At 44.9% G+C, this 478,270-nt stretch overlaps 2 protein-coding genes and 1 long non-coding RNA gene across 6 annotated transcripts; 1 reads left to right on the forward strand and 2 right to left on the reverse strand.

The window, feature by feature from the left end:
* Window positions 1–34,125: 34,125 nt before the first annotated feature.
* Window positions 34,126–47,210, reverse strand: PRSS55 (serine protease 55). The gene is given in 5 exon segments (XM_028521965.2): window positions 34,126–34,588; window positions 42,944–43,086; window positions 44,458–44,708; window positions 45,787–45,979; window positions 47,156–47,210. Coding segments are annotated over 5 exon segments (960 nt in total). The 3' UTR covers window positions 34,126–34,270.
* Window positions 47,211–87,169: 39,959 nt separating this feature from the next.
* On the reverse strand, window positions 87,170–424,886 carry MSRA (methionine sulfoxide reductase A). 4 transcript variants are annotated; one of them, XM_028520342.2, is made up of 6 exons: window positions 424,482–424,886; window positions 291,992–292,060; window positions 261,116–261,235; window positions 201,115–201,219; window positions 175,351–175,457; window positions 87,170–87,962 (listed from the first exon to the last, which is right to left on the reverse strand). In XM_028520342.2, the coding sequence occupies exons 1-6, from the start codon at window positions 424,615–424,617 to the stop codon at window positions 87,798–87,800; spliced, it is 702 nt and encodes a 233-aa protein (XP_028376143.1). In that variant the 5' UTR covers window positions 424,618–424,886; the 3' UTR covers window positions 87,170–87,797. The 4 variants fall into 4 exon arrangements, with proteins under 4 accessions (XP_028376143.1, XP_035887916.1, XP_035887917.1 ...); XM_036032023.1 differs by lacking the exon at window positions 424,482–424,886 and adding an exon at window positions 396,316–396,715; XM_036032024.1 differs by lacking the exon at window positions 424,482–424,886 and adding an exon at window positions 303,830–303,834.
* On the forward strand, window positions 249,696–272,101 carry LOC118501970. The gene is made up of 4 exons (XR_004904632.1): window positions 249,696–249,708; window positions 250,474–250,475; window positions 254,675–254,683; window positions 271,772–272,101. It is a non-coding gene; the product is annotated as an uncharacterized LOC118501970 (long non-coding RNA).
* Window positions 424,887–478,270: the final 53,384 nt, after the last annotated feature.

Consider the following 478,270-nt stretch of genomic DNA (forward strand, 5'->3'; position numbering starts at 1 on the left):
CTGTCCTGCCTGAGTTCTCCTGGGGAGTCATACTGGGGGTTGGAGTCCAGCGCCTCTGATGGCAGGCAAGTCGGTGTGCTTATGTGCACCGAGGGGATGATAGCGTTATTACACAGAGCAGCGGGCTAAACCTCACAAAGCCTTCCTTTTCTGTTTCACACCCTGATTCCACAGCTCATCAGTGGCTGGAAAAGAAGTTGAGCTGAGATGGCTGGATTCCAGGCCTGGTGATCTTTCTTGCACACTGTGTGGCCCATCCTGGTCTTGACCCAAGGACACTCCCAGCCCTCAGGCTCAGCCTGACCTCCGGCCTGGGCTTCTCCTGCCCTGCTGGCCTTTGGTGTCCTGCTCTCAGAATGACCAGATTTTACCTTGTACATTTTCGCTCTGGCTAAGACTCCACTTGCTCACTCCTCATAACCATTCCCTGCACACTCTCAGAGCCACAATTTGTAGGGACTCCTCCCACCTCCCTCTGCTTTCCTCGGCATGGACAATATGAGAGAGTCATGAGAAGAAGGCCCCAGTCAGCCAAGTTCATGTCCAAGCTACAAATGCTTGTAGAGAAGTGTGAGCAAACATGAGACAACAGGCTCCTGACTCACTCTGTGAAGAATGGAGCCCCCTTGCAGGTGCTGCAGGCGGGACCCTTCCTCCCAGAACCCACAGTGTGACCTGCAGTGTCACGACGACGCTCCCAACACAAGCTGGGAGGCGCAGCGCAGGTGGCCTCCCTGCCCCTCAAACCTTCTGTGATTCTTTCTTGCCTATAGAGAAGTCCTGCCTGCCTGGCGGTCAAGGCTTCCATGGCGTGGCTCCTTCAGGCCTCTGACCGGCCAGGCTGCTGTGCCTCCCTCCTCTGCCCCGTCTGCCTGCAGTCACTGCCGTTTATCGAGCCCCAACTAAGTACGGAGAACTCTTCTCCCTTTAAATGCATCACCCCATTTCACTCTTGTCCTCATGTCACATGTTAGGTATTATTTCCATTTTCAGAGGAAGGCTCTGTGCTTAGGAAGACTCGAGCTAGTCGTTTTCCCACGAGGTCTCCCAACAGCCGTGGGGAATGTGGATGGTTATTTCTACGTTAGAGTTGGCAAAACCGGGGCTCAAAGGATTGCAGCTATTGGCCACTGCACGCAGTGGAGCTGGTGAGAGCCCGGGGCTGGTCATTGTTCCCACGCGGCCACTGCGCCTTGGGTGGTGGGGGACGAGCTGGACACCCTCCAGACGGGAGCGCTGCCCCGGTAACTGCGGCCTTGGTAGGATCTGAGCGGGCTTCTACTGTGTAACCGACAGAGGACAAGCGGAAGGGGCAGAGGAGGGCACGGTGCCCACTCCCAAGGGGACAGAGAATACTAAGGAAGGCCCCACACAGACAAGTGGGCACAGCAGTGTCCACGTAGGACCAGGGACCCGGCCTCTGGTGCTCAGACCATGAAGTGGTCAGGAGGGAGGGAGACTGGAGGAGAAGGGGGGGGGACTTTCACCACCCTCTCTGCCCAGGCTTGGCATGTAAAAGTCAGGGGCCCTGACTAGACCCCGGCAACCAATCTGCAGCCTCTGCTCCCTGGAAAGAGAGACGGCCTGGAGGAAGGGAGTCTCCTCTCTGCACTTCCTTTAAAGCAGCCATGAGCTCTGCCTTGGGCCGGCAGAAAAGTGGGAACGTTGTTGTCATGGGAAATAGGCCCAGGATGGGACCAGCCGAGGACTCCCTGCAGAGGGAAATGACTAGGCAGGTGAGGCACCCAGAAAGGGAGCAGAAGATCAAGTTCAATTCCACACAGGTACTGAACTGGGGTGAGAGGGACACAGACCCTGCCCCAAAGGTCTGACTCTCAGGGAGGGCCAGGGAGCCGACCACAGCTGGGCCCAGTTACATAAAAAGTTCTGTCCAGTATCCCATATATGTGTGTCAATCTCAACAAGTACTTACTGAACCGGACTCAAAATAGGAGGAAAACAAGATGGCAAGCCCGTCTGAGCACAGGGCATCGGGGGTAGACACTAAGCCAAGGGGTAGCAAGGCCCCTTTGACTTTTGGGGGCTCAGGAGAGCTAAGCAAGCTTCCCAGAGGAGAAGGCATCTGACCTGGGCCTGTCACTGCTTTTGGGGACAGTGAAGCAAGTCCCATGATGCATGGGACATGATGCATGAGACTAGAGTTCCCAAGACCTGGGGTGGGGTCTTGCCTCTGTTATTAGCTGTGTGTCATGGGCAAGTGACTCGACCCCTCTGAGCCTCCATTTCCTTTACTTGGGGATAATGATAACAAGGGTTTATTTCTTCATTCACCAAATCATCTACTGAGTGCCTACTGGTGCCCTTCTAGGTCCAGAAACACAGTGGCCAACGTGACAAGCAAGGGCCTGCTCCTATGGCCTGTTCTCTTTGGTGGGAAGAAGCAGGAAGTGAAACAGTGAAGGAGTGAGAAGCAAGATCCTTTCAGGTGGTGACAACTTGATCACTGTCCCGAAGACCATGAACAAAGGAGAGGCAGAGAGAGAAGGGGGGAGAGGGAGAACGTGGTGTGGGTCTATCTCTGGCAGGAGCCAGGCCGGAACCTTCTCAACTGTACTGCTCACTGTAATGAGTTCTTGGCCTCTTTGGGTCCCCCACAGATTCACTGGTTGAGATCCTACACCCCAGGAGATGGTATCAGGGTGGGGCCTTTGGGAGGTGACCAGGTCCCGAGGGGGGAGCTGCTGTGCTGGGATTAGAGCCCTGCAGAAGAGCAGAAAGCAGAGACTCGAGGGAGCTCGAGCTCTCTCTCTGGGTCCCCACCGCGCGAGGACGCTGCGGGAAGGCCTCTGTCTGCGAACCAGGAAGCGGATTCTCTACAGACGTGAGATCTGTCGAGCATTCCCATGCTGGGCTTCCTGGGCTCCACAACTAAGGGAACTTTGTTTAAGCCACCAGGTCCACGGTGACATGTGAGAGCCACAGAATGGGCTAAGACACTGGTTCTTCTGTCTGTCTACTCCTTCCCCCTGCCCTGAAGGCATGAAAGCAGCGGTCTGATTGGTGGCCATACCTTTGTCCTCCTTCCAAGGGGATTCCATGACTGAATTCCCAGCCTTGGGGTGGCTGGTTTGTTGCTGGTTCAGCCACCTCGCAGCCCTGGCAGCGACCACAGGCCAAGTCAGAAACCCAGGTGCAAAATTACATCTGCATGAACCGATGGTGACTGCAGCTCACCTGTCCTCCCCGCCTCCCATCCTCCCCTTCCAAAAGCAAGCAGATCAGAAGGAAATCCACAGCGAATACCGTCGTACCTATGGTGAGTTCTAGCTGGGCCAAGGGGAGCCTGGGAGGGTGGGAGTGATGGAGGGCAGGGCTTTTCTGGTTTGTGCCTGTGAGCTTTCTAGGAAGCGAGAGTCTGAGTTCAGTGTGGAAACTGTAGTACTACAGGTGATGTGGTTTGGCAACAGAAAGGGTGGGGGAGACGGTGCTCTGGGGAAGGGGAGAGCTGGAGCCAGCAGGGACTCGCGGGTGGTGCAGGCTGGCCGAGGAGGCTGCACGTGCTGCTCCAACCCTGAGTCCTGACTTGCAGTGGGATGTGGTCGACTAAGCGCCGATGGGAAAGACCTTCTCCACACAGAGCAGCACCTGCTTTCTGCTCTTCATTTTTTCTTCTTCCAGGTGAGGGGATGGCTTCTTAGCAGCCTCCACTGGGCTTATGGAAAGTATAAGTGGGCCCCCAAGGGCACTTGAGCTATTGCAGAATCATCCAATAAAAAAAACTGAAAGAAATACAGTAAGTATTCAACTTAATTGCCTCATTTTACAGATGAGAAAACTGAGGGTTGGGGGGAAGACGTTCACCTAGAAACACACAGCTAGTGAGTGGCTGCCTTGTAATATGACACTGATTTTTGGCTTCTGGCTTGGCACTCTTCTTCCTACCATGCTCCTCATCTGCTCTGTGCCTGGTGGTTCTGGGCCTGGCTTGTGCATACAGACCGAAGGGTGGAGAGGGGAGGGCGTTATCACAAAGCTTCAGGTCCAGCTCAGCTTCTCAGAGAGCTGGAGGAAGACCAGCGTTCCCATGTTTGTTGTAAGAAGCACTGAAGTCATCCAACCCTGGAGGGGAAGGGGGTGGTGTTTAGAGCCCAGCAGATTCCCTCAGTGTGGACAGCAGCATTCAGTCCAAATAGCATCTTCTGGGTGATGCCCCTGTGGTGTACAGTCCTTTGCGGACCTTTCTTGGTGAATGAAAAAAAAAAGGATCATCTCTGACACTTACTGGTGATGAGACCTCTGACAGACATACTGTCCACTTGCTCCTGCCTGCACTGCGATATACACTCTTCTTGCATCAGGCAGTTGTTAGACCAAAAATAGAGTATCTGATACCAAAAAACATTCACTCTGAAGCTGTTTATCTTTGCATCATCGTGTTGCCTGGAGGAAGTAGAGTTGTGCATTATCTTGGGTGTCGTGATGCATAACTCTGCTTGCTGATCATCAGAGGCCTTCGGTGACGAGTGAAGATAGCAGTCAGACACCTGGACCTGCCTTAGTCAGGACGTGCTCTCCAAACGATGGCAGCCAGCGGGCTGTTCTCCTCCCTGTCGGTTCTTAGCACGTGTTTATTGCCTGCCCTGCAGATGGAACTGAGAGAGGCTAGAAGGGGCAGGAGTTAGGGTTTCCAGTTGGAGGTTCTTCTGCCTGCCATAGTGACACTGCCAGAATGGAGAGATCCCGACTAATATGTTCTGGTGACTATGGGGTCAGCTATCCATGGATTCCAGGTAGTGAGCCCCTGTGCTGGGCAGGCATGATAGGCTTCCTGGAGGAGGTGGGCCTTCCTACTTGTGATGGGGGAGGAGCGACTGATTCCTTGTGCAGAGGTCCAAGACTTCTCGTTCATCCAGTTAGTGTGTATTGTAAAACCATTCTACTATGTAGATAGCCAACTTATTTATTTATTTATTTACTTACTTACTTTTAGAGAGAGGGAAAGGGAGGGAGAAAGAGAGGGAGAGAAACGTTGATGTGAGACAGAAACACCAATCGGTTGCTTCTTGTACACGCCCCGACCGGGGATGGAACCCACAACCCAGGCATGTGCCCTAACTGGAAATTGAACCAGTGACCATTCACTTGGCAGGACAATGGCCAACCAACTGGGCCAACCAACTGAACCACACACCGATCGGGACCAACCAAGACATTTAGGATACATTTCCTACCCCAAGAAAATGAGTCCCCTGAACTCCTCCCCTTCCATTTCAGAACTGAAATGGTTAAAACATGCAGCCTTGCCATTCCAGGGGCTTCCTCAGCAGCTGGTGACAGGGAGGCGGCCTGGGTGGGCTCCCCACCTGGCAGCAGGCAGGTGTGTGCTCTGTGGCCTCTGTCGGGTCAGAACACACAGGCCCTCTTCTTTCACCTGGCCAGCCTCATCTATCTGTGCTCCTGCCTGGTTTCTGTGGGCTTGTGAGACCAGAGCCTCCTTTTCTCTTTCAGTCAGAAGCATTCCTGCCTCACAATCTGACTTCATACCACAGAAGATAGCCCTGGATGGGCAGTGTGTTCGGACCTTACCTTTGGGGGGTTAAAGGGCAGGCTTGGTGAGGAAGCGACACGTTCAGGGTCACAGAGCACGTTAGTATCAGACGCAGGGGAGGCCTCCGGGAGCCTGCCTCCGGCTATCTCCATGCGCACCAGTGTCGCCATGTCTCAGCTCTCCCTCACAGATGGTACCCTTCTCAGCTTCTAACCCAACCCTCCCTGTTGCTGGAGCTGCCTGACTCCTGGCCCAAGTCCCACCAGTGCCTCTGTCACCCATAGCTCATGACCACCTGTCTCCGCAGGCAGCTGGGTCTTCCCCCATGAGCCTCTCTTACCAAACTGGGTGGGGCCTGTAATCTGGTGGCCCCTCTCCTGTCCCCTTGCCCTCTCCTTCACTCTAGAGCAAATCCCACGGGAGTGGGGGGGAGGTCCCAGGGGTGCAAGTGTGCCCATCACTGAGATCCAGGAGTCTAGGCCCAAGTGGCCTGTCGTGGAGACGGTGAGGTCAGGGGATGGAGCAAGGGGCTGGGGCCGGGGGCCGGTTTGGCTGCCATGGTCATCCCCGAGCCTGAATGAATAGAAGTCCCGGCGGAAACACCTGGTGGTAACGGAAATCCAGGACAACTTTTATTATCCCTGTTCACAGGTCCATTCAGACTCCATTGGGGGCTTCCTATTTCCTCTGCTGGCACTTCACACTCATTCATAACAAGAAGAGCCATTGTGCTCCCGAGTTATGGGCCGAGGATCCCCACGGGGCCAGCATTAAACACACTGGCCCAGAGGCCTATTTTTAAAATCGTATTCCCTGCTGAGTTGCAGGTTCTTATTTTTTCCTCCTCCCACAAAGAAGAGTTTAGTAAAGGGTAGTGTTCTTCCAAGTGCAAAGGTGAAAAATGACTGTGAAATCCATTTCTGAGTCCCCTTGGCCACAGCGATGGGGGATCCCGCTACCTGGAGCCGGTTCCGGGTTCCGGTCCTGACTCTGCTCACACCTTGGCTGGCTGGTGCCGGGCGAGGGGTTCCACCTGATGCTTCTGTTCCCGACACTGAAATGAGGGAGTGGGCTAGAGAGCTGGGGGTTCTTTTAGTCCCCAAGTGTCGTGAACACAAATGGCAGGCACTGCCGAGTCAAACCCTCCTCTTGGAGGTGGCCCGTGGAGAGGAACTCTTGTCTAGAGAAGGCAATACCAATCTACCCACGCGGTTGCTCATCCCCAGGCAGGAGCCAACCAGAGCTCCCGATATCAAAGGTTCCATAACGGCCCTTGGCCGCCGCCCCCCAGTGACAGGAGAGGGTCGGTGGGGGTGGGACGGGGCGGGTGGCCGTGGGCTCAGACTCCGTTGTTAAGTCAAGTCCTCAGTGAACAGGTATCTGGCTTCAGGAGCCACTGACAGACTGGTGGTCCACCTCTGTCTGCCACGGGATCAGCAGCGAGGCTGGGACCTGGAGCTGCTGAGACTTCTGCCCATGACCCGAGATTCTTCTCCCTGAAAGACAAGTCTAGCAGCCTGGCATCCTCCACCTGGTCATGACCCCATGTGTTGGTAACAATCCTCATGATGGTTCTCCAAAAACTGGCCAGCTAGATGCCTCATAAAACCCATCTGCAAACACCTACACCCAACAGAGCCCCTTACAGAGCAGATGTCTGTTTGCCTGCTTCTAATGCTCCCTGGTAAAGGGAAAACGGTCCTGACACTTGTCCAAACAGTAAGGAAGACTTCAGGATGATCACGATCGGTATCAGGACGACTGAGATCAGGGAGAAAGATGGGGCTCAACTCCGAACATGACAAGGACAGGCAGGGTCAGTGGATGGGAATTACCAAGAGCAGGCTTCGAGGGTAGGGGATGCTGGCTTAGACAAACTAGGAGGATACTGGCGGAAGGCAGGCCAGGCTGATCAGGCACCCCCTGGAGGACAGGGGCATGGGGAACTGGGCCAGAGCCGGAGGCTGATCAGACACCGAGGGAGGGGGGCTCTCTCCAAACTGACGCAGTGGGACTAAAACTTGCTAAAGCCGCACTCCAGAAGGGTGGACAGAGAAGCCCAAGGAGGAGGCCCAGCTGAAAAGAGGGCTCAGAGGAGCTTGTGCAAAGTTTGGTCAGAGAGACAGCCTGTGTCATGGCTGGAAAATGGAGTCGCTATGGGAAAAACGATTACCTTCTCTTCTGGGTCTCAATGACTTGCCTCCTGGGACATGCCACTGATGAGTTCTACCTCCCTACCTTGTCCTGGTGGGAGGGGGTGCTGCCTCGGTGGCAGCTGGGTCTGGTTACCTTCCGATCCCGAGTCCAGGATCAAAGATGTGCTTTGGAAACAACACAGAGGGCTGCTGGGTTCTATCCAGAGCAGGTTGCAGGGACTTGGTCTTTCTTGCTTTGTCTCTTTCCCCTGGCTTCCTCAGTTGCTTGTAGCTGGGGTGGGGGAGTGGATAGTGGGGGGACATGGACAGTCTACTCTGGGAGGAGCGGGAAGGTGTGGGGCTATTCACCGTGTGCCAGGCCCTGCCACCCATCCGCACAGGGACTCGGTGAGTGCGAATGAATGCCTGGATGACATGCGGGAAGAGAGGGAGGGGAGGAGCAGGGCAGCGGGCCATTCGCAGGCTCTGCGCCACTGTTTGGCAGACCCCTGGAGACATGAAGCTCTGTGAGGTTGGGAGACCACCGGCCCACCGTGGGTTCTGAGAAGGGTCCACATTACCCTGCATTTGCCTTCTTAGTTCTGACCTGGGATTTTGCAAGTTTGGGACCACTGGAAGTGGAAAGCGAGAAAGAAAATACGCCGATTCCCCCAACTTCATCTTAGTCCAACACTTCAGAGTGTTGTTAAGCAACAGACTTGAGGAAAAAACAGCTAAGTGGAGATTTCTAGAGACGGGCAGAGGGTGGGTGGAGAAAAGGTGCCCCTGAGTGTGCCCGGCTCTGTGCTCCGCGACCCTGAGCCAGGCACGAGCCATCTTTGAAAGGGCAGGAGAGGAGGGGCTGCCCCACTGCAGGGAACTCTGCTTCACATTTTATATTCCTCATCTCCTCAGCCACCACAGAACTTCTCTGGCACATATTAAGACCCCCATTTTACATCTCAGGGAATGGGGTTCAGACAGGTCAGCTGGGCCCTAAGCCACACACTGCTAAGTGGCTGAGCCAGGGCCCCAGCCCTGGCCCCTCCAGCCCCCAAGCCTGAAGGGCAGCGATCCCAGCCCAGCTGCAACAGGATGATTCCCCCCACCCCCCATTTTCAGTGCCACTGTGAGACTCACACCAAGGAACTCACGGGAGTGTGTCTTCGAGCCCCGGAGCAGTATGCCACGTGCAAAGGCTTCTCTGGATTCCTCATGATGATCCCGGGCAAAAGGACACCCCTTGCCTCATACCCTGATGGTCTCCATCACTCTGAAATAAGAGCTTCCTGGAGAAAAGCAATCAGACCAACAATGAGCCAGAAGGAAGGTTTTGAAGAAGAGTGCCGTTGTGAAGAGGAGTGGGTGCCCCCACCTGCTCCTGGGGAAGACTGGGGGCTCTGTGCTGTGGCCACTCACTGGCAAGAACACTGTGGCCTGAATGGCAGCCTCCCCTCTCTGGCTGAGCACAAGTTTTTGCCTCACCTTCGCCACTTGCAGTGCATGAGGGCACACACACACACACACACACACTCATGCACGCACACACAAACATGCATGCACAGTACAAGCACACATGCAAGCACACATGCATATACATGCACACTGGTATGAACATGCATGTGTGTGCGCCTCCCCACACACACACACACACACTTGGCAAGGGAGTCTGGGGGTGGGTGCTGGCTTGCCTGCAGGAGTCCTGGCATGCCTGGGAAGGCTTTTGCTCACCCTCCTCCTCGTGTGGCCTCTGGGGGTCCGGATTGGCAGCCTTTCTGGGCATCAACAGTCCCTAAGTGTCCCAAAGCCATGCATTGCCTTCTACTCTCAGTTAGGACATTCTGTCCATGTGCTGTCCACCTCCCACAAACGGACATTCAGCCCATTTCTGTCACTGTCACAGATATCATTATCCTTGTGCCCAGGCCTGACCTTAATCAAAAGTCTGTAGATGACCATGCAGTGGCTTTAGGTCACCCAGAATGCACATGGGCTTTACTCTGAGGATGGCGGAGGTGGAGGGACATGCTTCTCCAGGGAAGGTTCCAGAGCTTTCCAGATGTTGGCCTTCACGCTGTCTTTAAGTTCGGATCCCTCTGTTCTCTCTTTCTATGTCTTGCTGGAGCCCTAGACCCCCATAATATTTGGAGATAAGGCCTTTCAAAAGGTAATCAGGGTAAAATGCGGCCATGCAGGTGGGCCCTCATCCAATCTGACTTGTGTCTATATAAGAAGGGAGATCAGGACACAGATGCACACAGAGGGAAGGTCACGGGACAGCAAAGAGCGGTCTCCAGGCCAAGGAAGGAGGCATCATAAACAACCAACTCTGCTGACACCTTGGTCTGGGACTTCTGGCTCCCAGAGCTGTGAGAAATGAATATCAGTTGTTTAAGCCCCCAGTTGGTGGTACTTTGTATGACAGATACACCCAAGCTGACTCGTACACCCCCAATGCACAGACAACTCAGGCCTCTCAGACCACCGGGAGCACGCTCTGTGCGGCACTGGCTGCTGCCGGAGCACAGAGGATGCTGCTGACCTGCTGACCTGTGGATGCAGTGAGGGCGGGGCCTCCATCTTCCCTGTTACCTGTCTGAGCACAAGTGAGGCTCTGTCTTTGGAAAACTTGCCACAGTAGCTATGGAGCAGAGGCCTAAATGTCAGAAACTGCTGGGAAAATGCCTGGGCCACAGGGCATCCCTCTGTGGGGACGACGGTGCATTTCAAAGGGAGGCGTGATTGCTGCAGGCCAGGACCCCTTGGAGCCTTTAAGACCCACCAGGGAAGATTCCTTGTAGGCTGTGACAAAGTTAGCAGGGGGCCTCAGGGAGCCATGGGGTCTGGGGGTATGGGGGGAGGTGGGCGTGGCAGACTAGGAGAGGAAGGTGGTTCCAGAGAGGGGAACAAGCTGGCTGGGAGCCCCAAGCAGCCCTCGGACTCCCGAGCTGGAGCCAGGGGTGCAAGCAGAGAAGGTGTGAGGTCTGAGGGAGCAGGTCAGGAAGAAACGGACCTAAAGGTATAGGGTGTCAAGAAGGAAGAGCAGGCAGAGGAGCAGACAGAAGTCAAAGAGTTCTCAGAGCTTTAGATCTCAGAGTGGGAGGAGCCTCAAGCACCCTCAGGACTGCCTTTTGTCTGCAGGCATGCACCCTGGGTGGGGGCGGGGTGCTGGAGTTGGGCATCCCTCCTCAGTCGGAACACACAAGTAGGAGAGCGCTTTCTGGGAGCCTGGGTTCTGGTCCTGGCCTGCCCTGGCCTCCCCAGGTGGCCCTGAGCTGGTCATAAGCTAAGTCATGGCTCCCCAGCCTTGTGACACCTGGTCTCAGTGGTACCTGGGCAACCTCTGGCTCAACCACGCCAGGTTCCACTCCCAGGGCTGGGATCACTGTTTCCAGGGGCAGCACGTCCCACCTCCAACATGGGAAGCATCCCATATGGATTTGAACTAGGCCGGCACTGCCTTCCACCCTGACCCCAGTTCTGCCCTTTAAGTGACTCAGAGTAAAAACCTCTGCTCCGTAACAGCCCCGGATAGACCGGGGAGTTCCCATCGTGGCCCCCTGGTCTTCTGCAGAGGGGACCACACAAATGCACTTACTGGCCCTGCCTTTGACACCACGTCCAGGTCTCCATCAGCTTGCAGTCCCTCCCACACTCCCCCTGGTTGGTCGGTGTTCCTTTGAAACTGTGTTTGCTCCGGGGGCAGGGGTGTCCTGTGGCTGGTGGGGAGACCAGCCTCCTTCAGGACAGCCCCAGTCCCTGTCATTCCATCCTCTTGGCCTGCAACCTGTCCCCACACCCTAGTACTCGGGCATTTCAGTGTCTACACCTCTGATTCCAAACTGCTTCTCACCCAAGCCCTTCCCAGGTCCTGTTTCCATCCCCAGCAAAGGCTGGGGCAGTGGAGCTGGGCCTGGGCCTGCGCTGGCGGCCTGCTGTTAGACCACGGCCCTGAGCCCTCTCCTCCAAGGGTTAACGGCGTCGGGAGCCAACATGGCCAGGATAGGAAGCTGGCTCCAGGAAAGGGGAAGGATATCTTGCTTTTCTCCGGGTGACAATGCTGAAAGTGAGCCAGTGGGAGGAGGGGCTGGAGGCCGACAAACAACCGCCCCCAAACAAAATTATGAATGGGCCGACTCCACAACAATACGGGCAGGTTGTGGGCAGAGCAGGGAGCCCGGGCCTGTTGACAAGCAGCAAGGTCACGGCCCCACCAGAGCTGTAAACAAGGGCTCACAATGCCCTCCTTTCCTCCAAAAGAGTCGGCTCCTCTCCTGGCCTGGTCCCATGGGTCCCAGCCTGCCCTGTCCCTCATCCTTGCCGGAGTCTGTCACTGAGGAGCCCCTGCTGCTTCCTCAGGGAAAACCCGGCCTTTTGTGCGCTCTTACTTCCTCCTCCTGTGGGAACCACACCGGGCCCATGACATCTGCTTCAAGGCGCCTTTCTCAGGGGGCCCGAGGTGGGAAAAGAGGAGGGGTGCTGGCTGCAGGGCAGGGGGGCTGCAGCCTGTCCCGGGCTGGGATTGTCATCACGGGCCCAGGGAGGGAGAACAATGAGGGGACCCCCAGCCCCCCCTCGGGGTCGCTGCTAGTGGGAGCTTCCTCTTCCCACAAGACTGCTCTTTGTGTGTGTGTTTATTGGGGGGTCAGGGGAATTCTTTTGTTTGCTTTTGTTTCCCTTTTTTTTTTGTTTGGCCTTTGGCTAGCCCCAGGCTTGGGAGTACGGAGGGGTGGTGATGCCAGCAGGGAGGGAATGGAGGAGCCGAGAGGGAACAGGGAACAGCGGCTGTGGGGGGTTCGTGGGGGAGCATGTGAGGGGACGCCTGGGGCTTTGCGAAGTGAAGGGAGTGGGATGCTGGGCCGTGATCCTCAGATGCACCTCTGCCACGTGGCTGCAGCGGCCACAGGCATGACAGGTGCCTCAGCCGCAGGGCGGGGTGAGGGGTGCAGGGTCTCGAGCTCTGTCTAGAGTGGAATCTTGAAGCACCTCGGAGACTGTGTCTCAGTCACACCCGCGTCCACACTGGCCTTCCAGGCAGCGACTCCCAGGCAGCCCTGCCGGTTAATTCTAACACAAACGCTGCCCTGCACAGGCACAGTAGGTTCATCCCCGAACACCCAAGGGGCCCAGAAGGGTCACCCTCTTGGGAGAGAAACCGCCTTGACTTCGGTTCTCTCGAGAGGTCCAGGGTGAGGCTCAGGGCGCTGGAGGCCCAGCAGCGCCAGGAGCGTCTGACTGTAGAAGAACTCCTAGTCCCCAGGAAGGGCGGCAGGGGTCAGAGGGGCACTGCCCCGCGGCCCGGCTGAGCCCCCAGCGAGCTGCACGTTGGCTAGTTCTCTTGAGCCCACGGAGCCTGTGGAGGTGTCAGGCGGACACACAGGTATCTGAGAGGACCATAGGGCAGGTGGGGAAACAGGCCACTCAGGGCAGGACTCAGAAAGTGTCCCCAGGAGTTATTCTTGAAGAAACTGGAAAGGAAGACCTGGACTCTGTCAGCTAAAGCTGCTGTGGCTTCTGGGAGCAGCTCAGCTGGGCTTCCAGAGCAGCAGATCTGAGCCCTGTGCTCAGCAGCTCAGACGAGAGTGAAACCCGACATCAGGCAGCCGCTCTGGAAAAGGGTTTTACGGTAGTTTCTCATAAGACTGAGCGTGCAACTCCCGTACTGCCCAGCAACAGCCCGCTGGGCATTTATCCCAGGGAATATCACACAGAAAGCTGTCCTGAATATTCCTAGCAGCTCTGTTCTCGATAGCCGTAAACCGGAAACAACTCAGACACCCTCCAGTGGGTGAGTGATGAACACACTGCAGTCCGTCCACACCGTGGGTGACCCCTGACCGACAAAAGCAAGGGACTTACACACGCCACAGCTGGCAGGGGTCTCAAGGGAAAGGTGCCCAGTAAAGGAAGCCAGTCTCAAAAGGTTCCAGACTGCCTGATTTTGTTTCTATCCCGTTCTTGAAGTATTTGGATTATAGTGGTGGAGAACAGATCAGTGGGTGTCACAGGCAGCAGTGGGGTGGTGGGCGGTGCAGCTGACCAGGGTGGCACCAAGCAGGCTCATGGGGAAGGGACAGTTCTACATCTTGGTCACAGCGGGGGGCCACACCAATCTGCAGGTGGGATAGAACAGCACAGAACCACATGCGTGCACACACCAGTCTATGCAACACCGGTGACATCTGAGGTTTGGTGAGCCGCACCAGTGTCAGCGCTGTGGTGTGGGAGTTGTCCTACAGTCACACGTGATAGTGTCATCAGGGGCAGCCGGACAAAGGACCCACAGGACCTCCTCTGCATTACTGCGCAGCTTCCTGTCATTTTATAATGGTTTCGAAATAAAAAGTAAAATCCACAATCAAAAATGGAACATTCTGGGCTTTATATCCACCATCCAATCAGATTTTTGTCTAGCTCACACACAAGACAAGCTCAAGACCTACTGGGATGAGCCACTGTTAGTTTATTTCACACAGTGACAGTACAGAAAAGACCAAGCCTTGGTGCCATCTCCCTGTGAGCTTCATTCCACACACCAGAAAGGACGACACAGAGACAATGGGGCCGGATGACCACACAGAGATGTGACAAGACCTCATGGCTACTCCCCTCAGGCTCCTGCCCCCGCCCCACCCCCCTGGGTGCTGGGCCGTCAATCATAAGCTGCTCTGCCAAAACCCAGACAAACTGTGCCTCACACCTTTGCCTACGTGGCCTGCGTGGATCTGTCTGTGTAGCTGCCAGGGCACCATGGCAGACTCCTTTCCCTACTACTCTCTCAGAGTGGGCTTGGGCATCAGGCATTGGAAAAGCCTCCCTATAATTCCTGCCAGGAAGCTGGGGTTGGAAGCCCAGTCGAGTTCTGACAGTGAGGCTTGCCTCCGAGTCTCCAGCGGCTCACGCGCAGGCACTCCAGCAGCTCTGGTGGGGCCTCAGCTTCGTCACCTGTGGAAGTGGGGACAGACGCCTTCCAAGGGAAGCTGCCGGTGGTAGCATTTCAGACCTGTGCCCCCGCTGTTATGAGAACAGTCTCCCCATCACTGGAGAAGCACTTAGGGTACGCAAAGGCACATTCTGCAGCCACGGGCCCCGGTGAGGCTTTCTCCCAGAAGTGAGCAGGAAAGTGGAAAAGCACAAAGGGAGGGATTGCTTTGGCGAGAACAGGACACCTGCTGAGATACGACGCAGCTGCACATCCACACACAGAGGTTTCCGGAGCGGCGCTGCCCTTGGACCGCAGTCTCTGCACACACAGCCGCATGAAAGGGAGAACAGCACGGTCTCCACTCGCACATGGAAGTCTCTCAGCACGATGCCCCGGCTCTTCGCTCAGTGGCTTCTCCTTCCTTCGTTCAGCCAATTCATGTGTTCATTTAATCATTTACTCATTCATTCGTTTGTTCACCCTCACCCAACCCACACATTTTAAATAAGTCTCATGATTCATTAGTACCGCGTCTGATTTGGAACTGCATGCTTGGGCTTGAACTCTGGGCCTTCTAGAAAGCCCTAGACACTTATTTCACATTAGTTACCAGGACAAAGATAAGACTGGGGTCTCAATGCAGGAGCGTGGGGAGTTGGGCCTGAGGTGCCTAAAAAGAAAGGCCCAGTGTGTGTGCCTGTAGCCAGCATCTCTTTGTTTGGTGGGGGCAGCACCTATTTTTGTTTAAATCCTCACCTGAGAGTATGCTTATTGATTTTAGAGAGAGAAACATCTAAGTGAAAGGGAATCATCAATCAATTTCCACCCACGTGTGCCCCGACCAGGGATCGAACCCACAACCTAGGTGTGTGCCTTGACTGGGGATTGAACCTGCAATGTTTTGGTGCATGGAATGGTGCTCCAACCAACTGAGCCGCCCAACCAGGGCCCGGATGGCACCTCCTGCCTGTCTATGTCAGAGGGCCGCATCCGCCTGTGCTGTAGGTGGGATGTTCACAGGCGTTACAACCAGAAAGGCCCTCCAGCGTCACAGAAGTTGGTGGAAGGTTGGGTCTCCCAAGCTGAACAGTAGCCTTTTCCACAGGACCCTCCAGAAGCTTTACTGTGCTGGCATCATTGAGCATCGCCATGATGGAGATGCAGCCGGGTGGAGGGGTCCCAAACACAGAGATGCTCAGGAGCCCTGGGGAAGACTCTTCAGGAAATGCTGCCTGGTGTTAATGACAGCCCGTCAGAAAGGGGAGGGCTGACTCTGGGCCCCGGGAGGGGCCAGGTTCCTGTCAGGAGCAGACAGGGCCAGGCAGCTAGGTGAGGGAAGGGACAGGTCAAGGGGGAAAGAGGGTCAGTTGGCAGATCTTTGTAGGATTTGGGACAAGTGACCTCAAAAACCAAGGGACATTCTGTCTACTTTAGTGGAAGAAGTTGCCCCTCCTCCTAGGCCCAGGGCTTGGGGGACTTGGGGACAAGTGTGAGACAGCCTAAAAGCCTGGCTTAGAGGGAAGGTCGAGTCAGCAGAACCAGAGTGTGAATGCGGCGACTGTCGGGGACAAGAATCCTGGTGGGAGAAGGGGCAGCTGCGGGAGCTGCGGGACTCACAGCCCAGACCGCAGGGGGCCTAACTCGCCAGCCTGAACCCCAGTGACGGCAGTCCCCTGGGCAGTCGTCGTCGTCAGCCATGTACAGCTGCCACCTAGTGGCAGAGGAAAATGCTGCTTGACAAAGGATCAGCGCACCGCGGATGAACATTTGCGCAGATTCCGTGCGGTTTAATGGAATCTCACTTGACGCAAGGCATCTGGTGCACAGTCATGAGTTGCTGATTGGTTCCAGCAGATAGCATCAGCAGGTCGGGAAAGAGGGACGCTTGCTCCAGAGCGGCACGGCCGGGTCCAGGACTGGACCTCTCACTCGCTCTGCGGTCTACGCAAGGAGCACCTCATGTCCTCGTCCTTCGAAGCCCTCCCAGGGGATGACGCTGTGCTCCTGACACAGCTGTCTGAGTGTGGAGAAGCCCCTCTCGGGTCTGGGCTTTCTTTGCTCCTTGAAAATTGCCCAGCTGTAGTGGAATTATGAAACTATATTTCCACTGTGGGATGGTAGGAGACTTGAAGATATTTGAAGTTTTTAATTTTCTTTTTATCCTCACTTGAGGACATACTTTCATTGCTTCTCGAGAGAAAGGCAGGGAGAGAAACAGCAATTGGTTACTTCCTGTATGCACAGAGACCGAGGATCATATACGCTTGACAGGGGATTGAACCCACAACCCAGTTGTGTGCCCTGACCAGAAGTTGAACTCGTAACCCTTCAGCTGCAGGACCATGTTCCAGCCAACTGAGTCCCACCGGCCAGGGCGGGACTTTCAGGTTTTAGTTCTCCAGGTTTGGTTTCAGTTCTGGGCCAGCGCCAATTGAAGCCGTTGTCTGTGGTTCACCATTAGGGGAGGTGGCTCTTCTCCCTGGTGTTGTCACTAGTGCCATGCCACAGAGTGAAGTTCTAGCCAGTGAGGGGGACTTGCCTCTTCACCTGTTTAGCTGGACCTCAGAACAACACCTGCTCCTCCAAGTCCTGTCACTGTGCCTCAACCTACAGTATTTCATTCATTTACTCTTACATGCAATAGTTCCTGGGAAATTCCAGTATCTGCCTCCTCCTGGAGGTGGGGTGGGTGGAAACCATGTGCTCTTGGGGACCCCTTCTCAAGTTTCTCTTGTTCCAGTCGCCTGTGGGGGTCTACTGTGCCGGGTTGCAGGTGTGTGGCCCATCCACAGCTGGGGTGGAAGTCCCCAGGCTGAAGGAGGCAGAGGTAGCCCGTTGGGTCCCCAGTACCTGGCAGAGGTGGACCCTCAGTCTGTGGGAACTTTGTCCTTGTTCTCAGAAGCTCCAGTGGGTAAGTGGGGTACCCAGGGTAGGGGATGTGCAGAAGTTGTCCTGGCTTAGATCCTTGCTGACACTCCTCTGAGTCACCTTCTGGCCTTCTGTTAGGCAACGGACATGAGTCCCTGTAGCCTGGAGGCAAAAGCTCTTGGAAATGGGCGGGAGGGGTGCACCCAGTGAGATTTATCTTTAGTGAGTCAGGGAAGCAGACTGGGCCTCCATGGGACAGAAGGAGGTTCTAGAACTCCAGGCTAGCTTGGATCTAACTGGTGAATCCTGGTGGGCACCCTGGAATCTGTCTTGTGGCTCTGGAGGTCTTGCTTGGGAAACACTATGGCCCCTGCATGCAAGTGAGCCCAGGTGTGGGGTTGCTAGGACGGATGACCTTAGTTCTGACAAATCCAACCTCAGCCAGGAACTCCCACAGCAATCCTCTGGGGTTGCCCGGTCCCCAGCTCAGGTTCTGCATATTCCTGGTCTTTCCTTTCAGTGTGGAGAGAACCTAGCGTGATGAGATTTTAGATAGATTTCAATAAACTTAATAAAAGTCCAGAAACTTTCCAAAAATAAAAACTTTTCTGCTTGTAATGTCTGCCTTTATTTTGAATATGTTGTTTTATTTTCTGTGCATGGTTGTGGCACAGGGTGGGTTGGCTGGGAGCAAGGAGAAGACTTTAAAGGTCACAGAAGTAGACTGAGCAGCCATGGGTGGAATCGGGTCAGCAAAGACCTCAGCAGTGGCCAGGTGAACTTGCACTTGCTTCGGCACGCAGGCCGTCTGCTTCCAGCCTAGCCGACTCCTTCATCTGTCTCAAGGAACTTCGGTCTCCTCCATCCAGTAATCTAGATTGCTTCCTTGCCCCACCAACCCTTGTCCAGTCCACCAAGTCCCATCAATTTGGCCTCTGAGCTAAATCCTGAGCCTATCAACTTCTCTGCACCCCCAGGATGTTCTCCTCCCACCCACCCACGCCATTGACCTCTCCCCTGGACCGTGTCACAGTGCCGGACTGGTCCACAGGCATCCTCTCTACTCCTGAATCTCCTGGTATAGCTACAGGGGACCCCTCCCAAAATGCAAATGTGATCACATCACCCTTTGCCTGAGCCCCATCCGTGGCTCACCTGGCTTTTAAGAGGAGGGTGAAGCTCTCTGAGCCACGGCCTCCTGGGTCCAGTCTGCTCTGCCGCTGCCCAGCTCTCCAGCCCTGTCTGCACCAGGCATGCCCCTGAATTCTCTCTCCACGGCCACGTGACCCTCTTTCAACCTCTTGGATTCACCCCATGTCCTCTTGCTGAGGCCTTTGCACATACTGCTCCCTTTGCCTGGAATGTCCTATCCTTCACCGTTCCCACTGTCTCAGTTCCTATGTCACTTGCACGGGGAGCCCTGCAGGACATTCCACACAGGCCAGACCCTCATCTCACTTCCATTTTGTCACTGTTTTGTCTCCCGAACCACTTTCGTTGCAGCTGCGGCTTCCTCTCAGACGCCTGTCTCCTGCACAGTCTGTACAACGCTCCCCCAAGCATTGCCTGCTTCTTCTTGCTCACTGCCCGATGCCCCAGAGCCTGGCCCTGGGGGAGCTCTCTCAGCAGACAGCTGTTAAATGGACGAAAGATGAAACAGAGCCCTCAAGGACACAGAAAATGGGGGGTGTAGGCAACGGTGGCCATTTAGAGTGAACGGATTATCATTAGAACTTAGAGCCTTCTTTTAAGATAACTGTTGACTTTTTCCCTCAGACAGTGCAGTGATACACACTAATTTTTTAAAAAATGTGTGCATCTCACTTGGAAGGTCTGATAGCCTGGAGGGTGGCCACGGGGCAGAGGCCATGAGCGAGGGCAAAAGAGGCCTCAGTCCCTAGGGAGGAGAGCCCACGGAACCCAGATCCAGAGCCAGGCTGGCTCCGCAGGGCACACACTTTCCTGGGGAGTTCTCAGCAGCCTCGTGGGGGCGGCCCAGGAGCGGGACGTCCGCCACTTGCTCCTGTGTGCCCTCGGACAAGCTACTCAACCCCCAAGGGCCTGGTTTGTTTGTTTTTTTCATCTGTCAAATGAAGACAAAGAGCAGGGCCTGCTTCCTTGGGTTGTGTGGACTGGGGCTGAGATTTCACAGCACACGCTGGGTTTGACATCACACATAAGTGTGTTCAGTAAATACCAGGATTATATCCATCCTTACCCAAGGGTTCATCGAGACGTGGAATAAAGCCAATAGAGTGGCTAGAGGCCTGATTCTCCTTATCAGTGTAACTTGTTCCTTTCCCTAGCAGTTGCCTGAATTTTCATGATTAGGCGGGAAAAACGGCCCTTTAACAGCACTTTGAGGCTACTCCTACCACGAAGCAAGAAGATGATCAAAACAGAGAGGCTTATCTTGATTTTTCCATTCATTTGGGCAGAATAAGTCCTTGAAGATTTTCAACTTGAGACCATGCCCAAGAAATGTGTTTTCTGCCTGAAAAAAAAAGGGGGGCTCATGTGGAAGAAAAAGAAAAGCACAGATGAAAAGCACAGATTTTGCCGATGAAAGCGTGAGATCCACGTGGCCCTTGTGCACTGGCTTCCTGGGCTCAGTCCTTGTCAAGTGGGAAAGCAGCTTTGCTCAGCTTTTCTCAACCCAGTGCTCAGGAGAGTAGGGCAGGAGGAGGATCCGTGGAGCAATGCCCCCCCACCCCGGCCCCCTCCCCACACTGCAGCTTTGCCATTATTAACAATCCTGTGACCTCACTCTCTCAAAGAAGGGGATTTCTCAAAAGTTCTGACTTCAGGGTATCAGTGAGTTAGAAGTGGGGTCGCCGGCTTCAATCAAACGTTCCCTAACCTTTAAACTAGGAGGAAGGTGAGAGGCTTCTTCGTAATCAGCAGCTCCCACCACGTGACATGCTCCCTTTTGGCACTCACAGGGAGGCTGACTGAGGCAGGCAGGAGAACAAGCCCCTTCTCCCCCAGTAATCTCGGATCGAGTCCTGCAGTGCTTTTCCCCACGTGGTCGCTCCCCACTGCCCTCATCCAAACGTGCAACGGTCCTGTTGTTTGGGCAGGGGCATGGAGAGGCAGAGATTTTGCACAGGTCCTGCTTTTGGAAGTGCCTTGTTGGCTCCCACCAAACAGATCCATGGAAAGAAAAGGGAATCGGGAAGGCCTTATAAGAGGGTAGTTTGAGGCTTGCCCCAGCACAAAGCAGTATGTGATGTTTGTTTGTTTCTTAAAAGGATGGGTGGGGCCTTCACTCTGGTCACCGAGAGCCTCTGGGGCAGTGCAGGATGAGGAGCCGCTGCTCCGTCCTTCTCGGCTGTCCTCTTCTCTCCCTCCCATGATCCACTGCTCAGCGTTGCCAGGGTTAGGAAGTGAAGCCCCTCTGTAGTCCCCGAGTTTTGAACAAGGTTTTCTACACAAAATAAGTCACAGGAAAGCTTGTCCTCAGTCCTCGGAGACACTTGGCCTTCAGTTCATCCCTCCAATGGGGCATTTTTATTGCTGCGTCCATCGACCACTGACACTGTTGGGGGCTTGGCCCTCCAACAGACACCGAACTCCCCCAAGAGAGCAGCCACACACTGACTGTCCTTGGGTTTCCTGGCACAGAGAAAGGCCCTTAACACTTACTGGAATCAATACCAAAATGAAGGGATGAATATGTGAATGAATGAGTGAATGACTGCATCTTAAAGCCAAGGGCGTTTCTGCCTCACAAGGTCATTGTCTTGTGAGAAAAGAAGGCAACTGGGAAGGAGATCAGTGAGAAGTCCGGCGCGCAGGATTGCTTCCTGTGCCTTTTGACCTTCAGCTATGAAGCATGACCTTTACTGCTTGTTGAGCACAGACAGCTTTTAAAGGATATCCTTCCACTGTCCTCCCAGAAGGAAGGGGAGATTGGGTGGGGCTCAGAGCCCACTACTTTTAGGCTCTTCTGAGCATGCTCGGAAATAAGAAGACAATAAGGGAAGGTAGCACCGGCAAGGAATTTCAAAGCATCCTGGAGGGAGGCTGGGTCCATTTTGGCTGATGGAAAAAGTCTTAGTGGAACTAGTTGATTTATCGAGAGTCATCTGAATGTGAAAAAGACAAGATCACTGAGCAAACACCCTTCCCTCAATCCTTCCCTCGACCCTATACAAATGTGAGTGCGTACACACGTGCACGCACACACATTCACATGCACACACTCGCACATGCATACACACATACACACCACACACGCATGCTCACCTGCACACACATGCACGGACACACCACGTGAACACATATATGCTCACATGCACACACATGCGTGCATATCCAGTCCTTTGGGAAGTAGATCATGTGGTAGACAGAGGTATATATGTATTCTTTTTTTTTTTTTAAGATTTTTATTTATTTATTTTTAGAGAGGGAAGGGAGGGAGATAGAGAGAGAGAGAGAGAGAAACATCAATGTGCGGTTGCTGGGGCTTATGGCCTGCAACCCAGGAATGTACCCTGGCTGGGAATCGAACCTGGGACACTTTGGTTCCCAGCCCGCGCTCAATCCACTGAGCTACGCCAGCCAGGGGGAAAGCTGCTTCTTTAGAAGAGGTCATCTCAATACAGTAAAACCCCAAGATAACATTCCTGGCTGGTGTGGCTCAGTGGATTGAGTGCCAACCTGCAAACCAAAAGGTTGTCAGTTCGATTCCCAGCCAGGGCACATGCCTGGGTTGTGGGCCAGGTCCCCAGTTGGAGGTGCACGAGAGGCAGCCAGTCGATGCATCTCTTGCACATTGATGTTTCCCTTTCTCCCTCCCCTCCCCTCTCTCTAAAAATAAAATCTCAAAAATAAAACAAGATAACATAGCACAGGATAGCAGGAATTTTGATATAACAGAGTTGGCTTCAAATATTCTCATGGTGTGGGGCAGGCTGGGAGGAGAGGGCAAAGTTGGGTGAAGAAACTGCAGGCAATCTTAATTCAAGAAGTGGGGGTGCAGAGGATGGGTCCCCATGCCCCAACTTTCTCCAAAAAGGCCAACAAAATGGCACCAATTAGGGGAGTCTTGGAATCTGCCTTTTTGTGGGGGGAAGTTCCAACAGAAGTCCTAGGACCCAGAATCACCTTTGACATTGAAGCTGGAGCAGACAGCTGCCACCAGATGGCGCCAAGCAAGAACCTGGGCTGGGACGGACCATTCATTCACGGACTTGTAAACACGCAAACCTTGCATTTTAGAAGCTTGGATTTCTTGACCCTCCTTTTGGCGCCACGGCAGGGTTTTTCACAGTGATTCTCTGTGGAATAATGATGATCCTTTGGGTATTTAAAATGGCCTGTAGTTTACCAAGTGCTTGCCGTATTGTTGATCTGGGGACGGCAGCCATTGGGAGGATGGGGAAACACAGTGACTCTCAGAAAGCTCCAACCAGTTTTCAGGCAAGGGATTTCTTCTACCTTCTCACCCTTCGGGGATACATCTGGGGTTTCCCTAGCCTTTCGGGTATCTTGGGGGTCCTTATTTGGAAGACAAAAGGACTTTCTTCCCAGACACCTGATAGACCTTTTGCTTGAAGTCACTCTGCCACCTGGTGGTGACATCTGAGAATTGCAGAACCATCCTGGCCTATCCCACATCCGGCTTTTTGGCTGGCTTCTCTCAGCTCCAAACCACTCCCCAGCAACCTAAACAAGTGGTATTCATTGTGCAAAGCTCTGCCCAGCTCCATTTGGTAAAAGCACCGATACCATCTAGGATGTTCTTTCCCCTTGTAGTGACGCGATTCTGTCCCTCACTTCCTTCCCTTCTTTCCTTTCCTTCTCTGTGCTCTCTGCACCTGCCATGACCAGAAACCTGTTTGCTTACTGCTAGAAGGCAGGCTTTCTGAGGGCGTGCTATCTTGCTCATGGCTCTATCTCTGTTCCTAGAACAGTGTGGGCACACAAAAACTCCTGGTAAATGTCTGATGCATGGATGAACTGCGCCAAAGGCACGCCAGGCCGTGATGGCTTTGCTTTGTCTAAACACTTTCTGTTTCATGACCTGTATTCCATTGTGTGCCACCTTGTACATCGCTTTCCTGGTGCAACTCCATTATTCCCTCCTGGATGCAAACAGATCACGTCTGCATTTTCTAACTGCACCGCAAGCTCAATCAATAGTTTTATTATGAATACTATAATATTACTAGCATTAATAGTAACCCCTCACACTGATGTTTGATAGTTCCTATCACTTTCTATACTTGATCTTCTCAACTATTTTATGAAATATTAAAGCAGGAATTAGGAATCCCATTTCATATACGTAAATTATATGTATAAATTGTAGTACATAAATGACTTGCCCAAGATCGCACAGCTCCTGAGTGGACATGCTGAAGCTTCTCGCTCCAGACTGGGCACCATGTCCCTGTCTTCCTTGGTTGGTGTCCGAGTGGGGAGACTGTTACTCGGATGAGATTGTGGGGGGAAGTGACACTGCAGTGTGGGCGGAGGCAAAGGGCCTGTGGTCGGCAGAAAAGATGACTCTCCAGCACTCCTTGCCCCTGCTGTATAATCTTCTCATCTGCCGTACTAAAGTACCAAATTGGGGGCTTAAAAACAACAGAAATGTATTTTCTTGCCAATCTCTAGGTTGTAAGTCTGGGATTAAGGTATCAGCAGGGCTGGTCTCTTCTGAGGCCTCTCCCTTCAGCTTGTTGGTGGCCGCCTTCTCGCTGTGTCCTCTCCTGGGCTTCCTTCTGTATGTGTCTGTGTCCTGATTTCCTTGCGTTATAAGAACACCAGTCACATTGGAGGGGGGCCCACCCTAATGACCTTGTTCTGCCTTCACTGTCCCTTTAACGACCCCATCTCTAAACGAAGTCACATTCTGAGGTGCTGGGGGTTAGAACGTAAGCATATGAATTTTGGGGGACACAATTCAGCTGTAACACTCTGCCCTGTCCTTGCCCCCTTCTAGACAGATGTCACCTTCTTTCCCCATAAGCCTGTGCCCTCCTTGGAGAGCCTCCGGATGCCTTTCTGCCTGTTCAGAACTGCCAGTAGGTGGGTTGATGGCTGGTACATGGAAAGGCAAGATGCCAGGCCAGCAGTGACTGAGAAGGTAGAAAATTCCAGAAGCCACAGAGATGCTTGCAGGCAAAGCAGCTCATGTATACAGCTCACGGGTGACCCCTGTGCCTGGCAACAAATTAAAATCCTGAGAAAATGGCAGGGGACTTCCCTTCAGGGGGAAAGCTGGCTTTAGTGCCAACATTGAGGGGAACTTTCTGTTCACAAGTCTCTCGTCTGCATTCAAACGATGACTCCTGAGCCACAGTGATGTCTTCATTTCGTTCCAATCCGTGCTCCTAATGTGACCCCCCCTACACTCGGCAGAGCCCAGGCTTGGCACCGGGCCTGCTATTTCTCGGCCATCAAAATTTGAATCTTTGAGGGAAATACTTTTCAAAGTGTGAAACAATGACCACACCGGTCTGCCAGCTGTTTGTTCCCGGTCCACGGAGAGATAAGTGCAGAAATGGAGAGTTGGTGCTTAGAAGCCTTTATTGCAATTTAACAGTGTTTTTATGTGGGTTGAGTCTAATTATGAAAGTTTGCGCTCACATATTCTATGATCATTTTTCTAGTAATTCAACTTTCCATTTATGAAAATATTGGTTTGCAATAAATTAGAAATTTAAAGCAGCAAATGAAAGGCCATGGTCTAAGAGGCACAGTCCCGGCCACGGTCCTGCTTCTAATGGTGGCGTCCGCAGGGCGCGCAGTCAGCTTCCTGACACCCAGTCCCAAGTACAGCAGAGCCGCAGCAGTAGCCGGTAAAGGGCTCTTAAACTTCTCTAGAGATTCCTCTTACCACAGAGGATACAAAGTTTGACCATGTTTGACCGAATCACTCAGAGAGGCCCTAAACAGAGGCCCTAAACCCAGGTAGACCCAGGGCCGGTGTCCTGGCCTTAGAGACTGTCCGGAGGCAGTGTGTCCAGTGGTTAGACCCACTGCCTCTCGCTCCAGATGCTCTGGGTGTGACTTCCAGCCCTACCACTTTGTAGCTGGGTGGTTCCCTCAATCTGTAAATGAGACACAGTAATAACACTTTATAGGGTTCTTCTGTGGATCAGTGCGGATCTTAATTCATATTATTTAGAAGAGTGTTTGGCACATAGGAAGCATGGCGCAAATGTTAGCCATTGTTAACAAAGGTGGTTGCACGGTGTTTCCTTTGTCTGCTCAAAGCCGCTCAGTCGTGTGATTGGAGGGCACCGAATCTGGGACATTTCTGATGTTCGCAAGTGAGGGGTTGAGTCAGAACTCAGGCCACTGGGGCCGCGGGGGAGTTCCAGGGGCTTCGTCGCATTTGCCTCCCTCTGACCCTGGTTCTCAGCACTGTCCTCTTTGAGTGAATGCGTTCCACTCTCTGAGCCTCACTTTCCTCATCTGAACAAAGGGAGTGGCCATCTCTGTTCTGCTGTTGCTAGAGGCAACAGGGATGAGTGACAGGGTGCTTTTAAACAGGAAGAAGAAACGTTTTCACAATTAGTTTTCAAGCAAGTGAGTTGTCAGGGGTCATGCCAGCACAGTCTTGTGCTGGGAATGGTCCTCCTGCAAGAAATGGCCTGGAATCATCTTCTTGGGAACGCAGGTGACCTCCGGTGGCGAGCCAGCAGTTCATTTCAGTGGCTCCATCTGCGCTAGCGGCAGGCACCGCCAGCGGTGGTGGCAGGCAGCCCAGGCCTGCCGCCCGGAAGAAGCAGCAGCATCTGCATGGGGGTGGGAGCGGATGCAGCATTTAGAGTTGGAAAACAATATGCATTTGTCAGGGTTTTGCTCTTTCTTTTCTAAATTCAGAACATTTGGGCAGAGAACAAAGAGGGAGGAATACTGATTTCCCCTCCAGGAAAGGATGATGGATGGCGGGAGCTGGCAGGAAACACGGACACCTCCTCCCCCACCCGCCCCACCCACCCCATCACGTCTCTTCCCTGGCTCCTGCCTGCTCTCTCTCCCTCACCCCTCCCGGCCTCCCCCTGCTCCTGTCTCTCACTCTCTCCCTTTCCTCCTCCCCAACCAAAACGAAGATGCTGCCTGCATATGAGATTCCACCACACATCCCAGAAGGAGTTAGTCCCCCTCCCCCACCCACCCCTACTGTGCGTAATGGAATCTCTGTGATGAGAGACCTGCAGACCCCAGCGCGGGTCGTTTGTGAGGCCGGGGCGGGGCGGGGAGGGTGTTCCTAGGTGGGTATGAGGGCCACATCTGTGCTGTGAGCAGCAGCAGAAGCTGGACAAGCGCCAGTACCAAGCTCTCCCTGCCTGCTCACAGCCAGTGTGTGACTGAGGGGAAGGAAATGTGAGGGCTGGAGTCTGGGGGTGGGATAATCCAATGCCAGGAGGCAGTGAACAGCGAGAAGGCAGAGAAGGGGAATGGGAAGAGAAGGGGAGGTGGGAGGGGATTTCAACCCCTAGGTTGTCAGGAGCTCTGGAGCAAAGCCTGGTCTGAAATCCAGCTCCAACATCACCTACCTGAACTTGAAGGGCAGCTCCACCAATCTAGTGCTCAGGTAAGTACCCAGAGTGTCTCAACCTCAGCATTGCTCATGTCGGGGGTTGGAGGAGTCTTTGTTGTGGGGGAAGAGGTTTGTCCGGTGCATCGAGGCATTTTTAACAGCACCCCTGGCCCTAGATTCCCCAGATGAGTGCCACTCAGTACCCCAGCCCTCACTCCCAGTGGCGACAGCTACAGAGGGCTCCAGGCACTGCCAAGTGGCTCCTGGGGGGAGGGGAGGGGCCAAACCCCCAATGGCTTGAGAATCACAGAAAACAATTTCCCCTTGGAATTTACCCCCAGCGAGACAGTGCGCCTTTAATATTTTATCTATAAGCATTCAAATCCTGATTTTAGGAAGAATAATTCTGAGATTTCTGTTGTCCTTAATTCTGCACCTAAGAGCAGATGAGAGGCCTGGCTCCCCGTGGGTGCCCACTGGGCACCGTGATATACGGTTAGACCCACCCATTCGTGGGCAGGGCTGCTCAAGTTGTGCAGTTTTATTTTGTTGTTTTCTTTATACTGACTAATGTTTTAGAACTAATTCAGAAAATCCACCATAAAGCTCATGAAGATTGACTGTCATTCAGGTAAACTAAGGCACAAAAGAGGAAAGAAAAGCTTTCAGTAGTCCTCGTCGGAACTAGCCCCGGGTTTCTGCCACAGACCTCAGCCCTATGCCAAGGGAGGGACAGGAGAAGGGGTTCTTCCCCCAGGCCTGTGTCACGTGAGCCAGACATACTCAGACACCTGGTCCCTGAGAGTCAAGACAGTGGAGCAGGAAGACAAAATGAATCTGGGTGTCTGCGAGCCACGCTGCCAGGAGCTGCCTACCCCCAGACATCTTTTACATCCAAGAATCAGCCCTTGTGTGTTCGCCTGCTGCTTGTCCGCCTCTGCGCGTCTGGGACAATTCTGTTCACCGATCCAGTCACAGAAGCTCAGCTCGGCCCTTCATGATAGTCCTCAAGATCTTGTTCGAATGTTGCCTCCTCAGCTCAGAGCTCCCCTCGCTCCTTGCCACCCAGGACAGGCTCCCCATCCTCTTACCTCTCAAGGCCTTTGGCTGGGTCCTCTCTTGCGGCTCCTCTCCCCAGCTGCACTGTCATCTGCACCCACAGTTTAATTGTCCATCTGTCCTTCTACCCTACCTGCCACCAAAATCCCAACTCTGGACCAGTGCAGCTATGTCCTCCCTGCCTCCCTCCTTCCCTCCTTCCCTTCCTTCCTTTCTCCTTCTCCCCCCTTCTCTCTTCTCCTTTATAGTTTATTTAGTCATTTATTCAACAAATATTTAGCAAGTGCCTGTTCTATTAGGTGCTAGGATGGGCTTCTTTGTAGCATCTTGCAGTGCCAGGAAGTAAGGAAGTGTTTAAAACACATGTACTCACACACACACACACACACACTGACGGGGTGTGTCAAAGGGGCACAGGAGACAACAGAGAGCCCCCAGTGACTAAAACTGGCAAAGTTGAGCCATACAATTAAAAGATAATTTTGGATTATAACCCAAAGTGAACATAAAATATCCATGAGTCCATACTGATATAGGTGATTCAATAAAGCAATGTGAGAAAGAAGAGACAAATATTTCGTGAGGAAGCATTCCAAATAAATATACTCTACCCTAAGGGAGGTGGAGCATAACTCATCACCCCTCGAGAGGGGGCTGGACACAGTGACGTCCTCCCAAAGAGGACAGCACAGAAAGGGGGTGAAAAGGCAACTACATCGTGGAGAAACCCAACGAACACTGCCTCGGCCAGGCATTCAAAGCCCGAGTCGGCAGTCGCAAATCCCGTGGACGTTGTGTACTTGATGTAATATGATCAAAATGGGGCTCAACCTCTGTGGTCTTTCTCCCCTAACCCACAACTCCAGCCTGGCCATGAGAAAAATATCTACCTCCAGTAGAGCGGCATTCAACAGTGGACTTGACCCTAGTGCACTGTTGATGGGACTGCAGACTGGTACAACCTCTATGGAAAACAGAATGGAGTTTCCTCAGAAAACTAAAAATAGATCTGCCTTTTGACCCAGCAATTCCACTGCTGGGACTATATCCTAAGAACCCTGAAACACCAATCCAAAAGAACCCATGCACCCCAATGTTCACAGCAGCACAATTTACAATAGCCAAGTGCTGGAAGCAACCTAGGTGCCCATCAATAAATGAATGGATTAAAAAACTATGGTACATTTATACAATGGAATTCTATGCAGCAGAAAGAAAGAAGGAGCTCCTACCCTTTGTGACAGCATGGATGGAGCTGGAAAGCATTGTGCTAAGTGAAATAAGCCAGGCAGTGAAAGACAAATACCATATGATCTCACCTTTAACAGGAACCTAAACAACAAAACAAAGAAACAAGCAAAATATAACCAAAGACACTGAAATAGAGGACAGGCTGACAGTGACCAGAGAGGAGAGGGGAGGGAATTTCAGGGGACAAGGGGAAGGGTTTGTAGGAATAAGTATAAAGGACACATGGACAAAAACAAGGGGGGTAGAAACAGGAGGGAGGTGGGGAGGACTGGTGGGGTGAGCTGGGATGGGAGTAAAAGGCAGAAAACTGTACTTGAATAACAATTAAAATAAAAGTAATAATAATAAAAAATAATAGACTTGACTAGCACTTCTACAAATGATCCAGTTCATGAAAGCTCTCGTCACAACCAAGGTGCACAAAGTCACTATTAGAGCCCACGCTTTATCTTAAATACAAAGTATTAACATCAGCAGTTATCCACTAAGTCAAAGGCTCCCAGAATTTCTCAGTTCATGGGCCCTTAGTGTCCTAGGAATTTTCTTCACTGCACTCTTAGTCCAAAAGAAATACTTAAAGACTGCATCTATTAAGTAATTAAGTCCAAATAACTTAGTAGTTGTCCACTCAATGTCGCACAGATGCTGCTGCTTCCCTCTCTGTCCAACAGATGTCTCTGTGTCTCCATCGTGTCCCCTGAATTTGCTCTGTCTCCTGAGGCACCTCAGCACTCAGTCGAGGAACTGCAGCTCCAGGTATGAAAACTCTGATGGGATGCACCTGACAGTCCTCTGGCACGACCCAGTCATGAGTGAACTGACTGGGTAACTCTTCAACTCAGTTTCCATAGGCAACACTGCCTCCAGCCCATCATCGCCGCAGCCCCTTTGCTGTGCTGAAGATATTCCTCACTGCATTCATCAGGGCTTCCGGAGAAGCAGAACCGACCGAAAGCTTGTATATATACATAAAGAGAGTCATCGTGAGGAATTGGCTCGTGTGGTTATGGAGACTGACGAGTCTGCAGGGTGGGGCTGGCAGCCTCGAGCCCCGGGGGGCCAATGGTGCAGATGGAGTTCAGAGGCGGCCTGCCAGAGAATTTCTTCTTCTTGCTCAGGAGGGCCGGTCCTTTTGTTCTATTCAGGGCTTCAGCTGATTGGATGAGGCCCACCCACAGTGTGGACAGAAATCTGCTTACTCAAAGTTTAACAATGTAAATTTTACCTAAAAATACCCTCCACATCGAAACACGAAATGAATCATTGCAAGTGCACCCCTTGCCACCCACATACATCTCCTTAAACCAACTTGACCTCCAGATAAAGGTGATAACAAGGTCATACTTCTACATAATGTGACACAATGATCCTGTATACAATTGAAAATGCACTAACCCTTTCTCCAGAAGAGGATGCAATGTCCTTGGCTGATGTTTAGCCTTCTCGGTGTCCTGTAACTTAAGTACTATTCCACATAAAGTCCCTTACAAAGTTAACAATACTTACTTACATCACATGTTAAGAAGAAAAGAAAGCCAAGATGTTTAATATATACATACACAACATTCAGAACAAAATAAGGAAGAAATATAACAATCACAGTCCCTGTTTCTGCAACTGGTCACATGGTCACAGCTGGTACTATAATGACCTCCTTCTAGTCCCTGTTCTGTACTTCCTTTGCCCTCAGCAAGCACCTCAGCCTGTCACGGTCTTTACCTGGGGGCGGGGGGGGGGGGGGGGGGGCGGGGCTAGAAACTTCACCTGTGGGGGAAGGGCCCTGAAACTTGTCAGAGTGGTTTCCCAGCCCCTGGCATGCACAGGCATGACCCACAAGTCTAGAGTAGTTGCTGCTTCTTGCTGCCTTGCTCATGCCCACACCAGCGCAATGGACCAGCACGGTTTCCTGCAGAAGGGAAGGGGATCTTGTGACTAAGGTCCCTGAAAAACTGAACTCTGACCTAGGCCTGAGAGCTGATAGACCCCTGAGGTCGAGCACTGAAGCTGTTGTTGCCGGCCCTGTCAACTGAAAAGTAACTGCTTCCAGGGGACCTTAGGGACAGGGACAGAGAATACGGCAATTTCTAGATCAATAGCTACATAGCCAGTCCTAGGAGGCGTGGTCATTTGCTCAAGCCGTGAAGCCGCCCCTGGCACGGCAGCTGCAGCAGGGCTCACCACCTGGTGAGCTCCAGAAACCCTCTGTGGTCCTTAAAGCCCCGTCACTCTCCTGCCCAGGCCAGAGAGGAGAGGTGGGTGGGTCACTGCACCTGTGTCGTCAGGTCCCGATGGTGGCACTGAGCTCTGCGGCCCTGCCAGGAAGGTGCTGTCACTTTCGTTCACGGGTCTCCTGGGTGGGGGCGGTTCTGCCTCCCACATGGCCTTTCCCACATAACGTCCCTCCTGCCGCCAGCCAGGGGACCAGTGTGGGGATTCTGCCGGCTGCTCGGCATGTCTGTCCCAGTTACACAAGGTGCAGAACGGGGGGAGTCACCCAGGGTGATGGTGGGGACTCACGGGCCATCGTGAGATGGACTTGAGGCCACACTCCACAGTTGCCTGATCTCCGTGACACCTGCCCTGCCTGGGGGCACAGTTACGGAGGGTGTCCCGGGGTCAGCGTCAGCTCAGGGCCAGGGTCCAGCAGCCCCCCAAGGCCTGATTATTTCCTTTTCCCCAACATGGTGACCCCGGGGACTGGCCGGAGGCCCCTTCGAGGAAGGCTAGAGGAAGAGTCACCGTATGAATATTTGGTGGTGCCCTGGCTCCTCCCTCAGGGACCCACTTCCCTTTCTCTCAAGGCCGCTCGGTCTGCAAACTGGCTCAGGTCTGAGAATGGCCTGAGGGCCACAACTCTCTGTGTTTATGGTTCAGACTGGACTTCATTCCCGTGACCTGGAGCCCTTCTGCTCACACAGAGCAAGTGGGACTGCAGTTGGGTTCCTTTCCCTTTCAGCCCCGGGACCCCCCGACCAGCAGGCTGACCTGCAGTTCTGCACACGTCACACTGCTCTGCGCGCTGCTCTGACTCTGTCCCTTCAGTGACCAAGCCACCTTGCCTCTGGTGGCTGAGTGCCGTCACCTGTTCCCACCCCCAGGGATCCACTCACCCCACTGAACTCAGTTTCCTAATTCAGTGCCTGCCGCTCCCACTGCGAGGTCTGGCCCGCAGAGAAGGGCGATCCCGGCTCCCCCAGGACGCCGGGTCCCCCCCTCGCAAATTCATGCCCTCACAGCCGTGTCTTCCCAGGGTGGGTGACTCGGTCTCGAACGACAAACCCACTCTGACATTCCAATCCCCCCGAGTGTTTGAATCCCTTCCTCTCCCTACACCAACCCCACGAGGCACAGATTTCTCACTCACTCTCCATGGGTCTCCTGTAGGCCCCTGTGTCAGCCCACTGACCACCAAACTGTCAGAGCCCTTCCCGGCTGTAGGGACAGCAACGCAGAGGCAACATTATGTGTGACATTAGATACGGAGCCCCTCTCAGTACATTCGCCTGAACCAAATTCAAGTTCCTGCCACCGTTGTCCCGCCTTTAATATCCATTCCCACGCGCTGCCCAGATTTCTTTCTGCATGAGCTAGAAAGCTCAAGTAGTTCTTGGGAGTGCAGCGCTCTCCTCATTGGCCACCCTTTGTGCTTCGCCTTTAGGGGTCTGCTGGGGCTGGGGTCCAGTTACAGAAGCAGAGAGGGCAGCGGGCTGGTCCGGAGGAGAATCAGCTTTGCCTTGTTTGGCAGCTGCCTGAGGAAAGGCCACTAACCTTTCCTCAGGCAATGCAGGGTGAGTACCCTGGGTTGGGTAAAGAGGTCACTTTTCCTGAGGGTGGAGAGACTGTCGCCCCTGGCAAAGACGACTCATTGGAATTTAGGGGCCCCCTGTCCCCAGCCCCACCAGGGTCTTTTCACACATCCCCATTCCAGTTGTCAGGACCTCGTTTCTTCTCAACCTTTGACAGTAGACTCCCCACGAGGCTGGGGGTGCACCTCGCACACTGATTCAGCCAGTCACCAGTTGGAGAGTGTGACTTTTTGCCGTTGCAGCCCTGGGGCTACAGGAGATAAGGGTCTCTTGCTAAGCAGACGTGCAAGTTTTCGGGTCGCTTACAAAGCTGATGAGTCACAAGAGTCAGACCAGAGACTTGTGCTGGAATTATCAGGAGCAAGGCTGTGTTTCCATGGAGCCTGCTTGGCTGGTGGGACGCAAATGGGATGTACCGGTGGTCACGAAGGCCACTGCAGGGAAGCCCTGTTTGAGAAACGGTCCCTCTCAGCGTGTGCTGAGCTCCTAGATTCAGACATGACTGAAGCCAGCACACCACTCCTGCCTTTTCCGTTCTGTACCTCTGCAAACAGCCCTTCTGGGTTTGGTGGTGTGAGTGCGACGGCTCACCTGCAGCGGAGAGGGTCCTGACTCACGCAGGGCCCAGAGCCCCGTCCCTGAGCCCCCGGGCTCCAGGCTGCCTGAGTTTCTGGTCCTGCTTTCTTTTTATTTTTGAAATTTTATTTATTTTTATTGTTGGCACCATTATCGAGGTCTCCATTCTCCCCCCTCTGCCCACCTCCGTGCAGCCCACACACGCCCCCTTCCCTCCGCCATCGCCCACTGTTGTCTGTGTCCATGGGTTACTCATGTATGTTCTCGGACCCCTTTACCTTCTTTCATTCAGTCTCTCCCTTCCCCTGCCCTCTGACAGCTGTCAATCTGTTCCATGTGTCCATGCCTCTTTTTTCTCTTTCATTTGTCAGTTTATTTTGTTTATTAGATTCCACGTGTAAGTGGAATTATATGGTATTTGTCTTTCTCTGACTGGCTTATTTCACTTAACATAATAATCTCCAGGTCCATCCATGCTGTCACAAAGGGTAAGATTTTCTTCATTTTTTTATGGCCGTGTAGTATTCCACTGTGTTAACCACCTTTGTTTCTGGCCCTCAGCTCTGAACTGCAGGCAGTCCCTCTGCTGGTGGCACACTCTCGCACACCCCCGTTGGTGAAGGAATAGCCCCTCTTTTATTATCAGTAGAAAATGGCCTAGAACAGCATGTAGGACAGAAGGCAGAGCAGGAGCCGGAGTCTGGGGCTGCCTGGCTCTAGGGACCCTGGGGCCCTGGACCCCACCGGTTTCCGTAGGGAAGGAACTCTCATCATCTGAGCTTTGTAGGGCCTTCCCTCCAACTCCGTCACCTTCTTGATCCAGGGGCTGTAGTTTTCTAACAAGGTGTAGACTCCTGGGGTGTCCTTCTGTCCACAGCTCTTTCCCCAGCTGACGATGCCCACCTGGTACCACTTCTTGTCGGATCCCGTGGTACAGACGAGAGGCCCCCCACTGTCACCCTGTGGGCAGAGAACACAGTTCAGAGGCAAGTCCCATTCTAAAGTGTCCGTTTGTCTGTGAACTGTCACTGATGCAGGAGGACCCGCTGGCCTCCCCTCCTCCTGTCACCCGCCCCCTCCTAGGCCCGAGGGAGAGGGGCGCTGCTGCAGGCTGGATCCAGGAAGTGCGGGCTGCCGGCTGCCTGCAGGGGCTGCCTGCTGGGGCCTGGGCGGTGGATGGGACTGGGCTGAAGAGGGAGGAGGAGGGGGCGGGGGGAGGAGGAGGAAGGGCCTGGTGAAAATAACTCCATCTGCAGAGGGAGCTAGGAGATGAGTGAATACGCAGAGGCTGAGAGAAGAGGGGGGACTTGTTCTGTGGGTCCTAGCAAGACAGAAGCTCTGAAATCTAAAACAAAACAAACAAAACAAGACAAAAGCAGACTCAGAAACAGAGACAGCAGGGTTGGTTATGAGAAGAGCGGGTGGGGCGTGGGTGAAGAGGAGACGGGGATGTCTCGCTGTGCTACATTTACACAGTGATGGATGAGTGCTGGAAGCACTGGGGTGATCACACTGTAAGGTGTAAACATGTGGAATTACTGTACTGTACACCTGAAACCAACATATCTAATACAAGACTGTATACCAACTATACTTAAATAATGAACTTGAAAAAATTATAAAGTGTTATGTAAAATCAATACCTCAATTGGTAAATTGAGGTAAATATATTGATTTACCTCAATATATTTATAGCTAAAAGTATAGTAGCTGTTTATTAAACATTAGGCATGGTTTGGCAAAGAAAAAAAGAAAGGGCCAGAGAGAGGAGGAAAGAAAAACAGATAGGAGTGTTGTTAGGGTTGTGGATATGAATGTGATGGGGTTCCCGAGACCTGAGGGGGATGGTTGCATTCTCTGGTGGGGGTCTGTAGAGGGGAGGGGTCAGCGAGGTAAGATTTCTGTATGTGTGCCCCTCCAGGGTAGAATCATGTGGGCCTGGCTCACATGATTTATATAGAAAATATGGACCAGGTCCCTACAGTGTGGCACACACACGTATGGCTTCCTTCCGTCCTTGGGTTTGATGCAGGGAACATGACGTTTTGGGGCATCCAGGACTTGCTCGGGGTTCCACAGTAGCGCAGCCGGAGTTGGAACCAGGGCCTCCTGACACCAAAGCACGTGTTCTCTCCACCTGGCCACTCCCTTCTCAGTGTGGTCATGGCCTGGCTGCAGTCACTCAGGCTGTCTGCCGTCAGTGGGGAGATGGCCCTGGCCCTGGCCACACACAGGTGACTCGGATGATTGGAACATTGTAACAACTCTGATCGGGGAGGAGGAGGGGGGAGGGGGAGGTGAGGAGGAAGGATAACATTTCCTGGACATTCCCAAAACATGTGTTAGCCCCTTAATTTTTCCCCCTCATCAACCCCATCACCTTATATTTCTGTGAGGTAGGTATTTTGATTCTCATTTTATAATCACAAAAGGGAAGGTCCAAAAAGGTTGACCACTCCGATTTCACCAATTTTCATTGAGGAAAAACTAATTGTGAGGCAATTGGGACCCAAGGCCTTATGGTCTAGTTTGGGGGGGGCGGGTAAAAACGTAAACAGATAGGATCCACTGTGTTTGACGAGGCTGGAGAAGTATGAGCAAAGACAGAAACGGAGCAGAGAGGGGGAGGAACTGACTCTGTTGGGGAAAACTCGTCGGAGCAGGCTCCAAGGCGTTTCCTCTGAAGGATGAACAAGAATTTGACAGCGTCTGCAGAACCATTTAGAGAGGAGTTCGACAGGAGGTAGAGACGCTGCTTAAGACAAGGCGAAATGATGAGGGTCTGAAGGTCAGGGTGGGGAGGGGTGGGGTGAAACCCACACAATCTGATGACTGGTGACATGGGACATGGATGGTGGTCACTCGTTCTGAGGTCACGGAGTATGGTTAAGAGAGATCAAAGTGCAGGAGAAGATAAAGAAATTGTATTTAAGCAGAGTTTGGGTTGACTGTGGAACAAATGCACCCCCAAATAGAGGGTTAAACAGAGCAGAATTTACAGAGAGGTCAGAGCTCAAGGATACCAGGTCAGTGGGGGCCAAAACCAAAATGACCTTTTCCAGTACAAAGTGCTGCCTCTCCCCCTTGTCTATTTTTCGTAGGTGGGTGTTTTTCTTAGTCATAGGGCAAGAACCAAATCAACAGTTCTACTCACATAGCTCCTTCCACAAATGAGGTTTTTATCATTTCCTTCTATTTTGCAAAGGCATGAATGTTATACAACTTGTATTAATATGTTACATTGACTATTTGTGTCCTTACTTAACAAGGAGAGGCTGTCCTTGGGCAAACAATCTTTTATAAACTTCAATTTCCATGTCATTAAAATAGAGATAATACCAACTACTTCCCAAGATTGTCGGCAGGTGAAATTTTAAAAATCTATAAATCACTCAGCACGGAGTAACTGCTACATAGTCAGTGCGCCAGAAGTGCATTAGTATTGTCACTTTACCCTTACACATGACAAACATCACTTGTGCACTCAGGGAACAGAGGTTCCCTCCATGGACCGCCGAGGCCCATGAGGAGCATCAGTAAATACACGTCTCTTTATGCACAAAACCTTTACATTTTTTCTCTTCCTCTTAAAGAAGGCAAGGATTGCCCCAAAGGAGGAACTGGTCCCAGCCGGTAAGGACCCAATACTGATGGCGGCCCATCCTAATAAACACTGTCCTCCAAGGACTAAGGCTGGTAGCCAAGGACCCGTCTGGTTAGAAACACGCTGACCACAAGAGCCTCCCAAGTTCACTGCTGTGAGCTAATCACACCATGTGGTCACTCCTGTGTTTTGAGGGGGTGGGGGCTTGGATAGAAGCTTCCAGCCTGAGCCTGCCCTTCCCTAGACTAAGGGGCAATCACTTAAATCCTAAGTCCCTGTTTTCTCATCTGTTTAAACAGGGAGAGTGAGACCTGCCCACCCGGCCAATCTTGCAGGACGGTGGAGAAAATGAAATCACTGAATACGGTGAAAGAGCTCTGAAGTTATCACACTGCTTCAGGTCCATTCACAGTGGAGGAAATGATTGTTGATTAAAATAGCCATGTTTTCTCATCTGTGAAACAGAGTTTTGATTACATACTTTTCTACATCCCTTTCCAGCTCTGAACGTCTGTGATTCTAAAAGTCTAAGACTCTGTGGGCTGAGGTAAGACCCTCACACAAGTGTGGTGAGGGATGCACAGGAGACAACACTGTGGCAGGTAGCCCGGGACAGTGAAGCTACTCTCCATGGCGCTGTGATTAACGATGGATACCTGCCGTTACACATTCGTCCAAACTCACAGAACGACCAGAGCGCCCCTAGTGTAAACTGTGGACTCTGGGCGATACTGATGTGTCAGTGCAGGTTCACCAACTGCAATGCAGGCAGCCTCGCTGGTGGCGACGTTGATCGTGGGGATGCGGTGCCTGTGTGGGGGCAGGAGGCCCCTGGGAAGTCTCTGTCTCTTCCTCTCACTTTTGCAGTGAACCTAAAAGTACCCTTTAAAAAAGTCTAAAAAAAGTAGTTCAGGTCTAAATCCAACTCCGCTTGACAGCCCCATCACCAAACTGCCCAACAGCCTGGTTGGCGGCCGGCTCGTGTCCCTGCTGTCCCTGCGGGTCTCCGCCTCCTGCAGACTTCTCTCGGGTGTCCCTCCGCCGGGGCTGGCTTGCTGACAGGCAGCTGCTGGCTTCCTTGGTAAGTTCGTGTTCTCGACAAACATTTCTTGAGCATTTTTATGTGCGAGCGCTGCACTAGGCCTTGGGAATTCACACGTAGATAAGTAGATAAGGCAACATTTCTGCGAGGGCTGAGGAGACAGGGCACAGACAGAGCTGTCCCTCATCCCTGTGCCTGTCCCTCGTCGCACCTGCTGTCCCAGAGGCTGCTGGTCCTTCACCCAAGCATCGTGTTCCTCGCCGGGGGGGGGGGGGGGGGGGGGGGTGGAGTATGGCTGATCTTATGTTTTGCTTGACGATGCCACTTAAAATGGATTATTTTTAAAATGGAAAGTTTCTTCTCATAGTATAACCTTAGGGGATTACAAAGAAGAAAAAGCTCTGGGAAAAGTAAACAAAAAAAATCCAATTGTTTTTCATTTCTGCATTTACTTTTAATTTGTATTTTAAGCATAGCATAATCTTCCTGCCATTATTTTGAACATAGTTAAATGTCATCATTATAAAATGATCATTTCCCTTAATTATGTGATTCGTGCTTTTTAAAAGTTTGCTAAATTTAAAAGTGTGATTTTACTTTTAAGGGCAATTACTTTTAAACCCTGGGAGACTTTCTGCTTGGTTCCTTTGTTTCGCAGTGATGATAATACTGAATAACTTCAGAAAAATTCCCTTGATGGGATCGCTGTCAGCTTATTGTTGACACTAGGAAGCTTTCTAAACAAAGAGCAAAGCTTTTCATTTCACAACTTAAAAAAAAAAAGGCTTAAGCCTATAATAGCACCTTTATTTACAGCACTCTCAGTAATAGAGAATTAATTTTAGAAGCTTGCAGTGAAGTGCAGGGGAGAGGCTGAGACAAAAATCCGAGACTCCAGCGGGTAGCCCCAGCCATCAAAGCAGAGGGTGCAGAAAATGTCACCAAACATGGCGCTCGATTATTTTAAAGTCTGCCGCAGTTGGTTTGGCCATCTGAATGCGGATGGCGCAGACTCACAGAGATTGAAAGGAGAGGTGGGCGTGTGGGTGGGGCCTGATCCTGTACTCGTGGGTGAGCAGCAGGAGAGACCTGGGACAGCCTCGCTGACCACCCTGTTCACCTCTCCACACCCATCTTGTCGCCTCTGGGTTCTGAAGTATTGGAATTTCCCTGAACATATGCTGCCGCTCCAAGCCCCTGCGATTTCCCCCACACTCTGCCTGGAATTCTCTCTTTTAACTGCACCGTCCCTTCAGCGCCCTGCCCCCTTTCCTGCTGCTCTGGGAGCCTCGGTCTCCTGCTCCAGGACAGGCCGGCTGCTCCCAGGGTCTATGGCATGGCGACGATCCGAGGTCTTCCCTGAACGGCTGTGTTTGGGAGGCTTTGTCTTCTCTGGTTTTTATTTCGGATGTAATCGTAGCTTCATATGCACGTGTAGGAAATGATAGAGATTCCATGTACCCTTTTCATGTTTCCCCCAGGGACAATATCTTGCGAAACTACAGTACAAACAGCACCACCAGCACAGAGGCATTGGTACAGTCCAACAGGAGAGCACGTGCATCACGGTAGGGATCCCTCCGCTGCCCTTCCTGCGCCAAACCCACGCCCCGCCCAGCCCCAGCCCTTCCTTAGACCCCTGCGGCAACCGCTGATCTGTTCTCTGTTTCCGTAATTCTGTCATTTCAAGAACTTTACGTAAAGAGAATCATACACAATGGAAGGTCATGTAAAGGCGTGGGAACTTTGGGGCTTGGTTTAGCTCACACAGCACGAGTCTCTGGAGACCCATCCACGCCGTTGCGACAATAGTTGTTTCTTATCTTAGCTGAGTGGTATCGTGTGCTGTGGGTGTCCCGTGGCTCAACCATCCACGTCTCGAAAACCGTGTTTCCAATTTGGGGGTATTATGAGTAAGTTGCTGTGAACACCCCTGTACAGGTTTTGGTGTGAACACACGCCTTCATTTCCCGAAAATAAATGCCTAAGAGCAGCATTTGGTTACTATGCGGTTACTATGCAGTTACTAGACGATTATTATACGGCCAGAGCACGTTCAGTTTGTTCAGAAACTGGTGAACTGTTTTCCAGAGTGGTTGGGCTATTTCAAAGTCCCACCAGGCCGGGTATCCAGTTTCTCAGCATTCTTGTCAGCATTTGATGGTGGTGGTATTATTTCTACTATAACTATTATTAGTATCGTTATTATTTCATTTCAGCCATTCTGAGAGGCGTGTAGTGATGTCTCATTGTGGCTTTAATTTGCATTTGCTTAACGGCCACTGACATTGAAGATCTTTTCATGTTCTCATTTGCTGTCAGTATATCCTCTTTCGTGCATTGTCTGCCCATGTCTTTGGCCCGTTTGGTAACTGCCCGGTGTGCTTTTCTGCTGTTGAGTTTGCAGTTCACTGTATATCGTGTCATATATTGTATATCTTTCTCTGTGGATATTCCCTCATGATCTGCAGCTTATCCTTCCATCCTCCCAATAGGGTCTTTCACAGAGAGAAATTTTTATTTTGATGAGGTCCAGTTTGTCAATTTTTCCCTTTCCGAGTTGCATTTTTGGTGTCACTCTATGTCCAAAAGATTTTCCGGGTTCTTTTTTCCTAAGAGTTCTTACAGTTTTGCATTTAAGTGCATGATCCACTTTGAGTTAAGTTTTAATTGAACTTATTCTAGGAATTATGGTTCTCAATTTTTTTCTTAAAAAAAGGATTCAGTAAAAAAATTTTACTCAAATTTTCAGCTTTATTTTTCCTTATTTTGTGCTTCAATAAATTGAATCCATGTATGTTAGTGCAACTCTCTGTTCCGGTTAAGACAGACCCTATCTGGAGTATTGCCTTGAGTATTGGGTTACGAGCCTCTGGTTCTCTTTTAAACCTTGTTTTAACAGGACTGTTATGATGCTGGAGTGGGGGCAGGGGGCACCAACTCTGCACTGTCGGGTTGGGGTGGAAGTCCAGGCTGCCCACTCAGGCCAGTGGTGACGCCAAGGGGAGGGGCAGGAGGGCCCAGTGACACCTGAGTATGGTGGAAGCCCAAGGCGCTCAGGGACACCAAGCGGGGCAGAGGGTGGCTCGTCACTCCGAGAGGGCGGTCAAAGTCCCGCTCTCCACTCAGCCTGCCCGGACAGCAGCGTGGCAGGCAGCGAAAGGGGCAAGTCAAGGCTGCCCACTTGGCCTTGGTGGATGGGGTGGAGGGCTGCGGGATTTTACTGGTATTTTGCTGGAACAGAAGGTTTATGGTCAGAAAGTTCCACCTTGCTAGGTTGCCCCTCTCCTGGTCCAGAGAGCGATGTTCCTGTTTTCATTTTGTTCGGGTTATATTTTGCCTGTGCCCATGGGCATTTCTGGGTTTTGGGTTTCTCTAGCATCCAGTCTGATACATATAAAAGGCAAAAAGAAAACCCAGGGAACTCCCCGCTCCATCATTCTTTATATATTAGGTGTCCAGTCAGTCCATCTTCTCTCCACCTTCTAGGGCCTTTGTTTTTGTTTTACAATGTAAGGTCCAGTGCTTTAGCTGTTCTTCATGGGAGAGACTGTCAGAAATGTGTTTAACCCATCTTGTCCAGAACCAGAAGTCCCCACTCTCCTTTCTGCTTTACAATGTTTAAATTGTCCAGAATGTGAGAAAAACAAAAGGTTGCTGAGATGTCGATTCTATCTCTCTGTTTGGTCCTCACAGCATCCACCACGTGGGGACCCCTTCTGAACCCGGTGCCTTTGCTGCAGAAACCCACTCCCTGGTCTCAGAGCCTCTTCCTCCTTCTCCTCTCCCTCCTGGCCCCAGCCCCACCCCACAGTTCCCACCAAGGCCCCACCTCACGGGCTGCTGGGGGACATGGCAATCTGCTGACATCCAATGAGGGTGGATACTCTCCCTCCCATGACACGGCCTCTCCATCACCCCACAGGACAGTGAACAGCTGCATCTGTGGGTTTACACCAACCGCCAGCTCCACTGTCCAGCCGGTGAGCGGGACTGAGTGGGCTCGTCAGGGTGATCCCTCCCAGGTGAAGAAGGACCTTTGAACTTTAAAGATAACCCCTATCAATCATCCTTAGGGCCAGAAAGAGCTAATTGCTGAAGTTTTTTTTTTTTCTGTAGCATCAACCAAAAAATGGTCTTCTTTTTCGATGTTTGTGTTCATTTTAGTAAAGAGATGCTAAACTATCAGACTGTGGTTCAATGAAACCCACGTGCATTGTCCAAGACATCACAGCTGGTTACCCCCCTGCATACCCAGGAGAGTGTGGGCTCCCTGAGGTGAGAAACCCCGTCCCATTCGTGGCTGAATCCCCTGGGCTTACTACGCCCGACGAAGATCGCTAAAAGCCAGTGGTTCTTTGGCTTTTTGTTTAAAAAGTCCCTGCGATGGGAAAAGCCTTGGAGCTCTACTTATCTGTGTACCTGGAGAAGACCCAAGCTCGGATGCAGGGTCGCTGCTTCCCGACTCCCAGCATGCACTGATGTCCTAAGGACCAGACGAGGAGCACCGCCCACTCCGCGTCCTCGTCCCCATAGCCACGCCCTGTCTCCGGTACATTTCCCAGACTCCTCATTTATTCCTAGTGGCGAGAGGCTACCCTTGCACTGGCAGCCCAGGGCCAGGGTGGGTGGGGGCTGTAGAGGGAGGGAGGAGAAATCCTCTGGTTACCTGGCAAGAATCATAGCTCGAATTCTCATATCCAGCACACAGCATGTTTTTGGTGAGTTTTGGAAACACCTTTGAACATTTCTCCCAATCCATGATGATCATTGGCACCTTCATCAGGTCGGCTCCCATGGAGTTTTTGTCGCCTGGCCCGCGGAGAAAGCACATTGGAAGAGTCACTGGACAGCATTCTCCCCGCTTCCCCCCCGTCAATTATGCAATGACTGTACCCTCGACCACCCTGGACTCCCTTGGGCCCCACCGGCCCCTCACTCTCCTTCATCCCGGTCATCCTACGCAGCATACTCGGTCCATACCCTGGGCTTTTCCGGAATGATTCTGCACCTAGTTGAATTAGTCCTCTCATTCTAAATGTTCTCCCTGCTTCTAAGAAGACATCCTGCTTGACTCCAACCAGCCCTACAGATTGACCCCTTGGAACTGGCTGTGGGTCCTTCCTCAGCATCATCCTGCCTGGTCATCCTACCTGCCTATCTCCACTCTTAAGGGGGAGTGTGGCCCTTCCCTCACACACTTGCAGGGAGGATTCACATCCTCCAAGAGAGGGGAGGTTGGTTGCGAGTCTTTCCAGGGAATTTCCCAAGGCCCTTTTCCAGCCAGCTTCCAGGATTTCTCTCCCTCTCATTAACTGCGACCACACAGACACTTCAAAATTCTCCTCTTTGTTGAGTATTTTTTATTCGGGAGGCCTCCTCTTCCACCTCCCGCTTTTGAGTGGTACCCAGAGCCCCAACCAGTCAGACGCCAGTTGCTCTCTAGCTACTGAACTCCTGAAATACCGGGCACTCTGCAGACCCCAGCTCGCTGCCAAGCACCCCTGTGGACCTCGGTCTCTCCCAGGTCTGAGAGAGTGCGGGGCCGTTTCCACCCCCTTCCTGTTTGCTCTCGGTTTTGTTGTGTTTTCTTAGGGACAGTCCAGGAAAGCTTCCATAATCCCTTTCTGCCCTGGTCCTGTTCCTCCTATTTGGCTAAGTAACAATGAAACAACAGGTAACAAGTAACAACAGATTCATTTCTGAGAGCCGCTGGGCAGCACTCCAGGGCCACCCATCTAGGCCGGGGCAGGCGTCTTGAATGCCTGTAGAAACCAGGCGGGAAACATCAATGTGTGAATCAAGGGAGACGTGAAAGAATCCAGAGCAGAGGGGCTCCTGGCAAACTGGAGGGTTTAAATTCAATGAAACAGACAGACAAGGCTGCTCTGTGCTGGCTGAGTACGACCACGCTCAGGGGCTGACCGCTCTCGGGGGCTGTCTGAGACCTGGCCTCACAGCTTGGGGCTCCGGGGAGATGCTTCCTTGGCCCTCAGGCGAGTCTGAGACTGGGGCTCTGGGGCCCCTCGGGGTTTGCTCCAATGCAAGTCTTTTTCTTGCCGTGCTCCCCAGCCCCCTGTCCCTTTCGCCCTCCCGTCTCCTTTAGATGGAATGGCTCCTCCTTAGAGCCTGTGGTGCGGCTGCTCCTCAGCAGCTCTCGGGAGATGCTGTGCCGTCACGTACCCGCTTTGGTCTGTCCCCATCCTGCCACCCAACACTGGCTCCACGTGGAGGGGCTGGGCTGCCTGGGCACGCAGATGGGTTCCTTCAGGCCGCCAAACGTGATGTACGAGCTCAACAGCAGCAGGGCAATATCATTGTTCACGCTCGTTCTCTCGAAGTCCTTGTGAACGATGATGCTGGTGACCCCCTTTACTTCCAGGGTTGGACTCTGTAAGTCGTTGGTTCCCAGCACAACGTTCAGGTCGCTTGGTCTGGCAGCAGAGAACCAGAGAGGGGAAGGTGGGAGGGGAAGGAAAGCCACAAAGCACCCAGGAGTCACTGTGCCCCCAAAACCTCCATCCCACAGGGTCCCAGGGGCTTGTGTGACGTGTTCTGTGGGGCCGTTGCGAGGAAGATGGGAGGAGCTGAAGAAGGTAGAAGAGGAGGACGACGCTGCTGCCCAGCCCTGTCTCCGAGTTGTGAAGGGGGCACCTCTGTCTGCTGGTACAAGGGCGGGACTCAGCTTTGGGCGCTCTGAGGAGCCCACAGAAAACCACTTGGCACAAATCAAACTAGCCCTCAGATAGGTCAGGTGTTATCACATCGATTTGCCTACCAGCACCTTAGAGACCCCAGCACAAAATTTAATCTGGACATGTCCCTGATCAAACAGGAAGAATCGTCAGTATTAATTCCGGAATTCCCTCCAAGCAGAACGGCCAGGGACTGCCCAATGGCCCTGGGGGGCAGGTGCACCAAGCTTCCCTGGTTACACCAGGGCGAAACTGTCCCCAGGTATTTGATTGACTCCGTAACGCCAGCCTTGCTGTGTACTTTAAACTCTCTTGAGGTGGTGTAGTAGGTGTAGCAGAAGGCACCAGGGCTGGGCTCAGGATTTAAATCCTGCTTCTGCCTCTTGGGTGTGCACTTTGGGTGAGTCACCCAACCCTGTTGGACCTCAGCTTCCTTCTCTGTAAAGTGTGGTTGTTCATCCTCCCTGCTTCAGGGTGTCAGGCTTTCAGGATTAGGAGAAATTTCCTCTTAGAAGGACGTGCCTGTCCTGGGAGAGGCAAACGGACCAAGTCCTTTAGCTCCACAGGCCACTGCTGTTCCTGGAGAGGGCAGAGGGTGATCCCGGGGAAGCCGTAGTTATCTGCCCCGGGTGACCACGAGCAGGGCACGGCAGAGTGCCAGCCTCAGGCTCACTGCCTGCTCATCCCCAGGGCCACCATGTCCGACTGAGGACTGCCCAGCCCGAGGGTTCCCCTTAGCGGTCAGGTGTGGCTGAGTGTGGGGTGCTCCCGGGGCAGACAGTGCCAGAAGGAGCAGAGATGGGCTCTCGATACTTACTGCAGTTCCCCACTATGTACGCAGTGAGCAGCAGTGACAATCCACCACTCGTCGATGATGGTGCCTCCACAAAAATGTTCATTTCCTGCCTGAATACTCACCAGCCACGGGAACTCACCCACCTTAGCCTCCTTCCCCTCTATGATTCTGGAGTACTGAGGTCCTGCCTCAAAAACGGGCCTTTTACCGCACTCTGGAGGAACAGAAGCAGAAGGGAGGGAAAACACTTATCAGGAGGCTTCCAAGTATCCATCATTATGCCCATCCTAGACATAAAGAAGCGAAGGCTGGCCCTGGGCAGTGCCCCAGGTACGCGACTAAGCCAGCCGATACTGTATTTTGCTGCACAGAGCCTGGGGCGTGGGTCAGCGGTGTTGGCTCTGTGCCCCTCCAGCACCGTGGTTTCAGGCAGGCCGCTTCACCGAGCTTCTGCCTGTGGTCATCCGAGAGAAATCAAAGCACAGTATTTGTCCAGCATCAACTATGGAGTGGTAGGCGGAGTGACACTCCCCAAAAGATATCCATTTCCCATTGGACCATGTCTTAATGGATATCGCCTTATACGGAACAGAGATTTTGGAGATGGAATTAAAGTTGCTAATGCGCTGACTTTAAAATGCGCAGATTGCCCTGAACAATCTGAGTGGGCTGCAGGTAATCCTGAGGGTCCCGAACAGCAGTAGGGGGAGAAGAAGAGAGATGTGACTATGGGGAAAAAGCACAGAGAGGTGCAATGTCACTGGCTTTGTAGGTGGAAGAAGGAACCACAGCTGAGGAATATGCATGACCCCCTAGAAGCTAGAAGCTGCAAGGCAAAGACTCTCCCCAGAGCCCTGGACAGGGATGTGGTCCTGCTGACACCTTAGTCCCTGCCCCGTGAGACCCAGGTTGGATTTGTAGCCAGCAGAACTGATGGTGAGGTAAGACATTTGTGTTGATTAAGCTACCACATTTGTGGTAGTTGGTTACAGCAGCCATAGGAATCTAGAACGTGAGGGAAGCCACAGTGGTCCCCAGCAAGGGCCTGAACCTTCCGGAAGCCCTGAACTGTTCTGGAACATTCTTTTCCAGGCAGAGCAGCTCCATTTCCTAGGAGGCTAAGAGCGAAGGCTGTGGCCACCTGTGCAAAGAGAAACCTACCCTCTGGACAGAGTCCCGGCCCAGCTCCCGGGGAGGAGACACTCCCTTAATATGCTTTGAGCCAGCCTCCTAGTGGCCAACTAATTAATTAATGAGCTCACTAGTCAAATCACTCCTTTGATCCCTAATTCCCACCACTGACTGGGCGAAGGGGACATGGGCAGGGCCACTTCGAGCCTGGCCCCGCCTGGGAGAGCCGCTCTGGCCACCACGGGAAGGGACGACATACCGGGATATGCACCCTGGGCTCGGGACATGAGCAGCAAAACTGACAACAGGAGCATGGCCTCGGCTTGGCTGTGGGCCTAGGAGGTGACAGAGGCCAGGGCTGAGGGGAGAGGCACTGCGGAGGCCTCTCTTCTTATAGCCGCCCCGCCAGCGATGTCACAATGGACTGTGTGTGCCTGAGAACTCAGCTTGGGCAGGCTCCTCTCCTTCCATTCATTTCTAACAGTTGCACAGAGGGACCTCGTCCTTGAAGCCATTTGGTCCACGATTCCCTTCCCGCTGACCTGGGCGCAGCCTGCCCTTCACCGGGTCCCTGGTGGGCACCTTGCTTTTGGTCCCTGTCATAAACAGCCTATTGTAAGGCTGCATCCAATGCCGCCTCTTTCACAGAGCCTGTCCTGTCAGCGGTCCTCTGGGGACGTGTGCCTGGGGCCGAGCGAGGGGTGGCCAGGCTGGCCACTGGGGCTAGCAAGCCGCTCCGGAGGCCTGGAGGCCTGGAGGCCTGTCCCAGCACTGCTGCCCGCAGTGGTGCGGCTGCCTTAGGCCTGGGGCTGCCGCTGCCATGGACCTCACGGGCTGGGTTACGAGGCTCCCACTTCCTTCATGCTCAGCCCAGTAGGCAACAATCCCTGCTCCCACCGCTCTCTGGGGTTATTCCACAGGACCCCCACATCTCCAGAGAAGCCTTTGACCATTTCTAAAGATGCAAAGGTCAGACTCACAGATGTAAGTGCCTGGCCCGCGGCTTCCCCTTGCATCAGTGGGTTTGGTCAGCAGTCCCGGGTTTGGACCTTCCAGCGTACCTCGCATGTCCAGCACCCTGGCTCAGGCAGACCTCAGGATGTCCGCAGGAAGGCCCTCCCAGCCACCGGGCAGGCCCCGTGGTGGGAAGTGAGTCACGTGCTCCTTCCAGTTCCCAAAGGGCCGCAGTCATGTCCAGACTGCTGTGTCTACCCTCGCCAGCCTGCTCTCTGGGGTTCGTCACTGGCAGAAAAGTATAACAATCTCACGAGTAAAGTCAGAAAGCTCAAAACGGGATCACATGACCCAGGTGTGGCTACGCTGAGGGTGTGGCCCCAGCCACTTTCTCCTCACCACTTCCCTTCTCCCGCAGCCGCCACTCAGCACCCTGGTGTCCACTAAAAGGGGTGGGGCACCTGTTGAGTGGCCATGGACAGTGCCATCCTCACCTGTTCTGAGTAATGTCCCATGTGCCTTCTCAGACAGAATATCCTGTCCCTGACAAAGGCCAAGCCTCTCTCTAGCAGCATGGGGGTACAGGTCCCAAAGCACGACAGGTCACCTGGCCTAGTCCTATGACCAGGAAGCTCAGGGCTTTCCCTCTGCGCTTTCTTAGGACTCAGTTCTCTCCCTCCCCTGGCCCTGCTACCCACCTCACCCCCAGCCAAACGCCTGCAGCTTCTCCTTTACTCATGTTCTGTTGGTTCTGGGGGTGTGTGGAGGGGAGGAGAACCTGGGCCCGGGTATGGTTGGGGGGGGTGGAGGATGACAGCTCATCTCACCCGTCAGGAGGTAGGGACAGGCACAGCCACTTTAAATCGCTGCTTGTATTCTGGAAAAGCATCTGGACAAAATCACAGCCCACCTCTAGGAAGATCCATTTCCTGCTGGGTCTGTATCTCTCCTATTAACATGACCTGAGCCCTATTGCTTGTGAAATATTCATTTACAGCCCAGCATTTCTTTGTCAAGGTTCTCCACAATAACAGTGGACTACACCATGCCTGAACCCATGTGGAAGGGGTGGATGGGTGGGGACGAAGCCACCATGCCCAGCCACAACTCCAGAGGGCGCCATTACAGATTACAATGGGGATGGCTTCCCCTGGAATTGGGAAGACATGGGGGCCTGGGTGTGGAGAGAAGCTCTATAAGGAATCTGTAGAAGTGCAAAAGGAAAAGGAGGCACTCAATAACATGGGTGGCCCAGGACTGCTGCCTGGCTGATGGTCCAGAGGCCCCCATGGTGGCATTAGTGTGGTGACTTTAGTTACCACCATCCAGCCAAGAGTTCTGTAACTTTGGTGTCAGACTAGGATGCTCACTAGTGCAGATGAAGATTGCCAGATGTAGCAAATAAATATACAGGATGTCCAGTTGCATGTGAATTTCAGATCAAGAACACATTTTTAGTATATGTATGCCCCATGTAATATTTGGGATACGCAGTAGATCTGCCTACTCATCCTGTATAGTTGGTCACAGTATTTCTATATTCACCCTCTTTGTTATCTCTTACCTACATCTGTTTCTCTGCAACTTCAATGTTATAGGCTGATCGGAGTTTCCCTTAAAATTCACCAGTTGAAGCCCCAGCCCCTAGTACCTCCGAATGTGACCATATTGGAGATAGGTCTTTAAAGAGGTGATCTAGCTAACAAGAGACCCTCAGGGCAGGGCCCTGATTCGATAGGACTTGTGCCCGTATGGGAAGAGGCAGACGCCAGGCGTGTGCACGCACAGAGGACCAAGTGCAGTGGCAGCAGGAGGCGTCCGTCTGCCTGCCACAGGGAGAAGCCTGGAACCCATCCCTCCATCCTGGCTCTCAGAAGGAACCCAGCCCTGTCAGCACCTTGATCTTGGACTTGCCAGCCTCCAGAACTAGGAAACGTCTGTTGTTTGAGCCACCCCGTGTGTGGTGTTTTGTTATGGCAGCCTTGGAAAATGAAGACGCCCACCCTGTCTCCCACTCTAGGCCACCATCACTGTGTGATGTTTCATCTGTGTTAGTGGAGCCACTTCCACTATGCAATATTCTGTTTTCTCGCTTCATCCTGAAATAATCTCCATGCTACCCCCCAGAATAACCTGTTAATGCACATGTGGCTGTATGACCTGCTTTCATTGCACCGTCTCCCTGTTCACCTCACAATGAAATCCAAGTCTTTTAACAAGTCATTGCAGGCTGTGAGACCTGGTTCCAGAGCCTGGAAACTTGCCCAAAGACCCAAAGCTCTTTAATGCCGAAGCAGATGACAGAATGCATGACCTCTCAGGAGGCTCAGTCTCGGGGAAAGGGGAGCGTACGGACAGAAGTTTGCCAGCAATATGTGCGTTCAGTGCCCCCGCAGACTCGGCTCAGCCAGGCTACCTTGCGCCCCCTGCTTCCTCTGTAACCCTGAGCTCACTATGATGTCATGCAGGGACAGCTCTGCCGTGTGTTTGTGACAGCCCCAGCAGAAGCAGCTGCGGCTGGCATTTTATCCGCTTCGGTTGGAAGCACAGGTGGGGCAATTCCGGACTGGAATGAAAAGAAGATGCTCCAGCTCTTATTTCCACTTGCTCATGGCGCTCAAGGACCCGCCCAGGAACAGCCAGGCTGCTGGGCCAGGCACTCACAGAGCAGCGATGGGGAAGGGCTGTGGCCTCTCCCCTGGCTCCTGCAGAGCTAACTTAGAGGCCCGAAGGGGTGCTGAGTTAGAGCAGATGACTCTGGAAATGAGGACCTTACGATCAATTTATCAAAGTAAATGTATTAGGCCAGTGAAAATGTCATTTAAAAAGATAATTACCATATTATTTCACTCATGTGGAATCTAATGAACAAACTGAATAAGCAAAATAGAGACAGACTCAGAGAGAGTAGGCTGACAGCTCTTGGGGGGGGGTGGGGGTTGGGAGAGACTGAGCAAAAGAGGAATAAAAGGGAAAGAACTCATGGACTCGGACAACAGTGTGGTGATTGTGGAGGGTGGGGAGGTGGGTGGAGGTGGAAGAGGGTATGGGGGATATATGGTGCTGGGAAAAATTTAAAAAACAAATCCATAAATAAATAAAACATAATAAAGGTAAGAAATAAAATATACATTTAAAACGGAATGAAACACAGTCAAGGTAAAAAATAAAATGATCCCCCAGGGCCTGGATCCGTAGTTCTGGAAGTACAGGGGACGTGGCATGATCATTTAGCAGCTGCCTTTGCTCCTCCAGTCTCCACTTCCCTCTTTGTCGAGGTGTTACAAATCCAGCCATGGACCCAGCACGTGGGGAGAAGCAGTGGCACTGTGGTGGCATAAGGAACTTATTTAATTTAGGTCATCTGTAGCAGATTATGCAACTTCATTCAGTGGGAAAAGTGGGAGGGCTGTGGTAGGAGCAAACGAGTTAAGGCAGCATTTTGCCGTGTGCGCTCTGCAGCCTCTGTCCTGTTGGCAGCTGCACAGAGAACAGCTCTGTGGTTAGACAAGCGCTGGAGAGGCCCCGTTCGTAAAGTCACGGTGGATATCCCCCTATCAACAGTTCCGAGAAATCTCACTGCAAAGGCAGTAAGGAAAGTGGCTTAATTGTATTTAATCCACTATTTCTGAAATGTATCTGGGCACAAGACAACCCTTTACCCCCGCCCCTAGCCTTATTTGTAACATTTTCTATGTACTCTTTTGAAAATTACCTGTTCCTATAGTTTTCCCATATTTTTCCTGAGTGGGTGTCGTAAATTGATTTGTAGAATCTTTGAAAAAAATTTAATGACATCAGCCCTCTCTCTCTAACGTGTGCTGCAAAATCTTTTCTCCTAATGTTTAATGCTCTTCCTACTGTATTTTGGACATATAGAAATTTAAATTTGATATATTAGAAGGGCCTTTTCATCCCACGATTACAAACACAATCAGACCTGCAGCACAGTGAGGACTCTAAGACCAGGAACAGGACATGCTGCCCACACACCCACTCAGTACAGTGTGGCAGTCCAGGCTGGAGCAATTAGATAAGACAAAGAAATAAAGCACATCCCCATCAGGAGGGAAGAGGTTAAACTGTTGCTATTTGCAGATAAAATGATTCTATATATAGACACATCCCAAAGGTTCAACCCCAAAATTGCTTGAATTAATGATTTCAGTCAAGTTTGTAGGATATCAAATCAACATACAGAAATCAGTTCCGTTTCTATAAATTAAGGATAAAACTTCTGAAAAAGAAATAAAGAAAACAATCCCAGTCACAATAGCATCAAAAGCAATAAGACACTCGGGAATAAGACTGACCAGAGAAGCAGAAGTTTTGTACAATGAAAACTACAAGACGTTGCTGAAGGAGATTCAAAACACAGACCAGTGGAAAGAAAGACATCCCTTGTTGGATTTCAAACGCCCCTACAAAGCTTCAGTAACAAAAACACTATGGCACTACCACAAACAGAGACATGGAGAACAATGGAACAGAATGCAGATACTAGAATTAAACCCCTGCGTGTTTGGCCAACTGATACAGGACAAGGGATCCAAGCACGCAGTGGGGAGAGGATGGTGCCTTCAACATACTGTGTTGGGAGAGCTGGATAAACACAGAAGAGCAAGTGAAACTGGACCCCTGTCTCACACCACCTACAAAATTAACTCAAAATGGATCAAAGACTTCAACATAAGCCTCGATACTAGAAAATAGAATATAGGGAAGAAGCTCTTTGACATTGGTCATGGTAGTGATTTTTTTTTGTTTGATACAGCAACAAAAGAAAAAAATAAAAGCAAAAACCAACAAATGAGACTACATCAAACTTACAAGCTTTTTCACAGGGAAAGAAACATTTAACAAAATTAAAAGGCAACCTACACAATGGGAAACATTTTTTTAAAAATGGGCAGAATAACTAAGACATTTTTCCAAAGAAGACATACAAATGGCCAACAGGCACACGATAAGGTGCCTAACTATCAAGGAAATCAAAGTCACCACGAGGCGTCACCTCACACCTGCTGGAATGGCCGTCATCGAGACAAGAGATGACAAGTGCTGGCGAGGACGTGGAGAGAAGGGGTCTCTTTGCGCACTGTTGGTGGGAATGCAAATTGGTGAAAAATCCTATGGAGGTCCTTTAAAAAATTAAAAACTAGGACTACCATATGACCCAATAATCCTACTTCTGGGTGGATAAGTTTACAAAAGAAGTGAAAACAGGATCTTAGAGAGGGAGAGAAAGAAACATCAACATGTGAAAGATACATCTGTTGCTTGTCTCTCACACACCCCCAACTGGGACCTGGCCCGCATCCTAGGCCTGTGATCTGACCAGGAACTGAACTAGTGACCTTTTGGTTGGCAGGCCAGTGCTCAGTCCACTGGGCCACACCAACCAGGGCTGAAAATAGGATCTTGAAGAGATATCTGTATTTCCACATTCATTGCAATATTATTCACAATAGCCAAATATGGAAATAACCTAAGCGTCCACCTGGACAGTGAATAAGGAAGGTGAGTCCCTTTAGGAAGCACACAACTTCTAGTCCTTTCATGAAAGTGACCCCATTTAAGCTTTCTCAGTGGAATTCTATTTCCTTCCAGGACCTTTCATCATTGATATGCTCAGAGTCATCTTCCTAAACACCCAGGGCCGTGGCCCCAGAGTCATCGGTCTCCTTGATTCGGCCCCAGGGAGCCGGGCGGAAGTTCAGAAAGTCATGACAGGGCTCAGCAGAAGGCCAGGCAGTGGGATAATGCTGCTCAGGAAGACAAGGCCCACCCTTCTCTGGGATGTGGCCCGACGGGCAGTCAGAGATGGGTCAGGTCCCCGTGGAAACACAAGTCCCCGGCCCCACCTTGCACCCCTGTCCAGAGGGCAGCCAGTGAAACCGGGGCCGAGTCTCTGTAGCCTTGTGCTCAAACGCCGCCAGCAGCCTGGAACAGGGAAGAATTAGGGCACAGCTGAGAGCCAAAAGGGAAAGGAAACGCACTGAGATCCATGGGGAACAGTGTCTGTTTCTTAATCCGTCTCCTGCCCCAAATAGCTCGGCTCTCCTCCCCCAACCTGTGTTTACGTGTCTGTTTCTCTCCCTGGCAGCAGGTGCCACCAGGCCTTCAAGTAGGTCACGGAGGGCGGTGATGAGCTCACACGCGCCCTCAGGCCCGTCCTCTACTCACCTCACCCCTCAGGAGCCCGGGCCTGGAGTCACAAAGCCCAGACCCCAGATGACCTTTTGCTCCTCAGGGCGTCCTGGCAGGGTCCCTGGATGCTGGAACCCCAGGGAGCGTGTAGGGGACCCTCTGCACTGCCTGTGAGTGGGCAGGGGGCCACCCCTGAGCTGGAGGCAGAGGGGGCAGCCCTGGATGGTGCTGCAGCCTCCCTGCCCTGTCCTGTGGTGCCCCTGCACCCCCTCCCACCGCAGCCCTGCTGAGTGCACCCATTCTTCCCCGGGCGGCCAAGAGCCATGCGTCCCTGCTGTTTCCAAGTGCACATAGTGCAAAGACATTTTTAGAAGTTCAGGTTTGAGATATGATGTGCATTTATTAAGTCACCTTTCTGAGGTGTACAGTTTTGTGAAATCTGACGTATACAAATGGCTGTGTGTCCACCGGCACAGTCCAGACATGGAGCCTTTCTACCCCCCAGAAAGTTGTCCTGTGCTCCTTGAAGCCCCTTCCCCTCCCCAAACCCCAGCCTCGGGTAATGAGCCACGTGTTCTCTGTGCCTGTCATTTGTCTTTTCCAGAATGTCGTCTAAACGGCATCATACAGACTGCAGTTGTGTCCAGCTTCTTCGACTCGGCCTGATGCATTTGACACTCACACTGCTGAGAGTATCTACAATTTTCTTTTCTTTTGCTGAACACTATTGCTGTTGTCTGATGTGCCACTGTTTATCCATGCACTTGATGTTGGACATGTAGGTTGTCACCAATTTTTAGCATTTAGGATTAAAGTCACTACAAGCATGCGTACTGGTTTTGGTGTCTTCATGCAATGGTGTTTTGATAAAATGTGAATTCATCTACTGATATTCTGGGACATTTGGGGATTCTTGGGGGTCCGAATAAAGATATGGGTATGTTGCAGCCCCCATTCTGGACTTTGGGGTGGTCCTGGAAGCCATGAGGATAAGCAGGGCAGGGCTGTGGGTGATGTGGGAATGCTGTATCTACACCTCATCCCACCACATATGAACACACGCCCTCCAGTGCCCCGAGTCTGCAAACACTTATAGCTGCAAGGAAACGTTTTGCTCCACTGAGCTCAGATTCGTGCTGTTTTCCAAAGAATGGAGGTAAAAAGGCTTTCTCTCTCATTTCAGGCCCCTCCTGACAGAGAAAAGGTACGAGTTAGGTTGATGAACTCTACTGCTTTGCTTACAGGTCTGAGAAGTATAGTAAATGTTTCATTACAACTCTATATCTAGTTACACAAACTAACTTCCTAGTATTTCATCTGCCTTTCACTTATCTGATGGGATACTTCCAAGAGTTTCTAAGATAAATTTTAAAGCTTCAAAATAGCTAGAGAAAGAAATATTTCCGTAGTCATTTCCCCTAAAATGTAAACCCATTATGTATGGAATTAAAACAACAACTTCACCTATAGCTCCTTGCCAGTCTTTAGTAATCATACCTGTTCTCTGCACATCTGCCACATCCATGGTGATTCCATGTGAGGATTGCTCAGTGGCTGCATAGGAGGGAGGACTATTTAGACGCAGGCTTTATTCCATAACCCGGCGGCCATCCAACCTCATACAATATTCCAACTCAATATTTTAGTTTGCACTATTTGTATTTTCCAATATTAGACTAAAACAGCAGTCCTACATGATTTAACTTAAATGTTAAGTTACACCTCACCACCTTGGCACATGCTACCTGTGCATCTAGAATGCCGTGCTGGTTGCCTGGGTCTGTCATAACAAAGTAGCAGGAACTGGGTGGCTTAGAACAACAGAAGTTTATTGTCTGTAGTTTTTGATGCTGTAAGTCCAAAGCCAAGGTGTTGGCAGGGTCATGCTGCCCCCTCCTGAAGGTGTGGGGTGCGGGAGAGCTGTCCCCAGGACTCTCCCCCAGCTTCTGGAAGTTGCTTGGCTTGTGGCAGCGTAACGCCAATCGTCACATGGCATTTGACCTGCACAGATGTGGGTGTGTATCCCCGGGCAGCCAGGAGCCAAGATGTCAGCCATATGGGATTAGGTGCCAACCTTGTTCCAACACGACCTCATCTTAACTAATTATATCTGTTACCACCTTATTCCCAAACAAGTTACATTCTGAGGTACTAGGAATTATGACTTCAACAGATGAGTTTTGGGAGGGCACCACTCAACTCGCAGCAGATTCTGTCCTGCTTACCCAGTGCCACTTCTCTGTGGATTGACTCAGCCCAGACAACTTATTTCCTCTACAGAATCCTCCCTAATGGCCTCTCCCGCCCTCCCCCGAGTAACCATACACCTGCGCCCTTCCCAGCTGGTCCTGGACGTCCCTCCACAACTCCCAGTGGTACTAATACTCTTATCCCACTGTATTAAAGTGGTGTCTTTGCTCACAGGTCTCTCCCAGATGGATGAGAGTTTCCAGGAGACAGAGAACAAATACCGTTCATCTCTGCACCATCCTCCAAGCTTGGCGTACAGAAAGGGCTCCATTAAAGTGCTAATTAACCTGGCGGACAAACAAATGAATGAACTGCACCAACAGAAACCACCCTGCAGCTGGTCTCTGAGTGGATCTGCACTTCATGCATGTCTTATTCACAGGAACTGCTGGTCAACGCACCTTCCTTTGCTGGAAGAAGATATTGGCAGAGACACGATTAGTACAGAGACATTGAGATGAAATTAGTAGAGAATTAAAGTCATGGGCTTGGCGTTTGCCAGGCCGTGTGCTAGGATACGTGAATTACTTTATCCACCCCCCAACAATGTAATGGAGCATTATCACTGTCCCCATCTCACAGATGAGTAATCCAAGGCTTGCAATGAAGTAGCTCCCCTAAGGTACCCACTGGTGATGTGAGCTCTCTTCTTTGGGGGTCTGAGTCTGTGCTCACGCTACTGTATCTAACCAGACCTTTTTGGACCATTGGCCTCTGACCCTCTCCCCTGGGGGGTGCCTTCACCTCTTTTGTCCTGGGGCACTGTGTCCCAACTCACAAGAGCCCACCTGCTGTTGCATACTCCCACTCTGCTCCCTCTGGCCCCCCAGTTCCATACCAACCTCTAAATCTTAGAGGACTGGGATGGAAACCATCAAGCTCTGGGTCCAGGACACCATCTGGCTGCTTTGTCTAGACTGTGCCAGCTCTCCCCATTGCCCTATTGTGACCTCAGCGGCCAGGCTGGGCTGTGAGATGACAAGCATAGACAGCTAAGCCATGGCTCAGTCACCTGAATTAACCGTGCGTGGTCTCAGTGGCAAATGTGGCCAACAACAGGATGGACAGCAGAAGAGCAGTGTTTCTGCTGCCAGCCACCCTGCTGCTGTCCTGGGCACACGGCTCCCTGGCATGTAGGTGTCTCATGGTGTCCCTGTGTCTGGGCCTCACAGTGCAGAAGAACCACCTGGGAGCTTTGCTCACAAGGTCAAGTCCTAGGATTCTGATTCAGTAGCTCTGGGAGGGATCTGAGGAACTGCCCTTTTAATAAGCCCCTCAGGTGAATGTGATGTTGGGGGAGGGTACTGGGCCAGACTTTTATATCATCGCTCCCACAACACCCCCAACTTCAAAGCTATCTATATGTGGTGGAGCCTGGTGCGTGAGTGTGAGGGTCAAGTACCAGGATGAATGGGATGAATGGCCAACGTAAGTGGACACTTTGAGAGGGGTAGCCGGAGGTCAGGCTGGAGATGCTCCCTACCCTGTCTTGTAGCCCTAAGGCTGTGAATAATCCTAAAAAAGGTATTTCCCTGCTGCTTTCTCTTTGGATACATTCTGAAGGATCCATTCATATCTACTATGGCTCCACCTCCCTGGGTCCTGAGAATTTATGGAGCCTTACGTTACATTCAATTTGTAACACAAATTGATTCAAATATCAAATTTCTACCACATGCCAGAGGCTGGTTTGGGAGGTGGGCTTATAACAGACAACCACATATTCATTTCCTACCCCGAAGCAGTTTTATTATCTAGTAAGAGGAAGGAAGTATTAAACATATGAATGAGTCAATAAATAAGGTAATTTCAGCTCCTGTTAAATAGTGTGAAGCAGACAAAATAGGCTAATGTGAAGGAAGGTCTGCAGGGGGTTGTCGGGGCTGTTCCAGTAGCAGGTCACAGAAAGCCTTCCTAAGACGACGAGGCCCGTCTGATGAGGAGCCATATTTCCAAGCAGAAGTGACAGCACGTGCAAAGTCCCTGAGTGATGAATGAGTTCAGCAGGTTTTGGAGGCAGGCCCAGGCGGCACACTTTTGTCTGATGGATCTCCCCACCTGGCGCTCCCCTGGCTAAGCCACTGCTCTCTGTGTGCCCAGGCCAGCAGCGGGTAGGAGAAGGGGCCTCTCTCCTCAAGTTACTTCCAAGCCAATCAACCTTGGCTGTTGGGCCCTGGCCCTTTCTACCCTCCTCCTTCTTTCTGCTTTTAGTGACATGTGGTCAGAGATTAAGTTCCAAATCTGGGAAATCATACAGTCTGAAAATCACGGGTGGGGAACCCGCACAGATTATGGAGTTCCCGTGGATGGTGGCCATTTTTAACAAAGGGACCCATCTCTGTGGAGGATCGATTCTCGATGAGTGGTGGGTTCTAACTGCGTCCCATTGCTTTATGAACAAAAATAAGTAAGTACTGCAAACAAATTTTTTTAACCCAGTGTGGTAGAGTATTTGCCCCTGTACACTTACTATTCTCCCAGAACCTCCACCCAGCCTTTCGGCCTTAGAGCAGAGTACCAGGGGGCTAAATATGTGCCTACATGGCTGCATAGCACCCCCTGCAGGTGGGAAGGTGCTGGTCTCCTTCTAGGACCTTTTCCATTGTGTTGTGTAGGACCCAAATGGGAGCACAGATGTTCCCTGGACTTCTCAGCATCCTGCCAAGTGCATGGAATCCTGGTCCAAACCTCCGCAAAGTACTTTCCTAAGCATTTGCTCACACTGGGGGAGAGAACAGGTTGACGGTGGCCACAGAGGGGGAGAGTCCTATGAGGGATCAGAACCCTGGGGAAGGGTGCTAGGCCTGGTTGATGACAGAAGCTCCTGAGGTGCTACCTTAGCCCAAGTCTTCTAATCAGTACTTTTGAAACACTTCCCAGGTGTTGGTTACATAGCTAGTCCAATGTTTCTTACAAATCAAGAGTCGATTCCCTCAGCTACATACGCATGGCATGGCTTCCCAGACATTTGTTGAAGGAATTTACAAGTAAATTTACCCAAGAGGCCATCAAGGCAAGAGCTGTTGCCAACAGGGCAGAGTTGGAACGCACGTCTGCCTCCTCGTGCTCAGGCCAGGCTCTTTGCCCGGCTCTATGCCAGGTGCAGGGTCCCAGGTGCATCCATCTCCCCAGCTCTCAGGATCACAGCCTCGGGCTGTTGGAATTATTTTCTCATACAGCTCACCTTTTGCTTTTCCACCACTTACCTTTTTTCTCCTTTTGTTTTGAAATAAGATCTGACTTGGAGATCATATATGATGATGGAACCTTTGGCACCGAGAACTTGACCAAGTTGAAAGTGGACAAGCTAATTATGCACCCCTTTTTTGACAGCTGGATCTTGGATAATGACATTGCTTTGGTGTTGCTCAAATCCCCATTTAACTTGAGTGTCACAAAAGTCCCCATCTGCCTTTCAGCGGTCGCTGACCTATGGAGATGGAAAAACTGCTGGGTGTCTGGATGGGGCGTTACCAGTGAGTTACTATAGTCCAACCCAGTGAGGGGTGGCACCCTGGTTGATGTTTGCAATGGGAAGAAGAGGCTAGAAGGAAGAAAAAGCTAGAGGTACTGCTGGCCTCAGGAAGTCTGCCTGGTGGATTTGGGGACTTTAAGTTATTTAAGGTCCCGTGATGAACCATCTCCTCAGTTTACAAGAGAGCTGTATTTCCTGGGCCTTTCTGAGTTCCTGTAGCAAGTTTTATGTCCATGTTGTAGAACATGAACCCTAAACAGGGCCTCAGGAATGACCCCAGCAGAAGTTTTCAGAGTCTGGGGCAAAGGAGTTACTTAGAAAAACTTTGAGGGACATATGGATGGGAAAAGGAGTGGCAAAATAGACAGGGCTCCAGGAAATCCATACCAGTGTCATCCAGAGCAGTTCTGCTCCAGGTGCTGGTGGCAGTTCTGCTCCCCTGGGATAAGGACTCTGTGGCTAAATTATCTGAAAACCATAGGCCAAGAAGAAAGGGATACACTGAAAATAAACTTGACCTCATAGAGTCAACCTGCAAACTATTCCCACCACTGTTCCCAGCCAACACACGAGATGGTGACCTTTTGTCTTTCATCTTGGTACATGTATCTTGCCTTATAATCAACAGAGCAGAAAAAGACATATTCTGGTTAGTACTACTCTTCCCAGTAGGCACACCAATAGTTGTACATGGGTTCCCACACGGGCCCAAAGCTCAGCACTGTTTTAGAATTCTTCACTGGGAATTGCCCTTAGATGTTTGTCATGAGCTTCATGAGTTTGTCATGAGTTAAAAAGGGCCACCTTCTTAACTTAGAATTTCTCATGCTTCTATTCAGCACATATTCACTGAACCTCTTCAATGATCTAGGCAGTGTTCTAGGCTCTAGAGAGTCAGCAATACTGTCCAAGGAGAACACTATCCTCATCTTTGGGGAATGAGCATCCTAGGGGGAGGGCTTACCTGCTGCACTGGCAGTGAACTCCTCAAGGGCCCGGACATAATTCAAGCCCATCCATATGTGTTGTGGGCCCCAGGGCAGAACGTGTCATCATGGGCACTCTGGCTGAAATCCAGTAGTGGTCCAGTTCTGGGGACCTCTGGATTCAGAGAGAGTGGGCTTGAAAGTCTCCTGACAGTCCCATCCGCCCCTCCTCACTCAGTCCAAATTTGGGTTGTTCTCTGGACCATAAGGAAGTTCCGTTGCCATTAAGGTGAAAAGACTTATGTGGATGGGTGTTTGACCTCCACAAAGGGACCACTTTGAACTCAGAGTCCTCTCCCCATCTGCTTCTTCTTTGGGTCAGTTCCTATGCAAAGTACGAGTCAAGTGCTGCGGAAAGTCAACCTGAAGCTGGTCAAGTGGAGAACATGCTCCAATATTTTGCCTCTGATCACCCAGAACATGATGTGTGCTGGTAGCTTTCGAGAAGGGAGAAGTGCCTGCCAGGTAATGGGACTTGTCTTTTGCTGGGAGAAGGGCCACCACAGGGGGTTGGCAAACATTCCCAGGAGAGTAGGCTGCCCTCTTCCTCCTCCGGAGAAGTTTCCTAAGGCTGCTGTGAGAAGTTACCACAAACAGGGTGGACTAAAACAACAGAAATGGATTCTCTCACAGTTCGTGAGGCCAGAAGTTCAAAATCAAAGTATCAGCAGGGCCACACTCCCTTTGGAGGCTCTAAGGGGAGGATCCTTCCTTGACTTTTCTGGCTTCTGGTGGCTGATGTCAATACTTGGTGTCCCTATGCTTACAGGTGCATCACTCTAATCTCTGCTTCCATTTTCACATGGCCTGTGTGTATGTGTCTCTTCTGTTTTCTCTTCTTAAAAGGATATTTTTGGGTTAGGGCCCACCCTAATCCAGTAGGCCTTCTTCTTTTTAAAAAATTATATTTTATTGATTGTGCTATTATAGTTGTCTCAATTTCCCCCCTTTACTTCCCTCCACCCAGGACCCCCACTCCCTCAGGCAATCCTTACATCATGGGTCATGCATATAAGTTCTTAGGCTATTCCATTTCCTATGCCATACTTTACATCCCCTTGGCTGTTCTGTAACTACCTATTTGTACTTCTTAATCCATTCACCTCTTCACCCATTCCCCCACAACCCCCTCCCATCTGGCAACCATCAAAATGCTCTTCATATCCATGATTCTATCTCTGTTCTTTTTGTTTGCTTAATTTGTTTTTATATTAAATTGATAGATATGTACTTATTGTCATTTTATTGTTCGTATTTATGGTCTTTTTTTCCTTAAGTAAGTCCTTTTAACATTTCATATAATAACAGTTTGGTGATGATGAACTCTCTTAGATTTTTCTTGTCTGGGAAGCTCTTTATTTGCCCTTCAATTCTAAATGATATCTTTGCTAGGTAGAGTAGTCTTGACTGTAGGTCCCTGCTTTTCATGACTTTGAGTTTTTCTCACCAGTATCTTTGAGCTTACAAAGTTTCTTTTGGGAAATCAGCTGACAGTCTTATTGGAACTCCCCTGAATTTCTTTTCTCTTCCTACTTTTAAGATTCTCTCTTTATCTTTAACATTTGGCATTTTAATTATGATGTGTCTTGGAATGGCTTTGCATCTACCTTGTTTGGGATTCTCCGTGCTTCCTGGACTTGCATGCCTAATTCCTTGACCAAATTAGGGAAGTTTTCTTTCATTATTTTTTCAAATAGATTTCCAGTTTCTTACTCCTTCTCTTCTCTTTCTGGCATCTCTATGATGCAAATGTTGGAATGCTTGAAGTTGTCTCACAGGCCACTTTAGGCTATCCTCACTTTTTTCATTCTTTTTTCTTATTGTCCTGATTATTGTTTGTTGTTTCCTTATGTTCCAAATCATTGATTTGATCCTCGGCTTCTTTCGCTCTACTGTTGTTTCCCTATAAATTCTTCTTTATTTCAGTTAGTGTACCCTTTGTTTCTGACTGGATCTCTTTTATGCTGTTGAGCTCCTCACTAAGTTCCTTGAGCATCCTTATTACCAGTGTTTTGAACTCTTCATCTGATAGATTGCTTATCTCCATTTTATTTAGTTCTTTTTCTAGAGTTTTTATCTTTTCATTTATTTATGCCATGTTCCTTTGTATCCTCATTTTGGCAGCCTCTCTGTGTTTGTTTCTATGTATCAGGTAGAGCTGCTATGACTCCCTGTCTTGGTAGTATGGCCTAATGTAGTAGGTGTCCTGTAGGGTCCAGTGGCACAGCCTCTCTTACCACCCAAGCTGGACCTCCTCTTGTAGTTGAGACTTGGTGGCTGTTGGCAGGTCAATAGGATGGATTTACCCAGGCCAGTCAGCTGCAAGGATTGACTGTGACCACTGACCACCAGCCTCCACCATCTGTGGAGGATCAGTTGTAAAGGGGTAGGGTAGTGGTGCTCTGTTGTGGTCTGTATCCACTGGGTGTGCAGGTACTGGGGTTTCCTGGATGGTGCAGGCCAAGGTCAGTCCCTACCTGTGTTTTGCCCAGGGCCACCCTTGCCTGAGCCATAAAGCTATTTGAGATGGCTGCTACTTATGCTGGGCTTGGAGATTCCCGGGTAAAGCCAAGCTGTGAATCTAGACTGGCTGCTGCTAGTGCTGGGCCTGGGGCCACTTAGTAAGAGGTATGGGGGCTGGGGCCTCACTGAGGCCAGCTGTTGCTTGTTTGAGAGGATTGAGGGAGTTGTGAAACTTGAGCCAAGATCAGCCATTCATATGGAAAAGTCACTGTTAACAGCTGTAAATTGTATGAGATGGAGCCTTGGGATCTTCAGGGCAGAGCAAACAGTGTTAGCTGGGTTGATGGAGTCTCAGATAAGGTACCTGTCTGCTGGCTCTGTGGCTCTGTGGCTCTGCTTGCCTTTCTGTCTGGAGAAAGCTCTCCCAGCTCTGCCTTGATGCCAGATACTTCAGTTCCTCCCTGTATGCCACTGGTGCCTTTCAAGCTGCTACCCTGGTGCTTGAGCTTAGAGGGAATGAGTTTGAGAAAGTCCACGTTTGGGTTCTTTAAGGGGAACTGCTTGGGACTCCAGAATTTTCTTCCACCAACTCAATCCCCACTGGTTTTTGCAGCCAAAAGTTGTTTGGACTTATCTTCCTGGAACTGGAATCCTGGGCTGGGGTCCTGGTGTGGGGCTGGGACTCCTCGCTCCTGAGATATCCCTCCCGAATTTTTATCCACCACATGTGGATGTAGGACCAGCCCATTTCACATCTCTGTGCCTCCTACCCATCTGGGTGGATATAGTTTCCCTAATTCTATAGTTGTCAGATTTCCATTCAACTTGATTTCTGATGGTTCTGAGTGATGGTTGTTCTATAATTTAGTTGTAATTTTGATGTGGTTGTGTGAGGAGGCACACATGTTTACCTATGTCACCATCTTGACTAGATGTTGGACTTCCTCTTAATTAAGCTAACTATATCTGCAAAGACCCTATTTCCAAATAAGGTCACAGCCTGAGGTTCCAGGGAGCATGAATTTGGGAGCGATGTTTGTTCAACTCAGGACAGATGATGCTCTGTAACCAAAGAGAGGCTTCTCTCTCTGAAGCTGTGACCAGCTTCTCTCCTCACTGCTCGTGACTTCACTCTGTGCCTGTGCCTTTTCCAATTTCATCATCTGTAAAATGGGAATACTAAGAATTCCTACCTTTTATAACTGTTGTGAAAATTAAGTCATCACACTTAGAACAGCACACAGTGGACAAGGGTCACAGTAAACGCCATGAATATCATTCTCTCTACCACCAGTTCATATACCTGTTCATTGCTCAGTAGCATACAGACCGCTTCCACAAATACATGAAAGGGTGATGAACGAGCCCTACCTATTCCAGATGGGCAAACTCAGGATCAGGGAAGCTGTGGAGGGCACACCAATGGGGTAAATCGCAGGCCCAGAATCCTAATGAAGGCATGCTGACTGCTGGGGTGAGAGCCACATTCAGGGTGGCAGCAGAAATGGGGCTCCAACTCCAGCTTGTACTGTTCACTCACCATTGCTGCGGTGTTCCTGCATCCTACCTGAAACATTCTTCTTAGACACAGTTGTGCGTATTTATGTGTAAATCTAGTTATTTACACAATTACAGGTATTTTCCAGACTTTTTTGGATTGAATACACATTATTCTTTAATAGAATTTAAAAAGTGATCCAAAAGGGTCAGGGGGGTGCATGTAAAGGTGGGGTAGGCCTCAATTTTCAGTCAGCGGTGTCTGTTTCTTTTATCTGTGCTTGATTTGCCAATCTTTTTCACGATATTTCAAGATGTGTAAGTTGTTTAAAATTTCATGTTTTAAACTACAATGTAACGTTTTGACACAATTGGTGTACTTTTTGCATTTTATATGTACATCACTTTGTATGCCTGCTATATTTAAACCAATGACCTATTATGAGGCATAATGGTTTTTTTGTGTCTGGTTTTTTTACTCTTTGCTATGAGGAACAATACAGAAAGGGCAAAATGGGCTGGTTGAAAAGGGATTTGAAGTAAAGAGGTCGGGGGAAGAATTCTGAAAAAAGTACACAGAGGCAAAATGGATCACAAAATCACATCTGCGTACATCCACATGCCTGCATACACCTGGATGACGATGGATATTCCTTTTCTGATCACATTGTCATTCATCATCATTGCTTTTGACCAAATTGCTTTCTGTCTTTCTGACAGTCACAGATGTGGGGGCAGAGTCATGTAGTTGGAGGGACTAATTAAAATTTAAAATGTCTACCCATCAAAAGATATCAGAAGTGCTTTTTGCATTTTACCAAGTGCCTACACCTCAACAGGCTATAGGAGTAGCTTGTCACTGTCCCTTCCATTCCCAAACAACTTTTCTTTCCTAGGGTGACAGTGGAGGGCCTCTGGTTTGCCAGAAAAGAAGCAGAAACATATGGTATCAGCTGGGAATTGTCAGCTGGGGAGTGGGCTGTGGCCGGAAGAACATGCCTGGAGTGTACACAAAGGTGTCTAATTATCTGTCGTGGATTACCAGGGAGACCACGCTGTTAGGAAAGCCCTACGTGAGTGAGCCAGACTCTGGGTATAGTTTGCTTCTATCTCCATGGACCATCTTGTTACTCTCTTTTGCGATGCTTCTATTAACCCTGTGACTAAACACTGATGGCCTCAAAATCAAGTGTCCTTCTCAGTTTGTGGAGTACAGTCAAGGGCAGGCTGAAGGGTGTGAGTGGGGATTCTCATATGATTAGTTGTGCCTGAAGTAATCACATACCTAAAAGGGTGCTTAAAAACCCTGGGAAACACAACAACTATGGCCCCCTGGAACCTGGAGGTAAGTTATCAATTTCAGCTTGAGTCTTCTCCAAAGGTTTGGATGAGACATTCTTTCAAGGCGAAGGCCATGCCAGGGATCTCTGAAACAGAAAACCTGTTCTTTCCTTATACAAACAGATATCCTTCCACAGCTTATTTCATCTTCCAAAGGGGTGAACACTCTCAATTTTCTTTTGCTACTGAAATAAAAAAGCATTCCAACTCCTCTCTGTTCATCTGTAGCTCATTCCTGAGGCCTCCAGATTTAGTTTCCAGAATGATCCTCGTTCTTCACCCACCTTTGCTTCCATATCTACCACCTTGTCCAGAGCCCCCATAAATGCTGCTTTTGGCTCCCAGAAATCATGCACAATGATGCTAAAATTCAGGATCAGGAAATCATTGAAGTAGAAATGTCCTAGAAATGAGGCAGGGAAAAATGCCCTGTGAATGGGTTGCAGTGACCAAGGCACCTATGTTTGCAAGCATCAGAAACTCAATCTGAAGCAAAAAAGGAAATGAGGAATGTACTGGGCAGTACAGACTCAAAGGAAGAGCAGCACAGACTCAGGAGGCTCTTCTAGCCAACAGCTCTCAGTTTGATTTAACCTGGGGTGCATTTTGGGCCACCTGGAAGAATTGGTGGACTCTCCATCCTTCATACAATCACCCATGAGCATAATTCTCCCAACCAGGCAAGACATTATCAATGGTATTCTTTTCTGAGGCAATGCAGCACATTTTTGAAGAGAGATGGAAAAGTTGTAGCGTATTTAAGATGTGCTTGTCTATGAGTTTGACTTTAGCGGAATTCCTTGAGCTATGAATGGCATAAAAGAAAAAGGAGAAATCAACTTTTGTGCATATGCATTCTGAGAGGGAAGAAAAGAGAGAATGATATTTGTCTTTCTCTGTCTGACTTATTTCACTCAGCATAATACTCCCTAGGTCCCCCCATGCTGTTGCAGATGGCAAGATTTCATTCTTTTTTAGGGCTGAGTAACATTCCATTGTATAAATACACCACATCTTATTTATCTACTTGTCTATTGATGGGTACTTGGGTTGCTTCCATATCTTGGCTATTGTAAATAATGCTGCAATAAACATAGGGGTACATACATATTTTTGAATTAGTGTTTTGGATTTTGGATACATACCCAGAAGTAGAATTGCTGGGTCACATGGTAGTTCTACTTTTAATTTTTTAAGGAACTTCCATACTGTTTATCATGGGGGTTGTACCAATTTGTAATCCCACTACTGGGTGGGTACTAGAATTATCACTTCATAAATTATATAAATGTCTAACAAATGCTATATACCTGAACCTAACATAAAATAATATTAAATGTCAACTGTAACTGAAAAACTATAAAAAGAGAGGATGAAAAGACAATTTCTCTATATTGGTCTTCATCAGCTGCATCAGAACAGGACAGCTTGGCTGCCATTTGAGTCTAGAGAGAGGGCAGGCACAGAAGGTGGGTGAGAGCAGGAAGAATCAGTCTACAGTTGAGTTCTGCCAAACCTGTAGCTACCACAGGGATTTCAGCTATTGGTAAGCAGAGAACTGTGTCTCCAAGCAGATGGGTTAGGGTCCCAGAGAAAGGTTTAGAAAGAAGAGGCAGCAGAGGCAGCCTGGCCTTCCAGTTAAGAAGGCAGAGGCTGCAGCAGACTGAGGCCACTGCCCTTGACCTTGCCTCAGGACCGAGGGTGGTAGAGAAACTGAATAGCCCAGCCACTTGGCCCAGCTCCTCAGAGTGGGAGTCTGTGCAAGAAGGGGGCTGTTTGTCTCCATCACAAAGCCTGTCATCAAACTTTGCTTTTGCCAGTCCTGTAAGGGAGAAATGCGAGGCCAGAGTGGGGTTCTTTTTTTCTCTTCAAATTGAATATAATTTAAATAGAAATGTCCTGATCTTAAGTATATTGTTTGATGAGTTCTTTAAAATGCTTATAGCTGTGTAAACCCACTCTCCAATCAAGATACAGAACATTTCCATCACCATAGAAAGGCCCCTCAAGTCCTTCCCCCACCAACCCCAACTTGCTCCCATGGTCCATCCATCCTGCCAGGGACCACACTATCCTTGCTTTTTCACTGTATATTAGTTTTGCCTGTTGCAGAATTTGCTATTAGTGGAATAACATAGTGTGTACTTCTTCATGTCTGTTTTCCTAAGTTTAACAATATTTTTGAGGTTCATCTGTGTTGTTGCCTGTGTCAGTAGCCCTCTCTTTGTTATGCAGAGTGGTATTCCACACCCATCTTGATGAACCTGAACTGTTTCCAGTTTGGGGTTATTTTTTAAATATTTTATTGATTATGCTATTACAACTGTCCCATTACCTCCCTCCATCCCCCTCCACCCTGCACACCCTCCCCCATCCACATTCCCCCCTCTAGTTCATGTCCATGTGTCATAAATTCTTTAGCTTCTACATTTCCCATACCATTCTTGCCCTCCCCCTGTCTATTTTCTACCTACCATCTATGCTACTTACTCCCCGTATCTTTTACCCCTCTCTCCTTCTCCCACTGGGGCTATTTTTTTTAAAAGAAAACTACTATGAAATTTCTTGTTACAAGTCTTTTTGTGTATATATTTTCATTTGTTTTGGGTAAATACCTAGAAGTGAGATTTGAAGGTCATATGGAAGAAACGAACCATTACATAGGGATGTCCATATTGGAATGCTATTTGAACCACAAAAAATTTTATTGAATTAAGCTATTAAACTCTGAAGTTTGTGTTAGAGCAGTCAGTGTTGTCATATTTACCAAACCCAGCATACCCGACACCCTATCTAGTAACTGTCCTCTGAAAACAGGGGAGGATGATGTTAGATGCTTGGGTTGAAATGGTATTTGTTGACTAATACACAGGCAATCCTAAAAAATCAAAATCATCCTGGACACTCAAAGGTCACCTTCTGGCCTTTGACTGTTAGAAATAGGATGAACATGGCCGCTAGGGTAAGCGACAGGACCAGCAAAATCACTGTGATGGTTTGAACAGCAGGGATCTTTGGCCGTGGTGGCTCATAATGGGGTCCCTGAGACTGAACTAAAGCCTGCTAAGTCTTAATTGATCTGTTTAACAAAGAAACAAAGACTACATGTGAGTAGAGGCCTCCTTCAGCACAAGTCTTGAACAAACACTTCAAAAAAGTATCTTCAAATAGTCAATAAACACATATAAAGTGTTTTATATCTATTATTTAGGAAATAGAAACTAAAACCACAATGAACTAACTAACTACAACTTTCCAGAAGGACTAACATTAAAAACATTGGTAACACGAGTGTTGGCGGAAAGTAAAGACACAGAACTCTCATTCTCTGCTGCTGAGAGGACGAACCAGTACAGCCCCTTTGGCAACAGCTCTGGCTGTATCTACAAATAAAGATGGCAGGAAGCAAATGCTGCTTCTTCTGCCACAGAAAAGAAGGCCTCTTCCACCTGTGCCTTTCCAGAAGAGGCTTGTACATCTGCCTCTAACCAAGTTCAAAACACAGAATGTTCTTCTAAAAGGGTCCTCTTGACCACCTCAAAGTTAAATTAGAAAACATGGCACATTTGGGCTGCCGAACCTTTTCCACCTGCATGCTGGCCTTGACTCCCGTCTTTTCCAGTGGGACCCAAACCATCTGCTGAGGGGGATTCCAATATGGAGGCTTAGATCCCCTTGACCCATATTTCAACAACCTCAATTGCTATGTTTGAATGACCACAAAGATAATTTAAAGATAGGCCTTCCTGTACAGTTTCAAGGCTATGATCCTGATTAATGACAGAGATGGAAGGAGGCAAAACCCTGTCCTCTACAATTGCTGTCTGGGCCCGGGGTGCTTCAGCAGGCTGTGCACACAGCTGAAGCCAAGGCCAGGGCCAGTGCAGGGACTACTGACCTTGTGGGAGTCACCAACCTTATCCGCCTCCAACACACAGGTAGTGAAGGACAACAGGTCTTGAGACAAAGGACAATTTAACCACTGCTGTATGCAAATACCAGAGTGACAGATGCAAATGCTGCTGGTGCATGATGGCAACCACAGAGCATTGTGGAAGGAGATTAAAGAAGACCTAAATGCAGGAAGAGATATTTCATAGGCTGGAAGATCAAAATTATCAAGATAGCAATTGTCCCTAAATTGATCTATAACTCCAGTGTAATCCCTATCAACATCCCAGTGGGTTATTTTGATAGAAATTAGTAAGATGATCCTAAAATATATATAAAAATGCAAAGGACCTAGAGTAACAAAAACAATTTTGAAATTGGAGAACGAAGTTGGGGGCCTTATAGTACCCAATGTCAAAACTTACTATAAAATGACAGTAATCACACAGTGTAGTGTTGACACAAAGATAGAGGTACGGATCAACAGAACAGGATTGAGAGTCCTCAAGTGTATGGTTACGTTTTTTACAAGGGTGCTAAGATCATTCAATAAGGCAAAAGATGGGATTTTCAACAGATGGTCCTGGGACAACTGAATAGCCTTAAGTAAAAAATAAAACAAAACAAAGCAAAAATATTAACATAGGTCCTTAACTCACACCATGTAAAAATTAACTCAAAATGACCAAAAGGCCTAAATGTTAAAGTTAAACCTACAAAACTTCTAAAAGAAACATACAAAAAAATTTTCATGACCTGGTTAGGCTAAAGTTTTTAGGTGTAATACCAAAAGTATAATCCATTAAAGATTGATAAACTGAATTTCATCAAAATTTCAAACTATGTTGCTTCAAAAGTCACCATAAAGGAAATAAAAAGTCAAGCCATAGACTGATAACTTTTGTAAATCATATATCTGATAAAGGAGTTGTATTGAGAACATATAGAGACTCTCCAACTTAATAATAAGGCAAACAATCCAACTTCAAAATAAAAGTTGACAAATTATTTAAATAGACATTTCACTAGAGAAGACAAATGAATGGTCTATAAGCATATGAAAATATACTCAACATCATTAGTGATTAGGGAAATGCAAATTAAATCCATGATAAGATACCACTATACACCCATCTGAAGAACTATAATTAAAAAGACAAATATTGGCAAGATGTATAGATACTAGAATGCTCCTACCCTGCTGGTGCTAATATAATAGTTTGGTGTTTCTTAAAATAGTAAAAACTTATCATGCAACACAGCAGTTCTACTCCTCAGAATCTACCCAACATAAATGTGAATCTGTGTTCATACAAAGACATGCACCTGAATGTTCTTAGCACCATTATTCATTATAGCCCCAGTCTGGAAATGACCCAGGTTTTCATCAACTGGTGGCAAATGGAAAAACAAAATGTGGTATGGCCACACAATGGAATACTATACAGCAACATAATGGAATGAACCTCTGACACATTGCATACCATAGATGAATGTCAAAACCATGATGCCAAGTGGAAGAAGCCAGACACACAACACTGCCTGCTGCATAAGTCAGTTTACATGAACTATTCAGAAAAGGCACATTAATAGACAGAAATCAGATCAGAAGCTGAGGTGGGAGCAGTGACTAGCTAACTGCCAAGGAGCATAAAGAAACTTTTTGGATGACAGAAACATTCCTGAGCTGGATTGTGGTGATGGCTGCACCACTATAAACTTAATAAAATTAAAAACAACAAAAAAAAATCATGCACTTACAAAGAGTAGATATTATGGTATGTAAGTCATACCTTAACAAAGTTGTTAAAAATGTAAAAGCTAAAATTCTTATGAAGAGATAAACAATTCAGACACTGCTATACACATTTAATGATTCACTTTCATAGGAAATTACATTAAATTTGTGCTGTCCTCCAGAATTTGAGAGCTGCGATTGTTGTCATCCTTAGGGACTTCCCAGGGAGCCCAAATATGAGTAGTTTCTAAGCAGCAAGTGAGACCATGGATCCACCCATATCATGGGACACAGAGGAGTCACAGACCCTCCTAATGCCCTGCCACGGGAGATATAAAATGCTTCTTCCGGGTGGAATCCAAGTGCCGCTAGAATCAGACAATTTCAGAGCACAGACTTTTCCCAAATGGCCATCCAGCCAGAACGAGGGAAGGATCAGAGCAGATGGTTGGAGCCTGGGAGGTCTCACATCAGCTTTTGAATCCAGTTGGCTTCCTCCATCAGTGCTGTCTCGGAAACTTTTATTCCCCGAAGGTGGCTGCCGACTGCTAGTTGAAGAAATACTTGCAAAAATCAGAATGAGAGAAGCAGAACTGAAGTCTGCAGCAGCCAGTGTGATTTGAGCCTGGAAATGACCTGTACTGGCTTTGCTCTCAGGAACTTGGTGTAACTCAGTCAGAAGTCCCGGATTCGTGTTCTGGTTCTGGCGTGTCATTTGCAAGCTGTATGATGTCGGGCCAATTAATTTCTCTAAGTCTCAGCTTTCTGACTTTCAATATGAAGATAGGTAATAATGAGGCCTTCCTCCTATTTATCCCCAACAAATTCATTCAGAGGGTTCACATGTCAGTTCTGCTTTGGCAAAGGAGAGTGAAGTTAGTCAGTCCGAGTTTTGCCCCAAATCATGGCACAACCTAGGGTATATCTTTGCTTTGTTTACACTGGGACAGCACACTTCCCTGATGCTGGTAGAAGCTTAGAATCTTTAAATTTTATTAACCAAACCCCACCTTTCATGTCACTGTTGTTAGGCACTTTAGTACTCTCTATATTTTAAATTCCAAAAGACACTATAGTTGTTGCTTTATAACACTACATATTCATTTATATTTGCCCACACATTTACTCTTTCTGTCTTGTATTCTGCATTTGCATCCAGGATCATTTTCCTGCTGCTGGAAGTACTCCCTCTCACTATTCTTTGTGTGAAGGCCTATCGGCCACAAACTCCCTCAGTTCATTTGCTTCAAAGCATTTTTATTTTACCATCACTTTTGAAGGATATTTTATTGGTTAGGGTTCTAGGTTGTCTCTTATTTTTCCTTTGTCACTTGAGAGATGCCATCATGTCTGGCTTCCATTGTTTCCATTGAGAAGTCCTCTGCCATTTTTATTGTTGCTCTCCTGAAGGTAATGTGTCTTTTTTCCCTCTGGCGACTTTGAAGATTTTCTGTCTTTGGTTTTCACTAGTTTCACTGTGAAATGCCGAGTTGTGGTACTTTTGCATTTCTTTTGCTTGAGGTTCTCTGAGCTTCCTTCCTGAAGATGGGGACTGATGTTCATAAGTTTTGAAAGATTCCCATTCAGTGCTTCTCAAATACTAATTTTGTCTCATCCTTTACTTTCCCTCCCCTTCTGAAACTGCGCTTGTACACGCGATAGACACTGTGAAGGTGTCCCGTGTGACTCTGATGTTCTGCAGGTCTCCTTCCTCTTGTCTCGTGATTGTCTTCCAGTTCACTAACTCTGTGTCCTGCTGTGCCTAATATGCTGTGGAAACTACCCATTTCATTATTAATTTGAGATATTGTATTTTATGAGTTCTCTAAGACCCAGTGATTCTTTATAAATTACAATTCTTTAAAAATTTTTCAATTGAATTTATTGGGGTGACATTAGTCAATAAATTATACAGGTTTCAAGTGTACTATTCTATAATATGTCATCTGTATATTGTATTGTGTGTTTACCATCTCAGGTCAAGTCACCTTGTGTCTATGAGTTTTTTAGGGTTGTTTGTTTGTTTAATCCCTTCACCAAGTTTTGAATCTTTTCATTCATTCTGTTTATCTTACCTCCACTTTACTTAACATATTAATGATTATTCATCTAAAGCTGTATATCTAGTACCTCCACTGTCTGAATCCTGTGTGACTCTGTCCCTATTCATACCTTAAAGTCTACTCTGATATAAGTATAGCCTGACCGGCCATCTTTTGGTTAGTGGTTACATAATTTCTTTACTATTATTTTACTTTCAAACTTTCTGTATTCTTATATTTAACCCATGTGAGAAGCCTATAGTTGGCTTGCTTTTAAATCTATATTGGCAATGTTAATGTCTACATTGAGGAGTTATATTTTCTTGCTTCTTTGCATGGTTAGTAGGTCTACCTTTTAAATTTTAATTAAATGTAATTAATTCAAACTCTCAAACTTACGTATTTAGAAAAAGAAAAGGGAAAGAGGTTCCACATGAGAAGGGCCCATCCTCTCTTGGGTGATAGACTAAAGGGCTGATCGCATTGATCCAGTCAGGGCTTGAACTGGGTTGTGGCTGCATCTGCAGTCAAACCTCAGACAGACACAGTCTTTCTCTCCCTTATTTTCTGGGTGTGGCTTTTAAAGGGTCCTGATTTAAGAGCCTGTCAGGTCTCAAACGTCTCAGCCTTGAGAGTCTGCAGGAGATTGAGGCTCCCAATCTCCACCTCCAGCTTCTCAGCTCAGGCAGCTTTAACCTGGTACCTGCTTGGAGGACATGAGTGGTGATCTGTAGACAGACTCCTTCCTGTGGCGGATCTTTGTTCCCTAAGCCTTGGAGACTGCAAGACAATTCCCTCTGACCTCTAAGAAGATGGTAGTCTAGCTTGTCAGTCACTCATTCCCCTCGACATTGTGCACTTGGGCCTTTTCAGTCCCCTGTTTCTCCTCTAGGCCCACAACCACTGAAAGCTTCGCTGGCTTCTCTCTGTCCCTGCAGATGATCTTTTTCTGAACCAAGTCTGATCCTCAGCCCGTTCCCATCATCAGCAAATGCCCCCAGGGAAGAGGAGGGGGGGGGAACCTGCTGGCAATTTCAGCTCACTTCATAACAGTGTTGTTGATTCTCTGAGACTTTTAGTTCATTTTGTCCTCACTGCTCTCATAGCTTTCTTATGCTGTGATTTTAAAAAATTATCAAGTTTTTCTGTTGATATAGTGGGAACACCAGTTTACCACAACTTACAGCACACTATCCAGAAGTGAAAATGGAAAGACTATCTTCTCAATACATTGGAAAGGAAAATTCCCTGCTCCCCACCCCAGTCCACAGTATCCATCATGCTTTTTGCTGCAACACTGCTGGTGATCATCATCAGCATAATATAATGTTTTTCCTCTCAAATATTGGTCACAGCATGTCATTGCTTTCTCTTAAAGAACATCTTGAGGAAAATAAAAAATATTAGACCTAGAGTCTTAATAGAGGTTAGCAAAGAAGGAGAGAGGTACTCATGGGTAATGCATGTTTTAAATGAAGCAGCAGAAAGTGGGTTAGAGTAGGAATTGTTAGGTGGTAGTTTGACCTTGGATTCCACCTCCACTGAGTTAGACTGGGAAAGCCATGTATTTCCTCAGTCTTCATCTCCTGGCATTTGACACAGGGTTTGCCTGGCCCTACAACCTACTCCTTGTTCACTCACCAAGGCTGTCACAATGGCACACAGTGGAACCCTCACTTAGATCTTCCTTATCTGTTCGAAACAGCCCCCAATGTGGTGGAAGTACTAGAAGGGAAGTGGTTTTCTGGCTGCTGTGAAAAACACATAACTGTCCTCTAATATCATTTGATCAGGATTCGGGAGAGGCAGAAAGTGCTGAGGAGAGAAAAGAACTCTCTCCTTCCAGCTTAAGGTGGCTGAAAGCCAGCAAGTAAACACTCCTGGAGCTGGACCAAGGAGTCCCCAAGGCCCGGGGTCCTGGGGCACAGAGACCACCCTGAGAGGCCAGGGAAGGCAGGCCTGGGAGATGAAGGGATGTGAAGAGAAGGCACGACATAGCCCAGGGGCCTGGGTCAATTCATCACCACTCTCCTGACCTACTTCAGAGACTGTCAGTCTGGTGGCATCTACTGCAAGAAAAAGAAACCTAACACATAAACACAAATTGGGCGAGGAGAGCAGAGCTATTTGGGGCAGGAGACATTAAGAAATAGAAAGTTCTCCCTATGGATTTTATCCTGTTTCTTTTTCTACTTTTGTATTTGAGCTATGTCCTGATTCTTTCTGCTACCAGCCAACAAGGGTATCTGAGCACAAGATGACAGAGACTCGACTCCCATTTCATTAATTCCAGCGGGGACAGAGTAGCTAAGGCGGGCCCAGAGCTTGTGCCTTCACACAGGAATTAATTAGACTGTGACTGATTCAGTTTAGAGTGAAGACCCAAAGTCTTCTAAGAAGGTTAGATCTAGTCTCGATATTGATCTTGTTATTAATTCATTCTTTTTTCCCTGAGCACTCACATGGAATTCTAAATCTCCATTTGCCCTCTGAGCTTGACTAAAGGACACTGACGGTCCTGAAACCAGGCAGGCCTAGGGTGATGGAATCTGATCAAGGCTGAAATGGGTTGAACCAAATCAGCTGGTTCCCCGACAGGGGTTAACAATGAGTTTGAGGAGTCAGTCATTCTAAGTGTGCCTTGACAAAAGTGTCGTTGCAAGTTGGCAAATTCTGAGGACTAAGGACTTCCCAAGGGTTCTATCATTTTACCCTCTGAATGGCCAAACAGGGGAGATACTAAATGTTCAGCCATGTTTCACTCTGTGTTCCAGGTACAGATTTTGGTATTCAGCACCATGCTGGCCCCCTTAACCTCTCCTAGGATTTAGTGACCGACAGCTTGGAAACCTCATTTCCCAGACTCTTTCTGTAGCAGTTTCATATCAACGTCCCTGATGTCTCAGACACCTTGGTTTCTTCCTGTGTGGAGGTCAGATTAAGTGACCCCAAAGGCCTCTCCCACTTGTGGCATTCAGTGGCTCTAATACCATCACCTCTCTGTAACCTTGGTTTCCATTACTCAGAACTTCCTAGTTTCTTTGATAACAAATACTTGCAGGAAAGTGTTGTCCTTTCCACAAAACTTTCACACAGATCTCCTTGAATTCTCACAGGCCCCTGCAAAACTGCAGCACTAGCTCCTTTTTAGAAACAAGTAAGCACAGGTTGAGAACTTGCCCTGGGCGTGCTTACCTTAAAGGCCTGCTGTCCACACCACAGCCTCTCTCACTGCCTTTCTTCCTCAACCACTCCACCTCCGACCAAACCCAGGGCTCAAGCTTTGCTCTGCTTGTTTCCTAGGAAACCAGCTCCATCAGGGTGCTCGCTAAATTACATGGTTTCAATTATTACCTGTTGAGAGAGATAATCTCCACTGCCAGCTCTTACCTACGTGCGAGGCCACTGATGGTTTTTGTGGGCCCTCGTTACTTTCACCTCCCTGGGACCATGCCAATCCAGTACAACTTCATCTTAACTCAGGTCATCTGCAAAGACTCTATTTCCACATAAGGTCACATTGACAGATCTCAGGGGTTAGGACTTAAACATTTATTTTGGGGGAACACAATTTTACAGACAATAATAATCAAGTTACTTAAAACTAGTAAGTACAAGAAAATCTTAAAAGCAGCCAAATGGGTGAAAGAAATATATACAAGAAGGTGATAGATTTTTCATTGGAAACAACACAAACCAAAAAAGGACAGGGAAGCAACATCTTTATACATTCCTGGAGAACAAGATGTCAGTCCAGCATTTTACACACCGCAAACATATGTTCCATGAACGAAGGTGGAATAAAGACTTTCTCAGGCATACAAGAGCTGAAAGAACCCATCATTTGTAGACACACACCACGAGAAATGTCAAGGGGAGTCCTTCAAGCAGGAGGACTATAATGCCAGATGGAAACATGAATCAGCCAAAGGGGGGAGGAGGACTAGTGATGGTGACTATGTGGGGAAATGGAAAGTTTTTCCTATTATTTAAGTAAACATATTTGACTGTTTAAAATTAAAAATAATAACAATGTATTGTGGAGCTTACAACATGCATAGAATAAAATGTATGATAATAGCATAATGACCAGAAGTGGAGACATGGAAGTATATCATGTGAAGGTACTTATAGTACACATTTCAGTGAGGTAACAGCAATGAAGTAGCTGGCGGCAGATTAAAGACATATATTATAGACCTTAAAGTGACACTGAGGTAATATAACAAAGAGATGGGGCTAATGAGCCAAAAAAGAAGAGGAAATGAAAGAGAAAAATACCAGAAAGAAGTGAGAAAAAATAAAAAGAGAAACAAAGAACAGGTAGGACAAGTCAAAAACAAATGAAAATATAGAAGATTTAAACCTAACCATATAAATCACCACATGAAATTTAATGGTCTAAACACCCTAATTAAAGTCAGATATAGATTAACTTAAAAAGCACAACTCAAAGATATGCTGCATACAAATTCACTTTAAGTATAAATGTATAAATTGATTGAAAGCAAAATAATATCAAATTACCGGTATCTATACTGTGAACAGTAATCTGAAGAAAGCTGGAGTGAGTACATTAACATAAGACAGTGGATTTCATAATGGAGATTACTAGGAATAAAAAGTTATTTTTAACAAAAGGCTCAGCTCATCAAGAGAATATAAAAATCTTACATGTTTATGTACTTAGCACAGAATTCTCAAATGCATGAAGCAAAACTGCAAGGAGAAATACACAAGTCCACAATTATAGTTGACCATTTCAACACTGCTCTTTCAATATTGATGGAAAAAATAGAATATCAGTACAGATACAGAAAACTTAAACAACATGATCAACCAACTTGAATGATTGTCAATTATAAAACATTCCATCCAACAACAGCAAGGCATATATTCTTCTCAGGTGCACTCAAAACACTTACAATGGACCATATCCTGAGTATAAAATAAGTCTTGGACCTCCAGCCAAGATGGAGGCGTAGGTAGATACACTGTGCCTCCTTGCACAACTAAAAGGAGGACAACAACAAACTTAAAAACAAAAACCAGCCAGAACTGACAGAAAATTGAACTGTATGGAAGTCCAACAACCAAGGAGTTAAAGAAGACACATTCATTCAGACCGGTGGGAGGGGCAGAGACATGCAGCAGGGTGGAAAGGACTCAAGGCCAGGCAGCTGCTGGAAGACCCGGACAGGCAAGGTGGTGGCTGACAGAGTGGGCGGTCCCACATTCACATGCAAATAAACCAGGAAGAACAACTAGGGAGCTAGACACAGTGCACAACCCAGGGTCTCAATGTGGGGAAATAAAGCCTCAAAGCCTCTGACTGAAAACACCTGTGGGGGTTGAGGCGGCAGGAGAAACTCCCAGCCCCACAGGAGAGTTCGTTGGAGGGACCCACAGGGTCCTAGAATGTACACAAGCCAGCCCACCCACCCAGGAATCAACACCAGATGGGCCCAATTTGCTTGTGGGTAGCCAGGGAAGTAACTGAAAACCGGCAGAGAGTGGAGCAAGTGGCACTGTTCCCTCTTGGACCCCTCCCCCACATACAGCATCACAACACAGTGACGTGGGTTGCCCTGCCCTGGTGAATACCTAAGGCTCTGTCCCTTACTACATAACAGGTATGCTAAGATAAAAAAAATGGCCCAAATGAAAGAATAGATCAAAGCTCCATAAAAAATACAACTAAGCGAACCTATCAGATGCACGGTTCAAAACACTGGCCATCAGGATGCTCACAGAACTGATTGAGCTTGGTCAAAAAATGAAGAAACAAATGAGGGCTACCAAAAGTGAAATAAAGCAAAATATACAGGGAACCAACAGCAACAGGAAGAAAAGCAGGACTCAAATCAACAGTGTGGACCATAAGGAAAAAAGAAACATTCAACCAGAACAGAATGAAGAAACAAGAATTCAAAAAAAACAAGGAGAGGCTTAGGAACCTCCAGAACATCTTTAAATGTTCCAACAGCCAAATCATAGGGGTGCCAGAAGGAGAAGAACAACAGCAAGAAATTGAAAACTTATTTGAAAACATAATGAAAGAGAACTTCCCCAATCTGGCAAAAAAATTGACTTTCAGGAAGTCCAGGAAGCTCAGAAAATCCCAAAGGAGTTGGACCCAAGGAAGAACACACCAAGGTACATCATAATTACATTACCCAAGATTAAAGATAAAGAGAGAATCTTAAAAGCAGCAAGAGAAAAGGAGACAGTTACTTACAAAGGAATGCCCATAAGACTATCAGCAGATTTCCTCAAAAGAAACCTTGTAGACAATAAGGGGCTGGAAAGAAGTATTCCAAGTCATGGAAGGCAAGGACCTGCATGCAAGATTACTCTATCCAGTAAAGCTATCATTTAGAATGGAAGGGCAAATAAGTGCTTTCCAGATAAGGTCAAGTTGAAGGAGTTCATCATCACTCATCTCTTATATGAAATGTTAAAGGGGCTTATCTAAGAAAAAGAAGATCAAAACTATGAACATTAAAATGACAACAAACTCACATTTATTAACAACTAAACCTAAAACAAAAACAAACTAAGCAAACAACTAGAACAGGAAGAGAATCACAGAAATAGAGATCACATGGAGGGTTATCAGTGGGGGAGTGGGAGAGGGAGAGAGGGGGAATAATACAGAGAATAAGTAGCATAAATGGTAGGTACAAAACAGACCAGGGCATTTGAGAATAGTATAGGAAATGTAGAAGCCAAAGAACTTATATGTATGACCCATGGACATGAACTAAAGGTGGGAATGTGGATGGGAAAAGGTGTGCATGGTGGAGGGGAATAAAAGGGGAAATGGGATAACTTTAATAGTATAATAAAAAATATACTAAAAAATAAAAATAATGAAATAAGTCTCAATAATTTCCAAAACACTTGCAATATGTAAAGTATGATCTTAGACAACAATGGAATTAAATTAGAAATTGATAACAGATCTCTGGAAAAATCTCCATATAGTTCAAAACTAACACACTGGTAAATGATCCATAAGTCAAAGAAAAAATAAAAAAGAAAATTTATAAGAATTTTGGGCTAAGTGAAAATGAAAACACAGTATATCAAAACTCGTGAGGCTGACAAAGGTGGCAGGATACTTATAGCACTAAATACTTATATAAGAAAAGAAAAATGGTCTCAAACCAATGATCTTAGCTTCCAACTAGAGACCACTACAATGAAGAGAAATGGTAAGAAGATCAATAAAGTTGATAAACTAGTAGAAGGACTGAATAGGAAAAAGGAGACAAGAAACAGCACTAGAGAGTCTATGTTTATTAAGAAGAAAAGGGACTATTAAGTCAATAACGTTGATGACTTTGATGAAATAAACTATGTTGTCGTGTAAAACAAAAGCTATCAAATCTCATTCAGGAAGAGATAGATCATCTTAATAGTTCTATATCTATTAAACAAATTGAGTTTGCTATTAAAAACCCTCTCACAAAGAAAACTAAAAATGTAGTGGTTTCACTGGCAAATTCTAGGAAACACTTAAAGAAAAACTCATTCCAATTCTAACAAACTTTTCTAGAAAACTGAAGAGGGAATGCCTTCCAAATGACTCCATGAGGCCAGCATTACCTTGGTACCAAAAATCAGACAAAGACATTACAAGAAAACTCAGGCCAAAATCCCTCATAAACATAGACGCAAAAATTCTTAAGGAAACTTTAGCAGCTCAAACCCAACATTATATAAAAGGGATACTGTGTCATGACCAAACAGATCTATGCCAGGAAGACGAGGTCGATTTAACAAGTCAAAAATCAATGTAATTCGCCATAGTCACAGGCTAAGGAAGAATATCCATATGGTCATCTCCTTGTTTCAGATAATCATTGGCAAAAATCCAACATCCATTCCTGATTTTAAAAAAAAACTTTCCACAAACTAGGAATAGAGGAGACCCGGCAAAGAGTTTGTATGAAATATCTTACATCATACTAAACGCTTCCCGAAGTCGGGAATGTCTGCTCTCACCGCTTCTTTTCGACATCGTACTGGAGATCCAGGTCTCGACAAGGAATGGCAGGAGGGAAGGCACGCAGATTGGACATGAAGTGTAATTGTCCCTATTTGCAGATACATGATCGTTCTCTGTAGGAAATCCCACAGGAACTACTCACAAGGACCTAGAGTTAATGTTTTCCAACGTGCAGCACACAGAACCAATGTGTAAAAACCAAGTGTGTTGTATGAACCAGCAGTGAACAATGGGAAAGTAAAACTTCAAAGAACAATACTACAACAGCTCCACAACAATATAAAGTACATAGGGAAAAGCTTAAAAAATATATGAGCAAGACCTATACACTGAAAACTACCAAACACTATTAAGAGACATTAAATAATACATAAATTAACTAACCTATATTGTGTTCATAGATTGCAAGACACAATATTTTTAAACTATAAATTCTCCCCAAATTGATTTTCTGAGTAAATGTAATCTCAGTTGAAATCCCAGGAGGATTCTTTTATATGGAAATTGACAGGCTGATTCTAAAATTCAAGAGCAACATTAAAAGAGAACAAAGTTGGAGAACTTACACTATCTGATTTTGCTTAAGAGTATATACTGATTTAATGCACTTGAAAGTGAAGATATAAACTATTAAAAATTTTTAAAAATTTACTCTTTATTGTATTTTTCCCCATTAACTTTTAGTCCCCTGATACCCCTATTAAAGCTTACATTTCTTGTGACCTCGCTGGCATAGCTCAGTGGATTGAGCGCGGGCTGAGAGTATCGAGGTTTGATTCCCAGTCAGGGCACATGCCAGGACACGGCCCTCAGCAACTGCACATTGATGTTTCTCTCTCTCTCTCTCTCTCTACCCCCTCCCTCCCTTCCCTCTCTAAAAATAAATAAATAAAAAGCTTTTTTAAAAAAGCTTACATTTACAAAGAGAGATTTAAAAACAACTGTGTTGACACCCGAGTTTTTATGGAGAGCAGATCCTCCCTGTGTCCCTTCCCGAAGCCCAAGGTGGTCCTGTTCCCAGGGCTGTGGGCCGCTCCCGGTGACGGTCACGGGCCACATGGCCCTGTGAAGGCTGCTTGGAACATGCAGTCTCTGTGTGATGGTTTTGCGTGAACTTGTCAGGGCCAGAAAAAAATGGGTTTTGACTGTTTGTAGCACTTTTTTTTTCTTAAAATAAAGAACAAAATCAACCTTGAGAGAATATTCATGCTGAATGATAGACAGGAGCATTTAAGTACCTTATTTGAAACCAGAGAGGGGCTTGAATTTCAGAACTTCCCCTGATTCTCACCGGTCACACTCCCTGGTTCTAAGATGGTCCTAGCAGTGAGCGTGATTGGGCCGTGAATTTGAACCACATCATCCCACACCAAGAGCATGCATAACTTTTTAAAAGTCTAATTTGTTCATCACTTTATTTAAAAATCAATGCATTTCTTGAGTACAAATTTTGAAATAGGTTTACTGTTATGATTAATTTGCTAAACAGAGTAAAATGTATATTATATAAGATATTAATTGTGTATTAAACTAATCCAGTGACTGATCATAGCAGGCCAACAATTAATGTCTGACCAATGAGTGAAAAAATAACCTTACCTAGTAATCTATACTAATCAAGAGAGTGTAGTACTGACATAAAGACAGACACATAGATTCATAAAACAGAATAGTCAGCCCACTTGTAATATTATATTATATAATTTGTTATTTGATTATTTGATCAGTATCAAATGATCCCACTCCATATCCTCCCCGCAACTCATTCCTGAGGCAATCTGCTTTCTGTCTGTACAGATGAGTTTGCGTCTTTAGAATTGCACGTGACTGGACCCACACAGCACTCACTCTCTCTGTCTTTCCCTTTCTTCTTACACTCAGCATAAGCATATTGAGATGCACCATGTTGTTGCACGTCTCAGCAATCCATTCCTGTTTATCGCTAAGTAGTACTTCACTGTGAGAATGTCCGACAACATGTTTATTTTCCACCACCCGTTGATGGGCACTTGGGTTGTTTTCAGTCGGTGACCACAGCACACAAAGCTCCCTTGGAATTCATGTACAAGTCTTCCCGTGGACACATGTCTTCATTTTTCTTGCATAAATATCTAGGCATAAAATGGCTAGGTCATACGGAAGGTACACGTTTAACTTTTTAAGCAGCTGACAGAAGACTCTTTGCCCGAGTGGTTGTAACATTTTACATTACCATCAGCAGCACATGAAATTCCCAGTTCCTCCACATCCTTACCAATACTTGGCACGCCAGTCTTTTTGACTTTACACATTGCAATCGGTGTAGCATGGTATCTCACTGGGATCTTACGCTCCGAGAAACTGAGTCTCAGAGACATCACATGACCTTTTTGATGTCATTCAACCTATAGGGGCAGATCTAGCATTTTCAGGCAGGTCTGCCTTCCTCTAGTTGACCTCTCCATTGGCTTCTGTGGTGTTTCTAGATGCCAACAAAGCATCTGCCCCATTCTCTGATTACTCCGCTGTGGCTAAAATAATATCTGTTTATAGAATTGCTCTTTTAGGTGAATTTACAATTGGTTGAGACATTATAGACCAAGCATTAGTCAAAGACTTGGTGTCTGCCCGGAAGAAAAGGGGTTTCACCTGGAACAGCATGTCTGGTTGGTCAGCAGTGGCTGCCCAAAGCCCTTTATGGAGAAGAATTCCGAAGGCACATCTGGGCTCAGCAGGGACAGGCATGAAATCTAGCAGCAATTTCTCGTTGAGATTGAGGGAGGAGGGGTCAGGAGTGGCAGCGGAGTGACAAGGAGTGCCAAGTGTAATAGATGCTCTAAGACCTTGAACAAGTGACACGTCTTTCTGAGTGAACTGCCCAGTTCGATATTTTGCATAATGACTTTCAAGAAGATATTGAGGAGATGCTAATGAAGCCCATGCATGACACAGAACTAGGAGAGGGAAGCAATTATTTCAGATGTCAGACTCTAAATTAAATTATTTTAACAAACTGAAATGCAAGGCCTAAGTAAACAAAACAAAGAGTGAATGTACGTTCCTATAACACAGGTTAAAATGATGATAGATCAAGGGTATAAGGATGGGATTGAAGAGCTCTGTCTTAGTCCATATGAAAAATACTTAGATTTTTAGTTGTCCTATGGGCCAGTGAGATGACTGCATTAGTTAGTAACAGGAAATCATAAAATCAAAGGACATACAAGCCCCATCAAGCTCCCTTTTGCTCTAGTGCCGTCCAACAGACCTTTCTGTGATAACGGAAATGTTCCACACCTGCAGACCCAACATGGCAGCTCCTGGCCACTTGTGACTATCTACTGAGTACTTGAAATTAGATGGGGCAACTGAGGACTTGGATTTTTAATTATATTTAATTGTAATTAATTTAAATCTAAAGTAACCATTCGTGGCTAGTGGCTCCCATGTTGGACAACACAACCTTAGACAAGTGACCCTCATTCTGGGCCCAGAGCATGTAGCCCTGCCGGCCAGCAGGTGTGAATTAGGATTTTAGCAGGAAACTAGAAAGCTGTTTAGCCTAGAAAAGATTATGTGGGGAGAGTAAGTTCTGTCTTCAAATATTCTCTAGTCTCTGTCTCCTAAAGAAGAGGGTCAGGCTTCCCTGGGGGCCCGTGGCTGGGCAACCACAGGAGTGGGTCTCCCTCTGACACGTGCATGGGCTGGTGGCACCTGGGTCCTCAACTCCCTCACCTACAGAGTGAGGGCAGTCACCTGAATTATCGGTAAAAGTTCTTCCAGGTCTAAAACCTGCATTTTTACACACTAAAATACAGTATTTGAAAAGTATTCTTACTTAATTGACATGAACTTAGAACAAGAGCATCTTCTTATAATAATTTTTGGAATTAATTACGGAAGAACGTTTACCTTCCCCACGGGTGTCTGTGAGGTCTCGCCAGGAAACCGATGGCACACTCAAAGTGGATCATCAAGGAGAGGCTCATTCATACAGCGAGTGAGTACAAAGTGAACACAGCCCAGGTAAACCTCAGAAAGATGGCATTGTAGGTTACAACGAGCTCCAGTATGGAGCTTCTACCCCCATACACCGCCAGCCCATGCGGATCTGCAGGGACAGCATATGCCCTGACCTCACTCATCTCCCACCCTCAGTCTCCTGCCAGAGCGTCCTGCTGGCCAGATCCAAGTTAAAGCGAGAGCACAAGAACAAGATGAAGAAGAGCTGAGTCTGAATCTGGAGGCACAAAGAGATATCGGCACGGGGTACCTGTCTTTGTCAGCTTGAGCTGCTATAACAAAAATACCATCAACTAGGTGACTTAAACAGCATACATTTGTTTCTCACCGTGCTGGAGGCTGAGAAGTCCAAGATCAAGGTGCCAACACACGTGGTGTGTGGTGAGAGTCAGCTTCCTGGGTTGTGGACAGCCACCTTCTTGCCATGTCCCCCTATGACCAACAGAGGGAGCTCCTGTCTCTTTCTGTGAGGGTTCCCAACCTCCCACTGCAGACCAGTACTACACCAGCGGCCTGTTAGGAACCGGCCGCACAGCAGGAGGTGAGCTTGCATGTAATGTGCTTGAGTCATTCCCACACCATCCCCTCCTCCAGTCTGTGGAAGAACTGTCTTCCACAAAACCAGTCCCTGGTGCCAAAAATGTCAGGGACCGCTCATACAAGGCACTAATATTGTTATGGGGGCTTCACCCTGTTGACGTCACACTATTCCACGCACTTTCTGTCTCTCCATCAGCACACACTCCTTGCTGTCTTCGGCCGTTTTTATGTCCTGGTCCTTCTACCCGGAAAGCAGTTCCTCCCAGCAACCCAGGTGGGGGTGCGGACAGTGATTAGGCCCACCTGTGCGTAGGGTGCAGCAGAACTCCAAGAGGGAAACGAGAGAAACAGGCCATCTACGTGGGGAACTGTGTCTATTCCTCGCTTGTCTCCTGCCCCAAACAGCTCTGTGCTCTCCCCCGAACCTGTGTTCACGTGTTTCCTTTGCCACATTAGGATCATTCAATTCTCCACTTAAGTGTCACCGCCTCCCCGAGGCCTCCCCGGACTCCTGAAGCTGAACCAGCCCTCAGGGCGGTTCTACACACGGGCCCAGACACAACTAACTACCTACCGCGTCCAGCTGGTCCCCTCCTCATCATCTCTCAGGGCCTGCAGTTATTTACTCGTGTGTTTACATGTTTGTGGCTTCTGCCCCCCACCCTTGTCTTGACTATAAAGACTCTCAAGGGCAGGGGCTGCACATGCCTGTCCTGTCTGACTGGAAGAGCCCCTGGTGTGCCGGCTGGAACACGTGTGTAGGAAAGTTATTAGTACTACAGTTGCAAGGAGCCGGAGGTGCGCATGTTTTCCAAAGATTTCAATCTTATTTCCCATTTGGGGGAGAACGACTCTGAGGATTTTATCTTACAATACTTAGACATATCCTACCTAAACAAGTAAAAGACAGATGAGACATCACACAGTTTGTATTATTAGACTGTAGACTTTTATTAGAACAAGAACTTCTCATAGCTGTAAGCAACGCACTAGAATTGATTAAGCTGACTCCCATTTTCTCCGCCACAGGAGGGCCGCGCAGAGACAGAGAGAGCCCCTTGCCCATGGACAGGGTTAAAGAACAAAGCATTTTAGTGAATGATTCACTGAGGCTATAAATGTTTGCAAATTTTAAGGCACTGGTGGGTGCAGGGCATGTGAAGGGGACAGGGCTCGGGTGAAGGGTTTCCAGCACGCTCCGGCCAGCCGACAGCTGCCCCCTTCCTTCCCCAGCTGCCCCCTTCCTTCCCCAGCTGCCAGGGCGGGCTCCCAGACCAGAGAAAAGCCAGCAGAGCATATTTATTATCCTCATTCAGACCCCAAATGATCCAAAAAAATCTCACGGCTCCCCTCCCCCCACAACTAATTAGAAGATCAAGTCCATGTTATCAACCTGCCAGGGCATTCCGAGTGAATCACACCTCCGCACACGAGATTCTACGGAGGCCTTTGTACTGTGTGCGCTTCCAAAAGCCACTGGCGTGAGCTGCGAAAGAACTGCCCAGTGCATTCAAACTGTTTTTGCTGTGACTTCAAGGGCCAGGCACGTGGGGAGAAATTACTTTCTAATGCCCAGTGGACAGGACACTCCGGTGCCCCCGAGGCCGCAGTAGCCGTGGGGGTTCTTGCTCAGGTACTGCTGGTGGTAATCCTCCGCATAGTAGAACGTCTGTTCCCCCCGGATGTCGGTCGTGATCTGGCCGTAGCCATGCTTTGACAGAACCTGTGGAGAGAAAGGCACTGTCAGGACCCAATTCTGGGCAGAGGTGGTTCCCAGAAGGAGGCAACGGGGATGGGGGGCTAGGGGGAGGCCCACACAGGTGGCTGGGGATGTGCAGTGGGTCCTCGTTGGCTGGGTTTTGCCGCTTTCCAGCTGGGTTGTTCTGGGAAAGCTGTAATGCCCTTGATTTCCCAGGGGAAACAGCAGGGACACTTGGCTCCCGGCTGCCCGGGGAAGAATGGGTGCACTCAGCAGGGCTGCAGTGGGAGGGGGTGCAGGGGCACCACAGGACAGGGCAGGGAGGCTGCAGCACCATCCAGGGCTGCCCCCTCTGCCTCCAGCTCAGGGGTGGCCCCCTACCCACTCACAGGCAGTGCAGAGGGTCCCCTACACGCTCCCTGGGGTTCCAGCATCCAGGGACCCTGCCAGGACGCCCTGAGGAGCAAAAGGTCATCTGGGGTCTGGGCTTTGTGATTCCAGGCCCGGGCTCCTGAGGGGTGAGGTGAGTAGAGGACGGGCCTGAGGGCGCGTGTGGGCTCATCACCGCCCTCCGTGACCTACTTGAAGGCCTGGTGGCACCTGCTGCCAGGGAGAGAAACAGACACGTAAACACAGGTTGGGGGAGGAGAGCCGAGCTATTTGGGGCAGGAGACGGATTAAGAAACAGACACTGTTCCCCATGGATCTCAGTGCGTTTCCTTTCCCTTTTGGCTCTCAGCTGTGCCCTAATTCTTCCCTGTTCCAGGCTGCTGGCGGCGTTTGAGCACAAGGCTACAGAGACTCGGCCCCGGTTTCACTGGCTGCCCTCTGGACAGGGGTGCAAGGTGGGGCCGGGGACTTGTGTTTCCACGGGGACCTGACCCATCTCTGACTGCCCGTCGGTCCACGTGAGAGGACGTCCTCACTCACGCCTGCAGAGCATCAGGACCCCAGTCCTAATAGTCAGCATGAGTCACTGCCAAGGCTTTTCCCCCCGAGAACTTTCACCTTGTCCCCGAATCTGCACCCGGCCTCGGAGCCCGAACCAGAGGAACGGTGGATCTGGCCAGCAGGCTGGGATCTGTTGGGGGACGGGACCCTCGCCACGGCGGGTGGCTCAGACCCGGCGCTCAGAAGCAGCCAGTTCCCTCACGGGGGTTAGAAATAACAACGAGGCACCACTCTGATTTGAGTTTTGACACTTTCTGGTAAACCAGCAATTATGGAGGGCTCACCATATGCTGCACTCTGCACAAAGACTTCGCGGTGTTAATTTTAGCCCCACGACAGCCACCCAAAGGAAGCACTATTATTATCGTCTGTCTTTACCAGTGTGTGTCAGCGCGCGTGTCTCGTCCCGGCGTTCTCAGTGCGCCCGGGACGGCACAGGCTGGAAGCGAGCTGCCTGCCAGCAGCACTCGGGTGAGATGCCACCCGCAGGAGAGGCGCACGCAGCGGAACCTGGGGGCTGGGTCAGAGGAGAGGCCGCTGTTCTCCAGGTGCGGCTGTGAGGGTGCGCACCGGCGGGCTCAGGGAGCGGACCTGAGAGGGCCAGCTGCTCCCGAGGCCTGTCCACTCCCACGCTGTGGGCCATGAGAGCCAGCGGCAGTGATTTCTAGCAATTTCTGTAACTTCTTGACACCCTGACGTCCAGGGGTGCTCTCCCCTGACCTTCCCTCCAACAGCCTCTCTAACGATTCTGCAAGCACCACATTCCCTTTGTCAGGGCCTCCCGGCTTGGAGCGGCTCACTCGCTTTCCGTGTCCGTGACCAAACGCCGGCTGACACGGTGTTTGGTGCCAGCGTTGTCCTGAGGACAGAGGACCCCAGTGAGAGCGAGGGCCCGGGACAGGTCACTGCCCTGGTCACAGTCACAGTCAGGGGTGACCTCACTGGGAAGGAAGACGGAGGGCAGCACGCCCACTGGTCACCAGTATTTGCTGGGAAGAAACGCCGCCGCAGGGGGCGTGGGGACGCCAGGGGGCGTGGCAGTGCGGCACTCCAGCAAAGAGGGTAAGCGAGAGAGGTCTGGGGGTGTCCCCGCCGAGAGCGTGCGGACAGAAAACGAGGCCAGGCGGGGACTTAGAGCGCCTGGCCCCAGTTCAGAGAGCCAGGGAATGTTTCGGGCTGATTTAAGATCGTCTCTTACTTCTGTAGCTGTGTCCAGGTGCCAAATAGAAGGCTGGCCCCCGGGGGCTGTGGCTTACAAGTGGAGTCCACGCCCTCATTGGGTCTGAAGCCCAGCGACACCCTCCGCGGCGCGTCCACCCACACCAATGCAGGTGCGCCCACGGGCCGGGTGCCCTCCGAGGTGCTCTGCGGATGGTGACCAGAGTCTTCCGCACTCTGACGTGACAAGGGATGCTGACCTGGGAAGCCTCCCGGCTAGGCCACACTGCATGGGGGCTGCCTGCTGTTGAGGTCCTCCCCCTCCCCTGTCTCCGTCACCCTCCTGGCCAGGGCGGGCTCCCAGGTGCGCCCACCTCGTGCTCACGAGCCTCCTGCGGGCTCTGGCCCCTCTGAGGGCGACCTCCTCACACTGCCCGCGGGACTCCGCTTTCTCAGACGGCCGTCCTCCGTGCTCGAAGTAGGATGGCCTCCCAGAAACGCGTCTCCCCGAGGCAGGGAGGCCAGTGCCTGCGACACTGCTGCCCAGGCCCCCTCATGCCACCCCCCACCTCCTCCTCCAGTCCGGCTCTCCCTGGCCCCGTGCACCCAGCGGCCCAGAGGGGCAGCATTGCCCTGGGGAGCAGTGGTCAGGGAGGCGTGCGGTGGCGCCGGGGCAGTACCAGGCCTCTGCCACAAGATGGCACACAGTTCCCTTTTATTTGAGAGGAAAACACTAAACAACAGTGATAAAACCCCACGGAAACAGAGCGACGCGGCCCTCCTCCACCTCCCCGCGGCCTGGGACCTCCTGCACCGGTCTTGTCCAGGGGCAGGCTCGGGCTGGAGCCACCGGGCCTGCGGTCAGCATCGGCCCCTCCCTACCGGCCGGCCGGCCTCCAGGCTGAGGCCGCAGTTCAGCATGGCGTTGGTGGCTCTAAAACCGAGGGACGGAACAAAAATGCACAGAAGAAACTGGAGAGGAGAGAGGAGGGAGGAGGAAAATGAAAAATCCCATCTGGCCTCTATTTTCCCTTCTTCCCCACAGCCCGGCCCCCTGCGCTCTCGCTTGACAAGAGCCAGTCAGTCCCCTCCGCTGCCTCCCGGGGCCTGGGGTTCAGGCGCCACAGCGGCTGAGGCTGTGGGGGGCGGGGGTTGGGGCACCCCCGCCCTTTCCGTGGCGGTCAGTGCTGCAGTCGTCCTCCCTTCCCCTGCGTGCACCCTCCTCGCTGGTCAACCCCGAGGCCCAGCTCTGCCCAGCCCGTCTTTCACCTCCCCAGGCGCCAGGGCTGCCCCCGACCCCGCCGGCCCTCCCAGGCCCTCCCTCTGCTGGGCTCCTCAGGCCCAGGGCCCAAGACGGGCTCCCCAGGCCAAGCCCTCAGGGGCCTCGCTACCCCTCACTCTTCTCCCATTCCTACTGACTCCGAAACAACGAAAGCTTCTGGTTTGGGGCATGTTTTTTTCTAGCTGATTTTTAAAAATCCTCCGCTGAGGACATGTTTTCTTCATTTTAGAGAGAGACGGAGGAAGGGAGAGACAGAGACAGAGACATTGACACGAGGGAGAAATATCAACCAGTCACCTCCCGAATACACCCTGACCAGGACTTGAACCTGCATCCTTTTGGTGCATGCGATGACGCTCCAACCAACCCAGCCATCTGGCCAGGGCTCTTGCTGGTTTTTTAGAGGGTGTGCCACCTGGTTCAAGAAATTTCTGGAAGGTCACCTCACGGAATTGATGATGCTTTTCTCACAGACCCGTTCCTCACCCTTCTCTTAGATGGCCCCAGCAAGCCTCCTATGCCTTTATTCTCTGATCACTTTCTTTCCGGAAGCAGATTGTCTATCTGTACAATGGGCACAACACCTCACTCATTGTGCTCTTGTGAGAACCCAAGATACAGCATAAAAAGTGCACAGCATCCTGGCATATTGTAACCACACAGTAGCACTGCCTCCCTTCCCCACCAACGCCCGGGTGGAGGAGAGCCAGCCCACCCACCTGCCCTCCTCACACAGGCCTCCATCCACACCCCCACGCTCTCCCTGCTTCTGCAGCGTCAAAGCCGGTCTCTGTGGGGCAGGAAAAAGAGGTGAGGAGGTGGTCGCCAATAAGCTGGGGCAGAGCTCCCAGCCCCCCAGTGGGCACCTGCAGCCCCAGCCACTCCACCTGCCAAAGGGCCCAGGCCCCAGCCAGCCTTTCAGGTCTGCTGGCAAGAAACCTTTCTTTTAATAAAATTAATGACCGCGTGGCCGTTCTGCTTACTGCGACCTGCTAATAAGCTTATTATTAGCTGTGCTGAGCTTCCCAAGCGCCCACGTGTACTCAGCCTCCTGCATGTCAGTGATACCCTCTGTGTCACCCTGAGAAGGCACGGCGTGCGGTCCCAGCAGAGCAGGTGATGGTGGAGCGTCAGCAGGTAACATCAGGCATGTGTGAAGGCCGGGAGGCCAGCTCTCATGTTCGTCCCAAACTGCAGTGTCCCCAGAGAGTTTCCCAAAGTGTGTGACTCCCGTCCATGGGAGGCTTTGACTGACTGCAGAGTGGGAATCAGTATTCTTACTTCTCAGTGGAGGGCAGGGAAGCCCAGGGAGAGAGGAGGCTGCAGAGCCAGGACCAGAGGCCCCACCCCAGCTACTTCCATTGGTACTGTGAGACCCCTGTCCAGGGGGCCAGTTAAAGATGCTGCCTTTCCCTTAGAGGGGGAGGGCTTATTATGTCCAAACACCCCAGAGTTCTAGACATGGGTCACCCTAAATTTCTATCACACCTGTCCCCACCCCTGCTCACGTCCCTGGAATGCAAAATGTGTAACGTCTATTTCTCAGGTCATCTCATTGACTTTTTTTTATTGTGGTTGAATACACATAACTCTAAATTTTTCATCTTAACCATTTTCAGGGGTACAGTTCAGTAGTGTTAAGTACCTTCACATTGCTGTGCAACCACTCTCCAGAACTTCCAGCTTGCAAAACCAGAACTCTGTACCCATTAAGTAACAACTCTCCACTCCTCCGTCCCCGCAGCCCCTGGCAGCCCCCAGTCTATTTTCTGTGTCTACGAATCCGACCACTCTGGCTAGGTCATGTAAGTGGAACCACACAGTATTATTTTTCTGTGTCTGGCTCCTTTCAATGAGCATAATGTTCTCAAGGTTCATCTACATTGTGGCATATGCCAGAATGCCTATATGAACACCACATTTTACTCAGCCATTCATCCATCAGTGGACACTTGGGTTGAATCTCATTCCCTTTTTAGCTGTCAGATACATCTTGCCACATGACAAGCACACATCACAACAGTTACTTAGATAGGTACTTCATGTCGGTAGCTTCCTATTAGGATGCTAAGCTCCCCAAAGAAATGCAGAGTTCAACGCTGAAAAGACTTGCTCCAGAACCTGTGGTTCGGTTATTCTTTCTCCTGTCTCACCCGAACTGATCCCACGCACCAATGACTGCGTTACAATGGGGGGAAACAAACACTAAGGCCCACCTGAGGTCACCTGATAGGGCTGGGACGGACTGCTTCCTATCTATTCAGAGGAACAAATGCCCTCCAAACACCACATTCTGTGTGGATTTCCCAAGGACCACTGATGCCAACAGATGACAGAAGACCCACTCAAAGTGTCATAATGCACAGTCTGATTTTCAGTGCCAGGGTCCGTATCAAACTTGGAACGGATGTCAGGGGAGGAGTTGGCAGAGCCCCTCCGACAGGGAAGACGTGAGCCACAGGGTGCTTTTCCCTTTGTTATCTTCTCATTTCATCATGCCAGCAATCCGACAGGGGTGGGGTGTCATTATTCTGACTTTACCCAAAAGGAAAGTCAAAGAGGTTAAGAATTATGCTCAAATTCATGTGCCTGGAGCGTTCATGGTGGGTTTGGGGCAGGAATCCAGGTCTGTGGGGTTTGGATTTCATGCTCCTCCCCACACGCATGCTGTCCCTGGAACGTGGGAATGCAGGGTGGGTGAGACCCACGATGCCGACCCTCCTGCACTAACAGCGTGTCCAGTGCATGAAGGTTTATAGGAGCCCACCAAGCACCTCGTATTGGAATTCTGCAGAGCAGGGCAGGGAGGGAGAGAGAGGGTTGATTCTGGAGACACTGACACGTGTGCACATGTGTGTGGGAGAGGCGTGAGTGTGCACACTTGCAATGTATGTGTGCACAACTGCACTTGAGGCTGCTGTGTGTTAACTGTTGAACTCTCGCTGTGGATGGATTGACCTACAGACACTTTCCACTTTTTAGAAAATGTATCAGCAAAAGAAACTTGAATTTCTAACAGTGGTTCTTAACCTCTTGGTGGGGATCATAGAGTCCCTTGAGAATCCAGTAAACACTATGAACACTTCCCACATCAAGTCACAATGAAATACTTGCTTACGAGATTTTATGACCCTGCAAAGTCTATCCATGGGCTTTGGGACAGGAAGGGCCACCAAGCCCGAAGTTACCATGACAACTGCCCATTCCCCATTCATAGGGTTCTGGTACATAGGGCCTATCTCATGGGCAATGAACATTTTCAAGACGGATGACCTTAGTTCAACCACAGATCGAAGGCCCAATGAGAAATGGCTGTGTCGCCAGTGGGAGCGTCAGCAGGAAGGGAAAAGGTATCTTGTGTGCCAACCTCATCAGATTCTTACTTTTTAACGCCTCATCCTGTCCAGTCCAGGCTAACTCCGTCCCCTCCAGCCAGGGAAGGAATTTTTAGCCTTACCTTGGGTGTTGGGTTTTTAGATAGTTATTTTTCAAGTGTAAATATGTGTTTTCACTTTACTTTAGGATCACTTTTAACCAATATTTTAATGGTAAGACATTTGTTTCCTAGAACTGAAATCCAACTTCTGATGCTGAGCTCACATAAAACTGGGGTTTCACTTGTAAGAACTCAACAGGAAACTGCTGCCCAGGGGCCAGCCAGTCCTGCCTGAGAGAAAAAGGCTTGGGGCAGGGCCTCGGAGACAAGGAGGCTGTTGCTCACTACGCCCTCTGGTGGCAGCAGGGGCATGTACCAGGCATAGTCCACTCCTTGCTTGGTTCCTACTTTCCTGGGGTGAGCTGAGAGACCACTTCATTTCCTTCCAGACCTAATTGCATGGAATCCCATGCTACGTCTCTATCCTGAACGTGCACACACACCCCATTCAAGCTTAATAAGTTTAGCCAATGCCAGTGCCCAAGTCAGCAATTTCATTCCACTGGCAGCTTCTGGCTGACCAGATTGCCATCAATCAAAACTTCTGGGAAAGAAAGGACATAAGATGGCTGGCGTGGCTTTTAAAGAAAACCACTAGAAAGAAAAACAGCATCTATTCTGAGTTGAGCTGAGGCTCATGTGTATAGAGTTCAGGGTGGCACGAAACCACAAGTGCTCAGGGACCTCCAGGCTCTGGAACCACAGAATTTCCTTGTGAGTCAATCAGTGACTCGGCACAGCCATGGGCACAAATCAGGTGAGTGAAAGACCCTGGGACAACTCAGCAACACTGATAGGAATAGTGCTCAAAGGGGCCGAGGCCTTTACGAGGCCCAGTCAGAGCTGTGCTGACCCTTCACAGCTTTGTGGAACAGAGGGGGACAAAGCAGGAACAGAGGTGACACAATTAGATGTAATTTGGTCCATTTACAAAACCTGCTTATGCCCATGGTGTACTCTAGATGGAATGGCTTTGGCCTCTACTTATATGCTGTCCTTCCCCAGAGCAGTTCAATGCTTCCGTTACTTATTCTTTGGTGTCCCCCTCACCCTCCAGGTAAGTCACAAGTGTCTTCTGACCAGCAAGGATATTCTTCTTGATTTGCAACACAAAATGGTAGCTGCAAGCTGAGCTGTGTCTCTGCAGAGAAGGGGGAAGAGTTCAGTTTGTCCAAGAAGGATGCAAAGCTTTCCCCTTGTTCTTCAGAGTGTGGACAATGGGCCATCAGCTTGTTAGAAATGCAAGATCCGGTCCTTCCTCAGAGCTACTGAATCAGAATCTTTGTTTTAGAATCATTTCCAGGCAATCCGTGTACATGTTAGAATGTGGGAAACTCTGCTTGCAGACCAGCATGGCAGACTGTGTTAGTGGTCACCTACATCCCCTGCTGTCCCTGTAGAAGTCAGGTGGCCATGTGACTTGGTCTGGTCCACAGGCTGCGAGTGGAAGGGGCTGTATTTTTTCTGGGCGGGAGCTGTCCAGCACCAGTATGGGTTTCATACTTTCCTCCCGGCCACAGTGGCCAGCGCTGCTCTAGCTACCTCGGGCTCCATCGCCTTGGTCCTGGAGTGAAGGCAGTGACAATCCGCAGCAGTATCCTCACACAGAGTGGTCTCATTTCCTCTCCTGTAGTTCCCCGGTTTTCCCTGGTTTGGGTGTGATGCTGAAAGATCATGGGAGACGGGCACAGCTCAGTGTACTCTGGTCATGAGACTTCTATGCAGTAACTTTAACTCTCCACCACCACACTCAATCCACTAATTTCAGTCATCGTTGTGGGGCACAGGCCAAGCACCATGAACAGGGCTAGGAGGGCAGGGTGCTGGGTGCTGGAGAAAAACTTCCCTGAGTTAAAGGAATTGATGGTTTAAAGGGGGAGGCAGTATGATCAGGACGTGATGGCCTGAGGGTGCAGAGTGATAGTTAAAATGTGACAAAAATGGGAGCCACACCCACACATGGGGAGTGAAGACCACTGTCCGTTCATCCGGAGGTCAGAATTCAGCTAGAGGAGACAGGACAGACATGCACGTGCAAGACCAGAGTATTGGAGGTGCAAACAGAGTCCCCTGAGGCCACGGAGGAGGGAAAGACTAATCCAACTGGGAAGATGGGTCCCAAAGAAGGTGGATGTTGAACTGGGAATGTTATAAGTGGTGGTTGTGAGGACAGTGAGGGGCCTGTTCCAAGCACGTGCAGGGAGTAAGGGAGAAGAAGGAGAAAGGTAAGGAGGCACGTTTGAGGAGTGCTCAAGGTCCTGGAGAGGAAGGGTGGGGAAAGATGACAGGGCTCAGGCAGACAGTGGGAGAGGCCTTAGAAAGCATCAGGTTTCTGGTCTTGTCGTTTGCTCCCATGCAAGGTAACCCAGTTACACCCTTTCTGTTCACTCTCTGCCCTGTCACAGTGACATGCAAGAGTCCTTTGCAAGATTAAAGGAACCACTTGAGCCCAGGGACAGGGAACCACTTGAGCCCAGGGAAAGACACCTCTCGCCTGCGGTGGTGCCTTTCAGACCAGCTGAGCCAGGTGGAGAGGCTTAGTTATCATGCTTTACTTCCCCGTACTTTACAAATTCCAACATCATTTTGTGGGTGCAAGAAGAACAGGGCCCTTCCTTCTGCTCTGTTTCATGCCCTGAAAGGCAGAGCCCACCCAGACTGGGACGGAGACCCTATGTTGGAGCAGGAAAGGCCGCTCAGGGTTGTGCAGCTGGAAGGCTCCACCGCCCATCGGCTCTGGCTTCAGGGTGCTTCCTGCACCCACGAGGAGGGTCAGGTCCATCACACTTTCGGGGGCTGCTGGTTTCCCCGGATTTGATCTTTCCTTTGAGGACTGTAGTTTTGAAAAAGAATTCAAATGACTTTTCCTGTATACGAGCTTTCCTTCCATGGCTTTCAGTTTTACAGGAAATGGGTCTCTCTCCCCTACCCCTTTGTGTATCTCTGGGGGTCATAATCGGCTTTTTCATATCTGAAGTCAATTAACTTATTTCTCATATCTGAAATCAAAAAACATTAACTGTTTTTGTTATATCCTTTGCATTTCGTGTACAAAAGAACCCACTTGTCACTTTTCAGAGGAAGCCAAGGACACCGGCTCTCACCTTGGGGATGAAACGCAGGTTTCAACGAAAGGAACGCTCCTTCAATCCGAAAGGTTGAATAGAAAAGGGCTTAAAGCAAACGCCTGCGGCTTCGGGTCGGTGCCCTGACTTTGGCAAGCTAAAGGAACTCTTCTAACTTCCACTGTTTCTCCTTTACGCATGCGTTTCGGGGAGAGCTGCAGGGAAGAGGATTCACCCCGACTTGAACTGCAGGCCAAGTGGGCGACCGCCCTGACTGGCCCAGGACTAGGGCGCGCTCAGGGCGCGGCCCTGTCGGCGGTGCTCAAACGAGGGCCGTGGGGTCCTGGGCACCGTCCTCACCGTCTGTCCCTGGGCGGCCCCTGGGCCTCGCCTTCCTCCACTGTGAAAGGGGGAGGCGAGGCCGCCCTGCTGAACAGGTCCTCTTTGAGGCTTGTATTCCAGGGCCTTTTTCAACTGTGCTGCTTTTTTTCCTTTCAGATAACTTTTACTGAGTATTTCTCACACCATAAAATGACAAGCTTACAGGGCGGTGGCTTTGAGCACAGTCTCAGAGTTGGGCGAACTTCACCACGTCTTCTCGTTTCTGCTCCTCAGACTGAACGACCTCAAACAACTTCCCTTCCCTCGCTCATTCCTCCTTCTGCCAACACGGCCCCTGCGCTGAGGGTTCCCTACGTGACTGTGCCTTCGGATTTCTAATATTCAGTTCTGCTTAGTCCAGAATTTCTATTTCATTCTTCTTAAAAAATAATTTCTATCTCCTTGTTGATGATTTTCATTTGGCGAGACACTGTTCTCACTTTTTCTTTAATTTTTTAGACATGGTTTCCTTTAGTTCTTTCAGCATACTTACAATAGCTGAAAGTCTTTGTCTAGTAAGTTTTACTTTCATGTTTCTTTGTCTCGTGACTTTTTTCTTGAAAACTAGGCATTTTAAATAGTATCGAGTAAATCTGAAAATCGGTCTGTTACTGTTGTGGCCGCTGCCCATTACTTAGTGGCGTTCTCGGACGAACTCTGCGGGGCTCCTTCTCCCCTGCACGCGTGGGCACTGGAGGCTCTGCCCGGCCAGCACACAGCCAGCCACTGGCTGGGCGAGGGTCCCGTCAGTGCCGTGAGGCAACGCCTTCCGCCCTGTGGCCCCGGGCGTGTGTTGGAGCAAACGCAGCTTTATCGCTGGAGCAGCTTTGAGCTCTGCCTCATCCTTCTCTCCTTGCTCGCACAGGGCCTCCAGGCCTGCCGGAGGTGAGAGATTAGGGCCTGCCCAGGTGCATACATCCCTAGCTTGGACAGCCATTCGCCAGCTGAAGGACATTTGGGTTGCTCCCAGTTTGCAGCTATCATGAATAAAGCTGTTTAGAAAGACTCGGGTAGAGCTTTCTGTGTGAACATAAGCCTTAGTTCTCTTAGGTAAAAACTAGGAGTGGGGTGGCTGGGTCACATGGCAAATGCAAAGTAAGAGATTAAACTTGACAAGACATTTCCAAAGGGTTTCCCAAACTGTGCGCCGTGCCGCACTCCCCCACGCGTCGGGGCGCCCCCGCTGCTCCGCACACCGGTCACGATCTCTGACTCAGCCATTCCCACTCGCGAGAGGCAGGCAGTCCTTCAGTGGGGCGGTAATACACACTTTCCTGGTGACTAATACTGTGGAGCATCTTTCCATGCTCTTGTTTGACTTCTAGATACCTTCTTTGGTGGAGTGTTTGTTCAAATCTTTTCCCTATTTCTAAATTAGTTTGTTTGTTGTTATTGTTGAGTTTTGACAATTCTTTATAGACTCCACAGCTGTATTTTGATTTCAAATGCTAAACCTCTGCCCAGAGACACTGGTGTTGAGCATCTTGGCTCTATACCTGTAACGTAACGTTTTGTATTTTACACTGCATATAATATCTTTATATGTCCACACATACAGCTCCGTAAGCAATTGTCTTTTACAGTTCCAGACAGGAAGCACTTAATGTGCCCCCACTGCAGCGTGGCAGAAGGTACCAGGGAACCAGAACCGAAGAGCCCGTGGGTCCTGCAGCTGAGGAACTTTCAATTGTGAGAAATGTGGCTTTAACTCGGATTAAATTAAGAGATATGTAAGAACGACTGCATGTAACACACCAGCTTTTTGTGCACAGGATTATTTGCTCAAACACATGGTTGAAACGTGCTCATGATGACTGTATAAAGGCCATTCATTATCATTAGTAAATCACTTCTTTACTCATAAAAACATCCCTCGATACAACTAAAGGTGCACATACTCTGAAAGAGGGCAGCTCGCCCAAAGACTCCTGCTACAGTGTTAAATGGGTGCTCCTGTACTCTGAGCTCACGCAACGCGATGAAAGACAATCACATTCTCTTCAAATGCGGAGTACCACGGCTCTGTACACATCCCGGCACACACCTCCGGCCCGCCCAGCACCGGGGTCTGCGGACAGCTCCGCGGAGGTGCGCTTCACCGCCGCGTGACCTGCAGCACGGCGGGGAGAACCTTCCGGAACACAGCGAGGATCAACTGCCGGCCACGACTTAAAAGGCAGTTTCAGTTTCTTCAAATTCTCTTACACTGAGTTTAAAAAATGAGATTTAGCATCGTTACAGTTTTTTTATTCGCCCATTAAGACAAGAGAAGTTGTGCTTATTCCAACGTTAAGAAATGCAGGCCTTCCTCATGGCTCCCTGCACTGGAGTCTGCCCGTCTGCCCGCCGCCCACAGCTGCCCCGCAGCCGGCCTTCGCGCAGAGCTTCTCCCCGGGCGGGGATGGGTGTAGCCTCACGTAGCCTTGTCTAGGGCTGAGAGTTAAATGACTGGAAATTTTTATATTATTATTATTATCGAAGGAAACAAAAAATGGGACTACAAAATAAAATGTAAGCTCTATGAGAACATTCATTTAAGATATATTTTGCCATACAGCTTTAGCTTCCAGCCTCCCACAGTAACGAATGTATAATGATGTGAAATAACGAAAGAAAAGCAGCTTCTGTTCCTTTGCTCCGAAGCTTTAAGCCGGCACCGTGTGAGCAAACGGAGCGCGGCCACCGAGGCCTGCTCCCGGCAACCCTGCCAGTGCGCCCGCTCTGCCGCGGGTGGCCGGCGGGCACTGCCTGCCGGGTCCGGGGTCCTGGCGGCGCCACCTCCCCTCCTCAGCGACATCCCTGGGGGACTCGCCTCCGTGGCTGTTCTAACTAACTGCTGGTGGAACAACAGAGGGAACAGTAAAACCCGCGTGGAGACAGGATGCTGGGGGGCCTGGATTAGTGAACACTCCATCGGGGCCGGCCAAGCTTCTGAGCAATGAAGTACACTCGGGATTTTTCTGGGGAAGAAAGGAAGGCAGGGAAGGAGGGAGGGAGGGGGAAATGGGGAAATAAAAAAAGAAAGAATCCAAAACTGGCTATCGGTGCTCTTTGCCAAGGCATAATTTCAAGTTTCCTTCAAGGCTCGGAACCCTTGGAAGAACTGGAACTCTCTCAAGAGATGGCGGGAACAAGAGCTAATTTCACAGCTTCGATCTGAGAACACAATACAACTGGCATGGTGACCAGTTAAGGCAGTCTAAGTCCATGTTAACTGGAGCTAAGGCGGTGGCACTATATATTTAAAGCAGCACTTCGTGGCTCTGAGGAGCAAACGTTCCTCACGCTATCCCCAGGGGTTCTCAAGTCCGTCACGCTGGTACAGATGGAGGCGGCGGGAGGGGTCCGAGTTCTGCCCCTGGTTCCGCCAGACCGCACGGCCTCGGGGCGTGGGCTTCTCCTCCGTGAAATGGGGATGAGAGACCTCCCTCTCAGCACTGTTCCAAGGGAGAGGGGAGAGCACCCACGCAGAGCAGTGCATTCCGTTTCAGAAGCACTGCTCGTCCGGTGTTCGTTATTTTTGAAGATGTCAGGGTCTTCCTGCGCCCTCAGAATGTCACACTGGGGGACTTGAGGTGGCAGGGGTTACTCCCAGAGAAGGCGGGGAGACTGAGGCTCACCAGCTGGACCCTCATATCACCCTTCCTTGGTTTCCCCAGCACGCCCAGTTGTTCACATCACACAGGGCTTCGGTGCTTTGAAGACACAGGCTGTGGACCGGACCTCCCTCACCAGAGTGCAGGTGGCCCGTGGCCCAGCTCTCGGCCCCCACACACAAGTCCCGAGTGTCACAGGCTGCACAGCATGGAGGGGACTGGCAGTGCCATCGAGGAGAACCAAGATACAGGTCTCAGAGGATAACTTTTTTCCCTTTGATTTTCTTCATGAAGAAATACCTTGATCATTGTCTATTAAGACCTCAGTAAAAATCTGTGTCCCTGGAAGACCAGGAGGGGTGGGGATGGAGAGGAGCGGAGAGCTGGCCTTTCCTGAGTGCTTGCTTACTCTGTGCCGGGCACCGTCCCGAATGCATTAACCTACGTGAAGCTCCTGACAGACCCCCTGATGAAAGATTCATGGCTATTTCCATTTCTGTAACAAGGACACTCAGCACAGAGAAGAGGGGTGCCAGGGTTTGAACCCAGGCAGTTCAAAGCTGCCTTTTTAACCTGAAAGTATTTTATGTCCTCTGTGTGACAATATACCTGGCCCATGGCAGGTAATTCACTCACATTATCCATTTTCAATATGATAAAAGAGATTAACTTCATCTAAACACTTGGATGTTTCAATTACATATTCCCCTTTGAATATCACTATAAAGAAGTAAAATAAGACTGGTCCAAGTTAATGATGCTGACAGCCTTGGTTTTTATACTTCCCCCACCTCCCCTAAAGAGGTATGGTCGTTTGTCTCTGGCTTTGGTTCCTGTCAGTACCCTGGTTCCCTGTTTGGGACGACACAGGCTTCCTGCCTGTGCTCCTGACCTCATGGTTACTCTTGAAACACAATCAGAACTTGGAGTAGAAACTGTCGGCCTATCCACTGCTTTTTATTGAAAGTCTAAGAAGTTCAATATCCATTGGTTCTCTTTGCGTTCTAACAATCCACCCAGAGAATCTTTGCATTGCCAGAGTAGCTCCAAGACTGAAGTGATCCTGGACAAAATTCTCAGAGCTGCCAGCTGATCAGGATTCAGACTGCAGTCACTCTAGGATGCAGAATGGGCATTCAAATACACACATACAGAGCAAATAAGAAACGTAATAACAACGCAAACTATATTCCGGGTGCTGCGCTGTTCAGCCCAATGCTGACTCGGACTCCAGATTTTGTGGGTCCAAACCCCTTCCCTCTACCTGCTCACCGAAACCTGCTGCTTACCCTCCCCCCTCTCAGCCCCCTGCCCCGCCCCCAAGCTGCAGGCTTGGCACATCCAACATTGGAGCCATTCATCTTCTTCCTCTACTCCTGCCCCTTCTTGGTACACAGCATCATCAGCCATGTATCCCCCAAACTATACACCTCATTGCTATTGTCAACCCTCTCCTGTCTCAGGGCTCATAACAAATCACATTTGTCAAGTAAATCATGACACTGCATCCTGAATAGTACACGAACCAGGCCCACCCTTGCTCATGCTTCCCAGACTCAGCCATCACCAGCCTTTGCCTTGGCCGTTGCCACAACCCTCCATCTGGTCTTGCTGACTCGTTTATTTCATGGCCCTAAAATCTATCCCTGACCCTGACCATGGACCAAGGGAGGGCTGATGAAAGGCTGCCTGTGAGAGTGTGGGGGTGTTCCATCACCTTTACATGGTGAAATATATGTCTTGTTTATCACATTCACAAATGACACAAAGAAAATGTCACATCTGACAAGGCGAGACCCAAGGCCATCCTCAGCAAGCATCTCACCTTGGCTCCCTGAACTGGATATATTTCAAGGAATTCTCAGCTGGCCATGAAAGTGGATCCAAACAAGATGTTGCAAAGAGATAAAGAAACCCCAGCGCGCTTCAAAGACATCAAAGGAACGAGCACAGAGCATGGGAGACAGAGGTCACCTGTGAAAAAAAATAACAATTTTTGTGTTTGGAAGTAGGCTGTCAGCTTCATTTCCGCCAAGAAGGCAAAGTGGATGTCTTGAAGGTGAGTAGGCAGTGTATGGTGGCTGACATGGTGGAGAGAACGCCAACACGCCCTGGGCCTTGCTGCCCATAGCTGCTGACTGATGTTCCGAAGCAAGTTCTAGACTGCCTGCTCCCGGGCATCCACTGTGCTGTGTCTCCCCTGGCAGGACACCCCACTGACATGCATGACCTTGGCCAAGTCAGCTAACCTCCCTGGACTTCAACTTCCTCCTCTCTAAAATTAAAATGACAAATTACCTCGGAGCAGTGTTTGTTGAAAGCTCACAAAACACTCTTTAAAAGGCCATCATTCTCATTTTCCAGATGACCAACACAGGCTCAGAGAGGCTAAGTAACTTTCCCGAGGTCACAGAGCTGCCAAGTTGCCCTGGCATACTTGGCCTGCCTGTCGCACATTCTCTCAGCCTCTCTGGCTGAGCACAAACACCCCCAGTCCTTCCTGGCCAACTCAAGCGGATGTGTCTGGATTCTAGTTCTGTCCTGGCCCACAGGCGCCAGGCTGTGCCTGTCACTACGAGAAATCAGATACAAGGACAGCCATCACCACTTCTCCTCCACACTGGGAAAGAGCAGAAAACATGGCACTTGGTTCCTGTGGTCATGTTCTGGTCCTATTTAGCTCACTAGACACGCACCCACTGCAGAGGGTCTTACCCACAGCCCCCTGCCCCTCTCAACCCATCGTCATGTGTGCATGTGTGAGTGTGCATGTGTGCCTGTGTGTATGCCTGTGTTCACCTGTGTGCATCTTCCCTCAGAGTTCGCCCTGCCACTCCACCCCCTGCGCACGTTTACTCCAATGCTCTGATCACCACTGGGTGGTGGAGCCCGCTCCCAGGCACTTATGGATGTTGGGCCCTAATGGTGTCCAAGTTCCAGGGAAAGAACAGTGACAGCTGAGGAGTCAGAGTAAAAAGAAGAAAAAAACGTGGGGCGTGGAACACACATTTTTATTCCCTCTCCCTCTTTGAGAATCTGGCACGAAGAGCTCACCTCCTTCCTGCCAGGGATCGAACAGGAGCGACTTGGCAACAGTCTCAAGCCAGATGTCACCCTCATCTGGTTGCCTTGGCTGCTGAGTTGTGCAGCGTGAGCAGCCCAAACACGGCTCGGGTGGGGCTCCTGTGTGGCTGCGAGTGCCAAGCTGGCGACAGTCCCCTCAACACCCGATCTTCTGGGGGTGGGAGGATGGGCCAGGTCAGGAGCAGGGTCAGCGGGGGCAAAGGGGCTTCCTGGAAGGGCCTGCCTGCTTGGTCCATCCTCTCTCCCAGGGGTGAGCCGGAGACCCCAGTTCCCCTGGCACGGGGGGCACAGCCACATCTGAGTATTTTACGAAGACAAGGCTCCCAGTGCATTTGGGATCCAGTCCACAGCGAAGCAGCCCCTGCTCCCCAGGGTCTCTGCATCCAGTGTGTGCCAGGCCGCGCTCAGGGAAGCAGATGGTGGGAGCAGAGCGAGGTGCCGCCTCTGCATCTGGAGCCCTGTGACCTTGGCCCACCGCAGCGGGGCCTTCACGGCCTTCAACCAGGCCACCCCACAGCTGTCGTGATGCACTCGGGGGACAGCCACGCTCCTGGGCAGACACCACCGAGGAGATACACAGTCTCAGGGCAGAGGACGCAGAGAGCTGTGCCTGGGAGCAGGAACGCACCCCATTCACAGTCTGGTGGCCACATACTGAAGGGTCTCAGACCACGGGGAATGGCCCGGGGGACCAAGCATGTCCGCTGGAACGAACCCCCGGCATCACCTGAAACCCAAGGCAGGCGCCTGCACCCCGAAGCCGAGTGTCCCGATGTGCGTTTGCAGGCACATTGGTGTGTGTGATGGGAGGGCAGTGTGTGGCACAACCTGCCAACAAGCCCATTTCGGTCACCATCTGCCGTGGAGAGCCCGAGCACCTGTCGCAAACAGCTGCTGATGGCAGAGCATAGGTGAGGGAGGGGGAGGCAGCCCCACCCTGGGGCTGGCCTATTGCAGGGAGCGTGGGGCCTGTCCCCACAGGAATGCCAACTGTTCACTCTGAAGCCCGTCCCACTAAGGAGGGACGTGATGAAGTCCTGGCTGCTCGGGCCCTTCCTCGATGGAAGAGCGGGAAGAACCGCACTGTCCTCGCCTCCCGGTACCAGGCACGAGAGTTGCTCGTCACAGGAGCTGAGGAGGAACACACTCGGGATTCCCAGCCAAGAAGAGAAGAATTCCAGGGCACCTCCTCTCTGGAGGGGGAGCCCAGACACTCCCCAGGTGAGCCCCCCGCCTCGCCATCTGTGCAGGAAGAACCGGAAGACCCCATTTTCTTGGCCTTGCTAGGAACGAGACACCCCATCTGTGTCAGTGCATGAGGTGGGGGGTTGACACGAACACCAGAGGGTGACACGCCTCAGGGCTGGGCCCTCCGAAGCACTTCCTTTTAGGTAAACGAGTTTACTTCACTACGACACAATAACAACCTTGAATAGTGCAATAACTTTTAATGAAAAAACTTCCTCGAGTGAGGTATGTACTTCCTTGCCCAGCGTGTTTTCAAGTAACTGTCACGTATTCGATTCTCATTAGCTGTACTTTATTTTACTACCTTATGTTTTTAATCCTGACAGGAATCCCAGGTGAGAGCTTCAGCTTTCATCCCCACGCACCGCATTGGAGGATGAAGGCTCACGGAGGTAATTGGACTTTCCAGGCACACCCGGCTGGTAAGGCAAAGCTGGGGCTCCCACCCAGCCTGCCTGCCTCCAGCCCCTGAACTTGGGACCGGTCGGCCGTGCTCCTGCTGCCTCCCAACTGCATCCCCCAAGCCATTTCAACTGCGTGAGGACTTTATGGACACCCACGATTGTGCAAAGCACACACACACTGGGCCTCAGTGGGCCACACGAGGCACACGCTGTGGGCTCTTTTGGAAAGCTTTTCTGCAGAGAGCCGCCTGACAGCCTTTCTTGTGAGTGTCAAAGCCAACCCAAAGGTCCCCTTCCCCAGAGAGCACTTCGGGAGCCGCACCCGAAGTCCTCATCGCCAGGCTCACTAAGCCCCCACCGGGCTCCCATGTCCCAGCGCTGTCCAGTCGACCTTGGGGCTGAGCCAGCCCCGTACCCACGGAGCCCTTCCCCTGGCTGCAGGCCCTGGGCAGGCAGGGGCCACCATCCCCACTTCCAGCAGGTGCACCCCAAATCTGCTGGATCACGTGAGATATCACGCCTACCCTCTTGCACAGCGCTAGGGGACTTGTGTGTGTGTGCTGGCTGGGTGGCTGTCATCCTGGGATGTCCCTCAGGGAGGCACCTTGGTTCTGGAATCTCCCTATCTGCTTTTCCCTCTCAGCTGGTGTTTCTTTCCCCTCCGTTGGCCAAACATCCAGAAGCTTCACTGGTGCCTTGAGAAGGCCTCCTGAAACCAGTCCGGAGACATTTTAGTCTGTGGCTTCTACTTGCGGAGGTTGGTGAACAAGAAGCTCGAGCCTCATATGTGCGTGTGTGTGACTGATGCGAGCACCACGCAGGGTGGAGTGACCTGACTTCAGTGCAGGCACTTGGTGACGTAACTTTCAGTTGCTCAGAAGCTCTCTTCTGGTTTTCAGGCAGTTGAAACCACTCTGTTACTTGGGACAGACGTGCTCTGGCCATGGGTTCAGTGGCCAAGGATGTGGTGGGCACGGCGCCCACTCTTTGCTTCTCAGAGATAAACTCCTCCGAATAGGTCCCCCAGGCTCCTTCCCAAGTTTCGGTTCTTGGGGACATGTCTCTAGAGTAGGAGTCACTGGAGCATGCGGTGATTCCACCTTTAGCTTTTTGAGAACCTGCCACACTGTTTTCCGTGGTGCAGCAGTGTTTTCCATTCTTTGGAAAATATCCATCCTAATGGGTATAAAGTCGTATCTCGTTGTGGCTTTGATTTGGATTTCCTGATGCCTAACAATATTGGGCATCTTTTCACGTGCTTATTGGCCGTTGCACATCTTCTTTGGAGAAATGTCTAGACAAGTTCTTTGCCCATTTTTTTAATTGACTGTTTTATTGTTATTGAGTTGTAGAAGTTCTTTTTATATTCTGAATATAAATTCCTTATCAGACATATAATTTGCAAATATTCTCTTCCATTCTGTGGGTTGCCTTTTCACTCCCTCATTAGTGTTTTTTGATGCACAGAAGTTTTGATGAAGTCTAATTTATTTTTCTTTTGCTGCCCGTGCGTTTCACATTGTATCCAAAGAACCACTGCCGATCTACTGTGGATCTGCATGAACTCGGCTGCAAACCCAGTGAAGATTTTCTTCTACATTTTCTTTTAAGAGTCTTACAGTTCTAGCATTTAAGTTTAGGTCTTTAATTCATTTTGAGTTATTTTTTTATATATGTGGTATAAAGTAAGGGTCCGACTTCATTCTTCTGCACTTATATTCAGTCACAGAACTGCATATCCACTTCCACCAGCACCCTTTGTTCCAAGACTGACTTTTCTCCCATTGAACAGTCTTGGCACTGTTGTCAAAAACCCATTGACCGTCTATGTTAGGGTCCAGCCTTCCTTTCTAACACTGCCTCTCTCTTTCTGCCACTGCCTTGTGGCACAACCTGCCCTTAGCAGGTAACTTCCCCAAAAGGCTGGCAGCTGCCCATCCCCTGCATCCCCCAGCGAGATCATCATGGCCTCTCGTTAGCACCCCAAAAGGCAGGTTCACTATTCAGAGTCCACACAGGTCACCATAATTCTCTTTCTGTTCCCCCGCACCTGTCCCCACTCCTGCCTTCCCTCTCGCAGTCCCAGCAGCAGCCGCACGGGGGAAAGCCAGATGTCATTCTTAGCGCCAGCCCTCATTCAGTCCTTACTCGTAACCACTGCCCCCCATACACAGAGACTGGAGAGGGCATGGGCCATGGAGCCCCGCACCTCACTTTTTCCTGTACTCTACTTCTTCCTCCCATGCTCTCCACCACGGCCTTAGTCCAGTGTCTCATTCATCATTTTTTTTTATCTTTAACCCATTTCCTGCCCCTAAGTCCACCCAGCTCCAGCCCAGTCTCCACAGGTACTCCAGAGTGAGTTTGTAACACACCGATCTGACCCTGGCTCTATTGCTTAGTTCCTCAAAGATTCCCCATTCCCAGGAGCACAGTCTACCCTCCCTATTCCCGCAACACCTTCGATACACTGAAACTGCTTTTGGTCCCAAAATAATCGATTGTGACCATTGTTCTTTCGTACGTTCCTCTCCTCTGGTCAGGAAAGCCCCCACTCCCTGTGGTCCACAGTACTGTCCCAAAGCAGCTCGTCCTTCTCCTCCTTTGTGACAGGTCTGGATGGCCCCCTCGAGACCACCTGTGGCAGAACAGGTTGTCCCTTCCTACCTGCTGCATTGTGTATCCTTTGTAACTTACTAGTAACAACAATGATAGGAATGCTACTGCCACCACCACGTCCATGGGTATTTGGTACTCATCCATTTCCCGGCCCACTCTTCCCCCAGAAAGTGAGAGATCTGAGCACAGGGCATGCCCTCAGTTCATCTCTGCAGCCCCAGCACGGTATCCGGCATCCAGCAGGGGTTAATGTGCATTTGCTAAATAAAGGAATGACTTTAAGCCCCTACTTGAAGTTTTTCAGCCCTTGGAAAATTCCACAGCTTGGGCAGCTGTTCATGTCCTCTGTGCAAACAGGCAGCTTATCAATCCAAAGGCTGGCAGCAGATCTGCTGAGCTGAACTCAGTGCTCGGGCTTTTTCCCAGAACTGTCCCTCCGCTCGAACAGAAGCCGCACCTGACGCTCCCGATAGCAGCTCCTGCCAGGGAGCCCGGAAGGGCTCCGCGCAGCCCCACCATTTCTCCTGCTATTTTAAAAGCGAACTCAGAAGCAAGGGGGATATTTTTTGCCCTTAAAAGCAAGATAACTCCTTTGACATAATAAGGTTAAAAAAGAAAGGAAAGCCTGGTACTGCTTTTCCTTTCAGCTGGAATGAAAAAAAAAACCCACAAAACAAAAACTCCCCAGTCTCCCAGTTCCAGCTGGCAGACCACTGGACTCGCAGCTTCCGAGAAGAAGGGGAGCAGAGAGATCAGCCCTCCGCAGCTGGGAACTTATTTTTGGCTGAACATCTGGTGGAGGAGTTGCTGGCACCGGGCAGCGCCTCCCCCACGCAGCGTGCAGGGACCGACAGGACCCGGGCAGAACGCCCCTGGCGAGGCCGGGCACCCTCCTCTGCCACTGTCAGTGCCGAGTCTGACTCTCTCAGGGCCAAGGCCACCCCCCAGGTCAAGGACCTGCTGAGGGACCCCTCAAGGAGGAAAGCCTGCTCAGCCCATCAGACAGGACGCTCCAGGGGACCCTCCCTGCTGCCCTCGAAGGACGCTGTCTTTTGGAAAAGGGGGAAAGGTGTGTCCTGCTCTAAACCTGAGACGAAGACCTGCAGGTGGAATCCCCCAGAGGCAGGATCTAGCCATTTCATCCCATGGAAGACTCCTCTCCTCAGAGGTCTCTGGTGGTGGGTGGACTGCTTCAGACCTGGTCAGACCCACGCTGGCTGGCTGACCGTTTGCCAGGAATTTATTAGAGGCAGCCCTGGATGGAGTGAAAAGAAAACTTAGCTTCTTAAAGTTGGGAAGGCCAGTGCAGACCGGTTAGGAGGGGGTGAAAGCTGTCGCCATGGACCTGCAACAGGATGGCAGATGCCAAAATGTTAATAGACTCCAAGGTGGGTTTTTAGGTTAAATCACAAATTTGTTGATTTGCTCTGATTAAAGCCACAGAGTAATTGCCAATCTTCTTACTTTGTGCTGAATCCACACAACCTTTTATAATGTTGATATTATAACTCAAGTTCAAGGCTTTCCACGTTGACACAAGAGAGAACAGAGGGCCTCTACCCACTTCTCTCCTTCACCAAGCTGTCATAACAGGCTCACTTCTTTACTTCTGCCTTTCTCTTTTTTTAGTAATTTAGAACAACAAGAATAAAAAGTCCTAAAGACCATGAGAGAACAGAATGTTCTTCAAAGAAAGCGTTTTCTTTTATATTCAATCCAGATATCCAGCACTCCAAAAACATCTCATGTTCAATGTGGAATATTTTTTTCTGTGGAAATCTAAAGCAAGAAAACATGAAGTGGTAAAAGAAAAAAAGAACTTTCATTTGTGCAGAGCCTTCAAGTTCAAAGTCAGAGATCACGATCTATCATGTGTCCGGTGCTGCCTTAGCTCCCATCACGGATGAGGAAGAAGATGCGGCCCTGCCCTCTGGGGATGTCGGCCAGGACACTGAAGCCAGGCACCACCAGCGCCCCTGCCCCCGGAGAAGCACACACACTCCGGGAGCTCGCTCCAGGCTGCTCCCTCCTCCCCTGCCTCCCCGGCCCCTCCAGACTCTCTGCAGGTCAACAGGCTTGTCCTCTGGCTGCTTTTATTTCAAAGGAGCTCACTCCAGGAAACATCTGTTAAATTCCCACAAAGTACAAGGGTCAAGGTCAGAGTCTTGGAGGAGTAACTTCTAAATATGTGTCCATTTGCTTGTTTATGCCTCTGCTTTATTCCCCAAGCATTACAGATGGCTTGCAAAAAGAAAACAAGGCCACATGCTAGGGGAAGGGCCAGGACGCAAAGGCAGAACACTCACGTGCAGGTCAGGGAGTCCTACACAGTCGCGCAAAGAGAACCACAGATTTGACTCCACGATGAACACGACGTAGTCTCCAAGGGGTCTGGGGATGGGGAGCAGCCCTCATGCTACTCTCTGGAGTACAAAGGCACAGAAGCTGGCATGCGGTAGATGCTCCAAACGGTCCCCATTGGGCCCGCCTGGGACGCCAGCACACAAGAATTCAAGCCTCGGAGCATGAACATCAATGGAAAAACTCTGGCTGGGAGGGTACAGGAAGGCTTCACCCAAGAGGTCTCATCTAAATGAGGCTACTTGGATGGGGAGATTGCCAAATGTCACCAAGCTAGTAACTACTGCTGTCACTAACAGCAGAATGAAAGTGGTCCTATAATGAAAAATGCCACATAATTCCTCAAGCAATGGCAGCCCACTGCTAAACAAGGCAGGCTGACAGCACAGGGGTTGAAACCTCAGTTTGGGGACCACGTCCATGACCTTCAACTTCCTTTGACTCATTGGACAACCTTGAGGTTCTAAACGGAGGCATTGGTCTTGAAAGATTTCTGATGGCAGTTCCTTTGAGTAAAGAAACAAGGTCATTCAATAGTCAAAAACATGTCATCCTTCTAGAAAGTTCTAATCCAAAAATTACCTTCAACTCAAACTTAAAGTCCTTGTACTCTAGGGAATCTGAAATGACCTGTAATCATTCCCAAAGGTTTAACAGCCAGGACACTTTCAAGGGATTACGAGGTGAGTTTTCAATGCCTCATCTCCAAACACTAATCCCATTTTCACTAGAACTCTTACCAGGTTTTCCTCCCAATAGCATTTTCTTTTAATGATACAGCCTCTTATTACACTGAAGGTCCAAATACAGGAGCATGAGAAGTTACTAAAGGGCTACTGCATCTTCTTTCACAGGCTTTGCTACTCAATGTGCAAAGGAAAGAGTGTGGGGAGAGGAGAGGACTTCAAAGGTGAAGAAGGGCAGCGTTGGCTAAGTGCATTAATGTTTCTTCCTGGAGGGCTGGCACTCTTACCATCAATAACAACACCTTCTTGTCCCTGTAATCCAACTGGCTGCAGGCTCCAGTTAATGAATGGAAAAAAACACGCTAAAGGAAAAGAAGGTGGGGGGACTGGGCCAGCCTGAGAGATGAAAGGTTGTAGCTAAGGGCCCTTGTGGGAAGGGAGTGGGGAGTGAGCAGCATCAGACACGGGTTATTTTCAACAGAAACTGTGCGATACAAAGTGTAGACGAGACATGGCCCACTTGAGCTGGACCACACTTGCAGGGCCTGGTGAAGATCGACAGGAACGGAAATCTTTGTGAAATGTCAACTCAGGCTCCAGCTTTTATAGAGAAAGGGGCTGTGTGCTTAGGAGCACCACTTAATATTTTTGCTAAAGATATTCGCCCCTGAGAGTCACAGAGGATACATCTTCTACAACTACAAGGGCTTCCGCATTTTCCAGGGCTGCAGGCACAGAGAAGATGAAAAACATTCTCAGAAGTAGGCAGATTCATTTTCACTGGATCAGACAGGGTTGCAAACTGTCCTGGGCTGAAAGGTAATTTCTGCAGCCAGGGTGAACCCAGGGTCAGCAGACATGAGGACATTCTTGTCTCATGGACACGACAATAGTGTGGTGACGGCAGGGAGGTGGGGGGTGGGGGGATAAGTGGTAACAGAAAAAAAACACAATAGAAGTATTTCATCTTTTCCGATGGCTAGGTAGATTTCCCTTGTATATATGTACCACATCTCTATACAGTCATCTACTGAAGGACACTTCGGTTGTTTCTATGTCTTGGCCACTGTAATAATGCCGCAATGAACTTAGGGGCACACGTATCTTTATGAAAACATGTTTTCAAATTTTGCGGGAAGACACCCGGAGAAGGGATTGACCTCAGTGGAGTCCCTCCACTCCCTCCTCTTTTCTGCAAACACCCGTGGGTCTGCCCCGACAAACACACTGCCTTCCAGATGCAGTTGCTGAGGGCATTCCTTCTCCCTCGGATGTAGCCCTTCTCTCCTACTCACTGCAGTTCTTTGTAAGCATGTGTGTGTGTGTGCGTGTGCACTTCCACATCTGACTGAAAATCCTATTCATCTTTCAAGTCACACTGGTAAACAGGGCCACCCTCTCACCCTCCAGGAGGCAGTCCTGGTTTCTGTGTGTCAGAACTCTGCGCTCCCTCCTGTGTGCTCCCAGAGCGTCCTGAGCTCACCTGCCGTCACACTTACCTCACTGTTCTAGGTGGCTGTGCGTGATGGTTTCTTCCACTCGACTGCAAGCCAACTTGGAGGCAGAGACTGAGCTCTAATCATATTTATTGGTTCCTACCCCCTACCTCACACTCCAGACAGTGTCTGGGCCTAAGATGGTGTCTTAAACATGTAGATACTCAGCCCATGTGTTGACTGAATGGAATATATTATCACAGATGATTGGTTTATCATTGATAAGTATAGACAATATTGAAAAAAAAATCTGGATCCGATTCACACAACCTGCTATGATGTTATATAGAAATCAGACAAGCCAATTCACATTTGTACCTCCTGGTACAGGTACAAATGATCTGGCAATGAACGGATGCCCCTTGCTGGAGCAGACTGGGGAAAGAAAGAGGTCCTAGTTCATTACTGCGAGCAGTGAAAGGTGCAAAACGTGCCCAGGCTGGAATCAACTCCATCTTCCAGCTGCAGGGTGACTGAAGGCAGGTCACGTGCCTCCTGAGCCTTGCCGTCCTCCTCTGTGAAATGGATGTGAGAATTCTGCTGATCTCACAAGGCTATTCAGAGAACCAGTGAGATGATGCACATGAAAGAAATTTAAGAACTAAAAATATACTATTCAAATGAGAAAACGTACATGGTTATTTATGTTAATCTTACTGTGATAAGCAAATTTTTGCAGTTAATTAATTTTTGCAATAAATCCAGGTTTTTGGGACTGTGTAAAGGAAGAATGGGGACAGGAAAGGTCAGGAGCTCTGTCACGTGTCGGCAAAGGGCCTGATACTTCAGGATAGCTTCCCTGAAAATTAAAACTATTATCTTTGAGGACCATAGGGTTTTAGCTGCCAAAAATGCAGATACCTACTGCCTCAGTGTTAACTTTGGTTTCTCTATGATAAAAAGATTGAACGGCCTCTTGTGGTTTTGCAAAGGTCAATGAGAAAAAACTCACCATAACAAGATGAAGAGAGTGGTAAAATATTTAAATGTGATTATAAATATACAAGATACAGATGCCATTTAGTTAATAGTTTCTATCCTCACCCGAGAACCCCCACGCTAGCTCTGGACGTGCCGTCTCAGGGTCCTTCCCATCTGCTGTGTACTTTGCCACTGATCGCAGAAAGCTTGCACGACACAAGGCCTGTGGGCTGGCCACGTGACCACGCATACATTACACTGTCTTCAGACCACATGACCGCCCCCATGGTGTCTTCATGTGAAAACATGAAACCTGCACAGTGGCCATGCAGAAGGGCACGATGCCCAGGGACCAGTCACAGCACTGTCTGCATTCAATGCCTGCACACGCCTGCCCATTGCCACGTTGCTGCCCGTGCGCGCTGTCCACGTGCTGACCCCACAATCAGAGTCACGCTGCCCATGCGCAGGTCATAAACCACACAGGACAACTACATGCTACTTGTAAATACTCCTGAGTGTTTACAATTCCCGTGCTGCCATCAAATGCACAGTATTTCCACATACATTCTGTGCTTACATAGCTACCAGTTCTACGTGTGACTGCCACACCGGGCATCTGTGATACCTAGGTGCCCGTCCCTCACCGTGTTCACAATAGCACCCAGGAGCGCATCATGTCACATAGTGACCGTGTGCCAGGTATGGAATTATTGTGCCAATTCCCTTCAAGATGGCATCTTTTTGCCCAGAACACAAGGCCCATTTTCACTAAAAGCCAAGAAATAACTCTCAGCTATACAGCAGGATTGCTGTAATTACTTTGGATTCAAGTCTGAAAACTCCATTATGGCTAGTTCAGTGGAAAAATAAACAGAAAAATGTAACCAACAAAGGGTAAAGAAACAAACATCAAGCTGGTGTTATATCCGCTTTAAAAGCAGAAGAGGCCTTGTCTCCTCTCCACACCCACGGGGGGATGGGGCGGGGCGGGACGGGGCCAGCTCTGCTTTGTGTCTCCCCATCCTCCTGTGGCTCGGGAGTAGCGACAGGTAGCTAAGTGGTTCCGTTCTCACTGTGTAACTCCGGGCATAGGGACTACAGAACGTTTCTCTAGTGCAGGGATGTTCCTTTGAGGTTAGTTAACTCAACCCTCCTGATAGCAGAGATGAAAAGGCTGGAGGCCCAGGGGTACAGTGATGGCTACGGGCCACGCTGCTGATTAAAGGATGCAGCGTGTTCACAGTGACACAACTTAGCTATCAGATTAATTTTTAATTACAGAATATACTTGGCTACTGAGCACATTTACTGGTAACAAAAAGAGCATCATGACCAGATCCAGAGAGAGAGGCAGAAGCGGAGATGAGGGTGGAAGGTGGAGCTCAGGAGTGAGAGGAGGCTGGAGGTGGGGACCAGCAGGCAGGGACACTGAACTGTGTGTGGCTTTGACACTGACCAGGCATTTGGTCTCAGAAATGCCATCTTCCCTATGTGGCTGACCACTCCTGAGCTGTGAATGGGAGGAGTTAGCCTCCACACTCCCTTCTAACACTCGTAGTTCAGGTGTAGGCAGTATAAGCATCATTCAACGTATGAGGAAGCCCTGGCATCCGGGCTGCTGAAATTTAAGAGGGAAGGAGACGGATGTCCAGCCAGCAGCAGCCCACCTAGACGGTGCAGCCTCATTCCCCTCTCCCCCACTGTGAGCGTCTCAGGTGAACTGTGGTCATCACGGAAGAATACAGTCTTCCCTGTCCCCCTCCCTTCACAGAGGGGACCCTTCTGCTGCAAAATCAGCGGGGGAGGCTGTGATTCATCAAACTTGTTTGCTTTGTTTCCTGAGCACTCTTTGTTCATGCAGTGAGTGCTTTTGAACCTAAAAGTCCAAAAACTAAACCTAAAATACCAACTTTTAGAAATGTAGAGAAATGTTTGAGACACTGTGGCAAAACTAGGCCAGTGACCCAAGTCCCCAGGAAGTGGAGTGCAGTATTCTAAAGAAGGTGCTGCCATCTGCCCACCCGCAGTTCCCGCACGTCCTTCCACATGGGCCACAGGGAGCCACGCACAGGTGAGCCCACCAGTCACTCTTCTTGGACTCGAGGGCAGACGTGTCAGAGGTAGTCATGGAGGAGGAGAACCCCGTTCGCCCAGGGTCAGGTGGCCCAATGTGTGACCCCGGAAACACACCCACCTCCCGGGCCTCAGCATCCTCATCTGTATCACGTCTCTGCTGGCTTTACGTGACCTCTGTCAAACCCTCTTGGGCCCATTCATTGGATTTAATATTAGTGAAATGCCCACAGGATTATCAGTGAGTCATGAAAAATATTTGAAAGAGTTTAATTAAAGATGTGGATTTGGTTTGATCACCCAGAATGTTTCAGATACCTACAGTTGTCAGGCGGTGCACAAGACACCTCGTACGCAGTCCAGGGCCCTCCCCAGGGCCGATCTGAATGGTCACACCCTTCTCAGACGGAGAAACTGGGACCGAAGCTGCTGAGACATGCAGCATGCCCAGTGCTGGGGCAGGACTGAAATCCAGCTTTCCGGCTGTCACAACAGCAATGAATAAACCCCTTTCTAACTGGGTAAGGCTGGGCTGTGTTACAAATGACTTAAAGGTTTTTTGGGGGAAATAAAAGTCAAGGTAAAATGAGCTTAATATTTTTATAAAAGCGTTCTTCCTACAGAGTCAGAATATTGACATGTAAGTTCAAGAAATACTTTCCTCTGCTTTTGCTTTTTGAAGCCCCGGAACACGCACTACATTTGAGAATGAGCAGAATTCACCTTTAAGATCTCAGAGCCCAACACCTTGTGCGATTTTTAAAATGTAATTTTATGTCCTTCATTTCTGCACCTTCAAAATGGAGCTAATTCGAGCCCCACACCTCTCAGGATGCAAAGGTAATATGTACAAAAACAGCATGACAACATGATTCACTGAACAAATGTCAGGCATCATTTCATTGCTGTTTTAACTACTGTGACTTGGTAAATTTCCATGAAGTTTCCCAAATCATCATGTGACCACAGTCAGATATGTAATAACGTGCTTTAACTACAAGTTTTCATTTTGCTTTCTGTCATGTCCTCGGTGCCCCGGGATGCCACTGGCTCCCTGAGGTGGGGTGGGGGGTTGGGCTGCGAGCCCCAAGGGGCAAGGAGCCCTAAGGATGAGCCTGGTCAGAGCGGACAGCTAACCAGACAGGTCCTGCTGGCCCCTGCCCTTGGAGGGCCCTCTAACCGGGCCCTGGCGAGGTGCCCCCGTTTTGCACGAGGAAACAAAAGGCTGCCGACACACCACTGCACAAGGACCCCACCACCCAACCTGGAGGTGCCCACTCCACAGGGACACCTCTGTTCCCTCTCAGCAAGGCCCTGTGCCGGCCAACACTGGGCCCTCGGGCACAGAGCTGTCTTCAGTGAGGCTGACTGCGAGAAGGTCCGAGGGCGCCCAGCCAGGAACCACGGGACGACACAGGGAGAGATTCGATCTCACCAGGGGACACGGCAGAGGCGGCGCCCGAGCTAGGTCTGCAGCAGGCAGGGCAGTGGGAGCGAAGCGACAGGGAGCAGCGTTTGCTGCCCCACAATATGCCTTTCGGGGGCATCCTGATTGTTTTAAGCTGGAAGAACCCTGACCTTCCCCCAACTGCCGAGACAATTTAGACAGAGGACCTGCTCTGGGAAGGGAGCTGTCACTGTAGGGAACTGTAGTTGCACGTGAACCTGGTGTGGCTGACAGGTGGGACTTCGCAAGGCCACCTTAGTCGGAGACCTCTCTGTGTCTCGTTGTTAAAGATGGCCCGGGCAAACATTTCTTTTAAATCAAATATTTGCTTTTCCATCCATGTGTGAATTACCCTCCTGCCCTTTGAAATCCTTCCCCACTTTCTCCTGAGCTCAAAATAACCTGTAAGCTTCAACTACTGATTTGTCCTTGGGCCCCATTTATATTCTGATGAAACACCCAAATGTACTATGTAACTAAATCTGGTTCTTTTCTCCTGGAAATCTACCTCATGTTAATGCCATTATTAAATCGGCCAGAAGAACTAAGAGGGAAAGAAGCGAAACTTTTCCTCCCCTACACGGAGCAGGCACAGGTGAGTGAGAACACCAGACCCACCTGGCTTCAGCTTAAATTCACACACAGGGGCCTACACTGTGAGTGACCTTCGATGACCCTGAATTTCAGGCAGGTGTCTGGTTGTGGACAATGGGAATGACTGAAGTCCTCTGAAAAAAAGAGTGAAAGTACCAGGAGGTAGAGGAAGGCCAACAGGCAGCTGAGCCAGAGGGCCCTGGAGGAGAGAGGAGGAGCAGACGGGGAGGGGGGGTCTACTGCGACCCTCCCAGGTGGCGCAGGGAGAGAGGGAGGACACACTCAGGAGAAATCCCGCAGGACCTCTGGTAACCATCTCCCACCCCATTTATTGTGAAAGAATAACTCGATTACTGAAGTAGTAACAAGGAAGTTGCAATTGGATGGGAAAACAAACGATACATTGATTTCACTGTTTTTAAAAGCATAATGACTCTCTCAAGAATAAACACTGCAGAGGGAACCAAATCCTTTATTTTTTAGCCCCTCACATTATAATTGCACTGTCCTCTCTCCTCTGTACCATGCTTCAAAAATAACCTAAAATACTTGCGGTACAGGTATATCACTCTGCAGTTTAAAAAACTCCCTACTGGTTCTGAAGCCTGGCCACACTGGGAAACTAAAAAAAAAAAAAAAAATACAAAGGCCAGGGTCCTTTTCCTCAGAAACACTATGGACTGTGTGGGGTGGGGCCCTGGGGCTCCTCGTTTTTAAAGCGTACAGAGAGTTTTAAAACGTTGCCTGCGTTCTGAACTAGCGCTCTAGTTCCGAGGTTCTCAACTGGAGCCGAGCCCCCCTGGGGACATTTGGTAATGTCTGGGGACATTTTTCATGGACGCAACTGGGGCAGGGTGGTGGTGGGGGGTGGGGACGGACCTTCCAGCATCTGACGCAGTGGAGGCCAGAGAGGCTGCTGAACACCCTGCAGTGCACAGAGCAGTGCCCGCCTCCCCGACAGAGAAGTGCCCGGCCCCAGGAGTCCACTGCTGCACAGAGACCCTGCTTCTGCCCCACAGGGTTGTGCCGTGTGTGCCATTCAGAGCTTGATGAATGGAAGATGGGAGGATGTGAGCCCTGAGCAAATTCTTCCACCTCTCCCGTCTCCAGAAAGCCACCTGTCCTCTCCTGGTCTCCACAGCACATCAGTCCCTTCTGTCACTCTGCGCTCGCTTTGTCACTTTTGCAAGCTCTTCTTTTCCTCCCTCCTCAGTTGCCGATGTTCTGTCCTTCACCTCCCTGGATGGGGGATACACTTCACAGTGCACCCCTCCCCCCCGTTGGAAAGAACCACCTGAGCATTCTTTACATGCTAATGCACTCGACCCTTCGTAGCTCCTCCGAGTGTACCCTCAGCTTACGACTTTTATTCTGTGAAAAATAATGTGAGTGGAGCCATTTCAACATGGGGCTGGAGCAGCCGCACCAGGGGACTGTCTTGCATGGACTTTTTGGTGGGGCTAAAATGCCAGCATTCCAAGACATGAACAAGGATGAAGTTCTCCTGTCCAAGGGACCGACAAAAGTGAACGTTCACTCGGTTCGCGCTGCCTCACCCGTGAAGTACGAATCTAGCTTTGTAAAACCAGTGAACTTTTTCTTAGAAACAACTTTACCACATCTTTCTTTTTTTCCCACTCAAAACCCAATTCTGTCTCCTTTGATCAGGGACCACAGTTTGGGTTTCTATCTAAATCTGTGCGACCTGAATTGCAGTTCTTTGATCCTGAATAAACGATTTGCCCCTGGAACTGACTCTTTGTTTTTTAAGATTGACATTTTCTCGCTGCCCTCCCAGAAATCTCCACTGGGACTGTCCAGTGAAGGCGTCAAATGCCCTCTCCCATGTCACACTCAGTCCCTTTCCCGGAGAGCCAGCCCAGCTCAGTCGCCCACAAGAGAATACTCTCTGAATCGCAGACCACATGTCACTCCCGTGCCTCCACCGTGCCCTTCACAAAGGTCCAGCCCACCCCATCCCACCTCCCACCCTCCCCTCTGCCACACCCAGGACACACCCCCCACCACAAGGCGCCACCCACCATTCCAACAGATTCTCTCCTTGATCAAAACTCTACTCCAGCTCCTCTGAACTCTTCCAGCTAGGCCTCTGACTCTTGGGTTTCCGTGCGTGTCTCTGCATTGTCCAGTTTCAGTGAGGATTCTGCTCAGTCGGTCTAAGCAGCGCCCCTGTCCCCACCCCAGTATCGGATCACCCTCGACAACCGATTGGTTCCTCGTCACCCACCATCACCAGCTGATGTCTGACCATGCCGGCCTGCCTTTAGCGAGAATCCTGCCAGGGTGGTTTACCCGTATTTCCTCTTAGTAATTCTCCATCCACAGCCCACCGCCCTCTGACTCCTTGACTGTAAATCCCCACTTTCCCTTGTTGTGTGGGGTGCTGAGCCCCATTTCTCCTGCTGCAAAACCCCGCTGTAGTAGTCCCCCCCCCCCCCCGAATAAGGTCTTCCTTGCACAGTAACAGGTGTCATGAATGGTTTCATTTTTTTTCTCTAACAAGTGTGAGCCTGCTACCTAGCCCAGCAGTTTTCCATCCCGGCTGCATCCTGGAAACCATGGTAAGTGTCTTTAAAAACCCTAAAAACACAAACAAACAAAACCCTTCTTAGGCCTGGGTCCCCGCTCAGGCCAGCTAAACACCAGGAGGCAGCAGGGGAGGAGCGATCCCGCTGAGCAGCCCGACTCAGGACCCGGGCCCAGGCACCTTTCCCCTGCAGCACCTAAAGCAAGCACGCAGCTCTGCCGCTGTCTCCAGATGCTTCCCCGTGACTGTCGTTAGGGCGTTTATCGCACGGTACTGCCGTGATGTGGGGGCAGGAGTTTTGGTTTGCATGCAGTGGGTTCCCAGCACTGGCGGGGAGCCTGGCAGAAGGTGGGAGCCGCTCTGAGGGAGTCAGAGCCTGCGGGCTGGAGCGGAGGGCGAGTCTCCGGCGGCCAGGCCGAGGCCACGCCCCCTTCCCATCTCAACTCTGTGCGCACAGGCACAGGCAGTGTCACACCGCTCTCCTGGGTGACACAGCCCTAGCTGTCAGTCGTTTCTAATTTAAGGAACAACCTCTGGGCTCATAGCTGCCCTAAAACTGGCAGGTAAATGTCACAGTTAGCATTTTAACATGCGGCTTCACGAAGCAGTGGCGGGGGGGGGTCTTGGAGTCCTTAATTTGGGAGTGAATCTCAGCAGTGTGAAGGCAGTCCCATCGCCCATCCTCCGAACCCCTGAGAAGGGAGTGAGTGTGAGCGGCTGAGGGAGGTCCCTACAGGTCTTCCCACCTCCGACGTCCTGCAATGGTCTGACAAACGGAAACGCTTTGCCCTTCCCTGTGTGCAAATGAGGCAGAAGTCACCAGAATGAGGGCGACAAAGAGCAGGAAGGAAATTCACAAAGGCAACGAGACTCGGAACTAACCTACAATTTTAGAACCCATCGCTGGGCTTTGTCTGAAAGAAGAGGGATGTCACTTGGGGTGGCCAGAAGAATAATTCCAATTGTGCTTCCCAGAATAATGCACTTCGTATTCCTTTTGATTCCAAGGTGTCTAATATGGTTTCCAAAACATTTTTATAAATGTCAAGCTCACTGTCAATCCTAAACCACCTGGAAAAAAAATAACTGACAGGCAGCTAAATTAAGGAGCTATAATTTCACTGAAGTGTTTCAGGGACCTTTTAAGCCACAAGAACCAAATTGAAATTGCTTCAATAGAGCCCAGAAGCTGCTTGAGTTCGAATAAACCACACAAAGCTCTCTTTCACACACCCTTGCGCACACACACACACTTTAAAACTGAATCAAATTTCCTAAGAGGGTGGATCGTAAGTGTTCTCACCACACACACACACACACACACACATACAGAGTGGAAACTATCTGAAGAGATAAATATATTAATTAGGTTAAAGATGGTGATCGTTTCACACTGTACATGTGTATCAAATCATCAAACTGCGCACTTTCAATATGTACCATTCTTAATCGTCAAATATACCTCAATATAAAAAACTGAACCTACACCGAGATGAACTGAGCCTTTTCTCACCGCGGGACTCCAGCCCGAGCTCCCCCGCACCACGCTCACCCACACAGGCGACCATACCACAGCGCCCCACCCCTGCGGTGCCCTTGCTTTCCTGGCGGTAGCATCGGCTGGCACGGTTACCCTAGGCAGTCCTGACCCTGCTGTCGACTAGCTCTCGGACCTGCGCACATCACCAGGCCTCGAATGCTCTACCTCAAAGGTCAATGGCTGGACTAGGTTTTCTCTCAGGAGCATGTCCATGTCTCTCAGAAAGCTTCACGCACCTGCCCTCTTCAAAAAGTTGAAGGTCTGGGATTCTGTTCTCCATCCAGACACAGGAAAAGATGGAAGTCGTACAAGAGACAGACAACACTTAGGAAGCTGAACGCATACAAGGAAGAAGACAGGGGAATCTCCGGCAGGCCAGGCTGGGGAATCACCAGGGAGCCATGTGATTTCAGTCTGCCACAACAGGGGGCAGAGCTGGACCTCTTCCCAAGGATGCCACTGTACTTCCACACATGGGAGAGGGTGCCACTTAGGGAGAAGGGCCAGGGAATGCCACTCTGGCTTTTAAACAACCTTCAGCCCACTCAAGACCTTTGCCACCTGCAAAATGTGAAAACGGAGCTGAGATATCTGCATGCGAAGCTGCAGCTAGTGGGACCCCAAAGGCCCGTTACCCAGATTTTCATGAGATGCTTTGGCAAAGCCTTCTCCTGGCACCACCTTTACAACCCTCAATCAGGTCTCCAAATGAGAGGCAGGTGTAGAATGACAGCTTCTGGTCATTTTGCAAATAGGGCGCTCAAGGTGTGCCTTCCTCCCAGGTCAGGCCGAGCCTCTACACCATCTGCTACCAGTGGGTCTGGGCACTAGAAGCCATTCAGGGGAGACTGATGGCCGGCCCTCCCCTCAAAACCAGTGCGGGCTGGGAATAACGATTAGGGAGGTCGGAGCCCTGGGCTCCTCTCATCCTAGAGACATAAGGAGAACCACAGTAGAGGGGAGAGGGAGGGGACGCCTCGGCGGAGCCATCTTCAAGTCCGAAGGCTCTCGAGCTGCTGGCAGTGCTCTCGACAACCTGGAGAGGCAGCCAGAGGAGGGCAAGGAGGTGACCCAGTCTGCTGATGGGAAAGAGAGACCCACAACCAAGTAACACACAACAGTCCTTGCCCTGGTCAGTGCAAGCCACTTAACCTCCCTGGGCCTCAGGCTCCTCCCCTGTGGGGTGGGCAGGAGAACCCCATGTCATGGAGAGAAATGTGGAGCCACCGACAGTACACACGTGCACATGGCCACCAACAGGAGAGACGACAGCACAGAAAATGCCCTAACAGTCACCCTTAGACCTAGTAATCCCATACCTAGGGAGTTATCCCGGCAAAGTCATTTAAGAAGATACAGTGATGTTTATATGGCCCAAGAGTGATCAGTGGTCTTGTCGAAACAAAGGGGCTGCCATCAGGAGCCACACCGGTCAAGCGGTGCATTTCAGACTCCACAAGGCCTGTGCCCGGCTGGGGAGGAAAGAGGACAAGAGGGCACGCAGCCGCAGGAGAGGGAGAAGGTGGCGGCAGCAGAAGAAAGAAGGAGGGGCCTTCCTGCTGGGGACCAGGATGCTCAGGAAATGACCAACAGCCGGCCTGGCACAGGGTGAGGCCACAGGCTTCCAGCCCATCAGGGCAGGGGAGGTGCCCATCCCCACCCCGCACCGGGCCCCCCTCTGCTGGTGCCACCTGCGAGCAAAACGAGAAGACACTCAGGAAAGCGAGACTCGGCAGGGCAGGGATCGGGCAGTCACGCTACATCCCTGCAGAGTTGGTGTCTGTTCTGGATGTCTGTCGTGGTCTTTGACTCTGAGTAGTCTTTGTAGGTAACCTCGTGTTGAGGACTTCAGGGAGGTCAGAGGATGAGCTGACGGGAGGTCACGTGGAACGCCTCAGAAGCTGACCTCACCCTGGACAGGCAGGTGACTTCTCCCACAGTGAGGATTGGCAAGTCGCCAAATGTCTCGGAGCAGGGCAGTCAGGCACATAAAGCCGGTCACACAGAGGAGGTGTTTTTGCAGTCATTGAAAGTGACAAGTATGAAGGTTATAAAGCCACGGGGGATAAAAGCACTAATAATGTTAAGTGAAAAAAGCAAAACACAAAAACGTCTCTGCACAATGTCATCTCTGTGGAAAAAAAAAAAAACACGTGGGCAAATCAGCGAAGCCTGGAAGCGAGTCCAGAAAGAAGGAAACCATCGCTGTGATGGGACAGCGGGGCTACGGGTAATTTTTCAAAGTATCTTTATTGTTGCAGTGTTGCCTTAATCATGAAATAGTTTTAAATAAGAGACACAGAGACAACAGTTCTCAAAGTACAGGGTCAGGCTGGTGCGGCGGCTCTCAAACTCAAGCCCCATGAGCGACGCCCACCTCGGACCACTCACAGGCCTTGCTAAACGCAGGCTGCTGGGCCCACCCTGGGGTCTCTGAGTCAGTAGGTCTGAGGCAGGGCCTGAGATTTTTGTATTTTTGACAAGTTCCCAGGTGATGCTGGTGCCCCCAGGCCCATATCCTGAGAAACACTGGACAGCTGGTGGTCTCTGTGCAAGCATGAGCTATAAGCTGTTGCAGAGGACATGGGTCCCCGCCAGCATGGCAAGTCTCTAGCTGGCCCAGGAGACAGTGCCAGTCTAAGTTCTGGGGACACAGGAAGCCCGGCAGCTCTATCCTGTTTGTGGTCAGGATCACCTCGAAGCAAGGTCCCTGGGGTTGCTGCCCTGCCAAGAACATACCTCGAGGCTCACAGACACTGAGGGATCGTGACAATCAGGTGAGCCACCCCTGTCCTAGTTTCTGGGGAGCCGTGGTGCCTGACTGCAGGGCTCCCCGGTAGGCATCCCTTTGGGGCAGCTGCCTGCTCAAGGAAACCCTCCCTGAGCGACTGCTCTCCCCAGTCTGCTCTTGCCTGGGTCCCCGAGAATCAGAGGGAGCTGTGGCTGATCCAGCCTCACTGCCAGCTCTCCAATGTGAAGAAACCAAGGCTCAGAGGGGAGGAGCCCACACAGCTGGCCAGGGGCAGGCTGAAATTAGAACCCAGGGCCCTGGGCTCTGAGGCACAGTGCTTTCTCTCCCCGTGCCCTGTGCTCTCAAGAGTAGGCAGAGGTCCTCTGCCAACTTTCAGTCACTGATAAAGACATCTGCTGGCCTGGCCACCACAGCCATTCACCCTGAGCAGGTGTCTCTGATTAGAAGCCTCTGTGCCAGGGCCAGCTCTCCCGTGGGGAGGTGGGGCACATGCCTGCTGCCACTGCCTGAGCTCAAACGAGGACGCTCCTGGACCATGAGCACCGGCACTGCCAGGAAACCTCTTCCTGGCGGGCCCAGGGGCCTGTGCTGGGCGGCTCCCAGCTGCTGTCCCCGGGAGGTGCAGTGCCCCTACTAAGGCCAGCACTTTGGTATTTATGACCCTCCTTTGAAAAAAAGCCTTTTCCAGCAGGAATTTGCCCTGTGAATTTGCCATAATTAAAGCAGCCCAGAGAGACCCAGCAGAGGTTCGGATCTGATTTCAGAGCCTGAAATCTGTCAGCCAAGTGCCCTGAAAGACACACGCGGCCTGCTGTCCCCAGCAGGAGTTCGCGGTTTCCAGTGGTCTCCATGGGCCGGGCAGATGCACCAGCCAAAGGTCAGAAATGCAGAGTATAGTTGTAGGTAAAAAAAATATCTACACCCCTTGTTTTACTCACCCACGTGCCTTTCTCACCCACCTGAAGGACACTGCTACAGGAAGCTATGCCTCCTAGTAGAGTCAGGTGCTGCTCTCAGAACAAGCATTTGCCGAAGTGAACAAAGAATCAAGATTTGCTCGGGCACAACGATTGCTGCTAGCGATATCAAAGGCTCGGGTTCTTAATAGGTCACACTGTGCTTCACGTCAGAGGCCCCACATAAATGCTGGCAGAAATCTGCTTGAAGGGGATTCAGGCCACCTTCAGGTTTGGGATTTTGCCAACCAAAATGTCAAATGCAATTAATGTAAAATCATGCAGGCAAACTGGCCTGGTTTTTACCGTCCTGGCTGGGTCCACCTGTATCACAGGTGAGTTATTCCAAAAATAAAACAAAAAAAAAACAAAACAAAAAAAACCCCAACCTTGTGATCATTACTTTCAGTGAGACGGATCGCCGTGGCCCTTCCCAACAGCCACATGGGACGAACCCCCACGCGGAGTGAGAGCGGGCTCTGCGGCCCGTTTTACAGACGAGGAACCCGAGTCGGGCCCAGAAGGCTTGAATGGCTCCACCAGGTCACAGGGGGCATGAATCTGGGCTAAGACTCAGTTCTCTGGAGATCTACAGCCCTCCACTTCTTTTTTAAAGTTTCAGGCAAACTCTTTTTTTTAACCTAAGTGCAACGATGCAGTGAAGAAAGCACCTGCACATCAGCCGTGGCTATCCCCAGGAACACCTGCATCCACTAGACTATGGTCGCTTAAGGAAAGGACTTTAGCTTACTTTTGCATTCAGCATTTAGCATGTGCCAGTTCACTGTATGTATGCATCGAATGTTGGCAGTTGTTAAGACTTGACTACTTGAAGTCAAACCTGAACTATACTAATATCAGCTTAAAAACCCCAATAAAAGTAAAAAATAGCATTTTCTCGGGGTTTCCGTGCTTAATAATAGCTATCAGGCGCCACTGTACAACTTACACGGAGTAACTTATTTTATTAGGCACCAAGCCCTAGGAGGCAGGCACCACATCACCCTCACCGCACAGACTGGGGAACCGAGAGGGGGTGGGGAAGGCGTGCGCAGCAGCACGCAGCCAGCTGCGGAGCGGAGACTCCAGCCTGGACAACAAAGACAGCAGACGCACACCTTCCACACTGCGCTGTTTGGCCTCTGATCAGGCATCTTCTTCCTCTGCACTTGACTAGAAATGTGGGTACAGTGCTGAAGGTGCCTGCCGTTGAGTGGTGCAAGTGGTTTTTGCTGTTCCTGTCTGGACTGGCAGGGCAAGGGCTATGAGGACCCTCAGAGAATGTGCTGGATACACCAGCGCCCTACGGAATACGTCATCCCACGTGTGTGTGCTGCACTAGCACTTGCCAAATGGCTCCGAGGAAGGAATAGATGATCTGTCTGCTGAGCAGCCATGAGCTGCGTAGACTGTCAGAACTGCGAGTGTGCAACCCGGAAAAGGAAGTCACTAATGAAGCCTGACTACGTCAAGTCAAGTTCCAGGAAGATGCTACCTTTCCAGGGCCCTTCTGAAGAGAGTCCTTATTCTGGTGTGGGAGGGTGGCACCTTTATGACATAGGAACCCATATTAATAACCAACCCCATCTGAAAATCCACACAGAAACCCCCAATATAAAGCTGACTGGATTGGCCTAATGCTCAATTCCATTTCCGGGCAAAGAAGGGAGGGGACCCTCCCTCCCGCAGAGGGGACAAGTCGGACAACCCGTTCCAAGAACAGGAACGACCGTGGAAAGCCCTGACAACTGAGCTTCAGCGCCCCAGCTCGGTGTCGGTCTTGCAGGGTGGCGGGCAGCTGCAGGGTGCTGTGTGTGCCCCCCCGTTCCCGTGAGTGGCCTGCCCTTCTGCAGGCAAAGGGACAGAAGCAAGCTTGAGACCCGATTTATCAACAAGTTGCCATTCTGAAAAATCCAAAGCCCAGGGACCTGCTGCGGGCTAATGGGCACCTCCCATTAATTCTCTACTCCCTGCCAGTGGTGAGGACAGGCAGCCTGCCCTGGGGCTCTCGTCCCCACCCACACACGGCCTGTTCCTACTGAGACACCCACAGAACCACGAGCTCCATGAGACATCATGTCCTGGGGCCGTAAGAGAGAAACACAAGCATATTAATTCAGAACATTTGTGATAGGGCCCCAGAGACGAAGCTCTGCATCCACCTCCAGGGCCAAAGACCCAGCCCCGGTGGCCAGAGGTGGTACATGATGCCAGTAACCCCTGATCGGTTACATCTAACAAGTCAGACTGCTGCAGAGCTGATGCTAGCCTTATTTTCTTCTAAATTTATTTGGGATGTAGAGAAGGGAAGATGCAGAAAGAGAAGAAAAAGCAGAGGAGGAGCAGATAGGTGGCTGTACAAGCCAATTCCAAAAGTCTCTCAATTCAAACATATAAGAGATTTCAAAGGCTAAGTCAAGGAGGAAATGCAATATGTTAACCTCTCAGAACACTTCAAAGCAAAAACCCTTGAGCCCACCAGCTGCACCTGCGTGATTAGTTTCCTGCCAGTGTCCAGTGGGAAGGCCACAGAGAGATCCACGAGGCAATTTTACTCATTATTCACTAGGTACGGTCTCAGACAAGTTATCGAATGTTTCTGAGACTTTCCTTACCTGTAAACCGGACTCCTAGCACCTTCCTAACAGAGTTCTGTGAGACATATATGCAAAGCACTGAGCCTGGGGCCTGGGGCCTGGGGCCCAGGACTTGCTGAACTAACCATCCCCAACACCACACAGCGGTGAGGTGGGGCGCTCCCACTGATCCCACACCACGAGGTCCGGATTTAAAAGAATCACTATTTTCCCTACACTGTCTCTCTCCATAATCCCCAAGTTATATTCTGTGAGTTCACTTCTGTACTTTCTTATCATCAGCTCCACAGGCAAAGTGTTCTGGGACCAAAAGGATCCTAGGAATTTGGCCTAAGGAACAAAAGCCCATCAGCTCACTGCACTGAACAGAAGGAGGATTGACTTCTCCATCAATCAGCCCACTAGCAGGGGAACTGTCTCCACCGGTGCTCCCTGTGCTTGCATGTACGCCAGGAACGGGGCGTGCAGTGTGCCGGGGGGGCAGGGGGCCAACACCACAGTGAAGGATGCTACTGTGGCATTGACTCCTGCACCTGCCCTCAGGTCTGGCTCGAGGTCGTTTCCTGATTCTGAAAGCCAGTGGCTGCAACACTGACCCCACGGCTGTGGCTCGACTCCAGTGGTCTCTGCATGCACCCTGTCTCACGTCCTGCCCCTGCTCAGAGCCCCTCAACAGCTCTGTGGCCCATTCTATCAGGCCCAAGCTGCTCTATCTGGCTTTGAGGTCCCACCATCATCTGGCCCATTCTCATGGTTTCCCACTGGACCTCATGGCCCCGCTCCCCCCAACACCTGCCCTCTCTCCTGGTGTCCCCAGAGTTCCACAAGCTGTGCATGTCCTGCCCCTGTGCCTCCTGTCACTCTGGCTCCCTTCCTGGAGCATGCTGCCTCCTGTCCCCAGAAGGGCCAACCTTGAGCCGGGTCAGGTTCACGTTCCTGCCCTGCTTCTTCCGAGGGGCCATCACAGATGGCAGCCCAGTGCTGTGTCAAAGCGCACAGCTCCCAGCTCACTGGCCTCTGCGACCAGTTCATCTCCCCTTCCCAGTCCCTGGCTGACCTTTTGGAAAATGACAAGACAGCCTCTGCCTCACGGACCGGGCTGGGAACTAACTGAAATCCTGCTTGTGAACACTCAGCACAGTGGCTGGCACACGTCAGATCTTTGTAGGAAATCCTATTTTTAACTTTACTGAAGTTGCTACAGCAGTTCAGTTGTCGGCCTCAACTTTTAAACCCTCAAAAACGACAGCTATTATTTTAATTAGTGTTTCTTGACTACTCCACTCTTCTCTCTCAGTTCCCGTAGTGCCTGTAGTCTGTCTCGCATCGTGCAGGTGTTACTCATCACGGCTTTTTGAGCCTTCGCTTGTCTAATTGGAGGCTTGCTTCCTTTGTTCACATCCAGGTTGGGTGGGGGGAGGGATTCGTGTCAACTGGATCATTCCTATCACTAGGAACGCAGCGGCTGTATAAGTCAGGTTATCTGAGATTCAGTTTAGATATCTAGAAAGAGGGAAAACAGCCCTTGCCCTACTTACCTTGTAAACATTGCTGTGGGGAGCGCAATAAAAATACAGTAGTATGTATATTAATACAAGTTTAGTATCCCTGCAAAGCACTACACATGCATAAGGAATCTGTGTGTCTTATTTGCAAGCGTGGTGAAAATAATCTCCATGGAGTTCACTTGGAAAATTACTCTAAACGCTTTCGGCTCAATGAGGCCGTGATTGTAATCGTCAATTTCTTAATTCCTAATTGGACCCCTCTGGCTCCTACGGCAGCGGCTGCCCAGCAGGGCCAGTGGCACCCAGCGAGAGAGGCCTGAGCTGTGTCTGAGGGGGAGCTGGTGGGGCTCACCGCCTGGTGGGCGCGGCTCACAGGGCCTTTCCAAGCACAGGAAGCCCTGCGTGTGCAGGCCCAGAGGTACAAGGTGAACGCTGAAACTCCTCGGGCTGGCAGAGCACAGGGGAGTCTGGCGCCTTGCGGACAGCCGCTCGCCGTGCTTGGGAGTCCAAGTGCTAACTTGGCCAGGGGACCAATCTCCTCTTTCCCCCTTCCCAGCTGGTGAGGATATTTCCCTTCCTGCTATTTACTTTCACTCAAGCAAAATGCTGAGAATCAGACACACAATTATGACACTCTCGGAATGTTGGGGACCATCTGGGAAAGGCCTTTGTCATCTTGCATTTGTCACGTGTGGGGTCAGGGAAATGGAGGGCTGAGGTGCTGGCCAGGCAAGGTTTGGGGCTGCTGACCTGCTTCCCACGTCCAACATGAAGGAGAGCCCACGGAAGCAGAATTCTCCCACAATGCGTCATGGGCTCCCCCAGTGTTAACTCCGAACCACCTCTAAAGGCTGGGATGGCCAATCACTTCCTTTCTGCCTTTCAAGTACCTTCTGGTATCTATCTCCTGCCTGATCCTGTTACAAAATAATATACCCTAAAAATACCACTGAACTGAATTTTTACCAATCACCTATCATGACACAGAGAATTCTGCTTCTTAACTGGAGTTTTGCCAAGGGTGCAGTGCAAAAGCATGGCTTTAAAGCATCCCCAGGGGTTATGACCTAGCCAGGTTGGGCAGCCACAGCACAAGATGGCGGGGGAATGGGCTGCATTTCCAGGGCAGGCCGGAGTCAGAAAAGGATGAGCATTAGGGAGAGGAGGCTTGGATTATACTGAAGACACATTTCCTAATGACGGGCTGGTGTGTGTGCGCATGTGGCTGGATGACACCATATCCCAGAGCAATGTGCCAGCCCTCTTTCCTCCATGGCAACCCTGACACTCGTTCGCTCAAAAAAGTGCTCACATCGACTGGCTCACTTGGCAGGAGAACAGACCCACGCACCAGCCCCTGGGCTGACCAGCTCGGCCCCGTGCCAAAGACAGTAAGGCATGTTTACCAAGTATGGTATCCTCCTTGTTGTTCACCCTGACGAGCAATTGCCCGGTATTTCAGGTACATAATGTGGGCTGGACATGGCAGGTGAAGAGAGGAAAGGGGTTCAGAGCGAGGGAGAGGGCGTTTTACAGGCCATCAAATGTGCCCCCTCAGGCCTTCATTCTCTGCGCTGATGCGCTGGCAATGCTATGATTGCTGTTGGATCAATGAATGAGTAAAATAAAGGAGCACTGACATTTTACTAAAAGAAGAGTATAACTAACAGTTTCAAGAAGAAATCTCTTTCCAGAGAAGCCTCAGACACTAGATGAGTCTCTGCCCGGCTTGCTACTTCTTGACTGGCCACATGAACGCTATGCTACCACATGCAACAGATTCCAGAAATTCCATCTTGAGGAACAATGCCTATCTTCTCTCGGAGAGCAGTGCCATATGGCAGAAGGAGCACACAATTTAAAGCAAGAAAGTCTAGGTTTACACCCCTGCCTTTGCCACATACCGCTAAGTGATCTCGGGGCAAGTTATTTCATTTCTGTGGACGTGATGGTTCTTCAGCTGTAAAAACAAAGGGGCTAATTACCTGGCAGTGGGGGGAACAAAAACAACGTTGTGAAAGCATTTTGCAGCTGCAAAACATAATACAATGCTGGATGTCACTAAACCAGAAAGCAAAACCAATGAAAACACAAAGCTTCTAAAGGAGTCTCCCCCCTACCCTGATGGAGACTCAACATCAAGTTTCTTCTCAAACAAGAATAGAACACACCGTGCCAAGTATCCACCTGAGTGGACGGTAAGAACTCATGGTCTCGTAACCATGTAGGAGAACAAGTCAATGGTGGTTCCTCCTTTGTCTGCTGTAAGTTATTCAGGGTGATTTTAAACCTGCAAAGATGTATGAATACCCACATTTTGTCGTGTATAATGCACACCCATGTTTGGGGCCCAAACTTTCAGGAAACAAAATCTTTCATTTTAATTTTTAAATTCAATTATTTATTTATTTATAGTCAGGTACTTGCTTTTAGTATTATAAAGGAATTTTAGCATTTATTTTAGCATTTATTAACAATGAAACAATTTCTTGTACATTATGGTACAAGAAATTTTATGTAATGAGTAAGTATAAAACACAAGAACAGATACAGGTATTTCGGGTACTACCCATGTATATGCACACCCTTATTTTTCCCTCAAAAATTTGGGCAAATACAGCAAAATACAGTAATTCCCATGAATGTATTTTTTCCTATGACTGTTTTTAAAAATGACTTTTGTGATTAATTGGCCCTAATTAAGTTGAATAAATATTGAACTATCAAAAATGCTCAAATAGGATGACTAGCACATATGAATAATTATTTTAGCCTATACCCCATTGTAATAATAGGTTTTTATTCTAAAATAAATTATATATTGTAGATTCTTTAAAAGAAGTCTGTAATTTCTTTTACACTTCCCCAGCTTCTGATGGACTTTTTAAAGCATAAAGCACAGTAAGTCAAAAGCAAGAAAAGGTCAAAAGATGATCCCCTCCTACTTGTGTCTGACAGTAAATTATATGCTGTATATAAGCTTAGACTTTGTAGGTGGCATTTGATTTGCTGTAATTATATTTAGTTTTGAAATTTTTAGTGTCTGCTGCTTTTAGGTACTTGGTCTGCAATTAAGGCACTCTACCATTAGGTGGCAGTAGTGTCACATCGTGCTGTATTCAAATAGATGTCTGCAAAACATTTCTTAGCTAGAAAGAATCTATTTTTCCTCTATTTAAAAAAAAAAGGAAGAAAAGAGCCACATTTCAATAGCATTTTAAAATGACTTCGTTTTTAATGCTTGATATAAAGTAACATCAAACCATTATAAATTTAACTATTATTCTCAATTTCTCCATCACTACTCATATAATTGTTTTACCCCCGGAACTGAATTCAGAGTTCATTTCAAATTCACTACAAACCCTGAACCTGGATTCTGGCATTCTCTTAGCTTTTGAGCCTCAAGTCCATTGTTTCAACAAACCTGTGGGATGGGTGCCCTTTTTGGCACAGCTGTCCCTATAACAATAAGAACTCTATTGTTTTTTCACTAAGCTCTTAAAAGAGACAACTAGAGGGGAAGGCTTGGTCTGCTTTTCTGACTATTAGGGGAGCTCAGAGGCCCTTCTGAACTGACCCATCCTTCAGGCAGAAGGGGAAAACAGTGACAGACAGGTATGAGCACCTGTGGGCAGCGAACACCACGAATCCACTTGCTACACAAAAGAAAGTGATGTTCCACTTTTTCTTAAGGGAGAAACATCCCTCCTGCCCAGGAGAATCTTGAGATGTCAGCTCATTTAAATATAATCTCTCTCTCTTTGGTTCCCTTAGTAACGACGCTATCTCAGGGTCAGATACAAACTGTCTCACGACTGCTTTTTATAAAGGAGCTTTTTATCTTTTATCAAGAACAGTGCATCTTGCAAACAGCATTTGTGAAGATAGCTGGGCAGAGTGTTCAGCTCAAATCTAGAAGCAGTCCTGGGGGCTCTGGCCCTGAGTGGCCGGTCTCCAGCCTGTCTGCGAGCAGCGCCTGCAGCCTCCACGCCAGAGTCCTGCAGACAAACATCTACAGTCCCTGGAAGGGACCACAAGTGCACCTCCCAGTGTTGCAAAGGAAAACTCCTTTTTGGCAATCAAATGATCGAGCTGCATTTAATCTTGCCTTACATTTTCAGGGTTTTGTTTTGTTTTTTTTTTAATTGAGATTCTTTTGGTGAAATTTTCAAGGCAAGGGGAGGAAGGAGGCCTTAAAATGACTCATTCTGTGAAAATGAGTTAAAACTATTTTAAGCTTAAAAAATGTTCCCTCATAATCACCATTGTTTTAGGAACTAAACTAGGAATACAGAACTCAGGCATTCTGGAGTTGGGATGGGCCTGCTACCGCGCACCTGCACTGAGCTCTGTATCAGCCAGGCGTCCCTCCTCCGGCTCCCCGACTCACAGTCGCGCCCTGCAGGGCGGGGCGCTCACTCTTCTGCAGGGCGGGGAATTCTACCGATGGGCAGCTCCATTCACGTGGAAATCCTTTCTGACGGGCTAACATCTGCCCCGTTGCCACTTTCCATCCCAAGTCCTCTCTTGTCATCCCCTCCATTTCCAACCAACTGCCCGGCAGACTCCTGAGTGCCACCTTCACATCTCACTTTAGGGTTTCCTTCTCAGATTGAACAGAACCTCTTCCTCAGCTCTTCCTCACAAAAACCCCTCTCATCTGAGTTCCCCCCCTTCCAGGTGGGCTGTGGGTGCCGGGGCAGTTGAGGCTGTCCCAGGCCTGGGCAGGAGCACAGAGAGGCCCCCCCAGTGCCCGAAGTGGAGCAGCAGCGTTCATCCAGAGGGAGCTCTCTATGCGGCCTCCGGTTCCAAGCTGCTGCTGGTGCTTGCCTCAGGTGTGCCTGGGAATACAACACCGCTGCACACCTCGGTCGGCGCACCTCTAGAGCGGTAACAGTGACTTCCCAGGAATATTATTAATTTAAAAAATCATATCATATAGCATAAGAACATATATAAGCTAGTAACACTAATGCTATTGGAACACAACAAATCTGAAAAATGTGGGTAGATCAAAGCAGCTTTCACAGGTGAAATACTGCAAAACCAGGTCTATGGAGCACACAACCAATTAAACTCTGTATTATCTCATTGATTCACTCATAAGTGAGCATGAGTTGAGTGCACATGAATGGTATTTAGGACCCTAACATGAGTTAGGTGGCCTCGACCACAGGAGCTTAACAGGAAGAACAGACGGTTCTAGCAATTAAGACTGGCCAGTGGGGCAAGAGTTGGAGTTACATACAGGCAGTGGGCGGAGGGGGCACAGGAAATGGGCCCCTGGGTCTAGCTAGGGTTGAAAGAGGACTTCCCGGAAGAGATGCCACTGCCTGGCCCACAGCCACACAGCCCCACTGCAGCTACAGTTCCCGTCTGTGACACTCACACCCACCGAGGCCGAGCAGGCAGCTCACTGGGACCCCGGACTGTGCGTCCCTACGGGGGTGATGCCTACCACTCTCCCCACCATCAGCTCCAGGAGAATCCCAAGAGGCGGCATGAGGCTGGGCCCAGAGGTCACGCAGGGACCTGCCCCGCCACAGACAGGCAACATATAAGCAGTCCTGTGCCTTCTCAGCCCAGGCTGGCATGCCCGTGGCTCAGGGTGCCGAGCTGCAGGCAGGTGGCTTTGGTGTAAATTTAGAGCCCTTTGCTTCCTCTGCCCACTCATAACTTCACACTTTTCCCCAAGCTGCCTTCGCCTAGAACAGCTTTCCTAAAAGAAACATAAAACCTCTCTTCTTTTTCTCTAAAAATCCCCCGAAAAAACAAAAAAAAAAAGGAAAGAAAAGAAACTCCTTTGAGCCCATCTGCTCTGGAAAGCCATCCAGATTCAATGGCTGATCTTCCACAAGGCCAACATCACAGGTCTCCAGGTGTTCCCCAAATCCTGCAGAAATCCTTTCCCCCCTGTCCGTCCTGAAGCAGCAGGGAAATGGGGCACGAAAGGTTGCTTCTGCTAGATAAGAACTAAGCCAGTCATCCATAATGACTAGGCAAGACAGGGAGGATGGAGGCCACAGCAGGCTGTGCTGGAGCCAGGAGTTCTGGGTCCACGGCTTCATTCTCCCATTAACTAGCTTGTGACCTTGGACCAGGCATTCCACCTTCATGCACCTCAGCTTTCTCATCTGAGCAACCAAGAAGCCTGATGAGAAGAGGTTAAGACAGGTCTTCTGTCCCTGTCACCAGGGGTTATGAGGACACCCGCACTCCCGGAGACCAGGACCACCTCCTGCAGTCCCGTGGCCCCAGTCCCTCTTCTCTCTAGAGCCAGGCAAGCAAAAAGTTAATGTTCTCAGCCTGTAAGTAGTTCCTCCTATGGCTGATAAAATTAAATGGCGTGGCTATTTTGGTGGAAAAATCAGGTAAAAATGCTGAAAAATAAACTCCCTCAAATACCAGCCCCCTCCCCAAGTTCTTTTTTATGCCCATTTGGTATTTGTTTTTAGTTCTGGCTGATTGTCAATTTTAAAACCTGATGCATAGAGTGGCTTGCTATTCCGGAGGCGTTATTTTAAGATGAAACAATGTAAATTCTGACTTTGGATGGCAGATGGCTGGCAGTTCGCTGTTTGGCAAACCAACTGGTATGGTATGTTGGAAATTCAGAGCAGCAGGTATGCAGTTCAATCTGAAACCACCACAGATGCTCGGAGGGAGCGGGGGAGGGGCACAAGCTGGTCAGGAAATTAAGAACAGTACTCTGAGCTCAGAGGGGAAAAAGATGATAATTAGCTGAAAGTTTGCTTCTTCCAGTCTCTACTTGTTATTTTTTTTCCTTTCTTTCTTTTTTCTTTTTCTTTTTTATTTTTGGCTCCTTCTTAGAAAATCAGGAAGGCCCTTAGAAGCCAGCCCAGTGAAAAGCTTCTAAGTTTGCTCCATCACTGTCTGTTTGGCAAAGCTCAGCCTCCGTGAGGAATTCAAAGGTGAGGCAAAAGCAGAGAAAGAGAGGCTCAAGCTCGTTCTTCAGCGGAAGAGCACCAAGAGCAACAGTACATAATGAGCCTATCTCCAGCTGATTTTTGAGACAGGATTAATTAATGATATTTCAGGAAGGAAGGACTCAAGGTTTAGGAAGGACCTACACATGTGAAATCGACACCTGCCATGCTTCTATGCGCAGGGAAGTTCCCAAAACCAAGCTGGAGGGAGGTAAGGTCTCCCCTACATTTGGGTGGGATTCTAGGTAGTGTGGATAATGGCTGGCATCCCACTGGCAGACGGATTAAACTCTGCCCAGATTCAGCCATCAGTGAAGGTCCAGTTGAAGTCAGTGGAGACACAATGGCCACAGTATACGTTTAAAGAAGGTCACTCAGGCTGCAAACCTCAAGTTGTCAGCGTCCTGTCGAGTGGAATGTCAAAACGAGTCATTAGAACAAGAACACTTGATTTGTGTGTGAAAATTGAGCTATTTCTTATTTCCTCCAAGTTCATATGATGTCTAACAGGCGAGTAGGGAAGTAGCACCTGTGAAGTACCCCCACAACTTTCTTCCTAGGGGGCTGAAAGTGAACAGCAGACCTGGCAAAGGAGCTAGAATGGAGATCTACCAGGTAAGATTTTGAGACTTAACAGCATCTCTCAAAGTACCCTTGCATTAAGGGCCCCAGGGTACATCCAGGCTTGAGGAGCTTGCGTTGACGATTCTGAAAAGCAGCAAAACTCCCACTCTGGGTGTTCATGGACCGAACGAAAGCCTACTAAATTCAGAGCACAGCAGTCCTAAAGACTTGAATAACTCCAACGGGTGGGGATAATCCCTGTCACACTATATTGCAATGCTGGTCACTAATTCGGACAGAACAAGCTAATTAAAATTCTATTGCATAACTTAATTGCTCATCTGGACCTTCTGTACCAAGCAGAGAGTGCCTGGGTTTTAAAATAGTGATATGAGCCTGTGCGCTCCATTTCTCCAACACAGCACTGCCAGGAAGGAGTCTGGAGGAAGTGAGGACGGATCTCCGCTTCCTCCCCGCACTGAGTAAGTGCGTGTGCTTGCCTCCTGCAAATGTGCAGCCTCTACAAGGTACTGCCGTAGGTAGGCATGGAGGGCTTGAAGACGAATCAGACATGGATCCTGCCTCAAAGAATTCTGCAGTCCAAGGGGAATAAAAACGTGTGAAGACATATAATCACAGATGGAACATGCAAGGGCCTGGAGGAAAGAGACAGATAAAGAAGGAAGGGACCCCGAGCTCCTACTTCCTGTTTGGAGGGCGGCTGGCTGACAGATGCCTCTCACGCTCCACACGCTCTGTGGGTCAGGGGGCAACAGTATCTCGAGTCTTCCCCTCCACCTCATGGCCCAGGCTTGGCCATGGTCCCTCACAGTTTCCTGAGAAACTGGTTCAAAGCCCCGAGAAGGGGCTAGACCAGAGGGATCCTCAGCTTGAACATGACCAGGAACAGCCATGATGCAGAGACAGAGACAGACTGATCTGAAAGACAAAGAAATCTAAGGAGGAAGGACACAGTGAGAGGGGAATGGACATTTGCAGGGGGGTGCTGTGCCTGTTACATCACCAACCACCAAATGTGAACTGTACCAGTGAATGAGGCTGGCGAGGTCCCTGAATACATTTCTTGTGAGTGCTCTTAACACCAAATGGATCAAAAAACATTTTTTTTCCCCGAGATGCCACAAAAACAGCATGTCCTTCTGTTGTTTCAAAACTGACATTTAAGCAGCAATGAAGCTGAGTGCACTGGGGGGAGGGAGGCAGTGGCAGGGACAGAACAAAAGAGTTGGGGGCCAGGCGGGGTGGGGTGTATCAGGGACAGCATAGGCTGGTGGAGGGAACTGTGTGGAAAACTTGACAAGGAGGGGAGAGACAGGAGGCCGGGAGAGAAATCAGGACTCCCATGCGGGAGCTTGATTTTCCAGTCTCTCAAGCAGCATTTTGCAACAAGGCCCCCAGCTGAGGCACCTCTCCTTGGGAGGCACGGAGAGAGAAGGGGCTTCTCTGTGGATCCTGCGCTCTAAGAGGCCTGCCTGGCCAGGAGTCATGTCTAGGAGCCCGTCACGTATAAGGAGAGAAAAGAGTTGAGGCATGGAAAACTTAGAGATGGGAACAGGGCCAAGAATGTCACGGTGATCCCTCCCCAAGGCGCTACCCACGTGGTTAAAGACGCAGAGCCACCTTTCTGGCTGGGTTTCTTTGCTTATGGTATCACTGTGGATTGGGTATTTCTGATTTGTTCTTAGTGGCTGTGAATAAATTCGTATAGAGAAACACATTCTTAAGAGTACAGGAGGAGAAAGGAATGAAGTTTCACCTACGGGGACAGGGGGAAGTGAGAACAAACATCACAGAGTATTTCCCTTTGGCAGGAGGGCTCCCAATTCAGGACAGTTATTTTGGGAACATCACACTGTGCCAGGATGTCCCCAAATAACTGTTTACATTAACCCAGCAGCAACGAAGTCATGCACTGATTTTAATACCCATTTTGCAGGTAAGAAAACTAAGGCTAAGAGAGGTTAACTAGCTTGTTGAGTGCTCACAGCCACACAGGGCAAGGCTAGATGGGAACTCTAGGACTTCCCTCCCAGTTCACGATTTCTCTGTTTCCTCACAAACAAGATTCAAACAAAGTGAAACAATGAAACCACGTATTTCACGTGAAGGAAACTACCAGCATTTCCCTTTACAGGAAATGAAGGGGAAGACAGAGGGAAGAAAAAAAAAAACAAAAGGAAACAGCAGATTTGCCTTGAAGGTTGCCAGTGTGATGTTGAAAGTTGAGATGTTAAGACAGATAAATTAGGGAGACATTTTTTCACATTACAAAAGTTGTATTTACTTAACAAAGGGATTTTCTTAATATTTTCTTTAAGTAGATGGCTTCCTAAGTGTTTTTAAGGTCAATGACAAATAAAAGTCTTCCACTGTAACTGTGGAGGAAGACAGGTGGGTCCCTGAGGAGGTGGAACAAAAGTGTCCAGTGTGTCTCCCAGCCGCAGTTTTTACTTGCACACAGAGTTTGATTCCAGTCTTCGGAAACCCCGATACAACACAGAAGCAGGTTTCTGAGCCGCTAACCCAAGACCTAACGGGCCTCTAGTAATGGGAGATTGAAAGGGGAAGTCACCCATTGCACAGATGCACCCACCGCCACAACCACCAAAGTGGAGTTACAGCCTAAAAAGCTGAAAGAAAAAACTCAGAACTGTAAGTCCCAAGCACAAGTTTCTCAAACAAAAGTTTAATAACTTTAGAAACAGCCCCCGAGCCTTTTGGCCAAGGCAGAAATCCAGCATTAGTAACATGACTCATAACAGCTAAGGCGGTCACTGATCCAGGCTGAATCTTCCCCCGACACACTGCATTTCAAAAGGCCTGTTATCTCGGGAAAGGTTGCACTAAAGTGGCTCTTATAATTACGTCTCCAAGAAACAATACTCTTCTCCTTATTAAATGTTTCAGTGGGTGGCCCTGCTGAAGGCAGCGGGAACTTAACCCCAGAGCCATTGAACCTGAAAGGACAAAGGAAGAGGCCACCAAGGAGTTTTCCAACTCTATTAGCCAGGGTGAGGCTGTTTATTGGGTTGAAAACAGCTTTAATTAGGGACCTAAGCAAAGAAGCAGATAAGTTATTGCTATATTAAGCGCTTTAATAGACCAAGACACTGCGAGTCACAGTTTGCCCAACTACTTCCCGTCCTGGTGTGGGTTCCAAGTGGCAGGCTGTGAACTCTAAAAGCCAGCTCAACGTTTGCAACTTATCTCCAAATAACAGGCAGCGGAGAGACACTCTCCTCCCACTAGAGGGTGAACTCCTCCCACACCTAATGAGTCCGTGTTCCGCGGGAGGATGTGCGAAGTGCTGCTGGAGACTCAACAATGAGCTCTGTCTTCCATCAGTTTACAATCCTGCTGGCAGATTCCAGGAAGAGGGCAGCTGCAGTGACCTCCTCCCAGTGCCTCACAGAACAAAATACTGAGAAACTAAACGCGAAGTCAAAAACACACAGGCAATCCTCACGATGAAAGCAGGTGACAAAGAATCCCCATGAAGCCCCCAAACACAAGTCCATGGATGCCAGACCACTGACAGCCGCAGGAGGGAGCACTATTCAGTTAGAAAAGCAAAACAAACCAAGCCTCCTTTGAAAAAACTGAAAACAAGTAAACTCACATAAAAATTCACATTTTGCACAAGACCCCTCGCCCCCAACCCCCCATCTGAGACCACCTTTCTTGGGGAGGTTTGGCAGGACTGGGAGAAGCGGGCCTCTCTGTGGTGACGTGCATGTAGGTGAAATCTCACAAAGAGCTATCCCCCCCACCCCCCAAAAAGAAAAAAATTAGGAGCAGAATAGCACCCCTACAGATCATGAAGGCATCCAGAAAAATAGTCTCAGAAAAATACCAAAGTGCCGTATATTATTTGAAAATCAACTAAAGGCCTTAAAAATGATGCAAAATTTGAAATAGCATTAACAAATTATTTTAGAAATGAAAAGTAAACTGGAAGGAACACAGAAGCTAATACATAAAACACATAATGCCTTAAGGGAAAGGGAAGGTAGAAACTTTAAAGTTTTTAAAAGTCAAAAAGAAATGAGGAAAAAGATAATAAAATGGTTCCAAGAAAGGGACAAATATGGAGAAGAAAATCCAGTCTGTGGAGGAGTCACATGCTTTTCAACAGCAACACTTATGCTAGAAGAAACTGGAGTATTTTCTGATATTTTTGATGCTCACCTTTATGGCATGTTTTTAAAGTGTGAGCTTGGGATTTTATATCCAGCAAAACTGACTACCTGTATAAAAAGCACAGACAAGCTGTTCCTATGTGCAAGGTTTCAGAGACTATGGTTTCCATGAGATGAACCCTTACTATGAAAATGCCAAAACTGCCCTGACTCTCGTACCTCAGTGGATTGAGCACGGGCTGCGAACCAAAGCATCGGAGGTTCAATTCCTAGTCAGGGCACATGCCTGGGTTGCATGCAGGCCAGGTCCGCAGAGGGGGCCATGTGAGAGGCAACCACACACTGATTCTCTCTCTCTCTTTCTCCCTCCTGTCCCCTCTCTAAAAATAAATAAAATCTTTTTAAAAACCTGCACCTCCATATTAGCTTAAAACACATTTTTAAAAAAGATTAAAAAAAAGAAAATGCCAAAACTGACATCAGCATAAGGATAATGAATATTAAATATATAGCTACCAATGGAACTAAAAGTGAATGAGAGTTAAAAGGGACAGATTACTGTATGTATTGGCTATCTGATCTGATAACTATAATTCAACCATAAAAATTAGGGGGACGGAAGAGAATCTAGATATTAAAAATTTAAACTGTTTAGTAGTCATAATTGATAGGGGTAGTATTGTTATTATTGCTATTCTGAGACTTTTGGAATTATTATGGGACATTCTCACTGTGATGTGATGCTTTTAAGAAGCAGGGCTCTTGGTTTGGAATGAAGAAGATACAAATGCAGTGTAAAAGTCGTTCAGGAAACACTCTATAGTTTGGAATCTGAGTCTGAAACAGTTTGAACTCACAAAGTATTTGTGAACCACACACCTTCCCTTCCACATGCACATGCTTACTACACAAATGTACCCCATGTCTGCTGAAAAGTCAGATAAAATGACTGACCCGGTAGGAATAAGCATCTGTAGTATCTACACTGTGGTCTTGAAATCCATTTTCCCATTAAAATACACCAGGCTTCTTGAAGAAATAGTTGATTCTAGGTCTGGGGCAGGAAATACACGCTATAAACCTGCAGTGTCTTCATATACCAGACAGTAAGGCAGACCAGAAACCTCCTTAAGTCATATTAAAAGGACCCAGGAACCAAATAAGGAAGCTCCAACAGGCAATGGATTGAAATCCATCCGATACGTGTAAATCTATGAGATCGTAATGCTATTTAAAAAGAACTAATTGATTACATTTTAAGAGTGACAGGAAGCCAATTTATTACCTTGAAAACTGGGTATATGAATACACTGAATATTTGTTCCATCTTCGCAGTAAGAACTGCACCACTGGGGAACCGCGTGGCAGACAGATGGAAGCCTCCCCTTGAAAAAAGTGTCCCAGCTAATATAAAGGAAAACAAAATCACACAGCTAGAATGGCACATTGTGCAGCTCCCAGGGAAGGGGTGGACCTAGACACTGAGTACCACTGAGTGTCAACAAAAACACATACAAACCACGTGTTATGTGCGTCCTGGTGGAAAACACCATTACCTCACCAGAAAGGTGGGCACCGAGTCTGGTCAGGCCCATGGACGCAGCTGCCAACGTGCAGGAGATACAAAGGACAAAGGAAGGCGCTGAACGGAACCACGAGCACACACGCTCATGGGACGCTATGGATTAAACACGCCTGGGCCCTTTCAGAGAGAAAGTGTCGGGAAAAGAAAGGGATGGAGGGGATGCTGCAGCTTTTAAAAGCTTCATAGGTCTTACACACACACACACACACACACCACACACACAGGGGTGGGAAAAGGGAGGCTTACTGTGCCAATGTGACACCCTTTGAGTTAACCAAATTATTGTAATAATCATAACCCCCATGTCTTTGGCATACAAACAACTGTAAACCTACTTATGCCCCCCCACTGCGTGTGTATATATTTAATATAAACATATATACATATATATTAAAATACATATTCAACTGGGCAAAACTGATAATCAGCAGTGGAGAACGTACACCGAGGTGACGAATCTACAAGGCCAGCGAGTGACCGCTGCGAAGGTTCTGCAGGGTGGGGCTGAGCCCGCGATGGGTCAGTGGAGGGCCTTTTAGGGTGGATGGCCAAGTACAACACTGTGGGGACGGGAGTATCTGCCTTACACAAATGCACTAAGCTACCGCTTTGTTCAGCATTGCTTTATGTGTCTGCTTTATTTTACAATAGAAAGATGAAAACAGAATTTAAAAATATACAAAAGAGATTAGTTTATGTTGTTTTTTTTAACATCAAAGATTACATTTTTATTGCTTCACCCAGAAGTGGCCTTAAAAGAAACAAATGGAATTTCTACACTCCTTTTTGTACTTGAGCCAATGGGGATTAGTTCTTAAGGATGTTCAGAGTGTTCCAGGATCTCTCTATACAAAAGCCAAGAAGAGTTAAGAGGAGTGAATGCCCAGATTTCTTGACTCTAGCCACTCCATCCCAGCTCCCCAGATAAATTAAGGAGCTTCAGGTCAACATCTCAGCAGCTTGGGTTGCTGGTCCCCTTCTGACTATTGTGAACAGGCCCTATCTTCAAATCCCAGTCCTAGCATGGGATACCAGCTTTCCTGTTGCTGAGAATCAAAACCCCAGTTCCCACGGAATAAGGCCATGCCCGTGATCACCAAATCTCTAAGAACGTGGGTTTCCACTGCGAATCCTACCCTATGACTGTTGGGTCTCCCAGACGTGGGCCATCTGGGGCTAGACCTCTGACCACTACGTGCGTCCAGAACGCCCTGCCCAGAACCACCATCAACCACCTGCCTTCTGAGGGTGTCCATCAGGAGTCTGAAGCTGGTCTCCAGCCAGTCCGGACCCTCAGATGCTGCCTGGTCCCAAGAGCCATCCTGATGGCCTGGCTCCCCAGAGTCACTGTCTTTCTGTGGCCCGGGCCCTCCTGTTGTCATCTATGTCACCTGCAGGGGTTTATCCGTTAGGTAGACTTCTCCAACTTCACTGCGGTTTCTTTCTCTTCGATACAGCTCACTGCCCCAGCCAGCTTTCCCCATCCCTTAATAAAAAAACGTAAATTTGCAGATCTGGGAATGCCCTCAGTCGTCTTTTTTTTTTAATTTGCTTGTTTGTTTTTTGAGCATCAGAGAAGTGATGGTAGGTTTGAAAACATGGCATGTCTGTTAGTGATAAACCTTTTACCAGAACCCAGGAGTCTGCGACCGTGACCCTCCCTCCTCCTCTCCTTCCATCCTTGGCCACTGTCTCTCCCAAACAGGCATCAGTCCTCGGCGCGTCCATACATGCTGCCGTTAGCTCTGTTCCAGGAAGGGGAACAGAGCTAACGGTGCCGGAGGGGGCTGGCTGGGTGCCTTGGTGCTGTAGGCTGATGGGCAAGGCACACACAGTCCTGCCCTCACACAAATAGGGATTTGTGGAGAGGGCCATAATTAAAAAGTGACCGTAGGGCACGCTAAATGCTGGCACAAACTTTCTTCCTGACCGAACTCCACTCAGACTCTTCTTCAGGCAGGCCCGACTTCTGGGCTCCCATGTTTGTCTCTGCACCGTCCAACTTTAGCAAGGATCCTGCTAAGTCAGTCTAACCAGGTTCCCCCCACCCCAGTATCTGACCACCTTTCAGATATCTATTCGGCTTCCTGGTCCCCCACCTTTCCCCAGCTGATGTCCGATCACCCCCGTCTGTCTGCACCAAAAATCTCACTTGGTTGCCTTAGCCAGGACCCCTGACCCTTGATGTCTGCTCTTAGTGACTTGTCCCTCACTGATCCCCACCAGGCTCCCCGGCTGTACTTTCCCACTTGCCCATGCTGCATATGGAGCTGAGTCCAATCTCTCTGCCCCCCGCAAGGCCTCATTGCACCTCCACCACGGCCTCCTTCAACGAAGTCTGCCGTACCACCTCCCACAAGAGTCACGGATCCTTTCTCGTGTAGCACTGCCATAGCACAAAAAGCACGTGATGCCAGTCACACACGTGTCAAAGCTATGAGCACCTGCATGCCTATCTTTGCAGCGATTCCCCTTTCTGAGAACTTATTCAGGGGAGATAATCACAGACCCATGAAAAGATTTTGCCACAAGTACACTCATCCCAGTAGTGTGTACACTCATGAGTTGTCAGACACAACCCAGATGTCAAACGACACTGGACTGACTGGTCACATAAGTCACGGGACATCCATTCACTGGACACTATGTATTTAAAAAGCAACATGCCATGGTGTGAAAAGATATTCATGAAATAGAGATTGGTGAAAATACATATTACAAAACAGGGCGTACACTAAGGTTCTACCATGTGAGGTATTTTATCCCCACAGAGAATGGAGAGAAGTCTATGTACCAAAATGTTTTAAAATGATAATTAAAGGTAATTTTTATTCTCTTTCTTTTGCTTCTCTGTTTTCCACAATAAATATACATTTGTAGTATACTAAAAATTAAAACAGAATTCTCTTCCTCCAGAAAATGCCTTTCAAACTCTTCTAACCCTCTCACTAGCTCGTTCTCACTGTGCGCTCTCGAGTTTGGGTCTTCCAAACCATGTGGATTCCACCAACCTGGAGACACGGGCCAAAGCAGATGCATGATAATTAAATGAATGTCTTCACAAGGCCTTCAGTGAGCCAACGTCCCTCCATATTAAAAAGGGAAAGTGTTTATTTTCTTTAAAAAAAGGGGGAAATTTTATTCAGGGCTTTAAAAAACAATAAATTTAAACTCTAGTGTTATTCGAAGATATGAAAGACAAAATAAAGCACTATTTTATGTTTATCCTGTCAGCAGGCATGGAAAATGACGATAGGACCAGGGCAGGCAGGGCTGTAAGGAGGCGCATTGTAATGAATGCCCCGAATAACTGGTACTTTGAAAAGTTAACCCATTGGAAAAACAAAAAGAATTCCTTTTAGCTTTCTTCACAGCACTTGAGCAAATCTTGCACATCAGTCATCCTGCTTTCTGTTAAAAACAGAGTTGTTTGCATTCATCTTTAACGTCCTTTGCTTCGTCTTTTCTCTTCATGAATTTTGAAATAACACAGTTTCCAAGACACATTATAGACATGAGAAAGAGCTATTTATTTCTGTTTATTATTGTCCTGTGGGGAATTCCGAAGAATTTTCCAGAACTCTGTCTTCTGCTTGGCATCTTGGAACACGGAGGGGCGGGCACGAGGCAGGGGCAGACAGAGAGGGCCAGTCACTCGCCACGGATTCCTCAATGGGCAGCCCAGTCTGTTCGTCTTCTTCTATGAAACATGCACGGGTGCCTTAAGGAAAACTGCACGGCCAGAAAGACGGCACTTAGGAAAGCACTAACGAACAGAGGCTCCCCAGAAAAGTGCATCTCATCACAGAAAAGTCAGCCACACTGCTCTGCAGTGGACACTGACAGCCTCTTTTAAATACACTGACCCCTGGCTTCGAATATGGGCATCACAGACTCCGAGTTGGGAGGAAGCCTCCAGAGGGCCTACAGTCCTTCCCAGGTCCTTCTCTGCATGCCATGGGGGGGTGTGGTGGCCAGCAGAAACGACTCGGCCCAGACATTTCTTTTTTCTTTATATTTTGGTGAGCATGCTTCAGCAGAAAGCTAGCCGCTGCTGCGTGGCTTTTTATTAGCAAGACTGCAAGGGGCACTCACTCTCTCCTCCAGAAATGGGCCGTTTGCAGAAGACAGTTCTCCCGAGGATGCGCTGCGGTGTGCCTGCTACCCTGAGTATTTGCTTTGCTTTGTCTCCTGGTGAGAATGTGTGTGAGCGCACACGCATGTGGGTAGCTCTGGCCTAGAGTTACAGGAAAGTGTGGGGACAGGGACACTAATGTTCTCATTCTCCTCCCCCGGCCCAAACGGAGACGGTGACGGGAAAACGACTTCATCTACAGAAGCACACCCCAAAGACAGCTCAGATGGGCAATGAAGAGAAGCAATGTGGCTCGCCAGCTGAGCAGCGCGAAACGCTCTGATATACTGCACGGCGGAACCGATTTTTAAAAATAAAAGAAAGAGAGTCGAGGCCCCTTTCTCCCCCTGGTTGTTGTTGACTCTCCAAAACACTGGGTCTGGCACGGGTTCTGATCCCTGGAGTTTGATGCACGTTCGACTCACAGACTGCTGCGTGTCTGCACCAGATGGCCTCGAGTTAATGAACACAAACTCATCACTTTTGCTCACCAGGGAAATGTGCAGCTCAATCTGATTTGTACTCTACAACTAAAAATATTTGAGTATTTTTAGGGAGCATTTTACTGAGACAAAATGGCACTTCAGGAAAGCATTAAAAGAACAGAGACTAACCAGCAAACTGCAACTGCAATCCCCTGTGCGTGGCTGAGCCGCCCCACAGGTCGCTCTGTGACCGTGACCAACCGAGGTGACCTGCTGTGAACTGTGCGGGAATGACGGCCCGTTCTGTCCTCTTCCTCGTCCTCCTCTCCGACCCTTCTGCCTTGCCCCGGGCTGAACCTGGGTCCCAAAGCACAGCGTAGTGCTCGTTCCAAACACTAGATCTTCTCACGTACGTGACTAGCAGAACTATTTTTCCTGGGGGGGATGCACACACACGCACGCAGAGTCATTCATATTCTTTTAATGTGTTCTTATCTCTGTGTTCTTACAGATAACGGCACTTCCAGGATTAAAACAATATTCATTAGATTAAGTCTACAAGATCTCCATCGCGGCCAACTGGGACAGAACTTTGTTCAGCTGGGGATGTTCTGGTCACTGGCACCAGCAAACAAAGAGCTGACTCAATAATGAATCCTGTTTTCTACGGCTCACTTTTCTCCTTCCCCGAACTCCCACATTTCCTGCTGTTTTACTAAATCTTAGCGATCCAGCTCACGAACGTGAAAGACAATAGCTTCGCAAGTCAGCTCAGGTCTCATCTCTGCTCCAACAAAGCCAACAGCCACACGGTCGAGTTCTTTTCTCATGAACTGTGACCGTGGGAGACCCAGGGTCCAAAGTTCCTCATAACCTTGAAACCTGGGTCCACTCTGGGAGCTTGTTAGAAATGCTGAATCTCAGGCCTTACCCCCATCCCACTGAGTCCAAGCCTGCATTTGAAGAGGAGCCCTGGGGAACCACAGGTGGCTGAAAGTTTGAGAGGCATCTCCTTCTCGTCCCCTAATCATGAATAACACTTGAATCCAGACCACCAGTGTTCTTACAGGTTGTACCATCTTAATGGGGAAGTCGTTTAATCATGTAGAACTCTTCCCTATAAAGATATTTTACAAGTAGCAGGTTTTAACAGAAACCTTTGACTTCTTCATGATGATCATCTTTACAAATAGACGTCACTCTGCTTGCTGTTTGGAAGGAAAAAGAATCACCGTTCATTACAAAATGTTCCTGGTACAGATTAGCACAAAGGAGGCAAAGAACGCTGTTCCCACTCGCAGGGAGGGGCCTGGAAACCGGGCGTCACCAGTGAGAGATAAGCTTCCGGTGAGGCATCTCCAGTGGCCTTTGGCAAGTTGTCTTCTGACTCAGCCTTCTCCGGCTTCGGCAGCTGGTACGAGGTTCTCTTTCCAACCCATTCTGGAGCGATTGCGTAGAAGTAATAGGAAAGAATAGTTTTCTGTGGTGGTTTTGAAAAACACATTCTTTGTCACCTTAAGGGAAACCGAAGGCAGGTGGGGCCAGTGAGGCCTCTGGCTGCTCAGGGTGACCCCCCTTCACCCTTGCCTGCCAGGCTGCCTGCAGGCAGTGGCCAAGAAAGTCTGACACGACCCCTAGAACCAGAAGCGATCCAGAGAAGGCCCAAGTGTGGGGAAAGCTTGCTGCTTGTGGAGGTGGAAGCAGAGGCCCCTGTGGGTGCTGTGTCGGGAGTGGTGGCTGGGGGGCTGCCCTTGGTGCTGCCAGCCGCGGGAACAGGCCATGGTTCCCCGGGTGGGGACAGAGGGTGAACCAGCTCCGAGCACATTCAGCCCGAGAGCCTGCAAAGCTGACTCTGCGAATCTGAGAGCTGCTTCCTGGTTCCAGTTCAAACACTGCGGCTGCTGATAAGTGAGTTCTAATTCAACAAAACAACTATGGTGGTTCGGGACCAACTTAACTCAGAAATTCTCCTTGACAATAGATTCACAGGATGTTCAAGCAGGAAAAACTTCCTATGACTTTCTCATCCAGGGTTTTTAAATTCAAATGCCTTCGGAAGCCAGTGGTGGCAGTAAGTGAGGTAAGGAGAGTCTGCACTGCACTGTCCAACCCATCACCCACTGGCCGTGGGTGGGGCCCGAACACTGAACGTGGGGCTCCTTCAAACTGAGAGGTGCTATAGGTATAAAATACAAGGGAGAAAGCAATGTACAAGAGCTCATTCATGTCTTACACTAATTTTACATTGAAAAGAAAATATTTCAGATGTATTGGGTTATATAAATTATTAAAATTCATTTCACCCATTTGCTTTTCATGTTTTCAGTGTGGATGCTAGGACACTTTAAGTTACACACGTGACCCAGAGTTGTGATCTGCCTTCTCTCTCCAGGGGACGGGCGGGTCTGGGACTGCAGGGAAGAACAGCGACCACGCCCAACTGCAGAGTGCGTGCCTTTTTGACAGGCATTACGATTCAAGCTTTAAAAAAAGAAAAGAAGGCTACAGGCCAAATGCCACTCACAGGTGCTGGTTTGTGATGAATGCTTTTTTTAAGGGGCGCACGTGCCCCGATTACACAGCTAGTTAATGTGAAGCCTAAAGTGGAACCCTAGGTCTCTCCTGGCTCTCAGGGCCCAACAATTTTTCTGTGGAGGCTTGCTAACAAAGTCAAAAATTTAAATGGCAGTTCGAAGGGAACCTGTGGCCTTCATGTAGTCCCTTTACTTGTCTGGGATTTATACCTGTAAAGTGAGGGGTCCTATGGTCTATATGTTTGTGCCCCCCAAATTCACATATTAAAAACCTACCCTCCAAGGTGAGGGTTCCTGGATGCAGGTGCTTTGGGAAGTGATGGGCTCATGAGAGCAGGGTCTTCATGAATGGGATCCGTGCCCCTGTAAAGGGGGCTTACAGAGACCCCTTGCCCTTCTGCCATGTGAGGACACAAGGGAAAGTCTGCCCCTGGAGGAGGGCCATCGCCTGCTCCACTTGGCACCCTGACCTCCAGAGCGGTGAGAAATAAATGTCTGCTGTCGATAAGCCATCCAGCCTGTGGTATTTTGTTATAGTTGCCTGGACAGACCAAGACAAAGGGGTGATGAGAAGGCCTCTTGGTCCCCTTGGGCTCTACCAATCGAGCATTCATAGGCCTCGCAGCGAGAACTCAGGATGAACCTGCCGCGGGCTGTACGGGCACTGGGGCTGGAGGGCTCAGTGAGCAGCCACGGGGAGACAGTGGTCCTCCACGAACTGAATCCTGTACCGATCTTATATTAGTCCAATATCATTCCATAAATATTTACTGAGTCCCAGTGAGTGTCAGGCCCTGTGCGAGGCACAGCGTGGGGGCAGTTTACAAAAGCAACTCAGGCAAGGCCTCCTTATCTTTGAGGAGCTGGAGGCAGAGAGAGTTCAAGGGACATTACCAAGATGCACACATCAGCAAATGGACAGGACGCCACGTGGCTGCAAAAGAGAGAGCAGTGCCCAGGGAGTGAGGGTAGTGTCAGCGAAGAGTTGGAGTTTTAATTAAATCTGAAGAATAAAAAAAAAATGGAGAATGGGGAAAGATATTCCAGGCAGATGGAGCAGTGTGCATGCGCTGATGAAACCACAGGGAGTGGGGAAGATTGTGCGGAAGCGCTTCCCGTGCGTGCTGCGGGGGCCGGCGGCCATGGCTGCCTCTTTCGTTGTGACAGCAAAGGTGGAATCTGCTGCTCGTGTAGATGTTGATGCCACCAAAAGCAACTTCTGAATATAAATGCTGGCAATTGAAACAACAAATGTATTCTGCTTTATTTGTAATTGTTTTAATTTATGATTACCACAAATAATTTGCATTATGAATTAATGTTTTAAAACTAATAGATGTATTGCATATGATTATTCAGATTTTGTAAAACAGACACTGTTTTTACTTCATTTTCTTAGGCTGGCATTGTACATGGTGCTGGCATTCTCTTCATCAATTTAAAAAATCCAAGAACTGAAATACCAGGTTGGCCAGCTTTTTCCGACAGAACAAGTCTGAGAGCAGCCATTTCCTTCTTCTCCTTCATGCTGGTCTCTGGGACTTAATACACACCCCTCTCTTCAGCGAGCCCTCTCTCCCCCAGTGCCTCTCAGACCCAAGCTACCTGTTAGACCCAATTTCTGCCAACCTATGACTCTTTCCAGTATGACATATGACTGCAAAGTGTTAATGAGTAAGGAAATCAATATTTTAGCTGCCTCAGTAGTGTGAACCCAACTTTGAAAGAAAAGCCAATTATCCTGGATATAAGTTGGGAAACAGGCTTGGCTATCATGTAGGAACAGACCTCAAAAAAAGAAATCTCCTGGGGTGAGGGCCCTAGCACTCACTCAGATACAAAGCAATTTACTAGCCCTGCCAACGGAAGGACTAAGCAAATGCTGTTAGTTCAGACACATAAGGATCCGGATACTCTGTCTACATGATCCCATGATTTACAAGCAAATTCTTAACTGCAGTGTTGAATAAATCAATTGTAAATCAATCTAAATATGAACCCATTTTATATGAAGTTTATTCTAAATGCACAAACCAGCTTCATCATTCATTCATTCATTCATTCAACAAATATTTAGTTTGTGCTTCCTCTATACACAAGGCAAAGACCAGCTAGGGTGAGTGTTTCAGTGAACTCAGCCCAGTAAGATAGAGAAGATACCTGCTTTGATAACTACAATATAGAACATACATATGATGATAATTTATTGACTGATCAGAAACTCAGATGTGTGTCAAGGAGTAGTGAGCACTATGAGACCTAATCACTTAAGATCACATTCTACAGGGCTCTGAAGAATGACAGGCTATGGAACCGCGAGTCCACAGAAGAGTTTTTCACAAGAGAGAAGCATGACCAAAGTGGAACTTTGGGACAAGGTGCAAGATGAGTTAGAGAGGGTGAGACTGGAACCCAGTGACCAGGTAGGAGGCTGGGAGAACAGTCCACGCCAGAGCAAGTGTTAAGATGGGAATGAAGAGACATGGGCAGAAATGAAAGGGATAAAGACGAAGGAAACCCCCTGGTGAGGCAGCTGGAGGGAACAAGGGAGAATGCTGGGAGAATGGCAGGACTTTAAAAACATGGGGGCATGCAGGGAGGAACTGACTTGAAAGAAAGATCAACAATGTTGGTTTAGGTATGTTAATTTTGAGATCCACATGGGGTATCCCGTTGAAAATATCTGTAAAGCAGTGGGAAAGGTGACCAGAAGGTGAAAGAGGAAGATAAACTGGGCTGTATTGGATATTCATCAGTCATTCGTGTACATTTACTGTAAGCTGACTGGGTACCAGACACTGGGCTAGGGACTGGAAGCACAATGATGAACAAAACATAATCCCTGCCCTAAAGGAGTTTTTGGACTGAAAGAGGAAACAAGCCCGTAGTAATTATAATAAACAGGGCAAGTGTTATAAGAATGCAGGTGCTATAAAAACACATCGAAGGGGACTTAAGCCAGGATATGGGAGCCAGCAAAGGGGGTGCGTGAGGAGAGAGAACAGGGAGCCACAGACTGGTGACTTCAGCTGGGGGAATGGTGAGTGACTGAATACACAGATGCACTAACTAGAAAGAGGGAATTCTGAACTACAACCTGCAGCGACTGGCGCAGAAAGCCAAATAAGAACCCCTGTAGCAATTGGTCCCAAATAGCCAGGACTTTGTTAGTAACTGACAGCTTCCCAATTTTTGCTTCCAACCTAGGAACAACCAAAGGAAGCCAAATATGTACTCCTAACAAATCACATAGGCCATCCCTTGTCTAGCTAGCCCACCTGCAACCTCCTCATCCTCCAATCAGGGCACACCCGAAGCCTTCCCTTTTTCTCACTCTAAATCTCTCCCACTCCTTCTAGCCTCTGGGTTTCTGCCCAATGCAGGTGAAGGTGGCTGACTGCCTTGTTATCATAAGTTCCGAAAGAATAGCCATTGCTTGTTCACATTAAGGGGACTCAGCTTACTTCACAATATTTGGGGTGGGGGGTAGCAGAACTGAGAATGGAGTTTGGGCTAAGGAGAGTCAACAGCCACTTCAGGCATGACCTAAGCCAGGAGAAGGAGCCTGAAGTTCATGCTGAGCATAAAGTCATCCACACAGAGATGACAGCTGACTCTCACTCTTGAGTCCCGTCTTTTTAGGACTATTTTCCAGAGAATGAACAAAGGAATGAGTAGGGACAAGACTAATTTTCTGAGTCAAGGACCCAGAGTAACCCATTCTTTGCCCACCGTATAAGAAGTAGTAAGGCCCATGGATACCCTGGACCCTCGGGAGACTTTGTGAATTTGGAAGACTGAGCAAGAGGTGACACTTGAGCCGCCCCTAACACACACGTAGACACAAACACAACATGAACACACCAAGCAAATACAACAACACAAGGAGACAGGAGAGAACGGCTGGAGTATGATGCTGTGTCAGAGCAGGCTGTCAAATGGTTAGAGTAAATAAAAACTTGAATTAGCTAAAATGCCTCCATTTTGAACAAAGGCTACAACCGGACGCTGCATTTGACCTTTAGTCCCTCCTGTCGTGCTTAACTTCACACAAACACACCCTGATTTGCCGAACTTCTTTAGAGTGAACTTAACACCCAGAGAAGACATGGGACCTGGAATAAGATGCTTATTTTCACTATGCTCTATTTTAATAAAACACAATTTCGTTATGTGTTTTTGAAAATATATTTATCAGATTTTTTCATAAGATCCTCCAAGCACACTTGATTTTTACATTATACGGGAGATGAAAAAGGGAGTATGTGAGTGTGTGTGTGTTGAGAGGTGGGCCCTTGAGTCACTTGCTCCAAGACTTTCCTTTTTCTCTTCAGAAAAAAGAAGCCTGTGATCCCACACATATTTAGAATTAAATTGGATATTTAAAAAAAACACATCTATTGACTCTCAGGCTGGCCCTCCACTCATTCTTGCTAACCTATTCCCATCTTACGGACCAGAAGGAAGACTGAGGCGAAAGGGCGGTGGCGGAGGGCAGACTGTACACAAACAGCCTCAGTGAATCGTGTCTGCTGACACCCACACTGGAGCAGTCACCTCCCACATCAGCTCTGGGTCTGAGCACACGACTGACTTTAGCCAATGGAAAACTGGCAAAGCGAGCAGAAGCGTGACAAGCAGTTGCTCATCGGGGCTCAGCACACTGCGCCACCCTATGAGGCAGCCTAGCCCTGGGCTAAGGCCCTTGAACAGGAAGGACCGTGTGAAGACAGAGTTCCCGACGTCCCAGCTGCTCCAACGGAGCCCAGGCTCCAGGTGACCCACCAACTAAAGGCAGTCACCGGAACAAGCCTAGGCAAAATCAACAGGATAATCCAGCCCGCCCACTGAATTATAAGAAATAGGAAAAGTTATTTTTGTTTTAAGCCACTAAGTTTTGGGTGGCTTGTTACACAGTGGCGGCTAACCAATACACTAAGGAAAAGAAACCTGTCCACGGCAGCCATTCACGGACCCGAGAGTAGACCTGAAGTCTTTGTGTCCGCCACCTCACACGGGAATGGAGGATGACTTGGCGAACTGAACGATCCCTGACTTGGAAACCTGAGATTCCAAGTCCTAGATTCACTCAAAATCACTGTGGTTAGCTCAACCATTTTCTTAACAATTTTTGACTCTGATTCTATGCAACACACTCTTTCCCTCAAAGACACTGGCTATGGCTGGCTTTGCACGCTTGAGGGTGGGGGAAGTCAGCCACCACTCCCTAGATCAACATTAGAAATGACGGCTGCTGAGATATCTTTGGACCATGCGACAGAGAGAGACAGAGACACTTGACTCAAGGACACACACAGCTGCTGGTACCAGGGACAGAAGAACCCAGGTCTTCTCACTCCGAAGCCAGCATCTTTCAGGTGACACACGCTCCTTTCTTAGCAAGAGGGGAACACTCCAACCCCACAGCTCAGAGACAGTGATCCCACGTCAGCTCCGGGCACAAGGCTGCCACTCAGGAGCACAGGACATTCTGCCTTCAAAGACTTCGGGGTGACCAACAGAGCCACAAGGGGTGTCTCAGCAAGACACCCAGCAAGACTGAGGATGAGTTAATTTACTAATTCATTATTGATACCCACATATGTCTGCACAGGATCTGAGAGGGCAGGGCCGTGGACTGCAGATTGTCTCATCTGACTGAATATGTAAAACTAGATACGAAAAACTTGCTATTTATAGGACACTATTTTAAAATCTCTCTTTTGTTGCTCTTTTGCTAGTGAAGCCTTCAAATTCATGCATACTGTTTAAAAACAATAAGTTTTGTAGTAGAAAAGCTGTTGGCTTGTATATGAGGGCCACCAGAGCCACCTCCCTCGCCCCACCCCTGGTAAGAAAGTGTTAGATTTACATTTATCAAATAAGGAGAACCAGCTCACCTGCTATCACTAAGCCCTCCCACGCACTGATTAGTAGACAATGGGAAAGTGACTTGGGAATGCAATTTGCAAATGGATGGTGCTACAGAAGCATGCATTCCACTGTGGAGGGAAAAAAAGAGAAAGAAAAACATATGCCACAAACAAATTTTAATCATTGTAAATCATGCTTCAGTTTATTCAACTGTAATAATACTATTTGTTGGCTCATTATGAGGTTTCATACCACCTTGAGAACACTGCGCACGCCTGCGTCACGTGCAGCATGGACTGTTGGGTCTGACATGTAAGCTAATTACACCCGGATTTCGCTCTGCCTTCCTCTCAGCGTGCGGGGAAGGCACAGAGACTCGGCGCCCAATGTGCAGCCCGGAATCCCCGTGCTTCTCGCGGGAGTCAACCAGCCCAAAGGCCGTCAGAAAAAAAGAACAACTGAGACCATGAAATGGGAAAAGCTGGAAGTAAACCCAGGAGTGGTGACTGCTATGATGGTGCAGACTCACACCTCTAAGAGTTAGTTGATTGGAAGCAAAATGAGGAATATAAAAATGACGAACAGGCCAGAGGGTCTATCAAAGTGCAATGGGGTTAACATTCATTGAATGCTCATGTAAGATGCCACTCCCTTTCCATACACTGTTTCATTTTATTCTCCCAGCAAGCTAAGAAGTAGATACTTCTACAATCCACATTCTATGTATGAGGACACTGAGGCCAGAGAAGTTAAGAAACTTAACTTCTATTCAAGGTTACCTGGTAGCACAGCTGGGATTGGAACCCAGCTGTCTTTCACTCGAGCGTGTGCCGGAAGCCACTACACTGAAGACAGGGAAGGAAGGCCCCGCGGTCCGAAGCTCTGGGTTGCAAGCCCAGCTTAGCAGCAGGGCTCCAGGGCCTTCTCTGAGGTCCCTTTCCAGTTACATCGGTGAGTGCGTCACTGATCTCTGCTCTGACCTCTGCGCTCCTCTGTGAGACACATCAGTGCGGTAGGATGCACAACCTGTGTCCTCAAGGTCAACAGTTCAGGGTGGCTGGGGGATACCACAGGGTCCCCAAGTCAAAACTGACTTCATAGTAATACTAAGGCATAGTTCCTTTGTTTCAGTCTTAGTCTCCCATTAGTATAGATGGAATTTTCCAGATGCTACACAAAGTGTGGGGGCATCACTCTGATGGCTAATGGAATGTATGCTTGTGTTTTGAAAATCTCAGTTTGGACTTCTAATATGGTAAATATCAATAGAAACAACACTCAAAAACAAAAGTTAGTTGGGGTCCTCGATCATTTTTAAGCATTTAAAGAGGTCCTGAGGTCAAACAGTCTGAGAGCCTCCATGGGAGGTCATGCCCATTAGACCAACAACATCACCCAGAGTCTCAAACACCGAAGAACAGAACTTAGGAACGAAAAGACTGGCGCTTCGGTTCAGCTAATTACTAACAAGCCATTTTGTTTCCTTGAGCGGAGCAGATCCGGCTGACTCACACAACACAGAGGATGAGAGTGGGAAAGAGGGCCGCTTGACGAGGACCTCGTGGGTTAACTCTTCCCTAAAATCCTTACCCATGAGCCCACCACGGAGGAGGCGTCGCATATGTCAGGGGAAGGAACGCGCTGGTAGAAAACTGAGTCATAAGCATGCCTCAGTGAGCCACTGTCGTGACCCAGGCCTGCCTTCCTCATCAACAGCTGTGTGTTCAAGGTGGGCTGCCCTTGAACAAGTCACTGCCTCCGTGTGCAAGAAGCTGATGAAACCGTGGCCTTCAGTTAAACTGGGTGTGATGTGCCGGGATGGTTAGGAGCATGAACAGCCGAGAACTAACACTGACCCAGCCCTCCTGCAAATCACGAGCTTGGTGCATATTTTCTCATTTGTTCTACACAATAAACTTCTGAGGCCCAGAAGATTAAATCCGTTTTGGAGATTAGGAGATTGCAGCTGAGTGGTGAAGGTAATTATCCAGGGTCAAACATCCAAGACTACATTGGAAGGCCGAGGACTGAGTGCTAAGACTACCCAAGACTACAGACTCGTCCGCTACACTGAGGTTCCCAAACCTAGCTGTGCACCAAAATCACTCAGGGAGTTTTAAATGTTTCAAGCTTCTTGGCCCTACTCCTACAGATTCAAATTCAATTGATGTGGGTGAGGCTCCAGAATTCACAGAACCCTACAAACGATCAACTTTCAGCTTTGTCTTTTGATAGCTATATGATTCGTTGGATGAGTCATTTCATATTTGAAAGCTTTTTCCACACCAGAAGTACTAGCTGGCTTTCATTTCAGGGCCATTTTTTTTGTTCTCAAAAAACCAGTATTTTTGTTATGTTTTGAGCATTGCTCTTCACATGAAGCTAAGTGTAGACTCAGTCAACAGAGAAGTGACGGAGGTGCTCTTTGGAGCTCCAGCAGGGCTGTCCAAACCTTTGGCATCTCTGGGCCACACTGGAAGAAGAAGAGTTGACTTGGGCTGCACATTAAATACATTGCGACACATAATCACACACACAAAAAATCTCATAATGTTTTAAGTAAATTGACGATTTTGTGTTGAGCTGCATTCATAGCCACCCTGGGCTGTATACAGCCTGTGAGTCGCGGTTGGACACCCCTGCGTGGTCATGCATATGCATTTCTAGATCTTGATTCTGCCTGTGGGTTTCTGCAATATCCTCCCCATCCCAATATGCAGGTACTTGGTAAATACTTTTGAAGTGAATTGAACTGTGAACATACACCATCCTCACTCTGCAAAGTTGGCTTCACACAGACCTTCTCCCTTCATGATTTTGCAGAACATTTCTATTTTGACAATAACCACACCATCCCCAAATAGAAAAGTGACCAAAATAGGTTTGAGAGAGAGCGAGAGAGAAGCAGGGAGGGCAGTTTAATAATCGCCAGTGAGCTTGTTCAGTCTCTGGCTCTGGCACATGGCTCCTCCTGGTCCGTAGTTGGGAGCCTCTGCTCAATGAAAGTGCATTGTATGCGGAACTTTCAGGCAGACTATACCCACAAGCAGCCACTAGGAGCAACACAATTTCCTCAAGCCATTAGCCCCTGATCTTGACAAATTAAACACTAATGAAACACTCTTATTATTGATAAATGTAAAGCAGGCATGGTAAAGCATGAATACAAACAGGAAGAATGATCTCATCATGGTCCACCTTTCCCCAGGCAAGGCTCTGTCCAGAAATCTGCCCCGTGGCAGCATGGAAACTGTATGCCTGGAGTTGGCAATCAAAGAACCAGCGTCTGCATCCTGGGCTCGGCCATTACAAGTTGTGTGACCTTGGGAACGATCAGCTTCTGCTCCCACAGGGGAGGGATTCGGTGGGACCTCCTCGCACTCACTGGAGGAGCAGGCGAGAGCGAGCTCGTGAACACTCCTTCTCACCCTCAGCTGTGTGGTCAGTGTGGCCGGGGAGAAGCGACTGAAGCCCTGCGGGCACCCCACTCTGAGGTCCAAGGCCCTGGGTGTGGCTGGTGCATGTGTGCCCCCATCACTCATTGGTGGGGACCTCCAGCCCTGCCTGGAAAAGGGAACCCAAAGAGGCAGGTGGGGCTCACCAGTGAGACTTTACCATCTGATTTGCCAGGTGCAGGATCAGACCTTGGGGGCAGTGATGCAGTTGGCTGAGGGGTGAGGATACGGGTAGCCCAGAGCTACGAGTCCCGAGCAGCGACTCCAATGCCATTGTTGAATTCAGAGGTGATTCCAACAAGGGGAAAGGATTTAAAAAACAATCAGGTTCAGGAAAATGATTTAAAAAACAATCAGGTGGATTTCGAAATGGAACACTGTCCTCGTTTTGTTTTAGAGTGACAGGGTAATGGTCAAGGTAAATGGAATCTGATAGAAGCTTTTATTCTGACAGCTTAACTGAGGCCCAGGCCCTCTCGCCATGGGGGTAGCTGGGAGCAGAGAGGGTCATTCTCCGAATTTCAAATCCAAATACTACAAAAGGAAAGGAGGAGTTCAAGGTGAAGGAAAAGGCAGCCCACTTTTCTTTACCTGCTCTGCTTTTGTCCTTCACATACTTCACACTTGAGGGAGAAACTAACGACATTGACCTTGGGGCCCCCCTTCCACCCGATGATGTACACAGCTGTGGCGGGCAGTCCCTGTGGGCCTCTGCCCGCTGCAGCATGCTCTGTTAATGTGGCCCAGCCAGCAGCTGACTGAAAACAGTGGCAGGCAGGCACTAGGCACACGACCCCTGACACTATGGGCCTTTTTTTCCTCCTCTCCGCCAGCAGCCAATGGGCGGGCTCTCTCCACTAGCTGCCATGGCAACAAGAAGACTGCTCTGCAGTGCCCAGAACAGATGTCACATGAGCAAAGATGAATGTGGTGGGGGTGGGGAGCATGTGGTGGGGGCAGAGGGGGATAAGGGACACATTTGGAGTTAAATGGTCGCACCAGAGGGAGTAAGGCACATTTTGAAGCAAGTGCAAAGCGGTAACATCTATTTTCTTTCTTCTCCCTGTCCTTTAAGTTCTAAACCCACATGCACGCACACACACATGTCCTTTCATTTCGGCTTCTGAGGTGCTGCGGCTCTCTGGCTTTCATGGCAAACATGAAAGCTCTGATTTCTCAAAGCCTTTAATGAACATCGCCTCCGTTGCAGAAAGGCAAGCAGGCACCGAGGAACTGGCTGGATGGCTCTGTTGTGGTGAACGGGAGAAACTTAGAACCACACAGAGCTGAGACAAAATCCATGGGGATTTTAATGGCAAGCGCATGGCCTCTGTGGGCAAACAACAGACCCTGTTTCACTCTTGTTACCACTAAAATGGAAGGGCTCCTAGTCCCCCCCCCCTCCGTGTAGATCCTCTGATCGTACCACTCCTAAGGCCATTCTGTATAGACTAAACCAGGGCAAGGCTTATAAATCTACCTGCCTGAGCAACAAAGGCTCTTTTGTTGCCTCTAAAATAGATCCTATCCTTGCTGAAATACCCGGTTTAAAATGTTTCTACTGCCTTCCATTTATCTTACACTGAAATTAACAAGCAGAGCCTGTGCACGCAGGCGTGCCCGCTAAACCTATATATTAGTAGGTAAGATAAGAGTGATATTAGCAGCAGGCAGGCACTAGACGCTGCAGGCCTTTTTTCCTCCCTGCTTGCAGCCAATGGGCAGGAACCTAATCCTGTTCCTGTTATCAGACCACATGAATCAGTGAGACGGGAGGAATGATGTTCGGATCCTGTCCTAATCTGACAGATGAAATGCACTAAAATGTGCCAGAGGACAGGAAAATGTTGCTTAGCATTATTTTGCACTTGTCCTTAATTCCCCCGACAAACATTCATGGAGTGCCAGCTTTGTACGGAGTGCCCCACCGATGGAGGCAAAGCAAGAGAAGGTCCCACTTACAGTCAGGAGGGAAGAGAAACACGGGAGCTCTCAAAACAGGCTGGGTGAAATGAGCGAGGCCAACTCAGCAGGACGAGCACACGGGCCAGGGCGGGCTCTGAGAAGCGTCCTGGGGTGTGGGGAGACGAGGGCACCAATTCTGTGACAGACACTTGACCACCATACCATTATCATATAATGCTTACAACGCCCTAAGAAGTAGCCATTATTATCCTATGTAACGAATCAGGGGATCCAGGCTCAGAGGGGTTAAGGTCACACCATTAGCGAGTACAGTAGCAGTGTCACTGTTGTCCCAACCCTCCCCACACCTCCACCGGGTTTGCTCCAGCAGCCGAGCGGCACGTCGCCACAAAGAGTGCAGCTGAGTGTGCCCGCACCCCGTCCTGGTCTCCACTTCAGCAACAACATCAATGAAATCGTGGGCTTCGAACACAGCCTGCATAGTTCCTAACACATGTTGAGACAAACACATAACTATTTAAGTTTAAAAGGGTCACCTGGATACACCACGAAGTCACTTTGTGTACCACATGGGTATGGACGTCACACTTTGGGAGCCCCTGCATTTGGCCACGCTGGCCTTGAAAGATGAGTGGGAGCATGGCCCGCGGAGAATGAGAATTCACTCAAATGTCACTCCAGCTCAGTCTGGGTTATTCTGTGCATATGCCCCCCATAAAATGAAAAGGTCTCCTTGGTCCTCACAAGAATGCTTTCTTCTATCATTATCCTGACCAGTAAGTGGAATCCTAAGGTGCCTGCAAAGCACACAGATGAAAAGCAGTGGACCTGAACAGAAGGCTGAAGGCCAGCAATGTCCTTGTCAGCATTGCTCCTGGAAGCTGCCCCTGCAGGGCAGACTCCACCCTGGATGCAGTTCTGTGCCACTGCAGCAACAGGCTACCACCACCAGAGGGCAGTGGCACAAACCAGATTTTCCATTTGGACCCAAATGTGGATGCAGTTTAATAATATGTAAAGCCTATTATTACAAGCTTTTCCTCTCCCCACTCCCTATTAATGAACAAATGCCCAGGGGTAATGCAGATATTTCTAAATACAGTGCAAGAAAGGGCAATCTGTACTCATACACAGAGAGTCTAACACACAGTAATGAGTGGGAATGAAAATAATCACCTAGATGCACCTAAACCATTAAGGCTAAAGATTTAGCCGCCTGTATGGCTGCGTACATAGAAACAGAGACACCTGACTCCAGAAATGGGCACTTCTAAAACATTTCTTTCACGAGTTCTTATTTTGAGTTCACAATGATGCCTGTAATGATAACCACAAAGCTACAAAGGGGGTGTGAGGGGAACTGCCCCTTTATTGCTGGGCATACAAAGGGGGATTTCTCCCTTTGACTAAGGTAAGTGAATGAATTATTCAGGGCCTTTCCATGGGCATTTAAAAATCGTAAGTCCGTGCTTTAAACAACAGCACAAATTAAAAAAAAATTAAAAAGAAGAACTGGCTAATCCCCCAGCCACAAAATATCAACTGACATTTACCCATGACTACTCAGGGCCCTACTATGCAAATAAGTGACTTTCGGTGTTGGTGAAAGCAGAGTCTTCTGGCACTCCTACTGGTTTTAACACCACAGCAGAGAGCACAGCAGACTGCAAGGGGGTACCTCTGGTGGGCAACCTACCCATTTACCTGTGAATAAAGGCATGGAAATAACCCTGCTATTTTCTCAATTCGTGACAGAAGGAAGACTCTCTGGTCCCGTATTTTCACAATGGTTTGAAATGTAAGGGCCTCAGGAAAGCAGGATGCAGGCAGCCTTGTCTGCGGAGTCACCCCATGAAGTCCTGCTCCTCGTAAAAATTGCTTGACAGATTACTAGGTAATCCCTCACACAGCGTGTGAGAAAAGCATATGAAATTCAGAGTCAAATAACCCGGTTCTCTAAATGTCCTATATGGGTCATCTTGGGAAAGGGACTGAAACCCTCGGAGCTTCAGCTCCTCCTCGGGCAGGCAGGAGAACAGATCCTGAGCTGCCTCCCCACGTGGGGGTGAGGGCCACTCATGGCGCATGGGACAAAGCACTGAAAACTGCTGAGATTTATTGTAAAACATTTCACTTTTATTTCCCCCATTTCATAGATGGAACTAGAGCTTTAAAGACCTGTCCAAGGTCATGGTCAGTAAAGGCTGAGCAGGACCCCGGCCAGGGGTCCTCATCCAAGGCCGTGGTTCTTTCTACCCCTCCACGGTATCTTGGTCAGCTTGAGCTGCCCCAACAAAGTACCCCAGGCAGGGTGGCTTAAAACAAAAGGCATTCATTTGTCACAGTGTGGGAGGCTGGTAAGTCCCAGATAAAGGTGCCAGCAGGGTAGGTTTCACTGCCAGCACCATTCTGACTTAGAGATGGCCGCCATCTCACGGTGTGCTCGCCTGGCCACTGCTTTGTGTGCACGTGGGGAGAGAAAGCCCTCCGGTGCCCCTGCTCGTACCGGCACCAACCCCGTCATGGGGCTCCACCCTCAGGGTCTTATCTAACCCTAATTACCTCTCAAAGGCCCCATCTCCAAACACCATCACACTGCGGGTTAGGGCTTCAATGTGAGCATTTGGGGAGGCGCAACAGAAATATTCAGTCCATACAAAGGGTAACAGTGGCCTTCCGTATCCGGTTACAGCATTCCAGTTCAGGCCAACAAATATTTGCTAACAGTCCGAGAGGTGCGAGCACGGTACCAGGCCTCAGGGAGACGGGAATGAGTAAAAGAGCTCGCGGAGGGCCAGGGGCACTCCCGGGAAGTGGTCTGTAGGGAGCAGCACTGGGACATGTGGACGTCTGTGGCCGTGTGCAGCGCCGTTTGTCAGGGCCAACTGCACGAGGTCATCTTCAGACAGGTGTGCCTGAAACAGCTGTAATGCAAATCAGGATGTAATATTTGACAAGATAATTAATGTCGTGGTTTACTGAGGAAGGTGGGGGAAGGTAGGGAAGAAAGGCCATTTTCAAATTTTTAGCCTGTAGATGTTTACAAGAAGACACAAAGGATCTATACCTCTTGGTAAGAAATGACCAAGTCCAGTTATATTATGATGATTATGGCATAACTGGATATTTACTAAGTATATTTAATTTTTCTTAATTGAGTTGCCAAAATTAAAACTACTTTCTGTACTGGAAAACTGAAGGGGCAAGTGGCTCAGCTTCAGTTACTGTACGAGTGTATTGGGTGACTTCTCCATGGTAGCAGTATGCATGTGTACGCTAGTATTTGTATATATTTGTATGTATATTGAGTCCATAACAAGTGGCATATTTCATATATATATATATATATATATATATATATATATAAATCTCATTTAATTCTTATAACAAACCTGTGAGGAAATTTTGTTATCCACACCTGGATAATTTTAAAATGAAGACCAGAAAAGTCAGGAATTTACTAATAGTCACTGAATACTGGAATATTCTTGCCAACCATTCAAGCATTACTTTGATTACTTTCACACAAATACATAATTTCCCACCCCAACTTCTCCGAAGTCTAGCTCTTAGGATTTTCTCTCTTGTTATATTTGCCACGCTATTTCACCTTGGTAAGGAGTATGGGGGAGTATGGGGGTGAAGCTGGGAGTTTTTGAGAGCAGAGATGTTTGCAAGGGGATTAGCTTATGTGAATTCCCACTTCCCTTCAAAATTAGACACGGACCCCGGGAGAGACCAGACTTGGTTCCACCCTCTCTGGAAGCCAGGTGGGTGCCCGCCTGGGGAGCGCGGCCAATGTCTCCTGAGCAGCACAAGAGAGAAGGGCCCCAGTTTCGGTCCCCATGTGAGGCAGTGACTCAGGACAGTGGCCCGCTGGAAACCATGCCTGGGGACTGTGGCAGACTGGAGAATGGTGACCCCCGGTGCCCACGTCCTAGCCCCTGGGACATGCGAGTCTCGCTTTATGTGGGAAAGGCTTGGCGGATACAATTAAACAAAAGGCATGAGATGGGGAGATTATCTTGGATTATCGGGTGGGCCCTCAGTGATGTCACGTGTCCTTAGAAGACAGAGGCAGAGGGAGACCGGACACAGAAGAGGAGGAGGCCACGTGACCCCAAAGGCAGAGACTGGGGTGATGAGGCCACGAGCTGAGCAATGTCGGCAGCCGCTCGAAGCCAGGAGGGGCAACAGAGGGATGCTCCCGCAGAGCCACCGGAGGGAGCACAGCCAGCTGAAGCCTTTGACTCCTTCCAGCCCAGGGAAACGAACAGTCAGAGAATGAATTTCTGCTGCTTTAAGCCACCGGGCTTTTGGAAGTTTGTCACAGGAGCCATAGGTAACCACCATAGGGGCCAACAGAGATTTGGCGAATTAGAGAAAGGAAGATGGTTTCATACACCAACCACTGACTTCATCTCACCCAATAGTGTTTTACGGCTGTGATGTTTAGCAACTTCTTGCGCCAAGAGAGACAGCAAAGGCTCTGCGGATGGAATGCCACGGTCGAAGCAGACGTTGGTTCCTGCAGGTCTAGAAAACAGGCTGAACAAAGCAGCCGTTCCTTGCACCGCTGGATCTGGGCTCTAGGTGGCAGCAGTGAGTCCACACAGGAGGCGACTTCGGAATACAAAGAACGACAGAACCCCGCTTTGTGACGGCTGTGCAGCTGTAACATTTTCCGCGAGTGACTGTAGTTCTCGCCCTGAGTTCCCAGATCTCTTCAGCTTCAACAGCTCTGAGACCTAAACAAGAACTGTACGCCGTGAGAATTCGGCACTCTGGCTAGCAGTTACACATGTCTTATGGGAAGACAGCAAAATGATCGGGTGGAACCTTGTAGGCGAAGGAGTTTGGGCTTTCCTCGAAATGTCACGGGGAAGTCACGGTTGCATGGACACAGAAGGAAATGACCGGAGTTGGACTCAGGAGGAGGCTCTGACTGCCCCGTGTGGGTAGGTGGTGCATAGGGAGGTCAGCAGTTCGGTGGTCCAGGAATTAGGAGATGGACACGGAAATGAAAGAGAGGGCACCCTGCAGATATATTCAGAGGCAGAATCTGGGGTAATCTGATTACTCAGAGGTGAGGAGTGAGGAAAAGGTGCGACCGGGATGACTCCTAGGAGCCTTGCGTAAGCCAATTAAAGATGATGGTGGGGATGGTGGGGAGAGCTGAGGGGCCCGTTTCAGGGAGTGAGGGTAACAGAGCCTCCAGTTTAGGAAATATCATGTTAGCAAGCAGAAATAACAACTAAGCGGTGGATTATGGGGATCTGGAACCCAGAGGCTAGTTCTAGCCATACATTCTGAGCATCCTTGACATAGAGATGACATTTAAACTGTGCTAGAAAAAAAGGAGCGAAAACTTGGTAGCACTGGTAGGTAGGTTATTTGAAAACGAAAGCTGTTTCTCTCTCTCTCCCTCCCCCGCCCCACACAATACACAGGCAGAAGCCAAATACAATAACTTGTCAGGGCTTCACTGGAGAGCTTGGGGAGTCGCTATTTGGCTGCAATCTGAGTGCTTTGGGAAGAAAATTAAATAATCAAAGCTGAACAAAATTATAAAATACATTTGAAATTTAGGGAAGACAATTAAATAATCAAAGCTGAAGCAATTCTGAAAATTCTTGATGTAATCCAATCATCGCCTACTGCTTCTACCTTTCACTTTGGGTTCCCTCCTTTAAAATGACGCTACCCAGAGTACAGACGGCAGGGTGCGAGACACGTGGACTTGAAGGTAAACCGTGGTACACACGTAAAGATGACCGCTCTGTTGGAGATATGGCTGGAAGAACGGATGGATGGGTGGCTAGGCAGATAGATGGCTACATGTACACACAGGCTGAGGGACTGAGAGAAACGGACTTTTAAACAACTTTACATTTGGCACATAGTGGGTTGCTAAACATTCCCCCGAAGTCTACCCAGAGCGGAGGCTGCACTGGCGGCTCCCGAAGCTTTGAGGAGTCGGGAAGGGGGCGGGGGCGGGGCCGTGTGGCCAGGAGAGCAACCTGTACGCTGACTGACTCTCTATCCAATTTCAAAAACAGAAGGTATCAGTGATCAAAATATCTAATTCCTAAATGAGAAAGAGCCACATTTTCAGGATGGAAGAATCACGTGGGAACACCTCCGGCCCTGCCGAAGGCCACGATTCCGAGGCGAATATTGGAAAATGCTGGCCGTGACAGGTTCACTTGGGAGGTAAACTATCTGCACTCGATAATCTGAAAACAATTAATAATACATCAGATTATCTCCTCCAATTAACAGCATCAGCATATAATTACACCACGAAACTCTGAAAAAAATCTACAAAAACGCAATCATGAAAAGATCACGAAGTCTTGGTCCAAAGGTGAGACCACCCCCCGCCCCCACCGAGTCCGTGCAGAGGAGTCTTCAGCTCCTCACGGGCGTGAAGCAGCGGTCAGACACCGGGAGCAGCACCCAGTGCTCGCAAGGCCAGGGACCTCGTGGGAAGCTTTCCCTTCGCTCGGACCCCCTTCTGAGGACACCCCAGGGTTCCAGTCTGAACGGAAACGAGCAGACCCTCCGGCCGTTCCCCCTTTCCCGGGGTTGCTGGTGAGCCTGGCACCTGCAGCACCTGCAGCGCAGCCAGCTTCGCACAGAACCACAGTCAGGACGGAAAACCACTCCAGGTTTCTGGCTCTGCAGCAGTACTACACATCCAATTAGCCCAACGATCGGTCTCTGTGATGAAATCAGCCAGTTTGATGTGCAAATGGCTGCTCTGTGGTGAGCAGCACTGTCACTCGGAACTTCACGTATGAAGAAGTTGCTGAAGAAGCTGGTTCCTAGGAGGTTACTGGGGGGGGGGGGGGGCAGACTAGCGATGACTGTTACATTAGGAGCCTAAGTCCATGTTACAGTTAGGACATGGGGGTCCCCCCAGGGCTCGAATAAGATGAATTCCCAGAACGCAGTGACAGGGCCAGAAATGCCAGCTCTTGGAGGGAAAGCAGTTTGCAGACATGAAACGCACAGAAGGAGTCACCTGCAGCATCTCCCTGCGCTTAGAAACAAACCGAAATGTTGATGAGGAGATGACGGAGTCCTATGCCCTGATTTAGCATGGTTACGAAACGACTCTTCCTACTGAAGACCTCTGCGGTTTCAGGAATTGGTTCAAGGTTACACGAGGCAGAAAATGCGGGCAAGCCAGGTGCCCCTTCCGCATCCTCGTACCCTCCCCCGCCCCCTGGGAAGGCAGTGGGTGCCGTCTGAGACACCATCAGCAGAAGCCACATGACTTTTCAAGGTGAATGTAGAATCACAGACCAGCTTCTTTATGGTGTGAAAGCTAATAATATCGTCTCTCGTAGGCACTGCAAATTACTGATTTCTTTTTTTTTGGTGTGTATAGTATTAATTGTATCAATTGAATGGACAGTTAGAAATCTATACAGGTTTCAAAACTAGAAACAGATACATGAATGCACACAATTTTACATAAAGAGAGATACATAAATACCTCAATCTAAACATATCCATTTTATCTATGTATCTATAGAGGCAAATATAGTCAGAGATATGCAAATGACTTCATTTATATAAAGGGTTTTAAACAGTAATTAGCATGTAGTAAGAACTCGATTGGTACTGTTGATGCTATTCTATTATTATCATCATCATTATTAGTTACATATATCCTATATATAATTATATTATATAAAGTACATATATAACTATATATTCTGTAACTGTATAATTGTAGCAGGATTCCTGCTGACAATTAAACTTGTGTTTCTCTTTCTCCACTCTAACAGAGGCGCCAGAAAGTCACTGGACGGCGGGTAAAGCGTCCTTGAGGCACTGTGCTGGGCTGCCTGGCCTGGACTGGGCCTCTCAGGCACCAGCTCAGACCCCGTTGGCCTCACCTTCCTCTTCCCCCACCCCCGCTGCAGCGCCCAGCTCTGCAGGGACTCTGATCAGCTTTATGAAGCCATAACCCTAGGCACCTCATCTCACATGCATGCCATGTGCCTCTGGCCTCCTGCTCCTTGCCCCAGGGACACAGCATCCTGAACCTGCACACAAACAACCCGGGAAGTGCAGCATGAAACCCATGGCAGACGGCACCCAATGGACACATGCTTCTCGTCTCCCCAGAGTGACTGACGGGTCATTTCATCGGGACCAAACAACCCGTCGCCAATAGCCGCAGCAGGGGCCACCTTGAATTGGCTCCCCCTGCTTCTTTTCCACCCCCTTCCCTCTGCTCCTGCGCGTGGCAGCACACACCCCAGTGAGTCCTCACAGTCCGGCCTTGGTCCAGGGCTCTGTTCTGCATGGCAGCCAGACTAAGAGGAAAATGACAGTGGTCGCCCACGTGTCAGTGCACCGTGAGCCCCCTGCTCCCGGGGTGGCGACACAGGTAGTCACTTTGCTCTTTTCTTCCAGAAAAGGAAAGTGATTTAATCCTTCGTGGTGTATTGAATAGATGTGAAAGGGGGACCGTAATTCCTAGTACTCGGGGGTGGGGGGACAGAGGATGAGTCCTGATCCAGGGCTTCTGGGTGGGGGCTCTTGGGCAATGGCTGTGTCAGGACCAAAAAGCACTTTCTATACTTGACTGGGGTCAGCCAGGGATCCCTAGGGCTATGGCTCTCAGTACTCGGCTCTTCCCCAGGGTGCCTCACCCCCGTGCTGTGCACCTCCAGACAGGAGTGTTGTTCCCGTGTAGCAGCTCTGCTGGCCACGAGGACCTGGGCTCTACGGCAGCCCCACGTCCTGGCAACAAGCCGGCACAAGAGTAAGAGGCCTGCAGTCTTGAGGGTCCCGGCCAGGGAGCCAGACTGATGTGCCCCCTGCCTTCGGTGCCCTCCAAGGCCAGTTTTACTGATGTGACCAAGTAAAAGGGATGGGACAGGATTTGTTCCCTGAGCTGGTGAGAAAGCAGTTGTATGTGATTATGTCCATTAACAGCGATGAATATCTGGATGATGGGAACACAGGTGACCCTGATGTTTATGCAAACAAGACCCTACTTTCAAAAACCAGGCAAAAATGTACATGTGAATGAATGTTTGTATTGAAGGCCTGTATGATTCGGTACGGAACATCCAGAAAGCATTTGGTTAGAACAACTGTCTAGAATATAAGATGATAAGATTAACATTCAGCAAATAGACAAAAGTAACAGGGAAATTATTAAAACAGTTGACTAATATTCACCACCTAAACTTTACTTCATTTGTGCGCCAGTTGTCTAAAGCCAATGTGGGTTCCACTCAGAGCCAAGGGCAAGAAACTGCCCCGGGGCAGAACTCGGAGTATGAGGAGTATGACAGCCCTCGCCTTCACGGGAAGGCGCTGACCTTTCGAATGTAAGTAAAATTCTAATTGTGAGACCCAACATCATGCCACCTCCTTTGGAGATATTCTGGAGGAAAATTAATATCCGTCCAGAGTGTCTTACTGTTACTATATTATGGGACTGTGAATCATTACAGCAGTCCATTTGTACATGGCATGAATCATAGGTAAAGACTCATACTAAAAATCATACTAAAGAATCATACTAAAGACTGCCTTTGTAACTGCATATTGTGAGACTAAACCAGGCAGCACCATTTTTAAGCTCTGGCTCGGGGCTGTCTCTCTGCTGCCCCCAGACCAGCGTCTTGCCTGACACAGGCATCTCCCCGCCCGGCGCTCCAATGCTGGTGTTATTCAGGCCCAGGCCTTCTCCACCCATCTCCTACACTCTTCCTAGGTGATTCTACCAGCAACATGGGGTCCCCTTACCAAGTGTAAATAAACTCCTAACAATAACGAGGGCTGCCATTTGTTGAGCACTTACTACGTGCCAGGCCCTGCACTTCACACGCGCTCGCCCAGTTAACGGTCACAGCCATGCTCCCTGTGAGGCAGGGCAGCCCACGTCTCCTCCGAGCAACCACGGGGATGCCCGCATCAGGGGCAGCTCAACCTCCAATCTCCGAACTTCCCTTCCCTTCCCCACACACCTGCCTCTGCTCCTCCACACTGTCACACAGAGCACCACTGTCCAGACACGTGTCCGTCACCCTGGACTCCTCCCTCCCTCATGTCCTCCGCTTCCAATAGCTGCACTTCCTGATGACCCCTCATCCCAGTCGGACTTTGACCAACCTGGATGAAGCCCCCTTGTTTCTGGCTTGGAGTCTTAGAACAGCCACCCGATTTCTCTCTGTGTGTGGTCTTGTTTTTCTAATTCCTGCAACTCTACTAACTTAACCTTATGATGCTGGGCATCTGAAATGTGGGGATCATAGTGAGTTCTCTCGTCCTTATAGGTCTGCTTGAGCAGATGAGTAGATAAGATGACCCTGGCTTCTCAGTGTTAGGCCCCTGATAAAAAGTCACTCGGCTGACATGCAAACTAAGACAATGTTAAGCCAGAGGCTCCATGCTTAGCTGTCACCACGTAAGCCCACCTTTTTCAGACAAGTCATGATGGAAAGGAACATGGGAAAGAATAATTTATAATTAAAGGTGTTTTAGGTAGAAATATAAATATACTCAAATTACTCCTAAACTTAGCTCAAAACAATAAACGTTTATTATCTTGTGGTTTCTATAGCACGGCTTAGGCAGGTGCCTCTGGCTTGAGGTCTTCCCTGAGGTTGCAGCCCAACTGTCGGCTGGGGCTGCGATCTCATCTGAAGGGCTGACCGAGGCGGAGGGGCTCCCAGGCTTACCAAGTGGTTCTTGGAGGCCTCCACCCCTTGCCACGTGAGCCTTTACACAGGGCTGCCTGGTGGCGGCAGGGCTGCTGGCTTGCCCCTGGGCAAGTGATGCAAGAGACAGTGAGGGAGAAAGGGACCCCCAGATGGAAGTCACAATCTTTAGTCAACTCATCTCAGAGATAACATCCCATCCCTCTGTCATTCAGTAGAAGAGAGTTATTAAATCCAGCCCATAAGCAAGGAGAAGGGATTGCACGTGGCCAGAGACCACCGAGGGCCATCCTAGAGGCTGCCTATGGTTATCACCAAGTAGACAGCGCAGCTCTGTGAGGTGGGGGTGCACGTGCTGAGGACGAAGGGGGGCCCCGGCAGCATCTCCTTAGCCCTCTCTGCTTTCGGAGTCACGCTGATCATGAGTGGCTTGGCCTCCTAACTTTTCATCAGTAGATGCACTGTCGTCACTGCCTCTGTCCCACTGTCACCTCTGCCACCGTGGGGGACAGGTGGAGAACCCACACATTCTTGGGAATTGCTGCACAGACTAGTTACATAACTGTAAAACAGATCAGCATTACAGTAGCTACTGGCTCTGTTGCTAAATGTGAATCCAAATCAGGGGGGTGAGGGGCTGGGTGAAAAAAGTGAACGGACTGAGAAGTACAAATTGGTACTTATGGAAGAGTCACAGGGATGTAAATTACAGCACAGGTTACAATATAGTCAATAATATTGTAACAACCATGTCTGGGGCCAGGCGGGTGCTGGAAATATCGAAGGGACCACTCTGTGAAGGGCATGATTGTCCAAATGTTATGCTGTATATCTGAGGCTAATATAGAGTAATACTGAATGTAAACTGTAATTTAAAAAATTTAAAAATGTAATTTAATTTAAAAAATAAAGTGAATATAACTATTAAAAAGAAAATAGAACAATGATTCAAATTTAAGCATTATCATGAAGTTCTAAAAATTAAAGCAACTCAACTTATTTTTACCAGAACTAAATCTCTGTTGGAGGGGATTTAAAAAATACAACACAAGTTAATAGGGAAGATAATTATTTTATGATATAATGTCTGCATTTTAGAGAAGTATTTTTTATTATAATGCAATCTGCTGTTATGAGCAAGGCAGAGAGTTTTCCAGGCTGAACTGTGTGAAGAGACACAGGAGAAAGGGCCGTCTATGAGCCGAGGAGGGAGCATGGGGCCCCAGAAGGAACCGACTCTGCCGACCGACACCTTGACCTTGGACTTCCAGCCTCCAGACTGTGAGACAATACATTTGCTGCTCAAAATGGGGAGCTCGCCGTTTGGCCACCCTCCCTGGTGGGAAGAGCACCCCATTCCCCCTCCGGAGAGGCTTTTTATTGGTTTCATTTGAATAAGAATTCAGGTAAAAGCTCATTACTCATTGCCAGGAAATAAGGATCAAACAATAGGTAACAAGGAAGTCCGAGGGCCTATTTTGAGTCAGGGTCAAAGAACCGTAAAACTTTAAAGAACAAACTTACTTCTTCCTTGGACCCTTATCATTCAACTGAGAGCATTCTAAACAAAGCAGGTTTCACAGGAATTTACATGTTCTTTCTTAGGCCTGATCACCCAGGGAACCCGCCCTTTCCAGCACAGGGCTGCACCATCCTGTCATTGTTTCAGGCTTAGGTGGAGCAAGGGAAGTAAGGCAGCCAAGGTATAAGGAAATTTTCTCCCAGACGATGAGGACTCAGTCTACATCACAGCTGAGGAGTGAGGGTCCATCACGCCCTTTTGCTGTAGCCCCCAAAATCCCTTCTTGGGGGCCTCCCACGTGATCGTGCCTGTCTTAGGTCATTCCCTCCTTGGGGAATCTTACCTGTCATTGGCTAACAGACCAAGCATTGGGGTTCAGTTATGAATGAAGCAGCAGAAGCAGCGCTCCTGCCAGGGAGATAAGCTTTTGTCTCCTTGCTGGCTTACGGTCCAAGGCCACTCCCTCAGCCTTAGCCTTGGCGGGGGTTACAGCTTCTGATACCAGGCAGGGCGGTCCCCAATAGCTCAAGCCACCCAGTCGGCGGTACTTTGTTATGGAAGTCCGTGCAAACAAATACGGAAAGAGAAACAGAAATCCAGCGAGAGAGGCAGAGAAGGACAAAAAGAGAGGGAGAAAGACTATATATTAAGCTGTTTTTAAAGAGAAATGCATAAGGGCCTATTATTAAAATCTCACTTATCACATTTACGGCTCGGAGTGGCTCTATTCCAAGAGGCAGACAGACACTTCCCCAAAATGTGCAAACGGAACACAGCGCCAGGTGAAAAGAACCCGACTCTCCCTCAACAGGTGGGGCCCGACCTGGTGGGGGCAGAGGGCGAGGGCAAACGGAGGAGCCCAGGAGCGGCAGGAGCCCTTACCTTCTGGTAGTCCTCTCTGGACCTCAGGGCGGCCTGCATGTGGGCGTCGGAGGTTGGGTAGATGGCCGAGCGGTACTGTGAGCCGTGGTCATTGCCTTGGCGCATGCCTGGGGGAGTGGGAAGCAGAGAGGATGACTGGGGTGCACTGGGCAACAAGGGCAGCATCGTACGTTCTCTGGGGTTCGAGTGGTAAGTGCTGCTTTTCCTTTTACCTTGACACCTCCCTTCTTAAACACGCGTGCCATGGACCTGTTTTGCTTTGCCTGTTTCAATGATAACCAAGATCTTTGAACTGAGGTCAATTCATCACAGGTCTTGGATCACGGCAGATGCTCTATAAGTATGCATTTTTCTATGCAGATATTTAAAGCATAACCTAGTGCATGTATCCCTGGCAAAGCACTGGGGTACACATTATTTCCTTGGATCCTAATGAGACACCCTCCACAGCAGGTATTGTCATCCCTCGGTTGGTAGATAAGGAAACGCGAGGATGTTCACGTCAGTTCCCGGAGGGATGCTTGGCGCACGGGAGGTGCCTCGAAAGGACACAGTCACTGGTGCTCAGCGAGGGTAAAGGGTTTGCCTAAGCTCACGCACCTCATCAGATAAAGCCCTGGGACCTCACGTTAGCCCAGTCCACTTTCCACCCGGTCACAGCTGCTGGGGTGTGACTGGCGGTCCATCTCTGACTGACTGACTTAGTCCTTAAAGCTAAATAGCCATCGGCTTCATACAGATCCCCTATTGATCTTCATCCATTTACCACATCATTCAGGAACCAGTTTCCGTTGTGACAAGTGTCCTGAAACTCTAACCGAAGATTCAACCTTCCAGAGAAAACCAGTTTCCCAGTCCAAATGTGAATGCCCACACGTGTCAGCTGGGATGTTGCTGAGGTACAGGTTCTGATTCCGCGGGGCTGGGGTGAGCCTGACGTCCCGCATTTCCAGGTTGCTCATGGGTCGTGTGGGGTCAGCAGATTGAACTTTATGTAGCAAGGGCTTAGTGTTTGTCCAGATATTTTCAAGATTCCTTTACAGTCTGTCAGCAATGCTTTTAGTTTCAGTGATGTGAGGAAAACCTGAATCTTCCCAACTACCTTTCCCTAGGTATGCCACCAACAACGCTCCCTCCACCCCACCATGCCATGTGCCCACTTTCACGCATGCCCCTTTTCGACCTTTGGGACTTAATTCAAGCATCTTCTCTCTGGAAAACCTCCCTTGACCGCACCTCATGTCTGTGACAGTCACTGACTCCTTGGGATCCCTCGGGCCTTGCAGGCCCCTCTCTTAGAGGTCTTATCGCACTGCGCTGCTACTGTGTGGCTGTCCCGCTTGCTCCTCTGGGAGCCTCCCAGGGGCAGGACTTCACAGCTGTAGTGCCCGGTACAACATGAGCCAGACAATACACTTCCACAGATACTTGTTGCATGGGGGATGCATGAGTTTATACCTTGTGACCCAAGACTCCACAATCCATACGGGAGTGCTTTTCACATTTGCTTTACAAAGGTAAATGTAAATGTAAATGCAAATGCAAATGCAAATGCAAGAATCTTTCGTAGGAGCTATAGGAAAAGCTACAAGTAATTGACATGTTTCATGTTAGAGGTAAGTGTGGTAGCTGCAGACTCCAAAGGGTCACAATGGCTGTTATGGACGGGCAAGCTGGAATTCACAATCCAAACTGCAGGAAAGGACAGAGGGTTAACTCATAACAAAACAGTAGGATTCAGGGTCAGGCCACAGGCTATCTACGGTGTACACGTGTGTACACATGTGCGTGTGTGGGGAGTTATTTCTGACGCCTCTTTGTTCACACCCCAGCCTAGCTGACTTCTTGGAAATCCCATTCTCCCACCTTCAGAGTCATTCCTGTCCCCGGTGCACAAAGGTCCCATGGAAACCAGGAACTAATTAGTAGCTAAAAGAACCAATAATGACATGAAAATATTAATTTAATATGTATAAAGAAAATAAATTGTCTCATCCCTCCAATAAGTAAATGCCAAATTAAAATAGCTATTTCAGCCCTAGCTGGTGTGGCTCAGTGGATTGAGCACTGGCCTATGAACCAAAGGGCTGCCGGTTCAATTCTTAGTCTAGGGCACATGCCTGGGTTGTGGACCAGGTCTTCAGTGGGGGGCACAGGAGGGGAACCACACAGTGATGTTTCTCCCCCTCTCTTTCTCCCTCCCTTTCCCTCTGTGTAAAAATAAGTAAATAAAACCTTTTTAAAAAAGATTTTATTCATTTATTTTTAGAAAGAGAAGGGGGGAGAAAGAGAGAGAGAGAAACATCAATGTGCAGTTGCTGGGGGTCATGGCCTGCAACCAAGGTATGTACCCTGACTGGGAATCGAACCTTCGACACTTTGGTTCGCAGCCCACGCTCATCCACTGAGGTACACCAGCCAGAGCTTAAATAAAACCTTCTTAAAAAATAAAAGAAAATAGCTATTTCATTTCTGTGTTAGTTACATATTCACATAGGCATTCTAGTATTATTATAGTATGCAATATATAACTGCATTATAGTGTGTATATATATATTACTTATGGTATATACTATATAAATATTATTAGAGTGTAAGTATTAATGAAGCACCTAACAGGTACCGAGCACTTTCCCGGAGGCTGAGGATACAGAGGTGAATGGGAGCAAACCCTCCCCTCACAGAGCTCCCGTAGCAGCGGGACCCGAGGGACCCGAGGGACAGACATTCCAGAACTGTATCTTGGCAATGTTTCCACTCTGCCTTCTTCAGTCCCCCCATTCAGTTACAAGTAGGGCTCTTCCGGCCTCACGCCCTCTCACCCTTCTGTGCATGAAGACATGATGGGAGTAGCATCACTCTCCACAAAGAAAAAAGGCTGCTGGATGGCTGGGTTTTGGTAAAATCTGACCCCTCCCCATTTAGCACAAGATGCAGAAAAGCAGGGTCTGCGTGCAGAGTTGATTACATCTATTGAAGATTTTTCTTTTAAAAGAGAAATTAGTCTGTGAGTAAAAGAGAATCTGCAGGTGTGACATTTCTATTTTCAACAAGTTTTCCTGAAGACTCCATATGCCTTGTACACTGAAGACAACAGATATCTGTGCGTTTGGTTGAAGATCTTTGAACTGTCAGAGGCTCGTGAGAAATTGTTGCTTATGGATAGAAACCAGCTTTTTATCAAACAAAATGGGAATAATGAAGAATTATTCCAAGTATATGGTACAATAATGGGCTCTTCCACTAATCATATTTGCACAAATAATCTGATGGAGTGCATAATGAAACCCTTAAGCTTACATCCACATTTAGAGCGTCTCTTGTAGTGACATGACCGCCTGAGGGCAGAAACATCTGGAGGGTTGTACAGAAGCGTGTGGCTGGGAAGAGAGACGCACACGGCTGCCATTCTGGACGAGCATGTAAGACAACGCATTCACTCTGTGACTTCTTTAGATCTTTTAAAAAATTTATTTTTCAGTTATAGTTGACGTACAATATTATATTAGTTTCAGGTAAACAATATAATGATGGGACATTCATCTGGCGCCATACCTAGTTATTACAATATCACAGACTGTATTTGTTTCGCTGTACTTTACACCCCACGACTATTTTTACAACTGTAATTGGTGGCTCTCACTCCCTTCACCCTTGGTGCCCACGCCCCAACACCCCTCGCACCTGGTGACTACCAGTTTGTTCTCTGCATCTATGAGTTTGTTTTTGTCTTGCTAGTTCATTTATTTTGTTTTTTAGACTTCACACATAAGTGAAATCATACAGTATTTGTCCTTCTCTATCTGACTTATTTCATTTAGAATAATACTCTCCACCATCCATGGTGCTGCAAATGGCAAGATTTCATTCTCTGCATGGCTGAGTAATATTCTATCGTATATATGCAGCACATCCTCTTTATTCATGGAATAAAATACCTATGAACACATTTCACCAAGAAGGTAAAAGACCTGTACTAGAAAAACTATAAGATACAGAAGAAACTGAAGAAGATACAAATAAATGGAAGAATATACCATGCTCAAGGATTAGAAGTATTAACATTATTAAAATGCCCATATTATCCAAAGAAATCTACAGACTCAATCCAGTTCCTATCAAAATATCAACGGCATTTTTCAAGGCAATGCATTTCTATAAAAATTAATCCATGTATTATTTATGTAATTAGAGGCTATACTACTGCTGCAATCCAGGATACAGATTTAAACTCTTCCCTGAAGCTGTGATCCTTTTATTTAAATTGAAACTTGATCATCTGTTAATTGTAATACTACAATACTGATACAGTTCTTGCCATTGTTGTCCTTGTCTTCTTCGTGCAGATTTGGGGTGTCCCCCACTCACTCTGGGCAGCTTTGAAGATGAGTGACATTGTGGGCACTACCCACAGCTCCGCCCCAGACTCCCTGCACCTTTCCCTTTGCAGAAACCCAAACCGACTGCTCATACACTGGAAAGATGAGAGTTATTCACACCATTACAGCCAGCATCTGCAGGTTTGAATTACAGCTCTGACCTTCTGGCCTCTTTTGGATGTTCTAATGAAACTAAAAATTCCCCCGTGTCAGAAAAAATACACACTCTCTTCCTGGTCACTCTGGCTAAACCCCTATCTGGCCAGGAAAAAAGATAAGAAAGTGCTAAAGAGATACATACAGTCGGGGATGGAGAGGAAACTTCGGAGCCTTTATTTAGACTTCGTTGAATCTGGTGATACTGGGCAAGACATTAACCTCTCTCTGGTCTACACACGAATAAGAACATTAATTTGATTTATTTTCCCCCCATCAATGTTCATCTTAAGGAGAAGGTATAATATCTTAAAACAAAACTATACACACACATTCACATACTTGTTAATTCCAATGCATGTACCTTTCATTTCACTGATGAAGAGGCTTATTAAATGGATAGGAGCTTGAAATTTGGAAGCAGATGGTTCATTGGGAAATATGATTTGATGCTCAACAGACTGAGAAACCCATAGAACTATGGATTTTCTGTTCTTGTTATTTTTTAATACATCGCATTTACAGATGCTTAGCATCATTAAACTTTTCACCATTTCTTTCAACCTCCATTGGTTTATGTTATGAACGCAAAATAGTAATTCATGTGTGAGGAAAATTTGTTTACTAAATCTGTTGTAAGAAGCCTAGGACTTAGAGCTGTAAGATCTTGTTTTTAAGTCTGGCTTTGCCACTGACTTGCTTAATGCAAATTACCTAATCTTTCTAAGCCTCAAGCCTCCTTTGTAAAATGGGAATTATAAAGGCCTAACCTATGGGTTTGTTGTGAGGAATAAATAAGATGAAACCTGAAAAGCACTTTGTTGAATGCAAAAAAAATATGTAGATGTTAAATACTTTTATTTGTACAACTTGTAATAATCTTAGAAAATTTCAGATCTACTTTGGAAATAAAAATAACAAATGACATCACACAAGATATTCCAGAAGTAGCCATTTTTCTCTGAGAAGCTTTATTTATATTAATAGCTCAGGTATTCATTCATGCAGTGGTCACATGGATAAATCCCATGAGAGGATCAAAATTCCCCCTATGTGTGTAGAAACGTCCTATTTTATTTTTAATTGTCCATTACATCTTTTTATCAGAATTATCTTCCTTTTAAATTTTAACTCTGCTAACCTCCAGCCCAGTTTTTCAATGCAATGGAAAACAAACCTAAGAAAGGGAAAAATCTTTGAGTGAATTTTCCCACTCCTGCTCTTACCCATGAAAAGCTTTCTAATGCTCGTCACTACTGGTCTCTCATCTCAAGTTTGGGAAAATCAGACCTGTTGGCATTATCTCGTATCTCCTGAGCTCATACCCACTGGGGTGCTAGAAAGTGGGACAGAAAGATGTGCAGAATGGTAGAAAGAAACAAAAACAATTAAAATCACTGAAAAACAATAGTTGTGAATGCCCTCACTTTTTCTGGTGACTGCCTGCCTTCTTTTCTTCCTTCCACCCATTCACCCATCCTTCTCTATCTCAGGCAAGGTGCCAGGTACTAGGATTCAGAAATAATACACAGTCTCATTTTTACACTAGATTATCTTCCTAGTCAGTAAGGGGAAATGGTTGGAAACTGACAAGTATAATCAAGTGTTGGAGATGTGTTTAGTCAGCTCAGGCTGCTATAATAAATACCATAACCCATAAACTGGTGGCTTATCGACAACAGAAACTTATTTCTCGCAGTTCTGGAGGCTGGAAGTCAAGATACCAGCCAATCCCGTGTATGGCGAGAACCTTCTTCCTGGTCTTCACATGGCAAAAAGAGGGTGCACTGGCTCCTGGACCTCTTCTTATAAGGGCACAATCCCACTCATGAGGGTGGAGCCCTCCTGACCTAATTACCTCCCCCAGGCCCTGCTTCCAAATGCTTCCCCATTTGGAATTAGATTTCAGCATATGAACTTTGGGGAAACACAAACATTGAGTCCACTGACAAGATGTTATGGGGAAAAAATCAGTGTGGATTAGGAAAACACAGGGACTCGGAGGAAAGAGTGGGTGGTCCGCCTGATCGGTGTGGAAGGGGGCTGAGTTCTGCAAGGCTGTGTAGAGGTAGTGACTCCTGTCTTGAAAGAGAAATTGATGGATGTGAGCAAGACATTCACCAGGAGGCCAAAGATCAGGATTATAGAATAGTGCGGGGCCTTCAGGACAGGATAGGAGCCTGGACTATTTGCAAGGGCAGCGGCAGCAGCACGGTCAGCATCTTTATCGAGGCCCCGGGGGCCTGTCTTCTCTAGCAAGCTTGAAGCCCAGATGAGAAAACTAACATCTAGGAGCAGCTGGACATACAAGAAGTGATCCTGCTAACCCAATGAACTGCAACAGAAATGAGATATTTACTTGACTTATAAATTGATTTAAATAGCCTTTGTATTGCTGTTATTGGAAGGAGAGAATTAACCAAAGTCATAATTTGAGGAGGGACAAAATAATGTCATTGAAGGGCAAAGAATCCCTATTTGTCTTTCCGATTTTCTCAAACGAATATGTTCCGTCCAGCATAAAGTATTCATGTGGTGCTGACTGTGTGCTCAGCACCATGGAGGCTACAGAAGATTTAGGTCATAAGCTTTGATCTCAAGAAATAGCCTGAAAACTGGAGGGAGGGAGAGGAACAATTAGGAGCTTGACCCTGTATTTACCTGGACTGGGTCTTTGCCAATGCTTTCCATTTAATTCTCACATAAGCTCTGTGAAGTAGGTATTCTTAACCTTCTTTGACACAGAGAAAGCAATGGATCAGACTTCAAGTGGCCCTACGGAGGTGGCACAGCAGGTGCCACCTAAACGGCCATCCTATGATGTAAACCTAGATCTGATTGACAACAGAGGTCTTTCTCCTTTCAAAGTTGATACATAGAAGTAAGAGCAAAACAGTCAAAGACAAAGGAGCAACGTGCCCTGTAGGTAGCATATCTGGTGGGCAGAGGGGACAAGACTGGCTTCTACCAAAGGGCCTGGGAGGAAATGAGGCCAGTCAGTTGAGCCTGAGGCCACACAGGATCCTGACAGGACATACTGGGGACCAGAAATATATGGAGAAGTCAGTTTCAAGGGAGCCACAGGATTCCGTGGAACTCTGGATGAGCTTCAAAATTCCAGAACTCTCTTTCCCACAGATTTAACAAGTACTGCCAAGTTCACTGTGCCCTCCATTTGCCTTGGGAAAATCTAAGAGAACTACTGACGTTACCCGGCTGTCTTCACGTCCCAGGAAGGCAAGCAACGGGCTTGCTGTAGTTGGTGCAAAAGAATGCCTGGCTCAGAAACATCTTATGTTTAAAATCCTTCCGTAACAGTCTCTAAACTGATTAATGAGGACTGGGCTTTGGGGCATGCTTGAAAAGAACTGCCTTCTTGGCACCCACCAACTGCTTGAGATTTCTCCATCCGCCTTCTCCCACCAGGATCTGAAAGGAACAGACCACCCGGCAACCACTGTAAGGTTTCTCCCCCTCTCAGCAAAGCTGCAGAAAGCACTGGGAAACGGAGAAATGCTTCATCTACAATATAATGAAGCAAAAAGATGAAGGAGCTTCTAACCTTCAGCTCAGCTCTGGGTGCTAGCCCTGTTTTAGACATTCCGCCTGCGCCAGGGAATCTTAAAGGGAAGTTCACACTGTGAGTTGTTGTGAGGCGATTAAGAAATTTCTGGAGCCAGCAGCTCACAGTGAACAGCAGGCAGGGACGGACATATTCCTAAGGGCCTGAAATGACTAACTCTGGGTCAGGGAACTGCGAAGGAGCAGTCTCATTAGAGGACTATCCATGTCGGTTGCATAGGCAGGGCAACTCACACCAGGATGAATCCATATTCTTCTCTCCTCCAGACTGCTGTTAGGAAGAAACAGATCCTGACCCAGAGACTGCTGAAGGAAGCCAAGAGGCAGGCACGCATTTTGTCACGAGACAGCCCTGGATTCTGATTCCAGCTCGGCCGTTAACTAACTGGGTAACCTCAGCCAAGGCCCTGGACCCATCGGAGCATCAGTTTCCTCCTTTGGAACGATGGGGATGATGACAGGCACCTCACAGGGTTGTCAGGCATTTTACCTTAGGAGCTCAGTGAACATATCTGCCCCATCTTGGGGCAAAATTGTCCCCAGTTGGGACCCACTGCTCTACATTAACGAATCACATCTTCTGATATTGTCGCTCATAAAGCCTACCTGCTCAGGCAGCTAAATGAAACAACACGTGAGAAGTGAAAGCTTCTAGGCTGGGTGGAAACCAGTAGTTACGAAAGAATGTCAGCGGTCCTTGGTGTTCGTATTTGCACGTGCACCCACTCATTTCAGTGGTTACAGGTGTGGTTTCTTTTCCCTACTGTTCTAAAAAATGCCCACACTTAAGAGAATGGAGATTTGCAATAGAGAACACAAGACCTTTTTCTTTTTTTCTTTTTTGGTGAAACAGCATTTTAAATTACATGCTGAAAGTCTAGAAAGGGGGCAAGACAATATTAAGGACTTTAGGTGAATAAGCATAAATTAAAATCAACATGTATACAGTTTGAAAGAGGTAAGATTCTCAACTACATGGAAGAAGCAAGTCAAGTCTTTTTTCCCTTCTTCTGTAATAGTTTGGGCAGGAAAACAAGAAGCATTAAAGTCATCGCCACAATGTGTGTCCTGGTGACTACAGCACCTCACCACATCTCTCAGAAACTCTCAGGCCTCTCCAAACTTGGTACAGCCCCATCTCATGCTGCCAATGAGGAACTGCAATCAGTTTAACAGAACAAAACTGAAAGGGACTTAAACGGGACAGAATTACACTTCTGTGTTCACTTTAAGTGAAAGCTGCTGAGGTAGGTGGTCGAGGGGTGGCTTCATGGTCCCAGGGACTCAGGTTTCTTCTTTCTACTCCTTAGCATATGCCTCCCATTCTCAAGGGCCTGAGATGTCTCCTGGTACTGCAGCCATCACAACCAAGTTGGGAACTAGGAGGAGGAAAGAAAGAAGGGCATCTCCTTCCGTTTCCTCTGTCTTTAAAGAGCCTTCCCAGAGGTTCACTTGTATCTCATTGGCCAGCACACAGTCCGATGGCCACACCTCCAGAACCTCCCTGTCCCCACTGGGAGCAGGCCCAGGCCAGGCTGCCTGACCGAGGCCACAGCCTTGCTCAGCGTCTTCTCCTTTCCTATCCTATTTCCCTCCCTCCCTCAGAGGTTCTTTCTTTTTCTTCAGTAAGTCATGGGTACGGAATCCCGGTCTCAGCCTCTGTATCTAGGGAAACTAACCTACCCCTATAAGCTTTTTGACTAGCTCTGCTCTCATTCAAGCTGTCTGTTGCTCACCTCTTCTGCTCCGTTGTTGCTTACATTCTATCACCTCTGTTGTTTAGGTTTCTGGGAAAACTGTTATTAGATATGTTTATTAAAGTGTCATTAGACAAGTCTGTTAAGCTGCTATAAATTAAGATATCAAATATCTCGTGGGCAGCATACGGCTTACATACACCTGAGTGGTATCATTCTCAGACGAAGACTATCAACCTACGTACTGCACTGGTCTCACTCAAGACGGTATGTCCATGTTATATTGATTCTCTTCGTGAGATAAGCATGAAGAGAGGCTTAGCGGCTCTCTCTTTACTAGATTTTGAACACTCTCCCTTGCTTCTCCACAATGTATCTCAATGAAAATGAAACAACCAATGACTTGCTCAGAATTGCAAACATCCTAAGCACATAAATAGAGTTAGCCCCTCTACCCCTTGCTTCTTAAACTGATCCCGCCTCCACAGAGATGGCCCCAAAAAGCCACCTGTGTGCTGAAGTGGCACCGGAGCCACCACAGATGACTGGCCTCCATGGGAAAAAACATCACCAGGCACCGAAGTCCTCCAACACGCAGATGAGCCGACATCCCTCACGGTGATAGGCGGCACTTCCTGTCGTCGCCCATGTGACCCTTCCTGGCACACCTGGCCTTTAAATCAGGTGTCTGACAGAAGCCTGATTAATATGGAACAGTCTCACTTTACCTGACTGAAAAATTAATCCTGTCAGTTTTAACTGACATCTCATTTTAAATTTAAAACACTGAACACACAGATGGATGGCCCTTGTGTCATCAAAAGAAAGTAAGAAGGGAGGGAGGGAGGGAGGGAGGGAGGGAGGCAGGGAAGGAGGAAGGAAGGGAGGGAGGGAGGGAAGGAAGGAAGATGTATGTTATCTGCTTCTTCAACTACCTCTTTTCTTCCTGTGGAGTGTGAAAGTAACTCCTGGGGAGAAAAACTGGGCTGGGGAAACTATGACGAACGGTCCACTATGAAACTGGCCAGTCCAGATTTACCAGAATGCCAATGGCCCATTTCAGCCTCTGCTAGGAGGAATGTAAGCCATACCAGTTAAGAAAAATTAATCGATCCTTTCCACTTTTCATGTCTCGGCATTACTTTACACACAATACTTAGTTTTTCCAGTTAGTTACGATTACACACATACATGCGCCCATTAAAGTAGGCATACCTTACCTACCACTGTAATTACTGCTCGATTCAGGTGAACAACAAAATAGCCAATGATTCTAAAGCCCTTTTATGCATCGCTGTATTTTATTATGCTATTCATCCAGTTCTCCAATGACATGGAGTATTATTATCAAAGCCATTTTTCTGAAGATAAGACTGATTGATACCCAGAGAGAAGTTGAGTGTCTGCCCAAAGCCAGTGCTGGACCTGGAACTAGCAAACTCCAAAGTCCACACTCCTAACCACAACTACCCCAGTGTGCACACAGCATGCAATTTAAGGGAAAGAATGAAGTAGAATGTAGTGAAATAGGAAAGATATTATGTGGCTGTCTTCTAAAGGGAAACACTATTTCTTCCCTATCATTTTTACAATGTTCTTCATATTTTTTAATACAATGCACTTCAAGAAAGATAAAAGAATGTTGCTATATAACAGAAGTACCAAGTATTCACTCTGTAACTAACAGGAAGGTCTGATTTTTCAGTAATGAGAAAACATTACTTCTAAAATCATAAATAGTTCTGAAAAGATATGAAAATTTAAACCTAAAAGCTAAAAAAGTATCTTAGAATAGAATTTGCTTGTATAAAAGATAAATTCTATTTATGGCTAGCCAATGGAAATATTTTATTATTATATCTTTCTTATGATATCTGAGAATCCATACCTGTTTATGCTATGAACTTATAAGTTTGACCCAATAATGAGTCTTGGAATATTCAAATTATCAGAAAATGTATTTAAAAACTTTCAAAATAGTAAATTTCCTATGTCACTATTTCTTATCCAAATCTTAAAGTTCTGAAGCAATGAGTCAGCCAAAATACTCAATTACAGAACATTAGGCATGTAAATGACAGTTATAAGGTGTTTACATTTGAATCAGCACCGAGCACACACATTCACAAATCTAGTCCTTCACCCTGGACATTGTCCACATTATTAGCAGGAATAGCGATCAACCTATTAACCTTTGTCATTTCTAGATCTCATTACAGAAAGGTACCTAAATGTACAAAAGTACATAAAACAAACCTCAATTGATTAAAGTGTTCACATCAGTATTAGTATTTCTATATGTTGCTCCATGTGTTGTTAAATTATTTATCGTCAAATGAACACACTTAACCACCGCCCATGCCGGGCAACGGAGCACTGCCAGTGCCCTGCGAGCCCTCTGCGCCTCCCTGCTGGTGACAGCTCCTGACTCTCTCGAGTTACAGCCTCGCCTGATTTTTGTGACAATAATTTCTTTCTTGCATAGGCACATCCAGAAAAAAAAATATAGTTCAGTTTTGCCTGTTTTTGAAATTTATATAAATAAAATTGTACTGTAGTGTTTTAATATTTCACATACAACTACAGTCATGAGATTCCTTTATTTTTTCATTTTCAGGGTTTCATAACATCCCATTGTATAAATAGACCACAATTGATTTACAAATTCTACTGTCGATGAATATTACCAGCTTGGGGCCGCTAACAATGTTTTTGACCTGTATTGCCCCTTATACCCAGCAATAGAATCATTGGCTTATGGAGTTTGCATGGCTTCAGCTTAACTGAATGCTGAACCATTTTCCAAAGTAGTTGTATCAATTCGCAAAACCTGCATCAGAGCGTGAGCGATCCCAGAGCTCTGATTGTTTGCCAGGTCACTCAAGTCTGTTAATGTCGGACTGCACTTTTTGTCAGTATGCTCGATCTGTAATAGAATCTCACTTGAACTTAGTTTGTCTTTCATTGAGTAATAATGACATTGACTATGATTTCACATGTTTTCTTGCTGCTAGTCAAGTACTTTGTTCATTTTAGTCTTCAGTTTCCTTTAAAAAAATGTATTGGAGATATTGTTATATATCCTGAATACTAATCTCTTGTCAAATATAACCTCTCTGTTCTTACATTTTATTTGTTTTTTATGAGCCAAGGTATGATTTTAATATAGTTTGAATTTAGCTTAATATAGTTTACCAGCTACTTTCCCCTTATGGGTAATGCCATTTTGTGTCTTGCTTAAGAAATGCATCTCAAACCCGAAGTCATAATGATATTATTGACTTTGAGTTTTGAAGTTTTGCTCTCATACTTAGGTCTTTAATATACTTGGAGTTGGCTTTTATGTATGGTGGAGGTAGAAACCCAATTGCATGTTTTTGCATATAAAAATCTAAATCATCTTATCACTATTTAGTACAAACTCATTCTTTCCCCAGATATTTCAGATACAACTGAATACTGTCATATCTGTATATGTTCGTCTTTTTCTGGATTCTCTACTCTATAGCACTGGTCTAGTCACCTGTCTCTACATCAAATTTGCACTGTTTTAATAAATGTTGCTTTATAATAAATCTTGATATCTAGAAATATAAGCCCTTCCATTCTCCTGTTCTTATGCAAAAATATCTGCCTCCCATATAAACATAAGAATCAGCTTTGAAGATCCACAAAATAAATAACAACAAAAACTGTTGGGATTCATGAATGAACTGTCCATTCATTCATTTGGGTTTCCACTGAACTGAATTTATAAAACAATTTGGAAAGAACTGACATGTTTACAAACCATAAGCAAGACTCAATATTTGACCTTCTAGCTGCCCAAGCTGCTTCCAAGCTAGTGCCACCTTTCAAAAAATTTTTGGTAGCACTCTACTTCAAGGTACCAAGCCTGGTAAATAAATAAACTCTGAAATTCTTATACTTAAGTTACTAGTTTATTTCTTGATTATGCAAAATGCAATTTATAAAAAGGAGGTGGAAATGGTTCTGTTTCATGAATTCTTCAAAGGCCTTGGTTGATGGAAACTGTACTATCTTCAAGATGCTACTTCAAAGCGTTGCCCTGGCCTCCACATTTAGTTGACAGACAGATGAAGAGAGAAGTTAAGAGATCATTAGGACATATTTATTGGCCAGACCTGTAAGTATTGTATGTCGTATCTGCTCACATTCCATTCACCAGCACTCAGTCATGTGGCTACTACCAGATGGATGGGAAATGCTGCCCAGGTGAGAAAGGTAAACAGGTATATGCCATATTTTTTCAGTCATTACACGTTTTGTTTCATTCCTTGACTCCCTGCATGAGCCAGGAACCACAGTGCAATGCTGATTAGAAATTGTAATGGCATCACTGGAGTTTCTCAGTGTTTCACTGATAAGTATCATGATTGCTGTAGGATTTTGTATATGCTGTTTATCCGGTTAGAAAGTCACCATTTATATTTATATTTTTAAATCATTTATGAATATATAATGATATTAAATAACTTTTCGGCACCTACTTTGATAATCATATGGGTTTTTTCTTTTAAATAAATAAATTTATTTATATAAAAATGTATTATATTTATTTATATATAAAATAGATTAAATAAATTTTTCTTTTAAAAATAAATAAAATATTTTAAAAATAATCTGCTAATGTGGTGAATTATATTGGTTGATATTAAAATGCTAAGAAGCACAATTGGGAGGAACAAAATAGACAGGGGGATGTTAAGAATAGTATAGGAAAGGGAGAAGCCAAAGAACGTACACTCATGACCCATGGACATGAACTGAAGACGGGGATTGCTAAAGGGAAGGAGGTACTGGGTAGAGGATGGCAAAGGGAAAAAGGGAACAACGGTAAAAGCATAATCAATAAAATATACTTTAAAAAATAAAATAAAATGTTGAGCCAAGTTGCATTTATTGGAGGAACCTAAATTGGTCATGATGTATTATACTTACTACATAACACTAAATTCAGTTTGCTAATACTTTTGTTTAAAATTTCTGCATATATGTTCATGAGTGAAGCTGAACTATAATTTTATTATCTTACATCCTTAGGTTTTAGTATCAAGATTATGTAAGCATGATAAGATGAACTGCATCTTTCTTTAGTCTCTGGGTTTGTAGAAGATTGCAATGATTTCTTTCTCCAATGTTGGTGGAACTCACTGATGAAGCCATCTGAATTTAGTGAGATTTTCTATGAGAAGCTTTTTAAATATTGATTCAGCCATGGCTGGTGGATTGAGTGCCTTCTGTGAACCAAATGGTTGCTGGTTCGATTCTCAGTCAGGGCACACGCCTGGGTTGTGGGTCAGGTCCCCAGTAGGGGGTGTGAGAGAGGCAACCACACATTGATGTTCCCCTCCCTCTCTTTCTCCTTCCCTTCCCCTCTCTCTAAAAATAAATAAATAAAATATTTTAAAAATAAATAAATATTTATTCCATTTCAATTTATTATAGGCCTGTCTAGTTTTATTAAGGTCCTACTTTTAAGGAATTTGTTTGATCTAACTTTTCAAATTTTTTGATATAAAGTTGCCTATCTGTAGTGATATCCCATTTTTTAATTCCTGATTTGCATATTTGTGCCTCCTCATTTTTTTCCTTGATCAATCTACCAAGGCTTTATCCATCTTATCAGGCATTTTGAAATATCAACTCTTGGTTTCATTGATCCTCTCTACTATATATTTACTTTCCATTTCATTTATTTCTGCTTTTTATAATTTTTTCTTCTACACTCTTTGTTTTATTTTGTTTTTTTTCTTCTTCATTGCTTCGTTGCTGATTTTCTAAGTTCCTGAGACACAGGTTTAGCTCAGTCTTTCTTCTCTTATTTATAAATTTAAGGCTCCAAATTTCCCTCTAAGAACTGCTTTAGCTATGCCCTATAAGTTTTGATATAACATATTTTCATTACCATTCAGTTCAAAGTATTTTCTGATTTCCATACTGACTGACTTTGATCCATAAGATATTTAGAAAATTTCTCATTTTCTAACATAAAAAGATTTCTACATATCTTTTTGCTAGCATAATTGCACCATTATACATAATTGGAGATGTGTGTGGCACCAAAACCTTAAATCCTTATAGCACTAGAAAGGCAAAGGAAAATGTTAAATATAAGCTCTATAATATTATATGAGAGAGGGATTTGAAAGTGCAAATGGCACATTTGCAAATAGCAAAGAAACTATATGCAATATTAGCATAATTGCATTCTGGTAAGAGAAACGTAAGCTCTGTAATTTTAGTCCCTTTGCAATGTGCTGAGACATTATGGCCTAGAATATGTTCCACATGTGATTAAGAAATTGTAGGGTACAGTGTTTAATATATGTACAGAGGTCAAGTGCTGTAATTGTGTTGGTCACACCCTCTACACCCTTAATGAGGCCATCCAAATCCAACTTTTCTGGGATTGGCAAATTCCCTACAACAAAGGTATTTTAGTCCTCTGCTTACCTGTCCAGCAAATAACATCTGGCATTTCCTAATCATTTTGTTGGCAATTTGATGTAGCATGTTTAATATGTTTTTATACCTAATCCATCATTTTCAGTTGCTTTTGATGAGAAAGTTGATCTGAATGACCTAGCTTGACCTTCCCAGCAGTTGGAAGTTCTAGCTCCTGCTGATGTTGTCAGTTTTGACTTTGCTCGAATTTAGTGGTTTTATGTGAAATAATGTAATTCTTCTGATTTCATGTCTTTTTTATTGATTTTATATCATTTCAGCAACTTATTCAAATTTTAAACAACCTAACCATTCTTATCTAAAATGTGTGGCATTCTTTCCTGGTCAAAAGTTTTTAAAAACTTATTTGAACTTCCTCTTCAAAAATCCTAAACAGGATTATAAAATCTTAATGGATATTACAAGGAGTTTATGAGGACAGAAATTCTTTGCTGGTTAATATGCTGCTGCTCCCAGCCATGGGTGTTGTGTTGTCTTTGTGCTAATAGTATCACGCAAGAACTTGGGATCATGTACCACAGATGGAAAGAACACAAGGTTTGGAATTGCGCCCTTTGGTCCAAATCCCAGCTCTGTCCCATAATGTACTAACTGGTTCATGGCAAATCACTTCACCTCACTGGGCCTGTTTGTTCATCTGTAAAGTGGGTGTAAGACCACCTACTCACAGGTTACTTTAGGGATCAAATGGGACCTCATGAATATAAGCACCTGGCACCACGCCCAGCCCAGAGAAACAGCCAGTAGGGAGGGAGGGGTCTTTCATCCAGTTTGGAGGCACAAAACCCTTAAACCCTTACAGCACTAGAAAGGCAAAGGAAAATGTGAATATAAGCCCTATAGTATTATACAAAAGAGGGATTTGAAAGTGCAAATAGCACATTTGCAAATAGCAAAGATACTATGTACATGTATGATAATGTTATACAAGAAAAAGTGCAACTGAAAGAACAATTAATAAAGGAAAATATCGGTTAAATTCTTTGTTTCATTTTTTTCTGTTTCTGAAATTCTTAAAAGAATGAAGTGCCTTTCTGAATTCATAATGCCGGGTTTGGGTCGTTTTTGCATTTTGTATGTGTGCAGCTGTTCCTCCACTGTAACTATGTACATCTGCTCATTAGCAATACAATACAATTTCTACTGTCTAATTATTTGCAGATGATAGATTCCTGGTACATGGTCTAAAAAAGAAGATAGTCCTTCAAAACTGGTGACTTATTTAAAAAAACTAACTTAAAGGGGTCAGCACAACAAAGTTCAGATATTAATCTGGCAAGTTCAAATAAATGAACATTACTCTTAATTGCCAACTTGATGAGAAACAGAAGGAAAATAGGATTTTTCTCTCTCCAATTAATGCTTCCCAGTAGATGACAGAGGGGGGTGCTTGCTCCTGCACCGTGCACCTGGAAAGAGGTTATGAAACAAACCTGCTCAAGATGGAAACCTGCTCAAGATGGACCGATCCACCCCTGATTCTCTGGGGGCCTCACGAGAACAATTCACCTAAAGTGATGCTTCATGGGAGGTGCGAGGGGCGGGGCAGATGTGGGATCAAAGGGCACTGCATGGAAAAGAGCCCTTGGGGATCTCTAGTTCCAACCAGGGGCTGAGGAGCCGCATTAATCCCCTGCACATAGATCTGAAGGCTAAGGCAGCAGACCCGGTGTGTGGTCCTGGGGCTCCATGAGACCTAACACCACAGAGAGGATGGCGCACTGGGCAGGGCAGGCAAAGCTTCTGGAAGACAACTAGGAGCTCGCTGTGGGAGGGGATGGGGGCGATATGAGCGGGAAAGAGATACTGAGGAGTCGACTGAGGATAAAGGGTATAAACCACGTATAGGATGATCAGAAGTATGGAGAACATTTGCTGGGGGAAGTAGACAAATATTGGGGTTTAGGAAGGAGCACAGCAAATCAACAGGGGCTGGTTCCACAGCTCTTACACAGGCAGGGTGAGTCCGGCGGCTATTTTACCATACAGTGGGCTTCCACTCTGTCCGGCATTGGGCTCTGTCCCGCAGACTACGTTCCCTCATACGTCCCAACACAACTTTATGGGACAGGAACTGTTTTTGTTTTTTGTTTTTGTTTTTAAGATTTTATTTAATTTTAGGGAGAGGGGAAGGAAAAGAGAAAGAGAGGGACAGAAACATCAATGTGTGGTTGCCCCTCATTTGCCCCCCACTGGGGACCTGGCCTGAAACCCAGGCATGTGCCCTGACTAGGAATCGAACTGGCAACCCTTTGATTCACAGGCTGGCACTTAATCCACTGAGCCACACCAGCCAGGGAGGAACTGTTTTACTGATGGAAAAACTGAGGTTTACTCATTCATTGTTCAATGAGAAAATATTTAATATGAAGCTTACTTTCTAGAAGAGAAGTGAATAAACAAGTAAGCAAACAAATCATTCTACCTCATAATGTGTTAGGAAGGAAGGAGAGAGTGGTGATAGGGCCACCAGGGAGTGGGGGCTGGGGAGGACCACTTCAGTTAGGGTGAGTCAGGGAAGGCCCCTCTGAGGACAAAACACTTCAAGCTGAAGAAAAGGAAGGAGCCACTCATGCAAGAGCTGTGGGCAGACTGAACAGTAGATACAGGCCTCAAGGCGAGAAAGTGCTTGTGTCTTCTAGGAATGGAGTAAACAAAGGCTTCAGTAACAGAAACGCAGTGAGGGGGCATGGGGAGAGGTAAAAAGAGTGTCGGGAGCCAAGGCTGGAGAAGGAAGCACCAATCAGCTAATCCCTGGCCATGCTGAGCATTGTAAACAGTATTATCCCAAAGAGAATGGGCCACAGCTCTGTGCTTTAAAACAGCAGAGGGACACACTTTTGTGTTTTTAACAGGTCATTATGGAGAATGGATTGGAAAGGGCAAGATGGGTCAGGTAAGAGGCTCCTGTAGCAGTCAGATGAGAAACAATGCGAGCCAGGACCCAGGTGGTCAAGTAGAAATAAACAAGGCTTGGCGAGGTTGCCCAACCTTCCCAGGCCGCACAGCTAGTGAGTGGCAGCCCTGATTAAAGCCATATCTCCTCTAACCCCCGAGTCTATACTCTTCACAGATATCATTAAAGATGTTTTAATTAGGGGAATATTTTAATTAAGATCTTCAGAGAAGTGACTGGGAGTTCATCAGCAGCTTAGAGTTGAAGGCTATTTTAGTAAGGATATAGGTTCATCTGTCACAGAAAAGGAAAAAAAGGCGTAAAGTAATTTAAAATAGCAGTAGCTTAAAGAAGACGGTTTTTGTATAGAGAGTTCAGTCTGAGGTGGTAACTCTGGAACCTTCTATCTTGTGGCTCCTCGGTTACAAGGGTAATGCCCCGATCTCTGTGGTCCAGACAGTTCACCACTACAACCACGTTCAACTTGTGGGGAGGGAGGAAGAGGAAGAGAACATCCCTTCCTCTCAGCGCACACAACCCAGAAGTTGCACGCCATCATCTCTTGTATTCATGCCCATAGAGTCAGAATTTTGATACATGGCCAATACTTAGCCATAAGGATTCTGGGAAATTTAGTTCTCATTGGTAGACGCAGATCCAGCTAAAATTCTAATACTATACAAGTAGGGGAACTCATATGGCTTCAGTGAGCAGTCTCAGCCAGAAGGCCCCCACAGAAAGTCCACTGTCCCTGCAGGAGTGCACTGGAGCAGTCCCCACCTGGGGCCGCAGTCCCCACCTGGGGCCGCAGTCCCCTGGGAAGGCCTGGACCTGCTACAAGAGGTCCAAAATCCAACCATACAGCAGATGTGGCCTAGAAGCTGTAGAACACATTATGTGTGTAAGATTTTCATTTCCATTTTCCAGAGGTATGTGACATTGGTTTATAAAATATCTAGAGGTTTATAGAATAGGCATCCAGTTTAAGGTGTGATTAAATTCATAGTAGCATGTTAATATATTTGCTTTAAAGAAGATACTAAGGGCTCAACTATATCGCAAGGAGATCCATGAAAACGTTTTTGCTTGGAACAGGCCCTCCCGGTCAGGAAGCTTGGACCACTCTGGAGTAGGGGCAGGAAAATACACTTGAGCTTTAGACAGAGCTGGGTCCAAACATTGCCATCAACATCAAGCAAGTCGTTTGGAATATTTTGGGGCCTCTTTTAGTCTTTTGAAACCTCATTTCTTCTCTTCTGTTAAACAAAGACAAAGAGCCCCCCTTCAGAAGGTTAAGGTAAGGATAAAATGGAAGGATAGATATCAAGGACAGATACTAACACCAGTCCGTAAGAGATGCTTAATAAATGCTGTGATCCTTTCCAACAGGTTGGAACTGAGAAGTCACAATTATGGGATCGAGTAAGACAAAGCCAAAGTCAGCCCACTGTGCACTTGTGTACTTGTGGCTTGGCCCAAGGTACACGGTCTGTGCCCTGCATCCTCATGCAGGAACAGAAGGGCTGAAACAGGGGTTCAGAATGATTAAGTCTCTTGGCCAAGGTCATGAGGTTGGGAAAAGGTCCAGCTGGGGCCAGAACCCAAATATAAACCTCAGACTCCGCCGTGTTGCCTAGAGAGTAGGGGAGTGTGAAGGCCACCAGGTCAGGAATGGGCATGCTCCAGTCTACCCTTAGAAACCTGGAAGAACTTTATTTCTCCCATGAATAGGAAAGACAGACAGAATAGGATGCATTAGCTTAAACAGTGGTATCTGAACGCTTCAGCAAAAGTACAGGTTTAGTGGTGATTGGCAAATTAAGAGAAAAGATCCCATTTACTGGCCAAAAGTATAATGATGCTCTTCTGAAGGTCTGTTACTTCACGTGGCACTGGTCCACTGAGTGGCACTCCTCAGGACAGACTGCACACTGCTGTGGAATAAGATGTTTCCGGCCCACCCTCTCTTTAAAGGCCTACACTTTCTAATAGCTCTCCTACCGGCTTTGTTCCCTTCCAAAGGGCAGACCATGGAGGCTTCCTTCTCATTGGGACAGATACTGTGGGAGCTACTTTCAGTGCCTTGAAGCAGTGAAAATGTGCAGGATATTCTCTGTCTAGTCTATGCCATGAAGATCTGATTTAATACAGTTTACTTTAATTAAGCTTAAATTCTTGCCATTTCTTCGACAGTAGATACTTGACATTAGCAAGAATCCCATATCTGTCAATATCATTCTAGGAGACTGCTTCTCCCCCCAAAAATGAAGTAAATTATAACTAAAATATTTAAGGGCCCCCTTCAAATCCCTAATGATTTTATAAACAAGGTGCTAAAGTCCTTCCGCATGCTCATTAAAATACATTTCTCTTGAGTGCTATTTCTGTGAAGAATCATGTGTTACCTGGGCATAAGTTCGTATCGAATGTAATACCTTCTCAACTTTTACTCAAGTTTTGTCTTTCTGATGACAAGCAATTCTCATATAGGCAAGGGTGTTCCTCAAGCAGTTTTAGGAATCACTCTTGCTTCTGGAAAAGAATGTAGAATGAACTATTGCTCCATAGACCAGAGTCTCCACCAAATCCAACAAGGAGCTTGCTGCTTCTGAAACATCCATTTTTTGAGTAAGAGCAATGCATCTTACATGCCTCTGTACATGTCTGCTCAATTGGGTGCTTTTCTTTTCTGGTCTACTTTGCACTGGGAAACATGACAAGAGTCGCCATGTGCCTTCAAGTAGAGCATTGAGAAGCTGGGGTCAGATGGCCAAGTTCACATGCAGTTCAGTTACCTCCTGTTGCATGTCCCATCATTCAGGGAGTGAGCTTCAAATTCTTGCCTCAGAAAGAGCACAGGTGAGGACATGTTTTAGAACTTCAGGGCTCCCTGGGAATGATGAATCCACTGATACCAGGGTTCTTCTGAGCTTATGTTTTTAATTTTCAATGTCCCAGTTTTAACATATCCTTGTTTTAATGATTTCAGGTTAATATTTTGGTCTTTGGTCTTATATACAATTATCTGAATGCTCATTTGATCTCGGTATGTTGGAATTTAACTGTTTTCTTCCCATACGAACAGAGTGTCCCTGTGCATTAACCAAGAGGTTGGATACTGCTTATCCCAGACCCCTTAGTGATTCAGCACCACTTAGCAGAGTGCCTGGCTAACCAGCAGAAACGAGACAAATGTCGTTACTGAATGTCTTTCACAGTGATGTTCAAATATTGAGAGGGTATATGGGTTATGATATGTTCTCAAGCCATATATCTCAAATCATAAACCCAAGAAACCCCTTAATTAAACCCCCAATCAGTCTTGAAGGAACAGTTTTTACTGTCTTCTATTCCATGTCTGAGCCAATGGTAAAAGTGCTGTTAGGCCTGATCTGCAGAACCAAATGAACATGGTAAACTGACAGTTACTGAATACAATGAGCACAATGGTTAAGCTGAATAAGGGGATGATTCAGGACTTTTGTTACTACGAATAATAGAAACCCAACAAACTAGCTTAAGTTTAAAAAAAAGGGGAGGGTACCAAGTAGCTCCCATTGCTTGGAATGCACAAGAGAAGGTCCCGGAATTGAAGGAAGAGCTGTAGGAATACGAGGCCTCAGGGTCCCAGGGTCTCCTGAGGTTTCTCTCTTCCCAACACTCATCTCTCAGAGTCTCTGCTCCTCTCCCTCCCTTGCTTCTGCTCTGGACAGACTCTGTCCATATACTGGGTGCCATCACCCTGGAGTCCCCAGCAGGTGAGAACATTTTTTTCTCTCATGCAAGAGTCCTAAGGAAGGATTCTAACTGGTTCTGCTTGGGTCACATGCCTGTCCTTTGGATCAAACACTGTTGACAACAGGACAAGATACTGTGATTGGCCAGGGTTGGGTCATGTGAGCAATCATTTGGCTTTTCTCCCAGAAGGGTCATGGAAAACCTGGCAAGGCAGATAAGGATAGTTATCGTGGCCCATTATACCGAACTATTCCAAAAAGTAACTCTAATAATAATGTGAGAAGATCAAATATGTGATTTAATATATGTAACTGTGTATACTGCATATTGCATCAAGCACCACTCTAAGCAAATATATGCAAGGGCAGAGAAACTCTCTTTCTACATGTATAATTTATCCAAATATCAGTGTAAAAAAAATCCCTCAATAATGAAATCCCATCATCACTAAATCCCACCATTAACACTTTCATATTTGGCTTATAGAATTGAAGCTAAAGTGTAACCAGATGACTTCAAAAGTCCTTTCCAGTGTATGAACCTCCAGTTAGAATAAAAACGCCTCTGGAAGAATGGTACACCATCTTCCAGGTACACCAATATATGACAGGACAGTGTTATAGGCTAAAGTGTGTCTCCCTGCTACCCAAACTTATAATTTGAAGCTCTAACCTCCAGTACCACAGAATGCAACCTCAGTTAGAGATAGAGTCTTTAAGGACTAAGATTAACTGAGGTTATCTGGGTGGGAAGTAATTCAATTTGAGCGGTGCCGTTTTAAGAGGAGATTAGAACACAGACACGCACACGGAGAAGACCATGTGAAGACACAGAGAAAAGACAGTCATCTACAAGCCAGAGTAGAACCCTGCCAACACCTTGGTCACTGACTTCCAGCCCTCAGAACTGTGAGAAAATAAGCTTCTGTTGTTTCAACCACCCAGTCTTAGGAATTCTGTTATTACAGCCCTAGCAAATTAACAGATCAAGAATTTCAGAGAGGACTAAGGCATGGTTGAGACAAATTTGATGTGTGGAATGAAAGACCAAGCAGTTCTTTCATGGTTCTTTTTTAAGGTAGAATTTCCCCTTGAGATTCAGGGGCCAGTACTAGTGACCTGGTTAACTGAGGTGTACTGGTAAAAATATGATAAAATGGGTAAGAAGTTAAGAGAAGTAAGGAGAAAAAAGGGGGTGACAGACAGACTTCACCCTTTTCAAAATTTTACCAGGGCTTAGCATAAGGTGATTCTAGCAGAACATGGCATTATGGTTGGCACGGCCAAAGGGCTGATACCCGACCTCGTGGACCTGTGGGGAGCCCGTCTCCCACATGGCTGCAGGCTTACCTCGGCTCCCGATAGGTGTCTCCACTGAGAATTTGGGGGCTCTCAGCATCCTGCCCTGGCCCATTGGCTCTGAGAGGCACATGAGTGGATGGCTGCTCCATCTGTATCAAGGTTCACCAGCATGAGCTCCTGCCATCACCTTTACAATGCTCACTAGTCAGAGCTTCCTGCTGAGCCAAGCCTGTCTAAGGCATTAGGTCTGCCATTCTCATATGACATATGGCAGTAGTCTGGAGGTCCAAACTGGGGTGACACTGATTGTATTCTTGCCTTACCAGCCCTCTACTGCCCTTGTCCCATACCTCATTGCTTCCCAACCAGGGACTTGTCCCCCATGTCAAACCAAACTTCACTGGAATGGAAAACCCGTTTCTGGCTTCCTTCCTAGGCCTTCACCCGCTCTGGCGGATTTGCCTGGATCCTGGGCTTGTCTTGCCCCAGCTCATTTATCCTTTTGCTACTCTTGTCTCAGCTCTGACCTTTGCCCTTTGGCAAATCACTGACATCCGGAGGTTCTCAGAACCACGATTTGGAACCCACCAACCTGTGCTACTGAACCACATGAAGGTTCCACCACAAAGCACAATGCGCATTTGGAAAAACACATCCATTCATCAGGAAACAGCCAGCATGGCATACCCGCTACACAAAAACCTGACACTAAAGGGAAATATTTTTGTTAAATAGACTGATTGCTAAATGAACATGGTTTGTGCAAATCACATCTATTACATGGGACTTTTCAGTTCATAAGCCCCATAATATCAGATCATCACACTGGCAAAGCAGTGCTTTGTGAGCCTGTTTGGATGAAATCTGGAAGTTGCTCCATTATTGAATATTACAATGATATTTGCCAACATGGGGTTTTTGCTTGTGTGTACATTCAAATAAAATTTCCGGCCATCATTGTTCATAGCCCAGATATATTAATATCTCCATGTAACAAATTCCACAGAAGACAAATGAAATATTTAAATAACTCAAGGACAGGATCTACTGAATACTGCATTTTACCTTTACGTTCTTTTTCTTTTCTTTTTATCATCCACAGACATTTAAAAAAGAAACCTGATAACGTCAAAAGATGAAAAAGGCTAAATTCGGGGAAATAAAGGAACCATAAATCAGGAAAACTTTGGAGCTGCTAGAAAGACACTTTAATTTTGTAGACAAAAGACTGCATTACGGAGGAATAATGCAATAATAAAGGTGAACCGATCTCCATTGTCTGGCATCTTTCTCTGTGGGAATTTTCCCACCCCTGACAGCTGTAAGGGGGGAGGGGCACCGACAGGGGCTGTGCCTTTATTCTCTCACCCTCCCCCCCAGCCCCTCCTCATCTCCGTCAATAAATGTCTGCAATCATATTCTTGAGCTCCTGTGTGATTTCAAGGTTCATCTCTTCCATGCAGCTCAAACACTAATTATCCCAGCTGTAATTAGTAAGATAATTAAATACTGGCTCGCTCATCTACCTTGGGTCGGGTCATGATTCTCCCAGAAGACCTTGAGCAGTTCCTCGAAGCTGATGCGTTCTGGCTGGTACACCACTCGAACGACTTCTGCATGGCCAGTTTTTCCTTGAAAGAAACAGAACGTACAACCAAAATTCACTGACAACATCAATTTATTACAAGCTATTTGTTTCAGAAAAAAACCCCACCAGACCGAGGCTAAAATTCTTCCCTCAGAAGGAAGGGTGGGAGCATAGCTGTACTTCAGCTGATGGTTTTGCTCTCAGTCTCTGTCCCTGGTTCTTTGTCCCTGAAAGCACACAGTTGTCATCTTGCAGGCTTCCTGAGGATGATGACTTCATTGTGCTCTATTTTTTTTTAATTGCACGTGAAAACAAACTCTGGCTTTCATTTTCCCAGTGTCAGCCTTATGAAGCCTTATGGAGCCACTCCGCCACAGTGCTCGAGAGCTGACACTCTGCAGCGGGGAACGGGCCGATTTATTTTTACCACCACCCCGTGCTACACGCGGTCAGCTCAGCTGCGGCACAGAGCGAGACGGCGCCAGACAGAGACTCCTGTAAAATGCAGGCCTCCACCTTGTTCACGTTAGATAAATATGTGTAATGGAGGGACAACTGGCTGTGCTGTTAGCGCCGAGGCAAGGGTCAGGCCGATACACCCCGTGGGGTGGTAAGTGCTTCCTCAGCCTCGTATGTCTTGGGGGTAAACTGTGACTGTCCAGCACCCGTGCCCGATCTCCAGGGTGGCCTCCGAGGCTCTGTGGACCAGTGAGGCGGGTGTTTGCAGTGACACTTACACCTATGGAGTTCGCACCCTACCTTATTTTACAGTGTGCCAACATACCGAATGACAGACCACTCCATACACACACCATCTCTATACTTAACTTTGTTTTCCATTTCTCGTTGATCACCCTATATGTAGTAAACAATTCAGCCTTGCCTAAAGAGACACCTGGCCTTTGTCTGGCCTCTGGAAGGTGATCTATGTTGTACCTGATAAGAGTGGCCTTCTTGAGGATGGGGCTGACCACACCAATGGTCTGAAGGTGGGATCGGTCACTCTGCATCTTAGGGCAGGGTTGGCTACACCCAGCAGTGTGTGAGGTCGGGGCTGGTTGTGCCAGAAAGACCGACCATGTGACTGTGGGTCGGGGCTTTGGGCAACGCAGTGTAAGTTTCCCTGGAGACTGAGTTCGACTCCATGGACAATCCATCAGTCAATCAGCCAATCACACCTATGTAATGAAGCCCCAGTAAAGACTCTGGACAGCAAGGCTTGCTCGAGGTTCCTGGTTGACAGGGCTCTCTGCCCACGGTCACACGGGGGTGCCAGGAAATGACACACTGACTGTGCAGAGAGGACACAGAAGCCTTGCGCTGGAACACTTTCTGTCTCTGCCCTATGCAACCTTGACTTTGGTTAACTCTGATCCGTATCCTTTGCCTGTAATAAACTGTAACTGTGAGAATAGCAGTTCTCTGTGAGTTCTGTAAGTCCTAACAAACTATCAGACCTCACTGGTTTCAGGAATCCCTTGAACTTGTACCTCAGTTTACAGAAGTGTGTTCTATATGTTGGTGGTCTCATTTAATTCTCACAACCACCTCATGTGTAAGCAGGGAAGGTAGAAACCCCCATTTCACAAATGAAAGACTGAGAAATGTGTATGTTAGATCTGCCCAAGGTCACACGGCTAACAAACCATAAATAATACCTGAAAAAAGTACCTTCTGACTTCTGGTCCAGAATCCTGTCTGATACATAAAAGCAAAGACAGCCCAGGCTGGCATAGCTCAGTGGATTGAGCTCAGGCTGCGAACCAAAGTGTCACAGGTTCGATTCCCACTCAGGGCACATGCCTGGGTTGCAGGCCACGGCCCCCAGTAACCACACATTGATGTTTCTCTCCCTCTCTCCCTCCCTTCCCTCTCTAAAAATAAATTTAAAAACCCAAAATCTTTTTAAAAAAAAAGCAAAGACAGCAAAATGGACATGAGTCCAGAAAAGGAAAGAAATCCATTCATTATCTTTAATCTTTTTTTAATATTTAAATTTATTTTTGTTTGTAGAAACAATAATTTTCAAACAATAGGAAGCTTAAAAATGTGTAGAAGTATAAAAAAATAAAAATGCCTACACTCCTACCATATAAGTACTATCAATGTCTTTTACTCATCTTTTTCTGGACGTGTACCAGATACGCGCACATGCACACGCACGCACACACACGCACACACGCTGCCACATACCCTCTGTTTTAGTGGAACCACTGCCTCATGCTTTACCCTGTATATTGTACTTCCTGTGTGCCTGTATATTGCATTTCCCCACATCACTGAAATTTTTTAAAAATGCCGTTTATAGTGACTATACAATACTCCAAAGAGGACTGTACTATAATTAGTTATTCAATCATTGCTTGTCATTGGGCATTGAGACTGGATTCTCTATTTATCTATGAATGTAAATATTTCTTCCCATTTCTGTGCCTCAAGCCACAGTTACCTGAGTGGCATTTCCAAATCAATGTATACGAACGTGTGTAAGTTCCTAGACACCGAGCGTCCGAGTGGCGGCTTCCTCATCCCCGGCGGCGTGTCTGAGAGCCAGTCTCAGTCCGCGGTACGACGGCTCCGTCATTGCCGGCTTACAGCTAGAGTACAGCATCCTGCCGTTTTATTCTCAATGAATTTAAATGTTAGCAAGTTTAAAAAGTCATGTTTATTGATAATTTTAATTTCTTATTTGTTCTAATTTTTGTAATGTCCTTTTCATATTGGGTTATTAACATTTTATTATTAATTGGTCAGCCTACATAATTTTAATTCAAATGCCACAGTCATGTCCGTTGAACATCTAAGCAGATTTAACACTGACAGATATGACAAGAATAGTTATATAGGAAGATGATACATTAAATATAAATAATCATGTTATTGTAAAACCACTTTTGATCTACTCTAAAAGATTACTAGTTTGTGTTATGAAATGATTAAAGGAATGATTTAACCACATAAGAATTAAAACCCTCTGAATATTAAAAGCAGCAACCATATGTCACCAGCACGACACATACATTAGGTCAGGAAGGCGTAGAGAACCGTGCTAGAGGCAGGCAAAGGATGTAAATACTCAATATGCATCAGAAGATATAAATGTAAATCAAGATTTAAAATGCTGACATTTTCAGTGATAAAAGGAAACAAATGCATGTTGAAACACCATCTCTTACTACATTTTGTAAAACTTCTTAAAAGTGCGCCTAGTGCTGAGGAGGCGTCTGTAAACCTGGCGCCCCGATGTGGCTGGTGGCGTGTACCACTGCACCATTTCAAAACCCCACTAGCACGTGTAGAAGAAGCCACAGAGATTAAGATTAATTCGCCCTAAATGATCCAGGAAATACATCTCAAATATATAACCCCAAACAATGGAAAAGATATATGCATACACAGAAAATTCACTCCATCATCATTACAATGGTGGGGTATTATAATAAACTCAAGACTCAAACAGACTAAAAGAAACAAACTATGGTATAGCTACAGTATGAAATACATTTAACCATTAAAATACAATGTCCTAACCCTAGTATACGCTGTTACTACTTATTGAATGCTGATAAAATGGGGGGTACTTTACCTACTTGCTGTTTTTTAATGCTTACAACAAATTTGCACATAACATAAAAGTTACCATTTAACCATCTTTGACTGTATAGCTCACTGGCATTAAGTGCATTCACCTTGTACAATATCACCACCATCCATCCCCAGAACGTTTTTCAGGTTGGGAAACTGAAACTGTATCCATTAAACTAACTCCCCATTGCCCTCCCCAACCCCCCCCCCCCAGCCCCAGGCAACCACCATTCTACTTCTGTCTCTTGAATTCGACTACCCTTGGGACTTTGTTTAAGTGGGATCGTGTTGGGGGCGGGGAGAGGTGACTGGCTTATTTCACTTAGCACGGTGATTTTCAATCTTTTTCATCTCATGGCACACATAAACTAATCATTGAAATTCTGGAGCACACCAAAAATACATCACATTTTTTGTCGATCTACAAAAAAGGGATATAATTCTGATTCATTCACACTGGATGGCTACTGTTGTGTTGGCTGTTGTCATTTTTTTATTTGACAAGTGCTCAGAGAAAAGAGGTCAGTGCCCCTGACTAAACAATCAGTTATTGCATGTTTTAAAAATTCTTGCAGCACGCTGGTTGAAAATCACTGACTTAGCATAATGTGTCTTCAGGCTCGTCCATGTTGAAGCATGTGTCAGAATTTCCTTCCCTTTTAAAGGCTAAATAACACTCCATTGCATGTGCACACCTCATCTGGTTTATTCACCCATCAGTGGACACTGGGGTTGCTTCTGCCTCTCGGCTACTGTGCATGAACGTGCGTGCACAAATACTGCTCACAACACCTTTACAAGGCAGATAGAGTCCCTGTGTTACATGTGAGGAAACCAAGACCTCCCACAGGTTTCCTCACACAATGCATCACGATCAGTAAGAGACAGGAGCCAGTGAAGAGCCAACTAAGTTTCAACGGGAGGTGAAGCCTGGGCTCATGTATGACCCTGAGGCAGGCTCCTGAAAGTGGTGGACACCTGAAGTCACCAGGTGACAGAAAGAGTAACACGGGCAGTGGCTCAGATGGGAAATCACAGCTGAAGGGTAACTGACACCCCGGCTGCCAAGCCCATTTTCCAAGACTAGGTTCTTCTTTCGTGGCGGCGGGAAGGGGTCGGGACGGACTGCCCCTCGCCAGCAAACCTGCTCAGGCATCGCCCGAGCACCGACACTATTCGTGGGGTGGTCCTAAAAAGCTTGGTTGTTTGAACGAAACTATTGTCATTAAAATTCAAGATCCATCTGCATTAACAAACAGTGTGGAGAAGCCTTCCTCAGATTCACCTTTAAGTTTCTTTATTTTATTTCTCCAAAGTGGAAGAGCCTGGGTAAAAATACACAGTGCAAATGATCAAAAGGATTAAGGGGCCAGAAACCACTCGCAGAAATGCCCACGCCCCGAGAAGCCCGCCAACGTGCCAGGCTAATTTGATTCTCAAGACCGATCTGCAAATACTTTCTGGGGTTTCCAGAGATAAAAGATGGTATCTTATAAATACTTCGAGATGTTTTTTCACATAACTTCGTGCAAATAGCATAATAGATGTGATGTGCACACGGGCTTGTTAACAATTCACAGCAGCCTAAGTGCTTTCACTTGTTGTTCAAAAAGAGCTTGAAAGGAAGAATGAAAAAGGGAGAACGTCCTCCCTGAGCATTTCCCTGGGTCGCCGCGCCCAGTGACAATGAAGGGAGGTGAACGCACGCAGGGGGTAGATTATGGGCAGTCACTCCCTACACAACAAAACATCCCAGAAGAGACACAGGGGAGTGTTCCGACGGCGGCAGAAGAACTGGGCATTCTGGAATCATCTACAGCTTTTTAGAAGCGAAGTCATCCACAGAACCAGGTGTTTTTAAACAGATCCCCAAGATGAATCAGCCAGTTTTTAAAGCCCTCTGTCACAGCTTTCCCTCCCATGGGGGAAGGTTATCTCCCATGCTCTTCCAGGTCAGCATGACTGACGGTTGCTGTACTGGGCGGGTGAGAGGAGAAAAGGGGGCAGGTAGGTGGCCTCCCCAGTAGGACTGGGCGTATGATCGACATTAACAAATATATACAGGTCAGAGGAATCTTTGTGCTGAATTTTTCTACCGCTTACTTAGCCTCCACCTGGATGAGTGTCTGTGCTGACCTGCCCCCCGCCCACCTTGCTCACCTGCCTGAGGACCAGTTCCCTAAATAGAATCGTACTTATATGCTCTGCTCCGCTTCTCTGTCCCTAACTGCTGCGTTCCATGTAAACATCACCGTGTGTCTTCAAATGGACACAGTTACTACCCAGAGAAAGGTATTTATTAGATACAATTAGGACAACTTTAATATTTTATTTCACGGATCAACACTATGTTTCATTGACTCATTAATTAATAAATACTTACTGAATGCCTACTACGCTGCAGGCGCTGTGCTAAGTGCTGAGGATTCGATGGTGGCAAATGTTAACACAGTGATATCGAAAGACTTGCAGCATGGGCATTGCCTACAGTCTGGGTCTGGGTACGAAATGACTGTGTAAAAGAAAAGACCTGCTCTATTTTATTTATCCTACAGACAAGATGGCAGGTAGAAGTGAGCCACGGTTATTTTTCCATTAAATAATAACCATTCTTCCACTCCCCTCATCTTTCCCATCCAATAAGACCCATCCAGATGGTTAAACCAAATCAAAGAGCACAACAAAAAGGCCCAGGTGTCTGAAGGGAAGAGGGAGAAAGGCGGATGAGTAATGCTCCCCTTTTCCCCACGCAAGACTCGAAACACTACTTCTTCTTGCTAATTAACTACAAAGAGGTAAGATGTCAGCTCAGTTTCATCTCCAGCTCCTGCAGATAGAAAATGTGATTTCCAACAATGTACTCATTATAAAAAAAAAAGTCCTAATACATCAAAATTGGATGCCCTGTGGAGTTCATTATAGGATTTGAGGAGTGTCTATACTGTCATTTTATCTTGGCTTTTTTTCTTTTGTCTCATCAGTCACTTAAAGTGTCCAAAGAGAAACATAAGCTTTAAAAAGCATCCTATTGATTGAAAAGTAGAATACTGTTAGGGTAATTGTATTTTTTTTTTGGTCCACCATGGGGAGACATGGTGGGGGATTGATAATCCTCTGATGTATATTTCATACAGACACATCCTTCAGAGATTATTCTCTCGGAGGAGGGCTATAAACACAGCCGAGTACTTGATCAGGAAAATTCTTCAAGAAAACAATAAACTACAGCCATTACTTCACACTACTAGAGGTTTGTTACTGCTACAAAGCTAACTAGTAGGTAATGCGTCTAGGAGTGAGCAGCTCACTAGTTTCGGCATCCAACCTGCTGATCATCAAGGCTGGCCTTCACACCGTTTGAGCTGCTTTTTTTGGAACAGGAAGAGTATGAAAGGATCTACATGGTTGGGCTGATCCACGATGCCTATTTCTTAGACCAACACCAGCTCCCATGCTACCATGAGACAGGCAGGCATTATAAGACACCTGCAAAACTAACCTTCCATGTAGTGGGTCACAGTACCCTTGAAGCCAAGAGAACAAACACAGTTTTAGTAAATGGCCTGATTAAAATTTAAAAGGGTACTGTACACTGAGAAACGACAACTCTTTGATGCTGTTAAATGACACCACCAGTCCAAAACGAGTCCTGCCTGTATCTTGTTATCAGTGGGCTACACAGGATGAATGGTTCCCAATCCTATGCCTTAGAGTGACTTGTGAAACTTTAAAAATGCTCACGCCTCTCGCTCCGCCCACACTGGGATTCCGATACAGGGGATCTGGGGTCAGTCCTGGGCATATGTATGTTCACGAAGCTTGAGGGGTGCTTTTGATGCAAAGTTGGGAAAAGAAACCATGAAATTGGTTATGTGATAACTGCAGCCATACCAAGGAAGAGAAACAGGCAGGATTTTTTTTTTAAACCAAGGCTCAGGGCCGTAAGGTACTCGAGAGGACATGTAGCAGAATGTCTCATTGTTTCACCCTGCTGCAACATCCAGATGACTGTCTCATGTGACAGGACGCATGCTACTTCACAAAGTGACCCATGCCATTGTCGGAATGCCCCACCTGCTGGAATGTTCCACCTTTACTGAGTCAAATCCACTCTTTCTACTGTCTAGGCTGTGCCTTTGGGATCTACTCACTGGGCAATGACTCCGGAGCAGGTTAAAGGAATCGAACACCATGGGCCAGATAAATAAGCACTGACTTTGAAGTCAGAAAAGCTACACTGGAGGGCATAATCTTCCACATAAGCTACTTGGCTTCTCTTAGTCACAGTCATTCATCTGTAAAATGCCCATACAAATATCTGTCCTCCCCACCCTGGAGTCTGGCAGAAAGCACTAATTAACAGACACAAAAGGGAAAGCACTTGGGAACTTACTGGTAGTAATCAAATCTGTGATGCCAGGACTGGTCTTTCCATAGCCCTACGATACTAATGACAAGCCGTGTCATAATGGAACTCCGCTATGAAGTCCCAGTGAGAAGGCAGACACTCTCAAACATTCAGGATCCAGGGGACCACAAACAGAACGACACGGACTGCCCTTCAAGCAGAAATGGGTTTCTTTGGGGAAGCTGCCAGGGGCAGGTTTTCCTAAAAGTGTATGTGTTACAAATCAGAGTAAAAGGGTAGCCAGACGACCCTGGAATCATGGAAATGGAAGAGGCCTTTAAAACCAAGTCAGATGTTTTTTCATATTCTTCAAAACCCGCTAGCATGTCTGAACGACATGGATGAGGACAGGCACCGCTGCAGAAGCTCATCGTTGCTAATGCTGCGGCTGCTCACACGGAGTTTCCAGAAGAGCTGCCTCAAGTCATCCAAAGATATTAATCGCCTATTCATTTGGCGAATAACCCACATTACAGTTGCTTTTTAAGTGTAAGTGGTAGTAGCATATTCTCCTAGTTTGCATGGTACATTATTTATAAATACCCCACCCAGGAATGATTTTGCAGGATCATCCAGAAAGCACAGCTCTGACTTATTTAGATATCTAAATTCCTTGATAATAAATATAACTTCATGCTTAGTTTCAGTATTTTTAAATATATTTTATTGATTATGCTATTACAGTTGTTCCATTCCCCCCCTTCACTCCCCTCCAGCCCACACACCCTCTCCCACCCACATTCCCCCCTTTAGTTCATGTCCGTGTGTCATACGTTCTTTAGCTTCTATATTTCCCATACTATTCGTGCCCTCCTTGTCTATTTTCTACCTACCATCTATGCTCCTTACTCTCCATACCTTTTCCCCCCCTCTTCTCCTCCCACTCCCCTCCATGTGATCTCCATTTCTGTGGTTCTGTTTCTGTTCTAGTTGTTTGTTTAGCTTGTTTTTGTTTTTATTTTAGGTGTGGTTGTTAATAATTGTGAGTCTGCTGTCATTTTGCTATACATGTTTTTTAATCTTCTTTTTCTTAGATAAGTCCTTTTAACATTTCATAAAATAAGGGTTTGGTGATGGTGAACTCCTTTAACTTGACCTTATCTGAGAAGCACTTTATCTGCCCTTCCATTCTAAATGAGAGCTTTGCTGGATAGAGCAATCTTGGATGGAGGTCCTTACCTTTCATGACTTGGAATACTTCTTTCCAGCCCCTTCTTGCCTGAAGGTCTCTTTTGAGAAATCAGCTGACAGTCTGATGGGAACTCCTTTGTAGGTTACTGTCTCCTTATCTCTTGTTGCTTCTAGGATTCTCTCCTTCATTTTAATCTTGGGTAATGTAATTATGATGTCCCTTGGTGTGTTCCTCCTTGGGTCCAACTTCTTTGGGACTCTTTCAGCTTCTTGGACTTCCCAAGAAGTCTGTTTTCTTTGCCAGATTGGGGAAGTTCTCCTTCATTATTTGTTTAAATAACATTTCCACTTGTTAGTCTTCCTCTTCCCCTTCTGGTACTCCTATAATTCAGATGTTGGAACATTTAAAGATGTCCTGGAGGTTTCTAAGCCTCTCCTCATTTTTTTGAATTCTTGTTTCTTCATTCTTTTCTGTTTGGTTGTTTCTTTCTTCCTTCTGGTCCACTCCATTGATCTGAGTCCCAGTTTCCTTCCCATCGCTATTGGTTCCCTGTGCATTTTCCTTCATTTCACTTAGCGTAGCCTTCATTTTTTAATCTAATTTGTGGCCAAATTCAACCAGTTCTGTGAGCATCCTGATCACCAGTGCTTTGAACCGTGCATCTGATAGGTTGGCTATCTCTTTGTCACTTAGTTGTATTTGCTGTGGAGCTTTAATCTGTTCTTCTGTTTGGGCCCCCCCCCCTTCTTTTTTTGTCTTGCTATGCCTGTTACGTAGTGATGGGCAGAGCCTTAGGTGCTCACCAGGGCAGGGCATTCCAGTTGCTGGGTTGTGACACTGTATGTGGGGGCAGGCCGAGAGGGAACAATGGTGGTTTCTCCGCTCTCTGTCAGATTTCAGTCCCTTCCGCTGCTTCCCCGAACAAACTGGGGCTATCTGGTGCTAATTCCCAGGTGGGTGGGCTTGCACACATTCTAGAACCCCGTGGGTCTCTCCAACGAACTCTCCTGTGACGGTGGGAGTCTCTCCCTGCACCTCAACCCCCACAGGTGTTATCAATCAGTGCCCCGAGGCTCTATTTCCCAGTGCTGGGACCCTGAGTTGTGCAGTCTGTCTTGCTCCCCAGTTTCGCTCAGTTTATCTGTGCTCAATGTGGGGGTGCCCGGTCAGCCAGCCGCCTTGTGAGCAATGCCTCACTTCACAATCGCCACCTCTCTGGGTCTGCCAGTTTCCACCTCACACTCGGGGTCTGCCAGCCACCACCTACGGTCCAGGGTCTGCCCACTGCGGTCTTGCACACGCAGGATGCCTTGCATGCCTGGTGCCACCGCTTTTTGTGCCTCGACCCCTCTCCGCCCCTCCTACCGGTCTGGGTGATTGTGTCTATTTTAACTCCTTGGTTGTCCAACTTCCATAAAGTTCAATTTCCTGTCAGTTCTGGTTGTTATTTTGTTTCTAAATTGCTGTTGTCCTTATTTTAGTTGTGCGCGAGGAGGCACAGTGTGTCTACCTACACCTCCATCTTGGCCGGAAGTCTAGTTTCAATATTTCTGAGAAGAATGGAACTATGAACAAAGCATTTAGATTTGCACATAGCTTAGCCCAAACTAAAATACTGTTGGTGGTCTGGGAAAAGTTTTGGCTTTGCCTACCTATTGTCCCTCCACAAAAACAAAAACAAGAAAAATCTATCCAGTAGCCTTATCTTGAAAGCATGTCAAAAAGATGAGCAACCGAGGATTAATCTTAACTTTACAACTGACTATGTAAATATCAAACAGAAACTCTTACAATGTCAACTGACTCTGTAATTTTAGTCAAATACAGTCTAATTCAGGCATTCTCAGCGGGATGGCATCGCTCTCAGGGTGGGAGGTGTCAGCTCCTGGTGACAAAATCATAATCTCTCGTACCACAATGATGTGGCCTCCACACATACACTACCACACAGTATTATCTGTGGCATTAAATTTTAATGGGGACAGGGGACACGTTTAGGGAAGAAATGGCTAAAAAGGCTTCCTGGAGTAACTATAAGTTTTTAAAGGTTGAGAAGCAGTGGTCTACATTAATTCAATCAATACAGAAGTGCAATCGCAGTAGCAAAACAGCTTACCGTAACTCTTGCCTCATTTCACTTCCAGATGGGGCTTGTAATAGGATAAACCACCGGACGAGGCGTTGGTGCCACAAGTGCTTACTGCGCAGCCAGCACGAGCTCTGGGCACTGTCTTCGTGTGGCTAATACAACCATTAATGAGACAGTTCCTGGCCTAGAGGAGCTCACAGTCCAGCGGGGCAAAGGAACACAGAAAAGGGAAGGTACCGGATAAAGCAACCACCGCTGGAGAGGGCTGGGTTCCGAGTTCTGTGGGCGCACACAGCAGGAGCACCAGAGTTAGCCTGGAAGAGTCAGGGGAGACTCGGGAGAGGGTGACTCTAGTGCTCTTGACACTAAGCTCCACCATAGCCTCCCCTGAGGCCTGGACCCTGCTCATGACAGCTTCCCACTCATCAGATGTCCGGGCAGTCCAAGTCAAAAACAGGGAGCATTTACCTAGGCCACACGCCCTGGCCTGTAGTTACTTTAACCTACGAAGGGAAATTAGGCCCGGAGCAAAATTCATCAGTCCAGGACACTAATACCAAGCACATCACATTAGAAGGGTGTATGTCCCAAGGGGGTCTCTATGGTAGCTAACACCAGTGTCCCAGTTTTAGACTTAACTTGTTCTACATGCGCCCAACCTCTCTGCCCAGAAATTTGTGTCTTAAATTGAACAGTGCTCTGTACGTGTGGGACGACGACAGCAGTATTTTAGATTTGTGTGATCCTTGTTTAGATCAAAAAGTACTTTCATATTAATTACCTACTAAGTTTTCATATAATTCCTCCATGTATTATCACATCCATTTTACAGATGAGAAAACCAAGACTCAATGAGTTCAAATTATTCGCCTAATTAAGATCACCCAGGAGGCAGCAGAGTGCAGTAGTTCAAGTCCAGAGTGCACCTTGGTCACGGACTCCGTAATGTCCTGCCCTCTCCCCATAAGCCACAGGGCTGAGGGTGAGGGCTCACTGTGGCCTGTGGCTGCCTCGAGATCCAAATCCGGCTGCAACTGGATGGATACTGGGAATCTTTTAGCCTTGCCTTCATTAGCAGATCTTTGGTGGCAGCCAGTAATTAATTTAGGAGCCCAAAGACATGCCCTGAGGAATAAAACCAAATGGTTTCCACAATGAAACGCTGAGACCCTGGGCCAAGGGCACTGGCGGTGCTGTCAGAATATTTGATTTGGATAAATTACTTACCTTTCATGAATCTCAGCTTCCTCCTGTGCACAGCACAGTCAAAATGCCAACAAAGGCACATCATAAGTTTACATTACACACACACACACACACACACACACACACACACACAGACTTTGTTAATTATAAAGTCCTCTCCTCATTCCCTCTGTCCCATCTTGGTAAGGCCAAGTGAACATGAGCCTGAGTCCTGGCTACATGCACTGCACCAAACATATGACACGAGAAATCAAAGACACATGACGCAGAGTCTGCTCTTGGGGAACTCCACTAACAACGCAAGACAGAAAGTGTTAGGGGCCACTGCAGAGATACAGGTAAGAACTTCAGACATTTGGAAGGGGACAGAACAGGGAAGGTTTCATAGAGGAAGTGCATCTAAACTGGACACTGAAAAATGGGAGCAATGTAGACCTCCAGAGCAGAGTAGGAGGGTGTTTCAGATGATGAAAATGACGAGCACCGTGGCGCAGAGAAGGGAAACCACAGAATGGATGTGATGGCCCAGATTCACGGGCCCACAGCACTCCTCTGGCAAACAGGGTGCCGCTGCCCACAGCACCACAGTGCCCAGGGCGCCAGCTGCCGCCCCTGCACCACCTGCTCCCTCCGACTCAGGGCTTCGGTTCCAAGTCAGTTGTGTTTGCTCCCAGGCCTGTTTAGACCAAGTGTACTTTACATTGTAATCACAAATTTTAATTAAATATTACATACCCAAGAAAAGAAACAGTTTTCATTCTATTAAGAATTGAGTGCTTGCCCTGGCTGGCGTAGCTCAGTGGATTGAGCGCGTGCTGCGAACCAAAGTGTCGCAGGTTCAATTTCCAGTCAGGGCACATGCCTGGGTTGCAGGCCACGGCACCCAGCAACCACACATTGATGTTTCTCTCTCTCTCTCTCTCTCTCTCCCTTCCCTCTCTAAAAATAAATAAATAAAATCTTTAAAAATATATATAAATAAAATAAAAATAAATAAATAAAATCTTAAAAAAAAGAATTGAGTGCTTTAAAAAACTCAATTTAAAAAGTTGTTAAAACTACTACCAGAATAGGTGTGGGAAAGACCCTACATATGACTGGGAAGGGTGACTCTCAGGCCCCGGGGGTGGGCAGCTGCCGTTCCAGGGGGACGGAGTGTCAGTCCCGCCAGATGGAAGGCTTCTGGAGTCGGGCGGTGGCGAAGGCTGCGCAGCGCTGTGAACGCACTTCGCCCCACTAAACTGTACACTTCAGAGGTGGTACAGTGGTAAGTTTTATGCCGTATGTATTTTGCCACAAATAAAAAGAAAAAGGGAAAATAAGATTAGGAAGAAATAAAAATCTAAATAAATTCAATGTTCAGATTGTTTCATGCATCTTTAAATTCTCACTTGATTTTAAAGAAGCCAAAATGAGAAATCCCTGGTAATAATAATGGCAAACACTTAGTGCTCACTCTGTACGAGGCACAGTTCTGAGCGGTTCACACATTAACTTATGTAATCTTCTTGAAGAGCCAGTGAGGAAGGCACTATTCCGCCTATGTTAAATGTGAGGACAGGTAGGCACGGAGAGGTTAAAGAGCATGGCCAAGATCACAGCACCGACAAGGGGCAGGGGCAGAATCCATATGGAAGAGTCTAGCTCCTTATAAAGATTTTATTTATTTATGTTTAGAGAGAGGGGAAAGGAGGGAGAAGAAGAGGGAGAGAAAGATCAATGTGCGAGAGAAATATGGATCAGTTGCCTTCGGGCCACCCCCAACCCAGGCATGTACTCTGACCAGGAATCAAACCTGCAACCACTCTGTCTGCAGGACAATGCCCAACCCACTGGGCTATCCCAGTCAGGGCCAGGCTGTGCACTCTTAACCCCCACTGCACTGAGGAAGGAAGATAAGGAGGCACTCTAGGGGGAGGGCCCTTCATAAAAAAAAAACATTGATCCCAAACCCAAAGGTTGGCATAAAAAGGTACGTTTATGTTTTCTAAAAAGGTTCTGCAAACCTTTTCTTTTTAATGATTCACCCTCCCTTTAATCAATTTCCCTAATGAACCAATTATCATCCAAGAAAAGCAGTGGATAAGACAATTTCTACTCTCTTCAACTCGAGCCAAGGATACTCCTGCCACCGGGAGGCTAGCAGTCAGCCCCCACTGGTAATCCACATGAAGGGATGGTGCAGCTGCCCTAGCTCACAGGGATGCAGGAGTCCTCTGACAATCAGGGGCATGGCTCTGAAGCACGCTGATAATAATGTGCAGTTTTTATATGACAAAATGTAGGCTTCACTGCGTGTCACTGGAACCTAAGAGAAAGTCTGGATGCATCACATATGGCTTATTGGAATAGAAACTCCTGTAAAAAAAAAAACAAACCTTTCCAAGCAGAGAAAGCTTGTGTGTGTGTGAGTGTGTGTGAGTGCATGTGTGTGCATGCACACCCAGTGATACAAGATAGTATGCAAGGTACATACCTATGCACATAAAATGTGTCTGCATCTATAATTTGAACTAGCTGGGCTTTCAGGGAAGTCTTTTGCACTAGGTTTAAGAAAGTTCCTGGAACTAAAAATGTCATTTTCCCTTCCTTTGTCTTCAAAAGCAGTCTATAAGCTAAATGCATTTTCTAAGGATCAGCTCTGGCCTCAAATTTTCTTTCTTTTTTTGTTACCACGGGTTGGAGTGAAAGGAAGCTGGTTAAATTAATCCAAGTCTTTTGCTCAATCACTATACAGACAGAGGAGTTGGAAGCAATCTAGTTTTCTATGTTTTTGATGGAGAGCCCTGAACTCCAGAATCAAGAGTTGGTGGCAAGAAAGAGAGATGATGAGAGCAGTGTTATTTCAAGATTAATTTAGCTGTTTATGTGGTGATGGGGTCTGCAAAGCCAGTGCTGAAAAGGGCATCCCCGCTCTCCTGGGTTTACCCTCACCTGCATCCCCAACACTCACTGAGCAGAGAACAGATGAGGGTACGCTGCTGGCTTGGCATCGAGCACAGTGCCACCACGGCTGCTTCTCTCACCTGGGACTGCAGATACCTTTGGGCTGGACACCCATGGGGCAAGCGTGCTGGCAAATATGAGCTTCTCCATGTTTGTTAATATCAAACAGATCTGGGTAAATGAATTTTACAGTTTTCACTAGGCAGAGAGATGCGTTATGTAGGTCAGTATAAATTATATTCCTTGACCATCAAAATAACTGATGAAAACAAGTTCAAAGTGACTTGCAAAATACAAATTTGAAGCTGCAGACACATCAATAACTATTTCGGTAGCATGTTCTCTATCTTGGCCCTCCAGTAAATGAGGGATAATTGTACTTGCCCGACACTTACTTCAGAGGTTGGTGAAAGGATGATGTGTGTAAAGCTTGTTGGTTTTTGTGGATGAAAGGTTTTTGATTAGTACAAATTATAAATTATTACTATTCATTAGAAATAACAAATGAATTATTTCAGCTCCTAATGCATCGCTGACATCTGCATGCTATTGTACCCGGGAGCACGGTCTCGAGAACACACCCTGAAGCACCGCTATTAAACAAGACTGCATCCCTCTACCTCAGAAAGAACGCTTCAGAGCAGCCTGAAAAACCTGAAAAGTAAGTCCCATAATTCTTTGTCCCTTCATCTAAAAAGCAGGAAAAAAATGTATAATTAGAAATGTGGATAAGAAGCCTTCGCCATTGTGCTCGGTTATAAGCTTCAGATGTTTGGATCCCAGCTCGATAATGGGCATCGTCTTGATCAGCGCTCCTTCACAAAGCAGGCTCCTACTTCACACACGGGGTGGGGTCAAGGTCTCCGGCACGGAGAATAAAGTGAAATTCTCCATAGAGGAGCCACTCCATAGAACCTGATTATTGTGTAGATTTGATACCGTTTTCCCCTGTGGCACATGTCAGAAATCATCTCTGAAAGACTGTTTCTTATCTACAGCATCTTTCTAAAGTATGTTATATATGGCCTGCTTGCTCCTACATCCATGGCCCTCACATTGTTTCGGGATGCTGCTTTCTCAAAATCATGCAGTCTGAGCCTGCATGCTAGTTAGCAAGTGCTGACACACTCTCAAGGCTGTGCCATCGCGGTCTGTTTGTACACACTTATCCAGGAGAGTGGAAATTGGAACATTATCTTCATGTCGATGTTCTCCATTAATTTTCATTACACTGATCCTTTTTAATAAATAAGCTAAACTTTGTTATACAACATTTTGAAGACAGAGAGGGAGAGAAGGAGATAGAGCAGGGAGAGGTAGAAGGGGAGGAGAGAAAATAAGAATTGGCAACATGAATTGAAACTAAGTAGTTCAAAGCTGCTGTAATTTATTGGCAATAGAAAATGCTTTCTTTGGTAACAACTTTACCAAGATAAAATTCATACATTATACAATTCACCCATTTAAAATGTTCAATTCAATGGCTTTTAGTATATTCACAGAGTTGGGCAACCATCACCATTGTCGATTTTGAAACATTTTTATTACACCAAAAACATCTCCACACCCTCCAGCTCTTATTATCCAAATCCTCCAAACCTGCCATCCCTGGGCAACAACCACCACTAATCCATCTAATTTCTGTCTCTATAGATTTCCATACTCTGGCCATTTCAAATACATAGAATCACACACTATTTGGTCCTTTGTGACTGGTTTCTTTCACTTAGAATAATGTTTCTGAGGTCACTATGTTGTTGCATGCGTCAGTATTTCATTCCTTACTATTGTCAAGTAATATTCCATTGTAGGTATACACCACATTCTATTATCCATTCATTAGTTGATGGACATCTGTGCTGTCTGCACTTTTTGGCTATTATGAACAGCCAAATAATGCTGCTATGAACATTCATGCATCAGCCTGTGGACACAGGTTGTCATTTCTCTTGGGTATATACCTACAAGTAGGATTACTAGGCAACATAGTAACTCTGTGTTTAACATTTTGAGACGATTACATATCAGTATCAAAAAACTTTAAAAAATAAGTAATTCAAAAACAAGAAATCACAAATAGAAAATGTTAAATACTTAGAACTATAGTGAATACCTTACTATCAAAACTATTAGGAGGTAGCAAAAGTGGTTCTTTGATGGAAATTTATAACTTTAATTCAATCACATCATGAAGAAGGAGCAAAACATAAAAATATCATAGAACAAAGTAACTAGTTAGAAGGAGAACAACAGAATAACATGAAGATATTTGAAGGAAGGAACAAAAAGTGGAAAGCATAAACTAATGAAACATAAAACAAATATTCAATAGCAAAGAATCATGAAGCCAAAAACTTACCAAGAAAAAAAGAGAAAAAGCAAATAAATTATATAACAAATAAAATGGGACCATAACTACAGATTCAACAAAGATTAAAAAGATGAGAAAAACACTTTAATAACTGCATGCAAATACAATTCTTAGAAAAAATATAACTTTCCAAAACTGGCCTATAGAGAAAGGCTAAGTTCTCTTTAACAACCATTTCAGGAACTAGATTATTAGTATGTGTGTTTTCTTAAAGCCTTCCCAAAAGAAAAGCATGAGGCTTACAGGGCTTTATGGGTAAATTGTATAGAACAGTCAAAAAACAAATTAACCAAATCTTATACAAACTCTTTAAAATAACAGAAAAAAGGGGATAGGCTAGATGCAAAATGCAAAGACCATAAAAAAAAGATTAACAAATTCAACCACATTAAAATGAAGAATTTATCATCAAAAGACACTATAAAGACATTTGAAAACGAAAGTAACCAAAGACAAGTATTTGCTATACATAGAACTGTCAAAATATTAGCATCTGTTGTATATAAAAACCCCTTAAGAGAATTTCCAAGGAGGAAAAAAACAAAAAGCAAAATTCTCGGTAGGCTAAAAAAAAATTTATACCCTGAAGTAGGTATATTTTAAAAAACCCAAAAGGTGGCTTGGAGGTTGTTCAGCGACTCTCGGAGAGGGTCCGCTAAGAAGTTAAATATGATTGTCCTTTGCAACAAACCTTAAAATGACCTAGGCATTTTCCCACCACAGGCTACGCCTTCCCTTCCTGGAACAACTGCACTGTTAAAAACTCAAACCTTGAGACGTGCGTTGTGGTACTGTTCGTGGCTGGTAAGGCCCGAAGACCTCCCAGTGATGGATGGCCGCCTGAGAACACTGAAACTCCTCTTCCTCCCCGGCGTCCGCTTCAGGCCAGGAAGCCTGGCACGGGAGGGGAGGGTGAAGTCAGCTTCCTCATGCTCCACTTCATCCTCCTTCTCTGTCATTCGGAGCCCTCCATGGTTGGGCCCGAGAGGGGGATAGGGGAGAGAGAGCCCAGCCTCACAGGGTCAGGGATCTATAACCTGTTACAGGCTGAACTGTGTCCCCTCAAAATTCATATGCTGAAGCTCTAACCTCCAGGACCCCAGAATGTGACCATATTTGAAATAAGGTCTTTAAAGAGGTAACTGGGTGAAAATGAGGTCACTGGGGTGGTCCCTCATTCAATAGGACCCGTGTCCTTATCAAGAGAGAGGTTAAGACAGAGGCACCGAGAGAGAGAGACAGAGAGACAGAGAGAGACAGAGAGAGAGAGAGAGAGAGAGAGAGAGAACGGCGTGTGAGGACACGGGGAGGAGGCAGCTGTTTACATGCCCGGGCGGAGGCCTCGGGAGAAACCAGCCCTGCCGAAGCTGATCTCAACTTCCAGGCTCCAGCTCCGTGGGCAAAAGATCTGCTGTTGTTGAAACCAGCGGGTCTGTGGTACTTGGCTATGGCAGCCCTAGGAAATTAATACATTTGGTGTTGGGGTTCCCTCTATATGGGAGGGAAGATAAAGCTGCGTTTCCTCCGTGGCCTCTGCCTGCAGGAGGAGAGCCTGGTCTCTCTGTCCGCCCCGGCCAGCTGCTTATATTCACGCACCCCTGCCTGCTCCCCAACCGCTGGGCTTCCAGCGGTCCACCCCACAGACGTTCTTTTTGCCCCCCACAAGTGGTGCTCTTGGTAGAGAGAATTTGTAAAAGACCCTAGGCTGCCCTTTAGCACAGGGTCCAGTTCTGGAAAACACATGTCCTTGTCGCACCCGGGGCAGGAGGGGGGCGGGGCAGGGGCGGCACACAGCTAGGCGCCAGTCTGGTCGTGTTTTCCTCCCATTCCAGACAGCTCTTGCGACAGCCTCACAGCCTTCAGCCGCCAAGGGCAGGAATTACACACACATCCTTACATTTCCCAAGTTCTAGGAGCAGAGGTTAAGTTCTCCACGTGCTCTCCCTGAGGTCTCCTTCCCTTGGCTCGAGGTGACATTGAAGTACCACCTCACCAGCTCTCCTGGGGGACAGGGTGTGGGAGGGTGCCTCATTCCCTAACAACTCCTCCAGGGAAACCCCCTCTGTCTCATGCTGCTGTGAAGCATTTCACAGTTTCCCGGGGTGTCCTGCATGGGTGATCCTCCCTGCGGAACGCGGGCCCTGGCATCACGTCCACTGTCCTAGGTTCTGGGCTCTGCTGACGTCGGTGAGCAGACTTAATCTCCAGGCCCCGCTGCCCACTTCCCTACATGAAATGGAGGAGCCTATCAGCAGAGGTGCCTGAGGCAAAGGGGTGTGCCAGGCTGGCTCTCCAGGTCCCGCCCCCCACTCCCTCAGTTCTAGTCCCACTTCAGCTGGGCTGGGTCCTTTATTCTAGTGCTGCTCTGCCCTGCTCACCATGGAACAAGGTAGAACAGTGAGCCTGTTTGAAAAGAGGAATTTCAGACTAGCCCCAGAGGCCAGGGATGGCAGAACCTGGGGTTCACTGGTGGGAGAATCCCGAGACCCCACCTTCTTGAGGACAGGAGCTGAACCGCATCCTGCCTTTGGCCCCAAGCATCTAAGATCTGCTTTCCATGCAGCAGGTGACCACTGGACGGGCCTTCAACTGAATTCTGAATACATAGGTCTTGGACAGCCTAAGCTGGGGCTCATGAAGAAACTCATGAAAACTGAAGGCAACTAATAAATTTGTATTGCCCTCCTGGGCATTTGAAAACACATTTGAATATCCACAGGGAATTCGTCAACGTGAGCACCTTGCAGTCATGCTGTGTGCGTGCCCTTTGACTTACTGCCTCCTCCCTCCCTGCCGGCGTTCCCACCGCTCCTCAAGGCCGTCCCAGCGCGGTCCCTCACGGGCTCGGTGCTCCGGGCCCAGCCGGACTCGCCTTCCTTCCCCCCACCTACCTGCAGTCTGCCCCGTCAGCCCCTACGTGACACCTTCCTGATTCCCAGCCAGAAGTCCCCTCGCTCACCTTTGTGTTCTCAGAGCTTCCCGCCTGGATCTGTCTTGTGGCCCTGAGCGCATACCTTTAAATTGGGATTACCTTCTCTGCTCTACCAGATGAAGAGCCACTTGAATTATAATTTACCTCACAAGGACCTCTGTACCTCTCACAGCACCCACACTGACAAGTATGTTGAATGGCACTTAGCACGTATTGAAAGAACTTTTGCATCCATGTGTGTTTTAACAATGCACGCAATTTATTCTTTGGTGATGGGAAAGACTGACAAAAAAGGTTAATTCAAATTTTTTATTTAGCCCTGCCTGGGTGGCTCAGTTGATTGGAGCCTTGTCCTGTACACCAAAAAGGTTGCAGGTTCAATTCCTGGTCAGGGCACATACTTAGGCTGTGGGTTTGAGCCCTGCTTGGGATGTGCACAGGAGGCAACTCATCAAAGTTTCTCTCTTACAACGATGTCTCTCTCTCTCTCTCTCTCTGTCTGTCTCTTTCTCTGTCTCTCTCTTTCCTTTCCTCTCTCTCTAAAGAGAGTCATGTTTATTTTTTCAGAAAGTAAAAATATACATGCGGATGCTTAGAAATATTTTTAAATCTGCTATTTATCTGTTAGCAAATCACATCCTATATCAAGTCTACAAGAATAAGACAAATTTGATCATCTCATTATCTCCCCAACCACCTGCCCAGCCACCACACACACATGTCCCTTGCTTAGGGAATACCAGCTCAGCTTAGGAGCCAGGCTGTCAGGCAGCTGCAGACAAACTGGAACCCTCTGACGTGTCATGGGTAAAGTGTTTTGGACTTTTCTTTTTTTTTTTTTGCATTTTTAATTTTTATTTTTCAATGGCAGCTTACTTTTGGTACCATTTTGTATTGGTCTCAGGTGTACGGCACAGTGATTCGACAGGCACATACTCTACAAAGGGTCCCCCCAACACCCCCAGGACTCATGGGCACGCTCTGACTGTCCTGAGACCTCACGGCCACGGCCCTCCTCCGCTCGGAGGATGGTATAGTCACATGAACTGGTACAGGCATGTGAACAATTCTAGCCAGCGAAATATAAGGGGATGTCTTCTGAGGGAGTTCTAGGAAACTCTTCTCCTTCTTATAAAAAGACACAAAAGTGGAGCTTTAACCCCCTTATCTTGACAGCGGATATTGAAGCTAAGGATGCAGACGCCTGAAGTCGTGGCAGCCACCCAGGGCCAAGGCAGGGACGCTGCCAGCGCTGAGAATAGCAGAGTAGGGAGCTGGGAAGAACCTGAATTCTTGATGGTTTCCTTTCTTGAGTCACTGAATTAACCACCCTGGAACTTCTTGACTTCTAACTATGTAAAAAGTACACATTCTTATTTTTAAGCCAACTTTAGTTAAGACTTCTGTTACTTTCTGTCAAACGTACCCTCAATAATCTACATATTGGATCTCATTAGACCCTCACAACAATGGTGTGAAGCCGGCATTTTGCAAATGAAGCAAATGAAATAGCGGCGAAGAGTCACAGGGCTGTGCCAAGGTCGCATGTCTATAAACGGCATGACTGGATCCGAAATCGGGTCTGGTTCCAAATTTGGTGTTTCTCCCAGGAAACCTGATGACACACACAAAAAGGCCTAGAGCAAGAAAACACACTGTCAAATCACCCTGACACCCTCAGCGTGCCTAACGAGGGTGCCGGTGCCTTCACGGGAACGAAGACCGGCGGAGGACAAGCACTAATTCTGTCAAGCACCCGGGACCACCATCGAATCGCCTCACATTTCTCAGTTAGGAGGCTCCTATTCTTCTACCGCGACTTAAAACAAGTGCATTCAAGACAAACCTGCAAAAGTTTAGTGCCAACTATTTTTACACCACTATTTGGCATTGCGGGAGATACAATGCGCAATGAGCCAGACGACCGCCCGTCCTCAGGAATTTGTTCACCTGAGAATCGGAGTCACAGAGACCTGACACAGCTGGAGGTACACACATGAAGACTCCGCCATGTATCAGTCCGTGCAGTGTCGGCTAGGGCACGACAGGTGCCAAACACAGCGTAAAACTCGGAAGTAATATGGGTCCCACAGGCAGGTATCAAACACCACTCAACAGCCAATAAAACGCTTCGTGCCTCCTATGGATTATACACGACTGTATGAAATTCCTAATATCCAACCATTTTTTCACTACAAAAATGGCAATTTTTGTATGTTTCAACCTTGCTAGGCCCAGAGATACAGCAGAAAATAAAAAGCACTTGATGTTGCGGGAGAGTCAGAGACAAAATCCAGCAGTGACAACACAGCAGACCAGGGCTCCACAGGGGCGTGGACACCGACAGGACAGGGTTAGGGCACGTGGGGAGACACCGAGTCCATCACCGTGGGGGCAAGGAGGCTGCCCACGAGAGGAGATGCCTACTCTGGGTTCTCTGTGGGAGTTAGCTTTGATATGACTGATTTCTTAAACCTCCAAGGATATTTATTTTTAAATAAATGTTCACACTCCCTATTGTTCGCCCATGACATGTGTCTAGAGAGCCAGTGATTATCTATTAATTTATGCTCTTTACGGGGTTATGTTGAGTAGCTGACACAGAAGACACGTAGTGTGTGTTCTAATCGTCACGCCATCCATCAAGGTGAGAATTAGAACCCCGACTTTTACTAGTGGAGTCACAAGGGTGCAAACAGATACCCAGGGTCACGTAGCCACTTAGCGGCAGAGCCCTGAGGGAACCATGGTAGGGTGTAAGGAAAAAACAACGGCATGACCCCCATGTAATCATGACCTAAACACCCTTAAAAAAACCCAGCCACCATAGGAAAAACTATTTTAAATTTGACTCTAAGGTTAAAGTCTATTCTGGTTACTGAGCATGCTCACAAGACTACCATAACGCCCTGACTGCCACCCAAATGGTGCCAAAAAGACCTGGAGCTTCAGTAACCTTCAAAGGTCCAAGTCGGAAGTCCAAATGGTCAGCAGGGCCTTCGGAGATGTCTAGGTTCTTAGAAATCAACTTTAAAGGCCATTTGAAATGTTTAAAATCCCATCAAAAGCTGTACTCACAAATGATAACCATTTGAGCACCTTTTCCAGGAGTTACCATGGGACGGCAGAAAGATGGGGCTGAAGATGAATTAGGTATTGCAGCAGATTCTGCAAACTCTTCACTAGAAAGCTACTTCCTATCTTCGTCCTCGGAAGCCCACCTGCACTGCATCTCCTGGCCTCCCTGGCAGCTGCTGTGACCACGGGATGGAGCTCTACGGAGCATGCAAGCAGAAGCGGCGTGTGCCGTTTCTGAACCCAGGCCTTTGTGCAGCAGGCCTGCCCTCTCCGAGCACCCTCTGCCCCTCTGACAGACTAGATGGAGGTGACAACAGAGTTTCAGACATAGCAGCAGAGCCACCAAACAAAAGCTGTCTGGCTCCCTGGACCACCACGGAAGGAAAGTGGCCCAGGGACCAGGAAGGCCCACTTTTGATTGTTACATGAACAAGAAGCAAATCTGCGTCATGGTTAAGCCACACACATTTTGGGGCTCCATTTGTAGAGCAGATAGATAATCCAACCCCACAGAGAGTGGCACAACCAAGTCAAGAAGCAGGTGTATATGCTGCCTCCTGTCTAACGAAGTGATTTATGGAACAGATGGCTCAGACGGAGCCCCAGAGGAACTCCACAGCACATCTCCTGACTCAGAGCAAGGGGCTACCCCCTGCTGTACCTGGCGCTCTGGCCCCGCACCCCGTAGTCCAGGGTAACTACCACAAAGCACATGGGGAAGTGAGATCTGAAGAATAAGAAGTCAATGAATGACTCAACTGACAATCTAACAAGACGGTGAACACGGAGTTACAAAGGATATCAAAACGTTGGGCAAAGTGGGAGGGAGAGATGGAAAAAGGTTTTAGAACGTGTCCCTGGCATAATATGTATTACTCCCTGATAAGGGTTTTCATTGCCCGTCTAAAGAGTTCTTAATGCAAACAAAATTTATGTAAATAAGGATCCAAAGAACTACATGTAAGATGACCATTTATTTATAAGAAAGATGTCCACATCTTTCAAGTTTTCTTAATAAAGATCTTTTTTAGACATATACCTGCATATGAAACAAGACTAAAGGGCCAGAACCTTGCCTTACGTGTGCATGAAATCAGAACTGGAGGGAAGGAACACGTCTGGGGTTTTGATATAATTAAAAGTATTGCATTTGCAATAATACTGAGTTACTTCAAGCTCTTTGACTTTCAGAAATTACCAATCTGATCCAAATATCAATAAATCTGGTCCTTTATACTTTATACTTTATAAAGGGGAAAAACAAGAAGACAATACTGGTATTAGGTAAGAAACCTAAGAAGTTAGATCTATAGAATAATAGGGCTTGATGGGATTTTAGAAAGCTTCCTGCTAAATTTACTAATTTTACATATAGGGAAATTTAGGCACAGAGAGGCTGAGTCACTTTCCCAAGGTAACACAGCCTTTTGGTAAGAAGAAAGTAGAATAACTCCAGGTTTACTGACTCCCCAGGTCTGATTCTTTGACTCTCGTAGAAAAAAGGAAAGATCAAATTTAATCTCAGAAAGATATTTGTACTACACTTCCAGTCAGTTAAATCATATAAGATTTGATTTAGAATTCAAATCAAGACCGAGAATTAGTAGCATCTCCAACTGGCTAGGATACATTGCATGAGAATAATTTCATTGATCTTTAAAAACTATTAAAGACATTTTAAAAACATTGCTCTTATTTCTTCCACTGTCACCCACCACTGTTATTATAAAAATCTAGGTCTCAGGTAATGAGGCATATACTTTCTTATTTAGAAAAGCTAACATTATTTTTCATCATCATAATCGTTATGCACTTTCAATTATACTGAGAAAAAAACATCAAATCCTTTTTAATTCTACCTTTCTTAACCCTGAAGGGTATTTCTTCCAGATTTCACCAGCTGATACAATTCAGATGAAAAAAAGATCCTTTCTTTATTACTTAACGGGAGCTGTAAATCCAGTGCAGACCTCAGGGGGGTAGGGACAAAGGAAGAGAAGGAGGGAGACTCATTTGCTTATTAGGTTTCCATAAAAAATTAAGAATAACAAGCAGATCTAAATCTGCCACAACTGAAGCCTGTATCAGTTGCTACTGAAACATTAAAGACTTTTCTTTCAAATTGCAATCACCCTGACTTTCTGTTGTCTCCCATGCATGCGTGCCGCTCCAACTGATGAGATGTTATTAATAAAGGAAGAGATGGCTACAAATTAAAGCAAGCCCTGCTTAATCACATTAATCCAGAGCAAGTCAAAGGCTTCAATTTTCGAAATAATTTTGGGCTTAATGCCTTGGAGATGGGCAGACTGCTCCATTGAGGCAGCAGCTGGTCCAATTTAAGCAGCATTGTGAGGCCGGAATTGTCAGGTCCTTACGGAAACAAGGAAGCCTGACAGTTTTCAGGATGCAACCAAAACTGCTGAGACAAAGGAAACTGCAAGAAACTGAAAGGGCCCTGTAACAATTACAAGGCGGCCCACTGTTGGTGGGTCGTGTGTGATTAACCAGCTCTTGCTGTCGCTGTTGGGTGGGGCGGCATGCCCTCGCTGCGGCTGTTCCCCCAGCCACCGAGCCCCGGCAGCTGCTGCAGGAAGTGCAGTCATGGGGCCACTGCGTGGGGTTGCCGATTAGAGAAAGGCCTGTCCGCAAAGAAACAAGCAAGGACCACTGTGGAGGCCACCTGACCCTGGCCGCCCGCCTCCTCCACGGAGACCGTGGCTGAGCCGTCTGGAGAGGCACCAGCAAGGCAGCACCGCCAGAGCGCCAGAGGGGCAGGAGCGAAAGACACCCCGAGTGCCTGGGAGCAGGTTTTCAGGAGAGGGATTTTTATTTTCCTGAGCAATTTTCTTAATGATTTTCTAACTTCATGGTTTTCAAAACTAAAAAGTAGGTTAAAAAATTTTTCTGGGCTGTGAATCAAGGTATCTCATTTCTTTTTTTTTTTATTGAATTTATTGGGGTGACATTGGTTCACAAAACCATACAGATTTCAAGTGTACAAGTCAATAAAACACCGCCAGCACACTGCATCGTGTGTCCATCGCCCCAAGCAACGCCTCTTTCTGTCCTCCCCTGCCCCTTGACCGCCTCCACTTGCCCACACCCCCTTCCCCTTTAATTTCTAACCCCAGACGTGTAACTCTGGCTTGTGTGATGTTAGGCAGTTCACTTTATTCTCTGGGCTCTACTTTTTTCATGACTCAAACCAAGATTGCAGCTTTGTGGTACGCAGCTTATAAACGGGGCTGACCAACTCCAAATTTCCTATGGCATCCCTCACACGTGCGCCTTGTCTAGTGCCCTGGGAGATGCCACCGCACAGCGCGGAAGAGCACGCGTTGTCAGGGCTTGTTTCACCACGGGACAATGGAGCGGCCCTGCCCTGGAAATGCTCTGCGTGGTTTCACTTCTGTTTAGCATTCCAATTCGTTAAAATTCCTGCGTGTCACATCCAGAAAACACATCCAGTTTCAAACAGTAAAACCATACCGTTGCCTCTCAGACAAGGCTTGGACCAGGGAAACCAGCTGTGGCAGACAAAGGAGACCCGGCCCCGAGTCCCAGCTCTTCCGCTGTGACAGCTACAGGCTGAATTTCCAAAACTTCGGTGTGGAATTGCATCAGAACCACTTAGTTCATTGTACAATACGTGCCTTCTCACTTTAGTGCTTGGGTTGTATGTGGTTTTATTCAGTCTCTTTGCTGATATTACCCCTATCTTTTTGGTATATTACAAGAAGTTTTTAGAAAAAGGACACCTACAATATAAAAGACAGCAAGTAAAGTAATTCTAATATTTAAGCCAAATAAAAATAATGCATTTGTGTGTAGATCAATTAAGTCCTGAGTTGGCCCTAGGAAGCCAACCTGTAAACACTGGTCCAAATAATGAGTTTTAATTGAGTGCAATATCTTCATTGAGCTTTAAAGCAACTCAAAAGAGGACGGATGGATTGGCAGATGGATAATGCGTAGACAGATAAATAAATGGGAGTGCTGGCCTGATATGTAGGTGCACCTCACTTTAGGTAACACAGGTGTTCATCAGAAGTCCACAGCCTCTCCAAATTGAAGGACCTTCAGGGCCACCTAGTTCAACCTCCTGCCACCCAGCTAAAACCCCATAACTTGACAGAGAATCACACTAGACTCTGTTTCATCATCCTTAGTGTCAGGATAATTGCTAAATTGGGAGATAAGCATCCAAATTCCTGAGGGAATCTTCTAAAATCTGCCTCCCCTATACCTTTCACTAGTCTTGTGCCCTCTGTGCAACACAATCCCCCTCCCCACCCCACCCCCAAGCCTTTGACTTAGCAGTTGGAGTTTAACCACAACTGCACATTAGAAGCCTTCTGACTTTAACAGACACTGCAGTTAATTCAGCCATTGCCTCTCAGCTCCAAGTCCACCCTTCCTTCCTGCTGTGATCATGGAAGTGGGCTCGGTAAATATTCTCTCCTTTGCTAGATGCCACAGCAGAAAGCCTCGTCACTAGGGGGCGCTGGAGGGACACTAGAGGAGGAAAGGGTTTTCTCTTCCAAGTTGCCCTGTGCTCCCCTCACCCGGTGCCTCAGGGCTCAGCTCTCTCCAGCCTTCACCTCCTGTACTGCACTTCCCCTCACAAGGCTCAGAAGGCCCTACTATGGTAACGGCCGCATCATCCACGGAGAGGATGCAGCTAAATCCCGCTGCTGGCTCCTTACTGTCAGCCCCCAGTTCTCTTTATCGCCTGGCTGTGCTTAATGTTAATCTAAATACATGTGTTATCTTCTAATGAACCTTCACTTACACAGTATATTATCTACTTCAGAACATATTTACATAGTCATAGTAATATAACATTGTTTGGCAATTTATTGAAAAACTTACATCAGAAAAATGAGAGGAAATGAGAAAGTGCGGTGGTGGCACAAGAATGCTGTTTCCATCGATCATTGACGCTTATAATAATTATCATTATTCTATTACAGTTAAAACTTCTATCACTCTTACTACATACCAAGCACTTTATATATAGTAACTAATTTAATCCTTACAATAATGTTGTGAAATACAATGTTATTTTCCCCCTTTTACAAAACTTGAAATTCAGACACAGCAAAGTCAAATAACTTATCCCAAGCTGTACAACTTCTAGGGGGTAGAATTAATGTCTAAATGGGCATGTGCAGAAATGGCAGTACAAATGTATTATTTTAAGATGTGGAGGTCACTGAGCAGGAGAAACAGTTGAAATAAACCACAAATTTCTCAGGAGCAGGATTTAAGGTAGAGTAAGGAAAAGGAATATTCCTTTTATCTTAAATAGTAGCTGATTTTTAAATCTGTGCATATAAAATTCAATAAAATAATTCACCATAAGATAGACTAAAACAAAATTCAAACAGATTCTATTGAGTGACAACCTGCTCATACCTATAATCTCAGATCTGTACCTGAACTGTTTCTATTTTAAGAACATATTTACAACCTAGAACAGATAAAATAGAGATGTGTAACTCTATGTAGCACAGACAACTGGAGGCTCTCCTACAGGATTTGTGTTTGAGCTGGGCCTTGCAGCATGCGTAAGTGTCACAGCTAATTTTACGTGTCAGCGCGGAGGGGTCGCAGGACACCGGGACACGTGCCCGAACATGGTTCCGAGTGTGTCCAGATGACAGTAACGCTCGAATCAGGAGCTGAGTAAAGCAGATTGCCCTTCCTAGTGGTGCGGGCTTTGTCTCGCCCACTGAAGACCTGAGTGGAACACACAGGCTGAGTGAGAGGGAATCCCCTGGCCGCAGGCCTGACTGCGGCGGAGCGGGGCCAGCCACCAGTGTCTCCTGACTCCACACTGCACCGAGTCATCGGCTCCTCCGGGTCTCCACCCTCCCGGCTTCCGGACCGACACTCACACCACCAGCTCCCCAGGGCCTCCAGTCTGCCAACTTCAGATCTCGGGATTGCCAGCTTCCATCATCTCGTGAGCTACTTCCTTATGACGAATCTCATAGACAGACAGAGAGATCACCACACTGTTGGTTCTGTTTCTCTGGGGAACCCTGATAAATTCAGTATGCTTTTCTGAAGTGCAAGTGCAGGAAATAAGCAGAGGACATTTCCTCAGACAGAGGAAATGAGCTTTCCTACAGTTTTGGAGGCATGCAAGGACTCAACATGCTTAGCTGGAGAGTAGGACCGACTGATGAAAGAAAGCTTAAATTGTGAGAATGTAGAAAAAGAATACATATGGACAAAGACACTGAAATAGAGAACAGGCTGACAGTTACCAGAGGGGAGAGGGGAAGGAATTTCAAGGGAAAAGGGGAAGGATTTACAGGAACAAGTATAAAGGACACATGGACAAAAACCTAGGGGGGGTGGAAATGGGAGGGAGGTGGGGAGGGATGGGGGGGTGGGCTGGGATGGGAGTAAAAGACAGAAAACTGTACTTGAACAACACTTAAAATAAAAAATAAAATAAATAAAACACATAGAGATTAAATAAATCATTTAGTGGCATTCCATGGTACACCATTTATGAAAGAAACAATTTCCTTTGTAATGCAAATAGATAGTGGATAAATCTGAATTTTTGTAATAGAGATAAAAACTGTTTTTAATTTAATTTATGGGCAGGGGTTTCTGGCATGTAAAACGCACAGTAATCTATTCCTAAAATTATATCTATTTACTTATATTTCAGTCTACATAATTCCTAGAAAGATGGTTGTAAAGAATTTTTATTATGAAAGTTTTCAAACACACACAAAAGCAGAAATAATAGCAAAATAAACCCCAATTACCCACCTACCCTCCAGATGTAAAATTACCAACATTGTAACATACTTAATTCATCAGTCCCTTTTTTCTTTTTTTCCTTTGTTCTTTTATTTTGTTAAAGCAATTTTTCACATCCTTTCGCATTTAAATACTTTCATATATAAGTACTAATAACAAGAACATTTTCGCTCATAACTGTAACACCATTATCTCATGCAGTAAAATTAGTCCGCCCTTAGCATCATCTAATTCCCAGTCCGTATTCAAATTTCCCTGTCACCAAAAAACATGCTTTTAAAGTTTTTTTTAAATCAAATTTCCATCCGGTGGCCCACACATCATATATGAAATTTATGTCTCATAAATGTCATGTAATCCAACCATGCTTCTCTAACTCAGGTGTTTCAGCAGCTGGGTCAGTTGGCCTTCCCAGCACCCCCTCCCTTCCAGACGTGCCTTGCTGCTTCCACACCGGATGCATCATGTGAGGCGTCTCTTACCCTTGCTTTCCTCGTAACTGAACGTGGGATATAAGCTTTTGACTTTATTTAGGTTCAACTGTTTCAGCAAGAATTCTTCATAGACGGAGCTGTTTCATCCTGCATCACACCAGGGGCTGGGCGACTGTGTTCCACTTTCAGTGCCTGATCGCTGGACTCAGGTGGCGGCAGCCACCTAACCTGTTCCCAGAAACTCGCGTCCTAAAGGTTTCGGCAAGGTGGACATGCCCTAAAGAAATCTTTTCACTGGAAGTTGTAAAATGGTAACTTTTCTAGTTCTACAATTACTTTTACATTAACAGCAAGAATTCTTCTATAGAAATGAGTTTGGGTCCATAAACTAGGGTAATTAATGTATGAAATAGGAGTCACTACAATTGGCATACAATACATTGCACATATTTAAAATGTACGTGAGAAGTTTTAACACATGTGTCCACTCTTAAAACCATCACCATGATGGAGGAAGTGAACATGGGCCACCATCACCCCCAAAGTTTCCCGTTCGCCTTTGTGATTCTTCCTTCCCATCCCCTGGCGGGCCCCATTCCTGCGCAACCATTTCTGTTACTGTTGTGTGTGATGCATGCTATGCAACTTGAATAATATACAATGTACTCTCTTCTGTCTGGCTTCTATCACTTAGCATAACCGTTTTGGGATTCATCCATAGTGTGTCGTATATCCATTGTTTGTAACTTCGTATTGCTAAGGAGTCGTCTGTTGAATGGGTGTACCACATTTGTTTACTCACTCACTAGCTGTGGACATCCTAATTGTTTCTCAGTATGAATAAAGAATTTTTAAAAGCCACTTGTATGTCTTCTTTGGTGATATATTCATTCAAATCTTTTGCCTAGTTTTCAAAAGTTGTTTATATCTTTATTGCTGAGTTTCGAGGGCTCTTTATATAAAAACTTTCATTCTTCTATGGAATATAGAAAAAGAGAGAGTTCATAAAGGAGCTTAAAGCTATTTACTGCCAGAACAAAAATGTGCACCAGGCAGCTGGGGGGTTGAAATCAAAGAAAGCTCTTCCAGGGATGAAGCGAGGGCCCTGCCGCTCCGAGTCCCTGGGTGGGGAAGCCACGCCGAGGGGAAGGCGGCCTGGCCTGGCTGTCTGTCATGTTCGGATGCCGAGCTCCTGCCTGCAGCTCAGATTCCCACACTGCAACACCTCAGCCTGGGGAGACGGTTCTCTTCTTTCTAAGAAAAACCATGAAGCCCATGGAATCAATCTTTCCTAAATTCTTCTCAGGGTCATATATAAAATGAGCTAACGACAGACATTGTGTCAAGACCCCATATAAGTGCTCATAAAATCAAAGGATCTCACCTACACCCACCCCTACGATGCTTGGTTCCCCCAGCCAGCACCCTCACAAGCATTCAGTTTTCTTAAAAAATACATACCTCTAAGTTCTATGCAAAACAAACAGAAATGTGGCCCTCTACCAAAGGACACCATGTCACCTCTTACGTAGACTGTTGCAGCTCAGTGCATTACCTTGAAGTAAAAATAGCTCTGATAGGCACATGCGACTTGTAATAGAATGTGATTTATAAGTAAAGTTCCCAGAGACATACACATACCACAACAATTTTTGTTGACAGCACGTCATTCAGGAAAGACCAAACCTATGCTGTGAAACTTGAGTTTTTCATTTGACACAGAATAAATACATCACCTCTATAGTAACCAAGATTTTTTTCTCCTTCACTATTCTAACAATATCATATACATCTGCATCATCTCCTTTAACACTCACAACGAATCCCTGAGGTAGCTAAGAGAATAATTTCTCCATGATCACACAGAGAGCAAGGGGGAGCGACAAGGCTGATAGCTAAGGTTTCTGCTTCTAAACCCCACGGTTTGGTCACCGCACCCCCCGACACCCCACAGGAAACACTTCGGTGCCGTCCACACAAGTCTGTGCCTTATGCATCCAGAAAACTCAAATTAACAATGTCCCAACCTCACAAAAGTGGTCATGTCATCCGGTAGCCTTTTCCATGAATGGGTACACGTCCTGACACAGTTCTGATTCTGCTCTAAGTTCTGTTTCTTTAAGAAAAAGAAATTCCTTTAAGCCTTTATTTTCCCACTGAAAAATAGTTGACAAAGAGTTTCATCTTACAATGAAACCATTTAAATGATTCAAAAAACCGAGAATGGCTCCCTCTGTGGTATCACTTCTCTGAGTGCAATTGTTCCAGCACAATTGTTTGGATGAATTCTACTCCTTCCCATTGTCTGAACACAACGTGCGGCGGCAAATTGCATTTGGTGGTAACAATGCATCTACATTGGCTGGAACTCTATTTGCAACGGCCAATAAAGACTCCAGAGAAGCATTCAAACCTGGAGACAAATGGCTGTGCGAGGAAACAGAGCACCTGCAAATGGGTTCATGGGGTGTGCCTTATCTGTTTGGAGCAACTGTGTTCAAATCTGCATTTTCTCCAGAATACTAAAAATACAGGTTCCAAGAGGTGGGAAGAGGTTCCTTCTATAAAGTGGCTGGACAACAAGAAGTTAAATTGTATCAAATTCCAGGAGGATAACGTGAAATAATTCTCTTCAACAGGTGAGCTCAGCTAGGTATATGGAGACCCACTTAATGGCTGAGTGTGGCTGACTGAGAAAATCAGCTAGTTCTATTGCTCAAAAGGAAAATGGGTCACGGAGCCATATTAAGATCCCACGTTGGTGAAAAAAGAATTCACGGCCTTAAAATTTCTGAGGCCAGGGTTACTTTCTTTAAAAATTCTTTATGATGCAGAACTTGTTTGTGTATATACTTAATTATTCAACAGCAATTTATGAGGAGATCTTACTACAGGTCAGGCACTGTTCTAGCTGATGACAACAGAGTGGTGAACAAGACAGTTACTGCCCTGGCTGGTGTGGCTCAGTGGATTGAGTGCCAGGCTGTGAACCAAAGGTTTGCTGGTTCGATTCCCAGTCAGGGCACATGCCTGGGTTGTGGGCCAGGTCCCCAGTAGGGAGCGCACGAGAGACAACCACACATTAATGTTTCTCTCCTTCTCTTTTTCCCTCCCTTCCCCTCTCTAAATACATAAATAAATAAATAAATGCAATCTTTTTTTAAAGGCAGTTACAGAGGTACATGTTAAACAATAACTTGTCAGCAGAGAGAAGGATGGTGCTGTGGACCTACTCGAGGAAGCAGAGGGGGAGACGCTGAGGCACGTGCAGACTGACAGGTGGGTGGTGGCTGGGACGAAGGGCTCATCTCTCTCCTTCTCTCTTCTACTCTTTTTAGAAATAATTTTTCAGCAACATACTTTCCACCCAAATGCTTTGAGTGCCAATAAAAGCTATTCTGTTAGATGAGAATGAAGTGTTCCCATTTCACTTAAAAATAAATTAATGAATCGCTTGTTGTAGTTAGAACAACGTGCCACAAGTATTCAGATGCCTGTCCGTCGCCTCCTTTAGGCTATGAATTTCTTTAACACAGTGGATGTCCTGCTTATCTTCACATTTACTCATTTAGTTGTCTACTCACCAAACATTTATTAAATGGCACTGGGGTTGTAAAGATAAATTAGAGGTCTTGGCCCTGAAGAAACCCCAGCTCCCGGCAGGGAGAAAACAGTCATCGTGATGTAGTAAGTGCAGTGAGGAGATGCGCAAGGGGTGTGGGGAGACCAGACCACTACCCTGGCTCAGAGCCTGGGGCTGGGACTAGGGGGGATCCCTGGAGGAAGTAAGGCCAACACGCAAGGTGCCTCCCAACAAAACGAGTGCAAGTGATTTTCTTCTGGATGAAAGGACGAAAGAAGGCTTGGCCTATGAATAGTAATACGGCGCAGGCACAGGACATGTTCTCCCAGCATGCCCTCGGGTCCATTGAAGACGTACTCTTCCCCTCGTGTGGCGGAAAAGGAAGTGGTGTTGGGAGAGGCTAAAGGACTTATTCCTAGTCCCTAGGAGGTGAAAGGAGCTGTCAGAACACAGATATTTCCATCTTCTGACCCCTGTTCCAGGGTCCTTTCTGCATCTCTCTCCTGCCTTTCGGAAAGCCTGCCTGCCCCTGGGGCCAGGAGTGCAGGGTAAGGCTGAACAATGGGGCCCGCAGGGAATGCCCAAGATGCATGAAGAGCTCTAGCCCTGGATGACTGCGTCACGGAGCCCGTGTCACATACTCACACTACTGTGGTTAACGGGGTGATGCTAGGAGTTCCTCCTCTCATAATTACAAAGACAAGCACAGACAAAACCCCAGCTCTTCCTACTCGGCCTTATTCAGTCTCTACGACGTCTTCCCTGTCCGTGAGCTGCTCTCTCCAGCCACTGCAGCCTCCTCTCCCACTGCGTCTTCACAATAAGAGCCCAAACAAGCTTCTCTTTTGGCTGTTCCTATGAACTGCAGAGAGAAGGCCCCACATTGTTTGGGATATAATTACATGATTAAGCACTGCATCCTCTCCAGGAATTCTAAAGTGCCATAATTACCACAACAGGAAGGGGTGGAGGGTAAACAATGTGCAATCATTGCTGTTGACAAGGTTTTAAACTTGAGTCCAGGACTACGCTGGTCCCCACTAAGGGGAGAGGCATACTTCTTACTCTGACTATGTTCATACCAAGAAATACAACAAGCTACAATCAAGAATATAATCAAGAATATAACAAAACACTGATTGCCCTTAATGACCTTGTTATTCTTTCATTAAATGTATTATGAAAACTGGGCAGTGTATTTTAGTGGGTTTTGTTCTTGAATGATGTATACATTTAATGTATGGTTGGCCTTTGCATCTCAATATGATGGTTTACGTAGGAGATTCCTATAACCATGTGCACATAAAGAGACCATATGCCTCTCACTACACTGCACCTGTGTCAAAAGACTGGGTGTTCTTGCACCATAAACAAAAAGTAATTCAAAATGGACCACAGACCTACACATATGTGTTAAAATAGGCACATTCTAGAGGGTAAAAAAGGAGACATCTCTGTGAATTGGATTAGGAAACACGTTCTTCGATATGCCCCCATACCTAAGAGGATGATCCATGAAAGAACACTTGACAGGTGGGGCCTCATCAAAACTTTGAAAGATACTGTTAAGAGAATTCAAAGACAAGACAGGACTCAAAGAAAATATCTGCCAATCATCTATCTGATAAAGGACCTGTAATCATAGAATATGAAGCTCTCCCAAAACTCTAAAGTAAAAAAATAATAGAATAGAAATGTACTAAAGATCTGAACAGACATTTTCACAAAAGGAGACATAGAGATGGCAAGTAAGCACATAAAAAATACTCAGTGTCACTTAGTCATCAGGGCAATGCACATGAAAGCACCAAGCGCGACCACCCCACGTCTATCGGAGCGGCCACAGTGGGGGCGGCTGACGGCACCAAGTGTCGGTGAGGATGTGGAGTAACCAGAACTCTCGTACACTGAGGAAAGGAATGGAAAATGGTTCGCACACTTTGGAAAACATCTTAGCAATATCTTTAAAAGTTAAACACATACCTACCATAAGACTGGGTCATTCCATCTCTACATATTTATCTAAAAGAAATTAAGGTGTGTCCACACAGAGACTTGGACATGAGTATTTATGGCAGTGTTACTTAGCCCAAAACTGAAAATAATCCAAAGGGTCACCAATAGGTCAATGGATGGTATATATACACAACAGAACACTATTCAACATTTAAAAAACCAAACTATTGATAAATACAAGAACATGGATGAATCTCAAAACAATTATGTTGAATGAAAGAAGCCAGACATTAAAAAGTACATCTTCTACATAACATTCTACAAAATGCCAATTTCTCTATAGTGACGGGAAGCAGATCAGAGGTCACTTGGGCATGGAGGATGGGTGGGGAGCTGCGGGCAGGGGTAGCGGGGAGCAAGGGGGCAGGGCGTGAGGAAGGCAGGAGGAGATTACGAAGACACCTGAGAAAACACTGGGGGTGTGAGTATGTTTAATAAATTGATTGTGATGTTGACTTTACAGTGTTACGTGTTAAAACTTACCAAATTGTATACTTTAAATATGTGTGTTTTACTATATATCAATTGGACCACAGTGGAACTGTTTCTAAAAAGTTAGTATATAAAAAAAGACCAGGGTCCTGACCTCGTCCCTGCCAGAGGCTGGCTGTTTGGCAACAGTAAGCCACAGTTCCGACAAGCAAGTTAAAGCATGTCTGGAAAAGCTACAGAATATGAAGTTTTCAAAAAGATTCAATGCTGAATTTCTGGGGAAAAAAACCCACAAATATATTTTGCAATCATTTAAACTATGTACAGCTCATATATAAGAAGTTCACTCAATGATAAGGCTTTTCTGTTTTGGACAATTAAGGAAGCAGCATACTGTTGTTACTTGGGTTAAGATGCTGCTCCCTTTAGGCAAGAAGGGGCTGGAAAGAAGTATTCCAAGTCATGAAAGGCAAGGACCTATATCCCAGATTGCTCTATCCAGCAAAGCTCTCATTTAGAATGGAAAGGCAGATAAAGTGCTTCTCAGATAAGGTCAAGTTAAAGGAGTTCACCATCACCAAGCCCTTATTTTATGAAATGTTAAAGGAACTTATCTAAGAAAAAGAAGATTAAAAAACATGTATAGTAAAATGACAGCAAAATCACAATTATTAACAACCACACCTAAAACAAAAACAAAAAGAAACCAAGCAAACAACTAGAACAGGAACAGACCTACAGAAATGGAGGGCACATGGAGGGTTAGCAACAGGGGAGTGGGAGGAGGAGAGAGGGAGAAAAGGTACAGAGGATAAGTAGCATAGATGGTAGGTAGAAAATAGACAGGGGGAGGGCAAGAATAGTATGGGAAATGTAGAAGCTAAAGAACTTATGACACATGGACATGAACTAAAGGGGGGGATGTGGGTGGGAGAGGGTGTGCAGGGTGGAGGGGAATGAAAGGGGGGTAATGGGACAACTGTAATAGCACAATCAATAAAATATATTTTTAAAAATAAATAAAATTTTCTTTTTAATCAGTAGTCTTAAAAAAAGAAAAAGATGCTGCTCCCTGATTGCTGGAGTCCTCATAAGTTAGTGAAGAGGAGAGGAAGGCCACTGCAGCAGCAACTTAACGACACAGGAACAGTTTCTGGTCAAATAATACACTCTAGGTATAGTCTGGGGGTGAATTTTAACAAAAGACTGGCTTTCACAAGAGTAGCTCTCTAGTTAAAGCTTTGAAGTTATCACTGAGCACAACTCTGGAGGGTTTTGTTTCCTCTCCTGATAAACCACCATTAATCCATTAAAGTAAAACATATTTTTCACGACAAGCAGCCTCATAAAACTGAAAAAATATATATATATGTTATGCACACACACACACATATATATATTCAAGTAAAGAAAAATACAGGGTGGGGCAAAAGTAGGCTTATAACTGTTCATATGGAAAATAATACAATAATACAAGAATAAATGCCCTGGCTGGTATGGCTCAGTGGGTTGAGGGCCAGTCTGCAAACCAAAGGGTTGCTGGTTTAACCCTCGGTCAGGACACATGCCTGGGCTGATGGCCAGGTCCCCAGTAGGGGGCGCATGAGAGGCAACCCACATAGATATTTCTCTCCTCTTTCTCCCTCCCTTCCCCTCTTTCTAAAAATAAATAAATAAAATCTTTTTTAAAAAAGAATAAACTGTGTTTTGTATACTCACAACTATACACCTACTTTGCCCCACCCTATATATTCAAATCATTATTTACCTGAGTTAAAAGGGAAAAAAAGATGGTATGAAGAAGCAAATGACAACGCTTTTAAAATTACTCAAGCTTACTTTTGTAATGTGTTTTGTATCTGCATTTGATTCCTTGAGGCATTGGCTATTCTAAGAATTCACTTCAAAGAGGATAACGAGATCACACTGTAAAGATCTACCGGACGGGCTGAAAAGTCCTCTGGTCCTCTCCCTCTTCCTCTCCTCCCAGGCTCCTCCTCAGTGGGCCGCCTGTGGGGCCGGAACCAGGCCCAGAGGGCAGCAGCCAGAATAAAAAAGAGAACAGACTTGAGAAGTATTTCAGTGTTTGTTTGTTTTTGTTTTTAAAGTCAAAGACTCTTTCCAGATTAGAGCACTAGAAAGGCTCATGGAGGTTGTCACAGATAGGAAGATACAGGATTTTCAGAAAAATGTGCACAGTAGTAAGAAAATGCCTGAATATATATATATATATATATATATATATATATATATATACACACACACACACACACACACATATTTTCCTGGGATAAAGTGGTCTCCCTCTCTCTCTCTTTCTCTCTTTCTCTCTCTCTCACCACCACCCTGCCCCCCGCCATGGTAGAACCCAGGTTTTCGACAGAGTAAATGGTGGGCATTGAAAGACTTGGGCTGGAGAACAGCACCACTAATTGCACACGAGGAAAGCAAAGGATAAAACAAGGATAATTCTGCAATTTCCACTTTGAGTTGCTACTAGAAAGGTGAGGCTATAAATGGGGAAAAAATGAGAAATCAGAAAAGTTAATTTAGGAGTTAGAGTGATAAAGAGTTTGGGTTTAGCCATGTCAATCAGTAAAACCCTAACTAAAAGTCATTTTATAGTCAACCACTGAAAATACTTCTCTAGACACATCAGGGTAGGGCCAGGTGACCTGTCATCAACAAAGCCAAAATCAGTACATACAGCAAGACAGTCAGCACCAGGCAGGGGTGGGTAAGTGGCCACAGGCAGGTACCAGAATGAGTGTAAGTCAGGGAGCATGGCCAGGGTCAGTTACCACAATCAGCAGGAGCACAAAATGACCAAGGGAGCAGAAAATGAAAGACAGAAACCATAGGTACAACCCAGCGTCAAGGTCAACAGGCTCGAGTGAAAAGAAGAGGTGTGAGTGCCAGGATTCGGGCACAGTACAGACCAAACCGACTTTCTGAGAGAGCAGCAGAGCCCGCTGCGAAGGCTCACAACCCACCCTCCAGACCCACTCTGGTCTACAATGCCTGACACGAGCAATGAAAGAGTATTAGATGCTCTGTGAAAGGAACTGTTAAGAGAATGAAAAGACAAGTCACAGAGTGGGAAGACATATTTTCAAGTCACGTATCTGATAAAGAATAAAATATTTTTAAAACTTAATAAGAAAACAAGCAACCCAAACAAAAAAAAATGGGCAAAAGTCTGAATAGACACCTCACCACATATAAATGGCAAAAAAAATATGAGAAGATGCTCTGCATTGTATGTCATTAGGGAACTGAAAATTAAAACAATGAGATACAACTCTGTCCCTCGGAAGGGCAAAAATCCAAAACACCAACAACATCAAATGCTGGTGAAGATGTGGACCAACAAATAGAAGGTTTCATTCATTGCTGGTGGGAAATCAAAATGGTACAACCTCTTTGGAAGACAGTTTGGCAGTTCTTTACAAAGCTAACATGATCTTACCACATAATCCAGCAATCACATTCCTAAAGAGTTTACTCAAATGAGTTGAAAACCCATGTGCACGCAAAAGCCTGCATACAAATGATCAGAGCAGCTTTTTTTCAAAACAGGCAAGAAATGGAAGCAACCAAGATAAACTATGGTAAATTCATACAATGGGATGTTATTCCGTGACAGAAAGAGATGAGCTATGAAGCCACAAAAAAAACAAAGAATAACCTTAAACGCATATTGCTAAGTGAAAAAAGCCTGTCTGAAAGGGCTATATATACTTTTGATTCCAACTGTATGGCATTCTGAAAAAGGCAAACCTATAGATAGTAAGGAGTCGTGGCTGCTAGGGGTTTGGAGGCGGGAAGGGAGGGGTGCACAGGTGGAGCACAGGAAATTTTTAAGGCAGTGCAACTGTTCTGTATGATACTGGGGAGGTGTCATTGCATGTTTGTTTGAACCCATGTAATGTACGACACAAACAGTGAAACCCAACATGCACTACGAACTTTACTGAATGGTAATGTGCTGATATTAGCGCATCAATTAAAACAAATGCACTGCACTGATGCCAGATGTCAGTAAAAGACAAAATGTACTGGGGGTACACAGGCAGTCCGGGAACTCTCTGCTCTCCCTGCTCATTTTGTCTGGGAACCTGAAACTGCTATAAAAATTAAAACCTATTTTTTTAAAGTAATGGATGCACACCTTCGCGAAAACAAAAACAACCTGCCCTGCTCACCACTCACTGTGTCTGGCACCCGGCACAGTGAGTGGCTTTCACAGAGGAGGCAATTAATTTTAAAAAGCTTTCAACAGAGAACTGCTAACACGGATGTGTGCATTTACTAGATGCATAGAAAAGTGCTGTGTGTGTAGCAACTCAGAGACATGCCAATTCATTCACTTTCTCACCAAATGAAAAGGTCATCAGTACCATTAGAGTACACGATAGTTGCTGTGGTACACTATTAAAGTGACCTAAATATAACCAGGAAGAATGATTTTTGTTTGGTTGAATACTATTTGGTTTTAAAATGAATGCTTCACATTGCATTTTTATGCTGTATTTTAAGAACTGAATCACATTCTAGAATTAATTATTTTCAAGAAAGTTATTATTTTGCAGTTTGTGCTTAGGGTAAAAATTAGGCATTAAGAAAACTTATTTCAAATATATTTTGCATTCACATCAAATATCCACATGCTGTTTCCTTTCCCAGTGCCCCGAATGTCATGATTCCACATTCAGAAGTGACATGACATCAGGCCTTACAAAGATGAATGAAAGACAGTAAGTGCTCTTATAAAAACATTTTTTACACACACACACACACACACACACACACACAGCCAATGGGATTTCCTTTATCCCCTTACTGAAGTTCATCTGTATTTCTCCCCACCAGTGTATGCTCCCTTTCAGATCATGGGCTCCCTGGTTCTACCTCTGCTCAGGTATGTTGTCACTGGGTCAACCTGATGTGTCCTTGGATTTCCTTGCAGGCACTGCAGTCCCTGGGTGTCCAATTTATGCAATGAATCATCCATCTGCTGCCCTAACTCCAGGCTACCTGACCAGCCCATCTGTGCTCGTTGACACTACGGGCTGCCTCTCTTAAATGCATGTGCTGCTAGAGTTGTGGGGTGTCCTCTCTCTCCCTCTCTCTCTCTCTCTCTCTCTCTCTCTCACACACACACACACACACACACACACTTTGGAAACTGTGCCCCTCCTCTGTTGCACTGACCTTGGACTACCTGCAGCTTTTTCACTCCGCTTTCATCACTAACCAGAATACTGTGCCCTGTTCAACTAGGCATGGTGGTATTAAATAGCTTTTGCTTTCTGGTCATGTGTGATTTTTCATCTAGAAGTGAACCTTTTATTCTGCTGCAAATGGTCCTAATTACAGGGTGAGCAGCTTTCATCCATCACTCACCTACACACGGCCACTGATATCTTCCACGTCTTTGCCATGTATTCTGACAGATCATATATAGTTACCGTAACCCTTTTGTCTTGGCTGCGCGTGTTTCCAATCCAAATGTAATGCCTAAGCCAATTTGGAGGCGGCAGGCCTAAGCAATCAGGATGAATCTTCCTTTCTGGGACTTCTGCATCGTACAGAGTCTCAGGGAAACAAGTTCAGCCCCTCGAGTGTCTGTGGTGAGGCATCAAAGGGCACAGCCCCAAAGCAGAACCACACAACAGAAGCCCTGTGGACAAGGGCCTCCAGGTAGGGGCAAGGCGAACACAGCCCACGGGAGCTAATGCCAGACACACCAGTGAGCAGCACAAAGCTGTAAATCCAAAGGGACAGACCCAGAGGGAGAGCAGTCACCATTTTTGTTTTTGAAGTAGAAGATGAGATCCAGGAAAGATCTGCATCTTGACCCTCTCCTCGGCATAGTCAGATCACTTTCCTTTAGTCCCGTATTCCTACGATAGTGTATGTTTCTAGAGTAGAACAGTCAACACATTCTTTTCTGAACTTTCCCAAATGCCCAAAGGAATGCTTCTTACCTAGTGGATACTTGGTAGGTACAGGAAGGGAAAGAGGGAGGACCATAACTTACGAACCCCCATGGGGGAGGGAGGAGACCGGAGCAGGTCACTGCAGGCTGGAGAGTGAAGTCTGTCCCTACAGACCTGGTTTCACCATGAAGCATCTCCTTTGCCACCCACTGCATGATCATGAACCACAGTCCAACAGTCGTTGCAGGTTCCTTTCACCAATCTGTGGATTAAATCTTCTTCATGTAACTGGATTCCACTGTATAAGTTCAATGTTTCAGGTACACTCCAGAAGCTATAAGTTTATTTTTTATTTAGCTTCTGGAGTTGTCCGGAAACTATCTGGGTAAAGTGTGTCACCCTGCTACACTCTGACAGATGCTGATACAGGGACCATTTTAAAATTCACTCGCCGTTACCAGTAAGCAGCCACGGTCCACCTTTGAGGGCATTGAGAACTTCATTAGATGCGGCAGGGTCAAAGACAACAGATGAACGTGTGTAACTGATTCCTAAAATTTTTCTTCAATAATTGACAGGTCCCATTCCGAATAATCTGAGGCAAAGTATGGTTTTATCTAAATCTCTATTCCATCAGAAGAGGTTCAGCCTGTGAGAAGGGAGAAGACTCTTTGGACGTTTTTCACGGTATTTTCCCATTCTTCAGCTAATCAGGAAGCATCACTCAGGGATCATTGCGAGTGTCCCAGGGGCTTCCCCAAATGTCAAGTTGGATCTCCAGCCTCTGCCTCATTGAACACACGTGGGTACCTAACAACTCTGACTCGCTCGGTTGACATTGACCGGGACCTGCTGTGTGTAAGGCGCTGCTGTAGGTGCTAAGGGAGCAAAGAGATAAAAAGCCGCTGCCCTCCAGGAAAATACAGTCTAGTAGAAGAAGAGCCTGCATGTAATAATAACATCTCCTTCCCAGTTAGCCATGAATTTCAGCTGAGTGTTTAGTTTTTCTTATTTTGGGAGGCTGCTATACAGCTTTCTGAACATACAGTTCTTTTCATTGTAACCATGTTTTTTCTAATTCTCTTTTAGGGAAATCTAATTAAAAACTCTAGACACAGACCTTCAAGGTGTCAGTTCTAGCTCTGTCATTTACGGTTATGTGGGGTTAGACAAGCAGGTAATACCCTTGTGCCTCGATTTCCTCATCTTTAAAATAGGCATACTAACACCCACCTGATATAGATGTTACGAGAATTCAAGAGTTGCACATAAAGGATTTAGAATTACGCCTGGTAAGTATGGAAAAATATCAGCCACTATTTTCTTTCTCTAATCTCATATTGTAGGACCACCAAAATGTGTAGGTAGTAACCTCATAATCTCATCTCCTACTTCTAAACAAGAAATAATAAAGGACATAATTTGCTTTCAGGAAATAATAAAGATCAGAGCAGAAATAAATTAAATAGAGTCTAAACATGTTTGTACAAAAAAAATCAGTGAAACCAAGAGCTGGTTCTTTGAAAAGATAAACAAGATTGACAAATCTTTAACCAGACCCATCAAGAAAAAAAGACAGAGGACCCAAAGTAATACAATCAGAAGTGAAAGAAGAAAAGTAAAAACTGACACCAAAGAAATACAAAGGATTGTAAGCAAATATTATGATCAAATAGGTGCCAACAAACTGGACAACCTGGAAGAAACGGTTAACTGCTAGGAGCACACAGTCCTTCCAAACTGAATCAGGAAGAATCAGAGAATCTGAACAGACAGATCACACCTAGTGACATTGAAGCAGTAATCAAAGAACTCCCAACAAACAGAAGTCCTGGACTGGATGGCTTCACAGGTAAATTTTACCAAACACTCAAAGAAAAATTAACACTTGCTCTTCTCACACTACTCCAAAAACTTCAAGAGGAAGGAAGACTCCCAACCTCATTTTATGAGGCCAGCATTAATTCTAAAACCAGACAAGGATACTACAAAGAAAGAAAATGATGGGCCAATAACCCTAATGAACATAAATGCTAAAATTCCCAACAACATATTAGCAAACTAGATCCAGCAATACATTTAAAAAATCATATACCAGGGTCAAGCAGGATTTATTCTGGGGATGCAAGGTTGGTACAATATCCATGAATCAATAAACATGACACACCACATAAACAAAACAAAGGATAAAAATCACATGATCATATCAATAGATGTAGAAAAAAAGCATTTCATAAAATCCAGAACCCATTTATGATAAAAATCTCTCAGCAAATTAGAAATAGAGGATATATACCTCAATGGAATAAAAGTCATATATGATAAACCCACAGCCAACATCATACTCACTGGGTAAAATTTATAAGTATGCCCCTTAAGATTGGGAATAAGACAGGGACATCCACTTTTACCACTTTTATTCAACATAGTACTGGATGTCCTACCCAGAGCAATCAGAAAAGAAAAAGTAATAAAAGGCAACCAAACTAGACTAGAAGAAGTAAATTTGTCATAATTTGCAGATGACATGATACTGTATATAGAGAACCCTAAAGACTGCACCAAAAAAACCACTAGAACTGATAAATTAATTTGATAAAGTAGCAGGACACAAAATAAAAATTCAAAAGTCAGTTGCATTTTTATACACCAATAATGAACTATCAGAAAGGGAAACTAAGAAAACAATCCAATTCACAATTGTTTCAAAAAGAATAAAATACCTAGGATAAATTTAACCAGGGATGTAAAAAACCTGTACTAAAAAAAATTGTAAGACACTGAAGAAGACACAAATAAGTGGAAGCACATACCATGTCTATGGGTAGGAAAATCAGTATCATTAAAATGCCCATACTACCCAAGGCAATCCATTGATTCAACACAATTATTATCAAGATACCAATGGCATATTTCACAGACCTAGAACAAATACTCTAAGAATTTATATGGAACCACAAAAGACTCTGAATAGCCACAGTAATCTTGAGAAAGAAGAACAAAGTTGGAGGAATCACACTACCTTATATCAAACTATACTACAAGGCCAGAGTAATCAAAATCCCATGGTACTGGCATAAAAAACAGACAATGGAACAGAATAAAGCCCAGAAATAAACTTATGCTTTTATAGTCGATTAATATTTGATAAAGGAGGCAAAAACATAGAGTGGGATAAAGAGAGTATATACAATCAATGATGTTGGGAAAATTGAACAGATATATGCAAAAAACTGAAACTAGACTACCTTCTTACACCATACACAAGAATAAACTCAGAATGCATTAAAGACTTACATGTTAGACCCAAAACCATAAAACTCCTAGAAGAAAACATAGGCAGTAAAATATCAAACATTTCTCAGAGCAAAAGAAACAAAAGAAAAAATAAAACTACATTAAACTACATAGGTTTTGCACAGCAAAGGAAACCATCAACAAAATGAAAAGACGACCCACTGAATAGGAGAACATATTCATTGATACATCTGATAAGGGCTTAATATCCAAAATTTATATGGAACTCATACAAATCAACACCAAAAAAACAAACAATCCAATTAAGAAATGGACAAAGGACCTGGATAGACACTTCTCCAAAGAGGACATACAGATGGCCTAAAGATGCTCAACATCATTAATCATCAGAGAAGTGCAAATAAAGGAGTGTTTTTCTTACACACAGAAAAATAAAATTATATCCTAGGGAAGGGAGTGTATTTTTGGACCAAGGCAAGTCCACTTACAAGTGGTACTGTACTTTTCATGAAAGCCTTGAGAAATTAGACAAAGATTGAGATGAAATTGTGCATATTTAATACCTATATACAAATAGGTAGGTCATTTGTGTAATGGTTGGGTGCATTAATTTAAAATAAGTGAAGAAAGCTCACAGACAAACAAACCAGAACACATGGGCTGATGGGAAATCTAGGCTGCCTGGTACACTGGGAAGCAAGGTCTCTAAAATCAAATTTTACTGATTTAAGGGTATTCCATGTTTAGTCACATTGCTTTACTTGGAGCTGGAAATGGCCTTCTATCTTCCTCTCACCTCTAGGCTGCCCAAGCACCTTTCAAGCCCCTCTTTCCATCTGTGCCGGCAGGTGCCCAGTGACACCTGAGGGCAATGTTGTTCTCATCTCTCGCAACCCTGCATTGGTCTCTGAGCACCCACCACTCCTCAGAATATCCTCTGGCCAAGAACACGACAGCTCAATACCTTTTCTCTTAATTAATTAATCAATTAATTAATAACACTGGTTAATAACATTATAGAAAGTTCAGGTGTGCAACATTATAAGTTGGTATCTGTATACTCTTCTGCAAGCTCATCACCAGAAGTCTAGTCTCCATCTGTTATCATGTATTTGACCCCCTTTACTCATTCCAGCCTCTCTGACCCTCCTTCCCTCTTCCTGTCTGATATAATTAAAATGTTGAGTAAAATGTGTTTTTTTATCCTTTAAAAATTCTTCACAAAGATAACATGAAAGAAACACTCAGTAGCCAAAAGCAATGTGAAAGTAAGAACCCCAGAAGAGATGCAAACTCCAAAGCTCTGAGGTTTCTTCTGAACCTACTGTGGTAGATCCTTGGGGTGGGGAAAGAAGGGCAGGAGATGAAGCCTAGGGCCTCCCACAGTGAGGACTGTAATAGTAAACACCCCCACAGAGCTATAGCTCCAAAGAGCTATGCCCTCAGCCTACAATTAAACAGAGAAAGACACCTGGCCCATTGAAAGGGCAGCATGAACACACACTTATTTGAACACAGGTACTCTAAGGAAAGAAGAAAGCTACCTTCCTCTAAGATCTTGTCACCACCCACAACCCACATACAATTTCTTGTTACCTAGTGGCTCCAAACACACACACACACACACACACACACACACACATCAAGTGGAGAATTTAACTTAAAGTGCTACTGGTGGACAAAGCCCCTGAGTTCCTGGCATTGGTTAATAGAAACCCTCTCTAGTAGGACGCCCCTTCAACCCAGGCCCACCTTCACACAGAGTCCCTGCGTTGATCTCTCTGCTGTGTGGTGGAACCAGCTTCCTAGCTTTATAGCAGCTTTATTCACGATTACCCAAACTGGGAAGCAACCAAGATGCCCTTCAGTAGGTGAATGGATAAAATGGTCCACCCAGACAATGGAATATTAAGTGCTAAAAAGAAGTAAGCTATCGAGCCATAAAAAGACATAGGGGAACCTTAAATGCATATTGCTAAGTGAAAAAAGCCAGTCTTAAAAGGCTACATACTGTATTATTCCAATGACATGACATCTGGAAAAGGCAAAACTCTGAAGATACTAAAAACATCAGTGGTTTCCAGGGCCTGGGATGGGGGTGGGGAGGAACAGGTGGAGCACAGGGGATTTTTAGGGCAATGGAACTGCTCTGTATGATACTATCAGAATGGACACATGCCATTATACATTTGTCTAACTCAAAGAATGACAACATCAAGAGTGACTTTCGCTGAACAGTAAGAACTCTGGGTTCATCGACTGTAGTATATGCACCACTCTGGTGGGAGGTGCATAGAGAGTGGGGGAGGCTCTGCATGTGTGGGGGCTGGGGTTATATGAGAAATCCCTGTATCTTCCTCTTAATTGTGCTATGAACCTAAAACTACTCTAAAAGCAAAATTTATTAATTTTAATAAGGTGTTTAAGATCAGAAAAACATCACTTCTTTCCAATGCCCATGCCACCCACCACCCCCGGATTGTGACTTCACCATTGTACGACCTGACTTTCAAAAGTGGACAGATGGTGTTCCCTGGAGCATTTTCAAACTATCAAATACAACCTAAAAAGCTTTAAATGAGGTGGCAGATTTTTTTTCTTGTGCACAAAGATATACAAGGTCAGGGACCTATGACTTTTTATCAACCCACCCTTCAGGAGCAAAGCAGGTCTGCTGACAGGGTCACAGCTCTTATAATAGCTAACAATCCCTCACCTCCCATGACTGAGGAGCAGGGGGAGGGCTTTAAAGTAAATACACTCAAGGAGCCAGAGCTGAAATTGAAAACGGGAGGAGCACAAGTAAGAGAGAGAAACTGGATGTTCTGGGCCCCTGTCTGTGAGACCTCGAACTCATGCAAACACTCCCAGGGCAAGGGATTCTAGGTACATTTAGATGCCTGGGTACCTTTCTAGGCAGGCAGGGAATAAAAAGGCCCCTTTCTCATGCCTTCCAGCATTTTTTCTCTGGATGCCCTTCTGCACGATCCTGGGAATTTGCCTACTTTCAGTGCTCGGCCTCCGTTCGGGCACAAGTGTTGAGTGCAGTGGGGGGAGCTCTGCCCTTCACCATCATGGGCTTCAGCCAGACTGCAGTGGTGGCCCCGGGCCTTCCACAGCTTTCCAGATTAGCTCCAAGGAGGCACCTCCTTGGCCTAAAGAATTAGGACAATGTAAGGAGCAGCTCCCCACCCTTTTCCAGTCGGAGTATCTTGGACACTGTTTTTACACTGACTTCTGTGCAAAAATTTTTATCTGAAGAAAAAGACTCTAATGCTTAATAAAAATTTCAAAAATCACTACAACAGACAGGATCTAAGATCCTGCCAACTAAAAGGCAAAGAAATCCATGATCCACGTTTCTATAAACCAAATAAATTCATCTAAATATTCCAGACCACCAGACATTCTTTAGAAACCACTTTCAAAATTCTACTTTATTCCTACCAGAACGTCACAGCTTAATTCATTATCTTTTAAAGTATTCTCAAATGCTCAAGACAGGCACGTGGAAATTATCTGAAGAATCAGAAATGCAACCCTGTTTTTTTTAAAGAAATAACCCCCAGAAGAGACCACTGGTACCTCTGATGAGCCAGCAGCACACCGGACAGCTTACTGCTCCCGAGTGCCTGGTACTGCAGTTGGTGGGAGCAACGGTGCTGTTCTGTCTCACAGGCCTGCCAGAGATCCGCCTGAGATAATGTTGTGTGTATCTCACAAACTAGCAACTAATGTAAGCTACTATTGTAATAGCTGTTGCAAATGTCATGTTATATAAGCTAGCTGTTCTAACCCTAAAATGGGCAACATGAACTAAGGCACCAGTTCTTGTGACTTTTGGGGGGGACTATAAAAACAATAAAAATACCGAAGTAGAAAAGCAATGTTTCCTTTACTAGAGGAAAAAAGGAAAAAAAGAGGGAAGTGGAGGGAAAAGAAGAGGAAATGACAAAACAGAAGAAGGAGACAACTGCAAATTAAAGGGTTCTGTCCCCTCCTTGTGGTCAAGCAGCCCCCCTCAGAAAGCTTCTGCCACAGAGCCGGCGGCGCACCAGCTCTCATTTGCAAAGACCGGAGACCGGGAAAACAGTTCTGTTCCTCGGTGCTCCCCGCCCTGAGAGACTCCACAACTCCACGCATCAGAGGCCAGGGTTTATTGGGCAGAGCCCGGCCCACAGCTGAGGGACACACTCAGGGGTTTCTGACTGACTCACACGCTGATGCGTTCCAGGCCAGTCGGAGCATGGGAGCCGGCTGACAGCCGCGACCTCCCCCAAGCCGCTCCATTCCAGCTGAGCGATCCGCAGACGCACACACACGATGGGCGCCGTGTTTCCATCTGAATCCCTCTGTTGCAACGTTAGCCTGGCAGATGGGGCAGTAATTGACCCAGATATTTATTTTTAATGTAGCTTACAAAAGAAAGAAGAAAAACATCCTCATTCTAAGGCTCTAAAAATTGTCAGTCATTATGAAGTAATTAAGACCCAGAGTATCACATAAAATTCCTAGAGAAGCTCAACCCCCTATAAGGTTATTTTCTCACAGTCCATTATGGTTCCATTATATGTGATTTGAAAAAAAAAAAATCAGTGTAGGCGCATTCATCAATTGCTTTTGCAATTATGTTTTAAGAACTGCTTGCTATAGCAAATTCCTCTTAATCTCCCTTCTAAATCATTGAGAATATAATCCTGAAACAATAAAAGCAAAGCCTACTTCTAGTGCTGAATGAGTATAAAGAAGAATGTTTTTATTATTGTCCCTGTTCATTTAATTTTTTTCCATTTAAATGACCTATTAGAATTTTACCATCAGACGTGCTGAAAAGTTGACACATTTTAGTATTTAAAGTCAGCTGGTCTGTTGACCTTTGACCCCCATACCTGTGCCCGGCCGTGACTGAAGCTGCTCAAAGAGAGAGGTGAACTGAACAGCCAAACAAGCTACAGAACATGAAAATATCAAAGGCATGTGAAGAATACACTGAACACGCAATACAGTCTTCAGAGAATCCATAAACTATCAAAATTCATTCCCCCACACCCCCCACTTAAAGGACAAAGAACAGACACCAGCCTAACTGGAGTCTTTGGCCAGTAGGTCTGACTAGCAAGGAAAGGCAGGAACGCTTCCCCTGCCCCCAAGGATGCGGGTTTTGGTGCCTCCTGCTTCGGTGCTGGCCAGCCTTTGCCCTGTGAAGCTGTGTGAAATCCTCTTCCTCTGATGTCTGATGCTGGACTGAAATATTTGGGCAAACTCGATATATCTCTAGTGCTATCAAAGTGTGCTTCTGTATATTTTGTTTCAACTTTGGGAACTTTGAGGGGCTTGGGGTTTTTTTTCTTTTTATTGAATTTATTAGATGACGCCGGTTAACAAAGTAATACAGGTTTCAGGTGCACAGTCCACAGCACATCACCTGTACACTGCACTGCGTGCTCACTCCCCCAAGTCAAGCCTCTGAACGACCCGAACAACACTCTAGCATGGCAGTTCCATCCCTGCATGAGCGAGAGAAACCACGCGGCTCCATCAAGATGCTGCAGGAGAGCCCCCAGTATGTACGTTGCTCTAACGTCAGAATCCAGGGATGGACAGTGTGATGAGAAGAAACTGCCCTGGGTTCAGTAACACTGAATGAATGTATACTTGTCACAGTGTCGTTTCCCTTACAGGTTGAAAACCAGAAAAAGATGTGCACGAGGCGCTCAGGAAGGTCTCCAGGCCATGCTCGGTAGATAAATCAATTGTAGACTGTCCTAACTCTGCAGGCCCTGGGGATCCACAGCCCGGGCTGGAACTCAGATCTGCAGAAGCTCTGAGGAGAAAGAAAGTAAGGCAACAACACTCTTACTTAATGATGTCCCTTCCCACTCCGAGGACCGGGGCAGGTGGGAGGTGCCACAGCCCTGGTTAACCAGAGAGGCTCCTGCAGGCTCTGCTGTTGCACGGCGGCCCTGCTCCTGGCTCCCACGGGCAGCGCTGAGAGCACCCGGCCGCTGGACTCCGGCAGACACAAGAGCTGTCTGTAAAAGCCCTCAGTATTCGAGTTTTGAAAAAAAAAAATCCAGCCTAACTGAAATGATAACCAGGACCTAGTTGACAAAAACCATTGTCTTGAAATCTTAACATTTCAAACTCAAAAGCCACTTCTACTCTGAATCCTTGATCCCCATCCTCACTTAAAAGGGCATAATGGACATTCCAGCATTCCAGCAACAGCATGATCTGGGAAGGCAAATAAAGTTTGAACCCTTCTCAAATCAATCTCCCAAAGCACTTACTCTCATCCTGTTTCCTCATCGGACACAGAAAGTAGTCTCAGTGGTTTTCAAACATTTTAAAGTACCTTCTAAAATAAACTAAGTCAAAACGACAATATATAATATAGCTAAAAGGGTAAGTGAGTTCTCCAAGCAGCATCTCATCATTGGTGGACCCCCAAAGCGCCTTCCTGGAACAGAGCGCTCTGTGGCCGCCCACTTTGAAAACCCCTTGGCCAGAAGAGGGGTAGCCCCTCCCAGGTCTGAACGGCCTTGCTCCCCCCCATGGGCCATGCCTCAGGCTCCTGGTGTCAGCTCTTCAGAGTGTGCCCCTTGTCAGGAAGTCAAGCCTATCTTTTCTGGTGATTGAGGCTTAGAAAAATAAAACCAATTTCCCCACGGCCTACATTTTGTCCTTCAGTCAATGGCTCTGTTCACTGAACACATCTGTCTTGAACAGCTACGTGGACGGGTTGGGTGGATGAGCTATATTTGGTCCTAAAAGTTATAAGTCATAGGACCCTTGACCTCAGGGCTTGCTTTCTGTCTGGTGGTTTGAGAGAAAGAAGCATTTTTCATTCTGCTTGCTGCTAGTTCAAGGTCAATTTTATGTCTAATATAAGAGGAACCAAAAAAAGATCAAATTGCTTATAGCAAGAACTGAACATCAGAATTCTTGCATTTTCAGGGATGTGTCAATAACTTAGCAATTTACCTTGACTGACAATGAAATGAGTACAATAAGACTTACTGTGCACTAAAAGGAGATTTAATGTAGTCTGTGAGGAATTTAGAAAGAGTTTTACATTGCTTGGTTAAAATCTGCTAATAACAACTCATCACTACTTTGAAGAAGAATGGGATCATTAATCTCACGTAAGACACAGAGACATGTACATCCACCCAAACACTTCAGAAGTTAGGTCAAACTAAAAAAGTATACTGAGTTGCTCTACATTAGTGAGGAAATTATTCAATGCTTTGTTAGAGCTCTTAAGCATCAAGGAAATAAGGATATGCCTTTGGAGAAGGGGGTGGTCATGACCTAAAAACCCTGCAGGAGAAGACAATGGCTGCAGGGGGAGCCCCGGGGGAGCTCTGCAGGCTGACCCGTCCCCCGCCAATCAACGCCCCCGCGTCCCTTCATTTTCATCGCTAACGTGCCCAAGAGCGACAGTGATACAAAGTGTGTGTCCTCAATTCTCTGACTTGAAACAATTTTATTTTCAAGTAAAAACCTCACCACGACTTTACTGGCTTCATTCAGTGGCACTGCCCCCGTTTTACAAGAGAGGAAACTGAGTCCAAGGGGCAAAATGACCTGGGCATCTATAGCCCTGGAAGGGGACACGAGGATTCCCACAGTCAGCTCCTGCCAGACCCTGGCTCCTGCTTGGGACGTCTGTTGAACATGCTGCCTGCAAATCCACTGGAGTATCCAGCTGATGCAGAAAGTATCCAGGCCTCAGGTTTTCTGTGATGACAGTATAACCTCACTCATGAAGAAAAGTTGTGCAGTCCCTTTCATGCTCCTGGTTTCAATGCCACTTCGCCGTGCAGATTTCTAAAAGCTTTTGAATAGACTAATAAACATGGAATTGTTCTGAACATCTGTAAGCAAAATGCAAAAATATACTACCCAGTGAATGAACATCCGGGGTTTTCTTGCCAGAAGTAGGGTTATTTGTGTATTAGGCTAATGCACTGAAATTAACCCAGAATGCTTATCCACTGCAGAATGTCTTTTCATATTTTCATCTGTATAGTCATTATTATAAAATGTAAGAATAATTCTCTATCAGGGTATTCAGGAATGTGAATAGCTCAATTACTTCTAAAATCAGTGTAGTAAAGCAACAGCATGCCAGTTAATCAGTTAGTTTGCATAACAAATGTTTGGGGGAGTGTGAGTGTGTGTGTGTGTGTGTGTGTGTGTGCGCGCAGAAAAGCATGGTCAGTGCAATTCTTTAAAACAAATGTGAAAAATCAAGCTTTCATTCCACTATAGAGGAAGAATTCTGAAGACAGGTACTAGTGTTATTCAACTTTGTATCTACAAACAACCTTCCCCTAATGCCTAGTACAATGCATGTGTTACATTCCCAATAAATGGTGTACTTAATTCATTCATGAAAGGTTACATGAAATCTAGGCTCGTCACGGCTACTCCATTCCAAGTTTCTAGTGCCAGGCACACACCAAGCTTTTAGAGAACACCAGATGAATGAATGAATCCTTGGAAATCATTTTAGGTACAGAATGGTGGGCACTAAGGCTTCAGGGACCTCTCAGCACATCCCTTAGAGACAGATCTGAAACATGACAAGAAAGAATAGCCCAACAGTGGCTGTGAGCAATGTAACTGCATCCAAGCTGAGACCGGTCCCTTGTACAGAAGCTGGCAGCTCTCAGAGAGCTCAGGATTCAGGCCTGAAACATCTAGGAGGTGCAAGTTTCTCAGCCTATGAGCTTTGGGTTCAGTGCTAACTGATGATTCCAAGGAAAGAAAGTTTAAATGCCCGTTATGGGAGGATAGTTGCTTTAAAACAGGATAAATACACTGATGAACATGTGAGGGACCAGGAGTCCCTGCAAATGCAAGGAGGCAGTCACAGCCTTTAGAAAATCATGGCCATCTGGCTCCTGACATTCAGCTTCCAAGGCCAAAATTCCACTTTTATCATTTAATTCAACCCAAGGTTAATCCAATACAGAGAGAATGACAATTGTAGACTAAACTCACAATAGACTGAAATATACATCTCAGAATGGCATTTAAGTGTATTTGAAACAAGAATGACTAATCTGGTCTCTTTATTTTTTTTTCTTCCACTCAACAAAAAAGGTGAGAAGTTTCTATAGAGTGTGGATCAGAACCAGAGGAGAGTTAGTGACAGAACTTAAAAGTGTCCTGGTGACAGGCTCTGGGAGTCCGTCCAGCAGCCGAACCTTACAGAGCGGCCCAGGAGGTGCCGGCAGGACCTCCCCTTTCCCAGGCTGGCCTGACCTCCCTACTGAGATCCTAGTTTTCCCTTTCCCTTTTCAGGGCACTCCATTAGCTACTTGGAGGTCTTACAGAGCTAGAAGCCAAGCTCTCTTCTAAGTGACTGCCTTTCTCCGCTCTGAATCACCATAGGCTTACTTCATACTTTCAGTCCCAAAGGGCAACTTTATTGCAAATCCTTGAGCTACTGTTGTCTCCTTGTATTTTCTACATATGTTAGGCTCAAGTCCCACCCAGATCACCCAGCATGGAACAGACCCACTGGCGAGTCACTCATAAATGTTCTGCTTACATGTCAGAGTCAACTCTACCCCTGTGTCACCATGGGGCTCTGTTAGAAACTGTGTATCTTTTCTATGTGCCTAATTGCAACTCCAGCTCAGGTCTCAGAATCACAGGCCCATCAATACCCACAAAGAAAAACCATTCAGATGTTAATATGCACCCTGTCTCAAAACTCGCCTGCTTTTACACTCGCATACACACTGGCACATGCATTCAGCCCCTGAGGCCATGCACACCCACTAGCAAGCGGGCATGACAAACCATAGCCAATGGTTCTGATTCCATGCTTGTGACACTGATCGGTGTGCCCAGGCAATGCTTGTAGAAGCTCTGACTTTTGTCATCATGTGATGGGTTGGCAGTGGGGAGGGAGGGAATGATAAAGCTTGCCCGATGGACTTTGAGAACCCCCTCCTGAGTGCTGCCCCTCTATTTCTGACAATTGCCCCAAGAAACCAAATGGTACCTTTGGCTCAAGTATGCTGACGAGAGGAGGAATCTGGCAAGCAATCCAGGTCCTCAGGCTTCTTTTCTTAAACACATTAATAAATTAATGAATTAATGAATTAATACATACATACATACATACATACATACTTTTACAAAGATTCCTGGGTTGTGACCAAAGTTTTACAAACTGAATTACAAACATAAGAGTAAGCAATCTTGAAATTAACGCTAACACTGGAGCACAGACTGGCATTTCCCTCACATGAAACCTTAGCAAAGGCTGTGCATCTTAGCAAGGACTGGGGTTTTCTCCCTTGTAAGTCAGACGCTGCAGGGCTGACTTGTTCAGCAAGGCGGTGAGCACCTGCGGCTTCAGTGGGGAAGCCCCGGCAGAACAACTCACTTTTTGTCTTCCCCGTTCTCATCCCGGTCAAAAATCTTTAGTTAGCCAGTTACCATAATTACTCTAGCTGGGTGGGGACCTTGTTGGCTGCCCTGCCTGCTATTCCCAGGGATGCGAAGGCTCTTCCACTTCTGTACCCAAGGGACCTTTCTATCACAGCTTCTCTCTGCTTGTTTTGTTCTTCCCTTTCATGATCAGAACAACAACAACAACAAAGCCCAGGGAAAGAAATCATCTACCCTTCTGTGTCCAGGTGAGACCTTATAACTATGTTGTCCCAATCAGGAGAAAGTTTCCATGACAACCATGCTTCCTGATACGACCGGTAACTCAATATTCACATCAAATAGACAGTCTTTACCAAGCTTCGTGGTGTCTGTACTTCACCAGCTGTTTGCGTGAGCTGTATCTTAAAAGGGCTTTCCTCACAGTAATCATTAAAAAGCACACCAGTATACCAAAAGGTACAGTAGAGACACAGGCTGGAAGAAAGAGCGTGTGATGTGGTGGAGGGAAGTGTGACGAGGCGAATGGAGAATCTCTGGGGCATAATGACGGCTGGGCGGCTTACACCACAGTCAACGGCCTAAACTTTGAGCTCAGAGCTAATGAGGCCGGCATTCCCGCTCTGTGACCTTGGATAAGTGACTTTTTCCTCTCTGAGCCCCAACACTCCCTCTGTGAAAGACGGAGACTGAGACACTCCGTGGGACTGTTTGGAAGATTAGATGGTAAAAAAGCAAAGATGCAAAAGAGTGCTTATTTACAGTGTCTGGCACACAGTAGGAATTCAACAAAAGGGAATTATCATGTTGTCATTGTGAAGGTGAAGAGTGGAACTGGAATGAGTCTGAGCAAACAAACAATCACAATGTTCTAATTGGTTACTAACATTTGCTGGTGGAGAAGAATAGTATAAACAGTAGATATTTGAAGATTTTCTTAGCAACCTTTTTTCTAAGTCATGTCTGCAATTATGGAAAGGAATCTATTCATTTCCATTCCTGAGACTTAAGAGGATATACTTGGGAAATCTCCAGGGTTCATCTAAATCTCTCTATTTATAGCTCTGCATAAGCATTTGTTTAATTTTGAAACAGAAGCAAGGAAAAATGGATTAGCCATTAAATTATTTGTTCGATATTCCACATTTTCAACAGCAATCAAAATATTTCAATTCTCTAGAGGCAAGAAAACAAGAACATGTATTTTTATAATATTTCCATTGTTGCAGAGCTCAAATTTCATTTCAAAATCAGAATACATGTTGTAGAAAACATTCAATATGCTCATCACTGAACAAACTCCTTATTCCAATTCCTTCCCACCTTCACTCACCTGTCCTCAGAGAGCTGAAAGGGTTCTCTCCCCAGGACCCCCCCAAAAACAATTTAAACCTTTATATTTAAAAGATAAAAATTCTTTTTGCATTTTAAAAACCTCATTTCTGTCAACATGGAGGACTATATATCTAGATAAACCCTCCCTATTAAGAACTCTTAAGACAGTCAATAATCTTTAAAAATGTGTTTTACAGTATGAATATTCCTCAAAAAGTTAAAAATAGAATTATCACATCATCCAGCAACCCCTCTTCTGGGTACACACCCAAAGACAAGGAAAGCAATGCCTTGAACAGACATCTGCACCCCAGGTTCCCCGCAGCCGCTATGCTCGGCAAGACAGGGAAGCAACCCAGGTGGTTGGAATACTATTCAGCCTTTAAAATGAAGGAAATCCTGCCTTTGCAACAACATGGATAAACCCGGAGGTCATTCATACTAAGTGAAATAAGGCAGGCACGCAAACATAAATAACGAAAGTACTGCACGATGTGAGGTGTACGTAGAATCTAAAGAAGTCCAACTCAGGGAGGCAGAGAGCAGAATGGCAGCTCCTGGGGGTGGGAGAGGGAAGGAGGAGATGTCAGTCAAAGGATACAAACTTCCAGTTGTATAGGGTGAGTTAGTTTTGGAGAGCTAATGTGCAGCATGCGGACTCCAGTTAGTAACATGGGGTGGCACATCTGAAATTTGCTAAGAGGGGAGATCGCAGGCGCTCTCACCACAAAAAAAACTTTGTGAGGAGATGCATGTGTTCACTGGCTTGACTGTAGTAATCATTTCACTGTACAAAACACCACTGTAAATATATACAATTTTTATTTTGAAAAGGAAAACATGGAAAAGAAAAAATGTGTTTTAAATGGCAACTGAGCTGGCAGAAAAGTAAAGGAAATCACTGAAGGCCAGAAACAGAAAACGAATCCATAGAGGGTATCTGGTAAAAATCCAGCTAGAATTTGCCACGGGGCATCTGCCGATCTTGGTCGACAATTTTTTTTCTATAAAGAGACAGATCATAAATATTTTAGGTTTGGGGGGGTATAAAGACTGTTGCATTCACTCAACTCTGCCATTTTGGCATGGAAGCATTCATAGATAATATAAAAATAAATGGGCGTGGACACATTTCAATAAAACTAGTTATATAAAAGGCAGCAGGCAGGACTCACTTAGCCTTTGAGCCTAGTTTGCCAATCCCTCCCTTATGGCCAGTTTTCACAGTGTTCCCTCAAGAAAACACACCTGATACACGACTTATTTGGTCCCATGCGGTAAACTGCTGCAATAATGGCCCCATTTCTTCATACCTCCCTGGACTCATGCCTCTGTGGAGGCCCTCCTGTGCTGACTCCACACTGGACAATATGACTTGGTTTGGCCAATGGGACAATAGTAAGTGTGATTCCAAAAGAGGCTTGAAAAGTGCTGACAGAATGGGGCTTGTCCTCTCTTGCTGGTCCTGGAATCTCTGTAGCCACCACCAGGTGAATTACCCAGGCCAGCCTGCCAATGACACATGGTCCATCATCCCCATTATCCCAGACAACACCAAGCATTAACCAACAGTCAGCACCAGTTCCCAGACATATAGGTGAAGCCATCCTAAACCAACCGGCCCCCAGGCGACCCCCTAATTGACTGGAGTCCCATGGGTGAGTCTAGATGAGACCTGCAGAAGAACCACCATGCTGAGCACAGCCTAAATTGCTGAATCATAAGCCAATCAATGATCACTTTAATGATTACGTTTTGGGGTGACTGTTCTGCAGCAAAACCTAAATTATACATTCCATAGGAAGTTTATTATCTCCTGAAAATATAAAGTGAGAAGCCAACAAGTCTGTTTACAGAAATGGGAAAGGGAAAACTGAGAAAACAAAAAGAAAATATATACTTCCATTTTAAAGATCCGATTACCTACTAGCAAGAACAAGCCCTGCCTTCTTCCTCCTAGTAATACGATGGAGCAAACTCTTCCTACCTGAGCAGACTTCTTCATAAGTAGGATTGGGAGTGTAGCCTCCTGCATAACCAACTTGAGTTGAATATACTCCTCCCAGGGTCCAGAATTTCCTCTCGGCTCCCCAGAAACAGCCCATTCCTAAGAAAAACACAAGATGTTGATCAGTCCTTTATCAAAAGTAAGATAGTTGTTGCATTTTATAAGCTCTGTTACACAAGAAAGGTTGCTCCTGTCATTTGGTAATCAAAAATCACTAAGATTTTGTCTTTTAAAGTAGAGTATCTAACATTTAAAAGTAATTTTATTTAAGATTATTTGCATAGACGCTTTGCTTTCATTGTGCAGAAACATAAAATGGCTTACGTTTTAATGAAGTTGTAAAGCTACACTTTTCCAAATAACATAGTAAAAGGATAACTACATTTGATCAATTATTTCCACACTTGATTCATTATGGACTTGTCAAAATATAGTTAACTTGTAGAAATTTATTTAACAATCAGCATCCATATCACAATTTTTTAAAAAATTCTGACAAGGAAAGGTAACACTAAAATTCCAATTTAAACGTGAAAACTTCCCCAAATCAACGCAGATTAACAAAGTAGTCAATTAACAATTTCACATATATGCTCAGCTTTTTAAATTTTTTAAGTTATTATAAACTTTCATGTCACTGCTCCCCACAAGAACATTTTTTCTGAGTTCCACTGCTGGTCATAATGAATGAAAAAGAGGAGAAATGCAGGGGAGGAGGGAACAACAACAAAGAAAGAAAGTCACAAGAACAGCACGCCGGTCCACTATGAACCATGGAGCCCACGGCAGTGGTTACTGCATCCCCCTGAACAAGTGGAACTAAGACCCATCTCCCAAGAACGCACGCCCTTACACATGTCGAAAATGATGACTTACATTTCCCTGGGCTCCGAAGAACCCTCCTTTTCTACCACGAGTTCCTAACCGTGCACAACTGCTATTCTGTGGCTAATTTCCAAATGTAAACAAGATCACTGCCTCACTCAAGTGCTATATGGCACTGTGACGTCATATATAATTAAGATCCCAGGGGCAACAACAGTTGGCAAATTTAACGTGCGCATCCTACGGCAATCGCTAGATTTGTTAGACTCAATGGCACAGCTGAAAGAAAAACTACATAGAAGTTTACTGAAATTCTTGACACTTGTTAATAGTCTACTTTAAATATTCAGAGCAACAATAACCAAAAAGCAATGTGCATAATATTACATTTTATACAAAGCTATATTTACTGAAATGTGAGGGGAAATACAGCAACCAAAAACAGGTTAATGGTTAAAATATATAATAGAGCCAAATGATGAAACTTAATGCAGTAGAAAAAATTACTGTTGTGATAACAGAACAGCACGGAGATATGTATATGATTATGTCATTACTGCCTGAAGCTACATCTAGGACGGAAAACAACTATGTGCATGTTTTTATTACAACTATGAAAAAATATTCATAACAAAGTAGACCAGAAAAATATACAAAGTTATAACCATAATTCTACTACAGTGGTAAAAATACAGAAGTATTTTTTCACTTTTTCAAGCTTTTCTGTAATAATCACATCTCTTTAAAAATTAAAAATGTATACATTTAAAAGGAAAGCAAAAAATTCAAAGAAAACATAAGCATATGTATTATTTGAGTAACACACCACTAGATACCATCCTCCTGTTTGCAAGAGAACTGTCTGCTGCTGATGAATATACCTGAATAGTTACTGAGTATTTATAAAAATTGAGTATCCTCAAGTCCCCAGAACAAGGATTCACAATTAATTTTACTTCACTGCATTCCTGGGGGGAGGGAATTATGTTAGCCAGGGTTCTCCAGAGAAACAGAACCAATAGAATATATATACATATATTCCAGTATATGTGTGTGTGTGTGTATATATATATATATATATAGTATAATTCCAATAGCATAATTCCAGTCCAAACCCGACAGCCTGACAACCAGGGGCACCAATGTTCAAGGGCAGGAGAAGATGGATGTTCCAGCCCAAACAGAGAGTGAATTTGCCCTCCTCTACCATTTTGTTCAATCCTGGCACTCAATGGGCTGAATGATGCCCAGCTTTCCAGTGCAAACACTAATCTCCTCTAGAAACACCTTCACAGACACACCCAAAAATGATGTTTTGTCTGGGCATCCCTAAGCCAGCTCAAGTTGGTGGGTGAAATTAACCATCACAGGAATGGTGACAGGAAACATCTGGAGAAGGCTGGGTAAAAAGTGACCCGGGCAGCATTTCTGTGCATAAAAGGCCACAAACGCATCCAGGAGTTGTACAGTGTGCCAAGCTAAAGGCACTCCAGCCCCTGGAGTTCAGAATCAGCAGTGTTCATTGAACAGCACATACCTCAATTGCACAAAGACTAAGTGACGGTCCAGCAGGTATGCTACACACGGGTACCTGCTGGGCTCTTTCAGCAGCAGCCTGCCCTGACCATGTCTACATTCCCATAGAGATGGCTCCAGACTCTACATCCTCTGTTTATACCTTCACTATATCCGCACGGCACAGATTTATAACACTTAAATGATCTAGGCCAAGCCAAACAAAATATTTGCTGCAAGAACAGAAATATTTCATCCCCTTTTGATATTTAACAGGAATCGAGACAAGACCCCGGTAGAGAGGAAAGAAGGAAGACCCAGCTCCACTGGGCAAAGGCCTCCAGGGGACCCATGTATGGTCTCAGGGACCCCGTGTATAATCAACGTTAAAATTTCTGGAGGGGTACTTAACTTAGCATAGGGGTTGTTGTAAGAATAAAGTCCTCCTTGAAGCAATGAGATATTTTATCTAGTGCCTTCCAGTATACCCTAAGCATTCTATTATTTGGTTTTGAGTGTGTGAATGGGGGCAGGGGGGTTGTTTAAACAAAGAAAACAGGTTTATTTATGGCAAAGTTCTCAGCATTTACAATGATCTACTCAAGAATATGAATATCATCAAATAAGATATAGTAGGCACGATTTTCTTTAAATATTTCTTTAACGTATTTTAACCTTTTATTATAAAGCAAAACACAGACACATAAAAACCGCACAAAATAAATGCATATGTCAATGCATCCTTATTAAAGGGACATCCTTGCAACACCACTGAGGTCAAGATACACAGCTTTGCCATCCGCCCCAGACTCCCCTCTTTGTATCACTCTCCAATCACAACGCTTTCCTCCCCCACCCCAGTAACCGCTTATCTGACTTTTACTGTAATCACTTCCTTACGCATCTTTGTATTTTTATCACTCCAAGTGTCCATTCTAATACTTGTTCAGTCTTGTTTGGTCATGCTCAGTTTTAAAAACTGACATCTTTAAGTTCTTTTAATTGGCAAGTTCCCTGTCCATTCTTTTCCTTTTAGTTTACCCAGTGAAGAAAACGTGGGCCACCTGACCTGCGGAGGTGCCGGCAGGGTGGTTTTGGTCACCTGCAGTCTCACGGTGCAGTTCAACTTGCTCCCCCATCCTCGGTATTTCCTGCAAATCTGCTGCTAGATCCAGAGGCTTGACCAGACTCAGCTCTCATCCTTTGGCAAAGCTATATTGGTGGTACTATGTTCTTTTTTTTTAACTTTAACTTTTTTTTTCCAGCTTTAATGAGATTAAGCTGACAAATGGCATTGTGTAAGTTAAGGTATGCCATGTGGCAATTGGACACACATATGTGTTGTGAAGTTATTACAATGAAGATAGTTAACACATCCATCACCTCACATCATTACATTTTTCCATAGTGAGAACGTTTAAGATCCACTCTCTTAGCAACTTTTAGAAAGTATAGCAGTATTAACTATAGTTGCCATGGTGAAGGTTAGATTCCCCAGAACTTACTCACCTTGTAACTGGAAGTTTGTACCCTTTGACCAGCATCTCCTCAGTCCCCCACCTCCAAGTCTACAGCAATCACCATTCTACTCTGCTTCCATGAATTTAACATTGTTTAGGTATCAATGTAAGTGAGAACATAAAGTATTTCTCTTTCTCTGTCTGGCTTATTTCACTAAGCATAATGCCCTCAAAGTCCCTCCACCTTGTCACAGATGGAAAGATTCCCTTCTTTTCCTATGGCTGAATAACATTCCAGGGTGTGGTTGTATGATTGTGAGTGTGTGTGTGTGTGTGTGTGTAAGAGAGAGTGCAAGAGAGAATCCCCCACATACTCTTTATCTACTAATCTGCTGGTCAACACTTAGGCTGTTTCCATGTCTCAGTTATTGTGAAGAATGCTAGAATGAACAAGAGGGTGTGGATCTCTCTTCAAGACAGTGATTTCGTTTCCTCTGGATAAACAAACACCCAGCAGTGGGATTGCCTGATCACACAGTAGTTGTATTTTTAATTTTTTAAGAAACTCCACACTGTCTTCCACAAGGTTTATACCAATTTACATTCCTACCAAATATGGTTTCCTTTTCTCCACATCCTTACCAACACTTAGTATCTTTTGTCTGTTTGACAACAAAGACAGGTGTGCAGTAATATGTCGCTGTGGTTTTGATTTTGCACTTCCATGTGTCTTCAGTTTCTTTCATCAATATCTTACAATTTTCAGTGTACAGATTTTTCACTTCCTTGGGTAAATTTATTCCTAAGTATTATATTGTTTTTGATGCTATTATGAGTGGGAAAGTTTTCTTTATGTTTCTTCCAAATATTTCATTGTTAGTGTATAGAAATGCAACTGATTTTCCTACATTGATTTCATACGCTGCAACTGAATTCATTGATTACTTCTAACAGTTTTGTTTATGAAGTCTTTATGGTCTTCTATACATAAGATCATGTCATACGCAAACAGAGACAGCTTTACTTCTTCCTCTTTGATACTATGCCTTTTACTTGTCTTTCTTGCCTAATTCTGGCTAGGACTCCCAGGACGAAGTTAAGTAGGAATGCACTCTTGTCTTGCTTCTGATCTGAACAGAAAAGCTTTCAGATTCTGACTACTGAGTATGATGTTAGCTGTGGGTCTGTCATATATGACCTTACAATGTTAAGGTATATTCCTTCTATGCCTTCTCAAACCTGTTGAGATCTTTTACCATGAAAGGATGCTGAATTTTGGCAGATGCTTTTTCTGCATCTATTGAGAGTCATACGATTTTTATCCTTCAGTCTATTAATATAGTGCACATCACGTGTATTGATATACATATGTTAACCCATCTTTGCATGCACTTGATCATGGTATTTGATCCTTTTAATATGCTATTAAAATTGATTTGCTAATATGTTGATAAGAATTTTGCACCAGTATTTTTCAGGGATATGGGCCTGTAGTTTTCTTGTAGCATCCTTATCTGGTTTGATATCAGGGTAGTGTTGGCCTCATAAAATGAGTTTGGGAGTGCTCCCTCCTCTTCAATTTTGGGCGAGTTTGAGAAGGACTGGTGTCAGTTCTTCATTAGATGTTTGACAGAATTCACCAGGGAAGCCATCTGGTGCTGGGCTTTTCTTTGTTGGGAGGTCTTTAATTACCGCCTCAATCTCCTTAGTCATTATCAGTTTGTTCAGATTTTCTATTTCTTCATGATTTCATCTTGGTAGGTTTTATGTTTTTAGGAATTTATCTATTTCTTCCTGGTTATCCAATTTGTTAGCACATGATTTTTCACTGCAGTTTCTTATGACCCTTCTGTGGCATTTCTGTGATATCAGTTGTAATCTCTCCTATCTCATTTATACTTGTTTCCCTCTCGCCTTTTTCTTGGTTAGTGTAGCTAAAGGTTTCTGGACTTGTTTATCTTTTCAAAATAACAACTCTGAGTTTCATTGATTTTTTTTCCTATTGTCTTTCTGATATCCACTTCATTTATTTCTGCTCTGATCTCATTATTTCCTTCCTTCTGCAAACTTTGGGCTTAGTTTGTTTTTCTTTTTCTAAATCCTTCAGCTGTGAAGTTAGGTTTTTTATTTGAGATCTTTCGCTTTCTTTAATGTAGACATTTATCAAAATAAATGTCCCTCTTACAACTGCTTTTTCTGCATCCTATAAGATGTTGGTATTTGTGCTTTCATTTTTGCTCTTTTGTAAATTGATTTGTCCATTCTTCAATGAGGTTATTATATTTTATTGTTGATTTATTGTTTTTATATATTCTGAATACTAATTTTTGGTCATTTTTCTGTATGCAGATATCTTGTTTGGATTTGTCTTTTGCCTTCACTTTTAGGTCTGTCATAATTTTAATTGTGGTTAAATTTCTCTATGTTTTCTTTTTATAATTTGTGCTTTTGGTGTATCATACATAAGGACTCTTGTCATACATTAAAGTTATAAAGATAATGTCCTACATTTTCATAAGTTTTAAACTTTTGATCTTTCTTTTAGGTTGCTAATTCATCTGGAAACACTTTTGTGTAGGGTATGAGGTAGGGATTCAATTTAATTTTCTTTATAGATATCCAAGTTTCAAAAATTATTAAATATTTTTTTATTTTTTCAAAAGGTATTAAATAATCTATTATTTCTCCACTTATCTCTAATGTCATCTCTATCATTGTCATTATGAGTGGTCCTATTTCTGGACTACCTATTATGTTCCACTCATTTGCCAAGTTCTGCACCAATAACATACTGTTCTTCAGTAGCTTACTCAACAAATATTTATTTGTTGCCTATTATTGCCTACTATTCATTGCCTACGAATATTTTTATTCGTGTGCCAAGAAGTGCTCTAGGCACTTGAGATACATGAGTGAACAAAACAAAGATCCTACCCTATTATAAGTGCTTATACTCTCCTGGCAAAAGACAAATATTAAGCACTAAAAGTAATAAAGAAGTACAATACGTAACAAGTTAAAAATATAAAGAGCTATTTTTTTATAATGTAGGGCAAGGTCAGAGGGGTCAGGAGTACGAGGGAGGGTGCCATATGAATGTGTTCCAGGCGGGCCTCAAAGAGGTGACGACTTCAAACAAAGACTTGAATGCAGGGAGGTGGTCACCCATTCAGAGATCTGAGGTACAGGATGTTTCAGGCAAAGGAAACAGTCACTTCAAATGCACCAAGAATATGCCTGCTGTGTTTAAGAGGCAGGGGAGAAGCCAGTGTGGCTTGAGTGGGGTGAGCATGAGAAAGTAGTGAGACATAATCAGTAAGCCAGATCACATGGGGCCTGTGCACTTTTATAAGGCCTTGGGATTTTACTCTGAGTGAAATGGACGACCCCTGTTGAGTTTTGAGCAGGAGAGGAAACAACGTCATTTATGTTTTACAAGGATCACTCTGGTGTTCCTCTGCTGAGAACAGACTAAAGTGTACCAAACAGAGAGGTGAGGAACGGCCAGACCAGGTGGTAGCAGAGGAAGTCGCAACTCATGGTCAGATTTAGGGTGTATTTTAAAGATAGAGCCAAAAGGAGGTCCTGGCAGATTAGAAGCAAGGTTTGAAAGAAAGAGAGAGTCAGAGATGATTCTTAATATTATTGCCTTGAGGGGAGAATAGCGTGGATGGAACAGGTTTGTAGGGAAAGATCAGGGGCTGTAACCCCTCTAGTTTTAATGAGTCACAGTATCTAGTAGTGCAAGTTTTCTCATCTTACACTTCTTCACAATTTTCTTTGCTATTCTTGGCCCATGACTGCTCCAAATTTAGTTTAGTAGGAGCGTGTCAAGTTCCATAAAATACCCTGTTAAGATTTTTTAATATAATTACATCGAACTTATAGATGAATTTGAAAATATTTTGTCATACCAATAAAAATAAGTCTTTCCATCGATGAACATAATGCAGCTGTCCATTTGTTCAGCTCTTCTTGGATGTCCTTCAATACCATGTTATTATTTTCTCCATAAAACTCTTACACGTTTTTATTACACATAGCTCTGTGTATCCTATGATTTATGTGGCTGCTCTAAACACTATTTTTTCTATTACACTTTTTTATTGCTTATAGCTGAGATATAAAACAGCATTGATTTTAGTATGTTTTTCATATAGTCAGAAAACTTAGAGAATTCTCTTTTTCATTCTAATGAGTTGTCTCCATCTTCTCTTTGATTTCCTATACAGAGGATCATATTTTGTACAAATGACAGTTTTATGTCTCTCCATCCGATTATTCTTCTTCTTTCCGTGTCTCCTTCTATGGCACTGGCTGGGGCCTCCTGGCTAGTGCTGAACAACAAAGGTGATGGTGGGAGCCCTCGTCTCGCCCCAACATCAGTGTGAATGCGCCAGGGAGTATGAGGGTCGCCTCATGTTTTGACAGATGTACTTTTTCAGACCAGGAAAGTTTCCTTCCATTTCTGGTTTGTAAAGAGCTTTTTATCATGCATGGATTTTGAGTTTTAACAATGACTGCATTCTTTCAAGATGATCATATGGCTTCCCCTGTTTAATCTCTTAAGTAGTTATTACATTTACAGATTTTCCTGAACCACCCTACAGTAAACCTTACCCACTCACAGTGTACTTTAATATTGAAGAATTACTTTCGCTAACATTTCATTTCACAAGTCTTCACTTATGTTCATAAGAAAAATTTGTCATAATTTTATTTCCTTGAATGATCCTGTCCAGGATTAGTATCAAGGTTATACTGGCCTCATAAAATAAACTGGCTGGCTTTTACCCCTCCTGTGTAACACTACATTAGAAAAAATTATTCATGCCTTGAAGTTACAATAAAACTTTCTGAACCATCTTGTGTCCTTGTGTCTTTGGAGAGGAGAAGGGAGGGATTAGGGGTGACTTTAAACATTGCACTTTTTTTTTAGTTATTCTTTTTTCCTATTTCTATTTTACAGGTTTACATCACAGAACAAAGCTTGGCTTTCATTGATCCTCAGTGCTGGTTTCTATTTTGCTCCTTCTCTGCTTTTATCTGGTTATGCAATTTCCTTTTAATCTGCTCTTTTCCTACCTTCTCCATGGGGAATACTCAGCTTATTTATTTTCAGGTGTTCTTGTTTTCTGATAAGCATATTTCACTACACTTTTACTTCTAATTTTTGCTTTGGATAGATCCCACATATTTAGATATATAGGACTTTTCTTGCCATTCTTTACCAAGTATTTTATAATTTTCATGTTACATTCTTTTTAACCCAAGAATTATTTGTTTGTACATTTTAATTTTCAAATCTATGGCCTGTTTTTTTATATTACCTTTTCATTTTGATGCAATTGTATTGTATTGTGCTTAGAGAATGTGGTCTTCATTATATTCTCTTAAAATTTGTTGAGACTTTGGTAGGCACTAGACCCTGCTGGGGCAAAAACTCCACTTCATGACATCAGCCTCACACAGTGGCCCATACTCTGTGGGCACGGCCGGTCCTCACGGCCAGCGAGCCTCAAGGTCTATCCAACCCACGGGCACACCAACAGCAATCAAGACTCAAATACAAGGGGAAGGCTCACATAACCCCTCTTGCTGGAGCACCTCACTCCCGTGATCAGGAAGACTGCACCACTGGGCCCCAAAGAACACCTACTACCTAAGGCCACCCTGCCACCACTGGCGGACACAGCAAATGTCTACCTACTACACAGAAACAAACACAGAGAGGCAGACAAAATAAGGACACAAAAAACGATGCTTCAAATAAAAGAGCAGAAGAAATCTCCAGAAAAAAACAAGTAAATAAAATGGAGGCAAGCAATCTACCAGATACAGAGTTCAAAACAATGGTTATAAGGATGCTCAAGGAACTTAAGGAAAGAATACATGAACTCAGTGAGAATTCTAACAAAGAGATAGCAAGCATTAAAAAGGACGTAGAAACCATACAAAGAACTAGTCAGAAATGAAGAATTCAACATACTGAATGGAAGAAGACATTCACCAATGATACATCCAATAAAGGTTAATATCCAAAATACATAAAGAACTGATACAACTACATTCCAAAAACAAAAACAAACAATCCAATTTAAAAATGGTCAAAGGACCTGAATAGACACTTCTCCAAAGAGGATGTACAGATGGCCAACAGACATATGAAAAGATGCTCAATGTCACCAATCATCAGGGAAATGCAAATTAAACCCACAATGTGATATCACCTTGCACCTGTCAGAATGGCTCTCATCAATAAATCAACAAACAACAAGTATTGGTAAGGATGTGGAGGAAAGGGAACTCTTGTGCACTACTGGTGGGAATGAAGATTGGTACATCTTCTAAGGAAAACAGTATGAAGGGTCCTCAAAAAATTAAAAATGGGACTGCCTTTATGACCCAGCTATTGCACTTCTGGAAACCCAAAACACTAATTTGAAAGACTACATGCACCCCTGTTCATTGAAGCATTATTAACAATAACCAAGATATGGAGCAACCCAAGTACCCACCAATAGATGAGCAGATAGAAAAGTAGTGGAACATATATACAGTGGAATAGTACTTAGCCATTAAAAAGGATGAAGTCTTACCACTTCCGACAGTATGGATGGACTTAGAAGGTATTATGCTCTGTGAAATAAGTCAGTCAGAGAAAGAGAAATACAAAAAAAGAGAGAGAGAGAGAAATACCACATGATTTCACTTACATGTAAAACCTGAAGAAAAAATAGATGAAGAAACAAAACAGAAACAAACTCATATTTGCAAAGAATAGACCGATGTTTGCCAGAGGGGAAGGGTGCTGGGGGACTGGCTGAAAAAAAAGAAGGGATTGAGGAGTACAGATTGGTATTTGCAAAACAGTCATTGTGATATAAATTATAGCATAGGAAATACAATCAATAATATTATAATAACGACGTATAGGGCCAGGTGAGTTCTTGAAATATCAGGGAGGAACATTTTACAAAGTATATGATTGTCTAACCACTATGCTGTATGCTTGAAAATAATACACAATAACATTGAACATAAACTGTAATTGAAAAATAAAATTTAAAAAAAAAGAAAGTTTTTGAGACCTACCAGCCTCTGTACCCTGCGCAAACCGGCTGGGCCACCTCTACTGACTGCACACCCCTCTCCCTGTTAACTGGCACACCCCATTCTCCAGCTCTGCCCGCAAAAGGTGTCACTGCAGAGCAAACCCCCGCCAACAGATGGGGTAGGAAGGGCGGCCTGTCCTGTCAGAGTGGAAACCAACAGGGAGGCTGAGCTTTCAAAAGAACATGTGCGGTGACCACATGTTCCACCAACGTTTTATCCAATTGTTCCTCCTCTTCCTGCTCGAACGTTTCCCCCACCTTCCAACTTCACACAGAACATGGCCATGTTCACAGTCAGGGCCACCTCCACTGTTAGGGTCCCAGAGAGCTAGACTGGATGGCGAGAGTGACACAGCCGTCCCCCCTCCCGACACTGCGCACCTGTCCCCCAACCCCTTCCCAGGCTCTGACAGTTCAAGGACACAAAATCATTCTGCCTCGTTAGCTTCCTTGTAAGGTACAGGGTTACTTTCCTTTTCATACATTAAAAGCAGCCTTTTCTATAAAACTCACACCACACATCTATTTGAAAAACTGTTCAACCTAGAGGCCTAACCCTTAACCATCCACATTGCTTTCAGGTGGATCTTTATCACATACACTTTCAAACACGTCATCTGTCTCCTTTAAAACCACGAAGAGGTAATTTGCAAGAATCTTAAAAGCAGTAACACCTTCTTATCCGATGAGTCCACTGCTAAGAAACGCTTCTAAGGAAATAGTTTTTAATTGACAAATAATGATTTCTCAGAAATGTTATAACAGTATTTATAATAAAAAAACTTGAAACAACCTAAATATTTAATATTAAAGTATTTCATAAATGATGACTTATTTGTATATAATTTGTAGTAAATTTGTGATAAAGTATTATACATCCATTTTTCTAAGATTATTTAATTGCATAGAAAGCTATTCAAATATTATGTTAAGGCAAAAGCAGGGAATTAAACTGTATAAAGAATTTGTTCATATTTGGTTTAATGTACACACTTTGAAAAACAGACTCAAGAGAAATAAACTAAAATGTAATAGTGGATATTATCTCTGAGTAAAATTAGCAGAGATTTTTATTTTCTTATACTGTTCAGTATTCTCTAAGTTTCTAAAGAAGTATGTATTCCAACTGTCATAATCAAAAAGAAGGTCTTTTAAAAAAATTGTATAGATTGATTGGTAGAAGGAAAGAGATGCAATAAAATGTTAAAATGAGAGCTTCCTCTGCTTTAACATGTTTTCCAAATTTTCTCTAACACACGTCACTTTCATATCCAACGAAGTGAAGGTAGTTTTAAATTTTGACTCCCGTTCTCTACCCTCAGCCAACTGACCAGTTACCACCCTCCCTGACCGTCCTGGGGCCTGGCCGTGCCCTGCGTCGCCCACCCCCATCCCTACCTATCTACTCAGAACAATTTCAGAAATCACCATCTCCCCTAGGTCTTTGGGGAATGCATTCAGACACAAGGTTTCTCTTCTCTGAACCCACAGTATTCCCAAGCCCTCAGAACTCAGGTCCTCATACAGTCTACCCCGCGGAATAGCTGCAGCTTTTGTGTTGGGACCTCCTCCTTGCATCTCCAACTAAGAGTGTGGAGCCAGCCTTGGACTTGGTTTTCCCTCTGTCACTTGGCCCAGCACCTTGCATGCATGCATCAGGCTCTTCTGGGGGGAAAGTCTGTTGAGTCGAGCTGGAGTTCTTTGAAAATTTAATGGACCATCTTTAACAATTGTGATGGACTTCATAACGGAGGTGTCCCTAGAAACCATAATGCCATTTTACAGAGAGCTCAGATCTTCCTTTGAGGCTTCTAAAGTGGAAACTCAGTGATTATATCCAGGGGAAAAAATGTAGTGCTGAGCGCAGAATGGAGAAAGTTCTCATTTCACCGTCATATCCTCCACCAAATCCTGGGTCGTTTGTAGACATGTTGCTTATTTTAACCAGGCCTATACTGCTGAAACCTGTGCAGTCTTGGGGAAGCTCCTTATATTCCCTAATGAAGGTTCCCTCGTCCATAAACCAGGACTAGAAATAATACCAATCACTGAGTCACTGAAAGAATTTCATGGATGACAAAAAAATGTGTCAAGCACACAGTAGGTGCTCAGTAAGTGTTTGTTTCCATTTTCTTCTCTCATTTTCTCCACTCACACCACCTTCACCCTCCCAACATACCCGTGCCCACACGCAAAACACCCTCTCGGTCCACCCAGGGTCAGAGCTGCTGCTCCTGCCACCCCTGCTCTCTCAGACGTCACGCCATCCTGTGGCAGAACCCGAGAGCCAGCCGCTCAGTCCCCGAGTGAGACGGATGGCACTGTGGTCTAGGACGTGGCCTACCTGGGTTCTGCCTGTAGCATTTCTCTGAGCCAGTGTCTCCGCTTCCTCAGCAGGGAACTCGCCAGTTACCATTCAAATCAGATGTCCCCTCTCTAATGGTGACTTCTGAACCCATCACCTTCTTAAAAGCTTAACATCTCTTCCCATCTGTGCCTTCTCACTGCCTCCTTCCTGCCTAGTGTCACCAGGCAGGTCTTCGGCACCCCAACCCCAAAGAACGCTAGCCTCAACCGGGGACCCGGCGAGGCCTGTGTCTCTGGGCCTCTCGCTGGGGAGCTTTCAGCCCCAGTTTGTCATCTGAGAAATGAGTAGAACTGAGCTATCTCCAACATCCAGCTTGATTGTTGAGGGCTCTCTGGAGAGAACTAGAAGAAGAATTGAACTATATTTTCCTCTTCTCCTCAACTCCTCTGACTGTAATAAGGGTGAGCAAATAATTTTCCGTCAAAACCTGGTATTCCTTTCTTCATGGGATAAGAAGGAAAAGGAACTACATGTCATACCAGTATCTTTGTGCGAATAAAATCCCCCAATAAACCAACACGGAAGACAGTATTGCCCCACTTACAGGAAGAGAAAATAGAAATTCAGAGGTTGGATCACTTGCCCAAAGACACAGAACCAAGGAAGACCCAGGATTCCGACCCAGGCACGCCGGGGCTTCCAAGCCGATGCTCTTCCTGCTGTGCCACGCTGCCTCCCCAGAAACTAGAAACTGGTCCGTGGAAAGCCGTGGAGACCTGTAAGCAAGCTGAATTAAGAGGCTCCCTATTACAGATACAGGGTTTGAAGGATAATTCTGTTGTAGCACATTATCCATTACAGAGAATTCAGTGGCACCTGCTAAATAAAAGGCAGTCTGGGTGGATCTCGAGCAAGCAGCATGATTTTATGGAGCACTCTGCTGGAATTACATTTTCTGTAATGGGATTTTACTGGATATAAATAAAGTATGGAGAGAGTCAATAGCAAAGACACAGTGCGCTGTTCACAGCACATTTTCCAGGCCCTCCTTTCCGTGACTCCCTTTCCTCTTTAAAGGCACAGGAGTCACATCCAGATGGTGTCACTCTTGGTGATGTCACATCTGGTTGAGGTGCTAGCTCTGACCAGGGAGAAAAACTGGAACCCAACTTCCAGCCACAATCTAACCAGTGAGCCCTTTACCAGACGGAGGACCTGCGCAGATAGGGGGAATGTCCTAGGTACAATTCCAGAAATACAACTCAGTAGACCTGCGACCAGGGGTGGCCAGGCCCTGGTCACAGATGCACATTCATAGACGCTGGCTGTGTGTGGCCTGTGCGAACCCCCCGCTCGGCCATCCAGCAGAGGAGGGGGCAGGAGAACGGGAATTTGCCAATAGTTTTTAGCTCTAAAATGCTACGGCTCTTCCAAAGAAGATGGATACAGGAGGTCTCAGTATATTTTCTTTGCTAGCTTTACTGTTTAGCAAACCTACATCATGTTAAATGATTCCAGACAATACTTTCCTTATCACTACCTTTACTGGAAAACTGCAAAATTTTCAAATACCTTCTGCTAAAAACTAACCATATAGCCATTAGAGTGTGATTGATGTTTTCAGTATTTGATGACAATGAATTGCCTTCTGTCCACATGAATTCCTAATGCTGCTTTAATTTGATTAATTACTCTTTGCAGTCTCTTCCCTAATTTAAAACATGCCTATACAGACAGTTACGCTCCACTGTACCTTTGCACTGTGATTAATGCAGTTCCAGGTTCTTTATACACACTGCTGTACATGGTGCTGTACTTCAACCTTTACCCTGGGAATAGTCTCTGAAGAGTACAAGGTCCTTATTCACCAAAAGGGCTCAAGAACAGGTCCAAGGTTGGAAAGAACCTTACCGCTAATCTAGTGTAAATGCCCTGCTAATAGAAAAAATTCCCTTAGCATCACAACAAAAAATTATCCAATCAAAGCTTGAATTACCTTCAACCTTATGAACAGTCTAGTCCACCTCTAAAGACCTAATGACAATTAAAAAGCTCTTCCCTACACAAAGCTGAAACCCTGCAACGTTCCGTCCTTTGCTCTTATCCTCTCCCTTGAGATCAGAAAGAACAAATTTAGCCCCTCTTCCTCATGACAATCTGTCCACCCCCTGACCATTTGAAGACAGCCTGGGTAACTCCACAGGCCTCCTCTTGTCCAAGCTGAATATGGGCTCCTTCACCTGCTCCTCGTTGGACATATTTTTGAGTCCATTTATCTGCTCCTCGGAATGTGCAGCCATGACTGCTCCCCAGGAATGGACTAATAAGGCAGCTGGTTCCCCAAGACAGAAGGGCCCTTGGATGGATATGCCAGCACTGTGAAAAGACCAGGCTCTGCAAAACTAGCTTGCTGGAAACAGCACAGTTCTCTCAGCTGCTGGAAAGAAAGTGGTTGCTACCTGGACTAGAGCATAGCATGTGCTTAAATAGACAGCAGCCCCTCAGTTCAGGAAAACCAAACTCCTCCTGAGGACATGAGCAGGAGGCTGGAGACGAGGCAGGGTGAGAATGAGCCATGGGATGTCATCAGGGTCCGATAAATAGGTCAACGGTTTGCCTATGTCAAAGAAAACAAAGCCATAAGAAAAAAAACTAGCATTTATTTTTCATAAGAGGCGCCCTATGGCATTTTTCTGTTTCCCAGATGGACATGTCCGTGGGCCCTGCCCTCTCTGAGTACTTGCATGGATGTGAGAACAGGGATGGTCGCTGAGCCAGACAGACCCTCCCCGTTTTACAGCCGTCGACTTTTATTTCATCGGTATCCCCACCCCAAACTCTGTTCTTTGGTCCTGACTTGATCCTCACCTTTGACCTTCCAGATTTGACATTCATCTTGACTACCCCCCAATTATATTTCATTGGATTTATGATTTCCTCAAAAATACATATTTCTGTCCCAGCACCTGTCTTTGGGTCCCTCTGACACTCGAATTACACGCATATTAGACCAGCTGACATTATCTCACAATCACCAAGGCTTGGTTCATTTTGTTAAAAAAATATTTTTTTCCTCCCACCCTCAATTTGGATAATTTCTACTGACCTGGCTTCAAGTTCACTGACCCCTTCTTATGTAATATCCAATATCCTGTTCAGTCTATCCAATAATAGTTGTTTTATTTCAAATACTATATTTTTTTAGTCCTAGAATTCCATTTCACTCAGTTTTATAGGTTACATTTCTTTGTTGATGTCTCCCTATCTATTAACTCACTCTATTCATCTTTTCCTGTAAATTCTTTAACATATTTATATCTCTTTTAAGTCCTTGTCTATTAATTTCAACATTTGACTCTACCAACTGTTTTCCTTTAGTCATTGATCACATTTTCTTGTTTCTTCACATGTCTAAAAATTCTTATTGTACACTAACACTGTGAATGATACATGCTGGACTGTGATTTTTCTCCAGAGAATATTGAATTTTGTCCTGCCAAGCAATTAAATTACTGGTGGGTTATCCTGATCTAGGAAAGCTTAGTTTTAGATTTTACAAAAATAGACTTATTTTAAGCCAATCAGAGAAAGACAAACACCATATTATTTCACTCATACATGGAATCTAATGAAAATAAACTAACAAACAAAACAGAAAGAGACTCAGATAGAGAACAAACTGAAAGCAGTCAGAAGGGAGGGGTGTTGCAGGGCTGGATGAAAAAGGTGAAGGGATTAAGCAAAAAAAAAAAAGAAAAAAAGAAAAAACCCTCATAGACACAGACGACAGTGTGTTGGTTACCAGGAAAGGGGGTGGGAGGATGAAGAGGGTACAGGGAGGATAACTGGTGGATGAAGAGGGTACAGGGAGGATACACAATGGTGACGGAAGGAGACTTGACTTGGGGTGATGAACACACAATACAATATCCAGATGATGTGTTATAGAATTATAGACTTGAAAGCTATATGATTTTGTTCATCCCAACTAATGTCACCCCAATAAATTCAATAACAAATTTAAGAATTTTTAAAAATGGGCTTATTTTTCCCCCTTAACCCTATGATGTAACCTTTTATCCTGGTTTGATTCCTAAAGTTTCAAAGAAAAGCCTAAATTTTTATGTCTAACTCAGCAGAACTTGAACTCCAACTCTCTCAAAGAACCAAGCAGTGGCTGAAATCTCATCCTTCTAGCAGCTCCTTCATCCTGGTTTCCTTGGAGTCTCACTGCATAAGCACAGACAGAAGCAGCCACAGACGTGGGGGAAATTTGTATGGAGATGCCGGAGCTCCCCGTCTATTGCCCCTTCCTTCCAGAATGTTTCCCATTGATTTCTATCCACTCTAGCAGCCTCTGGGTTCAACCTCTGCCTCTTCAGCCTCATATGATCGCCTCTTCCTATTTTCTCTTTTTTTTTATGAGCAGCTGGGAACTGGGCTCAAGGAAAACACTGGCTGAACACGGTGCTTACCAAGTTTGTTTACCTTATTGCAAGAACTATGTTTCTTCTAGGTTCTGTCCAAAGACCCATTTGGTTGTTCTCCAGTTCTTTCAGACAACTGAATTTTTTAAAAAAATATTTTGTCCAGAGATAAAATTATCCTCATCTGGAGGTTCAGAAACTTATTCAAGCTCAGAAATCAAATGAGTTAGGATTTAAGTCCCAATTTGACTGGTGACAAATATCTGACATTCCATTTTAACAGTTTTTGGAGCTAGGAGAGTTAAGAGATTAAGGCAAATGTTGATTTACTTCACTGACAAATTTTAGTCTTATTTAAAGTACTGACTTCGTATTTTAAATCACATCACTACATTCCTTTGCCCTGTGCTCCACCCCACATTTTGTGTACACCTGAAATACAACTAGAAGTGCTTCTACACTGTGCAGTGTCTTGTGAACAACCCGCGCTGAATGGAAGCCGTGTCCGCATTCAGCATGATTCCAAGTGACTTAATTCAATCCATTCCATCTAAAACTGCAAGCAGTGTTGATCTATAAGTACAGCGATAATAATACCTAAATACTCTCCACAAAATATTTGTATCTGTTTTTAGCTAATGTGTCATTTAGAAGAGCCATTTAAATTCTTAATACACAGGGACAGAAAATATAGCTGATCCTTGAACAGCACAAGTTTGAACTGCATGGGTCCACTTATATGTAGACTTTTCCAATAAATACATACAAAACTATAAATGTATTTTCTCTTACTTATGATTTTCCTAATAACATTCTATTTTCTCTAGCTTACTCTATGTAAGAATACAGTATATAATAATACACATAGAGTATATCTGCTAATAGACTATTCATGGTATCAGTAAGGCTCCTGGTCAATAGTAGGCTATTAGTAGTTAAGTTTTGGGGTCAAGAGTTATACAAAGATTTTTTCAAGATTTTATTATTTATTTTTAGAGAGATGGGAAGGGAGGGAGAAAGAAAGGGAGAGAAATATTAATGCAAGAGACAAACATCAATCAGCCCCCTCCCACATGCACCCTCACCTGGGACCGAACATACAACCCAGGCATGTGCCTGACCTGGTATCAAACCAGCAACCTTTCGCTTTGTGGGACGATGCCCAACCAACTGAGCCACACTGGTCAGGGCTACACAGATTTTTTTTACTACACAAGGGGTCAGTGCCCTTAAACCTTGCATTGTTCAAGGGTCTACTATATTCTAAAACTATGAAAATATAGTATTTGAGAAAGACATAAAGGATGTAGTTTAAAATTTTTTATTTATTATTATTATTATTAATTAAAGGCAATGCACATTCAAGCCAAAAGTACTGGAGTAGGAAGCAATAGCAACCTAAATGGTATCCCTACATCTTTCCTCACCATCCTAAATATTTTATCTTCAACATAGCAGCCAAAGTGATTCTTTTAAAACATAAGTCATATTATGTCACTCCTCTGCCCAGAATCCTCTAAAGGCTACAAATAAAAGTGACAGACCCCAGAGGTAACAGGAATTTCATGATTCAACTCCCTCTTAATCTCTGACCTCAGCCGCTGTTCCTCCCCCCTTGGTTATTACACCCCTATCAGCACGCAGGCCGTGTGCCAGGCCTAGTCCTACCTCGGGGCCTTTGCACTTGCATTCCTCCTGCCTAGGATGCTTGAGCTACACATCTCTGCACGGCAACCTCCCTCACCCCTTTTCCTGACTACCTTTTGTTTAAATTGCAGCCCCCACCCCAACCCCAACCTGGCATTTCCTATTCTCTGCTCCTCTTTTATTTTAACCAACAGCACTTACCACACTCTGAAATTCCACTCTATATACTTTACATATCTATCCCACTTACTGTCCTGTCCTCCTAGAGTGCGAAATCCTTGGGAGGGAGGTGCTTGTTTTTGTTGGCCTCTTGCTGCAGTAAGTGAACAATCTGACTAGTACTTGAATAAATTATCTGACTGCTAGACCCAGTTCTACTATTAACTAGTAGCCTGACCCTAAAGTAATGTAATCACTCTGAGCCTCAGTTTTCTCATCTCAGAGTTAAACATGAAAAACAAATGAAATGACATATATGAAATACTTCATATGTGAAAATTACTAAACAAGTATAAAATTTGGTTGTTGGTGGTGGTGTTTTTGCAGATACTTTAGCTAGGTATTAATGGATTTACGATGTCCTACATAGAAGAAAAAAAACAGGGACACTTTTTTTAGTCCAGTTACCAGTGTATTAACAGCAACTGAGTCCTTGTCACTCAGCGGGTGCACCTGCCCAGCTGTTTGTCCCATGTCACTGAAGACCTATGAACTGGGACGAGGACTGAAGCACAGGCTGTTTGCGTGGCAATCAGGCTCTGACTTTTTTCACATGCAGGAGAGCAAGGCTAGGTGCTGAGTCACGCCAGGCAGGCCTCTTCCATCTTGCGGTCACCCTTTTGCACATTTCTACTACAAAGCTGTTTCGGTAAGGTCTGGCCAGAAGACACACTTACGAACCACAATTAATTCGGCTAGAAGAAAGGAATGCCAGGAAGCCGTTCCCAGGACCTCATGACAGCTCACTGGCTTCTCAGGTGGTCCTTGCTCTGAGTGCCCAGTGTCATCCTGTTCCCGAAATCCTTCCCAGGTGACCCTCCCCCAACCCTCCCCCATTAATGCTCCCTATGTGGTGAATACAAACCCTTCCACCCTTCTCTTTGCAAATGTCACTGCCACTGGACAGAGGTCACACTCTAAGGGAGAGGAAGCCTGCTGGAAAAGAGAGTGACAATGGTTCTCCCAAGTACTTCACGAATACATGGGTGTTAGAGGCAAAATGGATGCGGGCTTCCGCTGGAGGCATTTGCATCTTGCCAAGTGACGGTATGACAGCAATTAAGAAACCGGAGAAGCCCTGGCTGGCATAGCTCAGTGGATTGAGTGCGGGCTGCAAACCAAAGTGTCGCAGGTTCGATTCCCAGTCAAGGTACATGTCTGGGTTGCAGGCCATGACCCCCAGCAACCCACATTGATGTTCCTCTCTCTCTCTCTTTCTCCCTCCCTTCCCTCTCTAAAAATAAATAAATAAAATCTTTAAAAAAAAAGAAACCAGAGAAGAGTCATCACACAGAAAAACATTTGAGATTCAAAGGATTGCAGAGGGATTTTTAAGAGAGATTAGAAATGTGGTCTTTTCTTTCCCCACAAAAGAAACTTCCTTTTCCCACAAAAGGAACAGCACTGATTCCTGAGTGAGTTTGATTCTGGAATGTAGTAAGTGAGGATGTTTTTACTCATCTCATGGTAAGCATATTTTCAAAATATCTTTTTGAATGTGTTCATGATCAGGTCTGCCACGAGCTATCATGACTTCATCGTGAGTCTGAGAATCACCACTGAGACCTGGAAGAATACACGGTGGGACCTACACCAGAAAGACCTCCAGCTGGCCAGCACCATGCCGATGCCAGCGCCACTGGGCTCAAGGAGGAGACTTGGTCTTGGTCAACCATGACCCTTTGTCTAAGTCCTGGGGCCCTGCTGACACAGGAGGAAGGAGAAAGGTATTTTGTTTAATTGCTCTTGGTACATACATGGACACCTGGGGTTTCACAGACTCTAAATTCTATAGAATTCAGGAAAAGTTCAGAGTCTTGCACCATTGTTCACGCTGTTTTGGCCAAAAGTATGTTGGGCTAAACGACTGTTTCTCAGCATGGGTCAAATACGCTGCTTCGACTGAAGCCCGCCTTCCTAGGGCTTCAGTGAGAGCGTTTCCAGTTATCCCTGAAGAACAGAGCCGGCGCTGCTGGGTTCCGACTGCCCTCCAAAATAACTGCACGTTGTACTGGACTTAGGAAGTCTCATTCTTGGAAATTATTTTACTTCCGTTTACTTTATTCATACACAGCGTCATTCCAAAAGAAGAATTTGAGATAACTTACCAAAAACCTACGTGAGATAATAAAGTAACATTTAAAAAAATAAATGGGTCAATAAATAGCTCTCCTTATCCCAAAATGCTTGGCGGAGGAGAGAACCGAGGACAGTTTGACCTACTCTGCCTGTGAAAACCGGAGGGGAGAGAGTGCGGAAAACACACTCAGATAAACCAGCCTCCAGCTACCCTCTGCCTCACTCACAACAGGAAGCCAAGGCATGGAAAGCGCCCCAGGTGAAACAGCCCAGCCGTGCATCTTCGAGGTCCGCACCGCTCCTGGGGAGGCTTTGTCGTTTCTTGGCTGCTTATCCATTTCCATCATTTCAATATTTAGAAAGCATTCCACGTCTAGATAAGCAAAATGGCCTCCAGCCCTCAGGGCCTCTCTGGAGCTGGCCTTTCGATCTTGGGCCACTGAGGTCAGGACCGGGCCCCACATGGCAACATGTGCCTGGACATGAGATCTGGGGCAACAACAGGAGACAATCTTGTTTCTCCTTCAGTCCAGCTGACTGTGTGCTGCTTCTTTCTTGTACCAAATCTGCGGAGGCAATCTGTCTACTGTGACTATATTTTCAAGCATTTGACCCAATGGTTACAAATATCAATAATTTGGTTAAATACCCAAGTGAAAATGGTCTTTCAATCAAATAAAAGAGGTTCCCATCACTTGTTAAATCACTTTTGACTTAAGCAGCTACACTACCACATGCTTCTGAGCCATGAATACACTTTAGGCCACACTCAGATACATGGAGCAAAATGGTCAATCAGGGGGGAGTAAAGCTGCGTTCCCAATCAAACTAGATGTCAAGGTCACCGAATGGTTGATAAAAGGGAAGCTTCTTTTTATAGAAACACTCCAGTTCATAAATACAGGAAAGTGCTAGGATTAAAACATGACCATCTTGCAGCCTCTAATAATGGATCTAGGAAATGGTCATTAACGGCTGATAACTTCACCAAAAGAGAAACAACTGATTATTACATGCCTCTGAATAGTGTACACACCAGTGGATTCTGATCAGCTTCCAACTCCCAGTGTGTAGAAATACAGAGACCTGAATAACACAATCGTTCAATCCCGAAGAGAAGAGCAGTGCGACCAACAGCTCACTAATCTCATGCTGCTCACTCTAAGGTCACTATCAGCCACACTGTTGACCGTCTTACAGTACAGCATCCTCCTTATAAATATCCTTGGAAAAAAGTTCTTTCTGGTTCTAGAATCAGGAAATTTTATGATTCCACCAAGCACATAGACTTTCAGTATCATTAGAACTGAAACCAATCACCCCTTCACACCCATTAGGATGGCAATTAACAAACAAAATGACAAATGTTGGCAAGGATGTGGGGAAACTGGAAGCCTTGTGCTTTGCTGATGGGACTGTAAAATGGTTCAGCCACTTATGGAATCACCATATGATCCAGTGGTTCCCCTTCTGGGTATACAGCCAAAGAATGAAAAGCAGGGTCTTGAAGAGATATTTGTACACACATGTTTACAACAGCATTATTCACAATAGCCAAAAGGTGAAAGCAACAGTGTCCATTGACAGATGAATGGATAAGCAAATGCCATCTGTACGTTCAGTAGAATATTAGCCTTGAAACAGGAATGAGGTTCTGACGCATGTGACAACAAAGACAAACTCCGAGGGTGTAAGGCTAAGTGAAATGAGCCAGTCACAAAAGGGGACTGAATGATTCTACTTAGAGGAGATACCTAAGCAGTAAACCTCACAGAGACAGACAGTACAAGGATGGTTGCCTAGAGCTGGGGGAAGGAGAAATGAGGCATTATTACTTAATAGGCACAGAATTTCAGTTGGGAATATAAAAAAGTTCAGGAGCTGGATGGTGGTGATGGTAGCACAACAACGTTAATGTACTTAATGCCACAGAACTGCACACTTAAAATGGTTAAATGGCAAACTTTATATTATGTATATTTTACCACAATTTTTGAAAACTGAAACCAATCACACAACTAACTGATCTTTACAATATGGCCACGAAATATAGAGGCAAATTTTTGGCCAACTTTTATAAATTATATTGAATTACGGAATGCACTTTTTGTATATTTCGTTTCTCATATTTTTCTCTCTGGTCTAGCATTTACCTAAATCTAATAAATGTTATTTTGCCATGTCTTATATGTATTTTAATTTTCCTTTGTTTTATTTTATAACCCAATATAAATGGTTGGGGAGAACAAGAGGGAGAATACTGTTTTTTTATGTTGTCTGCAACACAGGGCTCAGTATTTTCCTTAAAAATGCTAGTTGAGTTGAATCGCATAACAATGAACGCTTCTAGTTTGCGCTGTTTCCCACATCTATGTTTCTCCCCTAAAAGATGCTGGCCAACCGAGAAGCAGCAGGAACGCGGTTGTTTCTCCCACACATCCTACTGAGCCTATTTTCTCTGTAGAAATTTAAGACATTTCTGTATCTCTGTAAAATAAATATCTCATTCTCATATTCAAAACCTTTTAAAAACTTGGTCAAATGGATAGTCACTGTGTGCTAGTGACAACAGGAAAAGGAAAAAAAAAATAGCCAAAACCGACCAACTGCATAGCTGGGGCTTAAGAGAGACCATGGTGTTTTCTGAGAGCTCCCTCCGTACTGACTCGGAAGGAAGCAGTCGGTCGAACTGACTTTAGGCCGGTGGGGAGAGTGGGCCTAACAGAACCATTTACCAAGGGTGGGCCAGCACCCAGTCAGTATCAGGTCAATTCTCAACTAATGCTGTCTGTTACCTTCAGAATCCCTGAGTGAAAGGGCCCGCCAGGTCTTATGCAGGAGAGATTATGGATCAAATAGAACTGACCAACGCTGGAGGCACCAGCTGGGGCCTTGCTCACCGCTGGCTCTTACTGGGGGGAGCAGGTGGCCCCCCGGCGAGCACCTCACAGGCTGGCCCCGTGAGCAGAAGCACCTTGAGATCTGACAGCACACTCTGTCGCCCCTATCTTAAATGCCGTGATGACCTCACAACATTCTGACAACAGCCCTAGGAGGTAAATATTCTTCCCCTCATTTTACAGATGGGGCATGGGGCTTAGAGTCAGCGACGACCTTGTCCGAAGTCACGCACCGAGGTTCATCTGACTGCAAGGACCTCTGTGAACTCTGAATTCTCATTAGAACTTCTTCACCACATTTTATTTGTGGGGAGGCTTATTTTCTGTGTCTCACATGCCTTCCTGAAGGTTCAGGCTGATGGGTATGTGATCTCTAAACAAGTGAAGTATTACTTTATCAAACATTTGATTTACTCCTTTCTACAGTGGGTTTAGTTCTCTAAGCACAGTAATCCCCACGCACATTCCAGCTTCCATCCCCTAAATATATCCCGCCCTCCCACCTGCCACTCTCCCTCCCCCTCCCTACGCCAGGACACCCTCTCCAGCTCCAGCTGTGTTCTCCGGGACCAGGTGGGCTGCACCATCCCCAGCAATGCCACCCATACCAAAAGGGATTTTCCATATAGGCTTAGAAAGGCCCCTCCCCACTTCCTTCCCCATATTATCTGACCTCTCCACACTCAAAAAGAAAATAAAAATTGAGATCATCACACACATGAAAAACACATAAAACTGAATGTTCCTTAAAACATGGCTCTAGGTGACCAATTATTGTTCCCGAAAAGTGTTTGAGCTTCCCGTGGGAGGAAGGCCTATTTCTGTTTTCCCAAGTACCTCCTCACTTAAGAAGTTTGCACCAGTGAGCAGCCTGCTGTTCTAACAGTCTGGTGCATTTAGATTGTTTGGTTAATTATAAACACATTTCAAAGTCATTCTTTCTGGCCTTTTTCCTAGAATGAGTGACTGCCACTCCACAGCTCACAGAATAGTCTTCAATAGTTTTCAGTCAAGGTTCAGGGAGAAATATGCCACACCGGGATTTGATTATTTACCAACATAATGTTGGATTCAAGCCAATGAGACACCAGTATATTTTCCTTTGAAGTCTGACATATTGCCTGCTGCTTTCAATGCTGTTTTCCTGGCTAGCAGACAAAATAACTGTGGCTGTTTCAGAAATCACCTCCAGTTCAAGTTGAGAACTGTCTTATCATTGGTTCCTCTTACAGACAGTGAGCTCATTCTCCTTTGGGGTGCCGAGGGTGAGTCCCCAAAGTGAGCTGCATCCACGGGCCTCTGACAACCACTGGCCCCTGGTCTGGGGTCAGTCCTTGACAAAGCTATTCAAGAAAGAGTCTAGCAAATTCTTGGCACCTTGGCTATACACAGACATGCGTAATGAGACCATCAGCACATTTCCATGGTATCTGGGATGGTCTTTTGTTCCCTCTTGTTTGGAGAGCCCTGAGAGAACCTGGCAGAGAAAATAGGCTTTGCAGGGACTTGAGTTCACAGAGCCACTGCTCTCAGGCCACGGGGAGCCGAACACCTCTGACAACCCCAAGAATTCATGGAGGAACTTCTGCTGCTGACCCTCGGAATCAAGTCCTGAACATCATGATGTCTCATGGCAGACTCTTACCTCTCACCCAACAACTCAGATGTGGGTTTCTCAATGACAGGATCAAAGAATTTCGAATTACAAGTGATTTTTTTAAAAAGGGTTTAACATTCTGAAACAAAGTAAATTTTCATTTATCGAGAAGAAAGATCTTGAAGGCTATTTAGTCCCACTTCCTAACTGGTTAGGAATGACCTCTCTATCATTTGAATACCTCTAATGATGGAGAGCTCATTAACCTACATTATCAGGCAGTAATAATACAATACTAAAATTGCTAGAGTATAATCAGATCAATTCCCCATCTCTTATTAAAGTGCTATGGTCTTATAAATATGACTTACCAAATATGACTTACCTTTTAACTTCAAGTCATTCAGAAAAAATATAACGATATATATTGAGTAAAATCTTGGAAGTGAGTAACTACTGGTATTGATGCTATATTACATATAATATAATAGGTCTACTGCATTATAATTTTTCACTTGTTTACTTCATTTTATATATCTAATTTAATTCAAGTTCACCCAATGTATATCATTACTCTTGGCACAATCTTTTATAACATACATTTTCATAAAAGGTGACATGATATCCTAGTTCTCTGAAATCCTCCAGGTTTATACCACACTATTATTACTGTTGTTGTTATATTACTCCTCACCTGAGGACATGTTTACTGATTTTAGAGAAGGAGAAAGGGAGACACAGAAGGAAAGGGTGAGAAACGCTAATGTGAGAGAGATGCATTGACAGGGCGCCTCTCGCACGGGCCCCGACCGGGGACCGAACATGCACGTGCCTCATTATTTTAGCAGCACTCTTTTCACTCTTGAAAGTACCTTAGTGTAGGTGATAATTTTATGGGCAAGTGCCATACTTTAAAGTTTTAAAAGACTGTATTTCATTTTTTAAAACTGTACTAAAAATCTTCACACATCAAGACTGGGATCCCAACCCCCAACTTCTCTGCACTCTTCTCAATTAAAAAGCTGTCATTTTGTTTTAAAATGATAAATCTCCTTAGCTGTGGAATATTTTTAATAAAATGAATAGCTGCTCCAGGCTCAAGAACCGCCACTACGGAGAGGCCGGAGCTTGTGCTGTCCGCTCGGATGGGGTGGCCCACTGCCAACAGGGTGTCACTTTCATTAAGTTACTGAGAGCCGGAGAGACCTTTCTAAGTCAGGCACAGCATGCTGGCAAATGAGATGTGAATGTCCTCGTGCCTGGGAAAGCAGTCCCTCTACTTGGCCAGATTTCTTTCATCTGTGGGTGTCTCCATTTCTCTGTCTCTGAAGGAGCACAATAATGCCCACTTCACAGGCCTGGTGTAGGATTAAAGGGATGCTGGCCATAGGGCCCTCTCGGCTACCAGGAACAAAGGCATTAAGTAATTGAAGAATGTTCGGTTCCGCTTCCCCAGCCTGGGAAAAAGGGGCTCCCACTGACTTGAAAGGGAGCATCACACACAGACGAGGAGAAACCCACGGGAGAGCAGAGCCTATTACATTCATTACCATGGCCCCAGAGTGCGGAGAGAGCAACAGAGAGGCCAAAGAACTGCGGTCACGGAAAAACAAGAAAAGGACTAATCAATGGGCCGCAAAGAAAAGCTGAAAAGATGAACATCTTGGTTTTAAAATAATCTGTGAAGATTATATGCCAGAAAGTAGGGAACCATCTATATATTCTCTGGTCACTTGATCCAATAACACACCTGTGTATTCTTCACAGCAGACTGGGCCCCGGCTCTCTCTCTCCCCTTCCGTCCATTATCCACTCCAACATAAATGCCGAACGGCAGTTCAATGGCCACTTTCAGAGTGGATTAAATTTAAAAAGTCCTATTTAGACAGCAAGGTACATTCAAATGATTAACCAAAAGATAATGAAATTGAAACTAGTGATACAATTTTAGCATGAAATATTAAGACCTCCAAGAGAAAAGAATGAGTTCAGACAAGCAGAAAGTACTATTGTTGCTTTGGTGAATTCACAGTCAAGTATATGTAAGACATTCTCCTGTGCATCAATACATGCTACTAAAATCAAATGAGAAAAATGAATAGTAGGAGATGCCACTCCAAGCAGTATTTTCCCAGCAAAAGCTGTGTCTCAAGAGTTCTTCAGAGCACCCTGAGAATGCATAGAAATTCACAAATCAACTTGCCAACCCGGCTTGGCTGGAAACCACGCTTTTGTGAGTGGATCTAGCTGAAAGGCACTTCAGAATCCACCTGACTCCCCGGAGCTTCTTCAAGCTGTCCCAAGAGTCGGGGGACATCATTAAAAAGAATGCAAACTTCAGGGTCAGCTAGACTTGGGCTACAATTCTAGCACCACCATCTCACTGGCTGAGTGACCTGGGGTAAGTCATGTGACCTCTCTGAGATGGGGATGACATAATCCTACCAGTCTTGCAAGATGTGTGGAGGATTACAAGCCCAAAATATGTCAAAGAACTAAGCCCTATACTTAGTTTGACCTACTGCATACTACTATAAACAACCCAGAATGAGAGAAGCCCACCCCCAAAACCAACTGCTCCCTCATTCCATAGAGGCCAGGCAGATAAGTAATATAAATGAGAACAGTTTTAAAAACATTAACATAAAATGCTTGAGTATACGTGACCAAAATAGGGGCCTTCATTTAAGCATCTGGAAGAGCCAAGCTGCAGTTCTAATAATGTAAAAAATTCTTAGATGTCAAAAGATAGTCTATGTTACAATCTGCACGATTCCACACTTGAACAAATTATGCACACGATTCACTTCTTTTAAAACCACACCCCTCAGCCACTCAGTGGGCATGGCCTGTCCGGGGCTGCCTGCTGCCGGATGAGCCTTTGGTCCTGAATGTGCAAACTGTGGAAGCGAAGGGAAGGCTCTCAAAGCAGCCCGTCGCCCTTCTCCCTCTACAGGTAAAAGCACTGAGGCTTGGAGGGAAGTTGCTTCCCTGAGTCAAACAATAAAGGCCTTGGGTTAGGATTTGGGGGAAAGCCATTATAAACCAAACCTGTGACAATAACAGTAATAATAATAACAGTCTCATCATACAGCTTTGTTCACAGTTATTGCCAATTCTGTGGCCAAACACGTCATTGGCCTGCCTGGCCCTGGGACCACCCTCCAGGAACAAAGTTCTCCTCCAATATCACAACGACGGAGGGAAGCCTGCTGAGAGGGGTCAGTCTCATTTTCTGTTTCTCAGTATGACATGAAGCCTAGTTTCTAACATGTCTCCCAGTTGAAAAATCTAAAAGACAAAAACAGTCATCAAAAGAACCCTTTGAATATTGATGTGGCATTTGCTGTCCCCTGGTGACAGACACTCGCTAGGCCCACAGCTTAGGTAGAATGGCATCACATGCACATCACTCCGCAGAGGGGTGTTAACAAGTCAGATATTTGGCACACAGTTTTAGAGTGTCCACTATGCTTTTTTCTGCAAGCATCCAATTCTCCATTGACATTTCCAAGCGTAATAATTCCTAACCACTGACCGGTATATTTTAGGAGGTGATAGCCCGTACAGAGCAAGACTCACAAACACCTAAGCAGGGCAAGTGCCGGCCCTGCTTCATAACTCTTCAACTGTTCATCGCCACTGCTTACTAACTCTGGCTCCGTCTCTGGGATTCAGGAAACATTCTATCCTGAATATGCTAATTGAGAGATGGGTCGTCCTGAGGCTAATTTCCAGCACAAAGAAACGTCAATGCTTAAAGCAGCTATACAACAAAAGCCTGTGCAGGAAACTGCCATCAAGAGCAGGGCAGGAGGAAGCCAGAGGAGCAGTGAAGTCAGGGGACTTGCGGGCTTTCAGGACGGGAGAGATCACAGAGCCTGTCTAAGGGCTGAGGGGACGGAAGCAGAAGGAACAAAAAGCTGAAAATCCAGAGGACAGAGGGCAAGGATGGAAACCCCTGAGAGGGTGATAAGGGGTGGGTCCCACGACATGGCTGGAGAGCAGATGAAGGGAGGGGGAGGAGAAAAGGGCAGAAAGGGGATACAGGGAAGAGAAGGGAAGAAAAAGAAGGGGAGAGAGGAAGGGAGGAAGTGCCAGATGGAGAGACATTTTGAAGGACAAGGACACTGAGGTGACATTAAGACACCATGAATCAGGAAGGACCTCCCCACCGAAAGGTTTGGACTCCAACAGAGAAGTGCTGCTCAGCCATGTAATTGCACATGGTAAACATACACTCAGGGGTTAGATGTTATTCTTCTTAAAACATTTTAATTGCTGTTTTCTCCTAAGGAATATGCTCAATTCATAATGGAGGAGACAGAGGTCACTCAACTAGATTGATTTTTGTGGAATAACAACTCAAAATGACTTTAATCCCACCCAGCCTTCAACAAAGTTATATATCTATGTGGGAGGGGAAAAAAATTCCTCCTAAGAAAGAAAAATCCAAACCCCAAATTATCAGGTTAATTCACAGGGTGGACAGAAGAAACAGCAAACACATAGTCTGATATTTGGTCTGCAAGGTGAGGGGAAGAAAACATATTAAATTGTACAGAAGAAGCTTTTCTGATCCCAGGAATACTAAGAACTCGGTAGTTGGGTTTTGGGGTTGGTTTTTTTTTTTTGGCTCCGATGATTTGTAAATATCTAGAAAAGCCCAGACTTTGAAGCCCTGAGGACACTTGCTACGACTCAGAAATTTGGCACTAGTCTGTGCGCACGATTTGGGTTTTCTTTCGGAGTTGATGTCTTACCAAATACAGCCATCTGTGTTCCCTCTGGGAAAGGCTCGACTGTGCTGTTGCCATTGACATGATGTTTGGCTATAAAAATAAAAGAGAGAGAGAGAGAGAAAGACATGTAAGTTAAGTGTAAAGTTCTACACACAGACTAACACATGTCATTAAATGTGTCAAAGAGCCTATTTCTCATCTTTAGTTAGAAATGGCACCTCTGAAGAGAGTTTCAATTATTTTGCTTTTCATCTGTGACACAAGAGCCCAGAGATGGGCCGGTCGGGCATGTCACTTTACAAATGAGTGCACTGCGGGTGGGGGCCGAGCCAGCCCAGCCCGAAAGCTCCAGACTCCTAGCCCCCAAGGGTTCCCACTGTGCCGGGCCGTTGTCCCCTGAGACCAGGGGAGACTCCAGGTTCCAGGGTGAACTGGGGTGGCTTCCCCTGAAGACTCCCGATGATCAGAACATTGACTCAATCTGTAAAGTGAGTCGTAAAGACAGCAGGGTCACAGTGGGGCCCATTTTTCAAGTACACATCATTTCACTGCAGGACAAGTACTGTTGCCAGGAGCCAAAGATACCCACCTTCTTGTAGAACAGACAGATACTCTAGTACTTGTTACTACTCTTCATCCACCCTGGTCCCCTCCACCAATCATCTGTGCCACCTCAGTGCATGTCAAGGACTTAGAAACACAAAGGGACCAGGCTATGGTTTCCCAGCATTAATTTGTTCCCATCCCTTAACTCCCAAACTGCAACCAGATAGGGAATATCTGAATATGTCCATCTATGAGTATTTGGATACTATCCTCAGCAACTTTTGAATATGGCCATTTATGTTGAAAATGTATAAGACAAGAGTGGCTGAAATGCTTTGACACTGCATCATATAGCACATATATTTTGATGTAACGGCCACATTAGATTCACTGAGCTCTGGCAAAGGACTCAGCACTAAAGCTAGGCTCTGAGGGGTCTAGGGGGAAGAGTGTGACATTTTCCCTGCCCTCTAGAAGGGTAAAAACTTCAAAAGCCAACTCTACCAGAAAACTTATGATTTTGTGCTAAGTTCTGGAATGGGCACTAAAGGTACTGAGTGTAAGAGCTCACAGCAGAGGGACAGCAGCTGGGATGCCGGAGCCAGCAGCCTAGACGAGCTGCAGCTAGTGTAGAGTGCTGAAGGAGAGGCAGGGCTTACAAAGGCAGAGGACGAGGAAGCACCTTGAGTGAGAGCCAGGAGTAGACCTGACCAAGGCATCACGCTGGGCTGGAACAGAGTCTAGTCTGGGTGCAGCGGAGGTGATATGCCGAAAAGCAATGGCAATGAAGGACAGATGAGCAGGCAGGGACCGGGGCAGGGAAGGTCTTGAGAACCCCATCCAAACCCAGGGGAGCCCTAGACAGCCCCGGCAACAGCACTGCAGTCCTTTAGATCCTGAAGGCTTCCGAAGCTCAGTGCCATTCACACAATCCCTTTAGTTCAGAGGCTTCCGCTGGCTCTCAGGTATTTGTGGCACTACCCTGAGGGAAAACCTGGGAGGAGGGAAGGAGCCAGCCCAGGTAAATGAGAGAGCAAGGCTTACAGTCATCTCTAAGCATAACGGACGCAACTGGCAGATGCGAGATGAAAGGTCCCAGGTGGCATGGGACCTTGTCAAGCACTGACTCATATGGTTAGGGCCAATGGTTACTGACTCCAAAGAAACGTGATGATGCCCCACGTGGAGGTCACAGTTCTTGGTTCTGTCCCATGGTGAGCCCTCCACAGCCCTGCCCGTGGCTCTATAACATCTTCCTTTATACATATTGGGAGTTATAAGCCCTTTCAAACACTGTGAACCACTAAACAACCTAAGAAAAAATGCAAGAGGAAAAAAAGGTGATATACATAACAATGTTTATGGAAGTATTATCATTTCTAATAATGAAATCTTAAACTAAATATCCAAAAATAGAGAAGGTGCTTAGAAAGGTATAATCCATGACTTATTAAAAGCATGGACTACTATACAGTTTATGTTGAATACAGTATTTGAGAGAGATGTAGGAATGCGGGATGGAACATTTGGGATAACGGTGAGAAAAAACAATCCTCTTGCACATTGGATGTAGATTATAATGACAACTAATTAAGATATGAATGCTTATGGTAAAAGACTGTCATAGAAACATGAAAAATGATAATAACTAGGGAAATTATACAAGATGTTTGCCTTTATTAACTTCCTTGGATATTGTTAGGTCCTTATTTTCTAAATGAAAATATGTTCGCTTGGACTTTTTAAAAAGTCAACAAATTACAGATTTAAAAAAAAATTCTTCCCCAGTACTTGGTGTCCCAGGACAGTCCCCCAAGCCTTATTTGTAACCTAGCACACATTTACAGTAAGAATGTAGCCTGTTCCACATCTCCTCTGGGTCAGCTCAAAAGCACCTCCAACACATGATGACCGTCCACTCCGAACTTGACCCTCCTCCAGCGCCCTAACCTCTGGGAACGGGACTGCTATCCTCCTCCCTGTTCTCCTGCACGTTCTCTCCTCCTCACCACCCACATCGAACCCACCACCCACTCTAGGCGATGTTGCCCTGCAGACATCTTTAGAGTCCTCCACTTCCTCCCTTCACCACCAACACCACTCCAGTCCCAACTGTTACGGCCTCTTTGCCTGGACTCCTCTCAGTGTCTCTACAACCCCCTCTAGCTCGTTCTTCCCAGCACAGTCACATTACCTGTCAAAAAGAAAGAATAATTCTGAGTCTGTGACACAAACTCCCAACCTGCTCCCCACTACGGCTCCTTACTACACTGAGGCTATGTCAAAATTCTAACACAGTCTTCAAGAAACCACGTGCCCTGGCCACCCCTCATCCTCCATTCCCTCTATAATAATAGCCATCTGCCCCCTCAGGACCAACGGCCTCATCCTGCAGGGCTCACCAGAGCCACACCTTGCCCCTGTCACTGTCTGGACGAGTGGACCGTAAGCTCAGGGAGGGCAGAGCTCAAGTCTCTTTTGGCTCACCACACCCACACTCCTAGCACAGCACAGGACACAGCATAGGTACTCAACACACAGTTGTTAGTTAGTAAAGGAAGACATAAACAGTTCTAAAAAGTCTGTCTTTAGCCATTATGATAGATATATTATTTGTCATACTAACTGTGTATCTCTCTCTATGTATGCACCTGTATCCCTCATACAAAAGGGATCATTAGAAAGGGCTGCCATGTGGCCTGGAGACAAAGGCACTCCTCTGTTCCACCCCTCACATGTCCAACTCCCTTCCCTTCCCGTTCACCTAGTCTCGCCTGAGAAGGCAGCAGTGCTGGTGGGTGTGCAAAGACTAGAAGTGCTACCTAAACTGGAGGAAGATGGAATTCAAATGCAACCCTCTCCTCACTGCTAAGGTCAGCCTGGACCTCGTCGTATCTTTTATTCTAGAGCCTGAGGCCCAAAAATAACAGGTGTCTGTAAACTCAATTTCATATTTTCTTCTGAACTGCAGTTGAGTCTTACCTCAGCCCCTGGAGAGCAAAGACATAGCATTAGCCAACAAAAACTGGAGCAGTTTCAGCAGTTAAGGACACGGGCTCTGGAATAAGACTGACTGACTTGGAATCTCAGCTCTCCTGTTTCCTAGCATAGTCATTTAACCTCTCTGTGCCTCAGTTTCCTCATGTGTAAGTTTCCTCACTTGTAACAACCTTATGTGTTGCTTTGAGAATTAAACAAGTTAACGCATATAAAGCACGCAGAACCGTGCCTGGCACAGAGTAAACACTACTTAACTGTTAAACTAGTAGTGTCTTTGTGTGCACTTTATTTTTCACAAGATCTTGATCAGGAATGACAAATACATAGCACTTATTTACCTTTCCTCCACTTCCATGCCCATGACAGGCATCACTAATCAACCACAGCACACTTTCTCTCGCCACTTAGCACCCCACAGAATCTCTCAGTATTTAAAGAGCACGTGTGTGCTTAAATCGTTTTTGTCATTCCTGGTCTAAACGAATAAAGCAGAAAGATAGTGTGAAGAAAGAAGCCATTTTCCTTCTCAATGCTACATAACAAATTGGAATAAAAAGACAGATCCATTGAAAATCTCCAACACTCTATAGATAGCTTTAGGGATAAAAGAATGGAGGGAAATCTGAGTTCTACTTTCTGTCCCACAAAGAGGGAATCATGAGTTCTTGAAAACTAAACAATGGCAGTTCTATTCCTGGAAACCAAGGCTGAACTTCGAAGGGCACGTTCCCATTGAAACTCCGCTGACGCCAGTCTCCGGGAGCCAAAGAACCGGCAGTCCTTTAAACACATTGTACGGGTCAGGTAAGATTTTGGGGTAGGTAGGGGAAGACTAACCTGGGAACCTAACAAGCATTTATTAGTTTTTTTTTTTCAAAATTGATTGTACATTTTACCATAGAAACAATCAAACTGACTAAATATAAAAGTCACTCGTTGATTGGTTGATTACCAGCAGGGCATGATACAGAGACAGGAGGGCTCTCTGACAGGGACATCTGTTGCCTGGCCACAGCAGGGTGGATGTCTCCAATCTGGCTGGTTGGACAGATGTCCCTGCCCCTGCTCCATGGGGACACATTCCAAGGCCACATGCTCCAGGAGGACAACCTCTGATGATGGCCAGACGTGTCCCCAGTCAAGGGTATGTGAGGACAAGGAATAGATTTTCATTTATCTTGAAAACCCAGTGCTTGAGGGGCAGCAAGGTTAATTAGAGCAAGTTTGGGTCAAAGTCAACTACTGGAGAGATTTTGAAGGGGATTTGGGGGGCATGTTCAAAAGTTTTAGATGATGATACTGACACTGTTTTTTTCTTTCTGCTTTGTTTTGTGAATATCTAATATACTTCAAACTTTATGACTGTTTTCTTCCTTGAAAAAATACAATATAACTGATAATGAACCTATAATAATGCAAATAATAAACCAACCAATGGAGAGCTCCTTGTCCTGTACTCAAACTGAGAGAGCTAAAATTCGTATCTTCCAGGTGGGGGGTAGGTCAGACAGGCATATGGCAAGGAAGTGGGGGACTGAAGGGTGGGCTCACAGACCCTCAGTATTCTCCTGCAGGTCCAGTCTCGTCCAGTCCGGGTGACTACGGTGATTCCACCTCACTGAGATTCCAGGCACTGCCACCATTGTCCTGGGAGTCACGGTCAGCGCCGGGCCCAGAAGCAATGCTGACGCAGCCTCGAATGAGACTGAAGCTTCAGAGCGGCAGGTCAGCCGGCAGTGCGAGCCCCTCCCAGTCACGTTACCAACCCCGTGAAAACCTAACCCGCACCTGACATCGTTACTCTCAGTCGTTCATGCTGCTGTGAAGCTCATCAGTGATTAGGTTCTGCTTGGGACTGAAGCAAAAGTGTATTTATTCCACTAAAATGACAACAAAAACCTGTGAAGTCCAAAAACAAAATACGGTGTCACAGACCCTAATATTGTCTGTTTCTTTGTGGCACTTTCTCCAGGCCACACACCCTGGTGTCTCAAGGTAAAACACCAGGACTAAGTAGGGCGCATGTCTGGTCCACAGCCCGAGCTTTGGACCAGCCTCTCCCGTCTCCAGTGGAGGGGCCCTCTGTTACACTGACCAAGCATGCCTGGCCCTGGTCCTGCCAAGGTGCCCTCCACAGTGTTCTGAGGATGATTGGATGACTGTGAGCATTGCTTTGCAAGCAAGGAAGAGCAGGAGTCCTGGGGATGCACCTGTCACCCAGTCACTCAAAAACAGGGCAGGTGCACTGGGAGAGAATATGTAATGATGCTTCTCATCACCTTTGCCCAGAGGTCCTTTGGGTCTATGTTGGTTTTGTCCTTACAGTTCCTATAATTCTGGGCTATGTTGCTTTAAGGTGAAACTCGGTCCAGAGTGGGTTTTGCTCCCAACAGTGTGCTCTGCATGTGAGGAGGGGAAGAGTGGGAAGTCACATGGTGGCGGGCGAGTTACTGGGAGAGCGTTACTCTGCCGAAGGACCGACTGAACCTGCTCCCCACCACCCTGTGTCTGAGGAAGTCTGCGCCGTCCTTACTGACTGATGAGGTGCACAGCTACAGGCAGATGGAATCTGTGGCTAGGAGAGGCTGAAAGGAGCCCCCGTAAAGGCAACGGTGAGACTGAGATGAAAAAGTCCCCAGTTGCTATGGGCGCCCAGAGGTGAGCATTCCTTTCAGAGCTCAAGGAGAAAGAGGAGGCCAGTCTGCACTGTAGGTAAGAGGGGCTGCCCTAAAAACAGAAGATTTGCTATGGACAAAACTGAGAAAAATTAGATGACAATAGTTTAAGATTGCAGCCTCCCACCCCGAAAAAGTCATATTGTTCAGGATTTTAACCTTACGCTCTGACCATGGTCTTTCCTCCAATTAATCACACCTGCCGCCACCACTCTCCCTTCTCCCCCTGCTCCAGGTGCAGCAACCTAAGATGCATCTCTCAGCCAGTAAAGGAGCCAACGCCCTGACTCAGGCAGCCCCCAGGTCTCCCAGCATCCTTCTGCAGAAGAGCCTGAAACTTCACCATGTGAAGTTCACAATACGAAGTCAGACCAGGATAGCGGAGAACAAGGCCAGGCTTAAACCCCAGCCTAGATTGGGGTTTTGGAGACACATAAGAGTCATAATATACATGGGTAATATATACATATGTTACATACAAAGATGTAACATAATATATCTTTGGTTCATGTCTACTGGCAATTACATTTTGAGTTGTGGGAGCAAAGATAAATTTCATAGACCCTATAAGCAAGGAGATCCATTCAATCAACAAACTTTTTAGAGAACCCTAAGGGAAGATTTCCAGCTAAAAGAGTGAGATGGTGAAAATGGGAAGTATTTTAAAAGAATAAAGCCTTGTGTAAGCATAGGGCCTTTTCAGCTGCACGATACACCTGCTGTATGTCCAGACATGTGCTCAGCGCACAGGCCACAAGTGCGACCGCACACCTGGAACAGCAGTGTCAAGGGCACACACCCTCAGACACAAGCCTTGTTCTGTTCCTAAGAAAAACACCAGAGAGAATGATCCCACTGTGTCCCTGTGCTGCCTGAGGCCGAAAGATTGCCCTGGATAGGGAAGGAAAGTGACCACAGGGGTGCCTACAATTAGAGCGCAGGAGGTTGGCCAGCATCCCTAACAACCATCATCGGAATCACTTCTGCCTGCTCCCCAGGCAGGCTGCCACGTGTCTGTGAAAGACAGAGATTGCACTGCCATAGAGAAAGTGGGGAATGACGGGAACACACATTACACATAAAAAATTTAACTATACAAATAACAAATAAATACATGAGGAGATGCTCCACCACACAATGAGATACTATTTTTAATTCATGAAAGTGGCAACGCTCACAGAACCAATGCTGGATACCGAGGAGGGTGGAGGGAGACAGGCTTTCTCGAACACCGCTCACGGAAATGTGGACAGCTGAACTCTGGTGGGAAAGCAGCCTGGCGATACGCATCGGGAAGGTCAAAAGCATTTAAGTCCTTGGCATAGTGATTCCAAGTACAGTAGGTTTGTGTGGTCCTTAGGAAATTATCAGAACCATCCAAAGATGTTTACAACAGAATTGTTTACAATAGTGAAGAACCATAAACTACCTAAATGACCCAAAAAGGGAGATAATGAAGTAATTGTGACACAGCCCCAAGGTGCAACATAACATAGTAATTTTTTTGCACAGTAACTTTAAAAGTATGATCATAAAAAGGTTTTTTTGTATGCATCAAGAAATAGTAATACAGAGTTGAGTGGGAAAAGCAAGATACAAAAAAAAAGTGTCCGGTATTCTAAAAGAACAAAGGCACAGAAAAGTGACTAGAAGGAAACCGGGTAAAAATGTAACAGCAGCTGCTTCTATATGCTGAGTGATGAGTGATTTTTCTTCCTTCTTTATACTTTTATGTACTTCCAAATTTTAAAGCAACCCTTTCTCGGATAATCAGTCAACTTACAAAAAGAAGAAAAACTACAAAGTGAATTGAAAAAGAAGAAATCGAGATCCTACCAGGTATATTTTCAAGTTGTAAAAAATCTAAACATTTCCCTACGAGTCCCATTCCTCTATTTGTGTTTTAATACAAGGAACAAGAGAAAGCATAAAACCTCTCTTAAATGAAAACAGCCAGAGAGTAGATTATTTCCTGCTAGACCACATAAACGATCCAGCAGAGGTCCTTTTTCTTTCCAGGGTTTTGCTACTCTGAACCCTGAGGCTTGCTCCTTAAGACTGCCCCGTGGGCGGTGGCAAGGGAGCTTTCAAGGCCTTCCAGGTTGACTCAAACTGGCTATTTTTCTGGCCTATTAAACCCCACGTGATGAGGGCCATCTCAGACGTGGTTCCAGACTTGGGCAGGGCTCCTGAGCTTGTGAAGTCACAGGGAAGCAGGTGTGTGAGGGAAAGGGGCATGAAAGGTGATAGAGAGACTTAGGGGAGTAGCTCATTTCTGTCCTAGTAAGTCAAGACACAAGGACCACAGATCGGAAAATAGTTGCTAAACGCCGGTTATGTGCCAGGCTGGGGATAAAAGATAGTGAGACAATGCCTTCCCTTCATCCTTCAGCCAGCAATGACCCTGCTGCTTAGGTACAGCTACACACAAGGCTCCTGTGTCAGCAGCACCGCCAACAGCTCTTAACACCCCTGTAGCCCCTCTGTTATCGGACTGGGGTGAGCTCCCGGTTCACATGACATTATCCCCGTAAAAGCATTCCTTCATTGTTCATTTCACTTTGGAAGAATTCCACATTCACTTTCGCAATACAACGGTATTAATTACCACATTTAAGAACCATGTCTAACTTAGGAATCTGTGATAAGCGTATAAAATTAATTGATGGAAAATTTCCACCTGACTTTTATGAAATCTCCCCACCCCCCCTTAACACGTGTAATTGCTAATGACGACCAAAATTAGATGATCTTGAGCATAGAAATTCCTTTTAAAATAAAATTCTTTTAAGGAGTCAAATCTTTATGTCAGTTTGATAAACGTGACGTCCCTGTGAATTACAGCGTTGGGAACAGTTGCACTGACAATGTGGCTGCAAACCAAAGTGATTTTCTTTTATGCTAAGGTCTGTGTTTCCTACTGATCCTAAGCCATATTTTAGACTTTTGGGATGATTATTCAACATATCTATAAAGGAACACACAGAAATCGTAGTTTTTAGTATTGTTTTTAAAAACGCTGCCCTTCAAAGGCTCATCGGAAGCCCCGGCTTCCCTGGCTCAAACTGCATTTGTCGCTTACACACGGATGAAGCGAAGTTACACACATTCTTTCCAGCATCTGTCGATGTCAGTTCTGCCACATTCAAATGATCAGCGTTGTGCAGTGTCCCCGTCCTGTGAGTGTAATTAAGGCATGAGACCCACAGAGTTGTTTTCTCATCCTACCCTCAGTTTTGTTATCATGCTGGAGGCTAACCGCATGCCTCTACTGCCACTACGCCCGCTTTTTACAAACAGCTCTATACACCACACGGAAGGTGGCACCCAGCTCTTGCAAAGCCCCTTAGCATGCAGCAGCAGGTCTCCTTTCTTCTTCTTAGTGAACTTGTCAACGGCCTCCAGCAGGAAGCACAGGGCGCCTCCATGGATGCTGTATGAGGTGCCGTCAGCTGTCAGTCAGGCAGTGGGCAGGAATGGTCCAGTGACTCCTCCTCCCCTCCACCCCCAACCCCTCTGACAGTGATAAATGATCAGGCCCTCTGCTCAGCTGAGCCTGACGGGCCCAGACCTCCCCTTGCAATCTGTTCCAGACCAGCACCAACCTTCCCCCGCCCTCCGCCCCCTCGCCACATCCCCTGTCAGCACTACAAAGCAGGCTGCTACAGGGTAAGGTCAGATCTATTTGCTTTCTTGTTGCTGTTCTTTCATGAAAAGGAATTATGACTTTATTTTGACATGGAAGCTCCTAATCGAAATGGAATATGTTGTTACAAGCCTTACAGGAAACTGGTCTTGATTCTCTTTTTACATTAAAAATGATAGAGATAAACCTAAATATGGGCCTTTAAGAAGAAAGAGAAATAGTCACAGATACAAACATAAATGTCAGTTTAGCTTTCATTAAAATCAGCAAGCTTTCCATTTATTAAGTTATTATCTGTTGCTGGGGATAAACAGAAGAAAGATTCTAAAGGAAAATAAAATATTGGTAAAGAAATGGAACATTAACATTGAAGATTGACATTCATCAGAGATCAGCTCCTATAACACATTTTGCTCATCTACGAAGATGGTCCTTTAAGGCTTGTAAAAAAAAAATTGGCACCAACCTTTTGCATAAAATATTCTATGCTGTGGAACAATATGCACCCATTACAAAGAACGAGGTAACGCTCTAAATACAGACAGAGAACTGCCTACAACATGCACTGTTCACTGGACAGGATAAGGTGTATAAGATGCTACAATTTACTTTTTTAATATTCAGTTTTTACTTTTCAAAGTTTGTCCCATGGATGTATTACTTTTTTGAAAATGGAAATAAAACAAGAGTTTCATGTTCCCCATCTTTGCCGCCTTGTGATCACCCCCTTTCAGCCCCAGAGCCTCCTCTGAGGGCTGAGCGCACGCCGATGGGCAGGAGCAGCCAGCAGCCCCGGGCTCAGATCAGCCCGACACGCACGTTCATCCAGGCCTAGGATCAGCGCCAGGGATGATCCCACCTGTGTCTCGCAGTAGCAGAGCTGCAACCTGGCTTTAAACCTCTGGTAGTTCACAGTGTCCCAAAGGGCCTCAGGACAGAGATGCCGCTCCATTTCCTCTCTAATCCGTCCACTTTCTCCAAAGCAATATGGTAACTGTCCTCTTTTTAAGGGAGTAAGGAATCTAAAAAGACCAACCATTCCAAGTTTTAGATGGAATTAAAGCATTATTTAGTTAAAATAAAAGTTGTTTCTGGGTTTACACTTATTTTTATTTTAGAGGAAGAAGGGGGAGGGAGGAAGAGAGGGAGGGAGGGAGGGAGACAGGCTGGTACATAAGCAAGCATTTTGCTCTTCTGGAATTTGGTACATGTTTTAATTATTTCTCTGTCCCTCTTGCCCTTTATCCTGTCTGTTTCTCTCTCTGTTGTAATTGCCCCCCACAACAGAAAATAGGAGTATTTTTAAATCTATTTAGATTTACTGAATATAGATTATGTTCACCATTTCTAATTTTTTAAGCAGCTGAACTATTTTACATTTCTCTTAAAAAAAAACATAAATCAAGTTTTTACTATGAAGCCTGCAACTGATTCTCAATAAGTTGGTGAATTTTTTTTTAATCCAGCTCTTACAAGAGAAACAACACATGTATATCATCTCCTTTGAAAATTTCCCCTAAGGACCTGTCGTTCTGGGAGAGCGGGCTTGGTCACGAGGCTGAGTAAGAGCAGTTGGATAACCCAGTACACAATTGTATTATGAAACATCGTGGACAAATGTTCAATTACAGTTCTACAAATGGGACAGAAAGGCATTTGATGATGTTTTTATGCCATGTCCCATGAAAAGAGCAATGCAAAACTGAACATCTTAACTCAGGAAAGTTCAGTGGAGATAGGGGTGGTTCCTACAACATGCTAGTGGTTTTCTGACTCAATGAAGGGACGGAGATTAGAGGCCGTAGTGCAAGGCCTGCCTGGTTAGCTTCCTTGAGTACATGCTCGAGCCCCCTCCCGGACGCTCAAGCAATGGGCTGACTCCAGGGTGAACACTCTAATGATGGGGGGACTGGTGCACTGCCGAATAAAAGGAGGGCCATGTCCGAAAATGTGGAGCATGCGGGAGGCCAGGCAAGTGGTCTTCCCCTGCACCCGCCCAGGGGCCCAAACAGTGATCTTCCAGCTGTGAGGCCATTGGCTTCCACATACACGTGTATATGGGCTGAAGGGCGCGTAGGCAGCCAAAGCTGTTTCTTACATACTAAATCTGATTAAGTGTTTTTGGAAGTACCTGATTAAGACCCTAGAATTCTACAAAAGGAAAAGACAACTGTGACCTGGCATAATGCAACTATAAAGGGACTTAGGTGCAAGCCCTGGAGAAAATCTGATTTTGAGTAAAATTATGTCTTGATAGGTCTGCCAGGCTCTTAGTGCTAAATTATAGTAATCTCTATTTTCTGTCATTTTATCTTCCCAAAAGGCTGATAGCTCAAAATGTAAACTATTGTGGGGAAAGTAACTGGAGAGGACCTAATGAAATACGGGCAAGCCCCTAACTTAAAAATGGGTCACATTTCAAAAGCAGGTCCATAAGGCGGACGTCTGGGGCATAGGATCCATTTTGTCATGCACACGCCATTGTATTAACAAATGGTGGTGAGCTAGCCCACAGGGCCTCCTCAACTTATAATGAGTCTCACATATAACTCGTGCCTAAGATTCTAACCACCATTTATGGGACAGTGTCTCCACGTGAAAATATACCCTGAGTTCTGCCCTTCAACATCAAGAGCACACCCTCTCATGCTGGTCAAGGTGGTTGCAAGCTACACACAGAGAAAAAAAAAAACTTCCCCTCCTTTCCCAAGCTACTCAGCTACTACTCTACCATAGAAAGGAATCCCCATTTTACTGGTCACTGCAGAAAGCAGGAAGGAAATCCCTCATTACCCAATAACCACTGTTCAAATGCAGGTTTACTCTAAATTCAATGGTCTTATTTCCGGTGAGAAAGGGAAGCTGGGTAATTCTGGCTCAGGGTCTCCCACAGGCTGGAGTCACAGTGTTCACAGGGGCTGCGGTCACCTGTGAAGGCCAGGCTGAGAGAGGCCTGCGCTCAAGTGCATCTGACGCCAGGCCTCAGGCTCCCCAGAGACCTGACCCGGAGGAACCCAGCTAAGTCACACCAGGTTCCTGACACCAAAACTGTGACATAATGATTGTTCTTTTAAGCTGCTAAACGTGGGAACAATTCATAATAAGTGGTAGGTAACTAATACACTACCGTGTTCTGATGAAGGAAAAATAATGTCATTTTTAGCAAAGAAAAACTGATGGCATAAGCCACGAAATCAAACCATCTTTTATCAAAGTGTTTTCCACAAGAAAAAGGGATTTCCTGTCTAACTGATTTACAAATTAACACCTGGAATATGATCTATCTCTAAGTTGAAGACCAACCAACCTCTCTGTGATTTATTTTCTCCACAAACTTTGTTCCCTAGTGTGCTGGAATTGCTAAAACAGGCATTCCTGAACCAGTGAAGTCTAGGAATAGTGTATAAAATATCAGAGTAAGGCTTTTAAAAGCACTTCTGCAATAATTCTGGCAATTTTTATTCATTTGCATTATCCAGAGAATTGTTAGTTGCTTTTCCTGCTGTGTTGTTTGGGGAAGTTATATCTCTGCCTCACAGGGCTTACAAAAACAATGAAGAAAAATGGCTTTCCAAAATTCCCAGGGAAGCTAAATTTAAATTCATGCCAAAGGCCTTAACTGAAATGGAGAAAATTTCCTGAATTTTGATGGGATTTTGCTTCGTCGTTTAGCTGGTTGGTTGCATTTGGGGGCTTTTTTTCTTCAACTACGTGGAAGTAATATGGCAGGATTGTTTCTGTCCATACCGGTAATTTAAGAAATGTCCTTTCTCCCCTTTTCTGTGGGAATCAAAATTAAATCTAAAAATCAGAATTGTTGCTCATATTAAACCAGGTTTGGCTTTTGTTTTTTTGTTTTGTTTTGTTTTAATTAGCCTAGAGACCTCATCCATAGCATCTTTAGGTCACAGTACCTCTATTTTAAGCATCAAAATAGTGGGATTCTATTACATCCTGTGATTACTGTACCTCGAGAAATTCTAGCGCACTGCTAACCACCATGAAACACTGGAAAGGTCAAGCTGGAGCTGCTTGTTTCAGCGATGTGAGAAACGGTGCTCCTGGCTCATTGTTCGCTTAACTTCAGTTCTGGCAGAAATGTCACTCGACACACTCTGGTCTTCCCCTCCCTCGCGTCCGTTCAATCCCAGGTTAGAACGCATGAGAAGCGGAGTGAGTGAGGAGGGAAGAAAAAAATACTGGTTGAATACATAGCAATGTCTCCTACCTTTCTTGAAAATGAGAAGAAAATCCACAGGTCACAGAAATCTCAATTCTAATAGTGCTTACAAGTAATTCCTGTGTAGCAGTTGGGGTCCAATCAGGAGACAGAAACCACACCGCAGATTATAAATGAGAAGTCTAACATGAAGAATTTTAATGATGGCTAAAAAGTAATTACACAATCTAAGGAAATTCTCTATGCTGAAAGAATTAAAGAATATCTAAGTACATGGAGAGACACACTATGGTCACAGACTGAAAGACTTGGAATCCTCAAGATGTCAATTCTCCCCAAATTAATCTATAGTGTAACACAATGCAGATGAAAACCTCAGGAAGTTCTTTTATTTTATTAAGATTTTATTCATCCATTTTTAGAGAGGGGAAGGGAAAGAGAAAGAGAGGGAGAGAAACATTATTGTGTGGCTGCCTCCCTACAGGGAACCCAGCCCACAACCCAGGCATGCACCCTAGACTAGAATCGAACCGGCAACTCCCTGACTCAATCCACAGAGCCACACCAGCCAGGGCAGGAAGTTCTTGTACACATTAACAAGTTGATTCTAAAATTTATATGGAAAGTCAAAAGACTTAAAGTAACCAAAATAAGCTCTGAACACTGAAAATTTGTAAACATCATGAAAGAAACTGGAGACACAAATAAAAGATATCCTATGCTCAGAGAGTAGGAGAATTAATATTTTTAAATATCTATATTACTCATGCAATCTACAATTCAATGCAATACCTATCAAAATTACAAAAGCATTTTTCACAGCAATAGAATAAACAATTATAAAATTTGTATGGAACCACGAAAGACCCCGAACAGCCAAATTATCTTGAGAAAGAAAAACAAAGCTGGAGGCATCACACGTCCTGACTTCAAACTATATTACAAAGCTACAGTAATCACAACTGTGTAGAGGATTGACATAAAACCAGATACATACACCAATGCAACAGAAGAGAGAGCCCAGAAATAAACCCACACATATATGGTCAAATAATTTACAACCAAGGAGCCAAGAACATATAATGCATAAAGGACAGTCTCTTCAATAAACAGTGCTGGGGAAAGTGCAAGCCACATACAAGAGAATAAAACCGGAGCCCTAACTTTCACCATGTACAAACATCAACTCAAAATGGATTAAAGACTTGAATGGAAGACCTGTAACTATAAATTCCTAGAAGAAAACATAGAGGGTAGGCTATCTGACATTGGTCTCAGCAGTAATTTTTTTTTAATTTGACACCAAAAGCAAAGGCAACAAAAGCAAAAACAAACAAGTGGGACCACATCAAACCAGGACACTTCTGCACAGAAAAGGAAACCATCAACAAAAATTTAAAAGTCAATGTGCTAACTTGGAGATAATATTTGCAAAGCATATTTTAGATAAGGGGTTAATACCCAAAACATGTATTTTTAAAACACTTGATTCAATAGCCAAAACAAACAATTCAATTTAATTTTTTATTGATTCTAGAGAGAGGGGAGAGGAAGGAGAAAGAGGGGCATAGAAACATCAATGTGAAAGAGAAACATCGATTAGCCACCTCCTGCACACGTCCCAACTGGGACCCACAACCCGCAACCAAACCCACAACCCAGATGTGTGCCCTGACCAGGAATCAAACCTCTGACCATTCAGTTTGCAGGATGATGCAGGCCAACCAACTGAGCCACACCAGCCAGGGAAACAATTCAATTTAAAACATGGGCAAAGGACCTGAATACATAGAAGAGATAGAGACAGCCAACAGGTACATGAAAAAGTGATCAACATCATTAATCATCAAGGATAAGCAAATGAAAACCACAATGAGATATTACTTCTCAGCTGTTCCAATGACTGTCATCAAAGAGACAAGAAATAACAAATGTTGAGGAGGAGGTGGAGAAAAGGGAGCCCTTATGCATTGGTGATGCGAATGTAAATTGGTACAGCCATGATGAAAAATAGTATGCAGCTTCTTCAAAAATTAAAAATAGAGCTACCATGTGATCCAGCAATTCCACTTCTGAGTATATATCCATGTGATAGAAACCAGTATCTCAAAGAGATTCTGTACCCCCATGTTTACTGCAGCATTATTTACAATAGCTACGACGTGGAACCACTCTGTACCCATCAACAGATAAATGGATAAAAAGATGGGCATGTATATACAATAGAATATTACTCAGCCGCAAAAAGGAAATCCTGCCATTTGTAACATGGATGGATTTTTAGAGCATTATGCTGAGTGAAATCAGTCAGACAGTAAAAGACAAATAGTGTATGATCTCTTTTGTGGAACTGAAAAAAAAAACAGAACAAACTCATAGGAACAGAGAACAGATTGATGGTCAAAAGGTACAAACTTTGATTTCTAAGATAAGTAATTTCTGGGGATGTAATGGACGGCATGATGACTATAGTTTACAATGATATATTGTGTATTTCACATTTGCTGAAAGAATAGATATTAAAAGCTATCATAATAAGAAAAACATCTATAACTATGCAAGATAATGGATATTAAATAAACTTGTGCTAATAATTTCACAATATATAAATATATCAACTTATTATGTTGTACACCTTAAACTAATACAATGTCATAAGTCAAGTATAGCTCAATAAAATTGGAAAAAATAAATAAAATTAAAGTAGTCAAAACAATTTTGAAATACAAGTTGCAGTACTTTTATTCTATGATCTCAAGACTTACTCTAAGGTTATAGAACCAAAGTAGTGTGGTGTTGGCTTAGGGTGGCTTTATAAATGAATAGAACAGAATAGAGTACAGAACTGAAATTTTGACAAGGTGCTGAGTTAATTTAATAAGGAAAGGATAGTCTTTTCAACAAGTGGTGCTGGAACCACTTGACATCCACATGGGACATAATGAACCTTAACCCCCACCTCACACCTTACGTGGTCATCTTGAAAAAGACTGTAGATGGAAAAGTGGAGGGCTCACAACCTGAATATGGTTCTCCATTCTTTTTTTCTCATTCACTTGAGATGTCCCACTGTGGAAATCAAGTGAAATCTGAACACTTTCCCAAAATCTACCTCTGCTTTAATTGCTAATTTCACATCCTAAAAAGCAGTCTGAACAAAAACTTATGAGGGAAAAGTGCTTACATTAAAGGGTGACTTAAAGAAGTTTCTTAAAAGTTATAGAACAGTTCTATATGCTGATTGTGGTGATGGTTTCACAAATCTAAACATATGATAAAATTTCATAGAACTAGACAACCCCCCAAAAAGTGTATGTAGTAACTGGTGAAATTCAAGTAAGGTCTATATTTGAATTAATGTGTTATACCAATGTTAATTTCCTGGCTTTGACAATGTCCTATGGCTACATACGATGTTACCATTGGGGGAAGTTCATTGAAAGGCACAACGGAACTCTGTTATTGTTACAACTTCTTGTGAGTCTTAAACTATGTTAAAATAAATATTTTTAATCTTGTGATAAATCCTAAACATATCAATATTACCTAATTGTCTGAAAATATAACTTAAAAATAACCAAAGGTTATAAAGTACATTGAAAATATTTTCCTTCCCAGAGCATAATTGTCAATGCTCCTGAGCACTAATCCACTCATTTAAGATAAATCCCATGTGTTTGTAGTCTACATGTATAATCATTTCAAAGGATTGAATAATTGATAGCTCCATTTCTTTAGTACAATAGAACTACTGTAGTACTGCCTCTGAATAGAAATAGCCAGAGTATAAGCTCCATACTGGTAACACGATATGTATCTAATATACTTGAAGGATCCTCTAAACTTACTTTAAAAATAATAATAGCAAGCAACTACTATTTGCTAGTAATTCTTAGTGTAATCAAACAGAAATCTACTAAATAATTGGGTTGCAGAATGGTCATCTCAGGGGGTGAGTGCGTAAGTCAAGCATCTACCTGGCATCCTAGGTCCAGCATTCCTAGTAAGCTTCCTGAATTACAACACAGGGCAGGCGCGGCAGGGAGTGGAAGATAGGTTGCGTACTAGTGAGAATACAATTTCTTAAGTCTCTACTACCTTGCTTATGCTTCTTTCCAAATTCCAGCAATAGGCACAACATTTTATGAAAGTTTTCACTCTAGAATGAGCCCAAGAGTTGGTAAAAAGCAAGCCCTTCGAGGCACTCTAGAGATTACCGACCATATTTCAGATAATGCATGGTCACTGTGGGTCACCTGGAGACCAAATGGAGAGGGCTCAACCACGTGGTCTTTGTAACCGAAAGAAGACAGCCAGCCGTTGATCATACCCTTTGCTGAAGCTCTCACATTAAAGGATTCCAAAACAGTGGCCCATGTCTTTAAAATCTAGTTGGCATGGAAAACAGAGCTAAAGTAAAATTCAATGTAAGTCCCTATTGAAAGGAACACTTCACAAAATTGTTCAGAAACAAAAGCAATCCCTCTGCCAGCACTAAAAAGCATGAATTTATAAGATCAACAATCAGAATGGCTGATGACAGCTCACACAAAAAGATCTAAGCCTGGTATTTTTACAAAAACCAAAGCAAGACCTTTTTTCTCTATAGAGAGCTCAAAGATAAATGACATATAGAATTTAAATCCAACATTTTCACTGAAGAGACAATAGGAGCCCAGCAGGACTGACCTTATTTCACGCAGAGGCAGCTCTCCCCCACCAGCCCCCCACATCACCTCTCCCACCCCACCCCGCCCCAGCCACAGCTGTCCAAATCCCTGCAGGAGGGACAAAGCCTTCCACCTGCAGTGAAAGGTTTAAATTGTCAGTGCTTCCAAGAGAAACAACACAGTGACAATTTTACCAAAAGGTAAATGATTACTACCCAATTAGTTTTAGAACAGGGGTCGCCAATCTACGGCCCACTGGCCCAAGTCTGCCACTTATTTGTGTACAACCTGAGCTAAAAGTGGTTTTCATATTTTTTAATGGTTGAAAACAATTTCATAAGAAGAAAAATATTTTGTGACACATGCAAATTATATGAAATTCAAATTTGAATGTAATTAAATAAAGTTTTATTGGAACACAGCCATACTCGTTCACTTTTTCGTTTTCTATGGCTACTGTCACTCAACAGGGACAGAGTTGAGTAGTTGTGACAGAGACGAAATGGCCTTCAGAGCCAATAATATTTACCACCTGTACCTTTATTGGAAAACTTTCCAGTCCCTGTCCTAGAAAAAGCTCTAAGAGGAAGAACATAAGAGGGTGAGAATGAACAGTCGGTCATGGAGAAGACATATCAGGTCAATGTGGGACGGGAAAAGGGGCTACATGATGAAGGGCCAGAGACACGGAAGCCAAATGTGGCTATTTTGCCACTGCGTCAAGGCCAGTACAGGAATACGAGGTCTGTCCAGAAGCCATGAACTATGAAAAATAGAGACATTTCTTGAAGAAGATACAAGATACAAGAAACATTGTACACAGGACAATGACGCCTCAGTGCCTTTCAAAATAGGCACCTCGGGACCTCACACAGTTCTCCCAGTTGCCATCAGCTGCCTCATCGTATCTTCCTAAATCTCATCGACGGTCTGAAATCACTTCCCTTTCAAAGGTGATTTTAGTTTTGGGAAAAGCCAGAAGTCTCAGGGTGCCAAATCTGGGCTGTATAGGCACTGCATCACCTAGGTGATTTGATGTTTTGCCAAAAAACCCTGCATGAGACATGACACATGATCAGGCATACTGTCGTGTAGAAGCTGCCAATCACCAGTTGCCCATAGCTGCAGCCTTCTGAATCATCTGAATAGTTTCCACAGAGGAATATTCAAGCTTAATGCGAAATTTGATGCAGATTCATTGCTCTACTTGCTCAGTCATTTTGAATGTGATGGCCACACAGTACACATGCTCACTCAGTGGTATCTACCGCCCCCAAGGACTAGCACAGTGAGGTCGTCATTGTTCACGCACGTGCATTTCAGTCTACTCTCCCTGGCTGCCAGGTTACATTAATGTCACGCAAGCCATACTTCTTACGGTAACAATGGCTGGACTCTTCCGGACAGACGGGGCACAGCCTGAGGGAGGAGAGCACCAGCACGATGCTAATGCAGGATAACACAGGAGAGCCACGGCTGCAGCCCTGCCTCCCCGCCAGAACCGTGCCTTTGAGTAAATCCATTACCTTTCTGTGCTCCAATTTCCTTATCTGAAGAAAAATAAAAACAATAAAAATAACGCCTGTCTCATAGAACTACTGTGAGGACTGTGAGGGGACAATCCACAGGAAAGCACCTGGCCCACATGATAGGGCTCAACCTTGAAAGATGAGTACGTTTCCACGGGTGGAAAGTGGGAGGAAAGGAAGACCCCTGAGATAAGAGAGAACACAGGGCTCCAAGGTCCAGAGGGTTAAGTGAATGGCCAATAGTAGCTGAAGCAAAACAGGCAGTCAGGGGCCAGATCTTGAAGATCATAAAGTACCACACACAGCTCTCCTTCAGTCTCCCTTTGGTTAGTTCTCTCCCTTCCCTGTTCATGACCCTCTTCCCAATGACTTACAGAGCTCCTTGGCCCATCAGAGGTACCAAGGCCTAAAATGGGCCCACAGCTCTAATTCATTCCCCGATGGAATCTTCAGATGATCTATTCTGAGGGAGAAACAAGCCTTTCTGTTTTACCCTCACCTCTTCATCATCAGACCATTTGACCTATTTGCCCCCTACGCTTGGATAAATTCTTCAGGGAAAACCCTAGATCCACAGCTGGTGGCATCTTCCAGCTTCGGGGTGAGAACTAAATGAGATTCCAGGCACTCTGAGTAATTTATAATGAATCCTAATGACTGCCAGGCTTCCGTCGTGATGCACAATGATGAACTGCCCCTTGCAGCCAGCTGTCCCTCAATCACCAATTGTCCACAGGGGGATTCTTAGTCACGAAGGGCACAACCAATCTCCAGAGATGAGAGAGCAGCAGGGTTTCTGCAGAAGAGAGCAACAGCCCCGTAGCCTTCAGATAGAGGGTTTCATGGTAAATGCTGGGAATATTTACAAAAGGCAGAAGGCATAAGGAATGAACAGTTAAGAACCAGGTCTTGGCCCTGCAATAAAAACTGTAAGGCTACAAATGCAAACTACTTATGTTCGTGTTTTATCACACATCATCTATTGTCTTTCCCGTCATTCACTCTTGCTTTCTCTTCTTTCACAGGCTGGGTGATAAAGTCTGGCTATTTTCTGTTCAATTTGAGCACTGGATTTTGAGTGGGAAGATCCAGTTAGGAATCTTGGCTGCATACAATTAGAAGTTACGTGATCCACAGCTGTGGATCCTTTGACACATCACCTAACTTTTCTGAATCCATATGTCTTCATTCATAAAGTTTGGGTCATGCCTGCTCTACCTGCCTGCTGAGGTTGGTAAGTAGATCAGGCAAAAATAAAGATGGGAAGATGGACATGGTATCTAAGGGATCCTTAATATTCTTTTAAATATATCTTCATCTTTAAAGATTTCTTGCCAGTGTCAAAAAGAACTAGTCAGGAAAGTATTTAAAAAAAAAACAAAAAACAAACCTAGAATCCAACGTGAACCAAGCCATCTAATCTCAGCCTGGAGAGAGAAGAGGGTTCTTCCATTTCAGTGGGAAGAGGTCTGGAATCTATAAAGCTCTAAGGGAGAAGGGGGACACTCCGACATCAGGCATCGTTTCAGAGGCTCACAGTGCAGGAGAACAGTGAAGGAACTAAAACTCCACTTCCAGCAGCGCCAGCAGCAATGACACTCCCAACTCCGGCAGTGTCCGCCTCATCTCTGCCTCCCGTAATGCCACCCTCCTTCCCCTCCGTCAGCGCAAGGACAGAAGGCCTCCACATCTAGGCCTGGGCTTGCACTGAAGAATTTTTTTAAAAAAGAAAGAAAAAAAACCTCTAGGAACAAATATCCCTGCCACGGATTGGCCTGCCTCATCAATGTTATTTTACTCAATCTGCACTTCTCTATTTTAAACCGTTTCTGCCTTGACTGCCACTGCTTCAAGCTCCCAGACCTTCTGCGGTCTGCCGCTGATGGAGGCTTCAGTGGACTCCCTAGCACTGCTCCGCCTCTTCGCCGTAGGGTCCTTCCCTGACTCTAAGCAGTGGCCCCAGAAGGCACCACAGCCATTTTCTAACCCTCCACTTCCTGACCCAGTTCTCACGTTTGGCCCTGCGAGTACCAGGTGACAGGCTGCAGGGCTGTCTTCTGGTAGCACTCACACATTCCCAGCCCTAAGCACAACTACCCTGTCTCTATCGCCTCCCACATCTTAGGGTGACAATGGCCTAAAATGACATGCTCTGAGCAAGATTGAAAATGACCAACCTAGTACCAAGTCCTGGGAACCCAGCAGGCTTCGAGAGCTAAGAGCTAACAGAGTGAAGACTTAAGATAAATTCTAGTATTGAAGGTTCTTCACATGGCAGTCTGTAGCATTAAATGGGGCTTTAAAGAGAATGTTAAAAACAGGCAAGATAGCTAATGAGATCGTGGCATGTGTTGTTTTAAAGACTCACTCTAACCTGTATTATATGATTTAAAGACATATTGATATAAAGAGGAGAAAAGGCATAAAAAAACGCAGGTATTAAGTTAGATAAGATTAAGTAGAGCCTCTATACCTCAGGTCTCAAAGATGGGCCATTTACAGCCCATGCAGATCTGGGCCCGAGGTCGCCAGGCAGTGGCAGTGCATTTAAAATGTGCAGGAGGAGAAATCCCCTTCAGGCTGAAACTACAAACTTAAAAACTATGATCAGCCAGCTTGCCACCCAGTCTGCAGTATTTTGTTACAGCATCCCACACTGACTAAGACAGTAATCGTCTTACACGTACATACAATCTTGACACCACTTATTGTGGAGTCTAAAAAGCTGAACTCGTGAACACAGAGGGTGAGACGGTGGTCACCAGCGGCCAGGGACAGGGCGGTAGGAGAGCTGCCGTGTATCGGGTGGACTTGCGACGGGCACGTCCAGAGTAACTCCTGGGGATGGAAGGCTCCGCGCAGTGGTCACAGTCAGCAGGACTGTATTAGAAACTTCAAAGTTGCTAAGAGACCAGATTTTAATTGCTCTCATCACAAAAAAAAGGACAATTATGTGAGGTGCTAGCTAATGTGCTATAGTGGTAATCACACTGCAATATATAAAACTATCAAATCAACACATAGCACGCCTTAAACTCACACAATGTTATATGTCAGTCGTATCTCAGTAAATTGAAAAAAATAATTACAATCATATCATCCCAGGTTCAGAGTTTCCAGAGGCTGCCCATCACAGTTAGGATACATCCCCAAATCTTCACCTGCGCCTAGAGACCCCCCCAGAATCTGCCCAGGAGTGCTCTCAGCCTCCTTCGTCTCCCTGTCCCTCACTCCTCCCGAGCCACGCCGCATACCGATTTTTGAACATGCCAGGATTTTTACCCCTTCTAGATCTTTCCAGGAACATTCTTTCTGCAGATATCACTTGACTCATGCTCTCCCTTCACTCAGGTTTCTACTCAAGCGTGGCCTCTACAGGGAGCCCTTCCTGACCAGCCATTCCCTCTGCTCCCTGCTCATAACTCTCTCCTGCTTTCTTTGCTTCGTGACACTTCGCACTGCATGGAATTATACATTCGTTCACGGGTTCTGTTCTGGCTCCTGCTCCCGTCTGCATGCAAGTTTATGTATAGACACTCCCCATCTTGTTCTCACCTATCCCCAGTGCCTGGGACAGTGCCTACATTTCAATAAATATTTACTAGATTAACTGTAGGTTGGATAGGGAGTCCCAGAGAGGAAGACTAGAAGTGAAAGATATCAGGGTAGAGGCCATAGGTAAGAGGTCAAGTTCAGGAAGTCAGCTTCGAAAATAAAGGAAGTGGCAGGTACAAAATTCCGGCGATATGTGGGAGTGGCAGGACAAATTAGCACATTTTTTGATCCAGTGTCCCCTGAAAACATCTAGCTTCCTGTCCATTTCCTCAGCGCACTCAACTGAAGGAAGCCACAAAAGAATGACAAACAGTGTTTGATGCTAAACAAATAAATGTGTTAATAAATACATACAACTTAGGGGTTCACACTGCTACATATAAAGTCTGTGCCTGCGAGGAGCGTGGCAGGGAGCTCTGCAGGCAGGGCCAGACCCCAGGCCCTGCGCTAAGGGCTTTACCATTCAATCCCACTGCGGCCCACGAAGTCGGCGCCATCCCTATCACATACCAGAAACCCAGCTCCACGGCAATTTAGATCCAGGACTTGAACACAGGTTGAATTCCTGTGTTCAGTTCCAAAGCCTGTGTTCCTAACCAATATGCCCCATCAGCTGGTGGCATATTCAGGCCTGGACTAGAAACCAAGAAAGTCAACACAGAAGAAAGCAAGAAAAGAAAAAAACACACCAGAACCAGGCAGAAAGCACCCATTCAACAAAAATACATATGCCATTTCAAGACAAAACTGTGCCAAGACAAAACCTTCTTTCTTTTCAGAATGACTGAAATGCACAGATGCAGCATGCATTATAATTATAAATGATCGACGGGTAGAGCTGAAAGTAACCATAGAGATCAGTCAGACAGTCCCTCCCCCTTAGCGGAAAGATGATGAGACCGACTCCCAGAGCCCAAGTCCCACCATTAGAGAACATGAACCCCTGTCTTATGTCCTTGGTGTCTGTTCAGTGGGCTGACCCGAATATCTGCAGCTCCTACAGGAAACTTGATTGAGTTAAGCTTGAAAAATTTGCTATAATTGTAAAAATAAATAGATAATGACCCTATCTTATCACCATACCACTATAGAGGCAAAGATAATAATTTTATAAGAATAAAATACCATGGAGAAAAAAATAATAATTTTCTTCAATTATTAAAAGATACCATTGGCCTGTGCAGCAGCCATGACAAAGGACAGAATGTGGACTCACCATGGTTTTATCAAGTGAACGGACACCACCAGGGGCGAGCTTGGGCTGAAGAGGGGGTTTTAACTCTTTCTAATGCCCCTGAATCCACAAGACATCCAGACATTTCCAACCAGCTGTAAGTACTAGAATGGCAATGAAAGAAAAGCCTTAATGAAGGTCAACCTCTTCCTGGGGCAGCAGTTCTGGACAACAGGTCCAGTACTGGCACCATGACGTTCTCCTGGAATCACAGAGAACAAGCTGTCTCCCCTGCTTCTTCATCTAGTAAAACACCCCACAGCATCTCACCTTGGTTCCACACTCAATAAAATCAAGGGTTTCCTTCCAAATCCTTCAACATCACAGCCTTTTTATCTGCCTGGGTTACTTCGAAGTCCAGCTGAAGAAACCAGAGCTGAGTCACTAAAATGATTGTTATTGTCACTGATGTCTATGCCAAGGCAATAGATGCCTTTTTCATCTTTCCCAGACAAGAATAAGTCTATTATATCTTCATCACTATACTTACAACTCTGGGGTAGCTTCTGTGATACAAAATTAGCGATATTACAGTTAACAGGTTTTTTTAATTACTTTCCTGCTTGAAATGTTATTATTGTTGTTGAACAGCTAAGATTCATTTCGTTTTCACTGTCAGAGTTTGTTAAACTGAGTGAAATCTATCAGGAAGTGTATACACCCCTGAGTCTTCTGATTTTCACACTCTTAGCTCAAGGACAATGCAGACATTTAAAATGTCATGGATAATTAGTCAGTCTCTCCACAAATAAGATTGCTTGCTCTGGGAGAAATCACAAAGTTTGCCAGTCCGGGCAATAGATGTTGTCATTAGGAGGCGATCAGACGGAAGATATTTTGTTTATGTTCCCGGAATAGAAAAAAGTGGGTGAAGTGGTGGAAAGGATGCAGGCCTAGAGGTGGGGGTGCCCAGGTTCTAGACCTAGTTCTGGTGATTCTGGAAAAGTCACTTTGCCTCTTTATTTCTGTTTCTCAATGAGGGGATCCAGTAGATTTCCTCTAGTTCTTCAAAAAAATCCTATCTGCCTCAGCTATAGACTTATCTGTAAATGAAAAAGGTACCATGCAGGTAACATGAAATTTTAACTAAGCATCCATGACATCCATAGCTTTTCTTATTTCCAAGACTGGTTCTAAGAAACGTCAGTGCCTGGTGTGGCTCAGTGGCCTGCAAACCAAAGGGTCACCAGTGCGATTCCTAGTCGGGGCACTTGCCAATAGGACCCCAGTAGGGGGCACCTGAGAGGCAACCACACATTGATGTTCCTCTCCCTCACTTTCTCCCTCCTTTCCCCTCTCTAAAAATAAATAAATAAAATCTTTTAAAAAAAGCAATGCCCCTAAAAAAAGAAATGTCAAGGCTGTTCATATAGACTCCTGCTAGAAGAAGTTCACCAATTTATAAAACATCAACAAATACCAGGTGTAAGCTGAGAACTTTGTCACCAAATAGGATCTTAAATGTCCTCAATGGCACACACGGTGTCACCAGAACATGTGGCAAATACCTATAGGCAACTTTTAAGTCAATGCTGATATGCCACATAAAACCATTATTTCTGTGGCCATTAGGGTAAATACTAAAATATGACTACTTCCTCCCAAACTAGGGGTTCCTAAAAATATACCGATAAAGCACTTTATACCTAGCAAGCTCTGTGAACTTAAAGAAACTTATCAACAAAAAGTATCAAAACTCAGGAATTTTTTTTAACTGGTACACAAGTAAATATGGTATAAGCACCTTTGGTTCAAAGAATCTCATTTTTTATCCCTCACTCAATTCATTACAGTACCTCGCCAGTTATGTCAGGTGTACTGAGTTGTAAAGTGCATAGTAACTTAAGTCATGGGATCCAGACAGATCCCTCACCATTAAGTCAAGATCCATCTGTCTTTGTGTGTGGATGCTACAAAGAGTTTTCAAAACCAGAAGAGGTATATGCTTGGCGCAGCTCACCAGTCAAGTTCAACACTGCAGTGACACTACTTAGGGTATCTACCATTTGCAAAGATTCATGGGACTCCCTGAGCCAAAAAGAAGAGCAGCAGATAATAAACTAGGTGACTCCACCAAACCACGTCTCACTCTAAAGAATCCACTGAAAAACAAGGGCCCCATCACTTACGAAATACGGTGTGATTACAGCCCCCACTGGTAAGTCTCCAGATGAAACTCTATTCTAAGAGAGGAAGCTCAGTTATCTAGGGCCATTTCCCAGTCAAGGAGAACACAGGTTAGTGAAAATAACTTGAAAACACAGCTGCTGGGTTGGTCACAAGGCTCTACTGCGACCACAAGGGACATACTTTTAAAAGTGACGGCAGAAGCCCTGAGGAAGAGCTAGAATCCGCCTCTAGCACCCAATTACAGTGGCAATGACACACGACCTTGGGAGAGCCATTTGTCTTACTGATCTGGTCATCAGGTCTGCAAAATGTAGAGGATTGGACCATGATTACTGAGCACCTCTCACAGAAGTTTCTTTCTTGAGTCAGATTTCACCTATCTTTATCCTTTACATGAAAGAGAGAAAGCACTCAGTTTTGTGGAAAAGCTAAAGTCTCCCACAGCGGCAACCAGGGATAGCTAATGATACACAAGCATGAGCCTTTAGTCCCAGGACCCCCCCTTGACAACTAAGTCAAAGGGACTCTTGACCTGGCTACACTCGCTAAATTTAAGCCTTAAGCTCCTGGGATGGTCTCCATCCCTGCTTCGCCTCCATCCCATCAGTCCTGCATCCTTGTGAACTGAGACCTTATTCTTCTTGGTACTGCCCTACCCTAAGGGGACGGCTCCAACTCCAACAGAGCTCACTTTTCTGAAGAGGCTTGATTTGAAATGAACAAATGCTTCTGAATTTAAAAAGGACATATTTGAGAACTTTTCCACAGGCAGGCTTCTTCTGAAACTTCAGTTCTCATCCTGAATTTTAAAACCATAATGTGACATTTTGACATATGGCAAAGAGAGATGAATTTCAGATTGTTTCAAACTGCTTAAAAGATCTGCATTAAACACAGATTTCCATTATTACAGATCTAATAAGTCCTATTTTCATCTGGGCTATCAGCAACAGAGTAAGTAATTGCCATTCAACTTGGGCCGTCCCAGTCCATTAGCCCGATACTGATGACTCGGGCGAAGTTCTATGTGAAGAGCAGAATGCTGACAAAAGATAAAATGGAGTGGAAGAAAATGCTGCTACCTGATCCCTTCCTGCCACATCAGTTGTAAGGAATGAATCAAGTATAAATAAACTTGATAGAGTGATAAGTCCAGAAGTAAATATTAACAATATAAAAGAGCTGTATCTACCTAGATAAAATCGAAAAGCAAAATGCCTCCTTGAGTACTCCGTAGGTCTGAAGGACTGTCAATCATCAGTAACCATGCTTACCTAAGTACAAGGACTAGGTCTAAACTGTGCCAAACACCTTAACCATGCAAAGCTGAAATAAGCTAGGTGTTCATTCAACCAACTTTTGCCAATAAATCAGGCTCAGTGATGGGTACTGGGGAAGCAAATGTTAATGAGATATTGTACCAGCCAGCAGGGAGTTTCAGGACTGTTAGGAACATAAACAAGTATATCAACTATTATAACACAACACAGTGCACATTTGATACAAATAGGTACAGGGTGGAACTGGGCCATATCAGGGTATTACTATAGCCACGAACTCAGAGCAGGTGAAGTCACAGAAGGATTCTGGAAACATGTCTACCAGAGATGAGCCTTGAAAAGGAGAGGCATGAAGCCAGATGGAGACAAGGGCTACCAGCAACCCAGGCAGAGGGTGCAGCGTGTGCCCGGTGGCGAGACAGAACAGGGAGGGGGGATCGCCGACAGGTGTGGCTGGGCGGGACGGGCCGTGTTGGGCTGCACCAAGTGGGGGGTCTGGAAGAGACGTGATCCGGGGCGGCAGGAGCCAGATCGTGGAACGGTTTAAATACTGTAAGAAAGACTTTAGATTATATCCCACAGACACTTGGTCTTTGAGGAGGGAAGTAACATAGCTTCTAGAAACATCTACGTGTTTGAGTGGAGCGGACATGAGCTGGATGACCGACGGACTGGCCGTCCTCTGCAGCAGTGTGGGAGGGGTCTCAGGTGACAGTGGGGGAGAGACAGTCTAGATGGTCATCTGAACCACAAACTGTGGGTATTTTCCACCCAGAGTTTTAAGCTCATAAGACTCAAGTTTTTTCTTCAATTCAGAATCTGAGTTACCAATGAAGCAACATTTGTTGAGCCTATGTCACATTTTTGGCATTTTAGAGAAATACAAGAATAATGATCAGTGTGATTTGATAACAGTATCTGTTCAAGTGGGGCAAATAAGACTAATGTACTTGAAACAGAAAACCCTGAACAATATATGGTTGCATACAGTAGAACTATCAGTGCTGGGGGAACAACGACAAAGAAGGAATGACCCATATAGGCTGGGAAGGTTCTGGGAGGCAGCGAGGTGTGACCGCCATGGCACGCATGAGTGCAGGGGAGCAGGGCCGACGCCCGAGTGCCGAGGGCACCCTAGCCCAGTCCGAGTACGGGGAGGTGCCATGCAGAAACACCGCAGAGAGAGGGGCTCTGCGGGTGGAGAAGGCTCCGTTACACAGATGGTGAAAGCAGCGTTAGAGGGCACGTGGGCTGACAAGGGTAACCACAGAAGACCAGGTGAGTCAGGGAAGATCGGATGTCCAGGGCTAAGGCTCAGAATTGGTGATGGCTGTGTGGACCATGGGGAGGAGCTGGACTCAAGGTCAGCAAGGCAGCGAAGGGGGCGGAAACATCAGCGAGAGCCGAAGTCGACCAATCTGGGGATGTTAGCGCTACTGACAGAAACAAGAAACCAGAAGGAAAATGCGATCGAAAGAGGTAAATATGACTCGTTTGTTTTGTGACACAAGCCAAGGAGATTCAAAACTGGAAGAGGCCTTAGAGGTCCCTTAATTAGACTCCTCCAACTAGGTATCTGAGAACACCACACTGAGTCTGAGGCGACAGGGAGACAGCTGGTGGAGATGCCAGGAACCAATGAAAACCAGGAGCAGGACTAAAGGAGAGGTCAAAAACCCAGACACTGATTTTTGGCAGTCTGTCACCGCAGGGGTAAAAACTGAAGCTGGAAGCAGGTAGGAGCTCCAGGGGTCAGGATTCAAGAAACAGAGCAAAAGGTGGAGGTGACCTGAAGGTGTGTGGAGAAGAAGCAATCGATGGGGGCAGAAGGACAAGGATTGAGGGAAAGAATGGTGGCAGGATGGCTTGCTACTGGGTTGTCTCCATCATCTCTTCTCTCACCTACAAGCCCCATGCCCCACTTGGGGTTGCTTAGCCCACACTATCTCTTTTCTAGCCGCCACCATAAGCTTTTCCCTCTGTGCTCCCTCACAGCCCCTCTCCTCTCACAGGGCTGGGCACAAGCCCCTACTTCTACTGCTCCACACCCTCGCCAATATATTCATTAACAAGTAACCAAATCCCTCTCTGTAATGTGCAGGGAACTACTGCTGCTCCAGTACCTTTTGCAGACCACCACTCCCTGGGAGTCCTCCATCTTAGCTCTTGCTCTGGAAACCTGCCCAGGCTAACCCCCTCTGGATTGGATGTTGAGCCCAGTTGATCAAGCCCACAGCACCCTGGGATGACCAGCCTGGTTGCTCCGTTTTCTGTGCAGTCCAGGTGTATTTCTTTACGACAAAAGCTGCCTCCTGTGAGTTAAATGCAAATGCAGTTATTTGCAAATGCAAATGCCTGAGATAGGACAGACTCTGAACACAGATGACTGCAGGAAAAACTTAAAGAGTGACAAGAAAACAGTGACAAAGAAGGGGCTGCAGATTGAGTTAATCAAGGCAGGATTTGGAAGACAACATCTTGAAAAGTTGAGCCTGGCTGCAAGCCCAGAAAAGAGACAAGCGGAAAGATTCCTCGGCATGGGGCCCACGAGGGCTCAGCTCGAGGTGTCAGGGAGATGCCTGGAGAGCAGTTGTAGCCTCAGTTCGTGGGCAATGCCTGGAACCAGCCAGGACGGCTGGTGCTCTCAAGTTCGGGAATGGAGAGAGACTCCTCGGCTCGCGGTGGAGGCGAGATGACACATACTGCTGAAACACGACCCCTCCCTTCGGCTGGACAAAGTCAAACTATGACAGTAGTCCGTTTCCACTTGTCTGGTCCACACCCTCGATACTTCACCAGAGCGATGTCTTGATTCCAAAATCACTGGGTGTGACATTGCTGGTGCCGTTTTTTATCTCTCACACGGCAGGGAACAAAGACTCGAGCCAGTCAAATACAGACAGCCTCAGCTCAGAGGGGCCCTGGCCTTTGTCTGCCTTCTTCATGAAAAGTTGAAAACCACATACACGAATCAAAGGCGCTACGATTGTAAATGAAAGTTTGGAGCAGGAAAGACTTTGAACAGAAGAAGGGCTCACTTGGGACAGAGGTTGCTGTGAGGAAAAAGAGACTCTCCTTCCGTGCTCGCCGACTTGCATAAGTGTGTGCTATTTTAAAGGGCCTTTCTATGTGCTCACTTTCTGTCTAGAATGTCCTTTCTTCCCCTTCCTCTCTCTCCTTCACCTTTCAAATGTGTTCGAGACCCACCTCAAATGTCGGCCCTTTCTACTCCCATCTTTGTTGTAATTTCCACTTCACACTATATTTCTAATTACCTGCTCAGTCTGTCTGTCCCCTTCTCACACAGAACCTCAAGACTCTTCCACTCATCTTTGTAACACGGCAACTGTGCCCGGCACAGGGGAGGTGCTTGATGTATGTCTGGCCCGACTAATGAGCAAAGGTTTCCCCTCAGGAGAAGGCGGGCTGCGGGCGTCCAGTCCCCAGCTGCTGGGTTGCCTTGACTCCGAGTGCAGCACACCCTGTTCCTCCGAGTGGTTCCCCCACTCTGTGACCCCATTCTTCCTGCCAGGTCACACTTCAGTCCTACCTTCTCTCTCAGAAGTTCATCTTAACACCCATTCTCAACACCAATCTGGGCTGTTTCCTTTGCCTCCTTGGCCTAAATTTTCATTCCTCCTCTATTCCAGGTCAAAGATAAAATTCCCTCCATCAGCTGGTTCCTTTCATTGGCACGTTCCCTAACCTCCACTTCTCAGTTAATACTTTGCCACCCGGCCTGTGTCCTGAGCTAGAAGTCTTGGGTCACCCTTATCTCTTCCCTCTTTCCCCACCTGCCCCCTCAACTGACCACTCCCGGGCTGTTCTGCTCCGGCTTCAGGATCAGCCCCGGAAGTAAGTCCAGCAGCCATGATCTTCCAACTAGTTCCACTTCTTGCCTATTCTGTCCCTCCAACCTCACTCAGCACTTTCTGAGTTCCCTAAAACGTTACTCCTTTGCTGTTTTGAGATGCATGAGCTCCCCTGGTGGCCCGGCATCATCTGCCATGCAGGGTGACCGTCACTCCAGCCAGCCCTTCTCCCCAGATCCCTCTGTCCCTGTCACGCCTCTTTTTCAGACACTGGTGGAAGAGGTGTAGGTGGCCCTGCTGCACTTCCATCCTTCTGGCCGTCCTCCAGAGGGTGCTCCTTAGTCTAGGTGGAAACCTGGGGTAGAGTCTGGTATTAGCAGCAGCAGCAACAGCAGCAGCATTACACAAGGGACATGACCTATATACCCCCGTACCACAACCTGAACTCCTCTGACTGCACTGCCTGCTTCACCCTTCACACACTGTGTTAGCTCTTCTAATAAGAAACACGTACACACCTTATAACATCGTAAAGAAGTGCTTAGGAAAATCTAAACAATAGATATAACACTTCCAGATTTCAAGTAGTTGTTAACAGAACTATAATGCTATTATAATGATTGATACTTTGCACAAATTCTACTACCGGCGAAACAAATTGCAAAGACATTTTTAAGATGATTTTAAAACTGTTTTCATGTGGTTGGGTTGATGATTTAGCTTTTTCCAGTAATATAATCTTTATTTAATTAACTAGGTAATTTTGTATCAGTAGTTTGCTGTTGCTGCCAGTGCTATCAAATATGTAATAATTTAGTTACTGGGGGAAGAACAGTGCTGACAAATTAGAAAGTATATTTCTTCTTACAGTTTTGTTCATTAATAATGGTTACTTGGTGTCTTATCAACAATGATAAAAGGACCTTGTTTTCTCTCGCAGAAACTAAAGGGTGAAAAGTTGACAAAAACTCCTGTTACAAATACAAGAAAATGTCAAGAGCTATTCATCTTCTTAAAGCTCTATCTTCAAAAAGTAAGCTTTAAATTGGAGTAACGCTCACAAAATGTTAGCTCTGACTCTTTCTTCACGGCATGAAAGTAAAGGGGGGGAGAACACGGACACACTGGGGGGAATCCGCCCGCGAAGGACCGCAAGAGGAAGATCAAATATTTCTACAGCAAATTAAGGCCGACTCCCAAAGAGCGGCTTTTTCCAACTAGACCACATCTGGTCCCAGCCTTTCCCTTCCTCTACCCTTTGCAGGAACGTTAAAGATACTGGGGGAAAGTCTGTTAGAAGGCTGCAACCTTCCCACCAATATGCCTAAAATGAAAATAAGTGGCAGAAACCCGAGCTAGATGCTCACTAGCAGAAAGCCAGCATCGTTCTCAACGGTGAAAGACTAAAGACTTGTCCCCAAAGATCCAGAGCCAGGGCAGGCTTGGCCACCGCATTCCATCCACCACTCCCACTCAACACCAGGCAAGAGGTCCTAGCCAGCCCAATCAGAGAAGAAAAGGAAACAAGATGTGCGTTTAGGTTGACAAGGAAAAAATCAAACTATCATTATCCACAAAAAGACAGGATGGGCCACATAGAAAATACTAAGGAATAGGCAAAAGGTTACTAAAACTACTAGGTGACTTGAACAGACCTTAGAATAGGAGGTCGACATACAAAAAGCAAGTTAATTATTATATGGTAACAATAAGCAATGAGGAATGGAAAATTTTAGGGGTTATGTATAATAGCTTCAAACAACATGCAATAGGACTACATACGCGTGAGATGTGCCTTTTCATTTTCTTAATGTTTCTGGAACACTTTTTTTGAAGTCCATTTTATCGGGTTTTTTTTCTTAAATGGCTTATATTTTTTGCATCTTATGTAAGAATTATTTGCATAACTCAAGGTAACAAAGATTTTTCTCCAATGTTTTCTTTAGGAAATTTGATGGTTTTACATTTATGTCTATGGTTTATGATTCATTTTGAGTTAACGTCATAAATAGTACTTCTGAAATAAGCAAACGCTAATAAACAAAAGGGACACTAATACAGCTAATTGAGAAATGGATAAAAATTGGCAGGTACACAAACAGCTAAATAACCCTTTCTGTTAACTTCCCCTGGTTGAAGCAAAGTACTGTGTTTTATTTACATAGGCATGCAGGTTGATGAATACACTAAGGAGTTGGTTTTGTTTTTTGGTTTTTTGCCTGTTTTTCTAATGTATAAATTCTTCAGGTGAACAGGCAGACCAATAAAGAAGGGACAGAATACATGAGGCCCTAACGACAGCCACAGACAGACTTAGGACTGCACCACTGTCTTGGCCACATCGTCACTCTGAAGCCCTAGGACGTCCTCACAGCCAAGGTCCCAGTTTGAGCATCTGGATAAGAGAGCTGTCTCCTGCCACCACGAGGGACAGTTATGAGGAAAATTATACAAATGCAAAAGCACTTATAACATTCCCTTTATAAGGATCTACTCAAATCCTGCCCATAATACATAGTGATTAATAACAATTTGTACATCTTCTGATCATAAATATCTATACATGCCTTCAAGTCAAGCCGCATTGCCTGTGACTGGAAACAACGAATCAGGCACATTGACACAGACCTGGCGTATTCAAGCAAGAAGTCACGCTCTTCTAAGTTTATGGTTTATTCAAGCAAAGCCTGGGTTATCACTTCGCAGGTGTGTGGGAGAAAGTATCCCTGCGTGGGTGCAAGTTGGACTAAGTGAGCTTGAAGCCCCTGAAGTATCTGAAAATAGACTCATGTTTGAGCCTAGGCTGGTAGCGCAGTTGGTTAGAGTATTGTCACAATACACCAAGCTTGCAGGGTCGATTCCCCAGTCAGGGCACATGTTGAGGGGGGACCCAAAAACCGGAATTTATTCATTAAAAATTGTGTATTTATTCTTATATGTTTAAACTTCAGTCACCTTCACACTACTGTCCATCTGATGCAATACACCTATTGAGACCTTTTTTCCCATTGTTCAGAACAGTTTTTGAACTGGTTGATTTTGATGCCTTTTAGTGCTGTTTTTCGTTTCTCCCTCTTCCACACCGAAAAAACATTTCCCTTTGAGGACTTTTTTTATTTGGGGAAATTAAAAAAAAGTCATTCAGGGCAAGATCAGGTGAACAGGGAAGGTGGGACACGAGAGTCATGCTTTTTTGGTTAAAAACTGCTGAGCACTCAGCGTGGTGCGGGCAGGTGCACTCATCAATCACCCATCATGAAATGAGCAAATGTGTTGGAAGAGTCTTGAAAACAATTCACGGAAGCCGAACGCAGCCTCTCACAACACCACCAGCTGGTACACTGATACAGATGGAGTCCTAGAACACTAATACACATAAGTGGCACTAATACAGTTAACTGAGAAGTGGATAAAAATCATCAGGTACACAAACAGCTCAATAACCCTTTCTGTTAACTTCACTTACCTGGGGAAGCCTATACTACAACGGACCCACCCTCCAGAAGATAATTCCAGTTTTTCTGGGTCCCCCCTTGTACAAGAAGAAACCAATGAATACATAAAGTGGTGGAACAACAAATTAATTTCTCTCTCTCTCTCTTTCTCCCCCTTCCTCCCTCTAAAATCAATAAATAAAAATATTAAAATAGACTCATGTCTGATTCCCAGCTGAACCTCTTCCTAGCTATGTGATGTCAACAGGTTGCTTCACTTCTCTGGGCTTCATTTGCCTAATCTGCAAAATGAACTCAAAGTGCCTCCTTGCACAGGTTTCTTTTTCTCTAGGGTTAAACGGCACTGTTCAGTTATTCAGTCATTGCTAGTTCTTTCCTCTCTACCTCCAAGCAGTCATGTTCATGCTGCAGAATTCTCTTAAAAATTCTTGTTATGCCAAGAGGGAGCAGAGGGAGAAATGATGCACACGCCTGGGACAGCTGAACTTGCCGGGGATGGTGTCACCCCAGCGACGTGGACAGACCAAAATGATATAGAAATCTATGTTGATATTATTTGCCAGACTGAGAATGGTACGCACAAAATTCACACAACTATATAGAACCAAGAGCATGAATAATAAATAAGTAGTAGCAGCTGATAGCAGGCACGTATATGCCTGACACAGTTTTGAGTACTTTACATGTATTAACACACTTGACCCTCACAGCGATCCCATGAGGTAGGTACTTTCATTATCCCATTTTACAGACAGGAAAACTAAGGCACAAGGAACACAAGGGTCCTGCCCAAGGTCACAACGATGTGAAGCCCACAATGGGGTTCCAGAATCCCTACTGCCCCTAAAGATCAGAAAGGAAAGAAACCATCTTCTGGTTCAAGAGGCGGCATTGCCAACACCTCACAGAGTTGTCCATTCCTGGTCACCTGTGTGCCTGCTCGACATGCTCGGTTTTCTTAACATCGGGGTAGAGACGTGCGGGAATTTTCTAGGGCACTATTCTTAGGGGGGTGAGGGCTACATGGGCATTTATAATTATTCGTTAAATTCCATGCACTCTTCAGTTTGTGTGTCTCACTATCTTACAGTATTACAATATGAGAAAGTGGGTCCACATCCATGCAAGGACCCACCTATGTGGACTTTGACTTTGTGAAGGTCCCCGACGGGCACCTAGGACCCAGCACAAAGGCTGGGAGGTAGAGGAGCGCAAAATGCCACACACGCCACATGCCTCCTCCGCCTGCTCTGCGTACTTTGAATTTGCATGCTGGAATTACTGGAGCACAAGCTCAGCTAATCTCCTGGCTGGCGTGATTGCTATTATCATGCAGCGCACACATGCATATTCATCCAGATTTAAAGGGAAGAAATAAGCCTCCCTCATGGCACTGCTGATAAACAACCCCCCAAAGTCTTTTTCCCTATGCTCAAATGAAACACATTTTGAAGCCTTGTCATACTTAAAAGTGATTTGCCCATAAGTCTTTTATATGTTAATAACATTGTTCGTTGAATATTTCATTCCCAAGATCATTATTTGATTGGTTTCCACGTGATGCTCAGCACAATGGAAATGGACATGGCTACATCGGGTACCTTTGGACACCAATCTCCATGTTACAGCTCGCTCCCTGGCATCCAAACACGATGAACCCAGCTGCAGTGAGAGCCCTGGCTGGGTTTGTCAAGTCCGCGTATTTCCAGACAAAACATTTTAATTCCTTGCGTGGGAGAGGAGGCTTAAGGGCAAGGGACAATGCTGAAAGATGATGGAGAAAGGAGGGGGATAAAGGGGAGGATGGAAAAGGCATAATACCCCGGAGTTAAGGTATTTGGCTCGGCCACATTTCTGCAGCTACGATAAGACTGACTGCACCGTGTAACCCTGTCTTCTTTGCACAGGTTAGGTGTATGCAGCCAGGGTTTGTCAGCCCTGGGAGCACACTAGATTTATCCAGGACCTTTCTGCAGAGGACCTGGTTTAATTAGAGGGATCAGAAGGTGCAGAGTGGGGCAGGCAGATTGGGAGCAACCTGGACACCAGTCCCAGATGACGGTAACATGCATCCAGCATTGTGATTTGAGAGTAAGTCCATGAGATCCAGGCAGGCCACCCAGCTGGCAGGCAGAGCTGCTCACAGACTCCAAGAAATGGGCTGAACACATCATTTATTGAGGGCTCGGCAGACATGGCAAAAATAGCATCCAACTCAGAGAGTGTGATCAACTTAATGATGGGGCTGGGGCATACAAGATTCCAGAAGATAAAACGTAGATCCCCAACTCAGAGAATGCCCAGTTTAAGGGTGAGGCCAGGTCACTCTCCAACACGCAAACACAGACTTGCACAAACACACATGTACACACAAATGTTCACAAATACACACACAGACACAAACACATATGCATAGCACATGCCCACACACATCATTACACTACCACACATCTATACATTGCAACCTCTGACAGACAGTTTCATTAATTGGTAACATTCCAAGTTTACTCTCCCCTGCAACTTAGGTAACCAAAGCCTCAAGAACTTCTAAAAAAGCATACCCCCACCTCTAACAGCCTACCCACTACCCCTGCCCCAGGCCAATATGTCTCAGCTCTTTTGAGAGCAGACAGGATCACCTCTTCCGCCTCCAACCAACTAGCCTCAGGTTCATGCATTTCCTGAGGGTCTGTCCTGTGCAGGGCTTTATCCCAGGCACCTTCATGAGCCCTGGCAATGCAGCACAAAGGGGACTTTTCGTTGTTGTTTTTTAATTTAATTAACTTTATTAGGATAACCTTGGTTAATAACTATGTAAATTTCAAGTGTACAACTTTATAATACTACATCTGTATTGCAACTCCATTGTGTGCTCGCCACACAAAGTCTGGTCTCCTTCCATCACCTGTGCTATACTTACCCTCTGACCCCTCCGGTAACCACCATTCTGTCATCTGCATCTACAAGTCTGTTTGTTCATTTGTTGCTTTTTCAACAGATGATTGAATAAAGAATATGCCGTACATATATACAATGGAATACTGCTTGGCCATTAAAAAGATTAAATATTGCCATTTTTTATGACATGGATGGATCTTGAGAGCATTATGCTAAGTAAAATAAGTCACAGAGAAAAGGACAAGAACTGTATGACTTTACTCATATGTGGGATATAAAAGCACAGGGCTTTTTGTGCGCAAACTCTGGAATTATACTGCACAGGTTCAAATCCCACTACCCCAGAGACTAGCCCTGGAATCTCAGGCAAGTGACTTAGCCTCTCTGTGTTGGGGTTTCTTCAACTGTAAAAGGGAGATGATGATGGTGCCTATTCGCGGAAATGTGTTGAGATTTAAGCAATTTAATACCTTTTTAAAACTTAGAATCATGTTTGGCACATAGCAAGCACTCAGTGCATGTTAGCAATTATTTAATTCTACCTGCAATCCCAGGAGGCATCCTCAGTGCCTCCACCGTGAAGATGAGGAGACTGAGGTTGCAGGTACAGTGGCACTGCCCTCTACACACTCACTCACGTATGAGACTGTCGTGTCCTGCACTGGGAGTCAGAAAGTAGACTCAGCCTACAAAAACCTACAGAGCTTGGTCAAGTGTCATTAGAAAACCAAAGCCACCTGTGCACAAACTGGCAAATAACCGAGGACACTCACTGCTGGTCCCCCTTCCCCTCCAACCTGCTCTTAACCCCTGGCCTGTCTTCCACTTGGGTTTGCCGGAAAACCACTCGAAATCCATGATCTATTAATACATTTTGTTTGAATGCAGTTCAAAGGTTCTGCTCTGGGTGAGCTTAGGTTTTTAATTGGAAACCTAGATTTTTAAAAAATAAATGCTTAAGCCAGAGAAAGCAGGTATGTTATTGGAGAGAGAGGTGTTAGTTCTCATTAAGTTTAACAAAATAGATGTACTGTAATGATATCAACCCTAATTAGAAGCCAGAAGCTCAAGAAATATAAAACAAAAAGAAGGCCAGTTGCATTCTTCCAAAAGCTGAATTTCTCAGCCTAGGCTGCACGTTAAAATTAACACCCGGGAAGCACCCGGGAAGCTTTCTAAAGATATTAACACCTAGGCCTCACCCCTTGAGGTTCTGACTTCACAGTCAAGGGCGGAACCCAGGCATCTGTGTTTTTTTTTAAGCTCCTCGGGTGATTTATATGAGGATCACTGTTCTAAAGGGATGGGAAACTAATATTTGTTAAAGTCTAACTATGTTCCAGGTATTGCATGCTGCTTTAAATACCTTTAAAAATAAAAATTTTATTTCAAGTATGTAATCTCAGGAGTTTTTCCATTCTCTGTGACATGGGGGGTTGCTTGTTAAATATTTTAGGGGTTTTTGACCTATTGGGGAGCACTCGAAATGAAGGGAGGGGTCAGAACCGGTATGGCATAAAACTTCTAGGAAGCTGGAGAAGCGCCCCAAGGCCATCCCTCTGATTGTCCTAAACAGCAGCGAGATGGGGGACATGGCCAGCGCTACAGCGCTAACAGGAGGGGCCTGGTGCCGAATATACTGAAGTCCAAAGGCTGTAAACAGCCCACAGAGGGACTTCTCACCCAGGACGGTCATACAGGAGCTTTCACAGGAACGCTGCAATTGAGAAAGCAGGTCAGGGAGAAGAGGACTAGTTTTGCATTAAACTGTAAATGGTAATGGTTCGGGACTAGTGAGAAAGTTCTCTACCTACACCTTAGCCTCATTTTCTCTTTCTGTCCAGTTAAAAGAATGACTCTGGAAGTATGATACAAGTTTAGCTGTAGTAAGTATATGGTTTTAAGAAGAAAGAAGCATGATTTCTTAACAAGAGAATCATAGAAAGAAAGAAAGAAAAAAACTTAAGAGAAGGGCCTCAGGAATCTAGTACAAGACAGATTGAGAGAATGTGTCCTTTCATATTTCCAGGGTGGATCTGCAGTATTTGTCTCCCTCGTGCATTCCAAACACAGAAGGCAGAAAGGGCAGTTCTGTAAAATAACTTGAGTGCTGAGATTTAAACAAGCGGCAGCTGACTACACTGCCCCGAGGCTGAATGGCGGAGGGTGCAGTGCTGGCCACGGCGAGCCTCCCACCTGCTCCCATCCCAGTGGGCCGTCTGCTGCCTCTCGGGCATCCAGTGTCCATGGCAGTCGGGTCTGTGGCCCCGCTGAGGTTCTTACCCAGACCCAGCTCCCCCTCGATGATGCCTCTGGCCCCCCGTTTACCCACCCTGTGCCCCACTCTTATCAACAGCTAGATGGTCCTCTAATTCAGGCTGCACTAGCATGCGATAAAATTCTATTTCTACCTATGCCCTCCTGATTTTACACTTATTCTTCCAACTTCCAGATATCCACTGGCTTCATTGGACCTTCTAATGTGGCACCAAGACAGGAATTTCTCTCTACGACTTGTAAGGCACAGGGCCCCACCTCCGAGGTAAGGCAGAATAACTCACTATCATAGTCCAGTGATCATCAGCCTCCTGACACTTAACGGAACAAGCATCTGCATGTACCGAACAGCATACACAGCGGTTGCACGCACGTGGCCTCCCTTCCTTGTCACTGCAGCCCTGAACAGTGGGTACTGTTTTACAGAGGAGAAAAGCTGAGGTGACAGGGGAGAAGTTTAGTAACACAGCTAAGGAGCCACCCTAGGTGCTTAGCCCAACAGTCTCCTAATTCCGAGGCACCATAATACTATGGGAATTATTGTCACTCAGGGCATGAGCGCGGTTAAGGGTGTGAGAGCTCCAGCGGGCCTGCATTTCATCCTCTTTCCCCTCCCTGTATGTCCTTGGGGACGCCACTTAATCTCCCTAAACTTTAGTTGCCCCTTCTACAAATGGGACTGGTATTACTGCCTACCTCATAGGGAGTTGTAAGCAATAAACGAATGTATATTAAATATTCAGCACAATGTCCCAAACATAGCAATCAGTCAATAATACAAGCAACTCTTACTGTTATTGCTACCTTTACTTTACGGTCGTATCTGCGTATACATGTACTCACACGTATGGTTCGCAGTCAGGCTCTCTGGAGCTCTTCCTTGTCATGTACAAGTGGCCTTGACTGAGGAGGCGAATGAATTCTGCATTCCTTTTTGTTGTTGTTGCTCTCCAGAAGTCCCACCATCGCCTCCCCCCACATCCCACCAGCAGGCCCTTGCCTCCATCTTCCCCCTTCTCCAAGGCCTCTGGGGGACACAGGGCACAGCATCATCGTGGAAATAATGGGGATCGCCCTGAAGCCAGTGACATGCCAGCAGCTCCAAGAAAGGGACTCTTCCTAGAGCAAAGGAAGCCTCTGGGTCAGGAACGACAGACTCACACGCTAGATGCTATCTTGTACTCGGGACCCTCGAGGGAGATTAATGCTGCTAGATCCAGGCCCGGGAGTATAAAAGGAAATGTTCTCTTAGTCTGTCTTATCTTGTACTTGATTCTGTAGCCCAACCATCATCAGTACAGATTTCCCCTCTGCCTCGGTTCCACAAGGCCTGCAAGACAAGCCCCTCGGCCCCCCTGCACAGTGCTGGCCAGGTCCCTCCATTCATCACACATCCAGCTCCGCAGGAGGGGCCTGACAGCATCCCCAGATCCTGGGCACTGGCAGGGAGCAAACACTAGCGAATTAAAGGGGAAGCACTATTGGCTCTCGGTGGGTGCTGAACCCCACAGTGATGGCCGGGTGCACTCCAGACCACACACCAAACCCTCAAAGCCTCAATCCTGCCAGCACCCTTTCCAAAAATATAAAAAATAACAGCTTTGGCTCAGGGATATACGAAATAATTCGGGCATTATTCCACTGCAAACCCTATTTCTGTCTCAGGCCAAACCCTTGTCACTTTATTATTCAATTACCTCATGTTGGAAGTCGCCTTCCATGTGCCTTGTAGACTCTAGGACACCAGGGAAGGGGGGACCAGCGCCCCGTCAGCACCCGTGGGGAGCTGGGCTCCGTGTCAGTGCTTTCAGCACATTTTCCGGTTCAGTCCTCACAACACCCCTGTACAGGGAGTGAAAACAGCATGTGTTCCCATTTTAAAGATGCAGAACCTGAGGCTTAGAGAGATGAGGTGGCTTCCCCCAGGAGCTCACTGTCAGTGCCAGGGGCAGGGTTCACACACAGGTTGGTCAACCCCAAAGCCTGGCTCTTGCCGGGAGGGGCCCTTGAGAGCCACCAATCCGCTTCCCTGCTTCTCAGACGCGGAAACTGAAGACGCCCAGGACTTACGCCTCGGGTCAGCCTGGCCCCTAACACTTGGGTCTCCTGTGTTCTCCAGACGTCAAGTTCTTCACTCGCCTTTTCTTTCTCAAAAAGCATTTTCAATATCGCCACTTTGTTGATATCATGTAAAGGAAGCTCTCCTAGGAGAACAAAGTATGTCCAAAAATTGTTTCTTAAAAGAACAACTTTATTTTTTTTTCCCCTCTTCACACAAACCAGTTTAAAGCTGCATAAAACCTGCCCTACTTAGAGCTATCGCAAAAGGTTCGGCTTTCGTCCGCGGTAAATCAAATTCAGCGTTACTCGGGGACTCATCACCCCAAGTAGCTAATGAAGACCATCCATCAGCGCTGCGGCAACATTACTGGGCCGTTCCCGCCCAAGGAAACAGCAGAAACAGCCAGGGGGGGAAAAGCCACCAGGAATTAAATGGGGAAACAGATGATATTTAATTATATAAATATTCTCAGCAATGCTCTGAGGAATGGAATTATTGGCTTGCTAGGCAGCCCCTCAATGAGCAGGCGGCAGCGCAGATTTATACCGCGGAGTTCACGTTTTCATTAGAGTTCATGCAGCCTGTATTTAGAAAGTGGGTGTCTGGGAGCTTGATGATATTGCGCGTTCATAATTTGACGCTGTAATGTGGTGGCGTTAGAAAAAGAAGGGAGGCTCTTCTCGTATTCATTTGATATTTACATTTTATTAGTGTTATTATTTGACATAATTACATACAAAGAATTAGCAATGTTAATTAATGCTGCACTAATGCAGTCCTAATTACTTCTATTTATTCTAGAACATAAGTGAATTTATAAATTTATATATTTGGAATTCAAGCAACTTCTTCTATTTATATTTTTTAAAACTAAAATCTACTTGCCCATCCTCTCTAACTAACCCTGCAGAGGAAAAATATTCCCTAGGATTTTAGCTCAAAAGGACCATCTGGTGAAATTCATGAAATGGAAAAATAAAGTCATTTGAAGGATAAGCCATTGATTCACCCCAACCATATTTCCAATCACCTGTTGGGGTTGTTTGATATTATTTTATCCCACTTCCACTGTAGAAGCTGAATTAAGTGGCCCAAAGAGAATTTCAGATGGACTTCTTTGCACATTTTCAATGGACAAAGTGCAAAGAACCAAAAAAAGGAAAGCACTTGATTTCAACACCCTGCTAAGCATTATACTGGCTAGTGTTCCTAAAGAGTTTTTAAAGATTTCAAGTTATAAAGGTATCTTCCTGCGGAAAACCAAGGGAAACTCTGCAAACACTTTCTGTCCAATTTAACAATGAAACATCCATTAAGAATTAATATTCCAAAATTAGGAACGTATCTCCTAAATATAGTTAAGTATTTAGGGACAGTTTTCTCCCAGGGTGCCTCTTCATGAAATAGGGTCCACTCATCATGTAAATCCAAACAGCATGTTAACAAGATTTTTGCAGAAAATAAAGATTTTAAGAGATAATACCAAGCAAATTAGGCCTTAAGAGAAGCAACCTCTCCCTCCTCCTCACCACCACACGCACACACAAAATCTACTTTACAAGCAAGCTTTCACAAAGACATTAGCCTGGAACAAGTTTCAATAAACTGAAGGGAATTCGGTTCTTTCACCACATTCTGTATTGAGAATAGTCCTTTTATGCATTTTTAAAAGGGAAAAAGCATCACAGGGACCCAGAAATGACAGTTAAGCTCCCTGCACACATACCTCAGGAGAGAGGGTTTAGAGCCCCCCACCCCCCCACCCCCCCCCACCCCCGCCCCAGTTCTTGCATCTCGGATGTAAAAAGGGTTTGGAAGTCACCTTCTCTGGCCCGACCCCGTGCCAGCCTGAAACTGTCTCTGATTGGTGAGATGGTGGCAGGAAAAGGACTGAGGAGCCGGCCTCGCTGTCTTTCTAACATTTTCCCTGCGGGGAGCACGTCCCATGTGCTTCCCACCCGCTAGAACACTGTGGACCCCTGGAGGCAAGCACCCTGTCCCTGTCACCTCTGTGCTCCCACACCCAGTGCACCAGGCACCGCAGCCTGGCACAGAGGATGCCTTGCTCTTCTTTCCACACCTTCCCTCCTTGAGGGTAGAACAGGGGTCTTACACCACTGCACTTCCTTAACCATAAAGCAGATACTTCCTTAACCATAAAACAGTTACATCACACATTTTGTCAAATTAATTTGAAATGTTTCAGGCAGAACAAATATTTTGAAGTAGAAAGAAAACCTCTATTGGAGTTTGTATTTGAAATTTCACGTCAATATCTAATGAAGAGCCTCTACTCACCTTATGTATTTATAAAAGCATTTAGTTAAATAATGATGCATTGAAATAATAAAGCCAGCTGTATAGGAGATTCACTGGCTTCACCAGATTTAGCGAACTAATCTAGATTAGTTGGCTAAATCTGGATCTTCAAGACAGTGGCTTTCAGCATACACTTGAAGCCCACTGTTTGAAACACTGAGGCGTTTATATTACCAGTTCGTGTTCATGACCCAAAGCAAAACATTCGTGGTTGCTCGTTAAACTGTGACAACAAAAGGCAACTTCCTCCTGGCTGAGAACACACGGGTACTGAATGCTACGCCTTTTCCCTCCCATGGACCCCACTAATGGATGCTGCCTTCTCTCTCATGTACCTTCAGCGGCTCCCTCACTGCTAGGTTCTTCCTGTCAGCGTATAAACTAATGCTCCAGCAAATCCCCAATATAAAAAGAAATTAACACATCTCCTTCCAGCTACTGTTCTGTTTTTCCTTCATTCAAAGCCAAGTTCTCAAAAGGGTTTGCCACGCTACACTCACTGCTTCACTAACACTCATGCCCCAGTCCACCACCCACTCCTTCTTAAAGTGCTCTTCCCTCCCTTCTGGATTTCAGAAACAAGATGGTCTGTCCAAATCCTGTCTCTTCTCACCCTCACAATCTCGTTCCCTCCCAAGGCTTAAGTTACTTCTGATACACCACAATTCCCCCACCCATAAATCCACCCAGAGAGCTCTTCTGATCTCCTCTCCCGACAATAACCACCGTCACCCCAAACTCAACCCACCCAAATCTAAACACACTGCTGTCCCCTCTCCTCTCTGTTATGTCCCTTATGTCAACGAGTGGCATCACCCTCCAGCAAGTTGCCCACACAACAAATGCCATTGCAAGGATTCCTCAATCCACACACCCAACCAATCACAAGTTTCCATAGACTGTGCTTCTTAGATATCCCTATAACCCAACTACTGCTCACTCTCCTCACCTCCACTAGCCTGGTCTGTTCACTGTCATCCCTCACCGCTAACCTCTGGCACTTTTCTAATCCAACTTCTACAATGTGGAAGAGTAGCCATTCTGAAATCTTAATCAGATAATGCAACTCTTTTGCTTAGAACCCTTCAAGGGCCATCAAAGAAAGGCAAATCAAATTACAGTTAAGGCAGCACTAGGTGCCTAAGGTCCTACTAGGATGGCTGTACTATGGGGCAGGTGGTAACACATGTTGGGGAGGATGTGGAGAAACTGGACCCTCTGCCAGTGGCATACGCCGCCGCAGGAGTGTGGGATGGTACAGGGACTAGTCTGGCGGTTTCTCAAGATGTTCAGCATAGAGTTACTACATGAGCCCACAATTCCATACCCAACATAAATTCAAACAAATGTCCACGCAAAATCTTGTACACAAAGATCATAGCAGCATTATTCATAATAGACAAAAAGTAGAAAGAACCCAAGTGCCCATCAACTGGTGACAGGTTAAGTAGAATGTAGTATATCCATGATGGAATATTATTCAGCAATAAAAAGGAGTGGAGTGCTGATACATATCACAACATGGACAAGCCCTGAAAAATTCTGCTAAGTGAAAGAAGCTGAAAGACCACATATTATTTTATTTAAATAAATAATAGATATTTTAAATAATATCAACAATTTATTTATATAAAATGTCCACAGCAGACAAATTCACAGAGACAGAAAGTAGGAAAGTAGGTACTAGGGCTAGAGGAGAGTTGAGAGAAAATGAAGCATGACTTCAGTACAGGGCTTCTTTTTGGGGTGATAAGAATGTTTTACAATTGATTGTGGTGATGGCTGCACAACTATGCGACTACGCTAAAAACCACTCACCGGTACGCCTTACATAGGTGAAGCATATGGTATATGAATTGCATGGCAATGAAGCTCTTATTAAAACAGAGGGGAGGGAGAGAGAAGAAATTACTATTAAATTTTTGGAGTGAAAAGAAAAACCCAACAACCCTACAGAACCTTCAAGAGCCTAGCGGCCCCTGACAACCCAGCCCTGCCTCTCTCGCAGCCACCTCCCAACACGGCACTCCAGCCCTTCTCTCACCACCCCCCACCGCCACCGCAAACCTTGTTTCTGCCACAGTGACCTTTTTAAAAATCCTTACAAAGTGTCTGCTATTTTAATTCCTCGAGTCAACTGAGATGTCAGCTGACCAGACCAGTGACTATACTGAAGAACACTGAGGACCTCCAGGCCCCACCGTGAGCCGCGGCGCTGGGACCAGGGCCAGGACTCCTTAGTCCCAGTGTATCCCCACTGCTCACCTCCGCTCGAGCCTGCATTCAGAGAAGCATTAACGTGACCTTTCCCACCATGAATTTCCTCGCAAGTTGTCATCACTTTGGAAACTATCTGAAATCGTTTATTGTCAGGTATAGGCAGCGTGATGTTGTAAAACGAACATATAAAACACCAGAGTCAGAGAGAATTTGGTGTAAGTCTCAGCTCTACAACGTACCCACCACGTGACTCCGTGAAAGCCGCTGAATGTGCTAAGCCCGTTTCCTCGCGGAGGAAATACAGAGACGATGAAGAATGGGGACAACGTGAGTAAAAACCAGCACAGCTCCAAGCACACGGTAGACGTTCGATACATGATAGCGTTACTATTAACTTCTTTGTTACTTTACTTACCATGATTCGTTGGGGAAAATGTAAAAACCCATTTTGATCTAATATATAAAGAATCTTCTAATTTATAAGAAACCATGCTTAGTGATCAAGAACCAGGAGAAAATACAGAAAGGACAACTGCATTACTGGAAAATTTTACCCCAATACTGCCGTTCAACAGAACGGCACCATTCCCATTTTCTGTGGTAGGGGGCAGTGAAGAAATATACTTGTCTTCTCAGAAACTATTTCCCAGAGAATATCATAGCACCATATCTTTATGTTTCTAAATATAAAAAAAACTAATAAGATATTCTTTTTCACTTATTTTTAATTAATTTATTTTCTACTTTGGCATTTTCAAACCTACAGAAATGCTGAAACAATAGTACACTAAACACTCATATACTCCTCACCCAGATTCATCAACTATTAACAGTATGGCAAATCTTTCCTATTGCGCATGCACACACACATATTTATACACATTTCTTCTTTTGCTAAAATATTCAGAAGTGGGCCTAAGACAACATAAAATTTAACCCTAATTACTTCAACAAGAATCCTTCAAAAACGAGGACATTCTTCCAGCTAACTACGTCTTTTAAAAGTAAGCATTAGTTCAATGTCATTATCCAGTATAAAATTCTTCAATATAAAATTCATACTCAAATTTCCCCAATTGTCTCAAAAACATCTTTTATGGCTCTTCTGTTTGTTTTGATCCAGGTTCCAACCCCATTTCATTCATTGCAGTGGCTGTTATTTCTCCCTAGTCTCCCCTCATCTGAAATAGTTCCTGCACTTCCCTCTGTTCTTCGCAACATTAAATCATTTAAGGGGTCCAGGCCAATCTTTGAGGGTCATGGACTCCAGACCAACCCCACTCCATCACATCAGGACTCTCCCTATTTGTGATGCCAGACTTGACCATTTGGGTCAGGTCCTGACAACCAATCCTTCCATAATACTCCAAAGGCACATTTTTCTCACGAATCAATCTGTGGAATAATTATCTTGAGAACATAAGAATATTCTGTTCTTCAATTATCAACAACCTCTCTCCCAACAGTTTTAGAATCCTTCCTGGTCAATGATTACACTGGTGCTACAAAATGATTGTTTTTAATTCTATAATTCCATCTATTTTTGTCTAACCCTCTTCTCTAAAATAGACCTTCTCCCTACTCCCACCTTTTCTCACCACTGTAGACTCACGGTTTTTTTTTTTTAATTAATGTGTTACAATCCATGATCGCCAATATTCTTTTTGATGCTCCAATAGTCCCAGGTTTGGCTACGGAGAGTCCCTTTCAGCTAGTTCCTTCACCTGGCCTCATTAGTCTTTCCACTCTTCCTCATTTCTGGAGCCACCAAATATCTCAGGCTTGCAGTTTCTCCAATGGTTTCTTTCAGTGACCTATGGAATTTAGAAACCAGGGTTTGGGTATTAGAGATGCTCATTACTACTAGCACAATATGGCTTCTATTCTTTCAGTAGCTACTGCTAGGGTATGTGAGCACATGTGTATGTGTGCATATCTGTGAATTTTTTTAACATGAGTTCATACTGATACTTTCAACTTAGATCCAAAACCATGAGATCCTTCCTTATTTTCTCCCTTTTCTATATTTATGTCCCTGCTTCTTCCACATGAAAAATTCTGGCTTCCAATACATCGATATAATTTCTCATTTGCTCTCCAAAATAGACACAAAATACTTGCAGAACTTCATCACCAATATCCCTAAAACACAAGCCTACTTAAAAAAAAAAAGTTCAATGTTTCTTTATTCTTGTTTTTGTCATTAGACTATATCCAGGGTAGAAATAATTTTTAAAATATTTTATTTATTTATGCTTACAGAGAGGCAAATGGAGGGAGAAGTGAGGGAGAGAAACATCAATGTGACAGAGAAACATCGAGCAGTTGCTTCTCTTATGCGTCCTGAGTGGGGAATAAACCTGCAACCCAGGCATGTGCCCTGACCAGGAATTGAACCAGAGATCTTTTGCTTTGCAGGATGATGCCAAACCAACTAAACCACACCAATCAGGGCCAGTGTGAGTAAAATTTTTAAATAAAGGACTCTTTTGCAAGCTTAGAATAAAAAGATCGTTTTCATGATTCTATTAATCATAAAATTAGTTTGTTCTCTCAAAATATGAATTTAATATAATATGAATACATATATACATATAAGAATCAAAATATCTATTAAAATTAGCCTTCACATTAAACTTTATGGTGCCTGCAGTATTTAAATAGGTAATGATAAGCTTTTGTGAATCAACACTGCAGAGCATTTAAAGACCAAATTCCAATTTCCATAGAAACAACAGATCACCATTTCCAAGAAAAAACTTAAAATATTTTCTAATACATTAGTAATTTTCTTAAGATGACCTTCAATTAATAGTTGTGACCTATGTTCTAAAATTATTTCACAAGAAATAAGTGAAATTGTCCTATTTAAAATGGAAATTGATTGTTCCCACAAACAAATATGGCCTTGAGGCTTTCATTTTATTGCAGCAGATTTGGGTAGTGCCTTGTTAGCTAGTGCTTTTAATTGGGTGGTCACATCTACCATAAGCTTGGTAAGACAGCCACTCCTCTGCAAGTTTCGAAAGCACAGATTCAATTACTGAGTCTGTTTTGACCATTTCTCACCCCTTGAGAAGATCAGATCTTACCCCTCCTTACTTGCTACATTCAACAAATACAACCTATATAATGTGTTAAGGATCTTGGACTGTTACTGCCTCTCCTCCATGACTATTTTCTGAAAGTACAGATACCTTAGCCCAAAACCACAGTAGTTATGATTTAAACTTTGACTAAAAGGCATTGGCTATATACATGAAAACAGTCAAAACACCACTGTTGTGATTTCTTCTGTGAAATGTTAAACATCTCGATAATTTGCAATTAGTGATATCAATAAGAAGCATCCTAGAAATGAAATTGAGAATACAAGATTCAAAAACCAATATCATGTCCTCTTTCTTGATTTTTTTCTAAATTTCTTTCACTTGCTTCTTCAAGAAGGAGTTTCTCTGACGGTGGGCAATATCCACGCTTGTGCTAAGGGCTACTGTTGCTTTGGGGAATGACCAACATCGGAACCCTCTCATCCAGCCAAAAAATCACCACTAGATCTCCACCCCAACTGTTGATCTTATGCCTTAAAAAAAAAAAAGAAAAAGAGGCCCTGGCTGGCGTGGCTCAGTGGATTGAGTGCAGGCTGGGAACCAAAGTGTCCCAGGTTCGATTCCCAGCCAGGTTACATTCCTGGGTTGCAGGCCATAACCCCCAGCAACCGCACATTGATGTTTCTCTCTCTCTCTCCCTCTCTCTCTCTCTCTCTCTCTCTCTCTCTCTCCCTCCCTCCCTCCCTTCCCTCTCTAAAAAATAAATAAATAAAATATTTAAAAAAAAAAAAGAAAAGAAAAAGAGACTAGGAGACTGAAGCAGAAGAAAGATGTTTATGTGAGTGTTCTCCCAGGATAAAGAAGACTCAATATGAGAGGATAAAAAAAGATTGGGTGAATGAAGAGGTGGAAAGGGAAAATATATGTCGTGGGGAAGTGAGAACCAGACAGGATAAGTTACTGGGAGGGAAATGAAAGTGGAAGATATTGTGGAAAAATAACTCAGTAGGAAGAAATGCTAGGTGCCTTCTTGCCTCACCTCACGGCTCATCAGTATTTCCATATCAGACAGCAGTCTTGTCGGGCCAACTTCTCAGACTCTTGTTTTCTCATGCCCTCAATAAAACGCCCCATTCGTTTTTAAAATTGTGCTAAAATACATGCAACACAAAATTTACCACCTTAACCATTTTAAGTGTACAGTTAAGTGGCGATAAGTACATTTCACATTGCCGTGCAGCCGTCGCTACCATCCATCTCCAGAATGTTGTCAACTTCACAAACTGAGACTCTGTACCCATTAAACACTGACTCCCCACTCTCCCTCCTCCGCCAGCCCCGGAAAGCCTCGTTTGACATTCTGTCACTATGAATTTGGCAACTCCAGGTATCTCATACGAGTGGAACCACACAGCATTTGTCCCTTGAGTCTGGCTGATTCCACTCAGCACAATGTCTTCATCCATGTTGTAGCATGTATCAGAATCGACTTCCTTTTTATTTTATTTTATTTATCTATTTTTAGAGAGGGAATGGAGGGAGAAAGAGAGAGAGAAAAACATCAATGTGTAGTTGCTGGAGGCCGTGGCCTGCAACCCAGTCATGTACCCTGACTGGGAATCGAACCTGCGATACTTTGGTTCGCAGCCCGCGCTCAATCCACTGAGCTACGCCAGCCAGGGCATTTTACTTCCATTTTAAGGCTGAATAATATTCCGTTGTGTGTACACACCACATTTTGTTTATCCAGTCACCTATCAATGGCTGTTTCTGTCTTTTCTAGGGGGCTGTTTCCGCCTTTGGGCTCTTGGGAAAATGCCGCTATGAACCTGGGAGCGTGTGGTCCTCCTCTCACTTCTATCTAGCTCCTTCAGAATGCACAGGCAGCATTACTCCCTTCATTAATATTTTTAAAAAGATCCTTCTGTACTCAGAAAGAGCCCCACAGAATCTGAAAAATTAAAGAGAAACATTTGTTTTGATGATTTCCCAATCCACCCGGATACCCCATCACTGACTTAGCCAATGTCTCTAAATATCCAGCCTGAAATGAGTCTGCCCTGGGATTGCTTACAGTCTTGTGATTCAAGGCTAGTGACTCATCTTCCTGTCAAGAAGAGAAGGAATTGGGAAAAAAACTGACAGGCACTAGTTCTTGGTCTTAAAAATACCTCTTTATTACATCTCCCTTCTGAGTCACAAAAACAAACTCTCTAATAGGTTTTATACTTGACATATTTATATTTGTATGAGTTAATTCAATTTTGTTTTATGTATTTGGATATACCTACATATATGTGCTTGTGTGTGTGGCTGTATTTCTATTCCATTATGCACACATACATACATTTATCTACACACAGAGAGTTCTACGCTCCATCCATCCTTTTCAAGCTGAAGTCCAATTTGCTGAATTTTCAAGGGGATTTTCTACTTCAATACACAAAAAAATATGCTCACAACTTAACTGCACATAATAAAAATTACCAGTGCAGTTAAGTGAACCATGTTTCAGAATGAAGGTATACACAAATTAAAATAAATAACTCTTGTAGAAGCGCCCCCAGTTTTTTTCCTGAATAAAACATAGTCTCACAACACAGTGGTCATCAGAAACCCAGGAAACAGGGGTCAAGTGACAGCACAGGGATGCTCTGAAGCTGTGTCACATGCTGTAAGTCAGCTAAAGAGGCCTGGGACCTCCTCGGTGACCTCAGTCTCCACTTCAGGGTTGAAACACGGCCTTCTCATCAAGTGTCGCAGGCAGCATAAGAAAGCAGATGGACAGGTCCGTCTTCCCAGTCTAACTAATTTCTCTCACCATGGCCTTTCTCCAGTGATTTTCAATTCCAGCCAAACTTGTGTCCTGACCAGATCCAAACACCCCTTCCTCCTCCCAGAAGGTTCTCTACCCGCAATCTCTTCCTGTCTAAATCCTCTCCACTAACGCAGCTACGCCCACAAGGCCCTTCCCGACACTCCAGGAGCAGGCTCACAGAATCTGATCCTCGTCCCGTCTCCCAGCGGGACAAAGGGGGTGTGAGGACTGATCGCCATGTCTTGTCCCCCACCCTCCAAATACACAGGTGTGCACTAGCCTGGGCTCCTTGACATCACGCACATCTGCTGTGTTCAGGCAGCTACGTGAATCTGTCCGTTCCCCACTTCACTGATCTAGAAAAATGAAGAGATCACAGTGAATGTTCCCCGGCAGCTGAAAGGAGGCTCTGAGGGACACATCTGACAGTGCAGGAAAGAGGCGATGCAGGAGCTGAGAGAAGATGGCTGTATTTAAAACCCTGTGGGCTTTTTATGCAGCGGCTTCAGAATAGAGGAGAAAATAGGCTGGCTTTTTTTGATATAAGTCAAATTACCAAGTAAGGCACAAAAACAAACTCAGATACCTGTCAATCAAACGAGGCAATAATTGCTATGTGAGGCTGCTTTTTTGTTGTTGTTTGTTTGTAGAGATTTGAGGTCATATATTAACACATTAATTGAAATTTTGGTCATAATTAACATGTATTAAGCTGTTGATTACATGGTTGCATTTTGAAATTTTTAATTGGTTTGTTTCAATTGATAAAAGGTAATTTTGGGGGGATGATGTTTAAAATTATGTATTTAATTATCATTGAATAGGTAATTAATATAGTGTAGCAATAGCAAACAATGACTATGGTAATTATCATTGAAGTGCACATATTTATACAAATATGACAGAGTGATTTTCTCTTTAAAGTTGCTTTGGTCTTTGCTCCGAGCTGGTTGCACCGTTTTACTTCCTTCGCAGATGTAATTAGCAACATCTCTGTGCCATCCACTTGCTTTGATTTGAAAAGAGCTTTGAGAAGCTGTAAGGACAAAGGACGTCCTAAAAGCCGGATGGAGCTCCATTTTTCCCTGTTTGCAGAATACTCACTCGGAGAGCTTCTCCACATTTCCAGTCGGCTCTCGGCATTCCTGCAGTACTGAACTGAACCTCATTATTAAAGCATCCCCGTATGATTAGGGCAGTCTTTTCCCCAGCCCAGCCGAGTTCAGCAGTCCCCCTTATCTGGGGGGTTACATTCCAAGACCCCCCAGTGGGTGCCTGAAAGTGCAGGTGGTACCGAATCCTATATATGCTATGTGGCTTCCTATAGATACACACATACATACAAATGATGAAATGTAATTTTTAAATTTGGCACAGTAAGACATTAACTATAATAATAATAATTAACAATAATAAATTATAACAATATACTGTAATAAAAGTTACATCAGTGTGATCTCTCTCTCTCAAAATATCTTACTGTGTACTATATTTACCGCTTACAGGAAGCACTAGATGGCTTCTCTTTGGCATTTCTGAATTGCCAACATCACTACTCTTGAGGTTTAGGGTCCTTAGTAAGTAAAATAAGGGAGACTTGAACACAAGCACTGCGATCCCGCGACAGCTGGCCGGATCGCCCAGAAGGCTAAATACATATTGTGTGGGGCGCGAGCACAGAGCGGAGACACTGGACAAATGGATGATTCACGTCCCGGGCAGGGTAGAGCCGGACTGCGTGATTTTTCAGCACACTACTCAAAACGGTGTGCAATTTAACTTAACTGTTTATTTCTGGAATTTTCTATTTTAATATTTTAGTATCATGGTTGACCAGGGGTAACTGAAACCACGGAAAGCGAAACCGCAGACAAGGGGGCGCTGCTGTCATCGTAATCCAAGAGTAGTGAAGCCTCCCACGGTCGCGTAACTGACACAGCACTTGTCGGTGGGCTGAGTATCACTATTTGCACATGGAAGGTGGCAAAAACCTCAGTGCTTCCTTAAACTGCTCTCCTTAGAATTAAAAAAAAAAAAATCCCTAATTCATGAGGAATAATCCTAAATATTACAGGCTCAATTTCAAAGTCCCACCTGTTTGCCCACCAGCAAAACTGCTCTTGCAGACCGAGGCCCCAGAGACCCCCAGCATGTCCCAGAAACCACGCCACCCAAGGCGCTCCGACTCGGGGGCTGTGGAGGTTGCTCCTGCACCTCCAGAGGGCAGCCAGACGCTACCTGGGAAACTGTCCCCATGCTCGCCCTCTGGCACCTCCTCTCTGCCTTCACTTCTCTCCTGTCTCAGCAGAGTGGGAACTCAAAGGCAGGCGCAATGGGAGAAAGAAGCGACCCCATGAACTGATGCCTACCCGCCATCAGTCCTCAGAGGCCCCAGAGCAGGGGAAGGCGTGGTCTGCCGCCTCCCCGACGCAGCGCCCCAGGCCGCACACAGCCGTGGTTTAGATACGCCTCCGTCAGCAGCTCACCGCTTTCGCAAGATTTGTTTTCAACGAGCAAGCATGAGTAAATTCCTAGGTTAATAAACTTAAAGCTGGCGGGAAGGGGACATAATTGGCCAGAATGCAAAGGGAACCCTAGAAAAAGCCAGAGGCAGGGAGGGGAAGGGAGCCCATAACTTTTTCCTAGTTCACACGAAAAGAGGTTAGGCCTGGAGATCAGTGAGATCACTTGAAAACTAAGACAACAAAACTAAAACATGATTTTGTTTGATCTTACTCTGAAATGTATATTTTAATATTTGCCGAACTTCTATAAAAAATAGAAAACCATCATCTTGCGTATGTGAAAACCTAGTTTAATGGCGGGGCATTTGTCCAGCCCTGAGTGACGTAGGCTGCACAAATATGATCTCCTGTGGGTCTCACCACAGTCCTGTGAAGGAAGGAGAGGAGCGAGCGGTTGGGATCCCATTTTAGAGATGTGGAAACTAAGGCTGAGTGATCTGCCAGCAGCTCCCGAGATGTGATGAAGCCAGTCTCAGCTCCACTTGAAGAATGTCATTTCCCATGACACAAAGATGCCGCCACACCAGTACTATAAAGTGAATATTGCGCCCCCTGCCCCCCCCCTGCCAATTCCTGTGTTGAAGCCCTAACCCGCCAGTGTGACGGCATTAGTTGGTGGGAACTTTGGGAGGTGATTAGGTGTAGATGAGGTCCTGAGGGTGGGGAGGCCCGTGATGGGATCAGCATCTTCACCAGAAGAGGAGCCCAGCGCTCTTGCTCCCTAGCACGTGAGGACACAGCGAGAAGGCCGCCCTCTGCACACCTTCTCTGGTGAGAAGTGGGGGCTCACCAAAAACCAGACACTGCCAGAACCCCGATCCTGGACGTCCCAGCCTCCAGAACTGTGAGAAATTGCTGTCTGTTGCTTAAGCCACCCAGTCCGTGTTCTTTTGTTGTCACAGTCCGAGCTGAGTGAGACAACCTGTTTTTGACTAAATAAATTAAAGCCAAATTAGCGTGCCCTTAGGTAGTGTTTTCTAAATGGTAGTCACTTCACTGCCACCTTCGTGATTTCTGCCAGCTGTAATATTATTTACATAATATCTTTCATGCAAACCACTTTTTAGATGCACACCTATTTAATCCATCTATTTTCCCAAGAGAACTTCATACCACCACCGTAAGTGGAGAGCCAGCCTCACTGCCCACTAAAAGAAAGTAGCTACAGAATAAATACAGTGAAAACCAGACAATGTCATTAAATTGTTAGCCTACCCAAGGTTTCTGAGGCTTCCTCTTCTCTTTGGGGGGGGGGGGAGGAAATTAGCAAGTATTAGAGAGGTGTTAATGGGTGGCGTTAAGGTGAGACCTCCTTTCATTAAACAGAGAGACTAATGGAGACCTAGGGGTCTAGGAGGACGGGCAGGACCAAAGGTGGTGTAAACAGCCATTTACCACCAGCAAATGCACTCGGGGATCACCTGCTCCCTCACTCCTCATTTGTACAAAGTCCCCCGTCCCTGAAACTCAGACTTTCTGCCTTCTCCACCTCAGCTTTTCTTTAATTACCTCTCCTCAACAAATTATAAATCAAACTAAGTATCTGGAACTCATTTCTTTTTAAATGCAATTAAATTCCTATTCTTAATTTTAAAAGCAACATTTTCCATCTCTGAATAAAAACAAACTCTTTAGCCCCAACCTCAAAATTAAAACAGGGTAGATTTCATTAGGGGGTAAATTGTAACGTACTTTTTAATAGATCAGAAGCCGCATCATCTAAGAAGGTTCACCTCCCCCTTGTGCTCCCAGAAGTAGGATTATTCTCTGTAACCTTTACTCTAAAAAAATTTCCCCCTTTCAGCTTCATGGAATAAAATCAAATATGCTACAGAGCTGCAAAGTCTGATTTCTGTCCACTCCCACCCTGGTTCTCAGCTTCACTGGGCCTAGATCTGACCTTGGCCTGGGATCACTCATGCAGCCCGTCCTGTGGCCTCTACGCCAGTGTCCTTGGAGAAAGTCACTTTGCAATGTTGCTAAATGGGTGGATAGTGACAGCAATACTTTGGATGATGAAAAACTTCCTTCCTTTTACAGGCCCTCGCCCTGGAGCTCTGTGTCACAGCCTGGCACTGGGGACAACTGTTGGGTCAGGAATTTCTATCCTGTCCCTCTGCCCCATCAGAGTCTAGGGACAGCCCAGCTACCCGGGGTGAAAGTCCAGCAAGACAAGGTCCTGCTTTGTTTTCTGGCCTCGGGCACGTAGGAGTGCCCCCCAAATGTGAGGGAGTGAACACATCCTCCAGGCAACACAGACTTCCTTGAACTTGAGGTTGAACCTGCCTAGCAGCTAAATGCCTTTCCCTTCACAGACTTTTCAGGGTCCGTGACCACTCTGGTTTTTTACTATGTTCAGTACGGTGCCAGGAATCAGCAAACGGCAGCCAGTCTCCAGGATGCACCCCAAGGTCCCCGATTCTCATGCCCTCACGCAGGCCCCTCTGCCCCTGCATCATGGTTGGTCTGTGTGACCAACAGCATTCTGCAGAAGTGACGGAATGTCACTTTCAAAGCTAGGTCACAAAAGACACTGTGACTTCTGCTTTGCTCTCTCACTTGCTCAATCTCAGGTCACTCACTCTGGGGGAAGCCAGCTGCCACGCTGTGAACACACTCAGGCAACCGAGGGCAAGGCCGCAGGCCCTCCTACCAATAGCCATGCGAGGGAGCCAGGGTGGAAACAGCTCGTCCAAATGTCCTGTCTGCAGACTCTCCAGTCTCAGTGCCCAGCCTCTTACCTGGGATCACAGCCCCATCTCTTTGCTGAACATTTGCTTGTGGACAGACTGCCAGTCCCTTGAATCCAGCATATAGAAAACCACACGCCATTTCCTACAAAGCTGCCCCTTCTCTGCACCCCGACCTCCGCATCTGATCTGGCTCCCCAGGCCTCTCAGGGACACAGTCTGGACAGCTAAGCATCCCTCAGGCCCTTTCCTTTCACTAGCCCATGTCCAGGCAGCCACCAGGCCCTGCTCGGGTTCTGCCTTCTCAGTTTCTCTCTATCGTCCCCTCCTTTCCATTCTCATGGCAACCACCCCCCATTTGAGGGCCCCCTGGCCTCACTGCTGGTAACCTGAGATAGCCTTAGCTGGCATCCCAGCTTCCAGAAGCCGTCCTCCACAAATCTGCGAGTAGCTTTTTAAAGAACAACCTGAACGTGCCAAGCCCTTATTTTCAAACTTTCAGCAGTTCCTTTGTCTGGTAGAAGCATAAACTTCTTTCGGCATGACCTTCAAGGCTCTCTAACATACAGCCCACCTACCCTTCCGGCCTGCACTCCCCATGGCTCCTCTGTCTACCCTGTGCTGCAGCCCAGGGGGATCAGACACAGCACAGTCACCTGGAAACCTGTCACAGACGGAGTAGGTCTGGGCCATGCCTGAGATTCTGATCCCATGGGTCTGGCATGGGAACAAGGGTGCAGCAATTTTTTATAACAGCTTTAATGAGATATAATTTACATGCCATATAATTGATCCACTTAAGGCACACAATTCAATGATTTTTAGAACATTCATGGAATTGTACAGCCATCACCACATTCAATTTTAGAATATTTTCATCACTCCAAAAAGAACCCCCATATGCATTAGCAGTGACTCCCCATTCCCCGCCCCCTGCACCCCCTCCCCCAGCAGGCAGCCACTAACCTACTTTCTTTTTCTGCCTTAGAGATAGATTCCAGGCAGCAGTGCTTCTACTACCCGTTCTCCAGTGATGCAGAAGCACGGCCAGGGGTGAGGACCTCCAGCCACGCTAGACCTCTCACCATTCGGCTCCCAGCTTCTGCTTACATGTTTTACTCGGCTTGGGGTGATTTTCTTCCATTTCTGTTTAAAATTCTCCCCCCAATTTAAATGCAACCTCCTCCATTAAACCTCCATCGATCCCTCCTCTTCCTCGATTTACCTTTGCAGCACCTGAAGAGCTGAATAGCAAAGCAAACAACAGCTCCTCCTCCACAGTCACACCCTGCTTTGCCCCAGGAGAACTAAGCGGACACGTGTGTTCTCTTCCCATCTAGACCACGCATTCCTGAACTGCAGGAGCCACTGCTGATCCACCTCTGAATCCCCACGAGAACGGCAGCGCAGCTCCCTGAACTTAGGAGTTACCGAAAATGTACATCTCAGATAAGTAAAAATATGTGTACAAATGTTCTCCACCCTTGTAAGATTTCAAATTGGAGGGCACTCTCTTCTCTCTCCCACTCACACATCCCCTTTAGTAACAGTAACAATGAAACAATGGATGAAAGAATGTTCTGAGTCACTTACAATGTCAAAATACACACATAAGAAATACATACACCCTATGCGTGTGTGTGTGTGTACATATACATATATAATTTTTAAATTTCTACCACCGTGAGCAGGGACAGTTATGATACAACACATTATTAGTAATCTACCATCACATGAGGCACCACTCCTTAAAACACGCCAGGAAAGCCACATGCAAAGAACCCCTTTTAAATGAAGGATTTTGAAAATTAACAAGCCACATGTTCACATCATCAGAATGTATAAACAGCAGAAGTACAACAAGGGCACTCACCCTGCAGATTGGGTGATCATAAGCACGCATCTTCAGAGGATGCGTGCATGGGGAATGTGCAGTGGGAAATGAATTATGCAGGCAGCAAGCAAAATAAAAATCAAGAGAGCACATTCTTCACTCAAACACAGGCTGACTCAATAATCGAGACGCTGCCTTAAATGAATTAAATACAACTTGAAAATCACACATGGTGATTTCACAAAGAACCTTATCTAACCCAATGTTTTATTTCATCCTGATTCAGTTGGTCTTTGGTTTCCAACAAGCTCTTCTTCACATTAACTATTTTGTTTTTAGTGTGTTTTAAATAAGGCCAGCCCCCCCATGCCATTACGGAACAGGGCCCCTGTCTGACCTTTCTTTCCTCACGCTGGTATGTCCTATCTGTGTCACTTGAGTTTTGACTCAGCTCCGTCAGTGAAAAATTAGAACTTCATTTCAGTATGTTAATAGCATCCCTCCAAAACATGTAATCAAGGCCTCAGTTGCACCTATAATTTCAATCCTTGACATAAGCCTGACAGCTATTTATTGTCTGAAAGGGAAAGGGGGGAGGGGAGGGGGAGGGGCCCCTATGTGCCCCTTCCCCCAAAACAAACCCAGCAGCTTATTTTGAAGGCAGAGTCTTTGCAAAGTCCAACAAATGGCAATAATCACGGGGTTTACATATGTCTTGTCTTAAGCAATCAAGGCAGAGGGTTAACAGAGAAGCACATTCAGATGCGCCAATTCCCAAACTGCCCACCTCTGATGAGCCAGCTGTGAGCCGCAATTGTCACATTATAATTTAGGCAAAGAGGGGGGAAAAAAGGCATCAGAATACACACTGGATCAACATAATTATTCACAGCAGGATGCTGCGGAATTAATTTAGCCAATCAGAATTATACTTGGGGGCTGGGCACATTGCAGAGATGGAGAGGAGAAGCCGCGAGTGGGAGGGGGGGATGAGCTGAGAGGGGGAGGGCAGTGCTGTTTTCAACACCTCACTAATATTTGGGTAATCTGATCTGGAAGACATTTTGAATACATGTAAGCACAATGTTGTTTCCTTTTCATATATTTGCAAACACCTATACACACAATGTGCCAGTCGCTAGCCTGAGCATCTTTCAAACACCAAGTTATTTAGCCCTCATGACCATGAAGTACTATTACTACCTCGTCTTGCATAGGGAAGCTCAGAGAGGTGAAAAAGCTGGCCGAGGTCACACAGCTAGTCCGTGGAAGAGCCAGAAATAACACCAGGGCAGACTGGCTCCAGAGGCTATGCATGAACCAGTATAGTTTGAAGATTCTTGCTCCAAACAAAATGGCCCCTAATCCATAACACTGGATAACTAGAGCCTCATCATTCCCATAATCCCTCAAGCTGATTTTCCTAAAAATGGTGGTGTTCTGGTGTGGCGCTACTAAATCCAGTACTACAGGGCCTCGAACTCGCCCCGTCCAGATAATGTCATCACCCAGCTCCCCAAAGTGAGAAGGGCAAAGGGTCAGCCTGCAAGCCCTGGGCAGAACAGCAGCAGCAACTGGGGTAGCAGCTTGACGCCCGGCCTTGACGCAGTCTTCCTACAGAAGAGCAGCAGCTAGGACTCCAGAAAATCAGTCAGAAAGGGAGGGAAAGCAGACTGCTCCAAAAACAAGAGCTCAGTTAAATGCCAACGTGCACACACGGATAAAGGATTAGAGGAGAAGTCAGCAGTCACACAACTGACACAACTTCCTGCCTGGGTTTGTGTCTGCAGATTCAGGTTTGCAATGGCACGAGATGAGTCTTGCCTTTCCTCTCCCCAAGGCGCGGGGAGCTTAAAGGAAAGTAGTCCTCATCCTTCCCTACTTGGCATTCTGTCACGAGGGTAGGTAGCAGAGGAGCCGAGAGGGGCCTTGATTTCCTTGTAAAAGTTAGACTTCAGCTGGCGTTCACAGCTTCTGGTAATGAGGGGAAATGACAGGGAGCAGCCCATTGTTTTATGTGGGGCAATAATGTTTGATCTATGCCATTGTCAATGAGAACTGTGATTTAATCCATAAGGATATAGAGCCTCGTGATGAAAGGGGAATAACGACAAATCCTGATTAACAATCACTGCTACACTAAAGCAGGTTTCCATAGTAACAGGGCTGAAATTATACAACAAACTGTGATGCCATACCAGGCAAATTACTCCATGAAGGGGCCCTTTTCTGAAAGCATTTGGCTTTCTGTGTTCCCTTAAAATTAAGATGCAAGCATCTTCCTTTCAACTTGTATTAGTTTTCCTCTCTTTTTTCTAAACACTCCCTCTTCAGTTGGTCTCAGATAATATGAGGGATAAATATGTACACACAGGAAATGCAGCAAACAATTAAGCACGTTTCAGCCCCTCTTTTCCCTGAGAGGACAGAACAAAACTAAGGCAAAGGGAATCTTCCTTTCGCATCATTCTTTTGATACAAACCATGTTTAATTTCTTGGTTTAGGGAATGTGTGTATGTGTTGGGGGGCGGGGGTCATCAAAGCATGTCCCAGGAAACACTCCGCCTCTCACATCATGTCACGAAGTTCTCTGCATTTGCAGGAGAGAGGAGCCAAGTAAGGAGCAGCGTGAAGGTCCAGAAAGAGAAGGTATTTCCTTTGTTCCCAGGATGTTTCATTTTCAACTAAGATTTTCAAAAATGAAAACATGGTTTGCAAATAATGCTGTTTTCCAATGCTTACTTAAAATCATTTCAAAAACTGTACGATGGGAAAATGTGCATTGGCGAATATTTTAAAACTCTTATGGCTATTATTGAAACTGACTTTGGGAGCGAACCTTTATAAAAGGGATCTTATCATGCAGCCTGGGGAAAATCTACCACATTAAAGCATCATATCCAATGCCCTCCTTCAATTGCAGAGCAATAGAAAGTGAGACATTAAAAATAAACAGAAAAAATCATAGTCCTAAATATTCTCTTAAAGAGTTAAAGATCTGAAAGAAGGTTCTTGAATTTAAACACTACATACATATTTAATATTCCTCCTTTTAAGACAGAAAAAAATAGAGGTTCACATTGTTCAGAAATACTGCAACTCCAGAAAAAAATCACATACTCCGTGAGATTTATCCTTGGCTTTCAGTTTAAATTACTGAAGGGCAGTCTGGCCCAGTGGGAAGAACCTGGATTTAGAAGCAGAAACCCTTGGGTACCAGGACCATCACTTGCCTGCTATAAGCCCTCAGTCACATCACTTAGTCCTCTGGGTCTTGGTTTCCTCATCTGTAAAATGGGCATAATAATATCGACCTGCTTACCTCAAGGAGTTTCTGCGATAATTAGTAAAATGCTGCATGTAAATACTGCCTGAAAAGTGTGAGAGTATGTATTGTTAAATAATGCTAAATTCTGCGATTCAATCAATCCAACACTTCTGAGTGCCTGCCACAGACTAGGCAAAACACAACCGTGATAATCCCTCTAGAACACCATTTTCATCTGGCAAAAATAAAAAATTTAAAAAACTGCTGCCAAAGGTCTCACGCAGATTCATACTGTCACTTTAAGTTTACAGGAAGCCAAAACAAGCAAATAATACCAACAAATTAAAAAGCAAGCATTTGCCAAGAAGTGAATTCCTTCACCCTGGCCCATGTACCTGTATACCTTTAAGAGGCAGAAAACACTGTTAACGCTTTAAAGTCAGGATACAAATTATGTGTGCACAGCTGAAGTCAGAAGATTGGGATGTTACTCCACGAAAGCCCAGCTCGAAGGTTTCTGCCGTTCTCTTTGTCTCAGCCACAGCTCAGCGTGTGCTGCTTCACCGGGGCTGGGTGACGGGGCAGGGAGGTGGCTGGGCCCCTGTGCGTGTCACTGTTTTGTCTCCCACCTCTGTGGATTTCCCTTTCTGTGCACAGCTCTTTCTGGAGCCAGACTCCTTGGATTCAAATCCCAGCTCCACCACTCACCAATTATATAGGTCCTGTAACTGCTTTGTGCCTCAGTTTCCTCACCTCTGAAATCAGGATAATGACAGTTATGGCCTCCAGCGATGTTGGGAAGATCGCAGTTGTTAAAGGGGAGGCATGTGGAGCAAGGTCTGCTACACAATAACCTCTCAGGAAATGTTGGCGCTTATTTCTGCAGGTGTTCTAACCCAGGAGTCTGCCTGGTGGCCGTTTAGAGAACACATGGATTTCCTTTGGTCAGCACACTGTTCTGTTAGATTTGAGTGCCGTTAGGGTGGACAGACACTCCAAGCTCATTACATCTGCCACCACTTCTCATTATGTTATATAATTCCATGCCTAGCCCCCCACCGAAAGACTTCAGTTTTGGAGCCTTGCGTACGTTCCTATACATTCACTTTAGGTGTCTATTTCATTTTCTCTCTGCCTCTCACTCTAGGTCTTTGTGTTTTCCTTTGTTTCTGTGTGTGTACATGTGTGTGTGTGCATTTCTCTGTCATGTCCCTCCTCCTTTCTCTTTATTTTTATCCTAAATATCTCTTAATTCTTATCTCTAGCATTTATTAAACAGAGTTTTATGTCCCTAGCTCTTATTTGTTAAGGCAAAGGGGAGGAGTACATTTCTCAAAGAAATTAAGCTGCTCTTTACTTAGAAGACCTTGATTCATTTTTCCTGTGGATCAGTGACTTATGATTAGAAAAAGGGCCCCCCTTCTGCTGCAAGCAAATGCAAATTATAACACATATAAATTGGGAAATTATGTCTATTATAAAACAGTTCACTTAGAGTTTTTTTGTTTGTTCATTTTTTTGTTTGTATTATCGAGCCCTTGTACACTGAAACATTAATTTATTACAGACCATTAAGTACTAAAGTTGATAGACAGAGAAAAGTAAACCTAACCATTTAGGAAAAACTACTTGAAACCTGAAAATGAACCAAAAATAAAAATAGAAGATGTGTGAAAACCTATGCAAAAAAAAATGGAAAATATGGGCATTTTATATACAACCTTCAGGAACACAGTCCCTCTGTATGTTTTACCCTGGGGACACATTTGCCAACACTGATGTCATTCTAAGACTTAAAATTAAAAGTACGTAGACTATTGTTTTATCATCTAATATTCAGATCAGTTTCTTATCCACACATTACATGCTCTTCAAATATATTAGCAAATCTGGCCCAGTTAACACCACAACATTCTCCAGTTCTTTCTGAGAAATTTTCAAAGGTCAGAAATTCACACACCATAAGAAACTCAACCTAAGTGCTTTTCAGCACTACCTACTGAAATGCAAAAAAATCACATTACTCCTTCTGATGTGATAGCCCAGTGGAAACCTTTCAAGGACTAGAATCATGGGTGTCAAAAGAACAGAGTGCTGTGGGCTGAGGCTCGTGCTTGGGACGGGCTGTGCCCACCTCCTCGCGTTCTCAGGGATGGCGGGCAGAGCACCTCTAAGCCACCTGCTCCTGGTGACCAGCTCTGAGGCTGCTCTGGCTGTGCTGCTGCTGCTGCTGCTGCTGCTGGATTGAACCCAAATCTCTCTCACTGAATCTTCCACCCTTTGGGCTCCATTCCATGCTAGCATTGCTGAACTCAGACAGTTGAGTTTTGGTTTTGGTTTGGTTTTCCCTGCAAGTGGCTTTTACCCAGATAAAATTATAAATCAGTGGTGGGCAACCTCTTTTTCCAAGGATGATTCAGGAGGGAGAAAAAAACCTGAGTCTTTTATTCCATTCAAAATGCAAATAGCTTAATTTAGTCCCATGGGGAAACATACAATATTCTTAAAATTCAGATTACCTACTACATTGAATAAAAAGACTGTCACTGAAAAAAAAAAACCTGACATATGGAGAGTGGAAACATGAAGCAGCCTTCTAATTTTTACCCTGAGAAAGGAACGAAGGCTGTGTTTTGAAAACTGGTGGGCCGCGCGTGTCCCCTGGGCTACTGAACGCTCAGCTCTGAAGTTGCGGGAAGTTGACGCCTCCCTGTCTTCTCACTCTCCCTGAGCCGTGACATCTACTCCTTGTCCTAAGGCTCCCAAGCCTTCAGAGCCTCAAACCCCTTCTTCCCTAGCCTCTCACGCTTTTACTGAAACCAGTTCACACACCAACAGATTAACTTGCAAAGAGATTTGCATTTTTAAATCTTCTACTGCCATCTATGATTTGAAGGGCTGCATCCCCCTCGCTCCCTGCTGAACATCTTCCAGTTCACCGTCCACTACTGAAAAAAACATTCCAGAAACAGTTCCATCAGCTCAAAGAAGCCTGGGCTTGGTATTGCATCTGCAGATAATCCGATGATTCCATGCAACGAGCCCTAAACAGGGAGTCAGAAGAACTACATTCCAATCCCCGCTCCCTTACACACCAGCAGTATGGCCTTGGACCTGTCACTAACCTCTCTGCTCCTTGGTTTCCTTTTATGAAAAAAGGTGGAAATGGGGGTAATAATGCCTTTGCTGTCTGTTCCCCAGGGCCCAATGAAATGATGTATAAAAACACACCTCTAAAGTAATAACACGTTACGTTCACTTAAGAGATTGCTATACCTATGCAATCAATGCATTGCACAATGGTTTTTCACGCTTCTGAGGAGGAGATTGCCTAAGAAAGCCAAGGGGACAGCGGGCTGCACGGTCCACATTCTTACCTCCCCAGTTCCACCCAGCACTTCTGTCTGTTTTAAGCACAGGGTTCCAAGATTTTCAGTGAGAAAAGCGTTTCCCACTGCCTTAGCTATTTTAGCTCCAATATCACATGACTGATTCTTATTAAGTTCACGGTTAGTTTTTTCTAATGGTTTTGCTCATTTACTATGGCATGAGTTTTCACTGAATTCTTCTATGTCGCAGTATACCACAGTCCTCTTACAATGAAACAGACACAGAACAAATTAAATGCAGACACCACGGGTGTATGTGAGGGAAGCCCGTTGCTCTCAGGAAAGGCCGGGAACACCCGAGCGTCCAGAGGACCTTCCCGACCGATTACATGGGAAACGGCGAGCACCTCCACGTTCCTGAGTTAAACAAAACCATGACACAATTTCTCTGCACGCAAGTAGGGGAAACCGTTTTTTAAAAACATACTGTTAACTACAGTTAGGAAATAAAGGCAGAAATGCTATTCTCTAAACCCAGTATCAAAATGAAAAAGCGATCAATGATAATTCCCTGAACTGCCCACGAACGCAGCAAACAGGGTGACTTCTGTCTTGTTAAATGTAAACCCTCTTCTGTGCACAACGAGGATTCTCAAGGAAAGCAGATCGTCCCGGAGGCCAACGCCCGTGGCAGGTACTGGAGAATTCAAGAGAAATGCACGTTTGATCTGTCTGAATGAAAGGGGCAGGCGGGGCTCTCAGGCCCTGGGAACAGTGACTGGAAGCGCTCCTGCTATGACCGGATGCTTTCCACAGCGGAGGGCCAGCAGGGCGGATACTCAGTGGGGGAGGAAAGAAGAGACCATTTCTAATTTTGAGAAAGACGTACAGAAAACGGTGGAGAGAAGCAAAGCTGTGGCCGCAGGTAAGCTTGCAGAGGCAGCAAGAGGTGTGGCCGGGACTCCTGCTCTGCCTGTGGCTTCCTGCCCCAGCTGTGCAGTTCCAGAAAGACACGCACCCACAGCTCTCGGAGCCCCTCGACCCGGGGGGCACTGGCTTCCGCTATGTAAAAAGAGACACGCTCGTATTTCAGACAGGTTTACGGTTGTCCAAATTTTTTAACTTACTGCTCTTTTAAAATTCACAAGCCCACAGTCCCTGCCAAGACATATATGTTCCATATGGCTACTTATTATCTACGTACGTGTTGTAATTTACTGGTCTAGTGACGTGGAACTCGACCCTTGTGCATGGGAGTGAGAAACGACAGACACGGAGAGCTTAGGGGCTGCTGACATGGGGTGAGCAAATCAGCGGGAGTGCAGAGGCCCCTCAGAGAGAAGAGAATGATCAGCCTTAAGCACTAAACCCTTTCTCAAAACTCCAAGTTACTGAAGCCTGTGGAGATGGGCAAGGATGGTGCCGGGGCAGCGGAGGGCCCTAAGATGCCCTGAGGCAAAACCCTCAGGAGGAAAGAAAGAGTTGAACTGTGGGACCACTTCCAACCAGCAACATGGCATAGGCCTGCATCACGGCCAGTGGCCATGTGGAAGAACCTCCAGGGTTTCTGACAGGGAGGCAGGATGGGAGCACTGAGAGGCCCACAGAGGTCATTTCGCCTGCCAGGCCTCGCCCTCATCACAGCGCAGTCTCTCCTGCAGGCCCCCGCTCCGTGATGGCCATGCAACCTGACCCCGACGCCCGCCACCTTCACCTCTCTCCGCAGGGAATGCTAACTCCCTGCTCCACGGCTCCTCTCTGCACCACAGAGCTCCTGCTGCCTGGAACCCCTGTGCCTGGTGTAACCACAGGTCCACACCCGTTAGTCTATTCCTATGTCAGAGACATCACAGGCAACGTTGGCTTTGATGGCCCGTCACTGAAAATCAATAGAGGAAGGTTGAACGCACAGGCCTAAGTCCCAACCTCACAAGGTACTCACTGACCCCAGGACCATAGGCAAGGCCCCTGACCTCTCAGGGCCTCGCTTTCATAAAACGAGGCTGAGCCACTGAACAGCCCCAGATCTTCCAGCTTCTCGGTTCTGTGGTCACTAGATGAGACATGGGAAGAGTTTTAATTTCTGCACAGTCATTACAAATCTGTGGAAAAGCCCGTATGTCTGTGTCTGTTAAACATGTCAGGATGTCCGAAGGAAATTCTAGAACTGTGTCCACCAGGTTTGGGTATATGCAAACATGCTTTGTGTTGAACTACATGAAACTGATGACGATTAACACTGACAAAACTGTGATTTCATATGGTTCACTCTAAATATATTAGTCTACAGGCAGACGAATGCAGAAAACACCTCTGTCATCTCACATTCAGCTGCTGTGCATTTTTTTAAAGATTTTTATTTATTTTAGAGAGGGGAAGGGAGGGAGAAAGATGAGAGATGAGAGAGAGAAACATCAATGTGTGGTTGCCTCTCACATGGCCCCCACTGCGGACGTGGCCTGCAACCCAGGCATGTACCCTGACTGGAGTCGAACCTGCGATGCTTTGGTTCACAGCCCGTGCTCAATCCACTGAGCTACGCCAGCCAGGGCCAGCTGCTGTGCATTTTATACACTTTGGACACACCTTTGGCCTATCATAGTACTCATTTAAATGTAATATGTATGTAAACTCCTAATATAACACCCAGCACATTAATCATATCCCAATATTACTAATATTACTAATGAAGTCATTAATACCACCCACTGAAATTGCTTTGATGATTTTTTCAGCACAAGAAAATTTCTTCTTTCCATCTAGTTTATAACACAGCAAAAAATCATCTGAGGTAGACTGGAACTGGTCAAAAACAAAGGTCGCACTGAATAAATAGTGCAATTCCCAGAGACTGAGGTTTCAGTGGTTACCAGCCTCCAGTGCCGTTTCTTCCTCATCACGCACCTCTCTCTGAAGCAAGCAACACGCCCCTGTGAGGGGAACTGCCCGCGTTAAGGACCTGGCCTGAAAGGCAAGACAGCTTTGCAGGTACAGCTTCTCTAGGCCCTTTTTAAAAAGAAAAACAGAACCTCCCAGGGAAAGAGCGAAACGTGCGCACCAGCGCGAGGGGGCTCTACAACGACAGCGCCTGCCTCACCGTCTTCGCCCGTTCCAACTCCTGCTCCACTTCCCCTCCCCTTCAGGTAAAGCTGGGGTCAGATGTCACATGAAATTTAAATGTAATAGCAAGATTTAATTTAAATTCTTCAGTTGATTCCCTTAGCAACAGCTCTTTTATAGCCTGCCTTGGATACAGAATATACTCTAGCCAAGAGTTCTCTGGGACTGATTTCACTGCAGTCAGAGCAAAGCTAGGGAAAGAACATCTGAATAGAAAATGCAATGGCATTTTTAAACAAAAAGGAAACTGGAGGAAGGAGACATATTTCAACCCAACGTTTGGTTTTGGTGCTCTGTTTTGCCGCAGGAAAAGACTTGCTTCCTAATACCTCTCTGAGGCGGGGAGGCTGTTTCTGTCAGAGCTCGAAGTCGCATCTGGGCCACTGTCCGGGAAATGACAACAGGCCCCAGGTGAACTGAGGTCAGAGATTGTGCAGAAAAATGCACCTCTTAGCAGAAGGTGTTCGAGCCACAGCAAGCGCCAACAGGGACTTGGTGTGTGTGACACAGGCATGGATGTGTCACACTGGCACCTGTATTAGAGAGCAACACTGACACAGCTATCAATTAAAATGCCCATTTTGTACCAGCTAGTTGGGCATGAAAAGATTTTACCTCCAGTTTGAATGCTGGCTCCACATGAGCTCAACACTTTGAGAAATTGAAGGTGCTGTACTGAGTTTTTCCAATTGGTAAACACCAGGAAGCAGCAAGCTATTCTTTTTCTCAGTTTTTATATGGTAATAGCCATTGGCTTGCACCTGCAAGTCTGCACAACTCACCTACAAGGTAACAATGGAAAGGTGGAGGGAATGGAAGAGTGAGCCCAGAAAACCAGATGGCATGGAAAAAACATTGTATTACGACTTCAGTTATTTTTAAGACAAGATCTAAAGAGGTTGATTTATGGCTCAGAATATGTATGTAATTAAGATTCATCCTCAAAAAATCACAATAATAACAGCCGCTTCCCTTTCTTGAGTCCCTCACTTTTTTGAGTCAATCACTTTCTTAAGCATGAGCCAGGCCACATGCTTAGTCCTTTATGACAATTTTCTCACTGGAGCCTCACGACAACTCTATGACTTTGGGATGTTTTCCACCTTCGGGGATGATAAAACTGAGGTTCGACTAGGTTTAGGCTTGAAAGGCCCCCTAACCCACAGGCAGCAAAGCCCAGATATGAACCTTGGCTAGTTGGCCCTAGTCCAACTAGGATATGTCAGCCATGACATATCTTTCCTGGGGGGCCAGAAGGGAGAACCCTAAGATCTGGTCATGCCCATGGCAAGGGCCCTGACCCTGAAGCACTGAGGCGAGGGCAAAGCAGGACCTGGCTCCAGAGCCTTCCTCAGTGGGGAGCTCCCAGCACCATTCTTGTTTCTGAAACACATCAATAATACAAATCTTAAAGAGTGGTCATGAGGACCCAATGAGCTAGTGTAGAATGGACTGCACTCAGCACCATGTAGCTGATGCTCAATTTGCAATAATTCCTCCCCTCCACCCACGCTCGCCCCTTCCCCACACACTCCATGACAAACGTGATCCAAAATATAGGTCTTGCTGACAATGGACTCAGGGGCCACAGGCATCTTCCCAGAGATCCATGCCCAATATGGCTTTGCTTCCCCAAGGGCTGGACAGTTCTGGGCCTTTAAAGACAGGCTTATGGGACTCAGCCCCAAGGCAGGATCGCATATTGTGCCTGTTACAAGTAAAGTGCAATTTATGTGAGGCCAGGCCTCCTGTGGAGATGCCGGCCTCCCAGCCCAAGGGGAGTTACTAAGTGGCCAAGGCCCTGTTCCTCTCAAGTGTGAGATCCCTCCAGACTGAAAGTCGGAAGCCATGTCTTAGAGTACTGAGTCCTTCACCTAGTTACTCTGTGACTCCAGGTAAATCATTTCACCTTTCTGACCCTAGCACCATATCTGACATGCAAAAGGCACTCGGTAAATAGTCACCAGTATGCATCTCACTGTTGCGTATCTTGCAGGATTGTGGTCGGGCTTCCAAGTAGACCCGGGAGTGCCTTGTACAGCAATGTCAGGAGAAGGCCAGGGGCTGCCGCAAGCTGGGCAGCAGGCAGTCGCTAAGTCAAGCTGTTCAACAGCAGCTCATGTGTCAGCCACGACTGCGTGGCTCATTGGCTGGCAGAATGTTCTTCATACTCGGGTGGGCTACGCAACCCACGCCACAACAGCCAGGCCCTGGGCTGGAGTAAGGCCAAAGACGCAACGGGAAATCCACTGATGAAAACACCAGCCAGTGGCCTGGGCAGGACAGCAGCAGAGCATGGATCTGACATGATTCCTGTCAGATCAGTGACTGTAAAGCCCAAATTTGCTTGTGAAGGGGGTGACTTCATTCACTTCCTCAGGTAAAATTCCCTATTTACAGAGCGATCAGGACCAATGCCACTTCACTGAAAAGCACTGCTCAGATAAATTAAAAATAGCAATCAACCTTGAGAATTTTATTGGCAAAGTGGGAATAATTTCACTCTATCTGAACCCTGATAGAATATAACACATGTCAGTCTTCCCTCATTCTTCCCTTTATTAATCAATTAGGAGACCAAAAAACTCAATAAAAAATCATATAAAAGGCTTATAAACATCACTCAAATCTTCCTTACCAGTCTCTTGCTTTCATTTAGTATAACAGGTTTTTCCATTAAAAGAAAATTAAATAAAATATGAGATGTTATTGTAGTTGCTTAAGAGGAGATTTGGGGATTATACTTGTTAGAAAAGTGATTTCCATTTCCCTCCTGTCCCCAGCATCCCAGTACTGTGTCCCTAACTCGGCGACACACGCAGCAAGTCTCCAGTGGCTGGCTGCTGGGTACGCCACCGCGACGGTGAGAGACAGCAGGATCTCTGGAATCTTCTACACGACGGTGTGTGGAAGGGCTCCCAGGCACTGGAATTTTTAACAAGCTCCACAGGAACTTCTGTGGCACATCACAATGTAAGGACCAGAAGGCCAAATCATTAATGAATGCCCAATAAATACAGGTTCGTTCTCTGAAGGATCAGAAGTACATCCAGGAACCTCCTATCCCTTCCCTGTCCCATGTCATGCCACTCCTGTCCTAGGCTCTGCATGGCATTCCTCCAGCTTGGGTTGCCCTCCCTTACAATAACCTCTTCTTTCTCCCTACAAGCTAATTGCTACCTGCCCAAATCCTACATACTCTTGAAAACAGTTAAATGCCATTTCCACTCTTTCCTCTATGTAGCTTTCTTTGATCCTATCAGCCAGAAGTAATTTCTTCTGCAGCTAAATTTCCATTTAATTTGTGCTTTGTTTTGCATCATTATCGCCTTCTACCTTGCACTGCAGATATTAACGCACACATTTCTCCTATACTAGATGAGAGCTTCCAGAGGGAAGAATCCACATCGGATTCACCTTTGTATCCACAGAGCCCAACACATGATAGGTGCTCTATTCTCACAGAGAGAGAGAAACAAACAACAAAGGAACAAAGGAAGGAAGGAGAATGTGTGTCCTTTCGGATAACTTTCATAGTTCTGTAGTTTGCAAAAACAAGCTGAGCTTGCTCCACAGACCATTAACATCTCCATATACACACACAGCCTGCTAATAAAAGCACACTGAGGATTCTTAAAGGCCCTATAAGAAAGGTTTTATATCCTGGCTTTAGCATCGCTGGCATCTGTGGCATCTAAAACCTAAGAACGCTATTCCTCTGAGGTGTCATTAGCTTTCTGTGTGCCTTCAAAGGCTCAAAGACAATTTCCTGGACTCCTATAAGAATGCCAGTTTCTATCCAGCCACTGCAAAATATATCTTAGCTACCGCTAGAATTGTCATTTGCTTTCTACGCCTTCAAAAGCACTGTGAGAGATATAGCCCTGTGCTATTATTGGCAATGCTGGTCGCCCTGTGTTGTATCAAAAGGGCCCTCCAAAGTTTCTTTGTGTGTGTGGTCTTTGTGTGTGTGCAGCCCCTGTGTGTGTGCAGAGCGATGCTAAGATGATTTTTACAGTGAAATGCTTTGTCCACAAGACCTACCCAATTTTTATCTAGTCGCTTCCCCGTGAAAGAATGTCTGGGGGCAACAGTCCAAATACTGCAACCCCTGTTCCACTCACGCCTAGGTTAAGAGAACAGCGATGGCAATGCCCTGACACCTGAAATAATATTCACAGATAGGCAAGAATTTAACATGTCTAGAATTTCACAGCAGGGATCAAGAGGCGGTCCCTATGCTCGCTGAGTAATACCATTAGTCAAGGGTAGAGGCTCGCTTACTTCCCCTGCAAAGCTGTTATCCCCTACAACAGAATTACAAACAGTCTCTAATTCACAAAGTTGCTGAGGGGTCGGCCACGCCGTAAATGCACGGTGTTTTTCAATGGCATGCTACTGGCCTTTTGGGCAGGACAGTTCCCTGTTGGAGGGGACTGTCCTGCACTCTGCTGAATGTCTTGCATCCCTGATAACGTTGGCGGCCACCCCAGTCACTGTGCTTACCAGAAATGCACCCCCCAATATTTCCAGTCACCCAGTTACTCTTAAGGGAGGTGAGTCCTGGACCGATGGGGACACACACACACGCATTTAAAAATCCATACTGCTACTGCGCATTACCATATTACGTCATGGGTTCTATACATGTGTATCACAGGAGAGAGAGAGAAATACAAGGGAAATGTGGAGCGAGGAACAAACATTCTGTCAAATGCCAACTGTGAGCGAGACAGCCGTGCCCTGCTTTCACAAGTGCAGCAGATTTGGACACAGGCTCAGCTCAGCCGTTTACGAAGACAGGGTGTCTCTACTGTTCCTGATAACTGGTGTCTTTGCTTGTCTGAGGTTCCTGGGACTCGGTGACAGGGGAACCAGGACAGAAAACCTACACTCCCCAATTAACAGTATTTCCACTCCTTCAGATGCGTGTGGTCCTAATAATGAGTTTTGTACTCTAATTCTATTATGAAAATCAGGCTTCCTTCTCTTAGCGTGGTCTTTCTCTTAAAACTCCTCCAAGTCCTGCTTCTCCGTGCTCATGGTCCCCTGGGCCCAAGGCCAGGACAGGACCTTACTTCCCCTGGGGATGGGGACAGGAATCTCCTTGAGGGCAAAAGAAATAAATCATCATTTCAAGCTATTGCCACCACAGTTTCTTCATGTCATCATTTGACACCGATATTATTTCATTTAATTTTTTTCAACAACCTTGAAAGGTGTGTATTTTAATACTCACTTTTAAGGTCAAATAAATTTTCCAGGTAGGGGAGCCAGTCTATTCACTCTGAAGCAGTGCTTACTTCTCTTTAAATCTCTGCATAATACCCCACTACCGCCACCACCACCACCACAAAAAACAACAACAGGAATAGCAATGACGCCAGAGCATCCCCACCACAGGACAGCACCTGCAGCAAGACCACACCCGACCTGTAAACACACGGTCTCAGGCAGCCAGGAGCTAGACCAGGAGCTAGGGGCCTAGGGAACTCTGGTTGATGGAATCCATCGCTTGGCCACAAAGTACTCTGTGCAGAACAGAAGTGGGAGAGGGTTACAATGCAGCATGCTCTCCTCGGGGGGCTTGCAAACTAGAGAGAAAATTAAGACTTAGGGAGAGCACGCATTACATAATGTTGCTGCCTATGCAGGGCTGACAGCAAAAACATCTATAAGTTTACCAAGGAGCTCCGAATGTGCTCCTCAACTCCTGTCCTGGAAAAAAACTCTGTTTAAATATAATTTGTATAACAAGCATTTGATATGATTTATCCTAACATGGCCATTGCATAGTAAACATTTAGTAAGTATTTGCTGGATGGATGAATGAATAAATGAGGTCATTGCTAGTACCTTTGATGAAAAGGAAAAGTTAATAGCAAAGAACTTTGTAGTGGGCCTTTAGCACTGTCTGCAGAAAAAAAGGTACAGCACAGTAGCCCCTTCCCATTCTGGAAACTGGCGTAAGTTTGGAATATCGCCGTGATCACAATTCCCCTCCTGAAATGCACTTGGACAGACAGCAAACCCAGACTGAGAAGTGAATACTGGATAGCTCAGTTTCTAGGTTCGGCCACCAGCTAAGGGCGCCACGCCAGCCCCAACAGCAATGCCTCAGATTTGTAAATTAATGTGACTCACGGAAGTTCAGATACACTAAAAATCAAAATCAGAAATGGCTAATCCAGCAACGCCACGCGATCTCGACAAAGTTTATGTTAATGTTTTATCATCATTGGGATTAAAATAGAAACTTCTTCAAAATCTCCTGAAGAACAAATCATGAGGAAGAATCTATTTTTGTCTGTTCCACCCCTGCCCCACAGTCCAGAGGAGGGCCCCTCACTTGCTCCGGCAGGGGATACCGCCCCAAGTGAAAAGGCTGAGCGGGCAGCATGCCCGCCTGTAAGGGAAATCGTCCCACATGGTACTGTGGGGCATAAAGAATCCATTCTTCCTGAATGCCTGAAAAAAATCTGAAATTAAGTAAGATTTAAATTTCTGCATCGCCATAAAGATAATAATACACGGTATTATTATCTGAATTTCTCGACTTGTACTTACTCAAACACTGACATTTTTAATTGTGTAGTTCTTCTACTTAACAGCAACCTTTTGAATTTTAATCAAGTTAGCTAAAGTACATGAGAATTTACTCAATTCTCTTTTGTCAATAAACATAACAAGTGTCCTCAATTCCAGTATCAAATATTCACTGATCGTTTTAATGCTGAATAGCAAGCTTCAGGAAAGATCACTAGTGGATATCATTTAATATATTGCCTTCTGTTCATTCCTTATGGGTGATGGCTAGTGGCATCCACTCTTATAAAATGACCTCTAAACACAAGAATGAACTCAACCAAATTCAAAAAGTGGGTTATCCAACACAACGTGGTATACACATACAAGGGAATAGTATTCAGCCTCCTTAAAAAAAGGATACAATTCTGACGCACCCTACAACCTGGGTGAACCTTGAAGACACTATGCTGAGCGAAATAAGTAAGTCAGACATAAAAGGACAAAGGCTGTATGATTCCACTTGGAGGGAGCACCTAAAACAGGCAAATTCATAAAGACAGGAAGTAGAACAGCAGTTACCAGGGAAGTAGAACAGCAGTCACTGTTTGGTGGATACAGTTTCCACCTGGAATGAAGCCAAGTTCTAGAAATGGAGAGGGGAGACGGCTGGACAACACTGTGAAGGTACCTGATGCCGCTGGGTTGGTTACAGTGGTAAAAATGTACCATTAAACTATTATGTATACTTTACACAACAAAAAAGTGGGTTATCCAAATCAAGGATAGTTACAAACGATGCAGCATTTCGTTGTACCCTATATGTATTTGATTTGTTTGTTTATAAAGCAAGCCAAGGATTGTGAAGAGAAGAAACAAAATTGAACACAGTCCCCAATTTAAGAAACTTGAGGAGTAAAAGAAATCTAGACAACTAACAATGTACATCCTACAGAAGAGACACAGATCTCTGGATCTGTGAACCGAGAATAACGGACAGCACAAAGCTATGAATTCTAGAACAATGTCTGGAAGTTATATTCACCAGAATGTCCTTTGTGGTTATCTCTAGGAGACGAGATTTTTCAGTGATTTTTTTACGTTCTTTGTACTTTTGAGGTACATTTAACATCATAATAATTATGCATCGTTTAACAAAAACAACCCAGTCAGAACATAAAAAGTGATGAAGACACTGGACAATGAAGCCCATTCTGTCTGTCCTCTTCCTTGATTTTGTCGGGCGTCAACCACTTGGGCACGCCCCACTCGACACTCGGTGTTCACTGGTTCATTAACATGGAAGCCCTGGATCCCTACCCAGGGGAGAGTCTTCCAAGTACAACAGGTAAGTAAAATCATTTCCAGGATTTTCCTTTCTTTCCTTTTAAACATAGATAAATATACAGCCTCATTCCAAAATCTGGCCAAGTTCTGTAGAAAACCTGACCCTTGATTAATCTGATTAATCTCAAATAGTAAAAGCTGTGGCAAAGGCCTTGTGAGGGGATGATGGCTGTCTTACTGCAAAATGGCCAAAAGCCTCCAGCAGCCTAACAGAGGACAAGACACTGTTGTAAGTAATAACCCTTACTGGTATCAGTTTCTGTGAGTAAATTTTTGGTCATCTTTAAATGATGGCAGGGGTAAAGATACAGCATCATTATTATATAACCCCTATGTGGACCAATTAAGATACTGAATCATTATTATATAATACCTTTGCAGACCAATTAAGATCATTCTTATATAATACTTTTGTGGACCAACTGAGATTTGGTCAACCAAAAATTTTTAGGAGGAAGAACATTCACTAGAGACTTTCGGATGACTTTGAAGCCCACAGAAGGTATCTATCATTCAACATTGCTCAGTGGTGGCTCCCCCTTTGCCTTCAGGATCAAGTTCAAACTCATTAGCCTGGCAGCCGAGGTCCTTCATCACCTGGCCCTGAATGTTCTCCAGCCTCATCCCCCACCACACTCCTCCTGCTACTTCCCTCTGGCGACAACCAGCAGGTCCAGACTGACCCCCCAACTGCAGCACCGCTGCACAGGTTATCTGCACCCCTGGAGTGTGCCCCCCCTCCCCTTTCCTTCTGTTTAGATAACTCTGACTCCCTCTTCTAGGCTCAGGCCAAGTGTTTGACCCTCTTGGTTCGCTTTTCTATTAAAACTTTTATCTGAGCCTCCCAGCTCCTGGCCCCTGGCCCCACTACACCGCCCATCCACCCCTGTGAGAAACTCACTGAGCCTTACTCACCCAGATGTCCCAGTACCCTAGGCCACACACAGGGCAAGCACAAAGTAAATACATGTTTTCGAACACGAGTCATGTCACTGAACTGATGACTCTCCATGTTAAGAGGGACAACTACTCGCATGGAGTCCACTTCGCTAACCGGCTGCCCCAGGCAGCACCAGATTCAGACCACAACAAAACGTGCAAAAAGGCCAGCTCTGCACTGACCATGGCCATCTGCTCAGCAGCCCAACTGCGTGCTCTCCCCTACTGAGGACTCAAAGTTGCACAGAAGAGAAAAGGCGCTCTGCCTGCCTCTGCCTGCCTCCGCCTGCCTCCGCCTGCCGCTGGGGAAGTAAGACACAGGAGTGAGGGAGTCTCCATGTGGTCAGGAACCGGCGGGCCCAGCCCCAGAGGACAGACCTGGCCACGAGTTGCCATTGCTCTTTATAGGAAATGTTTGGCAGCCTTCACGCCCCTAGAATGTTCTGGCGCAATTACTGGGCTTACCCTCAAGATCTAGAAGGCTACAGATCTTTTGAAATCACCAACGACAAACACATTGCAACTAGGGGTTCATCAAGTGGGTGGTGGGGACTTGCATCAAAGCCTCTTAGCTCAAATTTTATAGTTTCTTTCAGTCTTACAACTTGGTATCTCTATGTAATCATAAACTGAATTATCTCCCAAAATAACAAATGTTCGCTACCTTTCTAAATAATAAAATACATTTTCCCACCACATAAACCAGTAGCTTTATTTTTATGCTAGCACTGATGTGAAATTACATGTCATGAATTATTCATGCCATCCAATTTAATTCAATTATTTTTACTGAATTCATATCTAATCCATAAAATGTTCAACTCGATGAAAAAAATAATCTCTGTACCCTTGAATAATAGATTTCTTGCAAAATTTCAGGAACTATAAGTGGATATTTGGTTTGAAATGGCAAGGCGTATTATCATTGTAATGATGAAAATAATTTTAATTATTTAACCATATATTCTGTTCTATTTGCTGACTGATGTCTCATAAAGGAAAACTTACTTTGTATCACCGGAGAATCACAGGAGCAAGAAGTGAGTCTTAGTTCCAATTATGGCACCAAAGTAACTTTTAGATTTTCCACACGACTCACAAGTATAGCAGGTAGATGCCCCCTCAAATGATAGCAGATACCCTGTCCAATAAAAGTGTATGTCTTGTGCTTACAGAAGAGATCTTGTTTGCGGCATAGAAATAAGGAGGGAAAATCATCGTTCCCTCCCTTAGTGAATAACCCTTTGAGGCTTGTAACTCCTACCTACCAACACCCACGGAACCATCTCTACTTCAGTCAATGGCGTGGCCAACTGTCTCCCTATCTCCCTCTCCCTCCCAAATCCTGGCACCATTGGCGGGGGGGTCATCTCAATGTCCCTAAAGATGGCATTAGAACAACCTTGCCTCAAAGTTCCTATGTCTTCAGTTCCATCGACCTTCACCACCACTTCGCTCACACCACCCACCTCCACACCAACACTCAAGCCAAAAACACCCCTCTCCCTGCGGTCCCAAAGGCCAAGGACCAGTTCTTGGACTGGTCAGCAGCTCAGCACTTCCTCACAGAACTAATACAGCCTCACAGAACTTCCCCTCTCACCACACTTGCTCTCTAATCTCTTCAAGACTTCCAGCCCCTTGGCCCCACTACATTCTCTGCATTAACTTACATTCTAATAAGACTATATATCACCATTCACCATTTAAGTCACTTTTTACAAAAACAGCTGGTAGTCTTTTTTTATAGCCCTATTATGCCACGCATTCATAAGGAACAGGTGCCAGCAGCCCAGGCTCCTTTCCACTGGTCCTCATAAGCTGGGCTTCTCTGGACCGAAAAGGCTGGTCCTTCAGTTGAACCCAGGTACATCTCTCTTTGGCTTCCTTTTTTTCTGATTATGTTCATGAGCTTCAAGAAGCTATCTCAGCTCTCAGAGTACTTTAATGTGTCCGATATGTACATTAACATTCTTGGCAATAATCGTGCCCTTGTTTATTTACGACAACGCCAACAGCACGCTGGGTCCACTGTGCACTCTTCCCATTTGTCCGTGGGAACATTTGTGGGCATTCCTTCTTGAACAGCGCCCATTCCCTTGACGCCCACAGTACCACCTTTCCTGTACACTCACGTGTATGCTGCCGAAGGAACAACTCCATGTGTTCTAAAAGGCCTAGAGAACACAGAGCAGGTATCTTTCCTCTTTCCCTTTTTGATCATTACTGATAAATTACAAGAATTCCAAATGAAAGGCTTAAATCACTCTTAGCTCCAACCTCCTTCTGTCTTTTCCCTGTAAGCTTCTGTCACACATGCCCACAAAATCCCGCACCTGGGTCACTACAAGCAAGTGTTTTGAACTGAAATGAACTAAATTGAATTGAAGTAATACTGGTTAAAACATATAAGAATCCAAAAGGTTTTAAATGTGTTTTCTGTGTGACTGAGCCATACACAGAAAGGTAGGTCTTTAACCCTTGGTGTCACTACCCCCTTATGCACACTCCATGGTGCTAGTGTCAGAAAACAGACACCAAAGAGCATATTACAAATCTTAGACAGTGTGGCATCTCTTTCAATTAACGGAGAAAGTTCTCCTTGACCACCCCACAGAAATCCCACACCCTTCCTGTTTAGTGCAATTACAGGCTCACTGTTTCCAACCACAGCAGAGCTGTTAATGTTGCTGAATATTACTTTCATCTTATGCCTAATAAGTTCTTCAGCTGGATATTCTGTTTGCTCTTTCCGAACCACTCTCCACTCTTCTCCACCCTATTTGTGCCCTGTATGGACTCTGCATCAATGGGCTCCCTTGATTTCGGGGCTGGGTTCGGCCAATGAGAGGCACTGGTGGAAGAGTGGATGGCACAGAAACTAGCTGGGCATGGATTCCCTGACCGTCTCTCCCTGGCAGGCCACAGTTTGGCAGTGGTTGTGTTTCTCTGCTGAAGGCCACAACTCCTGCAGGGTGATGCTCTCTTACAGCCCAGGTTCCATTCTCATCATCACTCCCTTGTCTTGCTCCCTTGGCTCCAGAAGTGGTAAAGCTGTTGGTAGCTCCTGGGTGCTCTGGTGGTTTCTTTTAAGTCTGCCCACACTTCTGTCAATAGTGCCTTTGTTCAGCTTTCTCCAATCATCCTTGAGTTGGAAAAAATCATCCTATTTCTGCCAGGAGCCTGACCAAGGGAGTCCCTTTGTCCAGTAGGCACAGAGATAATTCCAAGACTTTACTGTTCTTAGTATTCTCTCCAAGGCCAAGATTCTGGGGAGTCTTCCCCTCAACCCCATCTCCTCTCCTACCCTAAACCTATTCTTTTTTTCAAGGTGTTTAGTAAGCTTTTTATTTTTTATTGAAGTTCAGGGGGTGACACTGGTTAATAAAACCATACAGCTCCCAGTGTACAGTTCAGTAACACATTATTTGCATACTGCACTGTGTGCTCACCACCCAAAGTCAAGTCTCCTTCCGCCACCATTTACCACCCCCCTTTGCCCTCTTCCACCTCCCCTCGCCCACCTTCCCCTCTGGCAATCACCATACTGTAGTCTGTGCCTTTATTTTCCTTTGCTTAATCCCTTCACCTTTTTACCCAGCTCCCAACCCCCATCCCTTCTGACAGCTGTCAGTCTGTTCTCTGAATCTGTGAGTCTGTTCCTGCTTTGTTAGTCTATTTTGTTCATTAGATTCCACATGTAAGTGAAATCATACAGTGTTTGCATTTCTCTAACTGGTTTATTTCACTTAGCATTATACTGTCCAGGTTCATCCATGCTATTACAAAAGGTAAGAGTTTCTTCTTTTGTACAGCTGAGTACTATTCCATTATGTAAATGTACCACAGCTTTTTCATCCACTCATCTGCTAATGGGCACTTGGGCTGCTTCCAAATCTTGGCGATTGTAAATAATGCTGCAGTGAACATCGGGGTGCACATATTCTTTTGAATTAGTATTTCAGGCTTCTTTAGATATATTCCCATTAGTGGAATCACTGGGTCATTGGGCAGTTCCATTTTCAATATTTTGAGGAAACTCCATATTGTTTTCCACAATTGCTGCACCAATCTGCATTCCCACCAACAGTGCACTAGGGTTCCCCTTTCTCCAAGTCCTTACCAGCCCCTGCTGTTTGTTGATTTATTGATGATAGCCATTCTTACAGGTGTGAGGTGATATCTCAATGTGGTTTTAACTTGCATTTTTCTGATGATTAGTGACAATGAACATCTTTTCATATGTCTATTGGCCACCTGTACCTCCTTTTTAGAGAAGTGTCTATTCATGTCTTTTGCCCATTTTTAATTGGATTGTTTGTTTTCTTGGTGTTGAGTTGTACAAGTTTCTTATAAAATGGAAATTAACCATTTATCAGATGTATCACTGGGGAATATATTCTTCCTTTTAGTAGACTGTCTTTTCATTTTGTTGATGCATTCCTTTCCTATGCAAAAGCTTTTTAGTTTAATGTAGTCCCATTTGTTTATTTTTTTTTGTTTCCCTTACCCAAGGAGATATATTAGAAAAAATATTGCTATAAAAAATGTCTCACACTTTACTGTCTATGTTTTCTTCTAGGATTTTTATGGTTTCATAAGTTACATTTAAGTCTTTAATCCATCTAAAGTTTATTCTTTTGTATGGTGTTAGGAGATGGTCTAGTTTCATTTTTTTGGATTAAAGTAGCAGGATACAAAATTGATATTCAGAAATCAGTGGCATTTTTATACACCAATAATGAACTATCAGAAATAGAAACTAAGAAAACAATCCCATTTACAATTGCAATAAAAATAATAATAATAATAAGGTACCTAGGAATAAATTTAACCATGTAGTAAAAGACCTGTACTCAGAAAATTGTAAGACACTGAAAAAACAAATTGAGGAAGACACAAATAAGTGGAAGCATATACCATGTTCATGGATAGGAAGAATGAACTTCATTATAATGTCCACACAACCCAAAGCAATCTATAGATCCCTATTAAAATACCAATGACATATCTCACAGAACTAGAACATATATTCCAAAAATTTATATGAACTCACAAAAGACCCTGAATAATGTTGAGAGAAAGAAGAACAAAATTATAAGTATCGTGTTACCTAATAGCAAACTGTTATACAAGCCCATAATAATCAAAACAGCACAGTACTGGCATTAAAACAGGCCTATAAATCAACCAAATGAAACAGAGAGCCCAGAAATAAACCTATGCTTTTATGGTCAATTCATATTTGACTAAAGAGACAAGAACATATGAAGGAGTAATAAAAAGTCTACTCAATAATTGGTGTTGGATCAACTGGACAGATACCTAAGGCTGTCCCTTACCAATAACCTGGTACTATGCAATAATCAAGCACATGCCTCTATAAGAGCACTCAACACTTTTCTTTCTCATGCATTTCTTCGAATGTTTTTCTCTCCTAAAGGGCAAGGCTATATATTAATCACCTCAGTAACCCTAGTGCTTATCCAGAAACCAAATACATATACAGAAATACCCCATCATGTTGCTTTTTCATTCTAGAGTAACTCCACACTTCAATCACTCAGCCCACTACAAACCACTCCCAAGTGTAGGACTTAATCACCAGTTCCCTGCAGTTGCAGTGGGAAGCATATTAACCACATGGCCTTCACATTACCTCCTCTTAATGCTAAGGAATGTGGTCTAAGGAAGATTTAAATAGCAGGCTCCTGCAGTGTCTTGCCATCCTCTTGTTCATCAAAAACCTTTTTCCTTCAACAGACACCCATTCACATTTTATTATAAAGGCATGCATTTTACAGACAAATTACACAGAAATATTAAAACATACTAGAAATAATATCCAAGATAATGGATATCCAAGGAGTTAATAGCTGTGATTCACTGCCGTGCTCTTAGAGAGTGCTTGTGTAGATACAAGTTATGAATGACAAGGAAGGAGAACAATAGCCTACACAGACGTATGAGAGCTAAAAGGTACATTCCAGGTCCCCCACGTTACAATGGATCCCAGAGGTCTTGAGAATAGGGGGATTCTCCTCAAGGGTCTCTAGAACCTGCCTTGCTGAATACTGATACCCTTCTGGAGGGGGCCAAGCCAGCCTGGCTGAGCCAGCAAAGGAGTGTTGCTTCTGATATTTTAGGCATGGATGACTTCTACCCAAAGAGCCCCTACATCCCAGATGTTCGAGCATAAGCCCAGAGACCCACTCTTACATTGCGGGAAGGGAGGAGGTATTGGATAAGAGTTTCACAGAAGAGGTAACAGAGGAGCTGGGTTTAAAGAATGTGTAGAAGTTTACCAGCTAGTGAAAACAAGGGAGGGCAGAAGGAAAACAAAGGAGACAGAAGGTACAAAGACACAGAAGTAGGGAAAAGCACAGAACTGGGGGAAAAGGCAAAAAGATCAAGCACAGGGTATGGGAGGAGCGGGAAGAGGTAAGGATACCAAGCTCATTTCGGTCAGGTGGTAAGGAACTTGGAGGACTTGGCTGAAGAGTCTGGACTTTATAGTGGGAACAACGGAGGGTCACTGAAGGTCTCTAAAAAGATTAAAGATAAACAGGCTTATAGTTTTTTCTCAGTGAGATTATAAGTCAGTTGACATAAAGATGGGTCTTCTATGATTATTTATGTCATCCAGAGGCCTTTACACAGGGCTGGAACTATGATTTACATAGTTTTGTTTCTCCTTAGCATCCCCGATAGTTCACTACACATAGTTAACCCGCAGTCAATGTCTGATGAATAAATGAATGAAAGGGCCATTATTATAAAGTCCTTCCTATAATCAAGGATGTACACCAGTGACTGATTACACCTGCCAAGGCTATACAGGCAATGGAGTAAAAACGACTCCAATGCAGGAGTGAGGAAAAAGCAAACTACAGCTGATGCTCAGGACGTGCCAATGACCACTAGCCCAGGGGGACAGCTAAACCCAGAGAAAACAAAATAACCAGAAGCCTGCACTAAAATCCGGTAAGCACCTTTGAGTTGGTGTCTGTATCCTTCCTGACGAATAAAAATTAAACATCTCATCAGAGTGACGAAGTGCTTTGTATGTTTTTATGTTCCACCATTGGTATCATCTGTGTTAATTCAGGCAACAAAGTAGGACCCCAGGATTTTTCTTTATCACAGCACTCAGAGATCCACTCATGACTGAAACTATCAGTAAGTTTAGGTTTCCTCTGACAACATTTCTAACTGGTTCCTCAGAGAAAAGATAGTTCAGGTTATTGAAAATTAAAATATTGAACTACTAGCGCCTATCACCAAAAAGCCTGAAATGCCGCTGCTTGCTCTTGAGGTAACTGGGCAGGTACATGTATTGATTTCACTCACATCAGCACCATCAAATTACTGACTATTCACATATACAAGACCCTTTACTGGATTAATAAAATACATGATCCCCACAATTAACATTCATTCTAATACCCAGAATATAGAAACTGACACCTACAGAAGACCAGTCTCTTTCTCCATTCCCGAAAAGAAAGCCACGAGTTCACACTTACACGGGATAGGGCAGCCACGTTCCCCTTGCTGTGCATGTTGCAGCCAGCCAGAGCTCTGGGAAAGAGCGCCAGGCAGACCCGGACCACGGAAAAGCTCTGGACTTTCCAGACTGTCTTTGGTGCCCATTCAAGGCACCCTCTCCCCTCTTCTTGGCAGTCTTCTTCTCCAATACCAAGTGTGTGTGTGCGCGCTCTCTCTCTCTCTCTCTCTCTCAGCCCAGAGAGCCCTCTTCACCAACCTCTCTCAAGACTTACCCATCTTGTGTCCCATCCTTTGCCATTGGCTCTTTCCTTGAAAATCGAGTTAGGAAATCAATCCCAAACAAAGTAGAAATGCCTCGTTAGAATGGTTTATGAGGTCCTATAGAGAAATCCATGCTCTAACAGAGGATTCCGGGAAGGCATAAAGCAAAGAAATAACTGTCAAAGGTAGAATTTCAGGCATCGTGCAGCCAGAATCATTTTGGGCAAGGGTCCAGCTTCAGCACCCCTCCCAGTATTCCATGAGGCAAACTAACTGTTTTGCCAATATCCAAGCTCTATCTCTCACATACAGTCAAATAAAACTTAATCTTTTTTAAACTCTGTGATGGCTAGTTGCACCTTAGCAGACCTTGCTCTAGGCTCCCACGGCATCCTAGGCTTCTCACAATGACGTGTTTACGACGTGTTATCTATTTTGCCTCCAACAACCTATAGAGGCTACATCTTTGATCTCTGTGCCCTACAGCCTAGCACCCTACTTGGTGCACAGTAAGTGCCCAATAACTTCTTGTCAGATGGATACATTTTTACGCAATATGGGGAATCAATGAATTATGATTTGGTGCACTAGTACTAAAATCTAACTTGGGATTTAATGCCATTAGTTGCAAGCATGGCTCCTTCCTTCTTCGGCACCCAGCTTTAAGCCATGGTCTGTGAGAGCAGGGAGCGAGGCTGCTACTTCAGCAGTGCCGGGTCGCGGCAGCCGCCCCGCCATGAACTGACACCTCCTTCCCCTCCGCTCCCCACGGGTTACAGGTACTAGTGCATGTGCCGTGTCTGTGGACCCTGCAGCGACTCTGGTCCTACTGTCCCCATCGTAGCTCGGCTGTTTTTTCAAAATAAATGTCTTCGTTGTTTTAAAAATTGGCATCGTTTGTATTTTGTGTATTTTCACTCATTAACTCATTAGAGAGTTACTGAGTTTCGGCTATCCTCTGTCCTCACTGTTCTAAATGCTGGGGAAACAGTGGCGACTAAGACAAAGTTCTTATCCCCACGGGGCTGGTTCAGATTCCTCAAATTCCTCATGCAGATCTGTGCGGCCTTCTTAACCATGAAATTGAACTTCTCGTCTACCCGAGAACTGAATAATCAAACACAACTCATGTTATCAATCTTTTAGAAAACTCAGTAATGTTTCTAACTACTCGTATCAAATTAAATCTGACTTGTCATTTTATTCATTTCATAGGGCTGAGGTAACAATTTACCACAAATTTGGTGGCCTAGGAACAGAAATTTATTCTCTCGCATTCTGGAGTCCAGAAGCCCAAGGCCAAGGCATCGGGAGGGCCATGCGCCCCCTGAAGGCTCCAGGAAAGAAGCCTTATCCTGCCGCTTTCTCGCTTCTGGTCGCTTCTGGTGCTCCTTGATGCTGTTTGTAGCTGTATCGCTCCAGCCTCTGCCTCCACCTTCGCATGATCTGCTTGTCCATGTGTCTCCATGCGGTCCATCCTCCCTGTGTGTCTGTCTTTGCAGGGCTCCTCCCGTGTGTCTCTGTATCTCTGATCCGACCATCCCACGAAATCTCACCCCCACGTGACTGCCAAAGCGTCTCTTCTACACTCGATGTAATTCTACTCATCATTTCAGATCCAATTCAAATGTCAATGTAATTACAGAACAGAATTGGTCGCTCCCACCTCTGTGTTTGGGTAACCCTTTGCTCACAGTAATCCTCATAGGACTTCTCGTATTGTGTCATAATTACTGACATTTCTCTGAAGCCAGGTTTCGAATTCCCTGATGGCAGACTGTGTCTAATTAAATTTCTTTTCTTTTTTAATATCCTTGCTATATATAATCCCGGTACTTAGCAAAATGCCTGACACATAATAGTAGCTCAATAAGACGCTTTCACGTCCCCCCGCAGCAGTTGTCCTTTACCATTTGTAGGGATGTGGGGTGCACACACACGTAACATGTGTTTTATCTGTGCCCCCACTATTTTGAGGACAGAAATCTGAATGTTTTGCTCTCAGCTGTATCTTCAGCTCTCAGCACAGCATCGGGCATGCGGCCAATACTCCAAAAATATCTGTTGAATGAATATTGTTTCAGGTAAATTAAATAGGGTTGAATCTACATGAAGCAACTATTCGTCTGAGAAAGAGAAGTATTGATCTAAGCAGCTTCAGGATGTAACATGCTACCAGATATTTCAGAAACCCTTATGCTATAGCCACCCGAGCGTGAGAAGGACCCATTACAAGGCTCTGGTTGAAGAAACTGTGCCACTCTTGTGGTGTAACAGTATTTAAACAACACCGGCCACGATGTGGAACAAAAGCTCCTGCCTCATTCATTCACTCAACAAACACATACTGAGTGCCTACCGCGTGCCAGTTACTTCTGGAGAGAGTGAACATTTCCACATGAAGACATTTCCAACTCCAATAACATAGTCTTCCCCTTAAAAATAAGGTATGATGTGTTAATGCTATGTTTTGAGAAAATCTCCCCAAAGCCTGTCTGATAGTCCCTCCCTGTGATGATTCCACTTGCTGCAGGCGAAGAGATGAAACCACGAGTGGAGTTAACCTGGGGATCGCCTATATATACTTGGAGAGCCGAGCATCCTATTGCTTTGGCTTTTCCAAAGTACTTAAAAGGAGACAAGATTAAGTGGTCCTGTGCAAGAAAACGTGCACCGGCGTAACGCTGCAGCGAGAGCAGGGACGGGGCGGGGGGTGGGGGGGAGGCGGAGTGATCCACGTTCACAGGCCACATAGGCACTCCAGATGGCCCCATATTTGTCACTCGGCACCCCATCTGACATCATTTGACACTCATACGCATACCACAGTCACACGGCCGTGTAGTGGGTACCAAGGAGTGACTGCAGCCAGATCCACATGGTGAAAGTGAACCCATCACCGTCCAGAACCATTCCGCCTGCCCCTGGATACAAGAGCAATCCCGCTGTCCTGCTGGGAAAATAAGATGCTGCATTTAGTCAAATCAAGCAAAAAAGAAGTCGTCAGAATTTCTTGACCTCTAACTAGGACAGTGACGGTCTGGCTGTCCTTGGACTTGTCAGACTGCACCATATAAAACGTCGCTCTCCTTCCCGCAGGCCACTCCATAATCAAGAGGCAGTTAAACTGGGGCAGGCTGGAGGAAAGGCGTGGAACTAAATCATGTCACATATAAATGCTTGAATACGGAAGGCACATTTTTCAAATGTGTGAAAGGGTGCCACATGTTGGAATTAGATTTTGCTCCATATGACCCCAAAAGGTAAAAGGAGGATCAGCAGATGAAACTAATAGGAAGAAAGATCACAGCATCACAGCTCAAGAGAATAACTTGCCGAGGATAGCACGGGCCAACCAGCCAGTGAAAAAGAGAGCTCTCCATTGTGAAAACCGAGACAGTGACCTGACTCACATTCTGCAGAGGAGTCGAAGGATCAGAGAATTGATTACGCTGGATAATATGTAACTTATATCCCCAAATACGAGAGCCCGTTTTTTAAAAGTGCAGAACATGTCTAAAGAAAGGGAATCTTCATATGCACTCATCAGACAATAACCTTAAATAACAAGTCATGGCTCTTGCTACATATTTTTCCCTAACTAAACTACTCACCCTACTTCTAGCCAGCAGTGAGACTGACCCATGACAACCTCTTGGCTCCAGACACCGCCTGATATAATAACTCTTAGTGTGAAAATAAAATGGGAGAGAAGCTGGAGATCAAGCCGCAAATCTGGACAATCCACATCCTTGAGAAGAATCATCCAGAAATAATTAAGAATTGAGTAAAATAAAACAGAGACAGGGGAACCTGCTCCTATTAGAATCTGAACAAAAATATATATATGGGATGGGGCACAAAGGAGGTTTGTTACGGATGGGGAGAGAGCGAGAGGCCCAAGGGAGTCAAGAGGCTCCCTCCCCCGCCTCGGTTTTTGTCTCACTCACGCGAGAGTAATTCAAGCGAGAGACAAAACACGTATCGTGGAAATGAGATAGCAAGTTTATTTATGAAACACATATGAACACAAGGCTGCAAGCAGGCACCCAGCTGGTCTAAATGTCCCATATGCAGAGGAAATAAAGTTGTAAGTTTGTCAGTAACTTTGTTCTATACACTTGAGCCGAGACTACAAGTAGACACTTAGCTAATCTAAGTATGCCAACTACTGGGGTTCAGGGGTTATATACCTTAGTCAGTTTCTAAGGTTACCCCTCCTTCTCCCTCTTCTAAATCTTGGGAATAATGTACAGCTACAAAGGCTTTCCTTCTCAGTTAGCAAAGGCTCTTTGTCTCAGTGAAATTGTTACAGAGGCCCCCTCTCCCAACACAGAGCCCCCTCTTCCTCCTGTGCAATTCCTGCTTGCGATGTTTAGAACCCGGGCAATCTCAGCAAGATTGTTACGGAAGCCCCTTTTCTAGGCAGTCTCAAGGACTCTCCCCTCTTCTTGTGCTATTTTGTTTGCAATGCTTGGGACACCTGGCAATCTTATCAAACCAGGCTCAGGACTGCTGTGTTAGTTGGTGAGACATGTCTTCCTTTTGCTTCTAGCCTCCTGATGAAGTCCTTTCTTAGATTCTAATGGCAAGGGCCCTGCATTTATTTCCCCTCTGGCCACTCATTCCTAGCTGTTACCTAAGAGATTTACAGTTGTGAGTATGCAAAGCACAGTTTATTCTTGCATTATTATTTATTAATCACTGTATTTTTTCCATACTCACAACTGTAAACCTACTTTTTGCCTCACCCTGTAAGATGAATAGGCCAAATCTTGTTTGTTTCAAATCCAGCTTCAAATACATATTGATTAAATAATTTTGATGGGGCTAGAGGGAGCAAAGTGCAGCCTAGATGTGGCGTGGGCCTCATTAAAGCAACATCGTGACACTGGGCAGGAGCTCAGGGAATGTCTGTGGAATGAATGGATCCCTCAGTGAAGCAATCAGGCTTGGCCTCGCGTCAGAGAGCCGGGAACTAACTGAAATCTAGGATCTTGGGAACAAGAGATGATACACTGTATGAAGGACAAACTTGGTAAGTAAAACATACCTATGTACATGCTGAAGTCAGAAATTGTGGTACCCTTTCTTTCACTGCTAGTGATGTTAAAACCCAGAGCTAAGGGAGGTCACGTTCAGACTGGTTTTGGATCAAACGTGCTACCGTTTGATCACTACCCTGGACAAGTCAACTGTCAATGTCAAATGAGCTTCTTGGAATTAATGACTTCAGCTCCTCGTTAAAATTCTTTATTATATGCACTGAACTACTACCAGAGACAAACTTTTTCTTCCAAACTAGAGTATTTCTAATATATGTCAGCTCAAATGCAAAAAAATACATCTTAAGAAAAAAGAAAGCATTTATTTATTTTAGCATTTTAGCACTACAAGTACTAATTTAAATAACATTAAAATTAAGTGCTAGGAAAAAAGGGTTAAAATGGATATATCGTTTGATGTCAAATGTGGCTGCTTTGCCAAAGTATTTATATTAAAGGCACACTCTATAAGCACTTTATCTCCTGGTCTTAATTTGTGTTTTGCTATGCTCAACAATTTTAATGCCAAGAAAAGAAACTGAAGTGAGAAAGGGAATGTACTGGAGAGTTTATCTAATTGAACTGAAAAAATTAAAACCCTTCTCCATCTGTTCAGTACACCTGCTGATGGAGCGCTACCACAGGTAGGGAGGAAATCCATCAGAGGCCAGTTATAAATAGAATTTTATTTCATCTGCTAAAAGCTTGGCAGCCGAGGTGGGAGGGCTGCCTGCACTGGCAGCCAGGCAAAAGCTCTGAGCTGCTTTCTTGTTTAGGTGAAAGGAGTGAGGAGATAGAAACCTAAAAAAAAAAAAAATGAAGTAAATTTCCCAGCAACTCATTTGACGACCAACCAACAGTCATTAAGGTTTGTTCAGAACGTGTCAAGCACCTCTGAGGAGTGCTGGGGAGACACAGAGGTCAATCACACCCCTCGTGAGGATCGTACAGAAGTCTGATGGGACACACGCCTGTCCACCTGTCACTTCTGTGGCGAAGCTTATTATGTTCCAACTTCCTTTGTGGCATTTATAAAGTGAAATCAAGAATGAGAAGAGCACTGATGCCATGCCATATCTTTCTGAGGTTGAGGTCAATGGAAATCCTAAATGTACCAAAACTGCAATTCAGAATAAAGTGAATTTATGGGCGAGAGAAACCAGCAGGCCCACCCCAAACACCAGCACAAGTACCATGCATGGCAAGAGGTATTCGGGCTCCTCCTGAGACAGGAACCCCTCGTCATGTCCCCTTCGGCCTCTGGAGCGGCACTCACACCTAGAGGCACAGCAGCACAGCAGCCCAGCAGCAGCAGCCGAGCTAAACAAACCAGCAGCGAGGGAAGCGACAGAAGAAGCTTGCCCTTTGAGTACAAGCGAAACCGGTGGACGCCTCAAGATAGGCCTGATGGGAATACGTGGATCAGATACTTAAGGGCAAAATGCCAGAGATTAAATGGTACCCTTGAGAATGGGGGTGGAAGAGAAAGAAAAGGAATATGTTCCTTTCACTGGGGGAAGTGTAGGCCAAGGGATAACTTGCAATGCCCTTCAAGAACATTAAGGATATCATCAAGAAGATAATGACCAGCTTTTCTGTCGCCACCAAGGACAACAAGAGAAATAGGACTGAACTGTGGCGAGGGAAAACTGGGTTAAACACAAGAAGAATTTCCTGACAGCAAAGGTTATTAACCACCGAAAAGGGAAACTAGAGGCGATTAGGGATGCTCTCTGGGGGTACTTTAGAGAGTAGAACAGCCCTGCAGCTATCTGGGGGCGAGTCAGGCGCAGCTCTGCCCGCCCCTCTGGCCTTGATCAGCGCTCTAATGCGTCCCCCGGCCCGGACAGGGCACATTCACCACAGTAAACTGCTGTCACACTCTGCGCAGTAATGAGCTCTCTGAAGGAGAATAAGCATTTAAAAAATGACAAAAGCTCTCTTGAAAGTAAAATTCATTTTTCTTTATTTAAACTGCATTTTAGGTTTTTGTGGTTTTCGTTTTCTTTTTTCCTAACACTCAGAAATAGCTACATAAAGCTCATTTCCACTGCTGTGTTATTCCAAAGCTTTCAAAGGAATCCAGGTAGAAGATTAAGTGTGGAGAATGTCATGAGTCAGAGACACAGAGGATAATTCATTACGTACTTCTTTGCTAGGTGCTGTTTAGCATGGAAGCAGAGATTCTAGAATCTGCTTCTTTCTCAGTATGCTAAGAAAGGATATTCCCATTGATTAGGCTACAAAGAGGCAAACTAAATGATGTCTAAGATTCTATAATTCTGGAGTTTTTGTTTATCTTATGGTTCTATACTTGGTATTATATTTTTAAAATAGAGTACTGGAACTATTAGGGCAAACACTTTGTAAAGTATATGACTATCTAGACACCATGCTATACATCTGAAACTAATACAAAATATATTAAATGCACAGTTTTGTAATTGAAAAATAACTTAAAAAAAAAAAACAGAATGATCAACACTGATTTCAAAGAAAATACTTGAAGATTTCTATAAGTAGATAAAGAATCTCCTACATAAAATCTCCATATAAATATCTGTAACATTTAGCCCTAGTGAGTTGACTAAATACTAAATGTAGTAGGAAACTAAATATTTTAAACTTAAAAAAAATCAGCAGAGTCTCATATCCCAAGAGGTCCATATTATCTAAACACATGCATGCTTATTCTCCATGTCGAAGAGAGAAAGATGGCCTTTTAAACCAGGATGCTCTTCCCCTGTCAGACCCATCATTGCACAGGGTTGAACTTACTCGTTTGTGGTCTTTCTTCACCACTACACTGCAAGTCCCACAAAGGTGAGCAGTACTTATGTTTTGTCCATCACTGCACCCTCATCACGTAGCTCTTGTATGTACTCATATATTTTATAAAATTATGGATTGACTGCTTGGATGAATGAGTGAATTAATGAATGGCAGAGGATTTACCTAAGCACACAGTCCCAGCTTGATCTTCTCCCACTGACCCCATCACAGAGTGAACAAATGTCAAATAATGAGACGAACAGGGATTTAGAGGAAGAAGACTTGATTTTAGCACTAGTGTTATCACTAGTCCAGGTACTTCACCTCTCTGAGCTTCATTTTCTCACCTGAAATGTGTGTGTGTGCGCGTGCGCATGTGGGCGCTCATGAGAGAGAGAGAGAGAGAGATATGCAGGAACTTATGTAACAGAGAAAACAGAGTTTGTAGTTAAATAAATGACAGTCATATTTTCACATATTCTTTATTAAAGTTTTCCATAGCATTTTTAAACAATGGAGGAGTGGTACAGAGAATAGTAACTGGTGCCAAATGCTGATTCCAAGGAAGAATTCAGTAAGTGGAAGAAGGAAGAATTACAAAGATCAGTTAGTGAGAGGACATTTAGCTGGTTTCCTTCTGAGCAGTTGGGAAGTTCATTCACTGCACTAGAGAGCATGTAGGTGTAAGACAAACACGAATTCAGCAAAGCATGGGGCCACCGCCCTTAAGAGGGGCAGGTCTGCAAAATCCAGACCAGGAGGCTTGCCCTATAGGTTTGGATTTGCAAGCACAGAATTTCCACTTGGAGCTTTACCCATGGTTACGGCAAACTGTCACCCGGCAGGCAGCAGCGCCTGGTGCAGGGAAGAGAGCATACTCTCACTCACACTCAGACTTTGCAACAGATACCCGAGTATAACAATGAACGCAGTCACACATGAATAGTAGCTACCCCGGAAAGGAGAGGGAGGGCTGCACTGAACTCTCCAGCAACCGCCACCAGTCCTCCTCCTTTCTGTAATCTTCCATGTTCTTTTGTTTTGCAAAGTGATTTGGGAGATTAGGTGGGTTTTGTTTGGGCGGGACAGCTGAGAAAAGTTGGTGAATAAGTGCTACTTGATTGCACAACAAAAGATGCACAAGGAGCCTCAGCCACAACTCCATTCCACTTGCCCCAACAGTTTGAATTTCTCAATTAAGTTATTTTGTTAGCAAGAGGACTGAGTAGGGAAAGGAGAAAGTGCTTATTGCATTGAGAGTATTCACTGTATAGAAATCACTGTAATCAGATCAACAGAACATTCTGAGGGCCCAAGAATTCTCATTCGGTCGCGCTGCCGACACAAAGGGAATGTGCCCATGTTACTGGCGTGCTGTGCTCGAGGCTCTGCAAACAACAAAACAAGACTCAGCAGAAGTCATTAAGTTGATAATTGGTGCTCGGGAACTAAAAATCTAACAAAGATTTCCAAAAGTCTGTATGGAAAAGAAGAAACTTTATCCTCTAGGATATTAATTAAGGGGGGAAAATTCTGGTATGAAGAAATATTAGTCCCATTAGCCCTCTCTCCCACATCCAAAAAAAAATGAATTATAAGTACTATCACTAAAATCATCTTTGAAAATAAAAACTGAAAGTATTCCAATTTTTCAAACTATACCATAGTTTATTTCAAAAGTGTCTGCAAAGCAAATGAAAAAAAAAACCAAACCAAAGATTGAGAAAATACTTTCAATCTATATAATAAAGGATTGGTACATAAAATATATGACAAATTAATAAGAAAAAGACAACTCAAAGGAAAAATGTGCAAAGAAATATGTGTATATGCACAGACAGTGTACAGAAAAGAAAATCCAAGTTGTCAATAGAAAAGGACACCAGATCTTGCTAAGTAAGCAAGTACACAAATATAAATAACAGCAAAATAAATATTTGTTGTCCACCAGATTTACGAAATTTTCGAAGTCTTGGTGAAGATGAGGAGATGAGAACTTTGATGAGAACTATACCATCCTGGTACAGGAATGGCAACTGGCACAGATGCTTTGAAGAATAACTGGGCATTGTTGAGTAGAGCTGACATATTTGGCAACTCAGAAATTTACCATTTCCAGGTAATTCCTCTAGAGATCACAGTGTATGCGTAGAAGACACCTAGGTTGGCCATCGCAGCCCGGGTAGCACAGGGCAGAAGACAAACCGTCCACCGAGAGGAGGACAGATGAACTAAAATGCCCTTCTCTGCAGCATTAGACCTTCCTGTCATTAACGGAGGAAATGGAAACCTGGCACAGGCAGGCTTTTGCCTCCTTTTTAAAAATAAATTTTCAAAGCTAGTGAAGTAGAAAATATACTCTTATTTCCTCACCTAAAACCTTTTCTTCAATGTGCCAATGGTAAACACACACTAACCTTAGGGAAGCTGGTGGTTAGAGAAGGCTCAGTCCCTAATTTGAGAATTTGACTCTCGTTAAATAAGTTATTAGACACAGTAGCACCAACAGTGTAAGATATGTTTAAGGAATACACAGCTCAGGACCTTTTCCGGTTATTTTACCAACGACAAAACTAAAAATAACAGTGCTGCCTAAAAGGAACCTGAACTTCACTCCCACCCCAGGCTGCAAATAAAGGCCAATAAGGAGCCTGGACTTCCACCCCACCTTGAAGTAATGAGGGAATGCTCCCATCTTCCCTGCTGGCATGATATCAGAGGAGGGCTATTAAAACAGAAGATTTAAATAAGATCCAGTCTCATAAAATAATTACCAAAATATCCAGGATAGAATCAAAACCACTTGTCATGCCAAGGACAAGGAAAATCTCATCTTGAACAAGAAACGACAATCAGCTAATGCCAATACCAGGATGCATGGATGTTGGAATTATATGACAAGGGTTTTTAAAGCATTCATCATAAAAATGTTTCAATAAGCAATTGTGAACACATATGAAACAAATGGAATAACAGAAAGGATCAGCAAAGAAGTAGCAGATAAAATGTGATAGCTGAAATTAAAACTCATTAGCTGAGAAGATGACAGAGGAAAGAATCACTGAACCTGAAGACAGGAACAACAGAAATTACCCAGTCTGAACAATAAACAAATTTTAAATGATCAGTGTCAAGAACGTGTAGGAGTATACGAAAGATCTATCATTCATGTCATCCAAGTTCTGGAAGGAAAGGAAAAACCAGGCAGGCCTAAAAAAGTACTCAAAGAAATTATGGCTGAAAACTTTGCAAATTTGGCAAAAGATATAAACCTACATACTCAAGAAGCTGACTTGAACCCCAGAATAAGTCCAAAGAAATCCACACCAAGGTACATCATAAACTTTTTGAAAACTAAAGCAAAGCTTTTGAAAGCATTGGGAGAGAAACATCTTACCTAGAGGGGAAAAACAGTTGGAATGACAACAGGTTTCTCATAAGAAACCACGGAGGCAGAAGGGAGTGGCACCACATTTTTCAAATGCTTAAAAAAAGGAACTGTCAGCCCAGAATTCTATATCCAGCAAAAATATCCTTCAGGAAAAAAGGAAAATCAACACAATGTCAGATGAAGGAAAACTAAGAGGCTTGTGGCCAACAGACCTACCCTAAAAGAATGACAAAAAAAAGTTCTCCAAACTAGAAATGGAAAAGATGCTAAGAAACCACTTGGTGTTAAAAACAGAATACAACTATCACATTAGATAACCCATAAATACTATTTCATGAGTGATTAGTTTATTGCCCTGATTAACATGAAAAACTCTATTGTGTAAAATAACTTAGAGATGATGAATGTGCTGGTTAGGTTATTTCCACAAAAAGGTAGACAGAACAAACTTTCATCAAGTCTATGATCTCGTATTTATTATACCATTATCTATGCTGGGAAGTCAAATTCAATGTACATAATTTCAGGTTGTAACAAGTTTTCCAAAAATATAACTTGCTGTGAATGCTAACATGGCCTATCAATCCAGCAACTCTACTACTGGGTACACACCCAAGAGAACTGTGAGCAAACACTCATTCGGCTATTTCTACCCCCCGCTCAAAGCAGCTTTGCCCACAATAGCCGAAGGGGGAAACAACCCAAGTACCCACACACAGACAACGGGGTAAAAAAATGTGATACATACATGCAGTGAATAGTATTCAGCCTTAAAAAGGAAGGACATGCTGATGCATGCTACAACATGGATGAATCTGGAGGACATGATTCCATTCACAGGAGGCACACAGCCTCATCAAATTCATAGAGGCAGAAAGTAGAACGGTGGCTGCCAGGACTTGGAGCCGGGGGGATGGGAAGTTGTTGTTTAATGGGCAGAGAGTTTCGGTTTTGCAAGACGAAAAGATTTCTGTGGCTGGATGACAGTGATAAACACACAATACAAATATATGTACTTAATGACACTGAGCTATACATTTATAAATGGTTAAAATGGTAAATTTTGTTATGTATTTGTGCCACAATTATTTTAATTTTTAATTTAAAAATAACAATATCTACCATTTATTGAGTACTTACTATGTACCAGGCACTATGCTAAGAGCTTTGCATATATTTTCTTATTTCTTCTCCCAGGAGCCTTTGAGAAGACGATCTCCATTCTACACATGAGGAAACGGGGATTATGTACTTGGCCACATTCAGTAAGTTAGAAGTGGAGTCAAAATTCAAACTGAGGTGGGTGAAACTCAGCATCCCATTCTCTCTACCCACTGATGGTAAAGGACGATTTGTTTCGAAAGCACTAGAATAAAGCACTCCTGAGTCTCTGAGAACAATCTGATTGAGTTTTCAAGTAAGGGAAAATAACTTACAGAGGCTAGTGGGAAAAGATACAAATGGCACTGATATATGAGATGAAAAGATGTCATCACTACAGAGGGACTAATTCTTTAAGCATTAAACTGTAATACCAAAATGTTGTCCACACACCTTAGGTGTATTCTCATTATAGAGCATCAAGAGATCTTAACTATAAAACAGAAAAGTGTAATTCTTACAACATTGTGGAATACAGAACACAAACAGGTAACTTTTTTCCTTTTCTACACTTGCTTTAGAGAAATAAAATGATCTCAGTACAACCAATGACCAAACTAAGACATGCCCTGCAGCGGTGGTATTAGTCACAGTCTGTTGGGTTTCAGAATAAACTCCTGACTTCCGTATTCTCTGAACCTTTTCTTGCACTTGACCAGAACTACACACTCACTTCTCCCTGTTTCTCCATGTTCTCTGGAACTCTCCAGATAACATTTCCTAACCCCACCTCAACCAGTGGTCACATACTGGAACCTGTGGTCACATACTACAATGCTGCTCCTCCCCCGCCCCAGACTCTCTGACCTTCTTCCGTGGCTACTACTCCAATTCCAAACTAGACTCACCCCCTGCCCACTCTCTCCAGGTTCATCGCTCGCACCCACAGTGACTTTCTACTTTCCTCCAGCAGACCAAGGCACAGGGCCTGGGCAAGCAACTAGAGACTGAATTTCAGCCCTGCATGTCCTTGGTACACAATCGTACACAACGGTCCTGACTCTGGCCCTCCCTCTCCTGGTTCTCAAAACACCCATGGAGAAAGACCTAGATAGACACTGTATGTTCATGTGAACTGGCCCCAGAAACCCTTTATAATGCCCTAGTGCACTCAGTGCCGGCTGCTTCTGACACACCGGTCTAACCCCAAGATCCCACACTCACCTGTGCTCTTACTGAAGTTATTGATTGGACAGTACCCTCAGCTCTCCATAAGTTTCCTTAACATCTCTCTCTTTTCCCTTCTCCCTCTCCCTGTTCCCCCCTCCCCGCCATCCCCTCAGCATTCTCCCCATGCTCATAAGGAAGACTTTGCACTTGCTAGACAATCCATTGGTCTGCTCCCTGCTTAGACTACACCACTAAGCACTAAGGATACAGCTCTGGGATCCTTTGGGGAAACTAGGAGAGGGGAGATGCAAGACCATGGGGGGCCAGCTGGATGGGGCGGGGCATAGGCCATTGTCAGGGCCATTGTGGTCCTTATGTTTTATCATCTCCAATAGCTACCTGGAGAGATTCTAATTTGGTCACAAAAAAACTGGCCCTACTCTCCACCCTATCTAACGCAATCACCAGGGATAAGATTCAAGATAAAAGCAAGCCCGACCCTTTTTGTCTCTCAACCACGAGGGGAAAAGTTCTCTTAATCAAATGAGACCTAAGGAAGATAATAGCTGGTTCACAACTTGGTTTATTCCTTCAAGGAATCTTTATAGGGTGGCCATTATGTTCCAGTTTCTATGCTAGGCACTGTTGTTAGGATTAAGTGAGGTAACAGGTAAACTGAAATTTGTCAGTTATCCTTATCCTTTCTCCTGCCACCTCCAATTGTACTCTGAGTTCCTTCTGGGCAGGAAGTGTATCTTAGTATCCCCTACATCCAGTATGGTGCCTGGCACAGAGCAGACCCTCTGGGAATATCTGTTGAATTACTTCAGCAGCCCATTCCCACGGCTGAAGTATTTCTCATCTTCAGCACCACTGGTCACCAGCCTTGACACAACAGGCCTGGGCCCCCACAACAGCTTCCAGGCTCACCTCCCTGGCTCATGTGACTTTTATTTCCTGTTCAGAATCTGAACATATACCTTCTTTTTATATTAAAGAACAACTGCATGGAGTAAACAAGTTAAATGCTCATTTACATCTAGGCTCAGGAGCTGTATTATGCCTGTAACTCTTTGTGTTAGGAGAAAAACGAAAGGAAATGACACACTGGAGATTACCAAAAGTGAACTGATTGGTCCATTTGAAATGCACCTCCCCTAGCAAACTAAGGGCCATGCTGGCTTACTGGTATGGGGTTGGCCTCTTCCTTTTTCTCACAAAGGAAAACAAAGGAAAGGAAAAAAATTCCTCATAAACAGGCCTTTTGTTTTCACATTGCAGCATATCTTCGAAGGTTCAATGACACCGGCCTTGACATATGTAAAATCTAGAATGTGAGCGGTGGTTCAGTCTTCCCTGTTTGGTTTCTTCCTCACGCCATCAGAATTTTTCATTTTACAAGTCAGAAGACTTGAACAACCGAAGCCTTTTTAAAATGCAGTAACCTAAATAATGGTTAAACACAATTTTATAGGTGTATGGGCTACAGCTAATGCCTGATTTTTTATAATAACACTCGGTAATGCGTACACTGTGCAATAAAAGTTAACATACTTCAACCTACTGAAATAAATCTTATTGCAATAGTGCTCTTTTCTATCTGGGCTTTTATTCATCTATTTTAAATCTATTCCTTCTGCCATCCGTGTATGTGACTTCTTTCCCTGTTACGCAAAATAACTTTGTCAATAAAATATCAGCATACTCAAATGGGGCCTCAATAAACACTTGTTTAAATGAATAAGCGAGTGAATAATTATAAAATGCTGGGCTAAGGCCCCCCTGGGAGGTTTGCATTAGTTTATAGAATTACGTGCTTGTAGGTTCAGGTATGTAGGTCTAAATGGGACTTAATAATAGGTATCAAGTAGCAGTTAAATATTAATTCATTTCTGTCTTAATAATTCTACTTCAAAATATTATATAATTTAAACTGCAATGAATATACACTGAGATAGAGTTCATTTACAATCATACCACTAGTCATTATACACTTTAAAATAAGATTTGGAATATTAAAACTAACATGGAAATAATTAATGACCTAAATGTCAACATGTTTGGAAAGTAAAAGGTCTAAAAGTAATGAAAAATGCATCCTGTTAAACCTAAATGTATGTGTTTGAAAATGGAATGAACACAATTTCTTACAGGTACCTCTAAAACAAGGCTGTACGACGGAGTGTCCGTTATACCCACTTGATGAGGACCTTACCACGGGACTCTTTTCATTTCAAGATAGGTAACAAGTAGGCCAGAGAGAATGCATTGGTAAGAAACTTTATTGGGTGTTACAGCTAATATTTATTATCACATGTTAAGTCTAATAAACACTACAAAATGTAGCTTTACCAGTATCAAAATATGTATTATTTCTAAAGGTATGTTCTGACATCTGGGTTTTAAAATTCACTTATTTTTTATTACACTATTAGAAAATAATTAGACATAAAATAGCCTGAATAAAAAAAATATGTTTACTCTCACTGAATTCGCTGCAAAGAAGTTAGGAAATAAGCTAGCAAATAATTCTCACTCTAAGGGCAAATGGTCTTCAGTAAACTAAAGAAGCTGCATATTTAGCAAACCTGTGTAAGAAGTAAATTAAATAAAAATCGGTAATAAACCGTCAGTATTAAAACGTACCTCTAATTTAATTTACTCATTGAACTTTCTTATTTGCTTCACATACTGTGGGTCTTTGGTACAGGCACGGGCGGTCCTGTGATCAGCCCGGAAAGGCGGGCAGTAGCCAGGCCCCCACCCCCTTCCCCGTGCCATCAGCATGCCTTTCATGCCCCGGCGTCCATCTTAGGGGGACGGGCGAGGTGGTGCACACAGAAGCTTACAGAACAAAGGATGTCGTTTTGGCAGCACATGGACATTAAGTGACTTCGTTTTATGAAAAATCAAAATGTTGATCAGTACAAAAGTTGAAGGGAATCCTTGGGCTTAACTATGCAAATACCTTTCCAGCTATTTTTAATTGTATTTGTATATTAAATGCCACTCTCAGAATTGCTGATATGCCATTGTAATACTATCAAAAACATTTCAAAAAGTGATTATTTAAAGCGTGCCATAATATAAAGCTATAAACACAAAAAAAATTGTAAAAGGATTAATTACTCCACAATTGCACACTCAAAACAAAAGCATAGGTCCTGGAGCAGTCTTTTATATTGCCCAGAATGATCAGTACTTATGTGAATGTATACGATTTTCCTGTATTCTTTTAGTATATAAAATAAAAAGAAAATATAATATTACAGGAAATCATAACCTACTACAACTCAAACTCTCTTCTTTAGAAATAGAATACTTATGACAACGAGGGTAGTCCACAAAAACAAACAAACAAACAAAAAACACACACAACGTGCCTTACAATGAACCTACCCTAGAATAAGGTTGATTTTTAAGAGCAGAGCTATCACAGTCCAACCATAACCAGGCCTAATAGGAAATATTATTTTTAAGAAATTAGATATAAAGTATAAATGTAAATAAAATACTGGGTAATAAATATTGAAAAGAAAATCGATGACCTTTCTAGATTTTCCTTCTACTTAAAACATTTTAAGAGAGCCAAGCTATAGTAATCGTTTAATTATATAATCTAATCAACTAAAAATAATAGAATTTTTCTGCAAATATTTCAAAGACAGCTTACTCTTTCTTAGCCAAAAGATTTAAATTTCTATTCCCTACCATTCCCAGCCATTTCTGCCAACATCATAAAAATTACCTTTTATCATTTCCTTCTCACAATGAGAATTCCCTAACCGCACACATCTTTTAGACAGAGACACCTCCCCACGCACCTCCCCACCCACCTCCAGAAACTGGTTCGGAGCAAAGACACACACACAAATAATGACCAAGCTCACATTTCTCGTTTGCCCTTCAAGCGAAGTCGGGTGTCTTCAGCGTGCCTTTCTGGTCTTCGGTGTTGTCACTCATTGCGGGGGGATGTAGTTTAGGACAGCATGAAGCAGCAGAAATAAAAGCTGTTGCTTTAAGAAAACGTTTTCTTAAACACATGGATAAAACAACTTCTACTCTAACTTCCTGGCTGGGTTGCATAAAATCTTAGAAAGGCTCCTTGAAAAGTGAATGTCTTACAAATGGGAAAAAAAATAAATAAAATCTAAAAACTTACGTTCTGAACACATTCCGAAGGATGTCTGATTTGAATTGAAAGCAGGTTTGTATTGATGAACAAACTTTATTTTGTAGAAAATTAATATTCTCTCTAATTAGAAATTTGCCTTGCCATCTTCTCTATTAATCCTGTCTCTCATGGTATAATCATACATGCAAAAAATCAAGTACAGTATTTCCCAAATGCATGGACACTGTGGAAGCTTCATTTTGAAAAAGGCTTTTATTTCCCTTAATACTGGTGACCAAACGTCATTGAATGTACCAACACTTTCAAATAGCCCAAGAGACTTAAAAAGCCTTCTAAGTTTGAAAACCAAAAAGTTCTGAGTTTTTCTGTACCCCAGGACGGTTTTCTTTCCTGAAGCTCAAGCCGAGAAAGCAGACAAAAGAAGCTGATTTGACTGAGCTGTGCCAAGTCTTGCCTTTTTTTCTTTCCTCAGCTCTCCCTCTGCCTCTCTCTCTCCCTCTCTCTCTCTCTTTCTCTCTCACTCTTTGCTCCCAGTATGGCAACCTTCCGAGCAGCCTTGGCGGAGGTCCAGCCTGTGCCAGTCTGTCTGAATTCTTGTCTCCAAAAGATGTCCTTTGCGGATCAATTAATACATTTGAAAACAGGAAACTGTGGTTCGGTAGCGAAATCCTGGCACCAACAGCATCGACTTCTGCCAAATCACCTTACAGATTTCATGGTATCCTACCTTTCATAATCATTACTAACGTGTTCCCGGAGCAGTAATGGAGTGCTAGAAGCCATTCACTGTTCGGCAATGAGGAATCTGTTCCCTAGAAATGTCCATATGCGACATATGCACAACCTGCAGTAAATCAAAATTCTCCTCTGAGAAGTATGTAACTTTAATAAGCACCACATACTGTATTTCTTTTTATAAGACTTGCTTTCTCTTGCCCTGATGCAAAGAATCATGGGAGAAGAGAAAAACAGGCATACAGAATAAAATTAAAACTCTATATCCAAATAAGTAATGCTTTACTCTATGGGGGAAAAAAAAACACAGTTCTGATTGATCAGCAATTCCTATTATTAAGGAAACTCTGATTTATAAACCCAACCTATCCAAAATTTTACTGCAGGTAAAGGGAAGAAAGAATTCTTTTCAAAACATAAATATCAATTAAGAGAAAAAGAAAACACAGGGTAGACTTAATAAAATTAAGAGTATTTTAATATTTTGAACCTCAATTTTCAACATAGTCATTTTACTAAATTCATACTAGTACAATCTAATAAATGTAAATAAATACGGTTTGTTTTTATTTGTAGCATGTACATCTTTTGAAGCAAAATAGCCGATCTGTGCTTCTGTCCTTTGCAGATCAATTAATACATTCAGAAACAGGGAACTGCGTACAGCACACAAATCCTGGCACTAATAGCATCAACTTCTGCCAAATCATTTTCGGCCATTTCATTTAAGGAAGCATTTTTACCTTCAATGCTTGAAAATGCAGAATAGCCACACTCTATAATCATCATTGTTTCATAAAACGAACCCAGAATAGCAGGGTCTAGTCTTTGGCCCTATCTTTCTACGATATATAACCTCATGGCCTCAAATTGCTTAATTGATATATTCTTCAGTTTGCTTACCTATCAAATATAAAAACAAGTGACTGCCTCCCCTGTGCTCCAAAAACACTCTGTCTACACTCAGTATACCTTCATTCTTACTGTATGGTAGTTAGTTGAGTATGTGTCCTCTACCAGCCAAATGTGTCATCCTCACAGGCAGGACCATCTGTCACTTACCTAAGAAAACCAAGTCTTGCACAGAGCTTTCTTATGCGAGTGTTCAACAAATCTGTTAGGTAAATGAATTATGGCAATGGATAACACAAATATCACTCTAAAGTTTTATGAAGCTACGAAACATGACAATGAAAACTAAAACCATACATTACTAAATCACAAACTTGATAGATCAGAAAAATGCTACAGAGATATATAAGGGTTGAATGAAAGCACTAACAAAAGTGTTCTGTGCTACCCTTTCAAAAAGAGATGGTGAAACACGGGCAAAATGACAGTGGGTTTGCAACTTACCACAAAACTATTGAAAACTACAGAAAAAGAGGGAATCTTGAAAGCAACTAGAGAAGTGACTCCTCCTGTACAAGGGAGCCTTGATAAGATTAACAGCTGACTGTTCATTGGAAACCATAAAGGCCAGAAGGCAGTGGGATGACATATTTAAAGTACTGAAAGAAAAAAAAAATCCACCAAGAATTCTATATTAGCAACACAGCAACACTTCGCTTCAAAATTGAAGAGACACTAACAGAATCCCAGATAGGAAGAAACAGAGTCAACTGCTAGCAGGTCTGCCCTACTGGAGATACTAAAGGAACTTCTCTTTCAGGTTGAAATAAAAGAAAATTAGACAGTAACTCAAATCCCATGAAGAAATGAAAAACACAAGTAAAGGCAACTCTAAACACAAATATTAAGGATAGTATAGAAGAATTTTTTTTGTCTTTTTCTCTTATCTGATTTGAAAGACAAGAGCATAAAGCAGTAACTATAAATCTGTGTCAACGGGCACACAACATATGAAGATGTAAACTGTGAGGGCAGGATAGCGGCGGGGGGAGCGGGGGGGAAGTTCTACACTGGAGTAAAGTTTGTGAAATGTAGTGGTACTATTCTAAATTAGATAATTACAAATTAAGACACAACAGTAATCCCCAGAGCAACCACTTAAAAAAAAAAAAAAAAAAAAAAAAAACAGGAAATTAAAATGTTACCACAGAAAAATATTTTAAAATATTTATGTAACACAAACGAAGGCAGTAGTAAAAGAACAAAGTAACAAAAAAATCAAAAATAAAGAGAAAATGGGAGAAGTGACTCCAACCTTATCAGTATTAACATTAAAATTAAATAAACTAAAGCTCCAATTAAAATCCAATCAGTAGAATAAATAAAAATCAGTGATCCAACTATATACTATCTATAAGAGATGTATGTTAGATTTAAAGATACAAATAGGTTGAAAAGGATGAAAAAGTACACCCCATGTAAAAGTAAGCTGAAGTGGTTACACTAATATCAGACAAAACAGACTTCAAGACAAAAATTGTTACTAAAGACAAATAATGACATTTGATAATGATAAAAGAGTCAATTCATCAAGAAGACACAACTATTATAAACATATATACACATAACAAAAGAGCCCCAAAATACATAAAGCAAAAGATGAAATAATTGTAGGAAGAAATAGACAATTCTACAAATAGACAATGTACCAATAATAGTTAGAGACCTCAATACTCCACTTTGAATAATGAAGAGAACAACCATACAGATGATGGGGAAGAAAACAGAAGACTCAAACAATACTGCAAAGCAACCAGACCTAACAGGCATCTACTGAATATGGCACGCAACAGCAGAATACACATTCTCAGGCATACACAGAACACTTCCCAAGCGGGCAATATGTTACACTATAAAACAAACCTCGATAAATTTAAAAGTATTAAAATCATACAAAATATGTCTCCAATCACGATGGAATGAAAGTAGAAATCAATACTGCATAAAAAGATTAGGAAAATCACAAATATATGAGAACTAAATAACAAATGAAGCAATAATAAAGACTAGAGTGGAAATAAATGAAATAGATAATAGAAAAATAATAAAGAAAATCAGACATATTGCAACAAAAGTACAGACCAGTATCCCTTATGAATATAGATGTAAAAATCCCACACAAAATACTAGCAAACTGAATCCAACAACATATAAAAGGAATTATAAACCATGACCAAGTGGGATTTATCCCAGGTATACAGGTTAGTTTAACACACAAAAAACAATCAGTGTAATATACCATAGTAATGGAATAAAGGACAGAAACCACTTTATCATCTCAATAGACACAAAAATGCATTTGACAAAACCCAGTGTCTTTTTATGATTAGAAATTTGGATCTGCATAAAGAAAGGAAGACCACTGAAGAAAGAATAAGTGAAGGGAAAATAAAATGTTTTACTTTTCTTATTTTTAAGTGATCTAACATATAACAGTTTATTCAAAATAAATTTGTTGGTGTGGCTCAGTGGATTGAGTGCTGGCCTGCAAACCAAAGGGTCATGGGTTCGGTTCCCAGTCTAGGGCACATGGCTGGGTGTCCCCAGTTGGAGGCACGTAAGAAGCAACCACACACTGATGTTTCTCTCCTTCTCTTTCTCCCTCCCTTCCCCTCTCTAAAAATAAATAAATAAAGTCTTTTAAAAAATAACAGCAGCAATGTACTCAATTATATGCCTTGTGTATATGTGTGTGTGTATACATATATAAAAACTTATGAATGCTTATACACAAGTGAAGTGAATGACAACCACAAAACAGGGGACAAGAGGGAGAAATTAGGATTATTTTGGTATTATAAAGTATTCAAACTACGTGTGAAGTAGCATGCAGTGTTATTTGAAAATGTATTTTGATTAGTTGTAAATGTATATTGCAAACTCCAGGGCAATCATTAAGAAAACTAAAAATAAAAGAAGTATAACTGATTCTGAGTAAGAAAAAAATGGAATCATATAAAATGCTCAATTAAAACCACAAAAACAAACAGAAGACAAAAATAGGAACAAAGAACAAGGGCAACAAAAAGAAAACAATAACAAATCTGGCAGATATTTTTCCAACTGTATCACTGATCATTGTGAACATCAATGGTCCACGCGCGCCAATTAAAAGACAGAGATTACCAGAATAGATCGAAACATGTCTACACAAAATTTGTAGACAAATGTTCATAGCAGTATTAAATAGCCCCAAGTGAAAAACATCCAAATGCCCATCAATTGTAAACAACATGTGGTCTTTCCATACAATGAACTTTTAATCATCAATAAAAAATTACGCACCAATACATGCCCTAGCATGGATGAACATTTGAGAAAATTATGCTAAGTGAAAGATGTCAGACACAAGTCCATGTATTATATGATTCTATTAATTTGGAGGATCCAGAACAGGCAAATCCATGGACACAGAAAACAGAGTAGTGGACACCAGGGGCTGGGCAGAGAGAATAGGGAGTAGCTAATGGGCACAGGGGTTCCTTTTAGAATGATAAAAATGTTCTGGAATTTGTTGTGATGGTTGCACAACCTCATAAGTACACTAAAACTGCTGCATTTTATACTACGACATGGTGCATTTTATGATATCAGAATTGTATCCCAATACAAATAAAGTTGCAGTCATTCTCTCCAGCATTTTTGAGGGTTGTAACTGATTACTTCCCAAGGTAAACACAGAAAAGCCCTTTAGCCTCTTACATGAGCTAAAACCTTGTCTGTGAATCTGCTTCAGGAGTCCACCCAGCAAATTCTAATGCCTTATTCTGTGCTGACTTCCCAGTTCTCTCCCAGCCAACCCCAGGGTTCCTGGGCCCACTGAAACGCCACTCCCTTCGGCCTGCTCTTGGCCCTGATTCCTAAGACAGTTCCTGCTCTCCTGGACTGCCAGGCCCTTCCTGAAGCACTCAGTCACCCTGTCTCCCCTCCCTAACTGCCAGGCCTTAATGAATTCAACATTTTGACAGTCAACCTCCTCTACACGTTAGCAAACTTCTCTTCCCAGGACTCACCTTGCCCTTCAGACACACCCTGATCCCAGCAAGCTTACGAAGGCTTTCTCAGTACTAGCCCACAATCTGACTCCACCCTTCAATCCCTACCTCTCCTCCTTCTCCCTGTGGTTCCCTCTCCCAGCCCCTCGCTTGGACCGGACGCCACTCCCTGTTCCCATGCAGGATTCTGCCGGTGGGACGGTAAGTTCACAATGGGACATTCACAAATACGAGGCCTCTTCCGTCCTGCGTACACTGTTTATCTGGTTTACTGGTAGCCTCAACACCTTTTGATTCAAGCTTCACACAGAAAGTAGAATCAGAAAGCACTGACTCTTAGAACTTTTAAAATAGCCTAAAAGCTAGTGGTCATAGATGGTAGCACGGTTAAATCTTTCTACAGACTCAGAAGAAGTCTGCTGAGGATAGCAGGACAAACAGGCGGCCAGGTGTACAGAGACTTCCCCTAAACCGGTCGTTTCTCAAACCTTCTACCAGGGAACCCTGGAGTGCCCTCGGTGCTGCAGGGCCTCGACAGAAGACAAGAAGTGAGGGGCAGGCGAGGTTCTAGGACACCAGCCCTGCATCAACTAGAGTATTTCTGTTCTTATGAATTGTATGTATGGGGCTCACACAAGATTTTTGTTCAAATAAAAAGTTTTTCTTTAAAAAAAAGTTTAAAATTCTTTGTTTTGGAATCAAGGAAAGCACTCCTTCAGGAGCTAACCAGACAAGAACTTTTGAGGCTGTGGCTCTCTCAAAATATTTACATGAGTTAATACTGCCATCTGAGATTTATGACGGTAATAAGGATCCACTCCCTACCCATATCAAGAATATATCTACCTTGTCCACAAGATAGAAAATGGGAGGAAATAGAGTTACTTGACCATTTCCCTACTTTCTTTCCTTAGATTTGGACCTTCAGATCTATACTCTGAATCCCCAAAGAGCACAGATTTCGTCTTCCCCAGCTCTTCATTAAGTCCTGAACACAGTTGTCCACTAAGAATAATTATCTGAACAACCACGGTGTGCAGGCATGTGCTGGGGACACGGAGCCCCCGCCATTACGCAGCAGCTGTGTATGTAAGTGACTGCGACTGCAGGTCATCCATCGGCGATGACAGGAGCGTGGCCACGACATCCTAGGAACACGGAAGGAAGTGACCTGCTGAAGGGGCATCTCCCAACCAACCAAACGTCAAATACATGTCACTTTAATTAGAATAAAATTACACTTATTCGTTTTACACATAGTTGTTTGTTCATTTTATGCTTAAAGCAGTACACAAAGGGAAATCCAGAGACACATTAGAAATCACCCCAGCTCTCCGAGGCTTAAAGTCCCCATGCAGATATCTAAGACACTTACAAAACACTATGCCTTATGTGATGTGTTGTTTTTTAAATATCTCCCCATTCTGACTTTTCCGTGTTTCTTCCTGGTATCACGACGCGAAAGATAAACTGCCTTTCTGCAAAGCTCCCAGGTGGAATTGTGACGGCCCACCCAGATTACATCTACTCTCTTCCTTCCCCTCCCCTCTCTGCCATTACACATTTAGTCATTATCTGCACTCATTTATTTATTAAGTCAGGCCTCACTGAGCACCACTTATGTATAAAACATGGGGTCAGAAGCCACCATGAGCACAAAAATGAAAGAAACAAAAGGTAATCATGCTTTAATAATAATAACCATGATAATAAGCATTTCCACACTCTTCAGTTCATGTACTCCTCACCTAGCCTTTGGAGAAAGAAAGGTTATTTTATTTTATGGATGTGGAAACTGACATCAAAAGAAGTGATGTGATTTGTCCAGACCATCAGACACACATCTTGAGACACAGAAAACTGAAGCAACTGCTCCACACTCCATTCTTCAGTGAACTCAGCAAGAAGGGAGGAGCACAGGGGGCCTCAGACATCCCACTACCATTTAACAGTCCCTCTGAGTGGCTAGTAGGCACCTCAAATTCAAGTTGGCCAAACTTGAACTTTTGATTTCTCTCAAAAAAGTCCATTCTTCTTGCAGCCTCCATTGAATGGTAGCACTAAACACTCAGTGCTCAACCTGAAAATCCAAGAGGCATCCTTGATTCATCCCTCATCACCCACCAGGAAGGAAAAAGCCAAATACTATCCAGTGTCGGTGAGGATGCTGCAGACCGAAACCCTCTCAATCGCTGGTGGGAATGTAAAATGGCAAACAGTTTGACGGTTTCTTTAACAGTCCAACGTCTCCTTACCATAGGAACCAGAAATTCCACCCCTAAGTCTACCTGTAAGAAAATATATGTCCACACACAAATGCTCATACATGAACATTTATCGCAGAACTATTCTGAATAGCCACAAACTGGAAACAACCCCAAAGCCCACCACAAGGTGAATGAATAAGCAATATGTAATCCATCTGTCACTACTATGCAATAAAAAGGGCACAAATTACTAAAATGGAGGTGATAAGTATAACAATAACTAATATTCATTTAGTACTTACTATGTGCCAGACCTTGTTTGAAACGCTTCTCATTTTATTTTATTTAATCCTGATGATTATAGTGCCTTCCTCATAAGAGTATTATCAACCCATTTTTCAGGCTAGGAAACCAAGGCGGACAGAGTGTAACTAACTTGCCCAAGGTCACACAGTTAGTAAATGGCAGCACTAGAACTGAACCCAGGCAGTCTGCCTCCAAGTCTGTGTGCCTAACCACTACAACTGAGCTGATTCTCATGTGAAATGATACTTCAGAAAGATTTATCTGGCTTTAATTTGTTTGCTGAACTAAAGGCACGAGTGGCCACAAGACTACTGGAATGACCCAAGCATCGGATCCCATGGGCCAGCTGGGCCCGGGGGGTTAATCACCATTTGCTGCAGGCAGCAGGGGGCAGCCACAGGCTGTGGAGCAAGAGCTGGGCTCCTGTCCAGGCTTCTGGCTACCTGGGCTTCCAGCAACGAAGGAACTAGGTTCAAGTCAGAGGTGGGACACCTACCCCTGGGAAGAGGAGGACTGGGAACAACACTGCCCTTAAGGGGCCAGAAGACATAGACCCCAGGAGTCTGGAGAAGTCAGAGGCACTGAAGGGGGTAAACACAGGCTCTGAGCCCCCGCTCCTGTTATGGCCACCCAAGACCCTCTTAGAATCTGGTACTGCCCAGCTTCTCTCACGTTTCACTTCTGAAGCACAATACTGATTTCATGGTCTCTTCTTTTATTCGTAAATGGATTTCGGGTCTTTTAAGAGGCAAAATTTGGCTTTACGTTTTTACCTAAACCTCCTCTTTTAAATTCAGAATAGTCACTTAGGAATGGTATCTATTTCTCATAAAGTGCTTTAAAATTATGAAATACATTCAATGTCATTTCAAAGCTCCTGACAGGTCTAAATTGTCTTGGATACAGACACCATTAATCCACAGAAATAAAAATCATTTTTATTACCTGAAATCTTCCAAAAATCATTATTTGGGGAAAAAAAAAAAACAGTATAGCAGATAAAACTGTCAGAATGAGAAAAAAAGAAAACCTCAACAAAAATTTCCTATGCATGCTTTTGAAAGACTCAAAAATTAAAAACAAAAATAACTAATCTGGACCGCCCAATCGGATGCTTAACTCAGGCCCCCTGAAATCAGCAGAAAAATTAGGTCTGTGATTTACTCTTGGAAAAAGTAATTTCTTATTTCCCAGGAGAAAAGCTTTGAGAGCATCAGTAGATTTCTTTGATATCAAATATTTCTCATTATTGTGAGTAAATTATATTTAGATCAAAATCATATGAAACAGATTTCCCTTAAAATATCCAAGAGATTATAAAAATACAAATGTGTCACATATCCAAAAATATGTCTCCCCATTAAAATAATTAGCCAGAAAATAAAACTAACCTTTATTTTCAGATGTTTCAGATGTATTAAGTTCAAAATAACTTATTAAAATTAGATTGTCATTTGCTGATGCTAAAATGAAATTTATAATCTTTGGTGTCCTTTTAAAATCCCTGGAAATATGCCTTCACATTTTTTTAACCTAGAAAATAAATGTATCTGAATTAGTGATAAGTTGAGTAGGAGCCCAAAATTTTATTTAAATGCTACATACACAACAAAGAATATAAATACAGGTAAGCATTTCCAAATTCTTGAGATATTCACCCTCTTGCTCTTAGTCACAAGGTTCATGGCTTAATTACTCTCATTTGTTATTTTTGTCTTCCTCACTATACTATAAATTCCTTAAAAGAAGATCATTAACTTTTTAAACCATCCATTAATATCACATCGAGCACATCTATTAGTTTGGTAAATATTTACTGAATACCTATCATGTTCAAAGGTAGGTGCTCCAGGAATAAGAAATTGCAACAGTCCTTGCCTTCAAAGATGTTACTGTTTAGTGAGAGGTGGGCGGAGCAAAATTATCATGTGACAAGAGTAAGAAAGTCACAAATAACCCCCAGTGGAAAGAAGGGCCCTGCACACCCAGTAACTCATTACCATTCCCTCCCCCAATCTCTCTCCTACTTAGTTTGGCATCCAGCTCAAGCTCCTGTATTACAAAATTCCTTCCTAGGTCAATGTAGGAAAAGTCCACCATCTCTGAGAAAATAATTTGAAAGGGCTTTTGAAGTAGAAAGCGGGGCCCTTACAGCATGGTTATCAGCCAGAACCCATGGCAAGAAGTGCTGGATCTGTTCTGTGTGAAAGAAGATTTAAATTTTCTTAGAAAGGAAGGAGGAGCAGGGAGGGAGGTGAGTGCACTCTGAGAGGTGCACGGCTTTGTCTGCCCTGAGTTGGTGAGGACTGGGGACAACCCGTGAACAGAAGGCTGGCCGAAGGCACTTGAGAACGGGAGTATCTGATGGAGGATTTTCACCTCATTCTGTGCCCCATGCAGTCGGCCCATCCTCCACCACTCCTGCCCCACACTTCAGTCAAGTCTAGGGCATTCTCAGCTGTGTTATGGTAAATATACTGGTTAAATTCAGTGTGAAAAAGAGATAGTATCTGAGAATATGGAAAACCTAGAGGAAAAGGTAACCAAGAAAACAGAAACATCCCATACACATGCATGTTTAATTTAGAGAAATCCTAAGGATAGCTTTGGACTTCCACAGTTTGGAACTGAGGTTTCAGCCAAGAGCAGGAGGTCCGGAATAGCAAGTGCGTTATGTGGTCGGCTCTGCCAGGTTCTGACCACCAGAGGGGTGCCAGATGAGTCCACATGGCCTCATGCACACTGGCCATGTTTTCACTAGTTCTCACGTGACGCTTCCTGATCAACCCCTTCCTGACGGTGATCTGGGTTTGCCTTCAGACTGGATCTTTGTGCAGCCCTGACAGGTCTGCCCCAGCACACTGTGCTGACCTGGCATCTGCCCCTATTCCACCCCAGCACTACTTCTGCTGCAATCTGTGTTGTGACATCTTGCCCAAGCATTGCCCCAGCACGTTACCTCAACCTGCCTCCACACTGCATTCCATTTGCTATTTCTGTCTTTAGGCTGACGATTTAGAGGACTATGGTTTGCTACATGACCACTGTGGAAGACCTGGCACACAGTAATTAGGGGAGACTAGTCCTTGAAGGGAAAGCTGTTGACAAATTTTACCTTTAGATAACAGAGTTGCAGGCTGATTCAGAACCAAGAGTCTCCAAAGAACAAGAGGGTTCCTGTGTAGCCCACGTGGAAAGAACTTTGCTTGTCAGGCCATTACAGCATGGTTCTACTTCTAAACTGCCTGTGGGTTTCTTCAACTGTGCCTTCAAATATTCAGATATAGGGGGAGGAAAGTCTCAAAGAAATTTCAAGAGGAAAATCAAATTTTTTTTAAATCTGTAAGTCATCCCACAGAGATGAAATAATAATGAGGAAAGATAAAGTTAGCTCAGTAGCAGAGAGATGGATTCGTGGTTGCCAAAGTAACTTCCTCCAGATGGAGAAAGAGACTATCAGGAAAAGTAGTAACTGTATTTGCAACCATGTCACATGCCTCCATTTTCTTTCTCTCTCTCTGCCTTTTCAAGGGGGGAAAGAAGAAGCGGGGGGGGGGGGGGGGGAGCAAGTGCAAACGTGCAGGAAAGATGCAGGGCTTAGAGCTTGAGTTAATACGCTTCTGAGAAAAGGAGATTAATTCTGAAGGGAGCAGAGGAAGTGTTAAGTACAATACAAAGGAAGACTTAAAATCATGCATGAATAGGAAAAGAACCTCCAGAAATGTTGCTTTCGAGCACTTTTTATATAAGCAAGTGGGCAGCCAGAGAAGGTAAGTGAATGGCACAACGTTGCACAGCAAATCAGTAGCACAGCCAAAGCCCAAAACTTGCAAAGCCACCCTCAGTGGTCATTCCACAAGTCCACAGGGGCTTTTCTCCTTGGTTTTTCTGAGCATAGCAAGACTGGGTGTAGGGGAAAGCATTAAGTGGGTTATGGAAGCTGCTGCACAGGCCATGAACCCTATGATTATTAACTTCTGAAATGCCAAATAGAGAAGTCTAGTAAACGTTTACCTTGAAGTAGGCAAAAAAAAGGGGGCAACACTTACATGACACAATACTTGGTAATAGTTGAGTTTAACAACAAAGCTTGCATACCTGTAAATGTTATCCTTTCTAGTGAGGAATGCTATAATTGGTGATGCAGCTTTAATAGGCAGCTTTATTTTTCTCAGGGGGGAAAAAGTAAGTACTGGATCATATTGCTGAGCCAGGTTCTACCACTCACCTGGTTCTTGCAACTTAAATGTGTACGCATCATGCACTTGGAGGAAAACACTCAAGGGCAAAGCCGTGAAGAAGCAAACCTGCAGCCTCCAGGGCACTGTCATGGGGTGCGTCCCAGGGATGCAAGCAGGTAGGAACCTCCACCAGTGGCAACGGAAAACGGGAACAGTATGTCTAGTGAGCATGCCTGTAGCCCTACCTATCACGGCCTTCTAAATGTCATTCTTGTGAAAAACTAACTAGAGACCACTGGCTTGAAACAGGTGAATCTCATTTATTTTCTATAAAGCCGAATCCAGATGTAAGGGTAAGGAAGGCAGGTACCTTTGGTTACCTTTGGTTACAAGTGACAAAATCCAACTTGAACTGGAAGGGAGGGAAAGGAGGAGGGGAGACGTGGGGGAGAGGAGAGAGAGAAACAGCAAGATGGAGGACCTGATTTTTGTGTTAAGCGTTCCAAGGAAACGAACAATGAAACTGAAACTGTAGGAAGGGCAAGAAGGTGCTTAGATCTCAAAAACAAACAGTGAGAACCTGAAGACAGCCAGGCTATCCACCATCTCTGTCTCCTTAAGTGTGGAGCTTCCTCCCCTCCTAGTGAAAAAGGATCTTCTCCAGAGAAGCAACTCCAGAGCAACTACGCATCCTGTCGGCTCCAGAACCGTACATTTATATCCCCTGTCTCTGGAGTAGAGGCACCCAGCCCTGGGAGGGACACTTGACCCGGAAGGGTCAGATCCCACCCCAAGTAATCTGCAGAGCTGGGGGCAGTCACCATAGAAAGTCTGCCTCTTGCAGGAGCCAGGTGAAGGGGGCTGAAGCAGATTCCAGGCAAGGGTGCCAGGCGGAAAGTCTGGGCGAGCACACCGCACCCACCCATCTCCGTCACACAAGTGCCAGGTTTGTGTGAGAGCGTGCGCCTGCACAAACTGCCCATACACGTCGTCTCTCAAATATCTGCTTCCATTCTTGTCTCCAACGTGGCTTCTTACACTTGATATTAAGTTGGCTGAGAAGAGGAGGGAAACAAGGAAGCAGGAGGAGGAGGGCGGAGGGGGAGGGAGAGAGAAGGGGTAGGGGAGGAACAAAAAGGAAGTTTCAAAGCTGCAGAGACATCTTCATTCCACTCCCTTCTCCTCCTCCAAAAGATAAAAAAAAAGCTATGATATTCTTATTGGGCAATAGCAATGCAATTTTCCATGTTGGCTATGTAAATCAGTTCTAAATTTTAAAAATACTATTTTGTACATTTAATTTCCTATGCTACAGTTCTTGATGAAACCTGGTTGGGCTTGCATTCCAAAACCTTAAAAAAAATTAAACATAAAAGTGGAAAAGTTTAGGCAACACGCAGCAGTAAGCCGTCCCCTAAATGTCCCCACTGGACACATCACACTGCAAAAGAACCATTCTGCACATCTGCCAGGAGCCGGGTATCATTCGAGGCTCTCTCTCCATTATCTCAGCTGTTCTCAGAAACATCCATTTGAGGCAGGTGCCACTGTTTCCATTTTACAAATGAGAAAACTCAGGCAAATTTGTTTAAAGTCACGCAGCTGGTAAGCATAGGAAGTGAAGTTCAGAGTCACAGACCAGACATGAAATGCCTGTGCTTTCCACCAAATCAACTCGTCCCTCACTAGAGAATACAATTCTGGATGCTGCTTATTTATACTGAGGTGGCAAACATCCACCTATGGTCATGAAAGGTCCTGCAGAGAGAGATAATAAACAGGCATTCATTTCCCAGCATCATACACCACAGCACAGATGAGTTTCCATATCTTGTTATTAAGTCAAGAGAGGACGGTGGTACCCTCGGGAGAAAAATATGAATGATACTAAAGGAATGCAGCAAAGTCAATAAATCCAGAGACCAAGATGCTGTGTTATCTCCATAGTAGTTATGCTGGTACTGATAACCTTGCAAAAGTTCTCGGTGGAATTTGTTAAATCAAAAAATCATCTCTTGATTTTGGAACATAAGACAATGTCTGTTTTATGTAAACACAACCTTGGTGAAACTGCAGATAACTGCAGCTCTTTTGAAGTTATTTTCTTCTGTCACATTGGGAGCCATTTCCTTCACTCACCAATAATTTTACATATTTGTAGAAAGACTTCTATAAATATTAAACACAAATCGTAATACAGCAGCTAAGAGCTCAGATCTCCTCTAATAATTATTTGGAAAGTCAGCCATTGGGTTCACGCAAGCAGTCATAATCAAATTTCTAAAAATGCACAGTTTGTGCTGGAAAGCAACTTAAAAACACAGCAACCACTTATTGAGATTCATTAATATTAATACCTATTGATCTGCACCATACTAAAAGGATTTTACTGAGCAGACAACTTCCAAACATAATATTATACAGAGTATAAGCTCAATATTCTTTCATTCACTTAACTAATAATTATTGTAGAACATAAACATATACAGGCATGGGAGACACAAATAAGTAAATAAACCCTCACTAAACTTAAAATGCAGTTATAGAGAAAATACTTACACATATTAAAGTTAAATCACTATTACAAATTTAAACAATAATAAGACAACAATACAAACATCTTCAAACAATATGCTTGAATGCCAAATGAGTAGTGAAGAAATGCTACAGATTTGTAAGAGAGGAGGGGCAAAATGGGTTGAAGAATAAGAGAAGACGTCACGGAGGAGTAACTGAGTAAAAGGAAGCTTGGCAAAGAAAAAAAGATTTTATCAGTAAAAGCATGTTCTAAAGAGAGTAGTAGATCGAGCAAGCTAGAACAAAATGTGTATGTAGAGATGCAGGACATAATATCTCTACCTAGTAATGATCAATAAGCACAAAACCACAATGGTTTACCTTTCAGTGTTCAAAGGAGCATATTCACTTATTTCCTAATTGAGGACTCAGTCCATCATTTATCCAGCTTCTCATCTTCAGCCAAAGCAACAAGCTTGTTGAAGCTAAAGACTTTAAAACTCCCTTAAAAGAACAACTAGAACAGGAACAGAATCATAGAAATGGAGATCATATGGAGGGCTATCGGTGGGAAAGGGGAAGGAGGAGGAGGGGGGAAAGGTACAGGGATTAAGAAGCAAAAATGGTAGGTACAAGATAGATAGGGAGATGTTAATAATAGTATAGGAAATGGAGAAGTCAAAGAACTTATAAGCATGAACTTATAAGTATGAACTAAGGGGGGATTGATGGAAGGAAGGGGGGTACTGGGCAAAAAGGGGCAAAGGAGAAAAAAAATTGGGACAACTGTAATAGCATAATCAATAAAATATGCTTTAAAAAGACTCCCTTAGAAAAACAAAATATAATAAGTAACTACAGTGTAAAGAGTTATGGAGTTTATATTGCAACACTCCCCTGAGCCCTTTAGAAGTCACTAAAGTGTATCCCAACATCATGTAAACATTCCGAAACAGCAATGCAGACTACAGTAAGAGTCAGGGAACCCAGGCAGGAAAGAAAGTTCAGGCCATGAAGTAAATGCAATGCAAGTAATTTGCTCAGGTTTCCGGTCAAGGTGAGGAGTTAACAGTAGTTGTAAAGCTAACAATCACCCGACATACTAATGCTGATTAGGAATACAGACACGGCAGAGCAGGAAGGGCCTTTGGAAGGCCGCCAGATCTACACACATCCATACTCTTTCTCTGGCCGTGGGCACCAGCCAACAAGTCAGGGTCGAGGTCTTGGTCAGTTGAAGATGCAACTGTGGAGGGATTAAGAGTTTATAACCATCTTATGATATTAAGACATAGGAGGAACTCTAATGCCCCCCCCAAAAAAAACCCTAAAAGAAAGACCTCAGGAAACTATAGCAGCTATTCCGAAGCAGATGTATACATAAGATGAAGCCTAGCCTTCAGCTCTCTAATGAATCTTATTCCGAAAAAAAAAAAATAACAATTATTATAATAATAATACCCACAATAATATACCCACAATATAATAATAAAAACCCACAATAATAATAATTGTGGGTTTTTAATGAACCAAAATGAAATCCTGTGGTTCACATCTCACCCCACCACCCCACCAGAGATTCATATTTAAATTTATGTAACATTCCTCAAATCCAGTGTATGTTTCCCAAAAACTATTGCAGCAAACATATATTCATCCAACTCCTAATTTTCGCTAGAAAAATAATATTCCCTTTTATTCTACTTATCAAAATAAATCCGCAGAGCTTCATAGTATAAGCATAATCCTGAAAAAGGGAAAAAACATAATTTCTTAAACTAAAAGTTATGGGCAAGTGGCTCCTCAAGCTCCTTCCCATCCAGAGGCAGTGGGATGCAGTTCCTACTCTTGGAACTACACGGTTCCCCAGCAACCAGCCTCATGTTGTCAGGGAGAGACTGTGCTCGGCACCCACACGGGCTGTCTCAGCCGCTGCAGTCTTCCGTGCGGGGAGCAGCAGCGCTGTGCGGCGCTTCTCCGTGCTTGTACACACATCTCAGTGTGCGAGGAATGCTAAGTGGTTAGGTAGGAACTCCAGGGACCAGCAGGAGTTGCTGCCGAGGGCTTACTGCTAGATGACGTAGCTTTTTGTGAATTGGTCCTGAAGAAGAGATAAGGACATGGAGGTTTTCAGCAATGCAGTGTTTTCTCGGGGGCTCTGTTTGACAGCTGGCTGGCTACTCCATTCTGCAAACTCTAACACGGCTTTCTTTTTATCTGCTAACTACAGCACATTCAGGGTTTTTTACTTGAGGTTTCATTTTCTCCGGCTGGAAAGCTATGAATTCCCTCGCAGCCTTTCATTTCCATGACTCTTGCCTTTTGGGTAAAATCTGTTAAAATATCCATTTTTTTTCAATTGTCCAAAGAATCATTTTTGGCTTCATGTGAACAATGTTTTTTAGTTTTCCATACTGTATTTGACCTAAGCAAACTATAAATTACCTAATTGTAAACTACACATTTTTTTAAAAAAATCAAAGTTAAAATATGAAAAAGTTATGGAGAAAAATTCAACACTGATGTTATTACCTTACCACAGAAACATCTTCAAAATAATTTATTTTATATACACGTTCTGGAAAGATATTCAGTGTCCTTAAATTTTATATAATGATAATATATTCATAAGAACATTGTAACTCTGCATTTCTTCCAGTTTTCACTATTACCAATCCTGGCTGTATTATGATGTAAATTTAATACACTCACACAACAAGCTGGTGGATTGGAAACGTACCACGCTGAGAAACGCTGCAGGTTTGCTCACGTGAACTGATACAAAAGCCCTGCAGAAATATAAGGAACCATGTCCTGCATGCAGGACATTAACCTTCTTCGACCTCTCTTAAGAGATCCAGTTTACAGACAGAAGAGGTACCAGTTGACCAAGACGATAGGACAATCGATCTCTGGTCAAGATAAAATCAGCATTTGGCATTGCTAACCCCCCCCCCCCCCCCCCCACACACACAGGACAACAGGCCCAAAATGAAATCACCAATGCCAATTCCCACATCACAAAAACCAAGACTTAACTTAGTTACAGTTTTGGCTCTCCCAGAAGAGAAATCTTAACCTAGTCACTCAGGAATTACCTGATCACCAGTTAGGTCATCTGCCCAACAAACCCCTTATCCCCTAGAGGGAAGTAACCTTGCGATAACCACAGGCCTGTTTTCCTAGCAAAACTTCCTCATTCTCATTCCCTTCTGCCTGTAAGAGTTTCTCGTTTTGTACAGTTTCTCAGAGCTCTGTTCTACCTACTAGACTGGATGTTGCCCAAGTCTAATAAAGTTTTGCTCTATTAGGATCTTAAATTTTTTAATATGCCTCAGTTTATCTTTTAACAACATCATGAGTCAGAGTAGTTGAGTATCTCACCAAATGAGAAGAACATGACGATAGCACATCCAGGAGGAAATTACCGGAAGACCAGGCTGTTTAGCCATTATAACCCAAGAACCCCAGCTGTGCCAGCTGGGCACCGTGAATGAGTCGGGAGTTCAGGAAACACAAAGGGGAACAACAGCAATCACTGAGCTCCAAATGTATGAAAACAACTTAACCTTCACCTCCCTAAGGAGACACAGTGGAATGAAAGCGCAAAACAGGGCCCCAAAACCCTAGCTCCACCTCTAATTCCAAGAGCAATCTAAGCTGAAATAGTCCCTAAAGGCAGCATGGAAGGGGAAGAACTGAATTTACACTTCAGAGGCCCAAGAAGATTGAGATGGGAGGTGAGGAAGACAGCAAACATCTTCCAGGAGCTGGAAGGAGGAGGGACCCAGGAGCTGGAGTCAGCCTGGCCTGGGGGGGGGGGGGGGGGGGGGCGGGGGGAGGCGGGAGCAGAGACCCGACACGGAGGTCAGCAGCAAGTCACAGAGAGTCTCCAGCTCCAGGGTGAACAGTGTCATCACACAGACAGCACAGAGCTCCCGCCATTCCCTAAGCAGTGACAGAATGGAAGGTGAGGTTTCAACAGGCATCTGACACTCGTGCTCACAAACAACTGGGGAAAATGAAGACAGAGGCCAAGGAAAGTGTGATGGTTAACTTCCCGTATCACCTTGACTGGGCTAAGCAATGTCCAGGTAATACATTATTTCTGGGTGTGTTGGTGAAGGTGTTTCTGGTAGGGATTAGCATTTGAATTGGTACACTGAGTGAAGAAGATGGCCCCCACCAGTGTTGTGGAACCTCATGCAATCTGGTAAGATTAGAACAGAAAGGTGCATGAAGGGTGAATTTACCCTCTGGAGCTGGGACATCCATCTTTTCCTGCCCTCAGACACTCCTGCTTCTCGGGCCTTAGGGTGCAGACTGGGGCTTACAACACTGGCTACCCCGGCTCTCAGGACTTCAGGGATGCACACGAGTCACACCACCAGCTTTCCTGGGCCTCCAGCTTGCAGACAACAGATGGTGGACTTCTTGGCCTCCAGTACCATTTGTGCCAATCCCTCATAATGAATCCCTTTCTGTAATATATACATACATCCTGTTGGTTCAGTTCCTCTGGAGAATCCTAATACAAAAGGCAACAAATAATTAAGACTCTTGGGAAAGGAACATATTAAATATAGAGGCAAGGATCACAGATGCATGCAGCTAAGGTTTGGGGGACTTGGGAGAATAGTAGTGCCACTAGCAGAAACGGGCAGATTAAAATATGTACCTAATGTTTTGAAGAGAAAATAGTAAGTTTGGTCTCAGAACTGAGTTTAGGGTTACAACAGGACATAAACATCCTGTACAAATTTGGAAATAGAAAAGTGGAACTTTTGCAAGGTTAGATATAGATTTCAGGAGCCACCCGCAGACAAAAGTAGAAGGAAAGAAGCTAGCCAGTCATCAGAAGAAGGGTAGAGAAAGTAACGCGGTAAGGACAAAGAAGGGGATGATGCCAGCAAATGCCAAAATCCCACTTATCCAAAGGTAAGGCCACTGTCAGATGCTCCCAACCTCTTACCATCTCTTGGATTAAAATGTGGTAAGGAGATAGACACTAGTTAAAATAGTCATTTTATTGGCTATATGATGGCTATATGATGACAAATCCATGGCCCACTAGAAATCTGACACAACCAAAGCTCTGGGCAGCATGGCAGAAGCTCGGTCCTCTTGAGCCAAGCCTGCGCTGATGCTCTGAAACATAGGAAGGAGAGGAAGTGGCAGCTAAAGAGCTTGCCATCATATAACAGGGTGGATGGACACTCCATTCTTCAGATATGACCCACTCCTTATCACGCAGGCATCCATTTGGCTGCAGAATTTCTTTTGCACTAATAAAGTTTTCTGGTATGATAGGAAAAACCAGTAACATGGAAACCAGCAAACAATGGCAACCCCAAGGCCCCAACCCCTCCCGTTCTTACCCTCTTCGACCCACTGTTCTACTGCTCGTTCAAACACGCATTGCCTATCTGTTGTGCACTGTAACGCACAGAATGTGTGTGGTATTAGGTATGGTTCTGTTCAGAGGGGACCACCTCTCTAAGAGCTCACAACAGAGGATGCTGGAGTTATTCAGCAAATACTTATTGTCAGCCTGCTGTGTTCCAGGCACAAAGAATAAAACATTAGAAATTGTGAATTTTTTTTATCCCAGTGATTTTTTTTTAAAGTTTTTTATTGTTATTCTGTTACAGTTGTCCCATTTTTCCCCATTTGCCCTCCTCCAGCTAGCTCAACACCTGTTCTCACAGTGAATCTCCACACTGCTGTCCATGTCTACAGGTCATTCCCACATGTTCTTTGCCTAGTCTCTTCCCTTTGAAGTGATCACCGGCCGGCAGTGACCACGGAATACCGTGGATGGCTCGTCAACACTCAAGAAAAACATACAGAGACAACCAGGTCCTGTGGGGAAGTAGGAACGAAGTTTCCACTCTCTCTGATGGGGAGAGCACCCCGTTCCCCCTCCGGAGAGGCTTTTTATTGGTTTTATTTGCATAAGAATTCAGGTAAAGCTCATTACTCATTGCTAGGAAGTAAGGATCAAACAATAGGTAACAAGGAAGTCTGAGGGCCTATTTTGAGTCAGGGTCAAAGAGCTGTAAAACTTTGAGGAACAAACTTACTTCTTCCTTGGACCCTTATCATTCAACTGAGAGCATTCTAAACAAAGCAGGTTTCACAGGATTTTGCATATTCTTTCTTAGGCCTGATCACCCAGGGAACCCACCCTTTTCAGCACAGAGCTGCACCACCCTGTCATTGTTTCAGGCTTAGGTGGAGCAAGGGAACTAAGGCAACCAAGAGATAAGGAAATTTTCTCCCAGACGATGAGGACTCAGGCTATGTCAAAGCCAAGGAGCGAGGGTCCATCACCCCCTTTTGCTGTAGCCCCCAAAATCCTTTCTTGGGGGCCTTCCATGTGATCGTGCCTGTCTTAGATCGTTCCCCCCTTGGGGAATCTTTCCCGTCATTGGCTAACCGACCAAGCATTGGGGTTCAGTTATGAATGAAGCAGCAGAAGCAGCGCTCCTGCCAGGAAGATAAGCTTTTGTCTCCTTGCTGGCTTACGGTCCAAGGCCACTCCCTCAGCCTTAGCCTTGGCAGGGGTTACAGCTTCTGATACCAGGCAGGGTGGTCCCCAACACTTCTTTCCACCGTTATCTCCCTCTCCCCTCCCCTCTGGTTGCTGTCAGTCTGTTCCATGTCTCCATGTCTCCGATTCCATTTTGCTCATCAGTTTGTTTTTGTTCATTAGGTTCCTCTTATAGGTGAGGTCCTACGGTATTTGACTTTCACTGACTGGCTTATTTCACTTAGCGTACTATTCTCTAGTTCCATCCATGCTGTCGTGAAGGGCAGGAGTTGCTTCCTTCTTTCTGCTGTGTAGTATTCCATTATGAAAATGTACCACAGTTTTTGGATACATTCATTTACTGATGGGCACTTGGGCTAAACTGGGAACTTATGATAGAAGAAAGCTGAAAAAATAGGATATAGAAGATCCACAATGTGCATTCATCACACATTGACACCTCAAAACCATCTTTTGCAGAATTCATCCTTTTGTACATCACCAGAGTTCAATGATTTTGGCTGGCACTGGGTGGCAGGGCCAGGCAGCTGCTGTGGCATGGGAAGGAGCCTGGCCATCTGCCAAGGCAGCCCGGTGATGGCTGGCTGTCTGCTGGGGCCTTAAAGGGGCTGGACCAAGCTATGCAAACAGGCCTCAACTCTGGTCCTTGCTGAGGGCCTCAAGGGTGCTGGGGGCTCTCTGGGGGCTCATGACACAGGCTGCTGTCTCCTCACCCAACCAAACTCCCATTCCTCACCTCAGCTGTCCTCACTCTCCTCCCTCCCCGACCTGAGGCAGGGGCACACTGTGATCCTTGACCTGAGGGTAGCAGGCCAAGGCCCTACATGGATTGTGCTGACAGTGTAACACCTCTTTCCCCACCGCTGTTGCAGACTCCTAACAAGTCCCTGCTCAGAACTTTACAGATGAGCAGCTCCGTCACTCATCCTGGCCAGCAGAAAAGTTGACCGTTGGTCATGAGGGTGATTGAGAGGAATGTCTGAAATCAGCACAAATCCATCACCACCAGTGGAAAAACAATTAAGAGTACATACACCGTGGGTCTAAGGTCACCCATGCTAGCTTCTCTGTATTACATTGGCTGCGCGATGGCCACACAAACAGACCACCAGTTTTGGTCCTTGCTGTCAGACATCAACCATATGCTGCCTGACATCCACAACCCACACTGAGTGCCCTGAGGTAAGCAGCACCCTCTGTGAAGTGCCATAGACCAGAAGATAAAATAAGTATCAAATAGCCCAGCCCCTTCCTTCACCTCCTCTGGAGAGCCATCTTTCTGGGGAGACAAAGCATAAATTTAATCAGCTGGGTAGCAACAAAACATCTAAGTAACAATGAGAGGCCCAACAGAAAGATTCGTAAAACAGTACACAGTTATTTGTCCAGTGGAAAAAAAATGGATCACTTAGGTCGGATAGAAAAGGGATGGGTTTACTGGAGAAATGGAATTCGAACAGGGTAAGTTTTAAGAAAGTATATATAGAAAACACAATATTTTACCTAAGCAGGCATTTAATAGTCATTTATTGAATGAGTAAATGAAAAGATTGGACTGTGAAATCCAAAGTAGAATCGCATAAGCAATTCCAGAAGCAAAAGACTGAAACCAGTGCTAGCCTAGAGATGAGGTTCGGCAGGGGCACAGCGGGAAGGTGGGCTGGGAAGGAAGAATTAGATCATGGGAGGTAAGGAGTACCCTTATTCCGGGGACTTGGGGGAAACCCTGAGGGTTCTGAAACACAGAGAAAAATAAAGAGCTTTAGATGGGATGCAAGGAGAAGAAATAACAGTTCTGTGTCCTGCAACTTAAAAATTAATCACACACTAGTGAAAATTTTTCGGAAAGAAAAATTGTTTTCTGTCATTTTCTTTTAAAAGTCTATGTACATGACTGAAAATAAAAGAAATACACATGCCTTGTACATAATAGTGGAAGGAATTTGTCCCCAAAGATCTTTTCTTTGTATAAATGATGCCACCACAATTGCTGCTTCAATAAAAATGAATATTTATGAAATGTAAAATGACTTGGATTAACTTATTCCAATTTCACCCTCTAAATTTAGATTTTTAAATCATGCCAAAATGTAGATTTTGATTACAAAAGCAAATTGAGGAAGAAAAAAAACCCACTTGACAAGTAAAAGAACAACATTTGAAAAAAAAGAACTTGCAGTAAGGCTGACAAAAGATGATCGAGGGTTGGTCAATTTGACTACAAACAGCAGAGAGAGAAATTATCCCAAAGTGGAGTTATTTAATTCAATAAAGCAGTCACATTACAAGAACCAAAAGTTATTTTTAAAAAGGAGTAAAAAGTCTCCCATCCACCCCCAGCTGGCTGTACAGATCCCTCTCCAGCTATTAGTTTCTTAGCCATCCTTTCAAAGTTTCTTTGTGCATATATGTTATCATTTTCCTCTCTGTTCACACAAAAACTAGCATGCTATATAAGACTTTTCTGACCTTGCCTTTTTCACTTAACACTATATCTTGGCAATCTCTCCATACCCATTCATATAGATTTCCCATGTTCTTTCTTACAGCTGCATATTTCATTGTGAGGACAAAACATAATTTATTTAACTAGCTCCTACTGATGGGCATTTGGATTGTTTCCAGTCTTTGGCTATTGCAAACAAAGCTGCAGTGAATAACCTGGTACAGTCATCATTTGGCACATGTGCAAGTGTGTCTGTAGTATAAATTCCCAGAAATTGCATGCTTGGGTCAAAAGGTATATGCAATTAAATTTTTTATAGATATTGCCAAATTGCCTTCCCTAAGAGTTGAACCAGTTTTACACTCTCGCCAGTATTGTATGAGAGTACCTTTTTCTTTTTAAGGCAACAGAGCATATCATCAAAGTTCTGGATTTTTGCCAGCCTGAAAAATGAAAAATGGTATTTCCATTCTCCTCATAGTGAAGTCAAGTACCTTTTTATATGTTTAAGAGCCAGCTGTACTTCCCTTTCTGGAAACTGTCTGTTCATAACCTTTGCCTAGTTTTCTAATGGATGTTGGTTGTTTTCTTGTTAACATCTAGGAGCTTCCTATACATTAGGGAGACTAGTCTTTACCTAAGATACGAGTTGTAAATATATACCCCAGTTGGCCTTTTGAATTTGCTTAGGGTAATTTTGCCTGTAGAAAATTATTATTTCGATGTGATCTGAATTTATCAATCTTTTAAGTCTTCTGATCTTCGAGTCATGGTTAGAAAGACTGTCCTCTCACCAAGATTATAAAGGAATTTTCCCTTCCTCATACTTGAATTGTTTCATTTTTTACATCTAACTAAACGGGGGGAAATGGTGTGGTAGTTAACAACACAAACACTAGAGACAAACTGCCTACATTCATGTCCTAAGTCTATCACTTATTAGCTATATGACCTTGGATAAGTCACCTAACCTCTATGGTCCTCAGTTTCCACATCTGCAAATGAAGAATAATAATAATTACTACTTTGTCAGGTTATTACAAAGATTAAATATATCAGCAACTCATATAAAGTAATTACTACAGTGCCTGGTATAGTAAGCACTTAATAAGCATGAACTATTATCATCATATATTTTGGGGGGACTTATCTTGTTTTAAGATGGAAAGTAAAAATCCAACTTTTTCCCCCATATGGCTACCTAGTTGTCCCATAACCATTTAATGAATATTCCATCTTTTCTCCACTGATTTAAGACATCATCTTTATCATAGGCTACATTCCCATATGTACTTAGGATTTTCTGATCTTTCTATTCTGCTCCATTGACCTATCCATTCATGGACCACTGCCACGCTGTTTGGTAAGGCGAGATACCCCTCTTTGGTCTTCTTTTACAGTTACCATCACTATTCCTGTTTATTTTTCCACATGAATTTTAAATTAGTATATCCAGTTTAAGGACGAAATTAAAATATCATTAGTATTTTCCCCTGGCTGCTGTGGCTCAGTGGATTGAGTGCCAGCCTGTGAATCAAAGGGTTGCCAGTTCGACTCCCAGTCAGGGCACAAGCCTGGGTTGCAGGCCAGGTCCCCAGTAGGGGACACGTGAGAGGCAACCACACACCAATGTTCTTCTCCCTCTTTTTCTCCCTCCCTTCCCTCTCTAAAATTAAATAAATAAAATCTTTAAAAAATAAAATAGCATTAGTATTTTTATTGAAACCACATTAACTTTGTAAATAAATTTAGGGAGAACTGATATGTTTGTTTCCTCTTCAGTCTTCTATCCAAGAACCTGGTATATCCTACCATTTGTTCAAGCCTTTTGTGCATCTTTCAGTAGTGTTTTCTTCTCCAGTACGCCACAGTTTATAAAAGGCTGTAAGTTTTCTTAAGCACACCAAAAAAGGTAGAATGCAAGCTTAGATGATAGCCCTTCGCACCAAAAGTATTTGCTAATAGTGGACACCTCATAGTAGGCAGAGCCAAAGACACAAAAGGCTGGGGTTTAGAAGACAGGCCTTGTCTTTTAAAACCAAAAGGTGATGCTTTTGTCACAGAACTTTTTGGAGAGTCAGGGTGCAAACAACAACAGACATAGAGGAAATATAGAGAAGTGAATATCTGTTAAACAGATTGGAGGCTGAATCAAGATTAAATTGACTTTCAAAACAATAGTAAGTCCAGAAGCTCTGATCTTACAACCACCAAAACCAGCCAAAGAGGTAACACTGCCCATCTCTGGGGCCAATCAGAACTTTCAACAACTCATCAAGACAAGAGTAGTAGCAGGAGTGGAGACTAGACGGATCACCATCTAAAATTTGAACATTGGTGGCAGGGAGGCAGTTACAATAGCTGAACAATAAAAACATATGCATTGCAGGTTTGGCTCTACACCAAAAAAAGCAGTTTACGGATCCAGATACAGAATGATGTACACGTGGCTATATGAAAAGAGATAACAGCCTGGAACAGAACTAGGTCCTGAGATTTTTGCAGTTATTAAGTGGATATGAAAAAGAAATTTTTGTTTTGTTTCTGTCATGTTAGTCTATCTTTTACCAAAAGTGTTATCTATATACTGATAAATTAGGAAGACTTTGGTTAAAACAGAACTAAATTTTGGTCAATCTTGATCTTGAACCAGTTTGAAAAGCTGATGAAGAGTTTTTGGGTTGTTTGTCTAAGAGGCCATATGTGTAAAAAGGAAATTCAGTACAAGCTGGGAAAGTTCAGCATGGAGAAAGCATTGCCATTAAATATCCATTTAGGTATCCTGCTTTGTAAAGAGAATTTACTTTTTTAAAGATTTTATTTATTTATTTTTAGAGAGGGAAGGAAGGGAGAAAGAGAGAGAGAGAGAGAGAGAGAGAGAGAGAAACATCAATGTGCAGTTGCTGGGGGCCAAGGCCTGCAACCCAGGCATGTACCCTGGCTGGGAATCGAACCTGGGATACTTTGGTTCCCAGCCCGCGCTCAATCCACTGAGCTATGCCAGCCAGGGCTTAACAGAATTTATTTTTAAGATAAATAAAGTTTAGATAATTAACTAGTGTAGAGATACTTAAAGATAATCTGGATTCTTCTTTTCAAAACTCATTCTCTGTATCTGAGTTAAAAATAAAATAAAGTTTTAGGGCTAGCAATGAGGTGAAGTGATCACTGGCCCAGGAAACAGAACTGCCAACGCAGGTGAATAAAAAACAGGTCACATAATCACTCTCCAAACTGCATCAAATCCAAAAACCTCAGTCTCATCTGAGTAGTGTACATGATAATGCAGACCCCCACTATGACCTCCTCCTATAAATAGTCGACAATTCTTCAAGAAAAATATAAGAATTCCTGGAAATTTTCAAATGCAGGATCTTGGCAACTGCTTGTAAAAAATTAATCATCACTTAATTCTCCAAGCTCTAAAACAGTGGTTTATAAACAACGAATGCATTAAAATCACCTGAAGGGCTTTTTAAAAAACAAACGATGGACACACTGAGAAACACTGTGCCAACGTAATCCGACTTAAACTACGGCCCGGGTTTGGTGGACCTGTGCTATTTGCAAACTGCAAGACGTCTATGACAGAAATGGAAAGTTAAGCTTTTGAAAAGTTTGGGTAGTTTAACATTCCTTGGCATCCAAGCACGTGATCGCTTTTCTAGCATTTCACTTTTAGTGTGTTTTCCAAAAGTACTGGTATGAGATTGGAAAATTATTTTACACTTTGGGCAGCCCAGCTCTAAAATAGACACCTCCACAGGACTGACACACAAGGACAGACCCGAGAGCACAGGGCCAGTGGCAACTTGGGGGGAAACCGAGCAGTCCTGGAATATAATGGAAGCCTACAGATAACGCTTTCAAGGAACACCGGACTGAGATACGATTTCAAAACTGCAGTTTTCATCCCTCTGTATTTTTACATTGTTCCCAGGAACCACACAACACCGCACCATTGCTGCAAGTGGCCGGGACCCCGGCGGCCAGAGCAAACGAGAAGGGAAAGGATGCAGCAAACCCCCACACTGCGGGCGCGCACGTTCGAAGGGCGGAAACTAGATCAGCGCTTTTCCTGCCCAGAGTTTGGAGCCGCCGGGAAACCTGCACTCTGGGTGTTATAAGAACATGCTAGATTCAGTCAAAGCGTGACTGAAACAAAAACACCTCTCGCCACCTCCCTCACCGGCGCCTCTCACAGCGCCTGCGCAGACACGAGCTTAAATCTCGTAAAAGCCAGTCCTCGGCTTTCTCCCGTGCCTGCCGAGGACCGGCCAACGTTCTGCACTGGCACGCATGCGCACCAGCAACGCTCGCGCCCTCTGAACTTGCCCTTACCCGCCACAGGGATCCGGTCCTTCCGGCCCGGCAGGGCGTCCTCGGGGCTGACGATCTTAGAAGCGGAGTCTCCCATTCTCGGGACAGCAGAAAGGATATGGAAGAGCTGGCGAGCCCTCCTAGTGGCTGAGAGCATGGGCGGGCTACTGGCCAAGGGGTCTCCGGCGGGACGGCGCGGTCGAGAGCCGATCCGCAGCTGCGGGATCAGTGAGCACTGGACTGCTGGCACCCAGCGGGGACACCGTTGTACTGAGCCGCTGCCGCCCCGGAATCGAGGTTACCTAAGGCGCAAGCCACGCGCGCAGTACCTGAGGGCGTGTCCTCTCCCTGAGGGTTGCCAGATCCTGGAAGACACCACGGAGTTTTTCTAGCCGGGCTACAGTGCTAAGTTCCCAAGCTGACATCAAGTGTATTAGTAGCATTACGAAGTACGTAAAGCGTCAGGGGCCAAAAAAAGCCTAGCCTTTGATTTTTAAGTCCATTCTCATTTGACAACCTCCTTAGCTATTGCTTGGTATTGCCAGTAAGATACAAAACAAACTACCATACAGACAGCTAGCTAGGATGTATGTCTATTTCCATTGGAGCCATTATGATTAATTACCGAGATGTACCCAAAATGAAAACTAATCACAGTTTTCAAAAATGGGTAAGATCACTCAATATAATGTGTGTGTGTACACACACAGGTAATAGTAATAGTATACCGAGCCCATTTTATAAGAGGGCAAATAGAGGAGCAAGGCACTAATGCCACCACTAACTGATCAGGTGAATGTGATGGCGCTGTAGGAGCATTCTTGTTTCTCAAATCATGAAAGATAACATTTGTTCTGCGACAAAATTTCAACCCTAAAAATAAGGTGGGTGGAGCCAGGTGGGTGACTTTGGTGTTCCATGTGTGCAAGTTTGGTTTTACACAAATGTTCTGCCAAAATGGGCAGATAATCTTACATGAGGGAAGGATAATCTTACATAAGGGAAGGAACTTCAGGTTAGCACCCACAGAAATGAGAAGGCTTTTGACCCAATCCTTTCCCCCACTGGATGGGTTTATTTACCTCTTGGTTTTCCTGTGGTCTGGACTGTAATATAAGGAGGACAGAAGGATTAGCCCTACTGTAATGTAGAATATAGCCAGACTTGTGGCATTAAACTGAAAAGTGTTTATTTTGTAATTTACATTTCCTCTGGGCAATTTGCCTCCGTCTTACATTTGAGTTATTTGCTTTTACTATGAGATTATACAAACTAGGTTCTACAAGGCCTTTACCAGAAACACTCTCCAAGGTGTCCCTTCCAAGCTTGTGAAGGCCTGGTTACTGCTAAGCATTTGAAAAAGTAAGAGCATTCCTTTGTTAAAGGAAACACTCTGTCACTTGATTTTTTTAATAACTGCCTTTTGATACATAGTGATTTGCTTTTTCTGGCTTAGTGGTTGGTTGTATGAAATTAAATGTGTTAGAAACACTCAGCAACTAAAAACTGAAGAATTTTTCATGTCAGGAAGTACTTGTATAACATTAAGTGAGAAAGCACAGCAGAGCTCAGGTCGTACATCTGTGCCGTGTAGTATATTTATAAAAAATGCATATGCGTCCACTTGCACACCCACTGAAGAAAGACTAGAAAAAAGTAAAACGATGTTTGCAGTTTTGTTGTTGTTCAAGGTACTTTGTGTAAACCTCTGGTTTAAAATGTTCTGCATTGCTGTTGTGTTCTCAGGAGTTCCAGTGACTGTTACTTTTATTATGACAAAAATAAACATTTTAAAGTGAAACACCTTAATTTATTTTAAAGCTTTTTTCATAAAACAATAGTTTTTTCATTTACCAGAATAGTTGTAACAAAAGTTACATTGAGATTTGTTTACTTGTTGAAGGGAAAATTAAATATTTCTGCCTTCTGTGATACCATTTTCACTGCTAGGACTTTTCTCCACACCTCCTAGTCCCTTCTGAGCTTTGTTCACAACGAGAGGGCCTCCTTTTCCCCTGTTGGGCATACACTGCTTTGATTTTTTATTTTTGTGATTATGGTGTAGTTTTCCAACAAATTCCAACAATGTATGCTATTTAGGAAGCAGACTAAGCATTGTCCTTGGTATAACAAAGACCGAAAATACAGCACTTTAAACAAAACAGAAGTGTCTTTCTCTCTTATGTAACAATCCGGACACAGGTAGTTCAGCACTGTGCAGGCCCATGTCTTTTCTTCCATAGCACCTCCTACTGGGCTGGCTCACATTAAGTATTCAGTGGTTACGTGTTTGATTTAATTGGGCCAGAATCCTAACTTAGATTAGCAAAAGTTTCTTTTCATTTGTTCAAGGCTCTACCTTGCCCCTTTGAAACAAGAAAACTTAATACTCTATCCCAAAATAAAGCCGAGGCTGTGGTTGAGCAGATTAGGTGGCTTTAACAAAGGTACTGTATCTGAAACAGGATGATTTTGGTTTTTTGTTTCATATACTGGCGCAGAGGTAGGTGGTCCAGGACAGGTAGTGCAGCACTGCTGTCCTCAGACATGACCTCCATGCCAGAACCTGCCCAGTTCTGTATCCTCGCCCAGAAAAAGGAAGGGAAGGGGTGCGCATTTTGGTACTCCTAAGAGTCATCCCAGAGGTAGCACCATTTCTACTCATGCCATTGACCTGATTAGAGACGTGGTCTTACTGTTGGAAAGGAAGGTGAGAGACCAAGTTCTCTAGCTGAGCAACCACAGATCCAGCTAATACTTGTCAGTTCTAGTAATGAAGGAAGAAGGTGAGAACCTCTTTCACAGGTCGTTCTTCTGGCCACCAAATGTCCATGTATGACCTAATATATAGGACACAACCTATTCCAAAGGGAGAAAAGCCAGTTTCTAGCAGTTCAAAGTACATGACCTGAAGAAGACATGTAGTCCTGTGCAAGTCTGGATGCAACTGCATGATCAGTGACCTAAATAAACTAAAAACTGAGGTGTGTGTTCCACTCTCCCATGCCCTTTCCCACACACCTGGTGTACAATGGTGAAACATGAATATGAAAACTGATTTGGAAAAAAGAACAGGAGAAAACAGTAGTCACTGGTCCACAGTCTAACCCACAGGTGGCAAACACAAAGCCCACAAGCCGATTCCAGCCGGGCACCTTGTTTCTACCCGGCAGCAGCACCGAGCTCTCACTTAACATGTTAAGGGGTAGTTACATTTATACAGTCTTAAAATTACATTCGGCCCTTTGAAGACAACTGCGAGGCTGATGTGGCCCCTGGTGAGACTGAGTTTGACACCCCTGTTCTAACCAAATGTTGCAAAGGGGAACTTTCAAAAAATGCCCAGGTGGTAGAGTAAATTCTTAGTTAGGCCCCCAGTTCTGCCCTCTACAACAAATTCTGTTGTAGGTTGCATCTGAAAGTGCTTGCCCCTGGGAGGTTCTTAGCCTCGATCTCCTATGATCCCATCAGATGGGAATATTGAAGAGTATGCCCTCCTGGGAGGCTGTACATCTCTTTGTGCCTAGTTTCTCACTGGTGCAGTTTTGAGTGACCGTAGGTTACTACAGAGACAAACAGACAGGTATTTGCAGGCTAGGCTTATAACTTCTTTGTCGATTCAATTGTGAAAGATACTGAATTGATTTCTGGTCTATTTGTTCTTTTTACAATTCCTCGTACAAATAATCAGAGCTAAAGATCTCCACTAGTCATATTTCTTATACCTAACAACTCTTCATTATTTTTATTTACTAGGCTCTGTGTTTGTCCTATATATCTGGCATCTATTAACTTAATGGCAGTGCCCTTGCAGCCAGAAAAAAACAGCAGGCTTGGCTGGGAAGGCAGTCCCCTTAATATGATCCTTAGTGCATGCCATCTGCAGACAACACTTTGCTGTGGCCCTTGAGAAGGGGCTTTGGGTCACAGTTTTATCTTATGCTTTTGGGGGTATAATAGCTTCTGGCTTTATCAAAACTAGAAGGCCCTAAATAACCACTCTTAGTCAATTTGTATTATGGACTGCAGGCAGAGAACTTCAATCTTAGCAGAGCTTTATTTTCTTCCATCTCTGTTAACAAAATGGCTAGCTTTTACCTGAGTTCATCTTTCTCAAAGGATTTTGCTAAAGGAGGCAGGAAACAGCTAATGCTCCCTGATTGGCCAGAGAATCATCTTTCTGATCATTTTCCTATAGCCACAGATTCAAAGAGCATGTGGTCTGCCTTCCAAGGAACTAAGTTGACAATTTTATCAAATGTCTTGTGGTGGCATAAAAAGGATCACCAGTTTCCCAGCCTTTAATATCTGTGTCCTTGCTGTTTGCTGCCTGCCAGTTAAACCAAAGCCACATAATTTAGGTTAATGCTAAGGAGTCTACAGAAAAGCTACTAGAACTGACATGTTGGTTTTGCAACATTGCAGGACCCAAGACCTATATACAACAACCTATTGCGTTTCACAGGCCTACCTAAAGAAACAAGACAAATCTCAAATAAACGGAGCCCAAGGTTAATGGAAGGAAGGAAGGAAGGAAGGGAGGAAGGAAGGAAGGAAGGGAGGAAGGGAGGGAGGGAGGGAGGGAGGGAGGAAGGAAGGAAGGAAGGAAGGAAGGAAGGATCAGAGCAGAAATAAATAAAACAGAGGCCAAAAAGGCAATAAGAAAACATCAATGAAAAAAGCTAGTTCTTTGAAAAGATGAACAAAATATACAAAACTTGAGCTAGACTAACCAAGAGAAAAAGAGGGAGTGCTCAAAAAATAAAGTTACAAATAAAAGAGGAAACGTTACAACTGGTACCACAAAATACAAAGGATCCTCTGGGATGCGCTGGGAGGGGTCGGGGGCCGTGGCAGCGGGCGGAGGTGGGGGCCGGGCCGAGCCGAGCTCTCGGAGCCAACCTCCAGGAGGCGGAACCCAAGGGGCCCGCCTTGCCGGGATGCCCAGGTCGGGGCGTCCACCGTCTTGGTCCTCCCGCTGATCGGCCGGGGGCTAGGTCGTGGTCCCGAGAGTCCCTGCCGGCTCCTTTCTCCTGGCCACAGTCCCTCCGCGCGACCCCGGGCTAAATAGACGGTGGAGCTGAGTCTCCGAGAGAAATGGCGGGTGCAACCCAGATGCTGCGAGCCGCTGAGTAGGTGGAGACGGTTTGAAGACTTCGGAGAAGGATGCCTATCCTTGCCTAAGAAGGAAATTACAAAGCTCAACTACAGCCAGGTTGACAGCATAACTTTCTAGGAATCAAGAATCAACATTTGGTTATTCCCTAAGATTAAACCTTGAAAGCTCCCTTGGAGGTGGCACACTACTCACACACTGAGCATGGAAAAGTGGTCTTCTTTGTCAGGGAAGACTCCCTCTTCAGAAGAAGGGACCCCACCTGACCATACTCATCCAGACACATCTGTCTTTTTTAAAAGCAAGGAATGGAGCTGCACAAGGGTGGCCAGGTCCCCATGTTCCGCTCGCACCAGCACAGAGGAACCCCATCCAGGGCAGCCGCCTACACACGGGCAGTGACCTGAACCAGGGCACATGGCTGAGGCAGCAGATGGGAGCGAAGTCTTGCTTGAGCTCCACTCACCAAGCACAGTGCATCGGCGCATGGCCGCGTCTACTGCAGACAGCGTGGCTCCTTTTGATCTGCACCAAGGCCCCCTGAGTGGGCTAGGAGCAGCCGGGCCCATCCCACCCCCATGCACCAGTCCTATCCAGGATTGTATTCCTTACCTCAGATAGAAAAAAGATTCTCATGAACAATTTAGGTTTAATGTAAAAGATGATGAAGGGGCAGGGAAAAAAGATGAAATATTTGACATCATTGAAATTGAATTGGTAAAGCGCCAAATATTACCATGTATATGAATTATGTATGTATATATTTATATGGGTATGTACTTATAGTTATATTGATGCACATCTCTATGTATCAGAAGTTAGCCCAACTTAAGTTTGGTAAATGTTTAAAATAAAATTATTTTCGGTATTGCCAAAAAAAAAATACAAAGGATCATAAGAGAATACTGCAAACAATTATATGCCAACAAATTAAACATCCAAGAAGAAATGGGTAAATTCTTAGAAACATATACTCTTCCAAGACTGGACAATGAAGAAACACAAAACCTGAACATACTGATTACTACTAAGGAGATTGAATCGGTAATCAAAAACATTCCAAAAACAGAATTCCAGGACCAGACAGCTTCACCGGTGAATTCTTCCAAATACCCAAAGATTTAATATCTCTCCTTTACAAACTCTTCCAAAACACTAAAGAAGAAGGAATGCTACCAAACACATTTTACAAGGCCGGCATTACACGAATACCAGACAAGGACACCACAGAAAAGTAAAATTACAGGTCAATATTCTTGATGTGCATAGAACCAAAGTGTAGAGGACTGGCCTTAAAATAAATTCTAGACTAGAAAAGGTAAAGGACATGACTTAAGAGATGAGAGAAGAGATCAAGCATCCTTATTTCATTTCCCCCTCTGGGATGAGCTTGGCTAAGGAATCTTAGAAACATTCCTATGAACTGGGGAATACTCTGCAGATGTGGGAGCTAGTTCCTTACTTCCCAGGGCACATCCCAGTACAGTGACCCACTGGTACATAAAGAAATCAAGCTAGTGGATTGGATCACCATGGTTTTTAAATGACTTCAAGTACACTAGGTTAGAAGATATCAGAGTACATCCACAAGTAGTAAGGGTAAATATAATTCGGGGAATTTTTTTTTCTTTTATGCATATGTGCACTACTGTCTAGACATAAAATGTATTTCCTACTGTGGCTTCTGGTCAAAACAAAAAGTTTGAAAGCCATGTTCAGACAGACTATAAACCTTTCAGAAGATTCTTGCTTTTGACAGGGCATGCAATGAGATGTGTACGTGGAGCAGAAGCCATGGCTGAGAGCAAAGGCAGGTGAACCTGAGGGCAGCCTCACAGGATCCTGCACAACTGTGTTGTGTGCGGAGAAAGCAGAAGAGCACTGCCTGGTCTCCCAGCAGGTGGGAGTATGGAAAGAACGAGAACAAGGAGACCTGGGGATGGAGCCCTTGTAACCAGATACAACAACGAAGTCCTCAGTCATCAGTAGCAGAAGCCAGCATGATACCCAAAGGTTAGGGAGGGAGCAGCTCTGTCACAGCAGTGCAGAAGCACTGTGACCGGGAGTCCAAGCCACACCAAAGCAGACACCCTGAGGACAGAGGCCAAGGTTGAAAGATAACTCAGCAGGTGCCCACAAGACCAGGAGGGCACGTGAGCTCTCCCAGTGTACAGACACCATCTTGAAAAAAAAAAAAAAGACAGGAGTAGGGAAAACCCTGAAGAGAATCCCAAAAGACTAGGAAGTTACCCAAATAGGCCATTTAAAACTGAAAGCCACCAAAAAGCCACTTTTATTTAGCAAGATCGAGTGTTTTCTTCCAGCATTAGGAATGATGAGAGCAAGATGGAATCAGTTACAGAAAATAGGGCAATTAACATTTCTTGTACGTCGGAGTCATGTTTAAGTTTTGGCCTTGTTATACGTGGTCTGTCAAAGCCTACGGAAGTGGTATTTGTCCCAGCCAGGAGTCAGGGACATCCTACTTCCCAGGATACTAGGGAGACAAGTGAAATATTGTATGGCACCAGTCTACAACCAAAAATGGCAAAATTAGAGAAAAGATAATCTAATAAGTTTTTCATAATGCTAACTATATTCAATTTGAAAAGCTACCCTCTATTCTAAGATAATATGCTTCTGACTACTCTGGTGCCAAAATGTCCTCCGGTCTCTTATACGGTGATGACAGACAGCAGGGATCCTCCAAGGCCCTTGTTTGGCAAAACTGAACATGAACAACTTATGCTGGTTTCCAAAATATTCAGTCCAGCTCTATGGTCCTTGAAACGCCAGTGCGGGCCTCCCAGAGGCAGTGCGTTTGACAGTCCCTGGCACACGGGAGGCGGCACAGCAACGGCGGTATGAGGGAGAAAGGGAACTTTCTGTTTTACCGAGATCAGCTCCTCGCAAACAGCTTTTGCTCTCTTGTCCACAGGCACCAGCCATCCTGTCCTCCCTCTCAGCTTTCCTAACCATGCAGCGTTCCTAGCCGCCTCCCCCAGGTAGAACAAAAAGAGTGTAAGACATGACTTACAGGGGGAGAGAAAGCCAAGGCCTTCTTCCCCCTTCCCGCGGTTGGACGAAACTGGGGATGAATCTCAGAAACACCTACGCAGACTGGGAAAGAATCTAGGGTTTGGGGACTGGTACTCAGCAAAGAGGAGGGTGAGAAGAGGTGTCTCTCAGGAAGAATCTATAAAACTGTGTCACCACTCGATTTTGAAGCTCCATCATACTATTAAATTGTATACGTTACTGATAAAATGAGCCTAATGACATAGTGGTATCTTTCCATGAACTTAGAAGCTTCAGTGCTTAGTTATCTTGTTCATCAATTTTCTTTCATGAAATCACCTAGGTGCCGGGGTTATTTAATTAAAAAAAAAAAAAACCCTAAGGAAGAAAAACACTCTCACTGAAAAGTCAGGTAATACGTGACATTTTTATTTGGTGAGGACAGGGAAGTCAACCCTGCCTGCCCGCTCCGTTCTTCCTTTCCCTGCTGGTGACAGCACAGGACAGATCTGCAAGGACAGGCATCAGCGGAGCTTCCCCGGGGGAGAAGTGTTACTGGCCAGGCCCCTAGCTTTGAAAGGAGGGCTGGCGGAGTCCTCCCCATGGGAAAGCCCACCCTAGACTCTGATGCTGCTCCCTCTCCCCTCCATCAGCTTTTTGCTTACATACACTGGAGAGGTTTGGCCACCCCTTAATAAACTCTGGGTGATCAACTAAACCCCATCTGTGTGAAGATCTCTTTCAACCAGGGGTACTTGATGGCTCTCTGCCTGAAGCTTTGGGTCCTTTTTGCCAACTCCAGGAAAACAGGTAAAATTTCCCTCAACATCCATTTATATACATGTCATATTCATAATCTTAGGAAAAAGAATGAAAGAAAACAGCTCAAATGCCAATAGTGGTTTTCTCTCTGTAATGAAACTGTGGGTAATCTTTTTTCCCCTTTATACTTTCCTATCTTAGAATTTCCTGGAGCATACATGTACCACTTCTGTAATCAGAAAGTAAACACTTTAACAAAAATGACTTGTGCAAAGATGAACTGCAGAGTAGTAAAAAGAAAAAGTAAGTAAACTGTTTTAATCAGTTTAACTTTTTTCTTTTAATCTCAAATACTGGATTACCTCATTAAATTATATTTTTATCTTTCCTAGTTTATTCATACATAGCCTGAATAAAAAGATAAAATGTCTGCTTTATCAAAGAAAGAAAATGTTCCTTCTACATCTTCAGAAGAAATGGTTTTAAGAGTTAATCGCCAGTTTTAGGTTATGTTTGAAAATGGGCTAGTTCTCTATTTATTGGGTTTCTCTTATTAAATTCTCATTAGCAAATTAATAATTTTAAATTGCTAACCAATAATTATAAGATGTTTTATGCCCTCAGAAATCTTTGCAGAATTCCTTTATACCTAACTCAACTTTCATTTAAAAGTTGTAAAATGATCTGATATCAAGGCCCAGCCTGGTGGCTCAGTTGGTTTGAGCGTCATCCCATACACCAAAAGGTTACCGCTTTGATCCCCACTCAGGCACATTGCTAGGTTGCAGGTTCAGTCCTGATCAGGGCACATATCTAAGTTTTAGGGTCGGTCCTCAGTCTGGGCACATAAGGGAGGCAATCAATGTTTCTCTTTCCCTCTCCCTTCTTCTCTCTCCAAAATCAATTTTTTAAAAAAACGTATCCTTAGGTGAGGATTTAGAAAAAGAAAATCTGACATTGAATATTTCAAAAGAGGTTTTTAATATGTATTTTAACAGGCACTTAAAAAGTATATTTTAATGTATTTTAATATATACTTAAGATATATATTTAAAAGTAGTCATTGCAGACTAATACAATATTTTAATATTTTCCTAATTACTGTTTACATTTAATGTTAGTTTGTATTCATTTCAAGTGTACAGTACAGCAGTTAATCATATATTCTTAAGTGTTCCCCCTGATATTTCCACTACCCACTTGGCACCACACACAGTTATTACACTATTATTGACTATATTCCCTATGCTGTACTTTGTATCCCCATGAGTATTTTGTAACTACCAATTGGTACTTCTTAATCCCTTCACCATTTTCATCCAGCCCCCCCACCCCACCTCCCCCTTCCCTCTGGCAACCATCAGTCCGTTCTCTGTATCTATGAGTCTCTTTATTTTATTCTTTAGATTCCACATATAAGAGAAACCATATGGTATCAGTCTTTCTCTCACTGACTTGTCTCACTTACATAACACCATCTAGGTCCATTCACACTATCACAAATGGTTAAGATTTCATTCTTTTTTATGGCCAAGTAATACTTCATTGCATATATGTATCACCACTTTTTTATCCACTGGCCTGCTGATGGGCACTTGGGTTGCTTCCATAGCTTGCCTATTGTAAATAACGCTGCAGTGAGCATAGGGATGCACATATCCTTTCAAATTGCTGTTTTGGGTTTCTTCAGCTATATACCCAGAAGTGGAATTACTGAGTCATAGGCAGTTCTATTTTTAACTTTTTGAGCAACCTTCATATTGTTTTCCACAGTGCTCACTTAATTTTTTAATAGTCCAGAAACATTAACAAAGTTTACTATCTTAATGTTATTATAAATAGATATTAGAAAATCAAATTTATGACTCTACTTCCTTCACAGTACCTACCCCATAACATACCTGTTACGTAAATATGTGGAATTATCTTAACAAGGTTTGTTTCATTCTTTACATTCTAAAATTATAAATAAACATGTGTTTGTTTTTAAAACTTCCTATAGAACAGAGCATCTAGAATATAAAATAAAAGGGCCACTTGAATATATTTTACCAATGGTGTATATCCTCTCAGATCTTTTTACATACAGGATATTTTTAAATTTCCTAACATGTTTTAATCTAGCAATTTCAACTCTGGTTTTCTTATACAAAGACCACATAAAACGCATTTTGATTTATAAATACTGTATTTGTTTTGTTTTGGTTTGGTTTGGTTTGGTTTGTCATTTACTTATTTTGCCTGCAAATCATATGCACACATTTTCTAGGTCACAATTATGTTTCCACCAGCATTTCTCCTTGAGACAGTAACCAGCACTCACGCACACAAAGAGAAAAAGACATCCATCGCTGCTTCCAATCCACCGTGCAGTTCCCACGTTCAGTGAGCTGGGCTTTGTGTGGCATATGTTTCAATAATCCTCTCATAAAGTTTAACTGAGACTTAGGCACTCCATAAATATTTGTGGGATGGAATTGAATTTCATTAATTATTCTGTAATTATTAAGGCTTGTAGACACTGGCAGGATGACATACAGTTTGGTTTTTCACTCTGAAGGTCGCAAAACCTCTACAAACCCATTCCTGAAATCAGATAACACTGGTAAGTGGGTTTGTGTTGGTCATTTGGGGTTCACTCCAGAGAGCCTTTTGATCTCCCTCTAATAATGCTTTTTTGGATCCCAGATTTCTAAGCTAAAATCTCCATTGGAAATAAACACATTTCCTTAAGCCATCTGGTGGCTTTCTCTTGTAACTACAGCATCAACTGATGGCCCAATGGAATTATCCTCGACACACACAAGGACTGTCATTTTCTTTTTGTGTCTCTTACAAGATATGTCACAATGAAGTGACAACCCAAGTATTGTATAGATGTTGAAAATCCAAGAGAAATCTTCCTGCCTCTCACCTCAAGGCCACTTTAATATCAAGAGCAACATAATAAAGGTGATGGAGTAAGAGAAGCTATATTGTTTTTATAATAATTATACACTAAGACTAACTTTGCTGAGTACGAACTATGCACCAGGCAGTGTGCCTAAGCTATAACAACCAGTGCAAGAGGCTCATGTTCTCGGGGATCACAGGCAAAGCGATACATGAACAGATGCAGCGGGGCGCTGTAATAGACGTGCCGAGGTGGAAATGGGGAAACCCCAGACAGGGATTTCTTTATCCCACACTGGATGTCAGGGATTCGTGCTGTGCCCTTCCAGAATATGCAAAATACCAGAAAATAAAGTCCAGAAGAAAAACTTTGGAATCAACTCAAAATAATGATTAACAAAATAATGGAGTTTTAAGTGCACTGTATAAGTTTGCAGCCTACTTTCTTCAGATGCCAAAAATATTCATATCTTTGTGTAACGCATACCCTTCCTTCAAAACTATGTTACCCCAAGTGGGGTTTCAGCAGGGGTCTCAGGGACCCCAGGGTCAGTAGGTAAGCTTCCAGGTTCACGTCTACCTTAGCCCAGCAGCACCTCCACCCCCAGGTTTTGGAGGAGGTAGGGGAACAAAAAGGAGTCAGAGCCTGCTCTCCAGGCTACAAGCCTGACCCCTCCAGTTCTCTTCCATTTCCCCTGAACAACGAAGTGTTGCTGGAGAACGTTCTGCCTTGGAAGGTCAGAGACTGCTCCTGAGAGGCTGCAAAGGCATGAGCTCGATGTGGAAGAGTGGGTGGGAATAAACCAGACAGATAGAGGGGCAAGGACAGTGACTTCATTCAGTGGGGATGTGGACAGCCGTGCAAAGTATTAAAATGCAAGGCATATTTGGGGACCTGCAGGTAATTCAGTATGGCCAGAAAGGATGTTGCAAACAAGGAGTGGTGAGCAAGTGGTGGCAGCTGGGAAGCAAGTGCCTCCTCCCGAGGGTGGCACATGGCATGCTCAGATGGGCCTTTTGCCCTGCTGGTGGAGGGGCCACTGAAAGATTCTAAATAGGGCAATGATATAATCAGATGCATTTTAGGAGGTCATTCTGGAAACGAGATTGATATTAGGTTGAAAGACCAGTTAGGTGGCTGCTACTGTCTTCCAAGCAAGGCCTTATGAGGGTTTCCAGATGAATTTAGTGGCAGTAAGATGGAGATATGAGGAAGGATTTGAGAAATATTTAGCAGGTAGAAGCAACAGTTCTTTGTGACCTGGATATAAGAGATTAGGTATGTAGAGGAGGTTAGGATGATTCCCAGATTTCTGGCATATAGACCAATGTTCCACAGAAGCAGAAGGTATACGTCTGAAACACAATGAGACCTCAGGGCTGGAGAGAAAAATTTGCAGCTAATCGGCACCAATGCTATGGGAAAGGACCGGATTATTCCTCACCAAGATATTAAATGCCCACACTCGAAAGAGATGTGCTGAATAAATGTTGTCAGAATAAATACACATTCTTTTTTTCCTAATCCTCACCCAAGGACATGCCTATTGATTTTAGAGAGAGAGGGGAAGGGAAGGAGAAAGACAGGGAGAGGGAGAAAGAGAGAGAAACATCAATTGGTTGCTTTTCCTACACGATCAGACCCTGGGACCAAGCCGGCAATTTAGGCATGTGCCCTAACCAGGGGTCAAACCCGCAGCCTTCCAGTTTATGGGGCAATGCCCAACAAGCTGAGCCACACCAGCCAGGGCTAAATACATGTTCCTATATATGAGAATAAACAGATATCTTGGCAGGTTGCATAGGAAAAAGCCTAGCGTTTTCTGTAAACCAATGCCTGGAAGTGAGATTGGGGTAGGGTGGGTGGGAGGCCCAGAGGGAGGTGGATATCTTGATTTACACAATGGAATACTACACAGCAGAAAGAAAGAAGTAACTCCTTTCTACCCTTTGTGACAGCATGAATGGAACTGGGGAGTATTATGCTAAGCGAAATAATCGCTTAGGATAGTGAAAGCGAAGGCAGGCAGTGAAAGACAAATACTATCTGATCTCACCTATAAGTGGAACCTAATCAACAAAACAAACAAACCAGCAAAAAAGAACCAGAGACATGGAAATTAAAAACAAAACAAAACAAATAAACAAAAACCAGACAGCAACCAGAGGGGAGTAGGGAGGAGAAGGGGAAGGGGCAAGTCAAGGAACATGTACAAAGGACCCATGGGCACAGACAACGGGGTGGGGATTGACTGTGAGAGCGGGGGTTGGACAGGACAGGGGAGAGCAACCGGCTGAGGGGGCGGAGCAGGTGGAATAAAAATGAATGTTTCCTCCTAGCGTGTGTCTCTAGCTGCACTGATGTCCTATAACTGACGTCATAGTGCTGAGTCATCTTGTCCACGACAAGCTCTCTCCTTACCTTCAGCCTCGACTGGGGCATTGAACCTTGGATCCCACCAGCGCTACAGGATGGAAAACGAGGAGGCATGAGGAAGCCTGCGGGATTGGAGCTATGAAAAATGTATTCTGTCTTTTCCCGGCTCTCTTGGGCTGGGTGGAAATTCCAATCAGGCTCACTCTGGGGTAACGGCAACATTACTCATCTACTGAAACTTTAAATTAAAAAGCTACCTAATTCTTTAGAGGGAGGAATTGTTTCTCCTTCCATCAATAAGTCAATTTTTCCCCTCTCATCTTCCATCCTATTATATTTTAGAAGAAATTCATTCCAGTTAATATGAAAATGAGAAGTGAGGAAATTATGAAAGATGCTTATGGATGCAGCCATAGAGATTCAATAAGTTTGTCTTTTAATCTAAGTATCAATAATACACTTATTTTTCTGTCATTTGAATGCTCTCAGTATCTACCTGCTCTTGGAACCAATCAGAACATCTTAACATTGTATGAATGCACTAATGAGAACATACTGAGCCCTCTTTATTAATCATAAAAGCTCCACGTCACTTCCAGGCAATCAGTGGGGACATCCTAAAGAAAATCGTGACTTCCACACAAGGATATAATTGGAATGAATTTGACCCTTGTGGGGAAAAAAAACAAACAAACTCTCAGCCCAAACAGAATAGGTTTCATTTTCCCTTACTGCAATGTTCAAAAGTTACATATATATGTAGGTATATGCATATATCTCACCACATTTCTGCTCCAACATCCATTATTGTCTTTAATGAACTCTGGGTAGTCAGATAAACAAAAAACAGAGATTTCTCAGTGAGACCAGGCACTTTCTCTAAAATGTTCTGGCTTCTAAATGAGGCAAGCATTCCTTGGTTAATACTGCTTTTCAAAATTATTTTGGTTCTTCTTCCTATTTATTTTTGTCGATACATTTTTGAATGTTTGTCAACTTCCCCTGGAAAAATTCTTCAAGATTTGGGCTAGAGTCTTTTCATACTTACGCCGTGAAGTGGAGGACACAGACGTCTTTAGTCTTCCCATCCAGGAAAGTGATAGGTCTCCGCGTTTGTGTCTCTTTTTTTCTGCCTCAGTGAATGTTAGCACTGTCTTTAAGTACATCTACCTACTTCTGAAGTTCCTTCATTATTATTTCAACAATAGCTCGCTGTGCCCCCAAGTGCAAGACAGAGTGTTACCAGGACACTTAAGGAACTGAAATATTTCTATTATGCTATTTTAAGAAATCAGAAAATAGAGGAAAGTGCAGTAGTTTTCTTCTGTTATGAAGAAATGGTTCATCCTATAAATTATAGTTTGGTTGCTTTATGGAAATACCTACAAAGTCACAGTGTGACTGCAGCAAATGTTTTATTTGTTTGGTTGGTTGGTTTTGACGAGCACAGCCTGTCCATCACGCTAACTTCCTTCTAGAGCAGGGTAGCTGACTTTTCACTAAGGGTAAAGCTTTCTGTGTGAAATGAAGTACAATGCCTGGATTTCAAGAAGTGTTTATTCTAATGAATATGATTCTGCCACAAAGAATATAGTAAATAGAATTTGAAGCTGCCTACATTGTTGGAGAAGTTGTGCTTGAAAGGGCTATCTTTTATTTTAAAATTTTAATTTACTTTTTGACTTTTCAATTACAGTCGACATTCAATATTATTTTATGTCAGTTTCAGGTGTACTGCATAGTGGTTAGACAATTACATAATTTATAAAATGTTCTCCCTGATAATTCTAGTACCCATCTGGCACCATACATAGTTATTACAATATTATTGACTACATTCCCCATGTTTTACATAACATCTCTGGGACTATTTTGTAACTATCAAGCTGTATTTCTCAATCCCTTCTCCTTTTTCACCCAGTCCCCCAACGCTGTCCCCTTCTAGCAACCATTAGTCTATTCTCTGTGTTTATAAGTCTGCTTCAGTTTTGTTTGTTCATGTATTTTGTTCTTTAGATTCCACATAAAAAGTGAGATCATATGGTATTTGTCTTTCTCTGTTTGAGTTATTTCACTTAGTATTATATCCCCCTAGGTCCCTCCATACTGTTGCAAATGGTAAGACTTCATTCTTTTTATGGCCAAGTAATATTCCATTGTATACGTGTACCACTACTTTTTATCTACTCATTTATTGATGGACACATGGGTTGCTTCCATATCTTGATTATTATAGATAATGCTGCGATGAACACAGGGGTTTATATATTCTTTTGAATTAGTGTTTGACTTTCTTTGGATATATCCCCAGTAGTGGGATGGCTAGATCATAAGACAGTTCCATTTCTAAATTGTAAGGCCTCCATACTGCTTTCCACAGTGGCTGCACCAGTCTGCATTCCCACCGACAGTGCATGAGAGTTCCCTTTTCTCCACATCCTCGCCAGCACTTGTTTGTGAATTTCTTGATTGTAGCCACCTCATTTAAAATGGAGTTGGGAGACTAGAAGAGAGAACTCTCACACGTGTCACTCAACACACACTACTGACCCCAACAGGCAGAGATGTACCCTGCATCTCTAACAGGAAGTAACACTACTACTTCTGCAGGAAGAAGAACACATTTCTTGCCAATAATAGCCTAGCCAATGGGAGGCTGCCATAACTCGGCCAATGAAAAGTCACTGTATTTCAAACTTTTAGTTTCCTCCAATGGCCTCTTCCTTCACAATAGCCCCTCCCAAGTCCATAAACAAGCATTCCTCTCTGTTGTTTCTCTGGAGTTTAGTGTGGTTCCCATGAGACCACATATCTCAAGTTGCAATTCTTTGTTGTTTCCAAATAAATCGATTTTGCTAAAGAAACATCTGGCCATCTATTTGCTAAAGATCAATGAGACACGAAGGTGATCATGGGAGGGAGGGCTTGGAGGAGCCCTGACAGGCCCTCACATCTGTGCATCTGCCTTATCTCCTTATTATGGGTTGCGTTGCATTCCCCAAAAAGATATTTCGAGGTCCTGACCCCCACTACCTCAGATTGTGAACTTTGGAAATGGAGTTATTGCAGATATAATTAGCTAAGATGAGGTCATGTTACAATAGGGTGGGCCCTTGATCCAATATGACTAGTGTCCTCATAGAAAGATGATACAAAGACACAAGGGAAGAACAGTGGAGGCAGACTGGAGTTACGCAGCTGTACATCAAGGAGCACCAAAGATCACTAGCCACCATGAGGAGCTAAGAAAGGATGAGAAGAATCCCACCCAGGGTCTCACAGGAAGCATGGCCCTAATGACTCACTTCCTGAACTATGAAAGAAAAAAATTCCTATTATTTTAAGCCATCCAGCTTATGGTAATTTGTCCCAGCAGTCCTGGGAAACTAATGCACCCACTATACTGTAAGCTTCTGGAACACACTTTGCTCACTTTTCCCCTCAGTGTCTGTCTCATAGCAGGTGCTGGGCAAGAAGAAGTGAAGCACTTATTCTACTCATAAGATTCCCAAACTGTGTCCTAGCACAGCGGGGAGGTAGGAAATGAGGTTAACTTTCTGGAGAAATTAGGAGCCTTTTGCTCCCAGTCCTGCATCTGTGTTATATTCCTGAAGCCCACTTGGGAGCTTCATGGGGGTTTGTATAGCTGTTGGTAACATCAATATTTGTCAGCCCCACTCTTCCAAGTGAGAATCAGCTGAACATCTTTCCTTGGGTTCCCAGAACACCCAGGGCAAATTCCACCCTGGCTCGGCCACAGACTATTAAAGTGATAGGCTTGTGCTTCTGTCATCTCCCAAGACCAAGGACTTTGGCAGGAGGGTGGCCTCACTTATCTCTGAACCCTCAATACCCAGGGCCTGGCACAGTAAGATTCCCCTGCAAGTGCTCGCTCAACTGAACAGACCTGATTATTTTAGAGTTTAGCTACAGGTTCAAGAAAATTTCTGGATAATCCTCCGCACTTCTTTCCTCAGTCAGAGCAACGAGGTTTCTCAAAGATTTTGGATTTTGTGTGCTTTATATGCACACCACACTCAAAAACAGTTTGGAAAGCTGACCTGACTCATTTCTTCACAGTCTATTACACAGGGGGGAAAAAACATAAGCCTTCTGGGTTTTTTTTTAAATTAGTTATTTAATTTTTTATTGTACTTTTTTTTTATTATAAGTCTTCTGCTTTCCTGGGCTGCTAACGTGGCACCTCATCTCATGTATAAAACTTGCATTAAAAGATACTATCTCTGTGTGTTAATCAGCCATATAAAGATCACAATTGCTTTACAGTATGAGGAGTCCTCAGAGCTCATACTCTATGAGGAACAACTTTATAGGCCAGATAAAGAGAACTGGGCCCCAATCATTATTCCTCAAAACAACTTCATGAAGTTCGTATGGGACCCATTTCTAAGACGGTGAAATTGAGACTTGAAAAGGTTAAGTGACAAGCCTGAGACCACGCAGCTGCTAAGGGACAGAGCCCAATATCTCTGACTCAGAGTAGTGGATTTTTAAAGAACTCCATTCAGACTCTCAAAGTGATAGAATTTTAAATAAAACAAGTCGTTGTTTTTCATAAGAAAACGTGGAACTACTTGATCCAATGGGTGTTGTTCTTCCCAGCCATTCCTTGGAAGGTTAAACGGTAGTTCTGATTATTTCCTTGTTTCATTTTGGGAACACTTCTTTGAAGATTTGGGTCTTCCTAATACGAAGGACAATCTTTTAAGTATTCCCTCTGGTGGCAAACTTTTAACTCTGAAGTCTTTCTGGGCAAAATGTGGAAAACAAAACAAAGTATTGAGCTTGGCACAAAGTGTTTTAGGTCAAAAACACGGTTGGCTGTAAAGATACAGGATAGACCTTCAGTGTGGACGCGGAGACAGACAGACAATTTCCTGTGCTGGATTTGGAGACTGGCAGAAAGGGTTTGAAATTTGCTTGACTGTGTACTAGTTGATCTTCAGCAAGCAGCTTGACCTCTCCAAGCTGGTCCCCTTCTCTATAAAATCCAATCATCATCTATCTCACAAGGCGGTTAAAATGAGATAATGCACAAAGAACAGTCACTTGGAGTTAACGCTTACCAAGGGATAGACATTATTATTGGTCAGAAAGGACTTCCAAAATATAACACCATTGAACATATAACTTCAAGAACAACCATCTACACGTTCAGTTCTGATACCTGTTACATGGGTCCCAGGGCAGGACAAGAAGTTCAGTGTGAGCGCTTTGGTCTCTTTAGCATCCCCACGGGTTGAATGCATTCCCACACTTTGCAGTGAAGTTGGCCCTTACAATAATTGCAACAATAAAATAATGCCGTATTCAAGGCCTGATCATTACTTATCTATTTATTACTGATTTGTAGCACACAAGTTTCTGGGGAAAAGGAAATTGGCTTTTATTGAAATAAGAAACATCTCTCTTTAAGAAGGACTGGGAAGTAACTGAACGTGGCCCCCTTCCCTGAGCAGAGCTGACTGTGCATCTGAAATGATTGGTTAAATATTTATTGCCGAGTGTTACACAGTCAAATGGCTGACAGGGATTCATATCCTAAGAGAATTTTTTTCATACAACATATACTTCTTTTTCATTACACTGGAAATATATGTTCCTTGTTGAAAAACTAGAAATTGCTGATAAGCAAAAACAACACTTAAATCACACAAAACCTCACCACCCAGAGATAAAAACTGTTAATATTTTTGGTGAACATTCATTCAAGTGCCACTGTATATTTATTTATTACACAAGTGGGGTCACATTATACATGCAATGTTATAACATGGTTTGTTAACTAAGGAGCACTATGAACATCTCTCTACATCAACAGTTGTACAGTGTGGTTTCCATCAAATGATGTGTAGTGATCCAGTTAACAAATAACCCATATTTACCCAATCCTGTAATGCGGAACCCTTGACTTATTTCAAAATCACTTTTTTGCTGTTCAAATTGATACTACGATGAGGTCATTCATCATATGGGGAGAGTGTGTTCGGTGAAAAGAGGACAAGCAGGGACACAATGGCCCTGAAGACAAGGATAGGCCCCTTGGGATGAAATGGACCCCAAAGGACAAGAAAGAGCAACCAGAAAACAGAAAGTAGATGCTGGTTGGCAGGGGCTGTGGGGAGGGGGAAATGGGAAATTGATGTTCAGTGGGTATAGCGTTTCCATCACGCAAGACGAGAAATTTCTGGAGATCTGCTGTAAACATTGTGCCTGTAATGAACAAGTCTGTGCTGTACACTTAAAATTTTGTTTAGAGGGTATATCTCATGGTATGTGTTTTCTACCACATTAAATAAATGTATATATTTATAATGTATATATTTTTATATAAATATTATCTATATAATGGAAAGGAGGAATAAAGGAAGGAAGGGAGGGAGGGAGGAGGAAAGGAAGGACATTGAAGGTATCAAGGATGACTCCTCCGTGTCTGGCCTGGGCAGCTGGGTGAACAGAGGTTCCTTGCTGCCTGCTTTTCCTGCAAGTCCTACAACAGCCCATTTGCTTTCTGGTCTCAAAGTGTTCCCAGTTGCCATCTGAAACTGCTCAAAATTCACTCTACCTGCTTTGTGCCTCAAAAAATATGAAGAGCATTTTTATTGCCCCTGTGACTTCTGTCCCCCTTTGCCTTTCACAAAACCAGGAGATGTAGAAAATGCTGTGGAGGTAGTTCGCCTCCATCGGCAAAGAACTCTATTACCGGCCCTCACCCTGCACAGCCTCTGAGCATCCTCAGATAGTGTAATGGCCTTTAATTCTGAGCACAGCCTGAAAGGCTTCCCTATCATGCAGCAGCTATTTTTCCTATGATTATGCCCTGTCTCCCCCTATGAAACTCATTCCCCACCCTACCCCCTTCCCTGACTGCATCTACAGTTAAAAGCAGCCACTTGCTGCCTCATGGGGTTTAGCTACCTTACTCTTTCATGTGTGGGTTGCACATGCAATGGTGGAATATTTGCTTAGGACTTAGATCTATATGATTGTCTACAGTAATATAAATACAAGTGGTTTAAGTCATCTACTATTGAATACCATGGCATATAATGTATCACCTCCATGGATTACTTTGCTCTTCAGGCTGATCAGGTCTGAAGGATTAATGGGGAGGCATATTATACTGATGATTTAAACATGGCTACTCATATACTACCTGGTATGAAGCAAACACACTATCATTCCTAAAAACAGTTCTTCATCATCTTGCTCACACTATGTACAGCATAACTGGTAATAGTTCCAGTGAACTCAGAAGGTAGAGACTATGTCACATGTTGTGAAATAGACTTTATAGCCAAAAAGTTATACATAAAGGTTAAACATGGTAGACATGGTTCAGCATAGTCCTTGATGGGCAGCAAGTCTTTTTGAGAAGTTACACCAAAATCTCAAGTTTCCCCAAGTATTTTGTAATCTCATCCTGGAAGTCTTCCAAGATTATCATAGACTTCTTGTATTGACTCAAAGTCCTGCTAGTCTCATTTCAAACCTTTGAGGGAAGCCGTAAATCTCTTTTTGGCCACGCAATGAAGTACAAATGGACTCTTCTAGCATTTCTATACCCAGCACATGTGATGGAGATGGCTGACCACTTACTGATTAAAGTCTTTTGTTAATAAAAGGAAAGGAGAGCTCCACATGCTAAGGGTCATAGTCATTCATTCTGCATGATTTTGCTCTTTCAGTTTCTTGAGTCACACACTGGTATGGTGGTACCCATTTTCTTGAATTAAAGCAGCCTGGGAGTAGTCAGTGATCACATTCACAGTAACATTATTTTTGCCTCTTTCTTTTGCCCTCTATTATACAACCTCCAATGCCTCTCAAAACCTTCTCAGTCACTGCTAGGAATTTCCAGATACCAATAAGGTATCTACCATTTTTCGTTCTTTTCTGATCTAGTAGGGACATCTGCTACCCAGCCCTCACTAGTTACAAGCCCACATGAAGTCAAAGTCTCCTGACTTCCTCTTCCCTCTGGGACCCACTAAGAGAGCATGAATGTCAATACCACGTGCACAGTCTCCTGATGCTACTTAGTACTTCTACAAAATAATTAGTCAGATAACGTGGGGAAAATTGGGAAAACTGTAGTAGCATAGTCAATAAAAGTGCTTTAAAAATTATTAGTCAGACATTGTATTTCAATACTTGAGATTTCTAAGAAGGTAAAATTTTCTGGTGAGTTTTTTAAAATAGTGCAAAAAAGTTTTATTCATGAACTTCCATTATAATGATGTGGTCTCATGGATAACAACATAAACCTGCTAAAAAGAGAGGCACATTCTTCATTGCAGATGAAGTCATAGTTTAACAAATAAACTTGCTCATCTGCTAAACACGCTTGCTTATATAAACTAAAATAAAAAATTATTTAGCAAAATGGATGCATCCACTTGAAGAATCCACATAGGTCTAGGGGTGCTACTGAGTTAATATTCATCAATGTTTACTGCAATTGTCAGGACTTTATTGTGCCCACCTTTCGACTGGGAACTCCAGAGATGAAATGCTCTAAAATAAATACTGAGGAATAATGCTTCTTTAAATTCAAATTTATTACCACCTTTCTAATTAGGACAATATTTCTATAATGCATAAAATACTGTCTTAGCCCAGATTTTCTGGAAAGCAGAGCCTGAAGTGAGGACTGAATCTGATGCTTCACCTGGCAGGTACAGCCCCAGAGCAGTGGGAATGAGAGAGAAAGGATGTGAAGCTAAGAGGAATGGGAAGCACCGCACAAATCTGTGTGTTTGGGCACGGGCCACCACTTTACAACTATCTATCTGTGAAGATAAGGAGTTGATTACTCAGTAGATATTCCCACTGGGCCAGAGTCCCTAGACTATGCTATACAGAGAAACTGTGGCTTGGACCAGCCATGGGGAGAAGCAAGGAACAGGATTTTATCCATCTAGCCCTTCCTTGACTTTTATTTCCCTTGGTTAAAGTTTGCCCCAATGGGGATTTAATTCCTCTTCATGTCTGGGTTGCATCATCTGGATCCTTTGGCTATTGCTCCAGAAATAAGATCTTATACCTCACCACACAGCATCTCATTCAAGTCCTAAAGAAAGAGAAGAGGCCAGAAACTCAGGGTGGTGACTGACCTGTCTGGCCATGCAGCAGGCACCAGTGACTGGTCACTTCCCAATGGTGAAACCATGCAGTCTCAAACAGAGGAGGAAGCTAGAGCAGCAGCAGAAGCAGAAAAGGCAACTGAGGATCTGGGAGGTGAAGGCATCAAGAGAATCTTGGGAGCATGGATATGCCTGATCTCAATATTTCATATCAAAGCTCCAGATAATGTTTTTGACAGGATGTTGTTACAGGCTGAGGTGTCTCCTCCTCATATGTTGAAGTTCTAACTCCCAGGACTCCCTCAGAATGTGACTGTATTTGGAGACAGGGTCTTTAAAGTGGTCATTATGATTAAGTGAGGTCATTTAAGGTGGTCCATTATCCAATACAACTAGTGGCCTCATAAGAAGAGGAGATTAGGACACAGACACACACAGTGGGAAGACCATGTGAAGACACAGGGAGAAGGGCATCTGCAAATCAAGGAGAGAGACCTCAGGCAAAACCAACCCTGCCATCACCTTGATATTGAACTTCCAGCCTCCAGAACTGTAAGGAAATAAATTTCTGTTGTTTAAGCCACCCAGTCTGTGGTATTTTGTTATGGCAGCTCTAGAAGGATAGATTGGAAATCAACCAAACCAAATTTCACCCTGACTTCCTTTCAAGTCTGTCACTTGTTCACACTACCTGGAGGTCAAATCCTGGAGAAAATTGTTAACTCTCTGAATCTACCAGAATGGGTGGGCCATTTTAATTTTGTAATCAAAATGAGAGTCTCCTATAAAGCATTAGAAGCTTTTGCTAATAGAATACAGCACTATGTTTAAATACATGCCTTATGTTTAAATGAATAATTTACATATTGCACTGTGGTATAGCTCTATAGTTATTTTGCTAACACTTACTGGGATGTAGCAACAATTATTCATATATTAGTGTGCTGATTATTGAGATTATGATTAATCATGTCAATAAAATAAATGAAAAATAATAGAAGTTATAATGTATTCAACAAAAAACAACAACTAGAATTTGTAGAAATCACAGTGAAGCCTGATACAAAAAAATGAACTGAAAAAGCAAAATTGACTGAAATACCAGACATCTACATGGCTGTGATGAATGTCAACTTTATATGATTTTTGGTTTATTCAGTTCAGTTGCTGCTTTGGGGATTGAAAAAAAATCATGCAAATAGAACAAAATACATTTAAAATGGTCAAAGATGGGAGGCCAAGGGAAGTTGCTGTGCAGTGAACAAGAAAATAGCAAACTGAAGCACTGTTTAATTTATATTTTATCAGAGGATGTAGTAGTGTCCTACACACTCTATCTCATTAGGTTCGTTTACATGATAGCAAGATAGCTAAGAATTGCTTTACGCTGTTTTATGTCATGTCTTCCTCCCCTTTTTCTTTTCTTTAGCTGTCTCTCCTTTTGGAAGATCCTGCACTATTTTTCTCTTGTCTCAGGTTTTATGTCCTCTTAATTGCATTTTATTGTTTCTCCATTTGGAAAAGCTATTTTGAATCCTGTCAACCCTCACTTGAGTGCCCTTGTAAAAGACCCTGAGTTAGTGGGGAAGAGGAAGATGAGCAAAGCTAGTCCCTGTCCTCAAGGTATTCACTACCCAGAATGAACGAGCACCTAGCGGGTAGAACCAGATCTATTTAGCTAGCTTATAATTCCTGCCGAGAGAGTAACTGGTACAGGGTATTAAATGTGGAGCCACTTGACCCCTCCTTCAGTGCCTTCTCGCTCCAACTACCACCACGTCCACATAACGCTGCCCTTCAGCAGTAAAATGGATAAATAAATTGTTATACAGTCACACCGCGGAAGACTACAACATAACAAGAATGAATGTCTACAACTACAATCAACCATACAGATGAATCACACACACAATGTTGAATGAAAGAATCTAGACATTGAAGGGTGCACCCTGTATAATTAATGCATATAATGCACAAAAGCAGACAGAACTAAGCTATGCTGTTAGAAGTGAGGAAAATGGTTACTCTGGGGGCGAGTTTTGGGGAGCAGTGACTGGTGAGGAGCATGGGGGCAGGGTGTTCTGAGCTGCTGGGGATATTTTCTTTCCAGGTCTGAGTATTGGTTAAAGAGGTGTGTTTAGCTTGTAAATATTCATTGAGCTACGCATTTATAATTTGTGTGCTTTTCTCTATGTGTTTTATACTTCAACCCCAAATTTTAACAAATATTGCCTAAGTGTGCCCAGCAATACAAATTATTCTAATATTGACAATAACTTATCTCCAAATTTTTCTAATTTTCATCGGAAACATAAGAATACTACTTCTTCAAGACAAATCTCAAAAAGTGAGGCATTACTTTGTTCAAAAATGCTTAAAAGGGTCTTCTTAGCAAAGTCCCCTTCATATGTGGGCTAAAAGATAAATCCATGCAACATAATTGATCGGGTTTTGTATCCTTTGACCATTCCAACTGGTAGGCTAAAAGCCACAGGAAATTATGCTAAAATAATAAAAACAGTTAAGTCCATTTTTAAAGGCAGTGAAGGGCACGTGGCTAACAAGAACTCCTAGTAGAGTACTAGCTGAATAAAGTAAATGTGCTTTTAAATCATTTCTATTCGATGGTGAAGAAAAATGCTTTTTAAAAAACACGTCTTTTATGCTAGCACCCATAAAGCAATAGCCATCTAATGGACGCTCCACTAAGTGGGAAATTAACAACTCGTGAATACAAAAACAGACAACAAGTACCTTCAACACATCCACACAAAAGAAACACACAGAGCCTATTGGACCAAATGAGCTTCAAAAATTCCCCTTAAGGAACAACTGAGCAAAAAGGGAAATCAATTGAATTTTACAAAATAGAAAAATGTGTTCTAGAACTTAATATCTATATTTAATTTGTAGGGTGGAATGTATTTGAACTTTCCTTCCATATATCTATTATATTAGCATATTGTACTTAAAACAATTTCATGGGTCCACATCACAAAAACACAAGAAGGAGAATGTTGAATTATAACAACCAAAAGGAAGCATCTTACAACTTGGTTAGATGCATACTAAACCATTGTATGACAGATATAAAATGAGTCCATAGTCCACCCTTCATTTCAAACAAGGACTTCTGAAAATGGGCAGAATACAAAATTATGGAAACCATTACAGTACATCAAAGCAACGCAAGTTTAATTAGGCTTAGTTTGATAATTGCTGAAAACAAAGAATCTGCCTCACAGCACACTGGTGTAAAATCCAGTAGTAAGTCCAGTTGATCCAAATTAAAACCGCCCTATCTACTACCATCCTACGTGAATCCTTTTATCTGAAGTCTACAGAGAACAAAGAATTACAGTTCAGCTCAGAATTACAGAGGGCCAGTCATTTTTATCAGGATTTGCTTTGGCTAAAACCTGACTATGTATGTTTCATTTCTCTATTTTTAAAAATGTAACATATAGGGACTTCAAGGTAAAAACCAAGAAACTAACCAATACTAGCAAAAACCAGGCGCTAATCGGTGTTATTTCTTCAGCGTATTTGGATCCACAGAATCCATTTCCGCTTTTCCTGTGTAAGGAAACAGAATTCATCATCTTGCAGCCAGATTGTTTTCCAAATTGTTGATTCTTTAGATGGAAAGTGTTGAAATGGGTCTCTCAGGAATATTATAAAATCTCCTCAAAATTTGAACAGACTTAGGAACATCGTGACATTGATTAGGTCGATGTATTATTGCTGTGCTGACTTTTCAAAGTGGAAAACATGACAGGGAGTGAGGAAGCTGGAGGGGAAACTGGAGGTGGAGATAAAGTGCGGTCAGATCTGCTTCCCTGGTGCAGGTCAGGCCCTCGTCATCCACCAGCACAGCTGGCACCAAAGTCTCGCCTCTGGTGTTCCTGACATCCGGCTCTGCCAGCCATTTACTTTTAACACTCTCACCTGAATTACAGCTCTAAAAAGTAAATATGGTCATGTTGTCTGCCCATGTGTAAAATTCCACTGAACTTTTAAAAATTCAATTCTCATTTGAAAAACATTCAACTTCACCAATACTAAAATGCTAATTAAAAGAGCAATTAAATATCATTCTTGCTTATCAAATAGGTACAAATGTCAAACAAAAATGATTAGTGCTGGCAAGACAGTTATGTAAAAGGCACTTTAGTACATATTTCTAGTGAAAGTATCAATTATGATAGCCTTTTTGGAAATCAATCTGGCTATATAAAATCATGAGCATAAAAAAAGCCATAAAAATATTTTTAAAAGATGCTCTATTTAAAAAGTCATACACTTTGACCTGACTTCTAAGATTTTATCTAAAAAGGGATCTAAAGAACAATACAAGGAACAAACAAAACAGAAATAGACTCACAGACACAGAGAACACACTGATGGTTGCCGAAGGAAAAGAGGAGGTGGGAGGACTGGGTGAAAAAGGTGAGGGGATTGAGATGTACAGACTGGTAGTTACAGAGTACTCACGGGTTGTCGTGGACAGCATAGGGAATATAGTCGATAGTATTGTAATAACTAGCTATGGTGCTGGGTGGGTACAGGAAACGTGGGGAGGGAACACTTTGTAAAGTATGTGATTGTGTAACCACTGTGTTGTGCACCTGAAACTAATACAAAATAATATTGAATGTAAACTGTAATTTAAAAAATATATATAATGATTCAAACAGTGTTGTTGGGGTCTACCCTGCCTGGTCTCAGGAAGCTGTAACCCCCCACGACTTAGGCTGAGTGAGAGGCCTCTGAACCAGGAGCCACTAAGGAGACAAAACTTATTTCCCTGGCATGAACACTGCCTGTTCTGTGCCTGGCCTCCTATGCTTGGTCAGTTAGCCAATAATGGGTAAGATTTCCCATGGCGGGGCGGGGAGGGAATCGCCTAACACAGGCATGATCATGAGGAGGCCTCTGGGAAGAGACTCGGGGCTGTGGAAATGAAGGGGTGATGGACATCAACCCTTGCCCCCTTGGCTTTGTCAAAGCCTGAGTCCTTGTTCTTAGTTGTGAGAAATATAAGTCTCCTGGCTGCCTTTGTCTCCTCTGTCCAACTCAGGCCTGCAGAAATAACAGGGGCGGTGCAGTCCAGACCAGAGTTGGTGGACCTCCAGGGTAATCAGGCCTGGGACATAGTATATGCAAGATTCTGTGAGATCTGCTTGCTGGAGGATGCTATTGAATTAGAATATGAAGGCACAGGCAGGAAACGAAACTAGCCTTTTAGGTCCTGTAGTCTTTTAAGTGATAAAACCCCAAACTCTGCCCAGAATCGCAGCAGGAGTTCTGTCAGTCCCTTTGAAAACCACCTATTCCTTTTGATCTTCCCTGCCAGACTGTAATCCACAAACTGTGTCTGTATTCTTAATAAAAACCTACTCAGGCAGGGTCTCGGGGTGCTCTCCACTAGAGAGAGTGGCCATTTCATCCCTATTTCCCCACAGGACTTGGTTGTCCCTGTGCATGTTTTTCTTGTGTTTTGATGAGCATCCACAGCAGGGATGGATACTGCTGGCCAGTATCCTTCACACAGTGTTATATTGGTATAGGTGTAGACATTTTTTAATGAAATTTTATGGAGTTTGGTAGCAAAACTTTACATATAAAGATATTTGAAATATGATAGAGGTGGCATTACAGGGCAACTAAGAAAATAATGGTTCTAGGAGAACTGGCTGTGACTATGGGAAAATACAACTGAATCTCTATCTCACATACTACATACATATTTAATTCCTGATGATGCACTTAACACTTTAGAAAAAAATATAAAAGGTTATTTTATGAACTTTGGGAAAGGTGGGACTTCTTAAAGAAAATACAAAATAAATACTAACCATGAAAGAAAAGATTGAGTAATTTAACTAATTAAAATTAGGGACTTCTGGTAATTAAAAGAAACAAAGTAAATGAGAAGAGAAACAGTAAACTAGAAGAAAACATTTGCAACTTATATGATTGAGAAGAGATTAGTATCCAGAATATATAAAGAATTCCTACAAGTTGAGGAAAAAACAAACAGCTCAATAGACAAAGGACAAAATACAGAAACTGTAATTTCACATGAAAAAGACAGAAAGTAAATAAACATAAAAAGATGCTCACCTTCATTAATAATAAAACAATGCATATTATGACCACAAGATAGCACAGCTAACAACACCTAGCATTAATAATGATGTGCAACAAAGTAAGCTCATAAATTATCAATGAGAGATATGAATTATAGCCATTTTGGAAAAATTAGGCATTATTTTATAAAGTCAAATATGTTCATATCTTATGACCCAGCAATTTCACCCTTGGGCATGTATCTTAGAGAAATTTTTTCCACGTTTGGTTCAAATGCCCATGAACAACAGGTAACTAAATAACATTGCATTGTATGGCTTGTGTTGTATGGTATAATCATATAATGCAATGTTATTTTCTTCAAAAATAATGCTCAAAAATAGTTTAAACTAACCAATACTTTTAAGTTTTTCTTGCACGATATCTTGAAATGTGCTTTCTGTTCCATTTGTCAAACTTGTTGAAGTCATTGATTACATTTACTGGGACAGTCTTTGTCCTCTGATCTATTACCTCCCCTCTATCACCTCCCTTCTGCTTTTCCCTCCACGTGCACCGTGGACACCTCAGAGCTCTCTCTCATATCAGTTATATCAGTGACATAGCAGGTTAGTGATTCTATTCTATTTATTGTTTCATTTGTGTGTTTGGTCATAATTCTGTCTTACACATCAGTTTGTTTCTCGGTCCCTGTCACCTTTCCTTTCATGTCTTTCTGTTGTTTCCCATCTTCCTTTGAGTGCTGCTTTTATTGGAGTCATGCTCATAAATTACTCTATAATATGAAGCATTCTTGACAAATTTGTGTCTGCTCTTTGGGATTTGTGAGTTATATTTTCTTCAACTGCATTTTTATGCTACATTCTTCTTTTTAGTATGTTTGCATAGTGTATGTGCCATTTCTTTTTATCTTTCTCATGCTTAGCATGGACATCTAAGAACCTATTTTCTCTAGACTACATTTTTCTTGGCTCCCTTCCCAAGTATCTCAACCTGTATAAATTCCTACAGGAATTCCAATATTGCTTCTGCCCTACCAGCCACAGTCCGAGGACAATGTATTTTGTGATCTTCCTACCTTCTTCTAACCTGAAGGTGAGAGGCATGGTGGATAGACAAGGCTCAACTGGTTCTGAGTACAGTCCTTCCTAGGAAATCTTGAATATATTCCTCCTTCTGCCTAATTTGGGGTAAATTCTCTTGACTGTGTCCTCTTTCAGTACAAAAGAGCCATTGAAGCTTCAGTTCTAACAGAGTTAGCCCTACTGGCTCAGTTCCCCGCCGTCTCTGCTTCCTTGATCCCAGTTATAGAAAGTATAAAGATACCCCCTCCATTAGATTGTCTCCAGATGTGGGCATATTTCAATTGATAGCACCACCTTTGAGAAGATGCGTATAGGATCAAGGAAATGTGCCAGGATTTCCTCCCTTAGCTGAAATGTTGTGATGTTTGTGTTATTGGCTAATACACTTTTTCTGGTTTAAATGCTGCTAGTAATTTTTTAAAATTTTTTGATATTTTGTTTTCTTTTCATTGTTTTAGATTGTTGTTATCTCATTAGATATCATGAGAGGATTCTGTGATCCAGTCTCAACTCTCCCTTCTTTATGAAGAGTCTCCCATAGTTGCAATTTTTAAAATTTCTGGTGCTGGGTCACTCCCCTCTGAAACCAACTAAAACTGATTAGTGTTTCTAACTACTCCCCCCTCCCCAAAAAAAACCCTCCCTCTATTAGGGGCAAAGACAGAAACACTTCTGTATCATACGTTGTCAGGGCTGAGACCAAATAGAATCAGTGTTGAGAAAAGAGGCTTATTTATTTACTTAAGCCCATTCTTTACAACAACAAAATGCCTTCTAGATCCCTAAGGTAGAAAGTGTTGTCTGTGGAGCCCCCCTGAGGAGTCCACTCAACCCACTGTATAATGGCTTTTAAAGATCATTACTTAGAATCTTCTGTTGATCAGTCCCAACTTTAAGTGTCTCTATATTATAAGCTTCTGCAGTTACAAAATCTTAAATTAATCAATCAATTAGTGTTTACTGAGTACCTACTATGTGCTCAACTTTGCACCCAGTGCTTTGGGAGACTGGTGAAAAGCAAACAGTCTTTGCCCTCACAGAACTTACCAGTTGGGGAGATAACATGTATTCCTCAAAACACAGTGGTGTAACAGCTCCAAACAGGAGATAAGTGCTCCACTCTGGGCTCCAACTCAGTCTAAAGGTGTGATTAGATTGATTAAATCCATGGGGAAGCCCCCAAGAGGTCAATTTGCCCAACTTCTCACACTGAAACATTCTTCATAAATATCTATTTGTTGAGCAGCCATTGCCAGTCGTTAACTGATAACTCAAGTGACACTTTAAAATGGAAAATTATTGAGCTCTTTGTGTGTAAAAGGTTTTTGAATTACCTATTAGTCAACCGGTTCTCCCTCAGAAGCCCATAGAACTATCATTTGAGTCACACTGAGTCAACCGCAGGCTCATGGATGCTACCTTGACTTGGAAACAAAAATTAATTTACACTGAACAACAAGTTAGCTGTACCCATTTCTGCTACCATTTAGTTTCTCTAAAACTTAATATATACTTGTCACCCATGAGTGAAAATCAGTATTTTTATATACATTTCAGCTTGGGTGGCAATCCAATATAAAATGAAATATGGAATTGACCCTGGGTTCAAAATGCAGCTCTGGCATCATCTAGCTCTGTGACCTTGTGCCAAAGCCTTCTCATCTATAAAATAGGACTACGAAGACCTTCCTGTGGAGGTTGTTGGAGGATTGATGTACTCATGCAGAGAAGGCAACCGACACGTAGCGCTGCTCAGGAACTGTCAGTGCTCTTCCCTCCTCCATATGGGAGGTTCTAGACATTTATGGCCTTATGGGGCCTCCATATTGTAGTGTTCAAAGATTTCATTCATTTGGTAACAATTTAGAAACTGGAGAGAGAAATAAGATTCACAAGGGCTTTATGAAGGATATAAAAAAGCTAGAACTGAATCTTAACAATACACAGGCTTTGGGTAGGTGGTGAAGAGAGGGAAGGACAGAGCAGAGGTGGGGCCTATGTGAGCAAAGTCAAGGAGGTGGGAATGAATGTGGCACTCACTTGACTCCTGCAAGAAGAAGGCAAAGGAGTAAACATTTTTACAGAACCTGCTATGTGCCGAGAACATCTGTGGGTTCATTTAAGAAAAATCATTGTATTTAATCCTCTTGACAAGTCTGTTAAGTAAATAGATGTATTTATTGGTTCCATGGTCATTTACCGAAAGGCTACAAGGTTGATGTGCTTTTTTTTAAGGAGTTGGGAGAAGTTGAGAAGCTTGTTATGGGCCATGCAGTCAACAAGCAATAGAGCTAGAATTCACGCCCTAAGCCGCCTGCCCCAAAGCTTACGTGTTTGAGCTACAAGTTGTTGCCTCCACAGGGGAGCCATGTATAGATAATTAGAGTGAAGGTTTATTACAGAGTACCAAAAAGCCAGTATATGAGTTAGAATTGTTGTTATGGGCAGTTAGAAGACATTAAAATGTCTGTATATATTAGTTATTCTGCTGCCCTCTTAATTGAATTATAAATACATTAGTCAGCTATGTATAGGTATATCTTTTATCAATAATTAAATAAATGGGAAGATATGGTTTTTATTCAGATTAAAGGAGACGCGGCAACTAAATGCAATAACCAATCTTATGCTGGATTCCATACTGACAGAAAAAGAAATGCTCTATAAAGGACATTACTGGGTCGATTACAAAATTGGAATTAAGATGGTAGGTTAAAATGTTAAATTTGCTGAACTTCACTGTTTTGATAAGATAAGAGAATATCCTTGTTCTTAGGAACTACACATTGAAATACTAAAGGGTAAGGTCTAAGATATATGCCATCCATTCTCAAAAGGCTCAGAAAAACTTACATTTATATCTATCTATAGAGAGATGCAATGATAAAGCCCATGAAGTAAACTGCTAACTATAGATAAATCCATATAAAATAGAAAGAAGTTTTCTTTGTATTATTCCCAGTCTTGCAACTTTTCTTCAAATTTTTTTCAGTTATTTCCAAAAACTTATTGTTTTTAGTCACATATGTTTTTAAATTGGGGGGATCAGTGCCTTAGATAAATGTTTAAGGTCTAAAGAGAAATTAATTTTGAACAAAAAATCTAATATAACACTTTTCTCTTTTAAAAAATCAAATTTAACGTATCTAGAATGTTGGAAGAAAGAAGGGAATTTAATGAGCACCTAATGTGTTCTAGGTCCTTTGCAAATTTTCTCTCTTGAATCCCTGTAAATCCTGAGGAAGAACATAACTACTGAAAGGGTTCCTGGTGGCTAACAGAGCTCAAATTTTAAAAAACAGAGCCTAGCAGCCATTTCTACACAAAAGCCTCTCACGCAAACTGCCCTCCATGGAGAAGCCTGCACTGAGCTGCCTGCCTGCACTGTGTTTTTGCCATCTAAGCCAAACCCTTATAAAAGAGTTCCTGGATTCCTATTTCAGCCAGTAAGACTAAGGCTTTCCTCATCCAATCAGAACTGTGCAGCTCTGACCAACCAGAGCGGCTCTATTCCATCCTGAATGGTCAGAATAGACTTTTGGACCAATCAAACTGAGAATTTTGAGTCCTCATTTGCATGATTACAGACAATCTGGGACCAGGGACAGGTACTTCTGTCTATATAAGCCAGCTCCCCTCCAGCTCTGGGAGTGCACTTTTCCTTTTCACTAACAACTGAAGACTGTGTTTCACCTGACTGAGCTGAACACCAAAGATGTCTCACTAGAATAGAGTGGAGCAGACCAGCTCAGGACAAAGCAGACTGGCACAGAACAAAACAGACCCAAAGCACAGCAGAGCAGACCAGCACAACACAAAGCAGACCAGCAAGAAGCAGAGCAGAGCTGTCTAGCTGGAGAGGGGCCTGACTCTAGGGCCTCCTGACCCCAGGGCTGCCTCAAAGTCATGCTGTTTTCACAGCTGTGCTGTATCACAATTGAGCTGTTCCACAGCCCTGATGTTTGTACAGCCATGCTGATTCACAACTGAGCTGTTTTGTACTGAGTAAAGTTTCCTTCTTCAACGCACCCCAAATTAGGGATTCCTATTGGCATTGCATTGGCACCAATGACCATAGGTTGACATCCTCAGAATAAATCTTCAAGGTGGATTTTATCCCCATTTTTCAAATGATGAAACCAGGCTCAAAGATCACACAGTTCCTAAGGGAAATGGCAAAAACTGAATTTGAACCCAGACAGGTCTATTGAATATTTATAATGTCAAATCAAACATTCATCAGTAAATACTTATAAGGTATGACTATATCACAATCACATTATTTCTATATAAAATAAAGATGCATTGATATCAAACATAGTATATTTGATATTAAACAATGAGGGTTAATGTCCATCCTTTTCCTAGCTCATTCTAAAAGCATAGTTTGGCTTAATTGTAATGAAATGCATTGCCTTACACATATCCTTTCTGAAACTTTAATGAATCACCAGCTACAGAAGCTAAATCATGAAGCAAAGAAAGGAGATGTTGCTACAGAAACTACCAGCCGGAATCTCACCTGACTGGGACTGCTTGCCCCATTCATTAGTCCCCAATTTTCATTCTACCCATGCTTGCCTATGTGCATTCACACACACACATCCACACACCAAGTGATTGCACTTAATCCCTGACTCCCTACCAACCCAAACCTGGAAACCTATACTCTCCCAACCTGGAGTTCTGTCCTTCCCTCCTCATCCTTCCTGCCCCATCAACACCTGTTATTAGAGAAGGACAACAGGGGCTCAGGGCCCACTGTGAAACAGGACCACCCAATGTCCCATCTCCAGGTTACTTCACCCGACAATGCACTTCAACGATTCTATTTCCCTTGCCACATTCTTTATTATAATTACAAACAGACCCAAATGATGTTAAACCGGGCTAAAAATGTGTTTGGGGATCATAAAGAATGAAATTGAATGTAAGAAGAGGTATCAATTATCAACAGACTTGTTCATCTTCTCCCGGACATGGTGGTATTTGAAATTTTTCTATTACTTATTTAGATTCCAATCTCTGAGCTCCCCTCTCCTTTCTTCCAGCTTCTAAGTCAAACAGATTTTTCTCAGCAAAATAACCCTTCAGTTAGTATCAGGGACAGACTGGTATGTGGGCTACAGCAGATGTACAAGACAGGCTCTATAGGCATGTTAAAGGGTTCAGTGTCAAGATAAAATTTATCTAATGCAGCATTTCCTATCAAGTGCAATTTATCATCCCTTAGATGCTGAACCCCTTATAAATACTAGATTCATTCTCTCTCTCTCTCTCCCTCTCTCTCTCTCTCTCTCTCTCTCTCTCTCTCTCACACACACACACACACACACACACAAACCCTATTTGTAATTTCACCCTTGGTTTAGGACAGGCTTTGAAATTACATTAACTCATTTTATTTCTGCTTGTAAATTCACTTTCTTTACTTCCAATTCTGATTTCTCCTTTTGCCTTAAAATTCCATTTATATTCTAAGAGTTTAAAAAACAATGTCAATTATAATTTGGCGCTTTCACAGAAGCTGTTGGTTCCAAAATTCCTTTTAGCCCATCCACATCAATGCAGTGTCTGTCTGTTGGTGGACCCATATCCTAAGAAAACTGATGGTGACTACAAAGTCGCCCAGTGTGTGCCTCAGTGTGACAATATCTTTTATGTCATGAAGCCTTTGCTGTGACTGAGAAAAGAGTCCCAGTTGCTTCTAAAATGATTAAGTCTAATGATGATAGACCAGTAGAGCTTGAAGCTGTCTGTGCCCACTGATTCTATGGCAGCGAGATTGGAGAAAGGAGCTGTAGTTACAGGGCATAATCCTGGAGAGTGCTTGCCCCAGAGAAGACACCAGGCCTTGTCACAGCAGCATGTCCAAAGACGTTGACAAAGCCAAGGCTCGAGGTAAGAATTAGAAATACCAACCAATGTGTAACCAGTAGACATCAGAAATCAGAAAAAGATGAGTTTGATGGGCAGTGCATTAGAAAAGCAAGCTCAATTAGGCATATTCTTGAAGTAGGGCAGTGTCCTCTCGTTCCGTTCATTTTGCAAGGGCTTAAGAGGGGCCGAATTCAGAGACTTTCAGCTCCACATTGGTGCTGACTGAGACCCACAAACATGTCACTCTGTATGAGGCATTCTGTGGTTTCCCCAACTGAAATTAATCACTCACTTCCAATACTCCCACTGCACTTCGTTACCTTATTTACAGCCTTTGAAATAATGGATGTGGAAGTGCTTTGTAAACTGAAAAGCACTGTACAAATGTCAGACGTTGGGAGTTTAGCAGGGGAGCAATAGATAATACATCTCTTCCATTCCTGAGTCAGGAACCAAGTGAGAGAGAGACACAGGGAGTCAGCCAGACAGAGATCAGCTTGTTGTCAGACTTATTACTGATAACAGCTGGTTCAGATGTAGCGCCACCATGAACTTCCTTCCAGTCGAGGCCAATGGCATGTATGCTTGTGACAGGCTAACCAAGGAGTCTAAGCTAATCAGAGGAGTCATCCCTCCTCTCCAGGAAGACATAAGTGAAGGAACAGAGCGAGGAGTGGCCAGATGTTTTATTCTAAGTCCCTCCACGTAGAAATACAAAGAGAAAGAAACAGAAAGTCCGTTTACAATAAAGGATTTTCTGTGCTTCATGCTCCAGTCACTCATGTATACTTGGCAGACTCTGGGATAAATGTGCAATGAGACCTCAGAGAGTTTACAACCTAGTAGAAACTAGTAACAATCCCATGTGATAGCCATACATGAGGAAGAGTGGAGTTCATTCTGCCTGCGTGAGCTAGGGAAGGTTTTACAGAGCTGGTGATAATTGAGTTGGCTCTTGGAGTACGAGTAGGAGTTCACTAGATAGAGAAAAGGAGGGAAATTATTCCCAGCAAAGGAAGCAGCAGGGCAAAGACAAGAATGTTCAAACATGGATCTTTTTTATGAAATGAAATGAGACATAAAAAAACAAACTCACAAAGGCTTTTGAGAGTAAAAAGCTATACATTACATATTACTTTTCTATTATAGCTAACTTTCCAAGGTTGAAGGCAAAATTCATATTAATATCTATGCTATTTATCTCAAGATAAAACAGAATTGTTTTCTAGTCATATTTAACATATATAATGAAAACTTTTGGTATTTGCTTTTGTAATTCCTTTACCCTAGATTAAAGATAGGAAGAGGATCTTAAAAGCAGCAAGACAAAAGGAATTACCTACAAAGGAGTACCCATAAGACTATCAGCTGATTTCTCAAAAGAAAACTTACAGGCAAGAAGGGGTTGGAAAGAAGTATTCCAAGTCATGAAAGGCAAGAATTACTCTATCCAGCAAAGCTTTCATTTAGAATGGAAGGACAGATAAAGTGCTTCCCAGGTAAGGTCAAATTAAAGGAGTTCATCATCACCCACCCCTCATTATATGAAATTTTAAAGAAACTTATCTAAGAAAAATATCAAAATTATGAACAGTAAAATGACAACAAACTCACAACTATCAACAACCGAACTTAAAAAACAAAAATGAAAATGAACAAACAACTAGAACAGGAACAGAATCACAGAAATGGAGATGACATGGAGGGTTATCAGTGGGGAGGGGGAGAAAGGAGAATGAGGGAAAAGGTACAGAGAATAAGAAGCATAAATGGTAGGCACAAAATAGACAGGGGAATAGGGGGGAAAAAGCCCAAGAACTCATATGTACGACCCATGGGCATGAACTAAGGTGAGGGAATGCTGGTGGGGGGAGGGTACAGGGAAGAGGGGAGTAAAGGGGAGAAAAGAAATGGGACAACTGTAATAGCATAATCAATAAAATATATATATTTTTAAATTTCGAAAGAGTCTTACAGAAGATATAACCGTTATAAACTAAAACACAAGGGGCTCAGTCTTGAAGCTCTTTATCCGAAGATACAGTTCATTAGACAATAGAAAACAAGAGGGATCCCATCACTTACCTATGTCTCTTAGAACATTAAAGGAATTTTACATAGTCAGCAACAACATTTAGTAAAGCCTCCTTTCTTATCCTATCTGCCTCTCTATTACTCCAAATCTTGTCAGAACTTCTCTCCTCCACTGCCCCTTCCAAAATAAATAAAGCCTTCTTCAAGCAGGTGAAGGGGACACCCCCACCTTAATCATTTCTGCTTTATGTACTAACATATATTTGTAACATATATGAGACATGTGATATATAAGCTACATATATATGTATTTGCTTTTGTTTAGAAACTATATATATATATATATATATATATATATGAATATAAATTCCCATTCAATATATAGAAAATTCTTGGTCATTCAAGAATAAAATCCATATCCAAACATATTTCCCACTACATTGAAAAGCAAAACATTTTGGCTGCTTCCTCCAAGTTTAATTTTTTTAGAATCCTCTTACATGCATTTGTCATAATTTTGTTTTTGAGCAGCTTCCTTCATCCTAGGGAATGTAATTGCATCCATCTGTCTTCTGAACTTTTTCAAATAAGCTTTCCCCAAAGTCTGAGGACAGTCCTTGCCTATAAACTCTAATATGTCAAAGTCACTTTCTCCAACTGTTCCTATCACATCCTCTTCACCAGATACTTTTCTCAATTCTGAGGATGCCCCAGGACATGCGCCCTTCACCAGCCTCAGTCCCTACCTGGCCTTGCTACACTGCTCAGGGGTTATGGTTAAACCTAATGACTTAGCTGGGCTTCTCACCAGCATCCTCAACAAACACCACAGATCAGAACTCTCAGCCAGAATACTTCTAAATGTCAGCCTGTCCCCACCCTCCACATGCACCCATTGTTCTGGCTAGGTTATGACTCAGACCGCTGAATCAGTCAGGAAAAAAAACTGTGAAAAATGACCCAGAGTTAACATTTAATATGGTAAAAGACAATACCCCCCCAAAATTAAGGCCCTCAATTGATAAGTGGATAAATAATTCACCAAAAGTAAATACAAATGATTGCCCTGGCTGGCATAGCTCAGTGGATTGGGTGCGGGCCTGAGAACCAAGGGGTTGCTGATTTGATTCCAAGGCGGAGCACGTGCCTGGGTTGTGGGCCAGGTCCCAGGTGGTGGTGCGCGAGAGGCAACCACACATTGATGTTTCTCTCCCTCTCTTTCTCCTTCCCTTCCCCTCTCTCTAAAAATAAATAAAATCTTTAAATACAAATGATTAACAAACTCCAGTAAAAAGTTAATCTTCTCAAGTAATCAAAACAATGCAAAATAAAACAATGATACGATAAAATTTCATAACAAAGATATAATAAGAGATGATATCTAATGCTGTGAAAGGTTTAGGAAGACAGTTAATCTCACTTCTGTAAACTGGTATAATCTTTGATGAAAACAATTTCAGAGCATTTGTTTCCAATTTTAAGATTTTATAAAAAGGATAAAATGGGAATAAAAATGTATGCACAAGGATGCTCATTATTATTTGCATTACTCAGAATTATTTATAGAAGCAAGAAAAATGGAAATATCCTTAATGTCTATTTATAGACAAATAGTTAAATATTTATGATGCTGATAAAGATTTTAATGAATAAGAAAATATTTATGTATGTATGTGTAGTATAATTATGGAAATGTAGGTAGATGCATAGGGAAAAGAATTAAAGGAATGCACTAAAATATTAACAATGACTGAGTTTAAATGATGGGAGTATAGGTAGATGAGCTTATATCTTACCTCAACTTTCCTATGTTATTCAAGTTTTCTTGAATAATAATGTGTTATATGTATAGTAAGGGGGAAACTTTTTTAAAAGTATTTGTATTGAGAGTCCATAGACCTGGTTTCTAATCCAACTTATGGCACTACAAATATTATTGAGCTTTGGATAATTCATATCATCTCTCTGAGCCTAATTTTTGAATCTGAAACTGTGGTGGTTTTGCAATGTGTGAAGTTGATGAGACAACTGGTTCCTAAAATCCCTTTCCCAGTAAGTTATCAGCTCTGGCAGGTCCCTGAACTGTGGAGAGTAGCAGTAAAGCATCAGCCATAATGTCCTTATGTTCGGCAGATGGGTGCAAGCTACCAGGCAGCTCAAGTACATTGTCACTGACCTGCTGACTCAGCTCACTGGCATGGGACAGCCTTCTGTCCTGAAGCTTCTTTGTCTTCCCTTAGGTCATCATTCAACTTCTCTGCACGCTGGACTACATATGTGTTTACCTCTGTGATGAAGGACCCCAACTTCTTCAGCAGAACATCTACACCATTAAGATCAAAGGCGGCAAAGAATAGACACAGGTTTTATACCATCCTCATGAGCTCTAACTCATGCTTCTGTGCTTCACATTTGTCTTTCCTGCCCCATCCCCTGCAAAATTCAAATCCCAGGATCAAACACAAGGACAACAGCCACAGAGAGACTTTCTAATCATCTCTCACAATTGTGTAAAGTCAAATTCCTTTAATAAATAAACACATATCTAGTGGCCATGCTTCTCTAATTGAACCATGGTATACAAAGTAAGAGGCAGGTGGATGTATTTGTTAAAGTCTAAATTCCCTTTCAGCACTGGAGGACTCTAAAGTAATCTCAAAGTCTCGTCCCACCCATGGTCGATTGAAAATCCAGAGAGTCATATTCTTTATACAAAGTTAACAGCACGAAGTTAGACAGTTTAGGGTGAGGTGCCAAGCACACATGGAGATCTCTTCACCTCTCAAAATCTCATTAAAAAGATGGTAATAAAATTTCAGTGATATAAACCCACAAGAATCAAGAGAAGAGCCAACAGTAGGAGAAGATTCTTTATCAATCGCTGGAAGACATAAAGCAGATAGAATAATGGTGACTAACGAAGGGAAACAAAGGAGGTGTCAGCATACAACATAAATGAAGGGATGTAGAAGACCTGAAAAACTCCAGACTCTGCGCTAACAGGTGACCCAGGCGCAGGTGTGAGAAGTGGTGAGAATGCCAGGAGCAACTGAAGCCCTGCCCACTGTGTGCGATCCTTCCACCCCCGACTCTGCCCTTCCATCGCGAGCAGAACAGCCACAGCCAGGCACCGCTCTCTGGCCAAAATTAAGTTGTTCTTAATTTTTAAAGAATTGTTCTCAGCTTTAAATGCTACCTGAAGAGAAATTAGGGTATCCGCTAAGCAGTATCACCACAGAGTAGAATCCTCCATTTAATTCCATGTGGAGCTCCCCCAGCATACCAGCCGGCTCCCCACCTATACCATTGAAAAGCCTGACTGTGAACAACCCCAGTTCTACACATGGAACCCTCCATTCAGTCTCTCTTGCTTTGGTATTAAATGTAGACAAAGATTTGCAGATGTAATTGAAAAAATCAAGCAGAAAAAATGACCCCCTCCCAAGAAACCCTAAAGATAATCCAGGGCACAGAAGAGAACTAAAACCACCAACAGAACAAAGTCTGTAAAACCAAAAACTATTTTTATGAATACATGAGCCATGAGGGAATAAGAAAGAGCTCTTTGAATTAAAAAATTCTGGCTATACAATTGCTGAGATTTTAAAAGTAGAATAAAGCGGATGCCTGAAATGGCAGATAATACCAAACCCTACATATACTATGTTTTTTCCTATATGTACATACCTATGATAAAGTTTAATTTATAAATTAGGCACAGTAAGAGATTAACAATTCTTACTGATAATAATATAGATCAATTATAACAATACGCTATAATAAAAGTGACTTTGGTCTCTCTCTCTCAAAATATTTTATTGTACTCACCGTTCTTTCTGTTACGTGAGATGATAACATGCTGTGATGAGATGAAGTGAGATAAAGGAGATAGTATTATTTTAAGTAAAATCAGTGTTGCCTGAACACAAGCACCGTGGTTCCTTGCCAGTCACCTGGCAACCAAGATGGCTACTAAGTGACTAACAGGTGGAGAGTGTGTACGGCCTGGAGCCGTAAAGGAATGAGCCTGTTCTGGGCAGGATGGAGCAAGACTCGCAGGCTTTCATCACACTACCCAAAATGGCATCCTATTTAAAATGTATGAATTGTTTATTTCTGGACTCTTCCATTTAACATTTTCAGACCACTGGTAACTGAAACTGCAAAAAGTGAAACACAGCCCTCACCCCAAATACCAGGGACATGACTCATCCTTTTGTCCAGTGTCTCCGCCCTGTAAACAGTCCCTACTTGTTATCGAATCGACTCTCGCTGTATTGCAGTACTTCTGTTCCAGTAAAATCTATTTTACTTAACAATGCCACATTCACATGACTTTTATTACAGTATATTATAACTGTTCTATTTTATTATTGATTAGTGTTGTTAATCTCTTACAGTGCCTAATTTATAAATTAAACTTTATCATAGATACGTACCTATAGGAAAAAACATAGTATATATAGGGTTTGGTACCATCTGCCATTTCAGGCATCCAATGGGGACCTTGGAAAGGAGGAACTGCTGTATCTATTTGAACTCAATGTTAGGTGTACTCTCTATAATGGTAAAATAGCAATGACATTAGACCGATGGAGAATAAACCCAAGTGTGGTACTTTGATAGACAGTGAATAATATCTACAAGATCATAATAATGTAAATAACACTTCCTGATTTTAAGTTTATAGAATCAACAACTAGAGAAATCTTGGGAAAATCCACAATGGTTCCAGAATACAACACAGCTGTTACCAACTTTGATGTGGAAGGACGTTGGGGAGCAGTGGAAGGAAGGTGAGAGCAGAGGTGTCTTCATCTTATAAAATGAAGAGTCAAGATACAATGGCTGAAAGAAAAAATGAAGGGAAGTATGTTGCTTATAGAAGCAGAAGTCATCCGAGGAAGAAAATAAAAATTTTGCTGAGCCATACAGTATAGGGATGATAGGATCTTCCACTCTCATGAAAAGAAATTAATGTTGTTAAAGAAGCAGTGATATAAGCCTATTTGTGTTATTATATTTTCATTTGTTTTAGAGACTATAAAAGTGACTAACCAAAAAAAAACTCAAAAAACAAACCAGGAATGGTTGAAGAAAGAGGTTGCCCTGAAGAAAGAGGATGAGACTGAGAGTAGGATGATACCTGCTTGGAGCGACTACGCCCACCACCGTCAGAGGAGCGCTGCCTGCAGAGAGGAACCAGGGTCGGGAGACGGAGACTGAGAACAGTCTAGCTCTGATGATGTTGTTAGAGTCCCTCAAGCTGAGTATGGGACTGGATTTTTAGTTATGCAAGCTATCTTGGTGAATTCAGGCTGCTACAACAGAATAGCATAGACTGAGTGGCTTATAAACAATGGAAATGTATTTCTCACAGTTCTGGAGGCTGAGAAGTTTAAGATCAAGGTGTCTGGTGAGGACCTGCCTCCTCAGAGTCTTTTCAGTGTAAGCTCATGTTGTGGAAGGGACAATGGAGTTCTCTGGGGCCATATATACATATATTGGTAATAATTCCATTCATGAGGACTCTACACTAACAGCCTAATCACTTTCCGGAAGGCCCCACCTCTAACTACCATCACTGTGAGTGTTAGGATTTCAATAAATGAATGGGAGAAGGGTAGAAACATTCAGACCATAGCATAAGCCAATAAAGTCTGAATTTGAGTTGGGTTTTTGGGATTTGTCCTTAAAAATGTTCGATATGCACCCACTGTTTCTCTTCTTCTGTCCCCTCCCCATCTCCACTGAAGGTCCTTGTCATTGTGTCTTTATAAACCTGCACTGTTGGACAGCCTTTGTTGTGTATTTGCATAACAAGTTGGAAGTTCCTAGCTATATGAATTAATTGTAGAATTGATAAGTCCAAGTTTATCTAGCAAAGTTGTCATTAAAAATAAGGAGCCATGCCCTGACTGGCATGGCTTGGATGGTTGGAGTGTTGTCCCATAACCGAAAGGTTACCAGTTCAATTCCCAATCAGGGCACATGCCTAGGTTTGGGGCTTAATCCTGCATCAGGACATGTGCAGGAAGCAGCTGATTGCTCGCTCTCTCTCTCTCTCTCTCTCTTTTCTCCTCTTTCTCAAATGAGAATAAAATAAACCTTTTAAAAAATAAGGAGGAACTGTTGATTTGAAGAGACTAGATTGGGTATCAAAATCAAAGTTCTGAATTTGGGCCTCTCTGGTGGCCACAACAAGAATATTCTTGGATTGAGCCTCAAAGCTTTGCTTAATGACCAAAATGCAAGACTGTCTTCTTTTTTCCAATTTTTTAAATCATGGAGTCATTAATTACCAGAAATGAAGGATCTTAGAGATCACCTAGTCTAACATGCCCATTTTTACGTCTTGGAGGTTAAGTAGTTTGTTCAGAGGACATGCTAGCAGTTAGTGGCAGAACCAGAACAGGAATCTGAGTTTCTGCAGACTCTTTGTGTTAAATCTTTGGGGTTGGGGGGTTCTGGGGGGGGGGGAGAAATAATAGCAAAATGATAACCTCAAGTCTGCCGAGACAAATAAGGAACATAGGCAGGGATACAAAGGAGCCTTTGTTGGCAAAATCTGACCACTGGGCCACCCCAAAGACCTGCCCAATGCTTTTCTGACTGAGGTCAATTGCAGGGAATTATGAGGCCCTTCTGAGGCTGAGACCCTGCACCTTAGAGGCCAGGGCCCCTGGGGCAGGCAGATCCTTTCTGCATCCTCCAGGAGTCTGAAGCACATTCAAGGACACCTTTGGTCCATGTCACTGAGGCTGGCAGCACCCTGGCACTGGTCCATGCTCTCTAGGTCATTCTGTTGGGTTTAAACTCTTTGTTAGTTAAAGAAACTTTTTTAAAAAACCTAATCAATGGCAAATTATGGTCTTGTATTAATGTTAGATGGTGGCATAAAAGATGGTGGTAAACTTCTAAAGGAGAAAAAACACTACGTTTAGTCTCACTGTCCCCACCCAAGAACTGACTTCCTTTTGTTTTTTTGTTGGCTTTTTTTTCTTTATGGGATTTTGTCCATGTACACAAAATTTCTGCTTGGTGGTAACCAAAAGGAGCATGCAATTTTGTATTAAAGCAATAAAGTTTTAATGATACATAGATATAGAAAGCAAGTGGCTATAAAGCAAAATTTATGCAGGTTTATAGGGAAAAATCCATTTCAAAGGGGAGAGTATAGGATAATAGCACATATTAGAGCAGTACCTTTGGGATAGAACTTATAAAAATTTTAATAAAATTTCTTCTCTTTTCTTTTTATATTGTTCCTTACCCAAGACATGATGAAATAAATCTAATATATATTCAGCCTGTATTTGTACCATTTGATTTTTAAAACAATTATGGTAGTTAATGAGGAAAAAATCATAGATCTGAGTCCTAGAAGGGAACTTAGAGTATTACTTCCAACCCTGTAAAAAAGCAAATTGTCCATAGCATTTGGAATTATGTAAGTGAGGCCCAATTTTTATATTTGTCTTGCCATGCAAATCCAGCTAACCTCCAGTAATAAGTCAGCAGGCATTTATTTATGACTGGGTGCTACTAGGGAATCACAAAATTATAGACCATTTGCTCATGTTCTTAAAACTCTGAAAAACTCTAAAACCCTGAAAAAAATGAGGCAAGCATACATTAAATTGTCAGTGAATTGACCTGACATATTACATATTAATTGTCATTTCTGTGTATATTTCCCTATTTGAAGGCAAGCCCCCTGAGGGCAAGAACTTCGTTTGCTCACTGCTGCATCAGTTACCCATCTGTCTCAGCTTGGGATCCTACAGCAACAATACCATAGAGTGAGTGACTTAAACAACAAACATTCATTTCTCACATCTCTGGAGGCTGAGAAGTGCACGACCAAGGTGACAATCGATCTGGTGCCTGGTGAGAGCCTTCTTCCTGCCTTAGGGATAGCTGGCTGCCTTCTCTCTGCATCCTCATACAGCAAAGAGAAAGTTCTAGTCTCTTTATCTCCTTATAAAGGCAACAATCCCATCCTAGGGGGCTCCACTCATGACCTCATCCAAATCCATTTACCTCCCAGAGGCCATATCTCTAAACACCACATTATTGGGAATTAGGAACTCAGTACATGAATTGGGGGATGGGGGACACAACATTCAGTCCTTAGCACCCTCTACAGCCCCTGACCGCTGTGGCTCCCAGTGTGTCACCTGACTTCTACTTTCTTTTGCAATCTTACTAGACTTGAAGCCAAACAGCCTCCTAGCTGATTTCTGCAGTTCTATACTGCGAGCCAACTGATCTTCCTCATCTCTGTATCTCAAATAACACGTCAGATTTTATTCTTTGAGAAGACTGGCAGTCTTTGTATCTCATAACTATTTCCCATGGATATAGTAATGAGAAGACTAGTCATCTCATGTGAGCACCACAGCTTCCTTAAATTTTGAACAGTGTGCCACCTGTCCCTGCCACAGTGTGTGCGGGTCAGGGTGTCAGAAAGAACATGATTCAGCCTCGCTGATTTGAACAGAAAGGAATTTACAGTACAGCTCCCGGTATCAGAGAGGGAGAGCTTCAGAGACAGTGTCTACACTGAGCTCCCAGAAACAGCTGTCAAAGCCACACTGCAGAACTGAACTGCCAAGTTTCCTGCCACAATCAGAAAATTCCTGGTCAAATCAGGAAGCTGCCAAGCCCCCATATGTCCGCTGCAACACAGTCTCCTGCCCCTCTCAGCTCCAACTGTGAGTCTCCCTCTAGTGCAGCTGGTTGGTATCATCTAAATCACACCCAGAAATGTAACTGCAAGGGAGTCTGGGACTGTTGTTCTTGGCTTTCCAGACTCTATCACAGTAGGCACTTCAGAGAGAAGGAGGTTGAAATCGAGGCTGAAGGATCCCAGCCACACTAGCTTCAACACAAGAGGAAGGGACTGCACCAAAATTAAGAGGGTTGCCATTGTGTGCTCCTCCTTTCTACTCATTTTAGTTACAGCAATTGATTTTCTTAGTCAACAATTTTTTCCAGTTTTATTGAGATATGATTGACATACAACATTGCATTCATTTAAAGTACACTGTGCAGGGATTTGATATATACTGGTATTGTGAAATGATCGTCCCCATCAGTGTAGTTAATGTCTCTCACTTCACAGTTACAAATTTCGTCCTCATGATAATAACTCTTAAGATATGCTCTCTCAGCAACTTTGAAAGATACAATACAGGACTGTTAATTAGTCACCATGCTGTACTTTATATCCCCAAAAGTTTTGTATCTTATAACTGGAAGTTTGTACCTTTTGACCGGCTACACCCAGTTCCCCAACACCCCCCCACCTTTGGCAAACATAAATCTGATCTCGGCTTCTATGACTTTGGGTTTTTTCTGTTTCATATAAGTGAGATCATACAATATTTGTCTTTATTTGTCTGGTGTATTTCACTTAGTATAATACCCTCAAGGCCTATCAGGATTGTCTCAAATAACAGAATTTCCTTTTTTTTATGGTGGAGTAGAAATCCATTATACATATATAATTACATACATATCACATATGATATATATAATGGAATATATTATATATATTTGAATATGTATATCACATTTTCTTGATCATTCATAATATCACTCATATTGATTAGTCAACAAATATATGTTGAGCCTCTGCTATGAATTGGGCATCGTGCTAAAGGCAGGGAACACCGAGCAACTACGACCCTGGGCGCCATAAGAAACTCACCATCGAGTGGAAAGAACAAACGGATAAGCTGGTGCTGACAACAAAGGAAGGGTTTCCAGTGGAGATCTGCAGAAAGTTCTGAGGGAGCCCAGATGAGGCTGGTCACACTCGGGGTTCTTCTCTAAGGGAATCAACCAGATTTTTATCCCCTCTTTTGGTGGAATCCTACATTTTTCCAAAGTATTTCCTCTGAATGAGGTCTGCTATAGGAGTCGATGCAATCAAAGTAATAAACCACTTGAAATCTGGCCACATTTCTGCAAGTATTTTCATCATTATCATTATTCAGTAAAGCACTGAACTGACTTTCCTCAACCCAAACACAGTTAAGCAAATACTAATACAGCTCCTTTTTTACGTTATGCATTTATGTGTGTATTTATCTAGTTTTGCTTGTGTCTTCATATACATGTTGCTACATAAACTGTACCCATGAGTTTTGGAGGAATGTCACTCCATAAATATGTATCTGCATGTGTGGTCCTTCTGTTTGCTCGTGGTTTATAAAAATGGGTGAATGTAAGTTGAATGAAGGTCAAATATGAATAAATAAATTCAAGGAGGAATCAGAGAAGAGACAAAAAGACATGTGTAGGAATCATATGTAAGTGTTTCTCATTCTGAATTCTGAGGACTGCCTTAAAGAGCATCTTGCTTTATTTCCAGAGTTATCTTAGTTATTCTTTTTATTGTTTCCATGTGAAGAAGAGCCCTTGAATCAAAGACTAAGCCCCCAATAGGACCTGAACCCCTCCCCATCTCTTCTTCTCCCTGCTAAGGGTTCCTGGAGGACAGAAACTAATTTTCTTCACCTGTGGATCAACAACATGCAAAGTCCAACACAAGGGGGGTGCTTAGTAAAAAAACAAGAAGGGAAACAAGTTGGTGCAAGAGGGAGAGAAAACAGAAGGGAAGGGAGGGAAGGGAAGGGAGGAGGGAGGGAGAAAAGAAAGAAAGAAGAAGATGGAGGGCAGAGGGAAGAAAGAAATCAGCCTTATTCATCATAAGTAGACATTAACACATAGTAATAAAACTGAATTAATAAGCCAGTGGATAAGATAGATAAGATCTATTACTGGATTGAAGGACCACTGAGAGATGTCACTCCCTGTTCTCTGTCTCATCTCAATAACTTCTTCGTTCACAGATTCTCTCCTGACCCACCCATGGACTCTCAAGCCCTTGAGGATAGCAGACTGTCCTTGGTTTGACCTCCCCGAAGTCATCTTGTCTACCCAGATGCCTGATGTGTGGTACCATGAACAGAATACTAGCCTGTCAGCTGTGACACCTGCACTCTCACTGAGGCTCCTGCTTATCAGGATGACTTTGGGCAAGTCACTTAGCCTGTCTGGGTCTTATATTTAAGGATGCTTATCCATTAATAACACACTGTGTGATCTATAAGATTGCCCCTGCCCCAGAATCCTGTGTTCCATGTCATGCAGGCTAGCTCTATCTGCCATCCCGTCCCCAAGGCTCCAGGCTTTGTTTGTGACTGTGGCCCTTCCCCTTCCCCTTGCCCCCTCCCTGGGCTGGTCATCATTTCGGAGCACTCACACACGTCTCCCATCCTGAGGAAAACAGCAGCTACCTCACCTTGGGCCAGACACATCAGTAAACAGGCTAACACTATTTATGTTAAGCTCAGACAAGCACTGAATCTCAGACTGCATGCAGAGGTCAGCATGGAGACAGCTCCCGCAAGGCTTTACGCAATCTGATTAAGTACAGCCAATCCCATATGATCCAGCAATTCCACTTCTGTGTATATACCCAAAGTACTGAAAGTAGGAGCTTGATAAGGTATTTGCACACCTATGTTCATAGCAGCATTATTCACAATAGTCGAGAGGTAAAAGCAACACAGATGTGCATCAACAGATAAATGGATAAATAAAATGTGGTATATACATACAGTGGATGTTACTCAGCCTTAAAAATGAAGATAATTCTACCACATGCTACAATATACATGATCCTTGAAGATACTTTGCTAAATGAAATCAGCCAGTTACAAAAAGAAAAACTGTATAGTTCCACTTATAGGTGGTATCTACAGTGGTCAAAGCCCTAGAAACAGAAAGTAGAATACTGGTTACAGGGGATGGGGGAGGAGGGTAAAATTGAGTTTCAGATTTATAGAATGAAAAAGTTCTGGAGATCAATTTCCTAACAGTGTGTATATACTTAACACTGCTGAACTATGCACTTAAAAATGGTTAGGATGGTAAATTCTATGTTATGTGATTTTACAGCAATAAGAAAATAAGTATTTTTAAACATTGAAAACACAGAGTCATAAAAGAGCATGGAGCTTGAGGAACTTTAAGAAACATGGCAGGGTTGCAGTGGGAGGCATGCAGAGAGGGACGCAAAAGTGAGGCTGCGGAACTAGAAGAAACCCACAACAGACCTTATTTGTATAAGATCTTTCTGTGAAATGTAAAACATTCCACATTGATTTTTTTAGAGAGAGAGAAGGAAAGAAAGAGAAGCAATGATTGGTTGTTCCACGTATTGACGCATTCGTTGGTTGATTCTTGCATGTGCCCTGACCAGGGATTGAACCCACAACCGTGGCGTATCAGGATGATGCTCTAACCAACTGAGCTACCCAGCCAGGGCAACACTTCACATATTTCATAGCGTGGGGAATCATCAGTCAGCTTTCTAATCTCTGAATTATCAGGCTTCTGCTTTATCAGAGAGTTTCTCAACAGTAAAAATGTCAGTTCAAACATTAAGTTGGGGCCTGTCCAGTGACTGCCTGGTGAATTATCTGTGACCCTATGGAGTGTAGAAGGAGGTTGGGTTTGAGATATATTAAAGAAACAAAATTATTAGGATGGATGAATAATTGGAGGATAGTTTATTAATACACTAAGGATAGTTTTGATGATCAGAACATCCATTGCAAACTGGCACAAACAATAAAGGAAACTCACGTAATGAAAAAGTCCAGCAGCAAAGGGGCTTCAGAGATGCTTCAGTGAGTGAGACCCTAGGCTGTGACTTTCTTTGTAATTTGCTTGGCTCTGCTCCCCTGAGTCCTAGGCTGTGTCCTTGCGCTGGCTTTCTTCGTGATAGCAAAAGAGGCTCCAGCTCTGTAGACCTCATATTTGCATGCCACCTCATTCAAAACCAAAATGAGGTTTCCCTTTCTTCAAAACTATATGAAAGTCCCGCCTTTACTCTATATACTCACAAATGATCACAGCTATAATCACATACTCTAACTGGGCCAAACTGAACCAATCTCCGGGCAAGGGTGATTGCCTTGGGCCTCGGAGCTGATCTCTGGGGCAGGAGAGATAAAATTATGCTGGCTGACTCTAACTAACCAGGGCCCACAGTTGGGCAAGGGACAGAATAAGTTCTACCCAGACCACACAGCAAATACAAGGTGGGGGTGTATTCCCCCAAAGGAAACCTGGGTTCTGGGAGTGATGGGAGAGGGGAGGAATGGGCCTCAGTAAGAAGACAACCTTTGGCCAGAAGAAGAGCAGGAAAGGAGGCACTGAGACCAGCACCCAGGTTTCCGGCTCAGATGGCTGTGGATGGTGACACCCTTAACCGAGACTGGAAATACGAGAAAAGAAGCAAGTTTGGGGGGAGGGGCAGAGAGGTAAGGGGGACACATGAAATTGTGGTTGAGTTTAAAGTGACTAAAAGACATATGGGGGAGATGTTTGATACTTGATAGTCCATTCTGGATCTTTCCGGTAACCCCACATAAGTGAAACCACAACTAAGTGGTCCCACTGTTGCCACAACACTATGCCACGTCTCTTTAGACTTTTGAAATACTCCACAGTTATTGATTAGCCATTAGTGATTCCCTCTGACCCTGCCTAAGTATTTCCTCTTCCTCTTTAATACTACAACCTACAAATCACGAGAAATGGGGTTGAGCAGGTGCGCACTGGAAGACAAAACATCCCTCTTAATATGAGAAATTAATTTGTGGCTCTAATTGCCTCAAACTCTAAATGCAAAAAAAAAGTCTACATTCTCCAAGCATTCAAAATAGAACACAGGTTTTATCTGAATAAAGAAAATAATCTGTCAGGAAATTTTACAAAGGACTTAAGCTGCTAAAATGTCAATCTTTCCACATTGTTAAGGGAAAGCAATTTTAATTACATTCAAATCTACATAGAATCATTTCTGAGTGGTGTGAACAGAAACCTAAAGTTCTGGGATTTCAGAACTGACAAGATACATTGAACAAAGGCGATGGGGAGAGAGGAAAGGATAATGGGGGTCGGGGGAGACACGATTCGAGAGTCACAGGCCTTGAGTCCCAAAGCCAGCTCCGCCCTGAAGCCACTCTGTGAGCTCTGTGAAGTCAGATACTCTCTCTGGACTGTGGTTCTGTCCTAGGTAATAGCAGGTGCCCAAGAGTAAATGCTCTCAAGTTGCCTTTCGCATCCATGAAAACATCACAGGAAACTGGGTCTAGGCTCTTTTCCCAGAGTTACTTGTTTCATTGTATAGGACATAGTATTATTGGTTGTTTTATATCCCTGTGAAGTGCACAGAGAAATGACCTGGAATTTTCCAATTCACAGATGCCAAAACAGAGGCTAAGGGAAATGTTCCATCTGAGGTGATCCAGAAAACCTGAGCTCTGGTGACTCAGAGCTCAATGAACAAAAACCATATGGTGTCCCAGAAGCCAGGTCCTTAAGCAATCAACTAAAAATAAAAGGCACTTAGCCCATGAGCCTGCCCTTAGCCATTTTCCCTTTCTCCCCTCCCCCACAAAAAAAGAATTTGGGGAGAAAGGTAATGTTAAGTGTCTCCATGCATGGAAGGCAGGAGGCACGCTGGCTCCTGCCTTCCGAGGGCAGTGAGCACAGGGGACACCTGCTGGTGCAGAGCAGCTCTGCCGAAGGGACATGTTACCTTAGCTGAGCACAGCTCTACACCTGGGTGTGTAAACAGGCATCGGGAGGAAAGATTTAGACAACTCCAAAGACTAATTGCTTTAATAAGTTTCAAGAGGCAGCTGTTGACCTGCAGCCAGCTGTAGATGTTCTCTGCCCCATGTGCAGGCTGCAGCATTATCATTGCAAATGGCCTCTACCCCATTTCCCAGCATCAGTCTAGTGATTACTAGCCTCACTAGTGTTTTCTTGTTTAATATGCAAGAGCAAAGCCATTTGGAGAGCTCAGTTCTTAGTATGGCGTATGTCTCCCCATTCCTGTGTTGCATCTCCTGAGAGCTTTAGGAATATCAAGAAAAAGCTGAAACAAAAACCAAAAAGGATAGTAGAATACAGAAATCTATAGAGGCAGTAAATGAGGCTAAATGACCATTTCCATAAATAGTAGCTCAGTAAGGTGCAGCACACGCAGACAGGAATACGCCAGGTGAAGGTCGTCCTCCATCAAGGATGATGCTCGGGACCGGAGTCTCACCTGCAGAAGTTAGAAGGCTGCAGCTGGTACACAAATCAGTCTGCAAAAACACCTGAAAAGACTCTCTAACTCAGGGCATTATGAAGACAACACAAGGACTGGTCAGAAATCAATGAACCTGTCCTATGGAATGAGGACTACACTATGCAGTTACCTTAAACAAAATTATACAAACAAGAAGAAGAAGAAGCATACAGCAGGGCTCTGATATAAACAATCAGTCTCCCCTCTCTGGAGAACTGGAGAATAGCGTTAGTCAGATGTGACTGGGAATCGCCTTTGTCTGGTCCGGTGGGGATCTATT

Source organism: Phyllostomus discolor, chromosome 8, assembly GCF_004126475.2.
Source record: "Phyllostomus discolor isolate MPI-MPIP mPhyDis1 chromosome 8, mPhyDis1.pri.v3, whole genome shotgun sequence".
Taxonomy (NCBI): Eukaryota; Metazoa; Chordata; class Mammalia; order Chiroptera; family Phyllostomidae; genus Phyllostomus; species Phyllostomus discolor.

Bases quoted from the DNA above. Each gene is read 5' to 3' on its own strand.
- MSRA (XM_028520342.2), bottom strand. From the start codon at position 424,617: ATGCTCTCAGCCACTAGGAGGGCTCGCCAGCTCTTCCATATCCTTTCT. The intron at 201,220-261,115 runs GTAGGAAGAGTT...GTTTCTTTCAAG, and splicing joins TTATGAAGAAGTCTGCTCAG to GAAAAACTGGCCATGCAGAA. The intron at 87,963-175,350 runs GTAAGGGCTCCT...TTCTCTCCACAG, and splicing joins CCAGAGAGGACTACCAGAAG to GTTCTGTCAAAGCATGGCTA.